Source organism: Prorops nasuta, unplaced genomic scaffold (assembly GCF_024137725.1).
Source record: "Prorops nasuta isolate Cenicafe-Biocafe unplaced genomic scaffold, Cenicafe_Pnas_1.2 PNAS00001, whole genome shotgun sequence".
Lineage (NCBI taxonomy): Eukaryota > Metazoa > Arthropoda > Insecta > Hymenoptera > Bethylidae > Prorops > Prorops nasuta.
Window position 1 is genome coordinate 13,880,806 of NW_027116798.1, and position 576,716 is coordinate 14,457,521.

Consider the following 576,716-nt stretch of genomic DNA (forward strand, 5'->3'; position numbering starts at 1 on the left):
TTGGGGTGAAGAACAAGAACGGGTAAGACGCGAAATAATAGTACATTTAACTAGTGAACCTGTTTTAGCTATTTATAATCCGGAGTTACCGATTGAAATACATACCGATGCAAGTTCGTCGGGATATGGGGCCGTGATGTTTCAAATATATTCGTCCAAGCACAAGCGTGTAGTGGAATACTTTAGTAAGGCAACTCAAGGCGCGGAATCAAAATATCATTCTTACGAATTAGAGACGTTAGCGGTAGTTAAAGCTTTACAACATTTTCGACACTATTTGGTAGGAGTAAAATTTATAGTGGTAACCGACTGTAATGCATTGAAGGCAACTCAAAAAAAAAAAAAGATTTACTTCCGAGAATAGCTCGGTGGTGGATCTATCTGCAGGATTTTAACTTTTCGTTGGAATATCGTAAAGGTACAATGTTATCACACGCCGATTATTTCAGTCGTAACCCTGCATTAGTTAATATATGCGAAATCGCAACCAAGAAACCACAGAATTGGGCACAAATAGCACAAATGGCGGATGATGAGACACAAATTTTAATACAAAGACTAGATGAAGGGAAACTCGATCCCAAACGATATGAGAAAAAAAATGATTTGTTGTATTATAAATATGTCAATAATGAAGGACAAAGTAGACTATTATGTTTTATACCTAAGGGTCATAGACTTAGTCTTCTTAGAATATTTCATGATGAACATGATCATCTGGGAGCAGACAAAACAATTGATCTGCTGTTGAAGCATTTTTGGTTTCCCGGATTAAGGAGGTTTGTCAGTAAATATGTAGCTCATTGTATCATTTGTATGATGCATAAGAAGCATCCAAGGGCTCCTTTACAACCAATTGATTCTTGGCAAAAACCAAGGGTTCCTTTTGATACTATTCATTTAGATGTGTTGGGGCCGCTGCTTGAATCTAATGGGTTTCGATATGTATTAATTGTTGTTGATGCCATGTCAAAATTCTGTTTTCTATTCTCCATGCACAAACAAGAGACAGAAGAACTTAAACGTTTGCTTATTCAGATTGTCTCCTTATTTGGGGCACCTAGACTCATAGTAGCTGATAGGGGTCGAATGCTTCAAAATACAGAATTTTTGAAATGGATTACTGAAATTGGAAGTCAGATGAATTTCATAACACCTGAGATGCACCAGTCTAATGGTCAGGTAGAGAGATATTGTCGCACGCTTCTCAATATGGTCAGGATAGAGGTTAATTGTCAAAATCAAAAGTGGTCAGAGACATTGTGGAAATTACAGTTGATTCTTAATATGACTAAGCAAAAGACAACTCAATGTTCTAAACTAAAGTTGTTAATTGGGATTGAAGTTGCTACCCCTTTGATTCGAAATTTAATACGAGACATAGCTATCAACGAAGCTAGTCAAGATCATAATAATTCACGAGAAATCGCTAGACAACATGCATTGGACTTAATTGATAAAAATCAAAAGAGACAAGATTTTTATGTAAATCAGCAAAGGAAGACGCCTCGTGAATATCAGACTGGATCATTGGTTTTTGTTTTAAAGAAAGCGCAAGTAGTGTGGAAATTGGACTCTGGTATGAGGGGTCCTTATAAAATAATCAAGGTTCTACCTAATGGTAGATACGAATTGAAATTATTGGCTGGTTCGTTGGGAAAAACTACGCAAGCAGCAGCCGAATATTTGGTACCGTGGCAGGGCGGTTGGACGCCAGAAGAATGTGCCGCTTATTTTGAGAGTAAGTTGCATATTAATTTTGTTTGAGGGATAGCTTCACGTAGTGCTTCCTCCCACAAAAGTCGAGCATTGATACAGTAAGCCTCACGTAGCGCCTCTACTGTGGAGAAAAACTTATGGAATAGTTTTCTTAGTGTGATAATGGTTTTCATTACAGTAAGCATCACGTAGAGCCTCTACTGTTAGTATGGTCATGTATCACTTTAATTTTGAAAAATATCGTTGATGTTGAAAAGTGTTATATTGAAGAGATTTAAGTGAGATTTTTTTGAGAGATTGAGAGTTGAACAATTGTGGATTGTTCAACTCCACTATTGGCTTATTTTGTTTCTTAAGGTACCGAAGAGATATTTAATCCCATGGAGACCAGCACTAGTGATGGGAAAAATGGAGTTGATCACATCCAGCGTCAGGAAGGACCGAGCTAAATCAATTGGAGTGCAAACGGGGACGTTTTCTCGTCAGGAGAGGCCGTATAAGGAGAGTTGTCTATGGAGAACAACAATAACAAGTTAGAAGAGAAGAGGGGATGATTGGGAGCAGGACTAAGGCAGTTAAGGTGAAGCGTGGTTCGAGAACAGTAACAGTGAGAAAGAGGATTTAGATATTGAAGTTTAATTTTGTAAGAGAAGTGAATAAAATTATAAATTAAAAAGAGTTAACATCAAGTGTTTTAAATTTGTGAACCTAAGATGATATTTCGGCTAAAAATATATATATATAAGCATATTTAACAGATTAGACGATTTTCTAGAAGACATACAATATATCTGAGAATTAAAATGTTATCTGTTTGATCTGAGGAATAGAGAATTAATATTAGAGTGATAACAACAAAGAATTTTTCTATCTGTTCTATTTTTCTTACTTCACGTTTCCCATAACGACTATATTTCGCTATCATGTTAATCACATTCTGAGCCGTCATAAGGAAATATTAGGATGTAGAATTTACTTATATACATTACTCATATTTGCATTTTGGTTCTGTGCATTTTTGTAATTGTATCTTTGTCTTATTTGTCATCCCTGTTTTAATAAATATTATTTACTGAAAACGTTGACAAATTCTTTTGAAATTCCACTCCTAATGTGAATATTCTTCGGTAAATGTATCAAATACTGAAACGAGTAATAACTATTTTAAATGAAAATGTATAATTTCAAATTTTAATTAGGTAACTTAAACCTATTTTTGATTATACGTATGTATAATAAGCTCCTTGTATTACTTCAGAAGCACCATTTGTTCATATTAAGATACTATTAAATTCTATACAATAAAAAATATATATAAAACAAAATGAATATGAAACGTAAGAATGACGGTGTTCAGGCACTTTAGCACTATGGTAGCGCAATGTTATAATTGGTCAATTCAATTCATTTGACCAACCATGGCACGTATTTTACATAGCACTAACTTATCGCTAAGGTGCTTGAACACCACCAATATTATTCTTTAAATATAATTCCTTCTACAACAAGAGAAGCAGTGATATTCTTTATTTTTAATATTCAATTTCATATATTTCCATTTCACAGATTTTTTAATTCTGTTAAATAAAAGATGGTTTATTGCTTCGACTACATTTGCTAGAACTATTGTTATTATGATAATCGCAAAATCGATATTCAATGTCTCCGATCGATTCTGCTCATGAAAAATTGACGATCGCGTAAATTTATCAATTGTTTTGATGAAAATCAGTACGTACACGACGAAAATCAAAGATCTTGACTTTGACAACGTGAAAGTTAAATTAATAAGCTAGCAAATCGAAGAAAGCTGTTGATTAGTTTGCTTTAATTATAACATGAGCGAAAATTTTAACATTGTTCATAAGAGGTGTCGGGAGCGATCCTTTAATAGACGGGACAATTATAAAATAAAAAAGGATAGTAGTGTCTACTTCCAAGGATTTGTATACCATGTACTTCGTAAATATAGAAATTCCAATGACGATTGTATAACGTAAGTTTTTTAATTCCGTTAAAGGGGGGAAATACAATAATCGTTTGGAAAATGCGTATTCTTTTTATAGAAAAAACTTAATTGTAGATATTTTGCACGTCTGTATGTTATTGTGTAAATAAAAAAAAATCATTTTTTTACGATTGTCAATTTTTCAGCATGATTTTATGGCAAAATCTTGTCTGCGTTGAAAGCTCATTTACACTCTTAACGAATTTTTATTCATCTGAGATGAAAGATAAATGTTAAAATTATACATGTGAAGAGAAAATTCGGTTTATAGAATTCACTTCCCCCTCATCTAATCCTTCGATCGGGATGTTTGATGTTTCATTTTGTTCAAACTTCATTTTCTTGCACAATTAGTATATTGACACAATTATAAGATTCGTCTAATACATAGAGTACTTAAGTTAGAAACGAGAAAATAAAATAATAGATTTTATTTTTTACAAATGTTCATAAATAATTAACAAATAAAATTTATATGTTAAAAATATTTTTTTAATGAACTTTATACTGTATACAAAACGTGATGACATAATCCGGCCCCTAATGGCATTTATGTAAAAAAATTACTATTTTATGCTGTTGCTTAACATGAAAAAATTGTTGGTAGGGATTCTCAGAAATAAAAATAATCACAAAGTTATTCAATTTTACTGTTTAATGCATTTGTTCTTTTACAATACATTACATTTTTTCTAATTTACAACAGATTAGCTAATTTGTGTACTAATGGAGATCGCCGGCCTCAAAGTAGTACATATCAATCTTCTTCAGATAGCACTCCTTCCTTGTCCTCGTCCCCTGTTTTTTTTATTCAGAGCCCTTGGTGCTTTTCTTGATTCCCTTATTCAACTCGTTAATCATTAAATTTTTTCTGTGTGCAATGATTTGTCCTCGTTGAAGACAATTTACCGGCAATATCTCTCTGCTATGAATATCCTATGCTAGCAGATGTGATGATTGTACTTAATTTTTGGACGAATGTGATTATGTTTGCAGATGCTAATGTCCCTCGCCTATTACATGCGAAATTAGGCTGGATCGAATGACGTACCTGATATTCCGTAAATAATGCAATTTAAAATTATTAAGGCATAAGGCAGAATGTAGTAACACAATTTTCCTCAAAATATTTTGTTGCTGCCTCTATCCATAACCACTCAATAAAGTTTTTGACGTTTTGAGTAATTAAAACTTAAACTAATAAATATTTATTAGTCATCCACCTTATCCAATGTTTTATATTAGCAAAACGATAGAGAGCTGTTCCTGTAACGGTTTAGGAGTGCAGCGGTTAAATTTATTTTCCGAATTTATTTACGTATTTACGTACATTATATTCGTCAAGTAAAATGCGCAAGTGTAGATGCACATTACATTATTAAACCGTAAAATAATGTTATTATTCACCTTCAATTTCAGTTAATTCAGATGCAAAGATCGCATGTGTTGTGGCCGCGCTAAAAGGACCAATAATAGTCAGATGGTTGTCACCAAAGAACACAATATGCACCAAGAAGATGAAAATTATTTGAAGCTTGCGAATCTTCGAGAAAATGCTTTTTAGTATTCTCAAAAGAGTTTGGTCAGTCCACGAGAAGTTTATACAGAAATGTGTGCGAAGTATGCATTACTGTATATTATAGTACATGCATGCTCTCTTTCTTTCTCTTCTTCATAAATTTCTCATTTATTTACACCTTGTAACAGATTTAAAAATATTCGACTTTTTCAATATAGGAAGGCATTTATTATTTCATTTCTACTACATTTATCTTTATTTTATCGAAGCATTTTTTTCTTACGCTTTCTATGAAGCTCGTTTATAAGGCCATATTTTTAAAGATTTGAATGTCATATAGAAGTAGGACCTGTAACAAGTAAATGTATGGCCTATAAACAAAAACAATCCTCAATATAACTTTTTTTTAAAATAAATCAGCAATAAAAATATTTTTTTTAATACTGTATAAAGTCATACTGCTATTTTTATTTTAGCTTTTCTGATGACATAAACCTTTTATCATTTGTCGAAATCAAATACAGCTTACGAAAGTGGTGTCAGCTGTCTAGACCTCCCTTGCCTACAAATATTTTACATATTGATATAAGATTAAACTCTAATGAAATTTGGAAAAATTTACTAAACTTCAATAGTAATGGCATAAACTATAAATTGGATGTTGTAAAATTTGTGGATGAACTGAACAATGAAATCGTCACAGTTGTTTTCGGAGTAAAAAAATTCTGCGAAAATGTTTTGCCAAATGCGACATGCTACTTCGTAGACGCAACCTACAAGACGATGCCAAATATAGAAGGAGCATATCAGCTTCTTACCGTTATGGCAAAACGTTTTGATAAAGTACGTTTCATTTATTTGTATTAAAAAAATTACTACTTTCAGTATCTAAACATTTTTGTTTCTTTTGATGCTATTAATTTTTTATTACATAATACTTTTTATGAAGAAGTTAAACATATTATTGTTAATATTATTTTCTAGATTATACCTTTTCCTTGGGCAATTACGTCAAACAAGACAAAAAGTTTATATATTAAAACGTTTGAGCTGATAAAACAACAAATTGCCCCAGTAATGTCATCAGTTATATTTATGAGTGACTACAAAAGTGCCTTATCTTCGGTCATCAGAGATGTATTTCCTCAATGTGCCACGAAAGGCTGCTATTTTCATTTTATTTATATAATTGAGAATATTTTAAATATTTATAATTACATAATTCTCTTAGTGATAGGCTTATTTTCATTAATTTCTCACAAAGATATTATTAAAACGAAATTTAACATATATCAATTTAATATTATGTCACATATTGATTTGTTTAAGTTTTTCAAGGAAAAGGATAATAATACATTCCTTTTATTTACAGAGCATCAAAAAGTACTTGAAGAAAAAAGGCGTTAGACGGCAAATAGCAGCATTGGAAGTAGAAGAAGCGAATATTTTGAAAACAATTATTCAAAAATTCATAAATCTCTGCTTGTTGCCACCAAATTTAATTGAAATTGGATTTCTAGAATTATGTGTATGAGTAGAAGAAAATGAATGCATTTTAGATATTTTATCTCCATTCATTTTATACTTCAGGAGGCAATGGATTATTAAAACCACTCCTGAAGTTTTCTCCGTCTACAAATCCGTACACCGAACAAATAATGCCCAGGAAAGATACCATCTCTATTTATATGAGATGATAGGTATCAAGCCTCCTGTGCACAAATTCTTTTTTAAGTATATGGATAGAATGTTGATTGTACGTGTGCTTCAATCAACGCAATATTATTATTATTCTAAATCTGTTGGATTTTCCATCGACGTCCATTCAAAAACTCAGAAACGCTGAAAAAAAATATTTGGTTCAAATTAATTTATATTCGACTAAGCGCACTGAAATAACTACTTGATATTAAATTTAAATATGTATTAATGTATTAACATTTATTCTATTGAAATATTTGTTATTTAAGTAATATATTCACTTCATAATACAAGCACTTATGTTATTGCCACTATTCGAATTTGAATATATTTGAATACAAGGACTTTTTATCTCAGTAAAGGAAGTTTGCGTTATTCCACTATTGCACTCGGCTCTTTCACGTATTGTACATACATACACCCTCTCCAGCGAAAAAACACGACACTTTATCATATATTTACTAAGTTACTTAGAAGCTGACATTTAACATTTTCTCTTACTTGGCTTGTCGTCAATGTATCTTCTTTAAACATGGTTTTCTAGTTAATAAAATAATTGACTTTAACAATTAAAAGTAGTTTGAACGAAATGTGCAAATAAAATTAATAACGACCTTTCATTGACATATAGTATATGAGAAGTAAAGGTCTCATGGTATTTGATTTTATAACACGTCTAATAATTCTACAAAAGTGCTGATTTTCCATGTCTAACAAAAATGAATACAATATATTTTTATTATAAATATAATTTCTTCCGAACTAATTATCGCTTATTAGACTTTACGTCTAATAATTCATTAGACAAACTATTATAATATTGAATAAAGAACTAGAAAAAAATTACCGAAATCCTACTATAAGCTAATCCTTACAGAAGAAAATTCTAGATAAAAATATATACATCGTTCTTTTCAGATACAATTATACAAGTGATCAAAAACTATCAGATTTATTATAACCAATTACGAAGGGGTATTAATATACAAGATAAGGGTGTCGATAAACTAACCAATTGGTTATTGAAAGCATGGAGTAATTTGGACAGATATCTCATGCTGGAAAATAACAATGTAATTTTAAAGAATAAAATTGCTGAATTTTTAGAGCAATCTATAAATGTCACACCTCAAACTTTTAGTGACATTGGCTCTGAAGAGAGAAACATCCAAAATTCAGGTTTGTTACCTCCTTCAAATCTTGTCGCCCTGGAAACCATAATATTGCCAAATTTTAAATATTAATTAACTTTTATTTTATTCATTTAGATAACGAAACAGAAGATATTGAAATCGAAGAAGAGGAACAGGATGAGCTTTCTTATTAACCTGCAAATATAAGTATTGTAGGAGAATAATAGTTCAGAAATTGAGACCTATAGTCGTTTTTATTAAACTCTTTTTATTCGTTTACGTACTTGTCTTGTGGACGTTTCGTACCGAAACTCGATCACTTTCGCCGTCGCGTATAATTCCAGATTTAATTTCCTACTACCTGGGCATCAGTAAATGGAATTAAATCTTGGTAGATAATCGCCCATGCCATTCATCAATTATATATACACTCTAATTATGATATTGCTAAGTAATTGTTATTATATGATTTAAGTTTTCATTATATACCTTTGGCAAATTTTCAATTTGGAAGCTAAAACAAGTTTGGCTTTGCTGATAGAGGAGAAAATTGTATAGTTTCTGTATAAAATGTATTAATATTTGTTGAATAAACAAGTTATCTCTCTATTAGAATTCACCAATTACTTTAATTTGTATACGAATACTATATCATTAATAAGTTAATTATAATGTGATAAGAAACGTGAATAAGAGGAAAGTAGAGGGAAAATGAGTGGGTTTAATTATGAATTTTATAACGACAAAACGCAATTTATTCGTCCAAAAGAGTACAATCAACTTTTAAAAATATATATTTAGGTAACAGTAAACCGCAAAGAGAGATGACGCGAGCTCTATTATTATTAATGTGTAGTACACTAAGAATTTCGATTTATTAAATACCAAGGTGCATGGCACTTCGCTAACTCAAACGCTAACTTTGGTCAAGAAAATGTAAACTTAAATACATTCATAAAATATCATGGTGGAAAACAAACTCCAAACGAAATACTGAAAACCTCCAATGAAATTAAAAGTATTAAGAATATTGTATTACTTAATTATTTTCCTTACCAATTATATGATTCATAATGATTTACTACATCGATTTTTAATTTCATTATTGCATGATTGCAGGTTGTTTGCCAAAAAGTTCCATCGCTTTACATATTAATCTTAGATTTAAATGTGAATTTATATCTACAGAAACAGTTCTCAAAATGGTTAAGCATTATTGGGATCTGACACGTGGGCGGAGTCAATATATATAGATATATAGAAAATTCAATATGGCGCAGAAGTGCCTAAGTGTCTAAATGTCTATTGAAATTACAGGAGGGTTATAATGATTTCGATGGAGAATATCTGTACAAACTTTTCTCCCAAATTCAAAAGTTTTAAGGTTTTCAATAATAAATTGCAATTTATTGAAAAATATCCATAAGAATCAATGTAAAACCCGGGCTTCCTCTGCTTTCATTTTTTACCGCTTGGAGCGCTTCAACTATGTCAGATCCCAATAGGCACAAGTGACTTTCCAAAACCAATAAGCACAAGACTTGGCTAACTAGATACTTGTGCTGTTAGAATAATATTTCAAGAAATCTGGCTACAAATGTAAATAATACATAGCTGTTAACAAAGACTTCTTTAGATTGGATGTTTATGTCAAATAATAGATATACAGGTTGTCCGAAATCACTTGTACACACCTATTCTTTTACAAATAAAATATTCTATAAAAGAATATTTTATGCACAAGCTGTATGGTTTCGAGGAAAACATAACACGTTTTCATTGGTTTCACCCTGAGAAGAGCGCTAAAGGAAATTTGGAGTCGACCTTGAGTTTTTTAAATACTATATCCCATACATTATTACTTGTTTCGAAGCTCACCTGAAAAGCTTATTAACACCCTATTCTTTATTTATTCATTGCATCAAGTTATTTACAAGATATTCCAATGTGAAGCTGCATATACATAGTTGTGGGTATGACTGAAATAGTGTACATGAACGCTACGTATATAGGCACATGGTCAATCGCACTTGCACGTACCTTCATATCAACGTTGCTCGTAAATAACTAAATGAAATAAAAAAATACAAGACAGTTAGGGAAAGCTGTTGATAGAAGCTACAAGAATTATATCAGAAAATACGGCGTCTCGTTCGAAAAAGTTCAAGGCTACCTTCCTATTTCCTTCAACATGCCTGTCAATGTCAAATCAATGGCATAATCTTGTTTTATCCTCAGAACCGTACAACTATGGCCTAAAATACATTTTTTATAAAATGCATAGCTCTGAAAAGAAAAGTTAGGAGTGTAGGGTAGATTCAGAAGCCCCTTTATACAAATTTTGGTCATCAGCAACAGCCATTTCAGGAAATTTTCACAATGATAGCAAATAGTAATTTGCATTGCTGCATTATGGTAAACTGTCGTTATTTCCAAAATGTATTGAAGGTCTTGTGAAAAATGTTGGTCCATTTAATCATTGCAAGAATTGTAATCCTAAAACATGTTGTTTCATACTTGAAGGTCTTGTAATTATATTTTTCTTTCAGCATGAAAATGATGAAACCTAACACATAATAGGAAGAATTAAAGGAAAGATTAGACAAAATTTATTTATAATCTATGAGGTATCATGTTAAGATAAATTAGTACCTGCTATTTAACAAATATGCCCACCATGCAAAGTCTCACAAGAATTATATTGAAATCACTCTTCTAAAAAGGTTTACAGTCGATCCTCCTAAATTGTAGTGGTCATTCTCTAATCAGATTGCGCATAATAAAAACCAGACAATTGGAGAAATGTTGCATCACCATATCTAACAAAAATAATGAATGATGTAACAGATTTTGTCAATCAGTAAAATTAAATGGTTACTCTTCTTACCAAAGGGATATAATACATTTATGAAAAATTTCTATTTTCCAAACTTTGTCAGGTGGTCCTATCCATTTTTTTTTTAACAAAATAGTTTTCATATTCTGCTTGAACCTTTTGCAGTCTCCAGAGATCATTTGGACGGTATTCCTAAGTTGTCCTTGTTTGATCGAACCTTGAAAAAATAAATAATATCGTATCCATAGAGAGGATATATGTTTGCTAAAGCTTCCTGTAAAAATTATGTGCCATAAGTAGCTACAACTAATTTATATTATTCCTCTGCGTATTTTATCAAAGATTAAACATATACTCACTACAGGAATCACACGAGTAATAGCTTCTCCACCAATTACTATACCTCTTAGAAATATGACTTCTTTTTTTAATTTTTACTCCACGATGGATGTTATAGCAACAAATGGTCTTACACAACGATATGTTATCCTGGGTAATAATTATTGATCCTAATATTATGTAATCAATATGTTCTCCATTTCCTGGTCTATCCAAAGGCTACTCGGTTCAATCTAAGTATTCTTCTTCTGCTTCGGCTGAAGTATTTCCTCTTACGTTGCTAAATTAATTCTTCCAATATATCATAATTTCATCCTCTATAATATTAATTCTCCCTGTCTCATCTGTAAAAAGTTAAAAATATACACAAAGTAATTTATTCATTTTAAATTATTCATTTAATATATACTTATCTGACAATCGACACAATGGAATCTACTATGCATAACCTTTCACAATATTTATTCACGTTTGACAGTTCACATTTCAACGTTGCCAGCTACTCGATTTTAGGCTATGAGACGATTCGGTCGATAATCTGTAATACCGACTTTTGACCAGTCTAAATTTAGCGTTTTTAGGTCAAAGTATCATTAGGTCAATTTATGGTGGTAAAGAAGATTGCCTAATGATAAATTCACTTAATGAGATGAAATCGTAAGTAGAAAATCCTTTTAAATTGAGAAGTTGAACATTGTATGTTTTTAAAAATTTCAGATTGTTCCCGTTTTCTTTCCGCCGAGACTCGATGGTCTGCATTACGTAGAATTATTAAGAGAGGAGTTGGCAGAGTTGCCAAGTGTAGTACTTTCGGTACTACCGTAGTACATACCAAAAAGCGACATATCCTATAGCGTAGTACTATTTTAGGTACTACGGTATAGTCGCTGCTGAATGGCTAAAATTGTCCAATTTCAAACTGATTTTATGGGAAAGTGGAGTGTCGTAGTCGCTTCCGGTTGGATTTTTTTGCTATTTCAGGTATAATTGTCAGTAATAATAATAAAAATACCCTCTGATTGCATTGGAATTGAAAGATTCTTGCAATTGAGTTTTACACTATGAGAATCAAAAATCTGACTTTAAGCACATTTTGAGATGCAAATAACTCAATTTTTCTTGCTTCTCGGCTCCTTTTCGGCCATAATCTGGTGTAAAATGTCCGAATGAACAAATAGATGCCATAAATGATCATCAAATCATGTTGGAACCAAAATTTGACTTTCATAGCTATGTTGCAAAATCAAGCCTAGAAATGGCTAAAATTTTGTCCATTTTCAAACAGATTTTATGGGAAAGTGGAGTGTCGTAGCCGCTTCCGGTTGGATTTTTTTGCTATTACAAGTATAATTGTCAATAATAATAATAAAAATACCCTTTGAAAGCTCTGAAATGGTAAGTTTATTGAAATTGAATTTTACCCTATGAGAATCAAAAATCTCACTTTAAGCACATATTGAGAGGCTAATAACTCAATATTTCTTGCATCTCGGCTCTTCTTTCGGCCATAATCTGGTGTAAAATGTCCGAATGAACAAATAGATGCTATTAATCATCATCAAATCATGTCCGACTCTAATTCTAGTTTCCCAAGCTGTGCTGCATTATAGTGTTCTTGAATGGCTGAAATGTAGGTCTTCAAATCATCATATCTAAATTAACGGTCTCTACGAGGTGGCTCCTTCTGTGAAGTAGAATAGGGGTAAGAGTTTATGAAATAAATAGAGGTGTGAAATACATTTTATTGTTTTTTATTCAATTGTAGTATATAAAATAACCCGCAGGACGGGAATTGCTGCGCTGTCTCGGATATTCTTCCCTGACCCGGCTATGATAGTAGCGCCTACTATTTCCCCTAGTAGAAGCTCGAGCTGTAACAGAAAAAAGGAAAATATTCTTAGATTAGATACCATTGTAATAAATAATCTAATGCTTTATATAACTAATAGGAAAGGAAAGGTTCTGTAAATGGAAAAGATGAAATGCCTAACTACATTTAAGATTCTTCATGCTTACGTATACCGGGTGTAACGAAACGACCGCATTTTCTCGTAACTGGAGGTTCGGGGCGACAAACTGAGTGCACGTGTAAAATTTCGTTCGAATCATTCAAGAGGTTTAAAAGTTATTTACATTTAAAAATCACCCTTTTTCGGACCTTTTCGAACGACTTTGATTGCACAATGGAAAGTGAAGAAAGTGAAAAAACAATTGATGAACACCCCAATTAGAATGTAAAAGTTATCGATCGCACGCGATAATACTTTTGCTATTTATTCCATTAATCTGGCTATCAGATTAATGGAATAAATAGCAAAATCCTTTTCTTTACATTTCCAATTCAATTTAGTACAATTATCATTGACTGAATTTATGGAAAGAGCGAGAAGACGCAATGAAAAGGAAAGTATCAGAAACTAAGATGTCGCGCGAACGCACTGATAATTTAATAGGAAACGCATGAGGGCATTCTCTTTCTACTAACGAAGCTAAAGAGAATGATTCAAAATCAATATATTGATGATAGATAAAACTAAACTTACCCATTTAATGTTCTCCAAGTTCTTTTACATTAAAGTTTTTAAGAAAGCTTTAAACTGGCTCCTCGATGATTTCCAGAAAGCACACTATCACTGATTTTGCATTTAAAAACTCGCGAATTTAAGCAAATTAGGTATTAACCTACGTTTCTTCAAAACACCGGTTAATTTGACACTTTTGAACTGTTTGAAGTATGCTGAAGAGAAAGAGAGAGAGAGAGACAAAGAGAGGAGAAATAATAAATAATTCGTTTCGACTACTCTTAATCAGCATAATTCAAAGAGTTCAAAAGTGTCAAATTAACCAGTGTTTTGAAGAAACGTAGGTTAATACCTAATTTGTTTAAATTCACGAGTGCTTAACCCATTAACCCATTAACGCCCAAAACGGCAAGAATCAAAGGTTTATTTTGCGATCAGATTTAAAGTGCTAAATCTTGTTGCACATATCGCAAAATACCTTTACTTATGTTTTCGAGGTCGCTCTACAAGATGGTATAATTTAAATTATGATTTGGTTGCGTGAAAAAAAGATATAGTGACTTTTTCCTCAAAAAGTGCTAAAAATTTTGCGACAAAAATTTTAAAAGTTAAATTTTCTACTAAAATTTGATGTTCCTCTTCATTAAAAATGGGCACAAGCTGGCACAAACATTCCAAAGTTTCAAAATATCGTCCGTAGGAAATGAAAAATTCTTGATGGTCGAAGCAAAATGGCGGCAAACACGATTTTTTGTTACAAAATTTCACAAGCTTTTTTCTCATCAATTACGAACTTTATTGAAAATTTCCCAACGATAAAAATGTCTTATAATTAATTGAAGAATATTCTAAAATTTTTTTAAATTTTTTATAAACAATTTTTTAAATTTCAGTCTCGTAATATTAGGAAAAATAAAAAATTGTTTATAAAAAATTTGAAAAAAATTTAGAATATTCTTCAGTTAATTATAAGACATTTTTATCCTTGGGAAATTTTCAATAAAGTTAATAGTTTTTTAGAAAAAATGAATTTCATATTAATAAGGTGAACAGACTTCTCTTATAAGAGCTGCACAATACTTAAAGCTTTAAAAAGATTCACTGACGGTATGCAAAAATTTTTGCGCTTACTTTTTTTGATTGAAGTGAAATCTATCATCAACGGTCTACTACAAGTTTTTCTTCATTCTTTATTATATTTTTTTTTTATATCAATTATTTTTCTTACATCACATGTACCGTTTTATATAGTCTTTATCTAAAGTTTTTATATTCTTAAATATTTGATAATTGAAAAATGTCGAAGAGAAAACGACAAGTTCGAATGTCAGAAATTGAATCTGATGATGATAGTTCACATGAAGAATCTAGTCAAATAATTTTGATTCCCGATCCTAATTATTCTGGCGATAATGATTCTGGTTCAGACGATGAAAATTATAATGATTTTCCTTGTACGTCATATAAAAAAGTATACCAGGGTTATTCTGCAAATTTAACTAAATTAGAAGCAGAACATGAGTATAACTGGGTTGACGGTGAAAAAAATTGTAAAGATCAAATTGAAAATGAGACACTGTTATCTGACAGCCAGAAAAAAATGATTGTGCAAAGTACACCAGTTCAATTATTCGAATCCTTTTTTTCTGATGAAATCAAAAATTATATTAGTGCAGCAACAAAGGAAAATAATTTTGAACTTTCTCGATCTGATTTAGATATATTTATAGGAATTTTAATTTTTTCATGCTTTAACAAAAGAAAATCACAACGCGACGTTTGGTCAACTGATCCCTTTTTGTCTGCTAACGTCGTTTCGTCAGTAATGTCTCGTAATCGATTCGAAAGTATAAAAGCTCATATAAAATATTCTAAAGCATCAGACAATAATCCAAATGATAAAGGATGGCGAGTACGTTCTTTGATAAACTTATTCCAAAAAAACATTCTTCAATTTGGATATTTCCAAACTGCAATGTCAATTGATGAAATGATGATAAAATCATATGCCAAAACGAGCTTGAAACAATTTATTAGAGGAAAACCAATAAGATTTGGATTAAAAATGTGGGGACTGTGTACTAGTAATGGTTATCTCTTAGGTTGGGATTTGTACCGTGGTAAGAATCAAATAGAAACGAATGTGCTGATGAAATGTGCATTAGGTAGCAGAGTAGTAATGAATTTACTAAAAGATTTTCTTCATAATATAACTCCTCGAAAGATAAATCTTTACCATGTCTATTTTGATAATTATTTCACAAATTTTGATTTGATTTTACACTTACGAAATATAGGATTACGAGCCACAGGTACTATTAGGAATGATAGAGTTAAAATTAAAAACGAAATATGTAAGAAGGCAGAGAGAGGAACATTTGCTGTTAAAAATGACAAAAATAGTCAAATAAATTACATCACTGTAATGGATTCAAAGCCGGTGTCCATAGCATCTACGGCGGCAGGTGTAAATCCAACTCTTCCAATAAAGCGTTATAGTTCTAAAGAACATGAAAAGAAAGAAATCCAATTTCCACACGCTTTTCATATTTATAACAAATATATGGGAGGAGTTGATACTCATGATGCTCACTGTAACAATTTATTGCCCAGCATCAGAAATAAAAAATGGACATGGGTAGTTTTTACACGTTTGATTCAGGCATCTATTACGAACTCGGTTGTTATATATAATACTGCTAGTACCGGGAATAAAAAGTCTACAAAACAGTTTGCGTTAGATATTGCTAAGCATTATTTAGCAAATCGAGAAAAAGAAATTACACAAACTCATGTATCCAAACGTGTAGAAAAGCAGAGCAAATGCTCATCATGTCCCATAAAAACATACAAATTCTGTAAAGGATGCAACGCATATGTTTGCAAAACATGCTTTCCTAACAAACATTAAGAAAGAGTATTGAAAATAGGAAAAATGTGGGTATAAGATAAGTAACCTACTAAATATCAATGACTTGTGACCCTAAAAAATGCTAAAATATTCCAATTTCAGCTTGTAAACGAGATTAATATTTTTTTCTAAAAAACTATTAACTTTATTGAAAATTTCCCAAGGATAAAAATGTCTTATAATTAATTGAAGAATATTCTAAATTTTTTTCAAATTTTTTATAAACAATTTTTTATTTTTCCTAATATTACGAGACTGAAATTTAAAAAATTGTTTATAAAAAATTTGAAAAAAATTTAGAATATTCTTCAATTAATTATAAGACATTTTTATCCTTGGGAAATTTTCAATAAAGTTCGTAATTGATGAGAAAAAAGCTTGTGAAATTTTGTAACAAAAAATCGTGTTTACCGCCATTTTGCTTCAACCATCAAGAATTTTTCATTTCTTACGGACGATATTTTGAAACTTTGGAATGTTTGTGCCAACTTGTGCCCATTTTTAATGAAGAGGAACATCAAATTTTAGTAGAAAATTTAACTTTTAAAATTTTTGTCGCAAAATTTTTAGCACTTTTTGAGGAAAAAGTCACTATATCTTTTTTTCACGCAACCAAATCATAATTTAAATTATACCATCTTGTAGAGCGACCTCGAAAACATAAGTAAAGATATTTTGCGATATGTGCAACAAGATTTAGCACTTTAAATCTGATCGCAAAGTAAACCTTTGATTCTTGCCGTTTTGGGCGTTAATGGGTTAAATGCAAAAACAGTGATAGTGTGCTTTCTGGAAATCATTGAAGAGCCAGTTTGAAGCTTTTTCGAAAACTTCGATGTAAAAGAACTTGGAGAACATTAAATGGGTAAGTTTAGTTTTCTCTATCATCAATGTATTGATTTTGAATCATTCTCTTTAGCTTCGTTAGTAGAAAGAGAATGCCCTCATGCGTTTCTTATTAAATTATCAGTGCGTTCGCGCGACATCTTAGTTTTTAATACTTTCCTTTTCATTGCGTCTTTTCGCTTTTTCCATAAATTCAGTCAATGATAACTGTACTGAATTGAATTGGAAATGTAATGAAAAGGATTTTGCTATTTTTAAAATTGATCTAATAGCCAAATTAATAGAATAAATAGCAAAAGTATTATCGCGCGCGATCGATAATTTTTACATTCTATTGGGGTGTTCATCAATTATTTTTTCACTTTCTCCACTTTCCATTGTGCAGTCAAAGTCGTTCGAAAAGGACTAAAAAAGGGTGATTTTAAAATGTAAATAACTTTTAAACCCCTTGAATGATTCGAGCAAAATTTTACACGTGCATTTGGATGGTCACCCCGAACCTCCAGTTACGAGAAAAGGCGGTCGTTTCGTTACACCCTGTATAGCCGGGTCTCGCCGCCTGAGTGGCAGGCAAGAACCCTTTCACTGCCACTTGTTGTTGCTGCTGTTGCTGCGGCTGCTGCGGTTGCAGTTGCTGCTGCTGCTGCAGCCGCTCCTGAATTAGGTGGAGGAGAACCCCCTTCTCCTCCACCCGCTCCAGGATGGTACGCAGGAGATCCTTCGTAGTTTCTGTAACAGATAATCATTAACAAAATTTATTATTTGCAACATAGACTTTTCTAAAAAGTTCGTTTTCACTCACCATTCCTATTGGGCATAGGTTCGGCCATGATTCTGTAACAAACAAAAAGAATTGAAATTATTGTATGAAGGAAAAAGTTTTTGTATTCGATAATGAGACAATCACAATTAAGAATGTAGAGTGAGAAAAATGTCAAAAATTTATTTAATACTGTTGAAAGTACTTACATTATCCTTCCTCTGCTGCTGTCAACGATGTCAATTCTTCGGGATTTAAGATACGAGTGAGGTACCAACGAAGTTCGTCTTCACCAAATCACCACAATACTTTTCAAATTAAATGTACAAGGTGTCCTATTGGTTTTCTAACACAATTGTTACATGAGAACCTATTATTGTTGGAGATATTATTTCACATGATTAGTTGCTTTATTCTATTTGCCATCTTTATTATTTACTGTATACCCTGTGTATTATATACAAGTTCTTCTACATTACAGTAACCGTAACTTTTAAATCGAGAAGGAACCGATTTGGAATTCTTCTTAACGCGATATAAATTAAATTTCTAATTTCCGATACTGAAATGAATTAAATATTACTTACATTTTATAATATTTTAATTATTTCATGAAAATCTTTACGAAAAAAATGACTACTGCAGTGGGATTCGAACACACGTCCTACGGTACAGAGGTCTGACGCCTTACCCACTACACCACAAGGCTCCATTGGATAGTTAGAACTTTATCGTCTATATAATCTAAGGGATAATGCGTAAATATTTTATATGCTTTAATAAAATATTATTTGACAGTTAGGCTAAAAGAATTTGTTATTAATTGAATTATTTATTAATTCAATTTATTACTAATAGCTTGTTGGCTATTTATATCGGAAATTTTTAATTTTCTGGGGAAGTCGTGTAGTGGGTGAGTAGATAGCGCATAAGAATGCTGATCCTGTTGTCACAGGTTCGATTCCCAGTGAAACTATCAGTTTTTTTTAATGTCAACTAATTAATTATCCGTCAGGTCATCAACCCTACATTACAAATAGTTTAACCTTACCCCATTTCTGCCTTTATTTGTACACAATTTAATAAATGTATAAAAGTAGATGAAGCCGTTGTATCTTGGACATTTGCCTTAAAGCTATTAATTTGTCAAGTTCGGATTAATTGACAGTTTCGTGATATAAAGTGATTAAAGTGATAGGAAGAGTGGAAAATGTCTTCCAGTGAAAATAGCCCGGTATCTAAAAAGACTAGAATGTCTTCCAATCCGCAAAAGAGAAAAAGCAGCCACAAAAAGAAATTTCAATATCATTAGTATGATTTGAATCCATCTTGGATAAAGTGGGCAAAGCCGATACCTGATGACAGTAGTAAGTTTCACTGTTTAATTTGCGATAAAGTTTTAAATTGCGGTTATTCGGAAATTCAGAAACATGAGTCCTCCATCATTCACGGTTCAATTTTCAAATCGGCATATTCCGCAAGGCTCCAGTAGCTCATCTAATTCCGCAGAATTTTCGACGGAAAAAGAATTTGATTTCCTTGAACGCGTTAAAATAGCGGAAATAAGATTGTCAACGTTTTTTGTAGAACATAATATCCCGTATATAGCAAGTTCCGCAATGTTTAATATGTTTAAACATATACGCAAGGAACCAGAAGTTCTACAAGCCATAACATTAGGACGTGTAAAATTATCAAAAATTATAACTAATGTGGTTTGTCGCGAAGAAACACAAAGTCTCACGGAAACGTTACAAAATACAAAATTCTCGGTATTTGTTGATGAGACTTCGGATTTAACGAATGAAAAATAGTTTTCACTAATGGTTCGGTATATTGAACCTGCGTCATTGCAAATTCAAACACGTCTATTGCAATTAATAAATCTTGACGCAAGAGATTGTTCGGCCGAAAAGTTATTTTCCGCGTTTAATAATGAAATGGTAAAAAAACAAATACCATTAAGCCAATTATTAGCAATAGCCTGTGACAATGCATCTGTTATGATCGGTAGAAATTCGTCTTTTCGAACGAAAATATTAGAAAAGAATGCAAATATAATAACGTTTCCATGCATATGTCATTTATCGTCACTCGTTGCTTCCGCTGCTTGTAAAGAGCTACCTTCATTCCCGGAAGAATTTGTGAAGAAAATTGTTAATTTCGTGAGCGGAAGCCCTAAACGGACGGCAATATTTCGGGAATTTCAAAGGTGTTTTGCAGGAAAAATAACAAATTTGTTGAAGCATGCCGAAACTCGATGGCTTACTCGCTATAAATGTATTGATCGTGTATTAGAATATTGGGATGTTCTAAATAACTTTCTATTATAACAATCCTCAGAAAATAATATGCAAGCCTATGAATTGCACCAATGTATGCAGAACGCTGAAACTAAAGCGTATTTTCATTTTCTGCATTTTATTTTAAATAAGTTCAATACTTTTAATGCCGAGTTTCAAGCACGCGAATCAAAATTGTATTTATTGCAGCCAAAATCGGTTGAAATTTTAATTATTATTTTAAGAAATTTCATGAAACCTGCATTATTGAAGTTTTGCATAGCTCAAGCAAATTTCTGTGATATTAATTTTTCCAAGGATATTAATATTATTCCGTTGGAAGATATAAACGTAGGATATGATTGTGAAGAATATCTGCAAGACCAACAGAGTAAAGAAACGTTAACGCAAATGCAAGGTAGTATGGTTTTACGCAGAAAGGTATTATCACAGAAAGGGATTATCACCGAAAAATGCTATGTTCAGGCGGTAATATGGTAACGATATTTTACCGACAGTTACCGTTGACCCATGGTTAAAATAGATTATTTCAGCGAAAGTAGGAGTAAGTAGATACAGGATGTATCAGTAACATTATATAGCTGGACAATATATCTTTTACAGTTAGAGATACGTTGAAACGTTCTAGCACAATTTTAATGAGTAAATCTGATGCATGTCGTGGGAAGAATTCTTTGTTTTTAACTTTATGGTTTATAAATTTTGAAAGTCATTGATATTTGCTTCAAGGCAATCGACTAGAGCTTTTATTATGTATTCTTTTCCCTATTTTTGATAGTTTTTCAGCAAAATATTTAATAAAGAACCATTCTTATCAAGAGCACATAATATTTTTAAATCTGAAATTGATTATTGTACTCTAGATAGCTCGAGTTACGCCACAAAAATATGCAATAATCTATGTAACCAAGTAATATCTTTATGCAGTCAATTTTCGGTCAAAATGCATGAGAACGGTGAAAAACGTAATGACAGTCTAATGACTCTAATGTCAGAGATTGGGCGTGTTCGGGCCGGTACTCCGCTTTGGAAGCGGTTAGCTATGCTTGACATTTTCCCTCTGGACATAAGCGCTTAGTTTCGAGCGGTGAGGATTAAGAAAAGCGCTTTTTTTTAGTATGGTTTTACGCGCTAATTTCGTTATTTTTACTGCATCTTTTGGGCGCGTTCCGTTATTTACTGTGAGTACTAGTAATCTATAGTTTGTGTGACATTAAATATAGCTTTTCAGTACTCGCAGTCAATAGCGGAACGGGGCCTTTATATCAACTAGACAAATATAACCTGGAAAACACTTGTATCTTTTTCGAAATCAGATTTTGATTTATCATCATATTTGTTACAGAAAGTGTACAAAAATGAGTGAATATTTGGATATATGGTATAAATTAAATGGACAGTTAATTTGTGTTAGGGAGACAGAAGAGGCCCACAAGGTTTTACAAGCTGGTAAGAATGTTAAGTAAAGCAAATATTTTCTAAATGGTGTAATATATATGTATTGCTACACTACAAAAATTTTGGCTGACCCTAAGATATTCGTAAGCTGTAACTAAATCAAGATCTGGAACGTAAGTTGGGCGCCAGGTTCCCGAAAGAACCACTGTACTGTAGTGACTGCAAAATACTGTATTCGTCAAACTAAAATGCCAACTAGCTCAGTGAATATAAGAGTAGGATTGCGGAAGCGGAGAGTGGGTGAGTTCCTGAAACGTGAAATGCAAAAGGATTTGGCAGTTCGGGTCAAATCACTACATACTATATTCGATAATAAAGTGTCTATATTTCCAAAAAGACATTGCTGTATTTGTCAGACTTCATAGCGCATAGATCGTTATTCGTATTCTACAAAACTATAACTCGAAATGGCGTAGAAAACGGTTTTCCGGAGTGCTCGGGATCAATCCAACGAATTTCTTCACTAAACAACTAACTAATCAAATAAAGGCCTACCCAAGGCAGGTGTTTCTCCTGCGACCTTTTAACTAAACGAAACTATACTCTTGCGAAGAGAACCGAACGGAGTAGCTCTTTCTGGGAGAATTCACCTCCGGGGTTCCTTCTGACGAGAAAACGAACTGTATTACCACGAGGTGATCGAACGAGGTAGCTCCTATCGGGGAGAATTCGACCTCGGGATGCACCCCTGGTTAAACGCGACGAACTGTACGAAACGTAACTGAAATTCGAAACTGAACGAATATCCCGGTCACTCTTTATACCCGAATTCGACCCATCAACTATACTGTAAGCGCATAACCAATTTCTCGGAAAATACAATACTTTAATACGACATTATATACACGGTAATCGATAAAAGGACTTAACGTAAGTTATAGATAAAAATTATGTACATTTCATATCCGAAAACCCAAAGACGACTGTGTCCTTGAATTACTAGCGAATCTCAAAGTTTCTCGATATTAGACTATTGTTCCAATTTCTCATTTATGTACCTAATTCTCCAATCCACGCACTTTGGGAGTATGTTTAACTCGTAATTCGTGGTTTTTGACGATTTCACGGCTATTAAGCGCGTTTTCCGAAGTTTACTCGTGATATAAGGATTTCTAGGAGCTGGGACTCCCGCTAACCTTTTCCGTTGGAGCTGGAGAACGACGGCTGAGCAGAATAAAGCAGAGCAGAGCAGATCGGAGCAGAGCAGATCGGAGCAGAGCAGATCAGAGCAGAGCAGATCGGAGCAGAGCAGAGCAGAGCAGGGTAGAGCAGAGCAGAGCAGGACGGAGCAGAGATGAGCAGAACAGCGCAGAGCAGCGTCGAGCAGAGCAGAGCGGAGCTGAGCAGCGTCAAGCAGCGTGGAGCCGAGATGAGCAGAGCAGGTCGAAGCAGAGCAGAGCAGAGCAGCGAGGAGCAGAGCAGAGCAGCTTCCACAGTTATTCACTACGTCTTTTCCGAAATACGAGTTGCCGACAATCACGTCCGATCTTCTTCAGAACTAAGTAACGAGTTGCCGAAAATACGTCTGATCCTTTTCAGAACTAAGATACGAGTGTCGCAAAATAACGTCTGATCCTCTCCAGGACTAAATAACGAGTGTCGCGAAAATCGGGAGACACCAGCAACGAGCTGTTGGTCCCTTATCCCCAACTCTTCGTAACTCTAAATCTAATTGGCGGAGCCGATTAAGCTATTGGTACTACCAATCAGATCCAAGGTCTAACTTCTTCCGAAAATTCAACTTGAATATTCGGGAGCCGCGGAAGGCCGTAGTTCGTTAGACCCATTTAACATACGACTTATGGGCCACGATCGTTACTTTACTTTATGACCTATCAATCACCGAACGTTATACGGTATTTCCGATGATAGGTAGGCCAAGCGTATAGGACATGATATTATGGCCTTGATAATATGACCATAATATGTCTCAATGTTCTATAGATAGATATATATATATATCTTTTTAGTGAACATGTACTATCTTAAAATAGTACATGGTCACAGTATATAAATATATATATGTAAATAATTGTTTATGTTAAGATGCACAGTGGATGGAAGAATATGATTATGATCATCATAATAAGTTACAAGAACCAGAAGAAATGGTTGAGGTTATTGAAGAAGCTGTCGATAGCAGAACAGATATAGCTAATACAACTGATACTAGCAATTTAGACGGAAATTTTGATGATTCAAACATCAGTGGATCTGTATTCTCACTTGAAGAAAATAACAATGGTAAATTACTCATATTTTTACATAAGATAAGCTATCGATTAGTATAGCTGTGTTTAATAGGAAGTATCCGCAGTGTTAATAACCTAGGTTCTATTAAATTAAATTAAATATTGTGATATTTTATATTGATTATTTAATTGTTTAAGTGTATAACCACAAGATTAATTTAATATTTTACTTCACTTTTAGAAAAGATATTATTGCAATGTTATGTGATATGGTTTATTAAAAAGTTTAAACCAATTTTGTAAATGCTGAAATGCTTTCAAAAACTAAAATTTTAACACAAAGAAATAATTATTTCATTTAAAACTATAATAAAATTAATGTTCATGGTTGTTTTTTATAGTCTCCGTAACGATGAAGGAAATAATAAGAGATGAAGAAAAGTATGGCGATGAAGAAAATGGTAAGAATAAAAAGATTTATAATATATATGTAAACTGCAGATATGAATGAGCTTATGTTTGTTAATTATGATGTAAATTTTCAAAGTTATAAGCAATGGAGATAGAGTACTGATAATTATCTACTTGTTAATAACAATTTTGTTTTCAGATAAAAAAATTATGTGGAGTAGGCGTCACATTAAATTTCTCCTTCATAAATACCAGAAAAGAATTCAGAAATTTAGAAATCCTAAAATTAAAAAGAAACATGTATGGAATGAAATTAGAGAAGAATTTAAAAACATCGGATTTCCTGATTTCAAAATCGATATTTTGGATAAGAAAATTAGAAATTTAAAGACTACTTGTAAAAGTATTAAAAACAATAAAAATAAAACTGGTAGAGGCAGAGAAAATTGGGAGTGGTTTAAATTAATGGATGATATTTTCCGCAATGATAAGTCAGTCAATTTTGAGAAAGGAATAGATTCTTCTACTAGTAGTATGCCAGTTGCTTTGGATTTTAGTTTGGCTAGGTTACAACCTTTTAATAATTTAAATTTTTTGAAATTAGATTGGTTGTTTAGTACTGTTAATTTGTTTTCCTATTCTAAAATTTTTTCGATGATAGTAGCGATGCCGATGAGAATTGTACGAGTTCAATTAATATACCTAATGAATCAGTAGAGAGGACTTCATCTTTTGAGCTTAAAACCAAACAAGACAAATCGAAATTGTTACATATACAAAGAAACAAAGCACTAGCTTTAGAGGGAGAAAAAGCTGAAATTTTAAAAGGTTTGCAAAATATATTAAATTCGAACCATGAGAAATTTGACAAATTGGTAGAAGATCATCAACGTCGAACTCTAGCTATTGAAGAAAAAAATCAAATTTTAAAAGAATGTTTGGAGGAAAGAAATCGATTACTAAAAAAATTTATCGAGTTGCAAGGTAAAAGGTGAGTTTGATGGTTGGTAAACTACAATATTACTAAATTTGTCCTATAATTATATAATTGCATATATATTTATATATATATTATTGTTTTAGGTAAAAAGTGAAAATAAGCATGTCACATTTATTTTTACTAAAAACTACTTAAAGGAGTTTCATTTTCAATTTTGACGTTAAAATTTAAAAGTTTTTATTACAAAATTTAATATACTTACAAGAAAATCAGAAAATTTAGTCTCACGATAGGAGAAACAAATATCAATAGTATTGATTGTAAGACTGTGTTAAAAGGATAGTAAAGAATAAAAGAAACATTAATTTAAATAAATGTTAATTATAATTTATTGTGTATGCATTTAAATATCAGTTATAAAGAATTTGTATTCTTCTTTTGTTTACTTTAACTGGTTAATAAATTTTTTATTAAATTTCGTTTTATCTGTGCGGTTACTGGAACTTCCTGTGTATGTTCTTCAATTTCTTCACGTAACATATCATTTGAATTAAAATTAAATCGTTCTGAAATATTAATTTCATCATTCATAATTAAAAAGTTGTGGAGTGTGCAAGCTGCGGCAACAATGACATTCCCCATTTCAACGCTTCTTATGTCAAGATATTTGAGTCTTCTCCACTTTCCCTTCAATAACGCAAAAGCTCTTTCAATTACTGAGCGAATCGATGCATGCCTGGTATTATAATCATTTTCAGCAGGTGATAAATTACCGTGATCCTTGAAGGGAGTCATGAGGCTTTGCAGCAAGGGATAAGCGGAATCACCTAGTATGTGTTGGTCATGAGGCAATAAAGGATTGTCTTTATCCGTTAGTTTTTTATAAATTTCGCTGCTTCTGAAAACAGCAGCATCATGGGCTCTTCCTGGCCGTCCAATGAGAATATCAATAAACTTGCCTTTTTCATCACATATGGCTATCGTCGACAATAATATTAATTATTAAAGATTTATACATTTCTAAAGCAGTGTCTAAATATTATGTGATATGCTATATATGAGTAAAACAATAAGAACTAGCACAATAATGATGGTTATATTACCTTGCAATATGATCGAATGGTAATCCTTACGATTATAGTAATCATTTGCGTTAAGAGGCGGCTGTTTAATTGCAATATGAGACCCGTCGATAGCACCTACAACGCCAGGGAATCCTCTTGATCTTAATTGAAAAATCTAGAACAACGGACATTTATTATATATTTTTTTAATCTATTTGAATCAATCTTATTCCACTTATCAAACAATGAATTTACTTTTGTACTTTCATTTCGTTTTTCAGCATCCGGCCACTGTATAAAATTTGGCATTAAAATTTTTAATGTGAATATAACTTCCTTAAATGCTTCATACGCAGTTGTCTTAGAAACACCAAATCTGTCAGCTACTGATCGGAATGTTTCTAATGTACTTATTATCCAAATTGTTAGTAAAATTTTTTTTTTTAAAGGAAGATTGTTTTTGTTACTATCAGAAATTGAAGGTCGCAAAAGATTCTCCAATACCTAAATAAAAATATAACGTATAAGTTAATTTATTCATGGAGTTGTGGAAAACAATGGAAACTATTGATCATGCAATTTTTGCTTTTCCAATACCCTAGCTGTATAAAGATTAATGTGTGTGTAATATTTAATTATATTAATCCTTAATTTACAAGAAATTATAAATATTTATTAAGAATCATAAAGATGTAAACTTTAAAATTGTTTAATATTTACCATGTATGTTTCTTTCTTCATTCGAAAATGGCATTGAAATTGTTTATCCCCAAATAAAGGAATTACTTCTTTATAATAATGGTCACTTTTAACGAACTTATTATTTCTCGTACAATGTAAAGCATTAATAATTTCTTCACCACTTTCATTTCCATTATTAATAATAACACTGGCAACGTTTATAATTTCTCCTGGTAACACAATTTTTACTTTCCTTTAAAATTTTCTAACCAAATTAATCATAAATAAAAGTTTTTCTAATTCAGTTAAAGTTATACATTATTTTATTAAACTTAATATATTTTTATATATATAATTTGAACAAATATTATTACTGTTTTCATTCATCATAGTTAAAAGGGCGTTAAAATCTTCGTCTTCTTCACTATCTGCGTCTATCATTAGCTCTTCGTCATTAATAAATTCATTAACGACAATGAAATCGTGATGATCCATTTTATGAGAAAAAATAATAATTATATGTTTATATATACATATGTATTAGCCCAGCACAATTGATTCGAAGGAAAAACCTCATTCAATTTCTTTCCTTTGTGATTTAAATTTAGAGCTAAGCGCTTGACAGCTTACTGTCCTGTCCAGCCTATACTAAAAACCGCTTTCCAACCAGCCGCTTTTACCTCAGTCACCGCTTGCTAAGCGGAGATCGGCCCAACCACGCCCATTACTAACGTCTTGACATCATTATAATTTCAAATTTATGTGATATTGGCGTTCTATTTTAATTTCTTCTTACAATTATTTTTTAACTCTTCAAAAGTAATTATAATACAACTTTTCCTTCTATAATTTTCATTTCTTTTTTCATTTTATTCTTAGAATAATCTTATATTTGTTAGTAACCTGTTAAGACTATAGTAAAATGACGAAGTATATTTAGATTTAAGTACGATTCATGTAACCGAGGTAACCGTTGTTTAAACATGACGGTATTCTTTTGTTAAAAACGAAGGAAGATTGAGTCGATTAACGAAGGGAGAGTTGAGTTTTATACCTAAAACCGAAAGGACGTGTAAGAAGGAGAAAGAAATCTAAAAAGCGAATACGAGATGGTAAACGATTAACGTGATTAATACGCAAACGGCGTGATTGAGGAGTAACGAAAGTGAACGGACGGTTGTATAATTAAATAATAATATTGTAAACGATTGAGTGAAGGAGATTGTACGAGAAACGATTTGTGAAGTGAAGTTAATCAATAAATAAGGGTTTTTTATGCCATTGGCTTTTTCCTTCAAAGACTGAGTTAATTTATTTCACAACAATTTTCGGGAATGATCTCGTGTCGAGGGATTTCTCAGTTCATGTCGAGTTGAACTTAACATTGGTGCCTCTTGTGAGGTCTACGGATTGTGTTGGAGCGGTACATCTAAGAAGGTCAACGGATCTCGTAAAAATTGGTACATTCAAGGAAATCGACAAGGCATGTAGGAGCTGCAAATTCGGAAAAGGTCAACGAAACGAGCGGAAATATAGCATCAAAAGCTGGATCATCGAGCGAAGAAAAATAGTCAACTTAAAGCTAAGATATTTCATAATATTTAAAAAAAAAGTGTTGTATATGCGTTAAATGTAATTACAATAGCTGGCTTCGCTCATGGTTATAGTTGAATAACCTAATCGATGTGTTGTTAAGAGCTAACTTTAGATAAATAGAAATCGTAATAGGAGCCAAGATGGATAGATCGAATCGGGTGAAATATATTACACAAAAAAGAGCGACATTAAAAATGCTAATAACTTCACTTCTAAACCTAATAGATAATGATAAATTAGATAACATAAATGTGCAATTAAGATTAAAACGAGTAACCGAGCACTTTAAGACTTATGAAGATTTACATGATGAGTTGGCGATGGGGGAGTCGGATGAAAATCATTTAGACGATATGTTCGAGATTCAAGATCGATATTATAGTTTAGCTACGAGGATCGAGAAAATTATGCCGACTATGGATGTTAACCTTAATTCGAGTACGTCGTCGATACAAACAGAATCATTAAAGCGAATAAAATTACCTGTGGCAGAGTTACCTAAATTTTCCGGGAATATCGAGCAATGGATCTCCTATAAAAATACATTTCTAACAATGATCGATTCGCGGACGGATATAACAGATTTGCAAAAATTTCTTTATTTAAAGGATTCTTTAAGAGGAGATGCGTTAAATAAAATTTCTATTTATAGTGCGAGCGATTCAAACTATAAGCTAGCTTGGAAATTGGTCATTGATTCCTACGAAAAGAAACGAATTTTAATCTCGAAGCATTTAGATGCGATTATCGATATGCCTCGACAACTTCAAGTCAATGGGTTAGAACTTTCCAAATTAGTCGATAATCTACGGCAGCATCAAAACATGCTTGTAACATTGGATGTTCATCCTGATGAACATATGTTGATTCGAATTTTAGAAAGAGCATTGCCACGGAATATTCGTTCTAAATGGGAAGAAACGTTAAACTTGGACGCTTTTCCCACACTGGAACAATTATGTAATTTCATTTCAGAAACCGCATTTAGGTTATGTACCTTAGAGAATTTGCGTAACAGAACAGAATTGCCGTCAAAACGACCAATAGCTATTAATGATCAAACATACGGGAAAACACGAAAAAATAATGCGGAAACACGAGTTTTGGTTACTATGGCAACAGGTAACAGCTGTCCAATATGTCCACACGAGAAACATTCGATATATCAGTGTCCGGTTTATGGTGCATTAACAATTGCACAAAGATTAGATAGAATAAAGAAATTAAAGCTCTGTCGAAATTGTTTGCGTCATCACGACGATAGATGTCGGTCAAAACGGTGTATGATCTGCAATCGATTTCACCATACATCTTTGCATGTAACGCGAGATACTTCTCAAAATCCGACAGTTTCAAAGGAAACTTGCAAAAATGATTCAAGAATACAAGGGGAGAAAGATTGACATAAAAGGATTGCGATCCATTCCGCTCAAAGAATGACACCTATCCAGTTAATGATGACAGTAACCGTGAGATTAAGAGATCGAGGAGATAATTTTGTTAAATGTCGGGCATTGTTGGACACTTGTTCAACAGCAAACTTTATTACAGAGAGAATGGTTCAAGTATTAGTCCTAAGAGTCGAGTCTTGCAGTGTGAAAGTTGGTGCAATCGGAGGTATCAATACTTATGCAGTAGGATTAACGAACATAACGTTTTATTCAATATACAATGAATTTCACAAAACTATATCCTGTTTAACAGTTCCAATTATTACTGGGGTTATTCCTAACGAAGTTTTTTCGCGCGAAAGTATTAAGATTCCGAATAAGTTGAAATTAGCAGATCCACAATTTCACGTTCCAAAGAACATAGATTTACTTATCGGTTCGGGGACCTCAATTTCATTATTCTCTATTGGCCAATTGAACCTATCTCAAAACGGTTACGATTTATTCCTACAAAAAACTTCATTAGGATGGTGCATTGTGGGAAGCGTTCCATTCAAGAGCAGTGAATGGAGAGCATCATGTCAATTAACCAAAATTCATAAACAATTAACTGTAAAAATTGAAAAGAAAAAATGCAAATCACCACGAACAGAAGAAGAAAGCGAAATACATTATAGGTTAAATACCACGCGGAATTCGAGTGGGCGATACATTGTACGGCTACCCTTCAGGGAAAATAAACCCGATCTAGGAAATTCAGACTCAATGGCTTTACGACGCTTTCATCATTTATTACGAAAATTTGAAAATGATCCAATTCTAGCGGTAGAATACAAACGAGTCATGCAAGATTATATTGATGCGGGCCATATGTCTCTGACGAAATTTAAGGAGGATGATGGTTATTATTTACCTCATCACGCTGTAGTTAAGGGAGATAGTTTAACGACAAAGATAAGAGTAGTGTTCGATGCATCAGCTAAAACCGACAAGGGAATATCTTTGAATGATATGCTGCTCACGGGACCAACCATACAAGACAAGTTATTCGAGCATTTATTGCGTATTCGGTTTCATAAATACATTGTCACCGCGGATATCGAGAAAATGTATAGACAAATCTTAATAGATCCCGAAGATAGACGTTATCAACGAATTTTATGGTTAAATCAAAATAGAATCGAAATTTTCGAATTAAATACAGTAACTTTCGGAATTTCAGCTGCACCTTTTCTCGCCATTCGAACTCTGAAACAATTAGCAGATGATGAAGGTAATAATTTTCCTGTAGCAGCAGAAGTTCTGAAGAAGGACTTATATGTAGATGATCTTTTAACAGGAGCGGATTCTATAGATGAAATTGTACAGTTAAGAGATGAATTAATTGCTCTGTTGAAGATGGGAGGTTTCAGGATTAGGAAGTGGTCCTCTAATCATCCAAAAATAATTGAATTTCCTAATGAAAGGATGAACGATATAGAGTTTTTACGGGATGATTCTACTATTAAGAAAACTCTAGGAGTATTATGGGATGCAACAAATGATCAATATTTGTACACCGTTAATGCAATAGATTTATCACAGAGAATTACGAAGAGGACTATTTTATCAGAAATAGCTAAAATATTCGATCCAATGGGTTTAATGGGTCCTATAATTTTTGAAGCCAAGGTTTTAATGCAAGAGTGCCGGAAATCGAAGGTTTCTTGGGATGAATCTGTTAATATGCTTCTATTTAATAAATGGACCATTTTTGCAGAACAGTTAAATGTATTAAATAAAATTTCTGTCAAACGATACTTATTCATAGATAATATTCAGGAATTTGAGCTTCATGGATTTTGCGATGCTAGTAAGTTAGGCTACGGAGCTTGTTTATACGTCAAATCGATGGACAAACAAAATAATTCAAGAGTTTCTTTACTTTGTTCAAAATCTAGAGTTGCACCATTGAAGGAAATTAGTATACCAAGAATGGAATTGAATGGAGCATTATTGCTTGCTCGGTTGTTCAAAGAAGTTCAAAACTTATTTAAAATTCCATCAGGGAGAATAATATTCTGGTGTGATTCGACAATAGTCTTGTATTGGTTAAAAAAGTCTCCAAGCGTTTTGAAGGTTTATGAAGCAAATCGAGTGACAGAAATTCAAGGTTTGAATAAAGTAATTAAATGGAGACACGTAAGGTCAAAAGATAATCCAGCGGATTGTTTGTCGAGAGGACAAACTCCTAAGGAATTTTTAAAAAATAAACTGTGCTTCGAGGGTCCATCCTGGTTACGAAGAAACGAAAGGTTTTGGCCAAAATCTATGAGTATTGAATTTAAAGATCCTCCAGGATTAAAAGAAATCGTGTGTTTAACTGCTCAAGGGATCCAAATTGATCTCTTTTCACAAATTTCGTCATATCGTCGTTTAATTCGAGTATTCGCGTATTGTTATCGTTTTTTAAAATCAAATAATTTCAAGGGAAATATATCAGTGGAAGAACTAAATTTAACCGAAAAACGAATTCTTAGAAATGTTCAGTCTATCAGTTTTTCATCCGAAATAAAACAATTAAATAAAGAAAACAATGCGAAGGGTACAAGGTTAGAAGCGTTTGATCCTTTTTTAAATGAAAATGGTTTATTGTGCGTTGGAGGAAGATTAAAAAATTCCGATATAGCTCCGTCACAAAAACATTCCATTTTATTACCTTCTAAAAGTCATGTAACTGATTTAATTATTACAGACTTTCATGAAAGTCATTATCATGCAGGGATACAAGCCACTTTGTATGCCATTCGATACCGATTTTGGATTTTAGATGGACGAAATCAAGTGCGTAGAATTATACATAGATGCGTGAGATGTATTAGGCATAGAGCGAAGCCAGTAATGTATAAGATGGGCAATCTGCCTAAACCACGAGTTGAAGCATCCACACCATTTTACCATACCGGAGTAGATTATTTCGGTCCATTCTTTGTAAAAGAAAAAAAACATAGAAACCGAAATCGTGTTAAAGTATACGGATGCGTTTTTGTTTGTATGGCCATCAAGGCAGTCCATATTGAAATTGTAAGCGACTTAACGACGGAAGCATTCATCGGGGCTTTAAGGCGATTTATAAGTAGGAGAGCAGTTCCAGGACATATATATAGTGATAATGGTTCAAATTTTATCGGAGCGAATAGAAAACTTCGTGAGATATATGCATTACTGGAAACTGACGAACATAAATTGAAATTAGAAATTTTTTGTAATAATAATAAAATTCTGTTGCATTTCAATCCTCCGCTTCTCCCCACTTTGGAGGTCTCTGGGAAGCAGCAGTCAAATCATTCAAACACCATTTTAAACGCGTTATTGGAATTCAGTTGTTTACGTTTGAAGAATTATGTACATTCGCCACAGAAATAGAAGCTATTCTCAATTCTCGACCATTATACCCGATTTCTTCAGACCCTAATGACCCGATGGTGCTTACGCCAGCTCATTGTTTAGTAGGTAAGTCCCTTAAGGCATTACCTGAGCTTGACGTTAGTTCGGTTCCAGGGGATTGTTTGACATCTTGGCAAATGATAGTCAAGGTAAGACAAGATTTTTGGAAAAAATGGCAAATAGAATATTTAAATGAATTGCAACGCAGGAATAAATGGAAATCATCTGGAAAAGAGTTAACGTCAGGCATGATTGTAGTCTTAATTGATAAGAATCAACCTTGTATGTGCAATGGGAACTGGGACGAATTTTAGAGACACATCCAGGCGAGGATGGAATTGTAAGAGTTGTAACTGTTAAAACAACTAAAGGAATATTTAAGCGAAATGCTAAGGTGATATGCCCATTACTTAAAAACTAAGAACTAAGATTGTAAACAAATTTATTGTTGATCGTTTCCTCTCAACCGGGGGAGAATGTTAAGACTATAGTAAAATGACGAAGTATATTTAGATTTAAGTACGATTCATGTAACCGGGGTAACCGTTGTTTAAACATGACGGTATTCTTTTGTTAAAAACGAAGGAAGATTGAGTCGATTAACGAAGGGAGAGTTGAGTTTTATACCTAAAACCGAAAGGACGTGTAAGAAGGAGAAAGAAATATAAAAAGCGAATACGAGGTGGTAAACGATTAACGTGATTATTACGCAAACGGCGTGATTGAGGAGTAACGAAAGTGAACGGACGGTTGTATAATTAAATAATAATATTGTAAACGATTGAGTGAAGGAGATTGTACGAGAAACGATTTGTGAAGTGAAGTTAATCAATAAATAAGGGTTTTTTATGCCATTGGCTTTTTCCCTCAAAGACTGAGTTAATTTATTTCACAACAATTTTCGGGAATGATCTCGTGTCAAGGGATTTCTCAGTTCATGTCGAGTTGAACTTAACATAACCTTTGATACAAAAAAAACGATATTGCTCCAACTTTTGAAGAAAGCTGATGATCCTAGAGCGTTTAAGCTGTGAGTAGTTTCAAGTATAGAATTTACTTCGGTTATATTTTATATTATGTACCTGTTGGAATCATGCATGTGGAATCTTTAGTTTGAAAATATTTTGAATATAGGACGTGGATTACACGCAAAGTTCTTATTGTTATTATATTTGCCTACACATTTATTGACCAAAATTAATTTTAAAATGACGCCACTCTACTATATTTGGGGAAATTCGTGTATAGACGGTTGTATTAAAAAGAATCGACGATCTCTAATGATAAAAAATAATTACCTAGTAAAATGCAATTTTATTAGCCTGTGCCTTTTCGCAAGTAATAGAATTTGTTCTTCAAACATTTCTGTGTATAACTAATCATACACAGGTATCGCTTTGAGACCATTCAAAACTGAAGAAAAGTTTATGTAGCAACACACACACATATCATGTTCAAAAAAGAAAAAATTACAGTGATATGATTCACATGTTCCAATAAATTAATTTTGAATTATTTCATAAATGATATTATTATAGAGTAAGAACTTTATGGTTATTCCTTTTAATATAAAATAGGACTGTATGAAACAATATACTTCATATCAAATTGTTTATTGTAATAAAAAAACAGCAACTTAATTAATTTTAATACCTCTCATCTTTATAAATTTGAACCATATTTTAATTGTATTATTTTTATTTATTAAAACCATATATAAAGATCGAAAATAAGTTTAAAATTAATCAACATTTTTATTGCAACATCTATACATATGTTAAAGAAATAATTATTATGCGGGATGAGGATCATCTATGTCTTCCGAATCTTCGTTATTAGATTCATTTTCATGAATTTCACGCTCTAATTGAGTTGCTGTAAATAAAAATAATCTTCATAAGCCTTTAAATTTGTATAATAATTGCGCTATTACGGCTAAGTTATTTCAATACATTAACAGTCAACATATTTGAAGCAAAGACATTTCTCTGTTTCCTTATAATTTCAAAATACTTGTCGGTTATAAGTACCTTTCAAGCATAACGTCGTTTCACATAAAATTATCTTAATTACAGTGTTACTAAACATTCCAAATACTTTAATATATTATTGCAATAAATTAAACTGCTTAATTCAGCTTTGTTTTACTTATAATATTTATAAGTGAATTGATAAGAGCTAGGGAAGGAATTACGTAAATGTAAAACATTCATTAAGTACATGCTAGCTGAGGAGCATTGTATATCCGTCTTCTCCTTAAGTAAGTATAATAATAATCTACACTATATAAGCTATAATTATATGCATTATTGAAAGCTTGTAATAGTCCATCTTTTGATCATGACTTCTTTAAAGCATTTCAAGAAATCCATTCATAAAATACCATTAAGTATTTTCCAAATCCTTGAAGAGGAGCAAGGAAACCTGTTACCCAATTGTAGATTCATTCATTCGCAAATCCAACCATAGCTTAAGTATTGTAATAATTACCATATTAATCCATAGTCGGAATTATCAATAGAAAAATCTACCTTTAAGTATCAGTTTCTAACTCATCCTCGAAAATTGTTAAATTACCTAATATTCAGTTTTGAAAAGAAGTTCCTCGTTTTCCTCCATATCGTTTCATTATTATGATATACTATTGTCAATACCTTTTCTCAGTTTATTGAAGTAATTGTATGTACTTATAAAGCTTCAGACAATTTTTATGTTTTACTTATTAGACGTGTAAAGTGTCTCACCCAATATATATACATTTATAGTATATATTACGCATATAAAGGATGCAATTGAGATAAAAAGTGATGCGAAGATTATACTCTACAGGATTCAGAGTACTATAAAAACATTTTTAATGTAATATATTATTAATACCAATTACCATTTTCTTCTTCAAAAACATCATAAATTAATCCTTCTGTGTGATACACTGACTGTTGCAAAAATTCCAATATTGCCCGGTGCACTCGTAAATCTGAATCATTTAACACAAAGAATTTTTCTAGATTCCTCCATGCTTCAGGTAACCACTTATTGAAGGAGGAAGCATAAGTCGTTCTATCATTATAATATATGCCCTGTCTTAATTGTGAATGTGCAATAAGGTATGCCTTTAGAACTTTTACCATTCCATCTGTAATAAAAAACATCATAAAATATAAGGTGAATAATTCCCTATATTAGTTACATTAACAAAATCTTATATTGATTAGTATATTAACTTGAGACAGGCAAATGCACAAGGTATATCCAATGGGTAAAAAGCGTTTGTATACTTAAAATTTAATCTGTGAATGTAGCATAATTTTTCCTAGAATCTATTCTTTGCAATATTTATGTGTTTAAGAAGAAATTAATTAGAAGTGATTCTATATATTTAATAAATGTGGAATAAATATGTAAAGTAGAACTTTCTATACAAAATTTGTTAAGGTATTATGAATATTTTCAACTAACTGAAAAACGTGTGCAGTAGAGGATGGATGCCCAAATGCTCCTTTAAATAGCGGTGGTACCGCTGTTGTGCATTATTTGTCTTGTTCGTGGATTTAAAAAATGATAGCATTTCTACACCCGTTCGATTAATCCATTGCCTTTGGAAATATAATATTAGAGGAGACAGTATTTCGAAGATTTCCTCATCTTCTTCTATTATTATTAATAATTTGTCAAACCCTATTTCAATATAGCTTTTCGGCAAAAGTGACAAATTAATGAGCATTCTTATCTGCTGCTTTGCTAATTTTTGTTTATCGCTTGAACATCTGGTGAGCATATCGTCAATTTTTAACTTTTTAACTTCTTTATTAATATTCTGAAAAATAAAAATTGTGTATAGTTAATTATTTAATCTAATTCTTATTTATGTTTATAATAGTTCATTCGTATGTCTTAAAACATGTATAAATAATTCATAGAATCAATTAAAAAAAAATATTTTTAATAAGAACTATTTTTTACAGCTACATATTGTGAAAAACGAACCTAGCCTTTAATAAGATTTTTGTAAAAATAATTATATATAATTTCTTAGTTAGTTAAATCCTCTATAAGTTAATAAATTATTATTAAAAAGTCATTGTGAAGCATAGTTTACAATTATTAAATAATTACGTGGATTAAATGGAAGTAACATCCTTGAATTTGTGAATCTGGAAAGACCGCACGAACTGATGAATACAGCGCTATTACATAGTCGCTAGTTACTACTACAGGATTCATATTAGGGGCTAAGTTTTCTTCTATCATTTTCAAAGTATGGGTATATAATTCTGTAGTTTTCCCCGACATCAGAGCCCATGCAAAAGGAATTACCTAAAGAAATGCATATTGCAATAAATTTAATAATATCTAATAGTTTTCATTTTACAAGGTGGCCGTTTTGACTGTGACCATCTGTAAATTGTTGTGTTGAATGACTACATATAAGTAATTATTTAGCGAACATTTTATAATTATATTATATGAAGAAATTATTAAGCATTACAGGTTGATTTTTTTAGGTTCTGATGTGTAAAAGGATCGTTTAATGGAAGTCTGACCATTAGAAATAATCAGTTAATGTATTTTTTTTATTAATGCTGCAAAAAAAATTGTACTTTTGTAAGTTTTTGCCGATCCCAAATAGATGTAATTCCTTAATTATTAGCTGTTTTAAAATAGATATTATGGAGACCTTTGTCGTAAATTATTCTTCTTATACAAATTTGAATGTTTGGCCATAGTATAACGACTACCTTGCATAATTATTCATGAAATAACTCACTTTATTATATTTCTCTGTTATCAGCGTCAAAATCTGGTATATACCTTTCACGCTGGGACAAATTTTGTATGTACAGTCGACAAAAAAATCAGTTGCATTTTCGGTTATTTTTTTTGTAAAATTAATGCTCCCGAAAACTATACTAATATGTTTTTGATTGGACGGGTTGGTGTAAGAAAATAATTTAATCTCATAAAGATTATTATTTCCCTCGTCATCTTTATATGTAAAATTCATAATTCGCTTCCACTTTTCAGAAGAAGTTACGCAATTTTCCAATTGTTTTAAATGTTTTGGAATGAGAGGTGTCAATATTCTGCACCAATTTTTTAGTGACTCTTTTATGTCGTTAAATGATATGCATTGCATATCTTCTGGATATCTGATGGAGTAAATTATAGTAATAATAAGTAACAAATAATAATAATAAATTTTAGTAATAGCAAGTCCTAAGCAATGTCTTCTTGTACGTTTGAAAATAATTGTTGATAAAAGACACAAGATATAAAAAATACTAACTTCTCCATGCATTTGTCATATACTTCTCTGCTTGTTGACATAGACTCTAGACAGAGCTTGTACGCATATTCTCTAATTTTTTTTCGTTTTTCATATTCAAAATCCGGTCCATGTAGTGTATGGTCAGCGGTTACTGCTATGTTGCCGACTTCGTCTAAAACGGCTTTGCCACCACACAATCGATCCTTGCAGTGCAAATAGCTTAAAAAATAGTAATTACCATATAAGAAATATATTTTTCTATAACAAAATTAGTGTTAATGACCACAAAATAACATAATTTCTAGTCTTCGTAACGTACAAATAACCAATTTTGTACCGAAGTTGTAGCGCATTAAAAAACTATATATGCAGCGAATTGATTAAAATTAAATACTACATACGTTATCATATTTCCCTGCTTTGTTTTGTAAGTTTTATTTCTATAATAAATAAAACCATTACAATAAATATTATTGGTCATTCTGATTTGAATGGCATTATCGCTATTTAACACCATGCTTCTCCTAATTCTTCTATTAATGGTTGTCCTATGATTAATATTCATTTTCTTCCTTTTTGTTTCAGTAAATAACGAGGTTATAAAATTTAAAATTATGCTAAGTAGGTACCCATATAGCCAAGTGCTGTCATAAGAGCAGAATATTTCCAGAATACTTTGTTATATGATTCAATCAAAAAAGCAGGTATCTGTTTCCGCTTATGTTTAAGTATTGACAGAATTTGTTAGCTATATTTATATGCATTCTTATTTTCCGCATAGTACTAGAATCAATTGGAACAATCTTCAATAAAATTGTTTACGACATTCTGATGTCATGAAAACAAAATCAAATGCTTACTGGATGAAAGTTTAAATAAAGTAGTTCTTGGACGTCATAAGCTGACTTACAATAATTTTGTCAAAAAAGGAATTGCTGGTCAACATTATATTTTATTTAAATTATCGTTTTAAAATAAATTTACACATATTTTGCATAAATTTGAAATTTATTGAATAATTAATGTAATAATAACTTGCAAAATATTAATACATTGTAAAACAATTGTTACTATATAATGCTAATATGTAATATAAACAAATTAAAATTTGGAGAAAAAATATAATTATTTTTGTTAATTATAACTTTTACTTAACTCTGGAGATAACTTTAATAAGTCAGCTACTATTTATAGACAAACATGTATTAAAACGAGACTTTGGCCAACTTAATAATATTTTTAAAAAATTGGTTAAGAACATGAAGATTTAAATCCATACAAGTAATAATCGAGCACACAATAAGAAGGTTTTCAAATTTATAAAACTTAAAAATATTTCGCAATAGTTATAAAAATATTCTATGAATTATTTTCGCTGCATAATTGGTTGGCCTTTTCTATTTTCGCGCGTCGCGATTTAATGTGTATTCCTGAATCATTCTCGCTTTTTCTTTTTTTGTTATAACATCTTTGTTTAGCAGCTTTCAAAGATGCCTGCATTTGACTGTAAAATTCTGATCTCGTAGGTTTTGGAAAAAATTTGTTACTACATACTGCTTCTGTAAAAAACATAGAAAACATAGATAACATAGATAAAGGTAATAATGTTAATAACTGTGATGATATGTACCGTAAACAGCATTAGCAAATTTAGTAGAATATAATGGTAAGGCCTCATCTTTTCCCCACCATGAAAATTGTAATGCTGTGTCATTAGCAAAATCTTCTTTAAAACATTCGTTAATAGCATCACGTAAGTTCAATCCACCAAGAAACGTAAAATATCCTACCTGTAAAGATATATAGAGATTGTTAATTATTATTTTTATATGCTTATTATATATATTTTTTTTATGTTTATTTCTTTAATACTTACGACTTGATCAAAAGCTTCCACTGACTCATCATTTAATGAAACAACTTCATCCTTAGAAGTAAATGGCAAAATATTTGGTTTTACTGCTATTTTCTTCCGTATTGTCAGATTATTTTCAATTTTTAAAACATGTTCTTTCACCGCAATAACAGTTATCGCCAGATTATCTATTTTATTATTTATATCTTGAAAACACTGCCTGAAAATATACATATATTGATTATAATATAATATATTGCAATGAGGAAATATATTGTATATTATATAAAAATATACCTCATTACATTAACAATATATTCATCGACATTGCTAATACTGGACTGGACTTCACTTCCTTCTTCGTGTAACATGAAATTAGGTGAGCATTCATTAATAGAAATATTGGTTGAATAATCGCCTTCTCCAATAAAGGTATGATTGGATTCAAAATTTGAAGGTTGACCTTTATTATGATTAATATAAGATGCTTGTTCATACCGAGGAGAATTATTACTTTCATTCACATTAGCTAATGGTGGTTTTTTAGTAATATTTAACTCAGAATTGTTCAATGTATTAGGGTGATGTAGCTGAAGAGTACTCTGAGATAATTTCGAAAATTCATAAGAAGGTAATGCATCAATATTACTAATATTATTAGGTTCGTAAGTAGAAGCAGAGTGGTATTTTGGATTATTTTTGGTAGCCTGAGATAGATCTGTTATATGATAATTTTCCTGCACACTTTCAAATGAAGGTTCTTTGATTTGAGTATGAGAAATATTCATATTAGGAGCCTGATTTGAACTAGAAGTACAATAATTGGTTATAATTTTGTGAACTTTCATATATTTTCATTGCAGATTTTAGATCTTGTATAGCTTCATTCATCTCAACTTTTTTAATTTGGCTTTTACTCTTCTTAAAATGTTTATCTACATCTGAGCTAGATGTTGCTTTATATCGACGTGGGAGACGAATAATTATTTTCACACGTGGCTTGTTCATTTCTGCTTTAAATTGAAACTATAAATCGCAATATCAGTGAATAATCGTTTTATAAGAAAACTGGTTATGTTAATTTCCTCATGAGAAAACAGAATATAACATGAATTAATAAATTTATAAAATTTTGTAAGTAAATGAAGAACTACTACAGATAAAAATTTATTACATTAAAAAATGATATTATTTAAACGAAGTTTCGATTATACACGCAATGTAGTTATCATCAATAAAATTTGTATTGTCATCATCAGTACTTGAAAAGTTGTCGTATACGTTCCAGTAAGGCAACAGATAACATTTTGCCTTAATTTCATGAAGTGAAAGTATAGTGAGATTTTTTGATAAATGGGAACATTTATAAACGCCTGCCAAACTTGAAGATATGCCTATATTGTACAAAGATGTAACATGAGTGAACAAGTTTACAACGAAAAAGTACGAATTCTGTGATATAAAAATATTTAGAGTTTTACAAATAACATTATTATTTGTAAAAATATATCTATCACGTTCGGAAAGATTTATACACATGGTATCTATTTGGATCATTTTGTATTGCTGCTGACAATTAACAAAATCTGGAGGTAAAGGACCATTGTTGTGTTTTCCTGTTATTTTAATTTTAGGACTGCAGTGCTTTATAACAAATGCATTATTTTTTTCTATTTCCACATATCTATGTGCAAATTGTTGCAGGGAATGTTCGGGTTTTCGGAAAAATTTTTTATATAAAATCATATTATTTTCATAACAAAACGCGGAGAAATTATCTAGAGGACCAAACGAAGAAGCATTATCAACTAGGTGCAAGAGACAATGAGTATTGTACGATAAAAAACTCTGATTGTAAATCTCTTGAGATTGAGACACAAATATTTGTAACGCTTTTTTGCAAAAAAACAATAATTTTGGAGATGTTGATGATCCACAAAGAATTTTAATTGATGCGTGTAATAAAAGAAAATGATCATATAGTTTCGTCGGAAGAATTCCACGTAACACTGCTACACCCGTATATAAAAGGAATTGTCGATATTCAGTTGCTTTATAAAGTTTAAATTCATTAATTGGGCGAGGTTTACGAGCAAATTCCCTTGGGCATTTATTTGCAATATATTCTAATCTTAATGATATTTCAGTAATATTTTGTCTGGATAATCGCATTAATTTATTATGTTTTCCTTCTAGCCAAACACTAATTAATTTTTTTACTACACCTAATAGTACCATGTGCATATAATCAAATGGAACTTGATGGATCAAGTCTATGTGTAGATCAGAAAGAGGACTTTTGTTCTCTTTATGATGATTTTGATCAACTTTTAACAAATACTCCTCATTCGTGCGTTGCTCATGCTCTAAGCCTAAATAAACATATCTTCTTTCAAATATCGTTCCACTAACTTTACACTGAGAACAAGGTCGAAGGGACATATGTCCTTTATGTTGAAGAATAAAGGCGCGTGCAGGTGCGTCAGCTAGAAAACACCGAAAAGTAATAGGAATAGGATTATTTTGAAAACGAATACCATTTTGTTTATTTATATCATTAAAATCTTTAACTAAATATGAAAAAATTCGTAAGGACAATGTGGTTTCTCAGGCCCTATATAAATTCCTACAACTTGTGGAGCGCAGCTTTTAATATTTACGATGCGAATTTGAATAGGCCACATTTGTTTTTTACTAGAATTATCAACTGGAGCTCCATCAGTGTGTACATCTATTAAAAGGAAAGATGGAATGTATACATTGCAAGTACTACGAAGCGATAATAGTAAACTATTCTCCAAACCAAGATGCAAATATTCACCAGGATTCGTTTTAGAAATAATAGTTTTTCCTCTTGGTGTTTTAAACAAAGTCCTAGCATCCTTAGGTAAGAAAGACAAACTCTTATGTAAATGTAAGACTTTTAAAATCGCTGATGCTTGAACATGATTAACATTTGTATTAATCATACATTTAGCTAAGTGCTGTGTAAACTCTTCATTAGAACAAATATTATAATTCACATTTTTCTCAGGACTAGCACAACAAATTTTTTTCGATGAATCTGAAGGTGAAAAATCTTCAATGATTGAAGGGTCTAAATGCAATGCATTTTCTTGACTTGATGAAGAATCCAAAAAGTTATCTTTTTGATTATTGCCAAAATTGTCTAAATCATTTCCATACATTAATGATAAATTATATGCTTCTGAATCATGTTTGTTGTTTACTATAACAACCTTTACAGTTTTCATATTTTCAAGGTATCTAAAACGATTTAAACGTATTTCTCGTTTGATGTTTCTTTTTTGTCTATCCGTCACGTATTTATATAGTTTACGAGCTTTAGAGCTCTTAAAAATTCTCTTTTCCATTTCAAAATAAATATATAATACAACAGAATATAATAATTAAATGCAATGCTCACTTCTACTTTTAATCCAAAATACTGCAATGATCCGCTCTACTTATACTCTGAACCAACATATTATATACAAGACGGTCAGATTTAATGGTATTTATATTATTAAACTGCAGACGATAAAACGTGTATTGCTTGAGCTTGGACTTGCATTAAATACGAGAAATCTGCAATTTATGAATCACTATTAAACGTGGTAATTAACCTGAAACAAAATAAATAAATTTGCAATTTCATTTTTAAAAAGTGATACGTTCTTTTTATAATAGCATTAAAAATGATTATTCACCAGCTCTGTTAGAAATATATAATATTAATTTATTGAATATTAATTATTTGTAATTATTTATTTATTATTATGTTTTCCTTTATTATCCAAGATTATGCATGTGTAACTAGCAACAACGGACTTACTTGTACAAATTATTTAATGTTCTAATAAATTATTTTAGTATAAATATACTTCTCACTAAATAAAAGATATCTTACCAACTTTTAAAGATATTTGATAGCCTTCAATATAACAAAGACTTTACTGTGGCTGCGTCACTTATTATAACCAAGCAAAATTGGTTAAAAACAATTGCAAACAATAAAATAAAAATAATTGGTCCTTCGTTTCATGTAGGTCCTATGTTGACTTTTTTAAAAATTAATATTATCTTCTTACGTATACTATTATAATGAAACGTCTTATTTTTATGAGTAGTTTTATTATGCCTGTAATTGAATGAAACAAGAAACAGTTTTATTGTCATTTTATGTTCACCACTACACATAAATAAATAAGCTATTAATACACACAAAATTGACTTACCAATCTTTAAAGATATATATATATATAACTGATAGCCTTCAAGAAAATAAGACTACTGTGGCTGTGTAACTTTATTATAACTAAGCAAAATTGGCTAGAGACATTTGCAAACACTAAAATTACTCATTCCTTTTTGCAAACTCTTCGTTTCCTGTACGTCCTGTTGATTTTTTTAAAAATCAATTTATTTTTCTTCTTGCGTATACTATTACAATAGAACGTGTTTTTGTTTTATGAGTCGTTGTATTATAATTGATACCTGTAATGGAAAAAATAAATCAACAATTTGAATTTCATTTTATGTCCACCTTTAAAAATAAGTAATTAAGGCTATTAATACAAGTTGACTTGCCAATCTTTATACATGAACTGTGTGTTTCCAATCCAAATTGCCCTAACCTCAATCCTTTTATAAAAATTTAAACAAAAAATATATAATTTTAACTTTATATACTCATCAGATTCGTTATAATATTTGATTCTTTTATACATAATAAATACCTTTTGATAAATGTAAAAACCTTATACAGAATACAGAATTAAATTTTAGTATTGCAAAAATTTGCGACGATACATGTGATCAGTTTTTGTTTCTGGTTATCCGCGCGCATTTTCATTGGGTGAGTTTCCACCGCGGCTTTAAGCCGGGGCCAGTCAAAATCAAGTTAAGAAAGGCTGGAAGACTTCTCATTGGCTGCAAATAGTTTTAACTCTACAATGACCCCAGTTTAAATTTACAGTGAAAATTCACATACATGCGCCGAATACTATTTCGCTTATGAATATGAAACAGAATGCGCTATTTACCGGCTGCTGGGTGACAGACTAAAAATTACAATATAAAATGAGCATCATGCTGCCATAATATTCTCGTCTTACTCTCTCAATTTGCTGACATTTTGACATATCCTACTTTTATAAAAATGACTGCATTATGCTGAGTTTCTTCCACATTAGTATTCTAAGATTTTCAATGCATTCATATTTAAGGCATCTTAATGGAATATACTGCAGTTATATGATATTGTTTTATGATTAAGCCTACCTGGCTATATGGGTAGCTACCACCTTTTGCAGGCAAACGAGACGTTCAATAAAAAGATGGCTATCTTCATACTAACACGATGGTTGTATTCAATAGAAAAGTAGTTATGAAGCTACTACTGAAATAATTAATAATGATTGGTCAAACAGTTAATGTTATTTATAATTGACCAATTATTTTGAATAATAATTCGCTAGCAGCCTCTTATTTGCCACCACTACTGAATACAACCAATGGCCGTGTCTAGAGTGTTTATCGCTAAGGGTATGTTTAGGCATAAGGCGTTTCATAATTGGTGAATTGATTCTATTGGCAAGTCATGATATAGCGCTAAGTGCCTCAGCACATAGCTTCCATAACAACGTTAAGTTACGCTAAAGCTGACAATGGGCGCGTTCGGCCGACACTCAGCAGTCTTACCTCCTAAGTAAAATATCTTTATGATTGGCTCATTTGAATTGATCAACCAATCATACGAGTATTGTACTAAGCGGCTGTGGCCACTGAGTATCGGCCAAACGCGCCCAATAAGTTTAGACGTAGTCTGGCGCACACGAAACTTTTAACGTTAATTTGCCTGAGAAAGAGAAAGAAGTAGATGGTCTGCCTTAAAAAATCTTAAAGTTAGCAATATTTCGTGTGCGCTAGGCTACGTTTAAGCTTAATTTAAACTTTAACGTAATTTAACGTTTTTACGAAAGTTGAGCACAGAGGCACTAAGGATTCTGAACGCGGGCAATGGCAGGCATTAGGACTGTAAGGAAAGTATTTTTGTTTGTTTGTCTTGTTTAATAATTTGATTTTTCAAGCGTTTACATTTAAGTTTGGTGCTTCCCTCGATAGCAGAGAAGTTGATCGAGCTTACAGAAAACTTCGGGAACACTTGTAAAAACGGGGAGTGGGAGAGACTGGTCCCAAAGTTAGTTCAGTCAAAGAGCTTGATCGGAAAAGAGGTCACGGTTTATTTCATAAAACAAAACGTAATATCATCATATCGGGATACTATCCCATTTTATTCAAAGAATAGACCAAAACGTTTTAAACAAAGGCGAGACATTCTCCCTAGACTCTAACGCCGAAATAAGCGAGATGATTCTCCAGTGGCTATAGCTGCAACAAAAGGAATCAAAAAAGATTCATGTATCTGTACATCAACAAATCAATAATAAACTGGGTTTTTTATGCCGAAAGGCTTTTTCCCACGAATGTGTGTAAATTTAATCGTGATCAAGAATAATAAGAATAACATTATCCAATCTCAATCGATTCCTGATCTCCTCACCAATAATAATTATAAAACCTGTAACATAATAAGGACTTTGACACAAACTAACTTAAGCTAAACTTAAGCAGTAAGAAAAAAATGAATCAATCACACGTTAGGTACCGATGACATTCTCATCTATGAGTGGTTCGTTTTCGTCTTCCTGCTTAAGTTTTGTTTAAGTTATTATTTTGTATGTCATGGTTGTTATAGGGCTAAATATGCAAAGGTGATTTTGTATAATACAAAAGTAATTAATTGATGAATTTCAGCATCTTTACAGTATTTATGAGAGGCAATTACAAGTTTTCATCCATGTTTTATAGCATGTAAATTATTTCTTTCTTTCCGCTAAGCTTATTACTTACCTCTGGGTGTGCATACTTTGCTTTTATTGGTTAGTAAATAGGTATTTTTATTCCTCCAAATGTCTTTTATTATAAGTATGCTCACCTAAAATGAATGGACATTTAATATTTAAAAGAAATGTTTAATTATAAAGTTAGGATATATTCGTAAAAAATACAGATTCAAAAATATTCTTAACAAACGAATATATAAAGCTTGAAATCTCTACCTAACTTTCCACTTATTGAAATATAAATAAAAAAATCTATCAAAAATACCGGATGACGAAATGAAGACATGCAAAATTAAAAAATTTGTTCCCAGTTTGTCATGGCGTACGACAGAAATTAATTATTGCAGATGAATGAGATAAGCAGTACGTATGTATGTGAGAGTGTACAGTTTCATCTTCTCTCTCTCAAAATGCTCTTCTTTAATAGTACTCGTTAATTAATTTTTGCATGGCAATTTGCATTTGAAGAAGGAAAATTCTTTTTTTAATAAAGTATATATCTCGGCAAAATATTATGATTATAGTAGAAGTTTAAAAACAAATTTTACAGGGGAAAATCTATACTGTCACATGCATTTTATCTCAATATGATATGCGAGATGCTTCATTTTTGTAAAAAGTCAAAATATACTTGAAGCAATAATTTTTAATTTTGCTTCGCTCTGCATTTGTCATTATTAATCAATCTATTTAGCTGCATTCAAATAAATCCAATCGTTTATTATAGATTTCAAGCAGAATTGTCGTTTATTAAAGAAGTTCTTCTGTCTTTAATTTTTACGAGGTAACAGCAATTTGAAATGTAGAGATTGTTTTCATAATGTTAGTAAAACAGCTTTTTTATGCAAGTTAATTATTTTCTCTTATATAATATAAACAATTAATTTCAATAGAATATTAAGTTCTGGTCTCAACGTGCCCCCCCCCCCTCCTAGTATTAAACAACACTGATACTTTCAACTCAATAATATGTCTGAGACATATCCAATATATTTCTTTATTGTATTCTGAGACCTAAGTGTCAACATTAAACTGAGTATAACAAGACCAAATAAAATAATAAAAATTATAGAAGGAAAAGTTGTATTATAATTACTTTTGAAGAGTTAAAAAATAATTGTAAAAAGAAATTAAAATAGAACGCCAATATCACATAAATTTGAGATTATCATGATGTCAAGACGTTAGTAATCTCTGACATTAGAGTAATAAGACTGTCATTACGTTTTTCACCATTCTCATGCATTTTGACCGAAAATTGACTGCATAAAGATATTACTTGGTTACATAGATTATTGCATATTTTTGTGGCGTAATTCGAGCTATCTAGAGTACAGTAATCAATTTCACATTTAAAAATATTATGTGCTCTTGATAAGAATGGTTCTTTATTAAATATTTTGCTGAAAAACTATCAAAAATAGGGAAAAGAATACATAATAAAAGCTCTAGTCGATTGCCTTGAAGCAAATATCGATGACTTTCAAAATTTATAAACCATAAAGTTAAAACCAAAGAATTCTTCCCACGACATGCATCAGATTTACTCATTAAAATTGTGCTAGAACGTTTCAACGTATCTCTAACTGTAAAAGATATATTGTCCAGCTATATAGTGTTACTGATACATCCTGTATCTACTTACTCCTACTTTCGCTGGAATAATCTATTTTACCCATAGGTCAACGGTAACTGTCGGTAAAATATCGTTACCATATTACCGCCTGAACATAGCATTTTTCGGTGATAATCCCTTTCTGTGATAATACCTTTCTGCAATAATCCCTTTCTGCGATAATACCTTTCTGCGTAAAACCATACTACCAAATGCAAGTTCATGATATTAAAAAGAATTGTTTAAAACTTTTAATAAAAGCTGCTGATGAAATTCGTAACCGTTTCCCAATACATTATGAGTTTTATAAAAATTTTACAGTTCTTGATAACGAGAACTCACTTTTTAACTCAGATAGAGAATCATCGGCTGCAACATTATTAAAAATTGGCAATACATTTGGTATAAAAAATGACATAGAGCTAAAAAAAGAATGGTTTTCTTTATTTAACGATGAGTCAGCAGATCAGAAATATAAATGGTCTAGACTTTCCTTCGATGACATGTGGATAAAAATTTCGCAAACTAAATGTGAAAGAAAGGAAAAATATCCTTTGTTGAAATTACTATCGTGTATAGTACGGTCACTTCCACATTCGAATGCAGAAGCAGAACGGTGCTTTTCAATAATTCCTGATGTCAAAACGAAAAAAAGAAATCGTATAAGTTCTGCTACTTTAAATGCAATTTGCGTCATTAAAAATTATTTGAAATGTACATACCATGATAGCATTACAATGCCAATAAGTAAAAAACACATAAAATTAACTGAGAAAGATAATTTATACGCAAGAAGTTACGTCGAAAATAAAGTAACTCTTACAATTCATGGATACACAAATGACGATGATGATATTGATGGTGATTTTGATGACGAAGTACTTTACGATAATTGAAGGAATGTCTGACGGATTCGACAATTATAAAATCGAGTGAAACTATGTCTGACGGATTCGACAATTATAAAATCAAGTGAAAAAATGTCTGACGGATTCGACAGTTCAAAGAAAATACGTAAAATTGACCGAAAAAATACGTAAACCGCGAAAGGAGGGTTTTTTAGTGGGTAGGCGCTGTCAGAAGAACCATGTAGTTCGAACTTAATAAGTATATTAATTCGACACAAGCATGGAGATGGTGAGTCCCACACTATTTAGTATACGGCTAAAATATATATTCATTCCAACAATTGAACTTACATTACACAACTGTTTTATAACTTTTTGTGTAATGAAAGAACATAATAGGAAGAAATGTATGTTTCCGTAATACAAAGTGTGCCAAGATGCATTTTTCCCTTAAAAAAAAAAAAAAAAAACACTGCAACAATTTTCAATTAAAAATTGTTTTCATGTTTCCAATAGGAAATATTTCATGGAACACGAAGAGAAATTGAACAAGCCTTATTCGCTGAGTATGGATATTCAGAGAGACTTTTGATTCTCATGGGGTAAAATTCAATTTCAATAAACTTACCATTTCAGAGCTTTCAGAGGGTATTTTTATTATTATTATTGACAATTATACCTGTAATAGCAAAAAAATCCAACCGGAAGCGGCTACGACACTCCACTTTCCCATAAAATCAGTTTGAAAATGGACAATTTTATCCATTTCTAGGCTTGATTTTGCTACATAGCTATGAAAGTCAAATTTTGGTTCCAACATGATTTGATGATCATTTATGGCATCTATTTGTTCATTCGGACATTTTACACCAGATTATGGCCTAAAAAAGAGCCAAGAAGCTTGACAAATGGAATTATTTGCCTCTCAATATAGAGATAAAGTTAGATTTTTAAAGGTCATAGTGTAAAACTCAATTTTAATAATCCTTTATTTTAAGTGCATTCTGGAGCAATAATTATTTATTTATCAACAATTATACGTGAATTTGCAAAATTGTCAAGGCGGAAGTACCTCCTACACTAAAATTTTGCATAAAACAAGTTTGAAAGTGGTTAGTTTGAGCTATTTCTTGACATTATATTTTTCATTGTAATATTAAGGCGCAATTTTATTTCCTGCCATTATTTTGGCATATTTTTTAGGAGATTTCTTTCGCTTATAGGTGTACCACACAAGAAAGTAACCGAAAAAACATCCGAGCAGCCCCACATTTTCATTTATTAGGCTCTCATCATAGAAATTATGTCATATTTTTGCATTTCATAAAAAATTGATGAATTTTGGACAATTTTGTGATATTTGCAAATCCAAATCGCCATCGGTACAGTGATGTTGCAAGAGAATGGTCGAGTTTTTACCTCATTTTTAACCATTTTTTCAAATTAATCAATCTCATGTATTTTCGTATAATTTTTTATTTAATTAATTTTAAATGTCACACTTCAGTGATCATTTTGTGCAATATAATAAGGGTTTTTTCTTTCAATTAGTGACACGGATAATATTATTTCTTTGTTAGTTTTATTTCATCTCAAAATAATTTTTTATATACAACAATTTTTTACAATTTTGAGGATAATTTTTAAATTATAGTAACATTTAACAATTTTCTTGTATTATAATTGTCAAAAAATAAATTTCTCTTACGAGCGCATCGAGCCGGCCGACACCCTTGGAAAAGGAGTTTCGCGCGGCTCGTTGGCTAAACTTAGGTGAAATAAAGAGCGAAAGAGAGGTCCGAGAAAAGTATATCCTTCCCTTTCGCACTGATACGCCACCGGAACTAACCGAACATCAGCGACGAAAGCCGAAACATGCACGTACCCTTGTAGCTGTGTACGTGACCAGCGAGCGGCGACAGTAGTGGGGTTGGCTCACCGATGCACCGTTGCACTGTGTGCGTGCTAGCTAATGGCGGCGTGGTGGGGATACGGAATTCCCACAAGTTAACATCTCTGCTTCCCGGGAGAAATTAAACCCTCTCCTTCCCCTCCACACTGCCTCCGAGGACTACCTTGGACCCAGTGTTCCGTACCTCAAATCCAGGGCTCTCGACAGAGTCGGGTAGTGGGAGGGGTAGACTCACCCTAGGGGTTGGGGTGGCTCGGAGCCACTAAAACTCGTGGAGAAGGCGGCTGCGTGGTAAGAGGACTTCCCCTTCCCTAACACCTCTTCTCCACCTTTGCTTCTCTCCGCGGCTAGGGATTTTGTTGGGGAATACCCCAGGTAAATTGTCCAATCCCGGAGAAATTGAGTCCGCGTACCTCCTGGGGAATTTTAGTTCCTACAATTCTCTTGAAAAGAAATTCCCTAGTATTTGACGGGGACAAATTCCCTAGGAATTCGATAGTTTAAGCTTCGTGGCTTTTCTGTACATTTGTAAACCTTTGTATATAATTATTTATTTTTTTGAATAAAGACTTCCTTCCCTTTTTAAATTTTATTTTGAGATTTATTTTTGGAAAAACCTTCCCATCTGACCACAGGACTGGAGCCTACTTGGACGCTGTTTCGCACAACTTCAAATAAGATAGTTTACAACTAGAAGGATTTTAGTTAATAAATATGAATCTGATTCTAAAAATATCAAATTCAAAAAATTATATTAAACCATATAAAAATTCAACTACATTTTTAACTTTTATGTTGATGATTCAATGCAACAATGTAATTACTGATTTGTTATGAGTGAACCGAAAAACCCTGAATTTCAAGTTTCATAATAGTCAGTAAAAAAAATATATTTGACACTTTGGACTCACTTCTTTTCAATTCTGCTTGACACTTAAAAGATTAAACAGGTATCAATAATACTTTATGAAAAAAAAACTTTATTATTTTTCAAAATTTTTTTATTTTCTTTATATTATATATTAAGTCATGCAAGGCATACTTGCATAAATTAATGAATTTTTTCTGCTAGATAGGTTCCGGATTACTCTATCGATCTCCACACCAAACGGCAATTTCTTATGTAGTATTCAGTTTAAGATACAATTACTCTACTGATGACAAATATTAAAAGAAAATAAACATCGTTAATTAATTTTTATATAGTCAACAACAATCATGCAACATTACAAATTAATTTGTCGAATAATTTATGAATAAAATCTTCCTGAAGAGCAACTGTTTTACATGTATTTTACCCTTTAATTAAAAGTTTTTCTTTTTCATTTATTTAAGAAAAATGTAACTGTTTATTAAAATTTAATAAAATAACAACAATAAGATACAACTCATAAAGAAATAATCTTCTAAAAGGGGCTATGCTTCAGCTCATTTCTATCTTAAAAATGCAAGTGATGTATATATATATACATATATATTATATTTTTAACATTATTGAATTAAAAATATATACAAATTCTAATTTTTACTTAGTAATTGGAGTATTCGGTATATGCAGTTTCTTCTCTTTCGTTCTGTTTATTGCTCCGTTCTTGGTATTAGTTTACGTAAGCCAAGCTGCATGGTGAGTAAAGCCTTTTCTGTAGTAAAGAAAGGCAGTTGAAAATCATTATTTGTTTTGAAACGAATATATTTCCCCGAGTTATATACAACAACTTATTGTTGTGTGTGTATATGTGTGAGTAGTGGTAGCTAGGGGGTTCCTGTGACACGGTGGTGAGGGGAGTGCGGGTGTGCGGGGGGGGGGAAGTGTCTTGGGTTCCTGTGACATGGAGGTGAGGGGGGTGCGGGTGTGCGGGGGGGGGGGGGAAGTGTCTTCTTGAGAGCTGGAGTATATTGGGGGATGAGGGGGGTGCGGGTGTGCGGGGGGAAGTGTCTTCTTAAGAGCTAGGGTTTATTGGGTGATGAGGAGGGTGCGGGTGTGCGGAGGAAATGCTTTGGCTATGGGGAGTGAGAGAGAGAGAGAGATCCCTCTCACCCTCTCTTTCTGTCTTAGAGTCTCTCACCCCTCTCCCATCAGCCTAGGGCCCGGATGGTTAATTATCCTACGGGTCCACTAATTCCCTAAGGTTTACCCCCTCTCCCATGTCACTAGGGTCCGGATGGTTAGTTATCCTACGGGTCCACTAGTTCCCTAAGGGTTACCCCTCTCCCATCACCCTAGGGCCTGGATGGTTAGTTATCCTGGCAGTTACCCAGATAACTTTTTTTTGTATTTTAGTTAGTGGAGGAAAAAGTTTCTTTTTTCTCCACTAGGTGGCGATCACGAAAATTACTGGGGCAGCTACACCGCTAGGGGTCCTAAGCATCTTACGGACTGCCATTTTTGTTTTCTTAGTCCTGCCCTCGGAGGGTCTTTTCTCCCTCCACATACTTATCCTAGACCCTCCCACTATTTTCCTACTATGGACCCGCCATTTAACTTGATTTCACATTTAACCATTTTTCTTCCCTCTCAACCTACCTCTACACCGTTGAAGGGTCTTTTTCCCTCCACATACCCATTCTATTCCCTCCTATTATTTTCCTCCTTGGGTCCTTCTTTTAATTTCACATTATACCTTTCTTGAACCTTGGGTACAGATTCCTTTTTTCTTATACAAGCTGTCGATAAATATAAAGTGAAAAAATATGCAGTATCAAGTGATTATTAATTTAGCGTATAGACAGAATTCTCCAGTAATTCATATAATTACAAGAATAATAGATGAAATTATGCAAAATTTATCACAAGCGGTAAATGAAGAAACAATCGAGATGCATGGAATGGAGTATGAAAATAGTAAGTTATTATGAATGAGATTGCATCATACATTTTTCTAAAATCTGATGATTTTTTACAGTAACACGCTGTATACAACTGTTGATGAGAGGTATCAGAATGATTGAGATAGAGGCAGGGATAATTCCGCAGGAAGAGGAGGAGGAGCAGGAGGAGGAGGAGGATGAGGAGGAGACAACGATGGAGGTAGCAAGGGCAGAAGAATAGCTTGATATTTTAAAATATTATATGTTAAAACTCTTTTTAGTTATATATATATATATATATATATATTGAATAAAAGTATTATATGTTAAATCTTTTGAATATTGAATAAAAATTACTGTAAGCATAATATAAATGAATAGATTATTCATTACATCTTCCTGTAAGCATGCTCTACATGTCACATAGTTAACAGACATTATTTTTCCTTTTGCGAAACAATGGGGAGTGAAATTCTAGGGACCACTCAATGTTCCTCCTATGAGCTTTCCCAGGGCTCTCTAAAACTGACCCGATACCTTCTGCCCATATTTTACCCTCTCAACCAGTCTCTAGCTATTTTTTTCGAGACTTTTCTCACAAACAGGTCAGATAAATGAGCCCACGTGCTAAACAGAGTCACAGTTGTGAAGTAAGATTGTCAAGAAGCCATTGATGCGCTCGATACTTTCTGACCATATTTTACCCTCTAAACCAGCCTCTAGCTATTTTTTCGTGACTTTTCCTCCCTCAAGCAGACCAGACAAATCATTCAGCCTCTAGCTATTTTTTTCTCAACACTTTTCTCACAAGCAGAGCAGACAAATGATCCCACGTGCTAAACAGAGTCACAGTGTGACGTAAGATTGTCGAAAAGCCATTGATGCGCTCGTAAATTTTAAGCTGCACTCAGGATATGTCCTTAAGATGCTAGTATTGCCAACCCAAGTAATAATGGACGTATATTTCACGACTCGTTTCTAAATAATGAAAAGTTTATATTTTAAACTGTCATTACTTTATCTGAGGAATGTGACTATCTGCACCATCTAGTACGTGTTATGACACGTTTGAATTAAATATATTTGTTTTAGATGACGGTTATTTGATCTGAAGAACGTGTATCTCACGACTTGCTTTTAAACAATGAAAAGTTTATATTCTAGACTGATGTCACTTTATATAAGGAACGTGTATATAATTAAATGGATTTATTTATTTTAATTAACAACTACTTGATCTAAAGAATACATGTATCAACAGGTTTAAAATAATGAATTCTCTTTGAAATCTACAATCATGAGTGAGTAACCCATCAAAAATGTCGTTCGCCTGCAACAATCCCTCCACTCTCAATTTCCAATAAGCGTGTATATCTTATCCCTTCCTACGATATTATTCAAAGCCACCCAAGTTTCGTTTGCCTGCAACACTTCCCCTACTCTCAATTTCCAAGTGTGTATATCTTATTCCCTCCTAGGATATTATTCAAAGTCACCCACGCTAACAATTAGGAAATTTCATTCAGTCTCGATTAGAAGCGTGAAGCAGTCGAAAGTTCAAGTCTGTAACGCTGCAGTCATAATATTTTATTGTGGTGTAATAGCAGTATTGAAGCTTCAAGCAGTGCAAAGTACCAGTTTCACGTTGCAGATAGAATATTTTTTTATTGTCACGTAATTGTCGTAGACAATCTTTAGAAGGTAAGAATTATTTTTTCTTTTTTACATTATTCTCTATTCTTAATATTATTTTATTATTATAGAAATGGATTTAACTAAGATTAATGAACTCGCAACTGTAGAACCAAAAACTTTTATAAAACTGAATACTTTGGAGATTGGGGGGTCATACCGAATAACTGAATTATCGAAAATTAAAACCAAATATGGGGAGAGAATAATAGCAAAGCTGCTTACGAAGGAATGGTTCTTCTTGCCTGCGAGGATGATGGCATTACTGGAAAAACCAGAACAATTCAAGAATTTTCAAGATGCAGCTTCAAATCAAATATTAACATTCACGTATCATGGTGGAAATTACAATAATATGACATTTGCAATTGTTAGTCAAATTTCAAAAGATTAATTTAGAAAACATTTGTAAGGAATAATTTAAACACAAATAAATGATTATTATATCTTATTTATTATTTTTTTCCTTCATTATAATGATAAGCTTAACTATAGTCTATTAGCGATTAACATACATTTCTAACTATTAGCGATTAACTTACATTTCTAACTATTAACGATTAACTTACATTTCTAACAATACTTGTAAGCGGTTTATATTCAACAATTTTATCATGTATAATTAAACAATACGCAGTAGTATTACTTGCAATATTTTTAGAACAATCGATCTCTATTTTAACGTCAACTGTGCCAGATTTAATAGATTCGTTTTGATGCGAACAATCAATGACAAAGAGAGGGCCATATTCTAAGAAATTGTTGTAATCAAGCATTGGTTTCGACGGTTTTTCTCCAGCATAATAGGATTGGATAAATTTAACATACATATCATATAGTACAGAAAATCGTGATTTTTCAGTATCAGTATCAAGTCGATCATACGGATAAAATTCAGAATTAAGATAGACTTTAATATCACGAACAAAACTATCATCGAAGTCAAGCACCTTCATATGCTGCGTATTCTTCTTATTTGTTCTAAATGCTAGAATAACGTATCGAGGCTTCTCCAATTGTGTTGCAGCTTTTACAGCCCACGTATGCCTCTGTGTTTCTGGTAGAAGCGGGTATTCGTAGAGTTCCCAGGATCGAAAAGCCATGGTGAGGCTTTTGTTTTGGTCGATAATACGTAGAAATTGAAGTTTTGTGTATTCATTCAATGATATATGAGGAATTCTCCATTGCACTTTTTGAACATCAATTTTGGAGTCGGTGATTTTCGTTGAAGAATATATCGAATTCGTATCATTACGCGCTCGAATGAGAACGAGCTCATGACGTGCATTTATTATGAATCTTCTATAGTCTTCACAAAAACCCAACAGCATTTTCAGTGGTACGCAAAAATTAAAATATTTCGTAGGCTTATAATCTGATAGAAACCATCCTGAATGGTGTAGACTCGTACTCTCCTCCCCAGTCAGAGAAATGAGATTCTTCATGGAACTAGTAATACCCACATTCTTACTGCGGTCAATCTCAATACCATTCAATTCATAGCGAATTTCATCGAACAAGAATGCCATGGAATTGCAGTCAAGTCCCACTGTATCTTGAACTGTTGCACCCTGAGCACGAGTGCCCTCGATTAATTTTCCCTCTATGTATAGGTAACTCTCACATGGTAGAAGAATTAAATCTTGCTGTTGTATTGGAATTCGAATTTCGTCACTATTTCCCAATGATGCATTTGCATACGGATTGTAAGCATGTATTTCCATTTTAGTAATGCGATTGTCGTACACAGGTTGTGCGGTTACGTCCAACAGGTCCATTTTTATTTCTGACCTTGAAACCCAGTGATTGAAGAAAGGTTATATTTTTTCTTGTTAGCGGTCTTCTAACGTAATCCCCACCCAATGTATCTGCTCCTGCAGCAACTGTTGGACTGATGATAGGCTCATCTGGTATCGGTGATTTATAAGTATTCTTGTAAATTAGCATTTTCTAATGTGTAATCGAATTGTAATTTCTTCCCCACCGAAATTTACTAGACGGTTTTCCTGATCGAGAATGCGCAAAGTAAGACGGTCAATTACTTTCACAATGACTGGCAAGTAAATGACGTTTTTCGGTGTTTCCGAGATTTTATAGCCTGGTGGCACGCTTGGAAAAAATTCATGTATAACATGTTGAGGTTTGCCGTTTGTATATGCACCAGCAGTAACATTACATTCAATTCGTAAAATATTCACCCTTATAATGTTTACGGGCTGGTCTGATTCGGCTAGAGTGTTCGGCTGAATAATTCGATCTGACGAAAAACCCAATAAAGAGCCTATATTATTAGGTTTTGTAAAATCGATCAGATATTTACACTTTATTCCACTTTTCAACGTATTATTATTAGCACGTAGAATAATGACATCTTCATTATCCGCCTCATGCATCAATGTACGCAAAAGATCATTTATAGCACTCAATTCATAACAACCTGTAGGTATAGTCAGATCTTCAGTATCGTAGTAAAACTTATTGTTCGACTCATCAACATTAGCGATTGAATTGAAGCTCTGAAAGTCTACGAGACCAAGTTCATATTGCTCCTCCCGAAGATTGATCGGTGGGAAAAAATCTGCCTCTAATATGGACTCGCGGTCAGACAGCGTAACCGTTAAAGACATTGTTCACGTAGAAACTTGACACACAACTGACCGCATATGCTTGTATCATACGATTGATATTGATCGTGGTTGTAGTAGATTATAGCAGAAGGACTAAAATAATCTAAAAGTTCAATTGGAGGTTTCAAATTTCCAAAGGAGTCGAAATACTTTACGTAATTATTACGTTTAACGTAGGCAGCCCAATGTGTACCAGAACCTTTATCTTCATCAAGATTCACGATTGCACACTCATTGCATAGTACGGTTTGCGGTAGAGATGTGCGCATAAAAACTCCTCGAAAATGTGGTATATTCTGACATGCATGTAATAATTGAATATTACTAGTAGCTCCAGATTTCGGGAGGTTGCTTATTTTTTTTTTGCGAGGTTTTTTTCCTCCTTTTCAAACCCTCTCCCCTTCGTCCGTAAGGGGTTAGGTATAAACCATGTCCACGCCTGCCTTCTATTACACGATTGTGACGCTGTATCTCTTCCAATTGTCTCTTGGATGCTTTCGCATCGTTTACAGCTTTTGTTATACCTGCTGCGCCCCCAGCTAATGCGCCCACTGCACTCAACAGTGGGAGCAGAGGTAATAAACCCCCCCGTTTTTTTTTTGAGTAAATTGCTTTTTCCTCAATAAACCTCCTCGTTTCTTCGGTACACGAATTTTTCTTTTCTTCATGCTTCTTCCATGCACTTGTAGGCCTAAGCCAAGTTTTCGTTTTACATTCATGGATGCCCAGACTGCTGCTGCAGCTGCTCGTTCACGTAAAGATGAGTCACTAGCAGTGATACGTTTTCGTGCACGCTGTGCAAGAACTTTATCAGCCTGGTGACGTGGTGGCAGATCCTTATATATTGAATATGCGATATCGTGTTCACGACAGGCTTCGTCTAGAGGATTTATACCAGGATCACCACGTGCTAACCGTTCTCGAAGTCGAGTACCTGGTCCGCAATAATTGTAGCCAGGTATGTGTACTTCGAACGGTAATTTATTCAGTATTTTATTGAAAAAAGTTCCACAACCGTAGCTTACCATGTGGAACTTTCTTTCTGTTTCTCACACAGAGTTTGCTGACAAGCCCAGCAATCTTTTATTGAAGGGAGCGGTCCATCAATGTGATCTGTATTAGGTAGATTATGATGTTTAAAACACCAGCGATATTGTTGTACTTCAGGATCTGCACGAATATGTTCAGGCAATTTATTCCAAACCTCTTGAATACTACGCGGAAAGTACTTTAAAAGTAAAATTTTCGGTATGTATTCAAACTGCTCAGCGGTTAATACCTCCAAACTTGACACATCTAACACTAATAACGGCATGATGAGAACTGATCAAACAATTCATTTCATTCCTATAAATAGGTTGTATGACCACAGAGTTTTCAGTCATGGACTTCGTAAAGCAGCCGCTCGGTATTCGTGTTTCTAATATAGATTACCGAACAACCGATAAATGCATGAGACGTCACGGACCTCTACTCCCATCAACCATACGCTGTATAGTTTGTGGCCCTTCAAATTGTGGAAAAACAAATGTATTGCTGAGCCTTATAGAAAGCCCTCAGGGTGTGAGATTTAAAAACCTATACGTTTATTCAAAATCGTTGCAGCAACCAAAATATCGATACTTGGAGCGACTATTATCGGACAATGAAGAAATTAGTTATTTCCAATTTTCTAATAATAGTGAGATTATAAAAGTAGCTGAAGCACTACCAAATTCAATTTTCATATTTGATGATGTTGCAACCGATAAGCAAGACAATATAAGAGACTACTTCTCCATGGGTAGACATTCTAAGATTGATTGCTTTTATCTTTGTCAGACTTATGCAAGGATACCAAAACATCTAATACGTGATAATGCAAATTTTTTAATTATTTTTAAACAAGATGGAACTAACCTAAAACATATATATAACGAACATGTAAATACAGATATGGCGTTTGAAAAATTTTATGAATTGTGTTCAAATTGTTGGAAGCGTGATTATGGATTTTTAGTAATTGATAAAGACAGTGCAATGCAAAATGGACGATATCGAAAGGGTTTCAATAAATATGCTGTGATTAAAGAGTGATGTTAATGGTCAAAAATGTTAGTTTAACCTTGAACGTTGAACAAGTCTATATATTGAATAGAGAATAGCTTTACAAAATGAAGGAGAAAAAGCTTCTAAAGAAGATTGCTGAGGCAAGTGAAGTAATTCGTCAAAAATATCGCGCACTCAAATCAGACAGAGTAATGATGGAAGACAGTTTAAATGAAACTTTTAAACCAATAGTTGAACCATTAAAGAAGCTCACCGAAAATAATCAAGCAATTTTCGTTGCACCGAAACATGAGATGAAAATGGAACCTATAGAGAGATCTCTCTCACACGAGGAATCTTTCATAATTCCGATGAAACGAAGAAAGTCTTATCTCACATCGACTCCACAGCGGAAAGATTTCATACGCAGCTCCAGAATTAACGTTCAAGGTCATTCATCGGATGATGAGCAGGAATATCCACAGTCGCACGAAACACAGTACCTTTCTCTGGAAGATGATGAAGAGGAGGAGGAGGAGGAGGGGGAGGGGGAGGAGGAGGAGGAGAAGGTGAAGAAGAATAATGAATATGGCACGCAAGATTTAGCGAGACAAATAGAATTACCTGTGCATACATCCATCGAGGATGTAAAAGATGCTAATCGAAGTACGATAAAGTCTGGTTCAATTGCATCCAAATATATAGAATTGTTGACGAATAATGCTAAGGATAAAATTGACAGTAATTTTGGAGTTAAGTTAGATAAAGTGACGAATAAAATGTGGCTTGCGAAATGTGCTTTTAATGTTGATGATTACAGTAATTTTATTATTATCGATAAGGAGTATTATCCTGGCACGAAAGGTCTATTTGAATTGATCTTCATGAAAGAACCTGAAGACTATACTAAAGATGATTTAGACACATATAAAAGTATTCTTTCTCAAACTAATGTGCACAGAGCAGATAACATTAGTACAGGAAAGCTTCGTGGGAATAAGGGACATAAATGGAAGAAAATAATTAGTGAATTATTTCCACCGAAGACAAAACTTGTACAAGGCAAGGGATATATGCGTGTTAATAATAATCCCGTGAGCTATGTACATTGGAACGATCCAAACGAACTGGTCGAGCGATTAAAACTATTAATTGCATCATCTGCTGCTGGTCATACGAATCACCATAATGAGATACAGTCAATAATTGAGGAGCTCCATGAAGAAGGTATCATCTTATAAAAGAGATTGCAGTTTCAAGATTTTCTCAGTTCAACGTACTACTTCACTATGACGATAAATAAATTTGGAGCTGGTTTCAATACTGGTAAAGTGAGAAATTATTTTCACAAAATTGATGATGATACGTTAAAGTTTGATAAATATAAGAATGCATTTAATGCCAAGAAGAAAATAATTTCAAACTTGGGATCTGATGTTACTGATGAGACAAGTGCGGTGAATATCAGTGTTCTGATGAGTAATTTGACACCACTGCGTGATAGCTTTACAAAAGAAATGAATGAATATAGTGTGAAGCTGAATGAATATGCATTAAAATGTTAAATTCTTGAGGAAAAAATGACAAATCTGTTGAAAAAACGTATCGACGAAATTGATGAAAGAATCGAAAATTTGAATGATAAAATCGATCATAATAGTTACAAATTGGCAGGATCTAAATAAGAGAAGAGAGCGTTATTCTATATAAAAGAGATTGCAGTTTCAAGATTTTCTCAGTTCCACGTACTACTTCACTATGACAATAAATAAATTTGGAGCTGGTTTCAATACCGGTAAAGTGAGAAATTATTTCCACAAAATTGATAATGATACGTTAAAGTTTGATAAACAAAAGAATGCATTTAATGCCAAGAAGAAAATAATTTCAAACTTAGAATGTGATGTTACGGATGAGACAAGTGCGGTGAATATGGCTGCTCTGTTACGTAATTCGATGACTGTACGTGATAGCTTAATGAGAGAATTGTTTGAATACAGTGAGAAGCTAACTCACTATTACCTAAAATGTAACATTCTTGAGGAAAAATTTACAACTCTAATGAAAAAAATCGATGAAATTGATGAAATTGGTATAAGAATCGATAAATTGGTTGATAAAGTCGATCATAATGATTATAAATTGGATCGAAAAGACAAGGAATTACGAAATGATATGATTGTTGGATTGAAAATTGTTGTAGAATATTTCTCTAATCAGCTGGCAAAAAAAGATTTTGCAAATGAGAAGAATAGAGAAGACGATATAAATTATGCCTTGAAGAAACTTATACTACCGCCAGTGCTTGATGACCTGCTGTAAACATAACACGTAGTGGAATAATTATGAGTAGTGAGGAGAAGAAGCAATTGGTAGAAGAGTTGCATATGTCTGCCAGACGGAACTTTTTACGTAGACGGGTAATAATACGAGGCTTCGATGACCTCTGGCAAGCAGATCTGGTAGACATGAGAAACTATCCAGACGCAGGCTACCACTACATTCTCACAGTTATTGATGCATTGTCGAAATATGGCTGGGCAATAGCCCTGAAAACCAAGTCAGGCAAGGAAGTGACAGCTGCATTGCTGAAAATCCTGAAGAGTGGGAGATGTCCGAAAAATCTACAGACCGACGATGGCAAGGAATTTTATAATAGTGATTTCCAATCGCTTATGAAAAAGCATGGAATAAATCATTACTCAACATACAGTGTATTGAAAGCAACCATAGTCGAGCGTTGGAATCGAACGTTGAAGACAGAAATGTGGAAAGGATTTACGTTGAATGGAAATTACAAGTGGAGAGCTATGCTACAACAACTGGTTGACAAATACAATTCAAGAAAACATCGTACTATAGGAATGCGTCCAGCCGATGTGAAACCTGAACATGCTAATAAGCTCTTAGCAACAGTATTCAGTAATATAAAGATCGTTGGTCGTGCCATGTTCAAAGTCGGTGATTTTGTACGAATCAGTAAATATAAGAATGTATTTGCAAAAGGCTACACACCAAATTGGACAACTGAAATATTTGAAATTATAAAAGTGCAGAAAACAAATCCTGTTACATATTTACTAAGGGATTCTAGTGGTACAGATATATATGGCGGATTCTACGAACATGAACTTTTAAAAACTGCTAATCCTAATGTATATCTAGTTGAGAAGGTATTACGTAAGAAGGGGGACAACGTCTTTGTAAAGTGGTTAGGATTCAATAATACACATAATTCATGGATAAATAAAAACAATATTTTGTAACATACAATTTATTAATAAAGAAGCAATTATTTAATCTTCATTTAAATCTACTTCACTTAATTCTATTTCATTTATCCTATAATGACCCCATGGTAGAGTTGACACAGTACCTTGTACAATATAGCGCTTATCATCATGTGGACTGAGAGAAATTTTTTGCTGTACAATTGAATAAACATTATGCAATTTTGAACGAATTAAATTTTGATTATGGATATGAACAGTAAAATTTTGTAAGCAGTCTCTATAATCTTCAAACGTTATTTTTCTAGCGATAACGCAACTCTTAACGCCCTTAGCTTTTTTAAAAATTTTATCTTGTATTTTAAATGTATACATTTTCGATCTCAGCCCAATAAACTCAGTCATAATTCTCCCGTTATTCTCATCTTTCATCAAACCAGGCACTTTTTTATTTACTAGAGGTAAATTATACTGGTTATTAGGCGAATAATCACTAGTATCGAATCTTGAAAGATTTTCTCTCATGATCGTGTAAATGTCATCGCATTCGATACTGTATATCAAACTATCTGTATCGGTATACAATGCTCTACATTTACTACCAAACGTTGGAAGCATATATTCATAATGGAATTTGTATAAACATGTTTTTGAAATATCTAGAATACTCATACCTACATATATAGGTTTATCAAATTTCGCCGTTAATTTTTTTAATTCTATCGCAACCAAATTTTCGTTGAATATGGCGCTACTGTGAAAATTTGGTTGGGATATCAATGCTTCTGCTCCATATCTTCCTTCCCACTTACTAACTAGCCTCACATCAACTCTATTTCTTACATTTTCCATCGTCTTACCGAACACTGCATTGTTCATTAGTTTGAAAAGATTTTTCTCAAACTCATTTTTAGATGCAGCTCGCAAACTTGTGTTTAAGTCTATATATTTGTTTAGCCAGGCAGATTGCTGGAATCTTAATCCGCGATGGATACGTTTCAGTACCATTCCATGACGAATACATTGTTGTAAAGCCCGATAATGTATAACATAACGCTCCTTATTTTCGACAGTTGCAAGTAGCTTCTTCTGTCGTGCTCCGGGCGGAGCCTCACGTACCGGACAAAATGGCAAGTCAGAGTGATTATCATGAAGTACGCTTGGATACTCCAAGTCTACCTCTAAAATAAAACCCTCAGATGAATCTATAGGTATGATAGAGATATCAAAGTTGTTAGTATCTTCAATCCAGCGAAATCCATGAGTACGTAGAGCTTGACACAATTCCCATCCGTATAGATTATTTACATCATAGTACATTAAATATTTGCTTGGTTTTGTTGTGTCATAATCATTCATATACCGATTGTTTGCTTTTTCATAGCGGTGAGAGCACTGACTCAAACCACCACGTATTCCGCGTTCTACGAAAAGCAACATTTCAACATCAGTGAAAAGTTCCAATTTTATTCTAGTATATTTAAGCATTGCATCCCAAGTGAAGCCTGGGAGTGTAAAATAATGTGCAGGATCCAAATTATAATTTTCCATGCAGCTATCGCGAAAATTTTCAAAAACGTCTGTCAGTAATAATACGTCAGTTTTTAAATAGAGATCGCTGTACTCCCCAAGTGTTTGTATTTGAAAATTGATCCATACCTCCTTAGCATGATTATATGCCTCTTCACTAATATCACTGTCAGTTAATTTGTTATAGAATAACTTGCGAGGCGGTAAAGCATTTTCTTCCAGACGATTCAGATTATCTACGTAATCATAAGGAAAAATACCTTTTCTTGTTAGTAGATTAAATTGTTCCGTATTTAAATTCGAAAATTCTGACTCTAAGTTTTGCAATTGAGATCTCTCCAAGTATGAGCTCAATTTGTCTAAATTTGATGCAAGAAATTTAAATGAATCAATAAATCTGAGCTGAATATTATATTTCCGTATGTATTTTGTAAATGAAATATACTTTTCCTTATGTACAGGTAGCAGGTATACTGAACCCTCATACATGTTAGCGATCGCATTGAAGATGAAATGTGCATCGTAATTAGATAAATTATGAAAAATTACTGGAATAACGTGCGAATCTTTATAGTTTAAATTACAATTGTTGTGAGAGGGTCCTCTATATTTACCTGTTAAATGATCATGATCGCGAACACGTATTTGATTTGGAAGAAATGGCTTTTTACATATATGACAGTCGGGATCATTGTTATGACGAAAATTTTCGCTAATACTTAGCGTTCTCATAGGCACTACAGTCTTTAGTTTTTCGCTCGCTATGCTAGCAATTTTATCGAGTTCTCGCACAAACCATTCTATACACTCGAGTCCACGATATGATTTATAGGTTGAGAGCGATGAATCACGAACGCTTTTAAAATAATATCCTACACTAAAGGGTAAATGTTTTTGATAAATACTACTATTACCGCTCGTTTCATTCACTTTCTCTAATAAACATTCAATGTCTGCATATACGACGAATGGGGTCCTCTCATTGTTCTTGTCATTTTTAAAGGACACCCAACGGTCCTCTTCAGGTAGCAGTATACGGACGTTTATATTGAGCTGACTGCAATCACGTTTATGAGATTGAAGTTTATCCTCATTGAAGAAATAGTGTAAACATCTAAGAGAAAAATCATATTAGTATATAAACATTAAATAAAATTATATTAAAATATAAACAGTATAACATACCGATTACAAATAAGATGAGATTGTTTTTTTCGAGACAGTTGTTTCTTTAGCAAGCGAGAAAGATTCGTGATACATAAAAAATGTGCTGCACCTTGATGTTCGAGAAGAAGAAGATTCGCATGTCTCGATTTCTCACATTTTGTGAGTTGAAGAGGTGCAATAATTTTATTCTCCTGCCCTTCCTGCTCATCCACCATGGTGAAAACATTAATCGACACATCATTATCTTCTTCAAATTTAGGTATCTGCCTTAATGTGGTTGGAAATGTTATACTTCTGACGTTGAAAACAGATTTAAAATGGGGGTATGAAGATTGTCGTTGTGGGTTTTTAGTTGAAATAGTCGGATAGAGTGCAGCCGTTACAGCCCATGCAAAACATGTATTATCATCACTCTGTATGTTTATCACTGCATGTTTGTTCTTAATATATTTTGGAAGGTCGATTCCACAGCCTGCATGTAGTGGATTATAGTGATTAATATTCACAATTAAATTTAATATTTTTTCCAAAGCCCACCCACTATCACGCTCTTGAAATTCACCTAATTTTGTTAAAATTTTATCTATGACGTTTATTTTATACCAATCACTAAAAGTATCAGTCTTGAATAAAATCACATTTTTTGTGGAAATATGTTTGATATCACTAATTTCCTTGCAAATAAATTGTCCGTTGAATACCATATTTATCTTAACAGCGCTTACTTTACTGAATACTTTGTTCATGTAGGATTGCAGCATTTCTGATGCTGCCAATAGAAATTCATGTGGTTCGATATAATTAGTGTTTACTATCATACCACTACACATTCGACTTTTAAATGATGAATCAAGATCTTTCCAAATAAGCTTTTCCGCATTAATGCCCGCTCCAATTGAATTTGTATTTTTCGCCGCATGGAGAAGTAACTTTCGAATACATTTTATTTCTGCAAGATTTTTCTGTATAGCATCTGGAGTTGCATTCCGGTTGGATTCTCTCAAATCTCGAATATAATCACGACACTTGCAAACCCACTCGCGATAATCATGCTGAGTTCTTAAATCGGGATTCTTAAGAGCGTGATTTGAAGAATAACTTTTTTCTCTTGCTGCTCTGATTAATCGGCACTGTATCTGAGCAATTTCCGTAAATATTTTCTGCCTTGCCCCTATACGTGCATTGCGGCTAGCAACTCTCAATTTTTTAATGTAATCGCGACAATTACGTACCCACTCACGATATTCATCCTGGCTATTTAAAACTCTATTTAGAAGCGACATCGTAGTTCTTTCCGTTTAAATGATCAGCGTGAAACTAATGAAAAATCTTAGATGGAGAACCCTTCAAATAATCAGTCTCCGAGACACTTCAGTAACATAAATACTTTACGGATCAGGTTTCGCGTTGAAGTAAAAAGAATGCATTCAAGTTTAAAATATACATATATTCTAGATTTTTGATTCATACATATATTTCATATAATATACATTTCTCAGTGCGCATATACCTTCATGATTCATGCAAATAGGAAGTTGTGAATTATATAAACCATCTTCTAAATTATAATTTCCCCACACATATTCATCTACATTACTAATTTCTAAATCACAAATACTCTTTAACCAATTTAACTTTTCCACCCCTTTTACAAAAACCGTATCCTCATATACATATTTTTTTATAATATCTTTATATTTATAATATGGTGAAAAACCATCCATCCAATTTAAGCCATGATGATTGAAAAAGATTGAACTGAAAAAGAAATTCCTTATTCATTGAAAATAATAATTCGTTGTTTTTTATAAAATATACTTACTCTGTTTTCTTTCTCTCCTCTTCACTTAACCAAGTATGTGGAAAGGGGGGTGAAAATAAAATATGATGCACTTTTAGTTCTTGTAAAACTGCAAATTCTTTAACTATAAATGTCTTATCCATTAAATAGAATCCTTGAAAATCGACGAACGTTGGGATCATCATGTTAGCGTTTTTTATACTAAATTTATTACACTTTGCCTTTATTTTAAATATATTCTTTTTTTGTTTCTCTAAAGTTTTCCCCTTCTCTTCAAACCAAGTATTTCAATTCTCCCACTATCCTTAACTATTCACTCTTTGGACCAATGGTGTTTCTAAGAGTGTCTGGTTAGTCATCTCCCACCACAGATCAAATTTTTCACATCCCTTACTGCATTTAAAAAATCTTGAGAAGCGTGTAGGGTAGTCTTCAGTTCAGTTTAAGCCACAGAATCTTCAGCTCAGTTTTAGTCATAGAATCTTCAGGTACTCTGACATTATGCATCATTTAAGAGATATCACGCACATAATAGATGTGGATGGATTTATCGTTAATAAGAAGATAGTGTACAAAGAAGTGGCTATTAAAAATATATACTCTAACTTAACACATTATGGTGCGTTTAAAGTTTGTGGATCAATGAACACTTTGCTGACCGGAAAACTGCATCTTTTGTGTTTAATAATGTGCACGGAATTGCATATGGAAATACGGGAAATGAAAGATATTCACAAAATGAAATATATGATTTTCTAAAAATCATTGAATGTGACAGTGTGCAACCAGTGGTTGCATATAAAGGTGGACACTTCGAACGTGACTTATTAAATATAATGAATATTAATAATGTCAATTTAGAAAATTTTAATTGTCCAAAATTCGATTGCTTAATTGAATGTATAAAAACAGACATTATTCCTTGTGAGCTGCATAAAATTAAAATTACGCGAAAAACACAAAAGCCTGTCCACTGTGTGAAACAGGAGGTAGATGTTTTCGCAAAGTGGGTGCGGAAACAAATAAAAGGTAAATATTAAAAATTAAGTTCGCAATTTACTTGATATTAATAAATTTTTTTTATGTTTCAAAAGCTGTTATTAGCTGAATGGGCTAAATATTATTGTATATTCGTTTTTATATAAGTTTCAATTGTATTAGTTTTTTATATAAGTTTCATGTTCGTTTTTAATTATATGATAAATGTTATTTAATAGTCTCTTTCTTTTCCCCTACTCCTGTTTCCCTTAATTTAATTCGTAAAAGAAAAAAGAAAAAAGAAAAAAATTAAAAAAGCACTTTATAATTATTACTAACTCATAAAAGAAAAAAAATCTACCTAGTGCTCAATGTTTAAGGAAAAATGTGAAATCAAGTTAAATGGCGGGTCTATAGTAGGAAAATAGTGGGAGGGTCTAAGATAAGTATGTGGGGGGAGAAAAGAGCCTCCGAGGGCAGGTCTAAGAAAAAAAATGGCAGTCCGTAAGATGCTGAGGACCCCCCTAGCGGTGTAGCTGTTCCCCGTAATTTTCGTGATCGCCACCTAGTGGAGAAAATTGGAACTTTTTCCTCCACTAACTAAAATACAAAAAAAAGTTATCTGGGTAACTGCCAGGATAACTAACCATCCGGGCCCTAGGGTGATGGGAGAGGGGTAACCCTTAGGGAACTAGTGGACCCGTAGGATAACTAACCATCCGGACCCTAGTGACATGGGAGAGGGGGTAAGCCTTAGGGAACTAGTGGACCCGTAGGATAATTAACCATCCGGGCCCTAGGCTGATGGGAGAGGGGTGAGAGACTCTAAGAGAGAAAGAGAGGGTGAGAGGGATCTCTCTCTCTCTCACTCCCCATAGCCAAAGCATTTCCTCCGCACACCCGCACCCTCCTCATCACCCAATAAACCCTAGCTCTTAAGAAGACACTTCCCCCCGCACACCCGCACCCCCATTACCCCCATGTCACAGGAACCCAAGACACTTCCCCCCCGCACACCCGCACCCCCATTACCCCCATGTCACAGGAACCCAAGACACTTCCCCCCCGCACACCCGCACTCCCCTCACCACCGTGTCACAGGAACCCCCTAGCTACCACTACTTGTGTGTGATTTAATAATATAATTATTTTAATTAATGTAGGCAAAATTTAAAAGTATTCGGATAACAAAATTAGAATCAAAGTATTTAATTTTTATTTATACTCATAGATTTGTCTGATAATTTAATAATAATTTGTTTTATTTCCGTACACCCTAAATAAATAGCCCATCATTTATTAAGATCTTCACGCCGGAGTGTACCACCGGTGTATCACGGTTAGTTCAAAATACAATATATAAGAAGCTCCCCAGCATGAATATGATAATACTAGCGTACCCTAACCCTAATGTCTTTTAATATGGACATATCGCTGTTCAACGTTTACCTAAATAAATTTTTAGCTGTTTTATTTATGTGTTTTTTGTTGAAAATGGGAATCTCTCTATTCTCCAAACTTTAGTAAAATACTCGAAAATTTTCAAATACATGATGCAAGTTCCAAGCGGTTCGTCGCCTTATAAACTTCGACCATTTACGACACTCATAAACTAGTCTGCCGTCATGTATGTGAACCATCCTAGCACCGTCTTGGTCTACGGATGTAACGGAAAGGTAAAGATAAGAGCAGAGAAGCACTTTGAAATGTGATTTTTGTGTGCGAAAATATCCGAGCAAGGTTTATTTTATCAAATTTTATTCGCTTTGTAGCTTAAACCGATCTAAGTATTTAAAGAATAAAGATATTTTAGGCAGGTATATAAAAGCGTTTATTAACCCGTAAATGGGCGCGCGGGGTGTCCAAAACACCCCAAGAAAAGTATTCTATTGATAGCTTAGCGAAAATTTTGTGCAATCACTTACAAGTGTTAGCGTTTAATTAATATATAAATAACTTAAAGACATGCAACTCCTACCGTATACGAAGGGAACGTCACATAAATGATATTTATTGAAAAATAAATCTGAATTCGTAAATATTTTACGTCAAATTACGAAAAACAAATGGGGTATCCGTGGCACCCCACGCAGCTATCTACATAAAAATAAAGCACGCGCCTATTGGCGGGTTAACGGGATCCCTCAAGCCCTCTGTAGCCAACATTAACGGGATCCCTCACGCGTGCTTTACCGACAGTACAAGTCAATAAACAATTAAGTTAATATAATTCAAATGCGAAGCAAATTGAACAATCGGGCATTTGTAGGATAATGTGCCAGTCCTAACGAGTCAAACGAACTTAAAAAGACTCAAATTAGTTGAAAAATAACGCTGTACCATTGTGCCGCGTTCTTGAAGAGAGGTTACTTTTGGTTATTTCCACTTCAAGAACCCGGGACAGTGGTACAGCGTTATTCTTCATCCGATTTGAGTTTTTTTAAGCTGGATTGACTCGTTAGAATTGGCACCTTGTCATAAAGAAGCCCGTTTTTGCAATTTGGTTCGCATTTGACTTTTATTAAACGAAATGTTTATTGACTTGTACTGTCGGTAAAGCACGCGTGAGGGATCCCGTTAAGGGACGAAAAGCGAGAGAGAATTGTCCAGCGCTATTTTTCGACCGATTTTAATGTTTTTTGGCTTGTTGGAATCGTTAGGACTCGCACCGTGTCATCAATAAAGCCGTATTTTCCAAAAAACGTAAAAAAAATAAAATTGTTTAAAAATTTGCATTAATAATATTTAAACGCAAAACAAATTGAAAAATCGGGCTTCTTTATGACGAGATGCCAGACCTAACGATTCCAACAAGCCCAAAAACATTGAAATCGGTTGAGAAATAGAGCCTTACCATTGTCCCGCGTTTCTGAGGTGGACGAAAAGCAAAAATTTTTAGGAAGGAAGCTAGGCTTCCTCCCCTCTCGCAGCTCACGCTAACGTGTTCCACCACTCTAGCATCGAACCTTACTGCGAAGCTTTCCTCTCATATTTACGCTATTCCCCTATCTGTAGCTATACATATACAGGGTTTTTCCTAACGGCGGCATATAGGAGATTCATGTTATTTGACTGTAGATCTCAAAATGATGAAATCTGTTAGCGGTGATTGGCCAATTTAATGTAGTACCAACTTAAAATTGCCGTTACTAATACACAATCCGCCATTATCGATGTCTCTGCGTGTTTACATGATTTTCGTAAACATAAAGAGAAAGAGAAACAAGAAGTGTCAAAAATGTTGAGGTTAATACTAAAGTATTGAGTAAGAAAATTAAATTAAAATACTAAAAAAATTGAAATAAAAGCTAAGATGAATATTAAGTCTAAGTAATTATAGTGGTTATTAACTAAATATTATGTTTAACGGGATCCCACACGCGTGCTTTACCGACAGTACAAGCCAATAAACAATTCGTTTAATAAAAGTTAAATGCGAAGCAAATTGCAAAAACGGGCTTCTTTATGACAAGGTGCCAATTCTAACGAGTCAATCGAGCTTAAAAAAATTCAAATCGGATGAAGAATAACGCTGTACCACTGTCCCGCGTTCTTGAAGTGGAAATAACCAAAAGTAACCTCTCTTCAAGAACACGGCACAATGCTACAGCGTTATTTTTCAACTAATTTGAGTGTTTTTAAGTTTGTTTGACTCGTTAGGACTGGCACATTGTCCTACAAAGGCAGGATTGTTCAATTTGCTTCGCATTTGAATTTTATTAAACTAATTGTTTATTGACTTGTACTGTCGGTAAAGCACGCGTGAGGGATCCCGTTAAGTGTTGTCATGATCAATTATTGTTTCAGTCTCATGAAATGGATGGACACTGTCAAAGTTTATGATGATTAACATTATTAGAATAAAGAACTTGAAGAAATTGTACATTGAGAGTATACATATTTAAACTAAATATACAAAGCAATGTAGGACCTATACATAGTTGAACCGTTAAAATGATTCTTTTATTGAAACATTTTACATTACGTCTTAAGGAGATAGGAATCGGTGAGTATCTGATTTACTAAAATTTTTATGAAATATGTATATTGCTTTGCAGAACCATAAAGAGGAAGGTTAAAACATACCATTGATACTTCTGAGAACAATAGAATTTTTGTGGTGATTTACTGGACGAACCTAATACTCTAATGTGCAATGAAAATATTTTTATCATGTACGGCATGTAATATTGTATGGTCCCATAAACATTATAGCGGCATTCAGGTATAGATACAGTAATAAAAATATAGTTATTATCATTTAAACAAAGTATCAATCTTTCCCTCTTATTTATAATCCCTTTTAGGTATTTATGAAATTATTATGTATGAGGTAACTCGCTGAATTTGCATAATACTTCAACAAATACTGTTGATTAATCGTGAAAGAAGTAACTGATGAAATATGAAAACTACATGGTTAAAAGAATTAATCTGATCAGCAATCAAAGAGCATCATTTTGGTACAGTCATATCTATCTAAATTAGGAAAGCATTTTTGTGTACACAGTGTCATTTTCAATCATATATACTACAAGCAGCTATGAAAAATCTGAGACACAACTTATTATAATATTTTACTAGATTTACACCACAGTTACCAGGTCCATTTATCTTAAATAGGAATAAATGACTTTTTAATTATACACATACAATAGCTAATACAGGATGTTTTTCTTTATAGGAATACCAATGTGTCAAAAGTAAAACAGAAGCTATTCGTAATTAAGCTCTGATTTAGAAAATCCGGAATAAACAATTATATACTTGTATGCTACTTTCAATGTCTATATTACGACTAATTATGCAGATTTATAGAATAAGGCCTACTTAATGTTAATTCCTCAGAGCTAAGAATATCTTTTCTTAAGTAAGTTAATATTTAACCAACAACTTTGCAATTTTACATATGGGTTTAGGAGATTTTATTCCAAATTAGGTAAATACATTTAATGCATAAATACTATTTTCAAAATAAAACATGCTTTATTTAATTCACATGAATATGAAAACATAATAGATATATTGCACATAAACCCCCAATAATCTTTATTGCAAAATTATAAATATGGTTCAAATATACCTCCAGCAACTGCAGAACAATATTCTAGTCTTTTTACAAAGCACTGTAATACATGCTGCAGCTGCTGGAGTGTTATCCTCTCGCATCCTGCTATTATTTTATTTTTTAAATCTTCTAGGCTCTCTATCTCCAAGGCGTTATAAATCTCGTTTTTTAAGATTCCCCATATCCCAAAGTTCAGTGCTGCGAGATCAGGGGATCTTGGGGGCCATTCTACAGGACCATTTTTTCCTATCCATCTCCCCGGATATTTTGCATGTAAATACTGAACAACCACTCTTGCAGTATGAGCTGGAGCACCGTCTTGCTGGAACACGACATTACTCTGTAATATATAAAGAGAAAAAAGTAATATTAACTTTAAGTTTATTTTATAATATTCATGTGTATACTCAAAGGTTTTATTATTATAAATTTACATTTTCTGTTATACTTAGAACTCTTGGATCCACTTCCTCCTTCAACATGGTTAAATACTTCTCTGAATTCAAATTTCCATTAATAAATATTGGTCCGATTATATTTTCACATAAAATACCAAGCCATACATTGACCTTTTGTTGATATAGAGTATGTGATTCAGTATACTCGTAAGGGTTGCTTTGTGACCATAATCTGGTATTCTGTTTATTTGGTGAGTGGACCAGCACAAAAGTAGATTCATCGGAGAAAAGGATTTTATTTAATAAATTGCTATCTTCTTCAATTTTCTGCATCATGATCCGACAGAAGTCATATCTTTTGGTATAATCTGCCTCTTCTAATTGCTGATAGTTAAAAATTTTGTACGCCTTAAATTATTCCGCTTTTAAAGTTTTATACACGGAATATACTGATGTACCGACTTCCCTGCTAATATTACTTAGTGATTGTTTAGGATTATTTAAGGCAGAATTCTTAATATTAGCTTTCATTGATTCCGATAATGCTCTTGCTGGTCGTTTGTGTTTTTGGTGGCTGGAATCTAAGCAACCAGGTATTATTTGAAAGAGAATTTAGTAATCGGCCGGTACCCACCAGCAGTACGATCTTTCGTGTGATAAAAGGGTTTGAAGAAACCGGTTGCTTAGATTCCAGCCACCAAAAACACAAACGACCAGCAAGAGCATTATCGGAATCAATGAAAGCTAATATTAAGAATTCTGCCTTAAATAATCCTAAACAATCACTAAGTAATATTAGCGGAGAAATCGGTACATCAGTATATTCCGTGTATAAAACTTTAAAAGCGGAAAAATTTAAGGCGTATAAAATTTTTAACTATCAGCAATTAGAAGAGGCAGATTATACCAAATGATATGACTTCTGTCGGATCATGATGCAGAAAATTGAAGAAGATAGCAATTTATTAAATAAAATCCTTTTCTCCGTTGAATCTACTTTTGTGCTGGTCCCCTCACCAAATAAACAGAATACCAGATTATGGTCACAAAGCAACCCTTACGAGTATACTGAATCACATACTCAATATCAACAAAAGGTCAATGTATGGCTTGGTATTTTATGTGAAAATATAATCGGACCAATATTTATTAATGGAAATTTGAATTCAGAGAAGTATTTAACCATGTTGAAGGAGGAAGTGGATCCAAGAGTTCTAAGTATAACAGAAAATGTAAATTTATAATAATAAAACCTTTGAGTATACACATGAATATTATAAAATAAACTTAAAGTTAATATTACTTTTTTCTCTTTATATATTACAGAGTAATGTCGTGTTCCAGCAAGACGGTGCTCCAGCTCATACTGCAAGAGTGGTTGTTCAGTATTTACATGCAAAATATCCGGGGAGATGGATAGGAAAAAATGGTCCTGTAGAATGGCCCCCAAGATCCCCTGATCTCGCAGCACTGAACTTTGGGATATGGGGAATCTTAAAAAACGAGATTTATAACGCCTTGGAGATAGAGAGCCTAGAAGATTTAAAAAATAAAATAATAGCAGGATGCGAGAGGATAACACTCCAGCAGCTGCAGCATGTATTACAGTGCTTTGTAAAAAGACTAGAATATTGTTCTGCAGTTGCTGGAGGTATATTTGAACCATATTTATAATTTTGCAATAAAGATTATTGGGAGTTTATGTGCAATATATCTATTATGTTTTCATATTCATGTGAATTAAATAAAGCATGTTTTATTTTGAAAATAGTATTTATGCATTAAATGTATTTACCTAATTTGGAATAAAATCTCCTAAACCCATATGTAAAATTGCAAAGTTGTTGGTTAAATATTAACTTACTTAAGAAAAGATATTCTTAGCTCTGAGGAATTAACATTAAGTAGGCCTTATTCTATAAATCTGCATAATTAGTCGTAATATAGACATTGAAAGTAGCATACAAGTATATAATTGTTTATTCCGGATTTTCTAAATCAGAGCTTAATTACGAATAGCTTCTGTTTTACTTTTGACACATTGGTATTCCTATAAAGAAAAACATCCTGTATTAGCTATTGTATGTGTATAATTAAAAAGTCATTTATTCCTATTTAAGATAAATGGACCTGGTAACTGTGGTGTAAATCTAGTAAAATATTATAATAAGTTGTGTCTCAGATTTTTCATAGCTGCTTGTAGTATATATGATTGAAAATGACACTGTGTACACAAAAATGCTTTCCTAATTTGGATAGATATGACTGTACCAAAATGATGCTCTTTGATTGCTGATCAGATTAATTCTTTTAACCATGTAGTTTTCATATTTCATCAGTTACTTCTTTCACGATTAATCAACAGTATTTGTTGAAGTATTATGCAAATTCAGCGAGTTACCTCATACATAATAATTTTATAAATACCTAAAAGGGATTATAAATAAGAGGGAAAGATTGATACTTTGTTTAAATGATAATAACTATATTTTTATTACTGTATCTATACCTGAATGCCGCTATAATGTTTATGGGACCATACAATATTACATGCCGTACATGATAAAAATATTTTCATTGCACATTAGAGTATTAGGTTCGTCCAGTAAATCACCACAAAAATTCTATTGTTCTCAGAAGTATCAATGGTATGTTTTAACCTTCCTCTTTATGGTTCTGCAAAGCAATATACATATTTCATAAAAATTTTAGTAAATCAGATACTCACCGATTCCTATCTCCTTAAGACGTAATGTAAAATGTTTCAATAAAAGAATCATTTTAACGGTTCAACTATGTATAGGTCCTACATTGCTTTGTATATTAAGTTTAAATATGTATACTCTCAATGTACAATTTCTTCAAGTTCTTTATTCTAATAATGTTAATCATCATAAACTTTGACAGTGTCCATCCATTTTATGAGACTGAAACAATAATTGATCATGACAACACTTAACACATAATATTTAGTTTGTTGAATAAGTGAATTTGTAATATTTAAACTTGGCGCATTTGAGAGTAGAATAGTGCCGATTAAATGAAATGGCGGCAGTTCCGGTTCCTCTGTTAATAGCGTCGCAAGAAGCAACAGCACGTTGTGTAAAGGAGAAATTGATTTTGTATCTGATGAATCCAAGACTACAAGTAAAAGATAAAACATTTATTGGACTTTCACTTAGTTAATCCTAATGTAAAGGGCAGTGTAATAAAGGTATATAAAAAAGACAATAATTGTAACTAAAAATATCATCTCCTAACCTAAAATCCAACATAGTTAATAACCACTATAATTACTTAGACTTAATATTCATCTTAGCTTTTATTTCAATTTTTTTAGTATTTTAATTTAATTTTCTTACTCAATACTTTAGTATTAACTTCAACATTTTTGTCACTTCTTGTTTCTCTTTCTCTTTATGTTTACGAAAATCATGTAAACACGCAGAGACATCGATAATGGCGGATTGTGTATTGGTAACGGCAATTTTAAGTTGGTACTACATTAAATTGGCCAATCACCGCTAACAGATTTCATCATTTTGAGATCTACAGTCAAATAACATGAATCTCCTAAGTAGAGGAGCTATGCGGTTCCGATGACAGGGAGTGGGGGAAGCTGTTTTGTGGTGTGGAAGGGGGATGGGTGGGGATAAGACTCTCTTAGTATGGTAGTGGTGGGGATGAGGAAGGAAAGGGTCTTATAGTGGGATCGCGTTTGGTTAGGGAGGGTGGGGGTATTTTTCACCCTATGTCACAGTTGGAAGGTCTTATAGTGGGACCGAGTTTGGTTAGGTAGGGGGTATTTTTCACCCTATGTCACAGTTGGTTAGTTATCCTACGGGGACCTAAGTTATCCTACGGGGCCCTAGTTGAGGGAAGGTTTTTTCACCCTTCGAAGTCGATGGTTAGTTACCTTACGTAGCCTAACTATTTCCGACTCTGCTACACAGATAAACTAGGTTGAGTTAATTGCTAGTTCCAGTAGTCACCGCTAGGTGACTGCCTTCCTTAATCTTCTTTCGCGCTAATGGTATTTTAATATTACGTAATTACACACACGGGTGAACTAGTTCAATTTAATTGATAGTACCAGTAAGTGCCGCTAGGTGGCTACCGCAATCCCCCCTTTTCTCGTTAGTTAAATTGTAGATAGCTATTGTGATAAGTTGCTGATATCGTGCAAGGAATTAACTTTCCATCGAGCATGGAATTATAACTTTGCATGGCTTTAACAAAACCTATGAAGCGAATAACGAAATATCCTCTAAATGAAAGGGTATAGTTTTAATAGTCTCCCCTATTGGGGAGAATAACAATTTAACATCAATTTCAGGAATATTAATATTTTGATAGGGCAACTTATTAAGTCCTAGCTGTTACTAAACCTATGTATCTTATAAAAGAGATTGCAGTTTCAAGATTTTCTTAGTTCAACGTGCTACTTCACTATGTCGATAAATAAATTCGGATCTGGTTTCAATACCGGTAAAGTGAGAAATTATTCACACAAAATTGACAATGATACGTTAAAGTTTGATAAAAAAAGGAATGCATTTAATGCCAAGAAGAAAATAATTTCAAACTTAGAATGTGATGTTACTGATGAGACAAGTGCTGTGAATATGGCTGCTCTGTCACGTAATTCGATGACTGTACGTGATAGCTTAATGAGGGAATTGTTTGAATACAGTGAAAAGCTAACTCACTATTACCTAAAAGGTAACCGCCTTGAGGAAAAAGTTACAACTCTGCTGAAAAAAACTGATGAAATTGATGAAATTGATGAAAAAATTAATGATATTAGTGAAAGAATTAATCAATTGAATGATAAAGTCAATTATATTGAAAATAAATTGGAGCGAAAAGTTGAGGCATTACGGAAAGATATGTATGGTAGATTGAAAATTGTTGCAAATTATATCTCTAATGAGCATCAAAAAGAGGAAATCACCACTGCCAATGAGAAGAAAAGAGAAAATGATTGGAATTATGCTCTAAAGAAACTTATATTACCGCCAGTGATTGATGAGCTAGTGTAAACATAATACGTAGTGGAATAGTCATGGGAGTGAGGAGAAGAAAGAATTGGTAGAAGAGTTACATGACAGACGGAATTTATTTATATATATAAAATGAAATGTTTTTACAATTAAACTTATAATTAAACAAATATACATAAAATTTATATAAATGATAAAAACTTATAATTGATCTGATATACAAATATATAAAAAATGAAGGAAATATACATCAATTTATACAAATATATAAAATTAAATGTTTTACAATTAAACTAATAATTAAACTTATATCAATATATATTGTTATGGGTTCACACCGCGACAAACTAATTCAAGTACTTTGGTACAACTAAATTTATTCAGTCCTTGTAGAATTATTTTACAATGTTCGTTTATAAAATAAATTAATAGTTATACAAGTTTTTAGAGGATTTTGATTAAATGGTTATCTAATTGAAGTTAGAATGAATTTAGGGTAACTAGAGAGCTAATGCTCGGATCAAGTCGGATGACTTGTTCTAGTTACTGCTGGGCCTGGACTGATCGGTCAGGAACCGAGCAGTCAAGTCGTTGCCTCAAAAATGCATCGATTCTCATGACCATATATGGTATGGTTTTAGGGAATCGATCGTGCGTCAGTGGTTACTAAGTCAACCGTGCGTCAATAAGACGATTGTTCTAATAGCTGACTAAGATTTTTAACCACGCGCGCTCTGAGGCCCTGGCAACAGAGAAGTACTGTTGCCTAAGAAAGAGGTTCAGGTTGCATACGAATGACGCCACACGGCGCTTGGAAGAATGCAACCGGAGCCTTTTTGAATTTAACTAATTTTAATTAATTAAATATTTTAATACTAGTTATAGGCTAGTTATTGGCTAGGTTCTAGGTTAATAGAGAAAGTAATAGAAGTAGTTATGTGAATATAACACCCCTCCCCCCCTTGGGGGAAGAGTACCACACGGGACTCTTAATTTGTTACAGCACGGACATATGATCGGAGTTTTGAGAGTTAGCATCCTCTTGCATCTCCATAGTTTCTTTTTTTATTACTCTGGTCCTTGGCTTGGGTGTGGGCCTACGTTGATAATGGCGCCATAATGCGTAGAGTCCTATTCCAAGTAGAAGTAAAACCAAGGCTGAGTAAGAAGATACTGTATGGTGAAACAGGTAGTGACCCGTCCCTTGACCCTTTTTTTCTAGATCCTTCTCAAGGTCCTTTAGTTGAACGCTGAGGGTGTTAAGTTCGTTCACTTTGCTTAACACATTGTGAAGTCGAGGTATCTTGTTGGTGTCCGCTGTATTTATGCTGTTTTTGGGATCAATTGTATTTAAAGAAAAGTTATAGTTTGGAATGTAATTCCTTCGCTTGCTTATTCTATAGGTTTGTACGGTTTCCAATACAAAATCAGTAGCTGTTAGCAAACAATTATTGTGTAGGTGAATTGTCCCGGAGCCCATTAAATCTACGCTAAATTTCGGTTTATTTTTACAAATTATCTCTATTATTTCTTTATGCGGAGTCGTAAATATCCATGATGATGGATTGTTCATTGGTATCAGCATTGGCTGAACCAGGTGTATTGCTTTATGTTCGCATGTATCTGTTTCTATCGCTTTTAAATATAAAGCAATTTCACACGGGTTTACGCTTTTTATCTTTATCATCGGTTTTTCTAACGGGCAAAAATATTGGTCGTTAATTATATTACACTTTTCTAATTCTTTTAGGTCATATTCCGTGTATCTTTCTGTTGTACTATCTATTGCTAGGTATTCTCTTTTCAGGTTTATTATTGTAAAGAGTGTTTTTGAAAAGTTTGTTGGAATCGGAATAGGATATAAGTGTATAAGCTCGTACTCTTTTGGTGTAACTAATGGTATACTTAATATTACTATTAGTTTATTGGTTTTAGACCAAATTGTCGGTTTCATTAATTTTGCTATTAAGTGTATGTTTAAATTGTCTAATGTTATTGGGAATTGCGTACCCGATGGAATGTGTTGTACCGCATCTTTTAAATATTGTAAAATTTTTGAATGTGGGATAACCTTTGGATTGATTATTCCATCTGTTGCCTGTATTGCAAAATTTAGGAGATGATCGGTATCTATCATTAACTGTTCCGCGGCAAAATCTACATTGTATAAGGTTTCTTTTTCCGCTTGCTGCGTAAGCACACTATTCACCGTGCGTGATAGAATTTCTTCGTTCGCGTACAAATTTCTTACGCTACTATTAAATATTTCTAAATTTCTATCAATAATTTGTATTTGGCTTTTTAACGCTTTTTTGTTAGTATCTACTTCATTATCTAGATCTTCTAAATGTTTATTTATTTTTTCTTCATCTTCGCTATCCATTGTTCCGAATAACGATTTTCCTAATGAACCAATCGCATTAATTAAACCTCGCTTTGACCTATCTGTGTGTTCTGTTATTTCGGAAAGTTCTTGTAAGTTTCGTTTTGTCGTGTTTAGTTTGTAGTCTATGTCGTTTATCGTGTTCATGCAAGTTTGCTTGTTGTTGTCGTTAGTACAAAATCGTTGTTGCGACATTATTTTTTCTAGTGTCCTGTGTCTCGTATAGTATTCAGTGACGTCCGTTGTAATTACTAGTTTCCATTTTTCTTTATAATAGTTTATAGTTCCAATACGTTCGTAAAAGAGTCCTGGTTGTCCAACTATAGGGTTTATTTTGACTTGTTGTTTCGTCCGTCCAATATGGATGATTGTTAATAACAATAGGAACCTAAAAATGAATTTTTTACTTATTAGTAAGTGAAAGATTTTTCTCCTTTCTTTTTTTTTTTCTATATTTTACGACCCGTGGCTTGAACGTTCAGTCGCCAGGTCAGCTTTTTTTCTATATGTGTTCTTAAGTGGGGATTTTCCTATATAATGTGCGTTTTTCGGACGAAGAGTCATTTTCGTTCCTTGTTTCGAAGTGCACAGTTGCTCTACGTTTTTAAAAGAAAATATGGTTAGTGCAAGAAAGCAACAGTTGGCTAAGTACCGGCCTCATGATCGGGGATTATGCAACGAGCATGGCGTTCCCCTGTTTGGATTTTTTGGTGGTTGTAAGTATTTAAAGAATTACTTTTATTATATATTTGGTTGTAACTTTTCCGTTTTTAATATCGTTGTCTGTTTTGTTTTAGTTTTATGGAAAAATCTCCGAGCCGTCACTGCGCGGAAACAATATCGTCGGCAGGAGCGGTACTTCGCGGAGGCTCACGCGGACTTCGCGGAGCAAGACAACGACTTCCATGAAGTCTTTGACTACTACGGGATCCGGTGGTTGCAGTACACCGGCGTGGTACCCCAACGTGGCTGGGGGTACACTAATCGTCAAGTGGAGTATCCGGAGGAATGGTATCCACATGCCCCCTCGGATGACTATGTCCTGTGGTTCCACGGGCTTATTAATTAAGAGGAAAAAAAAAAAATTTTGTATAACTTTATGTTTTAATTCTTTTCTTTTTATAATAAATTGAAAATTTTTACTCGATTTTGTGATTCTCCCTTATATTTTCCTTTCCCAAACCAATTTTTTTGAATAAATTATTGATTTTACCTAATTTCTTTTTGTATTTTATTTGTATTTTCCTTCCTTTTAGTATGTATTTAATATAAGATAGCTCAGGTTTAATTTTAATTACGATTGGTTGCTAATTTGCAGTAGAGTACATTGGTTATTTAAAAAAAAAATTTAATACTAATTATTAAAACTACGCGATTATTTACTATACTTATTTGACTTCTTTACATGATATAGGGTTTTAATCTGTTTACGTGTACATTCACGAATTTCTTTCCGGTTAGTATTTCATAGTTTAGATCGTTTCGTTTCCTTGTAACCGTATAGGGACCATCGTAGATGGGTTCAAGTTTCTTCGGTCTACCGTGCCGAATCATTTCCCTTTTTAATAATACTTTATCTCCTATATTAAAGTCAATTTCTCGCGTGTTTTTATCGTATTGTAATTTAGATTTTTCTTTTTCTTTTATAAGATGATCTTTCATCATGATACCTGCCGAACGCATTCTTTCGCGTAATTCTTCACGGTAATCTCCGTATGTATATGATGGTTTCGGCGGTGTTTCTAGCGATGTTGGGAGTTCTATTTCTCTCCCAAATAATAATGAAAATGGAGTTTCATTTGTTGCTGTATGAGGGGTTGTATTGTATGCAAACATAGCGTATGGTAACCACTCATCCCAATTGTTTAAATCGTCATTAACGTAGCTTTTTAAGTATGACGTTAGTGTTCGATGCGAACGTTCTAGAGCTCCATTTGATTGTGGGTGGTATGCAGTTGTTTGGATTTTCTCAATTTTTAACAATTTGCATACATTTTTAAATAATTGACTGACAAAGTTAGTACCTTGATCAGTTAATACTTTTTGCGGGATTCCGAATGTAAAAAGTATTTTTTCCACAAAATATTTAGCCACTGTAGAAGCTGACTGGTCTGGTATTGGTAAGGCAATACTATACCTCGTAAATAAGTCTTGAAACGTCAGCGCATATTTATTTCCACGTGGTGTTGGCGGGTAGGGTCCAATGATGTCGAGTGCTACCTTTTCAAAGGGTTCTAACGGTGTATCCGTAATAAGCATTGGAGCCCTTTTTACTCCCCCTGTCTTATTCCTTTGGCATTTGTCGCATTTTGCGATGTATTCCTGTATATCTTTTTTCATGTTGGGCCAGGTATGTCGGAGTTTAATTCTTTTTAATGTTCTGTGTATACCTTCATGACCTCCAAAGGGTGTGTCATGGTATTCGTACAGTATGCGAGCTATTTTTTCGGCGGAATATGTCTCTTCTTTTTCCAATATTTCTGACTCGCTTTCTTCCTCTGATTCGCTTTCTTCTGGCCTTGACGAGTCAGCTGTGTCGGCGTCAACGTTCGGCGTCGCTAGTGATGTAACAGTTTCAGCTGTCGTCTCCTCTTTGCTGATTTTTTGTTTCTCCTGTATCAACTTAGGATCTGCTATTGGAGATTTTATCTTATTATTTGTTAGCGGCTCTGAGGGTATCATTTTCGCTGTAGCTCTTGTAACAACATGTATTCTACTAAGAGCATCTGCATTGGTGTTCTGTTTTCCTGGTTTATATTTTATTTCGTAATCGTATTCTTCAAGTTTTAGTCTCCACCTCATGAGTCTTGATCCTGGATCTTGTATATTGAATAACCATGTCAGAGGTTGATGATCTGTAACTATAGTGAATTTTGTTCCATATAAGTATGGTCTGAAGTTTTGAACTGCCCAAACTATGGCTGCTAGTTCTTTTTCGGTTGTACTATAGTTTATTTCTGCTTTGTTTAATGTTCTGCTGGCGTATGCCACTGGCAGATCTTCTCCCAGAATTCCTTGTGACAATACGGCTCCTACTGCTAATTCAGATGCATCCGTAGTTAAAATGAAAGGTTTTTTAAAATCTGGGTATTGTAATATAGGTGCACTTACGAGTTTCCTTTTCAGTGTATTAAAAGCAGTTTCTTCCGCCGTAGTCCAATGGAAATTTTTTCCCTTTTTTAAGAGTTCTGTTAGCGGTTTGGCTAGGTCAGCAAATTGGTCTATAAAACGTCTGTAGTAGCCTGCTAATCCTAGGAATGATTGAATGTCTTTTACATTTTGGGGTCGTGGATATTTTTCCACAGCTGATGTTTTGCTTGGATCAGGGTAGATTCCTTTATCCGAAATTATGTGTCCCAGATAACATGTTTCTTTTCTCAAAAAACGACATTTTTCTGGTTGTAGTTTTAGTGTATTTTCCCTTAATCTGGTAAACACTTCTTGTAGCCTCTTATTATGTTCTGTTAAAGTTGGTGCATGAATTACTATATCATCCAGATACACGTAACATTTGATTCCATGCAGTCCTGACAACACTGAGTTCATCATACGCTGGAATGTTGCGGGTGCATTTTTCAATCCGAATGGCATACGATTATATTCGTAGTGTCCCATTGGTGTAGAGAATGCTGTTTTCTCCTTGTCCTTCTCTGCCATTTCTATCTGATGGAAGCCTGATGCCAAATCTAATGTTGTGAAATATTTAGAATATCCTAGTTGATCTAGTATTTCCGTTATATTTGGTAAAGGGAATGCATCTCCTACTGTTACTTCATTTAGTTTACGAAAGTCTACGACTATGCGCATCTTCGCATTTCCCTGGGCATCGGGTTTCTTAGGAACTACCAGGAGTGGTGCATTCCATTGACTTTTACTCGTACGTACGATGCCTTCTTTTTCCATCTGATTTATTTGTTTATCTATTTCGTTTTTATGTTTTTCTGGCAGACGGTAAGGTTTCTTGAAGATTGGGGTGGTCCCTTCTTTTAGGGTAAGTGTGTGTTTTACTGCTTTTGTAGTCAAAAGACGATCCCCTTCTATTTGGAATATATCGCTGAAGCTTTTACAAATCATGTATAATTTCCGTTTTTCCTCTTCGTTGAGATGGGCTACATCTATGAGATTTGTCAGTTTGTCAATTCTATCCTCGTTGTAATTGTTTATGTGATAGATTGCTGGAGGTTGAGAGTGCTCAGTGTTTTCTTCGGGTGGGTCGGGAATTTTTTCTAGTTCCACTATTGGGGTATCTATTTCCTGCTCGTCTTCTGTAACATTGATTATGCTGACGCAGCAGGTAGACTCAGACGGCCTGGTTACACAGTTTCCCATGTATACGCCTGGTCTAATCTCTTGAGCTGTCGCTAGCCCCTCACTCGTGCTATGTGTTATCGCCGCCACTAAAGTTTCGGTTCTTGGTTTCAGGGTCACTGTCCGGGGAACTGAGTAGTGCATTTGCCAGCTGTGTCCTAGCATTGTAATTGAATGATCTCGGTTTACCGTGTAAACATTTTTCTCCCAGAAATCTACACCTAAGATTCCGTCTGCGATTAATGGGAATGAACTAGGTATTACCTGGAATGGATGCAAAATTACGTGTTTCCCTATTTTCACATGTAGTTCCACTGTTCCTGCAGTGGTGAATGGGTAGTTTCCTAATCCAGTAACGGTGTTTTCCTTTTGGTTGATCATCGTTTTTCCTTGGAGAACTCCTGCCTTGATGATAGAAATATCAGCTCCCGTGTCAAAAAGTAACATAGCTGTTCGTTTTTTAAATTCTTCAGCTTGAACTTCTATTAAATTTTTATGTGAAGAGTTCTGTAATACGTTTAGTCTCGTTGTGTCGAGTCGTACTCGTTCCTCTATTTGTGACTCTGCGGCACTTGTTTGTTGAGTGGATTCCCTTTGTTTTTTCCTTTTTAAGGTTCGGCACTCTTGGACTGTATGTCCAGGTTTTTTGCAATAATTGCATACATCTGACGCTTTGATTATGGATACTCTCTTTTCTTGAGGTCTTTTTGCAGTAGTTAATCGTGCGTAGCAATTTTTTGCGAGGTGTCCCTTTCTGTCGCACCTTTCGCAATGTAGATTATCGTTTTTCTTATTGTTACCTGTATGGGAACCTTGTTGAATTCCTCTCTTATTGTGATTAGGTTCATGATAAGATGGGTAGGTACTATCTTCTTCGATAGCCATGGATATAGCTTCTTGTAGAGTGAGGCATTTAGAAGCCTTCACTATCGTTGCGATACGCGGATTTAAACCGTGATTAAATTGAATCAATGCTTGTTTTCTCAGCAATCCTTCTATTGCGGCATTACTATCTGCTGAGTTTCCTGGGTCTAGGCTTAACTGTAATAGCTCAGTTAGCAATCCTTCTATTCGGTTAGCATATGCTTTAACTGGCTCGTCCTTTCTTTGACGGCTAGTATATAGGTCGTTTTGTACGACTGCTACTGATCGTTTAGGCCTGAATATGGCTTCTAATTCTACGACTAAATCGTCGATTGTATCTATGGCCCTATGTTTAAGTTCATGGAACGCTCTGCCTTTTAGACTTGAGAATCTAATGAATTGTAATAAGTCGCTCCGATCTCTAGGTGCAATACCGTCGTGAATAAGGTATGCTGTACTTATAAACGGATCTAATCCATCTGGACTTCCTGAGAAAGTGGGTAACATTTTCATAGCTGTTTCGAACGAGAATCGGGGTTTCGGTTCGTCTTCGTTATGAGTTAATTCTTCCCGTTCGTGATTTGAACCATGGTTTAATGGTTTAGAGAAGGTCCTCCGTGAAGGTCTCCTTATTGTGGAACTTCCGCAAGGTCGCGGTTCGTTTTCTGTTGCATAATAAATCGCATCCTGCCGGAAACGTAGTTGTCTAAGTTCTTCTCTTAGCCTAGCATTCTCTTCTTCGAGAGGGTTGACCTCCCGTCGTAAGGTTTCAGATAATCTGTTTATTTCGGTCGTTATTGGCGACTGAGACACCCTTGGGGCAGGTGTAACAGGTAATCTGGTATCCAGAGTTCTCTCTGGATTTTGTTCAGGGACCAAACTTGGGTCATGAAAAACAACACGATCGCGATTTGCCATGATGGAGCTTCCGCGCCTACGAGTAGTTACGTTACGTCTAAAAACACTGCGGTCTACGCTCCCAACTAATGGATTTCGGTTTGTGTTTGATGTGCTAGGAAGTGCAACAGTATCGGTCACTTCTGGGCTTTCTGAATCGAATAATGCACGTTCGGTATTTTCCTGCACTTCGTGCAAGAAGGAAGTTACTTCGTCACTGATAGAAACTTGATTAAATAAACGCCTAGAAGTTGCTGTGAGATTTGGAACCGATTGAGTCCGGTCAAGGTTTTGGTCGTCTTGACTCATGAGAAAATTTTTCCTCTAAATTTTAATTTCGCTCGCGGGGCTCGCGTTTACAATGATTCGCAAAGTAAATGTTTGCTACTGATTTTTTACAAGTTGGAACCGTACTCACCAAAGATCCATTCTTCTTCAGTTGAGTCCTGATGTTGTAGGTCCTCTTGTAGATTCCTTGAGTAAGCTGGTCGGTGATGTTGAATCCTCTAGGATAGGCAGTGATCTTCTGAATGAACGAGGTCGAAGTGTTGAGACTGCGATAATGATCGATGAGTCCCTTGAGGACTGGAGTACTGAGGGGTTGATTTGAAGTGAGAATTCCTCCAGTTATTGCCGTCGTAGTAGTTGATGAGCGTAAGGAAATCTCCTTTCTTTTTCCTGCTGCTTCACCAGTCGATAGATCTTTCAGCCTATCCCACCGCTGCCACCACTTTTGTTATGGGTTCACACCGCGACAAACTAATTCAAGTACTTTGGTACAACTAAATTTATTCAGTCCTTGTAGAATTATTTTACAATGTTCGTTTATAAAATAAATTAATAGTTATACAAGTTTTTAGAGGATTTTGATTAAATGGTTATCTAATTGAAGTTAGAATGAATTTAGGGTAACTAGAGAGCTAATGCTCGGATCAAGTCGGATGACTTGTTCTAGTTACTGCTGGGCCTGGACTGATCGGTCAGGAACCGAGCAGTCAAGTCGTTGCCTCAAAAATGCATCGATTCTCATGACCATATATGGTATGGTTTTAGGGAATCGATCGTGCGTCAGTGGTTACTAAGTCAACCGTGCGTCAATAAGACGATTGTTCTAATAGCTGACTAAGATTTTTAACCACGCGCGCTCTGAGGCCCTGGCAACAGAGAAGTACTGTTGCCTAAGAAAGAGGTTCAGGTTGCATACGAATGACGCCACACGGCGCTTGGAAGAATGCAACCGGAGCCTTTTTGAATTTAACTAATTTTAATTAATTAAATATTTTAATACTAGTTATAGGCTAGTTATTGGCTAGGTTCTAGGTTAATAGAGAAAGTAATAGAAGTAGTTATGTGAATATAACAATATATATATATATATATTTTATTCAATCATCTGAAACAGAGAAATCCAGTTAATATTTTACAAATTGTAAGTTTAACATTTGATACTCACATCTATTTGTTGATGTACCCATCGTGCGAAAACGTTTACCTCTTGATATACACAATGTATAGGCTTTCTCGTATGATTGGTGAACATTTTTACGTGTAGTTTACACGGGGTGTTGCAAGGTTTTATAGTGGCTATCAAATTATCAAATTTAGGACAACCAAACCTTTCCAAATTTGTATTTGGGATATCCAAGTAATTCAGAACATCCCGTTCTACATGTCCCCCTTTATAAGCTACTAGGGGGTATTCACAATCCAATTTTATGCTATTCACAAATTTGTAAATATCTTCTTGATTATAATGTTCATATCCTGTGTTGCAATATTTTATCCCGTGAATATTTTTGAAGACGAAATTTACGCTTTTTTGGTCCTTAGTCGATAAACTTTTATACGGCTCATGAACACGAAATGCACCGTAATTCGTATTTCCCGTAGTTAAGTTTTTGATTGCCACTTCTTTATGCACAAACTTTCTGTTTATCATAAACCCGTCAAAATCGATTATATGTGTAATATGAAACAGTGAAGACATTTTTAAAATGGAATGTTATTTGTCGTACGAATCAAACGTTCAAGCAATACTGATGCCTGTCCTACGATTTCTTCGAGCTTTTAAGCACTGTTAGGGAGGTGTCAACAATTTTTTTAATCTACGGTAGGAAGATGCCTATATTACTCTTAGAAAAACGGAAACGTCATTGGCTCTAAGAGAGAATATTTTCTGCCCTATGCTACATGTAGTGGGCGGTAATTCTAAGATGCTTTAAGGGTTGACAAAACTTTTGTCCTACGGTGGGGAAATGACTGACCTGCCACTCTTGGAAGAACGGAAACGTCATTGGTCCCCAAGAAAATATTTATGACCTATGCTACGTATAGTGGGAGATAGTTTTGACCTATGGTGAGGATAGTAGGAGGGATGAAGAACAATTAGCTTGAAGAGAGGGAGAAATTTTTATGAAACATTCATATTTAAATAGAATTATTTTAGTATAAAAAACGTAGGCATAATGGCACCATCGTTCGTTGATTTTCAAGGATTCCGTTTGACGGATAAGTCATTTATAATCAAAGAATTTGCTGTTATACAAGAACAAAAAGTGTTCCATATTTTATTTTCACCGCCCTATTAATATTCGTGGCTAAGTGAAGAGGAGCGAAAGCGGACAGAGTAAGTATATGAAAAAGAAAAAATATATATTATTTTTGTTTAATATAATGTTTCTTTTTAGCTGGTTCTTTCTAAATTATCACGGTTTAAATTGGGCGGATGGCTACTCACCCTACTATAAATATAAAGATATTATAAGGAAGTATATTTATGATGATGAGGATGAGATTTTTGTGAAAGGAATTGAAAATACAAATTGGTTAAGAGATATTTGTAATTTAGAAATAACTAATGTAGATAATTTTATGTGGGGGGATTTTGATTTAGAAGATAGCTTGCATAATTCACATCTTCCAGCATGTTTGAATCATGAAGGTGTATGTGCCTTAAAAAATGTCTATTATATGAAATATATGTATGAGCAAAAATCTGGAATATATGTATAACTGAAAAACGCTTGCATCTATTTTCTAACATGTCATTACCTGTCCTCAATGTTCTCTTACCCCCTGAAGTGTTTCAGAGATCCTTTATCTAAAGAGAGCTCAGTTTCCCACCCACTTTTCCTCAGTTCCTGATTAGTCCTCTCGAAGAAAAGAACAAAAGATGTCTCTACGAAATAGAGTTTTGAAAACGCAAGAAGAATATCGCGAGTGGGTACGCGAGTGTCGTGAATATATTCATAAACTCAGAATCTCTAATCGCAACGCACCTATAGGCACGCTGCAGAAAAATTTTGCAGAAATTGCACAAATACAGTGTCTTCTACTTAGAGCAGCTAAGGATAAGAGTTATTGTTTGAATCATGCTCTCAAGAATCCTGATTTAGGAAATCAGCATAATTATCATGAGTGGGTACGCAAGTGTCGTGATTATATTCGAAGTTTAAGAGATGCTAATAGATCTGCAGCTCCCGATACAGTACACAAAAATCTGACTGAAATAACAACTATCCAGCGTCTACTTCTGCATGCGGCAAAAAATAAGAAATCAATTGGAGTGAGAAAGCTTATTTGGAAAGATCTCGAGTCTTCATTTAAATCTCGAATATGTAGCGGAATGGTTGTAAATTATAATTATATAGAACCGCGTGATTTTCTAACAGGTGCAAAAGACTTAGTACAGACCTACACAGAAAAAGTGTTTAATAACGTGAACGCAGTTAAGATAAATTGCATCTTTAACGGACAATTTATTTGTAAAGAGATAAGTGATATTAAACATATCTCAACCCGTAATGCAGTTTTATACAAAACTGATAGTTTTAGTGAATGGTACAATACAAATATAATAGAGAAAATTCTAAAAGAATTGAGTGAGTTTCAAGAGCGTGATAGCGGATGGGCGTTGGAAAAAATTCTGAATTTAATTATAAATATAAATTATTATAACCCGCTGCATATAGGTTGTGCCATCGAGCTTCCAGAATCTATTAAGAATAAACAGGCTGTGATAAACATACACAGTGATGATAATACATGTTTTGCATGGGCTGTAACGGCTGCACTCTATCCGGCAAAACCGAATACTCATCCACAACGAAAATCTTCATATCCTCATTTTACAAATGTTTTCGATGTTAGAAGTATAACGTTTCCGACTACATTAAAACAGATTCCGAAATTTGAGGAAGATAATGATGTCTCTATTAATATTTTTACTATGGTGGAAGAGACTGAGACGAATGAGAATACAATCATAGCACCTCTACAATTAACAAAATGCAAGAGGACCAGACACGCTAATCTTCTTCTTCTCGAGCATCAAGGAGCAGCACATTTTATATGCATCAGGAACCTTTCCAGACTGCTAAATGGACAGCTTACTAGAGGAAAACGCTCTCATCTTATTTGTGATCGGTATGTTTTACTATATATATATATATATATATATATATATATATATAATTACTGCTTCTATATTCTAATATTACTTTTTCCCTCCTATAGTTGCTTACACTATTTCCACAATGATGAGAAACTAAAATCGCATGAACGTGATTGTGCGCAACTCAATAAAAACATCAGAATTGTGCTACCTGTCAAGGACCGTTGGGTTTCCTTCAATAACATGAAGAACAGTGAGAGGGTGCCATTTGTCATATACGCTGACATTGAATGCTTGCTTGAAAAAGTTGAGCAAACGGATGACGAAATTGGTATTTATCAAAAACACATACCTTTTAGTATAGGTTATTATTTTAAAAGCGTTCGTGATTCATCGCTCTCAACTTACAAATCATATCGTGGACTCGAGTGTATAGAATGGTTTGTGCGAGAACTCGATAAAATTGCTAGCATAGCGAGCGAAAAACTAAAGACTGTAGTGCCTATGAGAACGCTAAGTATTAGTGAAAATTCAAGGCATTATACTGAGCCCAACTGTCATATATGTAAAAAGCCGTTTCTTCCAGATCAAATACGTGTTCGCGATCATGATCATTTAACTGGTAAATATAGGGGACCTGCTCATAATAATTGTAATTTAAACTTTAACGATTCGCATGTAATACCTGTAATTTTTCATAATTTATTAGGTTATGACGCACATTTTATTTTCGGTACAATCGCTAACTTGTATGAAGGTTCAGTACACTTGTTACCTGTACATAAGGAGAAGTATATTTCATTCACTAAATTCATCCGTAAATATAATATACAACTAAGGTTTATCGATTCTTTCAAATTTATGCCATCTAGTTTAGACAAATTGAGTTCATATTTAACGAGATCACAGTTAAAAAATTTAGAGTCAGAATTCTCATATTTAAACATAGAACAATTTAACCTTCTGACAAGGAAAGGTATTTTTCCTTACGATTACATAGATAGTCTGAACCGTCTGGAAGAAACTGCTTTACCTCTACGCGAGATATTCTATAATAGATTATCCGATAGTGATATTAGTGAGGGTGCGTATAATCACGCTAAGGAGGTATGGACCAAATTTCAAATACGAACACTTGGGGAGTATAGCGATCTCTATTTGAAAACTGATGTACTATTGTTGGCTGACGTTTTCGAAAATTTTCGTGATAGCTGCATGCAAACTTATAATTTGGATCCTGCTAATTATTATACACTCCCAGGCTTCACTTGGGATGCAATGCTCAAACATACAGAAATAAGATTAGAACTTTTTACTGACGTAGAAATGCTGCTTTTCGTAGAACGAGGCATACGTGGTGGTTTAAGCCAATGCTCGCACCGCTATGAAAAGGCTAACAATCGGTACATGCAAAACTACAATCCCGAGGAACCTTCTAAGTATTTAATGTACTACGATGTAAATAATTTGTATGGGTGGGCAATGTCTCAACCGCTACCTACTCACGGATTTCGCTGGTTTGAAAATGTTAATAATTTGGATATCTCTAATATGCCGATAGATTCACCCGAGGGTTATATTTTAGAGGTTGACTTAGAGTATCCAAGCATGCTTCACGATAAACATTCCGACCTTCCATTTTGTCCCGTACGTGATGCACCACCGGGTACACGTCAGAAGAAGCTACTTGCAACTTTAGAAAATAAGAAGCGCTATGTTATACACTATCGTGCTTTACAGCAATGTATGCGTAATGGTGTTGTCTTAAAACACATTCATCGCGTTTTAGGATTTCAGCAGTCCACCTGGTTACGTAAATATATCGATTTGAACACTAGTTTGCGTGCAGCATCTAAAAATGAGTTTGAGAAAAATCTTTTCAAATTAATGAACAATGCGGTGTTCGGTAAGACTATGGAGAATGTTAGAAATAGAGTTGATGTGAGACTCGTGAGTAAGTGGGAGGGAAGATATGGTGCTGAAGCAATGATTGCTAAGCCTAATTTTCACAGTCGCACTATATTCAGTGAGAATTTGGTCACGATTGAATTAACAAAATTAGCAGCTAAATTCGATAAGCCTATATACGTAGGTATGAGCATTCTTGATATTTCGAAAACATGTTTGTATGATTTTCATTATGATTATATGCTTCCTACGTTCGGTAGCAAATGTAAAGCGTTATATACCGATACGGATAGTCTAATATACAGCATTGAGTGTGATGATATTTACACTATTATGAGGGAGAATCTTGCTAGATTCGATACAAGCGATTATTCTCCCAACAATCAGTACAATTTACCTCTAGTAAATAAAAAAGTCCCTGGGCTGATGAAAGATGAGAATAATTGGCAGATAATGACAGAGTTTATTGGACTGAGATCAAAAATGTACACATTTAAAGTACAAAATAAAATTATCAAAAAAGCTAAAGGTATTAAGACTTACGTTGTTGCTAGAAACATAACCTTCGAGGACTATAAGGACTGTTTAACAAATTTTACTGTACAAGTTCGCAATCAAAATTTAATTCGCTCAAAATTGCATAATGTTTATTCGATTACGCAACGGAAAGTAGCTCTCAGCCCATACGATGATAAGCGTTATATCGTGCACGGAACTGTATCGACTCTACCATGGGGTCATTATAGAATAAATTAATTACTTTTAAATTGAATAATTTTATTAATAAATATTGTTTTTACAAAATATTATCTTTATTTATCCATGAATTATGTTTATTATCGAATCCTAACCACTTCACAAAGACCTTATCACCCTTCTTACGTAATACCTTCTCCACTAGATATACATTAGGATTAGCAGTTTTTAAAAGTTCATATTCGTAGAATCCTCCGTATATATCAGTACCACTAGAGTCTCTAAGTAAATATGTAACAGGATTTGTTTTCTGCACTTTTATAATTTCAAATATTTCAGTTGTCCAATTTGGTGTGTATCCCTTTGCGAATACATTCTTGTATTTACTGATTCGTACAAAATCACCTACTTTGAACTTGGCACGACCAACAATCTTTATATTATTGTATACTGTAGTCAGGAGCATATTAGCATGATCTGGCGTCACATCAACTGGTCGCATTCCTATAGTACGATGTTTTCTTGCGTTGTAGTCTTCAACTAGTCGCTGCAGTATGCCTCGCCACTTATAATTTCCATTCAACGTAAATCATTTCCACATTTCAGTCTTCAGCGTGCGATTCCAGCGCTCAACTATCGTAGCTTTCAATACGCTGTATGTTGAGTAATGATTTATTCTACGTTTTTTTATAAGCGATTTGAAATCACTATTATAAAACTCCTTGCCATCATCTGTCTGCAAATTTTTGGGACATCTCCCACTTTTCAGAATCTTCGTAAATGCGTCTCTCACTTCCTTGCCAGTTTTGGTTTTTAGTGCTACTGCCCATCCAAATTTCGACAATGCATCAATAACTGTGAGAGTATAGTGGTAACCTCCGTCAGTATAATTCTTCATATCAACCAGATCTGCTTGCCAGAGGTCATTGAAGCCTCGTATTATAACTCTTCTACGTTGAAAATTCCGTCTTGCAGGTACATGCAGTTCTTCGACCAATTTTTACTTTTCTTCACTATCCATAACTCTTCAGGTATGTGTTGGGTTTACAGGGGTACAACGAGCACTGATGGTAGTAAAACTTTCTTTTTCCTAATAAAACTCTTTGTCGAATTATTTCAAGAAGAATTCTCCTTAGCATGATTCTCCCCATGAAAAATAGCACTTTTTTTTTTTTTAATTCCGCATTATCTTCATTATATGTTTCTTTGATTCAGCATCCTCTTTAGTCTGATTCTCCATGAAAATTGATACATATTTCTTTAAATCTGCATTATCTTCAGCATGTTTCTGCATGAAATTACTCAATTTCACTTGAAAATCATTCAGCCTTAACTCGGTTTCATCCAGTCTTAACGCAATACTTCGTAAAATATCACTGTTTTCTTGCATTTCATTTTTAAGGTTCTCACGTACAGCATTCATATTATCCAGCAGAACACGCATATTCACAGCACATTTCTCATCAGTAGCATCAAATCCTAAATTTGAAATAATATTCCCCTTAGCATTAAATGCATTCATACGTTTATCAAATTTTAATGTTTCATCTTCAGTTTTGCGGAAATATTTTCTCACATTACTGGCAGTGGAAATACCTCCAAATTTATTTATCGACATTGTGAAGTAACACAATCAACTGGGAAATTATGGAAAGTGTAATCTCTTTTATAGGATAATACGTTCTTCATGAAGCTCCTCAATTATTGATTGTATCTCATTATGATGATTCGTATGTCCTGCAGCAGATGATGCAATCAAAAGTCTCAAACGTTCAACTAATTCGTTCGGATCATTCCAATGTACATAGTTCACTGGTTTATCATTAACACACATATAACCGCTACCTTTTACAAGATTCTTTGGAGGAAATAATGGGCTAATTATTTTCTTCCATTTATGACCCTTATTCCCACGAAGCTTTCCCTCGCTACTGTAATCTGCTCTGTGTACATTAGTTTGAGAAAGAATATTCTTATATGTTTTTAAATCATCTTCAGTATAATCATGTGGCTCTTTCATGAAGATCAATTCAAATAGACCAATAGTACCCTGATAATACTCATCATCAATAATAATAAAATCTTTACGATTTACTTTAAAAGAACATTTTCCAAGTCTCATTTTCTTAAGTCTAACATCTCGTTCAATTCCAAAATTATCATCAATTAAATCCTTATTTTTACGCAGAAACATCTCTATATATTTACGTCCAATTGGTGCATATTCTGACAAAGAACTATTTAAATCTAAGAATCTTTGCAATGGTGATGATGGAGTTTCTGCTTGCATTGGTGATGGTATTGCTAAATCATTAACATCCTTTTCCACTTTCACTCCCTCCTCCTCCTCCTCCTCCTCCTCCCCATCCTCTTCCAGAGAAAGGTATAATGTTTCATTAGGTCGTGAATTTCCTTGCTCATCATCATCATCATCAGATGAAGGGGTTGGAATTTTAATTCTAGAGTTGTCTGCGAAATATTTACGTTGTGGAGTCGATGAGAAATAAGTTCTTTTACGTTCCGATGGAATAATCAAAGAATTATCGCTTGCAGTAGTCTTCTGTAGCGGTTCCTGTTTATACTCATATTTCGGGGACACGAAGGTCATCTCATTATGTTCAGTGAGCTTCTTCAATGGCTCAACAATTGGTTTAAAAGTTTCATTTAAATTGGTTTCCATCATTTCTCTTCCTGATTTGAGTGCACGATATTTTTCACGAATTACTTTACTTTTGGCGGCAATCTTCTTTAGCAGCATCTTTTCTTCCATTTTCCTGCTTTCCATGTTCAATCCACGTTCAATCCACGTTCAATCCACGTTCAATCCACGTTCAATCCACGTTCAATCCACGTTCAATCCACGTTCAATCCACGTTCAAATCCACGTTCAATCCACGTTCAATTTAGATTCAGTCCACGTTTTTATTTCCACGTTTATACTAGGTTTATTCCATGCTCATTTGATGTGTGTGTTTTGATGGACACTTAGCTCTAAACTGAACAATCTTAAGCAAACGGTATACTATTTAATCTTAGCATACTCATCGAAACCTTTCCGATATCTACCATTTTGAATTGTACTATCCTTGTCGATCACTAGAAATCCATAATCATGGTGCCAGCACTTTGAACACAATTCATTGAATTTTTCAAATGACATATCCGTGTTTACATGATCGTTATAAATATGTTTTAAATTAGTACCATCTTGCTTAAAGATTATGAGAAGGTTTGCATTATCACGAATCATGTGTTTAGGAATTTTAGCATAAGTCTGGCAGAGGTAGAAGCAGTCAATATTTGAATGTCTACCCATGGAGAAGTAGTCTCTGATATTATTCTGCTTATCGTTAGCAACATCATCAAATATGAAAATAGAATTGGGTAACGCCTCAGTTACCTTTACAACGTCGCTATTGTTTGAAAATTTAAAATATCCAATACCTTTTAGTCCTTTTAATAACCGTTCAAGGTATTGATACTAGTAGATAGGCTAGGATGGTTCTATGACCGCGTGGCGAGGGGGTCGGGGTCCCGCGGGGGTAGGGGAAGTAGGGGAATAACCCCCACTTCTAAGCGGGGGGGGAGGGGAAAGGAGGGATTTCCCCCACTCCTGGGTGGTGGGGGAATCACGTGACACCCGTGGTGGAGGGGTAAATTTAAGAACGTGACACCCGTGGTGGAGGGGTAAATTTAAGAACGTGACACCCGTGGTGGAGGGGTAAATTTAAGAACGTGACACCCCTGGTGGAAGGGGAAATTTAATTTTTTTGTAGATTTTGATAAAAATTTTTTTTTTTCTAACAATCTGCAGCGAGATAGCTGGTCTCTGTGCGTATTGTTTCTTTTTTTTTTTTCTCGTTGCTGCTAATCGTACCATTTTGATTCGTTCTTCCATCTAGAATCCAAATGGCCCACTTTGCCTCGTATGGAAGTAAGGTATACCTCAGGCTCGTAGCTTGTATTCCCCGTGACGAAAGTCTACGATCGCGTTGCAGCGAGATAGCTGGTCTCTGTGCGTATTGTTTTTTCCTTTCCGAGAAGTGGAACGCAGTCAAAGAGAAGGAGAAGGAGAAATAGAATTTTGAGGTTGTGAAATGAACGATATTTTTTTTTTTGTTTTTTTTAATTAAAATTTATAAATATATTTTTAATAACACACATAAAAAAAAGTTATAATTGAATTTAATAATAAAATATTATAAAAATGAAGTGGTAGTGAGAGTAGCAGTAGGAGCGGTATCATCTACGAGAAAAAATATTTATTATACTACTTATCCAAGCACTTGATAAAATTTTTTTTTTTTTTTTTTTTTTTTTTTCATTGATTCTTACCGATTGTTGATGGTTTCCAGTAGCTGGAGAACGTCATTATCCTCATCGAACCGTAATATATTTTCTGGAGAAATTTCTTGCTCCATATCAATACCCTCCCACTCCATTTCACTACTAAAATCTGATAGATGAACCTCATCATCATCATCATCATCATCATCATCGTCATTATCCCCATCAGACTGGATATTTGATGTGGATTGTTGCCGCTGAAGCTTCTTCCTCAACATTCTCACAATCGCGGTCAACGCGTTGTTATTCACGTCTTCTATTTCACCCCAATCTCCTTCCAAATCTACTTCTTCTTCTTCTTCCTCCACTAATTCATCCATATTTAGAATGATTTCAATATTTTGTTCAGTAGATAATCTGTACAATTTAATTACACCCATTTTTTTTTTTTGTAGAAACTATCACGTCAAGCAAACTCGGTAGACTGAGAATGGTAGAGATGTAAGCTCAATACGAAATGTATAATTATTATTATTTTCTCTATCAATACGTATTAGATTTCTCCACTTCACAATAGCTATTAACAGGTTATTATCCTCCTCTTCTACTACCTCGTCCATACTTTGGATGATATCGTTTTATCATTTTTCACGTGAATTCAAGGTTGAGGAGCAGGGGTTTGCTAGTTGAACAATCGTTGTAGTTTTTAAATAAAATTAATATATATTTTTAATAATAATATTATATACACACAATAACAATAATAGTAATGATAATATTGGTCTTAAACTGGAGCAGCATCAGCAGCAGAATCTGCGATTAAAAAATTGAAAATGATTTATTATTATTATTAGTCTTAAATTTTAATTTCATGAAGTACTTAATGTTAGAAGAGTTAAAACTTTTCTTACCGATTGGTGGCTAAAGACGTGGTATAGGTTGATTATTGACATTATCAGAATCACCAGCACCAGCAGCAGCAGCAGCAGCAGCATTAGGCTGAAGCGGTGCAGGTCTTCGAAGTGGTTGATGCTGCTGCTGCAGAAGCCTCCATGTATTTCGTCCTACTACTAACCGCGGTGTTGGCTTTACTGTAGCTACAGGCTTTCCTGTTTGTTGATAATCCAACAATGTCATTTTTTTGTCTGGTAAACTGATTTTTTTTTGGTTCGAATTCATTTTGTCTACTGTCAGAAACACTACTGAAGTCGACATTGCTCTCCAGTACGAATAATCCTTATCTATCTCTACTCTAGATTGAGTTACATCTCTTAATCAAAACGTATTAGATTTCTTTCCGTTTACCCCTGATGAAATAGGAAGGGGAATATTTACAATAATATTTCTATAATAATTTTTAAACTATTCTATAAAAATTTAATAATAAAAGAAAAAGAAATGTGGTGATTCATCTTCCTTCTTAGTCTGCTTTGACGCATTATCTTTTTCCTCCTCCTCCCCCTCCTCTATTTTTTTCTCTTCTTCTTCTTCCTTCTTCATCTCCTTTGGCTCAATATCTTCCCCGGTCTGTTTCTCTTCGTCTTTCTTCACTTTAATTTAAAAATGCAAATAGGTAATAATTATGAGAAGGTAAAAAAATAAAGTAAATACTTACATTCTTCCTCCTCTATTTTCTCCTCCTCCTCCTCCTCCTCCTCCTTCTCCTCTATTTTTTTCTCCTCTTTATCTTCTTCCTTCTTCGTCTCCTTTGACTCAATATCTTTTTCCTCAGTCTCTTCGTCTTTCTTCACTTTATTTTTTTGAAGAAAAAAATTTTACAAACAAATAATAATTATGGAAATGTAAAAATATTATAAAATAAATACTTACAGTTTTTATGCAAATAATGATGCAGTTTCCGTTCATACTCTTCGAAGTAACGATTGAAGAAATCGTTAATTCGATTCACGTATTCCTCTGTCAATTCTCTGGGAGGAGTGGGTGAAAGAGGAACAATATCCTCTTGAATCATGATTAATTTACACTTTTCGCAGCTCATTTTTTCTTACTGTCACCGACGATGTTGTAACATTGAATGAGGCTGCGAGGACTTGTTTTCCCCTCTTTATTTCTCTATGATTTTTAAAGAATCACATTTTTGCTTTTATCCATTTGGCAAAAACTGATACCTCCTCGTACGGACAGTGGATACGTTCATTGTTCAAGTTCTTCTCTCGAACGTGTAAATTGCACGGTGTTTTTTCAAAATCATATAATTCAATTAAATCCTTAAACTTAGGGCAACCATACACTTCTAAATTAATATTATCCACATTCATCCTATTCAATAGATTTTTTTCAATGTTCCCTCCCTTGTAGGCTACTACGGGATTCTCGCACGTTAGGCAACCTCTAATAAAATCTTCCACATCCTCCTGCTCGTATTTCTCGAATCCCGTATCACTGTATTTTATACCATGCACCATATTTAGCAAAAACCACACAGTTTTTTTGTCTTTTTCACTAAAGTTTTTCATACTGTCACGCAAACGAAAAGATGCGTAAGAAAATTGGTTACTTTTTAAATCAATTATAGCTATATCTTTATATTTAAGTTCTTTTTTATAAACTAAGAAACCTTCTATATCCATTATGTGAGTTATTCTATGCATTGTTGCGCTATTCTCGACGAAGATAAAAACTGAAATGAAGCATCTCCGAAGAAATATCTCCGTAGAGAGAGAAAGATTTTTTAAAAATATAAAGTTACATTCGATAAGGAGTCCATTCTTTCTTAATCTCTGGAAGATATTTTTTTTTCCGAAGAAACTAACAATGGGAAAAAAGTAAAGTTACATTCGATAAGGAGTCCATTCTTTCTTAATCTCTGGAAGATATTTTTTTTCCGAAGAAACTAACAATGGGAAAAAATTCTTAGAAAATATCCCCTCCTAAAAAAAAACATTAAATTTTAATATTTTCTTAAATGCAACAAAAAAAAAAAAGATCGTTCAGTATTGCATCGAGCGACTGACGACGACGATAATGACACCGACATTCGTTGATTTTCAAGGTTTTGTATTGACCGACAAGAGTTTTATAGTTAAAGAATTTGCGGTGTTGCGTGATAATGAAGTGTATCACAATGTATTTTCACCACCATTTCAAGAAGCTTGATTGAGCGATCTCGAGAGAGAACAGAATGAGTAAGTATTTTTTTTTTTAAAAATGTAATATTTTGTATATAATTTTTTCTTTTTTAAAGTTGGCTTTATTTTAATCGACATGGATTCAATTGGACCGACGGTCATTCACCTTATTACAAGCATAAAGATGTAATAAGAAAGTATGTAACGTCGTACGAGGGAGAGGATTGGATTTTCGTGAAAGGACGGGAGAAATATGATTGGTTGAGAAAAATTTGCAACTTAGAAAATATATACAATGCGAAGGAGTGTGAGTGGGGTAAATTTAGTCTTGGATGGAGTAAAAATTTCGAACCACCGTTACCCAAGTGTATGAATCATTATGGTATATGTTCACTGCAAAATGTTTACTTTATGAAATCTGTATATGATCAATATATAAAGGAATAAAAGACTTCTGAAAAAAAAAAAAATAATGTATATCAATGTCAGTATGCATCTCGGACGAAACAATGGGATGTGTAGATACCCCTACTTCCATTCTCTATTCGATATATATAAGCGTTACTCTTCGCGAGAGACGCATTCGCAATTATTAATTTATTGTTGTTCACCGTATGACATAGTCATTTCTTTAAGAAACACACAAAATGTCGACGGAATTGCGAAGAAAATTTTTTACAATTAATAGTGCGAATGAGTACGACGTGTGGGTACTGGAATGTCGCGAGCATATTCGACGATTGAGCAGCGCGGATCGAGCTTTACCCGTTGGAACGCGTCAGAAGAATTTCGCCGAAATCGCGTGTATAAAGTGTCTGTTGCTACGAGCGCAGAGAGAATTGAATTATATTAAATCAGGGGCTGGTTGTAGCAATGACGTACAAGGACTTACCTGGGAGGAGCTTGATTCGGCGTTTCGAAGTCGAATATGCAGCGGCATGGTAGTTAATAGTAATTATATAGAGCCTAAGGATTTTTTAGTAGACGCGGAAGTATTAGTGCGTACGCGTATAAATAAGGTATTTGTTAGTGCAAATAGTGTTAAGGTTAATTGTGTATTTAACGGACAATTCATCTCTAAGGACCAGAGTGATGATAAAAACATTAGTACGACTAATGCTACATTGTATAAGACTGATAATTTTAGTGATTGGTATAGGAAAAACATTTTAGACGTTATTATACAAAAATTAAGTGAATTTCAAGAGCGTGATAGTGGATGGACTTTGCACAAAATTCATTATTTACTAGTTAACATTAATCGTTTTAACCCGTTCCACGCGGGTTGTAAAATTAATCTGCCATCCGCTATCACGAGTAGGAAAGCTCTGATAAATTTAGAAACCAGTGATAATGCATGTTTCGCGTGGTCCGTGACGGCGGCACTCTATCCGGCAAAACCTACGGCTAATCCAAAGCGCACGTCCTCTTATCCACATTTTCGGACGGTTTTAGACGTCGGTAGCCTAACCTTTCCGACTACGCTAAAACAGATTCCGAAATTCGAGGTGGATAACGACGTGTCGGTGAACATCTTCACCTTGGAGAATGAAGAGCAAAATAGCGACGCAAAAAGCAGAATTGTGCCTCTTCAGGTGACGAAGAAGAAGAGATCGAGGCATGCTAATCTTCTTCTCGTCAACGATGAACAGGGAGCTGCACATTTTATGTGCATAAGGAATCTCTCGAGACTGGTGCGAAGCCAATTCACCAAGAGAGAAAATGCTCATTATGTATGCGATCGGTATGTATTAATAATAATAATAATAATACTGAAAAAATACAAATATAACTGCATATGTTTTATATTAAATTTTTTAGATGTCTCCACTACTTCCGCACAGTGGAGAGGCTCGAGTCGCACGAGCAGGATTGCGCGCAGCTCAACGATAATCTCCGCTTGATGTTGCCGAGCAAAGCCGAGGATCGCTGGGTTTCCTTCAAGAACATCAAAAATGGGGAACGAGCGCCATTCGTCGTATACGCGGATCTCGAGTGCATATTATTGAAAGTTGAACAATCGAACAGTAGTAGTAGTGATATTTATCAGAGACATGAACCTATTAGTGTAGGCTATTATTTAAAAAGTGCTCGCGATGCGTCACTCTCGAGGTACGACGCTCGTCGGGATGCCGACTGCATCGAATGGTTCGTACGCGAGCTCGAGAACATTGCGCGCATCGCGAGCGAGACGCTAAGTACTATCGTGCCCATGCATAATCTTAGTCTTAGCGAACAATTGCGTCACTATAATGACCCCAATTGTCATATATGCAAAAAGCCGTTTCTTCCGAATCAACTACGAATTCGCGATCACGATCATCTGACCGGCAGATACAGAGGACCGGCTCACAATAATTGTAATTTAAATTTCAAAGATTCGCATGTCATTCCAGTAATTTTTCACAATTTATCCGGCTATGATTCGCATTTTATCTTCGAGACGATCGCTAATTTGTACGAGGGATCGGTACATCTGCTGCCTGTACATAAGGAAAAATACATTTCATTTACCAAATATTTGCGAAAATATAATATACAGTTGAGATTTATCGATTCGTTCAAATTTATGCCTCCAGTTTGGACAAATTGAGCTCGTACTTGGCGGAATCTCAGCTGACAAATTTGAGGTCACAATTTTCGGAATTGAGCGTCGAGCAGTTCGACTTGCTTACGAGGAAAGGTATTTTTCCTTACGACTATATAGATAGCGCGGCTAGATTGGAAGAGACGGCTTTACCACCGCGACAGTCGTTTCGCAACAGACTGACCGACAGCGATATCAGCGAGGAAGCATACAATCATGCCGTAGAGGTATGGACCAAATTCCACATGCGCACACTTGGGGAGTACAGTGACCTGTACCTGAAGACCGATGTCCTATTGTTGACCGATGTTTTCGAAAGTTTTCGCGATAGTTGCATGCTAAATTATGAGTTGGATCCAGCCCATTATTATACGCTACCGGGCTTCACCTGGGACGCGATGTTGAAGCATACGGGAATCAGGCTGGAGCTTTTCACGGACGTGGATATGTTGCTGTTCGTGGAGCGCGGTATACGCGGTGGTTTGAGTCAGTGCTCCCATCGTTACGAGAGGGCCAACAATCGGTATATGCGGGACTACGATCCGGCGGAACCGTCGAAATATCTCATGTATTACGACGTAAACAATCTGTATGGGTGGGCAATGTGTCAGCCGCTGCCCACCCATGGATTCCAATGGATCGAGGACGCTGCCAATCTCGATGTCTCCGCTATACCCACGGATCATCCCGAGGGTTATATTTTGGAGGTCGATTTGGAGTATCCGCGCGAGCTTCACGACAAACACGCGGACCTACCGTTCTGCATGGTGCGCGAGAAGCCGCCGGGCGCGAACCAGCAGAAGCTGCTGGCCACTTTAAACGATAAGACCCGTTACGTAATACATTATCGCGCTCTGCAACAATGTATGCGTAATGGACTCGTACTGAAGCGTATACATCGCGGTTTAAAGTTTCAGCAGTCCACCTGGCTACGCGATTACATCGAGCTGAACACGCGTTTGCGCACCGCGTCCACCAACGAATTTGAGAGGAATCTCTTCAAGTTGATGAACAACGCGGTTTTCGGTAAAACAATGGAGAACGTGAGGAATAGAGTTGACGTGAGGCTCGCAACCAAGTGGGAGGGAAGATACGGGGCGGAAAGCCTGATTTCCAAACCGAATTTTCACAGTCTCGCGATTTTCAACGAGAATTTGGTCGCGATTCAATTGTCGAAATTGTCCGCGAAATTTGATAAACCCATTTACGTGGGAATGAGTATTTTAGATATTTCAAAAATTTGCTTGTATGAATTTCACTATGACTATATGCTTCCTACATTCGGCGGTAAATGTAGAGCGATGTATACCGACACGGACAGTCTGATATACAGTGTCGAGTGCGACGACGTTTACTCGGTCATGAAACGCGATCTCGCGCGATTCGACACCAGCGATTATCCTGACGATAATCGGTATGACTTGCCACGCGTCAACAAAAAGATACCCGGTCTGATGAAGGACGAGAACAATGGTCGTGTCATGACCGAGTTCGTAGGACTGAGGGCAAAAATGTATACTTTCAAGGTGCAGGACTGTGCGAGAATTACCAAAAAAGCCAAAGGTGTCAAAGGTTACGTTATCGATAGAAATATAACATTTGACGACTACAAGGATTGCTTGGATAATTTCACCGTACAGTCTCGCAGTCAAAATTTGATTCGATCGAGGCTGCACCAGGTTTTCTCGATCAGTCAGAGAAAGGTCGCCCTCAGTCCGTACGACGACAAGCGTTTCGTTACACCCGGCACCGCGGCGACTCTACCCTGGGGACATTATAGTCTAAAATAATTTGTTTATTTATTTATTCTATATTTTGATACATCTTAATAAAAGTTATTATAAAACATTGCTCTTATTTATCCAGGAATTGTGCGTCCTGTCGAATCCCAGCCACTTAACGAACACTTTATCGCCCTTTCTACGCAATACTCTCTCCACCAGATACACATCGGGATTGATGGTTTTCGAAAGCTCGTATTCGTAAAATCCACCCAACAGTTCCGTACCCCTGGAATCCTTGAGGAGATACGTAGCGGGATTGGTCCTCTGCACTTTCGCCACCTCGAATATTTCGGTAGTCCAATTAGGCGTGTAGCCTTTGGCGAACATCTGCTTGTATTTACTGATTCGTACGAAATCACCGACTTTGAACTTGGCACGACCTGCGACCTTGATGTGGCTGTATACTGTCTTGAGTAGCTTATCTGCATGCTCGGGTTTCACATCCACGGGACGCATTCCCGTGGTACGATGCTTTCGCGCATTGTACGCGTCCACCAACTCTTGCAGCATAGCGCGCCACTTGTAATTACCGTTCAACGTAAATCGTTTCCACATTTCCGTCTTCAACGTACGATTCCAGCGCTCGACTATCGACGCTTTCATCACGCTGTAGGTCGAGTAGTGATTTATCCCGCGTTTCTTCATCAACGCCCGAAAGTCACTGTTGTAAAACTCCTTGCCGTTGTCGGTCTGTAAATTTTTCGGACATCTGCCGTCCTTCAGTAGGATTCTCGTCATTGCCGTCGTCACTTCTCCGCCGCTCTTGGTCTTCAATGCCACCGACCAAGCGTATTTCGAGAGGGTATCGATTACAGTGAGAATGTACTGGTAACCTGCATCGACGTAATTGCGCATATCAACAAGATCGGCCTGCCAGAGATCGTCGAAGCCGCGCACGATGACTCTTCTGCGTGGAAAATTTATCCTCGCCGGTGCATGGAGCTCCTCCACCAACTGTATCTTTTCTTTGCTCATTTTTTTTTTGTTTTTTTCAAAAAATAGACAGATTCTTAGAAATTCCTAATGAAAAGTGTTGCTAAGTATTGCTCTTTCCAGATCTTTCCTACTCACTTTATCATCCAATTTTTCACAAATTGTTTGAAAAATTTGGTCCATCTTTTTCTCAAATTGTTCATTCAATGCCATTGTCAGATATTGCTTGAATTCAAGCAGTAAATGCTCTAAATTTGGTTCGTGTTTCCTACTCTCACCATCCAGTCCAATTCCAAATTTATTTATCGACATTTCAAAAATCAGTCTCCTGTTCCTCGTTATTATTCCTCTTTTTGATGGCTCGTAATGTCGAGAGTATACAGTCTACGATGTATGTTAAACAAATGCAAATTTCACAGCAGCAGGAGTCAGACATTTTTTTTTTTTTACCTCGTACTACCGAAAGACGTTGATATTACACTGAGGTAAGAGTGTAACGTGCAACTTTCTTTATACGATGAGATCCTCGTCGCGCAACTCCTCGATTATCGACTGTATCTCGTTGTGATGACTCGTATTACCGGCAGCCACCGACGCGATCAAAAGTCTCAAACGTTCGATCAATTCATTCGGATCGTTCCAATGTACGTAGTTGATTGGTCCCTCGGTGACACGCATAAGACCTTTACCCTTTTTTTTCGATGATGCTGATGACGGTTTACTTGCGCCTGACGGTTTACTTGCGCCCGACGGTTTACTTGCGCTAGACGGTTTACTTGCGCCCGATGTTGACGCGTCAGAAGTTGACGATTTTCTTGCGCGTGATGTTGATGGTAACCGATAAGGCGGTAAAATAGGTTTTCCCAATAGCAATGGTTTCATAATTTCTGTATATTTTGCACCTCTATTACCTTTGATTTGTTTTAGACTATCGTTTAACAGTTTATGCGCTTTAGTTTGATTGAGAATACTCTTGTATTGTTCCAAATCGTCGGGTTTTATAATGGCTCGATTGGGTTCTCTCATGAAAATTAGTTCATAAGTACCCATTGTACCGGTGTATAACGTCTTATCGAGAATAATATCTCCCTCATGACTTATTTCAAATTTAAATTTACCAAGCGTCAGTTGATCATCTTCATAACGAGGTCCAAAAGCACGATCAATCAAGTTATCCCTATCAGTCAGAAGTAATTTAATATACTTGCCAGGGATCGGATGTAATTGAATATGTTGAAAGACATGTTGAAACAAGCCTGGTTCCTGTTTTTCATCAACATTTAATTTTTCTAGCAAACTTTTTTTTGAATCGGGCGACGGTTGATCGGTTATAGAAGACTCGTCGTCGTCGTCGTCGGTCATGAAATCCAATGGATTCGTAATAGTTTCACTAATATTACTACTACTAAGATTCTTTGCTCGTTTATGCGGTGTCGATGTGAAATAGGCTCCCCTCTTCAATTTATCATTGTATTTGACAAACGAACTATTATTATTATTTGTGTTATCCTCCGTTTGCGAAACGAGTTTCTTCAATGGTTCGACTATCGGCTTGAATGTCTCATTCAAACTGCTCTCCATTATCGCCTTCTCCGATTTCAAGGCACGATGCTTGTCGCGAATGACCTCGCTCGTCTTGGCGATCCTCTTCAGAAGCGATTTTTCATCCATCGCGATGCTGTATAAAACAGCTTTCCCCCGAATTGAACGGTTTTTAACCGACCTGTTGCGATGCTGTATTCTCCCCGAACCGACACGGGTTTTAACCGACCTGACACGGTGATCCGAACAGCCTGCGCTCCAGTATCAAACTGACACTCAAGGCCGTGATCGTGAAACCTTACCGGCATGATTATCGACATTCACAAGGCCGAAACCTTAGCGGCAAGGTCGAAACCTTACCGGCCTGACAAGGCCGTTCACTCGATCGTGGCGTACTCGTTGAAACCTTTGCGATAACGACCGTTCCTCAGAGAGCTATCCTTGTCTATTACTAAGAAACCGTAATCGCGACTCCAACAGGTCGAACACAATGTGAGAAATTTCTCATACGACATATCACTGTTGACGTGATCGTTGAAAATATGCTTCAGATTAGTTCCATCCTGCTTAAATATTATTAGCAAGTTTGCGTTATCTCGTATCAGATGCTTCGGTATTTTCGCATAAGTCTGACAGAGGTAGAAACAATCGATGTTGGAATGTCTACCCATGCAAAAGTAGTCCCTTATATTGTCCTGCTTGTCGTTGGCCACATCGTCGAATATGAAAATGGAATTCGGCTTTGCATCCGCGACGTTCACAACCTCGCAATTGTTGGAAAATTGAAAGTAACCGATTTCCTCCGTTTCCTGCAGAAGCTGCTCCAGATATCGATACTTCGGTTGCTGGAGCGATTTCGAGTAGACGTACAGGTTCTCGAATCTCACACCGTGCGGACTCTCTATGAGGCTCAGCAGCACGTTTGTCTTACCGCAATTCGACGGACCGCAAACTATGCAGCGTATCGTAGATGGTAATAGCGATCCGTGACGTTTTTTTTTTATTTGCGCGGTAGCATTGTGAGCATCCAAATTTGTCACGCGAATAGTCGGCACGTGCTTCACGAAATGCATCCTCGCTATTAACCTTCGGGAACAGCCGTATCGTTCATTTATATTTCGCGAATTACGGAACTATTCGGTCAGTTGCCATTACGATGGCGTTCATGCTAGTCGTCGTCGATTCTCTGCATAACTTGACGAATCATCAGCTCGAACACATACCGAAGATCGTATTGCTCGAGTACTTTCCAGACAGTATCGCGAGTGTGTGGGAAAGATTACCTCGGCACATTCGCGCGGACTCGGATGTGCAGCAATATCAATATTGTTTGCAACACTACAATCTACCTGATACCACTCACCACGACGGACCACCGAGACGGATAAAAGACTGTTACGTTTGTCAGCAAGAGAAGCAGTTGCTTTAAATGTCTGGATTGTTCTTCAATAAAGTCTTGAAAAAATTGCCATTTGAGCTGCACGTGCCCGGTTACAATTATTGCGGACCCGGCACTCGACTTCGCGAAAGATTGGAGCGCGGCGATCGTGGTATAAATCCGCTAGACGAGGCCTGCCTCGATCACGACTTAGCATATTGGCACAACGAGGATCTACCGGAGCGTCATCAGGCCGATAAAGTGCTAGCGAGGAGAGCGCGTGAACGTATTAACGCAAGAGACGCGACCTTGGGTGAACGCGCGGTCGCCGCAGCCGTATGGGCATCGATGAATGCTAAGCGTAAACTTGGCTTGGGATTACATAATAATATTGTTGCGATGAAGAAAGCAGTAGCGGCTAAAAAAAAGAACAACAACAAGAAAAAAAATTGGTATTACGAGGAAGAGAAGAATTCGAATGCCGAGGAAACGGGTTGGTATAATACCTATACTTCCACTACTAGGTGCAGTCGGAGCATCGGCAGGTGGAGCATCGGGTATAGCGAGTGCTGTAAACCGTGCAAAAGCTGAGAGAGAACGATTGCGGGAAATGCAACGTCACAATCGCGCGGTGGAAGCGTCGCGCGAGAGAGGCCGAGGTCTTTATCTGAAACCGTACAAGCGAGTCGTCGGAGAGGGTATCCGTGGAAAAAAAAACAACAAAAAAACGGTCGAGGAAGAAAATGAATGAGGGAAAATTTCGTCGTGGCGATGCTTTCCCGGATTCAGGTCCTACTAGTAACGTACAATTGACACGCATCTGCCGACGCATACCATACTTCCGTGGAGTCTTTATGCGCACATCTCTGCCGCTAGACGGGCCGCGGTGCAACGAGTGCGCGATCGTGAATCTCGACGATCAATGCGGTCCTGGTACCCACTGGGTAGCCTACGTCAAGCGTAACGACATCGTCCTATACTTTGATTCCTTCGGAAATTTGAAACCGCCGAAAGAATGTGTGCGTTACTTTGGCCCTAACGTTACAATCTACTACAATCATGATCGATATCAATCGTACGATAAAAGCAATTGCGGTCAGTTGTGCGTGAAATTCCTGCGAGAACAGATACTTTGAAACAAAAATGTCTTTCACCGTGACATTATCGGATCGTAAATCAGTATTAAATTCAGATTTCTTCCCCCCCATCAATCTGCAAGACGATCGCTACGAGATCGGTCTCGTGGACATGCAAACATTCAACTCGATAGCCAATGTGGACGAGACGAATAATAAGTTTTACTACGATAACGATAAGGTACTGACGATACCCAGAGGCTGTTACGAGTTGAGTACCATAAATGAATTTTTCCAGTCTGAAATTTCTGCGAGACATGAAATTAAAGACAACATTGACAGCGTCATTCTTCTACGAGCGAATAACAATACACTGAAGAGTGAAATATTCTGTAAATATTCGATTGACTTTGGAAAACCGAATAACATTGGCTCGCTACTGGGCTTCTCGTCGAATCGCGTGATCGAGCCGAACGTCCAGGCTGAATCCGACGATACCGTGGACATTGTGAAAACAAATATTCTACGCATCGAGTGCAACATTGCGGGTGGTGCGTACACCAACGGTAGACCACGACACATTATTCACGAGTTCTTTCCCAGCGTACCACCGGGCTATAAAATCTCGGAGGCACCGAAAACCGTCATTTATCTACCGGTCATCGTCAGAGTAATCGACCGTCTCACGTTACGTATCCTCGATCAGGACGATCGTCTCGTAGACTTTGGACGTGAAGAAATTACCATAAGATTACACATTAAGAAATGTTAATTTACAAAAGTAGTAGCGAGGATTATAAAGCGGTGAAACTGGATGAAACGTTCGCTAGTCGTTCGTCCTACGTGGAGTCGAATACACCGGCTCGGAGTGAAAATCGCGACAAGAGGAGCTTCCTGCTAACGAGAAGAAATATCGAATTTTTACAATCATTGGGATTCACCGTGAAGAGATTGGGCGAAGGTAGTACATAGTGGAACAATGGCAGATCCCTTGAACGTCACCGCACCGCTGACCTACGACAATCGCATCACGAAAATGGAGATGCATGCCTACAATCCGTATGCGAACGCCTCGTTGGCGAACAGCGACGAGATTCGCATTCCCATACAGCAGCAAGATTTGATACTCCTGCCGTGCGAGAGTTATCTCTACGTCGAGGGCCAGCTGGTGGAGGGTACGCGTGACGCGAGCGCCACCAACGATGATACAGTTACGCTCGACTGCAATTCCGCGGCTTTCCTCTTCGACGAGATTCGTTATGAATTGAACGGTATCGAGATCGACCGATGCAGAAACGTCGGTATTACCAGCACTCTGAAGAATCTCGTTTCCCTGAGCACCGAGGAGAGCGCCAGTCTACGTCATTCCGGATGGTTCGTCGCAACGGCCAAAGACCGACTCAAAAAGGAGGCGGCTGTTAAGAATTTCAGCTTTTGCGTGCCCCTGAAAATGCTGCTGGGATTCTGCGAGGATTATCGGCGAGTCGTCGTTAACGCGCGTCACGAGCTCGTTCTCATTCGCGCGCGCGACGATACAAACGCCATTTACTCGGCGGTGAAAATCACCGATTCGTCGATCAAGCTGCTACGAGTGCAATGGAGAATACCCCATGTGACCCTGAACGAAATTACGAAACTCCAATTTCTCGGTATCGTCGAGCAAGACAAGAGTCTGTCACTCGCTTTTCGCGCCTGGGAACTTTACGAGTATCCCCTTCTGCCCAAGTCGCAGCGACACACGTGGTCCGTGAAAGCGTCCACGCAATTGGAGAAGCCGCGATACGTCATTCTGGCGTTCAGAACGAACAAGAAGAGTAATCAGCACGAGGATGTGCTGAGATTTAATCATTGCAAAGTCCTCGATGTCAAACTCTATCTGAATTCCGAATCCTATCCGTACGATCGTCTCGACACTGATTTCACGAAATCCCGCTACTCCGTCCTCTACGACATGTATGTAAAGTTTTTCACCTCCTATTACGCTGGTGAGAAACTCGGGAGACCCATGCTCGACTATACGGACTTTTTGACGTACGGGCCGCTCTTCGTCATCGACTGCTCGCATCAGAACGAGTCCATAAAAACCGGCACGGTCGACGTTAAACTCGAGATCGAGTGTATGGAAATCATTCCGGATAATACTACAGCCTATTGTTTAATCATACACGATAAAATTGTACAATATAATCCTCTTACGAATATTGTTAGAAATGTAAGTTAAAAAAAAAAAAAAAAAAAAATTATTGTTAGAAATATAAGTTTATAAAAAAAAAAATAAAATAAAATACTTTCTTAAAGTTCTTAATGTTTTATTCCTAAATTCTACATTATGGGAGATTAAACGTAGGGAATAAATAAATATTAATAATTATAAGCATCAATTAATTTTTTATTTTTAATACAAAATATCTATCAAACTTTACACTTAAATTCCACGTTGTGGTATTTTCCTCCTTTGTATAGCATTATTAAATTTTTGGCTGTTGCAGCCTTTTGCAGCTGCTGCAACTGCTCCGTATCCTCCGCCAATTTTGCCATTCTCCCTGGCAAGAATACCCAATCGACTGTTGGCAGCTTTACAATAATTTTTATGCCATATTTTGTCTTAATTATTTCAACTTCAGATATTTCGTATTCGTCATTTTCCGTTAAGCTATCTAATTTAACGAATTTTTTTGGAATGACACTTCCCAATTCATTGATCTTATTGAAGTTCATTTTTATCTCTATGAAAAAATTAGTCTCATTAGAGTAAAAAAAAATCAATTAAATAATGCATTTACTAATCGAATGAAAAAGAAAATCCTTACCTTTTTTTATTTATGTAAGAATCAAGTTTATTTTTAATGCGTTCAAACACACACAAACTTATTTTTTCTTAATAGTTCAAGCACGCGTGGTACGACTATGCAGCTCTCGTTTAACAGACTGACTTTTTATATGAACGATATTATCATATATTAAGCGTATGCAATGTTTGGAAGGGGTAATTTTTGTTTTTTTTTTTTTTCTTTCTTACTTGCGATGAATTTCCATTGTGATTGACCTATAGGTTTATCACAGTATAACACAATAGGAAAAAATATCTATCGATATCACTATACGGGGATTATTCAGAGGGTATAGTGTATCCTTCTTAATTAAGAAAGAAATAATGGAAGGGGTAATTTTTTTTTTTCTTACTTGCGATAAATTTCCATTGTGATTGACCTGTAGGTTTATCACAGTATAACACAATAGGGAAAAATATCTATGGATATCTCTATATACGGGGAGGGTATAGTGTATCCTTTAAGAAAGAAAGAATGGACTTCTAATGTAATTTCATATTGAAAACAAACGATAAAGACTCTCTCTCTCTCGACGGGATTTCTTCAGAGGATTCATTCAGTCCTCGAACCTACAGCAGTACACGTTGAAAGAGCAAAATATTAAAAATGGAAAGTGAAAAGTGTTCTGTGACGATAAATCGTGCAGAAGAGGAGGAAACTGCAGCAGAATCTATGCAGGATTATATTAGGAGAATTAACGATTCTCATGAACGCTATTTTCGAGAATATGAAGCGATGCTTCAGCGAAATATGCATTGTAAGTACTTATTTTATTAATTTTTAAAAGAAGAAAACCCACCCATACATAGAATCATGAAATAATCTTACAACACACATATGAAAAAAAAAAAAAAAATTTTAATTTTTTTTCCTTTTATTTTTTAGCAGCTATTGATTTAGAGAAGGAGGAGGAGGAGGAGGAGGAGGAGGAGGTGATTTTTGTAAGTATACTTGATTTGTAAAGTAGTTATTACAATATTAAAAAAAGTTTTCAAATATGTCCTAGGTGAAAAATAGTAGCACGCAGACGGAACCTATTTTCGCAAAAACAGAGGCTACACAAATGGAACCTGAAATGGATTTAACACCACATTATTGGTGTACTAATTGTGAAAAGTATGGTCACCTAAAAATTAATTGTACACTTCCAGAGTGGTGTTCCATTTGTAAACAATACATTCATCATACTATCGAATGTATGAAAAACTTTTAAAAATTGTAAATAAAACCAATAAATATATTTTTACTTAAATTTGTGTTTCTTCAATACCTTTCCATCCATCCACTTTACAAAATAATATTCTGCGTTCCACTTCTCGGAAACTACTCATAATTATTCCACTACGTGTTATGTTTACAGCAGGTCATCAAGCACTGGCGGTAGTATAAGTTTCTTCAGGGCATAATTTATATCGTCTTCTCTATTCTTCTCATTTTCAAAATCTTTTTTTGCGAGCTGATTAGAGAAATATTCTACAACAATTTTCAATCCAGCAATCATATCATTTCGTAATTCCTTGTCTTTCCGATCCAATTTATAATCATTATGATCGACTTTATCAATCAATTTATCGATTCTTATACCAATTTCATCAATTTCATCGATTTTTTTCATTAGAGTTGTAAATTTTTCCTCAAGAATGTCACATTTTAGGTAATAGTGAGTTAGCTTCTCACTGTATTCAAACAATTCTCTCGTTAAGCTATCACGTACAGTCATCGAATTACGTAACAGAGCAGCCATATTCACCGCACTTGTCTCATCCGTAACATCGCATTCTAAGTTTGAAATTATTTTCTTCTTGGCATTAAATGCATTCTTTTGTTTATCAAACTTTAACGTGTCATTGTCAATTTTGTGGAAATAATTGTTCACTTTACCGGTATTGAAACCAGCTCCAAATTTATTTATTGTCATAGTGAAGTAGTACGTTGAACTGAGAAAATCTTGAAACTGCAATCTCTTTTATATAGAATAACGCTTTCTTCTCCTATTTAGATCCTGGCAATTTGTAACTATTATGATCGATTTTATCATTCAATTTTTCGATTCTTTCATCAATTTCGTCGATACGTTCACGGGTGTCACGTGATTCCCCCACCACCCAGGAGTGGGGGAAATCCCCCCTTTCCCCTCCCCCCCAAAAAAAATTTTACCAAAATCTACAAAAAAATTAAATTTCCCCCTCCACCAGGGGTGTCACGTTCTTAAATTTACCCCTCCACCACGGGTGTCACGTTCTTAAATTTACCCCTCCACCACGGGTGTCACGTTCTTAAATTTCCCCCTCCACCACGGGTGTCACGTGATTCCCCCACCACCCAGGAGTGGGGGAAATCCCTCCTTTCCCCTCCCCCCCCCCGCTTAGAAGTGGGGGTTATTCCCCTACTTCCCCTACCCCCGCGGGACCCCGACCCCCTCGCCACGCGGTCATAGAACCATCCTAGCCTATCTACTGATACTTGGGTAGTTGAAGCGACTTTGAGTATACATAAATATTTTCAAATCTCACACCGTTAGGACTTTCTACGAGACTAAGCAGTACGTTTGTTTTACCGCAATTCGAGGGTCCGCAAATTATACTACGAATTGTAGATGGAAGTAGGGATCCATGACGTTTACTCCTTCCTCCACAACCCCCACCGACAATAAAACGATCGGCGTTGGAGACACGAATGTGCAGTGGTTGCTTTACGAAATCCATAACTGTAAAACTCTATGATCATGCAAGCTATTTATAGGCTGGAAGCAGATTATCTCATCAGTTCTCATTATGTCGTTGTTAATGTTAGATGTGCTACGTTTGGAGGATTTAACTATTGAGCAGCTTGAATACATTCCAAAAATTTTACTATTGAAGCGCTTTCCAAACAGTATTCGACTTGTTTGGTGTAAATTACCTGAGCACATTCGTGCAGATCCTGAAGTGCAACAATATCGTGCCTGTACGGAACATTATAATTTACCTAATCAAGATCAGTTTGATGGAATACCGCCTTCAATAAAAAATTGCTGGATGTGCCAACGAACCCGTTCGGAAAGCATGACATGATGAGATATGGTTGTGGATCTTTTTTCAATAAGCTGCTAAATAAACTACCCTTCGAGCTGCATGTACCTGGCTACAATTATTGCGGTCCAGGTACTCGCCTTCATGAACGGTTAGCACGTGGTGATCGAGGAATAAACCCTCTGGATGATGCTTGCCGTGAGCATGATATCGCATATTCAGTATATAAGGACCTGCCCTCGCGTCATCATGCTGATAAAGTACTTGCACGCCGTGCACGACAACGTATCATAGCTAGTGACTCATCCGTAGGTGAACGAGCGACAGCGACTGCTGTCTGGGCATCAATGAATGCAAAACGGAAACTCGGTTTAGGACTGCGAGTGCCTAGAAAAAGTACGAAGAAAAGAAAAATTCGTGTACCGAAAAAACGAGGTGGTTTATTGAGGAAAAAGTCACTTACTAAAACAAAACGGGGGGGTTTATTACCATTGCTTCCGCTGCTGAGTGCGGTGGGCGCATTAGCTGGCGGTGCAGCAGGTATAGCAAAGGCTGTAAACGACACCAAAGCAGCCAAAAAACAATTGGAAGAAATGCATCGACACAATCGCTTAATGGAAGCGAGACGGGGACAAGGTTTATACCTCGCACCATACAGTCGAATAGGAGAGGGAGTGAAAAGGAAAAGGAAAAGAAAATAAATGGACTTCCAAAATCTGGACCTAATAGTAATATGCAATTATCAAACGTCTGTCGTAAAATACCGCATTTTCGGGGAGTTTTTATGCGTACATCTCTACCTCAAAATGCGCAACGCAATGAGTGCGCAATTGTGAATATTGATGACGAACAAGGTCCTGGAACACATTGGGTCGCTTACGTTAAACGTAATAAGCACGTTAAGTATTTCGATTCCTTCGGAAATTTAAAACCACCAATTGAACTTGTGGAATATTTTGGACCTTCTGCTATAATCTACTACAACCACGACCAATATCAATCGTATGATTCAAGCATATGCGGTCAGTTGTGTGTCAAGTTTCTACGTAAACAATGTCTTTAACAGTTACACTCTCTGGCCGTGACTCGGTATTGGGGTCAGATTTTTTCCCCCCGATCGATCTTCGAGATGGACATTATGAACTCGGTCTCGTAGACTTTCAGAGCTTCAATTCAATCTCTAATGTTGATGAGACAAACAATATATTTTACGTTGATGATCAGGAGCTAACTATACCTACAGATTGTTATGAGCTCAATGCTATAAATGACTTTTTACGTGCTCAGATGTTCGAAGGTGATGAAGAAGAAGTAATTTTTCTACGTGCTAATAATAATACATTAAAAAGTGAAATAAAGTGTAAATATCAGATTGATTTTACACAACCTAACAATATAGGCTCTTTGTTGGGTTTTTCATCAGATCGTGTTATTCCACCGAACACACTAGCTGAATCAGACGAGCCCGTAAACATTATAAGAGTAAATATTCTACGAATTGAATGCAACATTACAGCTGGTGCGTACACAAACGGTAGACCTCGACATGTTATACATGAATTTTTTCCGAGTGTTCCGCCAGGTTATAAAATCGCAGAAACACCGAAGAACGTCATTTACTTGCCAGTCATTGCGAAAGTAATTGACCGTCTCACCTTGCGTATTCTCGATCAGGAAGATCGTATAGTAAATTTCGGAGGTGAAGAAATCACAATTCGTTTACATATTAGAAAATGTTGATTTACAAGAATACTTATAAATCACCGATACTCGATGAGCCTATCAGTCCAACTGCTGCAGCAGGACAGAATACATTGAGTGAAGGTAACGCTGGAGGACAAAATACATTGAGCGAAGGTAACGTTGGCGCATCATTAACAAGAAGAAATATCACCTTTCTACAATCACTGGGTTTCAACGTTAGAAATAAAAATGGATCCATTAGATGTAACCGCTCAACCGGTGTTCGACAATCGCATCACTAAAATGGAAATGCATGCATACAATCCTTATGCAAATGCCTCATTGGGAAATAGTGATGAAATTCGAATTCCTATACAACAGCAAGATTTAATTCTTCTACCCTGTGAAAGTTATCTCTACATTGAGGGAAAGATAATCGTTGGAACCCGTGCTCCAGATGCAACAGCCCAAGATGTCGTAGGACTTGACTGTAATTCCATGGCATTCTTGTTTGATGAAATTCGTTATGAATTGAATGGTATTGAGATTGATCGCTGTAAGAATGTGGGTATTACTAGCTCCATGAAGAATCTCATCTCCTTAACTGCTGAGGAAAGTGCAAGTCTACGTCATTCAGGATGGTTTCTAACAGATCACAGGTCTACGAATCATTTCAACTTTTGTGTACCATTGCAAATGCTGTTGGGTTTTTGTGAAGACTACAGAAGAGTTATAATAAATGCACGTCATGAACTCGTTCTTATTCGAGCACGTGATGATATAAATTCACTACATTCTTCGAGAAAAATCATCAACTCCAAAATTGATTTGCAAAAAGTGCAATGGAGGATTCCTCATGTATCACTGAATGATTATACAAAACTTAAATTTCTACGTTTGATTGAGCAAAACAAAAGTTTAACCATGGCTTTTCGTTCCTGGGAACTCTACGAATATCCACTTCTACCTGAAACACAGAGGCATACATGGGCCGTAAAAGCTGCAACACAATTGGAGAAACCTCGATATGTTATACTAGCATTTAGACAAAATAAGAAGAGTACGCAGCATATGGAGGTGCTTAGATTCAATGACAGTTCTGTTCGTGATGTTAAAGTCTATCTGAATTCAGAATTTTATCCATATGACCGAATTGATAGTGATAGCGAAAAAAACCGTTATTCTGTACTATATGATATGTATGTTAAATTTATCCATTCATATTATGCAGGAGAAAAACAGTCGAAACCAATGCTTAATTACAAAAACTTTGTGGAATACGGTCCTCTCTTTGTCATCGATTGTTCGCATCAAAATGAATCTATAAAGTCAGGCACTGTTGATGTTAAAATTGAGATTGATTGTACTAGAAATATTCCAAGTAATACTACTGCGTTTTGTTTAATTATACATGATAAAATCGTTGAATATAACCCGCTTACTAGTATTGTTAGAAATGTAAGTTAATAGACTAGATTTATATGTATCTTACTAATGTAGTGAGGGATAAAGAAAAAATAAATAAATAAGATATAATAAACATTTATTGGTGTCATTCCTTAAAAACATTCCTTACAAACATTTCCAAAATTTATCTTATGATTATCATTGGGTAACTTTAAATTCTAAATTATTGTATCGTCCTCCAACATATAAGATTTTTAATGTATTCGCTGATGCAGCATTTTGAAGTTCTTTGATTAGTTCAGGCGACTCCAGTAATTTCATCATCCTTGAGGGTAGGAAGAACCATTCGTCGGTAGCCAGCTTCGCTATTAATTTCTCTCCATATTTGGTCTTAATTTTCACTAATTCAGTGATTTGATACTCCTTATTCTCCTCAAAAGTATTCAGCTTTACGAAAGTCTTAGGTTCGTAAGTTACACTTGCAAGTGTATTGATCTTGGTTAAATCCATTTTTCTGTGAAAAAACATAGAAATTGAGAAAAGAAAAATATTGAAATAGAATAGCAAGAAAAGAGAATAATAATAAAAGAATAATTCTTACCACCCAAAAGAATTTCTGTGGTACAGCAAGGAAAATATTCGGAATATAGCTTTGCACTGGATCTTTCACCGCCTTGAAGCTTCTAATGAAAACTGACTGACTGAAATTTCCCGATTGCTGACAACAAGGGTTTTAAAAATAGTGGAAGGGATGAGATGCATTCATGGAAGGGGATGAGATGCATTCTTATTGGAAGTTAATATTTGGGTGGTTGGGTATTCTTTCCCACCTACGAAATTTGCGTCAAACAAGTCGTAACACGTTACAAGCGGTTTCTCCTGAATTCTTTTAATTGCATAATCATGTTGTAGACTTTTCTAAAGTGAACTGGGGAAAATTTGCGTCAAACAGGTCATGACACGTTACCAGTGGTTTCTCCAGAATTCTTTTAATTGCATAAACGTGTTGCAGACTTTTCTTAAGTGAAACGGTAAAATTTACGAGCACATTCCTCTCGATAGCTAGGCATATAAAAAATTGAGAGAATATGAAAAAATCGAGGATTTAAAAGATCATAAATCAAGTAACAAGTCATGACATGACGTGATCTCAGGCGTCAGGTACTCGAGCATATCCGTTCTAGAAGATATCAGCACACTCAGCAATCAGTTCTCCAATCGCTAGAATGGTGCCAATACAGCTTCTTAATGTCTAGGTAAAAGTTATGTTTTGCTTTACCCTTCAAAAAAATGAAGTGCACTGACAACTCTTTCCCTTTCTAATACCTAGCCTGCTTGTTAGATGGATCGTATGATATGCTTACCTGAAAAGCTAAAAATGGCTAAAAGATAAGTCAGGGAAGGCTATAAAAATTCTTTAAACTGTTTTTTATTCAATAACTAAAGTTTTACTATCAGTTACTCATCCAGTCTCCATGTCTCATCCTCCTCCTCCTCCTCCTTTTTCATCCACATCCTCCTCTTGAAGGTTAGCTTCTCTATAGCCGTATCCCGTGGTACCGCGAATGTATAATTTTAGTCAAACATCTTTTTATCACTTTAACTAATTCGCTCGTAGAAAGGTAAATGATTTCTTGAATGAAAGTCTAGAGAGGGTCCATAGAAGGAGAGAATAGTGGGAGGATCTAGGATTGGTTCTGAATGGTCAAATAGTACCCTCTAAGGACATACTATAAGTGAGGAGCTGTAAGGCCTAATAAATTGGTGAACCTGACCTGGGTATAGTAACAGCTAGGACTTAATAAGCTGCCCTATCAAAATATTAATATTCCTGAAATTGATGTTAAATTGTTATTCTCCCCAATAGGGGAGACTATTAAAACTATACCCTTTCATTTAGAGGATATTTCGTTATTCGCTTCATAGGTTTTGTTAAAGCCATGCAAAGTTATAATTCCATGCTCGATGGAAAGTTAATTCCTTGCACGATATCAGCAACTTATCACAATAGCTATCTACAATTTAACTAACGAGAAAAGGGGGGATTGCGGTAGCCACCTAGCGGCACTTACTGGTACTATCAATTAAATTGAACTAGTTCACCCGTGTGTGTAATTACGTAATATTAAAATACCATTAGCGCGAAAGAAGATTAAGGAAGGCAGTCACCTAGCGGTGAGTACTGGAACTAGCAATTAACTCAACCTAGTTTATCTGTGTAGCAGAGTCGGAAATAGTTAGGCTACGTAAGGTAACTAACCATCGACTTCGAAGGGTGAAAAAACCTTCCCTCAACTAGGGCCCCGTAGGATAACTTAGGTCCCCGTAGGATAACTAACCAACGGTACCATAGGGTGAAAAATACCACCTCCCTAACCAAACCCGGTCCCACTATAAGACCTTCCAACTGTGACATAGGGTGAAAAATACCCCCTACCTAACCAAACTCGGTCCCACTATAAGACCTTCCAACTGTGTGTTACGTACTGGGTAGTCGTGGCCGCCTATCGGTCGGGTTTCGCGCTGACTAGACACGACAGTCTGGGTCAGTAGAAACGCCGATTGAGCTTTGCGACTCACAGTACAATGAACTAAAGTATTACACTCCGAGCGGTAAGAATGTAATGAATTGGCAGAATTCGGGGTGAATGATAGTGTGTATAAACACACGTTGGAACAGCAGATTTGACACAAATATATATATTTTCAGCTATTACAATTGTACTTACAGTAAACACTAAATATGCTGTATCAGCATTCGCAGGATTATTTATTATTCGTCACAACTATTGGAGAGACTAGACCCTCCTATGGTTGTGAGTTACTCGCACTTAAATTATTATAATCAGTTCGTAGTAGTTGTTGTTATCTTTCAGAACGGTACGTGTTAAGCACGACTGAAAGATACACACTCGCGATGATTTCCACACGACTTGTTTTCGGATTGAATTATACTAGACTTAACTACCAGTACACGGCGACTGGGCAAGAGGTTTTAGTTAGAATACGGTGGAGTACTCTGCTCCCGTGGAACGAACACTAGAGTTACGACCTTGGAACGCGGATGATGCGGCAGCGGCTAAGCTTGCACAGAATAAGACTCGACTTGAGGGTCGCGGAACTCGCATATATGTAGGAGGCTTAATAGGTCATGTGTTGTCAGTAGCGCCATGATCTTTCGACACATGACGACCAAAAAGTCTCCACATCCACGGCCGACGCCCAAGGTTTGACGCATTTCCGGAAAAGAATTCCGGGTGTCAGCAATGTGCAATACTACCGGTATTGCACACGGACGCGTGCGATCTACTTTGGTTCGGCGAGGTGGCTGACCCCTACGTTACACCTCCCCCCTTAGATGAAACATTGTCCTGTGGAGGTCAATGTTTCCAGGATGAGAAGTATGGGTCAGGCTAACTGCCGACAGTTTCTAAAGGAATTCGATACTTATTAACTAAAGGGTAGCGAGTCCCGTGGCATCGCTATTGGTTCCAGGTACGGCATACTCTGCACATGTCGAATAGGTTGTTGAAATGGCATGCTGACGGTGCGTACCGGAAGCATTGGCATGCTTTCGGCTGCTATCGTTGGAGTGCTTTGAACTCTTATAGAGGTGGTTGACGTCGGGCTGGTATGCGCAGGTGTCGGATTTCGTTTAAACCACAGGGCCGCAGCGATTAATATAATGAAGATAAAAAGAGATCCAGATGAAGCATATGAGATGATGGATGCTCTAAGGGTAGTGGAATCTTGTTTCTGTAGGTCCTTTGCTTCTCGGGCTATGTCCTTGAGGGCTACGCTGTTTTTGGATAGATTCCAGTCCTCCAATGGTTTACTCTTAATAGGCTGTATTTTTATTAATTTTTGTAAAGCTGGTATGTGACCTTCGGGTAGAAGTTCAGGGAGAGGCATCGGCTCTAGGGCTTCGAAGTGAGTAACATCGGACACCATCAGGGTTTGCAGTGATCGTAGCTGAGTAGATGTAGTGTCCGCGAAGCATCCTGCTTCTAATTGGATAATTCCATTTCCAAGGATGGTTTCAGTTCCCCGTACGTTTCCTTGGCAGATGAGGGTGATTTGTTCCGGTTTTGGGAGAGAGTATAGCCAGGTTCGGGGTTGAACCAAAGGGGTCCAGAAGGGGCCGGTGAAAGAGGCAACCCTGATGTCGCAACCAGTCCACTGGGTGGTGTCATGGTGCTGGAGGATGGATATCTCACATTCCTGGTTGTACGCGATCTTATGAAGAGGTGCTCCAGGAGCACAGTAATAGGTTTTTAGGTGGTGAAGGCAATGGGATAGGGACGCGGAAGGGATATTGGAGTAAAAGCGTTGGGAGGAAGAGACGGCTAGATAGGGATGGGCAGGTTGGATAAAGGTGGTGATAGTTTGGTTATCAGGACGAGTATGGTGGGTTGGGTAAGGATATGTTTTATACAGGTGATATTCTTCCTTGTTAAGGAGAGGGATCTCAATCACGACCACCAATTGTCCCTTGTAGTGATTAATGTGTAGGTGAGAGAGTTCCTGGATGTCCTCCATCAGGAGTTCCTCTTCGTCGAAAGGTAGGGAAAATCCAGTCCTGTGGGTGGCTTCTTGCAAAGCCTGTTGTAACCGGGTAGGTGTTAGTATCATGGGGTGCAAGATTCCACGACGAGCAAAGAGAACGGTATCCACTAGGAATAAAATGCTGGTCCTATATTTTTCCGCGTACATTTCCATGTGTCGGACGTAATCTTGATGTACTCTCGCGTGTTTCTCTTGCTCGAGGGCGTCATTGGAGAGAGCAATAGCATCAGCCAAGGCCCTGGTTTGGCCTTGAAGCTCTTGAGTGTTATTATTTAGGCGATTGAGAGCATGGTGCAAGGCTGAGAATTCTGACTGTACCACATGCGTCTGTTTTTCTAGTAGATGAGCGGTGTGTGCTCCCTTCTCTTGTAATTTTAAGATTTCGCCGGTGTAATATTGGCCGTCTTCCTCGGTCAAGGTACCAAAAAGGGTTTTGGAAAGTCCTCCGATAAATCCTAGAGGAGCGCTTCTACGGTTCCGGCTACGGTTTGTAGGACGTAAGCCTTGGCGAAGTATCGAGGCAAAATGCTCGGTGTCGACTATTTTGCGTCCGATCTCCTCGAGTTTGCTGTTGTGGATGCAAGAGTTGTTACCCTTGCATACATAGAAGATAGTTTCGTAGAACTTTCCAAGATTAGGGGCTTGACTAGTTAGATTGGCGATGTCGATGGTTGTGGCGACCTTCCATAGTACAGGATAATACTGTAAAGTGGCGATCTTCTCGAAGAAGATGCCAGGATTATGTTTTAGATGAGTGATGTTATACGCATGGGTCCAGGAGATCTGCGTGATGCTGAACATCATTATAAATAATATATTTATAATGGTAATCATGGCGAGTTCAGTCGTGTGGTGCAGTGAAACTCGTGCGTCACGAAGTGGTGTTGCAATTATGAGTGGAGTGGGAAAGTTGGTATAAAAGTGCGGTATTGAGGAGGAGCGATATTGTTCTGGTTAAATTTTTGCGGCCGTACAGAGTAGCAGGGTGATAACGAGGAAGAAGGAAAGGAGACAAAATAAAGGTTCACGAGATGGTGAGAAGAAACAATAACGCCCACCTTGGGTTTATAGGAGCTAGGCGTGCTGAAGGGGCATCAGTATGTACCCGATTTGGTAAGTGGATTGAAAGATATTGTCTTCCAAGCACCCGTGATATTTTATAGCGATTGATAATAATCCGTTTATAATTTTAGTGGTAGTTTTGGACTTGGCGGGGATGCGAGAGATCAGGCGGGAGAGGGAGTCCGACCGGAGGGTCAACGTGTGGATCGGCGAGAGGGAACTGGAAACGTGGTCCTTCCGGGAGGACTTCGACTGGTGGGGCCTGCGCTGGCTCCAAGACAGCCGTTGGGAGCGGATAAACCTTCAGGTGGAGGACCCGGAGAGTGGCTGGGAGCCAGATCTGACGGAACAGGAGGTGTTAGAATGGCACGGCCTGGCGTAGATTAAGTTAGAGGTTAAGAAATAATTGTATGTAATAAAAGAAAAGGGTGTAACAATATATTGAAACGTAAAAGAATATGTGCGTAACTGATGATTTAGCAATCCCCTTCTTTCCAATTCCCATTATCCTTCCAGGGGTTGAGTCTTTAGATCAGGAGGTCGGGGGTATGAAATTGAGTCCGGTGTCTGGATTTTCTTGGAGAGAAAAGGATTGAGATCGGATAGGAAAGAGATGTAGGGAAGGGTACAGGAACTGTGAGATGTAACTATAGATTGGATGAGGTTCCGTTGCTAATTAGGGTAAGCGTTCTTTCCTTGCGTAACCCCACAATTCCTTAGTAGCTCCTTTCGTTGTTGCTTAGCAGGGCCGTCTCCAGGGCTCCTCGTCGTCCCGGATATGAGTGGAGCAGTGAGAGACTAGACTGTAGAGAGCGAATAGCCGTTCGAATACTGGCTTTCAGCTATCTATCGTCGCTAATATATAAGTAAACGATAATTAGGCAGCAAGAGTAGTTCTATAACAGGAAAGTCATGCCTGCGTTAGATTTCGTGGTTAGTAGAGTTGGTGATAGGAAAAGGGGGTATGGAAGCAGGTTTTAGTTTGTCCAGGTGTTTGGTGATGGGAACTCCGGCGTCGGTGAGGATGGTGGCGTTGTGTTGGTCATTGATTGTTTCAATGACATATGGCCCGATATACTGGGAGTCAAGTTTATGTTTTCTAGGTTCTCGTAGGACATAGACCAGATCTCCAGGAGAATAAGAAACAACAGCGGCATTCCGATCGTAGTATTCCTTAGATTTTTCTTTAGCTTGGATTTCACGTTCTCGGGCTGAAGCGTGAAGCCGGGTTAACTGCTGAGCCAGCTCCTGTGCGTATGCGTCGTAGGTTAATAACTCCTCGATCGCATAGGCGGAGACGGGGGATTGAGCCTTGCGCCCATAAACTAATTCATATGGCGTGAACCCTGTAGCTTCGTGCACAGAGGTATTATAGGAGAACATGGAGAAGGGGATGAACAAATCCCAGTCCGAATACTGGTTGATATTATGTTTTAGGTATTCGGTGAGCACTAAGTGACTTCTCTCTAGGGATCCATTGGTCTGGGGTCGGTAACCGGAGGTGGTTAAGTGCTTGATTTTAAAAAGAGAGGTTACGCTTTTGAGTAGTTTTCCTAAAAAGCTGGTGCCTCGATCCGTGAGAATGGCACGCGGAAGTCCGAATTGCGCAACGAAATGTCTCGAAAATGCGTCAGCGATGGTAGCGGCGCGAATGTTAGGTATTGCGACAGCAATGCAAAATTTAGTCAAATTACACTGCATGGTTAGGACGTGTAAATTTCCGGAGGGCGTAACTGGAAAAGGGCCTACGGTGTCCAAGGCTACCTTATCGAAGGGGGCACAGGGGGTGTCAGTTATGAGCATTGGCAGTTTAGGTTTTACGCGAACCAATTTCTGCCGTTGGCAACTATCGCAGGAGCGTATAATGCTCTGGACGTCCTTATGGAGACCGGGCCAATTATAATGTTCCCTAATTCTATGATAGGTCTTGGTCACTCCCTTATGACCTCCAACTAAGCCTCCATGATACTCCACGATGATGTGTCTTCTCATCTGAGCTGGGGGAGTCACTACTTCCCCAGTGCAGATAGTGATTTCGACATCGTCATCGTGGAATGCACGGGATAAGACGGAGCTCAAATATCGCGACGTCAGCCGGGTGGTTCCGAGTTTATACGGACCGATGCTGAACTTTGTAATGTTATTCTTATGGACAAATTCTTTTAACTTTTTCAAAGAATTAAGAATTTCTTCGTCGCTGGCGGGGATTAACTCGCTGGGATGGGTAATAACTAGGATGATCTTGGTGGTTTTGTAGGAAAAGTCATGGATGGACCCAATAGGAAAAGGATGACTTTTTATGGTTTTCAGGTCGAGCTTTCCAGTCTCTATGAGCATTTGGCTAATGGGGTCTTGAAGGGAACAGTCAGATGCGACCAGATGGACAATGTTGTTAGGACGATGGCATAGAACATAATCAGAGGTTTCTATGTTACATCGCATAGGGTTAGGGGAAGAGCTAGATTGGAATTTTTCGGAGATAGGATTGGGTTCGATACGGATGAGACCAGGATCTAGAGATGGATCGTATTGAGAAGGCGGCATGGTTTTGTTTTGGGTGGCATCCACTACAGTGATATCCGATTCGGCGTCGGAGCCAGAAAGTTCTTCTTCGGGTTTTTCGAAATCACTGGGTATCCACGTGGATCGTCCTATGGGTTTTATCTTATCAGGAGATGGAAGAATAAAGTTTAGAGGTTCGGAGGTTGCGGTGGGTGTGATGCAAGAGTCGGAGTCGGTTTCCTCATCGGAATCGGTGTCTTCGTCCGATGATTGTTCGTTGTGGAGGGACGTCAAAAGTTTATGAATTTCTTCTTGGCTAGAGCTCAAGTCGCTAATAATAGAACATTGCTCGGTGGTCAGAGGGGTGCATTCGGCTTCAAAAGAATCTCCGAGTACACTGGGTTCCTCAGGGACGTCTTCCAGAGGATTTTCCGGGTTGGTGTCGTCAGGGAGAGACGTTTCTTCTAGCAGGGTTGGTAACATGCTAGTTGGAGGCCGGGAGTCGATATTGGTTGAAGGGTGACCTTCGGTGGAGGCCTCAAGCTCGGCAGAAGAGTCCAATTCGGCGTAATTAATAGGAGGAGCGGCGGTCTCGCGGCGACGACTTCTCAGACGTGCACCAATTGATTGTGAGTCTACCGGAAGTTGTTTTTGATGGGGAAGGTAACTGGGGTCCTCGCGGAACACAGGCAGAGCAATCGGCACCGGATTTCGCGATAAAGCGTCAGCGTTGCAGTTAGTTGTTCCTTTCTTATAGATGATTTCGTAATCGAACTCCTCTAAACAGAGTTTCCATCTTTGGATGCGGTTGGTGGGGTCGGTTGCCTTGCTGAGCCAGACGAGAGGTTGGTGGTCGGTGATGAGCGTGAATTTTCTTCCGTACACGTAATGACGGAATTGCTTGATAGCATATACAGCAGCCAGTCCTTCTTTTTCAGAAGTAGAATATCGAGTTTCCGGGTCGGTAAGCGTACGAGAGGCGTAGGCTATGGGTCGATCGTGTCCAACCTTTCCTTGGCTGAGGATGGCTCCTATGGCAAATTCCGAAGCGTCGCAGGTGATGATGAACGGGATCTGGAAGTCTGGATAGGCCAGAACTGGAGCTTCGCACAGGCAGGCTCGTAAGTCTTCAAAGCTAGCTTGGGCTTCCTCGTTCCAAGTAAAGGTGATACCTTTCTTGAGCAGTTGAGTCAGGGGTTTGGCTCTTTGAGCAAAATTTGGAATAAAACGTCGGTAATAACCGGCTAATCCTAAGAACTGCTTGATGTTCTTGGGGTTGGTAGGTACTGGAAATTTTCGTACAGCCTCCACCTTAGAGGGAAGGGGCTGGACGCCATTCGGGTTGATAAGGTGACCTAAATAAGTGAGTTGTTGTCTTAGGAAGGCACACTTTTCCGATTGTAGCTTGAGACCGTATTGTCGAGTTCTGCCGAATAAGCGCTTGCATTTTTCGATGTGTTCAGGGAGTGTGGCAGAAAATACAATAATATCGTCAAGATATACAAAAAGTTCTTGTCCTTGGAGTCCTTGTAAGACTCGATCCATAAGGCGCTGGAAGGTAGCAGGGGCATTCTTGAGTCCAAAGGGCATCCGGGTATACTCGTAATGTCCGAAGGGAGTAGAGAATGCTGTTTTATGCCTATCCTTAGGATGGAGGTGAATTTGGTGGAATCCACTGGCCAAGTCGAAAATAGAAAAATACTTAGATCCTCCTAGTTTGTCCAGGATGTCCACTATGATAGGTAGAGGGTAGGAATCTCCTACGGTTTGTTCGTTTAATCGACGGAAATCGGTAACTAGGCGCCACCGTTTCTTTCCTTGAGAGTCGGGCGCCTTTGGTACTATCCATAGAGGAGAATTGTAGGGCGACGAGGAAGGGACTACTATGCCATTCTCTAAAAGTACGTTGACCTGGCTCTGTACTTCGGAATGTAGTGTTTCTTCAATTCGGTACTGTCGGATCTTGAAAGCGGCTCCTCCGGGGGTATCGATTTCATGGTAAAGATCGGCCTTGTTCTCCGTGTCGGGTCGATCTCCCGTCAAATAGAATATGTCAGAATACTCATGAATTAGTGACTTAATCACGGTTTGAGCTTCTGGATCTTCCGGAGGGGTTTTGAGGAACAGTGCTTCTAAGGCTATAGTTCTTTCCTGCGGTTTTAGAGGTTCAATTCCGTGGGTATCGTCTTCGTAGGGCAACTCTCGTCTAGGGTCTTCGCCTAGGTAGGGAAGAGTGATTGGAGCGTCTTCCTCCGGAGGTGATGTTGCCGGCGGGCTTATGGTAACATTAAGGGACTGAGGAGGGTGATGAGAGGCGTTGGCCTTAGTACACCCTTCTCTGATACTTAGGAGCTCGTCACTATTTTTGAATGGTAGAGGCCTCACTGGTTTACTAGAGGTAACCAGGGACCGATGTAACAAGGATATCTGTGCCTCGGTTTGGTTGAGGAAGGGCATCCCCAAAACTCCGGTGTAAGGGAGGTCGAAGTCTTCTATGACTTGGAATCGATGAGGTTCCTCATCGGTAGTAAGGGTTACCGATCCTACTACTTCCAGTTGTCCTCTGAGACCTCGGAGGGCCGGGAAGTCGGGGTATTCGAGGCCAATATCTTCTCGAAGGGCATCATACACTATGATGTTAATGTGGGAGCCTGTATCCACCAAAAATTCTCCGTCCAAGTAGCTCAGTTGGGGAACTTTCTTGAGTACTAAGGTCGCGTGAGGCGAATAGCTCAAAATGGCGGGTACAGGTGGCGGGTTTTTACTCTTTTTCTCGGGTGGTGTTAAAATTTGAACGGACGCGGTTTCTATGATGGGTTCGTCGACGCGTCGTCCGGGCGAACCTGATCGTAGTTTAAATCACCGGTCTCTTCGACAGCCTCTATTACTGCAGTTGTGGGAACATGGGCGTTGGAAGGATAGGCAGGTGAAGCTCTACAGCTGGATGCTCTATGCCCAATCCTTCGACACCGTCCACAGGTGAGCTCTGGATCGTAGGGTTCGGACTGTGGGGGTCTAGGGGGTCGAGATCGATAGTGTTGATCTGAAGGAGGTGGATAACCATTAGGTCCGGGTGCAGGAGGAGGTTGAGGATAGCGGGGGTAAGGAGGGTAGTGGGGAGGATGAGGAGAAGGATATGATGAATAATACGGGGAAGGTTGATATGCATTTGGATTTTGGGAATAAGGAGGGTAATTAGAGTGATCGAAGGCTTCTCTTCGTTCTATACCGAATTCTCGTAAGCGCGCGTAATCGCAGGCCTCTTGTAAATTTCGGGGGTTTCTGGAATACACGGGGGTGTAATATTCTGGAGCTAGTCCATCCATGAATACTTCCAGAAACTCCCGATCATTGGGTTCCTGTATCAAATCGAGCGATTCTGACCCGTATTTGTTTTCATAAGCGGCATCAAGATCAGCTTTTAGGCGTTCAGCTCGGTCTATATAAGAACCTAAGGCTTCGTTCGGGCGCATAGCTAATTTTCCACATAGCGTGACTAAATCTATGAAAGTCCGGGGAGGTTCAATTTTCGTCGTAAGTGAGTGATCAAGTCCTTGATGGTAGGGAACCGTTTACCAGTAACGCTCACACGAGCAGAACCGATTAACTTGGCTAATACCAAGGGAACAAATTCCAGACGTGCGGCGTCAGACAGGGTAGAGTAAATATTTTCTAAATTTTCTATAAAAGGTCCCAGATCGTCTCGGGAGCCATTGTAAGATGGTACTGTTTGGAGTTGGATTAATACCTCTCCGCGGGGAGAGCAAATTCCGTTGGAAACATTTAAATAACCGGACGTATTTCCGCGGTGGCTACCGTTAGCGGGTGGAAGAGGTGGAGGTCCGGGTGGTGATCGTGTAGGGGTGAAAGGCATTTTATATCGGAAGTTAGTAGAAAAATTTGAATAACACTGTGTCAAACAAGCTGTTCACACCCTGAGGAAATTCTGTAGAAACGGAATTTCCTGCGAGATCCCACCGCTGTCACCAGATTTGTTACGTACTGGGTAGTCGTGGCCGCCTATCGGTCGGGTTTCGCGCTGACTAGACACGACAGTCTGGGTCAGTAGAAACGCCGATTGAGCTTTGCGACTCACAGTACAATGAACTAAAGTATTACACTCCGAGCGGTAAGAATGTAATGAATTGGCAGAATTCGGGGTGAATGATAGTGTGTATAAACACACGTTGGAACAGCAGATTTGACACAAATATATATATTTTCAGCTATTACAATTGTACTTACAGTAAACACTAAATATGCTGTATCAGCATTCGCAGGATTATTTATTATTCGTCACAACTATTGGAGAGACTAGACCCTCCTATGGTTGTGAGTTACTCGCACTTAAATTATTATAATCAGTTCGTAGTAGTTATTGTTATCTTTCAGAACGGTACGTGTTAAGCACGACTGAAAGATACACACTCGCGATGATTTCCACACGACTTGTTTTCGGATTGAATTATACTAGACTTAACTACCAGTACACGGCGACTGGGCAAGAGGTTTTAGTTAGAATACGGTGGAGTACTCTGCTCCCGTGGAACGAACACTAGAGTTACGACCTTGGAACGCGGATGATGCGGCAGCGGCTAAGCTTGCACAGAATAAGACTCGACTTGAGGGTCGCGGAACTCGCATATATGTAGGAGGCTTAATAGGTCATGTGTCGTCAGTAGCGCCATGATCTTTCGACACATGACGACCAAAAAGTCTCCACATCCACGGCCGACGCCCAAGGTTTGACGCATTTCCGGAAAAGAATTCCGGGTGTCAGCAATGTGCAATACTACCGGTATTGCACACGGACGCGTGCGATCTACTTTGGTTCGGCGAGGTGGCTGACCCCTACGTTACAGTGACATAGGGTGAAAAATACCCCCACCCTCCCTAACCAAACGCGATCCCACTATAAGACCCTTTCCTTCCTCATCCCCACCACTACCATACTAAGAGAGTCTTATCCCCATCCATCCCCCTTCCACACCACAAAACAGCTTCCCCCACTCCCTGTCATCGGAACCGCATAGCTCCTCTACTCTCCTATATGCCGCCGTTAGGAAAAAACCCTGTATAAATACTGCTAAAATAATGTTGAGAACATTTCATCTTGCCGATATAATGAAGTTGTTAAAAATGCAATTATCATTTTGAAATAAAATTGTAGAAAAGGAGATTTCGTAATGCTTGAAATATAAGACATACGGCGAAATGCGGGACAATGGTACAGTCGTATTTTTCAACAGAATTTGATGAGACTAGTCATAACTAAAGCCATTCTTCGTGTAGATTGTCCTAAAGAGCTCGCATTTTCGATAAAGCTTATAGTTTTTCAGCTATGAACGATTGAAATTGCACGGCGCACAAATACATATTTCCTCTCTCGCTTTGATCAGCTGTTGCGCACGTCTATCTTCAATCACTCATAACTGGAAAACTATAAGCTTTATCGAAAACTCGAGCAGTTTAGGACAATCTACATGAAGAATGGCTTTAGTTATGACTAGTCTCATGATATTCTATTGAGAAATACGCCTGTACCATTGTCCCGCGTTTTACCGAAATTTCAGGTCTTCAAGCGTCACTGACTCGTTCATTCTGCTATTTATTTCGGAACAAATAAAAGTACGATTGCACATTGAAAAATTACATTAAAAGCTCTCGATAATGTACATGCTGCTATGAGTATTTCTTAATCTTATGATGCTTGTCGTAGAAGGTGCAATGCAATAAATTTAGAATGGCAATTTCGCGATTGAAAATAAGACCCACGTACATACATGGTAAACGCTATGTGTGTTTGTTTACAGTACACTCCACGAGTCACTAACACAGTCGCACCCGTATGTATGTAGGCCTACTATGCTGGTGTGCATACGCTGAAGAACAAGGCAACAAACTGCAGAGGGGAGAGGGGAAGCCAACTTTCTTTACTCCGAGTACGCATCTTGTTACAGTGTGCGTTATAATGAACAAAAGAAGCGTTGCAAAATTATAAAAATATTATAAAGCGTCTTCCCTTTTCACGCTCTATTCAATGATGCCACCCAAGTTGTTGGGGCATTTTTACTTTGCTCGAAATAAATAGCAGAATGAACGAGTCAGTGACGCTTGAAGACCTGAAATTCTGGCAAAACGCGGGACAATGGTACAGGCGTATTTCTCAATAGAATTTCATGAGACTAGTCATAACTAAAGCCATTCTTCATGTAGATTGTCCTAAAGAGCTCGAGTTTTCGATAAAGCTTATAGTTTTCCAGTTATGAGTGATTGAAGATGGACGTGCGCAACAGCTGATCTAAGCGAGAGAGGAAATATGTATTTGTGCGCCGTGCAATTTCAATCGTTCATAGCTGAAAAACTGTAAGCTTTATCGAAAATGCGAGCTCTTTAGGATAATCTACATAAAGAATGGCTTTAGTTATGACTAGTATCATCAAATTCTATTTAAAAATACGACTGTACCATTGTCCCGCGTTTCGCCGTATGACTTATATTTCAAGCAACACGAAACCTCCTTTTCTACAATTTTATTTCAAAATGATAATTGCATTTTTAGCAACTTCATTATATCGGCAAGATGAAATGTTCTCAACATTATTTTAGCAGTATTTATATATGTATAGCTACAGATAGGGGAATAGCGTAAATATGAGAGGAAAGCTTCGCAGTAAGGTTCGATGCTAGAGCGGTGGAACACGTTAGCGTGAGCCGCGAGAGGGGAGGAAGCCTAGCTTCTTTCCTAAAAATTTTTGCTTTTCGTCCACCTCAGAAACGCGGGACAATGGTACGGCTCTATTTCTCAACCGATTTCAATGTTTTTGGGCTTGTTGGAATCGTTAGGTCTGGCATCTCGTCATAAAGAAGCCCGATTTTTCAATTTGTTTTGCGTTTAAATATTATTAATGCAAATTTTTAAACAATTTTATTTTTTTTACGTTTTTTGGAAAATACGGCTTTATTTATGACACGGTACGAGTCCTAAGGATTCCAACAAGCCATAAAACATTGAAATCGGTCGAAAAATAGCGCTGGACAATTCTCTCTCGTTTTTCGTTCCGTAATGTTGGCTGCAGAGGGCTTGAGGGATCCCGTTAATAGGTATTCTTATCTTACCTGTAATGTTTTCACAATTGCAATGGTACCTATTTTTTTACTTCTTTATCGAACGTAATTTTAAATGTCATATTATGTTACATACTCTTGGCAAAAAAATCTAATAAATAAAAAATTACCGATTTACGAAATAAATGATTGAGAAAATGTATGTCTTAAAATAAGATCAAAACTATCCTCTATTAAGGTATAGCGTGCTAATATTGATAAACCTTGCATACAGAATGTACCGAAGGTTTCGGACCTTTTAAATAATTCAACAATTAGAAGTTTTCGGGAAATATTAGGCTATTATTTATAGTGTTATTCTAATTATTTTCAAAGGTCTCTTCAGTTTAACCTCGGGTGGAAGTTAAGTGTCACACGAAGGTCACCCATAGATTTCCAAAAAACAAACGCCTCTTTTTTTAATACTATTTATTACAGCTTATCTTAAGAGTAACATCTATACCAACATTATAGAGCATTTCCACCTGAAATCTTAGTTTTCAAAAAACAGCGTTGTTTATGAACCGATTTTCAAATTCGCAGTGGTTTTGTAATCGGCAGAATAGCAGCTTTGGAATAAAGCAAGAAAATATTGAAAAATAAAAAAATATATGAAAATTAATTAATAAATATTAAAGTTAACTGAGAAAAAAATGAAAGATTCACTGTTTTATCCCAAAGGCGTTATTCTGCTGGTTTCAAAACGTCCACGAAATCGAAAATCGCTTCACAAATAACGCTGTCTTTTGAAAATGGTCCAAATAGATGTAATGATAGTAAAATAGAACAGTTTCTTCACTAGAATTTTTACCCATAAGAGGCCACTCTAAATACCCAATATTGAAAATATGTACATTCAAAATCAAATACGGTATTCCCGATTTATTATTAGATAATATATTTGAGAATACTCAAGCTTATGCCACAAGGACAGCTAAGCCTCGTTCACAACACACTTAGCTAAAACAACAACAAAGACGCTCGGACTAATAGTTTGTTTGCAAGAAATGTTTAAATCTAACAGAGCGTTGGTTGGAAAAGGACAAACGTACTGATTTATGCTTCTTATTTTTTCTATCATTAAATCTCAACAATATGCAATGAAATCAAGAAAACATAATAGAGATGATATAAGTAAATGTTATACTATTCAGTTTTTAGTTTATAAGCATACGATTTTTTCAGATTTGAATGCTCACTTGATGACAGGATGAGAGCCATGCATGCCGTGAAACCTCTGTCCTTTTCAAACCAATGCTTTGTAATATTTACACATGTTTTGCAACTGCACCATTGGTCCGAACGAGATCTTCTTTTTTTGGCTGATATTGTGGTAATTAAGGAACGTGTCATATTTTTTTCAGATTTTTGCCATCACAAATAAGCTCGTGTTATCGAAATTAGTGCAACGCTGCTTTTACTCTGCCCCTCTTTCACCCCACATTAGGCGTGTACGGCAAGCTTGAATGTGAGCTACTAGACTATTGCGCGATAAGAGGTAAGGAGAATGTGTTCCGTTTCGCTCTGGGCGAGGCGGAAGAGGCGAGGGGAGTACAAGCTTCCGGAAACGAATTTTCATAGTATGGGCTTATTTTAAAATGGACAAATCTGAAAAAAATAAGACATGTTCCTCATAAGACAGAGTATCGCCTACAACAAAGATAATCTCGATCTAACCAATAGTTTGGCTGCAAAAAATGTTAAAATCCGAAAGAGTGTTGGTTGAAGAAGGACAGACGTAATACGCCATGCATCAATCTCTTTTCATCATCAGTTGAGCATAGAAAATTCGCAAAACTATATTAGAAGTAAATTTTCAAATAACAGCATCTATTTTGATCTTCATCATTATATCTTTTTATTTCGTTGAATATATTTGAAAATTGTAGCTTGAAAAAGATGAAAGCATGAAGCAGTAAGTTTGTTTTTCTTCAACTACCGCTCTTTTGGATTAAATCATTGTTGCAGCTAAACTATTGGTCCGATTAAGAATATCTTTGGTTTAAGGGGGTATCCTGCTTTAGAACGTTCAAAAAATCGATTTTTTTTATTGCTTAAATCTATTCCTTATATGTATAAGAACATATATACGAAGTTATAGAGTCGGATTCGCAGTATTTCCGAAGATACAGCACTAAACGCAGCGGGGCATCGAGCAAGTGCCAGTGCTCGGTCAGACTGAAACGCGCGCGCTCCTCCCCTCGTCATCGTCTTGCATCCTTCAAACATTCTGCTCGATTGATTGACGAAAAAGTGGAGGAACATATTCGTCCAATCTACGAAGAACTTTTGAATGACGATCTCATGACGCAATGCTTAGGTGGACACACGCAAAAATCGAACGAATCCTTCAACCCCACTGTCTAGAGCATAACTCCGAAACATCTCAATTCTGGTCAAAAAATCGTAGAAATTGCTGCGTATATGGCTGCAGGAATGTTCAATGAAGGATATTCAGCAGTTCCGCATACCATGCAATTACTCAATTTGAAAATTGGTCAGCAATGTAAAATGTTTTCGGATAATGTCGACATACAACGGATTGGACGAGAAAGACGACGTTCGTCTCTTTCCAGTAAGGAAGCTCGTACGGCCCGTAGACTTGAACAACTTCAACAAAATGAGTTCCATGAGGAAGCTGAGAAGGTCTATTGTATGTCGCAGGAATAGCTGATTAGCGAATTATTGCCGTAAGTAGTCGAAAAGTAACATTTTTCCAGTTCATAAACTTCAAAGCGCTTTTTCTCGAGTTTTCGTTTTTCCACTTTTTCTAAACTGGCGGGCGTGTTTGCAAAAAAAATAAATAAGCTATCGTAACGATCCGAAGTTTTTTAGCTTCAGTTTTATCTACTCTTCTATATGAACCAAAAAGGTTTTTGGAAATAAATTTCTAAAAGACTTTTTCAGCACATTGAAGAGATTTTTTTTTCTCGTAAAAAGCACTTTTTGCTTCAAATTCGGAAAAAATGTCAAATTTCACAATTTCTTCGGATTTTTCTTGGTTCAAATAGAAAATACATATATGAAAATGAAATATTTTTTTGGCTTTCTGTTTCAGACCAAAATTAAGAGCTCTATCACTCCCGCCAATAGAAGACTCCGATTACGGATTGCCCAACAGATGTGTCTAATAATCGGCTGCATTTTGATATTTTTCTTTAAAAAAAATTTTTTATAATGTTCAATTATATACTAAAATATTCCTGAAAGTTCGCTGGAATTGGTTATTTTTTTCCATCTTAAAAAAATTCCCTAAAAAACGGTTTTTTAGGCCTTCCAAAGCAGGATACCCCCTTAACCAATAATCTATCTAATGAGGTACATGCCTTTATTTTCTTTAGATTTTTTCCTTTAACAATAAGCATGTACTATGAAAATTCGTTTTCCGAAATTTTCATTCCTCTCGTGTCTCCTTCCGTCTCGCCCGGAGCGACCGGAGCATTCCCCTCACCTCTTACCGTACAACAGTCTAAATCCTCGGTTTCATGCTGGTCGTTCGTCGTATTCGCCTGCAGGGTGGGGAAAGGAGGGCGGCAAAAGCACATCTCCCTTGCAGCCATATTATTTGAGTCTCGGAATATAAACATTCAATGCGCCATCTGTGAGCTGCCTAGCGAACTATCTTAACGTACACTCATAATGTGACGTGAGTGGCACCACGCGGAGCTTTCGTCGGTATAGGCCTTCCCATTAAGGGTTTCTACAACTTTTTGAATGTATTATTTCATCCAGTTGTTCAGTTGATATTTTGAATCAAAATTACATACAGGTGAAGGTGTGTGTTGAATTAGTATGTGAATATATTGCACATAGAGATGCGTATTATTACTTACCTACTGATACAAGTTTCAAATCTAACTATCTCGTACGCGTAAGCGGCTGGGTGAAATGATACGTTCAACAATATTTTAAAGGTTTTTGAAACCAGCTGCAATCATATATAAAACGAAATATTTTTTTTTTTTTTTAAATGAAGCTGAACTTAATATGTTGTTCAACATGCCTCTTAATGGCAAATAAATATCACCAAGTGGTAGATTTTTACAGCACTAAAAGTATGCATTGGACAGTTTTCTTTAATATTCTTAGTTCTCTAGATAATACAGAGCTCTCAAAACTTCTTGAACATCCTATATAATTCGTCAGTTTATAAAATTATATTTTAGTGAAACTGGATTGAAAGTATCAAATCCATTATTTTGAATGGTTAATTAATATTGGCAAAATAAAATGTACTGAGTAATAGAGATAAGTTCGTTGTATTTCCGTAATATTATGTTACAACTACTATTATTTAGCCGCAATCTTAATTTTAGAATTTAAAAGAAATACGGTCTTATAGTACAACAGTTTTGTTCACTTATAGTCGTATTCCAATCTAAATACTTTATTACTTTCTATGTGAAACAAAATATTCAAACAAATGTCATCTATTTTTACGGACTTTCGGGTATAAAAAACCGCTGCTTATTTGTTATTAGTATAGATAACTCAAATCTCTCATCTAATTCTTAAATAGCATACTCTAAACTGTATGAAATGACATTGTAATCTAATTTATTTTTAAATTGATATAGAACAATGAACCTTTAAAAAAAAAGTTTCCGATTAGGCGTTAATGAGTCAATGAACATATTTTGGAGAAACTTTTACAGGAGCATCAAACGTGCGAAAGAAAGACATGGGTTTCAATTGAAAATTTGCAATATGTCCTTAATACGCCTTCCCTACTTCATTTAAGGCTACATAAATGCTACTATATAATCGATTTTTGAAATAGTACAAATACGTTTTATAAATTTATTCTAAAACTACCAGTTTTTAGATTTTCAATGGGCTAACTATTTTACAGGTCCTGTATTTTGAAAAATCTCAATTCATGATTTATCATTTATATAAATCAATGATACATTGTGTCTATGGGTAGTGGAGGCGTTATAGGTGGCAGATGATCCCCACATGTTGGAAAGTTTGGCGGAATTGGTGGTAGATCAGCATGTGTTCCAACATGCAATATAAGATTCATTCCTATTAATATGTGAAACAAGAAGTGACAGTGGAATAGCCAGTAACCTGTAATAAATTAAATTGAAATAGAAATAAATATATGATGCAGTAACTTTTATATATTATGTAGATACCGTTTATACACTATATTATTTCTTAATAATTGATCCACTTATTCTTAATGCTATAAAGATTTCTTGTTTATATTATGTAAACCCAGGTATTTTCTTGATATAAGCATGATATATAAGCTCAAATGTCAATCATTATTCTTAAATCTCGGTCTTAAATAAAGTTTAATAGGCAATATAAAAATTTGACATAGGTAGACTAGTTTTATGAAAATATACACTCAGAAAAGGAAATGCGTTTCTTCAATAGTTTGCTCGATCTTCCTTTCTACTTTTTATTAACTGAAAATGTTTATTACTGGGGAGCACATACAAATAAATAGTTCAAGCTCAGTGTAGAGTGGGAAAATATGGTAGGAATATGTATTTTGCTTTGCTATTTTTCTTTGACGCTTGGTATAAAGGTGACAAGGATGGCATTATACCAGAAACTCAATGCTACAGATATCTTGTGAATTCCTAACTGTGTTTCGGATTTGTAGCTAATCTGTAACGTGAAGAAATTCATAATCCCAAAAAAAACAAGCTTCGCTTGTAAAAAAAGGACAGCAAGTACATAAATCGTATTTAGCATCATTAATATATAGTAATATAAAATATTTTAATTAAAAAAAATAGTGAAATCCAAATGTTAGGCAAGTATAAATTTTTACCATGGCGAAAATTGCAGTTTGGAAAAAAGTAAATAGTAATACAATAATTACTTGCCGGGCCCGTAATATTCATGTGTAAGTCGTTATCTTGCTATATAAGCGTTCCCATAGAGCACCTAGTAGCTTTAAGACAACTTTTAGGTGTCTTTTAGTCAATTGGATGACTAAAAGATGTCTATAAGATAACGTTTAGTCAAGTGTGCTGTATGGGTTGCTTCTCGTAAGTTATAAATGTGGCTATTTAATACGACTGCATACAACAGGCCCGGCAAGTAATTTTTGTGTTACTATTTACTTTTCTCCAAATTTCAATTTATGCCATGGTAAAAATTATACTTGCCTAACATTTGGATTTCACTATTTTTTTTAATTAAAATATTTTATATTATTATATATTAATCATGCTAAATACGGCTTATGTACTTGCTGTCCTTTTTTTACAAGCGAAGCTTGTTTTTTGTGGGATCTTATAACGTTTTGTAAGATATAGGAATTAAAACTAAAAAATTGTTTTAACTAATTCAATCTACAAAACATTTTCCAATGTTGTCATCGTTCGATAATGTAACTTTTCAATTCGAGATATTAATTTATTAATCTATTAAATAAAATACAAAATATTACAATGATGAGTTCTTATCATAATTACACTTTTAGACGCATTTAACATAGGATTCAATGACTGTTTGAATTATATTTTCAACATCTTATACGCAAAATCATCTTAAAGCCTTTCGATTTCAAAAATTTGTTTCTAAATTTACCTTTAATTCCACCTTTTTCTTAGTTGTTGCTCTCACTATCACTTTTGCAATATGGCTATTTCCCTGATAAACGGGTGACATTTATATATTCTTTTCATTAATATAAACTGTAAAATATATACTAGTTAATGCAATGGAAGCCTATGTTTTTTATTTATACAGCTTTCAGTTTCCTGAAGTTACACATCGTATGCTCTATTACATGTGAAATATTGAAATCATGAATTCCTTTCATATTTACATATCTACATGATTTTATTATAATTTTCATCAACTATGTTATTTCTAATTCCAAAGTTGTATGCCCAAAATCACCTGCAAGCACTTTACTCTCTAGGATTTTCTTATAACTCATATTTATCCATCATTTTCTTGGCTGTTACCCTCAACACCAACTTTGATTAATGGCACTTTCTCCAGCACACTAGTGCCATTAATATTTTCCTTTTATTAATATAAATTAGGAAATACACCAATTCATACAATGGATGCCTTTCTTTATTAAATATACAGCTTTCAGTTTCCTAATTTTATTCACCGTATGCCTCATCACTTTTAAAATATTGCAATCGTGATCTCTTTTCATATTTATAGATATACATGAGTTTGTTATAATATTCATTAACTATTTGATTTCAAATTCCAAAATTGTATACCCAAAATCACCTGCAAGCACTTCAGTCTCAAGAATTTGCTTAGAAATTGATTCCTTTTTTTACCTTTTTCTTAACTTTTACTATCAATATCAATTATGAATCAGGGTTCTTTTTCAAGCAAACTATATAGTGCCATTTGTATTTTCCTTTCATTAATATAAACTAGGAAATATACCAATTTATACAATGGAAGCCACTCTTTTGTGGATATACTGCTTTCAGTTTCGCAAAATTCTTCACTGTATATTCTATTGCATGGAAAATATTAAAATGATGACTTCTTTTCATGGTTTCATTTCTATATATATATAGATGATGTTATCATTATATTTATTATGTAATGGACTTATATATTTCAAAGAGTTTATGCCCAAAATGACCTGCAAGCTTTTCACAATTAAAAATTGGCTTCCAATTTTTTTAATTTCTCCACCTTTTCATTAGGTTTAACTCTCAACATTAACTTTGCATTATGGCTCTTTCTATGGTAAACTGGAATCATTTCTGACTTCTTGTATTAAATATTACAGCTCAACCCTGCACAATGACACAATAAACACGTTATTGTAAATCAATCTGAAATAAAATTTCACTAAGTACCAAAAAATATGTTACATATTATAATATAAAATTAAATGTTATTCTTATAAAAAATTAAATTTGAATGATTTTTTTGGAGATAATAATAATTTCTTTCTATTCTAATTAGGGAAGCGTAGATAAATATTTGGTTTTAATACATTTTTATATTATACTTGAATATTAAATAACGATTAGAAAATATTCATCTACTTTTCTTCAATCGTAGTAATAAGAAAGTTTTATTGTCTCCTGGAAAATTATTCTTATATGTGATATAACCTATCGGGCATTTTTGAAATCCATATGAGTTTAAAGAAAAGAAAAAGTTGAACATCAATTTTATTAATGATTTCCATACCTGAGATTTTAGCATATGTTTATCAAAAATCTTAACAATTTCTTTTAATTAATATGCTCCTGATAAGCACCGATGCACATAAATGTTGAAAGTATAATTCTCCTTGGCATAGTGTTGAAGATATGTAAATATAGGTGTTTTGGATTACAGCAAAACACGTATTATGTTTCATGCCGATACACGGCATCCCTATATGAGAGAAGCTATTGTGAATTCGCCTTTCCCTAGTTCTTTTCTAGTTCCTTCCTATCGGATAAAGCTTTGATCTCTTTTATGTTGCCAGAATTTTCACCATGAAGCTCGGTTATCTCCGTCTATCTTCATAGAAGTTCTAATCCAGTAAGAGCCTTACCGGGAGCCGTGTATCGGCATGAAACATAATACGTGTTTTGCTGTAATCCAAAACACCTATATTATGCTTCTTAGGCTGATACACGGCATCCCTATATGAGAGATGTGTTTGGTATCTACTGGTGAAATTCTCTCAACGCTATGTGATGAAAATATAATGATTATGCAATTTAATATACTATTTATTTTAGCTACCAAAATCACAAATGAACTATATAGTAATAAGAATATCTGAATGTCAGTTTAATAGATTAAATGAAGTATGTATGCTTAACTTTTATATTGGCTTAAAATTAGAATAAAGTATACCCTGGGGGTGTTGATTTATAATTTTGACTTCTCTACAATAAAATTTTCTAAAAGTTTCTGCACATTTCCAATTTCCTCGATCGAGAATCTCTTGTGTAGACACATCTTCTAGCCAATTTCTAGATGCTACTGCTGGTCTGATGCTGCCAGGTGATGCTTCAATACCTTCGTCTTTTAGTGAAGATTTAATCCAACCTGCGATCATCGTTCTCGACGCTGCTTTAGCTGGACCCGTTACAGAGATGAAAAGTTCATCTAAATTCGTTCCTTTTCTTCTATCTTCTGATTTCTTGAGTAAGACCCTGATCCATGTTATCGGACATATCCAAATGTTGGAATGTTTTGATAACCGCCACCCAGCTTGTCTAAAGTTTGATCTATTAGTTTTTGAACCAAACTCAGTCCATAAAATTATTTCGTCTCCTAAATTTATCAAAAATTCTTTTGAAATCCTTAGTAACGTTAAGTCGTGTACACGTCGTCCCGATGCCAACAAAAGAAGCGATGCTGTTCTTCTTGAGACTTCAAAGAAAGATAAATTATCTGTTTTATTCATCAACCATTCCAACAGAATTCTCGCATCCCAAATAGGGGATTTTATTTCTCTTGGTCTCGAATTTGAAATGGCTTTCAGTATTTGTCTGACTATGAATTCAGAGGATATTCCCTCTGATGGACCGCCTGCACAAAATGTTGAAATTGCCGATTTATAAACCAAGATAGTTTTATAAGCCAAACTTTCTTTTAAGAATAGATTTCCCAAAAATTTTGCTAAATCTTTAGCCCTTGGTGTTCCTAGGTCTATTTCTGCTTCTTTACACCAATCGATCCATTTTCTAATTGGAGTTTTATATGTACTCAAGGTTGAAGATCGCCAGCTTTTCATTAGTAATCCGCATTCCTCCGCAGACCAATCTATGGTTTGTTTACACCACCCCGAACTTTCCAGATTTGTAAGCAAATCTGGTCCACTTGTGGAGGGGGTTGATTTGTCGCGATGTCCACCAGTGTTCTGTTCAACTTTGGGATCGTTACTGGAGGTCCTAGGCTCTGATTGATCAGGTCTGCCATCCAGAAGGTTCTTTCCCATTTCGGTACTACTAACAGGAAGTGTCCTTGGCATATCTTGATGTGAGCTAGTACTCTGGGAACAAGATTGGGAGGAGGGAATAACCAACCTAGGTGAACATTCCATGGTTGACTGAAGGCGTCTATAAAGTAAGCGTATGGATCTTTGCAATCTCTGGAAACATATTTTTTTACAATCACTGTATCTGCTGATGCGAAAAAATCTATCTCGGGTACGCCCCATCGTTTGAAGATACTTTCTGTAGCCCGTGGAAGAAGGTGCCACTCTAACGGAACTTTTCCTCTTGACAAGCTGTCGGCTATGTTGTTGTATTTTCCGGGTGAGTAAAATGCAGTTATTTCTATTTCTAGATCGTCGATTAATATCAGAAGATGGTAGGTTATTCTGTATAATTCGAGGGATTTCGTGCCCCCTTCTTTTTGAATATATGCTATAACCGTGTTGTTGTCTGTTTGAAGAAGGATTCTTGTATTTTTGAGATTGTGAGCTTGATTCTTTATTGCCATATATACTGCAAAAAGTTCTTTCCTGTTGGAATGCCATCTTTTCTGTTCGATTGTCCAAGATCCGGATATGTGAGTTTCGTTCAGTTGTGCTCCCCAACCCGAATCTGCTGCGTCGGTAGTGAGGAAATGAGTTGCTGCAGCTTTGCGGAGAGGGATTGAGGGAACTGTTAATGTTGTCCACCATTTCAAATCTTGAATTGCTCTTGTATTTATTCGGATTCTCTCTCTGGGTCTGCCCTGTTTGAAGAGAGTTAAAAATCTCTGCAGAAAATGACAGTGGAGTCAATCTCGCTGAACGACAAAATTTGCAAAGTTGAGATGCCTCAAAAGGCACTGCGATTCTTTGAGTGTGCAGCTTTTTTTCCTCAACAAGTTTTTGGTTAAATACAGAATCTTTTCTTGTTTTTTTGTAGGTAGTTTGATTATTCCAAACTGGGTGTTCCAAATTAGACCAAGGAACTCTATTTATTGACAAGGCTCTGAGATGCATTTCTCTAGATTCACCTTCCAGCCTAGGGATCGTAGAAGGTTCACTGTTTCGAAGAAGTCGGAAACCAATTTGGTTTTGTCTTGTGAAACCAGTAAAAAGTCGTCTAGATAGACAACTAACCTCACCCCTTTCGATCGAAGGATCTCTGCAACCCAATTGGTTACAGTTGCAAAGGCGTGAGGGGCAGATGAAAGTCCGAATGGGAGGCTTGTCATCTGTAAGAGCTCCTCGTCGTATACAAGACGGAGGAAACATCGGTGTGAGTTCGCTATTGGAATGTGAAAATATGCGTGAGCCAAATCTATTTTCATCATCCAGTCTGATAATTGAAGAAAATCTGGAATTTTCGAATGTGAAATAAGGCGAAAATATTTCGCTTTTACGAACCTGTTGATTCCTCTGAGGTCGAAAATTGGTCTTGATTCCCCATTTTTCTTTGGTACAAGAAACATTCTGAAAATGAAACTTGATCCCACATTCTTTGGATTTTCCAAAATTTTCTGCTTTTTTAACAATGTAATTTGTTCCGTCATTTGATCTGACTTTATTGTTGTATACTTGGAACTCCTCCAGTCTCTTATTAATCTTGGTTTGTTCGTGAACGGAATACGAAGACCTGATATGATTTTTAGGATTACAGAAGGAGCTCCCATTCGTTTCCAACTCTCTTGATATTTGAGAAGCTGGCCCTCCATGAATTCTGCTGAGTTATTTCTCAAGTTTTTTACGAAAAGACTCAGATTTGAGTTTAGGATAATCTTTTCTGGACCCTGAAGATTTGACTGGGTTGTTATTACCTCGAAAAAGATCTGATCCACTTCTAACTTTTTGTCGATTATTTCCCTGTGCATGAAAATTACGGTTTGGAGTTTTACTCGGTAATGAGTTCTTTCTTTGCTGAATCCTATCATTTTTCACATAGTTTGGTGTATTCAACCAGGTCTGAGTTCCACCTAGGGACTGTACTAAAGAAGATAAGTCATTTTTTGAAAATAAATACTCTACGTTTGGAGGGATTGACTTTAAGGCGATTTGAACATTCTTATTTGGAATTGCTGCTAAAATACGATCTCTTCTCCTTTCATTACATTCTGCCCGTTTTCCACAAATCACTTGTAGAATACGTTCAAAATTTTTAAAAATATCTGTATCCGGGCCAAAGTTTAGGAAGAATAATTCAAAAATATTATCAGGAGAGATCTCTTTATTAGAATAGGACCAATCAACTATCCCTTGTAGTTTATTTGTCAAAGATTCTTGTAGAGCCAAAATCGCATTGGTCAAACCTGCTAGTACTCTTTCCGTAGATGTAATCGGATCTGCAGATTTTTCCAAATAACAAAGTTCATCGTTCACTTTATGTTCTATAAATCCCGGGAAAGCTAAAAATTCTTTTAAAGTATTGCTATATCTTATATCCTTCCATTCTGTCAGCCCGAATCTTTGAAGAGTAGACAGTCTTTTCAATCTTTCTTCGCAAGCTGGTCGTGTAGTTTTTCTCTCGTCTACGTCTGTTTTGCAAAGACCTAAATTTAAAGTTCTTGACGACGAAGGTCTGGTTAAAAATTTATTAGGAGATCTTGGTCCCTCTAGATTCTCCTTTTGCCATATACCTTGACTAATTGCATTGGACAAAAATTGTACTTGATTTCTCAATAATTCTAGTTCTAGACTTGTATTGTCACGACAGGATCGTTTTGCTGGAGGAGCATTCTCGGCTAAATCTTCATTATATTCGCTTTCAACATCAATATGGTTGTCTTCAACGCCATGACGATCTTCTTCTGACCGGTTTTGATCATATTCTTCTTGTTGAATGTCCGACTCAAACTGTGGAACATTCTCATCTTGAATGCTCATTATGAATCAAGCAAAACACGATATCAGCTTAAAATGAAAATTTTAAAAGAATAAATGAATAGATGAATACTTTACGTAAGTTTGTTTATCCAGAAAAATTTACACGTCTTTCACAAAGGCGAAATCTCAACGCTTTGAAGATAGACGGAGATAACCGAGCTTCATGGTGAAAATTCTGGCAACATAAAAGAGATCAAAGCTTTATCCGATAGGAAGGAACTAGAAAAGAACTAGGGAAAGGCGAATTCACAATAGCTTCTCTCATATAGGGATGCCGTGTATCGGCCTAAGAAGCATAATATTAATCTTACTTCATCCAGTCAGTTGTAGCATCAGCAATGAAATTGGCAATGGAAATGTTCTGTCTCAATTTAATCTGAAAAATCAATTTCACAAATACCAAACCATATATGACATATTATATTGTAAAATTCATTTCTATATCTAATCGTAGTAAACAGAAACTTTATTAACTCCTGGAAAATTGTTCATATATATGATAAACATATCGGACAGTTGAAATCCATATGAGTTTAAAGAAAAGAAAAAGTTAAACCTTAATTTTGTTAATGATTTCCATACCTGGATGTTTAGCATATGTTTATCAAATATCTTAACAATTTCATTTAATTAATATGCTCCTGATAATCTCCGATGCACATAAATGTTGAAAGTATACTTCTCCTTGGCTCAGTGTTGAAAATATTAATCTTATTTCATCCAGTCAGGTCTGCTATCCTCAGCAATGAAAATAGAAATGTTCTATCTCAATTTATGTGAAATAGAAATTTCACAAAGTACCACAACGTTTATTAACATCCTGTATTGTAAAATATAATGTTATACTTATCTAATAATTGTCGACTCCTTATGTCATTATTTAACGAATTTTGTTTATCATTTCGAAAATTTAACGCATTCACTAACATAGCAATAATTAACCTCACTGTATTATATATAAATTACCTCACATTACAATTGACTGTTAACAGTATTCGCCGGATTAATTATATCGATTACATCGATTTTATTTGATAGTTCAGAACACTGGTTTTGTCGTTAAGTATAACCAGTTGGCAACACTGAGAAAAAATGACGTCATTTTCTTTAGCGGTTAACTTCAGCCCGAGACATATATTCTGGCTGGAAAAGAAGAAGATTATGGAGAAGAATCTCAATTTTCAATATATATCAAGAGACACGGTAGTGTCTTGACGGCAAGTACACAAAAAAGTAGATAATGACATGTATATACGGCCGTCGAGGCACTACTCCCTTATACAGCAAGTTTGGCTGTCCTAATTTTCAAACCGATTTTTCTTTGTGAATAATCCACTATAATGATTTAAGCAAAGCTTTTCTTAAAATGGTTTCGAACGAGCTTTCATTTGAACCCATAAACATTAAAATCGGTTCACGCAATCCAGAGATCTCATACTCTGTTAGCTATATATATGCCGAAGTTGAAATTCTTCTCCCTTCGTTCTGTATGTCTCGGGCTGAAGTTGGCCGCTTCTGTATGTGTCGGACTGAAGCTGACTGCTATATTCACCTGCTACATTCAATACCGGGATAAGCCTAAATTTCGATCGATTTCGATAGAACTGTCAATAAGGTCAAAATCAAAATTACTCTGTTAGGATAAAAATAGTATGATATAATTCAAAGTGTAGATAATTAAACAAACTAAAGGAATATATACATGAAGGAGTCTGATGGAGAATCAGATAAGTAACACAACATTGTAAAATATATTAAAATTTAATATTTTGTGGTACTTTGTGGGATTTTATTTCAGGTTATAAATAAAATATTTTCCTTGTATGTAGCTCTGATTTGAAGTCATACCAGTGCCAAATGCTCTAACAATTCTTGGAAATACCCTGTTATTGAAGAATGTAGATTAACGAAAATTGTAAAAGAAACAGAAAGATGAGGTTGTTACGTTCACTCATAACCAACACTCATGGTAGTGTTTCAACAGCAATTAACATAAACGTTTTTATGAAAAGTAAGTACATTGTGAAAAAAATTAGTTTAATTAACGCAAAGTTATATACAAGGTATCCTTTCATAGTTTGCAATTTGATGCCAGACCAGTGCCAAATACTATAACAATTCTTGGAAAAATGCAAGCAACAAAAGGTACTACCATAGTTAAAGAGGAATCAGTTACAGTTCCAGTGGATATTACTACTTTTTATAATAAAATAGATAAAGAAGATAGTGCTGCCATGTGTTGCTGGAAAACAGAGCTTTGGTTTAATGCAACTACGGAGTACTGGTTTAGCAATGGAAACAGTAGTTTGAAATGTGATTAACTGTTGATGACTCAATGATATGTCAATTTACTAGCGAAAGAAAAAGATAAGCCAATTGTTCATTATCATATGGTAAAGTATGTGTAACTCATTCAACCGCTTAAAATGTAGTAATTAAAAATTAATTGTTTATTTATTTTTTTTTTAATTCAGTTCAAGCATGTATTAAAATATAACAATTACTTTGTTGATTCTCTCTTTCCAGATGTACTTCAAAGGTTATTGAAATACCCTGTTATTCAAGAATGCAGGTTATTGCAGATAAAACAGATAAGGATGATCTTGTTACATTCACTCATAATTAAGACACACGGTAGTGTCTCAACAGCTATAAACATAAACATTTTCATGTAAAGTAAGTACATTGTAAAAAGAATTTGTTTAATTAAAATAAAGTTATATATAGGCATTATTTCATAGTTTGCAGTTTGATGCCAACCAGTGCCAAATGCTATAACAATTCTTGGAAATACCCTGTCATTGGAGAATGCGGATTAACGAAGGTTGTAAATGAAACAGAGAAGGATGAGGTTTAAACATATGCTAAACATCCAGGTATGGAAATCAATAACAAAATTCATGTTTAAATTTTTCTTTTTTTAAACTCATATGGATTTCAAAAATGCCCGATAGGTTATATCACATATAAGAATAATTTTCCAGGAGACAATAAATCTTTCTTATTACTACGATTAAAGAAAAGCAGATAAATATTTTCTAATCGTTATTTAATATTCAATTATAATATAAACAAGTATTAAAACCAAATATTTACCTACGTTTCTCCAATCAGAATAGAAAGAAATTATTATTATTACCAAACAAATTATTCAAATTTAATTTTTTATAAGAATAACATTGATTTTTATAATATAATATGTAATATATTTTTTGGTACTTAGTGAGATGTTATTTCAGATTGATTTACAATAACGTGTTTATTGTGTCATTGTGCAGGGTTGAGCTGTAATATTTAATACAAGAAGTCAGAAATGATTCCAGTTTACCATAGAAAGAACCATAATGCAAAGTTAATGTTGAGAGTTAAACCTAAGGAAAAGGTGGAGAAATTAAAAAATTTGGAAGCCAATTTTTAATAGCGAAAGGTTTGTAGGTTATTTTGCGCATAAACCCTTTGAAATATATAAGTCAATTAAATCATAATTATAATGATAACGTCATCTAGAAATGAAACAATGAAAAGAAGTCATCATTTTAATATTTTCCATGCAATAGAATTTACAGTGAATACCTTTGCGAAACTGAAAACAGTATATCCACAAAAGAGTGGCTTCCATTGTATAAATTGGTGTATTTCCTAGTTTATATTAATGAAAGGAAAATATAAATGGTACTACCCATACAGCACACTTGACTAAACGTTGTCTTATAGACATCTTTTAGTCATCCAATTGACTAAAAGACACCTAAAAGTTGTCTTAAAGCTACTAGGTGCTCTATGGGTAGTGTACTGGAGAAAGTGCCATAATTCAAAGTTGATGTTGACGGTAACAGCTAAGAAAATGATGGATAAATATGAGCTAATTTATGAGGAAACCTTGAGAGTTAAGTGCTTGCAGGTGATTTTAGGCATACAACTTTGGAATTAGAAATCACATAGTTGATAAAAATTATAATAAATTTATGTAGATGTGTAAATATGAAAAGAATTCATAATTTCAATATTTCACATGTAATAGAACATACAGTGTGTAACTTTAAGAAACTGAAAGCAGTATACCTAAAAAACATAGACTTCCATTGCATTAATTGGTATATATTTTACAGTTTATATTAATGAAAAGAATATATAAATGTCACTAGTTTACCAGGGAAAGAGCCATAATGCAAAGATGATAGTGAGAGTAACACCTAAGAAAAAAGTGGATTTAAAGGTAAATTTAGAAACAAATTTTTGAAAGCGAAAGGCTTTAATGTGATATTGGGTATAAGATGTTGAAAATATAACTTAAACAGTCATTGAATCCTATGTTAAATGCCTCTAAAAGTGTAATTATGATAAGAACTCATCATTGTAATATTTTGTATTATATTTAATAGATTAATAAATTAATATCTCGAATTGAAGCTTTACATTATGGAATGATGAGAACATTGGAAAATGTTTTATTAGATTGAATTAGTTAAAACAATTTTTAGTTTTAATTCCCATATTCTTACAAAACGTTATAAGATCCCACAAAAAACAAGCTTTGCTTGTAAAAAAAGGACGGCAAGTACATAAGTCGTATCTATTATGATTAATATATAGTAATATAAAATATTTTAATTAAAAAAAATAGTGAAATCCAAATGTTAGGCAAGTCTAAATTTTTTCCATGGCGAAAATTGAAATTTGGAAAAAAGTAAATAGTAATACAAAAATTACTTGCCGGGCCCGTAATATTCATGTGTAAGTCGCTATCTTTTAATATAAGCATTGCTTCTCGTAAGTTAAAAATGTGGTTATTTAATACGATTGCATACAACGGGCCTGGCAAGTAATTTTTGTATTACTATTTACTTTTTTCCAAATTTCAATTTTCTCCATGGAAAAAATTTATACTTGCCTAACATTTGGATTTCACTATTTTTTTTAATTAAAATATTTTATATTACTATATATTAATCATACTAGGTACGACTTATGTACTTGCCGTCCTTTTTTTACAAGCAAAGCTTGTTTTTTGTGGGATATAGATAACCGAGTATGAGATCTCTGGATTGCGTTAACCGATTTTGATGTTCGTGGGCTCAAATGAAAGTTTGTTCAAAACCATTTTAAGGAAAGCTTTATTTAAATCATCACAATTGGTCATTCATTGCAATAAATTGGTTTAAAAATTGAGACGGCCAAACTTGCTGTATAAATTACACGGTAGTGCTCGGCGGTACAGACATGTCATTATCTTCTTTTATATGTACTTGCCGTCGAGACACTACCGTGTCTCTTGATATCGCACTATATTAATAACAGGCTAATTGTGATGATTCCCATTATTGCGCTTAAGCGCTAAATCTCGATTGATAAGTGTGAAGCTCATGTGACTATTCCATTACCGGTCGAGGTGACTACATATAAAATATCAAAGTGAGCATCCGAAGGAATAAAGAACGTTTTTCTGGATATTAAGAAATCTATGGTGTTCAAATGAGAGCATAGAGCCTTAGAAATATTAACAGGCAGAAACAGGTGTAAGGAATTAAAATGACAAAATTTGAGCAAGTGAGGATAACAGCATCTTCACAGAACATTAGTCTTATTCATTCATATACCTGATTACTTTATAAAGTCGCGAGCGATGCTTTATTCATTGGAGTGTGCCTAGTTGGTGGAGTCGCATCTTTAAGGAATAGGAATGCCGGATCAGCTGACAGAGAAACTCACGATCGTCTATAGAGCTTTTGTAAAAAACACTTTATTGTAGCAGATCAAAATATATAGTAATGCAATTTTATTAATTTTAATGTTAACTTTATTTAGCGTCTCTTAATGTAAGACCGAAATAAAACGAAACGCAATTTAATGCACACATTATGAGAGGAGCCGTTAAAAGGTACACATATAATACTATACAGGGTGTGGCGCGTAAGACACTTTACAGCATATATATAAAATGACGCGTATCTCTTTATCAATAATAAATATTCGATTTTTTCAATTGACCTTTTTGAAAGCAAATAACAAGTGGTTTCGAAAAGGTCTTATACAAAAATTAAATATCTCTTATAATTAAAGAGATATGCGTTATTTTGTGTCCTTGTTCCGGGGCGTTTTACGCGCCTATGGCGCGAGTGGCGACATCCATCTTCTCATATACATTGTAACGTCGTGAAACCACGTTACAGAAATTTAGCGCACGACTCTCCCCCTTAGTGCTTCCCGCGTTCCCCATGTATGCCTGTGAATGTATCAGTGTAATATGATGAACCTTATGTGGGAGCTATAATGTAGTTTTCCGCAGAAGGAATATTTTATTGGCTAATTTTACTGGCAACTCCATTTAGGCAGACGATATGTATAAAGTAGTAGGCAAAAAGGCAATAGCTATGGACAATCTATGGCATAATGAAAAAAATTTTCTTAATTTTATGGATTGTCCTTTCATAAAATGAAAACAAGCTTATTTATTCGTAAAGGGATCCCTCAAGCTCTCCACTAGTTTTGAAATTTCTATAGAGAACGCTGTGGCCTCACTTGAAAATTTATTTTCGAGTCATTTTAATCTTCCAATGATGCAGCAAACTGCTCTATCTGATAAAACAGTGAGATTTCCAAAAATAGAAAAAAAAATACAGTTTCTTATAATAGCTTTTTTAATATAATACTTATATCTTGACTACCTTAGAGCAGTTCATATGTCGCGTCACCGAATAGATAAAACGACTTTAAAATTAATCTACAAATAACACCGTATCGTTACCCAGAGTTTCTGACTAAATGAGTGCTTTGAGGATTCTTTTAAAAATAGGTAGAAAATGAATTTCATCAGCACCAGGATCAAAAATGTAACACATTAGGAGGTAATATTAATAATCGGCGTAGTTACGTTCGTGTGTGTATATGCGTGTACGACGATACCGATTGACAGAGAAGTACAAACTTCTTTTGTTTTTTGAAGGGGAACTATCAACGAAAGCGAAATTAAAGTAATTTTTCCGTTGAATCAAAGCCCTGATTTATCGGTTTTATATTGATTTATCTCAGCAATGATGCTTTTCCGGATCTTATAGTATCGGACTTTTCGACTTAGTTTAGTCCCAAGAATATGTGGTTAAAATTAAAAGCAACATTGCTGATACACCCTGCATAGTTTTTCACGATTTGTCGAAGCATCAGTATCCGAACGTTATAATATTGTCAGTGTTGAATTTATAACGTGGTAGGTAGGATAATTTAATAAACAAGTAAAATTTATATTACTTTCTTCTACATAGGTTTATTATATACTGATTTTATCTTGCGACTACGACTTTTGTGTTCGGGGTCGAACGAACAAGAGTGGGGGACGTACACATATGTATGTTCATGAGCTGTATGTATGGTACAGCTTATTATATATATTGTGTGTGTATGTAAACTATATTTTCCATACTATATATATTAGTATGCCTGTTAAAAAGGCTTTATTTTTGTTTGTTTGTTAACTATATCTAATTTGGTGTTGAATCAGATAAAAATGAGGTTTGCAAAAGTCTAGCCGATTTAGGTAGTAAAAACCCGTGCCACCGAAGGATTGAAGTTAAAAACGGGATTTCGCAGAGAAAAATGATATTTTGTGACTATTTTGCATGTCATTTCTACATTCTTCAAACATTGCACACGATGATGTAGATTTAGTTAGTTTAAGGGTCTCTGAATATTGATCCATAATGAAATTTATCTTTTAACTTGTTAGAACCATTATTTCTCATGTTAATATTTTTTAAAATAACGATTTGCAATAAAAATTCATTATAGCCGTATCTTGAATAATTTCTCCTTTTTACATCGGTATCTTTGCCCCTTTTCGTTCTGACATATCTGAATATGATATGATTATGTAAACATTTTTTCTAATTTTTTGTAACATATACGTTTCATGGGTTAATGCTGTTAAAAAACATTGATTTATGATAACAAACCCATTATTCCTGTGTCTCCTAGACTCTCCATCTTTTTCTCTCTTCCTGTTTCTATTACTTCGAAATGATTAGTTTTTAAGTTAAAAGTACAAGCTCTAAGCTCTACCTTAAGAATATATTGAATGGATTTAAATTTTAAGAAATTAAAATGCATTTAATATATCCTGAAAGTAGAGCTTAGAGCCTGTACTATTAACTCAAAAACTAATCATTTCCAAGTAACAGAAACAGGAAGAGAGATAAAGATAGAGATTCTAAAAAATACAGGAATAAAAGGATTTGTCATCAAAAATCAATGTTTTTTAACAGCATTAACCAATGAAACGCATTTTACAAAAAATTAGAAAAAATGTTTACATAATCTTATCATATTCAGATATGTCAGAACGAAAAGGGGCGGAGATACCGAGGTAAAAAAGGAGTAATTACTCAAGATACGGCAAAAATGAATTTTTATTGCAAATCGTTATTTTAACAAATATTAATACGCTAAATAAAGGTTGTAACAAGTCGAAAGATAAATTTCATTATGGATCCATATTCAGAAACCCTTAAACTAAAGCTACATCATCGTGTGCAATGTTTGAAGAATGAAGAAATGACATGCAAAATAGTCACAAAATATCATTTTTCTGTGCGAAATCCTGTTTTTAACTTCAATTCTTTGGAGGCACGGGTTGTTACTACCTAAATCGGCTAGACTCTTGTAAACCTCATTTTTATCTGATTCTACACCAAGTTAGATATAGTTAACAAATAAACAAAAATAATGCCTTTTTAACGGACACCCTAATATATATAATATGACATGTATACACTTAACAGTCAGAAAGACACGAATTTGTTTCAACTGTCTTCGAGGAGGTCATAGAGTTGGCGAGTGCTCCTCCACGAAAGGCTGTAAGTCTTGTGGTGGTCGGCATCACACCCTTCTTCATTTTAGACCTACTCTTAAAAGAAAGTTGGGTAATATGACTCCCGTAAACGATAGGGTAGAAAAGTTGGATGCTAGTCCTAGTAACAGAGTTACACCGTTACATGTACCATAGGGCTTTAATGTTCCGCGTGTTTTATTAGCAACTTCAAAAGTTCGCGTGGCGTCAAATAATCAATCGGAGAGGGAATTTTGAGCTTTGATCGATCAAGGCTCAGAGGCTTACGTTATTTCAGAAGTCACAGCATAGAGATTACGTGCCGCAAGAAAACGAGTAGATGTCTTGGTACAAGGGGCGGCAGGAGTTAATACAACGAGAATACGCACTTCGATTCAACTTAGAGTACGCGGTAGAAAAGGGGATTCTCTGTCTGTTTATGTTGAGGTCTTTGTATTAAAAAAAGTTACTAATCATCTTTCAGCGGTCGGATTTAGTATTGAAGTTTTTCCACACCTAGTTCATTTAGATTATGCTGATGATTATGATGTAAAAAATCCGCATGTTGACGTGCTTTTAGGGGTGGAAGTGCTTAGTGCAATATTGACACCAGGTGTGAGGAGGGAGATGGGTAAAGAACCAATAGCTCAAGAAACTTTATAGGGTTGGATCGTTTCCGGACGAATAGAAGGATCTTTGCACGTCGACAAAGGACATTTAACATCGCATGCCTTTCAAATAAAGTCCTGTGTTAGATTAGATGAGTGTTTACAGTCATTCTGGAAACTCTCGAAGAAGTACCAATCAAGGCTTTCATATCGATGGAAGATCAAAAATGAGAAGAATTTGTTAAAATTAATACTACACGCAATTCAAAGGGTCGCTACATCGTCAAAATCCCCTTTAAAGATAATATTGTTGAACTTGGTCAATCACGTAACAACGCTTTATCCGCCTATATGAAATTAGAAATCAGATTAATAAATAATCAAGAATTATCACTAAAATATAATCAGTTTTTGCACGAATATTTAACCCTCGGTCACGTCTTTAGTGAACAAAGAGGAGGAATCTCAATTACTTTATTATTTACCTCATCACCCTGTTGCTCGGAAATCAAGTTCTACCATTAAGGTACCCGCAAAAAAATTCAGTCTTAGAAAGATCTTGATGGTGATTTGAACGATATTTGTAAGATCTTTGAAAGATCTTACATTCGTATTTCATGAAGTCTTGGTTTTGCCCATTAACAAGACAAATTGTAAGCTCTTTCTAAGAACTTTCAAAGATCTTAGAAAGAGGTTACAAATACAAAATGGCGTTTTGGATTTTCAAAGATGACTTCAAAGATGATTTCAAAGATAATTTGCAAGATAGTTTCCAAGACGTTTTCAAAGATAGTTTCAAAGACTTTTTGGTAAAATTTGTAATTGCTAACCCGAGTAGACAGCGAATATAGAATATTCGATTAAATTGTCGATACTATAGATGCATTGTAAAAATGCAAAAAATGGATTATAATCAATTTATTTATTTATTTATTTTAATATATTACCTATTATAATTTTAGACTAACAGTTATCACTTAATTTTACAGCATGAAAAGTTTTTTCCGCAATGGGACTCCAACCTGGAACCGATGTCAGTCTCACGTGCAGCGGTCCTACGTTTGGACCACTTGGCTAAACTTCGATTTCTATCGATAACTATTTTCGCGTATGTATAGAAACAATGGAATCTTATTCACGTGTTGAATATTCTAGTCTTTGTTTCTGTGTCTAAATTTTATAGAAAATATAGAAAATTATTTCTGTGTAATAGAAAAAGAAGAAATCATGTTTAAAAATAAAACTCAACTGGATGCATGTGTGCGTGCCAGCTTGGTCGACGTAGTGAGAGGAAGGAATTCCCACGAGTTACCAGCACTGCTGAGGAGACGAAAATGCAAGTATACAATCGGACTTGGGACGTCAAGCGAAGTGAATGCATATCGTATTGGCTCACCGATAAGTCTAATGCACTGATTGCGAAGCAGTCAGGCAGAACATGGCTGCACGCTTGTATGGTGCTTTGCATGTGTGTATGAGCGCACAAACACGAACGTATGCCTGTCCCGTTCGTGTAAGGTGAGGCAATTCCCTACGTATCGCATACACTGAATGTTGTCGATATATACAGGGACTGTGCAGGCATGATAAGTTATGCCGCATGCCGAGTGCCGCCGCTATTTCTATGTCGATGCGCATGTCACCGGGGGCTTGGGCATTTCTGGGATAGCCCACCCCGGCTATCCCTTGTAAAATGATCCTGATAATATTCTCGTCCTTTCATTTCCCACCACACATGTGAGTGGTTTAGGTGAGGAGAGTGTGTTTATTGCCACAAGGCCCGGGCTACCTGTAAGGAACCTTTTTTTCTCTTCAAGATCTAGCACACTGAGCAAACTAGGCTTCTGCACCGTCCTCTATGCATGACCATTCAGCCCAGTGGAATGTGTGTAGATAAGAATTGTAGGGAAAAAGACCTCAAATGATAACGCTGGGTTGTTAGCCACCCACATGACTAACTGGCACTCAGAAAATACCGAATACAAGGATAGCCGAAGGTAGTTGAACTAACTGCTGCGATGAACCCATCATAGTGGGAAAATCCATTACAATATCAATAAATGATTAATCTTGTAAATTTCGTATTTTATTAAATTAATTGCATATTTATGTTAATTTGAATAGCGTTATAAATTATTCAATTGACATTTTAATTAAAAGAATTTGTAACATTACGGATTTCAGCGTGAATCCGTGAGGTAAATAGACCTTTATTTTGTATTTCTCGCCTTTCCGCGGTGAGGCTAAAATGTACTAAGTATAGCCGCGAGAGAGCCTGGTGGCGCCATTGCGAGGGACTGGTGGCGTCGCCACTGATCCTGAAGCGAAATTGAGTCAACGAAAGACTCGCTCTGTTACGCATCGTTGTCCAGGACAGTGAGGTCCTCCGAAGGAATACTCCGAGGCGGAGGAAAAGAAGTGATACTCCGAGGTGGAGGAAAAAGCGATACTCCGAGGCGTGATTGCTGTCAAAGACAGGCCAAGAGGAAGCGAAAACAACGTCCAGAGTAGCCTGGAAGCCTAGGAGGAAATCTGGGTCCAAGATTGTTAGCCCTCCAAGACAGGTAGCATATAGTAGCGTAAGACAGGTACCTGGTCACGATGTTTTCCGCGTGCGAATGCTCTGCCCGGTCATGTGTAACCGATCGGGGGAGCCGAGAAGTTAGAGTGCGCGAACGATCTAAAGTTTTCTTTGTCGCGAGTATTTAAAAGAGGCCCGAAAAGGGTTAGCCTACGCGGAAATAAAGTAAAAGTATAGCTTCCCGTACGCGTGGTAGGCCAGAAAGAAGTAAGCCTCAGTTAGTACTGCCAATATTTGCCAACTCAGACGATCCTGAGTCTAGAGAATCGAGTTGGGAAGAAATGATTGTATTGAACAGTAGGGCAGGTGGATAAAAGAGATTGTTAAGTAGTTGACCGAGTCGTCCGATCCAGGGGCGACCTGCAAGGGTCTGGCGCCCAAATCGCTCTAGGAGCGTATTGTTAAAGAAAACACCCCCTGGTCGGCAGAAAAATTATGTAATTTTCTGTAGCTGGAAAGAAGTAGCGTTTTGTAATTGTTTTAGTAACCGCTTCTGATATTTAGCCTATTGTTTCCCCAGATAGGCGAGCAACAGTTGAGAGGCGAATTTCAGCTCATTGTAGAATAGTTTATTTGAAAATATATATAAAGATTGTATGAACTAAATTCATGTGGTAACGGATTATTTTTCCCTTTTAAAAAGAGAGCGTTACAAATTATTTTTTGGAACAAAGAAAAAACTGGAAGTTTTTCTTTTGATTTCAAGGAATTAAAACAATTTAGTTATAATTACTACACTTTTTCAACATGTATTCAATACCCCCCAAAAAATCTGCTTTGCATATAAAAAAAAACGGCAAGTCTATTAATTTCCTAATAAAAAATCCTAGTAGCAATTTTTAAATCTTTCTAAATTATATTAAAAATTATACGAGTTGGACAATTATTCTATTTAAAAAAAGCAGGTGAGGTTAAAATTTTAGGCAAATTATCATAATTTAGCAAAACATAACGTTACATTTATTATAAGCAAGTGATATGATGTTTTATTAAAATAATTAACACAAGCTTAAAATATCTGAAATTATTATTAAAAAATAAAATTTCAATTTATATATGATAATAAAGGCTTTTAAAATATTTAAGACAATATTTTAGAATAAAAAAATTTTTGTGAATAATCATTCACAAAATAATATAATAGTAAAATCCGATAAATTTGTCGGTTACTTGCATTGAAATATAGTGTCTAAAATAAATAAATTTTTAAATTACCACGCACACACACAAACTCACAGCCAAGATTTATATAGCATTGTTACTCTGATATTAAGTATAATAGGTATATGCCCAGCACACAAGCCCTCTTTCGGTTCAAACTTTTTTATTCAGAAATAAAATTCCAAATATCTTACTATTCTACAATGTGAGTTTAAATATTGTTACATTACTCGTAACTTTATGCATGCAAATAAACACACAGATTTATAAAGCAACAAGTCAAACGTTTAATAACTAGTAAAACAACTTAAACGACGCTTTCACAAAAAGTATAATTCGCACGGATCAAGAGATACATCAACACCTCTGTACGATAAAACGGCTATCACGGCTGAGACTATTTTCACACTCATTCCTACATACTTTTTACCTCAAACATCCCCTGACAACCCTTGCTATATTTCTCTTTCCTGATATACATTCCAACTCGTCTCATACACACCAATCGAATGAGACTAATTACCCACTCATATATCCATACTCGTGCTTCCTACCCTAAATTCCGCAGCAGCTTCGTAACAATATTTGAAAACCTTTATTATCATAAATAATTTGAAGTTTGTGATAATCTTTTTGATAAAAAGTTTGCAATACTTGATTATAAGAAATGTAACACTATTTTTTGTTGAAATTAAGAATACTTGTCTAAATCTGATTTCATTGCTTTTTTAATTAGAATATTTTTTCAACTGATGTACGTTTTAGTATTTTTTGGAGGGATTGAATTGTTTTTAGTAGGATATTTTAGCAGGACATTGATGCATTTACTGTTACTTTTTACATGCAAAATATGTTTTTTGACGTATTATAAATAACGGCAGATAATATAAATAAATTTATGGTATTTCTGTAATAGCAAGTAATTAACCCTTAAAAGAAATATCCAATTGAAATAAAAAAAAAATTATTGTTAACGTCATAGTATTTAACTACAAATTTGTTTGAAAATTCACAAAAATGAAGTTTAAAATGTCCATAATTTTTAAAATAATGGTTTTTGAAGAAAAAAATATACATGAATTTTTTATTTAAGTTGTCTAATTTAATAGAAAAGCCTTTATCAGGAAGGAAAAATCATTTTTCCGATTTGTTTATACAATAGGGTATAATAAATAATCGGCCACTTTTTACGAATTTTGTTTATGCGTATACGGATTCTAAAATTCAAAATACATAAGAATAAACGTCTCTTACCGAAGGACCTCCTCATGCACAAGGGAAAGTATCCATATCCCAGACTATTGGTGAGGAATATATTGCTTCTGAATACCATCTTGTTTTTCCCCCTCCCTATTGCATTTTTACCAATGCTACCCTATCGATAGAAAATGGAACTGCTTTCGATGATTTGTTTTAATGTTATCACGTATAGTTTTATAAAAATTATTAATTTTCAGTTTGGCCGTATTTGAAGGGAATTGAAGTTGTTTTTTTGAGTTTATAAAATCTTAAAAAGAAACTACGTTGAATAATATAAGCAGCTTTTACGATTTTGTTTTTATTATTATAGTCCAAGAACTATATTTTACAGAGTGTTTCTTTTCACTTTAAAGCAAAAATGCGTTATATTATTCAAAACATGCTTCTTTGAGGATTTAAAAGCAGTTTTAAAAATTGAAATTATTTTTAAAATAAGGTTAATTTTTGAAAATATGCATTTCAGGTAAGCCACTCTGAAACGTCGATACTCACGTTGTTCTATTATAATAATGATTAAACGAATAAGTTTAATTTCAGTATAATTGTTGATATCTTTATAGTTATAGATAATAATTGGATATTAACGTTCTTGTTATTGATATATTCATTTATTGAAGACCGAGATTTAAGTAAGCAACCTTATATCGATTTAGAATTTTTCTAAATACTGATGGTTACCAGGCTGACATAAATTAAACACGAACTCTATATTAAAAATAAATATATTAACTAAAATTTTTAATTGAACTATTAACTTACCAGGATTATCTGCTCTGAATCGGAAAATAACATAACCATTATTTGGCACAGCAATAGTATCTTTTGCAGGTGGAAAATTGAATTGTCTATGTAGAAGCCCTCTTTTATCAAGATCTAAAGCATGCTTCAGATTAATTTTCTTCACATTTTTATCCGGGGAGCGACCAATCCCAATGACGTTAAATGCATAACCATGTAAGTGGAAAGGGTGTGAAAGATTCGGTTGTTGAACTAAATTGGATTTAAATAATAAATATTTGTAAGTAAAATAATAAATGAGTGCTAAAACAAACTTCTTATAAACTGTACCGTACATCGAAAATAATTATACTAAGTGTTTCGTTTTTGCACGGCCCTGGCTTAGGTATGTATTCTTTAGTATAAACTAAACGAAAAGGTTCATACACAAATATTTAAAAAGAACATCCTAAGATAATGCAATATAAAGATGATTATAAAGATTATTTAAAGTGACCTGCCCCCATTCCCCGTTTCATCGATGCAGTATTCAGCACAGTTAGTCCGTGCATCATTAGGTTTTCATATAGCATGAAAGTGACGCTTCGTAACTATATCGGTTTATATTAACTGCTTCCATAACTATTCTTGTGTTCTAACAGATGAAAGGCTAAGAAAGTAGACCCAAACGGATCATACAAACCACGCTAACTATAAAACTTCACCCTCATGCCATACAAAAGCCAAAGAAGAATAAATTCACCTTACTGAATGTAGTATAAACAAAAAAAAACACTTGAAACAATTATGGTAAACGTTATATTTTTAATAAAAATAATTTTGACCAAATATCTGAACAAAAAACTTTTCTAGAAAATATTTGCATATTACGTTTTTGTTAAGGGGGGAGCCTCTTGTAACACCATGAGAAATGAGCAAATTTTGGGAATTTTTTTCCGGGGTAAGGGAATATATAATCGAATCACTATTTCTGCTGTTCATTGTATGTATTCTCAAAGGTATTATCATATTTTTTTTTACTTTAGTTGAATTACAAACAAAGTTATTTCACTTTAATGTTGAAGCGTCCACATGAACATCATCAAACGGCGTGACGTGTAGCTTTCCTAAAGAGCAAAAAATTCATGTTTTTCTTTTTTTTTTACATTCCTAATAAAATTCCCCTCTGGGTGAACCTCGTTTCACTGAAAAAACATTATAATTTAAACATACGTATCAGATGTGAAAAAAAAATCTAATTTTGACAATTTTTTTGTTCACTTTTAAATTAGATTACTAAATATTAATTCGTAAAATATTTTTAATTCAAGGTTAATCTATAGCTGCATTTTATAACCTTTAACACAAAGACAAAATTTTTTAAATCGGTTAAGAACTTTTCGAGTTATGCGTCACGCCAATTCGGAAAAAATGGTTTTAGAAAAACGAGTTTGTAATTTCCAGTAAGAAAGAGACTCTCAGCTGAGGAATGATAATAGGATCGATAACTGTTGACTATAACAAATATTTTTACCAAACTTATATGAAATATAGTCTCAGGTAATGTATGAAAACAAGGTTTAACCGTACACAGAAATAATGAAAGCTATTGTTTCTAGCGGAACAGTACGCTCCGCAAACAATATTATTGCATGACGCACAACTACAAACATCTCTATAACTATGTGCTCAGTAAGAATTTTAATGTAATATTTTAAAGGTAATATTTTTAGGATGTGTACTATTCATATATGAAAAAAAATCGATTTTAAAAACTTATTACACGAGGCTTCCCCCTTAAATTTATACTACAGAATACATACCTAAGCCAAGGCAGTGCTAAAATGAAACATTCTGTATATAATTAAGCATATATACCTTCGTCGACAAGAACTACTTCGACAATTGCATTGTGAGGAATGTCCACCTGATGTGTACACATGCAATTTGCTCCACAATCTGCTGGTCTATTATCACCATTACAAAACTGCTCAGGGGGAATGTCATCAATTTGCGAAAGCGGTGGGGCAGGTGGAAAGGTGAATGAAATCTCATCAACGAGAGAGATTACGTGATCACCAGTTGGAGCCACTGTAAAATTTATATAAATTAGTAAGAATATTCATGAATGCATACTGTACTTATACTTATAGTAACCATCAAAACATGGTTTTGCAAACAGTCATTCAGATAAAAGCTCTACTATTTTTAAATTACTGTAATGAAAGGGTGTTTTATTTTAACTTTGCCAGGCGAATATTTCAAGCGCTGTCAAGTTTAAAGAAAAATGTTTCAGATAAAAGTTCTGGGATTTGGCGAGGGATAAAAGATAGTACTCTTGTATTTTCTATAAAGGTGAAATTAAAGGTCATACGAAGGTCAACTTTATGTTTGTTAATGAAATGTAGTTTTTATAATTGTGTATTCTGATAGAACAAAGTTTCTCGTTAAACTTGTCTGATACGATTTACATGATAATCCATAAATTTAAAGAAATTTAGCCAATAAAAAAAAGATTGTTTTCGTGAAGAGAGTCACACGTCAGTTTGTACATATTTCCTCGACTCTCATTACGTATCACACTAACATTACAGAAGATTCGCAAAAAAAAGACATCAGCTGATTGTCAAAAGCGTCTCTTTAATCGGCTAGGTATATGCGCAATTAACGCTGAAGTTAAAGCATCGTTCCTCTTAATATTTTTATGGAATCAGTGCCATTATAGACAATCAGTCATTGTTACCAAATCAGTTACTAATTGCATTTTTTTATGCGGGCGTCATTGTTCATTTTTATTCATATTTCCATTATGAAGCAACACGATAGTGTTACGGGGAAAGTAATTTAATCCTTCGTATACCAGGTGACTAATAATCCTGGTATGTACTAGGTGGGGTGTGACATACCACTAAAATGAAAGATGTTAAGAAACTAGTATATATTAATTATTTGTTAATTTTATTTATCAAATGTGAGGTATACAATCTAAAATATATTTAAATGAAACCCTGATAAAATATAAAATATTTATTATTTTTTAATAGAAAAATAAAAATAAAATACAGCTTCTGTAATTTTTGAAACTTAATCGTTTTCGTAAGTAATTATTTTAAATGGCACCTGAAATATTCTCAGTCTTTATAATTTAGAAAACTACAATATACTAACTTAGAATTAAGTAAGAAGCAAAAATTGAAAAAATTAAATTTAATTAAGATAATCACTGTTGAAGGTACTGCAGTCTTGACAACAAAATTCAGAATGCTCCATACATATCGGTGTGAAACATTATTTGTACGTGTATTCAGAGTTTTTCTACCCTTCTATTTAGGACAGCTGTGCATCTTTGCAAAGTATTAGGTCTTTTCGCAGCAGGTCTAGTCATATTTTCAGGCGAATTTTCAACATATTTAATTATTCTGCTGTGCAGATCTCTTGGAGACTTTTAGCTCTGTCTTCTTGTATTCAAGTGTTCTTTTACTAAAGAAATACCTATGTGACGGAATATTTCCCCGTCACAGATTTTTGTTGCTTGCGGTAAAGCTAGGTGGGCGCGGTCAGTAATTAGGGTTACCGTCGCGCGGGGCCCATTGGCCTAATTCCGTTAGTGAGTCGCCCGCGGCAGCACGTGCCGGGATTTAGGATCGATTACGCAATAATCCGCGAGGAGCGCTGATCGATCCCGGCACGTGCCAGTTGTTGCCGCGAGGACCTACTCTCTTCCTTGGATACATTGACGAGGACTGACCTCCTTCGCTTCGCGACTTTTCGTGTAGGTACCAGCTACCTGTCGCCGGTTTATGGGTTTTATTCCCTTCCCCCCCAGTTAGTGGTTTTCCCTCGGGCTTTTTCGCGAGTGCATGTGCCTGCGTCGGAAGAAGGCGAGGAACTTAGGAATACTGGTGGAGGACGGAGAGGCTGTCTGAATTCGTAGATAGTAAAGCAGGTAACGTGGAAACCCCACACCGGGGAAGTACACGCTTTTCTCTTCGTTGCCGTGGGGTTCTCGGGGCAGCAGCGGGGATAAGTGGCAGGAAGAAACCGTCCTCCGGTCGTGAGAGACCCGGCGATCGGTTTCGTCGTTAATTAGTCTTTTTTATTGTTATTGGGATGCCGGTTCTTAGGCGGGCGGCTATGTTGAAGGCGGCAGCCACCTAAGGAATCGACTCCCAATATTTCGGGATTATTGTCGTGTTTTTCAGTCGATATTTTTCGGGTTTTCAGGTTATCCAGGACCAGTGCCATTTTTCGAGTTTTTCTTGTGTTTTGTCCTATTATTTCCATGTCACAGGTTCACCTAACAAAGAGCCAAAAGCAGAGTGGATTCCGCTGGTTTTTGTTAGATGTTCCTAAAAACATTTTTATTTAGGTAATCGTAATTTAGGTTCCTAAAAGCATCGGATTAAGCCCTGGTAAATAAAAGTTATTAAAGTTATGTACGGATTCGGTAAAGCCAATTCTAGCACGACCTGAGGCGGTCTCAGCCGGTTAAGCCGCGGAATGAAATGGGATTCCTGGCGCCCAAGTAAGAGGTTTTCACCTATGTAGTTATTAATTTGAATAAATTATTGTTAAAGATTAAATTGGCATTCATTTCTTGTTTACATTCCGTGTGCCTTGTGCACCTCACGTTCGAACTCGTGTTCCCCTCGCGAGTAAAAGGCGAAGAAGTCTGCCCTCGGAAGGTTGTCGTCACACCTAATTCATGAAGAAACTTGCGTCCCAGATTTGTATTGTTTCTTTCGATTCCATTATTGAATTTATGTATAATCATACCATTAATTCCTGCGTGATTTAGTAACGCGCAAAATATTGTGAGTGGCTAACGTTTAGAATTTCGTGAAACATCGTAAGTTCTTGATAACTTGTCAACTACATCAACACTACTTTTGGTCTAATTATAAAAAGTTATTACACTTGGTTTCTGTCGACTTTCAATCGAAGGATCTATTTCTTTTTCGTGATGCAAAGAGGATATTAGATCAACCATTTTACGTGGTTCCGGTACGTAGGATAATATATTAAAATCCTTTTGACATCCAAATAGTGATGTATTTGACTCACGATTTTTTTTAAACCTGGTAGAATACAAGTTTTATTAGCATGTAATGTTCCGATTACCATGAGTTTACGGTTTTTCAATAAATTTTCTGTACTTTCGTAACTAGTAAAGAAGTTGTCCATTGTAATATTCCGAGAAGATTGTGATACGCATTGTACCAATCGATTAACTGTATCAAACGGTTCATTACTCACAGCAATAGGACTGTATTCTGGCTGTTTTCCGGAATTTATCTCCATATTTAGAGTTTAGTAGCTAGGTCTTACTATTCACCAAAGCATAAATTTTTATACCATTCCTTACTGGTTTGAATGGTAATATACAGGCAGAAGCCCCATTGTCCCCTAAAAGCAACCAGTTATTCATTTAGAGTAAGATATTCATGTGGCGTATAAGAACATTTACAATTTTTTAAAGAACATTCAAAAATATGTAGAAGTGAAGCAAATCGATCAGTCTTTATTCTCTCGCTTCATGTGACTGTATTATCAAATCTTAAGTTTTTAAATAATAAGCAGATCTGTTTCTTCTCATTGTGTTTCGAAAAATGTCCATCGCTGTGCCATCGGTGGCCCATAAATCAATTGTAATTTGACGATCAGAATGCGCTAATCCTGATATGAAGAGTAAACTATCAAGAGCTTTCAATTCATCCTTAATCGTTTCAGGTTTAGAAAATAGCTGTTAGCTTGCAAGAATATTTTTTCATTCGTGCATTCCATAATCTCATCAATCATATTATCAGAAATAAATAGTTGAAAACATTGAAAAGGTGGCATCTTATCTCCTGCAACCGTTTTCACACCAGGCAAATGAATAGATATATTCTCAGATTAGCAGCGAACATTATCCTGTTATGGATCTTTTTGCCATTTCGTTACCCTATCTTTACCCCTATAGAACTTAGCTGGAAATTGATGTAGCTCCGATAAAGCGGTATAACCTCATCAGTGTCTGACTTACATCTAGTTAACTCAGCAACAGCTTAGCTATTAGTATCACTTTGGATACTAAAATGATCTGTATCATTCTCAGATTTCTGCCCTGCATCCATATCCTCTGAGTCAAAGTCGTCTTGGTCCTCTAAAAGGGATCTTACTCTATCTGATTCCTTCAACCGAAACATATTTTATATAAATAAATATCTGCAAATAGAATAAAAATTGTAACGAAGTTCCCCGTTACGTATACGAGATACCGAATAAAAAGTATAAAAGCTACCGAACAGTCGATATTATTAATCTCTACGTTACCGACTCGTGAGTTAGGCTCACAAATGGATTATAGCTAACGTCAAGGATAAGCCCCATTGACTGACAGAGGCCCTGATGAAAAGACCGGTGCTCCAGGAAGCGATGTCCAGGTTGTTCTGAGAAGTAAGGCAGGGTCATGCCAAACAACCCAGGCAACCTGAGATAAGGAGAAGCGGCCTCGGGGAGTCCTAAAAAGAATGACCGTGTCTATAAGTCCCCACGAGGAGGGGAAATAGAACATCGAGTCTGGCTTGAATGCTGGTTACGAGCTTTAAGCAGGCTGCGCGAATGTCGTGCACAGACTGCCATAACATGCAGTCGGAACGCGACCATGGGACTGTGCTAATGTGTCCGTGCGTGCTGGTGAGCACGTGACGCAGAACTCAGACAGCCATGGGTTCGTTCGCGTACGTGAGGAGTGTGCTATAGGCCAGCCTGCACGTACGTCACGACTGGCAACCGGCCAATGCATAGTGGGTTGTGCAGGGGCGTAGTTAGCCCATTGGAATGTGTCCCGGTGCCCTTCGTAATCCCATAGGCTTGCACTATGGCTGGACGGGCCGTGAACATTGCGTCCGTGGTGGTCCGCTCCTGGCAAACTATGCTTGGCAATGATACCGCATGTTCCCGCACTCCTCACCACCACCTGTGTGTGGGTGGTGAGGGATAAATGTATGCCCCTCAGCAGATTTGTCTGCGAGGCTTGGACTGCTGCAAGGAACCCTCCCCTCTCTCCACGACCTAGCATACTGAGCGGCCCTGGCTACCACTACCATCCAAATGCATGGCCGCAGAGCCGTATAAGATGCATAGAGAAAGGGAGTCGAAAGACTCCAATGATAACGTAAGGTTGTTGGCCACCCATCTGACCAACTGACGCCCTGATTCCGATAAATAAGGACGGGCGAAGGTAATGAGAAAACCCGTAGTGTGAGTGGCCCCTCACATTGACGGGAATAATGTTACAAATGGCGCTCATCTTGGTTTCTGATTATAGATTAATTATTCGGCGAACGAATAATCCACAAGTCCGAGAAGTTACCGGAAGTGTTGGAGTTTTCAGGGAATAGGTGGCCCACTATTTTCTGGAGACTCGGAAACGCTGGAAAAAGCATGAAAAGATCATCTGGTTGTAAAAGGGATCAAATTCTGTTGAGGATTGATAGCCTAATCGAATTGACGTGTTCACGTAGAATTCGAGCAACCCATGCGAAGTTAACGAAAAATAGGATGAGAACCACGGGCGCAAATATAATTTAATATTATATTCGCCCTTGTTAAAATCTAACGCTGCCGAAAAGGCTTCTTGACTAGGCAATTGACAGCTGAGCGCTTGTTTGTAAACAAGTAGACGGGCTGAGCTGAGTCACGCTGCCTGGCGGAGCCGACCGGCTAACTATCAGAGCGTTCAATTATCCAGCTATCGTTATATTGCCTAACATAATTACGAGTTTGAACGGAAATTTGGAAATTTGGCAATGTAGGATAACGCTTCGGTATCGCTCTGCGGTGATCGACAGTACCACGGATCAAGAATTTGATCCTAGTGCTTACATCTAACGGTCCGCAAATGAAACAAAGATCTCGAACGTCTAAATCGAAAGAGGATTGCTATGGAGCAGAACGATAAATGAGAGTACGAGAATCACTTAGATCGTCTGCACATGTCCAAGACTCGGGTGGGGTTAACCTATCCGACGGACGGCTAACGGGGCAAAACAAAACTTTGCCGGGTCACTCCAGCGACAACCCTTTGACCAGACACAACGAACAATGGATATTATTGATACATAGATGGCTGAGTCCACAGGACGCAAAAGGAGTACCGGGTCGGGCGACTCTGATGAGTTCGCAGAACCGATGGCTATCGATGCTTCCCAGGGAAGCCTGGAGAAGAAGATCCCGAATCTAGACGAGAGAATGGAAGAACTGGAAGGGTCTTTCCAGGATTTCATATCTTAAGTCCAGCAGGCTTTTGACAAGCTGCTGAAAAATAAGACAGATACCGAGGAAGCAGCAGCGGCAGCTGCTCCGGCTACCGAAAAGCGCGCTAGAGGCCGACCGCGAAAGACCGCGGCCGCTCTACCGGCATCGGCCAATCAGAGTCAACATTTGTTGACAGTGACAAGGCCGAGTGATGATCCCGAATCTCAACCGACATCGGACGATGCTTCGACTGAAATATTCCAGACAGGACGAGGATCCTGAAGGGAATAACTGGAAAAGGTACCGGCCAAGGAGATGACTGTATGCCCCGTTGGCGTGTTCTCGAATCTCTCCAGAGGTCAAACTTAACCTTTGCGGGCGATGGAACGGAGGCGGTTGAGAGTTTTATTTCTCGAACCGATGCCGTCCTCAACCTTATCACGGTAAGAGATTCCGACGTTGTTGACGTCTTTCTTCACATCCTAATAGGTGTGGCGAGAATGTGGTTTGAGGATAACGAATTCTCAACCTGGTCTGATATTAAGTCCCCCTTAAGTTCTTATTTAAGATCACAAACATGGGAGGAAGAACTGGAGACTGAACTTCTAACAGGAACTCAGGTTGCTAACGAATCTGTGCGAGCCTATTTGCAGGCCATACAGTCGTATACTCGGAAAATAGGCAGAGAAAGATCGGATTAGAGCCGAATCGCTATCGCGCACAAGAATATGCTACCGGTGTATTGAAGAGGCATTACTACACACAAATGCATGACGTATCGAGAAATCGAGCGTTTGGCACTCAATTTCGAAGCCGCTTATAAGCCGTCATTAAAATACCGTCCACCTGTCGCGCCTGAGAAAACCTTAGTTCCTGAGTTGGCGTATACCGGCAGTCATGGAAGATCCCGAGAGTCTAGGCGACACGGTGTACATGCCCTAGAAGTGGATAAAATATCCAGCTCTGATAACGACGAATCAACATCGGAGGATTCGAAAGATAACGAAGAGCATTTGAAACCCTTCAAATCAACAAGGAACCGACAAGGAACCAGTTCCAAGTCGAGACCTTCGTTAGATAAAGCAGCTGGCAACAATAACAACCGGCAGGGCTCAAAACGTAAATAACCGGGCCCGAGCGCTACCTGCTTTAATTGCGGGAAAGCTGGACACGGTTGGAGTGCGTGTAAAGAGCAGAGAACAATGTTCTGTTACCGATGTGGCAGCAAAGGGGTTTCTACAGCGGAGTGCCCTAAATGCTGTTCAAAAAACGCCAAGAGGAGTTCGTAAAATTTCCCGAGAATGTTACGACACTCCAAGAGCGGAAAGATATGATAACGAAAATCTTGGGTGAAAACCAAGATAATATAATCCAGGATAATTATGTTGAAGAATATTCAGTACAGCAATGTGTGAATATTAACCATAATTATCGCTCCCGCGACTTCTCAGACCAATATGTTATGATGGAGATGGAGAATGTAAACAAACACTCAGAAGACACAAGCGCTCGAGTGGTTGCTACCGAAAATTCGAACAATGATCAATCGGTCGATAAGTTACCGGTCGGTGATATTACTGATATAGTAATTACGACGTTTGGCGATAGATCTAGGAAACGAGCATTCTACACCACGATCACCGTACAAGAGGAAAAGCTGCGTGCGCTGATGGACTCGGGAGCCTCACGCACGTTTGCAGGCAAAGTAGCCATTGAATTGTTTAATTCAATTGTTATACAAGCCAATAAAATAGAACCCTTAAGAGTTACCATTGGCAACAATTACACATGTAAAGTAATTGGGTCCGCCAAGATTCCGATATTTCTTGAGGGGAAGACAACTATAGTTGACACACTATGGATGTCTTCTTTGTCGAGTGATTTTATTTTGGCACTTGATTTCCTACAAGATGCTCATGTTGTCGTGGACTTCTCCACGGGAGAATGGGCTTACAAGGAAAAACCTCAAAATAAACATTGGTTCTCGAATGCCGAATCACTAAACTGTGTAGTGCTGAATAACGGCTTAATGGTTCCCGATAATGATAACGCTAAGAAATTAAAAGAGTTTCTAGAAATTAAACTGCCCCCCATTTCTGGAAAACCTGGAATTTCAAAGCTACCGGCAGTCATAATTGACGTGCAAGATCACAAGCCAATGAGACAGCGAGCTCATAGGTGCACGGATAAAATCCGCCAAGTTATGTGGTAGAGGTTGACAATATGCTAACCAATGGCATTATCGAACCGTCACAAAGTGATTGGGCGAGCCCGGTAGTCATGGCGATGAAAGCCAATGGCAAGCTCCGCTTTTGTGTTGATCTCCATCGCGTTAACGCTGTAACTAAAAAGGATGCGTACCCATTACCGAACATGGCTGCGATCCTAGATGAGTTACGACCGGCCAATTATTTAACAACGCTCGACTTGAGTCAAGCGTATTGGCAGGTACCGCTAGCAGAAAAGTCCCGTGGTATCACGGCTTTTATTGTTCCAGGCAGAGGCTTATTTCAATTTAAACGAATGCCTTATGAATTAAATAATGCTCCCGCAATATTCCAGCATGCTCTGGATAAATTATGGTGTCCCGAATTTATTCACATGTATTCGTTTATTTGGATGACATTATCATTGTCACCAAAACAATTGACGAACATTTATTATGGTTGGATAGAATTATCGAAAAGTTAAGGCTAACTGAGCTAACGATAAATAGGGAGAAAAGTTTCTTCTGTTAAACGGAAGTAAAATATCTCGGATCTATCGTAGACAGTCAAGGTCTTCGCGTAAATCCGGCGAAAATAGAAGCCGTAATCACCTTTCCGATACCGAAGAATTTAAAGCAAATTCGTAGATTCTTGGGAATGGCATCTTGGTATAAAAGATTCATTCCAGAATTTGCGACAGTTGCTGAACTGCTAACGAAATTAACAAAGAAAAATCAGTCATGGGAATGGACAGCCAATCAGCATTCAGCATTCGACGCGTTGAAAGGATGTTTGACAAGCGCGCCAACGCTGGCATGCCCAGATTTTTCGATCCCGTTTGCATTACAGACCGATGCTAGCAATGTTGGCTTAGGTGCTGTTTTGACACAAGTTATCGAAGGTCAAGAAGAGTAATCGCCTACGCGAGTAGAGCGCTTACAGATCCCGAAAGAAAGTATACCGTAACCGTGCAGAAATGCTTGGCAGTGGTGTGGTCGATAAGGAAGTTTCGATGTTACCTTGAGGGTTACCACTTCACTGTAATTACCGACCACAGCAGTCTCCGATGGTTGCATAACTTAAAAGATCCATCTGGAAGACTTGCTCGTTCGTCTCTCGCCTTGATGGAATACGATTTTACGATCATACATCGTAAAGGAGCTTTAAATCATGTTCCTGATGCTTTGTCAAGAGCACCGGAAAGTTTAAATGCTTTGCTACCGTCTTACGCCGATACTAAAGATGCGTGGTATTTAAAACGCGTAAAGGATATCGAAAGCACGCCAGAAAAATTTCTTGGTTGGAAATTAGATGGAGAGTTGATGTATCATCATAGACGTTCAGATTTGGCAGATGCTGAGCTCGAAGATCTTGATGCTTGGAAACTGGTGATATCCAGGGAGTACAGGCAGAAAGTGCTCGAAGAATGCCATAAGCTACCGCAAGCCGGCCATCAAGGTATCGATCCTGCATATCGACGTCTTTCGTTAAATTACTTCTGGCCAGGTATGTTCAAAGATGTAACGGCTTACGTCAGTCACTGCGACGAATGTCAGCGTTGCAAGGTAGAACAACAAGCTCTCGTCGGCTTCATAGGACGTCGAATTGCTAAACAACCGTGGACTGTAATATCGGCAGATATTATGGGCTCACTGACACCAAGTAAACAAGGGTTCTCGTATGTGTTGGTAATCCAAGACCTATACACAAAATGCATCGAAGTAGCTCCACTTCGACGCGCTAACGGCAAAAAGATTGCAGAGGCTATCGAAAACTTGGTGATTCATAGATGGGGTACACAAAAAGTTTTAGTTACCGACAATGGTACCGAATTTTTAAATAAAGACATAACTGCTTTATTACAATTAAAGGGTATGAGGCAAACCACGACAGCTCCATATCATCCCCAGGCAAACCCCACCGAAAGGGTGAATAGAAGCCTGAAGATGATGATAAAGGCCTTTCTCGATTCTGATCATCGAGAGTGGGATCAGCATTTGGATGCATTTAATACTGCCCATCATGGTTCACTACAAGCTACACCTGCATTTGCTAATCTGGGTAGAGAACCAGAATCGGCAAGGTCGATGCGACGTGAATTAGAAGACGATACCGAAATCATGCAGCAACCGACAGAAAAGTGGTTAGCACGCATGAAACGCTTGGAAACACTCAGAACAGTTTTCAAGTATGCTCTTGAAGAAGCGCACGAACGACAGGCAAGACCGTATAATCTACGTCGTCGTGAAAAGCACTATGAGGTTGGCGAGTAAGTCTTAGTTCGCAACCGACAGCTCTCGAATGCCGCAAAACACATATCGGCTACACTGAACAAACTATTCGGTGGACCGTTTATGATTGCGAAGAAGTTATCGGAGACAGTTGCAGAATTGTCTGATTTGGCAGGAAACGTCACTGGCAAAATGTCTACGGCAGACATCAAGCCATACAAGCCTGAGCTACCGCAAGAGTAAACCCAGACTGAAGTGCATCACTGCACGCTTGGGCGTGGCAGCGAAAAACGAACTCGTGTTCGGGTGCTTTCGGTATCGGGTCGAAACCTCCGTTACGGAGGGGGGTATATAACGAAGTTCCCCGTTACGTATACGAGATACCGAATAAAAAGTATAAAAGCTACCGAACAGTCGATATTATTAATCCCTACGTTACCAACTCGTGAGTTAGGCTCACAAGTGGATTATAGCTAACGTCAAGGATAAACCCCGTTGACTGACAGAGGCCCTGATGAAAAGACCGGCGCTCCAGGAAGCGATGTCCAGATTGTTCTGGGGAGTAAGGCAGGGCTATGCCAAGCAACCCAGGCAATCTGAGATAAGGAGAAACGGCCTCGGGGAGTCCAAAAAAGAATGGCTGATTCTATAAGACCCCATGAGGATGGGAAATAGAACATCGAGTCTGGCTTGAACACTGGTTACGCGCTTTAAGCAGGCTGCGGGAATATTGTGCGCAGAGTGCCCATAGAAGGCAGTCGGAACGCGACCGTGAAATTGGGCTGATGTGTCCGTGCGCGTTGGTGAGTGCCTGATGCGGCACTCAGACAGCCATGGGTCCGTTGGCGTACGTGAGGCGTGTGCTATAGGCCAGCCTGCACGTACGTCATGACTGGATACCGGCCAATGCATAGTGGGTTGTTCAGGGACGTTGTTAGCCAGTTAAAATGTGTCCTGATTCCCTCCGTAATCCCATAGGCTTGCGCTATGGCTGGACGGACCGAGAACATTGCGTCCGTGGTTGTCCGCCCTTGGCAAGCTCTATGCTTGGCAATGTTACCGCAGGTTCCCGCACTCCTTACCAGCACCTGTGTGGGTGGTGAGGAAGAAATGGATGCTCCTCAGTATGTAGGTTTGCGAGGCTCGGATTTCCGTACAAACCCCCCCCCCCCCCCCCCTCTCTCCACGACCTAGTACACTGAGCGACCCTGACTATCGCCACCGTCCTAATGCATGACCGCAGGGCCGTATAAGATGCATAGAGAATGGAGTCGAAAGACTCAAATGATAACGTAAGGTTGTTGGCCACCCAACTGATCAACTGGCGCCGTATTAACGATAATTAAGGACGGGCGAATGTAATGGAAAGCCCGTAGTGTGAGTGGCCCCTCACACTAACGGGAATAATGTTACAATAAAAAGAAAAAATGAAAGTTGAAAAGGATTCGAACCCGCGACGATTACCGTAGCAAGCAGATACTTAATTACCTAAGCTACACATGCTTCCAAGAGCTTACAGATAAGCAGGCAATATGGCTGAAGGCTCTCTTGAAATAATAATTATTTATATTCTTTTTTTCTTGAATATAGTTTAACCTTTTGCACTCCGCTATCTCCTCTGAAGGAACAAAATATTATTTATATGACTACAGCGGAATATGCAGAGTTAATAGCTAAAATTATTGAAATTGATGTTGGAGATTCGATTAGTTTTAATTGTTTAACTTCTGTACTTCCTGATTTGTCATTTCGAATTATAATTCTAGATATGATTTCAGCTACCAAGTATCACGGTAGTATTACGCGGCAGGTAAGTAAAAGATAGCGTGACACTACCTACTTTTACGCCAAATTTGAACCAAACTATACCTATGGATATTTCAGATTTATATATCTCGTAATTGGTTTATTTAATCAAAAATCTATTAAATCTTTCATAATATAATGTCGATATAAGCTTTCCAACAAAACCACAAACATTCAAATCGGTTCTCACATTGTAGGGATATTAATATTTATATTTTTGAAGTCCCATTTTCCATCAATTTCTTCCGATCGAAAAATTTCTTCCGACCGAGGCATAGTATCTGCATTGGATCTCTCACTCTTTCCCGTTACAGATCCATCTACTGTATCCTCTATCCTTTATTAGCTGTGATCTTATATTAACTGCAAGTGCTAAAACACTATAATGTATGTAACGTAAACTATAGGTTTTCAAATCTAGCAGTACATAAACGAACGCAGCCACATAATCATATCCTCAAACGTTGTAATTGATGATAAAACATGGTGGCTATTCTTATACTCTAATAAAATAAATATGAAATACGTTTAATTAGTTACGGAAACTGTTGGCTAATCTAATAAAATAGAAGTGAGATACGTTAAATTAGAGTTTTGGGACCTGCAGGTAGTGGAAATGTAAATATTAATGACACATTTTCTGTACATAACCTTTCGTATTATTTTTATATTTTTATAAAATGTTTGACAGTCAACATATTGTTCAATAAAGCAACGACAAGCATCAGATGAAAAAAATAGTGGAAGTAATCAATTTGGATCTAGCAGATGAATATTTTGAGTCTGAGCCATATATGGATATTGGAGAATTAATTCAATTCAACGATGCTATGGATGAGGATGAATTGAAATTTGGACCAAACGAAGGCATTGTATTTAGCATAGAGTCAGATAAATAAAATTCAGAGATAAAGGTATTAAAATTTATAAATACGTAATTAAGCTTTAAAAGCTATATATTGTTGTATTAATTACAGATATATGGTGGAGAATTCTGTTTGGTATACGATGATACGTGATGCTTATTTTTGTAGACTAATAAAATGAAAATGAGATATGTTCAACTATATATATATGTATCAATTGGGGTCGTTATGAGAACCAAATCTTCTATTTATTGGTTGATATGAAGACATTTGGTATTTATGAGGAAGGTCCCCACAATTTCAATAGTTTAATGGGTATATATCAGGACGGTCCCCAGAAGCCACGCTTCATATTAAAAGGTGGTTCTGGGGACGGTCCTGAAATCTGACCTTACACAGATAATCACTTTTCATATATACGTTATATTCATATATACACTGTATATACAGTACATATGTTATATATACATCATATATACTATACATACAGTATATAGGTCTAACGGTCTCTACGGGGACTTTTTCAAACATGCCGCTATTATGGTATACATATCTGTAAAAATTCCCAAATACAATATATATACATTTAATTTATCTATATACATAGTAATCTGTTTTATATAAGAGATAATTTATATACTGTATTCTACAGGGACATATTGTATAGACTATTACTACGTGATGACAAGTTAACTATAGAAAGGAATATTCTCTAGAGAAAATCGTTCAACTACTATATATTTTAGGAAAGAGTTCTGTATATATGATCTCAGGACGTTTATAATCAGCTTAAATTCAGAATCATCGTCTACCTGATTTAATGCATAATTGGATACAATATATCAATACAAAAAAAATCAAAACTACCAGAACTATAAAATACTCCGTTCGGGACATATGATTTTTTACAGCATATCGGAAAAATCTACTATTTTAAACTGCCTGTCGTATAGATAATCAACAAGACCGAACTAGCTTGATACAGATAAGCTAACAGCTTTCTTGACTTCTGGAGGTCCGATTTCTACGAGACTGGTATCGTCGGACTCGTCTTGCACGATATTTTCACCCCAATCACAAAAATTTTTTCAAAATATTTTATTGTATAATCGTGTAGAGCATGTCGAGACAAGAAGAATGAGACCTCCCAGAGCTCTCTACGATGCTGAATTCGCCAGATCTTAAATTTTCAAGTATTGTTTAGTTAAATAATCCTAGCTTAACTAATCGATTTCTTTAGTGCTAGGCATTAGTTTCAACGAGACTGGTGTGAGAGGGGTTGCTCTTGATCAATATTTGCACTGTACCATCAAAAAAAGGTTCACTTGTTTTCTTCAATATTCAGGTAGAATTGGCTGAGACGATAAGAGTGAGCATCGCAAAGCTGTTATGACGTTTCGGTCAGGAAATATTAGTTTTTACAGAGTTTCGGAAAAATACCTTACATTTACTTCAAGCCGCATTAGTGATCAAGTAACCTAACACATTGTATCCTGTTACACTAATTGATCAAAGTTTGTTTATAAGAACTGGTCCTTATATCCACCTTTTTACATATGTCTAGTCCTCATTTCTACCTATGTTTAGATGTCAAATTTGGGAGAAAGTAAAGTTTATGTACTGGTAGATACGGGTAATGTTGTACCAACAGAAGGGCTTTTATAAGGACCTGGCATGAAGATAACTTGTAGATGTATTTGGACTAATGCTTCTTGTCCCTATATGTACCTTAAAACGTTAGAATATTAGGTCCTTATAAATCCCCTTTTATCAAGAAAATAGTCCTCGTATCAGCCTAAGTAAACACTTTACGTCCTCACAAATTTTCATACCTATTTTTAGGTAGATATGAGGACAAGTCATATTAATAAATGGATTTATAAGGACATGTCCTCACTAGTACCTTTTGTAATGTCAACTATTTATTTACTGATTTATAGAATTTCGTTGATTCTACAGCAAAACAACTACTTTCGTTCATGGTGGAATTTAATTCTTTTTTTACTGTAAAAAAAAATAATATATAAATAGGTCCCTACAACGACCCCAGTTGATACATATACACTGCCGGTCAATAATTTAAGACCACTTGAGAAATTTGGCTCAAAAACAGTTACCTCTTTAAATGCCTATAACTTTTCAATGTGAAAAGATAGGAGAAAATTCAAACCACCATAAGAAAGGTGATGAAATTCTACATATGGTGGGATTACTTTCATTCGCCAGAAGCTTATAATTTACGAATTTCCATTAAATGAAATAGGTGTTAAATTTTTAATTTTTTGTTTCGCAAATTCAACTGCTTCTACCACTTACGAGAATTTTGGTACGTATCTGAAACTTTGGTGACATAAAGTTTAAAGTTTTAGCTTTAATTTAAGCCATCAAACATAATGAAATTCGCATTATTTGGTTTTTTTCATTAGGATCTTTTGAGTACTGTCAAGAAAAATTTTTGACCGAAAAACAACTGCCCTAGCATTTGAAACAATTTCAGATCGAAGATACTGTCGGCATTGGACGACTTATTCTACTTGTTTCATATTGTACTTTTATTCAAATAAATCAAATCACCATTAATTTGTAAATTAAATGAATAAATTTATGGTATGGAATAAACAATTATGATATATTTATTTTCAGAAATACAATTAATTTAATGTTTTTTCATCGAAAAAGCCGCCTCTCTTCCTTATGACTGCTTTTACAATTCTTGGCATTCTTGCTACAAGTTTTTCTGTCGTTTCTGCAGAAATTTGTTGCCAATTCGCTTTCAATAGCTCCCATACATGCTTTTTCGATGTTGGACATTCTTTCGGATAGCTCTATCAACTTCATCCCAAAGGAGTTCTATGGGGTTCAGATCAGGGCTTTGTGGTGGCCATTTCATAATTTTTAATTTTTTGTTTGCTTCTTCCTTTTCCAAATAATTCATGCATAGTTTCGACGTATGCTTGTGATCATTATGTTGTTGATAAATAAATCCTCAACCAATTAATTTTAATCTACATGGAATTGCATGGTTTACTAATATGTGATGAAAGCTTTCTTTGTTCAATATTCCCGATATTGAAATTAAACTTACAACACCTTTGGCCGAAAATCCACCCCACACCGTAACCGAACCACCACCATGCTTTACAGTCGGTACTAGGCACTGTGGAGCTATTTTTTCGTTTGCTGCACGTCTTATATAAACTCGACGTTTAACTCCAAAAACTTCGAATTTGGATTCATCGGTCCACAACACTCTTCGCCAATCCTGAAGAGACCAATCTTTATGCGCGTTGGCCCATGCTAGACGCTTCTTTTTATTAATGGACCGTAGCAACGGCTTTTTTACTGCAATCCTTCCATAGAGGTTAGCTTCTCTTAACCGTCTGCTTACGGTAGACAATGACACTATATTTGATGCCTGCTTATTAACACTTGCTCTTATTTGAGGGGCAGTTAATCTTCTATTCCTTATACTTAATAGTGTAATATATTTGTCTTCTGATTCAGCTGTTACACGTGGTCTACCAGTTCGATTTCTATTTGTATTTAAGCCGCTTTCATTATAACGGTTAATTGCATCGTGTATTGACGATTTCGAAACTTTTAACTATGCTGTAAAAACCCCCTGTGATTTGCCCTCTAGGAAATGATGTAATGTAGCAAAAACAAAGGAAAATAATTAGATATCTTCGTGGTGTTAATTTGTTGATCATCAAACTCTCAATTTTCATTTAACCAAGAAAGGTTTAACCAAAACTATGGGAAAATCAAAAGATTTATCTATTGAGAATCGGTCAGCCATTCCTACTCTTCACAAAGAAGGTAAATTACAGAGGGCTATTGCAGTCCTGTTAAATATATCTAAAACGGCAGTGTTTAATGCAATTAACCGTTATAATGAAAGCGGCTTAAATAAAAATAGAAATCGAACTGGTAGACCACGTGTAACAGCTGAATCAGAAGACAAATATATTACACTATTAAGTAAAAGGAATAGAAGGCTAACTGCCCCTCAAATAAGAGCAAGTGTTAATAAGCAGGCATCAAATATAGTGTCATTGTCTACCGTAAGCAGACGGTTAAGAGAAGCTAACCTCTATGGAAGGATTGCAGTAAAAAAGCCGTTGCTACGGTCCATTAATAAAAAGAAGCGTCTAGCATGGGCCAACGCGCATAAAGATTGGTCTCTTCAGGATTGGCGAAGAGTGTTGTGGACCGATGAATCCAAATTCGAAGTTTTTGGAGTTAAACGTCGAGTTTATATAAGACGTGCAGCAAACGAAAAAATAGCTCCACAGTGCCTAGTACCGACTGTAAAGCATGGTGGTGGTTCGGTTACGGTGTGGGGTGGATTTTCGGCCAAAGGTGTTGTAAGTTTAATTTCAATATCGGGAATATTGAACAAAGAAAGCTTTCATCACATATTAGTAAACCATGCAATTCCATGTAGATTAAAATTAATTGGTTGAGGATTTATTTATCAACAACATAATGATCACAAGCATACGTCGAAACTATGCATGAATTATTTGGAAAAGGAAGAAGCAAACAAAAAATTAAAAATTATGAAATGGCCACCACAAAGCCCTGATCTGAACCCCATAGAACTCCTTTGGGATGAAGTTGATAGAGCTATCCGAAAGAATGTCCAACATCGAAAAAGCATGTATGGGAGCTATTGAAAGCGAATTGGCAACAAATTTCTGCAGAAACGACAGAAAAACTTGTAGCAAGAATGCCAAGAATTGTAAAAGCAGTCATAAGGAAGAGAGGCGGCTTTTTCGATGAAAAAACATTAAATTAATTGTATTTCTGAAAATAAATATATCATAATTGTTTATTCCATACCATAAATTTATTCATTTAATTTACAAATTAATGGTGATTTTATTTATTTGAATAAAAGTACAATATGAAACAAGTAGAATAAGTCGTCCAATGCCGACAGTATCTTCGATCTGAAATTGTTTCAAATGCTAGGGCAGTTGTTTTTCGGTCAAAAATTTTTCTTGACAGTACTCAAAAGATCCTAATGAAAAAAACCAAATAATGCGAATTTCATTATGTTTGATGGCTTAAATTAAAGCTAAAACTTTAAACTTTATGTCACCAAAGTTTCAGATACGTACCAAAATTCTCGTAAGTGGTAGAAGCAGTTGAATTTGCGAAACAAAAAATTAAAAATTTAACACCTATTTCATTTAATGGAAATTCGTAAATTATAAGCTTCTGGCGAATGAAAGTAATCCCACCATATGTAGAATTTCATCACCTTTCTTATGGTGGTTTGAATTTTCTCCTATCTTTTCACATTGAAAAGTTATGGGCATTTAAAGAGGTAACTGTTTTTGAGCCAAATTTCTCAAGTGGTCTTAAATTATTGACCGGCAGTGTATATGTATCAACTGGGGTCGTTGTAGGGACCTATTTATATATTATTTTTTTTTACAGTAAAAAAAGAATTAAATTCCACCATGAACGAAAGTAGTTGTTTTGCTGTAGAATCAACGAAATTCTATAAATCAGTAAATAAATAGTTGACATTACAAAAGGTACTAGTGAGGACATGTCCTTATAAATCCATTTATTAATATGACTTGTCCTCATATCTACCTAAAAATAGGTATGAAAATTTGTGAGGACGTAAAGTGTTTACTTAGGCTGATACGAGGACTATTTTCTTGATAAAAGGGGATTTATAAGGACCTAATATTCTAACGTTTTAAGGTACATATAGGGACAAGAAGCATTAGTCCAAATACATCTACAAGTTATCTTCATGCCAGGTCCTTATAAAAGCCCTTCTGTTGGTACAACATTACCCGTATCTACCAGTACATAAACTTTACTTTCTCCCAAATTTGACATCTAAACATAGGTAGAAATGAGGACTAGACATATGTAAAAAGGTGGATATAAAGACCAGTTCTTATAAACAAACTTTGATCAATTAGTGTAACAGGATACAATGTGTTAGGTTACTTGATCACTAATGCGGCTTGAAGTAAATGTAAGGTATTTTTCCGAAACTCTGTAAAAACTAATATTTCCTGACCGAAACGTCATAACAGCTTTGCGATGCTCACTCTTATCGTCTCAGCCAATTCTACCTGAATATTGAAGAAAACAAGTGAACCTTTTTTTGATGGTACAGTGCAAATATTGATCAAGAGCAACCCCTCTCACACCAGTCTCGTTGAAACTAATGCCTAGCACTAAAGAAATCGATTAGTTAAGCTAGGATTATTTAACTAAACAATACTTGAAAATTTAAGATCTGGCGAATTCAGCATCGTAGAGAGCTCTGGGAGGTCTCATTCTTCTTGTCTCGACATGCTCTACACGATTATATAATAAAATATTTTGAAAAAATTTTTGTGATTGGGGTGAAAATATCGTGCAAGACGAGTCCGATGATACCAGTCTCGTAGAAATCGGACCTCCAGAAGTCAAGAAAGCTGTTAGCTTATCTGTATCAAGCTAGTTCGGTCTTGTTGATTATCTATACGACAGGCAGTTTAAAATTGTAGATTTTTCCGATATGCTGTAAAAAATCATATGTCCCGAACGGAGTATTTTATAGTTCTGGTAGTTTTGATTTTTTTTGTATTGATATATTGTATCCAATTATGCATTAAATCAGGTAGACGATGATTCTGAATTTAAGCTGATTATAAACGTCCTGAGATCATATATACAGAACTCTTTCCTAAAATATATAGTAGTTGAACGATTTTCTCTAGAGAATATTCCTTTCTATAGTTAACTTGTCATCACGTAGTAATAGTCTATACAATATGTCCCTGTAGAATACAGTATATAAATTATCTCTTATATAAAACAGATTACTATGTATATAGATAAATTAAATGTATATATATTGTATTTGGGAATTTTTACAGATATGTATACCATAATAGCGGCATGTTTGAAAAAGTCCCCGTAGAGACCGTTAGACCTATATACTGTATGTATAGTATATATGATGTATATATAACATATGTACTGTATATACAGTGTATATATGAATATAACGTATATATGAAAAGTGATTATCTGTGTAAGGTCAGATTTCAGGACCGTTACCAGAACCACCTTTCAATATGAAGCGTGGCTTCTGGGGACCGTCCTGATACATACCCATTGAACTATTGAGTTTGTGGGGACCGTCCTCATAAGTACCAAATGTCTTCATATCAACCAATAAATAGCAGATTTGGTCCTCATAACGACCCCAATTGATATATACACTGCAGGCCAAAAGTTTAGGACCACCTGACAAAATTGTCAGAATTACATGCTCTTCTTTATGTGCGAGTGATTTAGCAGCCCTAGGAGTTAAAAGAAATTTAAGAATACCGTTGGAAAGCTTATAAAATTCCGCATCCAACCATAACGATTTGATCTAAAAAAATCCAGTAGATGCCCATATTATAGAATAGAGATATCATACAATTTTTGATGTCTCTTTATATATGGATACTCAATTTCAATGACTTGCACCAGGTATAGTAATAGTCTTACGAAGTTGAAACTTAAGTATGTGAAAGCTTGAAACTTAAGCTTTCATTTAAGACCAAAAACATATATAAATTGTTATTTGGTCCGCAGTTATTTGACAATTAGTCGAGCAGTGTGCGACCAGCATTTTGTCCGGAAAACATCTGCTCGCTAAGCTCTAAGAACAAATGCAGGTCGGTATAAGTTATGGGTGCCAAATGGGTACCACTTTTAATTTTTTTATTTTTATTATTAACAATACTACGTGTTCCAATTCAATCAATAAAAGTATAAATATGTTAATTGTATTTAAACTTTCATTGATTTATTTGAAACCGTAGAATAGTTGTTAATCAAATGAAAGAAAAGTTAAACGTGGTTCACCCTTTTTGCACCCATAATTTATACAGACCTGAATTTACTTCAAGAGCTCAGCGAGCAGATGTTTTACGGGAAAAATGCTGGCCGAACACTGCTTCATTAATGATGTAATAATTGCGGACCTAATAATAATTTATAAACGTTTTTGGACTTGCATGAAAGCTAAAGATTCAAGCTTTCACCTACTTGAATTTCAAATGCCTCAGACAATTATTATGAGCGGTGCAAAGAATTGAAAATTGATATCAATAATTAAAGAGACGTCGAAAATGTTGTCATGTTCCTCTCCTTGAATACAGACACCCATTAGATTTTCTTAGGTCAAATTAATGCAGTAGGATGCGGAATTTAATAAGCTTCACGACGATATCCTTAAATTTGTTCTACCTCTTAGGGTTGCCAAACTACACGCACTTAAAGGAGAGCCTGTCGTTTTCACAATTTTACCAAGTGGTCCTAAACTTTTGGCCTGCAGTGTATATATATATATATATATATCCCATTTTAATTACAACAAAATTTCTCCTAATTAGCATTGCTTACATTATAAATTTGTCTTATTTATAGGATATTTCAGAAAGAAGAAGGGGCATCTATAATAGTGGTATATTGACTAATCAGTCACATATTTGCGAAAAGATAAACAGATAAAATATTTTAACATATGTAAACTGTTGGTGACTAATTATAGAGGATAAAAGGTTTTAGTAATAATTAGATATTTCATCATTTAAAATTGTCATTAATTGTTGTATATGTATATTGAAATAGTAAGTCTGGGTATTATTATATTTGAGATGAGCTTTAAGTAGCAAAGTAATAATTGAAAGGAAAATTATATTGTATAATACGTATCCAATTTTAATTCAAACCATTTTTCTCTTAAGTACTATTGTTTATATCATAAATTTGTCTTATTTACAGGTTGTTTCAGAAAGAAGAAGCAGCATCTATAATAGTGGAAAATTGGCTAAGCTGTCACATGTTTGCGTAAAGATACCCGCGTAAAAAAAACTCATCGTACAAAGAGCTTTTACTCGGCTGGAAAGATCCTCGAAAGAGCTTGGAAAGGTCTTACCAGTGTATTGGAAAGTAGCTTGCTCTATCCCGCCAGCAAGCCAAAATCCGAGCCCTTGGCAAGCGCTTTCCAAGACGATTCCAAATTTGAGAAATTAAAAAGGATAGGTTATAATTAATTTGTTTATTTATTTATTTTCATATTTTCGTTATTATGATTATCGATTAATACAGATATTAATTAATTTTACTGCATGATTTTTTTTCCGCGGTGGGACTCGAACCTGGAACCGATGCCAATCTCACGTACAGCTGTCCGACGTTTGCACCATTCAGCTAAACTTGCATTTCTATATCGATTGCTGTTTTAGCATATATAGAAACAATAGACAAATATGTCATAATCTGATGTCAGCGACAAGATGACTTGTGGACAACTTTTAAGGCCTAATTGTCTGAAATTAGTAACAAGACATTATAGGGACGGCTTTAGGATCTGAATGCTGTGCAGGATATTTTACGAAGCCGAAGCTAGCGTTCGATGCGAGCAATTCGATAAAGTTCAATGTTTCTGCTATATATATTTATATATTTCAGGGCAGAAATAACAATCAAGTAAATACTGCTCTGTAGCTTCGTATTTTATCCTTTATTATACTAGTGATGTATGGTGGAACTATACGATCCGTTCGTCGTGATGGGGTTTTAGAGAGAGTAGTCCCTTTCGTCTTCGTATTCGCAATCCCCCGATTCGCCCCACCCGTCCTCCTGAATTTCACCGATTCTCGCGTCGCGTCTCCGACCACACCCGACCACACACGACGATCGTTTCGTCCTTCCTGCATGAGTTACATATATTGTTAAGTCATAACATTCAACATAGCCTGAAGTAAGCAAGCAATAAAATAAAAAATATGCATCTTCTTCCTTATTTCACAAGGAACAGATCCATATAGGTTAAAAAGTGGAGCCGGTAAGGAAAATAGCTGAAAAAAAATTATAGATTCTTAGAATGCGCAACCTTTTTGCAGATTTCTCTATGTTTTAGCTAAGTTTAACCCCGCTGCTACCCACAGGAAAATCGTCAGTTTATTAAACAACTATGCATCTTCTTTCTTATTTCATAAGAAAGATATCCATATAGGTTAAGCAGTGGAGCCGGCAAGGGTAATAGCCGAAGAAAATTAGCGAATCCGAATTATAATAAACGTAAAATATTTGTGATTACGTCGCACATTGTTAGATTCTAATTTTTTCAGCTATTTCCCTAGCCAGTTACAACACTTCTTAACATATATGGATCTCTTCGTTATGAAAAGAAGAAGAAGATGCATATTTTTTTAATTGGCTAACAAACTTCCTATAGGCAGCAGTGAGATAAAATTTAAACGAATCATAGAAAATTGTATGAATAAATCGCACATTATAACTCTCAATAATTTTTTTCATCTATTTTTTTTGCTGGCTCCACTGTTTAACCTATATGGATATCTTTCTTATGAAATAAGAAAGAAGATGCATACTTGTTATTAAACTGATGAATATCCTGTGGGTACCAGCGGGGTAAAACTTAGCTAGAACATAGAGAAATCTGCAAAATGGTCGCGCATTCTAAGCTTCTCTAATTTTTTCTTAAGCTATTTCCCTTGCCGACTCTACTTTTTAACCTATATGGATCTGTTCCTTGTGAAATAAGGAAGAAGATGCATATGTTTTATTTTATTGCTTGCTTACTTCAGGCTATGTTGAGCTTTATCGAATTGCTCCAATCGAACGCTAGCTTAGGCTTCGTAAAATATCCCGCACAGCATTCTGATCCTAAAGACGTCCCTATAATGTCTTGTTACTAATTTCAGACAATTAGGCCTTAAAAGTTGTCCACAAGTCATCTTGTCGCTGACATCAGATTATGACATATTTGTCTATTGTTTCTATATATGCTAAAACAGCAATCGATATAGAAATGCAAGTTTAGCTGAATGGTGCAAACGTCGGACAGCTGTACGTGAGATTGGCATCGGTTCCAGGTTCGAGTCCCACCGCGGAAAAAAAATCATGCAGTAAAATTAATTAATATCTGTATTAATCGATAATCATAATAACGAAAATATGAAAATAAATAAATAAACAAATTAATTATAACCTATCCTTTTTAATTTCTCAAATTTGGAATCGTCTTGGAAAGCGCTTGCCAAGGGCTCGGATTTTGGCTTGCTGGCGGGATAGAGCAAGCTACTTTCCAATACACTGGTAGGACCTTTCCAAGCTCTTTCGAGGATCTTTCCAGCCGAGTCCAAGCTCTTTGTAAGTTGAAATTTTTTTACGCGGGTATGCAGATAAAACTTTTCAACATACGAAATCATTTGGTGACTAATTTTACTGAAGATAGAAAGTAGTAGTAATAAGTAGATCTTTCATCATTTCAATTTTTCATTAACCGGTGTATATGTATATTTAAATAGTAAGTCTGGGCACTATTATGTATGAGATGAGCTTTAACTAGCAAAGCAACAATTGAAAGAAAATTATATTGTATAATATGTATCCAATATTAATCCAAACAAATTTTCTCTGCATTCGTTCTGTTTATATTATAATTTTGTCTTATTTACAGGTTATTTCAGAAAGAAAAAGGAGCGTCTAGAACAGGGGGAAATAGGCTAAGCATTCACATTTTGCGTAAAGATATGCAGATGAATCATTCTGACATACGAAAACTTGTGGTGACTAATTTTAATGAGGATAGAAAGTTGTAGTAATAAACAGATCTTACATCATTTAAATTTGCAATTACCTGATGTATATGATATGGATTGGAATATAAGAGGAATAATGGAACGTGATAATATTTCTTCATACGCAAATGCAGTTATACAATGCATTGTGAATTGTTGTTCAATTAAAAGTGTACTATTTCATACAGAAGAAGACAATGCTCTAAAATCGTTTATTTTTGCTTATAAATACTATTGATAAAACTTAAGAGAATATTGATATTAGACAATATGCTTGAATCCAATTTGTTGGAAAGCGGCAGTATGATGTTAGTGATTTTATCACTGGTCTGTGTGATAAATTAAGTTGCTTGAATCGCGTTGTTGAAAATTATCTAACAAAAACTGTCAAATGTAGTACTTCATGGGGCCATACAGATATTACCCAATCTTTTAATAATATTTTATTACTTACGCTACTGATGGTATGAAGAATTTATTAATTCCCAAACAATTATACAAAAATAATTCTTGGAGCATGAGAGAAATAATTCAGAGCAACTTCTCTAACTGGAAAAATCTTAAGAATTCTTTGTGCAATAATTACATGAGTCTTTAGAACTTCAGCAAAAAATTGCTAGTGTAGTTACTAACAAAGTTCTGATTGTTAAATTATCATTATTTAATACCAAAACAGAAAATAAAGAAAACTTTAAAGCTTGGATTCTTAAAAACTGGAATATTAAAGGTATACCTCCTGAGAAATTAGAAATTGGTGATAAAGTTTATACAGCAAATTGTGCGATTTTCCATGATGGCAAGGATGCTACAACTGGTCATTATACGTCTATGATACGTAAGGATAAATCATAGAAATATGCGAACGATAATATCGTTCAAAAGAAAACATGGCTTAGAAATTCAAAAGGTGCGTATATCTTATTCTTTGAGGAAATTTAATTCATTCAATATTACGTCATTCGTATCTCTAACGGCTGCTTTTATAAATGTTGAAAGTTGTTATTATGAATTAAAGCAGCTTACTTGTAATAACATGTTCAATAATATTAGCACCACGGCTGCGTTTAAATAACCATTTCACTAAATATTGACCGCAATTATAGCGCCTTCGGCTGCAATTTTCCCAGTAAGTAAATTATTTGAAAATTATATCAATTCCACAATAAGATGCTATCATTTTCAAATAGTTTTTTACTGGGTAGAGCGCCATGTAAATTAAAATCATATAACGAATATTTTTTTCATAAAAATAATGAATCTTTTCTAAAAAAAAATATTCATTACGATGTTATAAATTTTTTGTCTTTGTTTTATTTACTTTTAAATGTTAAAAATATTTTCTTAAATGTTATACTTTTTCTCATTTATTATTGAAAAATAAATTTAATTATTCTTACGAAATCTTATTATTTATATATTTCAATATATATTCCCGTTCAATAAAATTCAATAAATCGAATACAATATATACTATCAATATGAGTTTAATATTTTTTCTTTCATTTTCATTAAAAAATATATTCCTAAGATGACTTCGAAATATTACAAAAAGTCCTGAGATCCCCCCAAAAAACACTTTCGTGTAAAAAAAGGCGTCAAATCATTTTGCCCTTTCTCTCAAAAAATAGTAATTCCAACAAGAATAATTATTACAGAGAATAAATAGCAAACAAAAATACCGGCAACACAAAATGTTAAGATCATTTAGAATAGACAAGTAATTATAATTGGTCCTAACAAAAGTAACAACAAAGAAAGTTTTTATAGAAAATAAATCTCAAACGAAAATACCTGCAACACAAAGGATTAAAATCACTTATAAATTCGACAAGTAATCAAGCGGTAACATAAAGCACTAAGATCGCATAATTTAGGCAACTAAAAAAAGTGATTGAATAATTAATTATTATATAATTTTTCTATACATACTACTTGCCGGGACGGTCCAAAAAGTGTATAGTAGTAGATATTTCAAAATGCAACTGTAACGAAGATTTAAATATACTTTATACTGTTTGGCCCGTCCTGGCAAGTAGTATGTATAGAAAAATTATATAATAATTAATTATTCAATCACTTTCTTTACTTGCCTAAATTATGCGATCTCAGTGCTTTATGTTACCGCTTGATTATTTGTCGAATTTATAAGTGATTTCAATCCTTTGTGTTGCCGGTATTTACGTTGTAACCCTGTACTATTTTAAGATAGTACATGTTCACTAAAACAATATACATGTCTTTCTATAGAACCATGAGACATATTATGGTCACAGTATCAAGGCCATAATACCGTGTCATATACGCTTGGCCTACCTATCATCTGTAATACAGTATAAACTTCGGTGATTGATAGGTCATAAAAGTAGAGTAACGATCGTGGCCCATAAGCCGTGTGTTAATTGGGCCTAACGAACTACGGCTTTCCGCAACTCCCGAACATTCAAGTTGAATTTTCGGAAGAAGTCGGACCTTGGGTCTGATTGGTGGTACCAATAACTTAATCGGCTCCGCCAATTAGATTTATAGTTATGAAGAGTTGGGGGTAAGGGACCAACAGCTCGTTGCTGGTGTCTCCCGATTTTTGCGACACTCGTAATCTAGTTCTGAAGGAGATCCGTCGCGATTTTGGCAACTCGTACTATAGTCCTGAAAGAGTTCAGACGCGGATTTAAGGATTGTATCGGAAAGTGTGGCGACTGCTCTGCTCAACTCTGCTCTGCTCTGCTCTGCTCGACGCCGCTCTGCTCTGCTCAACTCTGCTCTGCTCTGCTTCCGCCGAGGGATCCGGCCGCCTCCGTCAACTTCAGCGGAAAAGGTTAGCGGGAGTCCCCAACTCCTTATACTACGAGTAAAATTCGGAAAACGCGCATACTAGCCGTGAAATCGCCAAAAATCACGAATTACGAGTTAAACCTACTCCCAAAGTGCGTGAATTGGGAATTAGAGACATAAATTGATGATGGGAATAATAATCTAACGTCGAGAAAACTTTGAGATTCGCAATTAATTCAAGGACCAAGTCATTGGTGAACTCTCGGATATGGGATGTATATAATTTTATATGTAACTTATGTTAAATTCTTTTATCGATTACCGTGTATATAATGCCGTACTAAAGTCTTGTAGTTTCCGGAAATTTGGATATGCGCTTACAGTATAGTTGATGGGTCGAATTCGGTTATGATAGAGTGACCGGGATATTCGTTCAATTTCGAATTTCAATTACGTTCAGTATAGTTCGTCGCGTTTAACCAGGGGTGCATCCCGAGGTCGAATTCTCCCCGAAAGGAGCTACCTCGTTCGATCACCTCGTGGGAGTACAGTTCGCTTTTCTCATTGGAAGGAGCCCCGGAGGTGAATTCTCCCCGAAAGGAGCTACTCCGTCCGGTTCCCTTCGAGAAAGTACCGTTTCGTTTTCGGTAAAAGGTCGCAGGAGAGACACCTGCCTTGAGAAGGCCTTTAGTTTATTTGTTGGTAGTTTAGTAGAGAAACTCGTTGGAGTGATCCCGAGCACTCCGGAAAACCGTATTCCAGGCCATCCGTAATTATAGTTTTTGTAGAATATGAAGAACGATCTATGCGCTATGAGATCTGACATATACAGCGATGTCTTTACGGAAATATAGAGAAGCTATTATCGAATATATTGTGTAGTACTTTGACCCGAACTGCCAAATCCTTTCGTATTTCACGTTTCAGGGACTCACCCACTCTCCGCTTCCGCAATCCTACTCTTATACTCACTGAGCTAGTTGGCATTTTAGTTTGACGATTATAGTATTTTGCGATCACTACAGTACAGTGGTTCTTTCGGGAACCTGGCGCCCAACTTACGTTTCCGATTTTGATTGAGTTACAGTCTACGAATAGCCAAGGGTCAGCCAAAATTTTTGTAGTATAGCAACGTTTGAGATTTATTTTCTATAATAACTTTGTTTGTTGTTACTTTGATTGGGACCAATTATAATTACTTGTCTAATCTAAATGATCTTAATATTTTGTGTTGCCGGTATTTTTGATCGCTATTTATTCTCTGTAATAATTTTTCTTGTTGGAATTACTATTTTTGGAGAGAAAGGGCAAAATTACTTGCCGTCTTTCTTTTACACGAAAGTGTTTTTTGGGGGGATTAAACTATAATCAAGAAAAAACAATTATTCTTTCAAGAGAGCCTCCATTCATACTGTCCGCTTATCCGTAAGCTCTTGGAAGCATGTGAAGCGCAGGTGATTAAGTGTCTGCTCGCTACGATGATCGTCACAGGTTCGAATCCTTTTCAAGTTTTATTTTGTTTTTTAATTGTAACGTTATTCCCGTCAGTGTGAGGGACCACTTACACTACGGGTTTTCCATTCATTCGACCGTCCTTAAGGGGAATCTGTATATCGACATTACAGAGCGAAATTTGCGCCAAACGAAACGGCCTCATTTGTTAACCGATTTTAACGTTTATTAACCTTTTTGAAAACGCCAGAAGATTATTTAGTGATCTACGTTGGCAAATTTTAAATAAAATGAAAAACTAAAAAAAGAAGTGAAATTTAAAAAATCGGCCAAAGAAGATCGCTAGATAATCTGCTGGAGTTTCCAAAAGGTGAATAAACGTTAAAATCGGTTAAGAAATGAGGCCGTTTTGTTTGGCGCAAATTTCGCTTTGTAATGTCGATATACAGATTCCCCTTAATTATATTTAACAGGGCGCCAGTTGGTCAGTTGGGTGACCAACAACCCTACGTTATCATTTAAGTCTATCGACTTCATTCACTATGCATATTGTAGGCCCTGTGGCCATGCATTTGGACGGTAGCGGTAGCTAGGGTCGCTCAGTGTGCTAGGTCGTGAAGAGAGGGGAGGGTTTCATACGGAAGTCCGAGCCTCGCAAACCTACATGCTGAGGAGCATATGTATCTCCCTCACCATCCACACAGGTGGTAGCGAGGAGTACGGGAACCTGCGGTAACATTGCCAAGCATAGAGCTTGTCAAGAACGGACCACCACGGACACAAAGTTCCCGGTCCGTCCAGCCATAGCGAAAGCCTATGGGATTACGGAGGGCACCGCGACATATTCCAACGGGTTAACTACGCCCCTACACAACTCACTATGCATTTACCGGTATCCAGTCATGACGTACGTGCGTGCAAGCTTGCCTGTAGCACACGCCTCATGTACGCGAACGGACACATAGCTGTCTGAGTACCGCATCACGGGCTCACCAGCACGCACGGACACATCAGCATAGTCCCATCGTCGCGTTCTGATTGCCTGCTACGGGCAGTATGCGCACAACATTCGCTCAACCTGCTTGAAGCGCGTAACCAGCGTTCAAGCCAGACTCGATTTTCTATTTCACCTCCTCGTGGTGACTTATAGAATCAGCGATTCTTTTTAGGACTACCAGAGGCCGCTTCTCCTTATTTCAGGTTGCCTCTGTTGTTTGGAATGGCCCTGCATTACATCCCAGAACAACCTGGACATCGCTTCCTAGAACGCCGGTCTTTTCATCCGGGTCAATGTCAGTCAACGGGGTCTATCTTTGACGTTAACCATAATCCACTTGTTAGCCTGTCTCACGAGTCGGTAACATAGGGATTAATAATATCCATTTTTCGATAGATTCTATGTTCTTTATTCGGTATCTCTGATTCGTAACGGTGAGCTTCGTTAGAAAATTATTAAGATTTATATATATTGCAAGAATGTTTTTGAATAGTACTTAATAATATTATCATTATTATTAAGGGAATAGAAAATGAAACTTGTATTGCATGAAAAGGGGTGTGGGAATAAAAGTTGTACCTTATTATATTCTATGCTAACCCATTAAGACCGAAGACGGTCGATTTTAGAATATGTTTATGTAGCTGAATTTCAGATATTTGACGAAGTAGTAACTAGGTAAGGGGGATGATTTTTTGTTTGTATGTGTGCAAAATCAGAGTTCGGGCTATAAGTCCTTAAATTTTGATCACCAGATTAAATATGATGTTTTCTTTGCAAGAAAATATCAAAAATTTTGTCCTTTTCAAAGTTTACGCGTTTTTTCAGGCATAAAACGTATAAATATTTGGATATTTGATCAATCAACTGTGCTCAAATTTCTTGACGTTTAACGGTGAATGTTTGCGTAAATACTTTATTTGCCAAAATGGCCGCTAAAAGGCTAAAGAGTCAAAAAGAATGACTTTTGCTTCATTAATTTTTTTCATAAGAACTAAAGGCTCAAATAAAAATTGTTCAAGAGTAAAAATGTCTTAAAATTGATTGGGGAATTCTCTTAAAATTTTTAATATTTTTTGGAGACATTCTTCGAATATTTTAATATTACTTTTTTTAAAAAGTCTAAAATTATCTCCAAAAATACTGAACAAATTCGAGATAATCTTTCAATCAATTATAAGATATTTTTATTCTTAGACAGTTTTTATCAAATTCTATTGTTTTCGAGAAAAAGATTGTTAAAGAATATGTCTAAAGTTTTAAAAGTATATACAATTAAAATTAAATAATTTTTTTCGTGAAAACTGTAGAGTGTAATCTTAACTGTCCAAGAATAAAAATATCTTAGAATTGATTGAAAGATACTCTTGAATTTTTTTCATATTTCTAGAGATAATTTTAGATTTTTTAAAAATTGTAAAATTAAAATATTCAAAAAATGTCTCCAAAAAATCTTTAAAAATTTAAGAGAATTCCCCAATCAATTCTAAGACATTTTTAATCTCGAACAATTTCTATTTGAGCCTTTATTCCTTATGAAAAAAATTAATGAAGAAAAAAATCATTCTTCTTGACTATTTTGCTTTTTATCGGCCATTTTGGCAAATAAATTATTTACGTTAAAATTCACCGTTAAACATAAGGAAATTTGCGCACAGATGATTGATCAAATATCAAAATATTTATGTTTTATGCCTAAAAAAAAAATTAAACTTGGAGTATGAAAGTATTTTTGACATTTTTTTGCAAAAAAACAACCATATTTAATTTGATAATGAAAAGTTATGGATTTTGAGCCGGAACTCTGATTTAGCACACCTAAAAACATAAAGAATCACATTTTATACCCAGTTACTACTTCGATAAATATCTGAAACTCAGCTACAAAAATATAGTCTAAAATCGACCGTTTTCGGTCTTAATTGGTTAAAATACTATTTTTGTTTATTATTTAATGGTACTAGAGCAAATAAGTATGTTCAGCATTTGTTAATTATCATTGAGAAGTTCTTTGGAGTAATCGAATTGGAGTCTATGAAAGAAAATGCGAACCTGCCGGCTGAAAAAGATTTTAAATCGGCTGAACGAAGTTAAATACGGATCAGTTTTGGGTCGAGACAGAGAGATCCGAGAAAACTCTTCACTCTCTTTCGCAACCCCAGACTACCGACGCTCACCGAAGTTGAACAATGCAAGCTGAGACACATACACCTCCATGCAATGGTGTGCGTAACGAGGAAAGTTGGGTAGATTCACAGATGCAAACATCCCTCAACATGTTGGTGAGTCCGCGGACGGATGGTCGGGTGTCCGTCCGTCAACAGATCGGTATCACTGCTTCCGATGGGTAGACAAGTGACCTAATGGTAAAATGGATCCTATGAAGGATTACCTAATAATAATATGAGCTAATAAGAATATCGCCTAAAAGCGCTATATTCACATCGGTCAAAAGCCGGTGTTACGGATTATTGATTAAATCGTCTGAATGTCTAAAAATGAGAGGCTGGTAACGTTGCACTGCATTTGGTTGTGTGGGTGAATATCCATGAGTTCTCTGAACTCAGAAATTTGAATATTTGGTTACTAACCATATTTAATCTGTACCCTGTGTAATCTTCATAAATTTTGTCTAATCATGCTAATAAAGTAGGAATTAAATGGCAGGCACGCAGGTCAGCAGATATCATAACCCTTGGCATTGATGGACGGCAATTCACTTCAGTTGATAAAAAAGATTCAAAACATGAATGAGAATAGGCGATTTGCAGCTGATTTGATATCCTTACTTTATAATTGTAGTAAGCTTAATATTAAGGATAAAAATCAAATTAAGGTAGTAGTCTAGTTGTATGGGTCGAAAAAAATGTTGTTTTCATAATTCGATAGTATATCAACATGAGAATATGTTGTATAAATTTTAAACCGATATTCAAAATATTAACAAAGATATAACATATATTCGAGAACGCCGCATAATTGAACGCTGAAAGTTGCGCGACAGCAGCTAACGGTAATTCCTCACTATTATGACTCATTGCCTTTATATTTCCTTGGAGTTTCGTATACCTTTTGATATACAAAAGGATATAACCGGATATACCGGTGTGTTACACGTATGAAGAGACTAAAGGCTTGTTGTACGCACCCGGGATCGACAATTAGTGTGAGGATGAAAGTTCTGTTAGCCATACTTTAAACGCGTTTTTCTCGTAACCACGTTTTCTCGGTCGGCCCGAGTCATATCAGATTTTCTATTGAACTGATCGGGCAGAAATATTTACAGGTTGTTCCACACATCTATAATTCTGTCAGGAACCAGAATCATTACTTTTCATCCATTACTTTTCAATTTACCATCCAATTTACACTAAAAAAATTGTACCTTTTTTTTTAATTTCACCATTTTGTTATTTTTCAACCAAATTAATATTTTTTACTTCCGGCCAGAATGACAATCTTACTGAACAATGATCCGTTGCATTTTTTTGTTTCTGATTACACAAACTGGAGATACCTCAGGAGCCAAGAGTACATGTTTTTTTTCACCTACTTTGAACCCATATAATTTAAATAATACATCGTAAAAATTAAAAAAAAATATTTTTGCGTAATTTAATATAGTATTAATAACATATAAATTTTTCAGATTTTTCGCATTTCATTTAGGTAGTTAACAAAATTTCCAAAGAATACCCTGCAAAACCGGTCGATTTACTACACTACTACCTTATATCAATGATCAATTCTTGAGGCGTTCTGCTCATAATGGCGAGTTGGAATCTTGTGATTTACTTGAGAATTTACGATCGTATAAGCTGGCTATCGAAAGACTCATATTTTTAGGTTAGTAAATATTATACTTAGCTATAGTACCGAAAATAACGTAAATAGAGTATATTTTGTATTGATTTGTAAAGCTTGTTTAATTCCAGGTAAATATTGTGAATTTCACCGAAAGTATGAGAACGAAGAGTTGAAGAATACAGCGAGTTTTTCGTCAATCCTTCGGTTCCTTTAATTTAAAAACTAAATAGTAAGGTCTATATAACTGGTGTTGTTAAACAAATTGTATATCGAATACGATTACTAAGCTTTACTTTTTGTTTTTATAATATTTCGCTGATTCTTTTGACTGACGTAATACAATTGTTGGAGGTAGAAGACGTTCTTCCTTCGTCCAACGATAGTTTCGAGCTATTACGCTGCCCGGTGTCATATGGAAATCATTCAAAATAATTGCGAGGAGAAGGCAGATATTTTCAGATTAACGATCGCTAGAAATTTGAAGTGAGCATGAAACCGGGAAGGATGTCAAGAATAGTATATAAACAATCATTCTTCAAAATGTTCAAATATATATTAACTTTTTAAAATGACTGTATTCGCAAGCTTTAATTTGTTTATAAACATGGTTATTTGTACAAATGAAACAAGTATATCATATGCCTTTGTTTGTACAGTACCTATTGCGATAAGTCTTTTACAATTCACAGTATAATATAATGTAAACGTAATCTTAAATAAAGAAAAGAAAATGATATTGGAAGGTTAATTCATTATCCTGCACCCTGTTTAGAGCAAAAATATAAGATTTCTTCCATCTTCATTTATAATGCAGAACAGTTATCCAACCCAAATACTGGAAGTCAAACCTTGTAATATTTACTGAACCTAAAACAGCAAGGAAAAAGGTTTAACATAATATGTTTGGAAAATCACTACCAAATTGTCAAATGGATACATCTACATTTTATTTAAATAACACCTAAATAACAATTCTTTTGTTATAATTCTATTTTATTTCTGCATGGAGATTCCAAATTCGAAGCAGATGAATTGACAAACCTTTGCCTCATTTTTATTCATCGACTGGAGGTAGTTCATCAGCTTTGTTAGAAACCTGGACCTACGAAGCATAAGAGAAACCACAAAGCATCATGTTCGAATACATTTTATATATGATTATCAATAATGTTACTCATTGAAAAAAACAGGCTGGCTTATTATAGATTTACAGACCATGCTGCGTATACTATCTGAATTATGAATCCATTTCTTAACGTTGCTTAATTCCCCTGGTTGAAATCAACATGACGATTGCACTTGACTTTTGGCAGGACCTTCAGTAGAACCTTTACACCTGGGATAAAGAGACATTATAATTAGCACTATTTTTACCAATTGATCATATTATAATAAATATGCAAAATTCTGCATTTCATTTAAGAAATTATAATAATATCTTTTATTATGTATTTCTCATGTAAATTAATGAGATAATTTTTTTTAAACATTTACATATTAAATTAATTTTGGCAAAAATATATTACATTTTTCCTCAATACAATGTAACTTTTTAGAAATGTAATAAATTGATTATACCTGTTTTCTTTGATAATCCTCAAAAGTCATTAAAAATTGTAATTAGTATTTTCAAACTAATTAAAATTCTTTAGGAATTTACACCAACCTCGTTAGATTAAAAAACCGCGCTGTCAAAAATTTTTAATGACTTTTGTCGATTATCAATGACAACCGGTATAATCAATTTATTAGATTTCTAAAAAGTTACATTGTATTAAGGAAAAATGTAATATTATTTTGTCAAAATTAATTTAATATGTAAATGTTGAAAAAAAAATAGTCTCATCAATTTACATGAGAAATACATAATAAGAGATATTATTATATTTTCTTAAATGAAATGCAGATTTTGCATATTTTTTATAATATGATCAATTGGTAAAAATAGTGCTAATTATAATGTCTCTTTATCCCAAGTGTAAAGGTTCTACGGAAGGTCCTGCGAAAAGTCAAGTGCAATCGTCATGTTGATTTCAACCAGGGGAATTAAGCAACGTTAAGAAATGGATTTATAATTCAGATAGTATATGCAGCATGGTCTGTAAATCTATAATAAGCCACCTGTTTTCTTCAATGAGTAACATTATTGATAATCATATATAAAATGTATTCGAACATGATCCTTTGTGGTTTCTCTTATGCTTCGTAGGTCCAGGTTTCTAACCAAACTGATGAACTAACTCCAGTCGATGAATAAAAATTAGGCAAAGCTTTGTCAATTCTTCTGCTTCGAATTTGGAATCTCCACGCAGAAATAAAATAGAATTATTAAAAAAATAATTGTTATTCAGGTGTTATTTAAATAAAATGTAGATGTATCCTTTTGACAATTTGGTAGTGATTTTCCAAACATATTATGTTAAACCTTATTTCATTGCTGTTTTAGGTTCAGTAAATATTACAAGGTTTGACTTCCAGTATTTGGGTTGGATAACTGTCCTGCATTATAAATGAAGATGGAAGAAATCTTATATTTTGGCTCAAAATAGGATACAGGATAACGAATTAACCTTCCAATATCATTTTCTTTTCTTTATTTAAAGATTACGTTTACATTATATTATACTTTGAATTGTAAAAGACTTATCGCAATAGGTACTATTCAAACCAAGTCATATGATATACTTGTTTCATTTGTACAAATAACGATGTTTATAAACATATTAAAGCTTGCGAATACAGTCATTTTAAAAAGTTAATATATATTTGAACATTTTGAAGAATGATTGTTTATATACTATTCTTGACATCCTTCCCGGTTTCATGCTCACTCCAAATTTCTAGCGATCGTTAATTTGAAAATATCTGCCTTCTCCTCGAAATTATTTGGAATGATTTCCATATGCCACCGTGTAGCGTAATAGCTCGAAACTATCGTTGGACGAAGGAAGAACGTCTTCTACCTCCAACAATTGTATTACGTCAGTCAAAAGAATCAGCGAAATATTATAAAAACAAAAAGTAAAGCTTAGTAATCGTATTCGATATACAAATTGTTTAACAACACCAGTTATATAGACCTTACTATTTAGTTATTAAATTAAAGGAACCGAAGGATTGACGAAAAACTCGCTGCATTCTTCAACTCTTCGTTCTCATACTTTCGGTGAAATTCACAATATTTAACTGGAATTAAAAAAGTTTTACAAATCAATACAAAATATACTCTATTTACGTTATTTTCGGTACTATAGCTAAGTATAATATTTACCAACCTAAAAGTGTGAGTATTTCGATAGCTAGCATACAGGATCCTAAATTCTCAAGTAAATCACAACATTCAATCTCGCCATTATGAACATAACGCCTCAATAATTGATCAGCGATATAAGTAATATATCCATTATCTTGCGCTTTTAATGCCCAAGTAATAGCACTTTCCATTCGTCCTTGTTTAACGCACTTAATTCTTTGGATCTCGCAAGTTCTAGTAACAAATATTAATTTTTTAAAAAGTATTAATTGTCAGTATTAAAAAGCAAATTAAATTACTTACCAATATTGATTTAAGTTAATTGTTGTTAACTTTAACAATATCTATTATTTTAGATATTAGAGATTCATATCCCATAGGCAGTGATTGCAAAGAAATCTCTAATCATGCTTTCTCTTGCATTTCACAATGCATCAGGTAAGTAGCACCACGCTACCATAATGAGTGATGGCTCATTGATGTAGTGCCATTCTCTATTAGAATGGATTCGTAAAGTTGTTTGCTAAATATAAGGCAGTATTATAGTAAATCGACCGGTTTTGCAGGGTATTTTTCGGGAATTTTTTTGACTGCCTAAATGAAATGCAACAAATCTAAAAATTTTATATGTATTAATACTATATTGAATTAAAAAAAAAATGTTTTTTTTAATTTTTACAATATTTTATTTAAATTATATGGGGTCTAAGTAGGTGATAGAAAAAACATGTTTTGCTGGCCCGTGAGGTATCTCCAATTTGGGTAATCGGAAACAAAAAAATGCAACGGATTATTGTTCAGTAGGATTGTCATTCTGAAAGAATTAGAAAATATTAATTTGGTTGAAAAATAACAAAATGGTGGACTTCGAGAAAAGAGGTACAATTTTTTTAGTGTAAATTGAGTGTTAAATTGAAAAGTAATGATTCTGGTTCCGGACAGAATTATAGATGTGTGGAACAACCTGTAAATATTTCTGCCCGATCAGTTCAATAGAAAATCTGATATGACTCGGGCCGACCGAGAAAACGTGGTTACGAGAAAAATGCGTTTAAAGTGTGGCTAAGAGAACTTTCATCTTCACACTAATTGTCGATCCCGGGTGCGTACAAGCAGCCTTTGGTCTCTTCATATAGGTAACACACCGGTATATCCGGTTATATCCTTTTGTATATCAAAAGGTATACGAAACTCCAAAGAAATATAAAGGCAATGAGTCATAATAATCAGGAATTACCGTTAGCAGCTGTCGCGCAGCTTTCAGCGTTCAATTATGCGGCTTTCTCGAATATATGTTATATCTTTGTTAATATTTTGAATATCGGTTTAAAATTTATACAACATATTCTCATGTTGATATGCTATCGAATTATGAAAACAACATTTTTTTCGACCCATACAACTAGACTACTAACTTAATTTGATTTTTATCCTTAATATTAAGCTTACTACAATTATAAAGTAAGGATATCAAATCAGCTGCAAATCGCCTATTATCATTCATGTTCTGTATCTTTTTTATCAACTGAAGAGAATTGCCTTTCATCAATGCAAGGGTAATGATATCTGCTGACCTGCTTGCCTGACATTTAATTGCTACTTTATTAGCATGATTAGACAAAATTGATGAAGATTTTAACATGGTACAGATTAAGTATGGTTAGCAGGCAAATATTCAAATTTCTGAGTTAAGAGAACTCGTGGATATTCACCCACCCAACCAAATGCAGTGCAACGTTGCCAGCCTCTCAATTTTAGACATTCACAGACGATTTAATCAATAATCCGTAACACCGGCTTTTGACCGATGTGAATATAGCGTTTTTAGGCGATATTCTTATTAGCTCATATTATTACTAGGTAATCCTCCATATGACAGTAAAATGACCTAATGAGAAAAGAATCTAATAACGGTAATTGCAGATTACTAACTTTTCTACTTAAATGTTACCCACCGGTTAGTCTGTAAATCATACAAAGTAGGAGCTGGCAACGTTGGAAGTTATATTCACTGATCGGCATGTATGGTGTCCCTCGATGCATTTAGGAACCGCGTTTTAAAGAGCTTCTCAATACCAATAACTTAAGACGGAGAAGCGCAGGTTGGCGTAAATTTTTTATTAAAGAAACTAAATATTATTATTCAAAGTTGTTTGATATAAAATGTTCATTTAACTCACGCTTTTCCGTCTTGAGAGTTATTGATGGTGGGAGATTTTATAAAACGCGGCTCTCCTAAATGCATCGAGGGGCGTCATACATGCCGATCAGTGCACATATATTATCAGAAACATGCACTATTTATATTTCTAAATTAAAAAATGCAGTTTTACAAATAAATTGTTGAAAAATGCAAATTTTTGTTTTATCTGGATATGTCTCTAAAACTATAACTTTGCATATCGTATTCAAGTGCAGATTTTACAATATAATAATGATCTATATGTAATATCCACATATAAACAGTAGATGCTATCTGATACCAAACCGAGGTCATTTTGTATCTACTGATTATCTTTATGAGAACAATATTATTTGTCATCCAGAAAGCATTTGTTATATTGAAAGGAAATAAAATTTTAACAAAAATATTTGGCTTTACCCGAATTTTGAATAAAAACCAATATTCTGTACACAATTATTTATCTCATTATGAATTACTAACCGTAGCATTTCATAATTGTGCTTAAGATAATTTAGCAGTGCATAATCATGGCAGAGATAAAAAATTACACATATATATCCTCGAGCTTTTGAGTTAATTGTCCTTCCCTCTAGTTATAAGTCCTTTTTTTCCACGTTGGCTACTAACTCGTCTTCTTCCAAAACCAAATCTTGTTCAAACACTAAGTTTTCCTCAAAGATCAAATCTTTTTGCATATAATCTCTCGAGTTATAAACCAACTTATTTAAGAATTCAATTTTTTGTCTTTTTAAAATGTTAATATTTCTGTCCAATGTTATATATTTATTTATACTCTGCCATGCAGGAAATATCCAAGCATATAATTTGGACTTTATAGTTTTCTTTCTTCAGATTCCTTTTCTTAACTGTTCGTCGGAAATTAGATACTTTTTAATAATTTGTATCATTCCACCTCAAAAATGAAATCAAAGAATATCTAAAGAAATAAATTTCTTATGATATATGTGTGCTCACATGTGCATGGTAAAGTAATCTTTATAGTATACATTATAACAAGGCAAATTCTTTTGCCTTGCTACATGAATTATTTTTGATTTTTAAACACCGCGCGCAAACAAGGTTTCTCTCGATCCCGGGTGGCGACGCTGCGCCCGCGCGCATAGCTGCTACGACCGCCTGGGCGAGAGGCAGGTTTGGCGCAGACACACCACTTTTACCCGTCATTGGGGCAGGACGAATTTTGGAAAATCCAAGGAAGGCTTCGATCTGGTTAAGTTACCCACATAAGTGGACTACGAAACTGGATTTGATATACCAAGAAGGAAGGAAGGAGGTTAGACAGGAAATTGGGAACTGTCAGGAGATTCATTGGGACTTCAACTCCATCCTTTAATCCTAACCTATCAATTGACTCTGCTGTGCATGCCAGGCTTATACTTTGCTATATTGTTTATTGCGCGAAGGTAAGCGTTGAGTACCGATAGTAGGACTCAACGTTTAATTATTAATATTCCTTTGCGACTAACTTGGTGGCTCCAGGCTTGGTGGGGTGTAGCAGGTCTACGTAGGGAGTACTATTGAATCCAACTCCAATCACATGAGACAGATACAGAGCTTTTCCCCTTTTCACTCATATAGTCTAGTATTTCCAATAAGGAAAGTGAACTATCATTGAGATGAGTTGGATTATAAATTCCATAGCCTGTAAGATGACAGGATTTAGGCTTTAATGCCATATATATATATATATATATATATATACTTTTATTTTTCTTCCTTACTTATATACTTGTACATAAACTTATTTTCAATCAAATATCTCCTGGCTAGGTGTTGAAATTATATTGTGGTTAACATAAGGTTAATGAATTTGGTGCATACGCACATTAAGAAAGGAGATTTAGAGACTCCGTTGGAAAACCCGAGCCAATTAACTTTCTGGTATTGATTTGAATATTGATGGACTTGGCTACGCCTTACTTGACCTGGTGTTACCTCTTTGCTTGTGCCTTATACTTCCTACAGGAATAGTGCAGCAAGTAATTAGGTTCTTGGAGGGCTAGCGGTGGATAAGCTTGAAAGGGGTCTTTTGTCCATTTGGACTTGTTCATGCCTGGACTGAGAGTCATACGAGTGATCCACCTCCTCAATATTATCTCATTTTCATTCTTTCATTTCTTATGTATATATAAATATTTTCTTGTAAATGATTATCATCTCATTGCTCTTGTCGTATTAAGTTAACGGTAGATTTTGGGGAGAAATCCCATATACAATTGTATAATTATCTTAACTTGTATAGTTGTAAAATTGATGGACAGAGCAGTGATAGAATATAATTCTTATTTTAATTTTTATTAATGTGTACTAGTAATTTTCCAAGAGAATCCACTTTAAATTCACAGCATGCCACGTCCTTGAAAAGTCTCAAGCCGGCAAGCCTCAGACTGGCTCATATATAAAGTTCATGAGCCTGGCGCTCTTTATAAGTAAAGTCTGTGTGCCTTTGCACTGATTCTTGTTAAAATTGTGCCTTCCCCACAGTGGCAGGAAGCCATGTCGCAACATTTTCAGGGTATAATGATACATTTTAAACTTATGTACGATGCTACGTCTGTTCGTTTTTACAGTGTACATGTGCACACACACATATATGAATTATCTGGGCCATCGAATCGGTATCAGCGTCATTAATTTAAATTATTAAATCAACCGCTCACTTCTACGGAATAAAACCGTGCGTTTTATGAATAAATTTTCATAGTATAGTTCAACAAATAGTTATAGATGGAATTAAAAGTGGAATAAGTAGGCAAAATAAACATAGAGAAAAAATTTATAACTGATGGATGAATTCCTAATGATTTTTTAATTGTCAAGTAGTATCTTTTCTGTGCATTATTAGTGAGATGTATACAATTGTAAACGGATATCATATTGTGACCTGTTTTCTCAATCTATTGTTTTATATAATAACTTAATACAGGCAATAATATTTCAAAAATCTCATCATTCTTTTCTATTATTTTAATTATTTCCACAAATACCATTTTTATTATCTCTTATGGCAACAAACATATATTTATCAGCATTTTAATATATCTCTCAGCTAATTTCTTATTTGTCGAATCAAGTTCTTTATGGGGGAAGCCTTGTATAACATCACGAAAAATTAGCAGATTTTGGGATTTTTTCTCAATGGTAAGGGAATATATAATCGAATCACTATTTCTGCTGTTGATTGTATGTATTCTCAAAAGTATTATAATATTTTTTTTTACTTTAGTTGAGTTAAAAACAAAGTTATTTAACTTTAATGTTGATACGTCCTCATTAACAATCTCAAACGGCGTGACGTGTAGCTTCCCTAAAAAGCAAAAAATTCATGTTTTTCTTTTTTTAATACATTCCTAATAAAATTCCCCTCTGGATGAACCTCTTTTCATTGAAAATAATTATAATTTAAACATAAGTATCAGCTGTGAAAAATAAAATTTAATTTTGACAATTTTTTTGTTAATTTTTAAATTAGATTACTAGATATTAATTCGTAAAATCGCCAACACGAATTCTTCCATTGTTTATTTCAAATGCAAAGTTGTCATTTCTTGACGATTTTGTATTTTTCTGGACTTTTTGGAAACTCAAAAACATTATCTACTAAAGTAGGTTGGGGGATTTCGCGATTTATTTGTTGTTTCTCAATAATAATAATATATTTATTTAAACAAAAAATATTTTTTTGTTAATTTTTTCAACGTAATTTAATAGATAAGCTTCTGGAATTTCCAAAAACATGTAATAACTTTACAATCCGTCAACAAATGAAGATGCTGCATGCGAAATAGTTTTTGCCCTGTAATATCGGTATACGGATTCCCGTTAAGGGGGAGCCTCGTGAAATAAGTTTTTAAAGTCGATATTTCTTTTCATATATATGTATAGTACATATCCTAAAGATAGTACCTTTAAAATATTACATTAAAATTCTTACTGAGCACATAGTTATAGAGATTTTTGTAGTTGTGCGTCATGCAATAATATTGTTTGCGGAGCGTACTGTTCCGCTAGAAACAATAGCTTTCATTATTTCTGTGTACGGTTAAACCTTGTTTTCATACATTACCTGATACTATATTTCATATAAGTTTGGTAAAAATATTTGTTGTAGTCAACAGTTATCGATCCTATTATCATCCGTCAGCTGAGAGTCTCTTTCTTACTGGAAATTATAAACTCGTTTTTCTCAAAACCATTTTTTCCGAATTGGCGTGACACATAACTCGAAAAGTTCTTAACCGATTTAAAAAATTTTTTCTTTGTGTTAAAGGTTATAAAATGCAGCTATAGATTAACCTTGAATTAAAAATATTTTACGAATTAATATTTAGTAATCTAATTTAAAAGTGAACAAAAAAATTGTCAAAATTAGATTTTATTTTTCACAGCTGATACTTATGTTTAAACTATAATTTTTTTCAATTAAACGAGGTTCATCCAAAGGGGAATTTTATTAGGAATGTAAAAAAAAAGAAAAACATGAATTTTTTGCTTTTTAGGAAAGCTACACGTCACGCCGTTTGATGATGTTCATGCGGACGCTTCAACATTAAAGTTAAATAACTTTGTTTGTAACTCAACTAAAGTAAAAAAAAAATATTATAATACTTTTGAGAATACATACAATCAACAGCAGAAATAGTGATTCGATTATATATTCCCTTACCATTGAGAAAAAATCCCAAAATCTGCTAATATTTCGTGATGTTATACGAGGCTCCCCATAAAGAACTTGATTCGACAAATAAGAAATTAGCTGAGAGATATATTAAAATGCTGATAAATATATGTTTGTTGCCACAAGAGATAATAAAAATGGTATTTGTGGAAATAATTAAAATAATAAAAAAGAATTATGAGATTTTTGTAATATTATCGCCTGTATTACGTTATTATATAAAACAATGGATTAAAAAAACAGGTCCCAAAAATGATAACAGTCTACAATTGTTTACATCTCACTAATAATGCACAGAAAAGATATCACTTGACAATCAAAAAATCATTAAGAATTCGTCCATCAGTTATAGATTTTTTCTGTATGTTTATTTTGCCTCCTTATTCCACTTTTAATTCCATTTATAACTATTTGTTGGAGATATTTAAACTACCCGCATTCAAGACAGCATAGTTCATCTTAAAAGGGACTAGGGGGCTTTAGTTTGCGGAGTGTGAATCACACACACGTGATCACCCTACCTCCCATTGAGTTAACGGGTAAGAGAGGATCTTTGCGACGCTCACTCTCTCGACGGATTGCGAAGCGTGATAGCACGTGCATTTCATCAACTATATTGTTAAAAACTGTATTGAAAAGATGGACCACCAAGTTCCTGGACACACCTATCGAAGAAGGAAAGGTCTTTCCCATCACGTTCGTGGGGTTTTACCTCAAAACAAGGTTAGTCGTAAAATAAAGATTAATTTTGGAAAACCGAAGCAAAATTATTAAAACCAAACAATTATTCCTCTTGTCCTTTGTTTCGATCTTCTCCCTGGATCACAGAGTAAAAATAACATTTAGACCGAGTATGTAACACTATTTATTGAACTATATTATGAAAATTTATTCATAAAACGCACGGTTTTATTCCGTAGTATTCAGCGGTTGATTTAATAATTTAAATTAATGACGCTGATACCGATTCGATGGCCCAGATAATTCATATATGTGTATGTGCACATGTACACTGTAAAAACGAACAGACGTAGCATCGTACATAAGTTGTAACTCAGTTCCCCGTTACGTATGCGAGATACCGAATAAAAAGTATAAAAGCTACCGAACAGTGGATATTATTAATCCCTACGTTACCGACTCGTCAGATAGGCTCACGAGTGGATTATAGCTAACGTTAAGGATAGACCCCGTTGACAGGGGCAGAGGCCCGGATGAAAAGACCGGCGCTCCAATAAACGATGTCCAGGTTGTCCTGGGAAGTAAGGCAGGGCCATGCCAAACAACCCAGGCAACCTGAGATAAGGAGAAGCGGCCTCGGGGAGTCCTAAAGGAATGACAGTGTCTATAAGTCCCCACGAGGAGGGGAGATAGAACATCGAGTCTAGCTTGAATGCTGGTTACGCGCGTCAAGCAGGCTGCGCGAATGTCGTGCGCAGACTGCCATTACAGTCAGTCGGAACGCGACCTTGAGACTGTGCTGATGTTACCGTGCGTGCTGGTGAGCGCGTGAAGCGGCACTCAGCAGCCATGGGCCGGTTCGCGTACGTGAGACGTGTGCTATAGGCCAGCCTGCACGTACGTCACGACTGGATACCGGCCAATGCATAGTGGGTTGTGCAGGGGCGTAGTTAGCCCGTTGGAATGTGTCCCGGTGCCCTCCGTAATATCATAGACTTGCGCTATGGCTGGACGGGCCGCGAACATTGCCTCCGTGGTGGTCCGCTCCTGGCAAGCTCTATGCTTGGCAAATGATACCGTATGTTCACGCACTCGTCACCACCACCTGGGTGTGGGTGGTGAGGGATGAATGTATGCCCCTCAGCAGGTAGGTCTGCGAGGCTCGAACTTCCGTAAGGAACCCTCCCCTCTCTCCACGACCTAGCACACTGAGCGACGCTGGCCACCGCTACCGTCCATGTGCATGGCCGCAGGGCTGTATAAGATGCATAGAGAATGGGGTCGAAGGACCCAATTGATAACGTAGGGTTGTTGGCCACCCAACTGACCAACTGGCGCCCTGATACCGATAGAAAAGGACGGGCGAAGGCAATGGGAAACCCCGTAGTGTGAGTGGCCCCTCCCACTGACGGGAATAACCTTACAAAGTTTAAAATGTATCATTATACCCTGAAAATGTATAATATAAAGATTACTTTACCATGTACATGTGAGCACACATATACCATAAGAAATTTATTTCTTTAGATATTCTCTGATTTCATTTTTCAGGTGGAATGATACAAATAATTAAAAATTATCTAATTTCCTACGAACAGTTAAGAAAAGGAATCTGAAGAAAGAAAACCATAAAGTCCAAATTATATGCTTGGATATTTCCTGCGTGGCAGAGTATAAGCAAATATATAACATTGGACAGAAATATTAACATTTTAAAAAGACAAAAAATTGAATTCTTAAATAAGTTGGTTTATAACTCGAGAGATTATATGCAAAAAGATTTGATCTTTGAGGAAAACTTAGTGTTTGAACAAGATTTGGTTTTGGAAGAAGACGAGTTAGTAGCCAACGTGGAAAAAGAGGACTTATAACTAGAGGGAAGGACAATTAACTCAAAAGCTCGAGGATATATATGTGTAATTTTTTGTCTCTGCCATGATTATGCACTGCTAAATTATCTTAAGCACAATTATGAAATGCTACGGTTAGTAATTCATAATGAGATAAATAATTGTGTACAGAATATTGGTTTTTATTCAAAATTCGGGTAAAGCCAAATATTTTTGTTAAAATTTTATTTCCTTTCAATATAACAAATGCTTTCTGGATGACAAATAATATTGTTCTCATAATGATAATCAGTAGATACAAAATGACCTCGGTTTGGTATCAGATAGCATCTACTGTTTATATGTGGATACTACATATAGATCATTATTATATTGTTAAATCTGCACTTGAATACGATATGCAAAGTTATAGTTTTAGAGACATATCCAGATAAAACAAAAATTTGCATTTTTCAACAAGTTATTTGTAAAACTGCATTTTTTAATTTAGAAATATAAATAGTGCAAGTTTCTGATAATTTATGTGCACTGATCGGCATGGATGACGCCCCTCGATGCATTTAGGAGCCGCGATTTATAAAATCTCTCACCATCAATAACTCTCAAGACGGAAAAGCGTGAGTTAAACGAACATTTTATATCAAAAAACTTTGAATAATAATATTTAGTTTCTTTAATAAAAAATTTATGCCAACCTGCGCTTCTCCGTCTTAAGTTATTGGTATTGAGAAGCTCTTTAAAACGCGGTTCCTAAATGCATCGAGGGACACTATACATGCCTATCATTGTATATAACTTCCAACGTTGCCAGCTCCTACTTTGTATGATTTACAGACTAACCGGTCGGTAACATTTAAGTAGAATAGTTAGTAATCTGCAATTAGCTTTATTAGATTCCTTTCTCGTTATGGCATTTTAACATTAGGTAATTTGCCTACCCACCTCGCTTCCTTCCATAGCTTGCATGAAAATTAATCAATTAAAGTTTAGAAAAGAATCGAAAATTTGTATTAGTGCTCTGCTACCCTCGCAAAAGTCTAAATGCGAAATGCGTTGCTTTGTTTGCCAGTTTCAATTGTTTCTGACTTATTATAAAAACGATCCCATAACAATGAACCTATAATATAAATATATGTGTGTGTGTGTTTGTGCCTAGTGTTGGCTTTTTACCATCCGCGATAGTGATTTGTTAGAAACAATTGCTGGTTGAGTGTGCAATCACACATACATCTGCATACAAATATTCCACATTGCAAAAGTCTCGCTATTCGGTATTGGTTTCGGCATTGGTCTTGTCTACATAGTCTTGGTCTTAGTGATGGTCTTGCAGACAAATTCTTGTTTCTAGCCTTGCTAATGAAAGCGTAACTTGGTCTTCGTCTCGATCTTGTGAAAATCCGAAACCAAGAATGCAAGACCAAGACCAAAAGTGCTCATAACTACTAGTGGCTCAATGGAAAACATAACAACATCGTGCGTTGAGCTCAAAGTGCCTATAATTTTCTGGTACTTAGGGTTATTTATAGTTTTGTTATAAAAATTACCAAGAAACCGATTATATGTTTGAGGCTGAAAAACTTCTTCAGGTCTGTAGAACAGAAAGCGAAATGGCAAGAATATTTTGACATCTGGTCGTTCTTGAAGAATCCCTTCATCAATATGCCGCGCATTCTTTAATTGACTGACGCAAATGGCATCTTCTCGTGGCCTATTGCAGATAGCGTCAAGAGGATTTAACACCTGTAATGCAAATATACACATGGCATATTAAAATAAATCTGATTATACAAATATTACTAATAATTTTTTAATTAGTTCAGAGATATTAAACTACATTATATAAAATATAATATTTATCTATTGTATCATAGCTACAGGTCGTCTCATAAATCAATATATGCTTAAATATCTTATAAACAGTTGAAGAATTTTCATAAAAAATGTAATTGATAATTTTTTAGTATTTTCAAAAAGCTATATCTTGTTCACGGTTGTATATCTTTTAAAAACACCCTGAAGAATATTCGAATATCATAACAATGTTTTCGAATGGAGACCCCTTTTTTTAAATGCATATGCTTGTAACTTATCTCAAAAGCTTTACAGGACCCCTTTCATTTTCTCATATTCTTCAATGGTTTATGAAATATTTCTATTTGAAATTTGTAACATTGTAGATTCCGAGAGGATTTTTACATGTAAAATTAAGTTTCTCTTTATATTTTGCGTCTTTTCGCGATAAGGCCGAGCGCCTTCGCGTAAGCCTAGTGGCGCCACGAAATTTCTAATTGAAGCTTGATCGATGCAAGCTCATTGCAAGGAAAGTTTCGGTCGGAATTATTTGTGTGAGTTAGGAGTCACAGGACAAAGGATGGGACAGAGAGGCCAGTATAGCCCGGTTAAGGAGGGCGATGGCTGGCCCAGCAAGATAGGAAGGAGGATCCTGAAACAAGAAATCCAGGAAAAGTGTCGGAAAACTGAGAATTATGGGTCCTGGAAAGCAAGCTCCGAAGCATACATTCGTCAGCCTTCCAGGTACCTGGTTAAGTTTTTTCTATCGCGTGCGAAGGCTCTACCGAACAATGCATAATCGGTGAGGGAAGCCGTAGACAGAAAAGAAAACCGCGATCGGCGATACTCTTAGCTTAAAATGTGGCTTTATATGGCTTCCTCGGCATTTGTTAAAAAGAAGAGCTAAGAAAATTCGAATAGTAGCGAGGCTGGGAAGTAATAAGCCTACTCTGGAAAAAGCATAATGTTAGCCTTACGAAAAATAGTAAGTCAGGAAAAGGACAGCCTCTGTGTTTAGACCAATTTTGCCAACTCGGGCGACCCCGAGGATATGCAGGATGTATCAGCAATGATGCTTTTAATTTTAACCACATATTCTTGTGGCTAAACTAAGTAGAAAATTCCTATACTATAAAGTCCGGAAAAGCATCATTGCTGAGATAAATTAATTTGAATCCGATAAATCAGGACTTTGATTCAACGGAAAAATTACTTTACTCCCACTATCGTTGACAGTTCCCCTTCAAAAAACACAAGAAGTTTGTACTTCTCTATCGATCCGTATTGTCGTACACGCATATACACACAGGAACGCAACTACGCCGATTATTAATATTACCTCCTAATATCTTACATTCCTGATTCTGGTACTAATGAAATCTTTTTTCTGCCTATTTTGAAAGGATCCTCAATAGCATCCATTTAGTTGAAAAGTCTGTAGAATAATACGGCGTTATTCGTAGATTATTTTTCAAGTCGTTTTATCTTTTCGGTGACGTAACATATGAACTGGTCTAAAGTAGTCAAAAAATAAATATTATATTATAAAAGCTATTATAAGAAACTGTATTTTTTTCTGTTTTTGGAAATCTCACTGTTTTATCACATTGAGCAGTTTGCTGCATCAGTGGAAGAACAAAATGACTCGAAAATTAGTTTTCAACTAAAGCCATAGTCTTGTTTCGAAATTTCGGCTTAATAAGTGGAGAGACTGAAGGACCCCTTTAAGAATAAATAAACCTTTTTTTCATTTTATGAAAAATGTTTTTGAGCTTGTTGGAATCGTTAGGACTTGCACCTTGTCATTAATAAAGCCGTATGTTCCAAAAAACGTAAAAAAAAATTGTTTAAAAATTCGCATTAATAATATTTAAACGGAAAACAAATTGAAAAATCTGGCTTCTTTATGACGACGTGCCAGACCTAACGATTCCAACAAGCCCAAAAACATTGAAATCGGTTGAGAAATAGAGCCGTACCTTTGACCCACATTTTTGAGGTCGATGAAAACCAAAAATTGACAGGAAGATGATAAGGAAGAGGAAGAAAGCTAGCCTCTCGCCCCTCTCGTGGTTCACGCTAATGTGTTCCCCCAATCCAGCATCGAAACTTACTGCGAAGCTTTCCTCATATTTACGCTATTCCCCTATCTGAAGCTATACACATATTAATACCGCTAAAATAATGTTGAGAACATTTCAACTTGCCGATATAATGAAATTGCTAAAAATGCAATTGTCATTTTGAAATAAAATTGTAGAAAAGGAAATTTCGTAATGCTTGCAATATAAGGCATATGGCGAAACGCTGGACAATAGTACAGTCGTATTTTTCAACAGAATTTGATGAGACTAGTAATAACTAAAGACATTCTTCATGTAGATTGTCGTAAAGAGCTCGCATTTTCGATAAAGCTTATAGTTATCTAGTTATGAACGATTGAAGATGGACATACGCAAGAGCTGATCTACGCGAGAGAAGAAATATGTATTTGTGTGCCGTGCAACTTTAAACGTTCATAGCTGAAAAACTATAAGCTTTATCGAAAATGCGAGCTATTTAGGACAATCTACATGAAGAATGGCTTTAATTATTACTAGTCTCATCAAATTCTGTTGAATAATACTACTGTACTATTGTCCCGCGTTTCACCGTATGCCTTATATTTCAAGCATTACGAAATCTCCTTTTCTAAAATTTTATTTCAAAATGATAATTGCTTTTTTAGCAATTTCATTATATCGGCAAGATGAAATGTTCTCAAAATTATTTTAGCGGTATTAATATGTATATAGCTACAGATAGGGGAATAGCGTAAATATGAGGAAAGCTTCGCAGTATGTTTCGATGCTGGAGTGGGGGAACACGTTAGCGTGAGCCGCGAGAGGGGAGGAAGCCTAGCTTCCCTCCTAAAAATTTTTGATTTTCGTCCACCTCAGAAACGCGGGACAATAGTACGGCTCTATTTCTCAACCGGTTTCAATGTTTTTAGGCTTGTTGGAATCGTTAGGTCTGGCACTTCGTCATAAAGAAGCCCGATTTTCTGATTTGTTTTGCGATTAAATATTATTAATGCGAATTTTTAAACAATTCGATTTTTTTTCATTTTTTGAAAAATAAGGTTTTTTTTGACAAGGTGCGAGTCCTAAAGGTTCCAACAAGCCCAAAATCATTAAAATCGGTCGAAAAATAACGCTGGACTATTCTCCATCGGCTTTCGTTCCGTAATGTTGGCTACAGAGGGCTTGATGGATCCCGTTAAAATTCTCTAATAGTGAACAACTCTTTATAGCATTTAAAAGACGAGGAGTATTAAACCGTGCGTTATGTGCAATATGAATACGTGGCTTTAAAAGGCCAATTAACCATGAGTAGTGGTAGCTAGGCGGTTCCTGTGACATGGGGTGTGGGGAGTGCGGGTGTGCAGGGGGGAAGTGTCTCTGTGACATGTTGGTGAGGGGGGTGCGGGTGTGCGGGGGGGGGGGTGTCTTAAGAGCTGGGGTATATTGGGTGATGAGGGAGAGTGCGGGTGTGCGGAGGAAGTGCCTTGGCTGTGAGGAGTGTGTGAGAGAGAGAGAGATCCCTCTCACCCTCTCTTTCTCTCTTAGTCTCTTACCCCTCTCCCATCACCCTAGGGTCCGGATGGTTAGTTACACTGACAGTTACCCAGATAACTTTTTTATATTTTAGTTACTGGAGGAAAAAGTTTCAATTTTCTCCACTAGGTGGCGATCACGAAAATTACTGTGGCAGCTACACCGCTAGGGGTCCTCACAATCTTACAGACTGACATTTTCTCTTAGACCTGCCCTCGGAGGGGCTTTTCTCCCTCCACATACTTATCTTAGACCCTCCCACTATTTTCCTACTGTGGACCCTCTATTTAACATGATTTCACATTTTTTCATAAACATTGAGCAATAGGATGATTTTTTCTTTTATGAGTTAGTAATAATTATAAAGTACTTTTTTCACTATTTTTCTTTTACAGAATAAATTAAGGGAAATAGGAGTAGGTGAAAAGAAAGACACATTTAAATAAAATTTATCATATAATTAAAAACGTACATGAAACTTATATAAATACTAATATACAATAATATTTAACCCATTCAGCTAATAACAGCTTGTGAAACATAAAAGATTTATTAATATCAAATAAATTGCGAACTTAATTTTGAATATTTACCTTTTATTTGTTTCCGCACCCACTTTGTGAAAATATCCACTTCTTGGGCCACACAGTGGACTGGCTTGTTTTTTCTCGTATACAATAATTTATGCAAACTACATGTTTGCGTATACATTCTATATTCATTTATTAATATATCGAATTTGGGACAGTTGTATGCTTCTAAGTTCATACTGATAATCCCCAGTGAATTTAGAACATCTCGTTCAATGTGGCCTCCTTTGTATGCCACTATCGGCCGTTCACAGTCGTTGTTGATTTGATTGATAAAATCAAATACGTCATGTTGGTTGTATTTTTCACAACCAACATTTCCGTATTCAATTCTGTGTATATTTTTAAACACAAAACTCACTGTCTTTTTATCACTCAAATTTAATTTTTCATAGGGCAGACTGACCCTAAACGCCCCGTAATGCGTATAATTATTAGCCAAATTTTGCATAGCTATATCTTTGTAGATTATTTTTTTGTTGACCATAAAGCCATCAATGTCAATGATATGTGTAATTTCGTTGAAACCTATCATTGTGGCAGAGTAGCTTAAGAGTCACTAGCTTAACTTGAACTGAAGATTTTCTGAACTGAAGACTACCCTACACGCTCCTCAAGATTTTTTAAATGCTGTAAGGGATGTGAAACATTTGATCTGTGGTGGGAGTTGACTAACCAGACACTTAGAAACACCATTGGTCCAAAGAGAGAGAGAATAGTTAAGGATAGTGGGAGAATTAAAATACTTGGTTTGAAGAGAAGGGGAAAACTTTAAAGAAACAAAAAAAGTATATATTTAAAATAAAGGCAAAGTGTAATAAATTTAGTATTAAAAACGCTAACATGATGATCCCAACGTTCGTCGATTTTCAAGGATTCCATTTAATGGATAAGACATTTATAGTTAAAGAATTTGCACTTTTACAAGAACTAAAAGTGCATCATATCTTATTTTCACCCCCCTTTCGACATACTTGGTTAAGTGAAGAGGAGAGAAAGAGAACAGAGTAAGTATATTTTATAAAAAACAATAACGAATTATTATTTTCAATGAATAAGGAATTTCTTTTTCAGTTCAATCTTTTTCAATCATCATGGCTTAAATTGGATGGATGGTTATTCACCATATTATAAATATAAAGATATTATAAAAAAAATATGTATATGAGGATACGGTTTTTGTAAAAGGGGTGGAAAAGTTAAATTGGTTAAGGAGTATTTGTGATTTAGAAATTAGTAATGTAGATGAATATGTGTGGGGAAATTATAATTTAGCAGATGGTTTATATAATTCACAACTTCCTATTTGCATGAATCATGAGGGTATATGTGCACTGAGAAATGTATATTATATGAAATATATGTATGAATCAAAAATCTAGAATATATGTATATTTTAAACTTGAATGCATTCTTTTTACTTCAACGCGCAACCTGATCCGTAAAATATTTATATTACTGAAGTGTCTCGGAGACTGATTATTTGAAGGACTCTCCATCTAAGATTTTTCATTAGTTTCACGTTGATCATTTAAACGGAAAGAACTACGATGTCGCTTCTAAATAGAGTTTTAAATAGCCAGGATGAATATCGTGAGTGGGTACGTGATTGTCGTGATTACATTAAAAAATTGAGAGTTGCTAGCCACAATGCACGTATAGGGTCAAGGCAGAAAATTGTTATGGAAATTGCTCAGATACAGTGCCTATTAATCAGAGCAGCAAGAGAAAAAAATTATTCTTCAAATCACGCTCTTAAGAATCCCGATTTAAGAACTCAGCATGATTATCGCGAGTGGGTTTGCAAGTGTAGTGATTATATTCGAAATTTGAGAGAATCCAACCGGAATGCAACTCCAGATGCTGTACAGAAAAATCTTGCAGAAATAAAATGTATTCGAAAGTTACTTCTCCATGTGGCAAAAAATAAAAATTCAATTGGAGCGGGCATTAATGTGAAAAAGCTTATTTGGAAAGATCTTGATTCATCATTTAAAAGTCGAATGTTTAGTGGTATGATATTAAACACTAATTATATCGAACCACATGAATTTCTATTGGCAGCAATAGATATGCTGCAATCTTACATGAACAAAGTATTCAGTAAAGTAAGCGCTGTTAAGATAAATATGGTATTCAACGGACAATTTATTTGCAAGGAAATTAGTGATATCAAACATGTTTCCACAAAAAATGTGATTTTATTCAAGACTGATACTTTTAGTGATTGGTATAAAACAAACGTCATAGATAAAATTTAAACAAAAATAGGTGAATTTCAAGAGCGTGATAGTGGGTGGGCTTTGGAAAAAATATTAAATTTAATTGTGAATATAAATCATTATAATCCACTACATGCAAGCTGTACAATCGACATTCCAAAATATATTAAGAAGAAACATGCAGTGATAAACGTACAGAGTGATGATAATACATGTTTTGCATGGGCTGTAACGGCTGCACTCTATCCGGCTATGTCAACTAAACACCCACAACTACAATCTTCATACCCCCATTTTAAATCTGTTTTCAACGTTAGAAGTATAACATTTTCAACCACATTAAGGCAGATACCTAAATTTGAAGAAGATAATGATGTGTCGATTAATGTTTTTACCATGGTAGATGAGCAGGAAGGGTAGGAGAATAAAATTATTGCACCTCTTCAACTCACAAAATGTGAGAAATCGAGACATGCGATCTTCCTCTTCTCGAACATCAAGGTGCAGCACATTTTTTATGTATCACGAATCTTTCTCGCTTGCTAAATATACAACTGACTCGAAAAAACGATCTCATCTTATTTGTAATCGGTATGTTATACTGTTTATATTTGAATATAATTTTATTTAATGTTTATATATTAATATGATTTTTTCACTTAGATGTTTACACTATTTCTTCAATGAGGATAAACTTCAATTTCATAAACGTGATTGCAGTCAGCTCAATATAAACGTCCGTATACTGCTACCTGAAGAGGACCGTTGGGTGTCCTTTAAAAATGACAAGAACAGTGAAAGGACCCCATTCGTTGTATATGCAGACATTGAATGTTTATTAGAAAAAGTGAATGAATCGAGCGGTAGTAGTAGTATTTATCAAAAACATTTTCCCTTTAGTGTAGGATATTATTTTAAAAGCGTTCGTGATTCATCGCTCTCAACTTATAAATCATATCGTGGACTCGAGTGTATAGAATGGTTTGTGCGAGAACTCGATAAAATTGCTAGCATAGCAAGCGAAAAACTAAAGACTGCAGTGCCTATGAGAACGCTATGTATTAGTGAAAATTTTCGTCATAACAATGACACCGACTGTCATATATGTAAAAAGCCATTTCTCCCAAATCAAATACGTGTTCGCGATCATGATCATTTAACAGGTAAATACAGAGGACCCGCTCACAACAATTGTAATTTAAACTAATGATTCGCACGTTATTCCAGTAATTTTTCATAATTTATCTAATTACGATGCACAACTCATCTTCAATGCGGTCGCTAGCATGTATGAGGGTTCAGTATACCTGGTACCTGTACATAAGGAAAAGTATATTTCATTTACAAAATACATACGGAAATATAATATTCAGCTCAGATTTATTGATTCATTTAAATTTCTAGCATCAAGTTTAGACAAATTGAGCTCATACTTGGAGAGATCTCAATGGAAAAACTTAGAGTCAGAATTTTCGAAATTAAATACGGAACAATTTAATCTACTAACAAGAAAAGGTATTTTTCCTTATGATTACGTAGATAATCTGAATCGTCTGGAAGAAAATGCATTACCGCCTCGCGAGTTATTCTTTAATAAATTAACTGACAGTGATATTAGTGAAGAGGCATATAATCATGCTAAGGAGGTATGGATCAATTTTCAAATACAAACACTTGGGGAGTACAGCGATCTCTATTTAAAAACTGACGTATTATTACTGACAGACGTTTTTAAAAATTTTCGCGATAGCTGCATGGAAAATTATAACTTGGATCCTGCACATTATTTTACACTCCCAGGCTTCACTTGGGATGCAATGCTTAAATATACTGGAATAAAATTGGAACTTTTCACTGATTTTGAAATGTTGATTTTCGTAGAGCGCGGAGTACGTGGCGGTTTGAGACAGTGCTCTCACCGCTATGAAAAAGCAAACAATCGGTATATGAATGATTATGACTCAACAAAACCAAGCAAATATTTAATGTACTATGATGTAAATAATCTATACGGATGGGCAATGTGTCAAGCTCTACCTACTCATGGATTTCGCTGGATTGAAGATATTAATAACTTTGATATCTCAAGCATACCTATAGATTCATCTGAGGGTTTTATTTTAGAGGTAGACTTGGAGTATCCAAGCGTACTTCATGATAATCACTCTGACTTGCCATTTTGTCCGGTACGTGAGGCTCCGCCCGGAGCACGACAGAAGAAGCTACTTGCAACTGTCGAAAATAAGGAGCGTTATGTTATACATTATCGGGCTTTACAACAATGTATTCGTCATGGATTGGTACTGAAACGTATCCATCGCGGATTAAGATTCCAGCAATCGGCATGGCTAAACAAATATATAGACTTAAACACACGTTTGCGAGCTACATCTAAAAATGAGTTTGAGAAAATTCTTTTCAAACTAATGTACAATGCAGTATTCGGTAAGACGATGGAAAATGTAAGAAATAGAGTTGATGTGAGGCTTGTTAGTAAGTGGGAAGGAAGATATGGAGCAGAAGCATTGATATCCCAACAAAATTTTCACAGTAGCGCCATATTCAACGAAAATTTGGTTGCGATAGAATTAAAAAAATTAACGGCGAAATTTCATAAACCTATATATGTAGGTATGAGTATTCTAGATATTTTAAAAACATGTTTATACGAATTCCATTATGAATATATGCTTCCAACGTTTGGTAGTAAATGTAGAGCATTGTATAGCGATACTGATAGTTTGATATACAGTATCGAATGCGATGACATTTACACGATCATGAGAGAAAATCTTTCAAGATTCGATACTAGTGATTATTCGCCTATTAACCAGTATAATTTACCTCTAGTAAATAAAAAAGTGCCTGGTTTGATGAAAGATGAGAATAACGGGAGAATTATGACTGAGTTTATTGGACTGAGATCGAAAATGTATACATTTAAAATACAAGATAAAATTTTTAAAGAAGCTAAGGGCGTTAAGAGTTGCATTATCGCTAGAAAAATAACGATTGAAGATTATAGAGATTGCTTACAAAATTTTACTGTTCATATCCATAATCAAAATTTAATTCGTTCAAAATTGCATAATGTTTATTCAATTGTACAGCAAAAAATTTCTCTCAGTCCACATGATGATAAGCGCTATATTGTACAAGGTACTGTATCAACTCTACCATGGGGTCATTATAGGATAAATGAAATAGAATTAAGTGAAGTAGATTTAAATGAAGATTAAATAATTGCTTCTTTATTAATAAATTGTATGTTACAAAATATTGTTTTTATTTTTCCATGAATTATGTGTATTATCGAATCCTAACCACTTTACAAAGACTTTGTCGCCCTTCTTACGTAATACCTTCTCAACTAGATATACATTAGGATTAACAGTTTTTATAAGTTCATATTCGTAGAATCCGCCATATATATCCGTACCACTAGAATCCCTTAGTAAATATGTAACAGGATTTGTTTTCTGCACTTTTATAATTTCAAATATTTCAGTTGTCCAATTTGGTGTGTAGCCTTATGCAAATACATTCTTATATTTACTGATTCGTACAAAATCACCGACTTTGAGCTTGGCACGACCAACGATCTTTATATTACTGAATACTGTTGCTAAGAGCTTAATAGCATGTTCAGGTTTCACACTGACTGGACGCATTCCTATAGTACGATGTTTTCTTGAATTGTATTCGTCAACCAGTTATTGTAGCATAGCTCTCCACTTGTAATTTCCATTCAATGCAAATCCTTTCCACATTTCGGTCTTCAACGTTCGATTCCAACGCTCGACTATGGTTGCTTTCAATACACTGTATGTCGAGTAATGATTTATTCCATGCTTTTTCATAAGCGATTGGAAATTACTATTATAAAATTCCTTGCCATCGTCGGTCTGTAGATTTTTCGAACATCTCCCGCTCTTCAGGATTTTCAGCAATGCAGCTGTCACTTCCTTGCCTGACTTTGTTTTCAAGGCTATTGCCCAGCCATTTTTCGACAATGCATCAATAACTGTGAGAATGTAGTGGTAGCCTGCGTCTGCATAGTTTCTCATGTCTACCAGATCTGCTTGCCAAAGGTCATCGAAGCCTCGTATTATTACCCGTCTATGTAAAAAATTCCGTCTGGCAGGCACATACAACTCTTCTACCAATTGCTTCTTCTCCTCACTACTCATAACTATTCCACTACGTGTTATGTTTACAGCAGGTCATCAAGCACTGGCGGTAGTATAAGTTTCTTCAGGGCATAATTTATATCGTCTTCTCTATTCTTCTCATTTGCAAAATCTTTTTTTGCGAGCTGATTAGAGAAATATTCTACAACAATTTTCAATCCAGCAATCATATCTTTTCGTAATTCCTTGTCTTTTCGATCCACTTTATAATTATTATGATCGACTTTATCCATCAATTTATCGATTTTTGTACAAATTTCATCAATTTCATCGATTTTTTTCATTAGAGTTGTAAATTTTTCCTCAAGGTGGTTACATTTTAGGTAATAGTGAGTTAGTTTTTCACTGTATTCAAACAATTCCCTCATTATGCTATCACGTACAGTCATCGAATTACGTAACAGAGCAGCCATATTCACCGCACTTGTCTCATCCGTAACATCACATTCTAAGTTTAAAATTATTTTCTTCTTGGCATTTAATGCATTCTTTTGTTTATCAAACTTTAACGTATCACTGTCAATTTTGTGGAAATAATTTCTCACTTTACCGGTATTGAAACCAGCTCCAAATTTATTTATTGTCATAGTGAAGTAGTACGTTGAACTGAGAAAATCTTGAAACTTCATTCACTTTTATATAGAATAACGCTTTCTTCTCTTATTTAGATCCTGTCAATTTGTAACTATTATGCTCGATTTTATCATTCAATTTTTCGATTCTTTCATCAATTTCATTGATACGTTTTTTCTACAGAGTTGTAATTTTTTCCTCAAGAATTTCAGATTTTAATACATATTCATTCAGCTTCACACTATATTCATTCATTTCTTTTGTAAAGCTATCACGCAGAGGTGTCAAATTACTCATCAGAACACTGATATTCACCGCACTTGTCTCATCAGTAACATCAGATCCCAAGTTTGAAATCATTTTCTTCTTGGCATTAAATTCATTCTTATATTTATCAAACTTTAACGTATCATCATCAATTTTGTGGAAATAATTTCTCACTTTACCAGTATTGAAACCAGTTCCAAACTTATTTATCGTCATAGTGAAGTAGCATGTTGAACTGAGAAAATCTTGAAACTGTAATCTCTTTTATAAGATGATACCTTCTTCATGGTGCTCCTCAATTATTGACTGTATCTCATTATGGTGATTCGTATGACCAGCAGCAGATGATGCAATTAATAGTTTTAATCGCTCGACCAGTTCGTTTGGATCGTTCCAATGTACATAGCTCACGGGATTATTATTAACACGCATATATCCCTTGCCTTGTACAAGTTTAGTCTTCGGTGGAAATAATTCACTAATTATTTTCTTCCATTTATGCCCCTTATTCCCATAAAGCTTTCCTGTACTAATGTTATCTGCTCTGTGCACATTAGTTTGAGAAAGAATACTTTTATATGTGTCTAAATCATCTTTAGTATAGTCTTCAGGTTCTTTCATGAAGATCAATTCAAATAGACCTTTCGTGCCAGGATAATACTCCTTATCGATAATAATAAAATTACTGTAATCATCCACATTAAAAGCACATTTCGCAAGCCACATTTTATTCGTCACTTTATCTAACTTAACTCCAAAATTACTGTGTCAATTTTATCCTTAACATTATTCGTCAACAACTCTATATATTTGGATGCAATTGAACCAGACTTTATCGTAGTTCGATTAGCATCTTTTACAGCCTCGATGAATGTATGCACATGTAATTATATTTGTTTCGCTAAATCTTGCGTGCTATATTCATTATTCTTCTTTACCTTCTCCTCCTCCTCCTCCTCTACATCTTCCAGAGAAAGGTACTGTGTTTCGTGCGACTGTGAATATTCCTGCTCATCATCCGATGAATGACCTTGAACGTTAATTCTATAGCTGCCTATGAAATATTTCCGCTGTGGAGTCGATGTGGGATAAGACTTGTTTCGTTTCATCGGAATTATGAAAGATTCCTCGTGTGAGGCAGATCTCTTTGTAGGTTCCAATTTCATCTCCTGTTTCGGTGCAACGAAAATTGCTTGATTATTTTCGGTGAGCTTCTTTAATGATTCAACTATTGGTTTAAAAGTTTCATTTAAACTGTCTTCCATCATTACTCTGTCTGATTTGAGTGCGCGATATTTTTGACGAATTACTTCACTTGCCTCAGCAATCTTCTTTAGCAGCTTTTTCTCCTTCATTTTGTAAAGCTATTCTCTATTCAATATATAGACTTGTTCAACGTTCAAGGTTAAACTAACATTTTTGACCATTGATATCACTCTTTAATCACAGCATATTTATTGAAACCCTTTCGATATCGTCCATTTTGCATTGCACTGTCTTTATCAATTACTAAAAATCCATAATCACGCTTCCAACAATTTGAACACAATTCACAAAATTTTTCAAACGCCATATCTGTATTTATATGTTCGTTATATATATGTTTTAGGTTAGTTCCATCTTGTTTAAAAATAATTAAAAAATTTGCATTATCACGTATTAGATGTTTTGGTATCCTTGCATAAGTCTGACAAAGATAAAAGCAATCAATCTTAGAATGTCTACCCATGGAGAAGTAGTCTCTTACATTGTCTTGCTTATCGGTTGCAACATCATCAATTATGAAAATGGAATTTGGCAGTGCTTCAGCTACTTTTATAACCTCACTATTATTAGAAAATTGGAAATAACTAATTTCTTCATTGTCCGATAATAGTCGCTCCAAGTATCGATATTTTGGTTGCTGCAACGATTTTAAATAAACGTATAGGTTTTCAAATCTCACACCCTGAGGGCTTTCTATAAGGCTCAGCAATACATTTGTTTTTCCACAATTTGAAGGGCCACAAACTATACAGCGTATGGTTGATGGGAGTAGAGGTCCGTGACGTCTCATACATTTATCGATTGTTCAGTAATCTATATTAAAAACACGAATACCGAGCGGCTACCTTACGAAGTCCATGACTGAAAACTCTATGGTCATACAACCTATTTATAGGAATGAAATGAATTGTTTGATCAATTTTCATCATGCCGTTATTAGTGTTAGATGTGTCAAGCTTGGAAGAATTAACCGCTGAGCAGTTTGAATACATACCAAAAATTTTACTTTTAAAGTACTTTCCGCGTAGTATTCAAAAGGTTTGGAATAAATTGCCTGAACACATTCGCGCAGATCCTGAAGTACAACAATATCGCTGATGTTTTAAACATCATAATCTACCTAATACAGATCACATTGATGGACCGCCCCCTTCAATAAAAGATTGCTGGGCTTGTCAGCAAACTCTGTGCGAGAAACAGAAAGAAAGTTCCACATGGTAAGCTACGGTTGTGGAACTTTTTTCAATATAATAGTGAATAAATTACCGTTCGAAGTACACATACCTGGCTACAATTATTGTGGACCAGGTACTCGACTTCGAGAACGGTTAGCATGTGGTGATCCGGGTATAAATCCTCTAGACGAAGCCTGCCGTGAACAGGATATCGCATATTCAATATATAAGGATCTGCCACCACGTCACCAGGCTGATAAAGTTCTTGCACAGCGTGCACGAAAGCGTATCACTGCTAGTGACTCATCTTTACGTGAACGAGCAGCTGCAGCAGCAGTCTGGGTATCCATGTATGTAAAACGAAAACTTGGCTTAGGCCTACAAGTGCATGGGAGAAGCATGAAGAAAAGAAAAATTCGTGTACCGAAGAAACGAGGAGGTTTATTGAGGAAAAAGCAGTTTACTCACAAAAAAACGGGGGGGGGGGGGGTTTTATTACCTCTGCTCCCACTGGTGAGTGCAGTGGGCGCATTAGCTGGGGGCGCAGCAGGTATAACAAAAGCTGTAAACGATGCGAAAGCATCCAAGAGACAATTGGAAGAGATACAACGTCACAATCGTTTAATAGAAAGCAGGCGTGGACATGGTTTATACCTATCCCCTTACGGGCGAAAGGGAGAGGGTTTGAAAAGGAGGAAAAAACTTCGCAAAAAAAAAATAAGCAACCTTCCGAAATCTGGAGCTACTAGTAATATTCAATTATTACATGCATGTCAGGATATACCACATTTTCGAGGAGTCTTTATGCGCACATCTCTACCACAAACCGTACTATGCAATGAGTGTGCAATCGTGAATCTTGACGAAGAAAAAGGTTCTGGTACACATTGGGTTGCCTACGTTAAACGTAATAATTACGTAAAGTATTTCGACTCCTTCGGAAATTTGAAACCTCCAATTGAACTTGTAGATTATTTTGGTCCTTCTGCGATAATCTACTACAACCATGATCAATATCAATCGTATGATACAAGCATATGCGGTCAGTTGTGTTGCAAATTTCTACGTGAACCATGTCTTTAACGGTTACGCTGTCTAACCGCGAGTCCATATTGGAGACAGATTTTTTCCCACCGATCAATCTTCAGGAGGGGCAATATGAACTTGGTCTCGTAGACTTTCAGAACTTCAATTCAATCGCTAATGTTGATGAGTCGAACAATAAGTTTTACTACGATATCGAAGATCTGACTATACCTACAGGTTGTTATAAGTTGAGTGCTATAAATGATCTTTTGCGTACATTGATGCATGAGGTGGATAATGATGATGTTGTTATTCTACGTGCTAATAATAATACATTGAAAAGTGAAATAAAGTGTAAATATCTGATTGATTTTACAAAACCTAATAATATAGGCTCTTTATTGGGTTTTTCGTCAGATCGAATTATTCAGCCGAATACTCTAGCCGAATCAGACCAGTCCGTAAACATTATAAGGGTCAATATTTTACGAATTGAATGTAATATTACTGCTGGTGCATATACAAACGGCAAACCTCAACATGTTATACATGAATTTTTTCCAATCGTCCCACCTGGCTATAAAATCTCGGAAACACCGAAAAACGTCATTTACTTGCCAGTCATTGTGAAAGTAATTGACCGTCTTACCTTGCGCATTCTCGATCAGGAAAACAGTCTAGTAAATTTCGGTGGGGAAGAGATTACAATTCGTTTACACATTAGAAAATGCTAATTTACAAGAATACTTATAAATCATCGATACCAGATGAGCCTATCATCAGTCCAACAGTTGCTGCAGGACCAGGTACATTGGGTGGGGATTACGTTAGAAGACCGCTAACAAGAAAAAATATAGCCTTTCTTCAATCACTGGGTTTCAAGATCAGAAATAAAGAAGGACCTGTTGGACGTAACAGCACAACCTGTGTACGACAATCGCATTACTAAAATGGAAATACATGCTTACAATCCGTATGCAAATGCATCATTGGGAAATAGTGAGGAAATTCGAATTCCAATACAACAGCAAGATTTAATTCTTCTACCATGTGAGAGTTACCTTTACATAGAAGGAAAATTAATCGAGGGTACTCGTATTTCAACTGCAACAGCTGAAGATACTGTGGGACTTGACTGCAATTCCATGGCATTCTTGTTCGATGAATTTCGCTATGAATTGAATGGTATTGAGATTGACCGCAGTAAGAATGTGGGTATTACTAGTTCCATGAACAATCTCATTTCCCTGACTGGGGAGGAGAGTACCAGTCTACGCCATTCAGGATGGTTTCTATCAGATTATAAGCCTACGAAATATTTTAATTTTTGCGTACCACTGAAAATGCTGTTGGCTTTTTGTGAAGACTATAGAAGAGTCATAATAAATGCACGTCACGAGCTCGTTCTCATTCAAGCGCGTAATGATACGAATTCGATATACTCTTCAACGAAAATCACCGACTCCAAAATTGATGTTCAAAAAGTGCAATGGAGAATTCCTCATATATCATTGGATGAATACATAAAACTTCAATTTCTACGTATTATCGATCAAAACAAAAGCCTCACCATGGCTTTTCGATCCTGGGATCTCTACGAATACCCGCTTCTACCAGAAACACAGAGGCATACGTGGGCTGTAAAAGCTGCAACACAATTGGAGAAGCCTCGATACGTAATTCTAGCATTTAGAAGAAATAAGAAGAATACAAAGCATATGAAGGTGCTTGACTTCGATGAAAGTTTTGTTCGTGATATTAAAGTCTATCTTAATTCTGAATTTTATCCGTATGATCGACTCGATACTGATACTGAAAAATCACGATTTTCTGTACTATATGATATGTATGTTAAATTTATCCAATCCTATTATGCTGGAGAAAAACCATCGAAACCAATACTTAATACAAACATTTCTTAGAATATGTCCCTCTCTTTGTCATTGATTGTTCGCATTAAAACGAATCTGTTAAATCTGGCACGGTTGACGTTAAAATAAAGATTGATTGTACTAAAAGTATTGCAAGTAATACTACTGCGTATTGTTTAATTATACATGATACAATTGTTGAATATAACCCGCTTACAAGTATTGTTAGAAATGTAAGTTAATCGTTAATAGTTAGAAATGTAAGTTAATTGCTAATAGACTATAGTTAAGCTTATCATTATAATGAAGGAAAAAAATAATAAATAAGATATAATAATCATTTATTTGTGTTTAAATCATTCCTTACAAATGTTTTCTAAATTAATCTTTTGAAATTTGACTAACAATTGCAAATGTCATATTATTGTAATGTCCACCATGATACGTGAATGTTAATATTTGATTTGAAGCTGCATCTTGAAAATTCTTGAATTGTTCTGATTTTTCCAGTAATGCCATCATCCTCGCAGGCAAGAAGAACCATTCCTTCGTAACCAGCTTTGCTATTATTCTCTCTCCATATTTGGTTTTAATTTTCGATAATTCAGTTATTCGGTATGACCCCCCAATCTCCAAAGTATTCAGTTTTATAAAAGTTTTTGGTTCTACAGTTGCGAGTTCATTAATCTTAGTTAAATCCATTTCTATAATAAAATAATATTAAGAAAAGAGAATAACGTAAAAAGAAAAAAATAATTCTTACCTTCTAAAGATTTTCTACGACAATTACGTGATAGTAAAAAAATATTCTGTCTGCAACGTGACACTGGTACTTTGCACTGCTTGAAGCATCAATACTGCTATTACACCACAATAATATATTCTGACTGCAGCCTTACATACTTGAACTTTCGACTGCTTCACGCTTCTAATCGAGACTGAATGAAATTTCCTAATTGCTAGCGTGGGTGACTTTGAATAATATCGTAGGAAGGGATAAGATATACACACTTATTGGAAATTGAGAGTAGGGGAAGTGTTGCAGGCGAACGAAATTTGTAATTGGTTACTCTCTCATGATTGTAGATTTCAAAGAGAAGTCATTATTTTAAACGTGTTGTTACATGTAGTCTTTAGATCAAGTAGTTGTTAATTAAAACAAATAAATCCATTTAATTATATACACGTTCCTTATATAAAGTAACATCAGTCTAGAATATAAACTTTTCATTGTTTAAAAGCGAGTCGTGAGATACACGTTCTTCAGATCAAATAACTGTCATCTAAAACAAATATATTTAATTCAAACGTGTCATAACACGTACTAGATGGTACAGATAGTCACGTTACTCAGATAAAGTAATGACAGTTTAAAATATAAACTTTTCATTATTTAGAAACGAGTCGTGATATATACGTTCATTATTACTTGGGTCGGGAATACTAGCATCTTAAGGACATATCCTGAGTGCAGCTTAAAATTTACGAGCGCATCAATGGCTTTTTGACAATCTTACTTCACACGGTGACTCTGTTTAGCACGTGGATTCATTTGTCTGGTCTGCTTGTGAGAAAAGTCTTGAGAAAAAAAAAATAGCTAGAGGCTGGTTGAGAGGGTAAAATATGGTCAGAAAGTATCGAGCGCATCAATGGCTTCTTGACAATCTTACTTCACACTGTGACTCTGTATAGCACGTGGGCTCATTGATCTGGTCGTTTGTGAGAAAAGCCGAAAAAAAATAGCTAGAGGCTGGTTGAGAGGGTAAAATATGGTCAGAAGGTATCGGGCCAGTTTTAGAGAGCCTTGGGAAAGCTCACAGGAGGAACATTGGGTGGTCCCTAGAATTTGTAACGAAGTTCCCCGTTACGTATGCAAGATACCGAATAAAAAGCATAAAAGTTACCGAACAGTGGATATTATTAATCCCTACGTTACCGACTCGTGAGATAGGCTCACGAGTGGATTATAGCTAACGTCAAGGATAGACCCCGTTGACTGGGGCAGAGGCCCGGATGAAAAGACCGGCGCTCCAGTAAACGATGTCCAGGTTGTCCTGAGAAGTAAGGCAGGGCCATGCCAAACAACCCAGGCAACCTGAGATCAGGAGAAGCGGCCTCGGGGAGTCCTAAAAGAATGACAGTGTCCATAAATCCCCACGAGGAGGGGAAATAGAACATCGAGTCTGGCTTGAACGCTGGTTACGCGCGTCAAGCAGGCTGCGCGAATGTCGTGCGCAGACTGCCATAACAGGCAGTCGGAACGCGACCATGGGACTGTGCTGATGTGTCCGTGCGTGCTGGTGAGCGCGTGACGCGGCACTCAGACAGCCATGGGTCCGTTGGCGTACGTGAGGCGTGTGCTATAGGCCAGCCTGCACGTACGTCACGACTGGATACCGGCCAATGCATAGTGGGTTGTGCAGGGGCGTAGTTAGCCCGTTGGAATGTGTCCCGGTGCCCTCCGTAATTCCATAGGCTTGCGCTATTGCTGGACGGGCCGCGAACATTGCCTCCGTGGTGGTCCGCTCCTGGCAGGCTCTATGCTTTGGCAAATGATACCGCATGTTCCCGCACTCCTCATCACCACCTGGGTATGGGTGGTGAGGGATAAATGTATGCCCCTCAGCAGGTAGGTCTGCGAGGCTCGGAGTTCCGTAAGGAACCCTACCCTCTCTCCACAACCTAGCATACTGAGCGACCCTGGCTACCGCTACCGTCCAAATGCATGGCCGCAGGGCCGTATTAGATGCATAAAGAATGGAGTCGAAAGACTCAAATGATAACGTAGGGTTGTTGGCCACCCAACTGACCAACTGGCGCCCTGATACCCATAGAAAAGGACGGGCGAAGGTAATGAGAAAACCCGTAGTGTGAGTGGCCCCTCACACTGACGGGAATAACGTTACAAATTTCACTCCCCATTGTTTCGCAAAAGGAGAAATAATTCCTGTTAACTATGTGACATGTAGAGCATGCTTGCAGGAAGATGTAATGAATAATCTATTCACTTATAATATGCTTACAGTAATGTTTATTCAATATTCAAAAGATTTAACATATGATACTTTTATTCAATATATATATATATATATATATATATAACTAAAAAGAGTTTTAACATATAATATTTTAAAATATGAAGCTATTCCTCAGCCCTTGCTACCTCCATCGTTGTCTGCTCATCCTCCTCCTCTTCCTGCGGAATTATCCCTGCCTCTACCTCAATCATTCTGATACCGCTCATCAACATTTGCATACAGCGTGATACTGTAAAAAATTATCGGATTTTAGAAAAATATATGATACAATCTCATTTATAATAACTTACTATTTTCATACTCTATTCCATCCGTCTCGATTGTTTCTTCATTTACCACTCGTGATAAATTTTTCATAATTTCACCTATTATTCTCGTAATTATAGGAATTACTGTAGAATTCTGTCTATACGCTAAATTAATAACCATTTGATACTGCATATTTTTTCACTTTATATTTTTCGACAGCTTGTGTAAGAAAAAAAGAATCTGTATCCAAGGTTGAAGAAAGGTATAATGTAAAATTAAAAGAAGGACCCATAGGAGGAAAATATTAGGAGGGTCTAGAATGGGTATGTGGAGGGAAAAATCCCTTCAATAGCGTAGAGGTCGGTTGAGAGGGGAGAAAAATGGTTAAAGAGTATTAGGGAAATTTTCAAGAAGAACATTGACTTTAATTTTAAACAAAATTTTAATAGATTCACTTGTTTCATTATTTACAAGTTGTAACATTATATCTCATTCAATTAAATTTTTGTTAACATATAATATATGAATCTATTCCTCTTCCTCCTCCTACTCCTCCGATCACGTATAAGAATCGTCAATCGTATGTCCTCCTTCCTCAATTTCCCTGATACGTCTTAAAAACATTTGTAAGAAGCATAACACTGTTGATAAAAACAAAAAAATTAGACGATTTTCAAAAAAATGTATAATGAGGTTATCTATAATAACTTACCATCTATATCCAACATATCTTGTGGCTCTCAGTCAATTATTTCAAAGAAATTCAAATGAAACAATTCAATCATTTAGTGTAATATACTGTCCGTAGGACGTCCTAAAATAATAGCAATGCTAACTCGCATATTTTTTCAATTTATAATTATTACTAACTTGTAAAAGAAAAAAAATCTACCTAATGTTCACGGTTTAAAAAAATGTGAAATCAAATTAAATGGCGGGTCCACAGTAGGAAAATAGTGGGAGGGTCTAAGATAAGTATGTGGAGGGAGAAAAGACCATCCGATTGCAGGCCTAAATAAAAATGGCAGTCTGTAAGAAGGTGAGGACCCCTAGCGGTGTAGCTGCCCCAGTAATTTTCGTGATCGCCACCTAGTGGAGAAAATTGAAACTTTTTCTCCACTAACTAAAATACAAAAAAGTTCTCTGGGTAACTGTCAGGATAACTAACCATCCGGACCCTAGGGTGATGGGAGAGGGGTAACCCTTAGGAAACTAGTCGACCCGTAGGATAACTAACCATCCGGGCCCAAGAGTCATGGAAGAGGGGGTAAGCCTTAGGGAACTAGTGGACCCGTAGGATAATTAACCATTCGGGTCCTAGGGTGATGGGAGAGGGGTGAGAGACTAAGAGAGAAAGAGAGGGTGAGAGGGATCACTCTCTCTCTCTCTCACACACTCCTCACAGCCAAGGCACTTCCTCCGCACACCCGCACTCCCCCTCATCACTTAATATACCCCAGCTCTTAAGACACTTCCCCCCCCCCGCACCCCCCTCACCAACATGTCACAGAGACACTTCCCCCCCTGCACACCCGCACTCCCCACACCCCATGTCACAGGAACCGCCTAGCTACTACTACTACCATGTTAAAAACGTATGCAGTAGTTCTCGTAGAGGGATTGATAGCACTTTTTGGTTATGTAAAAATAACTCTCCCCCTATATTTTGCAAACTTGTTATATTAGCTGCGCTTGACGTGATAACCTGCATAAGGTTTCCATAAGCAAAACATTCGTCTTTTTAGCATTTTGCAGCGACCTGAAGGATATCTGCTGATTTATTAAACCCTGATGTTTCTAAATCAAAAAATACCAGCTTTACATCGTCTGGTAATAGATTTATATTATTGTTTATCTCACTTGAAAATTCGTCCTTAAAATGAGTATCGGCAAAATTATTGCCTGCTTTAAGTTCACAATTGAATTCATATTGAACTCCTTCCATTTGTTCAATCGTTTTTCTTAAATTTGTTCTTATTTTTGTGAGAATATTTCTGCGACTGTTTGTGTAAAGTATATGAGCACGATTAGTTCGTCGTAAATGATTTTAGTCTTTCGTTGTTGCAAACAATCTTGTATATTTGCCTGGTGAGAGAGTCAGTTTGTCATTTACATAAAGTAAAAAAGATTCTTCTTCATTTTTGTTATTTACTGCGCTGGCTAAACGATAATCAGCTCATTGACATAAGCTGTAGAATTTTTTTCTTTGCGCTTTGTGAGCCTTTATACCTTTTAGGCTTTCATTTGATTGGCTGGAAGCGGTGACTGAAAATTTCGTAGCATTGTTAGCATATTTTTCAAATATTACTATTAGTTTTTCATACAGCTCTAGATCTTTTAACATAATTGTTTGATCCTTGCTATTACTTTCTCTGCGATTGCATAAACTGCCACAATTTTCATGTCTTCCATAAACGTGATCCGGTATCATGCGAAAACAATGCGCTAATGGCACACTTTTACCTTTATTTTGTACCACTGCATATCCGAAGCACTTTTTAATATGAGAAATAACTTCTTTTTTCCTCATTTCTTTGTATATATTTTTTAGCTCATATAATTCATTAACGAAATGTTTCAGAAGATGATTGGTATCAGCTAGTTTAAATATTTGTTTTAAATTTCTTCGACGTTTTGCGACAATGGTTGAGTTATCTTCGTCACCTATTAATACCTGAACATTGTAACGTTCAAGACGTTTACTCTTACTTCTCAGGCGTTCCGACAACTTCAAATATTTTTATTTCTTTTAAATAGATTTGTTACTCTAGAAAAAATGTGTTATTGTTTCAAATCTCTTTCATCATAACGCTCAGACCGATCGTTCGCATCCCTTGAAGTTGCTTCTTGAGCATTTCAATGGATTCATTTATTTTTCCTTGCGCTTATGAGTAAATGTCTTATTTATATTTAAGAATGTTATTTTGTATTTCCAATAAACGCGCCAGCGACTGTCCTTATCTCCGGGCGCGCGGACCCAGCTCCTGTTTCTCCCCCTTCTTTGGAAGGAATTAATTAACTCGATTGGTAATCGATCTTTCTTTTGATATGATTCTTTTTGGAAAGTCAATTTTGCCTTTTGATCATTTAAAAAGTTAGCGATTTCTCTTTTATTCCCTTTAGTCGGGAATAAAAGATTGCAGGCAGCACATTAAATTCAAAGGTCCAAAATGTCCAAAATCTTCCTCATCCTACAATTCCCCATATTTTTCCCCCTCTTTGGATCAAATTATTTAACAAATACTAATTTTGTTTTTCTTTTCTTTCCTTTTCTTTCTCTCTCTCTCCTTATTTGCTTTCTCGGAACCCCACCGTTAGTCACGTTACTTGCGATGAGGTTTCCTCTCAGACGCTAGTCAGCGGATCTCACGCTTACTGCCTTATGCTATTCTATCCCATCTTTAATACATCCTGTGTCCAAGTTTTAACCATCGAATCCGTTCTGTCACCAGCATGGCCCCAAAGGAACTTTTCGTTTGCGAGCGGTTATTATATAAATATGTTAGGACCAATCCAGCCCAAAGGATCTGTGCCTATTGCGACGCCGCCCTTCCGGACAACAAACGAAATATCTTAGCGACAATACGCCAACATCGTCTTAGAACTGCAAAAGATGGTAATGGGTCAATTGTCCTACTTTTTTCTAGTGACAAAATGGCAGCTGTGGTTGCGTTTTCCATAGAGAGCATTGAATCTATAATAATTATGAATTATGGATGAAATTGGATACCGTAGTAGACACGTGCTTCCGGTGGGCACTGCATAGGAAAATATGGGAAATAATCTGAGCTGTCACAATGCAATTACCCTGAAGAAGTGTCATATTTACTTATGTGCATTGCAATGCAGTTTATTATGATTGAAACAATATTTATCTTTCAGATGAGTAATTTCAAATAATAATAAAGTACTAAGTGGTTTTAAATAAAGAGTATTCACTTTGTTAAATTGTCAAATATATTGATTACAGGTAAAGATGTTGAAGTACGTGTGGAATAATATAACTATAATTATATTTTCTTTCATGCATTGGATTTCATTTATCTATTGGGACTTTATTATACAGTGTAAGCAAGAATGGTTAGATATAATATTTCAATCACACAGTGTAGTCCTACAACGCTCCTTATTATTGCACAATCCACACCGAAGGTAGAGAACATTTATTCATGTATACAAACTTGTAAGATTTTATAATATTTAGAGGGCTAAAATATAAAGAAGCAGCTGATAATCTAGTTATAGCTTACAGGTAAATAATATTCAATAGCTTAAGGATACCATTAATTAAGAATATAAGGTAAAAAGTGTAAATCTTCAAGTTTTTGAAGAGAGTCGACAATTTTCTTTTAATAACACGATTAATCAAGAGACACGGTAGTGTCTCGACGGCAAGTAGATAAAAGTAGGTATAGACGTGTCTATACCGCCGTCGAGGCACTACTGTATCTTATACAGCAAGTTTGGCTGTCTTAATTTTTAAATAGATTTTTCTCCGTAAATGAAACACTGTCATGATTTCAGTAAAGCTTTTCTTGAAATGGTTTGGAACAAGCTTTTATTTGAGCCCATAAACATCAAAATTGGTTCACGCAATCCAGAGATCTCATAATCTGTTAGCTATATATATAACGAATTTAATTTCTTTCCGTCATCTTCTTCTTCTCCAGCCAGAATGTATGTCTCGGGCTGAAGTTAATCGATAAAGAAAATGACGTAATTTTTACAAACGCGACGTTTAAATAATCGATAACTAATATGGCGACTACTGTTAGCTGTCAATTGAATGTCAATTGAATTGTAAGGTTTACCGGTATAACCTTAATATTTTTATAAAAATGAATTGGCTATAATGATAGTGTAATAGTGTAATATAATCGAAACTATGGATAATTTAAGGGAGAAACATGAAGTAGCCAGCAAGATTATCAGATAAGTCACATTGTATTCAAAAATATGTATAAAATTTAATGTTAGGTGGTACTTTGTGGGATTTTTTTTATTGCAGGTTATATAAAATATTCCTTATATGCATATTCCTTGTATGCAGCTCTGATTTGAAGTCCTACCAATGCCAAATGCTCTAACAATTCTTGGAAATATCCTGTTATTGAAGAATGTAGATTGAGGAAGATTGTAAATGAAACAGAGAAGGATGAGGTTGTTACGTTAACTCATAATCAAGACACATGGTAGTGTCTCAACAGCAATTAACATAAACGTTTTTCAGTAAAGTAAGTGCATTGTAAAAAAAATTTGTTTTATTAAAACAAAGTTATATATAAGGCACCATTTCACAGTTTGCAGTTTGATGCCAAACAAGTGCCAAATAATGTAACAATTCTTGGAAATACCCTGTTATTGGAGAATGGAGATTAAGGAAGGTTGTAAATGAAACAGAGAAGTATGAGGTTGTTACGTTCACTCATAATCAAGACACATGGTATTGTCTCAACAGTAATTAACATAAACGTTTTTAAGTAAAGTAAGTGCATTGTAAAAAAAGTTTGTTTTATTAAAATAAAGTTATATATAAGGCACCATTTCATAGTTTGCAGTATGATGCCAAACCAGTGCCAAATAATGTATCAAATCTTGGAAATACCCTGTTATTGGAGGATGCAGATTAAGGAAGATTTTAAATAAAACAAATAATGTAACAATTCTTGGAAATACCCTGTTATTGGAGAATGCAGATAAAGGAAGATTGTAAATGAAACAAATATCATATATGCGTACAAATATTTCAGACTAAATTATAGTAATGCTTGTTTGGAAAATATGAAGCATTCCGATGAACCTTCATTTACGTAGAGTACCAGTTGACTAGTGTTTGGATTTAAGCTAATTATACAATAATAGATGTTTACAAAAGACGCAAAGACACCCAAATATTACAGATCTTTAGTCTCAAGGAAGTTAAGTTACCAAGCACTAAAGAAAATGGAGATGGAGCAACATCAAATACTGGTAAGTAACTGAGATGCTTCATGTTTCTTCAAAAATTTTTTTTTTTTGAAGATTGAGATTGTTAAATGATGAATTTGATTTTAGGTTTACTCGTAGTGTCATCATTTATTATTTTACAGTCACTGTGCAAGTGTATTATAGCAAATAGTAATACTTGTGCTTTGACTTAAATACATTTGGTACAATTGAATTAAATATCCAAGGACGAAGGTTCGCATACATACTGGCTATTGGAGTTGAATCAACAATTGTGCTTTTCACTCCTGCATTCTGGTACTTGAAACAGGCAAAGATGAAAGCATTGAAAGATTGGCAAAGTAAGAATAAGCCAATATTCAGAAAAACGTCATCCATTGCACAGCCATAATTTAAGGATGAGACTCATTGGATGAAATTCTATAAAATTGAGTTAATAACTGTTGATTGTTTTCCTCTGTTACCTATACTAGTATTCTGCGCCAAAGGTAGTATACTGGTCATTGGTATGGATGAAAAAATGAACGTTTATTCTCAATTGAAGCAAAGTCTAAAAATTAATGGTTTCCACTCCATTTTGTAGCACCAGAAATCCGACCAGTTTCAAAAGTGCGTAGAAATTTGCGAAATGAACATCTGAGGACTCTGGCACAGGAAATGTTATAAGGACGACTCGCCAATGTATCTCCCATGCCACCTTTGTCAAGAGTTAGCAGCATAAATCTAACAATGATTGGTGTTAAAAAGAAACGTGGTATACAAAACGACAATGTCAGCTTTGATTATATGCTTAATTGTAGCTTATTCAAAGCTTTGCGAATTGCTTGTCCAGCCTTGCCCCAGTATCATTTCAAGCAGTTGATGAAACCAGTAAAGTCTAGCAAGGTCAGATGGTGGTAGAAAGTCAAATGTCGGTAAGCAAATAAAATGCTTCATGTACCTTCAAATATTTATATTCTTTGAGGAATTATAATTCTTAAATGATGAATTTGATTTCAGGCTTACTCATAGTGTTATCATTTAGTATTTTACAGTCACTGTGCAAGTGTATTATAGCAAACAGTAATACTTGTGCTTTGACTTAAATACTTTTGGTACAATTCAATTAAAAATCCAATGAGGATTTTTCGCACACATACTGACTATTGGAGTTGGATCAAAGATTATGCTTTTCGCTCCTGTATTCTGAGACTTGAAACAGGCAAATATAAAAAGTATTGAAAGATTGGCAAAGTAAGAATAAGCCAATTTTCAGAAAAACGTCGTCCCTTGCTCAGCCACAATTTAAGTATGAGATTTATTGGATGAAATGATATAAAATGCAGTTAATAGCTGCTGATTGTTTTTCTCCATTACCTATGCAAGTATTTAAGACGAGAGGCAGTATACTGGTCATTGGTATGGATGAAAAAATGCACGTTTATTCTCAATGGAAAAAAACTCAGTCTAAAAATTAGTTGTTTCGACTGCATTTTGTAGCACCAGAAATCAGACCAGTTTCAAGTGTATAGAAATTTACGAAACGAAAATTTGAGGACTTTGGCACAGGAAATGTTATAAGGACGACTTGCCAATGTATCTCCCATGTCACCTTTGTCAAGAGTTAGCAGCATAAATCTAACAATGATTGGTGCTAAAAAGAAACGGCGTATGCAAAACGACAATGCCAACTTCGATTATATGCTTCATTGTATCTTATTCAAAGCTTTACGAATTGCTTTTCCAGTCTTGCCCCTGTATCACCTGAAGCAGCTGAGGGAGTTACTGAAGTTTGGCAAAGTTAGATGTTGGTAACAAGTCAAATGTTCATAAACAGAAAATGTAAATTAATTAAAATATATACATTTTATTTCATTATTTTTATATGTTGAAAGTATGTTTATTGATTATGAAAAATTTAATCATACTTTTATTATGGTGAAACTGAAAACATTAAAAAACTAGCCTGAGCATTAATTATAAAGTTCATTTATACAAAATACATTACAAATATCAATAAAATCAATGTGTTGACTGCGATATTTTTTCAATATAAATATATATATTTTTATTAGTTAAGCGCTGCTGTTTCAAAAAATGAGAAGGGTGGAAATTTTCTTTAAAATCTGTAGAAATTAAAAGAATAATTTAATTTTTTAAATATTATACTCTTACAAAACGTTATGAAATCCCACAAAAAACAGACTTCGCCTGTAAAAAAAGGCGGCAAGTACCTAAACCATCTAGTATTAATAATATAGTAAAATTATCTAATTAAAAAAAGTAGTGAAATCCAAATATTAGGCAAGTATATTTCTTCACCTTACCAAAGTTAAATTTTCGAAAAAAAAGGAACAAAAAAGTTACTTGCCGGGCCCGTAATATCCATGCACAGTGAGAAATAGAATCGTATGTGGATCGGCTAACTTCACTCTGTATTTTAACATGACATTTGCTATACTACGCTATAGCTGAATCTCACACACGATTCAATTTCCCACTGTGCATGGACATTACGGGCCCGGCAAGTAACTTATTTGTTCCTTTTTTTTCGAAAATTTAACTTTGGTAAGGTGAAAAAATATACTTGCCTAATATTTGGATTTCACTACTTTTTTTAATTAGATAATTTTACTATATTATCTATGCTAGATGGTTTATGTACTTGTCGCCTTTTTTTACAGGCGAAGTCTGTTTTTTGTGGGATCTTTTAATTACAGATGAAAGGTTTGTTGCTGTGAATATGCTGCATGCTATATTTTTTGTGCTAAAAGTGATTGCTACAAAACCTGCGTCAAAGCTGTGGCATGGTCAAGTTAAGTACGAAGAAAAATTGTACAATCCAAGGAAAATGTAATGAAGAAGAAATAGAGTTTATTTCAATATGTTAACATGAAGCATTCTCTGAACCAGTAAATAAGTACTGTACAAATATTTAATTACTTCTAATTTGACAAGTATTATTCTTCTTCTTTTAAAAACTATGGATGTACATGATAAAAATGATTGTATTTTAATTTACAGGCATATATTAGGAATGAAACTTTTAAAAATATTGTCAACCTCTTCTTTTGCAGATTGATATTGCAAATATAGATTCCAAAGCTACTCATTCTGTATTCATACAGTTGATATGTTTTGTTAATATATTAGAAACAGAAGGGAAACTTGAAAGCAGAATAAGAATTTTAAAAATATATTGTATTACACATGACGACATACACTGCCGGTCAAAAGTTTAAGACCACTTGAGAAATTTGGCTGCAAAACAGTTGCTTCTTTAAACGCGCATAGCTTGATAATGAAGAAAGATAAAAGAAAATTCGAAACACCATTGGAAAGGTGATGAAATTCTGCATACGATGGAATTAGATTCATTTCCTACAAGCTGATAATTACAGAATTGCAATTAAATAAAAATGCTGCTAAATTAAAAAATTTTAATTTTTCGTTATGTCAATTCAACCTGCTGCAGCACTTGTAATAATTATGGTAACTATGCGAAACTTTGGTGAGATAAAGCTCAAAGTTTTAGCTTTAATTTGAGCCATCAAACGTAACGATATTCATCGTATTTCCTTATTTTCATAACGTTTTTCTGAGTAATGTCGAGAAAAATTTTAGACCGAAAAACAACTGCCCAAGCATTTAAGACAATTTCAGATCGAATAATCCGTCGGTATATATTAACGACTTATTCTGCTTATTCCATATTGCACTTTTATTCAAATAACACAAAGCACTATTCAATTTTAAATTAAATCAAAAAATGTAGAGTAATAATTAACCAAATCTATTTTATTAATTCGAAGCTTTACAATTATCATATTTCTTTTAATTGAATAAAAGTGCAATATGGAATAAGTAGAATAAGTCGTTAATATACCGACGGATTCTTCGATCTGAAATTGTCTTAAATGCTTGGGCAGTTGTTTTTCGGTCTAATATTTTTCTCGACATTACTCAGAAAAACGTTATGAAAATAAGGAAATACGATGAATATCGTTACGTTTGATGGCTCCAATTAAAGCTAAAACTTTGAGCTTTATCTCACCAAAGTTTCGCATAGTTACCATAATTATTACAAGTGCTGCAGCAGATTGAATTGACATAACGAAAAATTAAAATTTTTTAATTTAGCAGCATTTTTATTTAATTGCAATTCTGTAATTATCAGCTTCTAGGAAATGAATCTAATTCCATCGTATGCAGAATTTCATCACCTTTCCAATGGTGTTTCGAATTTTCTTTTATCTTTCTTCATTATCAAGCTATGCGCGTTTAAAGAAGCAACTGTTTTGCAGCCAAATTTCTCAAGTGGTCTTAAACTTTTGACCGGCAGTGTATATGACAAAAAATGGTTAAACATGAAAACTGAGGAAAAGAAGGCAATGAGATTTGAAAAAAGTAATAAAAAGAACTAACCTAGGACTGAAGAGGCGAAGAAGATAATTAGGGTATAAAATAGTTAAAAATGTGCATAAGAAGAGCAACTAAAAGGATGAGAGAGAGAGGGAGAGAGAGAGCGGAAGAAAGTGTATAGTATTTTGGTATCAATTGACATGGCCAGGTAAGAGAAAAAGATAGATGGGAATAAAAAAAAAGAAGTGAAATTGAAATTTTCAGTAGTAATAGAAAAGGCGAAACTAAACAGGAGAAAGAAGAGTAGAGTAAGAGAAATTGGTTGGTGAGTGAGTGCGACGGCGGTATGAAAAAATGAAGACATTGATTGTTAAAAAGAAAAAGGAAGAAAAGGGAAATAATGGTAATCAGTGACAAATTAGAGGATAGGAATCAGGAATGAGAGAAGAATGGAATTTGTGAGGAAAGGAAGACCAAATTGTATAGAGTATGGAAAGTAGGATTATAAAAGCTTAGAGTATGTTCTGGGAGGAGGGAAGCAAAATTTAGGGAACTATTAAATTAGGATGAAAGAGGGACAGGGCAATGATATAATTGAGGCAGAAGAAAGGAAAAGTGAGATACAGGATTGGAGAATGAACGAGAAAAATTGAATGAAACGTTAAATGTGAAATTGAAATAATTTAAACAATAACATCTGTAATTTGTACAGACGGAAATCAGTAAAATGCATTAAACGGTAAATTGCAAATTTGCTGTTGCTTCTGCCTCATTTTCTATCATTCTGAATCTATTTGTGTAGTTTATACCACAATTAGAGAATATTAAAAGTTGAAAATAACGTTTTATTAAATGAATGCTCTACAGTCAAACTCTTTTCATCTTATAAGTTTCGTAATATCAACCCTTAATGAAATTCTAATTAAAAATTGAATATTCCATCCTTTTTTAATATTGATTTTATTTTTTTCATTAAAGCTCCATTTTTTAAGTTCACCAAAGCTAGAAACTCATCGATCTGTAAACTTTTCGAATGATCATTCATTGATTCCAATAGATGCAATTACTCCCAGCCCTCTTTTAACCAGCTATTAACGTTTTTTGTATACCTTCGTTCGTTCTTGGTAGTTATCTGGATATGATTATTTAATTGTTTCATTTGAATAACCGTTTTGGTTATCAACATTTTTAATTTCACTGCGAATTCTGAAATGTTTTAATTTGACGACCAATTATTGATAGGGTGGGGATGGCTTTACTTTCATATAAATTTGTAAAGCGTTGGCCTATGTTTCATAATCTCATTTAATTACCTATGATAACGTTCTTGAGCATTGTTGGTTCGCCGCTCACAAAGGAAAACGCTGAGAATTTTGGCACCCACTTTGCTCATCCAAAAATCATCAATATATTTTAGCAGCTTCCTAAATTGGATCATTTCTATTAAGTCATTACTGCCGTAAATATTATGCTTTATTATTTCGTATCCCCCCAAAATTTAATATAGGACGCAGGCAGTAGCGGTAAATTGTACAATTTCCTCAGAAGGAAAAGTCCCTTTATTTGTGTACGCGCTGGCTTTTCTTTCAAAATACTAAATAGCTTTAACCTCCTTGCGTATTTTCTGACATTCTGAAAAATAATATTATTTTAAAACCAGCTACATTATGTAACATATACAAATATTAATACTTACATATACATAATGGAAATAACATCCCATCAATTTACAATGTTGAAAAACATTTTTTACTGCATTTTACAATACGAATTCGAAATCAGTTTTTATTTTCAAAATGTTTAAGCTCTTGAGAATAGATTTCTTCAAATATTGAAATACATGAATATATTCCACTTCTGTTTTTCCATTCATCAGTATCCAAACGCACGGTAGAAACTGAAATAATTTTAATTAAATAGTTAGTAAAGCTTATATTAAAAAATTAAATTTATTGCAGAAAACTAATATGAAATTACTTTATTATATATTCTGCCCATAATTGTTATCAATTGAGAGACCCCATTCAATTTGGGCATTGAATAAAAAGTTCCATCAATGCTATAATCTTCGCTATGCTTGAACATTATTATCAAATTAGCATCATAAAATATTACGTGACAAGATGAGTTTGATTGTAATTTATCAATTGAGACTTCGTGCTCTTCGTTGCCAATATTAAATTTTAAGGTTTTTAACCAAATTTCATTATTTTTTATAAGATCTATGTCTTTTAATTGTTTGGGATTATAAGGGCAAGTTTGGTTTCTTTTCCGTTTTAGGGTGCATCTTATACTTTTAAAGCTAATCAGTGCTGCTGCTTCGATATGTCTATACATATGAATACAATGTGAAACACAGTAAGTTCATTTTAAGGATAATGGAATAGACGCGCGTTACAGCTATTATAATATATATACAAACTATACTCACTCTGCTGACTTATAATCATAAGTCTCTTTTAAAGAAAGAGGAACGTTTTTTACACAATCTAATATCTCTTCGCGAAACAATGCGGCTTTTAAATATTTCTCGTCTTTAAGGTGATTATGACTTTTAATTGAATAAAATTTAGACTGCACCAATTTTCCGCTTCCGTGGCAATCGCGCAATTTACATTTTAGGTCACTATAAATAGAAATCTGTTAGATTCTACCTTAAATTTTCCTCAAAAGCACATATACTTACGTTACTTTATTTCCAGCTTTGTTAACTTTCTTCATGTTTTTGTAATAACAAAAACCATCATCGTAGACAATATTTGATGTCTTATAATTACTCATATTTTAACTGGATTAAATGTTATGCTTTTAATAAATGCGACAAACAACACATAAGTGTTACCCAATCGTTTTAAAACAAATGATATCAGGAAACAGAAGAAACGAAATAAAATTATTTCAAATTAAATGTTGTTTGTCGCCTTTATTAAAAGCATAACATTTAATCCAGTTAAAATATGAGTAATTATAAGACATCAAATATTGTCTACGATGATGGTTTTTGTTATTACAAAAACGTGAAGAAAGTTAACAAAGCTGGAAATGAAGTAACGTAAGTATATGTGCTTTTGAGAAAAATTTAAGGTAGAATCTAACAGATTTCTATTTATAGTGACCTAAAATGTAAATTGCGCGATTGCCACGGAAGCGGAAAATTGGTGCAGTCTAAATTTTATTCAATTAAAAGTCATAATCACCTTAAAGACGAGAAATATTTAAAAGCCGCATTGTTTCGCGAAGAGATATTAGATTGTGTAAAAAACGTTCCTCTTTCTTTAAAAGAGACTTATGATTATAAGTCAGCAGAGTGAGTATAGTTTGTATATATATTATAATAGCTGTAACGCGCGTCTATTCCATTATCCTTAAAATGAACTTACTGTGTTTCACATTGTATTCATATGTATAGACATATCGAAGCAGCAGCACTGATTAGCTTTAAAAGTATAAGATGCACCCTAAATCGGAAAAGAAACCAAACTTGCCCTTATAATCCCAAACAATTAAAAGACATAGATCTTATAAAAAATAATGAAATTTGGTTAAAAACCTTAAAATTTAATATTGGCAACGAAGAGCACGAAGTCTCAATTGATAAATTACAATCAAACTCATCTTGTCACGTAATATTTTATGATGCTAATTTGATAATAATGTTCAAGCATAGCGAAGATTATAGCATTGATGGAACTTTTTATTCAATGCCCAAATTGAATGGGGTCTCTCAATTGATAACAATTATGGGCAGAATATATAATAAAGTAATTTCATATTAGTTTTCTGCAATAAATTTAATTTTTTAATATAAGCTTTACTAACTATTTAATTAAAATTATTTCAGTTTCTACCGTGCGTTTGGATACTGATGAATGGAAAAACAGAAGTGGAATATATTCATGTATTTCAATATTTGAAGAAATCTATTCTCAAGAGCTTAAACATTTTGAAAATAAAAACTGATTTCGAATTCGCATTGTAAAATGCAGTAAAAAATGTTTTTCAACATTGTAAATTGATGGGATGTTATTTCCATTATGTATATGTAAGTATTAATATTTGTATATGTTACATAATGTAGCTGGTTTTAAAATAATATTATTTTTCAGAATGTCAGAAAATACGCAAGGAGGTTAAAGCTATTTAGTATTTTGAAAGAAAAGCCAGCGCGTACACAAATAAAGGGACTTTTCCTTCTGAGGAAATTGTACAATTTACCGCTACTGCCTGCGTCCTATATTAAATTTTGGGGGGATACGAAATAATAAAGCATAATATTTACGGCAGTAATGACTTAATAGAAATGATCCAATTTAGGAAGCTGCTAAAATATATTGATGATTTTTGGATGAGCAAAGTGGGTGCCAAAATTCTCAGCGTTTTCCTTTGTGAGCGGCGAACCAACAATGCTCAAGAACGTTATCATAGGTAATTAAATGAGATTATGAAACATAGGCCAACGCTTTACAAATTTATATGAAAGTAAAGCCATCCCCACCCTATCAATAATTGGTCGTCAAATTAAAACATTTCAGAATTCGCAGTGAAATTAAAAATGTTGATAACCAAAACGGTTATTCAAATGAAACAATTAAATAATCATATCCAGATAACTACCAAGAACGAACGAAGGTATACAAAAAACGTTAATAGCTGGTTAAAAGAGGGCTGGGAGTAATTGCATCTATTGGAATCAATGAATGATCATTCGAAAAGTTTACAGATCGATGAGTTTCTAGCTTTGGTGAACTTAAAAAATGGAGCTTTAATGAAAAAAATAAAATCAATATTAAAAAAGGATGGAATATTCAATTTTTAATTAGAATTTCATTAAGGGTTGATATTACGAAACTTATAAGATGAAAAGAGTTTGACTGTAGAGCATTCATTTAATAAAACGTTATTTTCAACTTTTAATATTCTCTAATTGTGGTATAAACTACACAAATAGATTCAGAATGATAGAAAATGAGGCAGAAGCAACAGCAAATTTGCAATTTACCGTTTAATGCATTTTACTGATTTCCGTCTGTACAAATTACAGATGTTATTGTTTAAATTATTTCAATTTCACATTTAACGTTTCATTCAATTTTTCTCGTTCATTCTCCAATCCTGTATCTCACTTTTCCTTTCTTCTGCCTCAATTATATCATTGCCCTTTCCCTCTTTCATCCTAATTTAATAGTTCCCTAAATTTTGCTTCCCTCCTCCCAGAACATACTCCGAGCTTTTATAATCCTACTTTCCATACTCTATACAATTTGGTCTTCCTTTCCTCAAAAATTCCATTCTTCTCTCATTCCTGATTCCCATCCTCTAATTTGTCACTGATTACCATTGTTTCCCTTTCCTTCCTTTTTCTTTTTAACAATCAATGTCTTCATTTTTTCATACCGCTGTCACACTCACTCACCAACCAATTTCTCTTACTCTACTCTTCTTTCTCCTGTTTAGTTTCGTCTTTTCTATTACTACTGAAAATTTCAATTTCACTTATTTTTTTTATTCCCATCTATCTTTTTCTCTTACTTGGCCATGTCAATTGATACCAAAATACTATACACTTTCTTCCGCTCTCTCTCTCTCTCTCTCTCTCTCATCCTTTTACTTGCTCTTCTTATGCACATTTTTAACTATTTAATACCCTACTTATCTTCTTCGCCTCTTCAGTCCTAGGTTAGTTCTTTTTATTACTTGTTTCAAATCTCATTTCCTTCTTTTCCTCAGTTTTCATGTTTAACCATTTTTTGTCATATATCTTGTCATGTGTCATACAATATATTTTTAAAATTCTTATTCTGCTTTCAAGTTTCCCTTCTGTTTCTAATATATTAACAAAGCATATCAACTGTATGAATACAGAATGAGTAGCTTTGGAATCTATATTTGCAATATCAATCTGCAAAAGAAGAGGCTGACAATATTTTTAAAAGTTTCATTCCTAATATATGCCTGTAAATTAAAATACAATCATTTTTATCATGTACATCCTTAGTTTTTAAAAGAAGAAGAATAATACTTGTCAAATTAGAAGTAACTAAATATTTGTACAGTACTTATTTACTGGTTCAGAGAATGCTTCAAGTTAACATATGGAAATAAACTCTATTTCTTCTTCATTACATTTTCCTTGGATTGTACAATTTTTCTTCGTACTTAACTTGACCATGCTACAGCTTTAACGCAGGTTTTGTAGCAATCACTTTTAGCACAAAAAATATAACGTGCAGCATATTCACAGCAACAAACCTTTCATCTGTAATTAAAAGATCATTCGTGTTATTAAAAGAAAATTGTCGTCTCTCTTCAAAAACTTGAAGATTTACACTTTTTACCTTATATTCTTAATTAATGGTATCCTTAAGCTATTGAATATTATTTACCTGTAAGCTATAACTAGATTATCAGCTGCTTCTTTATATTTTAGCCCTCTAAATATTATAAAATCTTACAAGTTTGTATACATGAATAAATGTTCTCTACCTTCGGTGTGGATTGTGCAATAATAAGGAGCGTTGTAGGACTACACTGTGTGATTGAAATATTATATCTAACCATTCTTGCTTACACTGTATAATAAAGTCCCAATAGATAAATGAAATCCAATGCATGAAAGAAAATATAATTATAGTTATATTATTCCACACGTACTTCAACATCTTTACCTGTAATCAATATATTTGACAATTTAACAAAGTGAATACTCTTTATTTAAAACCACTTAGTACTTTATTATTATTTGAAATTACTCATCTGAAAAATAAATATTGTTTCAATCATAATAAACTGCATTGCAATGCACATAAGTAAATATGACACTTCTTCAGGGTAATTGCATTGTGACAGCTCAGATTATTTCCCATATTTTCCTATGCAGTGCCCACCGGAAGCACGTGTCTACTACGGTATCCAATTTCATCCATAATTCATAATTATTATAGATTCAATGCTCTCTATGGAAAACGCAACCACAGCTGCCATTTTGTCACTAGAAAAAAGTAGGACAATTGACCCATTACCCAAAAGATGTTAACCACATCTTTTTTAATATCTGTCACAGATCGCTGTTATTTATCGCTCCACTTAACACGTGCCTTTGTTGCAAACATGCTTTTTATTTACATAAAGAAACCCTTCAGCGTAAGGATAACAACCGAAACTTTGTAAATTCCATTATCTACGAAGATAGATATTGGAATTTCGATTTTCCTAACCCCAATAAACCATAGGGAACATAATTGCAACAAAATAATTAAGTGTTTTTCCTCCGTAACCATTCGGGCATTTTTTCTGCAAGCCTAACTATTTTAATTGTTTCTCTTCTCCGTAACCATTCGGACCACCGTCTATATAAGTCCAACCTTATGAATAAGAAGCATTAGGTTATTGGATATCCGGTCCTACGAGCAACGGGATACCGAATCACAGGTAGCCACGTGCATAATATATTTAATATAAACTTGCCCCTGGAGACGGTCAACCGTTTAATAATTTAATTATTGTGGGATCTTTAACCCTAAAACGGTGATAGATTTCCTCTCGCAAGTGTTTGTTCTTTTTCTTTTCCCTTTTATTACTTTTCTCTTGCGCCTAGATTAGGACACATTTTGCTCATGCGATGGCTAATGCCGTATTAATTATTAAACTTTGTTAATATTCTTAATAATTGCGTTTTAGTCATAAGTAAACGATTGTATGCAAAAAGTGCAAGCTCAGCACCTTTGTCTCGTTCTCTAACGTACCCAAGCTTAGGCGGTAGCATCTTCTGATTGGCTGAAGGCGACGCGACGTCCCCCCCCCCCCCCCCCCCAGCTATTTATTTAAGAGCAGAGCGAATGGACGCCACACTCACTCTCTTTTCAAAATACTTTCACTCTTTTCGCACGTTTTGATCCTAATTAAGTCAATTCGGTAAATTAATTCTGAAAGTTGTAACCTCTAGAGCGAGACCAAGTTCGCGTTCATTTTCTGTTTATATTTTCAAACATACGATAACTTTAGTTTTTTTATACGCGAGTGAATCATTTATTAAAATTCATTTTTATATAATCAATTCAGTGCACATATTTTTAGTTTTCACCGTACACTCACAATCATTCCTGGTTCTCTACGGCGACGACGACCGTAGTCCAAGCAGCGTTTAACAGGAGAGTTTCCCTACTACCTTTTTCATTCATTTGATTGTTATTCATCACCAGGTAATATTTGAATTATATTTATTTCCAAACCCAAATTTCATCTTTTCTTTTCATTTTGTACGCCCAGAGTTCTTTCTTCTTACCTACGACGCCTTATTTATAAAGAAATAACGCTACTTAAAGAGGCAACGACAATATAAACATTGTAGTTTGAGCAACGTGTTTAAAATTAGCAATCGTACAGCTCTGGACGTTACAACATTAAGTCCGGTTTCTTTCAGAATTGTGCTCTTATTTATAAGTTCTGCTCCAACGTTTAGTTCAATTGCTTTAGCACTTCCGGTAAAGTTCTTTCTGTATAGTCATGATCATTTTTTGCTCGACCTACATCATAAGCTTTGCATTTGCGATTTCTAGATGCAAAAAAAGAACTTTACGACTTAAAAACCCTATTATTGTGTGGTAACCGTTGAGGCTATCATAGCTCTTCCCGTTGCCATGCTTGCTCCATTCCATATTATAAAACACAATAATGTTAACAATCTTTCCTAATGCAGCATCAAACTCTTTCGGCGAGTCAAAATTAGTAGGATTATCCATATTCATTGATGACCGAAGATCATTCACATTTTGAAACATTTCTTGAACTATATCGGCGGGCCTGAATTTGAAAGAAGGGCAAAATACTAAAGAGTAGGAATAATTTTATCACATTCATCAAATTTTTAGCTATAACAATAGAATTATTTTATTCGAATATTACAGTCTGCTAAGGTTAATTTTAAATACACAATTATAATAAATACTTATAACTGCTAAATCTAAACCTTGTACATGATTAATAGTTAATGTATTATCCAATTTAATAATATTGAATCAATAAAAAAAATGGAAAATATATATCAATATTATAGAGAGACTCAAAAAATTTTATAAATACATTTATATTATGTAAAAGAATTCTCTTATAAAAAACAATTTAAAATGTATCTGTAATAAACAATTTATTTTTAATTTAATTATGTAATGTATGATTGGAAAAGCTACAAAACAGCTTAATAATAACAGGAAACATGGTGAGCCGTTAAAATATAATAATAAAATTATCTTTAGCATAATGTTTATGTAATAAATACTATTGAATCTTCAGTTATTTTTCTAAATATAAAGTGATTATTCTTCTACTACTAGATAATATTAAAATAAATTGATTATTTAAATGAAATGCAACAAAAAATGCTTACATTTCCTCCAACATTTTATCAACATTCTTAAGTATCACCTTTCTTTCAATTTCTGCAGCTCGATTACAGCTTTCCTTAGCTACTGACTCTATTGCTGGGCCTACTTCTCGTTTATACCTTTTGAATAAACCTTCTGAAATTGTAGGTATGTTCTTGCAGGTTAGTACTTTCCTCAACGCATTTGGTCTAAATCCAGCATGCAAAACACCTAATTTTAAATATATGTTTTAGAGGTTAGGTTAGATCATTCCATTTTTAATATACTTATTTTATCATAAATCATAAAATTTATGCTGATAAGAACTCTCAGACAACTTACCGAATACCGCTTTTGTGTTTATATCCGAATATTTTTTATTGCATCCCGTGTTATGACTCTTACCAGTAGGCACTAAAGAATTCGTACAACATGTTTCGCAGCGCACAGTCAATATGGAGATGAGACCAAGTCGTTTTTCATTTATAATATTTTCAAGTGAAAACACTTATTTGCAGCTCTTGCACCGCAGATTTTTCCCAAGGGTAGACAATTCTACAATACGTCATCCCTCGAATGCAGTAGGAAAATCTTTATTCTCCAAATTGCTGCTTTCATTACGGAATCTTTTCCTACATTTTTTTATTGATTCAGCAATTTTCAATTTCTTCTCAGGAACTTTCTTCTTTATAAATCTCCCCTTGTACCTTGTACGATCACAAAAATCAGACATTTTTCACTAAGTGTACGCATAGGTTACGTACAATTCAAAAGTAAGGGTTGCCGCAAATCGGCGAATATACAGAATAATTGCGAAGTCGCCATGATTGTCGCTGCGATAGCCGTCGCGTCAATGAGCAAAAGTATGCGTCTGTATGTATACGCAAGCTAAATATGTATTCATGCGGTTGACGTATAGTCCCGACCAAAAGTTAATGTCGATTAGGGGGGTGACACTCTCATAGGCGAAGCGGGCCAGCCTTATAGTTCCTAAAAAAATCTCAGAGTTCCTAGGTGGCGCTGGTGTCGCTACTTTGACGACGCCAGTATCCGACCATTTTCTGACCGCCATATTTCTTGCTGCTTAAGGATGCTCTACCCGAAAATGATTTTCATAAGATTGTTTAAATTTTAATTGAAATGGATTAAATATAACAATATTGACACGATAGTCAAATCTGAGATTGATGACACGTTTCTAGCTAGAGAAATTCAATATCAATGTTATCACTTTTACTATGGAACATATAGGAGATTCTGCTAAAAAGACATCATTTTTACTAATATTGGATAAACGGTTCTTTAGATTTTGTTACAAAATAAATGCTTTACGGATTATACTTGTTAACAGCACATAAAAAAAATGAAAAATATGACACGTACCGTTGCAAAGAAAATGTAATTCAAAGTTTTATTGTAACACGATAAACGTGAAAGACAATAAATATGGCAGCGTCGCATATGCGCGCGCAACTGCGGCGCGTATATTTACTAGTAATGAGGGAGAATATATATTTTTAAATTATTATTGTACTTAAATTTGTATGTCTACATTTTAAATTATATGTTTTTATTGTGGATGCGAAAAATAATAGGATTTAAAGTACAATATAAAGATCGAAAAACATGTGTTCATCTTCCCATGTTGCCGTTATTACAAAAAGCTTAAGTTGCATCCACAACTTCACTATACGCGTTAAGCCATTCGCCGGTGTGAATAGTACCTTTGGGGTAGAACATCCTTAAAAGTATTTTACCGTAAATGTGTATAAAAATGCTCTTAAAGTAAAGTTATTTCAACAGCAATTTTAAATACTGAAAAATGTTTGAACGTTATTTTTAAGAGTCAGGAGCTACGAGGGCAATTATATAATATATACATATATTTTAAATATTTTTTTTTATTGATCAAGTCTATTATTTGTCAAATTTATCAAATTCCATTTCAACCCGTTTTGTTATTAAGGATTATTTGAATTACTTGCCATCATTTTCTTAAACGTTTGTGTTTTCTGGTGAGAAGAAATGGCTTATGTAAAGATCAATAACTCCAAAACAGGAGAAAGTATAATAGATTCTTCTCATCTCCTATCTTACATTGACCAAACTGAAAATGTTATTCATATTTAAAATTTACAGCCGATTCTAATCATTCAGTGGCTTTCAGAAGGTGTTATTAACCATGTTTTTATGTAGTACACCTAAAAATATTTCTCATGAAATTTCATAACTTTTCCACGTAAACTGTCAGAATGAAAATTTGATTTGTAAAACTAATCCCTCCAAAAATATAAAAAATTTACTAAATTTGCATCAATAATATACAATTTTAGAGCTTTATTCACTGCAGAGTGGGCCGAATATACACAAATTTTGATATTGAAGGTCTAATAGTGTGAAAAATATTCCTGCAACGAAAACAAATTAACTAAAGAAAAAAGAACATAAAATTCAATATTTTATCCTTGCGCAAACAGCTCAAAGTTTTGCATTTTTTAAATATATACATGAAACTTCATTCGCATCTCACACCACATGGTCCTTCGGCCTTTTTGAGGATTTTTGAACATTTTTATATCTGTTTAGAAGTTTGTATTGTAACACGCGGATTCGTGGAGAGGTGTTTCTTAATGAAAGTACGCACTACAACATTCCTAGTAAAATTGGAATATAATTCGAGCACTTCTTGAGTGCTTATTTTCATCAATTTTACAAATTATATTAAATATTTAGAACTGGCTTCTCTGCCAGGGCCTCTCCCAACAGCCTATGCGGGAAGGTACAATAGGCCATTACCTCGCGAAATACTACAAATGATTCATTTAATTACGACGCTGCTACCCGTGCTCTCGGCGCATTCGGTTAGTTCGAATTTCTTTTAGGGCGCCAGGCCCACGGTGGGCCAACCGAATGGCCTTCTGCTTACGCGGAGCACTTTTCGCCTCTTTCCGGCTTGCCCGTGAGTCTAACCTCTTTTTGTCCAGGGTCGCCCGAGTTCCGGACCCTATGCTAGCCAATTTTTGCTTTATATATCAATTCGCGACCGCAAAACTTAATATTTACGAGTCTCTTCCCAGCAGTGACACACACCGGGTAAGAGACGGCATCGCGAGATTAATTTGGGCCGCTTACCTTGCGATTACCGGACCAACGAAATAAATTTTCCCTTATTTTGCGCGCCTCCGGTGCCTTTTCGTTCGTAGGGCTCCTCGGTTCATTATGCGAAAACTATATATATATATATATTACCAGGATGGGACCTGTCCTACTCGAGGTCTACTTAGGCAATGACAGCCTCGCCGCGAGCTCGCGACGGCGCTACGGTAGGCACGCAAGCTCTGGCGGCTAGACCAATAGCGCGCTAAGCGCGAAAATTCAGAATTCTTAACGTGACAGGTCCCGTGTGGATCTAGCACGTTACAGTATATGTTGGTTCAGAAAATCATGAACAAAGTACGACGAACATCATGTTAAACATTGATAGTTTCGATGTCATTATTAACTGATTTTCCTATCTCGACATAGGATGGTATCATTGCTTTACGTATTCAGCATCACTCTAGATTTGAATGAGATGAATCGTTAATATATCCATTTTGTAATTATAATAGAAAGCAACAAAATATTTGGCTAGCATCACTTTATGTTTTAAAAGACTTAATTAATTATTTAAATTTTTTTAAACAAAATGTGATGCCAACTAAATATTTTATGTTGCTTTCTATTATAATTACAAAATGGATATATTAACAGCTCACTTCATTCGAATCCAGAGTGATGTTTAATATGTAAGTGAAGGGTACCAACCGATGCCGAGATAGACAAAACAGTCAATAATGACATTGAAACTATGAATGTTTAACATGATGTCTCTCGTACTTTGGTGATGGTTTTGTGAACCTACATATACCTACTTCTAAACAGATATAAAAATTTTCAAAGAATCCTCACCAAAGGCTGAAGGACCATGGTTCTAGATACGAATAAGGTTTAATGTATATATGTAAAAAATGGAAAAAATTGACCTTTATAAGCAACGGTCATATATTATCGCATTTTATGTTCCATTTTCATGGTTGATTTGTTTTTTTCAGAGGAAACTTTTTCACAATATTAGACCTTCAATATCAAAATTTGTTTATTTAGCCACCCCCGCACCATTATACAGGCATTTCATAAGTCGATGCCGACCCGAAAACCCTCGATAGAGTGGCCGATTCTGAGTAGAAAATCTTTATAAATTTTTTTTCTACATTCTTTAATTAAAAAGTTATGGGTGGTTGAAATTTCAGAAACCGCGGTTTTTTTATTGGCTCGGTTCAATAGGGCGGTTCAATCAGGGGGAGGAAGGAGGGTCAATCTGGCCAATAAATAACAATTGAATCGGGGAATCGGGTATTTATTAATCGCACGCATGTTTTCGGATTAAAGATAGTTAATAATACGCGTAAGTTTACCGAGAACTGTTCAAATGAAACCCTTGATAAATTCGGTAGTCAGAATAATAACTGACAATCTCAACTGAAATAACATAATAGAAAATAAATATCAGCCAAGAATTCACCATTTTGTTTAGTACGGCCTAGCCGATTCAACTGTTATTTTGTTATTTATTGGCCAGATTGATCCTCCTTCCTCCCCTTAATTGAACCGCCCTATTGAACCGAGCCAATAAGAGAACCGCTGTTTTTGAAAATTCAACCACCGATAACTTTTTAATTAAGGGATGTAGAAAAAAAAGTTTATAAAGATTTTCTACTCAGAATCGGCCACTCTATCGAGGGTTTTCGGGTCGGCATCGACTTATGAAATACCCTTATAGCTTCTTGTCCCTTCAAAATTTATTATCCTTTAGAAGGCCGGTATGACCACATATGTGGCAAGTAACAAACTTGCCGTTTTTATTAGTCACATCGGCTATATATTTGAATAAATGTTAGTTAAACAAATTAAAAAGTTTATATGGAAAAATACCGGCCCTCTACAGCTTAAACAGGGATTAATAGTATATTGAAAGCATACTCAAGAAATGTATCTATTTTCTTATTATACATAACAATATCCATTATTTCTCAGTATTTTTTATAAGCTTAGTTATAAATAATTAATAAACCTGATTGTTGATAATACGTGTACTTAATCAAGTATTATACGGGTGTCCGGTAATAAGGTTCTAAGCCGAAGACCCCAGAAAGAGCGGCCGATTCAAAGGAGAAACCCCTTATGAATTTTTTTCCTAACACCCTTAATTAAAAAGTTATTAAGGGTAGAAATTAACAATATTTAATTCATTGAGCAGGAGTAGCTAAAAACCGGGGAATCGGATTGGGGCAAACAATTCACGCACCAATACTACTTAATAACTATATCATATTAGCATGTGAAGTTAATTGAAGATCTGACGGTAAGACATTGAGTGGTGTGGAGGACGCGGTTGGGAGGGATTGCGGGGAAGGTAGTGAAACTGAGCGCGTGGAAAAACATTTGAATCAAAGCGTTCAGTCTCGAGTGTCGGTCAACAATAGGCTCGACAAAATCGAAATATAAATTACGTTTAATTGATTAAGGAACATTAAAATTCTTACAACTTTGATTAAAAGTATTCAAAAGGTTTATTAACGAACATCAAGGATTCTGGTGATGAAAACGAGCCTAAACATGACGTAGTTACGACAACTTTTAATTAAGTTACCTCGTAGTTAGCTATAATTAAGAAAAATAATAGCGGTTGCATTTACGCAGCGTTTGAACTCAATTTTATCGTAAAAAGAACATACATTTCTATGGTAAAACTTAGTTCAAACGGGATACAAAGAAGACACTTTTTATTGAAAACAACTCAGTAACTGGTTGTATTTACTTTGAACTCCATTTTCTGCAAAGTATCTTTTAAAAAAATTTCTTTTCAGCTATCGTTTCCTCACCACCTTGCAGTAAATAGCTTGGCGCTTTTTTTTTACAGAGGTATCCCCAGGAGGCCAAATTCACTCTCCTAATTTAATTTAGGAGCTGCACAAAATGGTGACCATTTTGCTCCACGCATATTTCGGCCCTTCGGACTATGTTCCACGTTGCACATTGCACCATATCTGGCTAATGGAACGGAAGACCGCAATAATAGCAACGCGGACATGCTCTTCTGTACCATTACGGCAGTCCTCTACTATGGCCTTGACATTGCCCCATGAAAAAAATCCAAAGGATTTAAATCCGGGGACCTCGCAGGCCATGCAATTGGGCAACCACGGCCCAGTCACCTGGCCGGGAACAAAGAATTCAATGTGCTTCGCACATTGACTCGGTAATGTGGAGGTGCACCGTCGAGCTGGAAAATCAGGTTTCTCCGTACGTGAATCGGCCCATCCTCCAACCGACCACTGAGCTGCTCCCTCAGAAAATCTGCATAGATTTCAGCGTTAAGCCTCGATGGTAGGAAACAGGGATCAATCTGTAAATGTAGAAATAATTTCAATTACTATAATAAGCTGAATGAAAAGGATCTTTTTACTTACGATATTATTTCCAACGAGGCCTGCCCACACGTCTATCGTGTATCGATATTGAAACGCACATTCACGAACGGAATGGGGATTTCCCTCTCTCTAAACTATGTAATTTCAAGAGTTGAAAACCCCATTCAGCGTGAATATGGATTCGTCAGTCCAGAGAATCCTGTCAGTGAAATCTGGATCCCTTTGGCATTGCGCAAGAAATCCTATTCAAAAATCATTTTTATTAATCCACTATCTACATTAAATTTTATTTAATTTAAACCTAAAATGATAATTGAAGTTACCTTGGCAGGAGTATAGGGGAGACCGGGGCTAGTTGTAACATTTTACGTTTAATGTAAAAATGATCAAATAAAATGTACCCATGTCTGTAATTACTGAAGTGAATTTGAGTAAGTAATTATTGAACTATAATGTACAAGAAAAAAATTTCATCAAGAATTGTTCGTTAAAAAGATAAAAGATGTTTCTTCAAATATAAGTAGTTGTTACTTTTTGCCCCAACATGGGGCAAAAAGTAACAAGGCTGGGGCAAGTTGTTCCACACGTGAAAAACACTAAAAATCTGGAAAATTGTATATGTTATATCTCCTTTGACTACCTATTATTAAAGTTAACTAGAATATTAATTATTTATTACTTAAATAATAAAATGAAAGATTACAAGAAGCAATATAACGTGAAAAACTAAACTTTAACTTTATTCCATAACAAAATAAAATTCATTCGAATTAATAATTTTATACATTAATCAGAACAACAGTCTTCACATAAAAACTTTATTTTATCAGTTTTTACGCATTTGCCGTGTGCCCAGTTTTGACAACTTAGGCACTGAATCCATTCTTCGCCAGATTTACTGCTGGAGAATGGCGTCCAGCAGATTATGCAATAACATTCATTATCGGCATCAGAATTTTCACTTGATTTAGTTTTCGTCGATGACGGTAACGTTTGCCGTTTAATCTTTTTTTCATTGGATGCAGCCACCTCTTTCTTTATTTTTTTAACATATCCACTTTCTTTTTTTTTTAGTGGTTTCCTCTTATTAGTAGCACTACTAGATGCTCGCTCCTGTTCTGCAAGTGCTAAAGCATCTCTTTCTGGTGAAGCTGTTAGAACAGCACACTTTTTCCTTTTTCTTTTGCATGACCTGATTTTCTAGGAGGTGCCTTTGGGAGCGGTCGTATTATGTATGGGTCAAAAATTTTATTTTGAGAAGCAGCTGTTGATTCAGGTGCATTTGTTGGTGAATTAGGAGGATCAGAATTGCTCGGTTGCTCCATTTCGACCAAATCAGCATTTATTGCTAATGAAGTTGAATCAGGATCTATATTTTGTGGAATCGGAGATTCACAATGATTATCTAAAGACAGACGGCTAGAATTTTGTAGCTCCGATATGTCTCTATTTTCCATTTCAGAGCTTATAGCTGTAGTTGGCATATCACGGTCTGTTACAAACGATGGTGCAAAATCAACATCTTTAAATACATTTGAATTCAACGGTGAAATACCACATTTTTCAAATGCCTTTGAAATATTCATTGGCGTTGATGCCAAAGGCCATGCGTATTTAACAATCTCAGGTAAATCGTAAATCTTCATTGTTTTACCTGGATTTTTTCGCATCCAATTATCTTACGCTGATGCACAATATTTTTTAAAAGGCCCATACACCCCAACATCTAAAGGTTGCAAACGGTGAGAACAATGCGGAGGGAATGAAAGCATAATTATGCCATTGGCTCGAGCTTTATCTATGATATTGATGCCAATATGAGAGTGATGATTGTCTAATAACAAGAGTATTGGCTGATCTGGAGTAGGTTTAACAATTTTAATAAAATGAGTTAAAAATATATCGAACTCTGTAACCGTCATCCACCCAGATCTGTTTCCTGCTCCTATAGATTCCGGTGGGCCAGATTTTACAAAAACATCGGAATACCGTATTCGAGGAAAAATAAACATTGGAGGTATGCTATTCCCAGCAGCATTGACAGCCATCTCTACAGTAACTAATTCACCTCTTTCCGCCGAAGTCATTGCGCCTATTTGTTTAACACCTTTTTTAGCCACAATCTTTCGTGGTTTTTGCACCGTTGTAAGGCCAGTCTCATCGACATTCCAAATTCTTGATGGAGATAAATTATATTTAAGCATAATATGGCTTAATTTAGAGAAAAATTCGCTGACATTATGCTTATTAAATGATGTCGCTCGGCTCATGCTTGTAGCTTCAGGTGTTCGGATTGATAAAGTTTTACTTCTTTTAAGAAATGAATTGAACCAGTCTACACCGGCTTTCTTGTCTCTGCGCCATGAATTTGGTATAATTTTTAGCTTAATATTAATGGCACAATCATATTCCAATTTTCGCACTTCTTCAGGTAGCAGGCCGAAATATATATTTGCACACTGCGTTAAATATTCTGTTATTTTGTTCTCCTGTTCCTCATTAAACACCTGACGTGGCTTTTTATATCCCATTTTAGTATCTCCTTTTTCATATTTACTTAAATATCGTGCCAATGAGACATGGCATAATTCAAACGTCGTTGATGCTTTCCTGATGGAAACCTTCTCGTTCAGAACCATATGTGCCGCTGCTTTATATACTTCTGCAGATTGTGTACCGCGACTAGTCTTTCTTTTATAAGTCCTCATGCTACAAATTGAAAAAAATAGGAGTTCGTCATCAATTTTCAACATACTTATTCAATTTATGTTAAATTATATTTTTGGGGTAAGTTGTAACGCTGTTACAACTAGCCCCTTGAAAGTGTTACTTTTTGCCCCATTGGATATATTAATATTTTTTTAAATTTATAAAAGAACTGCTATATTTTTGTACGAAATCTAGTCGTAATATGGTTATGGGCTAATAACCTAGTTTCAATGAAATGTTAGATTACATAAAAGTGCATTCGGTTAAGAAATATACCAAAACTTAAAACTTAAAATTTTAAACGTACTTGATGCTTTTTAACCTCGAATTAGATTATCGTTTCCTATTACGTTCAGGTAAAACTAATGCTATGAACAGCTCATGCAATGTCTCAATATGTTTCCTAGTGCAAATTGACACATGTAACGCTTCGTTCATATGTTTCAATCATTAGATACGAGTACTGTTACTATGTGCCCCTGTTACTTCTAGCCCCGGTCTCCCCTACCCGGCTTTCAAAATCGCGGGGCAGTAACTGCTGAACGCAGTAGAAGTGCAAGGGCCACAATCAATTTCTATGCAGAATTTTTCCAACTGCAAATTTGGATAAACCAAATTTGTGTGTGGCATCACGCAAACTGTCTTGCTCGCTTAAAAAGTGTTGGATGATTTCATCCTCCATCTCGGTAATAATATTACGCGATCTGACATGATCCCGGGTAATCCGTAGGCTCAGTTTTTCACGCGAACAACGCACAATATTTAAAATCGCGCGTCGTTTTGGGTGGTATTGGCGATTAGGAAAACGGCTCGCATACAATCGTTCCGCGGCATTTGCGTTTTCATTTGCCATACCATACGTAAGCTGTATGTCAGTTAACTCTGCACTGGTTAAGTTATCCATGGTTTTTCCAAAAACTAGAAATGCAGGAGGTCTCTGCAAATCGCAAGACTCGCTACGAATGAAGCGCTGGACGAAAACATTATAAAATAAAAGAAACGCTGTATTTGACGATTACGACAGTTGAACGTTTAATATACTCATGTTTTGTATTTTGTTTTCAGCAAAAAAGGAAATAATTTTCATGTTATATTTTGTTTTCGTCCAGAGCTTCATTAGTAGCGAGTCTTGCAATTTGCAGAGAACTCCTGCATTTCTAGTTTTTGGAAAAACCATGGATCAGTTAGCCAGTGCAAAGTTAACTGACATACTGATTACGTATGGTATGGCAGATGAAAACGCAAGTGCCGCGGAGCGTTTGTATGCGAGCCGTTTTCCTAATCGCCTATACCACCCAAAACGAAGCGCGATTTTGAATATTGTGCGTTGTTCGCGTGAATAACTGAGCTAACGGATTACCCGGGATCATGTCAGATCGCGTAATATTAGTGCCGAGATGGAGGATTAAATCATCCAACACTTTCTAAGTGAGCAAGACAGTTTACGTAGTGCCGCACACAAATTTGATTTATCCAAATTTGCAGTTGGAAAAATTCTGCATCGAAATTGATTGCGGCCCTTCCACTTCTACTGCGTTCAGCAGTTACTGCCCCGCGATTTTGAAAGCCGGGTATACTCCTGCCAAGGTAACTTCAACTATCATTTTAGGTTTAAATTAAATAAAATTTAAAGTAGATAGTGGATTAATAAAAATGATTTGTGAACAGGATTTCTTGCGCAATGCCAAAGGGATCCAGATTTCCCCGATAGGATTCTCTGGACTAACGAATCCACATTCACGCCGAATGGGGTTTCAACTCTCGAAATTACATAGTTTGGAGAGAGGGAAATCCCCATGCCCCTCGTGAATGGGCGATTCAATATCGATACACGATAGACGTGTAGGAAGGCCTCGTTGGAAATAATATAGTAAGTAAAAAGATCCTTTTCATTCAGTTTATTATAGTAATCGAATTTATTTCTAAATTTACAGATTGATCCCTATTTCCTACCACCGAGGCTTAAGGGGATACACGACCGACGATAAATTTAATTCGAGCTAATCTCCGAAAATAAAAAAAATATGAACTTTTTAGGAGAGGTTGAATTAACTCGTTTAACAGTGCTTAAGAGCGCTACAGGCTCAGAATTTCATTAAAACAATTTTATTTTTTATGAAAATTATAAACAATAATATTTTTGAAAACATTAGTAATATTGAAAAAAGGGCGGTGTAGCGCACTCAAGAAGAGTTCTATGAGTAATTTAAAACCAGAAAGAAGTAAATACGTTCAGAAATGTTGAAGATTCGTTTGAAAAACTAATGCAGCTATTTAAATATAAAATTTGCCGGTTTTACTGACCGAGAGAATCGTCCCGCGTTAGAAAAAGATACGTATGTAAGTTCTTCCGCTTTTATAGGACTATAAATATATTTATAGCCCTACTAAAACGGGTGAACTTATATACTTGTATTGGTCTAACGAGTGACGATTCTTCTCTGTCAGTAAAACCGGCAATTTTTATATTGGAATAGTTGTATTATTTTTTCAAAATAATCTTCGACATTTTTTGACGTGTTTACTTCATTCTGATTTTAAATTACTCATAGAACTTTTCTTGAAGATGCTACAGTTCCCTTTTTTCAATATCACTAATATTTTCAAAAATACTATTGTTTATAATTTTTATAAAAAATAAAATTGTTTTAATGAAATTCTGAGCCTGTAGCGCTCTTAAGCACTGTTAAACGAGTAAATTCAACCTCTACTAATAAGTTCATATTTTTATTATTTTCGGAGATAAGTTTGAATTAAATTTCTCGTCGGTCGTGGATCCCCTTAACGGGGAAATCTATGCAGATTTTCTGAGGGAGCAGCTCAGTGATCTGTTAGAGGATGCGCCGCTTCGCGTCCGGAGAAACCTGATGTTCCAGCACGACGGTGCAACTCCACATTACCGAGTTAATGTGCTTCGCACATTGAATTCTTTGTTCCCGGGCAGGTGAATGGGCCTTGGTGGCCCAACTGAATGGCCTGGGAGGTCCCCTGATTTAAATCCTTTGGATTTTTTTTATGGGGCCATGTAAAGGCCATGGTAGGGGACTGCCGTAATGGTACGGAAGAGCAAGTGCGCGCTGCCATTATTGCGGCCTTCTGTTCCATTACGCCTGATATGGTGCAATGTGCAACGCGGAACATAGTCCGAAGGGCCGAACTATGCGTGGAGCAAAATGGTCACCATTTTGTGCAGCTCCTGAATTAAATTAGGAGAGTGAATTAGGCCTCCTGGGGAATCCACTATAACAAAAACGCGCCAAGCTATTTACCGCAAGGTGGTGAGGAAACGATAGCTGAAAAGAAATTTGTAATAAAGATACTTTACAAAAAATGGAGTTCAAAGTAAATACAACCAGTTACTGAGTTGTTTTCAATAAAAATTGTCTTCTTTGTATCCCGTTTGAACTAAATTTTACCGTAGAAACGTATGTACTTTTTACGATAAAATTGAGTTCAAACGCTGCGTAAATGCAACAGCTATTATTTTTCTTAATTATAGCTAACTACGAGGTAATTTAATTAAAAGTTTTCGTAACTACGTTATGATTAGGCTCGTTTTCATCACCAGAATCCTTACTGTTCGTTAATAAACTTTTTGAATACGTTTAATTAAAGTTGTAAGAATTTTAATGTTCCTTAATCAATTAAACGTAATTTATATTTCGATTTTGTCGAGCCTATTATTGACCGACATTTGAGACTGAACGCTTTGATTCAAATGATTTTCCACGCGCTTAGTTTCACTACCTTCCCCGCACTCTCTTCCAAACGCGTCCTCCGCACCACTCAATGTCTTACCGCCAGATCTTCAATTAGCTGCACATGCTAATATGATATAGTCATTAAGCAGTATTGGTTCGTCAATTGTTTACCCCAATCCGATTCCCCGGTTTTAGCTCCTCCTGCTCAACGAATCAAATATTGTTAATTTCTACCTTTAATAACTTTTTAATTAAGGTTGTTAGGAAAAAAATTCATAAGGGTTTTCTCCTTAGAATCGGCCGCTCTATCTGGGGTTTTCGGCTTGGCACCTTATTACCGGACACCCTTATAATATACTAAATCATTTGTAGCAGTGATACTTAAAGTTTTCAAAATGAGGGTTTGCGATTTTAATTATTTTCTCGTTCACACAGAATAACACTAAACATATTTGTAAATGCATGTTAAAAGATCATATTATTGAATCAATGCTTTGATCAAGAGACACGGTGGTGTCTCGACGGCAAGTACATAAAAGTAGGTATAGACGTATGTATACCGCCATCGAGGCACTACTGTATCTTATACAGCAAGTTTGGTCGTCTCAATTTTTAAATCTATTTTTCTCCATGAATGATACACTGTCATGATTTCAGTAAAGCATTTCTTGAAATGGTTTGGAACAAGATTTTATTTGAGCCCATGAACATCAAAGTCGGTTCACGCAATCCAGAGATCTCATACTCTGTTAGCTATATATATATCAAAAATTAAGATACTTCTTCATCATCTTCTCCAGCCAGAATGTATGTCTCGGGCTGAAGTTCACCGCTAAAGAAAATGACGTCATTTTTACTAACTCGATGACTAAATAATCGATATAATCTATAACTAATATGGCGATTCTGTTAACTGTCAATTGAATTGTAAGTTTTACCGGCATAACCTTAACATTTTTATAACAATCAATCGGTTGTGATGATAGTGTAATATAATCAGAACTACTGATAATTTGAGGGAGAAACATGAAGGAGTAAGCAAGATTATCAGATAAGTAATACTGTAATGAAAAATATATTAAGCTTTAATGTTCGGTGGTACTTTGTATGATTTTATTTCAAGTTATAAAAATATATATTCCTTGTATGCAGCTCTGATTTAAAGTCATACCAGTGCCAAATGTTATAACAATTCTTGGATAAATGCAAGCACCAAAAGGTTCTAATGAAGTTACAGAGGAGTCAATTAGAGTTCCAGAAAATATTACTACTTTTTATAACAAGATATATAAAGAAGATAGTGTTACCAAGTAATACTGGAAAACAGAGTTTTGGTTTTATTCAATTATAGTTTTGGTTGAGCAATGGAAGCAGCAATTTCAAATATGGTCAACTGCTGATGACTGGATGTTATATCTGTTTGCTAGTGAAGGAAAAAAGAAACCAATGGCCTATAGTTTTTTAGATACAACATATTCCATGATGACACATACACAAAAACTTTCTTAGGAGGCTGAACAAACAGTGGAATGGTTGCAGCAACAGCATTGGGGTATTATGGTTTTGGTTGAAGTGCATATAATTTTCTGCAAAAATGTTCCATCGAGTACTAACAATTGTCTAACCCTAATGTAATTTATGTCTAACGGCTACATTATTAAGAGAAGATGGTAAATAATTGAATATCTGAAAAGATTAAGGAAAACTAGTATACTCAATGATATTATTGAATTTATTAATTATGTACATTATCATATGGTAAAATTTTGATTTCAGGCTTACTCAAAGTGTTATCATTTAGTATTGTACAATCACTGTGCAAGTGTATTATAGCAAATAGTAATACTTGTGCTTTGACTTAAATACATTTGGTACAATTGAATTAGAAAACCAAGGAAGAAGGTTCGCTCACAAACTGACTATTGGAGTTGACTCAAACATTGGGCTTTTCACTCCTGCATTCTGGTACTTGAAACAGGCAAAGATGAAAGCATTGAAAGATTGGCAAAGTAAGAATAAGTCAATTTCCAGAAAAACGTCGCCCATTGCTCAGCCATAATTTAAGGATGAAATTTATTAGATGAAATTCTGTAAAATTGAGTTAGTAACTGCTGATTGTTTTCCTCCGTTACCTATGCTAGTACTCTAGGCCAAAGGCAGTATACTGGTCATTGGTATGGATGAAAAAATGCACGTTTATTCTCAATTGAAACTCAGTCTAAAAATTAATTGTTTCCACTCCATTTTGCAGCACCAGAAACCCGACCAGTTTCAACAGTGTATAGAAATTAGCGCAACGAACATTTGAGGACTCTGGCACAGGAAATGTTATAAGGACGACTCGCCAATGTATCTCCTATGTCACCTTTGTCAAGAATTAGCAGCATAAATGTGAGAGTAATTGGTGCTAAAAAGAAACGTGGTATGCAAAACGACTATGTCAGCTTTGAATATATGCTTGATCGTAGCTTATTCAAAGCTTTGCGAATTGCTTGTCCAGTCTTGCCCCAGTATCAACTCAAGTAGTTGATGAAACTACTGAAGTCTGGCAAGGTCAGATGGTGGTAAAAGTCAAATGTTGATAAACAGAAAATCTAAATTAATTAAAACATACATTTTACTTAATTATTTTTATATGTTGAAAGTATTTTTATTGATTATGAAAAATTTAATCAAACTTTTATTATAGTGAAACTGAAAATATTAAACAAGTAGCCGGGACATTAATTATGAAGTTCATTTATGCAGAATGCATTACAAATATCAATAAATTCAATGTGTTGACTGTGATATTTTTTCAATATTAATATATATTATTTTATTAGTTAAGCGCTGCTGTTCCAAAAAATGTGAAGTGTGGAAATTTTCTTTAAATTCTGTCGAAAAATTAAAAGAATTATTTAATTTTTTAAATGTTATACTCTTACAAAACGTTATGAAATCCCACAAAAAACAGATTTCGCCTGTAAAAGAATGCGGCAAGTACATAAACCATCTAGTATAAATAATATAGTAAAATTATCCAATTAAAAAAAGTAGTGAAATCCAAATATTAGGCAAGTGTATTTTTTCACATTAGCAAAAGTTAAATTTTTGAAAAAAAAGTTACTTGCCGGGCCCGTAATGTCCATGAACAGTGAGAAATAGAATCTTCTGTGTGGTTTGGCTAACTTAATTCTGTATTTTAACATGAAATTTGCTGTGCTATGCTATAGCTGAATCTCACACACACGATTCATTTCCCACTATTCATAGACATTACGGGCCCGGCAAGTAACTTTGTTGTTCCTTTTTTTTTTCAAAAATTTAACTTTTGCTAAGGTGAAAAAATACACTTGCCTAATATTTGGATTTCACTCCTTTTTTTGATTGGATAATTTTACTATATTATTTATGTTAGATGGTTTATGTACTTGCCGCCTTTTTTTACAGGCGAAGTCTGTTTTCTGTGGGATTACGTATACATAATTATTCATTTTTGGAATGAAAAAAAGCCTGGAAATATCTCTTATATTCCCGAGTAATTAAAACAATAATATTTTATTTTAAGTATTAAAACCTTACAAGACGTTATGAGATTCCACAAAAACAAACATCGCCCATAAAAAAAGCAGCAAGTACATAAATCGTCCGGTGTAAATTATATATTAAAATAAAATATTCCAATTAAAAAAGTTAGGGACATCCAAATATTAGGCTATTATACATTTTCACCTTGGCAAATGTTAAGATTTCGGATTGAAAAATAGTAACATAAAATGTTACTTGCTAGAAACCCGTTTTATGCAAAGGCCTTAAATAAATACATTTTGAAATTATGAGAAGTGACGTTTGTATTGTAAGATAGCGACTTACGGATGAACATTAATGAGTTCGGCAAGGGCAAGTCACATTTTTATGTTACTATTTTTTTAAAATTTTAAATATTGACACGGTGAAAATACATTTTTACCTAATATTTGGATTTCACTAATTTTTTTTAATTGAATATGTTATATTACTATATTATTTACGCTAGACGATTTATGTACTTGCCGCTTTTTTTATAGGCGAAGCTTGTTTAGTAAGTAATTATACAGCCAAAGAATTATAATGTGGCACGAAATTTAATTAATAAAGTATTAGTAATCTATGGAGTGCTCATTATAAATTTATTAATAAATGATTTAATGAAAAGGGTGCATGAAGTTACGAGCAACCCCCCTTTCCCCTCAATTGTTCATACGAATTTGTGAACACTCTATTCCAATAAATATTCGCCATTTAAGCAGACGAAGGCACACAGGGTTAAGATAGGAGGAGCAGTTTCAATGAGCTGCTGGATAGCAGATATTTACTCCATCTCGCTATCCAACACCAAGTATTTAACTTTTACACTCTAATATTAATATTCCGATTATCTTGAATTAGAAAATGAGTCCACTTTGAAATGTTTAACTTACAACACCCTGTGGAATTCCAAAGTCATAAGAAGGCGGTGCTGATGCAGGTTGGTATGGCCCACGCGCATATCTTAATATACCAAGTTGTTGAGAGCGTGGTATACCGCACTCACCTAAAGCGCGAAGTTGAATCCAATACGCTCCCACAGGCTGATCAGCATTTATAACAAAATCATACCGTTCACCTGAATTAAAAATAATAATTAATGCACTTATTTTCATAAATAATTAATCAAGTTAATTTTTTTTTATTACCGGAGAAGGAAATTATAGTATTAACGTTGACTGGTTGAACCACTTCGCCGTCAGTGGCAATTACAGTAAGAGCATGACCCTCAAAAGTAATTTGGGCAGGACAAACTGATCCAAACGAATTAATTAATCGAAATCTGTACCTTCTACCAGAAGTTATTGTGAATACTTCCAATGGTGTGTTGGTCATGAAACCTGTATTGGGATCCTGAAAAAGAACGTTTTAATTGCTATGTAATACCACGTTTGATATTGTTTTAAACCTTTGTGTATCAAAAACGTACGTATACAGTGTTAGCCAGATATTTCGCCTCATAAGGTTGAGGCACATTTGAGGTCGCGTAATGGGGGCTATGGACGTAATAGGCCGGAGAGATCGAAGGTACGACGACTGAGGGGGGAGAGAGCATTGCTGGTCGCGCACGTTGCAACTTTGTTACTCTTATTAGTCGCTCTTTCATAAAGGTATGTTGACAAACATCATTGGCCGCTAGAGAGAGAGAGAGAGAGGCTAACAGAAGCGAGGGAGGGGCATAGTTAAAACAAAATGGCGATTGCACAAACGTAGTAACTCTCTCTCTTCTTCTCACGTATCCCTATATTTCTCTCTTTTCTTCTCACGTATCTCTCTTGAACGAATATGACGTTCCAATTAAACAAAGAGAAGCTTCTGTCTTTCTAGGAACTACTCATCTCAATTTTATATGGGGAAAGCTATCCTTTCTTCACTACCTTCCGATAGATAGCAAGACGCGTTTTTTTGAACACAAATAATGTTTGCAACTCATGAAATATTAATCATTACAACAATAAAGCTTATTTATTGTTGTAATGATTAACATTGAATGAATTGCAAACATTTTCTGAGTGTTTAAGAAAGAAAAGAAAAAAAAAACGCGTCTTGCTATCTACCGCAATGTAGTGAGGAAAGCATAGCTTTCCCCATATAAAATTTAGATGAGTAGTTCCTAGAAAGACAGAAGCTTCTGTTTGCTTAATTGGAACGTCATTTTCGATCAAGAGAGATAAGTGAGTAGAAAGAGAGAAAGAGAGAAAGAGAGTTACTACATTTGTGTAATCGCCATTTTGTTTTAACTATGCCCCTCCCTCGCTTCTGTTGGTCTCTCACTCTCTCTCTCTCTCTCTCTCTCTCTCTCTCTCTCTCTCTCTCTCTCTCTCTCTCTCTCTAACAGTCAATGATTTTTGTCAACATATCTTTATGAAAGAGAGACTAATAGGAGTGACAAAATTGCAAGGTCTGCGACTAGTAATGCTCTCTACCCCCCCCCCCCCCCCCAGTCGTCCTTACATTGATCTCTCGGGTCAATTACGTCCTTAGTCCTCACTACGCGACCTCATTTGTGACTCAAGTGACTCAAACTTCTGAGGTGAATTATCTGCCTAACCCTGTACATATATACAGGGTGTAACGAAACGACTGCCTTTTTTCGTAACTGGAGCTTTGGAGTGAAAACCCGAGTGTACGTGTAAAACTTCGTTCGAGTCGTTCAAGGGGTTTAAAAGTTACTTTTATTTAAAAATTACCCTTTTTCGGTCCTTTTCGAACGACTTTAATTGCACAATGGAAAGTGGAGAAAGTGAAAAAACAATTGATGAACCCCTCGGTAGAATGTAAAAATTATCGATCGCGCGCGATAATAAATTTGCTATTTATTTCTTTAATCTGGCTATTAGATTAATTTCAAAAATAGCAAAATCCTCAGTTCATTACAATTACAATTCAATTCAGTACAAGTATCATTGACTGAATTAATGGAAAGAGCGAGAAGAGGTAATGAAAAGGAAAGTATCAAATGCTAAGATGTCGCGCGAGCGCATGATAATTTAATAGGCAATGTATGAGGACATTCTCTTTCTACTAACGAAGCTAAAGAGAATGATTCAAAATTAATGCATTAATGTTAGAAAAAACTAAACTTACCAATTTAATGTTCTCCAAGTACCTTTAAATCGAAGTTTTAAAACAGCTTCAAACTGGTTCCTCGATCATTTCCAGAAAGCACACTATCACTGATTTTGCATTTAAACACTCGTGAATTTAAGCAAATTAGGTTTTAACCTACGTTTTTTCAAAACACTGGTTAATTTGAAACTTTTGAACTGTTTGAAGTAAGCTGATAAAGAGTGGGTCGAAACTAATGATTAATTATTCTTTCTCTCCTTCTCTGTCTCTCTCCAGCCTACTTTAAACAGTTCAAAAGTGTCAAATTAACCAGTGTTTTGAAGAAACGTAAGTTAGAACCTAATTTGTTTAAATTTACGAGTGTTTAAATGCAAAATCAGTGATAGTGTGCTTTCTGGATTTGATAGCGGAACCAGTTTGAAGATTTTTGAAAAACTTCGATTTAAAGGAATTTGGAGAATATTAAATTGGTAAGTTTAGTTTTCTCTAACATCAATGCATTGATTTTGAATCCATTTTTTTATCTTCGTTAGTAGAAAGAGAATGCCCTCACTGCAGAAAAAATTCAAGTAAAATTACACAATCCAGTAGTGACCGAAAACTGGCCACAACTGAATAGTGTAAACTTACATAGAATTCAACATTACATTTGCATTATGTAATATCTAAATGCAATTGTAAATTTACACAGATGCAAGTAAAATTACATTGCAGTTAAGTAAAATAACACATTGCTGTAATTAATTTCCCATGCGTATTTGTAAAAATACAAATATGTAAGTAAAATCAGATTACAGTTATGTAAAAGCACATATTAAAAACGTACTAATACGAAGCATAGCGTCAATTAAAAAAATATAATGTATAATTACAAGATCAGTATGTAATATTACTTTTCCACATTAAAAATACATATTATACAGGGTTTTTTCCTAACGGCGGCATATAGGAGATTCATGTTATTTGACTGTAGATCTCAAAATGATGAAATCTGTTAGCGGTGATTGGCCAATTTAATGTAGTACCAACTTAAAATTGCCGTTACCAATACACAATCCGCCATTATCGATGTCTCTGCGTGTTCACATGATTTTCGTAAACATAAAGAGAAAGAGAAACAAGAAGTGTCAAAAATGTTGAAGTTAATACTAAAGTATTGAGTAAGAAAATTAAATTAAAATACTAAAAAAATTGAAATAAAAGCTAAGATGAATATTAAGTCTAAGTAATTATAGTGGTTATTAACTAAATATTATGTGTTAAGTGTTGTCATGATCAATTATTGTTTCAGTCTCATAAAATGGATGGACACTGTCAAAGTTTATGATGATTAACATTATTAGAATAAAGAACTTGAAGAAATTGTACATTGAGAGTATACATATTTAAACTAAATATACAAAGCAATGTAGGACCTATACATAGTTGAACCGTTAAAATGATTCTTTTATTGAAACATTTTACATTACGTCTTAAGGAGATAGGAATCGGTGAGTATCTGATTTACTAAAATTTTTATGAAATATGTATATTGCTTTGCAGAACCATAAAGAGGAAGGTTAAAACATACCATTGATACTTCTGAGAACAATAGAATTTTTGTGGTGATTTACTGGACGAACCTAGTACTCTAATGTGCAATGAAAATATTTTTATCATGTACGGCATGTACTATTGTATGGTCCCATAAACATTATAGCGGCATTCAGGTATAGATACAGTAATAAAAATATAGTTATTATCATTTAAACGAAGTATCAATCTTTCCCTCTTATTTATAATCCCTTTTAGGTATTTATGAAATTATTATGTATGAGGTAACTCGCTGAATTTGCATAATACTTCAACAAATACTGTTGATTAATCGTGAAAGAAGTAACTGATGAAATATGAAAACTACATGGTTAAAAGAATTAATCTGATCAGCAAACAAAGAGCATCATTTTGGTACAGTCATATCTATCCAAATTAGGAAAGCATTTTTGTGTACACAGTGTCATTTTCAATCATATATACTACAAGAAGCTGTGAAAAATCTGAGACACAACTTATTATAATATTTTACTAGATTTACACCACAGTTACCAGGTCCATTTATCTTAAATAGGAATAAATGACTTTTTAATTATACACATACAATAGCTAATACAGGATGTTTTTTTTATAGGAATACCAATGTGTCAAAAGTAAAACAGAAGCTATTCGTAATTAAGCTCCGATTTAGAAAATCCGGAATAAACAATTATATACTTGTATGCTACTTTCAATGTCTATATTACGACTAATTATGCAGATTTATAGAATAAGGCCTACTTAATGTTAATTCCTCAGAGCTAAGAATATCTTTTCTTAAGTACGTTAATATTTAACCAACAACTTTGCAATTTTAAATATGGGTTTAGGAGATTTTATTCCAAATTAGGTAAATACATTTAATGCATAAATACTATTTTCAAAATAAAACATGCTTTATTTAATTCACATGAATATGAAAACATAATAGATATATTGCACATAAACTCCCAATAATCTTTATTGCAAAATTATAAATATGGTTCAAATATACCTCCAGCAACTCCAGAACAATATTCTAGTCTTTTTACAAAGCACTGTAATACATGCTGCAGCTGCTGGAGTGTTATCCTCTCGCATCCTGCTATTATTTTATTTTTTAAATCTTCTAGGCTCTCTATCTGCAAGGCGTTATAAATCTCGTTTTTTAAGATTCCCCATATCCCAAAGTTCAGTGGTGCGAGATCAGGGGATCTTGGGGGCCATTCTACAGGACCATTTTTTCCTATCCATCTCCCCGGATATTTTGCATGTAAATACTGAACAACCACTCTTGCAGTATGAGCTGGAGCACCGTCTTGCTGGAACACGACATTACTCTGTAAGATATAAAGAGAAAAAAGTAATATTAACTTTAAGTTTATTTTATAATATTCATGTGTATGCTCAAAGGTTTTATTATTATAAATTTACATTTTCTGTTATACTTAGAACTCTTGGATCCACTTCCTCCTTCAACATGTTTAAATACTTCTCTGAATTCAAATTTCCATTAATAAATATTGGTCCGATTATATTTTCACATAAAATACCAAGCCATACATTGACCTTTTGTTGATATTGAGTATGTGATTCAGTATACTCGTAAGGGTTGCTTTGTGACCATAATCTGGTATTCTGTTTATTTGGTGAGTGGACCAGCACAAAAGTAGATTCATCGGAGAAAAGGATTTTATTTAATAAATTGCTATCTTCTTCAATTTTCTGCATCATGATCCGACAGAAGTCATATCTTTTGGTATAATCTACCTCTTCTAATTGCTGATAGTTAAAAATTTTGTACGCCTTAAATTTTTCCGCTTTTAAAGTTTTATACACGGAATATACTGATGTACCGACTTCTCTGCTAATATTACTTAGTAATTGTTTAGGATTATTTAAGGCAGAATTCTTAATATTAGCTTTCATTGATTCCGATAATGCTCTTGCTGGTCGTTTGTGTTTTTGGTGGCTGGAATCTAAGCAACCAGTTTCTTCAAACCTTTTTATCACACGAAAGATCGTACTGCTGGTGGGTACCGGCCGATTACTAAATTCTCTTTCAAATAATTGTATTATTTGATTTATGGAACTGCCACCGTAGTACCACTTAATTGTATGAATTTTTTCTTGTACATTCATCTTGTATTACCTATCAATTTTAAAACAATCACTAACACGGAATAGCAAAGAAAAATAGCTATTTTTTAGCTTTGACGTAGTATATTCAAAATAATTAAAAACTCAAATATCAATGCCTGTCAGATTGATTGTTTTCCATTTTTATTTTGAAAATAGTATTTATGCATTAAATGTATTTACCTAATTTGAAATAAAATCTCCTAAACCCATATTTAAAATTGCAAAGTTGTTGGTTAAATATTAACGTACTTAAGAAAAGATATTCTTAGCTCTGAGGAATTAACATTAAGTAGGCCTTATTCTATAAATCTGCATAATTAGTCGTAATATAGACATTGAAAGTAGCATACAAGTATATAATTGTTTATTCCGGATTTTCTAAATCAGAGCTTAATTACGAATAACTTCTGTTTTACTTTTGACACATTGGTATTCCTATAAAGAAAAACATCTTGTATTAGCTATTGTATGTGTATAATTAAAAAGTCATTTATTCCTATTTAAGATAAATGGACCTGGTAACTGTGGTGTAAATCTAGTAAAATATTATAATAAGTTGTGTCTCAGATTTTTCACAGCTTCTTGTAGTATATATGATTGAAAATGACACTGTGTACACAAAAATGCTTTCCTAATTTGGATAGATATGACTGTACCAAAATGATGCTCTTTGATTGCTGATCAGATTAATTCTTTTAACCATGTAGTTTTCATATTTCATCAGTTACTTCTTTCACGATTAATCAACAGTATTTGTTGAAGTATTATGCAAATTCAGCGAGTTACCTCATACATAATAATTTCATAAATACCTAAAAGGGATTATAAATAAGAGGGAAAGATTGATACTTCGTTTAAATGATAATAACTATATTTTTATTACTGTATCTATACCTGAATGCCGCTATAATGTTTATGGGACCATACAATAGTACATGCCGTACATGATAAAAATATTTTCATTGCACATTAGAGTACTAGGTTCGTCCAGTAAATCACCACAAAAATTCTATTGTTCTCAGAAGTATCAATGGTATGTTTTAACCTTCCTCTTTATGGTTCTGCAAAGCAATATACATATTTCATAAAAATTTTAGTAAATCAGATACTCACCGATTCCTATCTCCTTAAGACGTAATGTAAAATGTTTCAATAAAAGAATCATTTTAACGGTTCAACTATGTATAGGTCCTACATTGCTTTGTATATTTATTTTAAATATGTATACTCTCAATGTACAATTTCTTCAAGTTCTTTATTCTAATAATGTTAATCATCATAAACTTTGACAGTGTCCATCCATTTCATGAGACTGAAACAATAATTGATCATGACAACACTTAACACATAATATTTAGTTAATAACCACTATAATTACTTAGACTTAATATTCATCTTAGCTTTTATTTCAATTTTTTTAGTATTTTAATTTAATTTTCTTACTCAATACTTTAGTATTAACCTCAACATTTTTGACACTTCTTGTTTCTCTTTCTCTTTATGTTTACGAAAATCATGTGAACACGCAGAGACATCGATAATGACGGATTGTGTATTGGTAACGGCAATTTTAAGTTGGTACTACATTAAATTGGCCAATCACCGCTAACAGATTTCATCATTTTGAGATCTACAGTCAAATAACATGAAACTCCTACATGCCGCCGTTAGGAAAAAACCCTGTATATATATATATATATATATATATATATATATATATATATATACAGTACAGCGTCAGTAAATAAGTTGACATAAAATACATTTATAATAGCCAGCCAAAATTCAAAACTTCATTGTATTAATAAAATTCATCAGCAAATATTTTAGTTACTATTATCAACGAACTTAATTTATGTAAATTTACATTCCAGTATAAAATACAATGACTCTTAGACTATACTTTGATTCATCAAAATAAATTATTAAACTGTCAAAAAATTCCAGTTTTATGCTAATTTGTTAATGTTGTGTAATTTTACATTTTACTTTTAAATTATATTGATAATTGGATAATTTACATCATTTAATCAAAAATAATTCAGTAATTTTGTTTGTAAATTTTAACTTAAAGATTTGAAATATTATACTGCGATATAATTTGTGTAGTTTTTCGAAAGTAACGTATTATTTTCGAATTTACATAGACAATTTTAATTTTACACCGCACAGAAGATATAATTTAGTATTTGTGGTAATAAAATTAAAATTGAACTGTAGAAATACCATATTCTTTTGTAAAATTTTGAATTTAATGTAAATATACATTCAATTTTGAAATTTACAGATAATTTGCAAATTTACACTATACAAACTAGTGAAATTGTTTATTTTATGTATCTTTACAAATTTGTGTGTATTTTTACGCAAATTTGTAAAAATACACAACTTCTTCCCAGTTCACGCTTAATTGTGTAAATTTTACAATTTACTGTTTTGTAATTTTACATGCATTTTTTACAGTGCTCATACATTGCCTATTAAATTATCAGTGAGCTTGTGCGACATATTAGCATTTGATACTGTTCTTTCCATTACCTCTTCTCGCTCTTTCCATCAATTCAGTCAATTATACTTTTACTGAATTGAATTGGAATTGTAATGAACATAGGATTTTGCTATTTTGGAAATTAATCTGATGGCTAGATTAAAGAAATAAATAGCAAATGTAATATCGCGCGCGATCAATAATTTTCACATTCTAGTGCGGTGTTCATTAATTGTTTTTTCACTTTCTCCACTTTCAATTGTGCAATTAATGTCGTACGAAAAAGACCAAAAAAGGGTGATTTTTAAATAATAATAACTTTTAAACCCTTTAAACGATTCGAACGAAATTTTACACGTGCACTCGGGTTGTCACTCCGAACCTCCAGTTACGGGAAAAGGCGTTCGTTTCGTTACACCCTGTATAGATGTATATATATTGTAACCTAAAATCTAACTTAGTTACCAAAAAAATCAAAAATAAATAGAAATAATTAAACAGACGAAATTCCGGGGACATAAGTTTATTCTAACCTTAATAAAACACAAGGAGCGAACCTCTTGCAATGCTTTCTGCACCCTTGTTATACAAAATATAGTCCTCACTATACTAGTTTAAATCAGCAGGTAAAAAAGGAGACAAAGAGGGCCGATAGGGGGAAAAAGAGGGACACGATAAGGAACATATATGGCAGGGAAAAAACGAGCTACAATGACAGTTAAGGGAACGAGTACATTTCTAGTCGGAGAATTGCAGCTTCCCGACCCTCCGAAACGCCACACTATACTTTCGCGTTTCTAAACAGTGAGATCGGGAGAACACCATACGACATTTTTTCCTAGCGCTCAATCTTACGATGACTCGACCAATTCCTCTTATAAAAATGACACGGCAGCAGCGTGATGAATACTCAAGAATTCCCTACTCTTGATAATTTAGCCCAGATTCCCATAATTTCCTTCGTCTTTTTCATAATTCCTTGTTGTCGGTAGTGGCGTCGTGGGGGGCATACGATGCATTACATCGGGATCAAAGGACCAATTATCATTTGGTATTGATTCGTGGTGCATGTATTCCTATCGCTCCCTTTCATCGATAGTTACATTAATAACGATACATAGTTGCTCGCGCACGATGAATAGCTTTACGGTTGACCAGCGCATCATAGCCCCTCAGTAGGCACATTATGACGGGATAATTTGTACTTGGACGTCAGGATAATAGAAAAATGTTTGCGGTCAGTTTGTATGCGTGGAAGTCTTTTTAAAATATTAAAGAAAGTGCGAAAAGCAGGGTTTTCGCTTATATTTCTGAATCTACTTTTGCTGGGAAAAAGTAAAAAATATAAAGTTATAGGTACTACGAATCCTAACAAAACAAGACTACTTACGTCAAAATACGTTAATTACTTTTATTGTAATGAAATAAAACCACCAATTCGGGCTGTTTTTACAGTGATAAAAATTAATAAGTTATTTATTTAATATAACGCTAATGCAGCTTAAGGGGATCCATGGAGGTCGAATATTTTAACTTCCAATTATCTTCTAAAATTTTAGAAATATTAACATTTTTTTAAGGACCAAACTTATTCAATGCGATCCATTCTATTGCGGTAAAAAGCCCGTTGTCCAAAAATAAAATATAACAAGAATTATACAGGGTGGAACGTTAACGCCGCACTTCCTTTAAACGGGTGATTCCTGAGACTTTTCTAAGGAGAACGCCGTTAGCCGTTTTAAAATCTAGCCACTGGTTAAGGAGATATTAAAGATTAAATTTTGTATGCAATTATTGATTTTACATATGATTGCAGTAGTATTGGTATGTACGTGTGGCAAGTGCAAGTATAAGAGAGAAGTTGCTGCTATGACATTTCACTCTCCCCTTTTATTGATTTTTTCGGATTCGTTGAGAAGTTGCTGCCGGTTGGCTGTTTTGCTTTTTTATTGATTAGCTGGAAATTTTTAGATTTAATTCGCGTTCTCGCGCAGAAACTAACGCGTACGCGCAATTTGCCTACGGAGAATCTTGGTTAACTGTTATTGTGCGCGTCCCCATATCATTTAATTTCCGATGCCAAATAATTAATGGGCAAATCGAGATAATGTAAATTAAATTCTATGAGGATTGAACACTTTAAACCAAGACTATGCTCCAGTCAATGAGCGCTCAGTTGTGCATATCTGTCGATCATTGACTGTAAGCGAGAAGAAGAAGCTATAGCCGAATAGTCGCGTCGTTGACGGTTAGCCTATTTAATGAAAATATTGCGTAATCAAATGTTTATTTACCTGATTTTATGGAGCAACTTCAAGGATGAGCAGCATTGTAAATGTGCTCCATATGGCCACCTTCAGCATCGATGCACGCCCTTGCTCGTCGGAGAAGATTTGCTTGGACAGTGGCTACCATCTCAGGTGTGATCTCCGTGATAGCCACATCCAATCGCGCTGCTAGTTCTTCCTGATCCCGCATTAGATGTCTTCCCGTGTAGACCTTGTCTTTCAAGGCCCCCCAAAAGAAGAAATCTAATGGATTCAGATCAGGAGATCTAGCAGGCCAAGGGATGGGACTACCACGGCCGATCAATTTGCCGGGAAACTTGCGGTGCAGCACGCCTTTCGCAGTGGCCGCATTATGTGGAGCTGCTCTGTCGTGCAGGAACCACATTTTCTGCCGAATTTCTGGAGGAACATCTTCCAGAAGGTTTGAAAGCAGGTTTTCTAGAAATTCGGCAGAAATGTCTCCCGTCAATCGAGATGGTAGGATGCACGGTCCAATCTGTAAACAATTCACAACGAACTTCAGTTGCAAGCATTATTAGCATTTAAGAAACGTGAATAAGTGTTAGAAACTTACCAAATATTTCCCGACGATGCCTGCCCAGAGATTTACCGACCATTTGTATTGAGATTTCTGTTCTCTTATTACATATGGGTTACTCTCAGCCCAATGATGGTCGTTTCGCATATTTATAACACCATTTTTGTCAAACATGCTTTCGTCAGAGAATAAGATACAATTTATGAAATCGTTATCCTCTCCATATTTTGCGAGAAGCCAGCGGCAAAACTGCAAGCGGTTCCCATAATCTCTGGGCAATAATTCCTGTACACTTGTGTACTTATAGGGGTGCATCGATTCGCCATGGAGCACTCGCAGCACCGTGGTGTGATTGCTGCCTAAATCTCTGGCTACGGCTCGTGTGCTGGTCCTCGGCCTCTCCCGGAACTCGCGCAGCACCCTCTCCTGAAAGGCAGGAACGCGTGATGTTCTCTGCTTGCCGTTGTCACTATAATTTGGCGCCAAACTGCCCGTGTCCCTCAAGCGCTGCACAACCATCTTGATAACATTTTTATCCGGGTGTCGCCGATTGGGGAACTTTTCCGCGTACACCCTCGCGGCCACGGTAGCCGAAGCATTGTTTTGCCAGTATACCTGAAGCATATCACAGTATTCGTTATTGCTTTAACTCATTTTTTACTGCATTTAGGGTTGAAAAACGGAGAAAACGATGCACACACTTATGTCGACAAACTGGTAATAGTTTTTCAGTTGCTAATAACAACCCTAGCGGTGCGAAAGTAGCCCTTGCTATAAAAAAAGGGGGTGGTTGTTATTAGCAACTGAAAAAACTATTACCAGTTGTCGACATAAGTGTGTGCATCGTTTTCTTCGTTTTTCAACCGTAAACTTAGTGAAAAATGAGTTACAGCAACACTGAATATTGTGATATGCTCCAGGTATACTGGCAGAACAATGCTTCGGCTACCGTGGCCGCGAGGGTGTACGCGGAAAAGTTCCCCAATCGTCGACACCCGAATAAAAATGTTATCAAGACGGTTGTGCAGCGCTTGAGGGACACGGGCAGTTTGGCGCCAAATTATAGTGACAACGGCAAGCAAAGAACATCACGCGTTCCTGCCTTTCAGGAGAGGGTGCTGCGCGAGTTCCGGGAGAGGCCGAGGATCAGCACACGAGCCGTAGCCAGAGATTTAGGCAGCAATCACACCACGGTGCTGCGAGTGCTCCATGGCGAATCGATGTACCCCTATAAGTACACAAGTGTACAGGAATTATTGCCCAGAGATTATGGGAACCGCTTGCAGTTCTGCCGCTGGCTTCTCGCAAAACATGGAGAGGATAACGATTTCATAAATTGTATCTTATTCTCTGACGAAAGCATGTTTGACAAAAATGGTGTTATAAACATGCGAAACGACCATCATTGGGCTGAGAGTAACCCATATGTAATAAGAGAACAGAAATCTCAATACAAATGGTCGGTAAATCTCTGGGCAGGCATCGTCGGGAAATATTTGGTAAGTTTCTAACACTTATTCACGTTTCTTAAATGCTAATAATGCTTGCAACTGAAGTTCGTTGTGAATTGTTTACAGATTGGAACGTGCATCCTATCATCTCGATTGACGCGAGACATTTCTGCCGAATTTCTAGAGAATCTGCTTTCAAACCTTCTGGAAGATGTTCCTCTAGAAATTCGGCAGAAAATGTGGTTCCAGCACGACGGAGCAGCTCCGCATAATGCGGCCACTGCGAAAGGCGTGCTGCACCGCAAGTTTCCCGGCAAATGGATCGGCCGTGGTGGTCCCATCCCTTGGCCTGCTAGATCTCCTGATCTGAATCCATTAGATTTCTTCTTTTGGGGGGCCTTGAAAGACAAGGTCTACACGGGAAGACATCTAATGCGGGATCAGGAAGAACTAGCAGCGCGATTGGATGTGGCTATCACGGAGATCACACCTGAGATGGTAGCCACTGTCCAAGCAAATCTTCTCCGACGAGCAAGGGCGTGCATCGATGCTGAAGGTGGCCATATGGAGCACATTTACAATGCTGCTCATCCTTGAAGTTGCTCCATAAAATCAGGTAAATAAACATTTGATTACGCAATATTTTCATTAAATAGGCTAACCGTCAACGACGCGACTATTCGGCTATAGCTTCTTCTTCTCGCTTACAGTCAATGATCGACAGATATGCACAACTGAGCGCTCATTGACTGGAGCATAGTCTTGGTTTAAAGTGTTCAATCCTCATAGAATTTAATTTACATTATCTCGATTTGCCCATTAATTATTTGGCATCGGAAATTAAATGATATGGGGACGCGCACAATAACAGTTAACCAAGATTCTCCGTAGGCAAATTGCGCGTACGCGTTAGTTTCTGCGCGAGAACGCGAATTAAATCTAAAAATTTCCAGCTAATCAATAAAAAAGCAAAACAGCCAACCGGCAGCAACTTCTCAACGAATCCGAAAAAATCAATAAAAGGGGAGAGTGAAATGTCATAGCAGCAACTTCTCTCTTATACTTGCACTTGCCACACGTACATACCAATACTACTGCAATCATATGTAAAATCAATAATTGCATACAAAATTTAATCTTTAATATCTCCTTAACCAGTGGCTAGATTTTAAAACGGCTAACGGCGTTCTCCTTAGAAAAGTCTCAGGAATCACCCGTTTAAAGGAAGTGCGGCGTTAACGTTCCACCCTGTATATACATATATAAATTTTACTCTGTGACACAAATCAATATATTTATTGAAAAAGTAAGCTTTTACGGCTGTGGGCCAGAGTATAATGAGTAATTTGAGACCAAAAACAAGCTGATATTGCTAAATAGTCGAAGACTTTTGGCCAAAATCAATTCAGCTGAACGGAGAACAGTATCGAATTTGTTTTACCGACTCGAACGTATATCAGTATATCCGACAAGGACAGACGTATTAACTATTTCGCTATGTTAAGAACGTTCGACTTCTCTCTACCAATCATAACCTAAATACATTAAGAAATCCCCCTTATTAATATTCCTGTTGGTAGGAGATTGTATTTCAATAGTGCAATTACGAATTATTTTTAGTTAAAAGGAAGGTTACTGAACATTTTATGACTCTATCTACCTTCCTCATGAATCAACGAAACTCGGCATAAATTTTATAGCACAGTATGACTTTTAAAAACTGAAAAAATTGGATAAAACTGCACGAATGTATGAATCTTACCGTGCTTTCTCGCTACCTCGTATGTGTTGGTTCATTTGTTGTGATTAACACATATAAAGTACGCTGAGATTGGTACACCCGTAATGTCTTGTTCAAATATATCGGCTTCTAGACGTAAAATTATGATAAAATAATTACGCACAGTTTTATTGATTTATGAAAAACGAGGATAGAGTTATATATTCTTCATAAAACCACTCTTTTCAACTGAAAATAAATCGTAATAGCACTGTTGCCCTGTTATCGCATACTAGCAGGGATATCATATAGCAAGCAAGATTTCTTAATGTATTTAGGTTATGATTAGTAGAGAGAAGTCGAACGTTCTTAACATAGCGAAATAGTTAATACGTCTGTCCTTGTCTGATATACTGATATACGGTCAAATCGGTAAAACAGATTCGATACTGTTCTCCGTTCAGCTGAATTGGTTTTGGCCAAAAATCTTACTCAATTTTAGCAATATCAGCTTGTTTTTGGTCTCAAATTACTCATTATACTCTGGCCCATTGCGTAAGGGCTTACTTTTTCAATAAATATAGTGATTTGTATCACAGTAAAATTTAATTCTTGTTAGTTTTTATTTTTCTTATTTTTGGAAAACGGGCCTCTTACCGCGGTAGAATGGATCTCATTGAATAAGTTTAGTCCTTACAAAAATGTTATAATTTTTAAAATTCTAGAAGATAATTGGAAGTTAAAACATTCGACCTCCATGGATCCCCTTAAAATAAGACACGTACTTTATTACAATTATTACGGAATAGGTTAGTATGGGAAAGAAGTTACACAATGCAAAAGGGTCGCCCTGCCGGGTCTCACGCGTATACTTATTATACTAAGTAGTCATTTAACAAGGTAAAAAATCAAGGGATACGATATAATTAGAAAAGCGAGATAATTATGGAAAGGCGTTAAAAATCATGAAGGTACGGGACAAAGGTGAAAAAACGGCAGTGATGGCAGAACGTAGACCGACGGTCTACGTTCTGCCATCACTGAAATACGATATAGCGGTAAAAAAGCTTGGAAAAAGGGATGGTGAGTGGTAAGGAATAATTTCACTCCCGAATCCCGCAAGCACAAACAGTATTTCAATGTGAATTACATTTTATTGTCGAAAGTAGCACCGTAATACGGTATATAATTAGTCAAATTCGCGACTATTCGGTATGATTCGGTAATGTGAATTTCTTCGTTAACGGTTCGGTAGGGAACCCTCCTTATCCTACTTTCCTACTTTTTTGTATCCTCCTCCGGTATCTATTGCTTCATTCCGTCCTAATCCAAAGAATTATCATATCACAACTTAGCCTTTGACGAGATATGATTGATCCACTCAATAGTCCTGATCGATCCTCGTTCCATGTTGTTCCTTGCAGTTAGGCCCAACTAATAAGAGAGTTAGGGTAGGGGGTCAATTGTCCTACTTTTGTGTATTGATCAAATGGCGGCATCGGTAAGTATATTCCTAAGGAGTAGCAGATCTATATTAACCATACGAATGTGGGCAAATTTAAATAATCCTGTCGTCTGGGTACACTCCTTACCAAAAGTTAAATACAAAATACATTTTTGACAGATCGAAGATGTTTAAAAGAGGGCTGGAAGGAAATAATAAAATCAAGAGACACAGTAGTGTCTCGACGGCAAGTACATAAAAGTAGGTATAAACGTATCTATACCGCCGTCGAGGGACTACTGTATCTTATACAGCAAGTTTGGCCGTCTCAATTTTTAAATCGATTTTTCTCCGTGAATGATAGACCTGTCATGATTCAAGTGAAGCTTTTCTTAAAATAGTATTGAACAAGCTATTGAACAAGCTTTCATTTGAGCCCATGAACATCAAAATCGATTCACGCAATCCAGAGATATCATACTCAGTTAGCTTTATATTGTTATGGGTTCACACGGTGACGAACTAATTCAAGTACTTGTGGGTACAACTAAATTTATTCAGTCCTTGTAGAGTTATTTTACAATGTTGAATTATAAAAATAAATTATAGTTATACAGGTTTTTAATAAAATGGTTTCTAAATTGAAGTTAGATAGAATTTAGAGTAACTTAGGAGCTAATGCTCTGGTAAAGTCAGATGACATGTTCTAGTTACTGCTGGGCCTGGACTGATCGGTCAGGAACCAAGCAGTTAAGTCGTTGCCTCAAAATGCATCGATTCTCATGACCATATATGGTATGGTTTTAGGGAATCGATCGTGCGTCAATGGTTACTAAGTCGACCGTGCGTCAATAAGTCGATTGTTCTAATAGCTGACTAAGATTTTGGCCACGCGCGCTCTGACGCCCTGGCAACAAAGAAGTGCTGTTGCCTAAGAAAGAGATTCAGGTTGCATACGAATAACGCCACACGGCGTTTGGTGAGAATGCAACCGGAGCCTTTTTAATTTAACTAACTTCAATTAATTAAATGTTTTAATTCTAGTTATTGGCTAGGTTTTAAGTTAATAGAGAAAAGTGGTATAAGTAGTTGTATGTATATAACACCCCTCCCCCCCTGGGGGAATAGTACCATTGGGGACTCTTAATTGTTTATAGCACGGACATATGGTCGGAGTTTTGAGAATTAACGTCTTCTTGCATCTCCATAGTTTCTTTCTGTATTACTCTGGTCCTTGGCTTGGGTGTGGGCCTACGTTGACAATGGTGCCATAATGCGTAGAGTCCTATTCCAAGTAGAAGTAAAACAAGGCTGAGTAGGAAGATACTGTGTGGTGAAACAGGTAGTGACCCGTCCCTTGACCCTTTTTTTCTAGGTCCTTCTCAAGGTATTTTAGCTGAACGCTGAGGGTGTTAAGTTCGTTCACTTTGCTTAACACATTGTGAAGTCAAAGTATCTTGTTAGTGTCCTCTGTATTTATGCTGTTTTTGGGGATCAATTGTATTAAGAGAAAAGTTATAGTTTGGAATATAATTCCTTCGCTTGCTTATTCTATAGGTTTGTACGGTTTCCAATATAAAATCAGTAGCTGTTAACAAACAATTATTGTGTAGGTGGATCGTCCCAGAGCCCATTAATTCTACGCTGAATTTCGGTTTATTTTTACAAATTATTTCTAAAATTTTTTTATGCGGAGTTGTGAATATCCGTGACGATGGATTATTCATTGGTATCAGCATTGGCTGGACCAAGTGTATTGCCTTGTGTTCACATGTATCTATTTCTATCGCTTTCAGATATAAGGCAATTTCGCATGGGTTTACGCTTTATATTTTTATTATGTGTTCCTAAGTGGGGATTTTCCTATATAATGTGCATTTTTCGGCCGTAAAGTCATTTTTGTCTGTTCTTTCAATCTGTGTAGTTGTTTAACGTTCACCGAAAATGGTTAGTGCCCGCAAACAAGAGTTAGCTAAATACCGGCCGCATGATCGGGGACTATGCGACGAGAATGGTGTTCCCCTTTTTGGATCTTTTGGTGGTTGTAAGTATTTTCAAATAAAATTACTTTTGTTATGTAGTTAATTGTAACTTTTTCTAATTTTATATTGTTATGTTTTTTTTTATTTAGTTTTATGGAAAAACCTACGGGCTATCACGGCCAAAAGGCAGTATCGCCGGCAGGAACGGCATTTCGCAAGGCTGCACGCGAAATTTGACGAGGAGGAAAACGACTTCCACGAGGTGTTTGACTATTTTGGGATCCGGTGGTTACAATGTACCGGAGTGGTACCTCGTCGCGGCTGGGGGTACAACAACCTCCAGGTGGAGAATCCGATGGGATGGGACCAACACGTCCCCTCCGAAGATTACATATTGTGGTACCACGGATTAATAGAATAAGAATGAAATAGTATAAAATTTTTATGTATCTCCCTTTTTTATAATAAATTTATAAATTTTATTTGATTTTATTTTTATGTCTTCCTATCCCAAAAATGAACTTCTTGAATAAATTATTGATTTTACCTTAATTATTTTTGTTTTTATTTGTATTTTCCTACCTATTAATATATAGTTAATTATAAGATAGCTCAGGTTTAGTTTTATCTGCGATTGATCGTTAGTTTGTGGTAGGTTTGTTAGTTATTATTATAAATTCTTACAGTACTAACTATTTAAACTACACGATTACTTATTATAATTATTTTACTTATTTACATAATATAGGATTTTAGCCGGTTTACGTGTACGTTAACGAATTTTTTCCCGGTTAGTATTTCGTAGTTTAAATCGTTTCGTTTTCTTGTTAATGTATAGGGACCATCGTAGATAGGTTCAAGTTTCTTTGGCCTACCATGACGAATCATTTCCCTTTTAAGTAAAACTTTATCTCCTATATTAAAGTTAATTTCTCGCGTGTTTTTGTCGTACTATATTTTAGATTTTTCTTTTTCTTTTATTAAATGATCTTTCATCATAATACCTGCCGAACGCATTCTTTCGCGTAATTCTTCACGGTAATCTCCGTATGTATATGATGGTTTCGGCGGTAAATCTAGCGATGTTGGGAGTTTTATTTCTCTCCCAAATAACAATGAGAATGGAGTTTCGTTTGTAGCAGTATGAGGAGTTGTATTATATGCAAACATAGTGTGTGGTAAGCACTCATCCCAATTATTTAAATCGTCATTGACGTAGCTTTTTAAGTACGAAGTTAATGTTCGATGCGAACGTTCTAAAGCTCCATTAGATTGTGGATGGTATGCGGTTGTTTGAATTTTCTCAATTTTCAACAATTTGCATACGTTTTTAAAGAGTTGACTGACAAAGTTAGTACCTTGATCAGTTAATACTTTTTGCGGGATTCCAAATATAAAAAGTATTTTTTCCACAAAATATTTAGCCACTGTAGAAGCTGACTGGTCTGGTATTGGTAAGGCAATACTATACCTCGTAAATAAGGCTTGAAACGTCAGCGCGTATTTATTTCCACGTGGTGTTGGTGGGTAGGGTCCAATAATATCAAGTGCTACCTTTTCGAAGGGTTCTAACGATGTATCCGTAATAAGCATTGGAGCCATTTTTACTCCCCCTGTTTTATTCCTTTGACATTTGTCGCATTTTGCAATGTATTCTTGTATGTCCTTTTTCATGTTGGGCCAGGTATGTCGGAGTTTAATTCTCTTTAACGTTCTGTGTATACCTTCATGACCTCCAAAGGGTGTGTCGTGGTACTCATAAAGTATGCGAGCTATTTTTTCGGCGGAGTATATTTCTTCATTCTCCATTATTTCTAACTCGCTTTCTTCCTCTGTTTCGCTTTTTTCTGACCTTGACGAATCAGCTGTGTCGGCGTCAACGTTCGGCGTCTTCCGTTCTGGGTCGACGTTCGGTGTCGCTAGCGATGTATCAGGTTCAGCTGTCGTCTGCTTTTCGCTGATTTTTTGTTTCTCTGGTATCAACTTAGGACCTGCTATTGGAGATTTTGTCTTATTATTTGTTAACGAATTTGAGTGTACCCTTTTCACTGTGGCCCTTGTGACAACATGTATTCTACTGAGAGCATCTGCATTGGTATTTTGCTTTCCTGGCTTATAATTTATTTCGTAATCATATTCTTCAAGCTTCAGTCTCCACCTCATGAGTCTTGATCCTGGATCTTGAATATTGAATAGCCATGTCAAGGGTTGATGATCGGTTACTATAGTAAATTTTGTCCCATATAAGTGTGGTCTAAAATTTTGAACTGCCCAAACTATGGCTGCTAGTTCTTTCTCAGTCGTACTATAGTTTATTTCTGCTTTGTTTAATGTTCTACTGGCATATGCCACAGGCAGATCTTCTCCCAGAATTCCTTGTGACAATACGGCTCCTATTGCCAGTTCAGATGCATCCGTTGTTAAAATAAAAGGTTTTGTGAAATCTGGATATTGTAATATCGGTGCACTTACGAGTTTCCTTTTCAGTGTATTAAAATCAGTTTCTTCCGCCGTAGTCCAATGGAATTTTTTTCCTTTTTTTAAGAGTTCTGTTAATGGTTTGGCTAGGTCAGCAAATTGGTCTATGAAACGTCTGTAGTAGCCTGCTAAGCCTAGGAATGATTGAATGTCTTTTACATTCTTGGGTCGTGGATATTTTTCCACTGCTGTTGTTTTGCTCGGATCAGGATAGATACCTTTATCCGATATTATGTGTCCCAGATAGCATGTTTCTTTTCGTAGAAAACGACACTTTTTTGGTTGTAATTTTAGTGTATTTCCCCTTAATCTGGTAAACACTTCTTGTAGCCTTTTATTATGCTCTGTAAAAGTTGGTGCATGAATTACTATGTCGTCCAGATACACGTAGCATTTGATTCCATGTAATCCTGATAACACTGAGTTCATCATACGTTGGAATGTTGCGGGCGCATTTTTTAACCCGAATGGCATACGATTATATTCGTAGTGTCCCATTGGCGTAGAGAATGCTGTCTTCTCTTTGTCCTTCTCTGCCATTTCTATCTGATGGAAGCCTGACGCCAAATCTAAAGTCGTGAAGTATTTAGAATAGCCTAATTGATCTAGAATTTCCGTTATGTTTGGTAGAGGAAATGCATCTCCTACCGTTACTTCGTTTAATTTACGGAAATCTACGACTATGCGCATCTTCACTTTTCCTTGAGCATCAGGTTTCTTAGGAACTACCAGAAGTGGTGCATTCCATTGACTTTTACTCGTACGTACTATACCTTCTTCTTCCATCTGATTTATTTGTTTATCGATTTCGTTTTTAAGTTTTTCTGGCAGGCGATAAGGTTTCTTGAAAATTGGGGTGGTTCCTTCTTTTAAGGTGAGTGTATGTTTTACTGCTTTTGTTGTCAAAAGACGATCCCCTTCTATTTGGAATATATCACTGAAGCTTTTACAAATCATGTGTAATTTCCGTTTTTCCTCTTGATTGAGATGGGCTACATCTATGAGATTTATCAGTTTGTCAATTCTGTCTTCGTTGTAATTGTTTATATGATAAATTGCTGGAGGTTGAGAGTGCTCAATGTTTTCTTCGGGTGTGGGTCGGGAATTTTTTCTAGTTCCACTATTGGGGTATCTATTTCCTGCTCGTCTTCTGTAACATTGATTATGCTGATGCAGCAGGTAGACTCAGACGGCTTGGTGACACAGTTTCCCATGTACACGCCTGGTCTTATTTCTCGGGCTGTCGCTAGCCCGTCACTCTTGCTATGTGTTATCGCCGCTACTAATGTTTCGGTTCTCGGTTTCAGGGTCACTGTCTGGGGAGCTGAGTAGTGCATTTGCCAGCTGTGTCCTAGCATCGTAATTGAATGATCTCGGTTTACCGTGTAAACATTTTTCTCCCAGAAATCTACACCTAAGATTCCGTCTGCGATTAAAGGGAATGAACTAGGTATCACCTGGAATGGATGCAAAATTATATGTTTCCCTACCTTTACGTGTAGTTCCACAGTTCCTGCAGTAGTGAATGGGTAATTTCCTATTCCAGTAACGGTATTTTCCTTTTGGTTGATCATCGTTCTTCCTTGGAGAACTACTGCCTTTATGATAGAAATATCAGCTCTCGTGTCAAAAAGTAACATAGCTGTTTGTTTTTTAAATTCATCAACTTGAACTTCTATTAAATTCCTATGTGAAGAGTTCTGTAATACGTTTAGTCTCGTTGTGTCGAGTCGTACTCGTTCCTCTTCTTGTGACTCTGCGGCATTTATTTGCTGAGTGGATTCCCTTTGTTTTTTCCTTTTTAAGGTTCTGCACTCTTGGACCGTATGTCCAGGTTTTTTGCAATAATTGCATATATCGGATACTTTGTTTATTGATACCCTCTTGTCTTGAGATTTTTTAGCGTTAGACAATCATGCGTAGCAATTTTTTGCGAGGTGTCCCTTTCTGTCGCACCTTTCGCAATGTAGATTATCGTTTTTCTTATTGCTACCTGTATGGGGACCCTGTTAAATCCCTCTCTTATTTTGATTCGATTCTTGATAAGATGGGTAGGTGCTATTCTCTTCTATAGCCATGGAGATAGCTTCCTGTAAGGTGAGGCATTTAGAGGCCTTCACTATAGTTGCAATACGCGAATTTAGACCGTGATTAAATTGTATCAACGCTTGTTTTCTCAGCAATCCTTCTATTGCGGCATTACTGTCTGCTGGGTTTCCTGGGTCCAAGCTTAACTGTAATAGCTCAGTAAGCAATCCATCTATTCGGTTAGCGTATGCTTTTACTGGCTCGTCTTTTCTTTGACGGTTAGTGTATAAGTCGTTTTGTACGACTGCTGCAGATCGTTTAGGCCTGAATATGGCTTCTAACTCTACGACTAAACCGTCGATTGTGTCAATGGCCCTATGTTTAAGTTCATGGAACGCTCTGCCTTTTAGACTCGAAAATCTAATGAACTGTAATAAGTCGCTCCGATCTTTAGGGGCTATACCATCGTGAATAAGGTATGCTGTACTTATAAATGGATCTAATCCATCTGGATTCCCTGAGAAAGTTGGTAACATTTTCAAAGCTGTATCGAACGAGAATCGGGGTTTTGTTTCATCTTCGAATTGAGTTAGTTCTTCACGTTCATGACTTGAGCCGTGGTTTAACGGTTTAGAGAAAGTCCTCCGTAAAGGTTTCTTTATTGTGGAACTTCCGCAAGGTCGCGGTTCGTTTTCTGTCGCATATAAAAGCGCGTCCTGCCGGATACGCAGCTGTCTGAGTTCCTCTCTCAGCCTAGCATTTTCTTCTTCGAGAGGATTGGTCTCTCGTCGTAAGGTTTCACTCAACCTGTTTATTTCAGTCGTTACTGGCGACTGTGGCACCCTTGGGGCAGGTGTTACAGGTATTCTGGTATCCAGGGTTCTATCTGGATTTTATTCATGAACCGCATTTGGGTCATGAAAGACATCACGATCGCGATTTGCCATAATGGAGTACCGCGCCTACGAGTAGTTACGTTGCGTCTAAATACACTGCGGTCTACGCTCCCAACTAATGGATTTCGGCTCGCGTTATTATTTAATGTGCTAGGACGTGCAACAGTATCGGTCACTTCTGGGCTTTCCGTATCGAATAATACGCGTTCGGTATTTTCCTGCACTTCATGCAAGAAGGAAGTTACTTCGTCACTGATAGAAACATGATTAAACAAACGCCTAGAAGTTGCCGTAAGATTGGGAACCGATTGAGTCCGGTCAAGGTTTCCGTCGTCTTGACTCATGAGAAAATTTTCCTCTAAAGTTTTAATCGCTCGCTGGGCTCGCGGTTACAATGATTCGCAAAGTAAATAGTTTTGCTACTGATTTTATACAAGTTGGAACCGTACTCACCAGAGATCCATTCTTCTTCAGCTGATTCTTGATGTCGTAGGTCCTCTTGTAGATTCCTTGAGTAAGCTGTCGGTGATGTTGAATCCTCTAGGATAGGCAGTGATCTCCCGAATGGACGAGGTCGAAATGTTGAGACTCCGATAATGATCGATGAATCCCGTGAGGACTGGAGTACTGAGAGGTTGATTCGAAGTGAAAATTCCTCCAGTTGTTGCCGTCGTAGTAGTTGATGAGCGTAAGGAAATCTCCTTGCTTTTTCCTGCTGCTTCACCAGTCGATAGATCTTTCAGCCTATCCCACCGCTGCCACCACTTTTGTTATGGGTTCACACCGTGACGAACTAATTCAAGTACTTGTGGGTACAACTAAATTTATTCAGTCCTTGTAGAGTTATTTTACAATGTTGAATTATAAAAATAAATTATAGTTATACAGGTTTTTAATAAAATGGTTTCTAAATTGAAGTTAGATAGAATTTAGAGTAACTTATGAGCTAATGCTTTGGTAAAGTCACACAGATGACTTGTTCTAGTTACTACTGGGCCTGGACTGATCGGTCAGGAACCAAGCAGTTAAGTCGTTGCCTCAAAATGCATCGATTCTCATGACCATATATGGTATGGTTTTAGGGAATCGATCGTGCGTCAATAAGTCGATTGTTCTAATAGCTGACTAAGACTTTTGGCCACGCGCGCTCTGACGCCCTGGCAACAAAGAAGTGCTGTTGCCTAAGAAAGAGGTTCAGGTTGCATACGAATGACGCCACACGGCGTTTGGTGAGAATGCAACTGGAGCCTTTTTAATTTAACTAACTTTAATTAATTAAATGTTTTAATTCTAGTTATTGGCTAGGTTTTAAGTTAATAGAGAAAAGTGGTATAAGTAGTTGTATGTATATAACAATATACAGGGTGTAACGAGACGACCGCCTTTTCTCGTAACTGGAGGTTCGGGGTGACCATCCAAATGCACGTGTAAAATTTTGTTCGAATCGTTCAAGGGGTTTAAAAGTTATTTCCATTTAAAACTCACCCTTTTTCGGTCCTTTTCGAACGACTTTAACTGTGCATAATAAAGTGGAGAAAGTGAAAAAACAATTGACGAACACCCCACTAGAATGTAAAAATTATCGATCGCGCGCGATAATACATTTGCTATTTATTTCATTAATTTGGCTATTAGATTAATTTTAAAAATAGCAAAATCCTTTTCATTACAATTCCAAATCAATTCAATACAAGTATCATTGACTGAATTGATGGAAAGAGGGAGAAGATAGAATGAAAAGGAAAGTATCAAAAGCTAAGATGTCACGCGACTGCACTGATAATTTAATAGGAAACACATCAAGGCATTTTCTTTCTACAAACGAAGGTAAAAAGAATTATTTAAAATCAATTCATTGATGATAGAAAAAATTAAACTTACCCATTATTGTTCTCCAAGTTCCTTTACACCGAAGTTTTTGAAAAAGCTTCAAACTGACTCCTCGATGATTTCCAGAATGCACACTTTCATTGATTTTGCATTTAAGAACTCGCGAATTTAAGCAAATTAGGTGTTAACCTACGTTTCTTCAAAACACCGGTTAATTTGACACTTTTTGAACTGTTTGAAGTAGGCTGAAAAGAGAGACACAGAGAGATAGAATAATCAATAATTCGTTTCGACCACTCTTAATCACCCTACTTCAAACAGTTCAAAAGTGTCAAATTCTCCAGTGTTTTGAAGAAACGTAGGTTAATACCTAATTTGTTTAAATTCACAAGTGTTTAAATGCAAAATCAGTGATAGTGTGCTTTCTGGAAATCATCGAGGAGCCAGTTTGAAGCTTTTTCAAAAACTTCGATTTAAAGGATCTTGCAGAACATTTAATGGGTGAGTTTAGTTTTCTCCTTCATCAATGTATTGATTTTGAATCATTCCCTTTAGCTTCGTTAGTAGAAAGAGAATGCCCTCATGCATTGTCTATTATGTTATCATTGCGCTCGCGCGATATCTTAGCTTTTGATACTTTCCTTTACATTGCGTCAACTCGCTCTTTCCATCAAATCAGTCAATGATGCTTGTACTGAATTGAATTGGAATTGTAATATAAAGGATTTTGTTATTTTTAAAATTAATCTAATAGCCAGATTAAAGAATTAAATAGCAAAAGTATTACCGCACGCGATCGATAATTTGTACATTCTAGCTGGGTGCTCATCAATTGTTTTTCACTTTCTCCACTTTCCATTATGCAGTTAAAGTTGTTCGAAAAGGACTGAAAAAGGGTGATTTTTAAATAGAAATAACTTTTAAACCTCTTGAACGATTCGAACGAAATTTTACACGTGCACTCAGTTTGTCACCCCGAACCTCCAGTTACGAGAAAAGGCGGTCGTTTCGTTACACCCTGTATATCGAAAATTAAGATTCTTCTCCTTCGTCATCTTCTCCAGCCAGAATGTATGTCTCGGGCTGAATTTGGCCGTTAAGAGGAAAATGACGTCATTTTTTCTCAGTGTTGCCAACCGTTTAAACTCAACGACAAAACCAGTGTTGTAAACTATCAAATAAAATCGATGCAATCGATATAATTAATCAGGCGACTACTGTTAACTGTCAATTGTAATGTGAGGTTATTTATATTTAATACAGTGAGGTTAATCATTGCTATGTTAGTGAATGTGTTAAATTTTCAAAATGACAACTGAATTCGAATAATAATGACATAAGGTGTCGACAAATATTAGATAAGTATAACATTATATTTTACAATACTAGATGTTAATATACTTTGTGGTACTTTGTGAAATTTCGTTTTCAGATAAATTGAGATAGAACATTTTCATTTTCATTGCTGAGGATGGTAGAGCTGACTGGATGAAATAAGATTAATATTTACATATTTTCAACACTGAGCCAAGAGGAAGTATACTTTCAACATTTATGTGTATCAGTGATTATCAGGAGCATATTAATTAAATTAAATTTTTTAAATAATTGATAAACATATGCTAAACATCCAGATATGGAAATCATTAACAAAATTCATGTTTAACTTTCTCTTTTCTTTAAACTCATATGGATTTCAACTGCCCGATAGGTTATATCACATATAACAATAATTTTCCATAAGACAATAACAGTTTCTGCTTATTATATATACAAACAATTTTCCAGGAGACAATAAAACTTTCTTATTACTACGATTAAAGAAAAGTAGATGAATATTTTCTAATCGTTATTTAATATTCAATTATAATATAAAAAAGTATTATAACCAAATATTTATCTACGCTTCCCTAATCAAAATAGAAACAAATTATTATTATCTCCAAAATAATTATTTAAATGTAATTTTTTATAAATATAACATTAAATTTTATAATATAATATGTAATACATTTTTTGGTACTTAGTTAGATTTTATTTTACATTGAATTACAATAATGTGTTTATTGAGTCATTGTGCAGGCTTGGGCTGTAATATTTAATAGAAGAAGTCAGAAATGATGCCAGTTTACCATAGAAAGAGCCATAATGAAAAGTTAATGTTGAGATTCAACCTAAGCAAAAGGTGGAGAAATTACAAAATTTGGAAGCCAATTTTTAATAGTGAAAAGCTTGCAGGTGATTCTTGGCATAATAAACTCTTTGAAATTTATAAATCAATTAAATAATAAATATAATAATAACATCATCTAGAAATGAGACCATGACAAGAAGTCATCATTTTAATATTTTCCATGCAATAGAATATACAGTGAAAAATTTTGCGACACTGAAAGCAGTATATCAATAAAAGAGAGGCTTCCATTGCATTAATTTGTGTATTTTCTAGTTTATATTAATGAAAAGAAAATACAAATGGCTCTATATAGTTTGCTTGAAAAAGAACCCTGATTCATAGTTGATATTGGGAGTAACAGTTAAGAAAAAGGTAAAGAAAGGGATCAATTTCTAAGCAAATTCTTGAAAGTAAAGGGCTTGTAGGTGATTTCAGACATAAAGTTTTATAAATATAAATCAAACAGTTAATGAATATTATAATAAAATCATATAGATGTGTAAAGATGATAATAATTCATGATTTCAATCATTTACATGTGATGGGGCATACAATGAATAAATTTAGGAAACTGAAAGATGTACATCTAAGAAGAGATGAGGCTTCCATTTCATTAATGGTGTATTTCCAAGGTTATATTAATGAATATAAAATATAAATGGCACTAGTATACTGGAGAAAGTGCCATTATTCAAAGTTGATGTTGAAAGTAAGAGTTAATAAAATGATGGATAAATATAAATTAATTTATAAGATAATCCTTGAGACTAAAGTGCTTGACAGGTGATTTTGGGTATACAATTGTGGAATTAGAAATCACATAGCTGATGAAAATAATAACAAACTCATGTAGATCTGTAAATATGACAAGAATTCATGATTTCAATATTTCACATGTAATAGAGCATACAGTGTGTAACTTCAGGAAACTGAAAGCAGTATATCTAAAAAACATAGGCTTCCATTGCATTAACTGGTATATATTTTACAGTTTATATAATGAAAAGAATATATAAATGTCACTGGTTTACCAGAGAAAGAGCCATAATACAAAGGTGATAGTGAGAGTAAAACCTAAGAAAAAGGTGGATTTAAAAGTAAATTTAGAAACAAATTTTTGAAAGCTAAAGACTTTAAGTGATTTTGGGTATAAGATGTTGAAAATATAATTGAAACAGTCATTGAATCCTAGGTTAAATGCCTCTAAAAGTGTAATTATGATAAGAACTCATCATTGTAATATATTGTATTATATTTAATAGATTAATAAATAGATATCTCGAATTGGAGCTTTACATTATGGAACGATGAGAACATTGGAAAATGTTTGGTTATATTGAATTAGTTAAAACAATTTTTAGTTTTAATTCCTATATTCTTACAAAACGTACTAAGATCCCACAAAAAACAAGCTTCGCTTGTAAAAAAAGGACGGCAAGTACATAAGTCGTTTCTAGCATGATTAAAATATAGTAATATAAAATATTTTAATTAAAAAATATAGTGAAATCCAAATGTTAGGCAAGTATAAATTTTTACCATGGCCAAAATTGAAATTTGGAAAAAAGTAAATAGTAATACAAAAATTACTTGCCGGGCCCGTAATATCCATGTGTAAGTCACTATCTTGCTATATAAGCGTTGCTTCTCGTAAGTTAAAAATGTGGCTATTCAATAAGATTGCATACAACGGGCCCGGCAAGTAATTTTTGTATTACTATTTACTTTTTTCCAAATTTTAATTTTTGCCATGGTAAAAATTTATACTTGCCTAACATTTGGATTTCACTATTTTTTTTAATTAAGATATTTTATATTACTATATTTTAATCATGCTAGATACGACTTATGTACTTGCCGTCCTTTTTTTACAAGCGAATCTTGTTTTTGTGGTATATTTGAACGAAATAATGAACAATAAATTAATTAAAAAAGGAGTGGTTCAAAGTAAAAATCTGTGATCACAAACAGGATACAAGAAAAATTGAATTTTAGATGAGTAATCTATTAATATAATAATATTAATTTTTTAAAGAAGGAAACGATACTTTGTGGAATTTTTAAATATTTGTTGCAAGTAATTAGAATTGCAAGAATAGTGTAGACGAATCCTGTATCAATAAAAATATTTAAATACCCTAACTCCCTGTAAGTACATACAGTGTTGCTCAAAGCTATTAGCATGTGTCAAGACACTCTGTCAAAGATTCGTAGCTATATTTGTATTGTAAAATCCATTTCAGTAAGCACTACAATATTTTCGTAATTAATGATATGATTAAATTGTTAATGATTTACTTATATATTTATATTAATTTGATATAGTATCATTGTAGATACATATTACATCTATGATATTTTATCTGAAGAAAATTCTTTATTGGAAAAGAATATTTACCCACAGCGTTTTCCATCAATTATTCGTATGTATTCCATTGTTAGTTACAATGAAAAACTTCTGAAAATGTATTGTCTACCACAGCGAAAAATGATGTAGACCTATGACAGATTTGTTGAAAGTATACCTTTATTTGAAAAAAGTGGCAAACAAGTTGCATTTTTATTCAAAATTCTTAAAATTTAAGGAAGTCTTGAAATTAGTGACTACTTTGAAGAACTCCTTAAGTGTTTTGTGGGTGATTAAGTTCAATGAAAGAAGAAACTTTTTGCTGAGGAGAATATGGTGAAACGAAGTTCTCCATTACGTATGCGAGATACCGAATAAAGAAAAAAAACTACTGAATAGTGGATATTGCTGATCCTTACGTTATCTACTCGTGAGATAGGTTCACGAGTGGATTATAGCTAACGTCAAGGATAGAACCCGTTGACTGGCAGAGGCCTGGATGAAAACACCACCGATCCAAGAAGGGATGTCCAGGTTGTTCTAGGAAATAAGGCAGGGCCATGCGGAGCAACCTAGGCAACCTGAGATAAGGAGAAGCGGCCTCGGGGAGTCCTAAAAAGAATCGCTGATTCTATAAGTCCCCACGAGGGGGGGAAATAGAACATCGAGTCTGACTTGAACGCTGGTTACGCCCTTTAAGCAGGCTGCGCGAATGTCGTGCGCAGACTGCCATAACATGCAGTCGGAACGCGACCGTGGGACTGTGCTGATGGGTCCGTGCGCGTTGATGAGTGCCTGATGCGGCACTCAGACAGCCATGGGTCCGTTCGCGTACGTGAGGCGTGTGCTATAGGCCAGCCTGCACGTACGTCATGACTGGATACCGACCAATGCATGGTGGGTTGTGCAGGGGCGTAGTTAGCCCGTTAGAATGTGTCCCGATGCCCTGCGTAATCCCATAGGCTTGTGCTATGGCTGGATGGACCGAGAACATAGCCTCCGTGGTGGTCCGCCCTTGGTAGGCTGTATGATTGGCAATGATACCGAATTTTTTCGCACTCTTCACCACCACCTGTGTGTTGTTGGTGAGAGGGGAAAGCATGCTCCTCAGCAGATAGGTTTGCGAGGCTCGGATTTCCATAAGGAAACCTCCTCTCTCTCCACGACCTAGGACACTGATCGACCCTGGCTACCGCTACCGTCCAAATGCATGGCCGCAGGGTCGTATAAGATGCATGAAGAATGGGGTTTGATAACCTGAATGAAAACGTAGGGTTGTTGACCATCCAATTGACTAATTGGCGCCCTGATACCATAATAAGGGCGGGCGAAGGTAATGTGAAAACTCGTTGAGTGAGTGACCCCTCACACTGACTGGAATGACGTTACAATGGTGCAATAAAATTGTACCATATAAATATGAAAGCGAAGGGTCAACAATTACAAGTACATAGGTACCGTACACTAATCAATGAAAGAAATGTAGAATTTTACACTTTGTCACTTATAGACAACAATCTTAAAAGAGGAAGTGAACAGATGTCCTTTTGCAATAAAACATAGGAAAGAAATTTAATTTTCTTCTTTAGGATTGTTGTCTATAAGTGACAAAGTGTTAAATTCTATATTTTTTTCATTAATTAATTTGCGTAACCTATATACTTGTAATTGTTGATCTTTCGCTTTCATATTAGTATGGTACAATTTTCTTTCACCATATTCTTTTCGTCAAAAAGTTTCTTCTGTTAATGACCTGGTTTGTCCACTATACTTTTAAGGATTTATTGAAGGTAGTCACTAATAAAAACCTTCTTTAAATTTTAAGAATTTTGAATAAAAGTGCAACTTGTTTACCACTTTTTTCAAATAAAGATGTACTTTCAATTGATCTGTCATAGGTCTACATCATTTTTCGCTGTGGTAGACTACACATTTTCAGGAATTTTTCATTATTGCTGACAATGGACTACATACGAACAATTGATAATCAATGCTCTATGAAAATATTTTTTTCCAAGAAGGAATTCTTTCAAGATAAGATATCATAAATGCAATATGTATTTGCAATGATATTATATCAAATAAATATAAATATGTATAAAATGAGTGACAATTTAATCATATCATGAATTACGAAAATATTGTAGTGCTTACTGAAATGAATTTCACTATACAACTATAGCTCTGTATCTGTGACAGAGTGTCTTGAGATATGCTAAGTACTTTGAACATCACTGAATGTACTTACTGGGTATTAGGGTGTTTAAATGTTCCTATTGAAATGACATTTTTTCTATATTATTCTTGCAATTCGATTTCCAACGTGCGATCCAGTCAGACATCATTTGTTGCAATAACCTTTGCAATTCTAATTACCTGCAACAAACATTTAAAAATTCCACAAAGTATCGTTTCCTTCTTTAAAAAATTAAAATTATTATATTAATATATTACTCATCTAAAATTCAAATTTTCTTGTATCTCGTTTGTGGTTACAGATTTTTACTTTGAACGACTCCATTTTTAATTAATTTATTGTTCACTATTTCGTTCAAATATATTTGATTATTTCCTTCCAGCCCTCTTTTAAACATCTTCGATCCGTCAAAAATGTATTTTGTATTTAACTTTTGACATAGAGTGTATCCAGGGAACATGGTAATTTAAATTTGGCCATATTCGTATGGTTAATATAGATCTGCTACTCTTTAGGAATATAGGTTCCGACGACGCCATTTTATTACTATATAAAAGTAGGACAATTGACTCCCTACCCATAGTTGGCAATCCTTCTTAACCTATTAATGTCCATGGCCAAACTAAAAGCCGGAGCACTTTGGAAACAATTTAAAATAGGACTAGGATCTGAATTATGCAAGAATATGGAAAGAAGTTGAATTTTGGAATTTGGATAAACAAATTAAGCAAAATTCAACTTTTTGCCATATTCTTGCATAATTAAGGTACTAGTCCTATTTTAAATTATTTCCAAAATGCCCGGGCTTCTGTTTTGGCCATGGGCATTAATGGGTTAATGTAAGTTGAGGTCCCTGCCTGTAAACTAGCGTGAAGTACGAATTCCCGGGCATTTTTTATGTGCTTTTAAGGCTTACATTAAGAGAAATAATTGGGATTAGAGAGCAGGGAAGAATATTACGGAATAATATCACACATATTCGTCAAATCACACACTCTAATTTTACACTTTTACGAAATTTTGGGTGACACTAATTGGGAGGGGCAATAGGGAGCATCGTAACGCGTCACCATTTTACTATAGTCTAGTCATATTAGCAGTTTGGCAGGATGTAAGAGGTAGAGAGCTGCAAATGTTTTATATTTCTCCGGAATATGTGGTCAAGAATGATATTTGAGCTTGCGCACGTTGGGCGACTGCCGCTACAGAAATGAAAAATCAAAACGTGACCGAGAGGGTGAATAATGCAGTGTTTTCGGCCAAACTATACTTTGTAAGTCGTTAATGATATGAGCTAGAAAGAAATTTTACTGAGAATTTTTTGTTCCTAATAAAATTTCCTACAAGCTATATCTACTTCTATATGCCAAATTCTAATGATAGAGGCGTGGGAGTAATTTCCGTAAAAAAAAAACCATAATAATCGTTGTTTTTCACAATAAGATTCTAAAAGCTGGCTGAGCACAAATGACCTTGAAATTTTATAGACGACTTCTCTAAATCATCCTTGATGGGTGCGCAAAAGGATTTTTCGGTCTAGCAAATAGAATCGACGCAGTCCATTAGTTAATAAATATTTTCACTGCGATTTGCCCAATTTTGCAAATTGCATAATTTTTGTTTGGCTACTCTCAGCTTGGTTTTGATTTTTTTCCAAGTTCTCTGCATCCTCAAAAATCAACACCAATTTTTTTTCAATGAAAAAAAGTTACTAATAAAAGCACAGTGATTTTTTCCCCTGACCCATGCAATTTCTAATTGTTTATTAAGCCTATACCTCTCAAAATAATGACTTGATTTTAAATTCAAAAGTATGAGCCGACAGATTATTTTATCCCGCAAAATCTGAAACTAGTCTCGTTGCATTTGAACTTTTGGCTTCAGAAATAATCAAGCTTAAAGTCTCGGTGCGGTTACGGATAAACTATTTAAGGTAGAACAAGTTTCCAAACTGTTTTGCACTCTGTACCTCAGTAGCTTTTTAGGCCCAAATGTCCATTTAAATATCTGCAGTGCTTCTTAAAAAAAATCTAATTTAAAAGTACGCGATCGACCGAAAAATGCGTCAAGTTCCAGAGGGCAACGTGGTGGGGGAAACGGCTGAGGGCGAGGAGAATCAAACCGCGCGCCTTTAAACTCCGACCCAACGAAAAATTCTTCATATCTCGGCTTCTAATCAATAGAAATCGATTATATTTTTTTTGAATCGATATGCCGTAAAGCGACCAGCTTCAGTATGATTGCTACTTACTCCTTACATTAATAGTTTCTTAAGAAATTGTTAGAAACAGTTTTATAATACAAATTTTTCAAGATTTAGCGTAAGATTTTGCAACTATTGATCCTTTTGTACTACAGTAATTATCACTGTTAATTTTACTTATAATTCACTTAGCAGTTAAACCATGAATATCCATTTGCTTTAATGAAAAAGTTACGAAGGCCTCTTAAGAATATGGATAATGGTTTTATTTATACCTGCGATCTTTTCTACCTGGCTTTAGCAAACCATTTTACCTGAATAAAAGGTACCTAGAAATCTAGGTGAACAGCAGCTGTAGGGTGTTTTAAAACATCGTCAATCTATATATGTGAAAAATAGATGATTTTAAAACATTTTTAATTAATTTGTTACTGGTTTGCAACGATTTGTTTTGTTCATTATAATAATTTAAATGCTATATAGTAAATTGTAATTAGGAGCAGCTGTACAAGACCTTGAATTCCCCCACCAATGCCAAATGGACGGTGTCCACAAAATTTAAATGTCTGCTTAATATCAGCACGATAAATTACAACACGGAGAAATTCTTAAAATAAAAATTTTTAATGTAGCAATATGAATTGCATCATGATATTCAGCATAATTATACAAAAAATATTAATATATAATTATAAAAAAATGAAAAACTTCTTAATACTTACTGTACAAACGTAATAAATATATTAAAACTTAAGTGTCATATGGTTTAAAAGAAGCATCAGGTAAATTAATATATAATTTACTATATAGTATTTAATTATTATAATGAACAAAACAAATCGTTGCAAACCAGTAACAAATTAATTAAAAATGTTTTAAAATCATTTATTTTTCACATATATAGCTTGACGATGTTTTAAAACACCCTACAGCTGCTGTTCACCTAGATTTGTATGTACCTTTTATTCAGGTAAAATGGTTTGCTAAAGCCAAGTAGATAAGATCGCAGGTATATCTAAAACCATTATCCATATTCTTAAGAGGCCTTCTTAACTGTTTCATTAAAGCCAATGGATAATCATGGTTTAACTGCTAATTGAAATATAAGTAAAATTAACAGTGATAATTACTGTAGTACAAATGGATCAATAGTTACAATATCTTACGCTAAATCTTGAAAATTTTGTATTATAAAACTGTTTCTAACAATTTCTTAAGAAATTATTAATGTAAGGAGTAAGTAGCAATCATACTGAAGCTGGTCGCATCACGGTCCCAATAAAACTAAAAACGTTGAATCAACGTTATTTTTTAACGCGTTATCTATAGTTGAAACAACGTGCCCTATGTCGCCAAAATCTACGTTTCTATCAACGGTTGATTTAACGTTTTTAAAACTTGCGAAATATCGTTCATTCTCGGTAAGACTGACAACGTGGAAAAAACGTTACTTCGGTAACTGAATTTCAATAGTTGAAAAACGTGCCCTATGTCGTCAATATCTACGTTTCTATCAACGGTTAATTTAACGTTTCTGTCCGGTTGAAAAAATTTTAGAATTAATAAATTCAACCACGTAAATAATTTTACACATCAATTTGCATTAAAAACGAAATATTATGTTACAATTATACAATCATTTTTACTAAAAAATAAGAAAAACAACTAGGAGGAGATGGCTGGACGCGAACCTGCGCGCGTCCTGCAGTTTTCTCCTTCCGCACATAATCTGTAAGAATGAATTATGTTTATAATTATTTCATATCAATCATGGAATGTACATATTAAGATAATCTGTATCTTAGAAGAACTGCAGACGATCCTTTGGGTGTCTTCTTACTCCTGAAATTGGCTACAAATCCTAAAACAGCTGGAAGAATAGATAATATTATGCGCATCTTAACCACTACGCTACATTAACACATATAGTAGATTACTATAATTTGGCCGAATATACAACCGATATTGAAAATCACCTTACATTATTTTTTTTTTTAAATTAAATCCTAAAAATCTGTGTTATTACATAGTTTTATATCATATAGTTTTTTAGCCATTTGAATAAATATTACTAAAAACAATATTTGAATTGTATCCTTGACATAATTTCAGTTCACGAAGAAAACGTTACTATGCTAACGTCATTTAATCGTTGTTTCTATACAGAAAAAAATCAATGTTTAAAATATATTAGCAAGATTCTATCAATTCTGCCATTTTATATTAGTTGTGGAGATAAACGTTGCTTCCTCAACGTTAATTAAACGCTATTTCTCCTGGAAAAACCAACGTTTAAATCACGTTAGAAAGAAGCCATCGTTTCAACGGTTTCGTATTGGTTATTATGAGTAAAAACGTTACTTCTTCAACGTAAGTTTAACGTTATTTCTCCTGGTAGAATCAACGTTAAAAAAGCATTTGAATGATTGCCGGAAATCAACCGTTTGTTATTGGTTAGGGAGGAAAACGTTCTCTCAACGTAAGTTTAACGTTATTTCTCCTGAAATAGTCAACGTTAAAAAAGCGTTTGGATGGTTGCATGAAATCAACCGTTTGATATTGGTTATGGAGAGAAACATTATTCCCTCAATGTCAATTAAACGTTTTTTCTCTTTAAAAAATCAACGTTAAAACACGTGAAAAATATTACCTGAATTCAACCATTTGTTATAGGTTATTGGAAAAACGATTTAAGTTCAATGTAAATTCAACGTTATTTCTCCTTAAAAAATTAACGTCTAAAATACGTTAGAAAAATTACTTTAATTTAATCGTTTAATTAGGGTTATAGAAAAAAACGTTGCACTAATAACGTTTTTAAAACGTTTTTTCTTTCAGAAAATGTTAACGGTTAAAATACGTTACCGAAATTGCCTAAATTCAACCGCATAATGCTGGTTATCGAAATAAACGTTGAGCTAAAAACGTTTTTCGTATGTTTACTAGACGTTAGTGGAATAACCGCTGTTTTGGCAATTTGAAATCAACGTTGAATTTTTCAACGAGAGCGTATTCTCAACCACTGCAACGTATTTTCAACGTCTTTTTAACGATATCTGATTTACTAGGCGTATATCGATTTAAAAAAAATATAATCGATTTCTATTGATTAGAAGCCGAGATATGAAGAATTTTTCGTTAGGTCGGAGTTTAAAGGCGCGCGGTTTGATTCTCCTCGCCCTCAGCCGTTTCCCCCACCACGTTGCCCTCTGGAACTTGACGCATTTTTCGGTCGATCGCGTACTTTTAAATTAGATTTTTTTTAAGAAGCACTGCAGATATTTAAATGGAAATTTGGGCCTAAAAAGCTACTGAGTTACAGAGTGCAAAACAGTTTGGAAAGTTGTTCTACCTTAAATAGTTTATCCGTAATCGCACCAAGACTTTAAGCTTGATTTTTTCTGAAGCCAAAAGTCCAAATGCAACGAGACTAGTTTCAGATTTTGCGGGATAAAAAAATCTGTCGGCTCATACTTTTGAATGTAAAATCAAGTCATTATTTTGAGAGGTATAGGCTTAATAAACAATTGGAAATTGCATGGGTCAGGGGAAAAAATCATTGTGCTTTTATTAGTAACTTTTTTTCATTGAAAAAAAATTGGTGTTGATTTTTGAGGATGCAGAGAACTTGAAAAAAAAACCAAACCAAGCTGAGAGTAGCCAAACAAAAATTATGCAATTTGCAAAATTGGGCTAATCGCTGTGACAATATTAATTAACTAATGGACTGCATCGAATCTATCTGCTAGACCGAAAAATCCTTTTGCACACCTATCAAGGATAACTTAGAGAAGTCGTCTAGAAAATTTCAAGGTCATTTGTGCTCAGCAAGCTTTTGAAATCTTGTTTTGAAAAACGCAGCGAATTTGAAGTTTTTTTTTACGGAAATTACTCCCACGCCTCTGTCATTAGAATTTGGCATATAAAAGTAGATATATCTTTTAGGAAATTTTATTAGGAACAAAAAATTCTTAGTAAAATTTCTTCCTAGTTCCTACCATTAACGACTTACAAAGCAAAGTTTGGTCGAAAACACTGTATTTTGCACCCCCTCGATCACATTTTGATTTTTCATTTTTGAAGCGGCAGTCGCCCAGCGTGCGCAAGCTCAAATATCATTCCTGACCACATTCCGGAGAGACTTAAAAAATTTCTAGACCTCTACCTCTTATATCCTGCCAAAATACTAATATGACTAGACTAGCAGAGGACTCGCGGAAGATAAGTGTGGCATTTTGGAGTAACAAAAGCCGGAGTTCTCCGCCGAGTGATCTTGCCGTTCCTTCTCATTGCCAGTTTGCTCCTTTCTTTCCCTACCCACTTGCTCCTACCGAATTGCCCTACGAACTTACCACTATCGTTTCCTCCCTTCTCTTCCCCCTATCAACTCCCCCAGTTTTTATAAACATCATTTTATATAGTGTAGATTGTAAGATTGTATAATAAGTGTGCTGGAAGCATCGTGGGAGGCCCCAAATTTAAGTTTGATTGTTCAGTTGAATAGATTATTTTGGCCTGAATCTTGCTTAATAGGTTGCAGCATATATTTCTTTCAAGAAACATTTAACTTTTTTTATTTTAGATGATCCATTTGAACGAATTGCTGTTAACGCCATTTAAGCAAGATTAATGATGTGCCATTTTAAACAGACCGTTGCGCAAAAATAAATCATAACAAACAAATAAATAAAAATCAATACAGGTAGCTGTACTAATTATGTGGACAACTTTTCAGGTAAATCAATCAAGCCGATTTCTTTTTGTAAAATATAAAAAAAACGCAGAATATTTAACGGTCTACACTGTTCATACCCCTTAAGTTAAAAATTCTGGGCAAACATAAGGCGTTAATTGTAGATTAATTTTGAAGCCGTTTTATTTTTTCGATGATACACCGTATGAACTGCTCTATCTAATAAGGTAGTTAAAAATTAAGTACTATAATGAAATAGCGATTTGAAGAAAATGCTTGTTTGCTTTTTAAGAATCTTACTGCTCTATTACATAGAGCAGATTGCTACGTTATTGTGAAGGAGTAATATGACTTGAAAATTGGTTTTCACACAATTAATACCATAGTCTTGTCTCGCAATATCGACCAATGTGGAGAGTCGAAAGGATCCCTTTAACGAAATGCATCGAGGAAGAATTTTTGAGCTTACAATTATCTTTTAGAATTCTAGAAATATTAACATTTTTGTAAGGACTAAACTCATTCATTAAGATCCATTCCATAACGGTAAGAAGGCCGTTTTCCAAAGGTATGAAAAATAAAAAATAACAAGAATTAAATTTTACTCCGTGAAACAAATCATTATATTTATTGAGAAAGTAAGATTTTAGGTTATGGGCCAGAGGACAATAAGTAATTTGAGATAAATAATAACCTGATGTTAGTAAAATTAAACCATTGTTATGATTCAAGTAAAGCTTTTCTTAAAATGGATTTGATCAAGCTTTCATTTAAGCCTACGAGCATTAAAATCGTATCATGTTATTCAGAGGTATCATAGTCAGTTAGCTATATATGAGCAATTCCACCAATTCGGAAACTGGTTAAACCGACGCACATCCCAGATTTTTTGATATTCTCAGATCTTGTACTCATTATCGAAAAATAATTCTCTAATTTTTTTCAGAATTTTTTATCCATTATTTACGACGTGGTTATATTGGAAAGATTTTAATTTTAAGTACGTCCTATCTTTTAATTAATTTTCTATACTTTTTCAAATAACTTAATAAATTCTTTTCACACATGATTTCCATGTAAAAAATCTCACTTTTCCAGTGGAATAATTGTTTTTCTAGTAACATCACTTTATATCGAAGAAAATAGCGTTTAAAGTATAAAAATCAATTTTTCAGGAAATGCGTATTTTTTTTTTTTTTTTTAGTATTTTTTTCGTAAAGTTGAGAAAATTTCACATGGAACCTGTAACTTTCAAAATGGGATTCCTATTAAAACTCGTCGAAACGATAATAATAAATAGTTTACCGCAAGTATTATGGACTATCTCGATTCTTAGGGACGTTTTTTCCAAGTATGACACTAGAACCTGTAATATTTATTCGAAATGACTTAATTTTATTACTGTAAGTGCCGGTGTCTTTGCGTAAAAGACTACATTACGTAGGAGTACCAATCTAAATTTTTTGTTCCCCAACCCTAAATATACTCTTGTTTTGAAAGTTTAAAGTTTAATATTTGTAGGTTTGAAATTGATTTAAAAATAAAAAATGATATACAGAGTAGAAAAAACACATTGGGGGAGCTATTACTACAATTAAAAAAATTTAATCTGGTACTCCTACGTAATCCCGATTTTTACGCAAAGACACCGGCACTTACAGTAATAAAATTAAATCATTTCGAATAAATATTACAGGTTCTAGTGTCAAACTTGGAAAAAACGTCCCTAAGAATCGAGATAGTCCATAATATTTGCGGTAAACTATTTTTTATTATCGATTCGACGAGTTTTAGTAGGTATTCCATTTTGAAAGTTACAGGTTCCATGTGAAATTTTCTCAACTTTACGAAAAAAAACGCATTTCCTGAAAAATTGATTTTTATACTTTAAACGCTAATTTCTTCGGTATAAAGTGATTTTACTAGAAAAACAATTATTCCACTGGAAAGGTGAGATTTTTTTACATGGAAATCATGTGTGAAAAAAACTTATTAAGTTATTTGAAAAAGTATAGAAAATGAATTAAAAGATAGGACGTACTTAAAATTAAAAACTTTCCAATATAACCACGTCGTAAATAATGGATAAAAAATTCTGAAAAGAATTAGAGAATCATTTTTCGATAAAGAGTACAAGATCTAAGAATATCAAAAAAATCTGAGATGTGCGTCTCTTTAACCAGTTCTCGAATTGGTGGAATTGCTCATATATATATTTAAAATTAAGATTCTTCTTCATAATCTTCTCCTGTCAGATTGTATGTATCTCTCGGACTAAAGTTGGTCGCTAAGAGGAATATGACGTTATTTTTTGTCAGCACTGCCAACTAAATATACTCAACGACAAAAACATGGTTATGATTAAAGCTTACAATAATAATATTTAAGTCAACCATTGAACATCAGTGCTGCGTATAGATGAAAAATTGAGTGTATACAAAAATGGAAAACTGTTTACGTGTCCTAGAAAAATTGGTATAGACTCTCACTACGTAAACCTTTGCGTGGTTATATACGAGTGCAAAAATATGGCTGGTAGTGAATAGATATTGGATGATAAGTTATATTCCAGGGACCTTCATTTACCTGGAATACAAGTTGACCAGCACTTGGATTTCAGCTTTTTGTACGATAATAGATTTTTACAAAAGACACAAAGACACACCCAAGTATTATAAATCCATAGTCCCCAGTACATTAGGTCACCAAAAATGGAGAAAATGGAGACGGTACAAAGTCAAAAGCAGTAAGCAAATGAGATAATTCATATTCTTTAAAATATTTATTTTGATTAAAGAATTCAGATTAATTATACAGGTATTATGATATTGTCCTATTACTTCTTTTTTTGTGATTTCCACCTATAATGGTAGTTAAAACGTGAAGAAAAATATCTTTCTGTTTTAAATATTATTAACGAATAGCAAACTCGACATAAGAAAATTGAATTATAGGACAATTCTGTTTTGTTTACATAGTGCAGTGTCATTTTCTAGTGAAGTTAAAACAAATTTTGTTTGTCACATGCTGTTGAAAATAGAGCTGCCTGGTATAAGTCTATATTACCTCATCAAAGAATTATAGAAGTATTATTTTTATCAATGCAAATGAGTCATCGTTAATCTAAGGAATTAGATAAGTATATTTATATAAAATTTTTAAAATGGCATATTGTACTATGTGATACTTTGTGGAATATCTTTTTTCAGAATAAATTAATAGAAAGATATTATTTTGTCATTGCTGCAAATCAAGCTATCAGGATATATTGCGTTAGAAATAACAAAAACACTATTGAAATGGATTTTAAATAAGATAAATGTCTATGGATCATCATTTTATCCATATTTCACGCTTTCATATGTGAAGGACATAGGTTATTGGAAAAACCTAAGAAATTGAAAGTAGTATGCCTAAAAAACAAATAGTTAAGGCAAATTAACATTTTGACTAGATGTAAGAGATAGAGGTCTAAAAAAAATTTTAATCGGTCGGGAAAGGTGTCAGGAATAAGATGCTATGATGCTCGCGCGCAGAAAGTTGTGCTTCTTTAGTTATAAACAAAAATGTGAAAAAAATCGCGAAAAAGTTGCTTTTATCTAAAAAACTAACGGTTTTCCGTGAAAATTTTATTGAGAATAATTTATTCGCCATAAAGTTTCTTATAAAGCTCACCTTTTGTGATTTCTTTAATTGCATATATTACTCCTAAAATTTAAAAAAAAAACCATTACAGTAAAACTAAATTTTGGCACCTAATAGTTTTCAATGGTTGTAATTGTTCAATCTTAATGATATTTTACAAAAAGTTACTTTAACCTATTAGCAATAAGTGTGCAGAATCCTACCCTTGTACACTCTGAGAAATCGAATCGTTCCGAAATGTCAAACGAAATTAAATAGGCCTAAGTTAGTTGGTGGACAAGATTTTTCCTCGTTGCCCGGCTAACCTGATATACCACCGAGTCCCAAGCAATAAACAGAGGGCAATAAACGGACCAAAAATGACTAACCCTTATATACCTGTACTCGAACGATCAATCTAAAATTCTAATTTTAATATTATTAATTAAACATTTTTAAAACTGTTATCAATACATTGCTTTTATTTTTAAGATGAGAATGAGCTCACACACGAGGCTAATCGGACGATTATTTCTGTATTAGGTGTATCCTGTAGTTCATAATTTTATTAAATTCTAAGTAAACTTTATTTTATTTTATACAGGGTGTTTCACGTAGGGCGCCCCAGCTCGAAATGAGGACTCAGAGGGCATGGTGGGGGCAGATGCATCTAATTGGCCGCGGAGGGAGAGAGAAGGATTAACGTGGAGAAGGATAGAGCTATCCTTTACTAGACGATACGCCTAGCGTATCGCTGCCCCTCCCTTCCCCGCTCACATCAGTCATCTTTGGTCAACTCTTATCCTCTTTCTCTTACTCTCTCTCCAACCGCGGCCAATAAGATGCATCTGCCCGCACCATGCGTTCTAAGTCCTCTTTTCGAGCTGGGGCGCTTTACGTGAAACACCCTGTATATCTGTAACTTAGTAAATTAAAATATATATAAAACAAAATAGCAGAAAGGATCGATTAACAATTATCAGAGTTAATACGATGTATAAGAAAATAGGTATTTTTCAACCTTTAAGAAAGGGTTAGAAATAAATTATGTACTGTGACGCTACTGTCTACTCTAGAGGATAGCTTAGAAAGGGAGGGAGGAGTGATCCCTTACCGATCGCATTCACGTCGCAATAGGCGACTTCCTACAAGACCCGGGCGTCTTCGATGTAGTATTAATACTACCCGAATAATTATTCATACAGAAGGGGTTCTAACCCTCGTACGCGAATCTAGGGGATGGGGTGCTAATAACAGTAATTCCTCACTTTCGGTTAAATTCTCTTTATTATAAGTTCCGTACTGAGTATGATACAATATTCTCCTTACACGGTTTGGTTACGCTAACGCGAAGTCCTAAATGTGGGCGCGGCCTAAGTTGTGCAAACGCGGCTGAAGCCGCGGTGACGTAATAGCTAGCCTCGCGCTCGAGCCAATAGTCGGCGTTCTCGACGGTCTCCCCACCGAGTCGCGCGGTACTCCGCGCGCCACCGGTGGATTCCTGAGCTAACTACTATGCGACGCTACTACTCTCGCTACGCAGATGAGTCCCTATCCCCGCGCGTGCGCGTTCCTCGCCGGTTATTCGCACTCACTAAATTCCCGCGTACCAAGGTTGCCAAGTGTAGTACTTTCGGTACTACCGTAGTACCCAAAAGCGACATATCCTATAGCGTAGTACTATTTTGGGTACTACGCTATAGTCGCTGCTGATACTACTGGTCGGCGGAAATACGTCAGAGAGTAGAGACTGTAGAGGGGCTGCAATATAGACAATATGTCAAAATACATAATGCATGGTCCGTGAGCCAAGACAAATGTTAGTATTATTGTATCGTAGTACATGCCGCAAGTTATAAAGTAATATAAAGAAATAATGAGTAAGTGACAGTTTTAATCTTACTGACAGCTGATATACTGATGGTATAAGTGAATAAATAAAGTGAAGAAATTTGTAAAATGTACATAAAAATAATTTTTAAAAGTATATAAAGGACTTAACATTTTAGATAAGTATAACAATAAATTTTATAATATAAAATGTAAGATATAAATATTTTGTGGTACTTTGTGGGATTTTATTTCAGATTAAATTATAGTAATGTGTTTACAATGTCACTGTGCTGAGGATGGAGCTATGCGGATTTTCAAAATTAAAATAAAGGAATAGACTAAACATAATGTGGTTATTGTGTCATCGTTGAGATTCAAACTATGTTAATTGAGACGGATAATAAAATGAACGAGTGAAAAAACTGAGTAAATACAATAATAAATAAAGAAGCTGACGAATTAGATATATAATATAAAATGTAAGATATTTTATAGTACTTTCTGGGATTTTATTTCAGATTAAATTATAGTAATGTGTTTACTATGTCACTACTGAGGATGGAGCTATGTGGATTGAACATTAAAATGAAAGGAATAGATTCACCATATTATGGTTACTGTGTCATCGCTGAGGATCAAACTGTGTTAATTGAGATGAATATTAAAATAAACAAGTCACATTGGGTAAATACGATACAAATAAAGAAGCTGACAGATTATATTTATAATTTCAAATGTAAGATTTTATATAGTACTTTTTGGGATTTTGTTTCAGACTAAATTATTGTAAAGTGTTTACTATGTCAATGCTGAGAATGGAGCTATGTGGATTGAGCATTAAAACAAAAAGAATAGATTCACCATAATGTTGTTTCTGTGTCATCGCTGATGAGGATTAAACTGTGTTAATTGAGACAGATATTAAAATAAACGAGTCAGCAATTTTGGGTAAATACAATAATAAATAAGGAAAATGACAGAATAGATATATAATATAAAATGTAGGATGTTTTATAGTACTTTGTGGGATTTTGTTTCAGATTAAATTATAGTAATGTGTGTTTACTGTATCACTGCTGAGGATGAAGCTGTGTGAATCGAACATTAAAAAAAAAGAATAGATTCACCATAATGTGATTACTGTGTCATCGCTGAGGATCAAACTGTGATAATTGAGATGAATATTAAAATAAAGAAGCTGACAGATTAGATATATAATATAACATGTAAGATATTTTACAGTACTTTGTGGGATTTTATTTAAAGTTAATATATGTAAAATAAAATTTTTGTTTTCTTTTTACAATTGTATCTATATTAATTACTATATGTTGCAATCTCTTAAAATTAAGCCTCTGCTTTTATTAGCAAACTAATAGTTCCACACGGCAGTGATGCCAGAATCAAGCTTTTAGCAACAAAAATGAAGATAAGCGCTAGCCAGCAGCGGTAGCGGTACAAACACAGCTATGCCTGTACAGCATAGGTGTGATTTGGACTTCAGGCAACATTGGTTTTAGAAGAAGAGCGACTACCGCTAACCGTGACATTTTTACATGTCATCCGTGTGAAGTGATGCTGCGTTTACCTAAAAACTCAAAGCAAATAAAAATGCTTTTCCTAAATTGATTTTTAATTTTTATAAAATGGTCAAATGTAGCCATTAATTAATTAGATTTGGTAATAAATACAGTAAATGCGTTTTATTATAACAAATGAGTTGAGGTAAAATAAACTCAATGTTTTTATATTATTCTGTTAACAAATGCATTTTTTATTTATTATTGAGTCCAATAAATTAATGGTTATTAAAAAAAAAAATTCCTTGTAATGAAAAAAAAAATGAAAAAATTTTAAACTTCACCAAGATTCGAACCCGAGCCCACCGCATGACAAACGGCAACCTTACCCGCCTGCGCTACAGCGCTCACTTGATGTACCAAGAGCAAAACAGCGTTTTAAAGACTGACTACATTTCTTTCATTAACTCGTCATAAACGATCAAGAATTGACTGTAATAATCAATACATTTATATACACAGCATTATTGCACTAAATTTATTGTTTTTAATTTGAAGCATACATTTTGCATGCAGATACGATAGTTTAAAGGTAACCATTCAGTACTCTAAATACATTAAGCTGTTCATATGCTCCATTGTCATAAATTAATTAAATAATATTATAATATATGTTATACGTGTAATGGTATAATTTATGATAGATGAGCATATGAATAGTTTAATGTATTTAGAGTACTGAATGGTTACCCTTAAATTATCATATCTTCATGCAAAATGTATGCTTCAAATTAAAAAGAATAAATTTAGTACAATAATTCTGTGTAGATAAATGTATTTATTATTACAGCTATGTCTTGATCATTTATGACGAATTAATGAAAGAATTGTAGTTAGTCTTTAAAACGCTGTTTTGCTCTTGGTCTATCAAGTGAGCCTTGTAGCGCAGGCGGTAAGGTTGCCGTTTGTCATGCGCTGGGCTCGGATTCGAGTCTTGGTGAAGTTTAAAATTTTTTCATTTTTTTTTTCATTACAAGGAATTTTTTTTTAATAACCATTAACTTATTGGACTTAATAATAAATAAAAAAATGCATTTGTTAACAGATTAATATAAAAACATTGAGTTTATTTTAACTCAACTCAATTGTTATAATAAAACGCATTTTTTGTATTTATTACCAAATCTAATTAATTAATGGCTACATTTGACCATTTTATAAAAATTAAAAATCAATTTAGGAAAAGCATTTTTATTTTATTTATTCACTTATACCATAAGTACATCAGCTGTCAGATAGATTAAAGCTGTCACTACTCTTTATTTCATTATTACACTTCATTTTCCGTATACTAACATTTGTCTTCGTTCACGCCGTTCACGGTGACAGGCTGTGAATATAATATATATAATTTTTTATATATTACGTTCTGCATTTAAGATGGCGACTGACGTATTTCCGCTGGCAGTATACTTTGTGCAGTCTGCATTCCTTATATCAAAATTCACTTACTATAGAGCGTAGTACTATTCAAGATGGCGGACTTGGCATCCTTGCCGCGTACTCAACCACAACAACGACCCCGATTGTTTTTTTTTCGTTATCTAAGGTCGCGAGTCTTCACGGAAATTGTACTAAGTCCGCGGCCTTGAACCGGCTCAAGGGAACGATCACGTCAACTGTCAAACTCACAACGAACTTATGTATTCGCAAACACTTTTTTAATTCGCGTCTCTACACACTATGATTTTCGTTTATAGGTCCGACGGAATGACCACTCAGCTAGGTTGCCCGCTTACCCATGACAGGTGAGCAAGGCCAGCGGTACCCTTTAAAACCGATCGGTGCTACGAACCCTAAGGTCCTAGTACATACCGGGACGTCACAGGAGTTTTATACAACACGAATATTGACCCTTATTTCAGCTATAAAAGGGCTCTCTCTCTCTCTCTCTCTCTCTCTCTCTCTCTGCCTTCCGCCCTTAGTGTTGTCCCGAAGGGCTCTTATTCTCCGCTGTCCGGTATGGGTTCGCGGCAGGGTGGCAGTCGTCGCACTTCACTACTGCACTTTTCTTCGTATGCGGCGGCTGCTGCCCTGTCACGGATTAGTATCGGCGGCGAGGAATTATATCCGGCACTTCGTGTGTCACCTAAGAAGACCTCCTAACTACGTGTGTCGGGGCAGTTTGTGGGAGCAGCCAGCAGGTAAGGCCCTGCGCCTGTCACGCCGCTGCCCCGCTACACCCATCGCACGACATTAGGAAGCCGACAAGTTATCGATCCTCGATCAATAACTCATCGGTTGATAACTTCCTAGTTTGCACACGACCCGCCTATCTAGCGATGGAGATTAGCAAAGCGCTAGATGGCAGCTATTGTAACGCTGCGGGAACGCAACTTTACAGTACAAAAATATTATTGAATGATGAATAAATATTTGTTGCATTTAAATGTATATGTAATTAAAAAATATGTGTGAATACTTTAAATTTCTATCTACATTATTCAAAAGAACAGTTTTATTAGAAATAAATAATTTGAGAGCTGCTAGATAAATCTAATACAGAAATAATTGTCCAATTAGCCTCGTGTTTGGGCTCAATCTCATCTTAAAAATAAAAGCAATCTATTGATAACAGTTTTAAAAATGTTTAATTAATAATATTAAAATTAGAATTTTTGATTGATCATTCGAGTACAGGTATAAAAGGGTCAGTCATTTTCGGTCGGTTTATTGCCCTCGGTTTATTGCTTGGGACTCAGTGGTATAGCAGGTAAGCCACGCAAGGAGGAAAAATCTTGTGCACCAGCTAACTTAGGCATATTTAATTTCGTTTGACATTTCGGAACGATTCGATTACCCAGAGTGTACATGCAATAGGTTTTGCATAATTGAAAAGTTAAATACAAATTCATTAATATTTTGAATGATTGCACCGACTAATGCAGCAATTCAAAATCATCCCCGATTTTTTTATGCAAGAAAGGGAGCCCAAATAACAATACTCTGCAAGACTTTGTTGATAATTGTTATTTTTGCGGCTACCAGGATTTTTTAAAGAGAGTTTCTATTTTTTTATTGGTTAATTAAGCCAGCCAGCAAGCGAATTATCAATATATTCAAAATTTGAAGACACCTAAAGAAAGCGCTTGAAAAAACGCATGTTTCTAAAAAATATCATCAAATTATATTTTACCGATTTTTTGTAACATTGGCTCAAAGTCTTCATTTGTTTACGGCGGTAATATACCATGTAGAGACATTTTTAAAAGTGCAATCGGTAGGGCATATCATTTATTATTATAATGCCAAATGCTGTTTAAATAAATTATGAGCTTCTTTAAAAATTTTATAATTAAAGCCCTCCCGACCAACCGAAAAGTTTAGCGCGTTCGGCCAAGCCCAGTGGTGGGGATAACAGATAACAGTGGAGCTAAACTCGACTTCGCGACTTCAGAATGAAGGCGCGCAACAAAAATTAAATATCTCGGCTTCTAGGCAAGTTTAATTGATGATTTTTTTTAATTTTGTACGCCGGAAAGAATACAACGCATTGGCGGACTCAATTTTTATCTATCTCCAAACATTCTGGCGATACGAGATGCGTTACACATTGAAAAATTTTGTTCATTGGCTAATATGTAATTAAAGCAAATCTATACAAAATATTATAACAATTTTCCCTTCATCTGATTGCTTAATATCATCAGACACTTATTGGACCTTCTCAAAATTTCCAAGAGTACTATAGAAATCCAACGGCAGAACTTTTAGCTTCACACATAATAGGGACCGGAGCCGACCATTTCAGGTATACGGAAAAATATCAAAAATGTATTTATTGCTTTATGGAAGAAATAGGATATTTCGAAATGTTTGTTAGAGATACATACCATATGCAAATATTTATTATACATTAAGGAGAAACCATGTAAAAGAACTTGTTATATTTAATTAATATGTCACTAATAAATGTATATTAAATATTTGCATATGATATGTAACTGTAACAATCATTTCGAAAATTCCTATTTATTCCATAAAGCAATAAATACACTTTTCATATTTTTCCGTATACCTGAAATGGTCGGCTCCGATCCTTATTATGTGTGAAGCTAAAGTTCTGCCGTTGTATTTTTATAGCACTCTTGGAAATTTTGAGAAGGTCCAATAAGTGTCTGATGATATTAAGCAATCAGTTGAAGGGAAAATTGTTATAATATTTTGTATAGATTTGCTTTAATTACATATTAGCCATGTACAAAATTTTTCAATGTGTAACGCATCTCGTATCGCCAGAATGTTTGGAGATAGATAAAAATTGAGTCCGCCAATGCGTTGTATTCTTTCCGGCGTACAAAATTTTAAAAAATCATCAATTTAACTTGCCTAGAAGCCGAGATATTTAATTTTTGTTGCGCGCCTTCATTTTGAAGTCGCGCAGTCGAGTTTAGCTCCACTGTCATCTGTTATCCCCGCCACTGTGCTTGGCCGACTTCGCTACACTTTTCGGTCGGTCGGGAGGACTTTAATTATAAAATTTTTAAAGAAGCTCATAATTTATTTAAACAGCATTTGGTATTATAATACTGTATGATATGCCATACCGATTGCACTTTTAAAAATATCTCTACATGGTACATTACCGCCGTAAACAAATGAAGACTTTGAGCCAATGTTACAAAAAATCTGTAAAATATAATTTGATGATATTTTTGAGAAACGCGTTTTTTCAATCGCTTTCTTTAGGTGTCTTCAAATTTTGAATATACTGATAATTCGCTTGCTGTCAGGCTTAATTAACCAATAAAAAAATTCAAATTTTCTTTACAAAATCCTGGTAGCTGCAAAAATAACAAATATCAACAAATTCTTGCAGAGTATTGTTATTTGGGCTCCCTTTCTTGCATAAAAAAATCGGGGATGATTTTGAATAGCTGTATTAGTCTGTGCAATCATTCAAAGTATTGACGAATTTGTAATTAACATTTCAATTATGTAAAAACTATTGCATGTACAAGGGTAGTGTTTTGCACACTAATTGCTAATATGTTAAAGTAATTTTTTGTAAAATATCATTAAGATTGAACAATTACAACCATTGAAAACTATTAGGTGCCAAAATTCAGTTTTACTCTAATGGTTTTTTTTAATTTGCAGGAGTAATATTGCAATTAAAGTAATCACAAAAGGTGAACTTTATAGGAAATTTTATGGCAAATAAAGTATTCTTAGAAAATTTGCACGAAAAACCGTTAGTTTTTGAGATAAACGCAACTTTTTCGCGATTTTGTTCACATTATTGTTTATAACTAAAGAAGCACACCTTTCTGCGCGCGAGCATTATAGTATCTTATTCCTGACACCTTTCCCGACAGATTAAAATTTTGTTTAGACCTCTACCTCATACATCCACATTGATGCTCATTATCAGGTAATTCGCCTGACTATATATAAAAGGCTTCTATTGAATTAACTGGTATATTTCATAGTTTATATGAAACAAAAAGAGCCAGAAATATTAACCAGTTTGCCTTAGAAAGATCTGCAACGCAAAGTTAATGTTGAGAATTAAACCTATATAAAAAGTAAAAAATGAAATAATTTGGGAGGTAATTTTTGATTGTTAAATGCTTACAGATGATTTTGGATATAAACTCTTTGAAATATGATTCAAATAAATAATAAATATAAGGATAAAATCATCTAGAAATGTAAGAATGAAAACAAGTCATCATTTTAATACCTTCCAGATTATAGAACATATGGTGAATAAATTAGGGAAACTGAAAACAGTATATCTAAGAACTAGAGGCTTCCATAGCATTAATTGGTGTATTTTACAGTATACATTAATCAAAATAAAATATAAAAGGCACTAAATTGCCACAGAGAGAGCCATAATGAAAAGTTAATATTGAGAGTAATACCTAAAAAAGGGTGGATTTGGGGGTAAATTTAGAAGCAAATTGTTGAAAGCAAAGGGCTTTAAGGTCATTTTGAGTTTAAATATTGGAAATATAATTCAAACAGTCGGTGAATACTATGATAATAGCCTTTAAAAGTGTAATTATGATAAGAAATCATCATTATAATATTTTGTATTTTATATTTGATAGATTAATAAATTAATATCTTGAAGTGAAGCTTTACATTATGGAACGATAAGGACATTGGAAAATGTTTTGTTAGATTAAAATAATTAAAGCAATTGTTTAGTTTTAATTCCTATTTTCTTTCAAAACGTTATAAGATCCCACAAAAAACAGACTTCGCCTGTAAAAAAAGACGGCAAGTACATAAATCGTCCAGCGTAAATAATATAGTGAACTAATATTTACAATTAAAAAAATTAGTGAATTCGGAATGTTAGACAAGTATATTTTAACTTTGGCAAAAGTTATAATTTCGAAAAGAATCTAGTAACACGAACAAGTTACTTACCGGGGATCTGTTGTATGAAATGACATTAAATAGCTACATTTTGGAATTAGGAGAAGCTACGCTTGTATTGTAAGTTAGCGAACTACGTATGAACATTACGGGCCCCCGGCATGTAAGTTGTTTGTGTTATTACTTTCTTTTCGAAATTTTAACTTTTGCCACTGTAAAAATATATACTTGTCTAACATTTCGAATTTACTAATTTTTTTAATTATAAATATTATTTCCCTACCTTATTTACGCTGGACGATTTATGTACTTGCCGTCTTTTATTACAGGCGAAGTCTGCTTTTTGTGGGATACAACAATATAGAAGTGAAAATGTGTTGCTTTATACATATACGGAATACACAGTGAAAAACTGCACAAATTTAAGGATAGGCAGCGCTATTGGCAAGTTGCGCACTGTGCCTTTCATTTACATATGTAGCGAAACATTCTCACTTTATTAACGTTGTATTCCGTGCACGGTGCCTATCGGCTAGTTTTACTGCCAAGTCCACTCGGGCAGGCACTGTGTAAAAAGTACTACGTAAAATCTATGGGTAATCTACAGCATAAAGAAAAATTATTCTTAATTTTTAGATTTGTACTTTCATATAATGGAAGAAGGGTTATTTATACTTAAAAGGATCCCTCAACCTCTCCACTTCGGTCGAAATTGACTGAGAAGACTATGATCTTGCTTGAAAATTTATTTCCGAGTCATTTTGCTTTTCTAATTATGCAGCAAATTGCTCTATCTGATAATACAGTAACATTTCTAAACATCGAAAAAAGAATTTTTTTAATTGCTATTTTAAAATAATACTTATTTTTTTGACCACCTTATTAGATAGAGCTGTTCATACGACGTATCATGGAACAAAATTATTCTACAAATAATGCCGTAGTGCTGCCCAGAATTTACAAATTAATACGCGCTTCCGAATATTCTTTTAAAAATAGGCAGAAAATAAATTTCATGTGCAGCGACTGGATCTTGAATGTAGGACGTCAGGAGGTAATATTTATAATTATTATATTTTTACATGTGTGCGTATGGCAATACGGAACGGTGGAGAAGGATGAGCTTCTTTTTTATCTAAAGGAAAGTGTCATCGAAAGCGGGTGTAAAATAATTTTTCCGTTCAATCAAAGTCCTGGTTTAACGGTCTAAAATTGATTTATTTCAGCAATTATGCTTTTCGGGATGTAATAGTATAGGACTTTTCAACTTAGTTTATCCTTAAAAATATGTGGTTAAAATTGAAAAAACATCGTTACTATTACCCCCTGTATATTACGTAAGATTGGTCCACCAAAACTGCTCATAAATTATTAGGCCATTTTGAATATTTCGACTTTGATAGTCAACGGGTTAAAAACCTTATCAATCCTTTATCGTTACATAAATCTTTTCAAGTTTTGTAAACGTACTCGAAATTGTCCCTTTCCATTTATCAGTACACTTTCCGGAGCTTGTCCAGTATTAACGGCAAGGCGACCAGGAAACCGTTCAGCAGCTGTTTCATGAAACCAATCACTGATCAGTATAACGTGTGTAGTTAAATCATAATCATACAGAGGACTATTCGGATCTTTGCTCGGTGGTTGCCGCACAACAATGCTTCCATACAAGCCATCAATTTTTTGTAATCCGGTATGGGCATGCCAAAAATGAGTACCTTCATTATTTGCTTGCCACTGGTACCTATAAAATTAAGGAAAATTAATGTAATAGAATTATTATAAGAATAAAAATTATCCACAAAACTGGCCAAAGTATTCAGTCATTTACTATCATGTAAAGTCTTTCTATTAAACAAAATTAAGTATCTAATAAGAGAAGAATAAACCGGTAAACGTTAAGAGAATCCTGGACTAAGGAAAAATTTCAATCATGAAAATCCTTTAAAATATTAGGAATAACATGAGCTTTATTGATGGGAGTAAACTTAACCCTTTGACTATGCATTAGCCTAACAAAGTCCGTTTGTTTGGAAAATTAAAAAAGATTAAAATACATAAATTATTATATATTTTTCATGACATTCATTTTGAAGAAGGGACGCTGTATCGAACTAAAGCAGATTTTAACGAGTAATATAAGGTTATAAACATGGAATTATTCTTAAAAATGTGGTCCATTTTCTTGATTAAAAAATTTAGTTCTATAACTATAACTTTAAAATTGTTTTATAACCTTAGTAGTTTGGTTATACAGTGATCACACCACTAATGGCCTGCAAGATTCTTTTGATACGCTTAAGAAACATACCCCAACATGCATTATTCCCCGCCTGAAGCAATCCTTATGCTTAGTGACTAAATGAAGAGGAGGGGGCTTATGACGTATACATATGACAGGCTATCCTATTTTAAATGGCTTAAAGTGAAAGAGAGTCTTATACCGTTGAAGGTGGTTTCATCAAGGCCTTCGTCGCTTATTTTCCTATCTCTTACGTCGCTATTGTTCTTCTCTCTCTACTAACCCATAAACTTCTATCTGCGTCTTTATATAGAATAATTTCACGCTACTGGTTGATTTTGTGGAAAGTCTATACCACTGGATCTATCTATGTGACTTGTGAGAGTACTAAAAAGTGCAGAACTGTCAGTTTGACAGCGCGGGTTCTTAACCAAACAAATGTTAATATAAATTGCTAAAGAATTTTAATTTACTTGAAAATATTAAATAGTTTTAGTGAAATTATAAAATTATGTTTTAAGTCTCTTCGCTTCGAGATTACAGGTAGTACGGCTTTCTGCCGGCAGATGTCACAGCGTTTAGAGTTTTAAAATTTTAAACGAGTTTTCGTGTTTCCCTATACTATTCCCTCATTGGGCCTATTCTCCTTCATAACGTTTTTCTGTGCCAAAGATGAAGCAGCGTTTATGAGTTATCGGGAAAATGGGTAATAAAGGAAAAGAGAAGAAAAAGAGAACGAAGTTCTACGTAAAAAGTTAAGGAAGATTAAAAGGAAATTAGCTTGTTTTGGGAATACATCTGACACAGATACGAGTAATACTGGAATAGCGTCAGAGATTTCAGATGCAAACTCTTTGAATGTGAATATAGTGCAATCAAGTAAGTAAAATAGTATGAGGCAGCTATATTTGACCTTTGTATCAACCGACCTTTGAGTCTTATTTCGAAAATTCGGAACCCTTGAGGTCTTAGATCGTTGAATCTTTTGTCCTTTGTGACCTTTGATCTTAGAATAAAAAAAAAAAAGAAGGATGATAAGAGGTTAGCATAAACATCTTGTTTTCAGATAATGAGAACGGTGAAGAGATTTACAATACGGTTCAAGTGGCTAGTCCAGAAGTTGTAGACTCCCAAATATTAAACCTACCAGTACAAGACAGTAATAATGTTTTGGAAGACGAATTTGACTGCTTGGATGAGGAGCTTCTTAGAGCCATGGGAGAAGACCCAGCTAAAAATAAAGCATTAAAAATTGATCTTCATCCATCTTTAAAAAGAAGATGGAAATTTTGGAAGAATGAAGGCATTAAAAAGGAAGAAAAAGATGATTTCCTAATAAGATACGAAAGATGTGAATGGTTAAAAACGGCAAATCTGAACCAGGAAATTTGGGCGACACTAACAGATTCAGCTCGCAAAAGAGATACCTTTTTCATGGATCACCAGTATATGGTTGGCGCAGCTCTAATGTCTTTAGGGTCTGTAATTACAATGCTTTTGAACGATGATCAAGAGGCAATTGATAGAATAGTTATGTTGGAAAGGTTGTGCGATATCGGGAAAATGATGTCTAGTCTTCATTTTGATTTAACGTCAGCCAGAAAGGCTTTCATAGCCCCAACCCTTAATAAACAAATTAAGATTGTGCTGGACAAAACAAAATCAGACAAATGGTTATATGCTGATAATTTAGGTGAAAAGATAAAGGAATCTAGAGTTATAGAAAAACTCACAAGTAATATTAAAGGGCAACCTTTGCTTAGAAAGCCTGTACATCCAAGCAGTAGATCTAATTTAAACTGGAAGAGCCCGTCTGCAAGATATCCAAATTACAGTCAGACGGGCAGACGACCTCAGCAGTACAACAGATTAAGGGTAAATTTCAGGCCGAGATACCAAAATATACAATAAACGAGCAGAAATAAGAGAACACCTCAACGGCTCAACAAACAAGAATGATTGTTTCGGTAGATGCTGTAGCAGGCAGGTTAAAACAATTTTTCCTAAAATGGATGGAGTTAACCTCAAATTCTGTGATATTATCGTACATCCAGGGCTATAGCTTTAATATAAGACTGTCAAGAGAACAAGATATCTTTTTAGAACCGAGGAGGTCAGTTCAGGAAACTTCTCTTTTAGAAGAAGAAATTGTAAAACTTATAAACAAGGGTGCAATTGAGAAATGTAAGGAAGTAGAAGGACAGTTTCTTTCTTCCTATTTTTTGGTTAGGAAGCCTAATGGCAGTTATAGATTTATATTAAACTTAAAAAAATTAAATAAATTTATCAGAGTAATGCATTTTAAAATGAAAGACGTTAGAACGGCCCAAAAACTTCTAGAGAAAGATTATTTTATGGCTTCGATTGACCTAAAAGACGCATATTTTCTAATACCTATTAGCGATAATTGGAAAAAGTTTCTTAGGTTTAAATTTTAAAACACACTTTATCAATTTACTTGCCTTTCTTTTGGTCTATCTACTAGTCCATATATATTTACGAAAATTATGAAACCAGTTATTAGTTCTCTAAGAAAGAAGGGTTTGATGTCAGTAATATACTTAGACCATATCCTTTGTATTGGTAAAAACAAAATGGATTGTGTTACAAATGTAAACATAACAATAAGTCAATTAGAAAGATTAGGTTTTATTATAAACAAAGAAAAATCGACTCTTATTCCACAGAAAAAATGTAAATACTTAGGGTTTATTTTAGACTCGGAAAAATTGTCAATAGAACTTACTAAAGAAAAAAGGTTATTTACACCGGAGTTAATTAAAAATTTCTGTATTTTACGAAGTTTTCCTATAAGAGAGGTAGCAAAATTAATTGGGATTTTGGTGGCAGCATGTCCAGCAATAAAATATGCATGGCTATATACAAAACAATTGGAAAAAGAAAAAACAGAAGCGTTAATAGTTAATGACATGAATTTTAATAGTCACATGACACTTTCGGACAGAGCAAGAGATGATTTAAAATGGTGGCTTGAAAAGATTCCTTCGGCATACAATGATATAAAAAAGGATCAATTTGTCCAGGAAATTTACACAGACGCATCAAAATCAGGTTGGGGAGCCACCCTAGGTGATTTTCAGGTTTTTGGGACGTGGTCGACAAAAGAGAGAAGTAAGCACATAAATGAACTCGAATTATTAACCGTATATTATGCCATTAAAGCCTTAGAACCTTTTTTGGTAAAAGGTAATTTATTACTAAGGATAGATAATACTACAGCTATCGCTTATGTAAGTAAAATGGGAGGAATACGATTCGATATATTTAATAGATTATCTAGATTAATTTGGCAGTTTGCAGAACAAAAAGAGATATGGTTATACGCCTCATATATATCATCAAAAGATAACATTATAGCAGACGGCTTATCTAGAATAACCAATATAGATATTGAATGGGAACTCTCAGATAAATATTTTTACAAAGTGGCTAATTATTTCGGCAATCCAGACATCGACCTTTTTGCATCAAGTTCAAACAAAAAGTGTAGTGTTTATTGTTCTTGGCATCGGGATCAGGGCGCCTTCGCGATTGATGCTTTCACAATTCCTTGGACAGATTTTTTCTTTTATGCATTCCCGCCTTTCGCACTAATTTTAAGAACTGTTAAGAAAGTAATTACGGACAAAGCAAGGGGATCATAATTGTCCCAGATTGGCCAGGCCAACCGTGGTTCCCAGTTTTAAAACTTTTAATGAAACGTAAAATAGTATTAAAATATAGTAAATCATTGCTTCGATCTCCCTTTAGACAGAACAATCGTCACTTTCTACTCAAGATTTCCCTGGTGGCAGTGTTGTTATCGGGCAAGCATTTGCAAGAAGAGGAATAACCCAAGATACATCAGAAATTTTATTAGCATCACTTTCAAAAGGAACTCTAAGACAATACGAAGTAGCATTGAAGCGATGGTGGATTTATAATAATAGAATTAGGGAATGTCCATTCGAAGCTAAATCTTTAAAATTGTTAAATTTTTTATCTTTAATATTTAAGGAGGGTGTTTCATATAGCACACTGAATACGATTAGGTCGGCGGTTTCGTTTCTAAATAACTCTAATATAGGCAGTGATCAAATTTTTTCTAGATTTATGAAAGGTGTGTTTAGGTTACGACCAGTAAAACCCAGATACGATTATACTTGGGATGTATCAGTTGTATTAAATGAATTAGAAAGATGGTTTCCAATGGAAGGTTTGTCACTGCAGTTATTGACCATTAAAACAGTAACGTTAGTAGCTCTAGTGTCAGCACACAGAGTGCAAACTTTATCGGTAATTAGTTTGCGAGATATTATAATTGAAAATGACAAAGTAGTTATAAGAATATCTGAAAATATTAAAACGACGGGTCAGAGAAAATCACAACCGGTCTTAGTTTTACCTTTCTTTGTTGATAGACCAGGGATTTGTGTAGCTACCACATTATTATACTACATGAGTGTTACAAAGAATTTAAGAGGAAATTCTGAAAAATTATTTGTTACAAGTAATAGACCTCATAAAGCAGCGACTTCACAATCAATAAGTAGATGGATAAAGATAGCTTTGGGCAAAAGTGAGATAGATACCACTGTTTTCAAATCCCATTCGACTAGACATGCCTCTACGTCAAGAGCAGCTTTAAAAGGTGTAAACATAGAGTCTATTAAAAGAACCGCAGGATGGTCTACGAATTCAAAAACATTTGCAAGATTTTATAATAGGGTAGTTCCTCCTGACCCAAGGGAGTTTGCGTTAACAGTTTTTTCTTAATTTTAGTCATATTTAAGTTGGCAAAGACTGAATACAGAGTTATTATGTATCAAATATATTATTTTGCTTTACATTTTTTGTCAATAAACATAAAATCTTATTGAATTTATGTACAATAAAAAAAAAAATTGTTTCGTTCTCTGAACATCTACCTGTAATCTCGAAGCGAAGAGACTTGAAACATAATTGTAGGATTGATCGAGCTTCGCGAAGCGAAGCGAGAATCGATCAGAATTATGTGAAAGTCTCGGAGCGAGATGATTACAGGCCCACCCGGTAAAATATATAGATTGAAAGGATTGATTTGTCAGGTTTTCTTCCAATTCCCAACCCAAAAAACAGAAACATTTTTTACACACTCTAAAAGTTATGAAGGAGAACAGGCCCAATGAGGGAATAGCATAGGGAAACACGAAAACTCGTTTAAAATTTTAAAACTCTAAACGCTGTGACATCTGCCGGCAGAAAGCCGTACTACCTGTAATCATCTCGCTCCGAGACTTTCACATAATTCTGATCGATTCTCGCTTCGCTTCGCGAAGCTCGATCAATCCTACAATATTTAATTACTTTTCTGGATTTTCAAATAAAAAAAGTATATTGAATTGTTTACACTTCTAAAAACTTGCATTGTATTAAGGAAAAATGTAATATAATTCTTGTCAAAATTAATTTACAATAAAGAGTGTGTAACAGCAATGATGTTTTTAATATTAACCACATATTCTTGAGGCAAACTATGTAAAGAAGTCCTATACTATAAGATCCGGAAAAGCGTAATTACTGAGATAAATCAATTTTAAACCGAATACCAGGGGTTTGATTCAACGGAAAAATTACTTTAATTTCACTTTCGTTGACAGTTCCCCTTCAAAAAACAAAAGAAGTTAATACTTCTCTACCGTTTCATATTGTCGTATACGTAAACACAAACACGCACGCAACAGCGCCGATTATTAATATTACCTCCTAATGCCTTACATTCCTGATCCTGGTGCTAATGAAATTTATTTTCAGGCTATTTTTAAAAAGATCCTCGATAGCACCCATTTAGTTGAAAAGTCTGAAGAATAATACGGCATTATTCGTAGATTAATTGTCAAGTCGTTTGATCTTTTCGGTGACGCAACATATAAACTGCTCTAAGGTAGTCAAGAAAAAAGTATTATATTAAAAAAAGTATTATAAGAAATTGTATTTTTTCCCCGTTATTGGAAATCTCATTGTTTTATCAGATAGAGGAATTTGCTGCATCATTGGAAGAGCAAAATGACTAGAAAATCGGTTTTTAAATAAAGCCATAGTTTTGTCTCGAAATTTCGACCTAATAGGTGGGGAGCCCGAAGGATCCCTTTAAGAGTAAATCAGTCTTTTTTCATTTTATCAAAGGAAAAGCTACAAAATTAAGAATAATTGTTTGTTAATGCTGTAGATTATTATTCATAGTCTTTGCACGCTCTTAAGTACGAGAAATTTTCAGACAAGATAGTAAACACTTATGCTCTTCCCTTTTTCACTTTATTATGATTTGCTTTGTGAATTGTAAAATATTTCTTTTTGGTGACTATAACAACTTCTAGTCACTATAAACTAGAATCTGGTATAGTAATTGACTAGTTTTACTGACAAGTCCATTTAGGCAGACACTATGCAAAAAGGCAAAAACTATGGATAAACTACAGCATAAAGAAAAAACTGTTCTTAATTTTGTGCATTGTCTTTCATAACATGCAAAAGGGCTTATTTATTCGTAAAGGGATCCTTCAAGCTTACTACTTAGGTCGAAATTTCCAGAGAAGACTATTGCCTCACTTGAAAATCTATTTTTGAGTCATTTTGCTCTTCTAATGATGCAATCAGGAAACAGCTCTATGATAAAACAGTAAGATTTTCAAAAACGGAAAAAAATATAAAATTTCTTATAAAAGCTTTTTTAATATAATACTTATTTCTTGACTACCTTAGAGCAATTCATATGTCACGTCACCGAATATATATAGATAAAACGACTTGAACATTAATCTACGAATAACGCCGCGTATTATTCTCCAGACTATTCAACTACATGCGTGCTATCGAGAATCCTTTTAAAAATAGGCAGAAAATGAATTGCATCAGCATCCGGATGAGGAATGTAAGACATTAGCAGGTAATGTTTGATGTTTACAACACACTTGTGTATGTGAGAATACGGAAAAACGAAGTATGAATTTCTTATGTTTTTTGAAGGGGAACTGTCAACGAAAGTGAGAGTACAGTAATTTCTCCGTTGTGTGAATCAAATCTCTGATTTATCGGTTTAAAATTTATTTATCTCAGCAATCATGCTCTTACAGATGTAATGGTACACGACTCTCTCTCTTTTGGACTTAGTTCGTGCTCAAGAAAATGAAGTTAAAATTAAAAGCATGATTGCTGTTACACCCTGTATATCTACATTCTATAAACATCGTATATAAAGCGTAAAATTAAAAATTTTGTTAGTAAAATGATTTGAATTATTATTATATCCTAAATTGATCATTGCATAATAAATTTTCTTCTAGTATCTCATTTCTGTCACCAATAGCTCTCTTCCAGAAGTAAAATAATTTTTCATCCCATATTTCTCCATTCCATTGTGACGTTTCCGTCATATAAATTCGGGGATTTGTAGACATTATGCCAGCTGTCCGGAGGAGTCACAGCAACATCACACTTTGGCATAATCATTCTAACCCTATCTTGTCTATATCCGAGATAAACTGTATGATGGAAGGAATCCATAAGCCGTTAGGGAGAGATTCTAACGTCATAACGAGAGAAAAAATGACACCACAGAACATCCGCCGATGATGTTAAAAGCTATCGGAGCTCTGCGGTCATTATCCTCAAAAGTTTAGTCATAGAACTAAAAGCCTGTACAAATTGGAAGAATCATCTAACTGCCTGGCAATTATGAAAATCCTTAGTGGACAGTCACTAGGACAAGGCAGAACATTTGTTACCGCAGTCTGGCTCATCGAATCAACATGGACTCGAGTAATCAAGAAGGGGAGTTGGTAGCGTCATCTAGCGACGCAACAACCGAATTATCCCGATAGTTTCATTATGCGGAGAGTTGAGATCCAGTGCGCCACTCAACTGCGCATGGCGAGCCGTTTAGCTCAGGATATACTATAAACGGATTAACCATAATTAATAATGTCAACTGTTTGTGGACTATTATTTGTTATTAAAAATAGATTTTCATAAAGTTTGTCATTGGTGTAACCAAGCTGACCCTAGAAATATGTCCGTTGTTTGAGGTGGGATGGGGATATAAATGATCGCTAATCAAACATGATCGATGACGACCGATTGACATAATCTAATTATTGGGAGAAGTGAGATGAGAAGGGAGATCGAGAAGGGGGAGACGCGTTGAGCCGAGAACAGGGTAATTTCTCATTCTCTTTCTCTCTATACCGCTGGCGGAATACTATCTAAGTTGAATTAGGTGTCTTTTCGAAGGATCTACTGACGGAGAGTGCCGTAATTGACTATCGAGCCATAATTACTTGCCGATACAGGTATTAAAGTTTCTGATTATCGATTGGGTGTTCGACGCGTGATTCAAGTGAGAGGAAAGATATTAATTTGTGACGGTTGCAGGTAGCGGCCTAAAAATTTGTGTAGTGAAATTTTCTCCCTGGATCGGGCGTTCAATTCGCCGTTGTTAACAATAATGCGATATAGTTATCAAGTACGATATAGTGCTTTTGATTTCGGCCTGGTGTGATCAACCTGATTCCCTTCCAAGAATATTAGTGACTGGTTTATAGAAATTGGAAAAGGTATTTCTTGTTCGAATAAAGGAGAGTATATTGCTGTCGTATTGCCTCAACTTATATTAAGGTATTTTATATGTGTTTGATAAAAATTAAGAGTTGGTTTGCTTGTTATCGAAGAGACATTGATGCTGCCAATCAGCACAGTTTAATTGTAAAATAAGATCTTTTTCGTTGTCGAATAGATACTGGTGTTGGTTTCAAGTAAATTTCGAATGAGATAAAAGATGTTTTGTTGTTTAATCAAGTTTAATTATTCAATTTCGTTATTATTTTGTGTAAATAGTTTTATAAATTCTATTATGTGAATATTGGTTACTGCCATTACGTACACTTTGCTTTGTTCTGTAGATTCCAGAATGGGAATAATTTTAGTTACTTTCTGTAAATGTGTTTTGGTTTTGCTATCGTTTATACAATGTTCTTTATGCTGTGGTGCAAATAAGTATTATTTTAATTTGTTTTGAAAGATATCGAGCCTTCTCTGTGTGAATAACCTCATTGTTACCCGCTGTGAACATAAATGAACAAGTCTGACTTGAGACACTTATCCTGAGATAAGCTGATAATTATTGAATACGATCTTTGAAAAATTGCATATTTTAGTTACATTTTGCTTACAGAATTTTAAATAGCTGAATTTGTATTACTCACGAGTTATCTTATTTATTGATTTAATTATTTGCGTATTATGCATTCATTCTGCTTAGTTTTAAGTACAGCAACATTATGTTTGTCTTATCCACCCCTCTACCGGTACCTATTATAAAATGACTAAGCTACCATTAGAAATTTGTATTTAGTTTTTGTAAATTCAACTTTGAACTATGATTTTGGTATAAATCGAATTTTGCGTTTATGAAATTCAGTTGAATTTGCGAATTTTTTAGAAAATTATAAAGAAAATGGTTGCAGTTACGATTCTGGTAGTGTTATAAGTTCTGATAATCGAGTGACCCCTATGTAGAATGGATCCGTCTTTTTCTTTTACTTTTGGATGTGTCTTAGTATGTTGAGTGTGTCTTGAATGTATGTTAAGAAATTGCAGATTTTTGAGAGATAGTAAGATCTAGTTCTGAGAAAACTGTTAGTAAGATTAAGTATTTTGTGAGAGCCGTTTGTGAGACTTAGATTTGGTACTTTACGATACCTTTGGAGATTTTATATATTTGGTGATTCTGAGATAATCTAACCGTCTTTTCGATACCGGGAGACCCAAGTTTAGTATTTTCGTGTTATCCGTCAAATTTTAATGCGTAAAGGTCAAAACGAATACTTTTAGTGCGTACGCCGACAAGAATGGGTTGATATCAAGATAATTTGGGTAAGATTGCGCGCGCGTTCGTTTGAGGGTTTTTCAGTTTCTCTTTTCCTTTCCGTGATCTCGATTTGAAGAACTTTAACTTAATTGCGGTTATGTTGAAATTAATACAGCTCTCGTATACAGTACTTACTTTGGATTTTGAGTTTTAGCTTCAGATTTTAGTTTTGGGATTTTTAGTCAATTGAAGATTTGGAGTGGTCAAAAGACCTGGCGCCTAACAATTGGTTATATTTTGGTAATTTGTAAGATTTAGCTTCGCGAGATATAGTTTGTGATACATTGGTGTTTTAAATTAAATTAACCCTTTGGAATTAAATTTGCCAAACCAAAGTTATATAAGTAATTCTATTTGCTGTCGTAATGACGTTGTTTTGTGCAATATGGTCTGTTTAATATTTGAGACATATTTTGTTTAATTAAAATTTATGCTTATATTTTTGAATCCTGTTTTGTTAATCTTAATTAACCGTCTTCGGAGATAACATTTGCTTTTCAATTTAGAATTTAGAATGTTGTTATTTAGAGTCATTTTGGGAATTTTCCAAATTTTTCATACATTTATTTAGCATTCCTTGGCCAGAGCTGAAAATATCGCATTTATCGGCCGAACTGGGGAATGCAACGTTACACCATATTCCAGTAGTATTCACTTAAAACGTTTCAAAATTCCTGTAGAAATGTTTTTCTCTATAAAGGATATGTGGGAATTTTCATCTTTTGGCTCATCATTTTGCACATATTGTTTAATGTAAGTTTTGAAAAATCTACAGCATTTGGTGAAAAGGAATGTAACCCACAAGCTTTGAATCCATTTCCAAGTTCTTTTTTTTCGTATCGAGCATACCGATAGTTTTCTCAGAATAACAGCAAAATTCACTTTATCCACAGTAATTCTACCGTTTTCGATTCTCCATGCTATAACAGCCCTACTCCAGTTTAATTGCAATGGTCGAATAAGTGCAACATTTATCGGCTGTAAGAAATGAGTTGCATTTGGATGCAGGGCAATTAATTCAATTTTATGCTTGACACAAAAATTAATCAGTTCGAGGGTCAAGTGAGAACGGTGACCATCGACGAATAGAGCTATAGGAAATTCCAAATTATTATCCAGACACCGTTTGTAAGAAATATTAGGCACATATTCGTAATAACTTTCTTGAATCATACATCCATCTTTATAATGTCCTGGGGACTATCCTGCTGTAGCGGCTGTAGCTATGGCACTGGGTATCCTTTGTAACGAAGTTCTCCGTTACATATCCGAGATACCGAATAAAGAACGTAAAAGCTACCGAATAGTAGATATTATTAATCCCTACGTTACCGACTCGTGAGATAGGCTCACGAGTGGATTATAGTTAACGTCAAGGATAGACCCCGTTGACAGGCAGAGGCCCGTATGAAAAGACCGGAGCTCCAGGAAACGATGTCCAGGCTGTCCTGGGAAGTAAGGCAGAGCCATGCCAAACAACCCAGTCAACCTGAGATAAGGAGAAGCGGCATCGAAGAGTCCTAAAAAGAATGACCGTTTCTATAAGTCCCCATGAGGAGGGGAAATTGAACATAAAGTATGGCTTGAACGCTGGTTACGCGCTTTAAGCAGGCTGCGCGAATGTCGTGCACAGACTGCCATAGCAGGCAGTCAAAACACGACCATGGGACTGGGCTGATGTGTCCGTGCGTGCTGGTGAGCGCGTGACGCGGCACTCAGACAGCCATGGGTTGGTTCGCGTACGTGAGGCGTGTGCTATAGGCCAGCCTGCACGTACGTCATGACTGGATACCGGCCAATGCATAGTGGGTTGTGCAGGGACGTAGTTAGCCCGTCGGAATGTGTCCCGGTGCCCTCTGTAATTCCATAGGCTTGTGCTATGGCTGGACGAGCCGCAAATATTGCTTCCGTGGTGGTCCGCTCCTGGCAAACTCTATGCTTGGCAAATGATACCGCATGTTCCCGCACTCCTCACCACCACCTGTGTGTGGGTAGTGAGAGAAAAATGTATGCCCCTCAGCAGATAGGTCTGCGAGGCTCGGACTTCCGTGAGGAACCCTCCCCTCTCTCCACGACCTAACATACTGAGCGACCCTGACTACCGCTACCATCCAAATGGATGACCGCAGGGCCGTATGAGATGCATATATGATGGAGTCGAAGGACTCAACCGATAACGTAGGGTTGTTGGCCATCCAACTTACCAACTGGCGCCCTGATAATGAATGTAAGGAAGGGCGAAGGTAATGCAAAAAAAAACCCGTAGTATGAGTGGCCCCTCACACTGACTGGAATAACGTTACGTATTAAACATGATATATTTTCATATAATGGAAGTTCTTATAACGGAAATTAATTTTTATATTTGATTGTAGGTCATGGTACCCTCATAAGTCATAATACGGAAAAAGTATTGTCGTATGCAGTTCGATGTTCAAGTTGCCGTAAATGCAGTCTTGGTTACAAGAAAGAAGACCATGATTGCACAAAGAACTACGAAGGTTCGGCGAAAGCCGTGGAGCGTGATATGGCAGTAGAGTTGGTACATAAAAACGTTTTGCTGATACAAGAAAACGTGAGAATAGATATTCTCATAGGAGACGATGATTCGAGTACGATTGCTGCTGTACGTAGATCAGCTGATCATGTTATTGAGAAATGGTCTGACTACAACCATACACATAAGCCTATGACAAGTGCTTTATAAACGTTAAAGATGTCTCCTAAACTTATAGATTACTTTTCATGTCTATTAAGCTAGAACCCACCCTAGCGCAAAATAAAATTTTAAACATATGAAGATTTGGTGCTATTTTGTTGCTATTTATTTGCCAAAATAAAAAATTTTTTGCTCTACTGGCTGGACAGGAAATTAAAGTAATAGCGGGTGGGTCCAGCTTAACATTAAGCTGGACCCCCCCCCCCCCCATACGGTTATGTAATACTCCGCCAAATAAACTAAACAAACAATAGCAATAATTTTGTTGCTTTTTTTTGCTTTAGAAAAATATTAAAAAGTTTAAAAAATTTAAATTATTTTAGAAGATACGGCGTTGCAAGAACGTGTCGAGGGGCGCGCCTTGTGTCAGTTACGTATCCTTTCGATTTTTCTTCGTTAAAAAAATTAAATAGTTAAAACTATTATTGGAATAGTTAATTATGATCACTTAGAAACTAGAAACAAATAAGCAACAAAATTTTTGACGAAAATGCACAATGTAAAAGTAGCTTGAGAATCACTGATCCTTGCTGCGGTACGCTATCGCTTACTGCGTCAATTCTATAGGAGCAAAAAAAATCAGGTCACGAAAAATTCGATAGAGCAATTAATTGTGATCACTTAGCCACCAGAAACAAATGAGCAAAAAAATCTTTGATGAAAATGCGCAATGTAAATGTAGCTTGAGTATCACTGATCCTTGCTGCTGTGCTTTATCGCTTACTGCGGCATTTGTATTGAAGCAAAAAATCAGGTCACGACAAATTCGATAGAACAATTAATTGTGATCACTTAGCCACCAGAAACAAATGAGCAAAGAAATCTTTGATGAAAATGCGCAATGTAAATGTAGCTTGAGTATCACTGATCCTTGCTGTTGTGCGTTATCGCTTACTGCGTCATTTGTATTGTAGCAAAAAAATCAGGTCACGAAAAATTCGATAGAACAATTAATTGTGATCACTTAGCCACCAGAAACAAATGAGCAAAAAAATCTTTGATGAAAATGCGCAATGTAAAAGTAGCTTGAGTATCACAGATCCTTGCTGCTGTGCGTTATCGCTTACTGCGTCATTTGTTTTGAAGCAAAAAAATCAGAAATTTGGAAATGCATTTAAATAGAATATCGAAATCATTTTCCATCGAAAGCAACGGGGATAATAACTATCTATCAAAAATATACCACTTAACTAAGAGGGAGGAGGGGATGATAGCCAGCGAGCGCTACATAAGGTATTTGTACTAGAAAATTTAGCAGAACCATGCTAGAATAAAAATCAACTCTTTTGCAAAATACATTAGGAGTTAATTTCGATCATTTTGGTGTCAAAAAAAGTGACCAAAAAAATATTGAATGAAAACGATGTCGTTAACGCAAATAGCGTCTATCAATTTTACACGTTTTTATCAATAACAATCGGTGAATTTTCATTAATTATTTTAGTGTTACCAAGTTTTTGGCCTCAGAATGATCCTTATTAAATGATCTTATAAATTAGAAATGTCTTGATTTTTTTGTAACATTGAGAATCACGCCATAGGTCCAGCTAACAAAATAATGGGCGTATATGATAATTGGCATCAATAATTAATTGTGCTACTATTCTTTAAATATTTATTTGCTCACTTATCTGTAATCCCAAAATGATCAGATTTAAGAATACTGATGTATTTTTTAAAAAATTGATTGTATTGCTGCAATAGAAGTGGTGTTGTCACAGTTGTCATCTATAACGTGAACTAGAAGAGATAAGAGCTTATACCTACTGTTACTTCGAGTATTTCCTTCAAAGTTTTTTTTTGTTGGTTTGATTAGAGCCTATAAATGATCACAATTAATTATTCTATTTTTCTTTTAAGGACCTGATTTTGTTGCTGACTCGTTACTGGTCTCTAAGTGATCAGAATTATTTATTCTATCGAATTTTTCGTGATCTGATTTTTTTGCTTCAATACAAATGACGCAGTAAGCGGTAACGCACAGCTGCAAGGATCAGTGATTCTCAAGCTACTTTTACATTGTGCATTTTCGTCAAAAATTTTGTTGCTCATTTGTTTCTAGTTTCTTATTGATCATAATTAACTATTCCAATAATAGTTTTAACTATTTAATTTTTTTAACGAAGAAAAATCGAAAGGATACGTAACTGACACAAGGCGCGCGCCTCGACACGTTCTTGCAACACCGTATCTTCTAAAATAATTTAAATTTTTTAAACTTTTTAATATTTTTCTGAAGCAAAAAAAAACCACAAAATTATTGCTATTGTTTGTTTAGTTTATTTGGCGGAGTATTACATAACCGTATGGGGGGGGGGTCCAGCTTAATGTTAAGCTGGACCCACCCGCTATTACATTAATTTCCTGTCCAGCCAGTAGAGCAAAAAATTTTTTATTTTGGCAAATAAATAGCAACAAAATAGCACTAAATGTTCAAATGTTTAAAATTTTGTTTTGCGCTAGGGGGGGGGGGGGGAGTTCTAGCTTAATAGACATATACTTTTCCCATTGTGTTACGCATGCTATCAAGCAAAAAATAAAGGAAATGCTGACAAAATTTCTGAATCTTTACGAGGCATTGTACCTCACGCTTTTGGCGATCACCTGTTTTGCGGAGATTGGTGTACGGGAAAAAGTATAGCTGATCAGACCTATGTACATAAACATTTATCTGATTGTAAGGCTTTACAAAACGCTGAGCTACGAGCAGCTTTAACAAAAATATTCTCAAGGTACGCTGATAATGCAGGAAAAATTGCAAATTGTGGTTCCAAACAAGGCAATGAATCTATGAACAATATGCTAGCCAGTAAGTGTCATAAATCTAGGTATTACAGCACCTCTGATTCTTTCAATTTTCGGGTAGCTGTAGCTATTTGTCAGAAGAATATAGGCTTCAATTTTTTATCAAAAGTTAGAGAAAAATTAAATATAAGGCCAGCCCCGATCTCTTAAAAAATAAAAAGAATACAGGATGTGAAAAGGCAAAACGCTTTTAGTAATAGTAAAACGATCCAAAAGAGAAAAAGACAATTGCAATTGAAAAAACTGCGTAAATAAAAAAAATGCCTAGACTCTCGTATAGTAGGTTTGTCGTATGAAACAGGTGTTTCTATATATGGATGATATATCTGTAGTTTTACCTACAAACTTTTTTGAAATTCAGCATTTTACTATTAAATGTTTAACAAACTTTAAAGCAATTGTTTTCGACTTGGAAACTACAGGTTTATCAAAACTCGATGAAATCTGCCAGGCAAATATACATTACCTGTTCAATGTATAAATATATATATACCTGTAGAAATAATATTGTTTGCTTTTGATTTACAGATTGCAGCTTGTATCACGGAAAATTCGTTTAACGTTTATGTTATACCATCTAAAAGTATATCTAAAAAAATATATGAAATAACAGGTTTACTATTCACCCTTTAACCTGGAAATTAATCTAGCTTGGACAGTGTCGAAATAGATAATTTAAAAAAATTATTTGAACTTTCATAATATGCGATAATATGAATATAAATTCCGCAATATAAACAATGTTCTTATGTACGCGCACAAGCGCACACAACATTCTCGCAATCTGTAACGTGTGTAGCTCGTTATTGCCCGAGATGGCACTTGTACATCGTCACGAGCCACACACCTTATTCCCGGCCAAGGGTTTAATAGCTGGTGATTTCTATTACGAGGGTAAAAAAGTGAAAGCACTATCAATTAGAATTTCGTTTATGCGATTCTTAAATTATTTAAAGAGTTTTAATTATCCTGTTATTCTGGTAGCACACAATGCTTATAGGTATAAATATCTCATTTTGTAACTTCCTTTAATAAAGTATTAATATTGGTCCTATTGACGTTAATTTCACCTAATATAGATTATTTCAATGTCACGTAGACCATGTTACTATACTTCCCTGATTTTACGCTCGTCTTTCAATTATCTTAATGATAGCTCAGAGATGAGAAATCTTTGAAATAATTCTAGGACAAACTGTGCTGAGAGGGTTCACAAAGTTTCTAATTTTGGTATTGTTATCTATATAGCTTCGATATGCCCAGGATTCTTAGTCTTGCACAAAATCTAGGTTAGATGAAAGAATTCAGCTCCATTGTAAAGGCTGTTCAGATTCTTTGCACATATTTAAGAATCTCCTCCCTGATAGAAAAAAAGAGAAAAAAATCTTTCTCTATGCAAGCATTAGCTGCTGAGTTTCTTCCTGATGAAAGGATTACTAGATTGCACAATGCCAGTAATGATAATTATATTTTACATAAGATTATGCGTCAAATTGGTATTACAGATACCGTCATTAAAAATAATGAAAAAGTATTGCTGAAATTGTTACAGCAAATGACAGAAAACATGCTGAGGCTATTAATAAATCTTCCTTGCAAAATTATGCAAGTAAAATTTCTCAACGACTAATCAATAAATTTGTAAAGGCCGGTATTAACAGAAAAATTTTACAATATACATTTAAAAAAAGCGATTACGAAGGAATACGCATTTTATTAGGTGAAAGTATAAACGGCAAACCAAAAATAACTAGCAATAAACAAATAGTACAAAAAATTCATGATATACTCTTAGGTGAATATTAAATTTTGTATTTAAAATATATTTATCTTTGTCAAAGAATATAAGAGGACCATAATAAATAAGAATAAAAATAATTATTATATCAAAGTTTTTTTATTTTATCATAACGATTTGAATTGCGCGCCAAATTTTTGACTTAGAATCAAAGCGATGCAGCGTTGCCACGTTTACAATGCAAACGGGTAAGGTTATAATCAAATCACGTTTTCCATATTTCTATATAAAATATCTTTTAAATTAATTCGGTAAGACTGAGTTTTTATTTAATCATTAAAAAGTGCAAATCTTTAGCTTTCATACTCCAGTTTTTAGTTGATTTCTGCAGAGGCTTTCGGAAGTGAAATATTAATATTATTGCACTTAACAGTTTATAACATGCATACTGCATATACAACGTTTAAAATTAAGCAATTTTCATTATTTTTGTCTAGGAAATTAATTCGGTAACAATAGTTGAAAAAATTCTATAATATTCTTTAAACTTTAAAGAAAAATTTAATATTTTTTTCAGAAGGTTATCCAGAAATCTAATTTGGTGAAGAACTACCGTAATTATAATAAGAGGAACCAATATAATCAGATAAGTATAACATTCTATTTTACAATATAGAATGCAGTAAATTTTGTGGTACTTTGTGGAGTTTCTTTTTCAGATTAAATTAAAATAAAATAACCCTTTTTTCATTGTGAAAGTCAGAAATGACTGGATACACTGAAATTTATATTTTTAACATTACAGAGGATAGAACTGACTTAATAACCTGAGATCTACATATATTCATAACATTGATAATCCCACAAAAAACAAGCTTCGCTTGTAAAAAAAGGCGGCAGGTACATTAATCGTCTAGCATGAATAATATAATAAAATAAAATATTCGATTTAAAAAAATTAGTGAAATCCAAATGATAGGTAAGTATACATATATCTTTACTGTAGCAAAAGTTAAAATTTCTAAAAAATATTAGTAACAGAACAAAGTTATTTGCCGGGCCCATAAAGTTCATACCTAAGTTGCTATTTTACAACATAAGCGTTGTTTCTTGTAAATTCAAAATGTGGCTATTTAATGCCATAGCATACAACGGGCCAGGCAAGTAACTTTGTTGTGTTACTATTATTTTTTCAAAATTTTAACTTTTGCTACAGTAAAAATATATACTTACCTAACATTTGGATTTCACTAATTTTTTTAAATCGAATATTTTATTTTATTATATTATTTATGCTAGACGATTAATGTACTTGCCGCCTTTTTTACAAGCGAAGCTTGTTTTTTGTGGGATACATTAAAAAAAGATAATTTGAGGGGACTAAATTTTTGTAAATTTACTTTTTAATTGTAACAATTATGTGATCACAATGTAGATCTGGTATACTACGGGGTCTGATTTCTCTATCTTATTCCGCTAGGGCCTTTATACCCAAATTGAGGAATGCTACATTATAGACTAAAGGTATGAATTCATACGAAATAACTGAATTCTATGGCCAGCTTAATTTAAATAAAATAGAACATACCTAAATGTATTTCCTTCTTGAATAGGACATTGCGTTACATAAGGCACGCCATCATAGTATTGAGAGCCTTTCTGCCATACTCCATGCCAATGAAGAGTGGCTTCCATACCTTCCATATGATTTTCCACGTCAACTACTACTTTGTCACCTTGGCAAACTTGAATACTTGGTCCAGGAATCATTCTATTAGCAGTTAATATACCACGTTCAACTCCATCAGCAAGTACGCACTGACAGTCGCTCCACACCACATTTGTTGCATTTGGGGTACATACTTGGCAAGCACTGGAAATAAATTTCATATTAATATATATATTATGCGCATACTTATATTGAGTTTCTGAGAAATGATGACCAAGCCTTAATGCTTGAAAAGGCTCATTCTTTGAATAAAACTATTGTACAATTTTTTGCATCGTTAAATTTTTCCAAGTTATACAAAAACATGTTTGAGCGAAGAATAAGCAAAGGAGATTATGTAGTCTGCTAAATATTAAAATGGTAAGGGGACACATCGAAAATAAAAATTTTTCCTTGCAATTATTTAAAAATTTAGAAATATTCACTTTTTTATAAGAAATAAACTTATCAGTCGATGTCCATCCTGTGGCGGTAAAGAAGTAGTTTTTCAAGAAAGGAAAGATTAAAAGTAACAACAATTATATTAGTTTGTAGTTTGCAAAAAGATCATAAAGATTATTAAAATTATGCTTTTATGGCAATGGACCAGAGCGTAATGAGTAAATTGTGTGTGTGTGTGAGAAACCTAAACCATCTAATATTTCTAAAATTATAGAAGATATTTGGCAAAAACCAATTCAGCTAAACAAACAACAGATTTCAAATTGCTTTCCTGATGCAAATGTATGGTAATATGTTAGATAAAGTCAAGTGTATTAGCTCTCGAGTTTTATTCGAAACATTAATTTTGTACTTACTAGCCTAAGCTTAAACACAACACAAATGTCGTTAACTAATATCCATGTCGGTCTGTTCGAGATTGGGAGGAGCAAAATGCTAAGAAGTAGATTCCACATTTCTGCTATATCTCCCTTTCTCTCTTGCGCTGACAGTAGACGGCTAGACCGACAGCGTCTAGCCGCTCTATCTGTCTTTATCTCTCCGCGGCGCGCTTGCGCGTCTTCAGGCCCTAGCGCGTCGCGGCCGCGACAGCGACACTACTTGCGCGCTTGGCCACTAGGTGGCCAGCGCCCGCAGCAGCTCTCTCGCTGGCAAGATTAGTGTCGCGTAATTACTTAGATGGGTCCTTGATAAGGACCCATCGCACCCCAAACTTGCTCGACAGCCTGCGTAGCAGCAGCAACAGCAGCAGTTTTTGTCGCCTTTTCGGCCTTTCTTTTTTGACGCCTCCTCGGCAGCGCCTCCACGGCCATCCAAGAGCGCCTCCATCGGCGAACTCATCGGGTAAAATACTTGGTAAGTATCACCCAACCAACCACCGCCTTCCAAGAAGGGGCTTCCCTTCTGCGGCACTTTCCTCCCTCCTAAGGGAGATTTCTCCGGGGACTTCCCGGGAGAAATTCAACCCTCTCTTTCCCCTACCACACTGCCTCCGAGGACTCTTTCCAACCCTGTGTTCCCTACCATTGAATCCAGGGCTCTCGCAAGAGTCGGGTAATGGGGAGGGGTAGATTCACCCTAGGGGTTGGAGTGGCTCGGAGCCACTAGAGCTCGTGGAGAAGGAAGCTGCGGGGTAAGGGGCCTTCCCCTTCCCCAAATCACTTCACCAACTTCGCTTCCTCCCGTGGCTGGGGATTTTACTGGGGAATACCCCAGGGAAAATTGTCCAGTCCGGGAGTTTCTAAGTCCGCGTTCCTTTCTGGGGAATTCTAGTCTCTGGGGTTGTTGGGAATCTTCGTCTGTCGAAATTCCCTAGAACTTGACGAGAACAAATTCCGTAGGAAGTCGATAATTTTAGTCTAGCGGTTCTTGTGTAAATATATATTGTAAATTTTGTACATTTTTATTTATTTAAATAAAAAACTCATTTTGCCTATTACCTTGGCTTTGAATATTTTATTCTAGAATAAAACCTTCCAATCTGACCACAGGTTCGGAGCCGACTTGGGACGCTGTTTCGCACACGGTCTAACATTACAGCGCGGCAGTGCAATTACGATTTATTTTCAGCTGAAAAGAAAGCATTTTAAAATATCTATGTGTTTACCCTCAATCCTTATGACATACTGAAGTCGTGCATAATTTTTTTATCACAATCTGACCTTTAGGAGCTGAGGAAATTGTATGGAACTTTACGGAAACACGAATCTCAGAATGCTTTGTTGCCAGTTTTTATGTGTTGATTGACACAAACGAATCAACATTCAGAGCTCATGCTTACTAATGTTTTTATCATTGTGGTTTCGTATCACAACAGTGCAATTATTATTGATTTTTAGGTGAAAAGAAAGCTATTTCGATATATGTCTGGCTTTAACCCTATTCTTCATGATTCAACGGCTCTGCATCAATTTATTATCATAAACTGATATCTAGAGGCCAAGCAAATTGGATAAAACTCTACGAATGTATATATTTCAACGTGCTTTATCACGTACTTCTATGCAGTGATGCCAGAATCAAACCCTCAGCAACGAGAAGGAATGTAGCCGTTAGCCAGCAGCAGTATCGAAAATTTGAAGGGAAGGGGTACAAACACAGCTAGGTTTCTGGTCAGCATAGCTGTAATTTGGACTTCGGGCAACTTCGGTTTTAGAAGAAGAGCGACTATCGCTAACCAACACGACTTCACAGTTCAGTCGTAGCACGCACACTCATCCAGCGGTACATACATGTATTGGTCTCCTTCGACAAGCTTCGGTAGGTCTCGGAAGCGAGAAGGAACGATGTTGATTCTCAGATTTCTCTGTCTCACTTAAATGCTACGTTTACCCAAAAACTCGAAGCAAATCAAAATCTTTTTCCTAAATTAGTTTTTAATTTTTATAAAATGTGTATATGTAGCCATTAAATAATAAGATTTGGTAATAAATACAAACAATGCGTACTAATTATAACAAATAATGAGTTGAGGTATAATAAACTCAATGTTTTTATATTAACCTGCTAACACATGCATTTATTTAATCATGATTGAGTCTAAAAAGTTAATGGTTATTAAAAAAAAATTCCCTTGTATTGAAAAAAACCTGACAAAATTTTAAACTTCGCCAAGACTCGAACACGAGCCCGCCGCGTTATAAATGGCAACCTTACCGTCTGTGCTACAGCGCTCACTTAGTGTACCAAATGCAAAACAGCCTTTTAAAGACTGACTACAATTCTTTCATTAAACCGTCATAAACGATCAAGAATTAGCTGTAATAATAAATACATTCATTTACACAGCATTATTGCACTAAATTTATTGTTTTTAATTTGAAGCATACATTTTGCATGAAGATATGACAGTTTAGGGTATCCATACAGTACTCTAAATAAAAAACTATTCATTTGCTCCATTGTCATAAATTAATTAAGTAATATTACAATATATGTTATGCGTGTAATCGAATAATTTATGATAGTTGAGTATATAAATAGTTTTGTATTTAGAGTATTACATTGTTACCCTTAAACTGTCGAATCTTCATGCAAAATATGCTTCAAATTAATTACAATAAATTTAGTGCAATAATGCTGTGTAAAGAAATGTATTTATTATTGCAGCTAATTCTTGATCGTTTATGACAAGTTAATGAAAGAATTGTAGTAATTCTTTAACAGGCTGTTTTGCTTTTGGGAAACTAAATGAGCACTGTTGAAAAGGTGGTAAGGCTGCAGTTTGTCACGCGGCAGGCTCTGGTTTGAGTCTTGGCGAAATTTAAAATTTTTTCAGTTTTTTTCATTACAAGGAATTTATTTTTTAATAGCTATTAATTTATTGGACTCAATAATAAATAAAAAAATGCATTTGTTAGCAGATTAATATAAAAACATTGAGTTTATTATACCTCAACTCATTATTTGTTATAATTAGTACGCATTTTTTGTATTTATTACCAAACTAATTATTTAATGGCTATATATAAACATTTTATCAAAATTAAAAACTAAATTAGTAAAAGGATTTTGATTTGCTTCGAGTTTTTGCGTAAACGCAGCATTTAAGAGAGACATAGAGGTCTGAGAATCAAATCGTTCCTTCTCACTCCCGAGACCTACTGAAGCATATCGAAGGAGACCGATACACGTTTTTACCGGTGGAAGAGTGTGCGTGCTACGACTAAACTGTGAAGTCATGTTCGTTAGCGGTAGTCGCGCTCTTCTTCTAAGGTCCGGTATACACGGCGGTTTTTTGACGCGCGAGTGACGCCGTGACGCCGCGGCGGTAATCTCTTTTTGGATGGACACGTACAACGTAGGAAATTGATCGATGAACCTTTCAGTTAACTTGACTCCGTATATCTTTTACGAAATTCCTATAATATACTATTGCAGATAAGGACGGCGATTCCATTTCCCATAGTTTAAGATGCGACTACTGAACAGTATCTCTGCGTAATTTTATTACGAACAATTACGACAAAGGTGGTTAATAAACTTGTTTGATTTAGACATCTATCAGAAATGGACATACCGGGTAGAAAACGTGTTGCTTTCGCGTATTTCGTTTATAAATACTATTGTCAAAAGAAACAACAGCAAATTTGGATAAGTCCTTTTACGAATAGAAGATTGGCGCACGAAGATTTTCAAAAAAAATTCGCGGGCTTACGAAAAAATAGTAGAAAATTTTATAACTACTTTCGTATGAGTGTTCAGTCTTTCCATGAGTTATCAACAAGGATATATGACAGGATAAAAAAAAAGATACAGTGATGAAAAAAGCTATACCTTCTGTTGAAATGCTAGCAGTAACTTTAAGGTAAGTAAGAATTAATGTCATAATTATTCATACTTATTCAGAAAATAAATATTTATTCATGAATTAATTATTACACGAGTCATATTGTATTTGAAAATGTAGATGAAGTAGGCGATATTGCTGATTGTGTAAAAGGAGAAGGTGTAGTAGCGGGTGTAGGGGTATAAATAGTAAGGATAGGCGACGGATAATATGTGTGAAGCTGATGAGAAGGCTGTTGAAAACGTTGTGGGGGTTGGTTATAATATCTTTTCCTAATAGCAGTAGGTAGGGAAGGGGAAGGTATTACATGAAAAATTGATTGAAAAGAGTTTCTTGAATATTCCTCCGTAAATGTATTTCTTATTGAAGCAGTAGCGCTTTTTGAGCGCATTCGTTTTATGATATTACAAATTTCAAAACGAAATTCAAGTTTCTCGTCTTCTGTAAAAGCACTAATTGCAGGATTTAGACTTGCAAAGAATGACATATCCGCACAGAGTTGTGTCGGCGTATTTACAGGGACTGAAGCTTTCATAAAATCTAATAAAGCTAACTCTACGTCACGTTTACGTTTCCTTTTATTTACTTCATAACGCGGAGCGGGATCGATGATGGAGCCAGGATAATTAAGATCTATTGTTTCATTTTCTTCTGGGTTAATTTCATTATCGTTAATTAGGCTGGACTGTGTACTTATTGCAGCTCCTGCTTGTTGTAAAAAAGAGAATTGTTCTGCGTATATATATTTTTTTCGGGGATCAGCTGCTTGTCCAAATTTAATTTGTTTTACTGTGTTTTTCTTATATGTATCTTTAATATTTTTCCATTTTTTATTGTACTAAATACCTAAAAGAAAACATTAAAATATTAAAATTTTTATTGTTTCAATAGTTAGTACATATTTTAAACGAAAAAAAAATCAACAATATAAAATTGTGGTTTCCTTTATTTTCTAGATATTTGGGTAGCGGATGCGATCAGATCGAGATATTCATTTAACTTATAAAATAGGCCACTCAACAATTGGCGCAATTTTAAGAAGAGTATGCATTGCAATTTGGGAAGTAATCAAAGAAGAATCCTTTCCTGCATTTACTGAAAATCGTTGGAAAGAAATTGCAGATGGCTACTTCGAAAACTATCAAATTTCTAACTGCTTAGGATCTATTGACGGCAAGCATTTGCAAATCAGGAAACCAGGAATAAGTGGCTCATTGTTTCATAATTAAAAAAATTTTTTTTCTGTAGTTTTATTAGCCATTATTAATGCTGACTATAAATTTATTTATATTGACGTTGGCTTTTTTTGGAAAAGATTCGTACAGTACAATTTTCCGAAAGTCCGACTTTTATCAAAAACTGGAGAAATCTGAATTAAATATTCCAAACGATCAACCCCTTCCGAGAACTAAAGATCCACAAATGCCTTTTGTATTTATTGGTGATGAGGCATTTTCTTTATCCGACCGTATTATGAGACCCTATAGTGGCAAAGTTTTATCGGAAAAGAAACGTATATTTTACAGACTATCTCGAGCATGTCGAAATGTCGAAAGTGCTTTTGGCATTTTAACTAACAAGTAGAAAATTTTCCAAAAGGTTATTAATGCCGATATAGTTTTACTAAACAATTAGTTAAAACTTGTTGCGCTCTTCATAATTATATAAGATTACGCGATGGTATGTTTTCTAGATACATTATGCACCGAAACATTTTCTGATTTGGACTACCATCAACCATCATTACGAGGAACAGCTAAGCATAGTAAAATAAGAAATGAATTTGCTGATTATTTTGTCTCTGACTTAGGCAGCGTACCATGGCAAAGAGATTATATTTAAAAAAATATACTTTATACTTCATTAATGCTATATATATAATAGATACATGTAATACTTACAAATTTCATTTTGTTCAGCTTCTCCTTTCTCATCAAACTCTTTGTAAATTATTCGACAGATATTTAGCCAAGCATTTCTTTTTTTCACTTTGTCGTAATAATTTTCGTGTGCTACATTCCATATTTCAGGGTATTTATGTACTTCCCCAATAAATAATTTTGTATCAAACTTGTCCATTCCTACATCGACTGCAATACTCAATACAATACAGCAATACAACGTCATAAAGCTGAGTCGCTGCCCGCTATGTGATCGCTCGCGTCTTATTGACGATGGCGACACCGCAGCGTTGCCGTGGCTACATGTGTATCTACCCAATTTTTAGTACTTTGAAGCCGCAATAGCAGCACTGCAGCGACACCCGCGCGTCAAAAATCCGCCGTGTGTGGCCGTGTGTACCGGGCCTAAAGCCGAAGTTGCCCGAAGACCAAATCACACCTATGCTGATCCGGCATAGCTGTGTTTGCACCCCTTCCCTTCAAATTTTCTATACTGCTGCTAGCTAACGGCTACCTTCATTTTCGTTACTAAGGGCTTGATTCTGGCATCACTGCTTCTATGTATGGGTTGATTCATGCCGATCAACACATGGAAGCTCGTACAAAACAAGCTGAAAGAGGTACATCCGTGCAGTTTTACCTCATGTTCACAGCTTTTATAGGTCATATTATGATTAGAAAATTACACCCAATTTAGTTGATTCATGAGGACTAACAGTAGAGCCATATATTTTTCAAAAAGCTTTCTTTTCAGTTGAAAAGGAATCGCAATTGCACTATGGCACTGAAATCTCACAATCAAAAGGATATTAGTAAGCGGGAAAAGTTGACGTATTTAGACTGGGTATAGTAGGGAGGGAGAAAATAAACTCTCTTAATAAAGGGAGAGAACTAATACGCTCTTGTCCTTGTCTAACATATTACTATGCATGAACACCAGTACAAAAGTTTCAAATATGTTCTTCGTTTAGCCTAATTGGTTTTTGGCAATTATTTTCTATAAATTTAAATATACTAGATTATTTTTGTTTCGAGTTATTCATTGCCCTCTGATCTTAGCCGTGAAAGCTTTTTTTCAATATTCTTCATCATTTTATGTTTACAAATTAAAATATGGTGGTCATTTTTAATTTTATTTATAAACAGAAGCTTTATCACCATAAGGTAGACCTCAACGAATAAGATTAGTCTTTACCAATAAGTTAATATTTATAAAATTCTAAAAGATAAATAGAAATTAACATTTCGGATTTCCATGGATTCCCTTAACGGGAATCCGTATACCGACATTACAGGGCGAAAACTATTTCGCATGCAGCGTCGTCATTTGTTGACGGATTGTAAAGTTATTACAGGTTTTTGGCAATGCCAGAAGCTTATCTACTAAGTGCCCTTAGGACAATTAACAAAAAATGAAAAAATATTTTTGTTTAAATAAATAAATTAACATTATTGAGAAACAACAATTAAATCGCAAAATCCCCCAACGTACATTACTAGATAATGTTCTTGCTTTTCCAAAAAGTCCACAAAAATGCAAATCCATCGAGAAATGACGATGCTGCATTTGAAATAAATAATAGAAGAAATTCGTGTTCGGGAAGTCGCCAATACGAAATTCTTCCATTATTTATGTCAAGTGCAGATCGTCATTTCTTGATGGATTTGCATTTTTGTGGACTTTTTGGAAACGTAAGAACATTATCTAGTAAAGTACGTAGGGGGATTTTGCAATCTATTTGTTGTTTTTTTAATAGTTTTAATGCATTTATTTAAATAAATTTTTTTCTCGTTTTTTGTTAATTTTCCTAACATAATTTAGTAAATAACCTTCTGACATTTCGAAAACATGCAATTACTTTACAATCTGTCAACAAATGACAACGTTGCAAGCGAAATAGTTTTTGTCCTGTAATGTCGATATACGGATTTTCCGTTAATAGCTAAATAATGATTATTGTGCAGTTAAATGCTTAAAAGAAATAATATGGTCTTGATTTTGTTTGAATTGTGTAACATCATGATAGGTTATGACGAAAAAGATATTACAGAAAAAAAATTATAATTAAATGAATTGCGCCACCTTTTAAAATTGAGTTACAGCTTTCAAATTTGGTGAAAAATTCTATTTTAATGCATAAAATATAACAAAAATGTGCACTAAAAAAAATTTGTTTCGACTTTTTTTGTGAATCACCCTAGTGTACATACATTCCTGATGACAAAACGATGGTTCAGGGAACATCCAGAAATATCAGTACTGGATTGGCCATCCTAGTCCCCAGATTTAAATGTTATCGTAAATATATGGGGCATTATTACAAAACGGTAGATACCAGAAATTGAAAGAACAACCGCAACATTAAGAGACCATATGAAAAGAATGTGTGAGGAGCTAAGAGCAACTCCAGAAATTTGTGGAAAAATGTAAGCTCTATTCCTCGAAGGCTCAATCAGGTTATTGATAACAATGGCAATGCTGTTGAGTATTAATGGTTTAATAAAGTATTACCTGTTAACAATATTTATCAAGAGACACGGTAAGTCTCGACGGCAATTAAATATAAAAGTAGATAATGACATGTCAATACCGCCGAGCACTACCGTTAACTTATACAGTAGGTTTGGTCGTCTCAATTTTCAAACCGATTTATTTCCGTGAATGATCCACTGTCATGATTTAAGTAAAGCTTTCCTTAAACTAGTTTGGAACAAGCTTTCATTTAAGACCATGAACATTAAAAACGGTTCATGCAATCCAGAGATCTCATACTGAGTTAGCTATATATATATCGAAAATTGAGATTCTTCTCCTTCATAATCTTCTTCTTCTTCTTCTCCAGCCAGAGTGTATGTCTCGGGCTGAAGTTGGCTGCTTAACGTAGGTTTAGTGACGTCAGTAGACGTAAACATAAATATAGTTGCACACAATCGTAAACAGTGTGTCTGTGTGTATCTCCTAGATATATGTTTTACTTCGTTTATTACGGTAAATCAGTTTAAGCTGCAAGATTGACAGTATTAACCTTAAAACAATTTGAACCTAATTATGCAATAAATAAATGAAAAAACATGATTAGGCTGTTCTTCTTTAAATTTGATGAGGTTATATTCATTAAAAGGATTTTTAATTACATAAAGGAATCAACAGATTAGATAAGTATAACAATGAATTTTATGATATAAAATGTAATATATTTTCTGGTACTTTGTGTGATTTTATTGCAGATTAAATAGTGATGTGTTTATTATCTGACTGCTAAGGGTCGAGCTGTGTGGAGTGAAAGATTAAAATATAATATACACCGTGTCTCTTGATTGCTGAGGATGAAACTACGTGGATTAAGTTGCTGAGGATAGAGTTGACTAGATGAAGTAAGATTAATATTTATATATTTTCAACACTGTGCCAAGGAGAAGTATACTTTCAACATTTATGTGCATCGGTGATTATCAAGAGCATATTAATTGCAAGAAATTGTTAAAGTATTTGAAAACCATATGCTAAACTTCCAGGTATTGAAATCATTAACAAAATACATTTTTAGTTGTTTCTTCTCTTTAAACTGATGTGGGTTTCATCTGTCCGATAGGTTATACCTTTGTCAAGAATTAGCAGCATAAATGTGACAGTAATTGGTGCTAAAAAGAAATGTGGTATGCAAAACGACAATGTAAGCTTTAATTATATCCTTGATTGTAGTTTATTTAAAGCTTTGCGAATTGCTTGTCCAGTCATGCCTCTGTATCACCTCAAGCATCTGATGGAGTTACTGAAGTTTTGCAAAGTCAGATGTTGGTAAAAAGTCAAATGTTGATTAACAAATGGAATGATTCATGTTTCTTTAAAATATAATTTTTTTTGAAGAATTGAGATTTTTAAATGATGAATTTGATTTTAGGTTTACTCAGATGTTATCATTTAATATTTTACAGTCACTGTGCAAGTGTATTATAGCAAATAGTAATACTTGTGCTTTGACTTAAATACATTTGGTACAATTGAAATAAAAATCCAAGGAGGAAGGTTCGCACACACACTGACTATTGGAGTTTAATCAAAAATTTGGCTTTTCACTCCTGCATTCTGATATTTGAAACAGGCAAAGATGAAAGCATTGAAAGATTGGCAAAGTAAGAATAAGCCAATTCCAGAAAAACGTTACCCATTGCTCAGCCATAATTTAAGGATGAAAATCATTAGATGATATTCTGTAAAATTGAGTTAGTAACTGCTGATTGTTTTCCTCCGTTACCTATGCTAGTATTCTAGGCCAAAGGCAGTATACTGGTCATTGGTATGGATGAAAAAATGCACGTTTATTCTTAATTGAAACTCAGTCCAAAAATTAATTGTTTCCACTCCATTTTGCAGCACCAGAAACCCGACCAGTTTCAACAGTGTATAGAAATTAGCGAAACGAACATTTGAGGACTCTGGCACAGGAAATGTTATAAGGACGACTCGCCAATGTATCTCCCCTATGTCACCTTTGTCAAGAATTAGCAGCATAAATGCGATAGTAATAGGTGCTAAAAAGAAACGTGGTATGCAAAACGACATTGTCAGCTTTGAATATATGCTTGATTGTAGCTTATTCAAAGCTTTGCGAATTGCTTGTCCAGCCTTGCCCCAATATCAACTCAAGTAGTTGATGAAACTAGTGAAGTCTAGCAAGGTCAGATGGTGGTAAAAGTCAAATGTTGATAAACAGAAAATGTAAATTAATTAAAACATACATTTTACTTAATTATTTTTATATGTTGAAAGTATGTTTATTGATTATGAAAAATTTAATCAAACTTTTATTATAGTGAAACTGAAAACATTAAACAAGTAGCCGGGGCATTAATTATGAAGTTCATTTATGCAGAATGCATTAAAAATATCAATAAATTCAATGTGTTGACTGTGATATTTTTTCAATGTTAATATATATTATTTTATTAGTTAAACGCTGCTATTTCAAAAAATGAGAAGTGTGGAAATTTTCTTTAAATTCTGTAGAAAAATTAAAAGAATTATTTAATTTTTTAAATATTATACTCTTACAAAACGTTATGAAATCCCACAAAAAACAGACTTCGCCTGTAAAAAAAGGCGGCAAGTACATAAACCATTTAGCATAAATAATATAGTAAAATTATCCAATTAAAAAAAATAGTGAAATCCAAATATTAGGCAAGTGTATTTTTTCACCTTAGCAAAAGTTAAATTTTTGAAAAAAAAAGGAACAACAAAGTTACTCGCCGGCCCCGTAATGTCCATGCACAGTGAGAAATAGAATCGTCTGTGGTTCGGCTAACTTCACTCTGTATTTTAACATGAAATTTGCTGTACTACGCTATAGCTGAATCTCACACACGATTCAATTTCCCACTGTGCATGGACATTACGGGCCCGGTAAGTAACTTTGTTGTTCCTTTTTTTTTCAAAAATTTAACTTTTGCTAAGGTGAAAAAATACACTTGCCTAATATTTGGATTTCACTATTTTTTTTAATTGGATAATTTTACTATATTATTTATGCTAAATGGTTTATGTACTTGCCGCCTTTTTTTACAGGCGAAGTCTGTTTTTTGTGGTGTACTCTACTCTGTATGTTTAGGAGCGCTACGGAGTGAGTTTTTCGAAATTCGTAAAACAAAAATTGTAAACAATATTTTTTTTCTTTCAAATAATTTTGAAAAAGTAAAACTATAGCGCCCTGTAGCAAACATCAACGAGTAAGTTCATGTCAATAAAAAACAAGTATTCTTAAATATTTGGAAGGTATTCTAGATTTACTAATGTAGCTCTTATATCAAAAAAATAATTTTTTGTTTATTTCTAAAAGAAACTAAAGTTTTAGCACCATTAGGGCAATAAACTATTTTTTTGAATAGGGAAATTGTTTGTTCCTTATATTTTATATTTTCTCAATTCAAATTCTGTCTCGATTTTGGATCCTCTTAACAGTAGGTATAAAGCAAAGAAGAATATCTTTCAGCTTTAAACATTATTACTCAACAGAAAACTTGACATAAGAAAATTAGACTAATGTATAGTCCTGTTTTGTTTACTTAGTGCTGTCATTTTCAGGTGAAACTAAAACAAAATGTTTTTTGTCAAATATTGTTGAGAATAAAGCTGCCTGATGTAAGTCTCCATTAACCTCACCAATAATTATTGAGGTACTATTTTTATTAATGCAAATGGGGTAATCGTTAATTTATGGAATTAGATTAGTATATTAAGGGGAATCTGTATATCGACAATATAGAGCGAAAATTGCGCCAAACGAAACGGCCTCATTTCTTAACCGATTTTAACGTTTATGCACATTTTCGAAACTCCAAAAGATTATCTAGCGATCTTCGTCGGCCGATTTTTGAAATTTCACTTTAAAAATTTTTTTTTTTTATTTTTTCATTTGTTTAAAAATCTGCCAACGAAGATCGCTATATAATCTTCTGGTGTTTTCAAAAAGGAGTATAAACGTTAACATCGGTTACGAAATGAGGCCGTTTCGTTTGGCGCAAATTACGCTCGGAAATGTTGATATACAGATTCCCGCGTAAAAAAAATCGATCTTAGAAATATCTTAATTTTGACTTGAACTATAATCGTAAGATCTTAGAAAGATCTTAATTTTGACTGAAATATAATCGTAAGATCTTAGTAAGATCTTACATTCGTCTTTCAGGCAGTTTTGCTTTGGATCACGAACAAGACGAATATGTAAGATATTTCTATGATCTTTCTACTACTTGAAAATGGTATTTTTGATTTGCAAATATAAGACAGCCCGCGTAAAAAAATTTGGACTTGCAAAGTGCTTGGATTCGGCTGGAAAGATCCTCGAAAGATCTTGGAAAGGTCTTTCCAGTGTATTGGAAAGTAGCTTGCTCTGTCCCGCCAGCAAGACAAGTTCCGATCTCTTGGCAAGCGCTTTCCAAGACGATTCGAAATTTGAGAAAGTAAGAAGAATAGGTTATAATTAATTTGTTTATTTATTTATTTTCATATATTTGTTATTATGATTATTGATTAATACAGATATTAATTAATTTTACTGCATGAAATTTTTTTTCCGCGGTGGGACTCGAACCTGGAACCGATGCCAATCTCACGTACAGCTGTCTGACGTTTGCACCATTCAGCTAAACTTGGATTTATATATCGATTGCTATTTTAGCGTATATAGAAACAATAGACAAATATGTCGTATTCTGATGTCAGCGACAAGATTACTTGTGGATGACTTTTAGGGCCTGAAATTAGTAACAAGACATTATAGGGACGTCTTTAGGATCTGAATGCTGTGCGGGATATTTTACGAAGCTAAAGCTAGCGTTCGATGCGAGCAATTCGATAAAGCTCAACATAGCCTGAAGTAAGCAAGCAATGAATATAAAAAAATATGCATCTTCTTCCTTATTTCACAAGGAACAGATCCATATAGGTTAAAAAGTGGACCCGGCAAGGGAAACAGCTGAAGGAAAAAAGTAGATGCTTAGAATGCGCGACCTTTTTGCAGATTTCTCTATGTTTTAGCTAAGTTTAACCCCGCTGCTACCCACAGAAAATTCGTCAGTTAATTAAACAAGTATGCATCTTCTTTCTTATTTCATAAGAAAAATATCCATATAGGTTAAGCAGTGGAGCCAGCAAGGGAAATAGCCGAAGAAAATTAGTGAATTCGGATCATAATAAACGTAAAATATTTGCGAATACGTCGCACATTTTTAGATTCTATAATTTTTTCAGCTATTTCCCTCGCCGGTTACAACACTTCTTAACCTATATGGATCTCTTCGTTATGAAAAGAGGTAGATGATGCATATTTTTTTAATTGGCTAACAAACTTCGTATTGGCAGCAGTGAGATAAAATTTAAGCGAATAATAGAAAACTGTATGAATAAGTCGCACTTTATTACTTTCAATCATTTTTTTCACCTATTTCCTTTGCTGGCTCCACTGTTTAACCTATATGGATATCTTTCTTATGAAATAAGAAAGAAGATGCATACTTGTTTAATTAACTGACGAATTTTCTGTGGGTAGCAGCGGGGTTAAACTTAGCTAAAACATAGAGAAATCTGCAAAAAGGTCGCGCATTCTAAGCATCTACTATTTTCTTTCAGCTGTTTCCCTTGCCGGGTCCACTTTTTAACCTATAAGGATCTGTTTCTTGTGAAATAAGGAAGAAGATGCATATTTTTTTATTTTCATTACTTGCTTACTTCAGGCTATGTTGAGCTTTATCGAATTGCTCGCATCGAACGCTAGCTTTAGCTTCGTAAAATATCCTGCACAGCATTCAGATCCTAAAGACGTCCCTATAATGTCTTGTTACTAATTTCAGGCCTTAAAAGTCGTCCACAAGTAATCTTGTCGCTGACATCAGAATACGACATATTTGTCTATTGTTTCTATATAGGGGGAAGTACCCTAGTATCGGACACTTAAGCTTTTTTTTAAATAAAGTGATCAATAATTTCTACATCTCACTTTAAGTTAATAGAAACTAATCTATATTATATAAGCTAATGTTACTAACATAAAAATAATATTAAAATAAGCTAAAACTGTAAAATTTGGATATTTAAGATACACAGTATTATATAGCAGATCATAAAAGGGTCCCCTAGTTTCGGACAGTCATTACTTTTGTCTTGAAATAGCCTTTCTAGTTATTATAATAGGTGAAATGAGCAACTACTAAAATTGACTAAGTATCTATTTTATTTAACATATTAAGGAACATTAATATTAATTATATATTTATTTATAAAAAAATATTTTGTTGTTTTATTTGCAGTAGTCACAAATGTAACGATCTTCACCAGGTTCGAGATCAGTGCAAGATTCGTGTACCCACTTATTACACATTTGGCATAAAATTCAATCCTCTTCATTGTTTTCTAAACACAATAAACAAGTGGTAGCCTCAGTTTGAGATTTTGCTAATGAAGCAGATAATTTTTTAAAGTTCTTTATTTTTCCAAGATCGTTGGTCTTTTTTCCTTTAAAAGCTGCTACCTTGTATTTAGAGGTTTTTAATGGGATAGTTTTATTTTCAAGCTCTTTTTTGAAAGGAGAAGATGTCAAAATTTCACTTTTTTCAGCCTTTCGTCGCCGATTTGTTATTCTTCTTGCTGAAGCATCTGGGACAGGGGATACTTTGTGAATTTCATCAACAATAGTGCTACTTGTTGACGGTTGTGATTCAACACTCTCTTTATCTTTGGCTGGAACGTCTGTTACAGCTGAAGCAAATAATCTAAGTTATTGAAGACATTTGGGTTATAAGGCATAATTCCCGTGCATTGAAATCCAGATTTGGCTATTTCTAAACGGGCGACAAGTGTAAAAGCTTGTGCTACCATTCCAGCTATTTCATACTCTGTTATTCTTAATCCGGCATTAGCTCTCATCCATGATCCGCATGCCTCAGAATATGCATCTTTAAAAGGTTTCATGAAAACTCTGTCCAAGGATTGTAACTTATGAGTTGTATGGGGTGGCGTGCTTAACATGTGCACATGATTATCTTTTGCATAAGTTATAACAGCAAGACTTTTGTGACTGCAGTGTCCGTCTAAAAGAAGTAGCACTGGGTGTTCTTTGGAAGGTTAAGAATACCTTACAAAGTGTTGAAGCCATTTTAAAAAAAAATCAGCATTCATCCATCCGTTTGGTTGTGCCATAGCTATACTATTTGATGGAGCATTGATCATTAGTCTCTCATTGACCCTCTGCCGAGGAAATATGAAGTAAGGAGGGATAAAATAACCGGCAGCACTCATGCAAAACAAAACTGTCACATTTTTGCCTCGCTCTGCAGATGTTAGTTTGCCAACTTGACGATTAACTTTTAACGTCATTACTTTCATCTGTTTGTGAACAGTGCTAACACCAATTTCATCACAATTAAAGATATTAGATGGACCAAAATTAAATTTATCGTAGAGATTTTTGAGATTCTCAAAAAACCGATTTACTTGTGGCTTATTAAAGCCTACAGCCCTCATAATGCTTGTAGATTCTGGTTTCCTTAGACTTATCTCAGGATGACGTTTGATGAAATCATAGTAGAAGTGTTGATCAGCAGATTTCGTGGTTTTATTAAATCTGTGATCCAATTTCAAGTTTTCGGCAAGGTCAAAAGCGAGCTTTAAAAATTCTTTCCGAGTGAGAGGCATGCATCTATTTGACATGTAAACTACGTGTTCTACTAAAGCTTGCTCAAATTTTTCGTTAAAAGTTGGCTCAAATCTTCCTCGTTTAACCAATAATTTAATTTCTTCACCTCGTTTTAATCATTTTATATAATCATGCAGTGTACTCTTAGGAATATTATAAATTATTGATGATTTTCGTAAAGATAATTCTCTACTTAGAACCTTATCAATAGCCTTTTTCATGTAGAACGCAGTATTTTTTGATTTATCAACTGACTGAGTCTTTTCACGTTGTCTACTCATATTTAATTTGAACAAATATTCGATACGAGTCACTAGAATTAAGAAATCATAAATGTTAATTTGTCCGACATTAAGGGATCTTTCAGGTGTTCGGTTTTAAGGAAATTTGGATTCATACAAAAATTTTGCCTGGTCTTAAAGGATTTTATCAATCTTAAAAATAGGAAAGGAATATAAAAGGTGACATACCTAGTAACAATAAGTAGTATTGGTTGTTTCAATTTTCAAATGTTAGTGGCTTTTACAAATACCTAAATATTGCTTGCAACAAGATATTATGCGATGAAAAATTTGCGAACGCTCTTGCTTGTTAACAGGCTTCGACACGCTTACGCCCAACCTACCGCGTAGCACACGTGACAGCTTTGTTCTAATAGTGATGATAGTCAAAAGGTGGGGGGCTTCAAACGACCAAATCAAATAGTGTCCGATCTTAGGGACTGTCGGAGCTTAGGGTACTTCCCCCTACGCTAAAATAGCAATCGATATATAAATCCAAGTTTAGCTGAATGGTGCAAACGTCAGAAAGCTGTACGTGAGATTGGCATCGGTTCCAGGTTCGAGTCCCACCGCGGAAAAAAAATTTCATGCAGTAAAATTAATTAATATCTGTATTAATCAATAATCATAATAACAAATATATGAAAATAAATAAATAAACAAATTAATTATAACCTATTCTTCTTACTTTCTCAAATTTCGAATTGTCTTGGAAAGCGCTTTCCAAGAGCTCGGAACTTGTCTTGCTGGCGGGACAGAGCAAGCTACTTTCCAATACACTGGAAAGACCTTTCCAAGATCTTTCGAGGATCTTTCCAGCCGAATCCAAGCGCTTTGCAAGTCCAAATTTTTTTACGCGGGCTGTCCTATATTTGCAAATCAAAAATACCATTTTCAAGTAGTAGAAATATCATAGAAATATCTTACATATTCGTCTTGTTCGTGATCCAAAGCAAGACTGCCTGAAAGACGAATGTAAGATATTACGATTATATTTCAGTCAAAATTAAGATCTTTCTAAGATCTTACGATTATAGTTCAAGTCAAAATTAAGATCTTTCTAAGATCGATGTTTTGTACGCGGGTTCCTCTTAATATGAAGTTTTTAAAATGATACATAGTACTCTGTGATACTTTGTGGAATATCTTTTTTCGAATGAAATTAATACAAACATATTATTTTGTCATTGCTGAGAATCAAGTTATCAGGATATATTGGGCTAGAAATAGTAAAAACACTATTGAAATGGAGTTTAAATAAGATAAATGTGTATGGACCATCATTTTATTCAAATTCCACATTTCCATATGGGAAAGGCATACGTTATTTAAAAAATCTAGGAAATTGAAAACAGAATGCCAAAGGAGTAGAGGCTTCTATAGAATTAATTGGAATATATCATAGTTAATATTAAATAGAAGCCAGAAGTATGATATCAGTTTGTCATAGAAAGACTTATAATGCAAAGTTAATGTTGAGAGTTAATCCTAAGGAAAAGATGGAAAAATGAAAAAATTTGGAAGCCAATTTTTGATAGTGAAATGGTAGCAGGCTATTTTGCGCATAAACTCGTTGAAATGTAATTAAAATAAATAATAAATTTAATAATAAAATCATATCTAGAAATGTAATAATAAAAAGAATTCATTTTTTAGTATTCTATATGTGATGGGGCATACCGTGCCTAAATTTGGGAAACTGAAAACAGTATTGGGATTGGCGGTCGTGATGTCACCAACGAAATATGGCCGAAAAGATTAAGTCATTTGTCATTAGTATTAAGGTTTATAACTACATACTATTGCAATTATACAGTACAGACTACCTACTCTTTTTAATACTCATTTCGCCACCAGTTGGCGTATCAAGGAATAGCCAAACCCAATGCATAACAAATAGAGGCTTCTAATGCATTCATTGACATAATTCCTAGTTTATAATTATGAAAAGAAAATAAAAATGATCCTAGTTTACTGGAAAAGTACCTATAATTCAATGTTAATGTTGAGAAGTAGCACCTATGAAAAAGGTAGAAAAAAAGGTGAATTTAGAAGCTAATCCTTGAAAGTGAAAGGCTTCAAGGTGATTTGGGTATTAACGGGATCCCTCACGCCTTCTTTATCGACAGTACAAGTCAATAAACAATTAGTCTAATAAAATTCAAATGCGAAGCAAATTTAACAATCGGGCGTTTGTTGGACAATGTACCAGTCCTAACGAGTCAAATGAACTTAAAAACACTCAAATTAGTTGAAAAATAACGCTGTACCATTGTGTCGCGTTCTTGAAAAGAGGTTACTTTTGGTTATTTCCACTTCAAGAACGCGGGACAGTGGTGCAGCGTTATTCTTCATCCGATTTGAGTTTTTTTAAGCTCGATTGACTCGTTAGAATTGGCACCTTGTCATAAAGAAGCCCGTTTTTGCAATTTGCTTCGCATTTGACTTTTATTAAACGAATTGTTTATTGACTTGTACTGTCGGTGAAGCTCGCGTGAGGGATCCCGTTAACGGGATCCCTCAAGCCCTCTGTAGCCAACATTACGGAACGAAAAACGACGGAGAATTGTCCATCGCTATTTTTCGAACGATTCCATTGTTTTAGGGCTTGTTGGAATCGTTAGGACTCACACCTTGTCATAAATAAAGCGGTATTTTTCAAAAAACGTAACAAACATAAAATTGTTTAAAAATTCGCATTAATAATATTTAAACGCAAAACAAATTGAAAAATCGGGCTTCTTTATGACGAGGTGCCAGACCTAACGATTCCAACAAGCCCAAAAACATTGAAATCGGTTGAGAAATAGAGCCGTACCATTGTCCCGCGTTTTTGAGGTGGACGAAAACCAAAAATTTTTAGAAAGGAAGCTAGCTTTCCGCCCCTCACGCGACTCACGCTAACGTGTTCCCCCACTCCAGCACCGAAACTTACTGCGAAGCTTTCCTTATATTTACACTACTCCCCTATCTGTAGCTATACATATATAAATACCGTTAAAATAACTATGAGAACATTTTATCAAGCCAAAATAATGAAAGAACTAAAAATACAATTATCATTTTAAAATAAAATTGTAGAAAAGGAGATTTCATAATGCTTGAAATATAAAGCATACGGCGAAACGCGGGACAATGGTACAGTCGTATTTTTCAATAGAATTTGATGAGACTAGTCATAACTAAAGCCGTTCTTCATGGAGATTGTCTTAAAGAGCTCGCTTTTTCGATAAAGTTTATAGTTTTCCAGTTATGAACGATTGAAGATGGACGTGCGCAACAGCTGATCTACGCGAGAGAAGAAATATGTATTTGTGCGCCGTGCAACTTCAATCGTTCATAGCTGAAAAACTATAAGATTTATCGAAAATGCGAGCTCTTTAGACAATCTACATGAAGAATGGCTTTAATTATTACTAGTCTCATCAAATTCTGTTGGAAAATACGACTATACCATGTTCCGCGTTTCGCCGTATGTCTTATATTTCAAGCATTAGGAAATCTCCTTTTCTACAATTTTATTTCAAAATGATATTTGCATTTTTAGCAATTTCATTATATCGGCGAAATGAAATGTTCTCAGCATTATTTTAACGGTATTTATATATGCATAGCTACAGATAGGGGAATAGCGTAAATATGAGAGGAAAGTTTCGCATTAAGTTTCGATGCTGGAGTGGGGGAACACGTTAGCGTGAGCCGCGAGAGGGGAGGAAGCCTAGCTTCCTTCCTAAACATTTTTGCTTTTCGTCCACCTCAGCAACGCGGGACAATGGTACGGCTCTATTTCTCAACCGATTTCAATATTTTTGGACTTGTTGGAATCGTTAGGTCTGGCATCTCGGTATAAAGAAGCCCGCTTTTTCAATTTGTTTTGCGTTTAAATATTATATTAATGCGACTTTTTAAACAATTTTGTTTTTACGTTTTTTGGAAAATACGGCTTTATTTATGACAAACTGCGAGTCCTGACGATTCCAACAAGCCCAAAAACATTGAAATCGTTTGAAAAATAGCGCTGGAAAATTCTCCCTCGTTTTTTGTTCCGTAATGTTGGCTACAGAAAGCTTGTGGGATCCCGTTAAGAAGATCCACGATCAAAACAACTGGAATTAAGGAAATATCAAATATAGGGAATGAACAATTTCACTATTCATAAAAATATTTAGTTTATTGCGGTTAATGGTGCTAAAAACTTAGTTTTTTTTTTAAATAAAAAAATAGAATTTTTTTTCATATAAGATCTAAATTAGTCAGTCTAGATTACCTTCCAAATTTATAAGAGTATTTACTTTTTATTGGCATGAAATTACTTGTTGACGTTTGCCATAGAGCGCTATAATCTCAATTTTTCAAAATTATTTAAAAGAAAAAAAATATTGTTTAAAAATTTTTTTTTACGAATTTTCAAAAACTGACTATGTAGCGCCCCTAAACACACAGAATAGAGTAAATTTTCTCCTGAGTAAAAAAATTATATCTGTAATGGTTTAAAAGAATTTCTTGATTGAAATTATTGCTCGGTAATGGATCCCCTTAAATATTTTAAAAATAATTCAAACGGTTAATGAATATTATGATAAAAGCCTCTAAAAGTGCTAATGTGATAAGAACGAATTACTGTTATACTTTTTATTTTATTTATTCGATTATTAAAATAATAGCTTGAATTGAAGCTTTACATTTCGGAATAATGAAGATGTTCGAAAATCTTTTTTTTTTATTGAATTAGTCGGAATAATGATTTAATTATAATAAAATAACTATATTCTTACAAAACGTTATAAGATCCCACAAGCAGCAAGCTTCGCCTGTAAAAAACGACGGTAAGGACACAAACCGTCTAGCGTAAACAATAAAATAAAATAAAATTGCTTAATTAAAAAAAAGTAGTGAAATCCAAATATTAGGCAGGTATATATTTGACCGTAGTAAAATTTTAAATATCGACAAAAATATTGTAGCACAAAAAAGTAACTTGTCGAGCCCGTTATATGGAATGGCATTAAATAGCCACATTTTTAAGGTAGAAGTCTAGTAAATCGACCGGTTTTGCAGGGTATTCTTCGGGAATTTTTTTTACCTACCTAACTGAAATGCAAAAAATCTGAAAATTTTATGTTATTAATACTATATTGAATTATACAAAAATATATTTTTTTTAATTTTTACGATATTTTAATTAAATTACATGGGTTCAAAGTAGGTGAAAAAAAACATGTGCTGCTGGCCCCTGAGGTATCTTCAGTTTGGGTAATCGGAAACAAAAGAGTGCAACGGATTATTGTTCAGGATGATTGCCATTCTGGCCGGAACTAGAAAAAATTAATTTGGTTGAAAAATAACAAAATAGTGGACTTCGAAAAAAAAGGTATAATTTCTTTAGTGTAAATTGGGCGGTAACTTAAAAATAATGGATGAAAAGAATGATTCTAGTTCCGGCCAGAATTACAGATGTGTAGAACAATCTTTAAAAATTTCAGTTCGATCGGTTCAATAGAAAATCTGTTATGCCCCGGATCAACCGAGAAAATGAGGTTTCGAGAAAAATGCGTTTAAAGTTTGGCTAACAGAACTTTCATCCTCACACTAATCGTCGATCCTCGGTGCGTGCAACAAGCTTTAGGTCTCTACATACGTGTCAAACGCGGGTATATCTGGTTATATTCTTTCGTATATCAATAGGTATACGAAACTTCAAGAAAATATAAAGGTAATGAGTCATAAAAGTGAGGAATAACCGTTAGCAACTGTAGCGCAACTAACAGCATTCAAATATGCGGCGCTCTCGAATATATGTTATATCTTTGTTAATATTTTGAATATCAGTTTAAAATTTATACACCATATTCTTATGTTGGTATACTATCGAAATATGAAAAAAAAAAAATTCGACTCAAACAACTGGACTACTACCTTAAATTACAAGAAGGAACGTTTGTATTATAAGATATCGACTTAAGTATGAACTGTTGTGGTTCGTTCGCAGATTCACGAAAAACTCAAGAAATTTTTGTATAATAGAGATTTATTATGGAGTATTACAATTTCTCTCTTAAGTTATACAATATGTTGTCCAAGAGTTATGAGCTAGTTAATAGTGTATTAAAAAGGCAGAGGATTGCCTAGAAAAGTTTAAGAGGTAGGAGGACTGAAGGTCCTAAAAGATTCGACTGGTTCCTCTTAACAGTAGACTCGAACTGATTTCTGGGGCTGCACATTTGGGGCTCTTACCCTCAAAGTGCAACGTCAAACATTACCTTATATGGTAACATTTATGGGTCCCGATGGTCAAATGCGTCATTGTTCTAGAACGTTCGACTGTCGTCGAAGTGCATTGGCCACGTGTCGGGACTTAGCCTTGGCGACAATGTGAATGAACTGCGTCAAGCGGTTCGTGTTACACAGGAATTTGTCGCTTTTAGGAGTATTTCTCCTTTACAATAGAGCTAATGATATTTTAACATATTTATAATGGGTTTTGATTTACTGACTATGTTTTTAAATGATAATGTTAATAATAATATTAATAATGTAATGTTTATGGTAGTAAGAGTTATGTATGCTTATTCTGTATACATAACAGAACAATATGGGCCCGACAGATAACATTTTTGTGTTACTATTTTTCTGCTCAAAATTTTAACTTTTGCCATTGTAAAAATATATACTTGCATCACAATATAGGAATAAAATAATTTTTTTAATTAAAATATTTTACTATATTATTTATGCTAAACGATTTAGTACTTTTTGTCTCTTTTTACACGCGAAGTTCATTTTTTGTGTGATTTATTAAACCAGAGTTAAATTACTCTCTAGTTGAGTGAATTTTCACTTTCATGAATTATGTACTTATGGCCGATAGTTCATTTATTTAATTTATTTAACAATTAAGTGTTGAATATAAAATTATCCTGTGAAATCTTAACCTAAGTGGTCTTCGGAATCTTGGAATCTATGGAAATATGTGGCGAACATGAAACCTACTCGTTATTACTAATAATTGCAATGAAATTTATGATTAATGCACTAAGTAGTACTGTAATATGATTGAAATTTTATAATTTCAAATGCCGTACTATTTATATTATTGGGGCTTTTTCTGCCAAAAAGGCCATGCCCTTGTCTACTTCAATTTTTTAGATAAAATAGTTTTCGGCATCTTAAAATTTTTAGTTGAAATATCTATTTTTTAACGCGTTCGCGACGTTGTGACCCACCGGTGGATCAACCTTGTTATTGCTTATGGATTTGCGTGTCCACCCACCCCCCCCGATGTGGGTCACGAATTTAAATATTCAAGAAAGCGAAACATAATAGAATATAGCATTTATTTGTATTTAATCAGTTAAGCGCGTTGGTCATGTATACGCGTAAACGCTTGATTTTATTCCGTACACTGCGAAGGGTTTTTAAACATAAATTCGTCGACCTCGCGAACGTATTAATGCTGTTAGGCTTTCTTGTAAACTCCAAAAAGGCCGGTCTAGAATCAAGACTGAAATAGAAGGATGTGTAAAATTTTATTTAATATTTTGCAAAAACTTTATCATCATGTTTACGAAATGACTCTAGGGAGGCTTTTCTTTATCTTTTTTGCCTACTGAGAGAGAGAGAGAGAATCTATATCCGTTACGAAAACTGAGCTAATACTTCAAAGTTCTGATGAAAATTACATTGAAACTGTTTCAACGTCATTTTTTATAGTTTTTATTATATTATAGCAGTGATGTGCATTTTATTATTTTTCTATTTTATTCAAGTTATATAAAACTAGAAAAGTTATCTCTTTAAAATTAGTCCTGGTGCAAACCGTTGTGATTATTACTTCCTTTAACACAAGTACTATAGTCATAGAAGGCATTTAACCCATTTACGACCAAGACGGTCGATTGTAGTCTATGTTTTTGTAGCGAAATTTCAGGTGTTTAACGAAGTAGTAGCTGGATCTATGGTATGATTGTTTATGTTTGGTGTGCTTAATCAGAATCCGGGCTCAAAATTCAAAAATGTTGACTATAAATTAAATACGTCGGTTTTTTTGCAAAAAAATGTCGAAAAATTTGTAATTTTCAATGTTTTTGATTCTTTTTACCTATAAAACGCATAAATCTATGAAGTTTTGATCAACCATCAGTGAAGATTTTTCCCGAAGTTTAACGTTGAATTTTTACCTACATGCTTTTTTGTCAAAATAGGCGGTAAAATGCAAAATAAAAAACAAAAAATTGACTTTTTATGTATTAATTTATTTCTTGAACACTGAAGGCCTACATAAAAATTGATGCGGAATAAAAATGTCTTAGAATTGTTTAGAGAATACTCTTAAATTTTTATGGAGTTTTTGGAGACATTATTTGAATATATTAATATCGCGATTTTTGAAAAAATCTTATCTCCAAAAAATTTGAGAGTATATTTAAATCAATTCTAAGATATTTCGCTTCTACGACAATTTTATTCAACCTTTCAGTTTTCAAGAAAAAATTAATATGAAAAAATCCATTTTTTTGCATTTTATGGGCCATTTTGGTAAAAAAAGCATGTAGGTAAAAATGGACCGTTAAACTTCAGGAAAAAATGCACTGATTTTTCATCTAAATTTCATAGATTTATGCATTTTATAGGTAAAAAGAATCAGAAACATTGAAAATAACAAATTTTTCGAAAATTTTTGCAAAAACACCGCCATTTTATATTTATGGTCAACATTTTTGGATTTTGAGTCTGGATTCTCATTAAGCTTACCAGAAAACATGAAGAATTATACCTTAGATCCAGTTACTACTTCGTTAAATACCTGAAATTCAGCTACAAAAACAGGCTACAATCGTCCGTCTTGGTCGTAAATGGGTCAAACACTTTCTATAACTTGTAACGGGTGGGCCAAATTTACTCCAATCGAACCCAAACCAATTTTTAAGTGAAGGGGGAGAATATGAATAAAATAAACTGTTAAAAATAAGACAAGTACTTCATTGCAAAAAATACGGAACGGGAAGATATTGGGCAGAAGTAATACAAAGCAAAAGGGTCGCCCTGCCGGATTTCACGTACACTTATTATACAAAGCAGTCATACGTAGAAGTAACAATCAAGGGACGCGAGAATTTCATCGAAGGGAATAATTATGGGACGGAATTATGAATCATGAAGGTTCGGGACGAGGGGTAGTATTCGGTAGATAAGGAAAAATGCTCGGGAAAGGGATAGTGCGTATTAAGGAATAATTTCACTCCCGAATCCCGCAAGCACAAACACTATTTCCACGTGGATTACTTTTCCTCGTTGATAATAGCAAAATAATTCGGTATATAGCTCAGTTAACTCTCGACTATTCGGGAAGATAATAATATGCGACTTTCCTAGTCAACGGTACGGTAGGGAGTCGTCCTCATCCCATCTTTCTCCTTTTTTGTATCCTGATCAAGCTTCCATTCCTTCGTTCCCTCCTAATCCAATAAATTCTGATCTTCTTACTCGGCCTATGATTGATCCAATCAATATTCCTGATCGATCCTGGTTCGATAATGTTCCTCGGATTTAGGCCCAAGTAATAGCAGTTGGCGATCCTCCTTACCATAAGTTGGCGTCCCTGCTAGTGGATTGGCGCAGAGTACAAATTCGCTGGTATTCTATGTGCTTTCTAAGGCTTACGAGAGGAGGAATAATTGGGAGGAGGAGAGGGGATAATACTTACCAGATTATATCAGAAGCATTCATCAAATCACACACTTAAAATTAACACTTTTACGGAATGTAAGGTGGCACTAAGGGGGAGGGGGACGAATATGCTTCGTAACGTTTCACCACGTTACAAACTATAGTACCTATTTCAACCAGTTAATTGAGTTTGACGAGTATACTCGTCATAAGAAAAAACAAAAAAATTGTGTTAAGACAAATATATTAATCATGGACTGCTTTTTACGACAAAATAAATATATAAATAGTTTTGTTTTTTTGATGACTTAGTTAATTGGTTAAAGGAAGTAATAATCACAACGTCATGCACCAGGACTCATTTTAAAGAGAAAGCTTTGTAGTTATACATAACTTAAATAAAATAGATGAAAAATAAAATGCATCACTACTACAACATAACAAAAGCTATAAACAAAATGAAGTTTAAACAGTTTCAATGTAATTTTCATTAGAACTTTGAAGTACTGGCTCAGTTTTCGTAAAGGATTTAGATTCAGTAGGCAAAAATGGATAATAAAAGCTTCTCTAGAGTCATTTTGTAAACCAGATGAAAAAAAATGTTGCAAAATATTAAACCCACAAAAAACAGACTTCGCCTGTAAAAAAAGGCGGCAAGTACATAAACAATCTAGCATAAATAATATAGTAAAATTATCCAATTAAAAAAAGTAATGAAATTCAAATATTAGGCAAGTGTATTTTTTCACCTTAGCAAAAGTTACATTTAAAAAAAAAAACAAACAAAAAAGGTACTTACCGGGTCCGTAATGTCCATGCACAGTGGGAAATTGAATCGTGTGTGAGATTCAGCTATAGCGTAGTACAGCAAATTTCATGTTGAAATACAGAGTGAAGTTAGCCGAACCACAGACGATTCTATTTCTCACTGTGCATGGACATTACGGGCCCGGCAAGTAACTTTGTTGTTCCTTTTTTTTTTTCAAAAATTTAACTTTTGCTAAGGTGAAAAAATACACTTGCCTAATGTTTGGATTTCATTACTTTTGTTAATTGGATAATTTTACTATATTATTTATGCTAAATGGTTTATGTACTTGCCGCCTTTTTTTACAGGCGAAGTCTGTTTTTTGTGGGATTTCATAACGTTTTGTAAGAGTATAATATTTAAAACATTAAATAATTCTTTTAATTTTTCTACAGAATTTAAAGAAAATTTCCACACTTCTCATTTTTTGAAACAGCAGCGTTTAACTAATAAAATAATATATATTAACATTGAAAAAATATCACAGTCAACACATTGAATTTATTGATATTTTTAATGCATTCTGCATAAATGAACTTCATAATTAATGCCCCGGCTACTTGTTTAATGTTTTCAGTTTCACTATAATAAAAGTTTGATTAAATTTTTCATAATCAATAAACATACTTTCAACATATAAAAATAATTAAGTAAAATGTATGTTTTAATTAATTTACATTTTCTGTTTATCAACATTTGACTTTTACCAACATCTGACTTTGTGAAACTTCAGTAACTCCATCAGCTGCTTGAGATGATACAGGGGCAAAACTGGATAAGCAACTCGTAAAGCTTTGAATAAGCTACAATCAAGCATATAATCAAAGCTGACATTGTCGTTTTGCATACCACGTTTCTTTTTATCCCCAATTATTGTCACATTTATGCTGCTAACTCTAGACAAAGGAGACATAGGAAATACATTGGCGAGTCGTCTTTATAACATTTCCTGTGCCAGAGTCCTCAGATGTTCACTTCGCAAGTTGTTACACACTTTTGAAACTGGTCGGATTTCTGGTGCTGCAAAATGGAGTGGAAACATTAATTTTTGGACTGAGTTTCAATTGAGAATAAACGTGAATTTTTTCATCCATACCAATGACCAGTATACTGCCTTTGGTCTAGAATACTAGCAAAGGTAACAGAGGACAACATTCAGCAGTTATTAGCTCAATTTTACAAAATTTCATCCAATGAATCTCATCCTTAAATTATGGCTGAGCTATGGGCGACGTTTCTCTGAATATTGGCTTATTCTTACGTTGCCAATCTTTCAATGCTTTCATCTTTGCCTATTTCAAATATCAGAATGCAGGAGTGAAAAGCCCAATTTTTGACTAAACTCCAATAGTCAGTGTGTGTGCGAACCTTCCTCCTTGGATTTTTAATTCAATTGTACCAAATGTATTTAAGTCAAAGCGCTAGTATTACTGTTTGCTATAATACACTTGCACAGTGAATGTAAAATACTAAATGATAATATTATGAGTAAACCTAAAATCCAATTTATCATTTAACAATCTCAATCCTCAATGAAAATAAATATCTGAAGTAACATGGAGCATCTCAGTTACTTACCAGTATTTGATGTTGCCCTATCTCCATTTTCTTTAGTGCTTGGTGACCTTACTTCCTTGAGACTAAAGATCTGAAATATTTGGTGTCTTTGCATCTTTTGTAAACATCTATTATCGTATAATTAGCTTAAATCCAAACACTAGTCAACTTGTACTCAACGTAAATGAAGGTTCATCGGAATGCTTCATATTTTCCAAAAAAGCACTATTATAATTTAATCTGAAATATTTGTTCGCATATATGGTATAACCTATCGAACAATTGAAATCCATATCAGTTTAAGATAAAGAGAAAGTTGAACATAAATTTTATTAATGATTTCCACACCTGGAAGTCGAGCATATGATTATTAAATACCTTAATAATTTCTTTTAATTAAAATCCTCCTGATAATGACCGATGCATATTAATGTTGAAAGTATACTTCTCATTGGCACAGATTTGTAAATATTAATATTATTTAATCCAGTCAGCTCTATCCTCATCAATGAAAATTAAAATTTTCTGTCTTAATTTAATCTGAAAAAGAAATATCTCTCACAAAGTATACTATATCCTGTATTTTAAAGTATAATGTTATACTTATCTAATTCGCGATTCCTTCTGTCACTGTTAATTGAATTTATTTGTGATTTTAGAAATTTAACAGATGCAATATCGCAACACGATGAATAACCTCACTGCATTAAATAAAAGTAATCTCACATTACAATTTACAGTTCAATATAGTCGCCGAATTAATTACCGATTATATCGATTTTAATATTTTTAATTGACAGTTCACATTAGTTCACAACCATATATAGTTTGATCGATGAGTATATTATGTTGGAAGCATTGTGAAAATGACGTCATTTTTCTTAGCGACCAACTTCAGCCCAAGACATACATTCTGGCTGGAAAAGAAGAAGATTATGGAGAAAAATCTGAATTTCGATATAAAGAGCTAACCTAATATGAGATCTCTGGATTGCATTAACCGATTTTCATGTTTATGGTCTCAAATGAAAGCACGTTCAAAACCAGTTTAGGAAAAGCTTTAGTTAAATCATGACAATAGATCATTCACGGAGATAAATTGATTTGAAAATTGGGACGGCCAAACTTACTGTATAAGTTACACGGTAGCGTCGGCGGTATAGACATTTAATTATCTACTACTTTTATATGTAATTGCCGTCGAGACACTACCGTGTCTCTTGATAATATTTTAGGCATCCTTCTATCTCAACCTCGATTCTGGATCGACCATTTTAAAAGTTTAACAACGCTATACCGTAGTCAAAAGTATGCATTTTAAGAAAAACTTTAAGATGCCGAAAATTATTTTATCTCAGAAATTAAAGTTGGCAGATGAGGTGGCCCTTTTAACACAGATTGCCCCTTATTATATGAAATAGTATTTCAAAATAATCATAAAGTTGCTTGAATCCAAATAATATTTGAATTAAAAATTATGTTTACTTACGCTCCCAGTACAGTGTAGTATTCAAGCGTAAAATGGTAATAACAAATCCTGGATGGTTCATTTTCACGGCAAGCACGCGCACATTCATCTGGTGAAGATAACGAAGGATTTCTACGAAGCTCGGCAGTAGCACGCTCACTATAATCTAATGGTCTTGTTCTAGGAGGTCTAACAGTCACTCCCCGACTACCTAGATTGTCAATGCCGCCGAAACCACTTCTAAATATACCAGTATTTGGATGCGTTTGGACTAAGCCATGCCCAGAAGAGAAATAATTGGACTCTTGATTGAAAATGTTGCTAGTTTTTATGGCCGGACTCCAATATGAAGAAGATGCTGATTGATCAGAGGTTATATCTGAAAATCACAAAATAAATTTTATATTAATAAAAGAATTAAAATGTCTCTCTTTAATTTACATATGTAAATCAAACATAAAACTATTATCATTGTACTACAAAATTAAATTCAAGATGGATAAAAAAGTATACTTTTTAATTATAACAGATATAATTAATTAAATAAAAATAAACAAGTCCAATGCTATGATATCCTCAAGCTGACCAGCAGAACATGAAGCATGTCTTACTCTTATAAAGGGTTTCATAATGGTTGGTACCAAGAAACACTGTATACCGACATTACAGGGTGGTTTTACGCAGTGAATTCTATCTACAGAAACTTGAACCTTTTCATAAGTCTGTGACTTTACAATAAAACCAACATATTGTGTCCATGTGAGACGTCCACAATTAATGCAAGATAAAAATATGAGGCATTATTTTACGTTTTTATAAGAAGTATGAAATATTATAAAAATCCAAAAATATTAGATCTGAGTTTTCCGGTTGGCTTAGATACTCCATATATTTGTAGATACTAAATTATTAGGTTGTCGGGAAAATCATAACGCATATTCATAATATAATTTGATTTAATATTATCATTACACTTCCAAGAACCTAATATTTCGTAATGTAGAATATATACAGGGTGCAACGAAACGACCTCTTTTTCTCGTAAGTGGAGGTTAGGGGTGACAGCACGAGTGTACTATAGAATTTCGTACGAATCGTTCAAAGGGGTTTAAAAGTTATTTTCATTTAAAAATCACCCTTTTGCGGTTCTTTTCCAACGACTTTAACTGCACAATAGAAAATGGAGAAAGTGAAAAAATAATTGATGATCACCACGTTAGAATGTAAAAATTATCGATCGCGCTCGACTATACATTTGCTATTTATTTCTTTAATCTAGCTATTAGATTAATTTCAAAAATAGCAAAATCCTTTTCATTACAATTCCAATTCAATTCAGTAAAAGTATCATGGACCGAATTGATGGAAAGAGCGAGAAGACACAATGAAAAAACAAGTATTTGAAGCTAAAATGCTACACGAAAGCACTGATAATTTAATAGGCAATGCATGAGGGCATTCCCTTTCTGCTAACGAAGCTAAAGAGAATGATTTAAATACAATTCATTAATGATAGAGAAAATTAAAGTTATCCATTTAATATTCTCCAAGCTCCTTTACATCGAAATTTTCATAAAAGCTTCAAAATGGCTCCTTCATGATTTCGAAAAAGTACACAATCACTGATTTTGCATTTAAACACTCGTGAATTTAAACAATTAGGTATTAGCTTACGTTCCTTCAAAACACAGGCTAATTTAACAATTTTGGACTGTTTGAAGAAGGCTGAAGAGAGAGTGAGACAGAAAGAATAATCAATATTTAGTTTCGAATACTTTTTATCAGCCTTCTTCAAACAATTAAAAAGTGTCAAATTAAACAGTGTTTTGGAGAAACGTAGGTCAATACCTAATTTGTTTAAATTCGCGAGTGTTTAAATGCAAAATCAGTGATTGTGTACTTTTTCGAAATCATGCAGGAGCCAGGTTGAAGCTTTTACGAAGACTTCGATTTAAAGGACCTTGGAGAATATTAAATGGGTAAGTTTAGTTTTCTCCATCATCAATGCATTCATTTGAATCATTCTCTTTAGCTTCGTTAGCAGAAAGAGAATGCCCTCATGCGTTGCCTATTAAGTTATCAGTGCGTTCGCGCAATATTTTAGCTTCTAATACTTTCCTTTTCATTGCGTCTTCTCGCTCTTTCCATCAATTCGGTCAATCATACTTATACTGAATTGAATTGGAATTGTAATGAAAAGGATTTTGCTATTTTTGAAATTATTCTAATAGCCAAATTAAAGATAAAATAGCAAACGTATTATCGCGCGCGATCGATAATTTTTACATTCTAACGGGGTGATCATCAATTACTTTTTCACTTTCTCCACTTTCCATTCTTCAGTTAAAGTCGTTCGAAAGAAAAGTGGCGATTTTCAAAAAAAATAACTTTTAAATCCCTTGAACAATTCGAATGAAATTTTACACGTGCACTTGGATTGTCATCCCGAACCTCCAGTTACGAGAAAAGGCGGTCGTTTCGTTACACCCTGTATAATAACATAAAATATTTCAATTAAATAAATTAGTAAAACCTAATTATTAAGCAAGTATATATTTTTATAACAGCTGTAATGTTGCATCTCCTGATTAAGCGGATAAAAGCTGTATCTAAGACTTTGGTCAAGAAATGCTGTTGTTGACAAAACGCAAGATAAACTTAAAACTCTAAATCTGAAAATAAAGTCATCTTAAAAGGTTATTTCCAATAAATAAAACAGATTTTTAAAATTTGAGGCTAAACTTTACTTAATCAAACTGGTTGTTGAAATTTAAACAGACTAAATTTCACAAAATATCGCAATTAATAAAATACACAGAATTACTGATATAATATTGGTTTGGTAAATTTAAGTTAAGACGGCTAATCTATTTCCAAATAAGAAAATATATCACAAAACTTATATTGCAAAGCTAAATTTTATTCATCATGAAAACTAACTAAATGTTGGGTTGGGCGCCAGATCTTACGACCACTTAAATCTTACTGAAAATTATGCATCATCAAAATCTAAAATAAATACTCACGATCTCAATAAAAGAAGTTAAATTTCTTCAACTTGAGATCGCTGGAAACGATACTTACATTCACAATCAAATGCACAAATACTCAAATTATATTGATATTTAGTATATTTTGACGACATACGCATTAAAAGTATTCATCTTGGCCTCAAGGCACTAAACTTTTAGCGGATAACACGAAATGACTAAACTTGGGCCTCACGGATTCGAAAAGACTGCTAGAAATCTCAAATACACCAAATTCACACAAACAAAAACATCGCAAAATCACTAAATTATCGCAATAACCTTCATTAATAAATCTCATTTAGTTATCTCAAACATCCAAAATTACCATATATTTTAAATCTCAAAAATCTTACGACCGTTAGACATCCCAAAGTTATTAAACATATGATATTTCAGCAAGTCCCCGATCATTAGACATTCTAAAGTTATTAAATATATGACATCTCAACAATTCTCTGATCATTAAACATCCTAAATTTATTCAATATATGATATCTCAATAATTACAGGGCCGTTAGACATCCTAAAGGAATTTAATATATGATATCTCAACAAGTCCAAGATTGTCATACACCTCACCCAAAATTCTCCAAACTAAACTTACTATTACCATATTTGCATTACGCACTCAGCATATCAAAAGACATTCAAACGCAAAAGAAAATCATATGCATTCTATATAAGGATCTCTCGAGTATCAGAAATCACACACACACACACACACACACACACGCAGATAACATACTGAACTCATAATGGCAACAAAATTATACTAAATTCGCAAATTCGAAAGATTCAAATAAATTACATAACGCAAAGTTCGCGCGCGCACGCGCGTGACTTCTATTACAATTATACTTTAAAGCTAAATTTACCAAAACCAAATACAAAACTAAAATGGTAACTCTGTCCCCTTTCTCATAGATACAGGTAGAGGGGTTGGAAAAGACAAACATGAATTTGCTGCACTTAAAACTAAATCACAAAATGTCACAATATACAGTATGACGGTACTGTCTATCCGGGGGGATAGAGTAGAAGGGGAGGGAGGAGTGATCCCTCACCGATCGCGTTCGCGTCCAAATAGTCGACTTCCTATAAGACCCGGGCGCCTTCGATGTGATATTAATTATGCTCGAATATCTATTTATACAGAGGGGGTTTTAACCCTCTTATGCGAATTTAGGAAAGGGAGTGCTAATAAAGATAAGTCTCCGATTCCAATTCAGCTCGGTTTATTATAACTCTCTAATCTGTGACAATAAACTATACTCTTTACACGGTTTAGTTATACTAACGCGAAGTCCTGAATGTGGGCGCGGCCTAAGTCGTGCGAACGCGGCTGAAGCCCCGATGACGTAGTAGCTAGCCTCGCTCTCGAGCCACCAGTCGGCGTTCGCGACGGTACCCGCCGAGTCGCGCGGTACTCGCGCGCCACCGGTGAATTCCTAAGCTAACTACTAGTCGACGCTACGCGGATGAGTCCCAATCCCCGCGCGTGCGCGTTATTCGACGGTTATTCGCACTCACTAAGCTCCCGCGTACTCAACCACAACAACGACCCGGATTATTTTGGTCCGGTACCTAAGGTCGCGAGTCCTCACGGAAACTGTACTAAGTCCGCGGCCTTGAACCGACTCAAGGGAACGATCTCGTCAACTCTCAAACTCACAACGAACTTATGTAATCGCGAACACTCTGTTAATTCGCGCCTCTACACACTATGATTTTCGTTTATAGGTCCGACGGAATGACCACTCCGCTAGGTTGCCTTCTTACCCATGACAGGTGAGTAGGACCAGCAGTTCTCTATAAAACCGATCGGTGCTACGAGCCCTAAAGCCATAGCACACCCCGGGACGTCACAGGACTTTTCTACAACACGAATATTCGCCCTTATTTCAGCTGCAAAAGGGCTGACCCTCTCCTGTCTCTCCTTCTCCGTCTCTCTCTCTCTCTCTCTCTCTCTCTCGTAAGTAGATAAAGTCTCTGTCGTATTGTCCCACTATTGATCTGTCCGTCTCTGCTGCCGTAATGTCCCCATGTGGGTTTTGCTGCAGCTATCATTGTGTCACATTCTCACGCTACCTTTTGAGACATTAATTTAATTTGATACTCTTGTTGCTTCCTGGAAAACTGGGTCTGATTCTGGCCGAGTTATTCTAACCTTAAAACTTGTATGCCGCCTTTTCGCAATGTCAGCTGCCTGCGCATGTCTATTTCACGAAGTGAGTTCTTCTTCACACCGCTCTACATCGCCAGTTACTGACATGTGATCTCGTCCTGTTCTTAATTGGGCCCAAACACAGAAGACAACATATTGACATATTATACCTTAACTGCATGGTCTTTCGGCAACATACTGAGCCGTCATCCTGACGTACCGGTACACTATATGCACACGCTTACCTTAGCCCACGAATTTTAACCGTCTTATAGACTTATTTATTGAATTATCTATTTATTTATTTATTGGTCTAATTATTTATTTATTTATTGCGCTATTTATCTATTGAATTGTTCGTTCTATTACTTATTTGTTCATTTATTTATCTATCTAACTATTTATGTATTTATTTGTTCATTTATTTATCTATCTAACTATTTATGTATTTATTTATTTAACTATTTATTTGGTTATTTATCTTATACTTTTTTATTTTTAACTTAACGTATTTATCGAACAGTTTTTATGTCGGTAATTACTTAGACATTTATTTATTTGTGATTTTAACTCCTAAATTATTTTTTACTTTAATTAAATTGCGTTATTTTTAATTACTGCGTAGTTTTTAACTTTTTATTGGTTCGCTACCATTGGAAGATACCGGCTGTTAACTGCGGTATATGCGGGGGTTTTGTTGGGAAATCGGACCTAACAAAATTCTGTCTTATCTCTGAGCATGGTTTACACACGTCTTGCGTTCGTCGTGAGCTGAAACTCATTGCTAATGATGAAATCCCTAAATACAATTGTAATATCTGCACTAAATTCTCAATCGTCAGCCCTGCTACACAGTCTTCACCTATTAATAGGATCCCTCACGCCTAATTTACCGACAGTTCCAGTCAATAAACAATTAGTTTAATAAAACTTAAATGCGAAGCAAATTGAAAAAACAGGCTTCCTTAAGACAAGGTGCCAGTTCTAACTAGTCAGTTGAGCTTAAAAAACTCAAATCAGATGAAAAATAACGCTTTATCACTGTCCCGCGTTCTTGAAGTGAAAATAACCAAAAGTGACTCCTCTTCAAGAACGCGGAACAATGATACAGTTATTTTTCATCCGATTTCAGTTTTTTTAAGCTCGATTGACTTGCTAGAACTGGCACCTTGTCATAAAAAGCCCGTTTTTTCTATTTGCTTTGCATTTGACTTTTACTAAACTAATTCTTTATTGACTTGAACTATCGGTAAAGTAGGTATGAGGGATCCTTTTAATAAGTCGATCACTGCGTCTACTGCATCGGCAAATAACTCGAACTCTGTTCAATTAGTTGAGCCATCATTGGCTGTGCTCTTTGCAGGTTTAAATAAGCGACTGGATATTATTACCTCCAAATTTTCTAAAATAGACGAACTATCTGGCAAAGTTGATTCTTGCATTTCCAAGCTTGACTCTATGACTACGCGTATTTCGGAGATAGAAAGCGTGGTTGGGGACTTGAAAGTCACCTATGACCAACTAAATAACAGGGTCAGTGCGCTCGTATCAGCCCCGCGTAATGACACTTCCTTGAATGCATCGCCAGTAGATTTCCAGTCTAGAATTAATCATTTAGAGTTTAACAGTAATAGGTCTCAACTACTTTTCTCTGGCATACCGCAATGCAAGGATGTCTCGGATACTGAACTGATTGTGAAGGCTTTCAATATCCTTAAGGTTGACTCTGCGCCAGCGGATATTGTCAATACTCAACGTCTTTTTGCGACTGTTCCGGATAAGCCTGGATCTCTTAACGTCCAGTTTCTTAATGTTACTACTGCGGATAGCGTAATTACTGCGAAGCGTGCGCTAGTACATTTTAAAGCCAATATGATTGATGCTTCATTTGGTGAATCTAATGTTTATATTAACAGATTTCTACCTCCGGCAATGTACAAATTATTGGGTGACACTAGGGCTGCTGCAAGGAAGGCGAATTATGAATTCGTATAGGTAGATGACCATGGGAATATTAAGGTACGCAAATCTAGGTCGTCACCTGTCATTAGAATCAACTCCACAGCTGATCTCTCAATAATAATCTCATGAAGCTCTTCCTCCTCCGCTCCAATTGCTTGCTCGCGTGTAAAAAGCAACGTTTTAAATATTTGCCATGTAAATGCGCAGTCGATATCGGCACATTTTTGTGAATTTAAAAATTACTTTATAAATTAGTCGTATGACATTATTATGGTCTCGGAAACCTGGATAACTCCAATGATATCTGATGATTGTATTGCTTTGCCGTGGTATCATGTCTTACATTGTGATCGAGGTAATAAGAGGGATGGAGGGGTATGCATTTTTTATCCTAACATATATAATGTCCGCTTAATTTGTTCGTCATCCTCTGATACGTATAAACCGTGTGTGGAGTTCTTATACGCTGAACTAATGGCGTTTTCCGCCAAACTATTTCTTGGTGTTATGTACAGGCCACCGCGTATAGACTTTCATCATGACTTAGAGGATTTGCTTATGGATATTTTTCAGGGCTATGCATGCAAGATTGTTATGGGGATTTAAATGCGGATCTTTGTTCGAACTCTCGAGACTGTGTCTACTTGTGTCGTACTGTTGAGCTCTCCTCACTCCATCTTGTACCCTATCTAACGACGCACCACACCTCCACATCGCATACATGGCTTGATGTCTGCATTGTGGATAGTAGTAATAAAGTGCAAAACTCGACTCAAGTGACTATGCCTTTTCTTTCTGGACATGATCTGATTGATATAGAATATAAAATCTCTCTTAACACTACACGTCCTTTATCTATCGTATGTGGCAGACATTGGGATAACCTCACGACGCCTAAGGCGGTAGCTTCTCTTGCGAATTATAACTTTGATGCTCTATTCGTTTCTGGTTCTATTGATAGTGCTGTTCAATTGCTAAATCATTTGTTGACATCACATCTAGAGAAGATCGCACCTAGTTATAGTTTTATACCCACAAAACCCATTATTCCGTGGACGACTAATGATATCATGAAGGAAATAGCAAATAGAAATAGGCTTCGTCTTAAATTGCGTTGCCTGTCCTCTGAATCACTAGCCTATCAATCCCTGCGCTCAGAATATGTTCTTGCTCGAAATAGGGTGAAGTGTATGATCCGATCCACTAGGGAAAAATTCAGTATTGAATGTATAAACCGATGTTCTAACCCTAAATCATTGTGGAATTGTCTTCGCAATTTGCATATTATTCCGAGTAGTTTGCGTACTGCTACGTACAGTTTTAAGCCTGACCAATTGTGTTCTTACTTTTGTTCCTTTTTCAAGCCATCTATGGATGGTGCTGATCAATCGTCTTTTTCTACTGATCTGATACCATTACCGTTATACAATGAGGACAATTTTTATTTCTCTCCGCTTGATTTACCGACTTTCCTCAGGTTTCTTAGATTTACAGACTCGCTTTTGTCTGGCAGTAATTTGCTCTCTTCCAGGCTTTTACAGGTTTGCTCTGCCTCGATTCTGCCTGCCTGCCTTGAGATCTGCAGCCTTTCCTGATCATACTCATACTTCCCCAGCTGCTTGAAATACGCCTATATTACTGCGGTTCCTAAAGTAAAGAGTCCCACTGAGCTCGCTGATTTTAGGCCTATTTCCATTATCCCTGAGCTGTTAAGTGCTTGTGCGCATTGTGCATAGGGATATCTTATGTTATCTTAGGAATTCGAACTATGTAGATGAAACTCAATATGGTTTCTGTCAAGGACGCTCTACACAAGATGCCCTTATTAAACTCACGGATTACGTACAATTGGGTATTGATAAGATGCAAATAACTCTGCTTGTCCTCTTTGATTTTTCTAAGGCCTTTGACACAGTTAACCATGTAGTTTTGCCACGTAAACTGTCAACTCTTGACTTTTCTGGACCTGTATTACGTTGGTTTTGGTCTTATTTATCTGGCTGCAAATGTGCTGTTCGATCACAGGACTCTGTCTCATCGTGCCATACAGTCACATCTGGTGTACCTCAGGGCTCTATCCTGGGCCCTTTGCTTTTCTTACTGTATACGGCGGACGTTACTTGTTTTTGTTAACTATCTCCTTATACGTTATGCAGTTGACATACAGGTGTGTGTTCGGTGCAATCCCTGTGATGTTAATCGGTGCATTGCAAATTTCAATATAAGTATTGTGCTAGGTTTGTAAATTGGGCTAGGTGCAATGACCTTGAGCTTAATTCACGTAAAACCTCTGCATTGATTCTTGGCTCTTCTAGGTTTGTTAATGCTTTAGACTTTAGTAGCATTTCTCCTATCATTGTGGATAATTTTCCTATTCCAATTGCTACCACAGTACGGAGTCTTGGAATTATTATTTCCCCTACCCTAATTTGGAGAGACCCTGTAACGGACATCTGTTCGAGAGTTTACCGCACACTGTATCAACTTCGATCCAATCAGGGGTGCCTATCCATTAATTTGAGGCGAAAGCTAGTTATAGCGCTTATATATCCCTTATTTGATTATTGCTCGCTCGTTCTTACTGATATAATCGGGGTTGAGAATGTTAGGCTGCAGCGAGCCCTAAATGCGTGCGTGCGTTTTGTATATGGTGAAAATAGGTCTGAGCACATTACATCATACTTTAAGGGAGCTGGTCTCCTGAAGGTAAAAGAGAGGCGTACATATTTTATCGGTATTGCTATGTTCAAAGCCTTCTACACGCCACTGCTCTCGGTTTTTGGTCAGCTTGTACAGGAAATGATCTATCCTGTCACCGGGCTTTGTAATACTACGCGTAGTGCTTTGGAGAACTCAAAACTCCAGTCTGTAGAACTGCTGCATACAATTGCTCATTTATCTTATCTAGTGTCCGATTATGGAACTCTCTGCCTCTTCGCATTCGGGGGGCTTACACCCTTACTAATTTTAAGGATGCGCTGTATCGGCACATTCTTAGTGGGTCGTCTACCGATTAGGGGCTACCCCTTATTAATTTATAGTTTTTGTAATACGATGTTATAGTAATCTTACTTGTTATGGGAGCATTTCATGAGGGGACCAGCAGGTTGTCTATTCACTGCCTTCTGGGTGTCTCCTTCTTACATATATTTTATTAATTTTATTTTGTTTATTTTAATCATTGTTATCTGAAGCTTGCTTGATTTTGTACACATGGTTTTATCCTTGTATAATTAAAATAACTATCTATCTATCTCTCTGTCTCTGCCTCTGTCTCGCTCCTGATGCAGGCCCGAAGGGCTGGTATTCTCCGCTGTCCGGTATGGGTTCGTGGCAGGGTGGCATTCGTCGCACTTCACTGCTGCACTTTTCCTCGTACGTGGCGGTTGCTGCTCTGTCGCGAATTGGTATCGTTGGCGGGAAATTATTTGGCACTATGTGTCTCTAAGACCTCCAAACTACGTGTGTCGGGGCAGCTCGCGGAAGCAGGTAAAGCCCTGCGCCTGTTCCGCCTCTGCCCCGCTACACCCATCGCCCGACACTAGGAAGCCGACAAGTTATCGATCCTCGATCAATAACTCATCGCTTGATAACTTCCTAGTTCGCACACGACCCGCCTATCTAGCGCTTGAGATTAGCAAAGCGATAAATGGCAGCTATTGTAACGTTGCGGGAACGCAACGTTACAACAGAAATTATTATCAGAAGCAAAGTAATTATAAAGTTATAACAATATCAAGAATATTCAGTTTCCACAGATCATTAAACAAAAGACCTAATCCAAATAAAGTTGATATTTCAACTCAGAATCTCTAATCAAACTCACAACGGGTAATATAGGGAATTATATAGAAGGGAAGCCCCGATACATGTGCAAACGATACACAAAGTAAAATATTCTTATAATTCACAAATTCAATTATAGCTATTCAAATCACAATATTAAAGAAGTCTGCCATACGACAGCACCAAGAAGTCTACAATAGAATTGACCAAAAATCATTTGTACAAAACTGCAACTAAAATAAACTTTAATCTCGATTATCAAAGAAAAATCTCTTTTATCTAAACTCGGAATTTCTTAATTAAAACACCAAAAACTTTAAAATTAATTTACACAAAATTATAACCCAAGCTAAATCTTATTTCTTAATCAAACAATTACAATTCTTTTGTCTTAAATCGGAATTGACTTAAGGTCAACAGCAGGCAATCCGGCAACTATTAATCTTAATCTTTCCAAATAATTTATAGGCTGTACGAGAGCACAAAAATATTACTTTATCCCAATAATTTGTCGGCTGTACGATAGCACAAAGATCTTATTAAAACGAAAGAACACTTAAATAATAAAATAAAGGAACAATCTCAAATACCTTATCATTTCGGCATAAAACAATTTACATAAGTGCCATTCCACAGCATCAGAACGGGTCAAAATCGGGAATTTCACTCGGACAATTCCTGAATCACCGCGTTCAGACAAATTGAGTCCGGCTCGAGCGAGAAAGGCTAGACAGCAATCAACTCCCATTCGACTCAGAATCAATCTAAAACCAGCAATTCGTCTCATGATCTCAACAGTCACTTTTAGCTTAATATCTGCAGCAAATTTCACTCGATCCGTAATCAAATAATTCGTTTAACAAATGCAATTATGCACGCATTGACTCTATTCGAATCCCACACAAATCACTCGAGTGAGCGCAAGATACAAAGATAATTAGGGAAATAGGTTATCCCGCACCAAGACAAGATCAAAATTTAACCAACAACTTTACAATAACCCTGCATTGTTCGAAACAATGGCGAAATCCATTTCTGACTTCAGTGAGCAACAATACAAAATTCATATCAAGGTCGTTCTCGACAGCAATTCCAATAAATCAAGAAACACGATAGTGTCTCGACGGCAAGTACATATATATATTGTTATGGGTTCACACCGTGAAAAAACTAATTCAAGTACTTTGGTACAGCTAAATTTATTCAGTCCTTGTAGAGTTATTTTACAATATTTGATTATAAAAAATAAATTTAATAGTTATATACGTTTTAGAGGTTTTTAATTAAATGGTTATCTAATTGAAGTTAGATAGAATTTAGAGTAACTTGGGAGCTAATGCTCAGGTAGTCACACACACAGATGACTTGTTTCAGTTACTGCTGGGCCCGGACTGATCGGTCAGGAGCCAAGCAGTCAAGTCGTTGCCTCAAAATGCATCGATTCTCATGACCATATATGGTATGGTTTTTGGAAATCGATCGTGCGTCAATATGTCGATTGTTCCCCAGAGATTTTATTACTTGGGTTAACAGGGCCCGGTTCAATCACTATCACCTTAGATCTTCCTTGGCCAGGGTTAAAATAATTAAAGACGCCGCTTGTGACTGTGGGAACCCAGTACAGGATCTGAACCATATTCTATGGAACTGCTCTCTATTAAAAAAGGCAAGAAGCCATATGGTTGCAAGACTTGCGTAAATTAAATTATTTTTCTCCCTACTGTATTGTGGAATTCCTTGCTATGCCTAAAATTAAACCGCTCTCTTTTCTGTTTGGCTTTTTGAAATCCTCTGAACTCTTATGCTAATATCGCCTTAAGTGTTCTGCTGATCATATTACTAATAAAGTTGTATATACTGTAATGCTAATAACCCTTAATGGGTTCTAATGCAATAAATTAAAAAAAAAAGTCGATTGTTCTAATAGCTGACTAAGACTTTTGGCCACGCGCGTTCTGAGGCCCCGGCAACAAGGAAGTACTGTTGCCTGAGAAAGAGGTTCAGGTTGCATGCGAATGACGCCATACGGCGCTTGGTCAGAATGCAATCGGAGCCTTTTTTAATTTAAGTAACTTTAAATTAATTAAATGTTTTAATCCTAGTTTTACAAAGTTATTAGCTAGGTTTTAGGTTAATAGAGAAAAGTACTATAAGTAGTTGTATGTATATAACAATATATACATATACAAGGTCCTTTCCTAACAGCGGAGCATAGGAGATTCGTGTTAGTTGATTATAGCACTCGGAATGATCGAATCTGAGAGCGCTGATTGGTCAATATTGCGTAGTATCAACAGATAATAAGCCGTTACCAATAGTTGGATACGAAAAATGAGATTCATCCGCCATTTTGGTGTGGAGAAATGTTTTCATGCTAATCCTAGCAGAAAGAGGTGTAAAATGGGGAAATTTCAAATGGTAAGGTTACTAGAGTAAAAATTGAAAATAATGAATGGAAAGTACGAATATTCTTCATTTTCATTCAAAGTATTCAATTTTTACTTTAGTAACAACAACATTTGACATTTTTCCATTTTACACCTCTTTCTGCTACGATCAGCATGTAAACATTCTCCACACCAATATGGCGGATGAATCTCATTTTTTGTATCCAACTATTGGTAACGGCTTATTATCTGTTGGTACTACGTAATATTGACCAATCAGCGCTCTGAGATTCGATCATTCCGAGTGCTATAGTCAACTAACACGAATCTCCTATGCTCCGCTGTTAGGAAAAGACCTGTATATATATATATATATATATATATATATGCTGTCGAGGCGCTACCTTATCTTATACAGCAAGTTTAGCCGCCCTAACCTCAAAATTATTTTCAAACTACATTATCTAGATATGAAATTATACATGTCATGAATTGAGAATTATTTTACTTTAAAACATTTTACAAGAGCTTTAAAATAAGACCATAAACATGAAAATCCGTTAATGCAAGCTTAATTTATCATATTCTCTGATTTCGTTTCTGTCAAAAATTGATCAAAATTACTAGAAATTTCTGTAGCATTTTATAGTCCTAGAATGTCGGTAGCATTTTATTCCCCTAGAAATGTCTGTAGCATCTTATTCCACTAGAAAAGTCTGTGTGTTGTCTAGTTCCCAGAGAAATGTCTGTCTCGCCCTAAAGTTAGTTGCTAATATCAACGACAAAACCGGCAATGCTTAGTCATAGATTATAGGTCGATGTGAACTGTCAAATCAAATCGATATAATCGATATAACTAATCCGGCGAATACTGAGTAATGTAATGTGAACTGTTGTGATTTTGTGTATTTGTGGTATTTAATACAGTGAGATTATTCATTGTGTGGTGATAATGAATATGTTAACTTTTCAAAATGACAAATAAATTCAATAAATAATGACAGCAAGATTCATCCATTATGAGATAAGTAAAACATAATATTTTATAATACAGGAGGTTATATACTTTGTGGAATTTCTTTTTCAGATTCAATTAAAGCAAAACATTTCTATTTTCATTGCTGAGGATAAAGCTGACCAGATTAACTGAGATTAATGTTTACAACATTGCCAATGTGAGAAGTTTACTTTCATCATATTAATGTGAATCAGTCATTATCAGGAATATATTAAATCACAGAAATTCATGAGTTAATTGAAAATCATATGCTATACTTAGAGGCATTTAAATTATTAATAACATTGATGTTTAATTTCAACTTATCTTGAAACTCTTATCAATACCAAATCTTTAAAACACTGTATCTCCCTTTCGGACAGTTTTTCAGGTGGCAATAAAACATTTCTATTACTACGATAGGAGAATATTAGTTTAATATTTGCCAATCATTCTTCGATATTAAATTACAATATAAAAGAATATCAAAAACAAATGTTAATCTACATTTCCCTAATAAGAGTAAAAATAAATTATTATTCGCCTGAAAATTTTTCCAAATTTGGGATATGACCTTTTAGAAAATTAGTGTCAATATTCTGTTAATAAAAAATAGCTAATCACTCGTGACACTATAAAATAAATAGAACGATACGCATTTTTATGTAAAAATAAATGTTTTGCAAAAGTACTGTAGTCTGTTAATAAGTCAAGCGAAAACCTGGTTTAATTGATAACAATTAATAAAAATAATAGTGTCAGCAATCGCATTAGCTGAGGAAATCAAAATGCAGAGGTTATAAGATGTTTAAATATATGAAATTTAGATTGCAGAAATAGGTTTTTATCTGTTCTTAAAGGGAAATTTGATGGTTTAGAAATTGACATTACTTTGCAAAGATCACATTCCACACACACCATCTTAAAACAATTAACCATCAGTTTGGCTAAAAGGCAATAAACATATCTTTTTGACTGTACATGTTGAATGGATTAACTGTAGAAACATCTTTGAGTTGTGCAAATACAAATGTTTGACGAATATAGTATAATAAGTTCAACGGTTATCAAAGAACCTATTGAATATAAAATTTAATATCTTAAAAAACCTGTTGGGTATTAGGCCATAAGTCTCTAGAGAAAAAACATACTGTACTTCTATTGTTTATTATCCAGCGTATGCAGTTTTTAAATCTATTAATCAAGTTAGCGAAATAAAATAGACAATGAAATGCTCTCATTTTTTTACAAAAAAGGGTATAGAACAAATTTCATGTGTATAAGACCAGACTTTCCAAAATTTTGGATATTAACTAAAGTTTCATCAATAAATATGTACATTCAGAGACTTGCAGGCCATTTGCCCTTCAAAATATGTAATGTGCTTATCATTTAGTTTATGTAAAGATTAAGAAATCTCCATAATATAGGAGACAGTTTAAAAGATTCTTCTTGTTCCTTATCGTATAATGCCAAATCTGAAAATGTTATTAATATTGAAAATTTGAAATTAATTCACCATCATCTAATGGCTTTTGGGGATTTCTATTAGTTATGTTCCTGTGTAGTAAACCTTAAACTATCATGAGATGCCATGATTTTTGTAGAAAAACTACCAGAAATCAATTTTCCTTTTTAAATCAAACCTTCCTAAAAGATCACAAATTGACCAAATTTTTATCACTAATATGCAATTTCAGATCCTTGCAGTTCCTTCTCCCTTTAAGATTTATTAGGTAATGATAAGTAGTGTATTGAAATACCATTAATAGATAATATAAGTTTCTCATTAGAAATAATAATATCAATCGTTTTAGTTACACTTGCTGATAAATAATTAGGAACCCTGTCTGTTGATAATACGTTTACCTAATAAAGTATTATCCAGTATATTAAAACATTTATAACAGTAATACTTAAATTTTTCAAAATGAAGCTTTGTGAATTTGATTAATTTTTTATTTATACAAAATAATAGTAAACATATTTCTAAATGCATAATAAGAGACGACGTTATTAAATTAATGTTTTAATGATACAAATAGTTCTCTTTGGAATTATATACGGAGTTTGAAAAGCTCCATTATATTCGAAAGCAAAAGAAATGTCTAGTAAAAGGCCACATTATTAAATGAATGCTTTGATTAGATAAGTGCTGCTATTTGAAATGATCGGAAATTTGGAAACTTCCCTTATATTGCGTAACAATTAAAATAATAATATTTTCTTTCAACTATTATATTCTTACAAAACGTTATGAAATCCCACAAAAAACAGGCTCCGCCTGTAAAAAAAGACGGCAAGTACATAAATCGTCCAGCGTTAATGTTATAGTGAAATAATATTTACAATTAAAAAAATTAGTGAAATCCAAATGTCAGGCAAGTATATATTTTTATTGTGACAAAAGTTAAAGTTTTGAAAAAAATTGTAACACAAAAAAGTTACTTGTCGGGCACGTAATGTTCATTCGTAAGTTGCTACCTTTCAATACAAGCGTTGCTTCTCATAATTTTAAAATGCGGCTATTGTATGCCATTGCGTATAACGGGTCCGGCGAGTAACTTTTTTGTGTCATTATTTTTTTCAAAATTTTAACTTTTACCACTATAAAAATATTTACTTGACTAACATTTGGATTTCACTAATTTTTTTAATTGTCAATATTATTTCACTATATTATTTATGCTGGACGATTTATGTACTTGCCATCTTTTTTTTATAGGCGAAGTCTGTTTTTTGTGGGATACTAATTTACTCTCACTGAAATCGATCTTAGATCACAAAAAATCAATTATCCGAAGACGTTAACGCACGCAAAGAAATGCAATTAAGGTTGGGTAATTCCAAGTCGACACTAACCGCTAATAAAATTGTCAACTTTTCTATGACGTCTGGTCAAGCCAACGATCACGCACCAAAGAGAAGGAGAAGCTTTCCCGCTTCGTGCTTATTACCTTCCACTCTAGAGTTTTCCCCTCCATATCAATGGGACCAATCAGATTAGGTAAATTTGTCGTCATCGATCTCATATAATTGGAGATCGCCGATAGCCCCATCCATCACACTTATTGGGCTTGATTTACCATTAATTACATGACATGGACCCCAAAATATTGATTAACAGAGCATTGTTAATAGCAATGGAATTCCCCTGTATGCATAACAACAATCATTAATACAAATTAGGCTGTAATTATTGATTATTAATTTTGCATAAGTGCAGTTGATCGGCGCATGAAATCCTATTTCTTCGCGGAGTGTGAGTAGCGGAATAACTCATCTTCTTTGTCGCTAGATGGCGCCACATACTCGTGTTCTGATTCCAGCGAGTCTTTGTTGACAAACCAATCGACGCGACAACAGCCAATGCTCTTATGTAGCCTGCCCTCTTGTCAAATCATGGTTCTTATGTTTGATACAGGATTTGGGTGACTTCTCCATCTGTACAGTTCCAAATTACAATTCTGTACTAATGAGAGCAATGACCCCAGAGACCAGTCAGCTGTTAATAGGCTTGACAGGTGATCAGCGATTTAGTCTCCCTCTATCTTCTCAGTGTGATACTCCTGTTGTCGTTCTTAACGGGAATCCGTGTACCGACATTACAGGGCGAAAACTGCTTCGCATGCAGCGACGTCATTTGTTGGCGGATTGTAAAGTTATTATAGGTTTTTGTAAATGCCAGAAGATTATCTACTGAAGTACGCTGGGCAAATTAACAAGAAATGAAAAAAAAAAATTTTTTTTAAATGAATATATTAACATTATTGAGAAACAAGAATTAAATCTCAAAATTCACCAACGCACTTCACTAGATAATGTTCTTACGTTTCGAAAAAGTCGACAAAAATGCAAATCTGTCAAGAAATGACGATGCCGCATGCGAAATAAATAATAGAAGTGTTGGAGATCGGAGTGTAGGTACGAGCGGTCTGGGACTCTCAGGCCGTCTCGCTCCCGCTCACACTCTGTCTCTCTTGATCCTACCTCCAACAGAGGCCGATAGGTGGCCCACGGCGTAGAACTCTCTCTAGCTGTTATTATTTGGGTCTGTTGTACATATCAATACCCAAGAGTTCCGTGATAAGTGCGGCTCAATTTAAACGGTCTAGACTCTAGACTCTGTCTTTTCTTCTCAGCAGCTTAGCCAGTCCTCCCTTCCTGCGACGCCACTAAGTCTCTTAGTACGCATTTCTGCTCCATCGTCGATTTCTTGGGCTCCAAGAAATCGTCTTCCTTTCTCTCTATCTTCGTTGCCTGGGAGTCTCAGGTACGAAGGAATCCTGTCCGGGGACCTGGGGACCACAGGGTTGGGATTTCGTAGTTGTAACTTTGGGTGGATTATCAATTTGCGGCTCAGCCTCCTTTGGAGCACTTTTTGATTCTTTTGTATTTTTTTTCAACTCAAATAAACTGATTTTACCAGATTTCCTGGGCGTTGTTTTTGTCACCCTGGAGCCTTCCTTCCTAGACCTCCTTGCGGATATCACCCAATCAACTTTCAAACAAGAAGAATTTTGTGTTCGAGAAGTCGCTAACATGAAATTCTTCCATTATTTAGTTCGCATGCAGCATCGTCATTTCTTGACGGATTTGCATTTTTGTCGACTTTTTGGAAACGTAAGAACATTATCTAGTAAAGTACGTTGGGGAATTTTGAGATTTAATTCTTGTTTCTCAATAATGTTAATATATTTATTTAAACAAATTTTTTTTTCATTTTTTGTTAATTTGCCCAACGTACTTCAGTAGATAATCTTCTGGCATTTCCAAAAACCTAAAATAAATTTACAATTCGCCAACAAATGACAACGCTGCATGCGAAGTAGTTTTTGCCCTGTAATGTCGGTATACGGATTCCCGTTAATATCATTCCTTTCGAAGGAGATGGGTGGGTTAAGGTTAATGATGAGGGAGCTGGAGGGGTTTTTAGATGAAAGAGGGATGGAGTAATGTGGGAAAAACGAAAATGGTTAGGTTTTGAAAGAGGGTGAGTGGAAAGGAGAAATGTAAATAGAAAGAGGGATGGATAGAGGAGGAAAAAGAAGTGAAGTATCTAGGATATGTGATAAGAAGGAATGGAAGGCAGGATGGGCACGTAGTAGAAAGGGTGATGAAAGCAGGGGGTGTAATGGAGGGAAGTTTGGGGAATAGGGAAGAGTTTATTTAGGAATGATTTTGGAAGAAGGATATGGCTGTATGAGAAGAAGGTGTGGCCAGTGATGGAGTATGGGGCGGAGGTGTGGGGTGGGAGGGAAGTGGTAGAATTGAGCCGATGGCGAAGAAGTACGTGAAGTAGGTGTTGGGGGTAGAATGGGTAACGCCTAGATACCCGGTAAGAGAGGAGGTAAAGAGGGAAAAGATGAGGATAAGAGCTGCGAGAAGGGCTTGGGAATTTGAGGAGAGACTGAGAGAGGGAAAAGGCAGTAGATGGGCCAGGGAAAGTCTGAAGGAGATAGAGGAGAGGGAGAAGGGGGGAGGAAAAATATCAAGATGGGAGGAGGAGAGGAAGAGGTGGGTTAAGGAAAGGGGAAAGAAAAGGGGAGAAAAAGGATGGGAAGAAAGAGAACAGAGAGAGAGAGAGAAAATGAGGTAGGAATTACAGGAAGAGGAGAGAAGGAGAAAAATAGAGGAGAGGAATAAGAATAGAAGGGACAAAGTACAACAGATGGTACAGAACGATAAAGGAGGAGGAAATACCGGGATATTTAAGGGGGAGTAGGAAAGAAGGAGAATGGATTAGATTGGCAAGATATAGGTTAGGGAATGAAATGAGGGAGGGAAAATATTCGGATAAGAAGGAAGGGAGGAAGTGTAGGGTATGTGAGGGAGAAATAGAAGGATGGGAACACGTTTTGAAGAGATGTGCTGGTGGAGGAAATGGTGAGGAAGGGGTCGAGGAAAGGGTGAAAAGGATTTTGGACGGGAATGGGGGAGGACTAGGATGGCTGAAAGAGTTGGATGAGAAGAGGAAAGGAATGAAGTGAACGGAAGCGGAGGTCAGAGGATGAAGAGGGATGGATGAATGGGAAGGATGTACGAATGAATGCTGAATGTTACTCTCTCTCTCTCTCTCTTGTGTTACGAGTAGGATATATTAGAAATAAGGAATAGAATAAGGATAAGAATGTAAGAGGAAAGAGGAGAAGGAAATATTGTAAATAGTTATAAGAAGAATTGTAAGGAAGACATGAAAATAGGCGAACCCCAAAAGAGCACCTGAGAAAAATAAAAAAAAATATCGTTTCTTTCATTTGTCGACATCTACGGACTACCTCCACCTTACAGTGCATCTCGAATACAAAAACAATACAAATATTAGTACAAAATCAGGGATTCCATAATTTGTCCTGGCGTGGTGCTACAATGGGTTTATCGAGATAGTTGGCTCCAATCGTTTTCTCTAAGCCTTATGTGACGATAAACGTCACATGGCTAAAGATTAAGGTAGTAGTCTGGTAAATCGACCGGTTTTGCATGGTATTTTTCGGGAATTTTTTTGACTACCTAAATGAAATGCAAAAAATCTGAAAATCTTATATGTTGTTAATACTATATTGAATTATACAATTTTTTTTTAATTTTTACGATATTTTATTTAAATTATATGGGGTCAAAGTAGGTGAAAAATAAAAAACATGTGCTGCTGGCCCGTGAGGTATCTCCAGTTTGGGTAATCGGAAACAAAAAAATGCAACGGATTATTGTTCAGTAGCATTGCCATTCTGGCAGGTGCTAGAAAAAATTAATTTGGTTGAAAAATAATAAAATGGCGGACTTCGAAAGAAAAAGATACAATTTTTTAGTGTAAATTGGGCTGTAAATTGAAAAGTAATGAATGAAAAACATTGATTCTAGTACCCGCCAGAATTACAGATGTGTAGAACAACCTGTAAAAATTTCAGCCCGATCGGTTCAACAGAAAATCTGTTATGCCTCGGGCCGACCGAGAAAACGTGGTTTCGAGAAAAACGCGTTTAAAGTTTGGCTAACAGAACTTTCATCCTCACACTAATCGTCGATCCCCGGTGCGTGCAACAAGCTTTAGGTCTCTTTATACGTGTCAAACGCGGGTATATCTGGTTATATCCTTTCGTATATCAAAAGGTATACGAAACTTCAAGGAAATATAAAGGTAATGAGTCATAATAGTGAGGAATAACCTTTAGCAGCTGTCGTGCACCTTACAGCGTTCAATTATGCGGCGCTCTCGAATATATGTTTTATCTTTGTTAATATTTTGAATATCGGTTGAAAATTTATACACCATATTCTCATGTTGGTATACTATCGAAGTATGAAAAAAAAAATTTTTTTCGACCCAAACAACCAGGCTACTACCTTAAATATCGAGATAAAAAAATAATAATGCTCAAAGTCACGTACTGGAACCCCGTTGTATGCAATAGCATTAAAAAGTAACATTTTGAAATTACGAGAAGCAATGCTTGTATGGTAAGATAGTCTGACTTACGTATGAACATTAAGGGCCAGGCAAGTATCTTTTTGTGTTAATATTTTTTTTTTAATTTGATCTTTTATTAATATAAAAATATATACACGCTCAACAATTAAATTTCACTAATTCTTTTTAAATGGAATAATTTGTGTTACTATATTATTTACTGTAGAAGATTGATATATGTACTTGCCGGCTTGCTTCACAGGCGAAGCTTGTTTTTTGTGGGATTAATTTTACAGCATGAAAATTTTTTTCTGCAGTGGGACTCGAACCTGGAACCGATGTCAGTCTCACGTGCAGCGATCCTACATTTGGTCCACTCGGCTAAACTTCGATTTCTATCGATAACTATTTTCACATGTATAGAAACAATGGACAAATATGTCGTATATTTTAAGTTAAATAAATGAAGTTATGTACAACAACTTTTAGGTTAGTTGAGTAGATTAAACGTCGGACCGCTGCACATGAGACTGACATTGGTTCCAGGTTCGAGTCCCAATGCGGAAAAAAATTTTCATGCTGTTAAATTAATTGATAACTGCTAGTCTATAATTATAATAGGTAATATGTTAAAATAAATTAGTTAATTATAATACATATTTTGCATTTTTGAAAATGCATCTATGGTATCCACAATTGAATCTAATACTCTATATTCGCTGTCTACTCGGGTTACCAATTGCAAATTTTACCAAAAAGTCTTTGAAACTATCTTTGAAACCGTCTTGGAAACTATCTTGGAAATTATCTTTGAAACCGTCTTGGAAACCATCTTGGAAATTATCTTTGAAATCATATTTGAAGTCATCTTTGAAAATCAAAAACGCCATTTGTGTATTTGTAAGCTCTTTCTAAGATCTTAAAAAGAGCTTACAATTTGTCTTGTTAATCGACACAAGCAAAACTTCATGAAATACGAATGTAAGATTTTTCAAAGTTCTTACAAATATCGTTCAAATCACCATCAAGATCTTTCTAAGACTGAATTTTTTTACGCGGGAATGTTATCGCTGTATGGAAGATTCTCCGTTTTCCAGTAAGTATTGCGAAAGCACTTTCTACGGTGCGTCTAGCTGTTCAAAGGCGACAATTAAATATCTTTTGCTAATAACTTGAATTTTACCATGAATATGGTTTCAATATTTTATTAGATGATTTAAAAGCATCATCTGGTATGAAAAATGTATTTGATTTTAAATTACTTTCAGGAAAACTTATTTGCTTGTCTTCTAAATTTAAATCGCCATTTTTTAATTTTATGCCTATTTCATATTCGTAAAAAATTCGATCATTGCCATTTTTTAAAAATAAATCCATTTTTTGACTATTTGGTTTGTATTAGTCGTTTGTATTACTATTACCTCCATATGCTCCAATATTCACCAATGAAAGTCTATAAAGGTGATCAGATACTGCCATTAATACAATACTGTAGTATTTTTTATAGTTATAGTAAAAACTGCCTGAGTTATGAGGGCATCGTATCCTTACATCTTTACCATCGATTGATTCTACACAATTAGGAATATTCTGCTTTTTCCAAAATCCTTGTGAAATAGTTTTCCATTCCGTGAGCGTTGGTTTGGGCAGATAGATTGGCTGTGAAAATTTTGATATAACTAAACAGATTTCTGTTACTATCTTTCGAACAGTTGATTCACCAACTCTGAACGATAATGCTTTTGTAAATGTTTGATTTTCTGTGACAAGATATTTGCAAATATATTGCATTTATGTAGATTTAAATTGCTTTAACCTTTTGTGTATAGTGTAATTAATAATTACTTTATACCTAAGGTATATTAGAAGTTTCAATTCTGCATCTATTGCACGAACACTTCTTTTTATCAAATATGGTCTAGTCAAATTCAGTAATTTATAAAAATGTTCTTCTTGTCATTCTGGTGTATTTATTAAACATTTCGGGGTCCTGTTTCATCTCTTTAAATAAATTATTGAACTCCCCATATTTATCTCTCTCTCTCTATTTATTGGCCTAACATGCCATCGCTTATTCATTCAATTCTTTTGCCTTCTCTTACAAATAAGCGGAAGGCTTAAATTTACCTACTGTATTACCAATATGGTTAATTCTTCTTTGTTTTTAATATGCATATCTTTACTCCTTATCCTAAATAAGCAATTAAAGTTGCTTAATTACATAAAATTAAGAAAATATGGAGGTTATAATAAAATTTATTAGTCTTTAAATGTTTGCAATAAGAAATTTAACAGTAAATTTATCTCTTGCAAAAAAACAAATATTTTATTCAACACTGTATTTAAAATTTTTATTAATGAGTATTATACATCATGTAACCTCATATCTGACATAAAGCGCTAGACATAGTTTATACATTTGAACTTACGGAATACGGTTTTATTGTGCGCTGATCCTTGTTATGGTTACGGCAAACGTAGGGAGTTGCGAAATGTTCTGTACTTTCAGCCAAAGAATGAGATCCCGGGAATGTATGATCTGTGTTGTTTACGTTTATGGTCTCATTTCAAAGCTTTTTTAAAACGTATTCCAAAGATACTAGAGTCAAACGTTGTCAATTTATGTACGTATTATGAAATGTAATCGAAATTAGGTTTTAGGTTAAGAAGGTCAAACTTGCTGAAAATGTTACGGCAGTGCCTCGACGCCCATACACATACATATTTAGTTGCTGTCGAGGCATTTCCGCGTCTCTTGATAATATCTGACTTTTTACCAAAATTAGACGGTGTATTTGCGACTTATTTGTACCAAAAACTGATAATAAATACAATTGAAATACAGTAATATAAATTCAAAGAGCACCAATAAATGCATTATACTGGGTGTTTCTCTAACGGCGGCATATAGCAGTGTTGTGTTTGTTGATTATAGCACTCGGAATATTGAAATTCGAGAATCTTGATTGATCAATATCGTGTAGTGCTAACTTAATATACACCGTTACCAATAGATGATTGCGAAAAATGAGACCCATTTGCCATTTTGGTAGGTAAAGTGTTTATATTCTATTCGCGTAGCAGAAAAAGGTGTAAAATGCAAAAATGTCAAAGATGTGAGATTACTAAAGTAAAAATTGAAGACAATGAATGAAAAGTAAGAATATTCGTACTTTCTATTTACTATTTTCCATTTTTACTTTAGTAATTTCACATTTCTGACATTTCTCCATTTTATATCTCTTTTTGTTACGAATAGCATGTAAACATTTCTTCATACCATAATAGCGGATTTGTCTCATTTTCGTCAACTGACTGTTGGTAATGGTCCATTTTAGGTTGGTACTACATGACTTTGACCAACCAGCGTTCCCAGATTTCATCATTCTGAATGCTCTAATCAACTAACAAGGATTTCCTATGTACCACCGTTAAAGAGAAACACCCTGTATAAGCACGGGAGAAAAATTTAATTTCTACATCTAGAACAAATGTGTTTTAATAAGGGCATGAATTCAGTTTTGGTGTGATTAAAGTTTAAATAAGGTTTAAATGTTTCACAAATACACCTAATAGCGGTGCAATTTCAGTATAAAATCAATTAACTCGAAACTGCCAGAGAACACATTTGGAAAAATATCAAAAGAAATTGCAAATTTTCTAAATTTAAATACTCCATATTTATTATTTATACAGGGTCTTTTTCTAACGGGGGGACATAGGACTGTGTTATTTGACTATAGCATTGAAGCACTTACTATACATTAACATAATTGATGAAAGCGTAGATAGTTAAGTTTTAATGTTTACTTTAGTTTAATTGCTTCTATTATTTATTATAAATATCATTTTACTTAATTAATCTTGGTGACTATGTTTAATACTTAAATTAAACGAAAAATAGTAATTTTATTATAGTAAAAACGTAAAAACTACTATAGTCAAATAACACGAAATCTCCTATGTCCCGCCATTAGGAAAAGACCCTGTATAATATGCACGCATTTAGAAAATTATCTGCTATACTACTTATGGATGCAGGTAAAGATCTAGTAACTTTAAAGCGTCCTAAATGATGGAAATCTACTACTACAACTGAAGGATATGTAGCCGTCTTTACACAAAATAAATTAAAAACACCTAATAAGGTAGTACAATTAATATGAAAGAATTATGGCAATTGAGACAATAATAATTCAATCTATAATAAAAATGATTTATCCGTAAAACCACATTTATAATTCTAAATTAGAGAGAAAAGTACGTTAAATATTTCAAATAATATATCATGAATTGTAATGAGCCATAGACACAATAGTCAAGGCAGCTGATCAAAGAATAGAATTAAATAATTTTATTGTTAAACATAATTTATCTAATAAAACTAAAAAGTCGCCTTTTATTTTTAATAGTTGTAATTTTACAATCTATAACAATTAAAAAATAATAAAATATTATTTTTAACTTAATATACTGTATAAATTATTAGTTATTCTTTTACCTTCAAAACTTCTGTGTGTGTTGTTTATAATTATTTTAATCGATCTGAATCTACAATGATAGAAAAACCAATTCTGTGGTATGCGTACAACAATTATCGTTCGATATTTGTATGAAACACTAATTCTAATCTAGACTTGTTTCGATATTCAACTTCGTCTCATCTTGGAAAATGTCTCTTTTAAAATTAGCTACTTTTAGCACTCGTTTCGAAATATACTACTTCGATTACTGTTTCATGGATTGTTTAGAAAAATAAGAGCCGAATTCATATGCATCACTCTACCTCCACTTGAACTCGAAACAGGTTAAAATACTACAGTATATACAACTTAATTTGTAGCATTAAAACTTGAGTGGAGCTCAAGTGACGTCTATGAATTCGGCCCTAACTTAAATATTTTATGTACATATAGAGTAAAACAATTTTGTTTATACTAATTTTTACTTATCCTGTTTTTAGGAGGATATTTTATATTTGATTAATTTATCATTTCATATATTACTTCACTAAATATTTTGCTTTGAAATTAAGGATAGATGAGCGGCTATACGTAAGTACACATAACTGTATTGCGCACTACCTCCACCAAACATACAACTATATGAAATATAAACGAAATATTTTTAGTGAAAGAATAGATGAAATAAGAAATTAATATACAGGTATTAACATTAATGATATAGCTACAAGAACCCCATATATTTTTTTACAATATTTGTAAAATTTACCGAACAGCATAGCAATTTATATAGACTTTGAGTATAGATTTCATGTAGTCCCGAAAATGTGGAAAATAGTAAAAAGCTCTTTTACTGATTGCGTCTCGGATTCGGATTTATTATTAATCGTTCTAAGGCAATAAGGAATTCATGTTACACTCTGTAGTGATTTTGAAATCTCTCAAATAAATTAAAGGATTCTGCGATAAATACAGTCACATCATTTTAATAATTAAAGGAGACTCATATTTCCTGTAAAAAATTATTCAAGTTCGAGCTAATGTTCTTATCTTATGACTCCCTCGAAGTCAAACAATTTTTATTGAAAATTTTTTCAATATCCAGTATATTTTACGAGTTATTTTCCTTAAGGTGACTGAAGTAAGGCGCCCTGTCTATATAAGAAAATATTTAAAATATTGAATAAAATTGTCTGTTATTGGAAATATACATTACCTTCTCTAAAATCATTATTCTCCTCATTATCCTGTTCTATATCACTTTTAGTTTCCTGTACATAGTGCATTTATATTTTCAAACATATGCTGCTTCATGCGTCAACTGAAATCGGTCATCTAAACAAAAATAATATACTTGTTTTTAATATTAATTAATCAATCAGTAATAAGCATAAATTAACTAGGGTAATTGTACCCATAATAACATAGCCAAAAGCCCCGTTTTCACTTGCCAATATCTTAAACTTAAGTGAATTAACTTATACTTAGAGAACTGGTGTGCTCCTCCCGCAGTGCGCTGTCGGTCCTCTTGCTATGCTCAAAGGGTGTTCGGTGCACGTACATCAGGGCATATTTTTATTATATGGAAGTGCTCTCTATGAGCATTTTAAATTGTATATAAATTAAGCATTTGCGATAACAAAGCATATTTAAAAATTGATCGTGTTTTACTTTTTAAAGTAATCAAAGAACCCACCAAATAATACATAGGTGAAAAAACAGCTGGCAGGTAATTAAAATAATCCTTAATAACAAAAATGGTTGAAATGGAATTTGTTAAAATCGACAAGTAATAGACTTGGCCAAGATAAAACATATTTAAAATATAGAAAAATACATTAAATGCAATTACATATTCTTTAATAAATAAATACTTCAAATTTCATTTAAAAGAAAAAGAAATCATTATGAAAAGCAATTTGCTGGGCCTGTCTTTTTTTTGTATACTACATATATATTGTAATATCTTTAATAGGCCAATACAATGTTATTGTCCTTGTAAATTAATATTTCGATATTTTATTCAATCTTTCATATAAAGCACGTTCGCGGCAAGTAGTTTCCCGTAATGATTTCTTTTCTTTTAAGGGGGGCAATCTTTTTAGACGCTTAAAAATAATTGATTTTTTTGGAATTTTTTTAAAGGTGATGAAATAATCACATGGTTTTAAAATTTAAGGTGGTTATACCCCAACTGCAGAATTCAAGTACAAACTTTTTGAGCGAGTCTTATATTTGAGTCGCGTAGTTACGAAAACTGGCAACGTCGCGCAAAGTGAGAGAGAGAGAGAGAGAGACACGAAACACGTGAGTGGTATGGATACCCATCGTCTGCGAGGTTTGTGCATTATTCTTTGCTCCTTTTAATAATAGTTTAATAGTGTAATAGTTAAATGGAAAAATGGCATCGCAATTACGTTACAAAGGGCGTTTTATAAAGGATAAAGTTTTATCTCGGAAAGAGAAATGCAGGAAAGGCCTAGCTGAAAAGCGCAAGGAACAACATAACTTCCGAAGCGATGGCACTCTAAGTGTAATTTGTGATGGACGACGTATTGTTGACTTAAATGTTCTTGGCAAAAACTTGAAATGTGAAAAATGTCAACAAATACTTTCAATGGAAAATATGAAAAGTGAAAGTCGAAAAGGGTTACATTCAATTCTCGCAGTTGAATGCCAAAGCTGTTCAATGTTAACCCAAGTTCATACTGGAAGTTATCACTCTGTAAACAAAGATGCAAAACCTTTTCTTAACGATCAAGTACATAATGATGTTACAACAAATGCAGTTTTAGGTAAGAAAATTTTAGTTTAAAAGTAGTTGTTTTACTATTCAATATAATCAACTCCTACATACATTGATTTCAGGAACATATCATGCTGGGGTAGGACGCACAGAGTTGAATAAAATGTTATCATGCTTGGATGTACCCGGCGTATCTCCCAGGGTATTTCGCAAATATGAGCAAGAAGTTGGGCCAGCAATTGAGAAAGCTGCCAAGCACAGTTGCAGATCAGCAGCTGAGACTGAACGCAAACTTGCAATTGAGAAAACTGAAGAATTATGTACTGAATTGCAAATAGTTAAAATTTTAATTATTTAAATTTAGATCAAGTTTAAGGAAAACAGTTAATCATGCAATTCGATTTTTACAATGTATTTATATACTTTTGTTTTGTTTGTATACGTATAGATCAGCAACTTTTGAAAGTAGTAGAAATTCATCGATGACAATTTTTATTTCTGTGGATTGTTGAATTACTGTTTTATACGCCTAAAGTTGAATACTTTTAGATTCATCGATGAATACATGACTTTCAATTTTAATATTAAATAAACTGCTAAATCAATTTGTATAAATTAATCTGACATGATTATTAATATAAAATATTAAATTAACGTTTTAAGCTAACGTTAAGTTAACGTTTTAACTTATGATGTAATATATATATATATCGAAGAACACTTGAATTTTTCTAACCGTCGCCCGAATACTTCCGTCTTTTCCGGTTCCCACCGTGAAACTGTCACTTAATTTACTCCGCATCATACTTCCGCCCTCCCTTCCACGTCTTGTTTATTTACTATCCCACTTTACATTACTAAATCCGATTTGTTTGCATCTCGTTGAACCTAACGCTCACTCGTTCTTCTCAACATATTACTGCTATCTCCACCATAGCCCAACTACCTCCCACTATATTCCCCCAATCAATCACTTCTCAACCAATCATCTCCGACATATATATATATATATAGCTACAGATAGGGGAATAGCGTAAATATAAGGAAAGCTTCGCAGTAAGTTTCGCTGCTAGTGTGGGAACATGTTAGCATGAGCCGCGAGCGGGGCGGGAGTCTAGCTTCCTTCCTAAAAACTTTTGGTTTTCGTCCACCTCAAAAACGCGGGACAATGGTACGGCTCTATTTCTCAACCTATTTCAATGTTTTTGGACTTGTTGGAATCATAAGGTCTGACCCATTGTCATAAAGAAGCCCGATTTTTCGATTAGTTTTGCGTTTAAATATTATTAATGCGAATTATTAAACCATTTTTTTTTCGTTTTTTGGAAAATACGTTTTTTTTATGACAAAGTGCGAGGCCTAACGATTCCAACAAGCCCAAAAACATTGAAATCGGACGTTAAATAACGCTGGACAATTCTCCCTCGTTTTTCGTTCCGTAATGGTGGCTACAGAGGGCTTGAGGGATCCCCGTTAACGGGATCCGTCACACGTGCTTTACGGACAGTACAAGTCAATAAACAATTCGTTTAATAAAAGTCACATGCGAAGCAAATTGATCAATTGTGCATTTGTAGGACAATGTGCCAGTCCTAACGAGTCAAACGAACTTAAAAACACTCAAATTAGTTGAAAAATAAGGCTGTGCCATTGTGCCACGTTCTTCAAGAGAGGTTACTTTTGGTTATTTTCACTTCAAGAACGCGGGACAGTGGTACAACGTTATTCTTCATCCGATTTGAGTTTTTTTAAGCTCGATTGACTCGTTATAATTGGCACCTTGTCATAAAGAAGCCCGTTTTTGCAATTTGCTTCGCATTTGACTTTTATTAAACGAATTGTTTATTGACTTGTACTGTCGGTAAAGCACGCGTGAGGGATCCCGTTAACTGAATATCCTGAATACTGATATTCTGATCGATTGGAAAAGACTTTACATTTGTTTAATGAAAATAGTTTGAAAGAAACTGTATTCCACACCATCTTGCGAATAAATTTGTAAGCACAGTTTTCTTAAAATGCATGGTATTCTTGCCTAGATGGTATATAAGTAATCCATGGTAACCCATATCATTTAGCTTTTGGACAATTATCATACGTATTTTATTTATAACTTCGTATATTAATTGGTTATTTGAAGAGGTGTCAGTAGTACTACACAGTGGGAAATTGAATCGTGTGTGGTTCGGCTACTTTCACTCTGTAATTTAACATGGAAAATGATATACGACACTATAGTTAAAAGCACTGTATGTGTATACGTGATCGAACAAAATCAACTTAAGCGCCCTATGTCCATGCTCTATTTGAGTAAAATTATAGAATTTAATTAATCAAACTGTTCTAGTAAATTATGAGATGTATAAAAACCATATGAATATTTGTCCAATCAAACCCATTTTAGCTTAAGAGATTGTAAATTAAATAAGTTAACTTATACCAATTTTTTGCATTTTGATTTATAACTTTTTAAATAAAATTTTTAGATATTTTTTTGAGTAATATAAAAAATAAAAAACATATTTTTTAGTCAACAGAAGTCGAGATATAATTATTTACCCTTCTTTCATCCCACCGTCGTTCATATTAATGAAAAAAAGTAGTCAAAAGCCAATTTTACTTATATATCCCCCCTAAGCTCATACCCTAAGACTTCAAATTTTGCGAAATTTATTTTCTTAAGTAGACCGTCGTTAAACAAAAAATAAAGAAACGCAAACTTAAGTATTTTTATACATATATATTTGAGAATTTTAATCCTAATTTGACTGGAGTAGCCTACAACTAGAAATCAAAATGAGCGGCAACATACACATTAATAAGAAGGTCTGCGTTGATGGCATTTATTTGCGTGAATTGCCGTGTATGTAATGCCCTTTACTCGTGTTTTGGCTGGTGTCGTCTGCTGTACTGCAGCTACACTACCTTTTCAGGCACAGTATTCGCAGTTGGAAGTGACATAAAAAGTTATAAAAACATTGAAGTTTTCAAATGTTGAATATCTGCGACTAAGCGGTTCTCATTGGCTGCAGTACCCGCTGTAGGAAATGACATCAAAATCATTACGTCATAAAAACTTGACAGTACCGTAAAAGCGCACTGCAATGTATAAACGAACGTTACCTGTTATACTGCCGATACTGGCAGTACAAAAACGAACACAGCCTATATAGATTGTCTTGTTTATTCTCATGTTTTCTAGTTTAGAAAAAGTCCCTGAATCTGCACAAAAAATTACTGATAATCATGGGAAAACTGAACTCGTATCTTGTATACCAAAAACCTAAGTAAAGGAAGTACGAAATACTACTGTAAGTATAACCACAGAGATCAATTGTTGTGATTTTTTGCCATTGAATAAGAAAACAGAAAATATGGAATACTTATTACCTATTGATTTAAGCGAAGCTACATATGAAAGTGAAAAAGTAAGTATAATGTCAGCTATACAAGAAATTCACCGGAAAATGTGCAAAATATTTCTGAGGATCGAAAAAAAGAGTCGAATGATAGTCTGCTAATTAAATAAAGTGAGATTCTTACAGATTCAGGTGCGGCACTTGTTGACTAAATACAAATTTTTATAAGCATAGATTTCTTCTCACATTGACACTTATTTTACAGATCAATTTAAAACAAGTTTCAGCAATGCTTTTATGCTTCCTGAAGAGTATCTACCTAAAAATAAGAAAGTTAAATTACGACCCTCTAAGAAGCCTAGATTATCTGCTTTTGGAACGTTAGAAGATTGGTGGAAATTACAACGAGAAAGAGAAGAAACTGCAAAAGAAAGAATAAACGATAGCTAAAGAAAAATACTGCAAGAACAAAAGAAAAATTGACCGAGGGAAAACGGCTTTTGGAGCAAAAAATGAAATATTTACAAACAAAAATGAAAAGCGAGCAAGTCATTATAAAAAAAGAAAAAAGTAATACTTAATGCAGTTAATCTCTTAAAATTTATATATTACTAATATTTAATTGAAAATGTTATGCTCATTTGTTACTTACATTATAATTTCACTATATTAAAAGTTTATATATTGTTAAATAAAGTATTAACATCGACAAAACTTAAGCATTTTACTCATATTATATTATTTTCATCCAGTTTGTGTATTATTATTTGCCCGTCTGACTACCGGGACATTGATTTTGGAACAGAGGGAACAGGCAAAATAGGCGTTCCAATCGACGTACATCTCCAGCCTGAAATATTTCATAGATAGAACTTATAATTTTAAATAAATTTTCGTTCTTAATGGGTATAAAATCTTTTTTAATTATATACGCATCGATTATAATGAAAAGTTTTTACATTTTTAGTATGTTATAAACTCCAAAAAAGTGTTCCATTACCAGTACCTTTTCCTTATTGATTATATCGATTTTATTTGATAGTTCACGCCCATAGTTCAGTCTGTGAGTCACTGTGAGTATAGATTGTCCGCAGCGATGTGAAAAAGAAACTTTTCATTTTTTTACATAATGAGGAAACAGAGAAATGAGATCTCGAGAAAGGATGATCTATTTCTTACGTTTATGGGCTCATTTGATAGCTTTTGTAAAATATGTTCAAATCAGACTAGAGTGAAATATTGTCAAGTTATATACGTGTTAGGATATGTGATCAAAATTTAGTTTCAGATTAGGACGGCCATTCTTGCTGTAAATGTTACAATAGTGCAGCGACAGCCATATACAGAGTGTAACAATGCTGTACGGTCAAACTTTAAAGGTGATAGTAGGACATCACTGTAAACATTTTTTGTTAACAAACTTTTGGTCTATCTCTTTATCCCTGCTTCCTAGAAGTCACCGAAGTTGACGGCGTTTCATTACCATATGCAGAGTCGCCACGTCATTTGCATGTTCGAAAAAAACCCCACCACTTTTCATTACATCATAATTCAGTTCACTTAAATTTACTTGTACACAAATCATAAATCAACATCGTTGATATCCACATATTGATGACTTACGATTAATCGCACTGATAGTTTTACTACTGCTCTATTGCGCCTACAGCAAATGTTGGAAATGTTTTTCGTTAACAACAATATACTTTTCACATCACTTGATTATTGACATTCGTACTTTATTAAAAAGGTCTAATTTTTCTCGAATCTCATGGAAGACTTCAATGATACACATCTGCTGTAAACACAATACAACAGCAGTGCAACTAACAGGGCAATTGATATCGTAAGTCATCATTACGTGGTGATTAATGATATTGATTTGTAATTTGCATGAAAGTAAATGTAGGTGAATTGAATGTGGTGTAATGAAAGCTGGTGGGTTTTTTTTCAAACATATAAATGGCATTGCGGCTCTGTATATGGTAGTAAAACGCATCATAATCGGTAACTTCTAGAAAGCAGAGATATAGAGATAGACCAAAGGCTTGTTAACAAAATATGTTCACAATGATGTCATGCAGCCACCCTTAAAATTTGGCCGTACATCATTGTTACACCCTGTATATGTATACAGGGTTTACTACTTAAAACACCCCAAAGTATAGATAAGAAAAACGCGCGTATCTTTTTAACTATAATAAATATTCAATTTATACATAGGATCTTTTCGAAGCCTCTTTTTATTTCCTTTCAAAGAGGCCATATGTAAAAATTGAAGTAAGAGATTTGACCCGGTATGGTCCCGGTCGAAGTAAAATGTAAATTCAAAGTCAAAATAGGAATGAGGAAAAGGAAAGGAGTAGACCACGTGTCCAAAGTGAGGTTACGCAGATGGGTTAATTGAAAATTTATACGAAAAAGGTTCTATGCTTCGAATAATATCGAGAGGAAGAAGAGCACGCGCATCTAAATTGGAGTGATGTAGATGGGCTATTGTAAAGTTAAGGAACACGGTCCATAGTCGAATGATACGAGAGTGCTACGAGCAGTGTACGAAAATACAAAAAATAGAAGCAGGGTCCTAGCTTTGAAAAGGTTCGAGAGGAAGAAGATTACGTATTAAAAATAGAGTGACATAGAGAGGTTATTTGAAGAGTTAAGAGGGGCATACCAATTAAACTGCTATGTTTTCATACATTTCTTTAATCATGAAAGAACTAAAGAATATTTAACCAAAGTTATTTTATTCATTTATAAGTAGCATATTTAACATTTAAAAAAGAATTTTTTTTTTTAATTAAATGGCGGACTTATGGAGCCATTACTCGGACCCTTTTGAATATCAGTGTATACGATTACGACCTCACTTTTAATCTTTAACAAAAAAGGAAGAAATGTTTTAAAGTTTTAACTATTGTTTATCATATGAATTGATGAAAACGAAAAAAAAACATTTATTACACAAAAATTAGGAAAAGCTAAAAAATGACCCTATTTTTTCCTATGCTTTATTCATAAACAATGCAGTTTTTTATTAAAATTTAAAAAATCAATCATATTCATCTAATAAACAATAGTATAAGGAAGCTGAATGCAAGTTTTTAGGAAGATCCGTTTAATAATTTTCTGCCAATCGAGTACACCAATTGAAAAAACGAAAGTTGTGAAAAAACCCCGATTAAAGTTGGATATGTTGAATAAGTTACAAAAACTGTAAGAAGTAATAGATTGAAATGACTCACCGGTTAATCAGCTATATCTGCACCATCATATATGGTATTATGTTACCTTATGTAAACACAATGCTTGTAATAGCTTTTCAAAGTTAGACTTAAATCCAAAAAACCGTCATTAGCTGATTTCATCTAAACAAATAACAAAAATTAGGCGAGCAAGCGTGTTGACTCGAGCGCGCTTTGTTTACTCAAATGGCTGTAACTTCAAAACGAATTTGAATATTGCCAAAATACTTTGCAGGCATATTCTTTAGGTATTATTCAATAAAAAAAATGATTTGTTGAATTTTCTAATTGGTATGCCCCCCTTAAGGAACGGGTCCCAGCTCTGAATAGTGTCAATAATGTCAAAAGCTCCACCTAGAGCGGCTCACGAGGTTAAAGACGTTCTTCGGCAAAATTATTTTCTTACAAATTGTTTAAAATTATAAGTATATGTTGAATTAAACGTATTGCATTCACTGATGAGATTTTCAATACCCTTTGTGGTACTAAATTTTTACATATACAGTTCCAAAGTAATGAGTTTTAACATGGAATGCATATGCTGAGCTATCTTAAGGCAGAGTTTTAATGCATAATAAACAGAGTTTTCTTAGAATTCATTTTAAAAGATTCGTATAAGATTCCAATTATTATTATTGACGCATAGCAAAAAAGTCTGATATAGCAAGCGGAATTTGTTTTTGAGAATTAGTCGTTTAAAGACACTGATGTCAGGAATAATTTTCGTTTAGTCACAGGCATCGAGAGGTAAGTATCACTGTAACTTCGCATCGTCGCTATTGCTGCGACATCTATAGATAAAGATAGAAAATGTCAAAAGGTATTATGAGTTTGTGAGCAATGTTATTTAAATACAAATAATACACACAATCAATACAAAATATAAAATACTCAATCAAGGGACACGGTAGTGTCTCGACGGCAAGCACAGATACCGCCAGACATGGCGTCGTATTTTACAATACTCTCTGCATACACATAATATACAAAAGCTGCGCGGAAAATATGCTGAATTAGAACGCTATATGTGGCGCCGTCTGTACACATGTATATAGTCGAGCGCTACCGTATAACTTATACAGTAAGTTTAGCCATCCCAATTTTTAAATCGATATATCTCTGTGAATTATGCATTGTCATGATTTAACCATAGCATATCTGAAGAAGGTTTTCAAAGAGCTTTCGAATAAGACCTTGAACATTTAAAACGGTTCTCACAATCCAGAGATCTCGTACTCTGTTGTCTATATACAGGGCGTTTTTCTAACGGCGGCATATAGGAGATTCGTGTTAGTTGACTATAGCGCTCAGGATGATGGTTTCTGAGAACGCTGATTGGTCAATATCATGTAGTGCCAACATGAAATGGTCCGTTACCAATAGATGATTAAGAAAAATGAGACCCATCCGCCATTTTGGAGGGGAGAAGTGTTTTCATGTTAGTTGTAGCAGAAAGAGGTGTGAAATGGAAAAATGTCAAATAGTGAGGTTACTAAAGTAAAAATAGTAAAAATGGAAAATAATGAATGGAAAGTAAGAATATGCGAACTTTCCATTCATTATTTTCCATTTATACTTTAGTAACCTCACTATTTGACATTTTTCCATTTCACACCTCTTTCTGCTACAACTAACATGAAAACACTTCTCCACTCCAAAATGGCGGATGGGTCTCATTTTTCGTATTCATCTATTGGTAATGGACCATTTCATGTTCGCACTACATGATGTTGACCAATCAGCGCTCTCAGATACCATTATCCTGAGCGCTATAGTCAACTAACACGAATCTCCTATATGCCGCCGTTATAAAAACGCCCTGTATATACCGAAATATTACGATTCTTTTTTTTCTCCTTCAATCCTCGGCGGATGTCTTCGCCCTGAAGCTAGTCGCTTTGACGTCATTTTTCTACTACTGCGCTGTCAACCAATTTTTGACTTTGACAGTTTTGCTCTCTTTAATGATAATGAGGTTGTATTTTGTAATGTCTCCCTCGAATTTTCATCTGACGTATTGTCAACTGTGTGTATCTAATTAACCTGACGCAGTGAGACTAATTTGTGATTAAAAGTGTCAACTTAGCAAATCCACAAAAACTTCCAATTAATTATAATAAGAGGAACCAATAATTAGATAAGTATAACATTCTATTTTACAGTATAGAATGCAATAAGCTTTATGGTACTTTGTGAAGTTTCTTTTTCAGATTAAATGAAAATAAAACAGCCCCTTTTTCATTGCGGAGGATAAAACTGACTGGATAACCTGAGATTTATATTCATAACACTGCTAATGAAAAGTTTACGTTAAATATTAATGTGCATCAATAAGTATCAGGATTATATTAATAGGTAGAAATTGTTATATAAGGTATTTGAAAATCATATATGCTATACTTTGAGGCATTGAAATCAATAACAAAATGCATGTTTTAATTTTTCTTTTTTTTAAATTGATATGGATACCAAATGTCCAAAAGAATATATCCTACATTTGAACAATTTTCCTGGAGACAATAAAACTTTCTTATTACTACGATTAGAGAAAAGTAGATGAATATTTGCCTAACATTTTATTTAATATTCAATGAAAATATAAAAGAATATTTAAACCAAATATTTACCTCTACGCCTCTCTAATTAAAGTAAAAAGAAATTATTATCGTCTCCAAAATATTGTATAAATTTGGTATATGTTCTTTCAGAAAAATAGTATGAATATGTTATTAATAAATAATAATCTAGCATTTCTGATTTTATCAAAAAAATAGTAGAGTTTGTATTTTCATGAAAGAAGTCTTTTGCAAAAGAACTGTAGTCTATTAATAAACACAGTTAACTCTAGGTATAATTTGCAAAAGATGATAAATATATATAATAGTGTCAGCAATATCGCATAAGCAAAGAAAATTAAATAGTACAGCTAGTAAAATATTTAAGATTAAAAAATATAAACTGTAGAAATAGCTGTTCATCTATTACCAAAATTAAATTAAATGGTTGCGAAATTAATACGATATTTGCCAATATCACATACTGTACACCATCTTAAACACATCTAACTATCAAGTTGGATCAAAAGTAATAAAAATGGCTTTTGCATTATGTATGGTGTATAAGGTAACAATAAAAGCATCTTTGAGTATGACTTTAAAAAATTTTAACGAATAATATGTAATATTTAACAGATTTCATAAAATATATTAAATAAAATATATTAAATAAAATATTTAATAGGGGAGACCGGGGCTAGAAGTAACAGGGGCACATAGTAACAGTACTCGTATCTAATGATTGAAACATATGAACGAAGCGTTACATGTGTCAATTTGCACTAGGAAACATATTGAGACATTGCATGAGCTGTTCATAGCATTAGTTTTACCTGAACGTAATAGGAAACGATAATCTAATTCGAGGTTAAAAAGCATCAAGTACGTTTAAAATTTTAAGTTTTAAGTTTTGGTATATTTCTTAACCGAATGCACTTTTATGTAATCTAACATTTCATTGAAACTAGGTTATTAGCCCATAACCATATTACGACTAGATTTCGTACAAAAATATAGCAGTTCTTTTATAAATTTAAAAAAATATTAATATATCCAATGGGGCAAAAAGTAACACTTTCAAGGGGCTAGTTGTAACAGCGTTACAACTTACCCCAAAAATATAATTTAACATAAATTGAATAAGTATGTTGAAAATTGATGACGAACTCCTATTTTTTTCAATTTGTAGCATGAGGACTTATAAAAGAAAGACTAGTCGCGGTACACAATCTGCAGAAGTATATAAAGCAGCGGCACATATGGTTCTGAACGAGAAGGTTTCCATCAGGAAAGCATCAACGACGTTTGAATTATGCCATGTCTCATTGGCACGATATTTAAGTAAATATGAAAAAGGAGATACTAAAGTGGGATATAAAAAGCCACGTCAGGTGTTTAATGAGGAACAGGAGAACAAAATAACAGAATATTTAACGCAGTGTGCAAATATATATTTCGGCCTGCTACCTGATGAAGTGCGAAAATTGGCATATGATTGTGCCATTAATATTAAGCTAAAAACTATACCAAATTCATGGCACAGAAACAAGAAAGCCGGTGTAGACTGGTTCAAATCATTTCTTAAAAGAAGTAAAACTTTATCAATCCGAACACCTGAAGCTACAAGCATGAGCCGAGCGACCTCATTTAATAAGCATAATGTCAGCGAATTTTTCTCTAAATTAAGCCATATTATGCTTAAATATAATTTATCTCCATCAAGAATTTGGAATGTCGATGAGACTGGCCTTACAACGGTGCAAAAACCACGAAAGATTGTGGCTAAAAAAGGTGTTAAACAAATAAGCGCAATGACTTCGGCGGAAAGAGGTGAATTAGTTACTGTAGAGATGGCTGTCAATGCTGCTGGGAATAGCATACCTCCAATGTTTATTTTTCCTCGAATACGGTATTCCGATGTTTTTGTAAAATCTGGCCCACCGGAATCTATAGGAGCAGGAAACAGATCTGGGTGGATGACGGTTACAGAGTTCGATATTTTTAACTCATTTTATTAAAATTGTTAAACCTACTCCAGATCAGCCAATACTCTTGTTATTAGACAATCATCACTCTCATATTGGCATCAATATTATAGATAAAGCTCGAGCCAATGGCATAATTATGCTTTCATTCCCTCCGCATTGTTCTCACCGTTTGCAACCTTTAGATGTTGGGGTGTATGGGCCTTTTAAAAAATATTGTGCATCAGCGTAAGATAATTGGATGCGAAAAAATCCAGGTAAAACAATGAAGATTTACGATTTACCTGAGATTGTTAAATACGCATGGCCTTTGGCATCAACGCCAATGAATATTTCAAAGGCATTTGAAAAATGTGGTATTTCACCGTTGAATTCAAATGTATTTAAAGATGTTGATTTTGCACCATCGTTTGTAACAGACCGTGATATGCCAACTACAGCTATAAGCTCTGAAATGGAAAATAGAGACATATCGGAGCTACAAAATTCTAGCCGTCTGTCTTTAGATAATCATTGTGAATCTCCGATTCCTCAAAATATAGATCCTGATTCAACTTCATTAGCAATAAATGCTGATTTGGTCGAAATGGAGCAACCGAGCAATTCTGATCCTCCTAATTCACCAACAAATGCACCTGAATCAAGAGCTGCTTCTCAAAATAAAATTTTTGACCCATACATAATACGACCGCTCCCAAAGGCACCTCCTAGAAAACTCCGGTCATGCAAAAGAAAAAGGAAAAAGTGTGCTGTTCTAACAGCTTCACCAGAAAGAGATACTTTAGCACTTGCAGAACAGGAGCGAGCATCTAGTAGTGCTACTAATAAGAGGAAACCACTAAAAAAAAAAGAAAGTGGATATGTTAAAAAAATAAAGAAAGAGGTGGCTGCATCCAATGAAAAAAAGATTAAACGGCAAACGTTACCGTCATCGACGAAAACTAAATCAAGTGAAAATTCTGATGCCGATAATGAATGTTATTGCATAATCTGCTGGACGCCATTCTCCAGCAGTAAATCTGGCGAAGAATGGATTCAGTGCCTAAGTTGCCAAAACTGGGCACACGACAAATGCGTAAAAACTGTTGTTCTGATTAATGTATAAAATTATTAATTCGAATGAATTTTTTTTTGTTATGGAATAAAGTTAAAGTTTAGTTTTTCACGTTATATTGCTTCTTGTAATCTTTCATTTTATTATTTAAGTAATAAATAATTAATATTCTAGTTAACTTTAATAATAGGTAGACAAAGGAGATATAACATATACAATTTTCCAGATTTTTAAGTGTTTTTCACGTGTGGAATAACTTGCCCCAGCCTTGTTACTTTTTGCCCCAACATGGGGCAAAAAGTAACAACTACTTATATTTGAAGAAACATCTTTTATCTTTTTAACGAACAATTCTTGATGAAATTTTTTTCTTGTACATTATAGTTCAATAATTACTTACTCAAATTCACTTCAGTAATTACAGACATGGGTACATTTTATTTGATCATTTTTACATTAAACGTAAAATGTTACAACTAGCCCCGGTCTCCCCTACCTAACAAAAATCTACTAGATATTAGGCTATATATTTCTATGGACATAATACGTACTGAATTTCTTTCATTTCTTATCCAGCTTGTGTAATTATTAAATTCTGTATTGAAGTGTACCAAATTTAAAAATACAATAAAATACTCTAATTTCTGTATGAAGTCTGGTAGAATGCAAATTTTATGCGTAAGACCGGACCCTGCAAAAATGTCAAAAAGTAACTAAATTTTCATCAATGTTATGAACATTTAAAGCCTTAAGGGCCATTTTCCCTTTAAAATATATGAAAAAATTACTAAATTTACATCATGATGTGAATTTAGGGCCTTGTATTTTAATTTGTTTTCAAAATGCATTAAATTTGTATTAATAAGCATTTTATAAGAAAAACTTGCAGGTTATTTTGGGCATAAAATTTTGGAAATATAATTCAAATATAGTCAGCGAATATTATGAGGGAACTTTCCAAAAGTGTAATTATGATACAAATTCATCATTGCATTATTTTGTATTTTATTTAATAGATTATTAAATTAATGTCTGAATTAAAATTTTACATTTTGCAACAATGTGGACATTGGAAAATGTTTCGTTAGCTTGTATTAATTAAAACAATTATTTACTTTTATTTTCTACATTCTTACAAAACGTTATATGATCCCACAAAAAACAAGCTTCGCTTGTAAAAAAAGGCGGCAAGTACATTAATCGTCTAGCATGAATAATATAATAAAATGAAATATTCGAATTAAAAAATTAGTGAAATCCAAATGTTACGCAAGTATATATTTTTACTGTAGCAAAAGTTAAAATTTCTCAAAAATAATAGTAATACAACAAAGTAACTTGCCAGGCCCGTTGTATGCAATAGCATTAAAAAGCCACATTTTGAAATTACGAGAAGCAACTCTTGTGTTGTATGATAACCACTTAGGTATGAACTTTATGGGCCCGGCAAGTATCTTTGTTGTGTTACTATTATTTTTTAGAAATTTTAACTTTTGCTACAGTAAAAACATATACTTGCATAACATTTGGATTTCACTCATTTTTTTAATTCGAATATTTTATTTTATCATATTATTCATGCTAGACGATTAATGTACTTGCCGCCTTTTTTTACAAGCGAAGCTTGTTTATGTGGGATAAACAATATAAGAGATACTCATTTATGATCGGTATAGGATAAATGGAAACGGAATAATAATTATTTTAATACATTGTGACGCAACTGTCTATCTTATAGGACAGCGTAGAAAGGGGAGGGAGGAGTGATCCCTCACCGATCGCGTTCGCGTCCCAATAGGCGACTTCCTACCAGACCATGGCGCCTTCGATGTAATTTTAATAATACCCGAATATTTATTTGTACAGAGGGGGTTCTAACCCTCGTACGCGAATGTAGGGGAAGGGGTGCTAATAACTGTAATTCCTCAGTTTCGGTTAGATTCTCTTTATTATAAATTCCGTGCTCAATATCATACAATGTTCTACTCACACGGTTTAGCTATGCTAACGCGCGAAGTCCTAACTGTGGGCGCGGCCTAAGTTGTGCGAACGCGGCTGAAGCCCCGATGACGTAGTAGCTAGCCTTGCGCTAGAGTCACCAGTCGGCGTTCGCGACTGTCTCCGCCTAGTCGCGCGGCGCTCCGCTCGCCACCGGTGGATTCCTGAGGTAACTACTACGCGACGCTACGCGAATGAGTTGTAACGGTATTTCCGTCAGTGTGAGGGGCCACTCACACTACGGGTTTCCCCATTACCTTCGCCCGTCCTTTTCTATCGGTATCAGGGCGCCAGTTGGTCAGTTGGGTGGCCAACAACCCTACGTTATCAGTTGGGTCCTTCGACCCCATTCTTGATGCATCTCATACGGCCCTGCGGCCATGCATATGGACGGTAGCGGTAGACAGGGTCGCTCAGTATTCTAGGTCGTGGAGAGAGGGGAGGGTTCCTTACGGAAGTCCGAGCCTCGCAGACCTGCCTGCTGAGGGGCATACATTTCTTCCTCACCACCCACACACAGGTGGTGGTGAGGAGTGCGGGAACATGCGGTATCAATTGCCAAAGCATAGAGTTTTGCCAGGAGCGGACCACCACGGAGACAATGTTCACGGCCCGTCCAGCCATAGCGCAAGCCTATGGGATTACGGAGGGCACCGGGACACATTCCAACGGGCTAACTACGCCCCTGCACAACCCACTATACATTGGCCGGTATCCAGTCGTGACGTACGTGCAGGCTGGCCTATAGCACACGCCTCACGTACGCGAACCGACCCATGGCTGCCTGAGTGCCGCGTCACGCGCTCACCAGCACGCACGGACACATCAGCACAGTCCCATGGTCGCGTTCCGACTGCCTGCTATGGCAGTCTGCGCACGACATTCGCGCAGCCTGCTTGACGCGCGTAACCAGCGTTCAAGCCAGACTCGACGTTCTATTTCCCCTCCTCGTGGGGACTTATAGACACTGTCATTGTTTTAGGACTCCCCGAGGCCGCTTCTCCTTATCTCAGGTTGCCTGGGTTGTTTGGCATGGCCCTGCCTTACTTCTCAGGACAACCTGGACATCGTTTACTGGAGCGCCGGTCTTTTCATCCGGGCCTCTGCCTGTCAACGGGGTCTATCCTTGACGTTAGCTATAATCCACTCGTGAGCCTATCTCACTAGTCGGTAACGTAGGGATTAATAATATCCACTGTTCGGTAGCTTTTATGTTCTTTATTCGGTATCTCGTATACGTAACGGGGAACTTCGTTACAGAGTCCCTATCCCGGCACGTGCGCGTTCCTCGACGGTTATTCGCACTCACTCCGTTCCCGCGTACTCAAGCACCACAACAACTCGGTTTGTTTAAGTTTGGAGTCTAAGGTCGCGAGGACTCGCGATAATTGTACTAAGTCCGCGGCCTTGAACCGACTCAAGGGAACGATCACGTCACTGCCAAACTCTCAACGAACTTATGTAATCGCGAACACTCTGTTAATTCGCGCTTCTACACACTATGATTTTCGTTATAGGTCCGACGGAATGACCACTCCGCTAGGTTGCCCGCTTACTCGTGACAGGTGAGCAGGGCCAGCGTTTCCCTATAAAACCCTTCGGTGCTACGAGCCCTAAAGCCCTACCACACCTCGGGACGTCACTGGACTTTTTCACAAAACGAACAATCACCCATATATCAGCTGACTAGGGCTGGCTTACATCTCTCTCTCTCTCTCTCTCTCTCTCTCTGCCGCTCTCTCACCCTTTCTCCCTCGTTCTCTCCTCCTCTCTCTCGCTCTCTTCTCTTCTCTTCCCTTCTCTGCTCTCTCCCTCCCTATCTCCGTCTCGCCCTTGAAACAGGCCCGAAGGGCTGGTAGTCTCCACTGTCCGGTATGGGTTCGTGTCAGAGTGGCAGTCGTCGCCCTTCCGTTAGCACTTTTTATGTTGGAAGCAGTGGCTGCTGCTTTGCTGCGGCTTTATACCGGCGGCGGGGATTTCATCCAAAATTAACTGCCACTATGAATCTGTAAACGACGTGTGTCGGGGCAGCTCGCGGAAGCAGGTAAGGCCCTGCGCCTGTCCCGCCGCCGCCCCGCTACACCCATCGCGCGGCACTAGAGAGCCGACAAGTTATCGATTCTAGATCAATACTTATCGGTTGATAACTCCCTAGTTCGCACACGACCTGCCTATCTAGTGCTTGAGATAACAAAGAGCTAGATGGCAGCTATTGTAACGCTGCGGGAACGCAACGTTACAACATATAATTAATATAAAGGTTATATCAGCTATGATGCTTTTAATTTTAACACTAGATTCACGGACGTTGATTATACCTATTTTTACCAAAGTAAGATAATTTGAATAATAAACGAAAATTGAAACTTTATATATAGAAATTAGTTCTACTTTAATTAAAGGAAAGATTTATTATTGAAAAATTTATTAAAAACATTTTTTACATATAAATTTTAATTTTGAAATACCTTTGAATGAGTCAAATTGGCTCAGTCCGTAAATCTAGTATTAACCATATATTCTTGAGGATAAACTAAGTAGAAAAGTCATATACTATAATATCCGTAAAAGCATCATTGCCGAGATAATTTAATTTTAAAGCGATAAATCAGGATTTGGTTCAACGGAAAAATTACTTTACTTTTACTTTCGTTGAGAGTTTCTTTTCGAAGAACAAAAGAAGTTCGTATTTCTCCAACGTTCCGTGTTGCTGTACGAGCATATACTCATGTAACTACGTAGATTATTAATATTACCTCATAATGTCCTATATTCCTAATACTTCTTTCGTTTTTCGAAAGAGAACTGTCAACGAAAGTAAGAGTAAAGTAATTTTTCCGTAGAATTAAAGCCCTGATTTATCTGTTTAAAACTGATTTATCTGAGCAATGTTGCTTTTACGGATTATATAGTATGAGACTTTTCGACTTAGTTTATGCTCAAGAATGTGTGGTTAAAATTAAAAGCATCATAGCTGTTACACCCTATATATAAAATACAATGTATTGACACTATATCGGGGCTTTTAAATTCCTTTGCTGACAGTTGCATTAAACAAAAAATAGGAAAGGAAGAAGAAGGCGGCAACCCAGTACCGTCCAAAATACGTTTACAAAAGGTAAATAATGTTATTATAGGTATTTCTATTGAAGAATATATGTTAAAAGATGAAGTTGATATTTCTAGTTAGGGAGCTGAATGACAAAAAAATTTTAGAGTTTTAGAAAGACTGATATTTGGTAGAGTGTAGTATTTAAGATCTAAAAGAATAGCCTGCCGTCAATGAAACAATTTCGCTGCCGTTAGACGCGGGGGTGTATTAAAAGTTTGAAAAAGACAAATGCTACAACTGTTTTAGAAAATCTAAAAAGTAAATTATTTAGTAGTAAAACAACAACAAAATTAAATGCACCTATTCATCTTTGAAAATCATGTAACGGGTCGCGTCAACAGCACGTCGAACCAGAAAAAAAGTATACTTCGCGAAACTGTTTTAGAAAATCTCAAATTTCGTTTACTAATAAATAATATTATAAAAAATCGAAAAAATATGGTTTAGTCTGAATTTCTATATAACTTACGCCACCAGTCGCTGATATAAAAGCAGGCGCCATGCGCCATTAACATCGGCACGCTTGAACGCTAAATGATGTAATGCGATTCTCATTTTTTTTTCAGCCATAATTTGTTTAAAATGTGGTTAATAAACCATATGCGTTTGCTATATTCTGTGAATTTATATTTTGTAAAGGAACAGTATTTCTATTTGTTCTTTCGAGCGCAGGTTTATACTCGCTAGTTAACACAGGCATACACAAAACCAATTACAGCTTGGAGTCATCAAATTATATATGGGACATTCTCTGTTAAAACGGCCACCCCCTGCCCACTTCCATTTTTAAATTAAAATAGTTTTCAATATCATCAAATTTTCGTTGAAATGTCTATTTTTTAAAGCCGTTAGGCTTTTTTGAAAATTCGAAATGGCCGATCCAGAAGTAAGACTGAAATTGAAGGATGCATAAAATCTAATTCAATATTTTGCAATAACTTTTTCATCTGGTTATCAAAATTACTCTACATAGGCTTCTTTTATATTTTTTTCCAAAATAGCCGGTAAAATGTAAAAAAATCACAAATTTGATTTTTTTATTAATTTTTTCTTGCAAACTGCATGGTTAAATAAAAATTGCTATAGAATAAAAATGTCTTAGAATTTATTGAACAATAATCTTAAAATTTTGAAGAATTTTTGGAGGAATTATTTGAAGATTTTGAATTTGATTTTTTAAAAAATCAAAAATTATTTCCAAAAAATTTGAGAGTTCTCTTCAATTAATTCTAAGACATTTTTATTCAAAAGCAATTTTTATTTAAACTTGTAGTTTTAAAGAAAAAATTAATAAACAAAATCAATATTGTGGATTTTATTACATTTTATCGGCCATTTTGGCAAAAATCGTAAAAATACCGTATGTAGAGTAGTTTCATTAAGTCAGATGCAAAAGTCGTTGCATAATATGAAAAAAAATTATTACACCCCCTTGAATTTCAGCTTTGATTCTGGGTTGGCCATTTAGAAAGTTCAAAAACACCTAACGGCATTACAAAATTTACAATTTAATAAAAATTTTCATATTTTGAAAACTATTTTATCTCAAAACTTGATGTGGGCAGGGGGAATGGCCGATTTGGCAAAAAATGCCCAATATGTAAAATGGATAGCAGTAACTTACATAAAATTGTATACAATCTGATGCATGGTGCTGATATTAATTTTAAACTCACTTATGTCATTACATTGGTATATGAGATTATGCTTCTCGCAATAGTTTCATTGACACAGAAATACTTGTAAAGGTTGCGACTCATATTGTGAACAATGACACTGCTGCTTAATATGTATATTCAGCAAAGTCAACTTTACATTGCCGCTGGATCTATATTTTAGTATCTTCCTGTTAACCGTGTCTATCTGTGCATCAACTGATAAGAGCATTACTGCAGTTCTTACAGTTTCTTACACACCACCAAGAAAAATGTGATTTTCATTTATAGTAACCTAGAAAATAAAATCTACATTTCAACAAAGAATTTTGCTCATACACTTCTACGTTTATTTATTTATGCAATACCAATAAGAAAATAAAACCACTTATCTGATATTATATTTCAAATATTTTAATTTTATCTGATTATAATATGATATTTTTAGACAATTAATAAGTTAATTAACTTTCAATATTTATTTTACATACGAAACTCCTTATTTGCTTTTCACTACTAGACTCCAAGCTCTAAATGTCAACGGAAATTACAGTGCACTATCAAATATTACACACATACACGCCGCATATGTATTAGTATGCATATAAAATTTCTATGAGATCGCATTTTGAATAAAAGGCTTCATGCACTCAGCGCTGCCAATATCATATAGCTAAATTATTGCACACGGGTGGGAAAGTGTCACCGTCTCCTCGTTGGGTACATCCAGCCGACACTCAACTGTCTTAGCCACTAAATCCCTATGATTGGTTGATCAGTTAAAATTGCCCTATCATGAGCGTATTTTGCTTATCGACTGAAACAGCTAAGTATCGGCTAGATGCACCGGTTGAATTAGCTAAATCGATTTTGATTATCATATAGGGTATATTAAGCTATATCCAACACACAATGATACTTTACATTATAATTCGAAATAGTACATTTTACGCCTTGTATACATAATATTTACAGTCTCTATTTAAATTTAAAATTAGGTGGAATAGAGTATACAGTGCCAAATTGATTCGTGTGCTAATAACTGTAAGATTTGGAGTAAGCCATACTATAGTAAAAAAAAAGTGAAATTGGAAGAAACTATGTATAACAAACAATTTAGACAACTGCAAAGAATATTTAGTATAGTCAGATATCTATAGTGTTTTGGCCATAAATCTTGCGTCGTTGCGAGGGGCAGTAGGAATCAGAGGGGCGAGGGGATTTCTAGGGAGTTTGTCCGTAGCTGTCAAATGGCGCGATTAACCCTCAATTTTCTATTGTAAACAAAAATAATATTTTCGGAAAACGGATTGCGGAAAAGAAGGAAGGATTTTAATACATAACAGAAAAGAAAAAGTATATCAGATGAGTATAAATTAACAAAAAAAAATGAAAATTATTGTGAATTTTTAAGGAAACATACTTTGTGGTTATTTTATTTTTGTTACAGGTGAAACCCTGTTATGCTGACTTTCTATTAAGGAAAAAAGTACTTATAAACAAATAAATGCAAAAGCATTAATATATGAAACATTTCTGTGTGGCCCTGTCATTTCGATAATTGTGATTTAATGTTATAATAGTGAATGTGTAAACAATTAGTGTATATATGTATACAACGAACTCTTATTGCAAATGGAATAATCTTGTATTACAATGTTTTGATTGCTATTATTTTAAATTAAAGCTAGTTCAATAAACATATTATTTTTGTGGCTTCCCTTTCTCCAAATTCTATACACACATAGTAATTAACTATTCTCATAGTAGTCATATATTCTTTAAATTACTAACAAAATTACAACTGTTTTATATTTGTAAATCATAGCTGTTTGTTGCAATGGTCTTTATTATTCAATGTGAAACAAATTGCATAGGGTTTAGACAAATATCTTTCTGATCCGCCACATCCTTGCACATCTTGTGTGACATTTATATTTCTCCGTTGCACTATTTTCTTCTAGTCTTTAACATATAACAATAATTCTCCAATCATTTTTGCATATATACAGATCTGATAATACTGCTGACCTACAATTATTTTTCTAATAGTTGAAATGATTGTTAAACCATTATCTTGTTTAATTTGAATAATGAATATTTGAATGATGGTATTTTATCTTTACATATGCTGGCATTATTTCTGCAAGATATTTCTTATAATGTTTGGGAAGATAAAGTTCTTTAATAGGTATGTGTATACAGCTGAGTTCATCTTATTTTCAGCTTCGAATAGTTTTTCAACTACACGCTTGGATATCCACTTTGTAGATAAAATACTTATTTCGTTACTCCTATTATGATGTTGCTAGGATTGATAGAATGATATATTCATCCTTTGAAAATGATATATTATATGTCTAGTAACTAGATAAATTAAGGATTTAGAACAGACAAATTTCACAAACAAATACGACTAAATAATATGTATTATATATTGAGGAAGGATATCCAAATGTGAATTATTTGAAGCTAAAAGCAAGATGAATTCAGCAATATACTTAAATGTATTAAAGAACAACTTCCTCTCAAATGTAAAGAGAAGATATCCTATGGAAGAGGTGCTAAACATTATAAGTAAAATAATTCAAGTGTCAATTCTTCAATTTTAATAGAAGGATGGTTTACCAATCATCTTAACATTTATAAAATTAATTAGTCAATAAAATAGCCATATCTGAGTATTTCAAAATAGCAAAAAAATATTGGCATATTTTGAAAACTAAAAGAAAAACCTAAAAAGGCAAATAAATGTAACATAAGATATTAAAGGATATGGCGTATCAATAAGATATTTGCCTAAACCCTATGCAATTTGTCGCATATTGATTAATAAAGACCATTGCAACAAACAGCTATGATTTACAAATATAAAACAGTTGTAATTTTGTTAGTAATTTAAAGAATATATGACAACTACGAGAATAGGTAATTAGTATGTGTGTATAGAATTTGGAGAAAGGGAAGCAATAAAAATAATATGTTTATTGAACTAGCTTTAATTTAAAATAATAGCAATTAAAACATTGTCATACAAGATAATTCAATTTACAATATAAGAGTTCGTTGTATATACACTAATCGCTTATACATTCACTATTGTAACATTAAGTCACAATTATGGAAATGACTGGGCCACACAGAAATGTTTCATATATTAATGCTTTTGCACTTATTTGTTTATAAGTACTTTTTTCCTTAATAGAAGATCATCATAACAGGATTTCACCTGTAATAAAAATAAAATAACCACAAAGTATATTTGTTTAAAAATTCACATTAATTTTCATTTTTTGATATTAATTTACTCTCATCTTATATATATTTTCTTCTCTGTTATGTATAAAAATCCTTCCTTCTTTACCGCAATCCCCCCCGTTTTTCAAAAATATTATTTTTATTTACAATACAAAATTGAGGGTTAATAGCGCCATTTGACAGCTACGGACAAACTCCCTAGAAATCCCCTCGCCACTCTGATTCCTACTTCCCATCACCACAAGGCAAGATTTATGGCCAAAACAGTATAGATATCTGACTATACTAAATATTCTTTGCAGTTGTCTAAACTGTTTGTTATAGTTTCTTCCAATTTCACATATTTTTACTATAGTATGGTTTACTACAAATCTTACAGTTATTAGCACACGAATCAATTTGGCACAGTGTACTACATAAGCAACTAGTTTGACTTGCCACCACTTGACTAATTCTACATTGAGACACTGATTTCTAACGAAAGAAGGAGAATTTTTCAATTTGACAGAAACCAAATCGGAGAATATGATATACCAAGTTTGCGTGAATGGTTTCTAATGTTTATGGTCTTATTTAAAAGCTGTTTTTAAAATTTTTTAAATAAAATGTGATGAATCATGACATTTTATAAATCATACAGATAAAACTACACGAGAAATTTTCTGAAGATAGGGCGGCCAAATTTTCCGTATCAGAGAAGATAGTGTATGCCTTGACGATATACATATATGTAAAACATATTTTGTCCAACATAAAAACAAATGTTTCAAAGGGCTTTACTTTAATAGCGGTTAACACTTTTCCACATCACGTTGGTCACCTAGTCTAGCAACGAGTCCCAAGCAAAAAACCAATAACAATATAAACTGAGAAAACTCAAAGAACCCTAATATACCTGATACTCTAATGACTAACCCAAAATTTTAATTTTGATATTTTTATTTTAACATATATTTAAAATTATTACGTATGCATTGCTTGTATTTTTAAAATGAAAATGAGTCCAAATGTGACTTTAATCGGACCATTATATCTACATTATTTATACCTTGCAGTTGCTACTTTATTTCATTCTAATAAAAATTCCATTGTATTATATGTCTTCGATGTGTATTAAATTAAAAAATTCTCCCCAATATAGGAAAAAATGCAAATATTATTAAGCAATAAACAAATATAAACGTTACTTAATTGTGTGAATGACAGATCAATGTAAATATTTTAAAATACTGTCTTCAATAAAATATTTCAATTAACTTATAAAATTAAAAATTTCGATTTCTTTAGTATGGCCCAGCTATGGCTTAATAGATGCACATTTGGATTATTTCTATAGACATATTATAATAAAATAAATTTATTTTGTATCAGAGTTTAATAAAATGAAAAATGTAAGATATTATTAATACAATAATAATAGGCGGAATAACTTCACATTAAAAATAAAAGCAAAGATTTCATAATAATTTTAAATATGTTATAGATTAAAAATATGAAAATTCTAAATTTGGATTATTCATTAGAGTATTATGATTACTAGGGTTTTTCGATATTTCTCGGTTTACTGCTATCGATTTATTGCTCGCGGCTCAGTGTTAATCTGGGCAACCGGTGGGATGTGAAAAAGTGTTGACCGCTATGAAAGTAGGGCCCTTTAAATTATTTGTTTACATGTCTGACGGAATATATTTCCCCGAGTGTAATTGCCGTCGAGACACTACCGTCTGTCTCAGTTAATTAACATGTTGTTTTCGAAGGCTTTCAGGTATATACAGAAGAATTATTCAATAATTTGCTGGGTTCTATTAAAAAAATAAAAGATAACGAGGTTTATTTATTCAAAATATAATTAAAAATATTTTTTATTTTGCATTTTAACTAGAAGTTGATGGTAATGTCTTTTCTTTTTCATACTTTTACTTCGTTATTATCAGAAATGGCTAAAAACCAGTAGGAATTTTTACGTTGAACGCCATGTATAATATATAGCTCTTTGTCTATTTTCTGTGATTTTTTGGACATTTAAGGGGGGGGGGGGGTGATTACTGAAGCTTTCTATTACCAATATTACGGAATGAAGAACGAGGGACAATTTTCCAACGTCATTTCTCGTCCAATTTCAATATTTTCGGGCTTGTTGGAATCGTTAGGACTCGCACCTTGTCATAAAAAACCGTATTTTCCATGAAACGGAAAAAAAATTGTTTAAAAATTTGCATTAATAATATTTAAACGCAAAATAAATTGAAAAATTGGGCTTCTTTATGACAAGGTGCGAGTCCTAACGATTCCAACAAGCCCGAAAACATTAAAATCGGACGAGAAATAACGTTGGACAATTGTCCTTCGTTTTTCATTCCGTAATATTGGGAATAGAGGGTTTAAGGGATCCCCCGTTAAAAAAGTTTTTTTCTACTTCAGATTTTTTAAATTATGTAATCATTATGACTCTAATATAGACAAATAAATGATCATTCAATAGGGAAAAATCTTAACAATTTCTATTAATTAATATGCTCCTGATAAGCACCGATGCACATAAATGTTGAAAGTATACTTCTCCTTGGCACAGTGATGAAGATATGTAAATATTAATCTTACTTCATCTGGTCAGCTGTAGCATCAGCAATGAAATTGACAATGGAAATGTTCTGTCTCAATTTAATCTGAAAAATCAATTTCACAAATACCAAACAATATATGACATATTATATTGTAAAATTCATTTCTATATCTAATCGTAGTAAACAGAATCTTTGTTAACTCCTGGAAAATTGTTCATATATATGATATAACCTATCGGACAGTTGAAATCCATATGAGTTTAAAGAAAAGAAAAAGTTAAACATGAATTTTATTAATGATTTCCATACCTGGATGTTTAGCATATGTTTATCAAATATCTTAAAAATTTCATTTAATTAATATGCTCCTGATAATCTCCGATGCACATAAATGTTGAAAGTATACTTCTCCTTGGCTCAGTGTTGAAAATATTAATCTCATTTCATCCAGTCAGGTCTACTATCCTCACCAATGAAAATAGAAATGTTCTATCTCAATTTATGTGAAATAGAAATTTCACAAAGTACCACAAAGTATATTAACATCCTGTATTGTAAAATATAATGTTATACTTATCTAATAATTGTCGACTCCTTATGTCATATATTATTCGAATTTATTTATCATTTCGAAAATTTAACACATTCACTAACATAGCAATGGTTAACCTCACTGTATTAAATATAAATAACCTCACATTACAATTGGCAGTTAACAGTATTCGCCGGATTAATTATATCGATTAAATCGATTTTATTTGATAGTTCAGAACACTGGTTTTGTCGTGGAGTATAACCGGTTGGCATCAATGAGAAAAAATGACGTCATCTTCTTTAGCGGTTAACTTCAGCCCGAGACATACATTCTGGCAGGAAAAGAAGAAGATTATGGAGAAGAATCTCAATTTTCAATATATATATATATATATATATATATATATATATATATATATAGCTAACCGAGTATGAGATCTCTGGATTACGTGAACCGATTTTGATGTTCGTGGGCTCAAATGAAAGCTTGTTCAAAACCATTTTAAGGAAAGCTATATTTAAATCATCACAATTGATCATTCATTGAAATAAATTGGTTTAAAAATTGAGACGGCCAAACTTGCTGTATAAGTTACACGGTAGTGCTCGGCGGTACAGACATGTCATTATCTACTTTTATATGTACTTGCCGTCGAGACACTATCGTGTCTCTTGATAAATGTCCGGGGCCATTCGGCGTTAGTGGCTATCCTCTTTCCCCCTGTATATTTACAATTCCTCAAATATACGCATATATTCGTAAAAACTTTAAACGCTCTTTTCTCGAAGCTACATATTTTTATGGCATGAACGTTTTCTGCAAAATAATGGATTGATCCGTACAAAATATGAGACACATATTCGTCCCATGATATAGCAGGAACAAGAATTATTTAAAAAGTTTGATTTTCACTAGAGGTTTTTTACTGCAGTATTATCCACAAAAAATTTGAATTTTTTCTTTCATTTTTATAATCATATATCATTTTGTAATTATTAAATAAACATTAACGATTTTAATTTGGTATACAGCTGCGCTCTTGCTGGACCTAAACCTCTATCTGGATTTAGTCTTTTAGATCACTCTTCAAACATACATTAACCGCACAAACATTGGTTTTATTGTGGGTTGGGCAATACGTATGCTGCCATTTTAAAAAGTTAATTGTATGAAGTGAATAAAACAAATGTTTTCATATTTCAAGAATGTTTAGGCCAAATTTTCAAAGGATGGCAGCAACACCTATTGTAGAGGCTGTTTGAATAATGCTAAAAGATAGCTCATTTTTCGGGCATGAAAGTTCATTGTAGGGGAAAGTTGAAAAAAAAGATAATGCCCAGCTTTGAATTAATTTTGTAAACTCCCAAATGCTTCTAACGAAGTAAAAGTTTTTAGGGACATATCTATAAAATATGACTCTTTAACCCTTTCCTATCTAATGTCCTTTAAGAAGCACGCGGGATAAAAAAATTTACAAAACATTTAAAACGCATATTATCCTATCCAAACGAAAGTGGATGAAGTACTATTATTGTTAGCTAAAAGGGAAACAATTTTTGTAAACTTCTAAAAAAATATATATTCATATTTAGATATTACGTATGAGATAAAACCAGCAAATTTTGTTAACACTGCCAGAAAACAGTCAGGTAGGAAAGGGTTAAACAAAAATTAATATTTCAATTTTTATTATTAAACATCCTATTAAAAATGTATATTTGCAAAACAGCTTTTTCGTCATTTTACCTAGCTTTGCGAATAAGATGACAAACTATAGCAACGACACAATTGTTGAATAAAATTATTAAATGTTAGGAATTTAAAAGAATAGCACATAAAAATAATAATAATATAATTACAAAATTTAAGGACAATTTTCACATCCCCTACCACGATATTTGGCTTAATATTTACTGTCTCTTTGATTACATTTAAAACAAGAAGTCATATTTTGCTTGATATCTGCTTTTGTTTACTAGTCTTTTTTTGTATACGGTGCTGGTTGACTTTTTAGGCACCCACTCTGTTAAATACTCATCCATAAACAATAGACCAAATCAGTTATAAAAGAAGTGGTATTAGAATTACTAATTTATCGGTTTATATACCTCAGCCTTTAGGAATGATAATATTTTCGCAAAAAATTATAATTTCAAAAAACTATGAGACATTTAAACTAAAAAATATATCGTTCTAAATAACTTTTTTTAATAGTGATAAGTCGCATTATTTATGGATGTTTATTTAAAAGAAAAAGAGTATTCGAACACTTTTTACCAATAGTGTATGTCTTTACCATACCGATAATCATCGCTAATTAACAGAAAAGAGAGATTTTAGTGTAATATGTAAAAATGTAAGAGAACGGTTAACGGATATCACAGCCGCCATTTTAACCGATACTGAATTTGTCATTTTCTTTCCAAAGTTAATTTCATTTAAAGTTTATTATTTTAATCGAGAGAGAGAGAGAGAGAGAGAGAGAGATCAATGCATCTAATTATATTTATTATCTACCATTGGCCGTAGTTTGAATAACTTTTAAAGGATTACAAATAATAAAAATTAAAGACATCTATTAGGGTACTCTAACTATGGTTCAATAAAGCACAAATCTTGCATCTAATATGTCAGATTATACGTTCTTGATAACAGAGGCCACTACAATGTTGATAAGTAAATTTTCATATATGTGGTATGTAGTAGGACTAAGATCCTGTTGGCTGTTAGAGAAATTTTTATACCATAATACATTACGCACAAAAATTAGCGGGAACACTTAATTCTGTCAAAAATTTAAAGATTTTCATAAAGCTGATGCTTTTCAAAGACTTGCTCTAAAGATTTCTACTTGGAAACAAATAAAAGTCTGCAAGTTGTAGTATTAGAATCTATACTGAAGATGGAAATTATTTTAATCGATTCTATCGAAAATTTAAAAAAAAAAGAAGATATGTTTCTCAGTTTTTCTTTTAGCCAAGTTTACAGTTGTATTACAACTACAACAATTTTTGTAGAATAATTGCACCAAAGTGCCATAAAGTTTGGACTTTTCCCTGCAATTTAGAATTGGGAACAATTCTGTACGACTTTTGTAGCAAAGTTATAACATATTTGCCAAAACAAAGCATTTTGGTAACTATTTCTTTAAAACAATGTTGCAATTGAACAAAATTACTTATTTGCAGTATCAAAAAGCGAGTGTAAAGGGAAAGACGTCACCCAACAAATATGAAAATTTCAAGCCCTGTCAGGTTATCGTTATAAAATTGCAGTAGATTAAATCTAACCTTCTTTTTTAACGAATTAACACGTTCTCTACGTTTGGCGAATGTGAGCAACAATCATTCGGCAATTTTTTTTATCATTTTTTCACCAAATCTTTCTAAAAAGAATATTTTCTTCTTCCATCTAATAAAAATGGCATCATACGATTTCTTTAATGCAGTTATCATTATTTAAATTCAGATGTGTACTTTGCCGTCAGTGTTAGTGTTACCTAATGTGCTCCATGAGGAGGATATTGATCGGTTTTGCACATTATGTAAGTGTGTGAGTGTGTGTGGGTGAGCGTATTTATGCGTGTATTTATCATGAGATGAGGCGGAAACACTACACATTAGTCATATGCCTACACACGCACGTATGCGCACACACATATGTACACACACACACATGATATGTAAGACCGATTAGTATCCTCCTCATGGTGCACATTAGGTAACACTAACACTGACGGCAAAATACACATTTGAATTTAAATAATGATAACTGTATTAAAAAAAACGTATGATGCCATTTTATTTAAATGGAAGAAGAAAATATTCTTTTTACAAAGATTTGGTAAAAAAAATGGCCGAATGATTTTTGCTCACATTCGCCAAACGCAGAGAACGTATTAATTCGTTAAAAAAGAGGGCTTCATTTAATCTACTGCAATTTTATAACGACAAATTGACGGCGCTTGAAATGTTCGTACTTGTTAGGTGACGTCTTTCCCTTTACACCCGCTTTTTGATTTTGCAAATAATTAATTTTGTTCAATTGCAGCATTGTTTTAAACAAAGAGTTAACAAAATGCTTTATTCTGGCAAATATGTTATAGTTTCGCTACAAAAAATCGTACAGAATTGATCTTAACTTTAAATTGCAGAGTAAATTCTAAACTTTATCGTACTTTGTTGCAATTATTAGACAAAAATCGTTGTAGTTGTAATACAACTGTAAACTTTGCTAAAAGAAAAACTGAGAGACATATCTTCGTATTTTTTAAGTTTTCGATAGAATTGATTAAAACAATTTGAATTTTCAGTATAGATTTTGAAAATAGAACTTTCAGACTTCAATTTGCTTCCAAGTAGAAGCCTTTAGAACAATTCTTTGAAAAGAAACAGCTCTTTGAAAATCGTTAAGTATTTGATGGAATTAAGTGGTCCTGCTAATTTTTGTGCGTTGTATATGAAAGAAATAATTAATTAAATTGGTCATCATAGATACACACCGCGTTATCTTATCCGACTTTCTCCTAGTTGTAGAATCACTTAAGCAGGATTGAAATATTTTATAGATCGCATCAGCTTGTAAGATAATAGAGGGCATTCTACGTAACTTAAACAAACTATTTCTTCTAAACTGTCAGACATTATTCAGGAAATAATTAAGCAACAATTTAATTTACTTAAGGGAGGATGCATGCTTTCAGACAATAAATGTTTTTTCAAGGGTATATATTTTAAGATATGAAGGACATATAAGTTATTTAAAGGTGTTCCCTATTTTACAATCCGTGTTTCTGTAACTGATGTCTATAGTTCAGTGAAGCTAGTCTGGGTCTAAACGATCCTCCTACTTTGACGTGCAAGCCTATACAGTTATACGAGTTAGGAGGTCAAAGTAGGGGGTCCTTTGGACCCAGACTGGCTTCACTGCTATAGTTTTATGTAATATTATGTATATACTAATAGTACTTTTAATTTAAGCATTTACGAGATATTTTAATTTTAATTTATACGCGGGTGAACGGATACATATAAGAAATCGTCATAGCTGCGCACATTATTTCAGCTGAGCCCACAGTAATATGCATTTTAACATATAAATATCCCGTAAATGCCTAAAGAAAAAATTATATTAGTACAAGATTTTGTAAGACTCTAAAGGTCAGGTACAAGAGTAAGCAATTAAAAAACTAAGGGGCCCCCTTTAAAAAAATATCAGTGATCTTGATATCTTGAAACACGTAATTTTGAATCAAATTTTATCCTTCCAAAATTTACATGTTCATGAGCAATTCAGTTTTTTTCTGCGACATTTTCTTGGATGTAAATTATTTATTAAATATAGTCTAGATATAATAGGAACATCCCTTTAGTATTCTAAAATGTATTTATCTTTATTTAGCCGAAAGGTTTTTACAATCCATAGAAAAACATTGTAATATTTTGTGTACTTGAAGAAATATAAGATATTCTTATAAAGATGATTTAAAGCAAAGAATACAAGTTCACTAATTGTAAATTAACATAGTAGGAAAATATGTAACTGTTAGCATGAAATTAGTGAATACTTCTTCGCCTTTATAAGAGTTCTAAAGCTGATGGTTAATTTAGGTATAACTTTGTCGCCAAATAGAATTCAATGTTATATTATGCTTTCTGATTATAACGTGAATTCCTTACTAGTTAGCAATTTTAATACTTTTCTCAGGCTTTGTTAGCATACTTAAGTTGTATAGGTATAGTATGTAGGTGAATATAAAGTAATAATTGTTATTAAAAGTATCATGTTAACGCTTACTTAACTGTGCGCAAAATTTGAGAATTTATTTAATTATAAGCCATAGTTATAAGTATTGCGTAATATTTTTAATGAAGCAGGGAAGAAAAATAGCAAAAATTTAACAGAATTTAGAGGATTGTCAAGGTAGATTCCGAATCCTATGCTATTGGCATAGTTTGCCAAAGTTACGCAGAGAATCTTGCATGCTTGACGACTCATATCTCTACAATTTGTTCATCTTTTTTATTCGCGTTTTTGTCTCCCTTTCCTATAACTTCAATGTACAAGTGTAGATAGAAATTTTTCACATACAGTGTGTTTCTTTGAAGAAGTATCGGACCACTTGAATATCTAGGTAATTATTGACTGAAAGAAACTTATAGAATATTTTCGTCTTTTGCTTAAAAAACCTAATTAATAATAATATGAGTTTGTCACTGAGTAAAACAATAAAGGTCATATAAAAGGCCACGCTTCTTTTTTAAATACGAACTCTTATTTTGTTTTATTACATCTTCTTACAGTTGTTATTAAGACCATTCCAATAAAACTCTTGTGATTTGATCATTTTTTACACTTATTTATAAGAGCAATTACTTTATAATTTCATAAGTGTGTGAGCTCGACCAAAGTTGTGTGTGTCAGCTACGCACACAAATAAACGCAATACTTTAGTTGCTTACTGTTATCAATTTAAGCATCACATAAACGGCTAAATGAAACAATAAATTCAGAGGTATTTTGGAAAGTTCTGGAAACAAGCTGCAAGAATATGTAATACAAATTAGAAGTTCTTACGTAGATCTCTTCTTATGATTTTCATTATTCTACTCAAGGTTGTGTTCATACCATCACTAGATACGTTATTCTAAGCAAAAGAAGAAAGATCTATAAATATTTCTTCTGTAGTCATCTATTTTCAGAATATTTGGGTGTCCTGGAAATTTTAGGAAGTACAGTATTTAGCAACTACATAAAACAAAGTGATGGTTGTCTCATTTCCATTTCCGAGTGCAAAAGTGGTGTAACTTCTTCGACTTTGAAATCGTATAATTTTTCACAACATTCATTTGCTAAAACAAATACAAACAATTAACGATGCGTTTAATTTTAGTAAGTAAAGTTACACTGTATGTGATTTCTGTATACTCATTCATTACTGGTTGAGTAGATGTAAAGAAAAACCTAAAAATTTAACAACCACCAGCAACTAACTCGTTAAGCCGTTAAAAATCACGGAAACACTTAATTCAGTACTTTTTCAAAGCTCCCTAGAAGATGTAAAATTAGGTCTAAAAACTTTTTAACGCATGACCATTATAAATTTTTAATCGCTCGTTCCAATCGGGATATCAAAAATTAAAGAAAGTTATTTTTGAATACCCAAGACTGAGATTAACGTATGAAAAATACCAAAAATGAAAACAATTTTTTGTTGCAACTTTTATTTTTATTCACTTATTTTGTTTATGCAATTACTTTAAAAACTCTAACAAACGTGTTATCGGTATCTTAGATCTAAGAATAACTTATTCAGTAAAGTAAATATGTGTTTTCGATGATCCAAAATGGCATCGCAAGAATGAACATTTTTGCTCAAAAAGTTTCGGACACTCTAACTAAAAGACTAATAGTTTTAGCAAAAAGCTACAATACTGACAAGTTTTTAAAATTCATCAAGCAATAAGCTTGAATTTTTTCAATTTTGGTTAAAACATTTTTCAAATTTTTTTAAACTAATTTTCTTTCAATTTTCTCAAAATGTCACAAAATCCTGACAAAATTCTATTGTTTTCTCTGATGGATTATAAGCATTTTTGATTCAAAATTATTCTTCCTAAAAGTTAAAATAAAAAAAGTGTAAAATCGAAAGTTTTACATTTCAGATTTTTTTACTCGAGAATATTAACTTCTAGGAAGAATTCTCTGAATATAAAATTCTTAGAATCTATCAAAGAAAACAATAGAATTTTTTCAGGATTTTTGCGTCATTTTTTGAAAATTTAAAGAAAATTAGCATTAGCAAGATTTTATAAATGTTTTAACCAAAATTGACCAAATTCCTGCGTATATTGCTTGATGAATTTTAAAAGCTTGTCAGTATTGTAACTTTTTTGCTAAAGCTCTTAATTTTTTAGTTAGAGTGCCCAAAAGTTTTTGAGTAAATTGTTTATTTCTGCGATGCCATCTTGGAACATCGAAAACACATATTTACTTCACTCAGTAGGTTCTTCTTATATTCAAAATACCGATAAAACTTTTTCTAGAGTTTTTAAGGTGATTGCATAAAGGAAAGTGAATAAAAAAAGAATTAAGTTGAATCAAGAAAATATTTTCGTTTTTGGTATTTTCCTTACGTTAACCTCAGTTTTGAATATTAAAAAATTAATTTTTCTAATTTAGGATATCTTCATTGGAAAGAACAATTAAAAATCTAAACTTTTATTTAATGAACAAATTTTTAGCCCAAAATCTACAGCATCTAGAGATCTTTAAAAAAAATGTTGAAAAAAGTGTCTCCATGGGCGTTAATGGATTAAAACAGGGCTCAAAATTATTTACAAATGTCAGCTTTTTACTATAGTCACTAACAGGGATTTCTTATTAATGCCAATAGTAAACACTTGAAATGTGCAATAATTTCCGAGCCCATGGATAAGAAGATGCATCGATTGGCGGGAAATAGTATTTCCAAAATATGTTCTTCTATATTAAGAATATGAATTTTATATAAGGACATAACTAGCTCCTTTTAATTTGCTTAAATTAAGTAAGCCTTTGTACTACCTTAAAAAAAAGAAGAAAAAGTTGAATATTAACAATTAAACTGTAATTCTTGTAAACAATTAAAAAAACGAGAAGCTTTGTTACGCTTTATTGGAATTCACTGAATAATTTGAGACTAGAAAATAGCAAATATTCCTATTATTTTGTGAAAAATCCTTTTGAAATACTATTAAAGTGCAACGAAAACAAATTTCTGCGATTTGTCTTCGTTTCGATGTGTATAGTTATCCTAAAGGACCTCTCTCTCTTCTTTAAATTATTCATGAAAGATGAAAATAAAATTATTAATATTAGACATTTTCTTATATATTTTCTTTAAATTGGAAGAAAAGACTTTACTTAATTTAAGATGGCTTCAGCTTTGGGTATCGTACCAAGTGGGGGCTCTAATGGTGCTTACTAAATTTCACCATTTAAATTTTATAAATTCTATCTATACGTTGATTTTTACTTTAATAACGATAAATGCCAAATATTTTCTTAAGTAGAAGTAATGCAAAGGAAATTTTTCTACTTTGCAAATGCTTGTTGACGGACACTTAACCGAAATTAGAGAATTTTAACTCTTATTACAAGTTTGTTTAGTCGGCAAAGTACAATTTTCTTAATGATATATTAGTCTACAAAAATCAAACAATAATGTCCTTGTGTTTTTTTTAATTGTTTATATTTTAGAGCTGAGAAAAGGTGGGTAGAACTAATATGACCAACGATAGTAGCATAAGGCTAAGGTAAAAATGATATTTTTTTCTTAATAAATTGATCGGTTACCTTATTTTTTTCGCTGGTTCTGGAAAGTTAAATGTATGAAGAAGACTGTAGAATTATTTTAAGAGTTTCTTAAATTTTTCAAAAAGTCACTTGAGCCCCTTAAACGCAAAAGTAGCTATTTTAGTCCATAAAAAATTCATATTGAAAAACTTATAGGTAGATTTTTTTGGAAATATAGATTTACTATTCAATTCATTCCTTTAAAGGTTAGAGGCTGGACTGAAACGCTCACAGACATCTTCACCTTGGGATAATCATTTCTAATTACAAATTGTAAGCGAACAGCAGCTTGCAGATTTAAGCTATAGATATATCTTGTATAAAACGAGTTGCTTTTTTCTATAGCCTATATAATTTAGGATTCCATGGTAAAGAAAACATTAATTTTCGATCTTTTATGCTGGAAATTAAAGAGGTAAATGTTTGGCAACAATAATTAATAACCTTTCCGAGTTATAGCAATTTCTTTTCAATGGACTTCATTTTCTAAAGATTGCTGGATTGTAAGACAAATATGAGTAGGTATAAGTGAAAACCAGTTTTTAAATTTGATGACGCATATAGAATAGTCGGAATGCCGGTGGTCATCCGCATGGCGCGCAAAACCGTTAAGGACCGGCAATTTATTAGACTGGTTTTCTATCCGGACTGTACTTGGTCATTAATGGAGAAATAATAACTGACTTCCCAGGAAAGTTAAAACAATATCAATGTTTATTCTGATTACTATTTATACATAATCAAAAAATTATCTTAATAAATTAAACAGTGATTCATATAAAACAATCCATGTGTGTACCTCGAAATATAATAATTAAGTAAAAAATCTTTTAAAAAACAATATTTTTATTGCTCAGAATGGGACAGAGAGTTATTAATGTTTTGACAATGAAAAGTCATTTTTTAACTAACGAAAGATCAACTTGAGTTTTTTTTAAATGAAACCAATTCTATATTTTTATTGAACATCCTTATAGCTTATATTAAGAGCTTATCAAAACATCATATAAATTTTCATTCCATTCACAATCATTCATTAAATATTTTGATTTTACTAAAACTATACGCATGAACACTATGCCTATACACGCATAGTAATTCACCTACACATATACTTTCAAATCGAAATGCTTCATGGTAAAATAAATGAAATGATAAGTAGATTAGTATTATGATAGGTTCTTGCAATAATTAATTTAAAAAAATATGCAATAACATTTATAATAGGCTGCTTGCTTTCAAAAGCTCAAGATAATCTTCATGTGTCTATCTAAACATCATTTTAAGGTCGAACTAATATATAGTGCCTACCTATGTCGCCATCTAAGTCAAAGGTCTTTTGCTTAAAAATTTTGTTTATTAGATTATTAGGTTTCTCTTTTTGTCTCTCTCGAGATACTCGGGTGGATTACTAAAATGAGTTATTCTACTATACATGACATAACAGGGTGATAAGTTAATAAAATTGCAGTGCTTTCATTGAACTACCAGCTGGTGTGAAGATTTATTTATGCAACAAATAAAAGAATTTAACTTCCGAGTAAACAGTATGATCAATAATTAACATAGTGCAGAATAATTTTAATAAATTAATAACAAAAATGTCTACTATTAAACACCCTCAGTACCCCTGTAATCACAGCTTCAAATAATAAGAAATGCAATTTTATAAATTAACCATAAAAGACAAAAAAATATTATTAACAGTGCAGACAAAATCAAGTTATAAATTTATATAAAGAAGTAATTTAAGAGTTAAAAATGATGTTCTGTTATCTACGCTAAACCAAAAGTCCCAAATGCTGTGACGATTAAAATATCACAGGAGTATATATGGGCTTCACACACACACACATTTACCCTGAAAAAGCATTACCAACAAAGAGATTATCTGCAAAGTACATAAAATCAACAAATTATGATAACGCTGTTTATATGTTAAATAGTATTAAAGAAAAGATACCTTCTTTTTATTCAGCATCCTCAAAACTTTAAACATCAAAATTTCGATTGTAAGCGGACAGATATAAATTATTCATAGTAGAAAGAATGTTTCGGATGCTGTATAAAACATATTATTTCACATTCAATAAAAGGTTGAATTGCAGAATGAAAAAATGATTACCAAAAGTCTCATACGGTATATTTTGTGGTAATCTAACTTGTATGGAGGGTTTGTAAATGAAGTACGAAGAGATTTTAGAATGCAGGAAAAGTAAATTCCTGTAAAAATGAATTTTGATGGGATCTATGTTGACATGACATATATAAATTACGTTTTAAATAAATTCTGGATAGAAATTTTAATTAGATTTGTATTTTAACATAAATTTCTATCGGCAATAATGTCACCAGTTGTTTTTGCTATTAAAAAGTAAATATATTAAACTATATTTTGTATTCAACTTAAAAATCTCTGAAATAATATGTTTTATTTTTTTTTTCATTATTAACATGATTTATAGCATTTTAGACTAATAAACATCGCGCGCGCTCGCGTTTCAAATGAAAAAAATAAATAAATTTCGTGTCATAACATTACTAAGCAACATAGACTGAGACCTTAGTCTTGATTAAGAGCTGGCTTTTATTATTGACTTAAAAGAGTTCTGCCTTACTGCGTGAGTCGTTAATATTTAAGTATACTGTTGACTTCAGTTGACTCGCTGTAGGCGAGATACGTAATATGACAACACCGTATGTGGACAGTGCATATTTACAACACACATATAAGAAAAAGTATTCTAGAGTTTTCGCCTCAATAATTTTAAAATTTCTCATTTTATTTTCATTTCATCACTTATATATAAATAAATATTATTTATTTATAAAATAATAAATATTAATCTTAACAAAAGATTTACTTGCTGCAAGACATTTTCAAACACATACGTATAAGATATAACCATTAGCTGCCATACTTCTTCAGAATAACATAGCTGCTACACTGGGGCACATCCGGCTCCTTCGTATGGAAATGGTATTACTAAGCTACTATTGACTTCAATACTTCAAAAAATGATGTGATTATCATAAGGTGTTCTTTTACCAGACTGTGTCGGCATATACGGGGTGATTCACGTAAAACACCTCAGAGTATAAATACGCGTCACTTTTTTATCCATGCTTTGGGGCGTCTTACGTGAAACACCCTGTATACATAAAAAATTAGTATAGTATTTAAAAGAATTGTTGAAGTGGAAAACAGTAAAAATTAAACATTTTAACATAAAGAATTATGACTCTTTCATTTTTTAATAGTAAGAACCAAAAGTAGAATGGTATACTCGTGAAATGCATATGATTAACAAAAAGAATTCGTTAAGTAGTCAATGCTGAAAAAGAAAATGTTTTTAATATTAAAATGATACATTTTTAGCAATAAATAATTTGGTATTTTACTGCATATTCATTATAAGTTTTGAACCTAAAATATTCCTATTTCTTCGGTTAAAATTGTTTAAATTAAACTTGATGACGATTGAGATCAAATTTAAACCCCGGTAGCAACTAAGGGTTCAAATACAGCGTTGCCAAATCGGAAAATTGATAATCACAAGTTAGAAGAATTTAATATATTTTTTGCAAAGTTATTTTTCTAAGTTTGTGTGTACAATCACCGGTATATATGGCGTCCCCCGAAATATTTAGGAAACGAGTTTTAGAGCCCTACACCATCAGTAACTAAAATCGAAAAGTGCGAATTAGCATTAAGATAAAAATAACTTTATATTTTATTGTTCAAACATTTTTTAATTTAAAATTTATGCTAACTCGTGCATTCCGTTTTTAGTTACTGATAATGAGGAGTCCTAAACTGTGGTTTCTAAATGCATCGAGGGATGCCATATATGCCAGTCATTGTACAAGTATGCAAAAGTCGATTTTTTCAAAACTAGATATGTTAATAAACCATTTCCACTTAATTAAGGTACTAGTGAGGATTGGCAGGTCGAAAAAACATTAAATTTCAAGAATTTTTTTCTCAGTTATTTTATTGAATAATTACATTTTTTAATTTTGTGGTACATATATTAGTTGTGAAAAAAAATTTAAACGATATTTTTCATTAGTGCTTTTTTTATGAATAGTGCAAGTAAATGGGTAAACAAAATTTTACACGATGGTAAACAGATAATCTTAGCTTCAGTAGGTCTAAAAAAGAAAAATTTATTGGCGTCTTGAAGTAGAAATATAATCCTAGAGCACTCCACCATAATTAGCCAAAAATCTTAAAATTTGAAAAATATTTTTTCAGTTGATTACATCAACAAGAAATTATTAGAAATATTTTTTTATCCACATGTGGTGATTTGCTCTGCAGCTTGTGTAAACAAGTAAATTGATCAAAGTTTTTTGGAAATTAAACTGATAAATTCGAAAAATACCCGTTTGCCAGTTGAAAATCTGTTATTTCCAAAAAAATGAGTTCAAAGTTTATTTAATAATATCCTTCGGAATAATTAATTGGAAATGATTTATTATTGATTACCAATCACACTTAGAATTATTTTTCAAAATGTTAATTTAAAAAAAATATAATCCTGACTAGTACTTAAAACAAATTCACTACTAACACTTCAACGTTTAAAATGTTATAATATGTAAAATACCATCACCATACGTCAATCACCTATAAAAACCCATATGTCAAGTGCCTATAAATAATATTGTCAATATCTTTTCTCTCAAGTACCCTAAGCATCTGCAAATTTATCTTCATTTCATCGCTTTGTCTACGATTACGCATATTCTTATAATAAAGTGTTTATTCATTTTTTTATCGGTAGGACTCCCTTAGGAAGTTAACTATAATTTTATTGAGGCCTCTGTATACTTTTAAGACCACCATTCATTCTTATTCCCTTTAAAATTTTAAAATTGATAGTTTTAATAGTCTATTTATTTATTTATGTTATGTTTAATAGATTATAAAATTAATATTTTGAATTAATGTTTTATTGTCTAGAACGAGAGAAGGGAATTGCACATTTTCTATTAGTTTGAAATAATTAAAAGAATAATTTATATATATATAAGTGTTTCCATTACTTTACGACCAAATCATACGCACTCTTGTCACTGATTTTGATGTCATATTTTTTTATTAATGTACTTCTTAAAATATAATATAGACTAGCATCTGGGATATGTGCGACCGCGCCCCGGTTCGCGAGTTATGATTTTTTAAATTTCAAAATTTGGGTGATTTTTACCTTTCATTGATTAACGATTGTATAAGTTCTATCATGACAATTTGAGTCTTTGGTATAGCATGTACTTCCCTGTTTATTCAGCTTTGATTTAAAAATAGGTAGAAATTGATATTTTTAACATTCCTGGAATGTTAACTGGAAATATGGGTCGATGTTTTCCTAAACATTCGTCGTTTTCAAACTGCTGTCAATTGTGTTAGATTTGAATAAATTCAATAAATCTAAGTGGTCGTATATTCATCGTTCTTTCATGTATTTTAATAATTTTACAGTAGCATAGTTTTAAATTGAAAATTATCAAATTTATATCTGTACTTGAATTTACTCATTTGGCGAAAAATAGTCATTTTCACACCCCTATCAAATTTTTCTTCATAATTTTTTGAGTACGAATCATAACCAGAATATTCATTCTATATCATCGACAATGAGCCCAAAATAACATTTCGGTTATTTTCCTGCTGTTAGAATTATGAGTTCTTAAAAATTGTCGTATTTTTCAGTCTCACATATAGGGTCCCGCGTAAAACAAATTGACCTCGTAAAGCACTCGCAATAGTATAGGACAAGAATCGCGAAGCGCTCGCAAGCATATTGGATTTAGACTCGCTTTTTATGCATTTCCGGTACACTAGCGATATTACTAAAATAGCGTTTTACACGTCTTCCTGAACATTTTTGTTAAAATTATCGTTGATAATGTTTTTTAGAAAAAATATTACCTACATTATAATAAAATCCTAATGGCTTGGCTGAAGGGGCATATATAACACTCAGGAAATTATTTTCGTGGGATTAATTTATTTTCCTGGTGCGAAAGGGACTCGAACCTGCAACCGATGTCAATCTGACACACAGTTGTCTGACGTTTTGTTCACATGGCTAATCTGTAATTTGCCTCATTGATTACTATTGAAGTATATACAGACACAGTTGAAAAATATCTTATAATTTAAGGTAGTTGCCTCGCTGTATTCAAACTGTAATAGTCAGGCATATTTTAAATTTGAAATATACAAAATCCTGCTTTATAATTTAATTAATAATGATATATTAGATAATAAGTGGAACACAATGTAGAACAAAAGTTTATACTTTTATATTTACATCTAATACCATTTATTAACTATCATCTTTTAATTCTTTTTTTAACTTGATTTCTTTTATTAAAAAATGTTTACGTTTCGCTCGATTTTAATTTATGAAGTGTAATATTAATCATAAAATCAAACTCTGCAAATTCACCGAGTCATACTTATTAAAATAATGATGAACGTGCATGGAAATTTCTATTTAATTTGCAAAATATCGCGAGGGGCTGACAAAACTGTTTGCGATTCTTAAAATTGTTACGCGATGGGTCCAGGGCCGAAACGGATTAAAGGAGCCGATGTATGTATGTTCACAATGAAATACAAATTTTGAACAGCGATAACTCTCTTAATTCCTATAGTACAGTAATAAAGAAATATTAAAATATTCAGCAAGAAAAAAGCTTTATTTTTGGCCTCTACCATTTACTACGTAACACCTTCAATTTTTAAAAAAATCCGTTAAAAACGAAATTTTTTGTTGAAAAATTTAAAAATATTTTATTAAGTTTAGACATAAAGCTTTCGAAAAATATGCTTTCTAAGGTATTTCGATAGTGAAATGAAAGTGGTTAAAAGATTTTAGAAAATATTTTAATATAATACTAAACATGCAAAAAGCCTTCACTAAAAATGTCGTAGTAATTGTCTATATATTTTTCTACAATTTCATGTTCAAACTTACATTTAAATACATAAACTCTTATGGTAGTCTAGCAAAATATTGTTATGAGAGTTCAATATTGCTGTTAAAAATGGTAAGAAATTTATAAATTACAAGTTATAATTGAAAAATTAAATATTACTAGACATTTTGAGCCCAAAAAAATGTTCATCTTTTATGTAATTATTGAGACAATTGAACGAATAGGTGGTATTATCATATAAAACGTAAAACTTGGTGGTTCCGTGAGGATGGTGTGCGGTAAGAGAGGAGCCGGTGCGCGCGTTGAGAGAGGACAGCTCTTTCCTCGTCCCGCCAGAGTAGACTTGCCATCCCGTCCTCCTTTTCCCGCACATCATTCTCTTTCAAGCGAATTCAAATGAAATTCAATAGGGGTATTTATAATTTTAATAAATATATAATAATTTCATTGCTCCTATAAAACTATTTTCAATAATAACAGTCTTTATTTCAATATGTCTAACGTGTCCAGGGTAATAAATGGGAATCTTACGCCAGAGAGATATAGTGAACTAATTTTAACCACACTGAAACAACTGGATTATTACTAGCATATTAATAAAGAAATCTGTAAAATGATTGCGTTAAATTACTAATCTTGTGAGAAAGCCATTGGCTTTAACACAGATTATTTTTCTCAAAAAGCAAGTAATCAGTTTTACCTTTATCATTGCTTCGTTATTTTGAAAACTAATAGCATGACACATATCTCATTTGACATGCAATTTAAAGCACTTTAAAGGGTATCATATGCAAGTTCTTCGATAAATATTCAATTTTCTCTTTATCTAACATTGAATGTTTCACTTCAGTTTTGTAATTCAAACATCAAATTACCTTAAATCAGCCACAACTCGGGGTGTATTACATCTACAGGAACAAAAAAAGCGATCTTCTTGCTTTATAAGCTGTATTTTTCTTCTTAACCATTATTTTCGAAAATTCCAAGATTATTGAGTAATTCGTAAAAACTTCTTAAAATTTATGCAGTTTTTATCTGAGAGATCAGTCTTTTCTATTACGAGTAACTTAAAAAGTATTCATTTACGGAGAAAATTCATAGGGGACGTTGTTTTTAGAATTTAGTCCTCTAGCCATACATGTAGTCAGTTTCATATTATGATATCCACCCACGATAAAGGATGGCTTCCATCTCTAGAGCAAAAGCACACATGTACTTGTATATAACGTTTGCTATTTGACCTATTTTCTCGCTGCTGCCGAAAGTTCCAGTTGATTAGTCGTTTCCCTGAAAATTCGGAGCTAAAACGTTTCGCGCATTGGGCTATAGGTGCAATCAATTTTCTACATAAGGTCTTTTATCAAGCTTTCTTTTGATTTAGATTCTAAAGGATGCGTGCGATAATTTTGTGTCATTTAAAGTTACCTAGATAAGCAAATAGTAACCTACTACTATCATTCTATTAGAAGGAAACGCAAGTATCTTTAATAATAAGGGAGCTTAAGTCAAATTGTAACAGACGTGGTTTGCAAGTATTACACAATGATAATAGAAGCATGAAGAAATCTTTCCTTTATTATATAATTGACGAGAAAAAAGGTTCGCTTAAGAACTATACTATCTAATTAATTATAGTACAATAAAGTGAAGATTATTCAATCGGGGTCAAGAAGTTGATGAAAGTATTATTAATATAGACGAATGTAAATTTTTTTTCGCTCACACTATTTATGCGTGTCCGCATTTGGCAAATTACGCATTGCATCCGTTCTTCTTCATTAAATGTGCTGTAATTAACTTTGAAAACTAAGACTCTTACAATTTATCGTAATATACAATTTTGAATATTTTGGTTATGCATGAGCAGAATATAAGGCAATTGGGTAAAAATCAAAGCAGTATTTTAAATCTTAAAACAGTCAGAATAAGTAGATATTCATTTTTTATGTTGGTATTAACTGATTTACCTTAAATTGACATTTACAATAGTACATTGTGATACAAGGGCCGAAAGTTGACGATTGCAAACAAGTGTGAAGTTGGCAGCACGAGCGAAGCGAGGTTTGTCATTTACACGTGTGCAATCGTCAAATTATTTCATCTCGTTTTATACACTATATTTTTCATCAAAAGTATATGGCAAGTGTTTCTTTTATCGTATTTAACTACCCGAGCGAAAACGGCTATTTTCACGTCAGTATCACCCGCGCATGCGCATTAGTGTTTTATTTCACTTTCGGCCCAAGTGAAAAAGACTTTTTTTCCTCCCAAGGGACGGAAATGAAGCAAAACTCTAATGCAGATGCGCGGCTGCGACTGGCGTGAAAACAGCCGTTTTCGGCCCGGTAAACTACGCTAAAAAGAGCCACTTACCATGCACGTGTGATGAAATTTATGTAACATAATTAATAATAATTTAATTGAAAGAATGAACGAATATAAGGCTAGGAAAGGAATAGGAAGTAGGATGGGGGAGGGGGCAAAGGGCGCAGCCCCCGGCGGTACGGGTGCCGAGCCTCCGTATGAAAACACACGAAGCTTTAAGGGGATCCATTGCGCGTCGAGAAAGTACTTCCAAATTATCTTCTACAATTTTAGAAATTTGAATATTTTCATAGGAACCAAATTGGCTCATATTGATCTGCTTAATTAACGTAAAGGCTTATTTTTTGGATTAAAAAAAAAATTTTTTAAATCGGATATTAATAATAATATTTTATTTTCCATCAATAATTTCGAAAAAGGGAGCCTTTACGACGCTGCGACAAACTTCAACGAGTAATTTGAGACTAACAAGAACCAAATATTCCAATAAATGTATGAGATTTTTTGGAAATACTGTTGTAGCGCAACAAGGAAAAATGTACAAATTTGCCATTTTTGCGCTACAATAGTATTTACAAAAAATCTCATACATTTATTGGAATATTTGGTTCTTCTTAGTCTCAAATTACTCGTTGAAGTTTGTCGCAGCGTTGTAAAGGCTCCCTTTTTCGAAATTATTGATGGAAAATAAAATATTATTATTAATATTTTATTTAAAAAAATTTTTTTTTTTAATCCAAAAAATAAGCCTTTACGTTAATTAAGCAGATCAATACGAGCCAATTTGGTCCCTATGAAAATATTCAAATTTCTAAAATTGTAGAAGATAATTTGGAAGTATTTTTTCGACGTGCAATGCATCCCCTTAAGGGGAATCTGTATATTGACATTACAGAGCGAAATTTGCCCCAAAACGAAACGGCCTCATTTCTTAACCTATTTTAACGTTTATTCACCTTTTTGTAAACCTCAGAAGATTATCTAACGATCTTGGTTGGCCGATTTTTTAAATTTTACTTTTTTTTAGGTTTTAATTTTTTTTTAAATCTGCCAACGAAAATCGCTAGATAATCTTCTGGCGTTTTCAAAAAGGTGTATAAACGTTAAAAGCAGTTAAGAAATAATGCCATTTCGTTTGGCGCAAATTTCGCTCTGTAATGTCGATATAGAGATTCCCCTTAAGGTAGTAAATTTTGAAATTTTTATTTATAATTATGTTTACGCTCTTCTATTTTTTTATTAGTTTCATTTTTTTCAAAATATATATATACTATTTTGTTTTCAGCCCTAGGGTTGAAAGTAACTTTTCGCTCCATTTTAAACTCCCTATAGCGTTGAAAATGAAACAAAACGCTACTGCGCATGTGCGAGTAACAGTAGCATGAAAACAGTCATTTTCGACCCCGAAAACTAAGCTGAAAACAGCCACTTTTTATACACGTGTAATAAAAAATATATATATATTTTTTATTTAATGACTAAAACAAGGTACGTCAGTGTATCTTTTATCTTTTCGTTTCGATTAAGCATTGATTTTGTTTATGTAATGAGGCTAGTCATACTAGAAATATTTAATGAAAAATTTGATCAAATATTTTAAAAACCATTGCGCAATGAACATGTTACAACTTAAAAATGGCCCCTGGCTCCTGTACGTTTTTTAATGTACATATTTTCTTAACCGATTAAGCGCCAATTCGATATCCGCGCGGAGTGTGTTCTTGTAGCCATAATATTTCAAATCGATAATTCTGCTCTAACATATTAATCTAGGCTCTTCTCATTCACAAATAACTTATTTTTACTTAAAAATTTCAAAACATTTGTAAGATAGCTATGTTAACCGCTCTTATATTTCAGAGATTATCCTAACATTACTGACACTTTATGGAAATTAGTGCGATAGTTTTCAATTCTGAGGTATTACCGTTATCAGCCAAAGTTTATGTAAAGACATGTCTCAGCTTATTTCTGGCAGAAATATATATATATAAGCTACTGCTGAATGGTCAATAAAGCCGAAATAGCCTTGGAGTCAAGGCATGGATCGGTCAAATGATCGCTATGGTGATCAATATGTTAAATTGATGAAAAATATAATTAATTTATTGTGTTTCTGTAGAATTAAACAAACTTTTAAACTACATACAAAACCTGACACGAAGTAATATTTTTCGAATAAAAAGACAGTAGGTATTAACTCTCAATGCGTCTCTTTCTTAAAAATACTCTATATTCATAAATAAAGTATTTCACACACACACACACACACACTCCTAGTGTTACACATTAACATTTTAACAAAAAGCAGCATTAGAATGAGTGCGGAAAAAGCATCTTTACCGAAAAATGAAATAGTTTACCATGTAAATGATATATTGGGTTATTCATTGTAAAGCAGATACGATTATTCAAGCATTCTAAATAATAGTGGAAAATATTTTTAAAACGCTACATGAAAAGTACGTCTTCTCACGCAGAATTACCGTGCGAGAAAAGCTATCATTTTTTACACTTCTATGCTTCTTATACTTGTTTAAAAAAATAACCTATTACGACTGATAGATGTACTCTTAGCCCTGCGTACGGTAAGTCTAGCTTTTTGCATATTATTTCGAAAAATTATAAATGCAACATGGACGGAATGTTTCCATAACTCGTATAATTATAGCACTTATTGAAAAAACCTACACGCTTTTTTAATAGTTACAAAATCTATTATATCGCTGGTATAAGTGAAATAACTTTTTGGAAAATAAAACAATACTATCACCTATATTACTTTTCATATTGAACCATATAATTTTATTTCATATTTCTGTTCCTCATTTTAAGAAGAGAAATTGATGTAATCCATAACAAATTGATTTGGTTTACTCTTAAAGAAAAATGTGTATTATAACAAAATTATATTGTCAAAAAATTTACACTAAAAATACGTGTACCCATTTTAAATTACATTCTATAAACATAGCTGGCGCGTGTTTAATTACAGTGCTGCTCAAATCTTTTACCGTGGTTTTTGGAAACGTCAATTTGGCGCATCTTGCACGATAACTTAGAAACTACTTAACCTGTTGCACTAAAACTTTAAGGGAATTTTCCATATCATAATGACCTTTGCACAATGTTGTCTTGCATAGTTTGTTTTAGCTATAAAAAAGTCATTAACAATAATCTTTGAAATAAATATGGTTTTACTCTTAAAAACATTGTTATCTTTTGCAAACTTGACAAATGGAAACTCTTTTTAGTTTTGTATAAAGTGTAATTTCACAAATGTGAATGATATTCCTTTGGTGTATCTGCTGCAAATTATTCTACGGATCTTCACACTATACGACAAATTTGTTTAGTATCCACTTTTAAATTTCATTATTCTGAAAATAATAAATATTACAAGAAAATAGTCTTCTATGGTTATTAGAAGCAATAATAATAATTATGGCAAAAATAATATTAATTTATCCAAAAATGTCTGAAAGAATAATTACTGAAAATTAGGCATTTTACGGATACTTTCCCTCTCGACACCATTTTCACCAAAGATGTCAAGAAACACTTTTAAAAATTTTAACATGAAATTATTTTTTCATCACACTCCGCGTAAAGTACGTATTTTAGCCATCTCTGGCGAGCACTAAAATGACTAATGAACATACACCATAGTAATTTCCAAGCAGGATAAATTGGCTGAATATAGTTCATTTAATCCATCTAATCGACTTAACACGAAAAACAAAAGAGTTCTGCAAACTTGAAGCTACTATAGTGCAGGTCAATCAATCAGTCAAAATGCCTTCAGAAGATTAATCGGATGATGCAAATTTTGACAGTGAATTACTAGTTCGTAACTTTGAAGGAGAAGTCAGGTTGCTCATAAATAATTTATTTCCACAATAAAATTAAAAACTCTTTATTTCCAATCCTATAGAAACTTCATCGTATGCAAAGAAAAAAATGCAGGATCATCTGATGAAAATGTTTTTCTTGTATATTTTGAAGAATTATCTAACAAAATGAAACAACCTATGTTGTGGAGCATATGGTCCAGGTTCCGAGCTACGTTGCACGTGAAAGATAATGTAACATTGACAAATACCGAAATCTTAAGACTTATCTAACAAACAAGAACAAAGGATATAAGCCAAAATATGCAAAACTTTAAGATTAACAAATTTTTGGATCTGGGCGATGATACCAACTACTTGGCTATGAAACTTTCTATTAATTTTATTTTATTTTTGTGTGCATTTGTCAAAATATGCATTTATGTATTTATTATAATAATGTGTCCTAATAGGCTATTATTATTGTTGAATTCTCCGGATGTTTCAGATGCCAAGAAATTCTTAATTTTAAGAATACTGACGTTTAAAATTATAGCGATCATTTCATCATAAATGTTAAAGAAACAAAGACTTACATGTCTCGAAATTTTATGATTTCAAAAGAATATTATCATATTCTTAAGAAATATATATTACTGAGACCTACGAAAATGCAAGATGCTAATACATTGTTTGTCGCTTATCAGAAAGAAAAATGTAAAACACAATTCATTGGTAAAAATAAGATAAGTGAGTTACCTAGTATTATTGTCACTTTCCTTCAACTATCGGAGCCCGAAAAGCATACAGGACAATGCTACTAGCACAGTTCAGCAACAGCCCTATCGACTGCAAGTGGAAACTTGGTTTGTTAAAGAAAATCATGGAGGTTAGAAGTCTAATTTAGTAGCTAAAGGTTACATAGACTTTTCTACAACAAACTGGAAACAGTTATTTAATATGATAACTGATTCAAATAATAAGTCTAAACATTCTTTTAATCATTCTCCTATCAAAAATATTGCTTCCAGTGCAAATGTGCCTAAAAGTAAGATTATTATAACGGATACAAATATAGTTCCAATTGAATCAACTAATAACAAGATAGATAAACTATTAGATCTACACCATCTACTTCATATGAAAAATATAACATAGATAATTATATGAACGATGAAAATGACAATATTAAAATAATCTATCATAATGGCAATGACCTTCATGAACCTCTACAAAACACAATGGAACCAAAAATAGATGAAAACGGTAAAGCAAACGATCACGTTCCCTATTACCTATCACGAATAGAAGCTGTCAGGAAACATATACCAAAAGCGTTATTCCAAAATTGAAGAATAAATATTATTAATATTAATTACAATTGTTGATGCAAGAAAAATAGCTTAAGCCAACATAAATAACTCTAATGTTACATTGTTCCTTTACAGCTATATAAATAAAATATAGTTTATATACACTTTTCGTTAAACATTTAAACTCTTTTATATCATATTATTATATTATAAACAAGTAGATGTTCTTAAAATAAATACAATTTCTAATTCAAATTCTTTTGAACATTGTCAATTAAATATTTGAACTTTCAGCCTAATGTAGAAAAAAGTAGTATATGCACCTCAAGAGTGTATAGTTGGTAAAGAATGCACTGTGATGCCGCCCTCGCTTCGCTCGGATGCCAACTTCACATAGTGTGCGGGTACATTGCCTGTATACACTGTAGTCTCTCAATGCGTAATGTACTATTTAATTTTACTAATTGTTGCTCAATTAGTGCTTTGGTTTTTCATATCAAGTGTGCTTGTTTACTGTATTCAGCGGTATCATTTTCCTTCAGTTTATCCTCGATCTAAATAAGACACATTTCGGTCGAAATATAGTTATACATAAAATCGTGGTAGAGATAGCCTCATTAGCTTTCTAAAACACTTTATACTTATATACTTGAATCTTGATATTGACAAGATGTTACGGCTTAAATTTATAAATAGTTGAGCGCAATCGTGAGCGCAAAACTTGCTCACAGTACTTTAGCAAAACTTACACCTCTATAGTCGATTCTAATACAAATATATTGTAAGCTTCAGCACTAAACAGTATACATATAAAGCACTTTGCAAAGTTCTCGTGTGTGTGTGTATGTCCTAAGGGCGACAATAATTTTAAATAAAAGATGGAAGTCTTCATTAAAAAAGAAAGAACACATGGAAAGTATATTTTTTTATTTTTCTATTTTGTTTAAGAGACGAAATTGGTAACTTTTATCAAAACGATTTTTTTATGAATTGTCAAGAACAATCGAAAAATCGTGTTGGCCTTTATACAGAGCATAATGTATTTCATTTTAAAATGTTTCGAATGCATGGTGTTACAAAATAGATTTTAAGAGAATTTTCAAGATAACTATACAGGGTGTAACAGCAATGATGTTTCTAATTTTAACCACATATTCTTGGAACTAAACTAAGTAGAAAAGTCCTATACTATAAGGTCCGGAAAAGCATCATTGCTGAGATAAAAAAATTTTAAACCAATGAATCAGAGCTTTGATTCGACGGAAAAATTACTTTACTCTCACTTTCGTTGACAGTTCCCCCCTTCAAAAAACAAAAGAAGTTTGTACTTCTCTGTCGATCCGTATTGTCGTACACGCATACACACACACACACACACACTCACCCAACTACGCCGATTAATAATATTACCTCCTAATGTCTTACATTCCTGACCCTGGTGTTAATGAACTCTATTTTCTGCCCATTTTTAAAAGGATCCTCGATAGCATCCATTTAATTGAAAAGTCTGGATAATAATACAGCGTTATTCGTAGATTAATTTTCAAGTCGTTTTATCTTTTCGGTAGCGCGACATATGAACTGCTCTAAGGCATTCAAGAAATAAATATTATATTAAAAAAGCTATTATAAGAAATTGTATTTTTTTCCTGTATTTGGAAATCTCACTGTTTTATCAAATTAAAGCGTTTGCTGCATCATTGAAAGAGCAAAATGACTCGAAAATTGGTTTTGAAGAAAAGCCGTAGTCTTATCTCGAAATTTCGGCCTATGTGGAGAGCTAAAAGGATCCAATTATGAATAAATAGGTTTATTTTATTTTATGAAAGGACAAGCCACAAAATTAAGAATAATATTTTGTTAATGCTATAGATTTTTATTCATAGTCTTTGCACGCTCTTTGGTAAGAAAAGATTTCAGATAAGTTAGTAAATACTTATGCTTTTCTCTTTTAAAGTTTATTACAATTTGCTTAGTGAATTGTAAAATATTTCATTTGGTGACCATATCAACTTTTAGTCACTATAAACTTGAATCTGCTCTAGCAATTGGCTAGTTTTACTGGCAAGTCCATTTAGGCAGACACTGTAAAATGGCAAAAATTATATTAAATCTATAGCATAAAAACAAAATTATTCATAATTTTGTTTATTGTCCTTTTATAAAATGAAAATAGTCTTATCTATTCGTAAAGGGATCCTTCAATCTTTCCACTTAGATCGAAATTTCCAGAGAAGGCTATGGCCTTACTTGAGACTCTATTTACGAGTCATTTTGCTCTTCCAATGATGCAGCAAACTGCTCTATCTGATAAAACAGTGACATTTCCAAAAACAGAAAAAAATACAGTTTCTTTATTGTAATAGGTTTTTTAATATAATACTTATTTCTTGAATACCTTAGAGCAGTTCATATCGCGCGTTACCGAAAAGATAAAACGACTTGGAAGTTAATCTACGAATAACGCCGTCTTATTCTCCAGGTTATTCAACTAAATGCGTGCTATTGAGGATCGTTTTAAAAATAGACAGAAAATAGATTTCATTATCACCAGGATCAGGAATATAAGACATTAGGATGTAATATTAATAATCGGCGTAGTTGCGTTCGCGTGTACGACAATACGGATCGACAGAGAAGTACAAACTTCTTTTGATTTTTGAAAGGGAACTGTCAACGAAAGTGAGAGTAAAGTAATTTTTCCGTTGAATCAAAGCCCTGGTTTTCGGTTTAAAAATGATTAATCTTAGCAATGATGCTTTTCCGGACCTTATAGTATAGGACTTTTCTACGCGTAGTTTAGTCACAAGGATATGTGGTTAAAATTAAAAACATCATTGCTGTTACATCCTGTACATATATATATATATATGCTAACAAAATTGTAATTTTAAAACAAACAAGAAAAAACAATAAAGGTGACTATCTAATGAGATTTTTGTAATGCAACTCAAATTCATAAAACAGTAGAATAAATTTTCAATCTTTTTTTTAAATTACTTAATTTATATCGTGTGGCGCGCCCAGAAGTCAGAATCGACCTAAATATTTTGGATAGGTAAAATCTCATAAAAATTAAAAGACTACATTTTGAGTATATTGAAAGAACTACCTCGTGACAATATTTTTATGATCCTGAATTTCACCTTGAAGGCCATATGAAGGTTATAGCGACTTTTTTAATTAAAGACCTCTATTTTTTTATAACACATTTTTGTATAGGTTATCTCAAGAAATATTGAAAAATCTTTTTCTTTCTTTGCGCGCGTTTTTCATATATACTGATTTAAAATTATGCGTAGGGGAGTAACTGTATGTATATACATATAGCGTTCACATAGGCCACTTCAGTCAACTCGTAACTACAAGAAATTTGAAATCGAAAATTTTTTTAAAATACTAGATGAATTAAAGAATGTAATAACGTTTTTGGAATGCGTTTGAAAAAAGCTGTAAGAGTGTACAATTACAAATATTGGTGGGTGTCTATTTTAAAATATCGTTACGAGCTTCATGTCACCTAAAGTTTGTTTTTCAAGGTAATACAAATATGACGAAAGGTAGGATTTTCAATGTATTCATAAATATCTTTTTCATTTTTTACAAAATATAAAGGTATTCAACAGTCTCGAGTAAGCCCAAACTTATAGGACATCTTATATAACTGTAGAGAGAGGCAAAGTAATGGTTAAAATACAATTCGTATAATATTTTTATCAAATCTATTAATAAAATTATTGAGAATTAACGATTCTGTTTTTTAGCTTCTTACAAGCCAACAGATTGTCCCAATATTAAATGACCAATAGGTGATAAAGTACGTTATATTATATACCTAACATATTTTGAGTTTTAAACTACATCTATCATCTTAATTTTTTGATTGTCACAAATTAATTGTATATTGCATATAATACCACATAGGAATTTCATTATTCTAATGTTAGAATTTCTAAAAGTAAATTTAGTTAGGAAAAATCTCATTTTAATAACTTAAAGCTCTAAATATTTTAATAATTTATAATTATTCATGATGTGTGTATATAAAAGAAAATATAAAATATATGATATATTATAGTATACGGAAGTGCCGTTCGTATACGATGACGCATATGAATGTATAACACGTTCATTTAAACACCGTCCGTTCAGCGCTCATTCAGTAAAACATTATAGTACAACTACAATATTGTAAGAAGGTATTTTCTTATAACACGTACAAACTAATTTTCAGTAGAATATTCACAATCGTTAATTATATATTGCATTATAATTATGATAGTACATTTATCATGATAATGGTGTTATTTAGGTCAATAAAATAAATACACTTTATAGAAGTAGCAGTACCAGCAAACTTTTTAGTGAGAAATCGGTTAATCACGGTAGGATAAGCGGTGAAAGGAATGTACAACTTTCCGTACGCCAATGCGGTCGGATGTTCATTTTCTGGCATATAATACTTCTAAAGCGTTACTTTCAATTAAATATTAAAGCTACAAAGGAACAGAAAAGTTATATTTCGTATTTAAAAATAGTTATAAATAATTTAATTACTTTTTCATATATTAGATATAATTCTTTCGATTGTTATATACAATTAGCAATTGTTACAGCAAAATATAATTACACCTTAATTATAACTTCTGCAGTATAACAGAATATAAGTTTATTAGAAATATTTTTGGAAAATTACAAGATTAAAACCTGAGTTTCCAGCTTTTAAAATATTAAATCCATATATATATATATATATATATATGAATTTATAAGACTTATTTTTAAACAAAGTTATTTACATTCTGATCTCTCTTGATGTAAACCGCTCTGACACTATATTAATTGAAATAAGAAATTTAATAATTCATAAATACTACTCGATGGAAGGAAAATATGTTCGATGTTTTTAATAGCAATTCTTCAAGAGACATTCACCCATGGTTAATATATTTCCTATTGTACAGTTTACAATATATATAAATTAAAATTCATATATACCCGCAATGTTAATTTTGTATAATATAACTATATTACAATAGTTATTTTTCTACTACTTATCTTTTACCTACAAGTTAGATAGTATTAGACAAACAATAGACGAAGCATAATATTCGTGAAAATATTATATCAATTTATAAAATTTAATAATTGTTAACATAAAACTTACCTTAAAGCAATATCTGCGATTTAATTTAAAATTTGTATAATTGGTTGAATATAGTCTGTGTGTATTTCAATATATTTCACGAATAATCAAAAATCGTCGAGTATTTCTATTCATTTCAATTTGTGTCTTAAACTAGGTAGCGCGATGTAAGTGGAAAATCTACCAAGCATAGAAACCGTTAGAAATGACTGGACGTACGCTACGATTCGAATAATGATCATTTCATTCCCATTGATTTTAGTTAAGGATTTTTATTATACTGTAGGAACAATTATTTTACATATAGTATATTTGAAATGATTACCCTTCAAACGTCATAATTAACGATGCTTTTTCAATATAAATAAAAAATATTATCCATTTCTATCACAATATTTTATGGATCGTTAACCTTTAGACCGTTGGCCTGATACATATTTAGATCTCGTATAACTTTCAAGAATTGCTGCAAAACGAGCACTGCATACATATATACAGAAATATCGAAAAAAATGGAAATTTGTTTTTAGTGGTAATTTTTGTCAGCGCGGACTGAAGGTTAATAAATATTTGAAACCACCGGCTAGCCCTCGCTTACCCGATTAATTCACGTAGAGCCAACGGTTTTCAAAATAAAATTCTTCCTTATACGCAGTTATTAAGGATCAAAACATGTTTCCTTTAAAATATCACATTGATTTTATATTTGCTAAAAAACGATGTTTGACAAATAAGATGTAATATCTTTAATTTTAACACAACTTTTTAAGAAAACACTAGATTAGAATACCAAATATGAAAATCTTGTTCCTAAAATCGAATCGCTCTTATGACTTTATCGATATAGCTTGTGTAAAATGTGACCATTTATTTGCATTATCCTAAATAGGATATTTCACTATTTATTTATTTTAGATTATTTCTTAGTTATTCGCTTTAGAATCTGCCGTGTGGCTACAATCAGTTTTTTCCCTATGTTTTGTAATTCTTGAAAAATTTTCTAAGTAGATAGTTTTTGGTCTGTAAATTTTATTTAGAGCGGCTACAAATTGTGCAAAAAACGGAACGTATTTTGACATTAGTTATGAGTTAATCGGTGACATTGTATAATTGAAATTTTACAAACGAATGCATTTCCAAATATACGTATGCACGGAGAGAAACGTGAGAATACACGTGCTCTCTCATAACATCGCACAAATAAGTTACTAGAACAAAAGTTATTCGTTGGCAAAGAAACTGTTTAAATTAAAAATGTAAGCGAGTAATGAGAATTAAAAAAGAAACGTTAGGTGTATGTTAAGATAATAAAGGAAAGAGAAAATTAATGGGAGGACGCATTTAATGGAGCAACAACAATTCTATAGAAATATATAAGAGGTGGATTTTAAAAACAGTTATATTTCTCACACACACACACAAGTACGAAAAGATAATTACTTTTGAGTTGTGAACAGTAGGCCTTTCAGATATTTAAAAATATGGAAAAAAATGGAGTTTATCGTAGAAGCAAAATTGTAAAAATCAATTAGGTAAAATTCGGCAACTGATAAATCACTGTAAAAACTAAATAGAAACTACTATCATAATTGAGTTAAACGCGTTAGCCAAAATGTATAAAATGTACAGACATAATGGTAAATATATGATTATTCACTTTTGCTTTTAATAATACTTCGGAATTGTTAGATATGTGCCGGAAAATAAGTGCAAATAGTTAAAATCCGGTGTAAACTTGTGATGGAAAATATATTATAAATAAAGTCTAACCTTTCTTTCTTTTACTGGATGATGTTCGTATCGTATCCGAGCAATCTATGCTCGTTGTTAAAATAGCTAGTGTAATAATGAAGCACATATGAGAAGACCACATTGTTAAAAAAGAAACACTAATCTGGAGATTTGATGATTATTCAATAAAATCACCGAAATACGGCTTAACGAAAGTTACTTTGTTTCCAGACGTTTTCTGATATCTATCACTCGGTATGGTGTGCTTCTTTACGTTTTACTTTCTTTCACACTGTATAGAGTTGCTGTTATTTTTAAAGTGAAGAAAATATACCATCACCACGAATAAGACTTTAGATTTCTCACTTTATCTCGATTTCCACAAGGTATCTGATAGAAACGTATCACTCTTAGAGAGACTGCAGTTGCGCGGTCCTATTTAAAACCTACGCTCCACCTCTCACGCTCTTTACCATTGGCTCCAGCCCCAATTTCTTACCAATGGTATACTTTTGCGTGCGTTCACCTCCTTTTCAGATGCGACTCAATATACAGAACAGGCTCAGTCCTTTGAAATGAATGGAGACGTGGAGGTGGCATACACGGTAGTGATAGTAAGTGGTAAGCGGTGAGTGGTAAATAGTAGATTGTAGACTGTAGATCTGCTTGAAAAGTAATGGTTAAAGGCCAAATATTAGCGTATAAGATAAAATTTAATAATAAGAGTAAAACCAAACTACTTATTTCATTATATCCTAACTTGAAAATAAAATATACATTCACTATCAATATATAACTTAATAAATGCTACAATATTGAAATAATTGATATTGCATTTAATCATTCTTTTCGAAAGTATGATCGATTAATTTCAATAAATTCTTGTTAATTTGGAAGTTTGATACTGCTCTGCCACATACCACATATTACACGCTATATGCCATATGGCATCATTAATAATAAACTAATAACGTTTTTTCAACAATTCATAGCACTCCTGCTTATCTTGAAAATTATATGAGTTTGGAGGAACTTTAGTTCAGTACGCATACACAATTTTAGCTCTCCAAAAACTCAGTCCTGTGGTGATCAATTCATTTAACCTTGGAAGGCATGATGAAATATTCCAGCTGGTAACCTTTATTCTTTTAAGCAGAATACCCTATTATTTATCATATATTATAATGACTAAATTCAAGAGTTTCTCTAAATATTATTTTCATTTTTTCAATTAATCCATTCGTTTACCCGATATTTCTATTTGAAAGGATACCTAGGTGAACGACTGTGTATGTGTGTGTGTGTGTGTGCGTAACGGTTACGCGCACTGCTTCAGCTAAACCCACAACTACATACAATTTCTAATCGATATATCTTATAAACGAATGAACTAAATGAAAAAATTATAAGAGAGTATTGAGAGGTACTTGTCATAAATTACAAGAATGCACCATACAAAATAAGGCACTTTATTTAAAAAATATCTCAAGGTAGCCTTCATACTTTGCACAGCACAGTTGTCAAGGTTACGTGAATATCATCACTCGATTAAGTTTCTAAAATTCTAAAATTATGTATTAATTAAATTTTCTATTAAGCACTTACGTTTGAAGATTACCAAGGGTACTTCTAACTTTTTGAATAAGCTATATAATACATAGGTCGTGGCAAATTTCAAATATTCCAAATTTGTAACGCATATATCTTCATTTATTTATGTAGGTTTGCAAAATATCTAGTTTTTATACATGATCTCCCGGCATTCGATAGAAATGAATTGAAAAAACATTCTGTGCAAAAATTTGAAACCCTTTATAGTCATCGAAATAAATATTTCTTTTACTTTTATGGAAATATCATAACTCGATGATTTTCCGAAGGAAATTCTTAAAATATTTTTAATATTGTAAATTTTTAACTCATATAATGACAAGTATAAGCCAAGACGTTACATAAATTCTTATAAAACCTGAACGAAATTTGGAAAATACTTAAAACAATTTAGATTTTCTTGTGAGTATAATTTTAGAGATAAATAAATCATGTATAATTATCCTTTTTTCTTAACCTTAATATTTTTGTATGCTACGTAGAAATCTGTTTCAATACAAATTCGTTACGTCGAAAACACAAGATTAATTATGCAACTCGCACGGTAGGTATAAATGATATTAAAAATAATCTAAATTATTTTTTATAGATATCGTAATGCCCGAGTCGAAATTTTAGGTCTACTTTGGACCTAAAAAATCTTAAATAATCCTTAATTCATACTTTTTCATTCTAAAATACTACTTTTCTCCTTCAAAAACCTACTTTACTTCTATATAAAACTAAAATTACCTCCACTTCTCGAAGAGTTCTGCAAATGTAATATTCAGTACTACAAGAGTTGAAATTTGAAACCTACTTTTATCCTAGAATATCTGAAAAGCCTAATTTAATTCTTTTTAATTCTACACTCCTACTTCACTTCTTCAAAATCTTATTTTTCTTCTATCATAAGTCTAAAATATCCTCCTATTTTTGTAATGAAAGAAATATATAGATTTTTGTAGACTTTTAGTAGGACTTTTATCGTAGTATATTTTAGGTTTAAATAAGTTTCTATTCCATAGTATATAGCTTATATAAATTTATTATGTAGCAGCTACCGAAAGGTTGATATTCTAAGATCACATTAAATTTTTATGCAATATATTTTATTTTTTAACAATTTTTACTCCAATTCATATTGATTTACGGGAATTCCAAAATATATAATATTATCAATGTTTAATAATATACAAATTGTTGTAATTGACTGAATAGGAATTATAATATAGCTGGTTTCTATATGACATTTATGCAAAAATTTGCTACTATCATAGCTAAACCTATTTCCAGAAACAGCAAATACATCATAAGTAGTAACTTTTTGTGTTACAGCATAGTGGTTTCCCCTACAATTACATAAATTCTAGGTGCAACGACATTTGGTTATTTTAATAAAATTAGAAATTAATCCTAATTTTAGTTCACAATTAAGATTATATTGAATTGCGTAAGATGCAGTTTTTAAATTTTTTGAATACCTGAATGATACGAATAATTTATTTTCTTTTAATAACCTAAAGTATTGGTATACTCTAAAATTATTTATGTTCAAAGTATCCTGTATTAAAGCAGCTAGATCACTTGGTACTGGCGTTTAAGAATTTGTATGTTCCAACACTAAAACAATTTTTGGTGAATTGTTCAATAATCTTTACCTGTCTTTTTTTATGAAAACAAAAATTGCGAACTTCACCGTCTGGTAATTCATCTATTAATCGTACAATCTTTATAGAACGGACATGCGATTTTGCAATTTGAGAATTAATATGATTAGTGCCGTGTATAAGTTTTAAGAGTTGACCATTTATATTTTCATACTCATACGCAGTTGTTGTCCACAATGGCCCAAACCTACGTACAAAGTCTGGTAAATGAAGAGCTTGGTGTATATTAATGCTGCAAAATTGTATTCCGTATAAGGTCTCAAAATCTTTGACAAATTTGTGCAAAAAATCTTCAGCTACATCAATTAATTCCAGAGTAATACTATTAAAACTAAGAATTGCAATAGCCATAATTAAAAGTTGATAATTATAAAAATACTCATGACGCAAAATACCATTAAGTATAGGTAGGGAGTAATAAAAAGCCCACAGTTTCAATTCTGATGCTTTCCAATGAACAAGATCTTCAATTGATCGAGCCATACGATGTACGAATTTTTGTGGTTTTATCGCTATTATATAACCTTCTGTTAATACTATCTTTAACTTTGATATAATGAAAATGGCTCAGTGCGAAATTCAACATCAAAAAGCAAAACCAATATTTTTTTTATTATTCCTCCATCATTGGTGTGCATTCTGTCAATAGCCATTCCTTGAATATAATCTGGCATGTAAATAGATAGAGCAGAAGGGCCCTTTACGCCCATTACTGGAATGCTGTTATTACTTTGATTCGACCAATTAACACAATCATCTAATGTTCTCATCCTGATGTTTTGAACATAGGGATAAACATGAACGAAGCCTCTAAATGTTTTAATATGTTCGCCTTTAATGCAACATGTGGGACATCCATATGCTCCATTAAATTGGATAATATTTAAAAATTCGCTTTTAGCAGGAGTGTCTGCTACACCGGCCAAAAGAATGCCTTTAAGGTCAATTGTTGCATTTGTATTTATAACAATCTGAATACCCTCGGCAATTTCAGATAATTCCTTTTTAAATTTCATCAAAAATAAATTAGGATTAGGCTTCTTATTGCCAAACCACAATCCCAATAATAATGTGTTTTCTTTTAATTTTCTAATCTTAAATGGCAATTAATTTATGGTTAAATAAAATGGCCTCATACTTATTTTCGATGACTTAAATACTGGTATTCCATCCGTATACCAACTAAAAGAAATATTGTTGGGATTACTCAAGAAGCCATTATTTATCCATTTCTGATAAACTGATCCGTCAAAAATGTCATTTATTGTATAACTTTCTGTTTGTCTTCGGAAACGGTATTGTAACAAATCAAAAAAATTCTTTCTTTTAAACATATCTTTTAACTGTTTGATTAAAGGCATCGTAATAAAATAAGATCTGTTTTTTCTTGGACACGAAGGGCATACATCAGTTTTTGTTGACATCTGACGATTGCAAAAATTGCAATAGTAATGTTTAATTATGTCTTCTTTAACAAATGAAAAAAATTTTGTGAATTTAAAATAACTATTTTTATGCAATCCATTACGTGGGCAGTGTAAGTTTAACATTTGGATTATATCTTCAACACATGATGATGTTAAATTATGCTTCATTAAAAGTGTTAAAATTAGTAACATACTCTGATTAACTGTTAAAGGTGCACCAAAATATAAAGGCTCATTAGCATTAATATTTTCATTATTTCCATCGTCTGTAACATTATCATTTAAAGTCTCTTCTTCATTACTAGTATTACTTACTTCATCAATACTTTCATCATTGTCATTTAGTTCATTTTCGGATACTTCCCTGCAATATATTCATTTCCATTTAATTTATTAGAAATAACACCCAATAAACGAATAATAACGTATTTGAAAAAATCAGTTTAAGTTAGAATTTCTTTTCAATTAAAGTACATACATTTCATCTATAGATGATGAAGCTTGTTACTGAATATTCATGTCTACGTAATTTTTATCTTGTCGCCTAAAATAATATATATTTATATATGCTCATTTTTATTATGTAAGTATCTAGCATGTACTTACAAGTGTAAATTGACGTTCGAAACATCTTCAATAACATTAAGCGACTCTTGTTGTCCCGGTTCTGTTGAAAGATTTTTGAGCTTATAGTAAAAAGCTGTTCGCTTAAGCGCTCCTAAAGGTTTTTTAGACATTTTGCTTCTTGAAAGCTAAATCTATTTTTGAAAAATTGTGCAACGATTATAAAAGAACGACAATATAAAGATTAACGTCAAACACTCTTGTCAAAGTGTCATACAGAGGTATACATTTCTCAATATTTGAATATAGCCATAATAGCAATCAAGTATTCACACCAGGAATTGAGCAGATCAAGCGCGCAGAATATTCATTTGTTTAGCTGCAATACCTGAAAAATACGTGCACGTGTTGCCGGTATGGCATAAATTATATAAATATTAATTTATTATTAATATTAATGGTGAATATGGCTAAAAGATGTAAAAAATTTGCATTAATATGGTGGGTTGATAGTGAATATAAAGACGTTGTGGAACTGAGTGTTTTCCCGAAGAATCGACGAAATGTCGACGCTGTTTCATCTATCACTTGGAAAAATTATAAAACAGGCGAAAACATTAAAGCTGCAGCAAGAATAATTGCGATTGGCAGTAAGTATTATTAACCATGTTATATAATGTATAATATTACTATTATATAATGTATGTATAATTATTAACATTCCTAACCAATTATTGTTAAACATTGTCTCTCTTATATAATTTGGAGATCATAGTTACTCAATATATGTAATATTTATTGTATACATTTTTTGCTTTTTTTTAGATAATAGAGAAGAACTAGAATGTATAGTAATTAACAAAAATGGTCAGATACAAGAAGGATCTGTTAAAGCATTTTCATCTAAAATAATTGAAGAAAAAAAAAATTCTTCTGATATGACAAAATTACAAAAAAGTGTTAAAATGTCAAACATCAGGCAAATTAATAACGAGATTAAAACACTGCGCCCCATTTTTGCTAATGAATTTAATTGCATAGAAGATAAGTCTAATGGTAGCTCCTATACAGAATTAAGCGCAAACAAATCATTTTGTTCACAGTATACAGCTCCTACGTCATATTACACCAACGACTATAGAAATAATAGTGATAATCAAAATAATATCTATGAAACCTATCCACAAAAGAATATGAACCAGTATCAATCTTTAATAGATAGAAGTTTAAATGCTGAATGTAATTACAATCAAAATGACGTAAGCCAAAATTTATTAAATTCAAAAAGAGTTCATGACCAGATAAATACAAGTAATGGTCAATTAAGTACATATGTGCCTCATTTTAATAGAAAAGAATTTAATAATGATTACATTTATCCTTATAGTAATAGTGATAATGTTCAAAGCACTAGTCAGACTTTATACAGTGTTCCAAGCACTCGTAATACATTACAAATTAATGATCGAAACACTGGTCTGACCTTACGTAGTAATGATGGAGACACTGATCTGGCTTTACGTAGTAATGTTCCAAGCAATCTTCAAGCTTTACGTAGTAAAGATGGAGACACTGATCTGGCTTTACGTAGTAATGTTCCAAGCAATATTCAAGCTGTACATAGTAATGATCAAGACACTGGTCTGATTTTACATAGTAAAGATGGAGACACTGATCTGGCTTTACGTAGTAATGTTCCAAGCAATCTTCAAGCTGTACGTAGTAATGATCAAGACACTGGTCTGATTTTACGTAGTAAAGATGGAGACACTGATCTGGCTTTACGTAGTAATGTTCCAAGCAATCTTCAAGCTGTACGTAGTAAAGATCAAAACACTGATCTGAATTTACATAGTTATGCTCCAAACACACATCACACTTTACATAGTAATGATCAAAGCATAATTGAAAGTAATATAAACTTATTTCAACTACTGTTTCTATTAATGATCTCTATTCTATAGTTAATAATAATACTTATATTCCAGGATATGAAAGAAATGTTTCAGAGGATAGCCAAAGTTCAATAGATTCATATATTTCTGAGAAAGAAAATGTAGATGAGGTTGTAAGATCTATGACAAAATCATTGCCACAACAAGGTAGATCTTTAACAATTATTTCACAAGACATAATTAGAATCTGATTAAATACAAATTTTTCTTTTACATTCATAGTCACAAAAAGAGATATCGCTTTTCAAGAACTTCTCCTTTCTGCCATGAAGTATTCATATAAACTATCTAGAAATAAAGATTGCAAATCATTAAGTAATATTGAGGTATGAAAATAAAATTAAAAAGTAGTCTGGTGTTGAGTCACATGAAAGGTCAAATAAAGATGTACCAGATATTACAAATATATTCAAATGCCACAATGTGTCTTCACTAATTTTATAATTTTTATAGGTCTCACAGCATTATTTACAGCCAGCAAACAATATGGTAGTTATCTATCATATTCGTATTGCACTTTATTTTAAATATTCTTTCTTTAGATTTTATATTTATTTCTAGGAAGAAATATTCCCTCAATGTGGGTTTTATTTACCTAAAAATAAAATTGCATACATCAACATAGTATCAGAAAAGAATAATAAATACAATTGGAAAACAATCGTGAGGGAGGTACTACTAGAAGTTTACGGGATATCGTTGTCAAATTACACTGCACTTGGAAAATGCAACGGCTAACGTCCAGCAATTAATGAAAAATTATTTAAAGGATTATATGGTAATACCTATTATTATTATTAGTATAATTTGAAACAATTAATCTGTATTGTAATATTTGGATTTATAGATTGGGTAAATCGTGCTTCTAATGAGTTTGTGAGCAGATGTACTTTCGTAGAACATATTAATAAATGTATTTCTAATAAAAGAAAATATAATCGTAAAAAGAGTACATCAACAGTGGGAGAAGAAAATATTAGAAAAAAGAAAAAATTGAATTTGGAAGCGTGAAATACATGCACAGCATTTTTGTGTATTAAAAAGCTGTTAAGAAAATAAACAAGGTTATAAATTAAATTCGATTCTTGATATACTTGTAATTGAGATGTAATAAAAATGCCTAGTGTATTAATAATATAAAGCCTTCAGTAAAACTGAATTAGCCTAAAAAAGAATTATCGGAGGTTTTTCTGAGTATAGAAATAATCCTCCAATAAGCCTAAAACTAAAGTAATTGTTCATTTTGTGCCAATTTTTAGGTTTATTCCAGAATTATTTCCACATACAAAATAATCTCCGATTATCCTACTATATCCTACTAAAACACGATTTTTTAGGTTTATTGTAGGCTTCAGATTTCGACTTGGGTGGGCAATAAAAGTCTGTAATTGGATGTTTACACATTAATGATATTCACCAAATTACGTACTATCTTATGTATCTCATACATATGATTATAAAACTTGCGTGTGTGTGTGTGTGTATGATAAATATCAAAAATATAAAAGTAATTCATTAAAATTTGTTAATTACCTATTATCACCTCTGCAAAAAATTATTCAATACTATTTTAAAAATTGTTCATATTTAACTAGTTACAGAGGAATGATAAATTCTATCGGCCTAACAGATATATAACTAGACAGATTTTGATGTAACTTGAAAAATAGTAGTAAATTGAGAAAAAGTGATGAATGCTTAACGTTATTATAATATTCACAAAAATGTTATAATTATTCTCATAATGTTAACATTTATACTAAGTTTCGTAACAGTTTACGCAGACATTTTATTTAAATAAATTATTGTGTAACGGGACAAATATTACTAATTAATATTAATAAATTGTATAAAAATCTTCTTTCCTCTCTCCGAATTGGCCTTTTTACCGACCGTTTTTCGAGAGAAATCAATTTAATAAACACCCTGTATGTCTTACTGTTCTGGAAGTGCCTTATCTTGTAAATTAGCTGATATAGGTTTCGCTTCCGAAAAATGGACGACCCAGCTGTAATAGTGAATAACGTTTCTCTCTTTTTAATCTAGAAAATAAAATCGATGCATGTCAGCAAACAAATATTTACTAAATAATTTTTGGGGATAGTACCCATGAGACACTATTTCAAAATGTAGTTTTTTGAATTATGTGATAGTTTATATAAACATTGGAAAAAATTATTTCAAATTTTAAGGTTGAATCTGAAGTAGTTATTGAATACAGCTGTTTAAAAAACAGTTTTTTACAGATAATAAATACGCTGAAATCGAGGGATGGGAAAGTTATCTCTCCCTGTTGTCATTCGGGTTCTGTCTCTCGGTATCGAAAAAAAATTAAGCTATTCTGGTCCGAATGGTACAAAAATATGTGTACAGAGTGTGTATCAGCAATGATGCTTTTAATTTTAACCACATATTTTTTGGGCATAAACTAAATCGAAAAGAGAGAGAGAGAGAGAGAGAGAGAGTTATGTACCATTAAATCTGTAAAAGTATCATTGCTGAGATAAAAATCAATTTGAAACCAATAAATTAGGGCTTCGATTCAACGGAAAAATTCCTTTACTCTCACTTGCGTTGACATTTCCCTCTCGAAAAACAAGCAATTCGTACTTCATCGTTCCGTATTACCACGCGTATTCATGTGAAACTATACCTATTATAAATATTACCTACCGACATATACAACATTCCTGATTCTGGTGCTGTATAAAATCTATTTTCTGCATATTTTAAAAAGATCGTCAAAACCGCCTATTAAGTTGAAAACTTTGGACAGCAATACAGCGTTATTTTTAGATTAAGTTTGAAGCCGTTTTATTTTTTCGGTGACGCGACATATAAAATGCTCTATCTAATAAGGTAGTAAAAAAATAAGTATTATATTAATAAACGATTATAAGAAATTTTATTTTTTTGGTTTTTTAAAATCTTATACCGTATTATCAGATAGTTTAGTGTGCTGCATCATTGAAAGAGCAAAATTAATCGAAAATAGTTTTTTAAGCAAGGCTATAGTCTTCTCTTAGAAATTTCCACTTATAGGTAGAGAGCTTAAGGGATTCTCCCCCCTTTAAGAATAAATAAGCCTTTTTTCATTTTATGAAAGGACAAGCCATAAAATTAAGAATATTTTTTTGTTAATGCCGTACGTAGATTATTATTCATAGTTTTAGATACACTTTTAGGAATGAGAAGATTCCAGAGAAGTTAGTAAATATTTATATTTTCCTCTTTCTTTTAAAAATTTCCTTGGTGAATTGGAAAATCTATTATTTAAGGTCATGCCGTCTTCTAATTACTTGTTAACTAGAATCTAACTTAGCAATTGGCTAGTTATTTTACTGGCAAGTCCATTATGGTAGGCACTATGCAGAAACTGTGCATAATCTACGATATAAAGAAAAAATTATATATATATTGTTACGCGGCAAAAATCCTGGTGATAAAACTTGCCGCGTAGAGCAAAATACTAGATACTCTATAAACGGTATTTGGGGACTATACGATGCTACTCAAATTAATACGCGATAAACTACATGACTATATTCGAATACTCTAAAATCTATAACGCTATAAACGATAAGTTTGGCGCCAGGTCCACGTAGACCAGTTTTCTCTATAACTGAATTCTCTACGAAAAATCTACTAATCGACAACAAAATTCCTCAAAGTGCTGGGCTAGCTCTGTCCCTAGCTGGATAATGGAGAGGGGCAAGGCTAGGAGAGGTATTCGCTAATATCGATAAGGGAATCTCTAACACGCGATACAAAATCCGATAAAAGAAAAGGCAAGATTTATATAAGAAAAACCCTTAGATTTATTCACAAAACTCCTGGGATTTACAACTATTGAGAATACCTCAGGTTCAATTAACAAGGCCTAGAAAGTCGAAAATAATTACATATTAGGCCCACTACGATATAGGTAATTTTCCTAATAATTCTCTAACGATAAAACTCTACAAATACATCAAAGAGAACGCCAAAATACTACAACTTAATTCGGAAACGCAATAAAACCTAATATGACGATAATTCAAAAAGATACAATTAACTCTAAATGAATGATCATGAAAGTTCCCATGATCATGGCTCAATATCGATATCGTTGATTCTTTAAATCAAATATTAACTAAAACAAAACTCTACTGATCTCAAACGCCTCGGAAGCGGAGACTTTATTCTTCAAAAACGGTAAGTGAACTGGAGAGAGAGTTGATGTCCGGCGACACTCAATCTTGGCTCATCAACTCACGAAAACACGGGCTATTTCATCCCGGAAGACTCTACAAAAGATACAAAAATTATATCGAGCCTACAAGAGGCAGGCCTCGATGCGCGACACCGCCAAACGATACTTAACTGCAAGAAAATGTCATTAATTTTCCCCAGTTAACTCCCAAAATTCTACATATTAACTTAACTCAACATATCACCGTATAATATTCGGCAGTGATCATAAGAAAGCAATATCTCGAGGATTTATGTAACGGAATAAAATAAAATACTATGTACAAGGAAATTAGTGAAGCTCTGGCATGGTCCACCTGAATGAGGCACTCACCAATCCGCAAACTCTCGTCTATTCGGCAGTCTAAGTCTTCCTCTCGGATACAGGAAATCAGCGGGAAATAGCAGTCAAAAAATGTCCAGCAGGCCTCAAAAGAACGGTAGTAGGTTCGGTCCAGGATGCTCCAGAGCTCACGTCAGACTCCCATCAGCACTAGATTTCGACTGTTAATGCTCCAAGAGCTAGAGTTCGCGTTTTACTCTCGTAAGGACTAAAATACGATTGTCTCTCGTAAGGACTAAGGTACGAGTGTTTCTTCTAAAGGCTAGAATCCGAATGTTGCTCGTAAGGGTTAGACTAAGAATGCTACTGCTCCAAAGGCTAGACTACCAGTGTCTCTAGCAAGACAGTGCTTTCGGTAATTTTCGATCATCCCCACCTCCTGATTAATTGGTTCGGATATCGATCGTACTTCCGAATAATCACGAGGATCCACGATATTATGTGATCCTGGTCGATAGCTCGTTTTCTCTTCTTTCCGTCGCCAGGAGTAAGCCTTGCCCTGAACGATTCTAAATATTTTCGTCAGCTCCAGCGGTAGTGTGAGGTTGAGGCTGTCGCCGTTCGCGAACCAGCGATGGATAAAAGGCGTTGGAGAGTATGAGCAAGTGACGATAGCCCATTCTGATGTAATTCTTCTTCGAATTTGGAGGACTCCACGATAGCTCTATTATTACTCGGATATAGCTCCTCTTGCACCCTGACCTCGGTATATCTTCTCAAGTCCAGGTGTTGTCCTTTTACGGGCCGAAATCGTTCGTTGATCGATAGTAAAAAGACGAAAATGCGATATTCCCTCCGATGATTTTTTCGATGACGTAGTCTTCCCCTGGGTTGGTGATGGAGGGGAATGAGGAGAGGCAAGGCCCCCACTCAGATCGACACGTCGTACAGAGAGTTTAATTTACAGAGCGACCACTTTACAAAAATCAAGCTACAAAAAGCGTAGTGTAATATAAAATAAAATAACATATGCCGTTATCGACATGGAACGGAAGTGGATGAATAAATGAGATTTCTAACCTTTATTTGTGGTGGTATTCCAAGGTGATTCTGGAGCTTCCTTTGACCTTGAGCTGTAAAATCTTACTCTAACATGCTCATAAAATTGCAAGTGACAGAGGGCCAAAATATCACAATCATCGAATATTAATGTGATTTACGGTATTAACTCGGGAGGTTATATCTGAGAGTGTGCGGGAGTTCTTTATCATTATGTTTTATGATGACACCAATACGCATAGAATTGGCCACGTCACAATATATATATATATATATATATATATACTTCATTTTTTGCCTTATCCTTTCGAAGAATGGTAGAAGGCTTATTTATTCTGAAACGAACCCCTCTAGCTCTCCACATAGGTCGAAATTTCCAGATATCCTTACTTGAAAATTTATTTTCGAATCATTATGCTCTTTCAATGATGCAGCAACCTGCTCTATTCCATAAAACAGTAAGATTTTAAAATACTGAAAAAAATATAATATTTTATAATCGCTTTTTTAATATAATACTTATTATTTGACTGTGCCTTATTAGATAGTGCAGTTCATATGAGGCGTCACTGAAAAGATAAAACGTCTCCAAAGTTAAAGTACAAATAACGCCATATAATTGCCCAGAATCTTCAGCTTAATAGGCAGAAAATAAATGTCATATAGCGCCTGGATCAGAAATGTAAGGCATCAGGAGTTAATATTTATAATTGGTATAGTTTTTCATGTGTGTGGGTCTGGCAATATGGAACGATGGAGAAGTACGAGCTTCTTTTGTTTATCGAAAAGGAAGAGACATCGAAAGTGACAGTAATAGTACATTATGCACCAAGGGAGTAAAGTGAGGAAAGTACGTACTGTGTGAAGTTGTCGCCCGAGCGAAGCGAGGGCGACATCACAGTGCATACCTTGCCCACTATACTCCTGAGGTGCATATACTACTTTTCCTCATATTAGGCGTAAAATGCGTATATGTTCATTAGACATAATTTTTATGAATTTGTTACACTTATATTTCAAAATAACAATAGATTTATTTATTTTGATTTAAACAATTACCATTACATGTATAATTATAATAATTAATATTAACTGTATTTATTGTACAGTTTTGAAATAATTCTTTTAATACATTTTTATTAGCACCCTCTTTGCATGATTCATAATAAGGAACTTGCTCCATTGCATTACCTTCTTCATTAGAAGTTGGTTTAATTTTTTTACGTAGAGATTCATGAACGTCAGCGCTATGATTCAAATTCAGATTGACATTTGGATATTTAGAATAATCTGGACCTTTTGACGTAGATGGTATAGCTAAAGGTGTACCTATCTTGTTACTTGATGCATTTGGAGCTAGATTTGCATCATTATTTTTGAACGCACTTACACCAGGATTGATATTTGTAATAGGAGGATGATTAGAAAAATGATTTTTTGTTTTACTGCTTGAATTATCAGATATTATATCAAATATCTGTTTTCTATTTGCCGTAGAAAAATCTATGTAGCCCTGAGCTACTACGTCGGACTTCCAACATCCATGATTTTTTACCAAAACCAAATTTCCACTGGCATTTGACAAAGCAGTAGCTGAGCTTCGCCTGTAGCAATGTCCTGTATATTTTTCAGGCTCAGGTAGTTGTAGGAAATTGGCAATAATACTTGGTATTTCGCTGATCTTATTTTTACCAATAAATTGTTTTATGCATTTTCCTTTTTGGTAGGCAACAAATAATCTGTCAGAATCTTGCATTTCCTTAGGCCTCAACAATACATACTTCTTAAAAATATGATAATATTTGTTTGAAATTATAAAATTTCGTGAAACATAAGTCTTAGTTTCATTAATATTTATAATGAAATGATCATTATAATCTTCTATGTCAGTCTTTTTTAAATTAAGTATTTCTTGACATCTTAGACATCCAAAGAAACCAGCAATCAGTATAGCCTAAAAATATTCGTATTTTCGTAAATAAAAATTGCATATTTTCATAAATTAAATATAAATAAAATATGATGAATACCAACTTTCATAGCTAAGTAGATATTATTGTCACTTTGGTCCAGAAATTTATTAACATGAGCTAATGTTAAAGTTTTGTACTTTTTTGATTTGTATCCTTTGCTTTTATTTGTTAGAAAAGTCTTCAGATTTTTGTACTTATCAATGTTAATATTATGTTTCACATTTAGTGTAGCTCGTAACTTCGACCATATGCTCCATAGCGTAGGTGGCTTTAATTTGGCAGATAACTCTTCAAAATATACAAGAAAAACATTTTCTTCGAAAGATCCAGAATTTTTTTCTTTCCACGCAATAAAATCGTCATACGTTTTGAGATAAAGTTGCTTTGATTTTTGCGGCAATAAATTATCTACCAGAAGTTTGGCTTCTTCTTCAAAATTACGAATAAGTAACTCAGTGTTAAAGTTTTCATCATCTAATGAATATTATGATGTCATTTTAACCAAATTTCCATTTAAACATGCAAGCAAACATGCAGAATAGCATTTGTTTTTAACAAATCAATCAATTGAACTATCTGTAGCCAATTTCATATGTTTGAAAGTTATCAGGGTATACATGGGACACTTTAGTGCCCGCTAGGAGGGACTAAAATACGCATTTTACTCGTAGTATGAGGAAAAGTCATTTTCCTTTGAATCGAAGGCCTGATTTATCGGTATAAAATTGATTTTTATCTCATTAATGATACGTTTACAGATGTAGTGGTACATTACACTTTTCGACCTAGTTTATCCTTAAGAATATATGGTTAAAATTAAAAGTATCATTGCTGTTATACACCCTATATATAAATATAAGTACGTCTCTCTAAGATTTTTATTATTCTCTTATTTTAAATCCCACTTGCCTAACTTTTTACTTTTATTTTTAAAATAATTTTCCCGTAACGTACAGCTTGTGGAGTTATTTTAAAGTTTACGTAAAAACCATTTGATGTTTCCATAATATTAACTCAGAGAAATTTCTTTAAGGAAGTTTTAGTATAACAATCAATTTTCCACGCGATATTACTGTTGCCAATTGTTGGACAGTTTAATTACACATTTATTTAGATTATTTCATTAGTGTCATTTTATTAATTTGTTCATATTCAGGAAGAGACAGCACAGATAGGCTATGTAGTGATTTTACATGATTTTCGATGCTTAAATTACTATAAAGAACAATCTAACCAAACTTAAAATAAAAACAGCTGAAAATATTTTTATTTTAAGTTAGTTTTGATTTTTCTTACAGCAGTAATTTAAGCATCGCGAAAACAATGTAAAATCACTTCATTCTCTATACTGTGCTGTTTCTTGCTGAAAATGAACAAAGTAATTAGTTTACACTAATGAGATATTCTGAACAAATGTGTTAAACTATTTTCCAACTTGCAACGGAATATTCGGTGTGGAAAATTGTTCGGTTTACGAAAACCTATTTGAACAAAAATTCTTTATGCTAATCTTATGGAAAAATCAAATAGTCGTTGTGTGACCTCTGAAGGAATCGTGCAAGCTCTATGTTGCGGAAAAATCCTCTTAAAGAAAAAAGTAAAAGGTTAGGCAAGTGGAATGTTTAATTAAAACACAAATAGAAAATTTGAGACGATGCTATATATAAAGGGTGGGCCATTTTAATCGACGCACCACAATTACTTGTATATCAATGATCTTATGAAAAAATGAAGAAAAAATGGTCCAAACAAAAGTTGCTAAACATCGAAAGGGACATAATATGGTATTTTCGATTTAACCCTGAAATGTTAGCTGAACGCTACATAAAGGCCATCTTGTGATTTTTAAATGAAACACCCCGTTTATCATCACGGATTCTGAAAACTGATCTCAAGAGCTTTCCAAAACACTATATAAATGTATCATTTCATTCAGTTGTTCACTAAATATTTAGACTTTAAATTGCATTTAGGTAAGCTTATATCAACTCACCGAAATATCTCTGTTAAACGAAAATAAATAATTTAATAGGTAAAAAATGTTTAACCTATATACCGCCGGCATTTTTTCATAAAAATAATAGTTTTACTTTCTCAAAGATTTGTCAATATAAATAACATATGTAGTTAATACATTATCGAGATTACTTCAAAGCTACTATGGTGGCTTTACCGCCAGCTTAAAGGTTATAATACAGAAGTTACTTGATATCACTAAAAATTAATTAAAAGAAAAAATTAAACAAACATATTTAAAACCACCTAATGAGACATTTTAAACATAAAATATGTTTAATAAAATTTGTCTGCATTGTTTAGCCACTAAAAATATACAATTTTACGAGATTGAAGGAAAAAACTTCTCAGCTTTTCTGGACGATATTTCCCACATTTGACCACGAATTGACCCTCTAAAGATCACTCTGATAAATCGAAAATACGTTCCCGCTCTTCACGGATCCGATTTCCAAATTGGGAAATGCCATTTAAAAAATAACTTTCACCTTCAAATTATCTTGAAAACTAATCCCACGACATATTAATTAATAGTGTGCGATGACTCTCATTGTCCTGGACAGCTCTTGTCCACGTAATTTTTTTGTATTTATCTTATCAACATATATATTCGGGTGAATCAATAGGTTCCCCTAAATGCAATTTGAAATCTAATTATTTAGTGAACGACTGAATGAAATTATACATTACTATAGTGTTTTGGAAAGCTTTTAACGGGATCCCTCACGCGTGCTTTACCGACAGTCCAAATCAATAAACAATTCCTTTAATAAAAGTAAAATGCGAAGCAAATTGCAAAAACGGGTTTCTTTATTACCAGGTGCCAATTCTAACGAGTCAATCGAGCTAAAAAAAAACTCAAATCGGATGAAGAATAACGCTGTACCACTGTCCCGCGTTCTTCAAGTGGAAATAACCAAAAGTAACTTATCTTCAAGAACGCGGCACAATGGTACAGCCTTATTTTTCAACTAATTTGAGTGTTTTTAAGTTCGTTTGACTCGTTAGAACTGGCACATTGTCCTACAAAGGCACGATTGTCTAATTAGCCTCGCATTTGAATTTTATTAAACTAATTGTTTATTGACTTGTACTGTCGGTAAAGCACGCGTGAGGGATCCTGTTAAGCCACTCTATCAACGGTGGTGAAAAGTTTCTCGGTTGAGGACTTCTAAAATTGTTATTAAGAATTGCTGAAACGTTAGACGTAGTACACAAACTCTTAATGGGATTAATTTAACATTTTCAAAGAACATTTAAACTTAACTTCAATTAGGGAATGACGTACAAGAGTGCGCACTTAATGAATACTTGTATGTATTTTCGAATATATAAGAACAGGTTTAAATCGAATACATATTTCCAAATAAATATATTTATTCATTTATATTTTAAATATACGGCCAATACAAATAAATTCAGTAAACAGAGAAAACAAATTTGCTAACCTACTGCACTTGCGCACTTTTATAATACGATGTACACAAGAGAAAGTACAAGTTCTTTTAAGTGCGCGCAATTTTAAATTTATCTAGAATGTGAGCAAATATCGCACGAAAATTGTCCACCTTCATAAGACGTACAATTTTACAGGAATATTCTGAACCCAAAATTGTCGGACAATTACCAAAACTGATCGCTAAAAGCCTTATGCCGCAACTGCTCGAACTTACAATCACACAGGTCATTTTCAAGTTGTATAGACGTACGTGAAGAATGTAAATAAATAAAGCAGACTTCTATTCAACTTATTATATAGATGTATACGTAGATTTATATACAAGGCAACTATACGATAATTTCGATTTGGCACTGAAATATAATGACATGCGTATTCTTAAAGACCGCGTACTCTTAGGTGCCTTTACCCTATACAAAATAATTCAGAATCATTCCCATTAATTCTTAGATAGACCGTATGACCGTTATACACAATTTTTAAAGCAACAACAAACGCCGATACTTTAAAATAATAGAGCGATCTAACCTATCAACGTAGTATACGTAGACCAAATTTATATGATCGCCAATTATGTCACTAAATCAATTAACACTAAACGTACCGAGGATTTTTTATACACGCGTGTTTATATTTAAAAAGGGTCAATTGACCGGTAAATGGTAGATTTAGTGTTAAAAATATAATTTCACTATCACTTTGATTTAATTGCTGCTAAAAGGGGCAGGGCTTCTTTATACAGGATGTAACAAAATGACCAGTTTTTCATTAAACTGGAAGTTCGGGGTACCGCCTAAATGCAAATTTCAAATTTCGTTTAAAACAGTCAAAAGGTTGAAAAGTTATTCCCATTTTAATATCTCCTTCTTCTGACCTTTTCCGAACGATCTTGACAGCAAAGTGAAGATTAGAGAAAGTGAAGAAACAAATGACGATGAGCGACTCGCGATGAAAGCACAATTAACGATTGCATAATTGTACATTTGCTATTTATTTCTATAACTTGGATATTATATTAAAATCAGGTTTAAATATAAATCCTTTCCATGATAATCTTAAAATAAATTAGAAGAAAAATGAAACTACTACCATTAATTGAATTGATGAAAAAATTTAATTGACATAATGAAAAAGAAAGTATCAGAAGTTATAACGTAAATAGCAAACTAAAAAGTAAATAGCTAATGCACAAAAGCATGTTGTTGTTACCGAAGCTGAAGAATGTGGGTGTTTTAAGATCAATTTATTCATGATACAGAGAGAAAATGCAACTTAACTATTTAATGGTTACGTGTTTCCTTCAAGCCGAAGATTTGAAAACTACTTCACACTTATACCATGACGGATCTTCCTAAAACAACCACTTTTATTATTTTTAAACATTCGCAAAAGAAAAAAATCACTATTAGTCTAGATTTTATACGACAATTTATTTTTTGATGTAATTGAAATAGGACGAAGAAAGTGAGAGAGAGAGAGAGAGAGAGAGAGAGAGAGAGAGAGAGAGAGAGAGAGAGAGAGAGAGAGAGTAATGAATAATTAGTGTCGAACATCGATTATCAGTCTCCTTCAATTATTTAAAAATAAATCAGTGTTAATACACAACTTAGGTCAATATAGTAACTTCATTAATATACGAATGTTTAAAGACGACAAAAGTCATTGTGTTGGAGAAATCCATGATGGAATCCGTCTAGTGTCTTTCAACTCTCCAACTTGAATGAAACGTGTAAACATTAAATCGTTAAGTTTCATTTTCTGTATCATCAATGCATTGATTTTAAATCATCTTCAAAGTAAATAATAAAGTGCTTGCTTTCGTACATTAGATATTTACTTTTTAGTTTGCTCTTTAAATTATAGCTGTTGATACTTTACTTTTCATTGTGTTAATTGAATTCTTTTACCATATCAGATAATAATAGTAGTTTTATTTTTCTGTTGATTTGGTTCGGGGATTATAATGGAATGGTAATATTTCTACCTGAGACTTTAAATTAATAACCAATTTAAAGAAATATATAGTAAAAGTACAATCATGTGATCGTTAATTGTTTCTTCTTCGCGGGTCGTTCATTATCATTTGTTTCTACACTTTCTTCAATCTGCAGCTCCCTGTCAAAATTGCTCGAAAAGGGACAAAAGCGATGATTTTAAAATACTAAAAACTTTTCAACGCCTCAATCGATTTAATGAATGAAGTTTGAAATCTGCACTCAGATTGTCAGGCAGAAATTCCAGTTTCAAGAAAAGGCGGTACGTTTTGTTATACCATGTATATTATGGCGATCTTTATTTTGTCAAATTTTGAATTTTCATAGCAGCATCCGTTTATTTTATTCCAAGCACGCAAAAAGTAAGACTTTCCAAGGCGTATCTCAATCGCACCATTTTAACACCTGCCACTAGCCTTTTTATTTTCGCAATTTAATCACATTGGTTTTTAAAAGAATTCGGGATTTATGTTTTTGGTCGGAGTAAGAATTACCTTTATAAATTTTAAAGCATAAAAAGTGTTCAATATAAGGCATAGTATTTGCAGAATATTTGGGTAAATTTTCGGACACATCTATATAAGGTGATACATGACGACTGCCAGAAACCCTAAAATTTGCAATAAATTTAAATACGCATATTTCATAAACGCAGGCACCAAATCATACATTATTATAGTGATTTGGAAAGCTCTTGAAATCATTTACAAGAATAAGTAATAAAAAGTAGGGATTCATGATTAAAAGAAACGAAAATGACCTTCACATTATCTTGCTAGGTCAGACCAATGGTTAATTATTACAAACCATTTTAAACCAATAAACTTTACTCTCTATCATTTTCTCATAAAATGCCTCTTTCAGCGATTATTTCAAAATTTGATTTAACAGGTGAGGAATAATAAAATCACACATGTTAAATTAGATCTTGAAATATGTGCTGAAAATTATATTTTATGCAAAACTGGTAGGGGTAAAGTTTATTGGCTTAAAAAGGGGAAGACAAATTTACCATCGGTCTGGTCTCATATGAAGATCATTTGAATGTCACTTTTGATTCTTCAATAATAAACCCCCACTTTTTATTAGATATTCTCGAAGCTGGTTTCAAGAGTTTTCAAAATTAATATAATAATTTATCATTTAATTACTGCCTTTATGAGATATCTGAATTTAATATTATGGCAATATATTTAGGTTTGAATTCAATTCAGTATCACCTCTTATGAACGTACCCGAAACTTTATCCAAATATTCTCTAAATATAATATAACTTTTATTGGAAAATTTATCATGGTTGAAAATTAAAAAAGGTGATAAATACTCGGAGCAAAATCATAAATCCTGAAGTCTGTAAAAATTCAATGTTAATTAAATGGAGAAATAGAACGACTGAGGGCGCGTTTTAAAAGTGCACAATTGAAATGCAGTTTGACATATCCTATTTTATTAGAGTTTGGAAGAAAGTAAACGTGTCCTGCCATCAAAATTCAAATATTGGCAAACTAAAGAACATCACAATTTACAGGGTGTAACAGCAATGATGCTTTTAATATTAACGACATTTTATTGAGGATAAACTAAGTCGATAAGTCATGTACCATTACTTCCGTAAAAGCCTTATTGCTGAAATAATTCAATCCCACAAAAAACATGCTTCGCTTGTAATGAAAGCCGTTAAGTACATAAATCGTCCAACGTAATTAATATAGTAAAATAAAATATTTAAATTAAAAAAAATTAGTGAAATCCAAATATTAGGCAAATATATATTTTTACCATAGCAAAAGTTGAAATTTCGAAAGAAAGATATTAACACAAAAAAGTTACTTTCCGGGCCAATAATATTTATACCTAAGTCGCTATCTTTCAATACAAGCATTGCTTCTCATAATTTGATAATGTGGCTATTTAATACGATTACATACAACGGGACTCCGGCAAGCAACTTTTGTGTTACTATTTTTTTTTCGAAATTTTAACTTTTGCCATGGTAAAAATATATACTTACCAAACATTTGGATTCCACTAATTTTTTTAATTGAAATATTTTTTTTACCATATAAATTACACTAGACGATTGATGTATTTACTGTCCTTTTTGACAAGCGAAATCTATTTTTTGTGGGATTTCATAACATTTTTTAAGAGTATATTAATTAAAATATAAAATTATTCTTTTAATTTCAACAGAATTTAAAGAAAATTGTCAAACTTCTCATTCTTGAAGAGATTTTGTTAACTACAGCTATCAATATCACCATTGAGTATTGGCTAGCCCTGTGCCAAAACCAAGCTCATTTTTTGTTTCCTTTGGATATACTGTATTAGGAAATTCCACAGATAATATCATTGAAGCCTTCGATTCTTAGATATTCTGCTTTAAATTTCCTACTTTTATTCACTGTATGACTGTAATATGAATAATATTGAATTAATGGTATTTTGATAATTATATAGTTCTAAAGCCTTTCGTTATAATATTTATCAATTATTAGCCTTATATTCAAAAGAATTTCAGTCCAATCTCAGTTTCCAGCCCTTCATTTCCCAAGAACTGACTTGAAACTTATTCCGTTTTTTAGTTTGAACATAAGTAAAATTCTCAAAATCAGTGTTACATTTTGTCTCATGCTGTATTAAACTAGGGTTGTTTCTGTCTTCTTTTGGATATTATGTATTAGGAATGACCACAGAGAATATCAGTGAAATCTCTGCTTCTTAGATATTCTGCTTTCAGTTTCCTACTTTTATCCACTGTATACCTGCAACATACAAATTTTTAATTGGTGTGGTCTTTTGATAATTATAAATTTCTAGATGTTTTTAACATAATATTCATAAACTATTAGCCTTATATTCCAATGAATTAGAGCCCAAACTCACTAGTAGGTCTTCATTTTCCAGGATTTGTCTTCAAACTTATCACTCTTCTCCCATTTTTTTAACTACTGCTCTCAACATTTCCATTAGAATTTGGTCCATCCTGTGCCTAGCCAGGGTCATTTCTAATATACTTTAATCTTTATATGAGCAAATGCAGCAAAGCATATCATGAAAACCTCCGCTTTTAAGATATTTTGCTTCCAATTTTCTACTTTTATCCGTTATACATCTGTCATTTGCAAAATATTGAGTTACCTAAGTATTTTGATAATCGTATCCTTCTATAAACTTTCATCAAAATATTCGTCAATTATTGACCTTATATTCCGAATAGTATTACTCGAAACACAATTGCAAGACTTTCAATTTCCAGAATTTGGCTTGAAACTTAATACTTTTTTTACATTTTTACTAACTGCTACTCTCAACAACATTGTATTCTAGCTTATCCTATGCCAAACTAGGATCATTTATACCTTACTATGATCATTATTGAAAAATGCAGCAAAAAATGTCACGAAAGTCTCTTACTTCTTTGATATTCTGCTTTCAATTTCCTACTTTTATCTATAGTATCCCGCGTAAAAAAAAATCGATCTTAGAAAGATCTTAATTTTGACTGAAATATAATCGTAAAATCTTACATTCGTCTTTCAGGCAGTCTTGCTTTGGGTCACGAACAAGACGAATATGTAAGATATTTCTATGTTCTTTCCAATACTTGAAAATGGTATTTTTGATTTGTAAATATAGGACAGGGCGCGTAAAAAAATTTGGACTTGCAAAGCGCTTGGATTCGGCTGGAAAGATCCTCGAAAGATCTTGGAAAGGTCTTTCCAGTGTATTGGAAAGTAGCTAGCTCTGTCCCGCCAGCAAGACAAGTTCCGCGAGCTCTTGGCAAGCGCTTTCCAAGACGATTCGAAATTTGAGAAAGTAAGAAGAATAGGTTATAATTAATTTGTTTATTTAATTATTTTCATATATTTGTTATTATCATTATTCATTAATACAGATATTAATTAATTTGACTGCATGAAATTTTTTTTCCGCGGTGGGACTCGAACCTGGAACCGTTGCCAATCTCACGTACAGCTGTCCGACGTTTGCACCATTCAGCTAAACTTGGATTTCTATATCGATTGCTATTTTAGCATATATAGGAACAATAGACAAATATGTCGTATTCTGATGTCAGCGACAAGATTACTTGTGGACGACTTTTAAGGCCTGAAATTAGTAACAAGACATTATAGGGACGTCTTTAGGATCTGAATGCTGTGCGGGATATTTTACGAAGCTAAAGCTAGCGTTCGATGCGAGCAATTCGATAAAGCTCAACATAGCCTGAAGTAAGCAAGCAATGAAAATAAAAAAATATGCATCTTCTTTCTTATTTCACAAGGAACAGATCCATATAGGTTAAAAAGTGGACTCGGCAAGGGAAACAGCTGAAAAAAAATTGTAGATGCTTAGAATGCGCGACCTTTTTGCAGATTTCTCTATGTTTTAGCTAAGTTTAACCCCGCTGCTACCCACAGAAAATTCGTCAGTTAATTAAACAAGTATGCATCTTCTTTCTTATTTCATAAGAAAGTTATCCATATAGGTTAAACAGTGGAGCCAGCAAAGGAAATAGGTGAAAAAAATGATTGAAAGTAATAAAGTGCGACTTATTCATACAGTTTTCTATTATTCGCTTAAATTTTATTTCACTGCTGCCAATAGGAAGTTTGTTAGCCAATTAAAAAAATATGCATCATCTTCCTCTTTTCATAAAGAAGAGATTCATATAGGTTAAGAAGTGTTGTAACGGGCGAGGGAAATAGCTGAAAAAATTATAGAATCTAAAAATGTGCGACGTATTCGCAAATATTTTACGTTTATTATGATCCGAATTCACTAATTTTCTTCGGCTATTTCCCTTGCCGGCTCCACGCTTAACCTATATGGATATCTTTCTTATGAAATAAGAAAGAAGATGTATACTTGTTTAATTAACTGACGATTTTCCTGTGGGTAGCAGCGGGGTTAAACTTAGCTAAAACAGAGAAATCAGCAAAAAGGTCGTGCATTTCTAAGCATCTACAATTTTTTTTCAGCTGTTTCCCTTGCCGGGTCCACTTTTTAACCTATATGGATCTGTTCCTTGTGAAATAAGGAAGAAGATGCATATTTTTTTATTTTCATTGCTTGCTTACTTCAGGCTATGTTGAGCTTTATCGAATTGCTCGCATCGAACGCTAGCTTTAGCTTCGTAAAATATCCCGCACAGCATTCAGATCCTAAAGACGTCCCTATAATGTCTTGTTACTAATTTCAGGCCTTAAAAGTCATCCACAAGTAATCTTGTCGCTGACATCAGAATACGACATATTTGTCTATTGTTTCTATATACGCTAAAATAGCAATCGATATATAAATCCAAGTTTAGCTGAATGGTGCAAACGTCAGACAGCTGTACGTGAGATTGGCATCGGTTCCAGGTTCGAGTCCCACCGCGGAAAAAAAATTTCATGCTGTAAAATTAATTAATATCTGTATTAATCGATAATCATAATAACAAATATATGAAAATAAATAAATGAACAACTTAATTATAACCTATTCTTCTTACTTTCTCAAATTTCGAATCGTCTTGGAAAGCGCTTGCCAAAAGCTCGGAACTTGTCTTGCTGGCCGGACAGAGCAAGCTACTTTCCAATATACTGAAAAGACCTTTCCAAGATCTTTCGAGGATCTTTCCAGCCGAATCCAAGCGCTTTGCAAGTCCAAATTTTTTTACGCGACCTGTCCTATATTTGCAAATCAAAAATACCATTTTCAAGTATTGGAAAGATCATAGAAATATCTTACATATTCGTCTTGTTCGTGACCCAAAGCAAGACTGCCTGAAAGACGAATGTAAGATCTTACTAAGATCTTACGATTATATTTCAGTCAAAATTAAGATCTTTCTAAGATCGATTTTTTTTACGCGGGATACCTATAATAATTTATTTGTTTACTTATATCTGATCTTAAGCTACCTTTAATTCTACTGGAAAAAGAAGAAACTGCAAAAGAATTAAAATCAGAGTGGTATACATTTTAATTACCGTTACCAAAGATTGAATAAATAAAAATGAAATTCATTCTAGCAATTACGCTAAGAATTTTGGCAAATCTTTTGGTAATTTTAGGGGTACATTATAAGCTTTTCATATTAATAACCATTACAAACCAGAAAGCTTGATTCTCAGCAATGATAAAATATAAAAACATATCTTGTTTTAATCTGAAAAACAACTCCACAAAGAGTATACTACATCCTATGTTACAAAACTCATCATGTTATTTATTTAATTTGTCTACTTTTTCATTCAATATTATATTTATCCAATCAGTTGATTCATTTACTTTAATATGCCTCTCAATCAACACAACTCGAACCTCAACAATGACACAATAAACGCATTATTATAATTAAATCTGAAATAAAGCCTTATGAAGTGCCACAAAATATATATTATATTTATCTAATTTGTTGAGTCATTTATGCAGGGTGGAACGTTAATGCCACACTTCCTTGAAAGGGGTGATTTCTGAGACCTTTCTAAGCAAAACGCCGTTGGCCATTTTTAAATCTAGCCACTGGTTAAGGAGAGGTAAAAGATTAAATTTTGCATGCAATTATGTATTACCCAAATGAATGCAGTATAATAGGTATGTACGTGTGACAAGTGCAAGTATCACGGAGAAGTTGCTGCTATGACGTTTCACTCTCTCCTTTTATTAATTTTTTCGGAATCGGTGAAAAGTTACTGCTGGTTTGCTATTTTGCCTTTTTATTGATTAATGGAAAATTTTGAAATTTAATTTGCGTTCTGGCGCAAAAACTAACGTGTACTTGCAATTTACCTACGGAGAATATCCGTTAAATATTATTGTGCGTCACCATACAATTTAAATTCCGATGCCAAATAATTAATGAGCAAATCGGGATAATGCAAATTAAATTCTATGAGGATTGCACACTTTAAACCAAGATTGTGTTCTAGTAAATGAGCATTTATGCTCATGGGCGCTCTGACGTGCCCAAGCTAGCGCTCACTGACTGGAACACAGTCTTGGTTTAAAGTGTGCAATTCTCATAGAATTTAATTTGCATTATCCCGATTTGCTCATTAATTATTTGGTATCGGAAATTAAATTCTATAGGGACGCACAATTATATTTAACCGAGATTCTCCGTGGGTAAATTGCACGTGCGCGTTAATTTTTGCGCGAGAACGGAAATTAAATTTCAAAATTTTCCATTAATCAATAAAAAGGCAAAATAGCAAACCGGAAGTGACTTCTCACCGATTCCGAAAAAATCAATAAAAGGAGAGAGTGAGACGTCATAGCAGCAACTTCTCTCTGATACTTGCACTTGTCACACGTACATACCAATACTACTGCAATCATATGTAAAATATATAATTGCATACAAAATTTAATCTTTTATATCTCCTTAACCAGTGGCTAGATTTAAAAACGGTCAACGGCCGTTTACTTAGAAAGGTCTCAGGAATCACCCCTTTCAAGGAAGTGCGGCGTTAACTTTCCACCGTATAATTTTATAATCTTTATATGTACATGTTAAAAATCACGTCATTTTATTTATTTATTGCAAAATCGGATAAAAATCATTTTTAGATTAATGTTTCCAAATTTGCTGCATAAGATATATTAACCTTATATTTACCGTAATAGGCAAAATAAATCATATGTCGCTGAGATGCATATACACACAGACACACCGCCTACGTTTTGTGTGAAACTATATACATATTTACGCTTACGTCACTAAGTTACGTTAACGGGAATCCGTATACCGACATTACAGAGCGAAAATTATTCTGCATGCAGCGTCGTCATTTGTTGACGGATTGTAAAGCTATTAAAGGTTTTTGGAAATGCCAGAAGCTTATCTACTAAGTTACGTTAGGAAAATTAACAAAAAATAAAAAAAAATTGTTGTTTAAATATATATATTAACATTATTGGGAAACAACAATTAAATCGCAAAATTCCCCAACATACTTTACTAGATAATGTTCATACGTTTCTCCAAAAAGTCCACAAAAATGCAAATCTGTCACGAAATGACGATGCTGCATGCGAAATAAATAATAGAAGAATTTCGTGTTGGCGACTTCCCGAACACGAAATTCTTCCATTATTTATTTCGCATGCAGCATCGTCATTTCGTGACAGATTTGCATTTTTGTGGACTTTTTGGAGAAACGTATGAACATTATCTAGTAAAGTATGTTGGGGAATTTTGCGATTTAATTGTTGTTTCTCAATAATGTTAATATATATATTTAAACAACAATTTTTTTTCATTTTTTGTTAATTTTCCTAACGTAACTTAGTAGATAAGCTCCTGGCATTTTCAAAAACCTATAATAACTTTACAATCCGTCAACAAATAACGACGTTGCATGCGAAATAGCTTTCGCTCTGTAATGTCGGTATACGGATTCCTCTTAAGGAGAATCTGTATATCGACATTATAGAGCGAAATATTGCGCCAAACGAAACGGCCTCATTTCTTAACCGATTTTAACGTTTATGAACCTTTTTGGAAACGCCAAATGATTATCTAGCGATCTTTGTTGGCCGATTTTGTAAATTTCACTTTTTTAAAAATTTTTTTTTAGTTTTTCATTTTTCGAAAAATCGGCCAACGAAAATCGCTAGATAATCTTTTGGCGTTTTCAAAAAGGTGCATAAACGTGAAAATCGGTAAAGAAATGAGGCCGTTTCATTTGGCGCAAGATTGCGCTCTGTAATGTCGATATACAGATTCCTCTTAAGTGCCCAACTTCAGGCCGAGACAAACACTCTGGGTGGGGGGAAGAAGATTATGAAGGAGAACAATTTTATTTGTTGCATATATTTAGTTAACAGAGTATGAAATCTCTTGATTGCATGAACCGTGCGCGTGCGCACGCGTTCTTGATGCTCATGGTCTTAAATAAAAGTTTGTTCAAAACACTATTTTAAGCAAAGCTTTAATTAAATCATGACAATGGATCATTCGTAGAGATAAATCGGTTTAAAAATTGGGACAGCCAAATTCGATGCATTCGTGATCTCAAGGGAATTCAAATGGCAGCACAGCGATGTAACATATATGGCGGAAGCAAAAGGGATAATAACAATTAAATTTCAAAAGACCTTTAATAGAAGAACAAGCAACAATATATGTCAAGTATATTATTTCTTTCGTGAATAATTATCATATATCGTGAAAAATGTGCTATAAACACAAGCGCAAATACAAAAATTTCCCATATGTCATCATACAATCTCTCCCAATTCTAATAGTTTTTAATTCGTGCGTCAGGCGGCAGCATCGATGATTGAAATCGCGAATAAGAGAGTAGTGCCTTAACGGCAGTATATAGGCATGACTTTATCTATTTTTATATGTACTTACCATCGAGACACTACTGAGTCTCTTGATTTTAAAGCGATAAATCAGGGCTTTGATTCAATGGAAAAATTATTTTACCCTTACTTTCGTTGACACTTCCCTTTCGATATACAAAAAACGCTCGTCCTTCAACGTTCCATATTTGTCACACGTACACATAAAATTATACCAATTATAATTATTGCCTTCTGACATTCTATATTCCTGATTCCAGTGCCAATAAAATTGATTTCCTCCTTATTTTTAAAAGGATTCTCGAAAGCACTTATTAAATTGAGAATTCTGGATAACAATACGGCGTTATTTGTAGATTAATTTTGAAAAGTGTTTATATTTTTGGTGATGGCCCATATAAACTGCTATATCTAATAAGGAAGTCAAAAAATTAATGTATTATATTAAAAAAGCGATTATGAGAAATTTTATTTTTGTCGGTTTTTTGAAAATCTTACCATTTTATCAGATATAGCAGTTCGCTGCATCAATGAAAGAACAAAATGATTCGAAAATAGGTTTTCGAGTAAAGCCATAGTCTTATCTAAATATTTTGATCTAAGTGGATAGCTTGAGGGACCCCTTTAAGAATAAATAAGCCTTCTTCCACACATTCTATGAAAGAACGAGTCAAATAATTAATAATAATTTTGTTATTATGCCATAGGTTATTCATATATTTCGCACACTCTTAAGTACGATAACATTCCAGATTGGTATACGTAAACAGTTACGCGCTCATCTTAATTTAATTACTATTTCATTGTTCAATTGATAAATACTTCATTTTGGTGACCATATCATCTTCTATGTACTATAAAGTGGAATCAGGTCTAGGAATTGGCTAGTTTTACTGCTAATTTTATTTAGGCAGGCACTATGCAAACCGTACTAGGTAAGAACTGCACAATCTACAGCACAAAGAAAAAATTATTCTTAATTTTGTGGATTGTCCTTTCATAAAATTAAAAAAGGCGTATTTATTGTTAAGCGGATACTTTAAGCTCTCAACTTAAGTCAAAATTTCTCGAGAAGTTTATACCATTACTTGTGAAAACCTATCTTCGAATCATTTTGCTCTTCCAATGATGCAACAAACTGCTCTATTTGATAAAACAGTAAGATTTTCAAAAACCAAAAAATAAATTTTCTTCTAATCGCTTTTTTAATATAATACTTCTATTTTTATTACCGTATTAGATAGAGCATTTCGTATGACACATCACCGAAAAGAGATCAAACCACTTCAAAACTAATCTACAAATAATGCAGTAATGTTGACCAGAATTTTCAACTTAAGAGAGCAATAGGGGTGGATACCGGTATTACAGAGCGGCTTCACCTGAAATCTTAGTTTTTAAAATACAACGGTAATTCAAAACAGATTTCAGTTTGTGCAACGGCTTTTAAGTCCTCGGAGAAGCATCTTTTAAACCAAAAAAAGTATTTCTCAATTGTTTTGCATAAAACGCTCCAGAGCATGAGTACAAAATGACGTTTATCTCTTTAACTATAAGAGATATTCAATTTTTAAAAACAATCTTTTCGAAACCTATTCTAACTGGCTTCCAAAAAGCCAATATGAAGAAATTGAATATCTATTATCGTTAGAGAGATACGCGTCATTGTATACCCATGCTCTGGGGAGTCTTACGCAAAACACACTGTATATTCGAAACAAAACAAAATTGTTCTATTTCAAAAATAAAGGCGAAATTGCGAAAACGGGTTTCTTCATTCAAAAGAGTTTCCTTCAACGATTGTAAAAAATCTAAAAACACTTCGACTCATTCTCAAAGTTTGGCCTTATTTCAGAATGAATCGAAGTGTTTTTAAACTTTTTACAATCGTTGAAAGAAACTCTTTTTGAGTGAAGAAAACCGTTTTTGCAATTTCGTCTTTATTTTTAAAATATAACAATTTTTTTGTCTCGAATATATACAGGGTGTGGCACGCGTAAGACGCTCCAGAGAATGGAGGCAAAATGGCGCATATCTCTTTAACTATAAGAGAGATTCAATTTCCACATACGGTCATTTCGGAACATCTTAGCTCTCACAAAGGTTATATGAAAAAATTGAATATCTCTTACAGTTAAAGAGATACGTGTCATTTTGTATCCATGCTGTGGGGCATCTTACGCGCCACACGTATTTTTTTTCTATTTTAATTGAGAAGTACTTTTTTTTATCTCAAAAGATGCTTCTCCGAGGACTTAAAAGCCGTTGCACAAACTGAAATCTGTTTTGAATTATCGTTGTATTTTGAAAACTAAGAGTTTAGGCAGAGCCATTCTGTAACATCAGTATACGCCTTCCCATCAATAGGCACTTTTGAGGATCCTTTAAAAATAAAGGCAGAAAATAAATTCTTTCAGCAACTGGATCAGGCATATAGGACATTAGGAGGGAATATTGGTAATCGGTGTAATTGCAAATGTGTGCGCGTATGGCAATACGAAACAGTGAAGAGGTTCTAGCTTCTTTTATTAATTGAAAGGAAAGTGTCAACAAAAATGAGTATAAACTAATTTTTTGTTGAATCGAAGGCCAGATTTATCGGCTTAAAATTAAATTATCTCGGCAATGATGCTTTTACGGATATTAAAGTAGAAGACTTTTCTACTTAGTTTATGCTCAAGAATATGTGGTTAAAAAATATGACACTGAAGTTGGCAGCGACTTTGTCAGCAGCAACTTCTACATCGTGTAACATGGACGTGAGGGTGAACTAACCTAAAAACCCGTCCTGCTGCGCAAACTATCCTTTAAAATAGGAGGAAATTTTTTCAAATTTTGAAATATACGTGGTATTATAGAGAATTAAATTTCGAATCTAGTGGTATAACTTTCATTAGGGATCGCGATTCCTTTAATTATTTTTCATCAACTAAACTATACGGAAAGAACCGGCAAATATACGTTTTCGGGGCTTCAACTAAAAAATTATGCTGCTAGGAAATTTTTTTAATTTTTTTAACATACATATTATTGAAAAGAATTAAATGACGAATTAAGTGGTACTACTTTCGTTAGGGATCTCGACTCCCTTCACCTTTTTTTAGGAACTTAATTGTAAGAGAAGTTACAGAGTAAAATCGCGTTTTCGGAGCTTCAAATGAAAAGTTTTGCTGCTAGGAAATTTTTTTAATTTTTTTAACATACATATTATTGAAAGGAATTAAATGTCGAATTAAGCGGTACTACTTTCGTTAGGGATCTCGACTTCCTTAATCTTTTTTTAGGAACTTAAGTGCAAGAGAAGTACCAGAGTAAAATCGCGTTTTCGGAGCTTCAAATGGAAAGTTTTGCTGCTCCCTAATATGTTTTTACGGCATGCTCTGATTATTAATTTTATCAATAATTTACTAATTACTTTACGTGTGAATTAATTGTGTTACTAAAATGTATATTTTTTCAGAAAATATTTTTATTGTACAATATACTCTTTTATATATAAATTAACATACATTTTTCTCATTTCAGCTAAAAACATGACTAGATAAATATTATAAATGTAGGTGAAGATAAAACAAATTTTAATTGAATGTGGTGTCTTACTTTAATAGAGAGTAAAAGGTAAATTTAAAATTATTGAGTTTTAGTACATGTGATGAATATGAAAGCCATGTGTGACTATCCATTTATAGGAAGAAGCCATGTACATTTTTTCATAATTATCTCTTTTACACTTAATATATACGTGTCTTCTTTAGTTTTGGATCAGCCTATCTTTTATTGTTGCACAATATAATAATGTATTTATCCAATTTTGTGGAGGTTTCTTTGTTCCTCGCAAATTATATTTTTTTTCCTTTTCATCTCCGTGAAGACTGGCTATTTGCTCGAATATTTTAACTCTTTTTTGTCGAACTACTGGCTTATCGACGTGCTCTATTATTAATTTTGCTATACTTTTGCGAAAATTATCCATATCGTCATCATTAAAAATTATATAATTTCCCGAACATATACTGTAAATATACCAGCATAAATGAACACCGCAATTTGAGCTGATCGATCCATTTTTTCTACATTGCATAGGTATATCCTTCGGTATATGATATAACCATTCACTCCAATTTAATACATCAAATTTTTGGTTTTTATATAATTCATCCATCAATGAGCACATATTATTTATTAAATTCTTCGGTGGTGACGAGTGCAATGAATCAAGAAAAATGATTAGTTTATCTTTAAAATTGATTATTAATAGAGTCCAATGCTTTTTATTATCGTCAAAAACCGGTGCTATCCATAATAATGCATCAGTTATGCTTTGACTTCCTAGTAATTTTTCATACCCTTGGGATATAGTACCCAATATAATTTTGGATACTAAAAAAGTGTCAAAAATTATAACTCGGTTATTATTCCCCAACATATCCTGGCAAATTACACCGAAACTATTAATGACAGCATCATCTACATAAGAATTTGCTTGGAGAGATCTGAAACTGTCCTCATTCACAATAATATTCCCTATATTTTTATATAAAGCTGGAAATCCTTGTGGATATGAACTATCAGCTGATAGAAAATTTACAGCTGTTACTGTGTCGGGTAATAAATTGTCAGGTTTCATTAAATCTGATTGCAATGGCAATGGATCATCAATTAGTTCACTATTTGTTTCATCTTCTGTGTTCATATAATTTTCCACACTTTTTGTTGGTAAAATCAACGGATCGTCTGTTAATTTATTGCTTGAATCTTCCTTTATATGAATGTTCTTAGTAGATTTGAAATATTTGTTTTTATACTGTCTTTTACGGCACCATTTTTCTTCGACCAAAGACAAATCGTTGTTAATCGATTTTCTTGATCTTACTCTGTATAATCTATACCTCCTTTCAGATAATCTCCCTTTCAAAATTTTTCCCATTTTTTGAATAAAACGAGGCAATAAAATTTTTTCCTTTTTCAACAACAAATCAATTTTGACATTTTTAAAATAATTTTCAATTGCAGCATTTGACTCTCTTCTGACATGAAAGGACTTCAAAATTAATGCGGACCATAAAGGATAAGAAGGAAGTAAATAATTTAGTACGTATTGAAATAAATTGTAATTGTAAAATTAATTATCTTTTAATTTATCGACACCATTATTTTGAAATTTTGACTCATAAAATTGAAATTTCTGTTTAAAAAACAGAGCAAAAGGAGAAGAATTACCTGGTGACTTCTTTTGCAATTCTGCATCTTCAGATGTTGAATCTTCAGTGCCTGAAACTTCCATATGTAATGGATGTTGATCATTGAAACAATCTGAGCGTATTTCACTACAATCATCGTTAGTGATTTTTTCAAAATAGTCAATACTCTGCTCTATATAATTTTCATGCTTCTTTAGCCCGAAGATTTTTATAAAATGTTCAAAACATTCGTTGGCCTGCTCAATGTCCGTGCAGTGGATAAATTTTACTATTGCTTGTGCAGCTAGATTCCTATGAGAAGTAATCGAACAAACTGTTGAGATCTTTCTTATAAAATTTTGAAGGAAATGGGAAGAGCAAATGTGAATTTTCGTCAATTGCGAAAAAGACGATGATTCCTTTCCATTAATATAAAGAAAGCAGCGCTGAAGATATTCCCATATATGTATTTTATTAAAAGCTTCAGTTATTGCTTGAATTAAAGCAAGACTGAAGTCGGTTTCTATCTTCATGACGGCTGGTGAGCGTTTCGACAATTTTTTAATGTGATATTCGAAATTTGATAAAAATGATGCTATTGTTGGTACGTCATGATTGCTGCTTACAAATTCTGCTACAGGCAAAGGGCTTAAACCAATTTGCTTATCAGGAACTATTAGAGCATAATAATATATTCTTTTTTCAGAATTACCAGGTTCACGAATGATCGATCCTGTAGCATCAACATGCAGTGTTGATTCTTCTTTCGGTAAAGACAATAAATATTCCAATTGTCTCTCCGTAAAAAGAATAGTATATGTTGGGTATACAGCGTAATGCTGAATGTAACCTGAAAAAATCTTTCCTGGAAAAGTGGTTTTGAATTCTTCTATTAATTTTGACATGAATAAAATTGGATTTGAATCAAGATCTTCAAGCTTATTATTTTCTGAAGAGATTTTTTGCATGACGGCTAGAGTTGGCCCTGATGTCAAGTCTCCTTCTTTACAATAACGTTCATTTAGTTCTGCTATTGATTTAAACCGCTCTAAGCTAGGAGTGCTATTGATCATTTTCTTTGCTAATATCTTCCTTTCTTCCCCTTTTATAGGCCTTCTACAAACATCTTCTACGTTATGATTTATTTTGTTCTTACATTGTGTAACATGCATCATGGTATGATCAGCGAATGGTTCTTTGATAGGCGTTGTTACTTTGATAAAAATAAGAAGAACAATCCTTAAATTTACATGTAGCTTTGGCATAAAAAACACTTTCGTTTTTCCACTGACTTTGCTACATCTACTACAATTGATAGTAAGAACACATGAGAATTTTTCCTTAAAAATTGTATAAAGTTCATCCGTCCAGCCTGGTTTAAGACCTTTTGAATCGTTCCAGTATTTTTTAAAAAAAGAACTTGGAATAAGAAGGAAATTATATGCTTTTTGGTCAATTGAAGTATTGGTAGATTTGCTTTCTTCAATCTCTGAGTTATGAACATCCATACTTGAAAATGAAATTTTCGACATCAATGAAACACTAGCTTCATCAATATGACATTCAGAATTCATATTTTTGGTTGAATTGACGTCTTGGAGTTCTTCGTTTGAAATGATGGAAATTGTAGTTTGGTCCAAATTATGGTTTATTGTTGGTGTAAAAGAAACACTAGTTTCAGTAATATTAGGCTCATCATTTAAATTGCTATTTGAATCACAGGACTGCATTTCCATATTTGTAGTCAAATAACTGTCTTCATTCGATGAATTTCCTACATTATTCAATGTATCTAATTTTTTATTTTTATACAGCAATTGTTTTATTACAAAAGCATGTCTGGAGAATGCTAAATAGCAATTTGGAGTATATTTTTTTACAGTTTTTTCACTATATGCACTAAGTATCTTTCTACAAATGCATTGAAATATATTATTTTCTTTTTTATAAGATGCTTTAAACAAGAAATTCATAATTTCCAAAATATCTGTCTCATTATTAAACAGAGAGGGAATAACCTCTGCTATTTTATCTGGAGTAAAATGCACTTTGATGAATCAGAAATTTTTTTTCTGCAGATATTCTGTATTCCAATTAAAGATTATGGAAAATATATAGGACCTATAATATAAAATATTAACGATAATTTAAAAATATAATGACAATACTGTTAGAAAGTAATTTTCAATTATTTGGTATATTTAGTGAATTTTTACTTCGATATAACATACAATTTCTGATAGTTATGAAAGTTTAAAATATTAATATTAAAAAACTTTTAAGGATTATGTATTATACAGGGTATTACTTTGTCTAGTGATATATGCAATATTTAGTTTAATTAAATCCACTGAAGGTATTTATTGTCAGATTTTTATACAGAAGTTGAAAACACTATGCTATGAAAACAATCAAATATTATAATCACAAAAATGGTTGTTAAACTTTTGCAACAGTATAACGACGATACAGCACCAGACGAAATGGTTCGCTTGTTATAAATAACTTAAACAAATGACGGAAAAATAAAACCCAGTGCAAGCAAACACTTAGTGGCCACTCCCAATATTTCCTTCATTTGTTTTAACAAGGTAACGTTTCGTCGTTGAGTTCGAATGATTTATTTTAAAATAAAATTGTTGTAAATATGGTGAATGAATAAAGTATAGTTATAAGTTTTGTAATAATACTCTTTTAAACATTTATGACAATTAGAAATGGTTTGTTATAGCGATGTAAAAATTCACTAAATATGACAAATTATGAAAAATTACTTTCTGATGGTATTGTATATATATTTTTAAATTATCGTTCATATTTTTTATTACAGGTTCTATATATTTTCCATAATCTTTAATAGGAATACAGAATATCTTCAGAAAATAAATTTCTGATTGATCAAAATGCATTTTCCTCCAGATAAAATAGCATAGGTTATTCCCTCTCTGTTTAATAAAGAGACAGATATTTCGTAAATTATGAATTTCTTGTTTAAAGCATCTTATAAAAAAGAAAATAATATATTTCAATGCATTTGTAGAAAAATACTTAGTGCATATAGCGAAACAACTGTAAAAAAACATACTCGAAATTACTATTTAGCATTCTCCAGACATGCTTTTGTAATAAAACAATTGTTGCATAATAATAAAAAATTAGATGCATTGAATAATGTAAGAAATTCATCGAATGAAGACAGTCATTTGACTACAAATATGGAAATGCAGTCCTGCAAATCAAACAGCAATTTAAATGATGAGCCTAATATTACTGAAATTAGTGTTTCTTTTACACCAAAGATAAAGCATAATTTGGACCAAAGTATAATCTCCATCATTACAAACGAAGAAATCCAAGACGTTAATTCAATCAAAAGTATGAATTCTGAATGTCATATTGAAGAAACTAGTGTTTCATTGATTTCGAAAATTTCATTGTCAAGTATAGATGCTCATAACCCAGAGATTGAAGAAAGCAAATCTACCAATACTTCAATTGACGAAGAAGCATATAATTTCCTTCTTATTACAAATTCTTTTTTTAAAATATACTGGAGCGATTCAAAAGTGCTTAGACCAGGCTGGACGGATGAACTTTATACAATTTTTAAGGAAAAATACTCATGTGTTATTAATTTCAATTGTAGTAGGTGTAGCAAAGTCAGTGGAAAAACGAAAGTATTTTTTTATTCCAAAGCTACATGTAAATTTAAGGATTGATCTTCTTATTTTTTCAAAGTAACAACGCCTATCAAAGAACCATTCGCTGATCATACCATGATGCATGTTGCACAAAGTAAGAACAAAATAAATCATGACGTAGAAGATGTTTGTAGAATGCCTATAAAAGGGGAAGAAAGGAAGAAATTAGCAAAGAAGATGATCAATAGCACTCCTAGCTTAGAGCGGTTTAAATCAATAGCAGAACTTAATGAACGTTATTGTAAAGAAGGAGACTTGACATCAAGGCCAACTCTAGCCGTCATGCAAAAATTCTCTTCAGAAAATAATAAGCTTCAGGATCTTGATTCAAGTAAAATTTTATTCATGTTAAAATTAATAGAAGAATTCAAAACCATTTTTCCAGGAAAGATTTTTTCAGGTTACATTCAGCATTACGCTGTATATCCAACATTTACTATTCTTTTAACGGAGAGACAATTGGAATATTCATAATCTTTACCGAAAGAAGAATCAACACTGCATTTTGATTCTACAGGATCGATCATTCGTGAATCATGTAATTCTGAAAAAAGAATTTTTTATTATGCTCTAATAGTTCCAAATAAGGAAAACGGTTTAAGCCCTTTGCTTGTAGCAGAGTTTATAAACAGCAATCAGGCCGTACTAACAATAGTTTCATTTTTATCAAATTTAAAACACCGCATAAAAAAATTGTCGAAACATCCACCAATCGTAATGAAATTAGAAACCGACTTTAATTTTGCTTTAATTCAAGCAATAACTGAAGCCTTTAATAGAATATACATATGGGAATACTTTCAACGCTGCTTTCTTTATATTAATGGAAAGGAATCATTATCTTTTTCACAATTGTCTAAAATTCATATTTGCTCTTCCCATTTCCTTCAAAATTTTATAAGAAAGATCTCAACAGTTTGTTCGATTACTTCTCATAGGAATCTAGCTGCACAAGCAATAGTAAAATTTATCCACTGCACGGACATTGAGCAGGCCAACGAATGTTTTGAACATTTTATAAAAATCTTCGGGCTAAAGAAGCATGAAAATTATATAGAGCAGAGTATTGACTATTTTGAAAAAATCAATAACGATGAATGTAGTCAAATACAATCAGATTGTTTCAATGATCAACATCCATTACATATGGAAGTTTCAGGCACTGAAGATTCAACATCTGAAGATGCAGAATTGCAAAAGAAGTCACCAGGTAATTCTTCTCCTATTGCTCTGTTTTTTAAACAGAAATTTCAATTTTATGAGTCAAAATTTCAAAATAATGGTGTCGATAAATTAAAAGATAATCAATTTTACAATTACAATTTAATTCAATACGTACTAAATTATTTACTTCCTTTTTATCCTCTATGGTCCGCATTAATTTTGAAGTCCTTTCATGTCAGAAGAGAGTCAAATGCTGCAATTGAAAATTATTTTAAAAATGTCAAAATTGATTTGTTGTTGAAAAAGGAAAAAATTTTATTGCCTCGTTTTATTCAAAAAATGGGAAAAATTTTGAAAGAGAGATTATCTGAAAGGAGGTATAGATTATACAGAGTAAGATCAAGAAAATCGATTAACAACGATTTGTCTTTGGTCGAAGAAAAATGGTGCCGTAAAAGACAGTATAAAAACAAATATTTCAAATCTACTAAGAACATTCATATAAAGGAAGATTCAAGCAATAAATTAACAGACGATCCGTTGATTTTACCAACAAAAAGTGTGGAAAATTATATGAACACAGAAGATGAAACAAATAGTGAACTAATTGATGATCCATTGCCATTGCAAACAGATTTAATGAAACCTGACAATTTATTACCCGACACAGTAATAGCTGTAAATTTTCTATCAGCTGATAGTTCATATCCACAAGGATTTCCAGCTTTATATAAAAATATAGGGAATATTATTGTGAATGAGGACAGTTTCAGATCTCTCCAAGCAAATTCTTATGTAGATGATGCTGTCATTAATAGTTTCGTAGTAATTTGCCAGGATATGTTGGGGAATAATAACCGAGTTATAATTTTTGACACTTTTTTAGTATCCAAAATTATATTGGGTACTATATCCCAAGGGTATGAAAAATTACTAGGAAGTCAAAGCATAACTGATGCATTATTATGGATAGCACCGGTTTTTGACGATAATAAAAAGCATTGGACTCTATTAATAATCAATTTTAAAGATAAACTAATTATTTTTCTTGATTCATTGCACTCGTCACCACCGAAGAATTTAATAAATAATATGTGCTCATTGATGGATGAATTATATAAAAACCAAAAATTAGATGTATTAAATTGGAGTGAATGGTTATATCATATACCGAAGGATATACCTATGCAATGTAGAAAAAATGGATCGATCAGCTCAAATTGCGGTGTTCATTTATGCTGGTATATTTACAGTATATGTTCGGGAAATTATATAATTTTTAATGATGACGATATGGATAATTTTCGCAAAAGTATAGCAAAATTAATAATAGAGCACGTCGATAAGCCAGTAGTTCGACAAAAAAGAGTTAAAATATTCGAGCAAATAGCCAGTCTTCACGGAGATGAAAAGGAAAAAAAATATAATTTGCGAGGAACAAAGAAACCTCCACAAAATTGGATAAATACATTATTATATTGTGCAACAATAAAAGATAGGCTGATCCAAAACTAAAGAAGACACGTATATATTAAGTGTAAAAGAGATAATTATGAAAAAATGTACATGGCTTCTTCCTATAAATAGATAGTCACACATGGTTTTCATATTCATCACATGTACTAAAACTCAATAATTTTAAATTTACCTTTTACTCTCTATTAAAGTAAGACACCACATTCAATTAAAATTTGTTTTATCTTCACCTACATTTATAATATTTATCTAGTCATGTTTTTAGCTGAAATGAGAAAAATGTATGTTAATTTATATATAAAAGAGTATATTGTACAATAAAAATATTTTCTGAAAAAATATACATTTTAGTAACACAATTAATTCACACGTAAAGTAATTAGTAAATTATTGATAAAATTAATAATCAGAGCATGCCGTAAAAACATATTAGGGAGCAGCAAAACTTTCCATTTGAAGCTCCGAAAACGCGATTTTACTCTGGTACTTCTCTTGCACTTAAGTTCCTAAAAAAAGATTAAGGAAGTCGAGATCCCTAACGAAAGTAGTACCGCTTAATTCGACATTTAATTCCTTTCAATAATATGTATGTTAAAAAAATTAAAAAAATTTCCTAGCAGCAAAACTTTTCATTTGAAGCGCCGAAAACGCGATTTTACTCTGTAACTTCTCTTACAATTAAGTTCCTAAAAAAAGGTGAAGGGAGTCGAGATCACTAACGAAAGTAGTATCGCTAAATTCGTCATTTAATTCTTTTCAATAATATGTATGTTAAAAAAATTAAAAAAATTTCCTAGCAGCAAAACTTTTTATTTCAAGCTCCGAAAACGCGATTTTACTCTGGTACTTCTCTTGCACTTAAGTTCCTAAATAAAGATTAAGGAAGTCGAGATCCCTAACGAAAGTAGTACCGCTTAATTCGACATTTAATTCTTTTCAATAATATGTATGTTAAAAAAATTAAAAAAATTTCCTAGCAGCAAAACTTTTCATTTGAAGCTCCGAAAACGCGATTTTACTCTGTAACTTCTCTTACAATTAAGTTCCTAAAAAAAGGTGAAGGGAGTCGAGATCCCTAACGAAAGTAGTATCGCTAAATTCGTCATTTAATTCTTTTCAATAATATGTATGTTAAAAAAATTAAAAAAATTTCCTAGCAACATAATTTTTCAGTTGAAGCCCCGAAAACGTATATTTGCCGGTTCTTTTCGTATAGTTTAGTTGATGAAAAATAATTAAAGGAATCGCGATCCCTAATGAAAGTTATACCACTAGATTCGAAATTTAATTCTCTATAATACCACGTATATTTCAAAATTTGAAAAAATATCCTCCTATTTTAAAGGATTGTTTGCGCAGCAGGACGGGTTTTTAGGTTAGTTCACCCTCACGTCCATGTTACACGATGTAGAAGTTGCTGCTGACAAAGTCGCTGCCAACTTCAGTGTCATTTAAAAAATAAAATCATCATTGCTGTACACTCTGCATATAAAGGCCGGACGCAGATGGCTGATATCAACTAAATATATATCGGAAACTAATCGTTTTAAGAAAATAATAATCACTATGTATTTTTATTAGTTTTAAAAATATGTAAAATAACTATATTCATTTAACCTTGGGAGGCGTATTGAAGGACGTGTGAAGTTCACCTTGATTTTTTTTTAATAGAACCCCATTTTCTCATATAGCATTTTCTTATAGGTTTTATCTCAACGGCTTTGTCAATTTTTCTAATTGTCATTTCTCTCATTTATTTATTGGACATTTCAATTTTAATTTGCATATACATGTGTATTTGGTTTAAATATATTGTGCGTGTGTGTGCGTGTGGCTGCTACATACATATACTCACGCATATTCGTTTGCCCACTAAAATTTTCAAATCGAAATATCTTGTGAGCGACTGGATGAAATGATAAAAAATATAATGTTTTGAAAAGCTCTTGAGTGTAGTCTACACAAATATATAGAATAAAATGCATGGTATTCGAGTTAATCTTTATACCGCCGGGCGCCATTTAAGTAGCGCAAGACATTCGTCATGACTTTCACTATGAATATATTGCTATTGATCAAAATGGTCATATATCGTAATTAAAAGTTCTGTCGAAAAAAACTCCGGCTATCTGAAGCTTAAAAAATGACGTTGCCTTCAAAAATTCATTATTATGACTCCTAAGATGAATGCAATATCGGTATCTAAAGAATTACTAAAATTATGAAAAATTCATTTATATATTTTTTTTTGTATAATGTTTTGCTTCTGAGATATTTTGGTGATAGGGGTGATCTAGGACACTCTCTATACTTAAATAATAAAATGAAGAAGTAGAAGTATGGTCAATAAGCAATCACTCTACACCTGCTTTACACGTTTGTGCTATTGGAAGGGGGGGATTGTATTTATTTACAGAAATTCATGTAATTACTACTCATGTTTCGACTGAATTTAATTCCTTTTGGATTAGTGCAAAATATTGTGCTTACTCTTATTTTATTTTAATAATATTGTAAAACACAGAAAAATACAATTCCGATATTTTATGTTTTAAGTAGCGTCGATGTGTTTTTTTTTATATATATTCCAATATAAATAATAAACTTCTATTTTCCAAATTAGTTTAACTTAGAAACAGTTTCAAGTATTTAATTACGTATAAATAATACAAAATTAGAGATACATAAAGGTTTTCAAATTTTAATATGGCATACGGAGAACAAGACAGTATATTATTACTTAATCTACTTAGAAAGCAAGGTATAGTATAGTATATTATTAAAATCTTTAGCATATTCGAACAAATATTATATAAATATTTAATTATTTAAGTAATTGTTATTAGGTAAGAAGAGAAAAAATTCATGGGAGATATATTTTCATACACACACTAGTCTTCTACAGTTTTCTTAGTGCTATTGTATACTTTAATGTTAGTGCATAAGCTGTTTTAAAGGAAAGGATTGCAGAAGCGAAAGGCAGATTATTGCAACGTTTAACTGTAAAGTCATTCTTATCTAGCTGGTAGGCGATACGTTGCACACACACACACATTTAGTCTAGCTCGGTTAACAGTACATGCTATGCGAAGTACTAACTTTCAGTGCCTTTCATTTTCAGCCAGTGAGACGTATTTTGATAATAATCGTTCTGGCACGCCTAGCAGTACGCATTTAATGTACCTTGACAATGAGCTGCATAATTATTTTCTTCTCTTCTAATTCGCATTTCTTTAATAGTTTATTAACATTCCTGAAAATTATACGAGAATCAAACCTTAAGCTAAATCATTTAGTATAAATAATACAAAATTTTAAATCCATTGTAAACAAATATGATTAATGTAAAAGTTTTTATTAGAGTATAATAATAACTTGTGTGTTCATTTATAGTTGTTAGACATTTAAAATATGAAAAAATTATTTACTAATATGTATTAAAGTTAATACCATATGGTACGAACCGTACGCTAACTCGCCCATATATAATATTACTTACATTGAATCTTTATTTAGTTCACAAATTTTGTTCTTGATTTCCTTCAGCTTTAAAGTACTTTCAAGTATATTTTTATACTTCTTCTGATACACTTTAAAAGCAATGAATTTTTTGAATTTTTGAAGTTAATTAATTTTGGCTAATAAACGACTCATTATAACTTCGAATCTATTAAGCACGTTTTAAAAAGTAAACAATAAATATTTTCTTTATGAAACAGTTTATTTGGTAAAAAAATTCTCAGTCACAAGTGGGCAATGCAAACAGAAATAAGTGCAAAATACGCGCACACATATTGAAATTGATTCAAAAAAATAAAAATAAAACTCCTAGAAAAGTGTGAAGAACATGTGCAATTCAACAGAAGCTGTACGAAATGCAATTTTATAGTATAGTTTTTGAACTTGTATACAAAATATTTAAAAAATGGTCCTTAATAAAACAATTAATTTCTTTAAAAAAATATAGTATATATAGAATAACGATATTTATCATTTGAGTAGTGAGTACTCTCAAGGAAATAGTACTTGGTGTACTCCACTACTTTTAAATAACTTGTGCACAAATGTATAATTTTGACCAATCTATAGCGGACCATGAGACCCAAACAATGGTTTAAATTCAATATAAGTGCACTAAAAGTACTTCAATTAAGATGAAATTAGCTGTTTGGGATTTTAAATGTTTTTACATATTTACATAATCAGAATTTATAAATTTAAACTGACGAATTGAATATGGCGAACACGCGCGCGCTAAAACCAAATTTGTTTTATATGTAATAAAATTAAATTAGGTAATCAAGGGTTTTTAAGATTTCTGATTGTAAACAGTAGTCAAAATCTGTAAATACAAAAAAGTGTACTCAATATTACAAATGAAGTCGATCAACACACATTGACTTTTTAAAATATATAAATATTTAATTATGGATTTTAAATTTGGTGAATCTGTTAAATTAAATGTAAATAAATTATATAATAATTTAATATAGTAATAATAAAATGAAGTTATTACTATAAATAATATAATATTGTTCTTAATTTTTGTATTAGTTTCTGATAGATTTAAGGCAGCTGCCTTGCTATTACATATTTTCTAAGAAGAATTTCAAATTTTGTACACAGTTTAGTAAAGTATCAATACATGTTATCTTAAAATTGGATATCGTATCAACACTTACCTTCTAAATAATGTTAGTAGAATATTTCAATATTTGCACAGGAATTATACCGCGGGCTCCATTTAAATGAGTGTACGGTAAAATAAATTCCTATCAAAGTCTCTTACGAATAAATATTTTAGAAGAAACTTATTTAATTTCGAGAAGGGAATAAGATAGTGACGCTAATTTGACCTTGAAATATGATTTGTGTGTGATGGCTACATGAAAGACATAAATTTGGTTCAAATCTAATACTCTATGTATTGATCCATATAAAAAACATGCTTTGCAAATAAAAAAGTCGGCAAGAGCAGTGATATCCTACTAAAAAATCCTACCAAAAATATACAAATTTCTTCAAAAAATTCCTAACCCACGCCAATTGAAACTATAATATTCTAGTTAAAGAACAAGGTGAAATCAAAGTGATAGGCAAGTACTCTTAATTTTAGCAAGAAATAGTGTTACATTCATTATAAGCAAATGATGCAGATTTCTTATCAAAAAGATTATCACAAGCTTCAAATAACTTAAAGGATTAATAAAATATAAATTTTCTAAATGTTTATGATAATAAAGGCTTTAAAATATATATTTCAACTCGTATTTTAGAAAAGAAAAATATTTAGAATATCGTTTTCAAAAACAACATTCTGAAACAAAAGAGGATTTTCTCAGTTCGTACATTTTTAAATAGTTCATAAAGTAACTAAATGCTTAATTTTCGATAATCAACACTTTTTCGGCACAATTGTAGTGATATAAAGTATAATAGGCATGTGTCCGGTAAGTCCTCTTTTGTTTTAGAAATTTATTATTGGAAACAATATTCCAAATATTATTTTGTTGAACAACATGAGTTTAAATATTTTAAAAACCTTTGTTTTCACATTTATAATTAAAAGTTTTAGTTTTGAATAATCCTTTCAGTTATTACAAGCTTAAAATAATTTTCTTGATAAAAAATCTGCTTCACTCATTGCTTATAATTAATATAATACTATGATTTTCTAGGATTAAGAATAGGGGAAACCGGGACAATTGTAATAAATAGTGAGTCTCGTTTTTTTCCGAGGACCCTACTAGTGTTAAAAATCTCAAAAAATTGATAACACTTACTACATGTCTAGAATGCAAATATATTTTTATTGAATTGATATTTTAATTAATCCATAAACAAACAATTAATATAATACCACGTGCACAATTTGTTACATTCTACCCCACGCAGGTGTCAACTGTAACACACCGATTTTCAATTGTAAAATGTGCATAATTCTGATAGTGTATGGATAAAAAAGTAGTTGAAGATATTTCGATCCCACAAAAAACAGACTTCGCACTGTAAAAAAAGGCGGCAAGTACATAAACCATTTAGCATAAATAATATAGTAAAATTATCCAATTAAAAAAAGTAGTGAAATCCAAATATTAGGCAAGTGTATTTTTTCACCTTAGCAAAAGTTAAATTTTTGAAAAAAAAGGAACAACAAAGTTACTTACCGTGCCCGTAATGTCCATGCACAGTGGGAAATTGAATCGTGTGTGAGATTCAGCTATAGCGTAGTACAGCAAATTTCATGAACCCATTAACGTCCAAAATGTCAAAATTTCTTGCACGTTTTCAAAGTGATTTTTTCCTATGTAATTGGCGTTGAAAAAATTCTTCAACCACATATTCTGATGTAAAATTGCATGCTCTTTCAGAATCCGTTGCCAGAATCATGATAAAACTCACAGGAAAAGAGATATGCTCGATTGAAACATAAAAAACACCTAAATTTTCGAAAAAAAAAATTTTTAGGATTTTTTTTCGAAGTGTTACGGTGAAGATATCACCTTGCGACCGTGATCAAAGGTGATCATGGGAGTTGAAGTTTAACAGGGAATTTTTTTGTTGACCTTGAACCATCGCTTCTTTACAAAATGGCGGAAAAAACAAATTTTTTTTTTTCAATCTTCATCAACTTTTTTCTCGAAATCTATGGTCTTTAGAAAAAAATTCATAAAAACAAAAATGCCTTAGAATCGCTCGAGGAACATTCTCAAATTTTTGCAGAATTTTTTGAGACAATTTTTGATTTTCCGGGAAACTTGTGAAATGGAATTTTCAAAAATGTCTCCAAAAATTCTGAAAAAATTTTAGGATGTTTCTCGAGTGCTTCTAAGACATTTTTGTTCTTATGAATTATTTTCTAAAGTCCATAGATTTCGAGAAAAAAATCGATAAAGTTGAAAAAATAAAAATTCGTTTCGGCCGCTATGTTCTAAAAACCTATTGGTAAAAAAACGTTCTGTCTACGAAAACTCGGAAAAAAATTTTACAATATTGCTCGAATGATTCTAACTTATTTTCATTCTTTTTTCAAAGACTTATAGATTCCGACAAAAATTTCATCCTTTATTTCCATTTCATTTCGGCAGATAAGCGTAATTTTTGGTATCATGTATTCATGAATATTCGTCTTTTTTTGTTCTCTTCTTTCGTATTTTTGTACATACGGATGAGTGATAAATAAACGAAATCATTAATTTCATACATTATGTCGCGGAAACGTGTAAGATCTTCTGAATATGAATCAGATTCTTCAGATAGTGATTCAGAACGCAACGTATTGATTCCGGATCCTGACTATTCAGGTTCCGATGATTCTGGTTCCGATTTTGATTCAGATTGCGAACATGAAATACCCAATATCACTTACAATAAAGCTCGTGCAAATTATTCTGAAAAACAAGATAAACTTGAAAAAGGTCATGAATTCACTTGGATTGAGGGTGAAAAGTTACACCCTGATTCTTGTGAAGATAAAGTATTATTGTCCGAATCGCAAAAAAAGAAAATACGTAGGAGCGAACCTTTTCAATTGTTTGAAACCTTTTTTTCTATTGAAATGAAAAAATATATTATTGATGCGTGTAAAGACAATGGTTATGATCTGAAATTGAAAGATCTTGATACTTTTATTGGAATAGTTATTTTTTCTACATTCAATCCCAGAAAATCACAGAGAGATTACTGGTCATCTGATCCGTATTTATCTAATGAAGTAGTTTCTTCTGCAATGTCTCGCCAACAATTTGAAATCACAAAATCTAAATTGAAGTTTTCAAAAAACAAAGACAAAGATTCAAATGATCGAGGATGGCGCGTTCGTTCTCTACTGAAACTTTTTCAAAATAACATCATGAAATTCGGAATATGGAGAACTGCTCTATCCGTTGATGAGATGATGGCCAAATCCTATGCAAAAACTGTTTTGAAACAATTTATTCGAGGAAAACCGATAAGATTTGGTTTGAAATTTTGGGGCTTGTGTACTTCGGACGGCTATCTACTGAATTTGGATCTTTATTGCGGCAAGAATTCTCAAATTGGAGATAAGTTATCTAAATGTGCTTTAGGTTCACGAGTAGTATTATATTTATTACAACCATTTTTTCAAATAATAAGTTATAACAAAATTTCTCAATTTCATCTGTACTTTGACAACTTCTTCACGAACATGCATTTGGTATTACATTTGAAGAAATTGCGTTTGAAATGCACTGGTACTATCAGAGATAATCGAGTCAAAGAAAAAAATGTGCTTGATAAGAAAGCTCCAAAAGGGACATATGTGGTGAAGCACGACGTAAACAGTGGCATAAATTTCATTACTATCATGGATTCGAAGCCCGTCTCAATAGCTTCAACTGCAGCAGGTGTCAATCCTCTATCTATTTCAAAAAGATACAGCGCAGAGGCTAAATCTAAAATTGAAATACCTTTTCCGCAAGCTTTTCACCTACATAACAAATTCATGGGAGGTGTTGACCTGCATGACGGACATTGCAATGACATACTCCCAAGTATACGAGCAAAAAAATGGACATGGGTAGTTTTTATGAGACTTATACAGGCGTCTATTACTAATTCTCTTGTAATTTTCAATGCTGCTAACGATGGAAAGAAAAAAGTTGGAATAAAAGAGTTCACTATTTCGATTGCCAAATACTACTTACAAAAAAGTAGTCGCAAAAGTAAAGCACATGGACGATCTAAGAGTGACAAATTGAGCATTTGTTCGAATGGAAACTGTCCAATAAGAACAAGAATTTTCTGCAAAACATGTAATTTAAATATTTGCAATAAATGTTGGCTAAAAAAGCACACCTAAAAGTATGAATAAGTGAGAGGCAAGGGGACTCACGGAAAACAAGCACCCCGAGACGTGAGAGGCAAGGGGACTCACGGGAAAAAAGCACCCCAAAGGAGACAGAATTTTACCACGTCCACGCCGTAGTCTCTGGGTAACGCTAAGAGTAAAAAAATCTTCCTAAAATTTGCACAGAAATCGTTTTTTACCAATAGGTTTTTAGAACATAGCGGCCGAAACGAATTTTTATTTTTTCAACTTTATCAATTTTTTTCTCGAAATCTATGGACTTTAGAAAATAATTCATAAGAACAAAAATGTCTTAGAAGCACTCGAGAAACATCCTAAAATTTTTTCAGAATTTTTGGAGACATTTTTGAAAATTCCATTTCACAAGTTTCCCGGAAAATCAAAAATTGTCTCAAAAAATTCTGCAAAAATTTGAGAATGTTCCTCGAGCGATTCTAAGGCATTTTTGTTTTTATGAATTTTTTTCTAAAGACCATAGATTTCGAGAAAAAAGTTGATGAAGATTGAAAAAAAAAAATTTGTTTTTTCCGCCATTTTGTAAAGAAGCGATGGTTCAAGGTCAACAAAAAAATTCCCTGTTAAACTTCAACTCCCATGATCACCTTTGATCACGGTCGCAAGGTGATATCTTCACCGTAACACTTCGAAAAAAAATCCTAAAATTTTTTTTTTTCGAAAATTTAGGTGTTTTTTATGTTTCAATCGAGCATATCTCTTTTCCTGTGAGTTTTATCATGATTCTGGCAACGGATTCTGAAAGAGCATGCAATTTTACATCAGAATATGTGGTTTAAGAATTTTTTCAACGCCAATTACATAGGAAAAAATCAATTTGAAAACGTGCAAGAAATTTTGACATTTTGGACGTTAATGGGTTAAAATACAGAGTGAAGTTAGCCGAACCACAGACGATTCTATTTCTCACTGTGCATGGACATTACGTACGGGCCCGGCAAGTAACTTTGTTGTTCCTTTTTTTTTCAAAAATTTAACTTTTGCTAAGGTGAAAAAATACACTTGCCTAATATTTGGATTTCACTACTTTTTTTAATTGGATAATTTTACTATATTATTTATGCTAAATAGTTTATGTACTTGCCGCCTTTTTTTACAGGCTAAGTCTGTTTTTTGTGGGATCAAATGTAACTTTATATTTTAAAGAAACAATAAAAATTCTTCCTCTCTAAGGGGATTGCTTCGGAGCTTCATTTCAGTTTTTTTTCTACGTCGAGAATAGCGCGAGCGCAACAATGCATAGAATAACTCACATAATGGATATAGAAGGTTTCTTAGTTTATAAGAAAGAACTTAAATATAAAGATATAGCTATAATTGATTCAAAAAGTAACCAAATTTCTTACGCATATTTTCGTTTGCGTGACACTATTAACAACCTTAGTGAGAAAGACAAAAAAACTGTATGGTATTTGCTCAATATGGTGTATGGTATAAAATACAGTGATACGGGATTCGAGAAATACGAGCAGGAGGATGTTGAAGATTTTATTAGGGACTGCTTAACCTGCAAGAATCTCGTAGTAGCCTACAAGGGAGGGAATATTGAAAAAAATATATTGAATAGGATGAATGTGGAAAATATCAATTTAGAAGTGTATGGTTGTCCTAAGTTTAAGGATTTAATTAAATTATATGATTTTGAAAAAACACCGTGTAATTTATACGTTCGAGAGACGAACTTGGACAATGAACGTATCCACTGTCCGTACGAGGAGGTGTCAGTTTTTGCCAAGTGGATAAAAGCAAATATGTGGTCCTTTCAAACTCATAGGGGGAAAAAACTATTTAAAGAAATAAAGAGGAGAACACAAGTCCTCAAATCTTCATTCAATCTTATACCGTCGTCGGTACTGCACACAGGACAAAAATGAGCTGCGAAAATGTAAATTAATCATGATTCAAGAGGATATTGTTCCTCTTTCACCCACTCTTCCAAGAGAATTGACAGAGGAATACGTCAATCGAATTAACGATTTTTTCAATCGTTACTTCGAAGAGTATGAACGGAAACTGCATCATTATTTGCATAAAAACTGTAAGTATTTATTTTTTATCACTCGTGCATGGAAAGTGCCTGATTTCAGTCTAGTTTTTGGGATCGAAAATGAATCTTTTCATGCCAGTATAGTCGCGCATGCGCAATAGAGGCTAACTTCACTTTCGGCCCGATACTTTTTTCTCTAGGGTGGAAAGTGGCTACTTTCCTCCCAAGGGACGAAAGTATAGTACTTCCCACACGGGCTGAATATAGTTACTATTGACCATATGAGAAATTTAATAAAAAGGTTCTGTTTAATTTTCATGAGGAAACTAATAAACTCTGAATAAGGTTATCCGGGATATACAGAATCTTACATTTATCTGCAACTTCAATTTTATCAATTTTTTCATAAACTGAAACTTTAAATTATTGCTCAAATTCTCCCTCTTTCTCTTAATAGCGTTAGGTTTATTAATAAGAAAACAAACAATACAAATTTTAAAGCACAACTAGTGGCATAATTATTTTTATTCCTTTGTAATAACATTTAACTTGAGAACAAAAGATATTAATTATAATGAATAATAAACATTATACAAGTATTCAATAACACAATCATTTAAAAGACACAGAACAATTAGTTGAATTATTGACGACGATAGAGACTGAGCCTGTTTCTAACATTTTTTTTGGTATATTAAATAATTTAGTTTTTAAACCATCAGAAACGTCATCTGCATCGTTTTTTACTGATGTGCGAGAACTGTTACAGGCCGTCTGTATATTTATTGTATTTGATCCTGACTGCTCACTATCTTTGTTTGATGTATTCGATTCGACAGCAGAGGTTATTGTACTTGTAATTAAACGTCCTATGTTGCGTTTATTGTTCACTGACTCTTCGATATATCCTTCAGCAACCTTATCAGAACGCCAACCTCCATGACGTTTGATAGTAGTAATATTTGCACCACTATCTGCTAATAAAGTGGCTGACGACCTCCGAAAACTATGTCCTGTATATGTTTAAGGATTCTTCAATTGAAGAAATCTGAAATAATTAAACAGGAATTAAACAATTATAGTATTAAACATTGATAAACAATCAAAGTACTTACATGGCTATTTGTTGCGGCATATTAGCTATTTTATTTTTGCCTATCGGCTGAATTGTACATTTGCCATTAATATACTGTAGAAAAAATCTTGTAGTTTGTACATTTTTTGGTCTAAGTGCTATATACTTCTTCACTTTATCATACAACTTTCCTTCTATAGCAAATTTCCTCGGTTTTCTCATTTTTTGTAATAGGAATGTTAATCAGCAACAAATTATTATTGTCCTCTACATCTTGTATTGAAATATTTACTAATTCACAACCCCGATGTTCCACAAACTCCAAAAATGAGAATAACCTATAAGAAAAATAATTGATGCAGTATATTTATTTAAAAACAGCTAATTATCTTAAAATATTGTATCATTACCTTCGTTGCTAAATATTGCAGATCTGGAGCATTTTCCAGAAATTTTTCTAAATGAGCCGCAGAAAATACACTGGATTTTTTACTTATAAATCCTTTGGATTTTTGTTTCAAAAAATAAATTAATTTGTTGTATGTGCCTATATTTAAATTATCATTTAATAATAGGGTACTTTTCAACATGGAGAAATGTGACCAAAGTGTAGAAGATTTCTTCATTTTTGCCAGCTGAGAAAAATACACCAATAAAACATCTTCTGTGGTTTGTTGTACATTTTGCGTTTCTTTCCAACGAACATATTCCAAATAAGCTCCATTATAACGATTGCTTGACTTTTGCGGCAGTAAATTTGAGCTCAAATCGTTTGCAATCTCCTTAATATTTAACTTTTTAGTAGAATCCATTTTTGCACTGATCACATCTGATTTTTCGGGTATCTTACGGAAAATGTAATGACTGTTTAATCGATAAAACAGCAGCACGGACAAGATGTTTATCGTATTTCTTTTGTTTTATTAGTACCATAATCGAATTTTTTACCCATAATAGGTTCTTTTTGCATATGCAAATTTTTTGTTTTTATTTTTGGGGGCTCCGCCCCCAGCCCCCCGGCGGGGGCGCAGCCCCCGAACCCCCCCCCTTCCCCTCCCCGCGTCCTCCTTAAGGACGCTACCTTCAATCCCTGCATGTACCCTTTTACGTACTCTTTCATTTGTTGTTTCATTAACTCTTTAGTTACAATTAATTACTGCTAAATAATTTATTCATACATTGGACATCTGTAATGCACTCGTGATAAAAAATATCGTTTGTTACTCGGGACTACTTGACAATTGTACTCGTGTGATGGCAGCCCTCGCTTCGCTCGTGCTGCCAACTTCACACTCGTTCACAATCGTCAACTTTCGTCCCTTGTAACAAAATATACTATTTTACATTTTTTCATAATTATTGTTTGTTTTTTTTTTTTTTTTTAATAAAGTGAAGAAAGACGAAGAGAAACAGACTGAGGAAAAAGATATTGAGTCAAAGAAGACGAAGAAGGAAGAAGAAGATAAAGAGGATCAAAAAATAGAGGAGAAGGAAGAGGAGGAAAAAGATATTGAGTCAAAGCAGATGAAGAAGGAAGAGGAAGAAGAGGAGAAAAAAATAGAGGAGGAGGAAGATATTGAGTCAAAGCAAACGAAGAAGGAAGAGGAGAAAAAAGTAGTGGAGAAGGAGGAGGAAGAGGAGGAAAAAGATATTGCGTCAAAGCAGACTAAGAGAGAAGAAGAAGAACCAACACATTTCTTTTTCTTTTACTATTAAATTATGTTATCAAACAAATGGAAAAAATATCATTGTAAATTAACCTTTACTATTTCTTTTATCAAATAAATTGAAAAATATTATTGTAAATATACCTTTTACTAATTCATCTGGAGTTAACGGAAAGAAACCTAATACGTATTGAGAAATGGATATAAACTTCTCTCCGCATTGATAATGAGATGTAAACTTCATCTGAAGTGGAGAGAGAGAGAGAAAGCTAATATGTATTGATAAAGAGATGTAAACTTCATCTCAAGTGTAAAAAGAGAGAGAGAGAAGATTGGAATACGTAGAGGAGAGCATTCTTCACTTCAGTCTTCAGTGAGACATCATGAGCTCCACACGGCCAATAAGTTTACCAGAGAAGAAACTGACATTAAAAGACTTAGAAAAAAAATATTCCAAACCAGTGGCAATAGTGAGGCCATTTCGGCATAATGAAGAGCAGCAGCAGCAGCAGCAGCAGCAGCAGCCACTGCGACTACCAAATTCGCTGCCCGTAGCCCTGCAGATGCTGCCTGCAGCGGAGCAACCTGCAGTCTCGCGTAGGCAGCAATTGATATTACGTTTATGTAATATGCAGCTTATGTAAGCTTGTGGGTTGTGTGACAGACAGTCACCACCAAATCGGTAAGAGTTAATAAAAGTCAAAGATTAATAAAAAAGAAAAAATAAATATAAATAATAAATATACATAATTTTTCTTTTTAATTATAGATGCTGTTGCTGTTTTTATGGGGAAGACATCTGGAATGACATGAAATATGCAGAGTACTCCATTGAAGTATACTGTCCTAACTCCTAACGTTTGGGACTTGTCTTGCGCAGAAAAGGCGATAAAGTGTTTATTAAGTGGCTGGGACTCGACACGACGTACAATTCCTAGTGCCTATATTTTTTTTTTTTTTTTTTATTTTTCCTTGGCGCCCTTTCGGGGTTCGCCCTATTCTTACATCATCTTACAATATTTCCTTACATCTACTTATCCTATCTTATTCTATTCTCATCCATCCTTCGCCGCTTATAGAGAGAGAGACACACCATTCATTCATCCATTCCTTTCGTTTCCACACATCCTTCCGCTGACTCCCGCTTCCGGCTTATCCACACACTTCTCTTTTCATCCAACTCCCTCATCCATTCTATTCCTTTCCCCCCTCCGTCCAAAATCCCTTTCACCCTCTCCTCCACTCCTTCCTCCACCTCTCCTCCCCCTCCTACGCACCTTTCCAAAACATGTTCCCAGCTCTCCCTCTCCCATCCACACACCCTACATCTCCTCTCTTCCTCTTCCCTCCAATACTGTCCCTCCTTCATTTCGTTCCCCAATCTGTACCTGGCTATCCTTTTCCATTCCCCTTCCTTCCTACCCCCTTTTAAGTACCCCGGAATTTCCTCCTCCATCACTACCTTATACCACTTATTATATCTTGACAATTCTATCCTACTCCTTCTCTCCTCACCCTCTCTCTCATTCCTTTTTTTCTCCACTTCCTCCCATATTCTTTCTCTCTCTTCCTTGTCCTCCCATCCCTCCCTACACCTTTTCTCCCCGTATCCTTCTATAAAACTTCTCCTCTCCTCCTCCCATCTCGACCCCCTTTCCCTTCTCCTTTCCCTTCCTTCTATTTCTTTCAAACATTCCCTTGCCCACTTGTTTCCTTTCCCTTCCCTCAACCTTTCCTCGAAATCCCATGCCCTCTTTCCCGCCCTTCCTCTCACTTTTCCCATCTTTACCTCCTCCCTTACTACGTATCCCGGTGTGACCCATTCCACCCCCAGCACCCACTTTATAAATCTTTCCCCCATCGCCTCCATCCTTCCTCTCTCTGCCCACCCCCATATCTCCGCTCCGTACCCCATCACCGGCCACACCATCCTCTCAAACATCCATAACCTCTTTTCCACGTTGTTCCTGCATATTCTCTTTCCTAATCCCCATACCTCCTTCATCACTGCCCCTGCTTTTTTCACCCTATCTCCCACTTGCCCGTCCTGTCTTCCGTTCCTTCTCAGTTTATATCCCAGGTATATTACTTCTTTCACCTCTTCTATCCACCCTTCTTTCCATCTACATCTTATTTCTCCAGCTACTCTCTTCCCAAACCTCACTATCTTCGTTTTCTGCACGTTTAGCTCCAATCCTCTCCCGTCTAAAAACTCCTCCACCACCCTCATCATCATCTTCATTCCCCCCATGTCCTTTGCTACCACCACTATGTCGTCCGCATACGCCAACGAGTATATCCTCCCTGCTCCCAACTGTATCCCTCCTTTCCCCCTCTCCTCTAGTCTTTCTTCTAACTCTGCTATATATACTATGAACAGCTTCGCGCTCATCGGGCATCCCTGCTTTAGTCCCCTTCCCGTCCAAAATTTTTCTCCCAACTCCTTTCCTCTCCTTACCCTACATGCTGTTTCTCCGTATGCCTCTTTTATCGCCTCTCTCAGATCTTCGCTTACCCCCTTTCTTTCCAGTACCTCCCACAATATCTCCCTGTCCACCCTATCGAACGCCGCCTTGATGTCTATGAAGCACCCAACCATCCCTCCCCTCCCCCCTTCCAGTTCCCTATTCACCAGGTAGTTCATCGTGTATATGTTCTCCATCACCCCCCTCCCTCTCCTGAAACCTGTCTGCCCTTCTCCAACCATTTTCTTTTCTTCTATCTCCTTTTCCAATCTTTCTCCTAGTACCCCTACATACACCTTCGCCAATGTGTCCATTAACGTCACCCCTCTGTAATCCCCTACCTCCTTCCCCTCCCCCTTCTTTCTTATCGGCACTATTATTCCCATTTCCCACCCCTTCGGCCATCCCCCTCCCCTCCATACCTCATCACATACTCTCCACGCTTCTTTTCTCACCCCTTTCCCTCCCCATTTCCATACTTCATTTCCTAACTCGTTTTCCCCTGCCGCCTTCCCTCCCTTTAGCCTCTCTATCTGTTTCTCTACCTCTTTCTCTTCTATTCCTCCCTCTCTCCCCTTCTTCCTCTCACTTCTCTCCTCCCTTTCCCCTCTTCTCCCCCCTAGCAGTTCCCTAAAAAATTCATCCCATACCCTCATTTCTATCTCCTCCACTCTGTTAATTCCTCTCCTTCTACTCCTCCTTATAATCTCCCACACATCTGCCTCTGTTCTCGCCATGTCCATCTCTTTATAACATTCCTCCCTCCACTTCTCTTTCTTTTCTCCACACTTCTCTCTGTACTTTCTCTTCTCTTTTATATATTCCTCCTTCCCTCCTGATCCTCTTAACCACCCCCTCAACTTCTTCCTCAGCTCCCCCTTCCCCTCTCTGCATTCCTCATCCCACCATCCCCTCTTCCTTCCCTCCCCTTCTGTCCTTTCCTTCTTCACTTCCTCCACCACTTTCTTTACTCTCTCTTGCAGCCTTTCCCATCTTTCCTTTACATCTTCCACCTCCTCCCATCCTACCTCCTCCACTCTCTTTTTATATCTCTCCAACTGCTCCTTGTCCCATCCTCTCCTCACTCCCCCCCACTTCTCCCTCTTCCCACCCTTCCTCCTCTCCTTGCTCAACTTTACCACTATTGGCAAATGGTCCGACTCTACCCTCACCTCCACCTCCATCTCTCTTATCTCCTCCCTTGTCTCCCTGTCTCCTACCACAAAATCAATTACCGACCTTCCCATATGCCCTACGTACGTGTATTCTCCTTCCTTGTCCCCATTCACTGCCCCATTAAAAACCTCTAGCCCCATCTCTCCCATCAGTTCCATCATTCTCCTCCCCTCTGCATTCACTACCTTATCCTTCGACCTTCTCCCCGTTTCCGTTCTTCCTTCCTCCCCTTCCTCCTCCCTCGTCTCTCCAATTCTTGCATTCCAGTCCCCCCCTATCATACACTTCTTCCCCTGCTCCCTTTCCACCACCCTCCTCAGCCCATCCTCTATGTTCCTCATCCCCTTCCCAACGTACACCCCTATTATCCTCCACTCCTCTTTCCCTATCTTCACCTCTATCTCCATGATCCCCTCCTCCTCCCTCTCCTCTCCTTTCCTCTTTCCCTTGATTCCTTCCTTCACTCCCATCACTATCCCTCCTTTTGCCCTCCCCTTTTTTTCCTACCTTCTCGCCCACTGCACCCACCATTCAAATCCTTTTGGTAACTTCTTCCTCAGCGCATTCCATCCTTTTTCTTCTAACCATGTTTCCACCAAACACACCACATCCCACCTCCCTATCCTCTGCCAAAAGTCCTCATCTTTATTTGTCACCCCTGCTACATTCCAAAACGCGATTTCTATTCCTCCTCCCTTCTCCTTTCCGTCCTTTCCTCTTCCTCTTTCTCTTCTACTCCACTCTTTCCTATCCCCCTCTTCCCCCTTTCCCTTCCTTTCCTTTTTCCTCCCATCCTCCTTCTTCTCCATCTCTCTCCTTTCATCCCCTCTTTTCTCTATACTTTCCCATCCCTTCTCCCTTCTCTTATCCCAAAATTTCCTCTTACTCCTTCCTCCTCCCATCCCTTTCCTTCCTTGTTCCATAATCCACCTTTCCACTCGTTCCATCTCCACTCCTCATCATTCACCCATAATTTCATATACCCCACCCTTACCCTTTCTCCTTTCCTTCTCCTCCCCTCGGCTATCTCTTTCATCCTTCCCATTATCCTCCTTTCCTCCCACGTCAAATCGTCCTCTATTCTTTCCTTCCTCCCTCTCAATCTACTTTTCCCCTCCATCACCCTCCTTTTTATTTCCCTGCTCTCCAACCTCACCTCTACCCCTTTTCTCCCTTCTCCCTTCATTCCTCTCAACACCCTCACCTCCTTCACTCCTTCCTTCACCCCTATCACCTCCAATATCTTTCTTACTTCCTCCCATACTCTCTCTTCGCCCCCCTCTTCGTTTTCCATCCCCCACACTACTATGTTATTCCTTTTCCTCTCTCTCTCCTCTCTTTCTTTCTCCCTTTCCAATCTCTTTATCCTCTCCTCCATCACGCTCTCCCCCTTTCCTTTGCCCTCCTTCCCTTCCCCTCTCTCCTGCTTCTCCCTCTCCTTCTCTTTTCTCTCCAGCGCCTCCATTCTCCCCTTCAACCCCTCTATCTCCCCCATCCACTCTCTCCTATCCTTCTCCATTTCATCTCTCACTTCCTCTATTTTCCTTAATATCTCCTTCTTTCCTTCCTCTATCCCGTCTATCTTCCTACTCATGCTTTCTATCGCCTTCATTACCTTCTCTATTCCCCCTCCTTCTCCCTTCTCCGGCGATCTTGCCACCCTGGCACTCTTCTTAAAGGCCCATCTGTCCCCCTTTCCTCTCTCCTCCTCTTCCTCCCTGTCCTTTCTCTTCCCACTTAAATACTCCTCCATACTTCCCATACTCTCCGTCCTCCTCCTCTCTCCTTCCCCTCTGTTCTTTATCAGTCTCCCTATGTTAATTCTCCCCCCCTCTCTCTCCTTCCCCTCCTCCTCTCTTCTTTCCTCTCTCCTCCCTTCATCCTTCCCCGATTTATCTCCCTTTCCTTCCATTTCCCTGCTTTCCTACTCCTTTCTACTTTACCGACCTCCCACTCCTTCCTTTTCTTCCCAACAGGTGTCCCTACTCTCTCCTTTCCTCCTTATCCTTCCTGTCTCACACCGTCACTTTCGCGCCTTCCTTCCTAACCTCTAAAATCTCGCCTCCCTTTCCTTCTCCCGTTTTCACTCTGTTTTCCCTTCCCTCCCTTTCCCTTGTATCCCTTCTGCTCGCCCTTCTTCTCCTCTTCTTTCCCTTCTACTCCCTATTCTCCGCTTTTCGCACTAACCTTTCTTTTTCTCTTTCTCAACCTCTCACTCACTCACTCCATTTACTCATCCACACACCGGATCCTAGTGCCTATATATATATATATATATATTTATATTTCATATGTATTTCAATAAAGAGGGTTTTTTATGCCGAAAGGGTTTTTCCCTTAAATTTAAGTTTTTTTTCCAATTACATTTTACCTCTCCACCAATCCACTTTACCCCGTTCTAGAAATATTGCAAAGAATCAGCCACAGAGGAACAAAAGAAAAAAACAAAAAGAAAAAAAATTTACAAAGCATGACATAAACCCTGCAGATTTCTATACGCTTCATGCGTATCTCTAGTGCTGCGCTTTAGTGGCTGAAATATGCAATTATGGGGTACAACCAACTAATTATAAATTGTTAATTTAGATTTTTATTTTTAAAATGCAAAGAATTGTGTGCTCCAAAAGGACGTGTTGCGTTATTAATTGCCATAATAGTGAAGCGAAAAATCCTGAATTACAATTTTACCGATTTCCAGGAAGGGCTTATGAAATTGAACGTAAAAAAATGGATTCAAGCTGTCAAGCGTAGGTAAATAAATTAAATATGACCCAAAATATGAGAACTTTAAAAAATTTGTTAAGCAATTAATAAAGTTCATATAATATTGAATATATTATTTGCTCAAATTTTAATGGTTTTATAATAAAGAACGGAGAAGGGACAAATTTGAATGCCAAGTGTCAATTCGCGCGTTTGTAGCGAACATTTTGTTGGTGGAAAAAAATCAGATAACATAAATGATTTGGCTTATATTCCTACAATATTTCCAGCCATATATAATAAAAAAGTTCCTAATGAGCAAAGAGCTGCACGTCTTAAAGCGCGAAATGAACGAAAGCAATCATTGGGTCCATCTAGCTTTCAGGATAATTCCTTTAATTTCGATAATGAAGGTAAATATTTAGTAAAACGTTTTATAATGCATTATTTAAAAACAATGCTCAATTTAAAAACAATTTGTTATCATTTAAGAATGTACCTATATCGAATACGAGGCAGGGAACTTTACGAGAACTGAAAGTATCTCAATTCAAACTGATCCGGTTTTTGATATGGAAGATATTTGTAAAATTAATTATCTTTATTGTGGTCGGGAACAAAACGAAGTATCAGTTCAAACTGAGATTTATGTGTCTGTACCTCAAAGAAGGAAGATAATTATTCCCGATAAATATTTAAAACAGACAAAACATGCTCGCTGCGGTCCTGACGAACCAAGTAATCCAGGTTTTATCGGATTCGAAAATATTAACGCAGATTCGACAATGCGTCAACTTGCAGGAGTTACAATAAGTTTTTTTCTAGTCTTATTAAGCCTAATTGAGATAGGAAAATATGGTCAGCCTAATTTTTATAGATCACTGGGAAAGAAAAATCGACTTTTATTGTTTCTGATGAAACTAAATCTTGGCATTTCATTTTGTGCCTTGGGTTGTTTATTCCAGGTACATGCTACTACAGCGTCTCGAATATTTTTTCAAGTTCTGGAAACATTATCCATTAAAACTAAAACTTGGATTTTTTGGCCCTCGAAATCAGCAGTAAAACAAAATCTTCCCACATCATTTCACAATTATCCAAATTGTCGCTGTATAATAGATTGTACAGAAATACCCATTGATACTCCCCCTACAATTGAAGAACGAGTGTTAACATACTCAAATTACAAAGGTGGATTCACTAATAAATTTTTAATTGTAATAACCCCTGACGGATTCATCTGCAAAGTATCCAAAGCTGACGGCGGAAGAGCCACTGATGCTTTTATCACAAATGATTGCAATTTTTTAACCTTATTGGAAGCCGGAGATGAGGTATTGGCTGATAAGGGGTTTCCACAAATCCGATCGGAATTAATGAAACGAAATGCGATATTAACTATCCCACCTTTTGCATTTAACCCTCAATTTACAGAGGAAGAAGTACAATCGGGTTACAACATAGCTTCAGTACGAATACACGTAGAAAGAGCTATTCAACGGGTAAAAGTCCAGGGAATACTTCGTTACATATCAATGGATTTAATAAATTATATAGATCAAATAATGCATATGTGTTGTGTAATAGCTAATAGTTTACCACCATTAATTAAAAATGATTGACATTAAATAATGAATACTGAAATTTAATTTATTTCTACAATTGAGAAAGAGAGAGAGAGAGAGACGATTTTTATTTGTAAAAGTAGCCAATAATATACAGTTCAACTATATTATTAATTTTAACAAATTTTTTACATTAAATTTTCGTTATGAAAGAACATATGTAGTACAAAAAATATCGCGAGTCTAGCAACTATGTTTATATATTAGTAACCAGTTCTGGAATAAAATATTTAAAATAAAACCATTCCACTTTTGGAATAAGGTTTCTTAAAAATTCATCGTTCCTACTTATTTCAATATTAATGGAATCACATTCGCTATAAACAAAAAAATTACATTTTTTTAAACTAGTAACATACATACTAAATTGCACCTGCGTGTAATATTGGTGAGATTTCTTTAACTCCGTGCCTCCAACTTCGTTAAATATTAAATAATTTACAAAAGATTCCTTATTTTCTTGATCAGTAATCAAAGAATTTTTACAAGCATAAGGGCATTTTATTTCTAATAATGACCCTTCTGTATCAATTATGACACCGTCAGGAGAGGCACCTAAATGCGGTTGATCCATTTTAACTACCAAACCTACAGTATGTACACTCCGGGAAATATATTCTGTCCAACTTATAACCAAATGTTTTAAAAGGCCGTACTTCAATAGCGGTCAACACTTTTCTACATCACGCTGGTTACCTGGTCTAGTGCCGAGTCCCGAGCAATAAACCGAGAACAATCGAAGAACCCTATAATATACCTGATACTCTAATCACTAATCCAAAATTACAATTTTTATATTTTTAATCAAACAGATTTGAAATTATTATGAATACATTGCTTGTATTTTTAACATGAAAATGAATCCAAAAATGACGTTATTCGGACTATTATTTCTATATTAGTTATATCTTACATCTCCCATTTTATTAAAACCTGTTAAAAATCAAGTTTATTTTATTCCAATATGTCTATAAATAATCCAAATAAGCATCAATTAACCCGTAGCAGAATCATACTAAAAAAATTGAAATTTTTAATTTTATGAGATGATTAACCTTTTTCTTTTTAAAGATAGTATTTTAAAATATTTACATATATTTGTCAATTATATCTTAAACTAAAATTTATATTTGTTAATTTTTTAATAATATGTTTATGTCCTTTCCAATATTTTGGAGATTTATTTTAACTTAACGCATAACGAAGATATATAGTAATATTGAATTTTTATTAGAATTTATAGATAATAAAGTAGCAGCTTCAAGGTATAACTAAAAGAAATAATTGTTCGTTTAATGTCGTATTTGGACTCATTTTCATGTTAAAAAGACAAGCAATGTATTCGTAATAATTTCAAATATGTTTGATTAAAAATACAAAAATAGTAATTTTAGATTAGTGATTAGAGTATCAGGTATATTAGGGTTCTTCGATTGTTCCCAGTTTATTGCTCGGGACCCTCAGGACTCGGTGCTAGACCAGGTAACCAGCGGGATGTGGAAAAGTGTTGACCGCTATTGAAGTACGACCTTTTAAAACATTTGGTTATAAGTTGGACAGAATATATTTCCCGGAGTGTACATTTAAGCCTGTCTCTTGAATAAAGCGTTCACGCGCTTTTGGTTCCATTAGAATTCCGTATTCCATTTCTTTCGTCAACCTTCCTTGAAAATTTTTATTTTTGAATTGCTTTGCAAGACTTTCAAAATTGTTTTGTCTTGTTTTAATGCGATGAGCTCGAGACGAAGCTGTTATCCTTTTAAATCGCTCAGAGTGCCACTGATAGCAAGAAGATTGTCCCTCCGATAAAATTATAATTTTCGACCATTCTTCTTTCGTAATTATTATTGTTTTATAAAATTGTTTTAAATGTTCTGGGCATTGCATTCTTTTCATCTTTATCTTAGAATCACCAGCGTTACTTATAATTTCGTAGCAATAAAAAGCGACTTTGTATTGCAGTTTATAAAGAGCATTAGAAGCGTCGAGTATTTTTTCTCGTGATTTTTGTTCTTCGGCTATTTGTACTGCTCGTAATTCTTTCACACTTTCTTCGGTTTTCAGATACTTGGTAAAAGCGCAATCAATGGCATAATAATTTTCTGGTACGTTTTCAACTTGTTGAAAACAAACATTTTGAAATGATATTTGACTTTTTGGAGGAAACAGGGTATCAATCGAACAGCCTTTTTTATATTTTTCACGCTGAGACTCGCTTGGCTTATTCCATGTAAGAAGTAAATCGGTCTCCGAAGTAGTGCATTCATCATTTACAAAGATGCAGACAGCTGCAGAATGCTTGCAACCTTGTTTTGAGTTTCCAGCTAAACATGTGCAAAATGTCTCCAAGACGCAACGATCTTCACTCAGCTGTTTTAAGGGTTTTAGCTTTAATTTTCTTTTCCATTATCATTGTAAATTAAACTTACTTGAACCTGCACTTTGTAGTCGGGTTGATTTATTTTTACTTGGGATAAAACGCTACCATGGATCGTATGATTCTCATCATTGACTTTTTCTATGACATTTGAGACATGACGACTTTCGACCAATTTTTTTCCTATTAAAAAATTTAAACAAACTACAGAATTTGTATCATTTTGAAGTTTAATACTCCATAGAATTTTTCATTTAATTTACAATAAAATTTTCTTTTTATATTATTAAAACAATGAACATTTATGTTAACGCATTCCCAAACCAGCTTACCTTTGGATAAAGACTTTCTTCGAAAGTAATCAAGATAAACCGACTGGAAACCACAAGAAATTATTATGCAAGCCATATCAATTAAATAATTAAAAAATTTGAATACTAAAAATTCTTATGCGTATAATTCTACTGTTTAATTGTATATTTTGGAGAAAACATGCTACAGAGGTTTTCAAATTGGCTATTACCCCACTTTCGCAAATTTTGTCCGCTATGCGACGTTTTCGTCACATTTCGATATATGCAACAGGCCTATTGGACCCGTTATTTATAAGGTCACGTAGGCTCCGCTCTTATTACAGAGCAGATGGTAAGTATCTCCGATGATGGATATAGCGACAGAGGTAGAAAATAAATATTACGATCGTCAAAGATACTAACTAACGTAAATAAGGGGGGGGGGGGGGGGGGAGCGATCACTGCATCGCTCTCTACGAGTGTTTTTTCTCCTTCTCCTTCTCTTTCTCTCTTTCTCTAAGGCGTCTACTGCTTAACGTAAGAGGGGGGAGGTCACATGTGTACCCCCCACCAAAGGAGTTTAACGTCAGGGGGGATACACGCGGGCATACAAAACAATGCGCACAACGGAAGTTCCGACGAGGAGTGGGGGCAATTCCCCTACTTCCTCTACCCCCGCGGAACCCCGACCCCCTCGCCACCCGGTCCCAGAATCCTCCTAGCCACACTACTAACATTGTTTGATATTGAGTACGGAACTTGTAATAAAGAGAAGTGAACCGAAATTGAAGAGTTACAGTTATTAGCACCCCATCCCTTAAATTCGCGTACGAGGGTTAGAACCCCCTCTATATAAATAAATATTTGGGTATTATAAAAAATTACATCGAAGGCGCCCGGATCTTGTAGGAAGTCGCCTATTGGGACGTGAACGCAAGCGGTGAGGGATCACTCCTCCATCCCCTTCTACGCTATCCTTCGGGATAGACAGTAGCGTTACAGTATGCAAAATCAGCGTTAGAGAACACATTAGGATTCGTAAGATAAATTCCGGTTTTTTTAAAACCACTTATTGCATTTTGCATGGTAGCTACTTTACAATATGCATTTCCAAATAGCTTAGCTATTTGAAATTACGTTATCGTTCGGCCAGGATAATTTCGGACCCAATTTTTTGCCTCTTGAACGTATTAAGTATTTAGTGGACCCATAAAACTTACATGAAGTGGCTGTAAGCGATGAGTACAATTAGGTGAGAAACTTATATTAATATAACTTTATTATCTCTAGCTGTCTCAATAAGTGCTATGTTTTTAGTGTGTGTAGAATGTCCATCTAACGGTAACAGCACTGGATCATCTTCGCTTGGTTTCACATTTTTAACAAAATGATGAAACCATTGATAAAACAGATCTCTTTGGATCCAACTAGTCGGATGACAAGTTGCAATCGTTCCTAGAGGCGCGCCATTAAATAAATTTTCATTCATTTTAACTCGAGGAAATATCAATATTGGTGGTACATATTCTCCTGTTGCAGACACAAATTTCAGCAGTAGTAAGCTGCCCCTTTTCAGCTGAACATATTAATCCCACTTGTTTTCGACCTTTCAGTGCAATTATTTTAGATATTTTTTTAGGAACGGTTGTAAATCCTCTGCCCTTTGACGTATTTCCCCCGGCCACTAGTGTCAGCAGAGCAACCATAGCGTAGTACTATTTTAGGTACTATGCTATGATATGTTGATTTTTGGTACTACCGTAGTACCAAAAGTACTACAATTGGGAACTCTGGTTGTAATACCCGTTTCATCAACATTAAAAATTGTCGTTGGCGGAAAATTATATAAATTAATTTGATCTGTGAGAAGCCAAAAAAACTCATTCACACTAACTTTATTAAATCCCATTGCACGTGCTATGGATGTTGGTTATGCAGATCGTAGTGATTAATTTGGGTGTCGCTCCATATCATTGTACGACCAATCTTCGCCAGACATTTTTTTTTCTCTGTTAAAATTACGATGTAAATTATTTATTTCTCCTAATTCATACGCAAGGTTTCTTACGTCTGTATATGATAAAGCAAATAAACGAGCTTCCATCCGAACAATGTGTTCTTCTAATCCCACAAAAAACAAGCTTGGCTTGTAAAAAAAGGACGGCAAGTACATAAGTCGTATCTAACATGATTAATATGTAATAATATAAAATCTTTTAATTAAAAAAATAGTGAAATCCAAATGCTAGGCAAGTATAAATTTTTACCATGGCGAAAATTGAAAATTGGAAAAAAGTAAATAGCAATACAAAAATTACTTGCCGGGCCCGTTCTATGCATTCGTATTAAATAGCCACATTTATAACTTACGAGAAGCAACGCTTATATAGCAAGATAACGACTTACACATGGATATTACGGGCCCGGCAAGTAATTTTTGTATTACTATTTTCTTTATTCCAAATTTCTATTTTCGCCATGGTAAAAATTTAGACTTGCCTAACACATGGATTTCACTATTTTTTGTAATTAAAATATTTTATATTACTATATATTAATCATGCTATATACGACTTATGTACTTGCCGTCCTTTTTTTACAAGCGAAGCTTGTTTTTTGTGGTTCATTGTTATACTTATCTAATCTGTTGATTCCTTTATGTAATTAAAAATCCTTCTAATGAGTATAACCTCATCAAATTTAAATAAGAACAGCCTAATCATATTTTTTCATTTATTTATTTTATAATTAGGTTCAAATTGTTTTAAGGTTAATACTGTCAATCTTGCAGCTTAACCTGATTTACCGTAATAAACGAAGTAAAACATATATCTAGGAGATACACACAGATACACTGTTTACGATTGTGTGCAACTATATTTACGTTTACGTCTGCTGACGTCACTAAACCTACGTTAAGCAGCCAACTTCAGCCTGAGACATACACTCTGGCTGGAGAAGAAGAAGATTATGAAGGAGAAAAATCTCAATTTTCGATATATATATAGCCAAACCAGTATGAGATCTCTGGATTGCATGAACCGTTTTTAATGTTCTTGGTCTTAAATGAAAGCTTGTTCCAAACTAGTTTAAGGAAAGCTTTACTTAAACCATGACAGTGGATCATTCACGGAAATAAATCGGTTTGAAAATTAAGGCGGTCAAACCTACTGTATAAGTTAACAGTAGTGCTCGGCGGTATGGACATGTCATTATCTACTTTTATATGTACTTGCCGTCGAGACACTACCGTGTCTCTTGATAAACAGTGTAAGTAATCTAAAGTTTAACATGCATTAAAAAACGAAATTTGCTTGTAAATAATAAAAATAACCACTACTGTCTGTTTTATAAAAATAAATTCTTTTTATGAAAAATAGTTTTATTTCATATAACATTTGAATATTTACTTGATCAGAACGATGCTTCTTGCAATATGTAATGACTTATTGATGGCGCGATAGAAACATTCCAAATAGCACAAGAATATTCAGCAGAATTCGCTCAAGCATACTAGAATATACTATAGAATATTCTGTCATAATCAAAATTATACAGGTTTATATATTCTATGAATATTTTACATAGAAAATTTACTACAAAAAACTAATAAACACGCACAGAATTTTATTTCTTCAATTACTCTTTTCTTAATAGCTACTCTCTAATCTTAATTCATTAATTATATATTTGAACAACCAATTTCCGCATTAAATATTTCTATCCTTGGTGGGACTCGAACCGGTGACGGTCATTATTCTTCGCTTAGTAGAATGTATGTCCTGGGTCTGAAGTTGACCACTAAAGAAAATGAAAATTTTTCTCAACTCTCTGAACCAGCTATACTCACAGGGTGTATTCCGAATCAAGCTGCTCGGCTAATGATTTGTTTTTGAAGGTTGGTAATGTTTAGCCAAGCCGAAAGGTGTTCCGAACCTAATTGGACAAAATACACTTAAGCTAATATAACCTTACAAAGGAATATGGTAATAATATAAAATAATAAAATATTTTACTTTAAAAAATATTTTTTTCAGATATATTATAAAAATGAACAGAGGAGCTAAAGTTTTACTGCTTGACACTATTTTATCAAGCTCTGATAATAGTGACAGCGACATTGAAGAAATTGATTTTATTTTCAATAATGTAAATTATCCTAAAGAAAGTAGGCCAAGAGTAATTAATTTCATGGAGAGAATGTAATTTATGCTTACCAGGATGAAGAGTTTAAGAGACCTTTCCGGTAATTTATAGATATATGTAAGATATTTTGCTATTAATAATTTAAAAATTTCTATAATTACAGAATGCACCGGTCTAGTTTTTATTTCTTATTGGATATTTTAAAGCCACATTTAAAAAATATAAATAATGATGTACCAGTTATTTTACCAGAGAAACAACTCTACATAAATTTAAATGTACTATAGGAACTCCTGATTTATACAGATGAGTATTTACACTAAATAATTAATGTGTTACTAATTTATGTATAAATCTACTTATTTATTGTTATTTACGTCCATAGGAACAAAATTTAACATTGGTAATTCAACAGCTTGACAAGCTATGAAAAGAGTGGTCAGAGCCTTTTGTCAGCTATGAAACTTTTTTATTCATTGGCCAACAATAGAAGAAGCAGAGGCTACTTCTAATGCTATAGCAGTAAAATATGGATTTCCAGGAGTAATTGGAATTGTGGATGGAACGCATGTGAGAATCGTAACTCCAGCAGAAAATTCAAATGCTTATCTTAACAGAAAGGCTTTCACTCTATGCAGCAACAAGTATGACATACTTGAAAGTAACATATTGTAATTATGCTATATTTGTTAAAATATTTTCTCTGAAGGTAATTTGTAATGAAAAAATAGAGTTTATTCATTGTTATGCTGGTGTGCCTGGCTCAGTCCATGACATGAGAAGTTTCAAATATTCTGGAGTCCAACCAAAATGTATGGATAATTATTTTGGTAATAAATACCTGATAGGGTACTCAGCTTATACAACCCAAAAATGTGTAATGGTCCCATACAAGGATAATAGCTATTTCTCTCCTCAAAAAACACATTTTAATCATGTGTTATCTTGAAGTAGAATAATTGTAGAACGAGCAATAGGTATTTTAAAAGGACAATGGAGGTTTCTTCTGGATGAACTACCAATGAGGAGGACAGATCTAATACTGTTTTACATTATTGCTTGCACTGTGCTTCACAATCTATGTCTATTAAAAGGCAATAAAGAAATAAGCTATCCAATTCTGGTTATGAATGATGTTGAAAATAGAGGACCATTAGAAATTACAAGGGAGTAACTGGAAGAAGGTGTTAGTAAGCGTAATTAAATTAAAACTATTTTGTATTATTTGAGAAATACATAAGTTGTTTTGGAACAACTTTATAATATTTGAAAATAGAATATTAAAGTCTAAACATAATAGTAAAACTGTATTCTGTCTCCTAGTCCACTTAAAATGACCTATAATTTATCTTTAATATCTTTTAATATACTTAATTTCTCTTGCTTGTCATTTTTATTTATTTCAAGTTTTTTCTTTTTAAGCTCTACCATTTCACTTAATAAATCATTCATTGAGCTTCGCTTACAACCTGAAAATTTATCAACAACTTTAGTTTTATTTGAAATTCTTCGGAGAAAGTATTGAGCGCTTAGTAAAATAATATAATCATTAATTATCTTTGTTGAATCTATTACACAAAAAACAGACTTCGCCTGTAAAAAAAAAGACGGCAAGTACATAAATCGTCCAGCGTAAATAATATAGTGAAATCAAGAGACACGGTAGTGTCTCGACGGCAAGTACATAAAAGTAAAAAAAGTCATGCTTATACCGCCGTCGAGGCACTACTCTCTTATACAGCTAGTTGGGGCGTCCCAATTTTCAAATCGATTTTTTCCGCGAATAATCCATTGCCATTATTTAAGTAAAGCTTTTTTTAAAATGGTTTTGAAAAAGCTTTCATTTGCGCCTAAGAACATCAAAATTGGTTCACGCAATCCAGAGATCTCATACTCTGTTAGCTATATATATATATCGAAAATAAAATTTTCCTTCATAATCTTCTTCTTCTTCTCCAGCCAGAGTGTATGTCTCGGGCTGAAGTTGGTCGCTAAGAAAAATGACGTCACTTTCACAACGCTTCCAACATAATATACTCAACAACCAAACTATATGTATGTGGTTGTGAACTGTCAATTAAAATCGATATAATCGATAATTAATTCAGTGAATATATTGAACTGTGTAAATTGTAATGTGAGGTTATTTTTATTTAATGCAGTGAGGTTATTCATCGTGTTGCGATATTGCATCTGTTAAATTTCTACAATCACAAATAATTCAATTAACAGTGACTGAAGAATTCGCGAATTAGATAGGTATAACAATATATTTTACAATACAGGATGTAGTATACTTTGTGGTACTTTGTGGTATTTCTTTTTCAGATTAAATTAAAACAGAACATTTTCATATCCATTGATGAGGATAGAGCTGACTGGATTAAATAAGATTAATATTTACAACTCTGTGCCTATGAGAAGTATACTTTCAACATTAATGTGCATTGGTCATTATCAGGAGGATATTAATTGAAAGAAATTGTTAAGGTATTTAATAATCATATGCTCGACTTCCAGGTGTGGAAATCATTAATAAAATTTATTTTTAACTTTTTCTTTTTTTAAATTGATATGAATATCAATTGTTCGATAGGTTATATCATATATGCGAACAAATATTTCAGACTAAATTATAGTAATGCTTGTTTGGAAAATAAGAAGCTTTCTGATGAACCTTCATTTACGTTGAGTACAAGTTGACTAGTGTTTGGATTTAAGCTAATTATACGATAATAGATGTTTACAAAAGACGCAAAGACACCCAAATATTACAGATCTTTAGTCTCAAGGAATTTAGGTCACTTAGCAATAAAGAAAATTGAGATGGGGCAACATCAAATACTGGTAAGTAACTGAGATGTTTCATGTTCCTTCAAATATTTATTTTCTTTGTGTTAAGTTAATTATAGTTAATTTGTACATTTGAATATGGCGCCGAAACGAACTGACTAGCGTGGTGATGTACTGACCAATCAAGGGGTACTAATAGATGGCGTGTTAGAGAGGTCTACGTTGGTTGGCGCTATTACTGTGTGGACAGAGTATTAGGAGAAAGAAATGTACAACAAGAGTATCGTTTGTAATCAGTAAAAAGATGCAAAGATTAGGAGATTGTATGGTTGATTGAGGTAAAGGAATAAAGATAATTTTGAAAATCACAATTAGTTGCACTTGCAGTGCATTCCGTGTCTCGTAAAATTCATCACTTTGAAGAATTGAAATTTTTACACGATGAATTTGATTTCAGGCTTACTCATAATGTTATCATTTAGTATTTTACAGTCACTGTGCAAGTGTATTATAGCAAATAGTAATGCTTGTGCTTTGACTTAAATACATTTGGTACAATTGAATTAAAAATCCGAGGAAGAAGGTTCGCTCACATATTGACTATCGGAGTTGAATCAAAACTTAGGCTTTTCACTCCTGCATTCTGGAACTTGACACAGGCAAAGATGAAAGCATTGAAAGATTGGCAAAGTAAGAATAAGCCAATATTCAGAAAAACGTCATCCATTGCTCAGCCATAATTTAAGGATGAGATTCATTGGATGAAATTCTGTAAAATTGAGTTAATAACTGTTGATAGTTTTCCTCTGTTATCTATATGCTAGTATTCTATATAGGCCAAAAACAGTATACTGGTCATTGGTATGGATGAAAAAATGCACGTTTATTCTCAATTGAAACTCAGTCCAAAAATTAATCGTTTCTACTCCACTTTGCAGCACCAGAAATCCGACCAGTTTCAACAGTGTATAGAAATTAGCGAAACGAACATCTAAGGACTCTGGCACAGGAAATGTTATAAGGATAGAACATACAGTGAATAAATTTGGGAAAATGAAAGCAGTATATCTAAAATAGAGGCTTCCATTGCATTAATTTGTGTATTTTCTAGTTTATATTGATGAAAGGAAATACAAATGGCACTATTTTGCTTGAAAAAGAGCCCTCATTCATAGCTGATATTGGGAGTAACAGTTAAGAAAAAGGGATGAATTTCTAAGCAAATCCTTAAAAGTGAAGGGCTTGTAGATGATTTTGGGTATACAATTTTGGAATTAAAAATCACATACTTGATGAAAATTATAACAAAATCATGTAGATCTGTAAATATGAAAAGAATTCATGATTGCAATATTTAACATGTGATGGGGCATACGGTGAATAAATTTAGGAAGCTGAAAACTATATATCTAAAGAAGAGAGGCATCCATTTCAGGAGTTGGTGTATTTCCTAGTTTATATTAATGAAAGGAAAATATAAATGGCATTAATGTGCTGGAGAATGTGCCATAATGCAAAGTTGATATTGAGAGTGACAGCTAAGAAAAAGGTGGAAAAATGACTCAATTCATAAGAAAATCCTTGAGAGGGAAAAACTTGCAGGTGATTTTGGGCATACAACTTTGCAATTAGAAATCACATAGTTGATGAAAATTATAATAAAATCATGTAGATGTGTAAATATAAAAGGAATTCAGGATTTCAATATTTCACATGTAATAGAGCATACGATGTGTAACTTCAGGAAACTGAAAGCAGTATACCTAAAAATCATAGGCTTCCATTTCATTAACTGGTATATATTTTACAGTTTATATTAATGAAAAGAATATATAAATGTCACTAGTTTACCAGGGAAAGAGCCATAATGCAAAGATGATAGTGAGAGTAACACCTAAGAAAAAAGTGGATTTAAAGGTAAATTTAGAAACAAATTTTTGAAAGCGAAAGGCTTTAATGTGATATTGGGTATATGATGTTGAAAATATAACTCAAACAGTCATTGAATCCTATGTTAAATGCCTCTAAAAGTGTAATTATGATAAGAACTCATCATTGTAATAATTTGTATTATATTTAATAGATTAATAAATTAATATCTCGAATTGAAGCGTTACATTATGGAACGATCACAACATTGGAAAATGTTTTGTAAGATTGAATTAGTTAAAACAATTTTTTAGTTTTAATTCCTATATTTTTACAAAACGTTATAAGATCCCACAAAAAACAAGCTTCACTTGTAAAAAAAAGGGCGGCAAGTACATAAGTCGTATCTAGCATGATTAATATATAATAATATAAAATATTTTAATTAAAAAAAATAGTGAAATCAATATGCTAGGCATGTATAAATTTTTACCATGGCGAAAATTGAAATTTGGAAAAAAGTAAATAGCAATACAAAAATTACTTGCCTGGCCCGTAATATCCATGTGTAAGTCGTTATCTTGCTATATAAGCGTTGCTTCTCGTAAGTTATATATGTGGCTATTTAATACGAATGCATAGAACGGGCCCGGCAAGTAATTTTTGTATTGCTATTTACTTTTTTCCAATTTTCAATTTTCGCCATGGTAAAAATTTATACTTGCCTAGCATTTGGATTTCACTATTTTTTTAATTAAAATATTTTATATTATTACATATTAATCATGCTAGATACGACTTATATACTTGCCGCCATTTTTTTACAAGTGAAGCTTGTTTTTTGTGGGTAATGTTTACAATTAAAAAATTAGTGAAATCCAAATGTTAGGCAAGTGTATATTTTTATTGCGGCAAAAGTTAAAATTTTGAAAAAAATAATAACACAAAAAAGTTACTCGCCGGACCCGTTATACGCAAAGGCATAAAATAGCCACATTATAAATTATGAGAAGCAACGCTTGTATTGTATGATAGCGACTTACGTATGAACATTACGGACCCGGCAAGTAAATTTTTTGTGTTACTATTTTTTTCAAAATTTTAACTTTTGCCACAATAAAAATATATACTTGCCTAATATTTGGATTTCACTAATTTTTTTAATTGTAAACATTATTTCACTATATTATTTACGCTCGACGATTTATGTACTTGCCGTCTTTTTTTTACTGGCGAAGTCTGTTTTTTGTGGGATTTCATAACGTTTTGTAAGAATATAATAGTTGAAAGAAAATATTATTTTAATTACTACGCAATATAAGGGAGGTTTCAAAATTTCCGATCATTTCAAATAGCAGCACTTATCTAATCAAAGCATTAGTTTAATAAAGTGGCCTTTTACTAATCATTTCTTTTGCTTTCGAATATAAAGGAGCTTTCCAAATTCCGTATATAATTCCAAAGAGAACCATTTGTATAATCAAAACATTAATTTAATAACATCGTCTCTTAGTATGCATTTAGATATATGTTTACTATTATTTTGTGTAAATAAAAAATTAATCAAATTCACAAAGCTTCATTTTGAAAATTTTAAGTATTACTGTTATAAATGTTTTAATATACTGTATAATACTTGATTAGGTAAACATATTATCAACAGACAGGGTTCTTAATTATTTATGAGCTGGTGTAACAAAAAGGATTGATATTATTATTTCGAATGAGAAACATATATTATCTATTAATGGTCTTTCAATACACTACTTATCATTACCTAATAAATCTTAAAGGGAAAAGGAACTGCAAGGACCTGAAATTGCATATTAGTAATAAAAATTTGGTGAATTTGTGATCTTTTAGGAAGGTTTGGTTTTAAGGTAGTAGTCTAGTAAATCGACCGATTTTGTAAGGTATTCTCCGGGAATTTTTTTGACTGCCTAAATGAAGTGCAAAAACTCTGAAAATTTTATATGTTATTAATACTATATTGAATTATACAAAAATATATATATTTTTTTTAATTTTTACGATATTTTATTTAAATTATATGGATTCAAAGTAGGTGAAAAAAAATAATAAGTGCTGCTGGCCCGTGAGGTATCTCCAGTTTGGGTAATCGAAAATAAAAAAATGCAATGGATTATTGTTCAGTACGATTGTCATTCTGGCAGGTACTAGAAAAAATTAATTTGGTTGAAAAATAATAGAATGGCGAACTTCGAAAGAAAAAGATACAATTTTTTAGTGTAAATTGGGCTGTAAATTGAAAAGTAATGAATGAAAAACATTCATTCTAGTACCCGCCAGAATTACAGATGTGTAGAACAACCTGTAAAAATTTCAGCCCGATCGGTTCAACAGAAAATCTGTTATACCTCGGACCGACCGAGAAAACGTGGTTTCGAGAAAAACGCGTTTAAAGTTTAGCTAACAGAACTTTCATCCTCACACTAATCGTCGATCCCCGGTGCGTGCAACAAGCTTTAGGTCTCTTCATACGTGTCAAACGCGGGTATATCTGGTTATATTCTTTAGTATATCAAAAGGTATACGAAACTTCAAGGAAATATAAAGGTAATGAGTCATAATAGTGAGGAATAACCGTTAGCAGCTCTCGTGCACCTTACAGCGTTCAATTATGCGGCGCTCTCGAATATATGTTATATCTTTGTTAATATTTTGAATATCGGTTTAAAATTTATACACCATATTCTCATGTTGGCATACTATCGAAATATGAAAAAAAAAAATTTCGACCCAAACAACTAGACTACTACCTTAAAAAGAAAAATTGAATTCTGGGAGTTTTTCTAGAAAAGTTATGGCATTTCATCATATAGTTTGAGGTTTACTATACAGGAACATAACTAATAGAAATCTCCAAAAGCCATTAGATGATGGTGAATTAGTTTCAAATTTTCAATATTAATAACATTTTCAGATTTGACATTATACGATAAAGAACAAGAGGAATCTTTTAAATTGTCTCCTATATTATGGAGATTTCTTAATCTTTACATAGACTAAATGATAAGCACTTTACACATTTTGAAGGGCAAATGGCGTGCAAAGCTCTGAATGTACATATTATTGATGAAACTTTAATTAAAATCCTAAATTTTGGAAAGTCTGGTCTTATACACATGAAATTTGTTCTATACCCTTTTCGTGAAAAAATTAGAGCATTTCATTGTCTATTTTATTTTGCTACACTTGTTTAATAGATTTAAAAACTGCATAAGCTGGATAATAAACAATAGAAATACAGTTTGTTTTTTCTTTAGAGACTTATGGCCTAATATCCAGCAGGTTTTTTAAGATATTAAATATTGTATTCAATATGTTCTTTGACAACCGTTGAACTTATTATACATTATCCGTCAAGCATTTGTATTTGCAACTCAAAGATGTTTCTACAGTTAACCCGTTCAACATGTACAGTCACAAAGATATGTTTATTGCCTTTTAGCCAAACTGATGGTTAAATGTTTTAAGATGGTGTGTGTGGAATGTCATCTTTGCAAAATCATGTCAATTTTTCTAAACCTTCAAATTTCACTTTAATAACAGATAAAAACCTATTTTTGCAATCTAAATTTCATATATTTAAACATCTTATTACCTCTGCATTTTGATTTCCTCAGCTAATGCGATTGCTGGCACTTATTTTTATTAATTGTTATCAATTAAACCAGGTGCTCGCTTGACTTATTAACAGACTGCAGTTCATTTGCAAAACATTTATTTTCACATAAAAATACATATGATTCTATTTATTTTATAAGATCACAAATGATTAGCTATTATTTATTAACAGAATATTGACACTAATTTTCTAAAAGGTCATATCCCAAATTTGGAAAATTTTTCAGGAGAATAATAATATTTTTTTACTCTGATTAGGGACATGTAGATTAACAATTGTTTTGATATTCTTTTATATTATAATTTAATATCGAAGAACGATTGGCAAATATTAATCTAATATTCTCCTATCGTAGTAATAGAAATGTTTTATTGCTATCTGAAAAACTGTCCAAAAGGGAGATACAGTGTTTTGAAGATTTGGTATTGATAAGAGTTTCTAGATAAGCTGAAATTAAGCATCCATGTTATTAACAATTTGAATGCCTCTAAGTATAGCATATGATTTTCAATTAACTCATGAATTTCTGTGATTTAATATATTCTCGATAATGACTGATTCACATTAATATGATGAAAGTAAACTTCTCACATTGGCAATGTTGTAAACATTAATCTCAGTTAATCTGGTCAGTTTTGTCCTCAGCAATTAAAATAGAAATGTTTTACTTTAATTGAATCTGTAAAATAAATTCCACAAACTATATAACCCCCTGTATTATAAAATATTATGCTTTACTTATCTAATAATGGATGATTCTTGCTGTCATTATTTAATGAATTTATTTGTGATTTTGAAAAGTTAACATATTCATTATCACCACACAATGAATAACCTCACTGCATTAAATACCATAAATACACAAAAGCATAAAACTTTACATTACATTACTCATATTCGCCGGATTAGTTATATCGATTTAATTTCACAGTTCACATTGAGCTATACTCAATGGCTATTGTAACGTCCCCCTTCCCCTGGAAACAGACTATAGCAATGACACTATGCTGAATAGTGGACAAGATAGAGAGGGGAATAAGTGGTGCGCGTTAGCCAACGCGCAACCCCCCCCCCCCCCCTCCGAGGATCAGAAAGGCCAACCGTAGATTAACGGGAATCCGTATACCGACATTACAGGGCGAAAACTATTTCGCATGCAGCGTCGTCATTTGTTGAAGGATTGTAAAGTTATTCCAGGTTTTTGGAAATGCCAGAAGCTTATCTGCTAAGTTACGTTAAGACAATTAACAATAAATGAAAAAAAATTTTTGTTTAAATAAATAAATTAACATTATTGAGAAACAACAATTAAATCGCAAAATCCCCCAACGTACTTTACTAGATAATGTTCATACGTTTCCAAAAAGTCCACATAAATGCAAATCCCTCAAGAAATGACGATGCTGCATGCGAAATAAATAATGGAAGAATATCGTGTTAGCGACTTCCCGAACACGAAATTCTTCCATTATTTATTTCGCATGCAGCATCGTCATTTCTTGACAGATTTGCATTTTTGTGGACTTTTTGGAAACGTATGAACATTATCTAGTAAAGTACGTTGGGGGATTTTGCGATTTGATTGTTGTTTCTCAATAATGTTAATATATTTATTTAAACAAAAATTTTTTTTCATTTTTTGTTAATTTTCCTAACGTAACTTAGTAGATAAGCTTCTGGCATTTCCAAAAACCTTTAATAACTTTACAATCCGTCAACAAATAACGAAGCTGCATGCGAAATAGTTTTTGCTCTGTAATGTCGGTATACGGATTCCCGTTAAGAAAATGTAGTAATTATGTTTTCGAGGGGGATAAGTTCTTTTGGTCAACTACACTGTTCTCTTATAAAAATCGATTTGTTCAATTCTGTTCGACACTTGTAATCTGTATTTTAGTTAATCATTAAGTTTAGCTTTATCTTTGTCATAATTGCTCTTTCTTACTACAATTATACTATTTTGCCTAAGAAAATCAGTGCCGTTTTTCATTCACTACTCCACACTTATCGGCTGGCCAGATAAAACCTCCTACAAACGTAAGTATCAGTCCTGAATCTTATTTCATCAACTATCGAATCGTTGCCGGTCCCGGGTAAACTAGTTCGAAAGTATAGTGCACGAAACGGTAATTTTTTGAAATCACACTAGTACCAGAGATGAAACGGGAGATTGCTCATGCGAGGTCCCGAGGCAATCCCTACCGGTAGGCGGCGCTGGTTTAGGCAAACGCGTCTCAGGTCCATCTAACCCCTAACGCCATCTATCGGAAAAGACTACGAAGCACGAGCGTTAAGCTTAGAATAGGGTAAAACAGATATGCATTGTTGCCAGAAAGCGGACTAAAGAGAGAGCGGAGATATTTTCTCGGACCTCTCTGTCTTTCTCGTTGTTAGCGTCTAGCAGAAGAGTCGAGGCAAAATCTTTCCGTTTCGCTTTGCCGAAAATCTACCAATATTCGATGTCATTTACATTTGCAGCCCAATGCCTTTATACATGATTTTTTCAGCATATTTATTTATGAGCATTGACTTATTTAAATCAATAATAAATTAAGGAAATGCGTATTTGATATATAATAATTATTTTAACTATAATTTCATCGTTATATTTCGCTTATTTCCGTAAAATCTGCATTTCTTTAGTTTATTATTGATTATTGTAAGTCAATGGCCATTAAAAAAAATTTAATCTTAAAAAAAAAGAAACGTACCGATCAGGAATCGAACCCGGACCCATGAATCGCCACGCGATTACCTTACCGCCTAGACCACGGTGCTTCTTCAGTGCACCGTAAACAGATAGTCTTCTTAAGGGCTTGAAATCTTCTTTTAAACCATATAAATAAACGAGCAACCGACAGCTTTATTCATTATTATTCTGTCATAATGGTACACAAATTAAGGAATAATTATATTTTGAATAGTTTTCAAAAGCTTTTCCAATAACCAATAACGGAAACTGCGAGCGTTGATTATTTATCTTTGTTCTTGGCTATTGGAAAAGCTTTTGAAAACTATTCAAAATATAATTATTCCTTAATTTGTGTACCATTATGACAGAATAATAATGAATAAAGCTGTCGGTTGCTCGTTTATTTATATGGTTTAAAAGAAGATTTCAAGGCCTTAAGAAGACTATCTGTTTACGGTGCACTGAAGAAGCACCGTGGTCTAGGCGGTAAGGTAATTGCGTGGCGATTCATGGGTCCGGGTTCGATTCCTGATCGGTACGTTTCTTTTTTTTTAAAAATTAATTTTTTTTTAATGGCCATTGACTTACAATAATCAATAATAAACTAAAGAAATGCAGATTTTACGGAAATAAGCGAAATATAACGATGAAATTATAGTTAAAATAATTATTATATATCAAATACGCATTTCCTTAATTTATTATTGATTTAAATAAGTCAATGCTCATAAATAAATATGCTGAAAAAATCATGTATAAAGGCATTGGGCTGCAAATGTAAGTGACATCGAATATTGGTAGATTTTCGGCAAAGCGAAACGGAAAATTTTGCCTCGACTCGTCTGCTAGACGCTAACAGCGAGAAAGACAGAGAGGTCCGAGAAAATATCTCCGCTCTCTCTTTAGTCCGCTTTCTGGCAACAATGCATATCTGTTTTACCCTCAGCTTAACGCTCGTGCTTCGTGGTCTCTTCCGATAGATGGTGTTAGGGGTTAGATGGCGTTAGGGGTTAGATGGACCTGAGACGCGTTTGCCAACACCAGCGCCACCTACCGGTAGGGATTGCCTCGGGACCAGCCCCTTGCAACTGCCTTTATTATATGTATGATGTCTAGTTGATAGATCATGTCACCGCGATTAGTTCAAGTTTGATGGCGCTGGTTGTATTGCGCACGAAAACCGATTGACTCCTCGTTGTTGCCATTAAACCCATTAAAAATATGTTTGAAACTGATCAAAGCCATCTAAGCTGTACATATTTTGAGCAATTCTCTCTCGGAGCTGCTTAAATTTTTTAAATATAATTATATCAACACACAAGGATATAATTATATTTATAATAGTTATAAGTGTTAAAGTAATTGTGAATAATGGTGATCTGTGCAGTTATAGAGTGTAAATCTGGATATAAATCTAATCCTGAAAAGTCTCATTTGTTTAGAGTTCCTAGAAATAAAGAAATACAAGCTAAATGGATAAAAGCCATTGAGCCATCAGGCATTATTTTACGAGCTGAACAATATGTATGTCAAAAACATTTTAATGCGAATGAGATTGTTTGGCAACGTACACTTCTAAATTCAAATGGAGAAGTGCTTGGTATTGTAAGTTCCATAAACAGAATAATAATTGTTTTATATTGTTCATGCTATTTTGTTTGATAAACACATGATTTATTTTAGTCGCCTTATAATGTACCACGTTTAGTAAAAGGCTCTGTACCATCATTATTTCCATGGTCAGAATTAATTATACCGATTACAGATTTTGATAATATTAATAAAAATCCAATAGAAGATACAAACATTTTAATTTGTGAAAACTCTGTGGCTACTAACAATCTTAAGTCACTACAAAAAGAATTAAATGTTACTGCATTAGATCAGATAGACATGATAGAAACTTCTCAGATATTACCATTTGAAAAGCCACAAGAGCTTCAGTGCCTACAACCAAAAGTAGAATTTCAAGATTTAATTTTATCAGAATTTTCAATGCCAGCTAATTGGATGAAACAAGTAGTGATTTACGGTGATGGGAATATATTAAACATATTTAAGAATATGTTGAAACAAGTTAATAATAAACATCATATTTTCATAGTTAAAGGAATTATTATCAAAAGTGATATGACATTTGAAATAAATATAGTTGGTAAACAGTTGAAGTTGAATGAATTAGAAATTGAACTAAGTGATTTTTGTCCAATAGGTTCAATACATAGTATTCAAAGTTTGCAAAGTCTATTACTGAAACTTGATGCTTTAAATGTTTGCATTGGTCTAAAGATTAAACTTGATTTATTTGATCAACAAATAAATAATAGAATTTTTAAAGACTCAAGTGAAACGTGGCGTAATGTCAATTGTAAATTGCTGTTATCATCATCAATAATGTGTGAATTCTGCCGAAGAGAAACAAAAAACATTAATAGAAAAACTGCCAGACTTCGAATAATAGAAAATTCTGATAATAAGATCAAACGTATAAGGTTAAAGCTACCACAATTTGAAAATAAAATGTTATTAAAACTTAAGAAAAAGCATTCTTTATCAGAGAAGGCTAAGAAACTGGCTAAGAGCAATGTTACAAAATTACGATCAGAATTAGGAAAATGTAAGAAGAAAATGGTATTCAGTCAATCTAAATTGAATGATTGTTTAAACTCAAACAAAGTAAAACACAATCAAAAGTGTGTATTAAAAGAGATCATGGCTACCGCTAAATGCAATAATAAAAAAGGTAGAAGATATTCTGATGAGTGGCTACTTTTGTGTATGCTCCTAAACATGCGTTCATCTAGCACATATAGATTTTTGCATGAAAACGCAATTTTGCCACTTCCTTGCATCAGAACTATTAGGAGGTATTATTAATTATGTTTAATTTACTAATAAATTGGTGGATTGAATAAGTTAAAGCCTAATTTTCTATTAAAGTCTATTTTTAATTTGGCACGAATCTTTACAATCATATAACACAATTTATTTATTAATATTTATTCTAAATAGTTTTTTGAATACCCAGGATATCTACTATACCATTTATATCATCCATTATAATTTCAAAGCTATCAATGGTTTTTTATGTGAACTTAAATTTGTAAATAGCGATGAGTTTTTAACACTATTTGGAATTTTTTAGATTCGTTTCTTGCTTTTTTATGCATATAGAGTCATTAATAATTAAGCTATACGAATATTAAATAAGCTTTAAGTAGCATTACATTAATTTTTAGTTGTTTTTATTGTAAATTATATTGTAGATACCTTTCCAAAATTAATATGAATTGCGGCTTTGATCCAAAATTTTTCGAAACATTTAAACTAGCTCTTGCAAGAAAAGAAAATATACAAAAGCATGGTATAATACTTTTGGATGAAATAGCAACTAGAGAAAGTGTTGGTGTGAATACGTAAACGTTGTCATACACAGGACTGGTTAATTTTGGTTCGGAAAATGAAGCTGCAAATCCTTCCACCTTAACGGAAAAAGCTAATCATGGCCTTGTAATCATGTTTCATTCCTTATTTGATGATTATGCGCAACCAGTCGCTGTGTTTGCTTCTCGGGGACCAGTTGGTGGTAAACTTCTTGCCCAGCTAATAATAAAATCAATTATATTGCTAGAGAAGGCTGATGCTAAGGTTCATGGGGTTGTAACTGACGGTGCCAGTACAAATCGAAAATTTTGGAGCGAAATGGGTATTAGTGGTCGCAAAAATGATTTTCGCAATTATTTTGAACATCCGACGAAAAAAGACCAACGTGTATTCGTATTTTCTGACACGCCACACTTAATGAAAACTATCCGTAATCGACTCTATAATAAAAAGATCTTACAGGTGTGTAACTTGTCAGTCGATAATCTTTTTTGTATTATGAATTTTATAATATGCAATTTTCTATTTCATTTGTATAGATGGATTCTAGTAAATCATTCATTAAATGGGACCATATAGAAACTTTATACAAGAAGGATATAGAACTAGCTGGACCTAGTCAAATTCGCATTTGTCCCAAATTAACGCTGAATCATATTCAACTAAATAACTCATCAAAAATGCGAGTGAGATTAGCTGTACAGGTAATATATCTATTATACTTCATAAATACTTTGGGTCAGATAACTTTTTTTTTGTATTATACATACACTTATATATATACATTATTCATATATTTACTGCTAAAAAAGGTTCTCAGTAACTCAGTCGCATGCGGATTAAAATTCATTAAAAAATATGTACCAGAATTGGAAGATAGCGAAGAAACCGCCGCCTTCTGTGATTGGATGAACAAGATGTTTGATGCGTTAAATAGAAAAGACCTTATTAATGGGATGAAGCCTAACAATACTGATTTTAAGGTAAATATACACCGGGTGACTAATTTCATTAATATTAATTAGTATTTCAAAAAACTTTGTTTTACTTTTGAATTTATATAGACTTTTACCATGCATCTTATATTTTATCCCTTACTTAGTATGTGTTAAATATTACTTAACTCTAATTAATCTTGTTAAATAGAAAGAAATCATCATGATATCTTGTACTAATGAAAAGTTTAAAATGAAGCAATTTTTCTCCACGATTAACTCCTGATTACAATAATTTCACTAATTGCAATATCTATTAAAGTAGATTTTATAATACTCATTTCAAGTTATAATTTTAGATTCTGAAAGAATCCATATGTAAATTAGATTTGTGGGAAGAAAATGTACAAATTGGAAAATTATCAAAGGACCTTTTTTTGACACCACAGACTGCTGAAGGATTACGAATGACCCTACATTCTATAATTGATTTTGTAACATGCCTTACAAATCACTACAGCTTTCCTTGTGTTTTAACTGGCAGAATAAATCAGGATCCACTAGAGGTTTGAACCTTTTTTAAAAAAAATACTGAAAGTTACATACAATAAGGAAACATGCTCTAGCATACTCTCGTATAATATTTATTTTAAGATTAATAACCACCACCATATTTCTTCATATACTATGATAGAAATTAAAACTTTTAATATTTTTAATTATATATTTTGCAGGGTATCCCTAAAATTCTTTATAATCATATTTTTATACAACTCTATTCATTAGAATTATTTTGGCACCGTTCGTCAAGCAGGAGGTTGTAATGACCACCCATCCAGCATAACATTTCTCCAAATCCATAAAATCCTGTCAACATTTAGTGTCCTGAAGCCTCCAAAAACTGGAAATTGTATTGTTTCTGAAGATAAACCCAAGCAATCTCCCATGACACTTGCCCAGTTAAAATCTATTTATACTGAAAGCAAAGATAAAAACAAAGAAATTCAGATAATTAAAGAAAAGCTAACAATGATTGCTCAACATGATGATTGGGATTCATGGGACTTTGATGCTATCATTGATCATGACTATTGTAGGGCAGAAACTCCAAAAGTAATGGACTGTGCAATATATTATTTTACAGCTCATTTATCAAAGCGAATTATGAAAACCGTCAAATGTCAAAATTGCAAGGAGTCCTTATTAAGTGATAATACATTTCCAACTCCTCCTGAATCATCCCTAGCGTATACTTTATACCGAGATTTCCATGGTTCAAGAACTTATCCAAACGCTCACTTATATAAATTTATCATTTACTTAGAACAGCAATTCAAAAAATATTGTAATTCAACTCATGTTTTTGAAAATATTATGGATAATGTATTTAAATATGAAAAGCTTTCATTTCCATGTACTGAACATATTGGTGAAATGCTTTTTCATATAATTCAATATTATATTAGAGTACGAATGCAACAACATTGCTCTAGAATAAATATAGAAAAAGAAAAAACGAATCAATTAAAGAAAAAAATGTCAAAATTATGTAAAAATTAAAAGTTGGTGTATTCAAATTTAATGTTTCCATTGTTATATGAATATAATTTTAATTTAAATAAATTTGTATAGTATTGAACACAAATATAAGTTTTATTTACATTAATTTTATTCAATCTATCATAAGCAATATAAACAATTAAATGTATCATTCAATGAAGAAAATTAATTAAATAATTTCAAATTAATATACTACATTAATTTCATTCAATCTATCATAAGCAATATAAACAATTAAATGTATCATTCAATGAAGAAAATTAATTAAATAATTTCAAATTAATATACATACAATGAAAGAGTTTAGACGTTTAAGAATTGTGTAATTAGAAATCGCCTATCTCGCAGGCCTCGCAGGGCATTTAAATACACAAATTCATACGTATGGTTTACGTATGACGTCACGACGCTCAATACTACTAGCGCGCTCTACTGGCTGAGCATTTAAGATACCATGTTTTAACATCAAGTTACAACAGGCTGCTCGGGACCCAAGGTTGCCAAGTCCGCCATCTTGAATAGTACTACGCTCTATAGTAAGTGAATTTTGATATAAGGAATGCAGACTGCACAAAGTATACTGCCAGCGGAAATACATCAGTAGCCATCTTAAATGCAGAACGTAATATATCAAAAATTATATATAGTATATTCACAGCTTGTCACCGTGAACGGCGTGAACGAAGACAAATGTTAGTATACGGAAAAATAAAGTGTAATAAAGAAATAAGGAGTAGTGACCGCTTTGATCTATCTGACAGCTGAAGTACTTATGGTATAAGTGAATGAATAAAATAAAAATGGTTTTCCTAAATTGATTTTTAAATTTTATAAAATGGTCAAATGTAGCCATTAATTAATTAGATTTGGTAATAAATACAAAAAATGCGTTTTATTATAACAAATGAGTTGAGGTAAAATAAACTCAATGTTTTTATATTAATCTGTTAACAAATGCACTTTTTTTATTTATTATTGAGTCCAATAAGTTAATGGTTATTAAAAAAAAAGTTCCTTGCAATGAAAAAAAAAAATGAAAAAATTTTAATCTTCACCAAGAGTCGAACACGAGCCCACCGCGTGACAAACGGCAACCTTACCGCCTGCGCTACAGCGCTCACTTGATGTACTAAGAGCAAAACAGCCTTTTAAAGACTGACTACAATTCTTTCACTAACTCGTCATAAATGATCAAGAATTAGCTGTAATAAGAAATACATTTATCTACATAGCATTATTGTACTAAATTTATTGTTTTTAATTTGAAGCATACATTTTGCATGAAGATATGATAATTTAAGGGTAACCATTCAGTACTCTATATACAAAACTATTCATATGCTCAACTATCATAAATTAATTAAGTAATATTATAATATTTGTTATATGTAGTCGAATAACTATGATAAACGAGCATATGAATAGTTTTGTATTTAGAGTATTGCATGAACACCCTTAAAGTATCGTATCTTCATGTAAAATGTATGCTTCAAATTAAAAACATAATAAATTTAGTGCAATAATGCTGTGGAGATAAATGTATTTATTATTGCAGCTAATTCTTGATCGTTTATGACGAGTTAGTGAAAGAATTGTAGTCAGTCTTTAAAAGGCTGTTTTGCTCTTAGTACATCAAGTGAGCGCTGTAGCGCAGGCGGTAAGGTTGCCGTTTGTCATGCGGTGGGCTCGTGTTCGAGTCTTGGTGAAGTTTAAAATTTTTTCATTTTTTTTTTCATTACAAGGAATTTTTTTTTAATAACCATTAATTTATTGGACTCAATAATAAATAAAAAAATGCATTTGTTAATAGATTAATATAAAAACATTGAGTTTATTTTACCTCAACTCATTTGTTATAATAAAACGCATTTTCTGTATTTATTACCAAATCTAATTAATTAATGGCTACATTTGACCATTTTATCAATATTAAAAATCAATTTAGGAAAAGCATTTTTATTTGCTTTGAGTTTTTAGGTAAACGCAGCACCACTTCACTCGGATGACACGTAAAAATGTCACGTTTAGCGGTAGTCGCTCTTCTTCTGACGCCAATGTTGCCTGAAGTCCAAATCACACCTATGCTCTCCAGGCATAGTTGTGTTTGTACCGCTTCCCTTTAAATTTTCTATACTGCTGCTGGCTAGCGCTTATCTTCATTTTTGTTGCTAAAAGCTTGATTCTGGCATTACTGCCGTGTGGAACTATTAGTTTGCTAATAAAAGCAGAGGCTTAATTTTAAGAGATTGCAACATATAGTAATTAATATAGATACAATTGTAAAAAGAAAACAAAAATTTTATTTTACATATATTAACTTTAAATGAAATCTCACAAAGTACTGTAAAATATCAAACATGTTATATTATATATCTAATCTGTCAGCTTCTTTATTTTAATATTCATCTCAATTATCACAGTTTGATCCTCAGCGATGACACAGTAACCACATTATGGTGAATCTATTCTTTTTTTTTAATGTTCGATCCACATAGCTTCATCCTCAGCAGTGATACAGTAAACACACGTACATTACTATAATTTAATCTGAAACAAAATCCCACAAAGTACTATAAAACATCTTACATTTTATATTATATATCTATTCTGTCATTTTCTTTATTTATTATTGCATTTACCTAAATTGCTGACTCATTTATTTTAATATCTGTCTCAATTAACACAGTTTGATCCTCATCAGCGATGACACAGAAAAAACATTATGGTGAATCTATTCTTTTTGTTTTAATGTTCAATCCACATAGCTCCATTCTCAGCATTGACATAGTAAACACTTTACAATAATTTAATCTGAAACAAAATCACAAAAAGTACTATATAAAATCTTACATTTGAAATTACAAATGTAATCTGTCAGCTTCTTTATTTGTATCGTATTTACCCAATGTGTTGACTTGTTTATTTTAATATTCATCTCAATTAACACAGTTTGATCCTCAGCGATGACACAGTAACCATAATATGGTGAATCTATTCCTTTCATTTTAATGTTCAATCCACATAGCTCCATCCTCAGTAGTGACATAGTAAACACATTACTATAATTTAATCTGAAATAAAATCCCAGAAAGTACTATAAAATATCTTACATTTTATATTATATATCTAATTTGTCAGCTTCTTTATTTATTATTGTATTTACCCAGTTTTTTCACTCATTTATTTTATTATCCGTCTCAATTAACATAGTTTGAATCTCAACGATGACACAATAACCACATTATGTTTAGTCTATTCCTTTATTTTAATTTTGAAAATCCGCATAGCTCCATCCTCAGCACAGTGACATAGTAAACACATTACTATAATTTAATCTGAAATAAAATCCCACAAAGTACCACAAAATATTTATATCTTACATTTTATATTATAAAATTTATTGTTATACTTATCTAAAATGTTCAGTCCTTTATATACTTTTAAAAATTATTTTTATGTACATTTTACAAATTTCGTCACTTTATTTATTCACTTATACCATCAGTATATCAGCTGTCAGTAAGATTAAAACTGTCACTTTATTTCTTTATATTACTTTATAACTTGCGGTATGTATATTGTATTTACGATACAATAATACTAACATTTGTCTTGGCTCACGGACCATGCATTATGTATTTTGAAATTAGTAATTAGAAATATCTATATTGCGGTCCCTCTACAGTCTCTACCCTCAGACGTATTTCCGCCGACCAGTAGTATCAGCAGCGACTATAGCGTAGTACCCAAAATAGTACTACGCTATAGGATATGTCGCTTTTGGGTACTACGGTAGTATCGAAAGTACTACACTTGGCAACCTTGTCGGGACCTCGCATGAGCAATCTCCCGTTTCATCTCTGCTAGTACCCATCTAAATCGGCCCCGCGGAAGCAGGACGTTACAATATGCATGGCCGGTTTTGTCGTTGATATAGGACGTTTATTTTCAGGGACTAGATCCAGATCTCGGATCAGACACCGCAGTTGTCGCAACTTACGAAAAAAAAAATATTAGATCCCCCTAGACTAATCCGGATATAGTGAGGAGGCTTTCGTGAGAGCGAATCCGGATCCAGATTTAAGTAGAGTAATTAGGGCCTATTCAGGTGTGGAAATTTTAGCTCTCATTAGTGTCACTATTCTAACTAACAAAAGGTACATTTTAAATTTCCAATATGTTTTACTAAGATAAAGAAAGAAGTACAATAATCATTAATAATTTTCACTTTTTATATAATATATTAATTTTCTTACATAATTTCTCTTAATAACATATTAGTTACAGATTAAATAATGGATTATATGACTTTATGGAATTTTTTAATTGAAAATGATGAGGAGGAAGATAATAATACATTATCTTCCTCCTCATCATTTTTAAATAAAATATTCCATAAAGTCATATAATCCATTATTTCATCTGTAACTAATATGTTATTAAAAGAAATTATGTAAGAATATTAATATATTATATAAAAAGTGAAAATTATTAATGATTATTATACTTCTTTCTTTGTCTTTAGTAAAACATATTGGAAATTTAAAATGTACCTTATGTTGGTTAGAATAATGACACTAATGACAGCTAAAATTTCCACACCTGAATAGGCCCTAATTACTCTACTTAAATCTGGATCCGGATTAGTATAGGGGGATCTAATATTTTTTTTTCGTAAGTTGCGACACTGCGGTAAGTCTGACCCGAGATCTGGATCTAATCCCTGAAAATATACGTCCATAGCAACTAACTTTAGGGCGAGACAGACATTTCTCGGAAAACTAGACAACACAGACGTTTCTAGTGGAATAAGATGCTACAGACATTTCGAGGGGAATAAAATGCTACAGACATTTCTAGTAATTTCGATCATTTTTTTACAGAAACGAAATCAGAGAATATGATAAATCAAGCTTGCATTAACGGATTTTGATGTTTATGGTCTTATTTTAAAGCTCTTGTAAAATGTTTTAAAGTAAAATAATTCTCAATTCATGACATGTATAAATTCATATAGATAAAGTAGTTTGAAAATAATTTTGAGGTTAGGGCGGCTAAACCTGCTGTATAAGATAAGGTAGTGCCTCGACAGCATATATATATATATATATATATATGAGCAATTCCACCAATTCGGGAAATGATTAAACCGACGCACATCCCAGATTTTTTTGATATTCTCAGATCTTGTACTCTTTATCGAAAAATGATTCTCTAATTTTTTTCAGAATTTTTTATCCGTTATTTACGACGTGGTTAAATTGGAAAGTTTTTAATTTTAAGTACGTCCTATCTTTTAATTAAATTTCTATACTTTTTCAAATAACTTAATAAATTTTTTTCACACATGATATCCATTTAAAAAAATTTCAACTTTTCCAGTGGAATAATTGTTTTTCTAGTAACATCACTTTATACCGAAGAAATTAACGGTTAAAGTATAAAAATCAATTTTTCAGGAAATGCGTATTTTTTTTTTTAATATTTTTTCGTAAAGTTGAGAAAATTTCACATGGAACCTGTAACTTTCAAAACGGGATTCCTATTAAAACTCGTCTAATCGATAATAATAAAGTAAAAAAAAAGAAATAATAAATAGTTTACCCCAAGTATTATGGACTATCTCGATTCTTAGGGACGTTTTTTCCAAGTATGACACTAGAGCCTGTAATATTTATTCGAAATGACTTAATTTTATTACTATAAGTGCCGGTGTCTTTGCGTAAAAGACTACATTACGTAGGAGTACCAACATAAATTTTTTGTTCCCCAACCCTAAATATACTCTTGTTTTGAAAGTTTAAAGTTTAATATTTGTAGGTTTGAAGTTGATTTAAAAATAAAAAATGATATACAGAGTAGATAAAACACATTGGGGGAGCTATTACTACAATTAAAAAAATTTAATCTGGTACTCCTACCTAATCCCGATTTTTACGCAAAGACTCCGGCACTTACAGTAATAAAATTAAGTCATTTCGAATAAATATTACAGGCTCTAGTGTCATACTTGGAAAAAACGTCCCTAAGAATCGAGATAGTCCATAACACTTGCGGTAAACTATTTATTATTTCTTTTTATTTATTTTATTTTTATCCATTCGACGAGTTTTAATAGGAGTCCCATTTTGACAGTTACAGGTTCCATGTAAAATTGTTTCTCATCTTTACAAAAAAAATACGCATTTCCTGAAAAATTGATTTTTATATTTTAAACGCTGATTTCTTCGGAATAAAGTGATGTTACTAGAAAAACAATTATTCCACTGGAAAGCTAATATTTTTTTACATGGAAATCATGTGTGAAAAAAATTTATTAAGTTATTTGAAAAAGTATAGAAAATTAATTAAAAGATAGGACGTACTTAAAATTAAAAACTTTCCAATATAACCACGTCGTAAATAATGGATAAAAAATTCTGAAAAAATTAGAGAATCATTTTTCGATGAAGAGTACAAGATCTGAGAATATAAAAAAAATCTGGGATGTGCGTCGGTTTAACCAGTTCCCGAATTGGTAGAATTGCTCAAACATATATTATAACCATGGGCTTATTAAAGGAGCAAACCAAAACCGATTATTCGAGAAATAAATAAAAGCAATGTTAAAATCTAGGACACTTAGTTTATTCACAAATATATACCGAACGGGTAGATAAGTGAAAAAGGGTGGGGGGGAGCTATACAAAGTAAAGGGTAGCCCTGCCAGGACTCACGCACACTTGTTATACAATTCGGTCATCTTTCGTACTCGCATTCAAACAATCAAAAGGGACGGAAATAGAGGTAAAGGGGAGTAGGTTGGAGAGAAAGTGGAATACGCGGGGAAGGACGGAACGGGATACGGGAAGATAGGCAAATCAGGAAAATAAAAAGGAGAGGTAATACCGGCTACTCTTTTGCGGGTCCTCGAACGGCAGCATCCTTAATCTTCGACGACAAATCAATTAGACGATTCAGTCGGTTGATCTCGGAAAGCCCCTTACAATATGGCACCACCGCGGAAAAGTTCAGCACGGCAGCGGAATCGACAGGCCAGTCGACAATAGGACGGCATAACAAGGAGTGAGCCTTGTTCCTTCTTCTTGGCCCAATTACCCAGTTCCGGGTCTTCCTCATTTACATAATAGCCAATCAATCGTCCTGATGGATAGATGACAGGTGGCTTGATCCCATTAATCCAATCAATAGTCAGGATCGATCCTTATTCCAGTCCATTCCGGAGTTCGGCACGAAACTGGGTTGGCAGCACTGCTTGGAGATGAGGTGGTAGCGCTGACTCTGTGGCGCGGACTTCGAACGCCGATGAGTGCTTGGACCGCTAGAGTAGGAGAAATAATGTAGGGACGGAACGGTGACTAAGGCAGGGGAGGAAGGGGGAGGGGGGATTACTGACACGGAATGGGGATGGAACGGGGTAGATATGTACAATGACCGGCAGAAATGGCGTCCCTTGATGCGTTTAGGAACCGCATTTTAGGATCCTTCACTGTATACTCTATTCTGCTAGGCGGAGATAGGGGAATGGAACGCGATAACTATAGTAGTTAGTTTATCTCGCTCTAAATGCGTGAGTGCGAGAGAGAGAGCTTTATACGGCATAGCAGGGCAAGCCAGGCGTCCCGAGGCTTATTTCTATCTGTGCCATTGCCTATGGCTATCTCTCTCGCTCGGTAAGAATCATTCGTCCGTCCTTGTTTAGGTCAGTTCTACGCCAATGGATACTCTCTAAAGAAGATTTTCTCAGGCGACACCATTGAAGACTGCGAATACAGCGGGGATTTTAAAATACTGTGCACCTGTCACTGTCAAACGTCAGTATGAAAGATTATTGTCGCTTACAGCGTTTGGTGCAATTAACATTATAAGTCTGGATTATTATGTGATATTCTGTAATGCACAAAAACAAATGCCGAAGAAGCGAGCTCCTGCTCATATGGATTAGATTACAAAAAAAGCATAAATATAACATTGTATATTTTAAGGTTTGCAAAAATATGTTTGGAAGCAGTAGCAATGCTTCCAAATAATTAACAAAAAGAAAAGATAGTAATGCTTTTAAAACGAAAAAAAAAAAATATCTCCCACGAGATTCGAACCACCGACAAAAACGCTCTAACTAATCTTCGAGGCAAGCGACCTAGCCACTGAGCCACGAACTCTTCATGACCATTGATCAAGATTTCTTCAATGTAAATGATATTTTAAACTGAAGGATATTGAGATATATTATTATCAATGTGTAACGATTATAAAAATATTTCTCTAATAATAATTAGTTAAGTGTGCGCGTTTAGGATATTATTCTATACATGTTAAAATTTAAAAGAAATAACTCTTCTTAGTCTGATTAATAAACGAGTGAATTTTATTAATTAAAATTATGTTATATTTACAAGAAAAGTTACATAAGTGGAAACCAGTATATTCTTATATTTAAATGAGTTTCTTCTATAATGCAAATAACTTATTGGTTTAAAAAATTAAAAGTAAATTAACATATGTATATATATATGTGCATTACAGAATATCACATAATAATCCAGACTTATAATGTTAATTGCACCAAACGCTGTAAGCGACAATAATCTTTCATACTGACGTTTGACAATGACAGGTGCACAGTATTTTAAAATCCCCGCTGTAATTGCAGTCTTCAATGGTGTCGCCTGAGAAAATCTTCTTTAGAGCGTATCCATTGGCGTAGAACTGACCTAAACAAGGACGGACGAATGATTCTTACCGAGCGAGAGAGATAGCCATAGGCAATGGCACAGATAGAAATAAGCCTCGGGACGCCTGGCTTGCCCTGCTATGCCGTATAAAGCTCTCTCTCTCTCGCACTCACGCATTTAGAGCGAGATAAACTAACTACTATAGTTATCGCGTTCCATTCCCCTATCTCCGCCTAGCAGAATAGAGTATACAGTGAAGGATCCTAAAATGCGGTTCCTAAACGCATCAAGGGACGCCATTTCTGCCGGTCATTGTACACTGTGCCAAATTGATTCGTGTGTTAATACCTGTAAGATTTGGAGTAAACCATACTATGGTAAAAATATGTGAAATTGGAATAAACTATAACAAATAGTTTAGACAACTGCAAAGAATATTTAGTATAGTCAGATATCTATAGGGTTTTTGCCATAAATCTTGTGTCGAGGCGAGGGGATTTCTAAGGGGTTTGTCCATAGCTGTCAAATGGCGCGATTAACCCTCAATTCTGTATTGTAAACAAAAATAATATTTTTGGAAAACGATTGCGGAAAAGAAGGAAGGATTTTAATACATAACAGTGAAGAAAAAATATATTAGATGAGTATAAATTAATAAAAAAAATGAAAATTAATGTGAATTTTTAAGGAAATATACTTTGTGGTTATTGTATTTTTGTTACAGGTGAAATCCTGTTATGATGACTTTCTATTAAGGAAAAAGTACTTATAAACAAATAAGTGCAAAAGCATTAATATATAAAGCATTTCTGTGTGGCCCAGTAGTCATTTCTATAATTGTGACTTAATGTTATAATAGTGAATGTGTAAGCGATTAGTGTATATACAACGAACTCTTATTGCAAATTGAATAATCTTGTAGGACAATGTTTTAATTGCTATTATTTCAAATTAAAGCTAGTTCAATAAACATATTATTTTTATTGCTTCCCTTTCTCCAAATTCTATACACACACAGTAATTACCTATTCTCGTAGTAGTCATATATTCTTTAAATTACTAACAAAATTACAACTATTTTATATTTGTAAATTATAGCTGTTTGTTGGATTGGTCTTTATTATTCAATGTGAGACAAATTGCATAGGGTTTAGGCAAATATCTTATTGATCCGCCACATTCTTTCATATCTTATGTTACATTTATTTGCCTCCGTTGCACTATTATCTTCTAGTCTTTAACATATAACAATAATTCTCCAATCATTTTTGCATATACAGGGTGTTTCACGTAAAGCGCCCCAGCTCGAAAAGAGGACTTAGAGCGCATGGTGGGGGCAGATGCATCTTATTGGCCGCGGTTGGAGAGAGAGTAAGAGAAAGAGGATAATAGTTGACCAAAGATGACTGATGTGAGCGGGGAAGGGAGGGGCAGCGATACGCTAGGCGTATTGTCTAGTAAAGGATAGCTCTATCCTTCTCCACGTTAATCCTTCTCTCTCCCTCCGCGGCCAATTACATGCATCTACCCCCACCATGCCCTCTGAGTCCTCATTTCGAGCTGGGGCGCCTTACGTGAAACACCCTGTATACAGACTTGATAATACTGCTGACCTACAATTATTTTTGTAATAGTTGAAATGATTGTTACACCATTATCTTGTTTAATTTGAATAATGAATATTTGAATGATGGTATTTTATCTTTACATATGCTGGCATTATTTCTGCAAGATATTTCTTATAATGTTTGGGAAGATAAAGTTCTTTAATAGGTATGTGTATACAGCTGAGTTCATCTTATTTTCAGCTTCGAATAGTTTTCCAACTACACGTTTGGATATTCACTCTGCAGATAAAATACTTATTTCGTTACTCCTATTATGATATTGTTAGAATTGATAGAAAGATATATTAATCCTTTGAAAATGATATATTATATGTTTAGTAACTGGATATACTAAAGATTTAGAACAGGTAAATTTCACAAACAAATAGGACTAACTAAATATGTATTACATATTGAGGAAGAATATCCAAATGTGAATTATTTGAAGCTAAAAGCAAGATAAATTCAACAATACACTTAAATGTATTGGAGAACAATATCCTCTCAAATGTAAGGAGAAGATATCCTATGCAAGAGGTGCCAAACATTATAAGTAAAATAATTCAAGTGTCCATTCTTCAATTTTAATAGAACATTGGTTTACCAAACATCTTAACATTTATAAAATTAATTAGTCAATAGAATAGCCATATCCAAGTGTATTTAAAAATAGCACAAAAATATTGGTATATATGAAAACTAGAAAAAGACACTAACGAGGAAAATAGATCTTATACAAAATGTGGAAAGATATGGCGGATCAATAAGATATTTGCCTAAACCCTATGCAATTTGTCTCACATTGAATAATAAAGACCATTCCAACAAACAGCTATGATTTACAAATATAAAACAGTTGTAATTTTGTTAGTAATTTAAAGAATATTTGACTACTACGAGAATAGGTAATTACTATGTGTGTGCGAAACAGCGTCCCAAGTCGGCTCCGAACCTGTGGTCAGATTGGAAGGTTTTATTCTAGAATAAAATATTCAAAGCCAAGGTAATAGGCAAAATGAGTTTTTTATTTAAATAAATAAAAATGTACAAAATTTACAATATATATTTACACAAGAACCGCTAGACTAAAATTATCGACTTCCTAGGGAATTTGTTCTCGTCAAATTCGAGGGAATTTCGGTAGACGAAGATTCCCAAGAACCCCAGAGATTAGAATTCCCCAGAAAGGAACGCGGACTTAGAAACTCCCGGACTGGACAAGTTTCACTGTGGTATTCCCCAGTAAAATCCCCAGCCACGGGAGGAAGCGAAGTTGGAGAAGTGGTTTGGGGAAGGGGAAGTCCCCTTACCCCGCAGCCTCCTTCTCCACGAGCTTTAGTGGCTCCGAGCCACTCCAACCCCTAGGGTGAATCTGCCCCTCCCCATTACCTGACTCTTGCGAGAGCCCTGGATTCAAGGGTAGGGAACACTGGGTCCGAAAGAGTCCTCAGAGGCAGTGTGGTAGGGGAAGGAGAGGGTTGAATTTCTCCCGGGAAGTCCCCGGAGAAATCTCCCTTAGGAGGGAGGAAAGTGCCGCAGAAGGGAAGCCCCTTCTTGGAAGGCGGTGGGTGGTTGGGTGATACTTACCAAGTATTTTACCCGATGAGTTCGCCGGTGGAGGCGCTCTTGGATGGCCGTGGAGGCGCTGCCGAGGAGGCGTCAAAAAAGAAAGGCCGAGAAGTCGACAAAAACTGCTGCTGTTGCTGCTGCTACGCAGGCTGTCGAGTAAGTTTGGGGTGCGATGGGTCCTTATCAAGGACCCATCTAAGTAATTACACGACACTAATCTTGCCAGCGAGAGAGCTGTTGCGGGCGCTGGCTACCTAGTGGCCAAGCGCGCAAGTAGTGTCGCTGTCGCGGCCGCGACGCGCTAGGGCCTGAAGACGCGCAAGCGCGCCGCGGAGAGATAAAGACAGATAGAGCGGCTAGACGCTGTCGGTCTATCCGTCTACTGTCAGCGCAAGAGAAAAAGGGAGATATAGCAGAAATGTGGAATCTACTTCTCAGCATTTTGCTCCTCCCAATCTCGAACAATGTGTGTATAGAATCTGGAGAAAGGGAAGCAATAGAAATAATGTTTATTGAACTAGCTTCAATTTAAAATAATAGCAATTAAAACATTGTCATACAAGATTATTCAATTTAGAATAAGAGTTCGTTGTATATACACTAATCGGTTACACATTCATTATTATAACAAAGTCACAATTATCGAAATGACAGGGCCACACAGAAATGCTTCATATATTAATGCTTTTGCACTTATTTGTTTATAAGTACTTTTTCATTAATAGAAAGTTATCATAACAGGATTTCACCTGTAACAAAAATAAAATAACCCCGAAGTATATTTCCTTAAAAATTAACATTAATTTTCATTTTTTGTTATTAATTTATACTCATCTGATATATTTTTTCTTCTCTGTTATGTATTAAAACCCTTCCTTCTTTTCCGCAATCATTTTCCAAAAATATTAATTTTGTTTACAATACAGCAGGGCTCGGAACGGTTTGCAACTTTCGGCTGATTTCCAAGCTCTATCCCCTCCACCAAGTCACGTGGGCTCGCAGTCGCTGGTCGTAGCTGCGCGCGCAAGCCTAAGCCAGGTGCGGCGCACGTAATTATTATGGTTCAGATAAAACACGTGGTACCAAATTAATGTTAATCAGCAATAGTAATATTGTTTATGCTGAAAAAATTCCATATTAATAAAAATGTTACATTAGTATAAATTATGTACCATTTATAGGCTTAACGTCATTTTAAATATAGTATTACAAAATAATATAAGTCCAAAGTGTTACACTAATGTAATTATTTGATTTTAATAAACATTAAATTTATTCGATCTATAAAAGAATAGTGCTATGGCCCTGTGTATTGAATTTGTAACTATTAAAAGTACGCAAATTGCTGTATTATTTTCCATATTGTAGTTCTGCTGCTAAAAATAAATATGCGTACAAATACAATAATATTTACCATTTTTTTCCATGAAAGATATACCTGTACTTATATACCTATCTACTTTAATGATGTAGACAGTTTCAATAATCAAATGACAGATTCTTAATAGATTTCCACATCACCCAGGAGGTACTTTGAATGATGCATCTTTTTTAAGTAGTATCCGCAGTAGGTTTAATCCACTGTAATTAACAACAGGACAAATTAAAAATTAATTTGGTTTATATGTTGTGATTGTAGGAACTATGAAAGAAGTATCTATCTCGCTGTGTTAGTCAAATGTTTTCATAAGAGTAGCCAAAGTGGAATCATTCATGGAAAATCGTAAATCATTTTTAATTTGTTTCAGTGTCGAAAGTAAACATATTCACTCAAATAGGTAGATTTAAACAGAAAAAATTTTGCCCCTAAAATTTCTAAAAAGACATAGAATTGCTTCTTAAAGTTGCAAGTATTTGGAGCAGATTCATGAAGTAAATATTTACAGACGGCAATGTGAGGAATAGTATTAAATACTAAATCATGCTTTAACATACATTAAAATTTGCACCGAAGGAATTAATACGTCTGATCAACTGAGAAATAGACTGTTTTGACGTTTGCAATTAATAATTTACATTATGAAGGTGATTCGTTAAGCTATTGTTATTAAAGCTAATTCACAAGGAGAATGCATATTTTTTGTTGTATAAGAAATTTTGAAACTTTCGCTGGTTTTTAATGATAAATAAGACGCGATTTTATGAGCATGTGTACAACTGTACGCACACTATTTTAAGCAAATTCACACCTACATGTAATTTTAATTTGATATATCTAGTGAACTGCTAGAAGGAATGTTACTTTCATATAGTGTTTTGAAAAGCTCTTGAGATAAGCTAAAAGAATATGCAATAAAAAATAGTAGGTTATTTAAAAAATTCAAGGTGACCTTCATATGTTTTTCAAACACAATTTGAAAATCAATCTAATGATAACATTTTATGTCCCCTTTTGAACCATAAAACTTTTGTAAGAAACATTTTTTGAAAAATTATTGGATTTCGAAATAACCAACTAGAAACTTTTCTAACGAACACCCTGTGTTGTTATTATACTCAGGAGGTTGACTAGATGATTTAAATATTTTAGTATCATTTTCAGCCTCCCAATGAACTTTTTCAGTATAACAACAATATTATTGACATTGCCAAATATCAGCAGTTGTTCAATAGATGATTATTGCCGTTTAAAGTGTCACAATAAACGGTAATTAGAACGGATTAGTCGATTAGGTCTCCGGTTGTGCGATTTTGTAATTTAGAGGTCGAAATAAATCCTCTCTTCTTTCTTTTGTTCATCAAAATTTATTTCTTTTGATAGCAAGTGATGTCGACTTCTTCCTTGATTTTGCTGGTTTTGTGTTGTGAATTCTCTAATTTATTGACAGTTAGAGTGATAAAATGAGTGGAAATCAAAAATATAATCAGCGTTTCAACAGTTGCTGAGAAGACAAATTCTTCGTTTATATATCCAACAAAACGGTATGTCTGATTTGCCATTATGAGCTATCCATAGTTTCTAAATTTACTATAGAAAAACATTATTTTTCAAAGCACATGTCGAAATACAATCATTCAATTTATAAAGATGATGAAAGACGAAATTCAATAGAAGGATTGAAACTAGTTCTTAAACAATATTCTGATGAACCTCCAAATTTGGATATTGCTGCCCAAACATCCTCATTTGCTCGTAAAGCTTCCTACGATATTTCTTTGCTTATTGCTCAACGTGGTAAGCCTTTTGTTGATGGCGAATTTATTAAATCGTGTCTTCTTAAAGCAGTAAATGCATTTGGAGGATCTTTGACGGTTGATGATGTTCTTCAAATTCCATTGAGCGATAAAACGGTTGCTTCCAGAGTGCAAGTAATAGCCGGTTCTATTGAAGAAAAATTTAAATCTCTGCTACAGTCGTGTGTATATTTTTCATTGTACCTCGACGAAAGTACTGACAACCGTCATGTCAGTCAATTAAGTATATTAGTGCGCATTGTACAAGATGACTTTTCTTATACTGAATAGTTATTAGATTTCTTCCCGTTACATGGTACAACGACAGGCGCAGATATTTTTAGCGTGGTGGAAAACACTTTTGAAAAATTTAATATTAATTTTTCCAAGTGTTCATGTATCGTTACGGATGGTGCACCGTCTATGGTAGGAACTACAAAAGGATTTGCTGGGCAGCTATTTTAAAGAAATATAAAAGTTCCTTTAATCCATTGCATTATTCATCAAGAAGCATTATGTGGCAAAGCAATAAAGATTACTGCTGCAATGAAAATGGTCACAAAAATTATAAATTTCATTAATGGAGGAAATAGATCATTAACTCATCGTCAATTTAAATTATTTTTAGCTGAGCATGATTCACTCTATAAGGATATACCTTTATATTCTGATGTTCGTTGGCTTAGTGCAGGGCAATGTTTAGAAAGGTTTTTCGCTTTAAAGAATGAAATAATGATGTTCTTGCAAATTATAGCAATGATATCAGCAATGTATAATGAGTTCAAATCATTTTTAGAAGATATAGATTCCCTTTGTGAGCTAGCATTAATAACAGATTTAACAAATCATCTTAACACCTTGAATTATAAATTGCATACATCCAAATAATCTATTTCTCAATTAGTCAGTCATATCGATTCCTTCATAGCAAAATGAAATATGCTTATGCATGATTTAATATATAATAGCTTTTATCACTTTCCCACATGTAAATATTTACTGGAAGAATCTGCTCCAAATACTTGCGACTTTAAGAAACACTTCTATATCTTTCAATCGATTAATGAAGAATTCACTACTCGTTTTACAGATTTGCAAGCTCTTAGAAAGGATTTAATTTTATATGAAAATGTCTTCTTTGTACCTATTGAAGAGCAAAATGTAATCTTACGGGAAGAACTTTGCGACTTACAAAATGATATTTCTTTGCATTATTTAAAAAATAAATTTCAGAACTCATTAGACATTTTTAAAACCTTGCCAAAAGACAAATATCCTTTTCTAAGAAGTTTTGGGCTCAGGATATTTTCTATGTTTGGATTCACCTATTTGTGTGAATGTTCGTTTTCTAAAATGAAACAAATCAAGAATGATTTACGGTCTTCCATGAATGATTCCACTTTGACTGCTCTTATGAGGACATATTTAACTAACATCGAAATAGATACTTCTTCGTTAGTTCCTCCAGTCACAACATATAAACCAAATTAAGTTTTAACTTCTCTTGTTGTCAATTATAGTGGACTAGACCTATTGGGGATACCACTTACAAAAAAAAATGCATCATTAATAGTACCTCCTGGGTGATGTGGAAATCTATTAAGAATCTGTCATTTGATCCTTGAAACAGTCTACAACATTAAAGCATATTGTTCGAGATTGGGAGGAGCAGAAAATGTTGCGAAGTAGATTCCGCATTTCTCTGTTATATCTCCCATCTCTATTGCGCTCACAATAGACGGCTAGACCGACAGCGTCTAGCCGCTCTATCTGTCTCTCTCTCCGCGGCGCGCTTGCGCGTCTTCTGGCCCTGGCGCGTCGCGGCCGCGAAGCGACACTACTTGCGCGCTTGGCCACTAGGTGGCCAGCGCCCGCGGCAGCTCTCTCGCTGGCAAGATTAGTGTCGCGTAATTATATAGATGGGTCCTTGATAAGGACCCATCGCACCTCAGCCTTGCTCGACAGCTAAACCAGCTCAACAGCAGCAGTTTTTTGCGCCTTCTTGGCAACTCGCCTCAACGGCATTTTTGGACGCCTTCACGGCATCATCAAACGAGCGCCTCCACCGGCGAACTCCAAGGGTCGACTACTTTGGTAAGTATCACCCAAGCACCCACTGCCAACCAAGAGGGGACTACCCCTCTGCGGCATTTCCTCCCTCCTAAGGGAAATTTCTCCGGGGACTGCCCGGGAGAAGTCCACCCTCTCCTTCCCCTCCACACTGCCTCCGAGGACTACCTCGGACCCAGTGTTCCGACCCTCAAATCCAGGGCTCTCGACGAGTCGGGTAGTGGGAGGGGTAGATTCACCCTAGGGGTTGGGGTGGCTCGGAGCCACCATAGCTCTGGGAGAAGGGGGCTGAGGGGTAAGGGGACTTCCCCTTCCCTAAATCCACCTCTCCGACTTCGCTTCCTCCCGTGGCTGGGGATTTTACTAGGGAATACCCTAGGAAAAATTGTCCAGTCAGGGAGTTTCTAAGTCCGCGTTCCCTCCTGGGGAATTTTGAGTCTTGGGGTTCTAGGGAATCTTCTGCGAAAAGAAATTCCCTAGAATTTAACGGCAGCAAATTCCCTAGGCCTTCGCCATTGTAAATATCGCGGTTTTTCTTGTACATAAAAATACTTTGTAAACGTTTGTATATTTTTTTTATTTATTTGAATAAAAAACACTTTTACCTATTACCTCTGCCTTGAATATTTTACTCTAGAATAAGACCTTCCTTTCTGACCACAGGTTCGGAGCCAACTTGGGGCACTGTTTTGCACACATATATATAAGTATATAATTACAGGTATAACTTTCGTGCGAAAGGAATGGTAAATAGTATTGTATTCGTACGTATACTTATATTTAGCAGCAGAACTATACAATAGGGAAAATAATACTGCAATTTGCGTACTTTTCATAGTTATAAATTCAACACGCAGGGTCATAGCACTATTCTTTTATAGATCGAATAAATTTAATGTTTATTAAAATCAACTAAGTACATTAGTGTAACACACTTTCGACTTATTATTTGGTAATACTATATTTAGAATAACGTTGAGCCAATAAATGGTAAATCTTTTATACTATTGCTGATAAACAGTAATTTGGTCCCATGTGTTTTATTTGTTCCAGAATTGCGTGTGCCGCCCCTGGCTATGTTTTACGCGCCCAGCTACGACCAGCGACTGCGAGCCCACGTGACTTGGTGGAGGGGATAGAGCTTGGAAATCAGCCGAAAGTTGCAAACCGTTCCGCGCCCTGCAATACAGAATTGAGGGTTAATCGCGCCATTTGACAGCTATGGACAAACTCCCTAGAAATCTCCTCGCCTCGGCGCAAGATTTATGGCAAAAACACTATAGATGTCTGACTATACTAAATATTCTTTGCAGTTGTCTAAACTGTTTGTTATAGTTTATTCCAATTTCACATATTTTTACTATAGTATGGTTTACTCCAAACCTTACAGGTATTAGCACACGAATCAATTGGCACAGTGTATAATGGATAGGGAATGGGAGAAGGGAAAAGCTATGTACAAGGGATACAGGACGAACAGGAGAATGGAGAGATAGATCAGTTTCATATTAACAGGCACGCATCCATACTAATTCCTAAACATTCACTCCTCTCCCGCGTGCGGTAGTTACAATACTCTTAGTTAGAGGACTACATGACCGACACACGTAGACCAGGAGATGGTGACATAAAAAGTGTTGTCATTTTTTACACTTTGGAACCCATTTTAAAAGTTAATTTTTAGTATAAAAATGAGAATCATTCCAGTATGGCAGGCCGCCGAAGGGTCGCATCGTCCTGGCAATATATTCAAGTTGTAAAAAATGCAATAATATCGAACGATTTCTTACACATTTGTTCTGGTCTTACAACTTCAATAAAGAGACGAATATTCCTAGAAAAGAGTTGTCATACTGATTCCATTGGGCGGGTTGCCTGCCATACTCATTTAAATGTGTTGATTTTATAGCAGTTTGAAATCGATTTTTTATAGGCTAAATATTTATATATTTATTATTTTTAATTAATTATTGAGAAATATAGGTTCGCCATACCGTTTACAGAGGGCTAATTACCTGCCATACTTTAATAAATATTTATATATATATGTATTTTTAACGATTTTTTACAGTATGTCAATTTTTTTCTAAAATATTAAAATAATAAGTTGGTTATTAATGTAATTACCATACCATTTACAGAGGACTAAGTACATGTTATACTAAAATAAATATATTTTCTTTTTCATTTTTTAAAAATCATTTTTTACAGTATGTCAATTATTTTCTAGAAAATTGCAATACAAAGTAACTGATTAATGCAATTGCCATACTCATATCAAAGGATAACAACGTGTCTCACTAACGAAAAAGATTATTTTGTTTTAATAATATGCGCATATGAAATCGACAATGTAATTTTCGTTTGACTAATTTTAGCATTCTCGTTAGCATTGTTAGTATTGATCTCAAATCTAGTACTACTAGTGATTAGTAGGAAGTTTACACTCATGAACTGTATAAGAAAATAATGATATGATATATGTTGTACATACTAACGGCAAGTGGTTGGAAGTAAACCTCTGGTTTTTATAAACTGCTAATAAGTTGCAAGAATATTAGTAAAAACTAAGTATTTATTAGAAAAAGATTACAATAATATAAATAAAAGTCACAGTAAGAAACCATTTTACTAAAAACTTCAAAAGCCTCTTAAGTATCGTCATCAAACGATTCTTCATTTAATTGACTACCATCAGTATCAGTACAATCATCCTCATCCCAATCGGTATCATGTTCTATATTATTATTTTCATTAAAAATTTCATCACCATCTGAAACATATCATGGTCTCCTATAAATTATGGAATTTATTTTTGCTAAAAACTGTAGTGCTATATATTTAAACCCGCACCGAGTTTAAAATGATTACACAAAAGAAATATCTGATTATAAATTCATGATCTCAGGAAACGGTAATTAACATACTTTTGTGATATCAATACATCGCACCGATTAAGTCTCAACTACACAATACATGGAAAATACTACTTTTTTAAAATATTTAATTGGTTAACGAATGGACAAATTGGAACATAATGAAAGTTGAATGTCATATAGGTCCCGGTATAAACATTCGTTAAGAAAAAACCTATAATTTATTTGGCATGTGTAACAGGAATAGTTAATTATTATTTAACTGTAAACTTACTACAGAATTTGTTATATCTATATTTCTATTTAAGAATGATCATTTGGTCCTTAAATAGTAATTTAGTGTTAATTAATAATTAATCATGTTTACCTTGCTGTTGGTCACCACTTTCACTAACAATGTTTTCCATTAAAATTTCTTCAATCATCACAGGTGTAGCATTGCCATTAAACCAATTAAATTTATAGTTTTCATTTTCAAGTAGCCATCCAGAGCTATCAGGCTTTAATATTGTTGGATTTTTTACATTAGCATTACACCAAATGCTACTAATGTACAATGCTCTTAGCAACTGTTGATGCATTTCAACTTGAGAGGATGGAAAAAGCGATCCATCACAGTTTCTTATGCTCTGTAGTAAATTCAGCGTATTGTTCTTCGAACTATACGATTTCATAAAGTAAGCATATCGAGCCTCATTAACTGAGTTAATATTTTTATATCCATATACCCTACATATGAAATAATAATTATAAACCATTATTTAACCTTGAAAGTGTACGATTATTTTATCAAAAAGTAATACAAGTAGAATACCTGCAAATAAATTCTTCCAAAATGGAGAAAACTACCATCGCGATCATTTAACACATTAATAAAAGCATCTTGATATGATTTGTTAAGAAAGAGAATGTGGAAGGGTTTACTTTTACCTTTACGATAAAAGGATGGAGTGTAATCACAGCCAGTTAAAGCGTGAAAAGCTGGTAAAGCACGACACATCTTATTACCTAATTTTTCACTAACTTTAGTTAAGTTAATAAATCTTTGATTATTTCTTGTACAAATTTAATATAGTTAATTTTATTCTCATTTTATATTTTTAAATTTCAAGTTATTCTAATATGGATTGTATTATATTATTTTTTTACTGTATCACCTGCACCAAAATCTATCCATACGTTTATTTTTGTTAACAAATGGCAAATATTTGCTAACAGTATGATAACAACGTTGGTATTAGAACATCTGATAACAATATTACAGTCAAAATTAATATTACAAACATGAAATACTATTTTTGTGTTGGCTCCCTGATGATTTTCACAAGACAAATCTTATTGCAAATTTTTAATAACCATTCCATCTTTCACAATATATCGATAACACATCTGAAAATTTAAATACACGACTTTTTGCCCTATAATGGTAGCTGCATTATCACTTGTCCAATGTTCAGTTATAAAATTTACCAGTGACGTTTTAAATTTTTCATTTTTCAATTCATTACAAAAATTATTGTCAGGTCTAACTTGTTCTACTCCATTGATCATAAAGTCAGAGGTAAAATCTTTATTAAAGGCATGCTCTGTTTTTTTAATCGAACACCTTTTGTACACATCAAAAATGATATCAACTCGAGATGCCGAATTCAAGCAAACTATTTTTAAAAACTTTAAGGAGATATTGCCAAATGTTGCTGGAATCTGCTTCATACTATAGAACACTTCAAAACCATCATAAACTTTTACGTTCATGATATTAGGCTCATCGTGAGTAGATACTAATCGTTCCAGTATGTCAGTTAATACAGCTTTATTTGTGGTGTGAATGGTTCCATCAATATGACACATAGATAACGGTACAGGTGTTAGTGGATAAGTTAAAGCCTAAAAATCGTTAATTAATGAATGTACAAAAATAAAGGTGATTATGACATTTACTAAGCAATATCACTTTAAGGAACAGTTTTATATAACATTGATTAAATTACCTTCATCATATCAATATTATTTTCAATAGAAATCGCTAGAAGGCGGCCAAATAGATCTTTTTGTGCTGTTATTTCTTTTATGTAGTCTCCTATTTTAAATTTCTTTTTCTTTACTGTACTACTGAAATTTTTAATTTGCACCCTTTTAATAACTATTGAATTAAATGCGTTTACATCGCCAACACATTTCTCTATAAAATCTTTACGCATTGTGCTTCCAAGTTTCTCAACGGATGTTAAAAAATCTGCTACATCCGAAGGTGCTGCTTGAACAGTTGTTATGTTATAAAGCAGATCTTTACTTAGACTTGGATCAAACGGACTCAGTCGGATCTTTAAACCAGCAATGAATTTTTTTCTTAGACTTGTACTTTTTTTAATTTGGAATTCATTCAACTCATTTGTTATCCCAGATTGAGCAGTTAATCCGACGAGATCAAATAAAAAGGAACATACTGCACATCGGATGTCGTAATCAATAGTCCATCTAAAAAATATTCAACACAACAGTGTAAGTCATACAATATTATTTTAATGCAGTTGTTATAATCACAAAGTATAATCATAGTTTATCATCATGTTAATTATTTATTGCAGAAAAAATGTCTTGAATTTTGAAAAACATTGGAAAATAATTCATATTTACATATTAATAATTCATACATGAAAATATTACTTCTGCTTAATGAAGCAATAATAATTTTTATTGAAAACTATTTAAAATAATGTTTACCTTGCGCGTGCTTTTATAGAATTAGTTATGTAAACTATTCCTGTACAAGATCTACCAGCATTTGCATTTATAGTTTGCTCAACTACCAAATCAGTTGGCTGTCGAGAAAAATTTTTGCCCGTTCTTTTAACACCGAGAAAACCATAATTAAAATATTGTTCGAGACCAGGATGAGTTATTTCTACTTGCATAAGGTTGTTATGATAATGAATAAGCCAACGCGCATAGTTCATATGGTTAAATGTAAAAAATAAATTATTTATTTTAGGTAAAATGTATTTCAATAGCTGAAAGTCACCCGTTCGAATGCTTCTTTCTAATATAAGGTAATAATCAACAAGATTAGTGTACGTCATATAATATTGCATAGTTTTCCCGTGCAGTCCTAATAATGTATATATTTTAAAATTATGGTATTTCTCTATTAATTGACGTAGTTTTTCATTATCTATTATTTCATCGATCAATCCATGAATCTGCACATGTTTTAGGTACGTTATCACGTCTTTAACAATAATGATACTTTCACAGTCAATAAAAAATTGGAAATGTTCCGTTTTTAATGCTAAAGATACTAATACATGAAGTCTTTTTGCTCGATTGAAGTTTTTAGCAGATAAAAATCCTCCTACAGATCCTGCTGCTAGCAAGCCAGTTTCCACCATAATGTTTGTTAAACCAGAATTTTCAATAAATGAACCAACAGCTTTCAAATACGACATCTCTATATGAAATGGACCCAAGTGAATGAATAAACGTTTAAAAGTTTCTGGTTCAAGCGATTGCACCTGATAAGCTATCTTAGCTATTGCAAGATCATAGGTTACTTGTGCATATTTTTCCTGACATTCATCTGGAATTTTGATTGCTCGTTTCATTGTTTCAACAACAACAGAATAATTAGTTGGTGATGCATTTATTGGTGTTAAATAAGAAACAATTTGTTTTGGAGAATTATCCTGGATTAATGTAGCATTAAATCCCAACCACATTGGAGTTTTTATATTTAAGAAATGGGATATGAGCCAGGAGTTATCAAAAATTTGAATTTCTTTTAAGTTTGAGGGGATAATGCTGTCATTAATCAATGAAGGCTGCAAATCACCAACAAATTTAATTTTTTTATGATACGGTTCTATATCACGAATTAAGTAATCCAACGTTCTTCTTCTTTTCTTTGAATTATCTATTTCGTTTGGGAATTCTGATATACAGATGTTCTGCTGGCACTCATCTTGAAATATAATCCCTACAGTATCATGAAGTGTTTGTTTTCCATCAAGAGTCTCGACATATCTGTCAAAATTATCAAATGCAACATCTGTATGCAATGTATTCTGCAAAACAATGTTGCGAGGACTAAGCTCTTTTCTATTCAAACTTGTATAAGCAGCTTCTTTCTCTAATTCTTCGATAACATTATAACTAATACAATGGCCAAGTTTATTTAGTAAACTTACAATTTTTTTACTATTTGTTAAAGTTTTAACAGTTATTCCAAGCGTCAGTTGTTTGGAAGGTATTATTTTTCCATTGGTTACAGCGTAAATAATGTCAGATGATATTGAATTTACACGTAAATTTGTATTTGAACTATTTTTTCGTCGATAATTATATCCTCCTAAAAGAGTTTGTAAAAATGTTCGCAAAACAAGAGGAATCTCACATTCCCCAGTAGTAAGATTTTGTATTGTGATTTTATTTGGTAATTTTTTTGCATGAATGCTTAAAATTTGAGACCTCAATTAAGAGCTGCTCTTTGAAATAAATCATAATTGTATATTTCTTCCAGATTATTGATAGCTTTTATATCATATCGTACTAAAGTTTTTTTATTATCACACATGATAATTCTTATTTTTTGTTTAAATGATTTTTGAGCTAACAACTTTTTTTCAATGTGATTAGCAACGAAAATATCTTTATTTACAGTGCAAATTTCTTTATATTCTTCTACTAATAGTTCTCTAAACAATTGCATTAGAAAAGACAGGAAATAACATTTCTTTTCCTGAATAACATTTTCGTTAATAAAAATACACAGTTTCTTAAAAGCAATTGAATGAATGTTTCTCATGTTATGCCATTCAGTGTGTTTTGGGTTGCACAGTTTCTTAGCTTTCGCTCTATAAATAATCTTACAAATTCGGTGATAGTGAATTAATTGAGAATTAATTATGCATTTGTTAACACGTGATAAGAAAATTATGTCGTTAATTTTTGTTGCTAACTCTTTATCAACATTCATTGACTTGTATTCTTTTATAATGCTAAGAACAATTCGTCTGCCTTTGAATTTCTTGTAGTTTCTCTGACAATATACACAAATATTATTTTCATATTTTGCTGTATTTGAAACAATATTTTCTTGACCATTACAATCATCATCCCCTTCGTCTTCAAATCTGTAAAGAGATAGTGCTATATTAAAAATTCAACAAAGTTAAAATTTTATTTCCAAAATTCAATAAAAAATATTAGTTTCATAACGGAACCAATAATTTGTAGTACAGAAAGACTTCATTAAAATAATTTAAATATCAAATTTCCATTTCAAATTTACATGAATTAAAAAGCTTATATTATACCTACAGATTCGGATATCTGTCAAGGTAAGTTATTAGAAAATTTCTTAATATTTGAAATTTTTTGATTAAAAAATTTAAGATAAACTTTATATAATCTTAAAATGGATTCAGAATCAATTTAAATTTATAACGCCACGTTGCCCTTTAAACTAAACTTTTGTCAAGAATTTTTCTTCCTACAGTGGCTCTGCTTATTTAGTTATTTGACTTTATTGTCAATTAAATAAAAACACTGTACATTATGTTAACCCTTAAATGGACGATTTTTTTTTACGTTTTAAAAAAATATATTTGTGTAATAGACATGTATTACTGTCTAGGAAAAATGAGTAAAAAAATCTAGACATGAATTTACTATTTTTTTTTTGCAATAATGTGAGTGTTGTTTATAAACTACATTGCGCATTCAATGACATTTTGCAAGTATGGGTAAAATAAGAGTGGATATTGTTTTTGAAATGTGTTTATTTATTCTAAATTATGATATTTATAAAAACAATTGCTTTTTTTCGTATCACATAAAGATACACGACATTTTTGGCACATTTTGAACGTAAATCCTGAACATTTCGGGAATTTGCACCTCTGCTGCTTATCCAGCCAAACTGCCCAATGACATGTCTGATCCAATCTGACGTCTTTCAAAGGAATTGCTTGAGCTGGTCCTCGGAACTTCTTCATTACAAGTTCTCTTTGTATTGTGCTCCCACTAGGTCGACCACGTTTAGCGCCATTTGCAGGTAGACCCAATTTGCAGAGCGTTTCGGCAAGTTCTAGTCTAAATGTACCCAAATTGAGAAGTTGATCATTTCCTTTTATATTATTTACCTTCTTGAACATAACCCATGAATTTATAACTACGAGGTCCAGGAAATGATAAAATAAGCCCATGGTCCACTTGCGGCTCTTTATTGTGATGTGATAACGACCTATAAATGAATCTAATAAGTCCACGCCCCCCATGTGAGCATTGTACTCCTTGATGACTTTGGGGCATGGAATAGCAACTCTCTCTTTCTTCGATTTATCAAAGCGCGTGACTGTGGTTGCTGGTTCTGCTCCTACGTAAGTGGAAAGAAGGTTAACGGGCTTGTTATCTTTCCACACAACAGCACTTACGTCAATATCATCCACAGTCGCCACGTTTTCCTCATAGAATCCTCTGGGTACGTTCTTTTTCATTATAGTGTTTTTGTCAGGCAATTTGCAGTTTCTCAATCGGTTTACTCTTACTGTTCCCAGTGAGAAAATTCCTTCCTTAGCTAAATAGGTGACGAGAGGCACAGAAGTATAGAAGTTGTCGAAGTATATAATGTGATTCACATTGCGTGGTACCATTCTAGTTAACCTGACGACTGTATTTCCAGACTCTCCCAAATCTGGCTCACCAGGTAAGATGTTATTTTTGGAGCCGCCTCCACTGTAAACCTCAAATCTATGAGCATATCCTTGTAGACTGCAGATGAGATATAATTTGAACCCCCACTTGTGGGGTTTATTGGGCATGTATTGTTTTATGTAATGGCTCATTTTGGTTGCACACATCTGCTCGTCTATGGAAAGCCTTTGGTCTAAGGGAACCTTTCCAAACTGGCAGTTGAGCATTTCCTCAAGAGGTCTTATTTTGAATAGCCTGTCATAGTCTGGATGATCTTTGGGTAAGCATAGCGTATTGTCGGCAAAATGGAGAGTGGATCTTATTTTTTCAAATTTTTTTAACGGCATCGTATTTTTTATGTGATCATAACCAAATTTATCACTCCAGTAAGCCCTGGTGTTTGGAAATTTTATGACTGAGGTGTAAATCAGAATGCCTAGGAATTTATTTAGGATATTTTCATTTATAATTTCAGGATTGGATATTTGTTTCTGGGCCGCGTATAAGTTACTTTGTTCTACAATTTGCTTTTTTAGATCTGATGTAAAATAAAATGAAAAAAAATCATACGGCGTGTTACAAGACATCAATGCTTCCGTTATCTGAGTTTCTCCCCTAAAAATAAGGCTGTCTTCAGCAGTAACAAGATTCCGTTTTCGCCAAACCAGAGGTCGCTTAGAAATCCCTTGTGATCTACTCTGGGGTACTGCTTCTCCGGCTTCCAAAATAGGAGGGTCTGGCATATTTTGATCGTTGTCAATTACGAGAGGAGGATCAGCATCCACTTTATCAGACTGGGCATTCTCACCTTCATCACTATTTTCAAGGTCCCGAAGAACATCTCGAGCTGTTTGATAATAGTGACCTTCATCCTCTACTTCGGAGTCCGAGCCGTTTAAGCCATCTTCTGAATTTTCAAGAGTTTCTAAATACTTTGTAATTTCGCTTTCTAGTAATCGCGGCATGCTGAAAAGCAAAATAAAAACCCTTCACCAAACATGCATTTATTTAGCAGGCAATGCGCATTGTAGTTTTCCTACAACATACCAGATTTCGCGTAATTCGACAGTAGCATCAAGTAATTTTCAATGTTTTACAACATGAACATGTAATTGAAGATATAATCAAGCAAATAAAAATATGTTATATACTTACATTATATTTTATCAAAGTCCGAACACAGCTTCAAAACTTAGTTTCGCGCCACTAGAAAAGTTTTCTTCAAAGTGACATTTGACATTCATTTATTTTTAATGCATAAAAATATTGGATAGTGCCAACATTAAAAAAAGTACAAAATTCGTTCAGAAATAAGAACTAGTTGTCAAAATTAACAAAAAAATAAAATAAAGATAATTTTATCTGTGATGTTTAGTATGTTGTTTAAAAACAACATTGTCCATTTAAGGGTTAAATATTATTATTTATTCCTGAGCTATTTTACTTACTCCATAGAAGATTCTGGAACTTCTTCAAATGCAGAACATGATGGATCATTAGGATCACTAACGTTCACATTATTTTCCTTCAGAAAATTGCTGCTGGTATTCGGCAGAACTTGCATTTGCATAAAGATTTCACGGTATTTCTTATTAATAGCATTAAAACTTCTACAGCAAGAAACGTGGTATCCAGTATATTTGTTAATTGCACTTGGTAAATACTTGTCGCCATTTTTAAGATGAAGCGTTTTACGGATAGCCAATGACTCTAAACACTTTTCCAATGTTGTTTTACTAAACAACAAGATATTTTCGTCATACTTATCGGCACAAATAAAACAAATTTTTTGCACATTTACATTATCACTATCATCAGTCATTCTTCGAGAAGAAGAAGAATTTTATTTAAGCTTTATAATCTGAATTAGCTCTGTTCTGCAGGACGTTACAACGGTCGGCGAGATTTGAGCAGTAATGGCTGATACGGATTACCAACAGCCCAGCTCACAAAACAGGCAAGCCACATGTCCAACCCAGCGCATCAAAATTTGAAAACGGAAAATCATATTGGCACCACTGATAAGTAACGTCATTTTGTGTAGGGGCCGCTGTAACAATTTATGAGAAACTTTAACCAACCTCCGTAAAACTAATAGAGAATAGTTAAAGTTACTCTAAATATAAAAACCTTATACACAATATCATTAGAAATATTTTAAAAACGACCAATAGGAAATTGCGCGCTTTCAAATATATTCCGGTTATGTTACACATGAGGTTTTCCTAATTAGTGAGATGCGCGATCGGTTTACCCACTGTATCCTCTTACCTGCTTCTTCCTCGAGTGAATCGTCTACACACAGTAACATATAATATATGATAAAATAAGAAAATATATACTGAGGTGTTTACTAGTCGTGAAACATAGGATCGTGTTATTCGACTATAGCACTTATATACATACTATTTCTTATTATATTTAATAAAACCTTAGAGTATTAATTTTTAACAATTATTTTTGTTTAATCGCTTTCATTAGTCATTATCAACATTGTTTTACTTTAATAAATTACACCGATTGCGTTGCGTATTTAAATTAAATGGCATATGATAATTTTGGTATAGTCAATAGTGTTATAGTCAAATAATACGTAATCTCCTACTTTTTCGCTGTTAGACAACAACCCTGTATATATATATAAAAGATTTATTGTAAATTAATTATATCTATTAGAATCATTTCTCTGTATGAAAACACTGCTTTAACATACTCATCTACTAATTTATTTCTATATATTTTTAAATCCCTATTTTATGAAAAAATTATGCCATACTGTAAAAAATCGTTTGAAAAAAATTAAAAAAAAACATATAAATAATTGTAAGACATGTACTTAGACCTCTGTAAACAGTATGGCAAAAACATTATCTAGCCAGATTTAATTTATTTTTCTAAAAAAATAATTAGTGTAGTGTAAAAAATTGTTTAAAATACA

General features: G+C 34.1%; 10 protein-coding genes, 1 long non-coding RNA gene and 1 pseudogene across 11 annotated transcripts; 8 read left to right on the top strand and 4 right to left on the bottom strand.

The window, feature by feature from the left end:
- Positions 1–15,074: 15,074 nt before the first annotated feature.
- Positions 15,075–16,688, top strand: LOC136772827 (piggyBac transposable element-derived protein 3-like). The gene has a single exon (XM_066725991.1). The coding sequence runs from the start codon at positions 15,075–15,077 to the stop codon at positions 16,686–16,688; it is 1,614 nt and encodes a 537-aa protein (XP_066582088.1).
- Positions 16,689–26,045: 9,357 nt separating this feature from the next.
- Positions 26,046–27,838, bottom strand: LOC136772836 (putative nuclease HARBI1). Its single transcript, XM_066726003.1, has 5 exons — positions 27,718–27,838; positions 27,383–27,573; positions 26,918–27,166; positions 26,702–26,837; positions 26,046–26,575 (listed from the first exon to the last, which is right to left on the bottom strand). Exons 1-5 carry the CDS (start codon positions 27,836–27,838, stop codon positions 26,046–26,048), a joined length of 1,227 nt encoding a protein of 408 aa, XP_066582100.1.
- Positions 27,839–29,133: 1,295 nt separating this feature from the next.
- LOC136772844 (uncharacterized) lies at positions 29,134–30,342 on the top strand. Its single transcript, XM_066726017.1, has one exon. It carries the CDS (start codon positions 29,134–29,136, stop codon positions 30,340–30,342), a length of 1,209 nt encoding a protein of 402 aa, XP_066582114.1.
- Positions 30,343–30,375: 33 nt separating this feature from the next.
- Positions 30,376–33,735, top strand: LOC136772849 (uncharacterized). Its single transcript, XM_066726030.1, has one exon. It carries the CDS (start codon positions 30,376–30,378, stop codon positions 33,733–33,735), a length of 3,360 nt encoding a protein of 1,119 aa, XP_066582127.1.
- Positions 33,736–76,425: 42,690 nt separating this feature from the next.
- LOC136772857 (uncharacterized) lies at positions 76,426–77,164 on the top strand. Its single transcript, XM_066726042.1, has 2 exons — positions 76,426–76,722; positions 76,817–77,164. Exons 1-2 carry the CDS (start codon positions 76,426–76,428, stop codon positions 77,162–77,164), a joined length of 645 nt encoding a protein of 214 aa, XP_066582139.1.
- A 61,247-nt stretch (positions 77,165–138,411) lies between these two features.
- LOC136772863 (uncharacterized) lies at positions 138,412–139,465 on the top strand (annotated as a pseudogene).
- Positions 139,466–141,687: 2,222 nt separating this feature from the next.
- On the bottom strand, positions 141,688–376,398 carry stw (straw). Its single transcript, XM_066726085.1, has 10 exons — positions 376,368–376,398; positions 375,948–376,305; positions 345,186–345,470; positions 325,660–325,933; positions 272,447–272,651; positions 272,192–272,376; positions 214,911–215,106; positions 166,568–166,780; positions 164,732–164,962; positions 141,688–141,860 (listed from the first exon to the last, which is right to left on the bottom strand). Exons 1-10 carry the CDS (start codon positions 376,396–376,398, stop codon positions 141,688–141,690), a joined length of 2,151 nt encoding a protein of 716 aa, XP_066582182.1.
- Positions 316,547–317,363, top strand: LOC136774389 (uncharacterized). Its single transcript, XR_010822799.1, has 4 exons — positions 316,547–316,702; positions 316,795–316,960; positions 317,052–317,224; positions 317,317–317,363. It is a non-coding gene; the product is annotated as an uncharacterized lncRNA (long non-coding RNA).
- A 90,145-nt stretch (positions 376,399–466,543) lies between the features above and the next one.
- On the top strand, positions 466,544–468,770 carry LOC136772875 (putative uncharacterized protein DDB_G0282499). Its single transcript, XM_066726098.1, has 6 exons — positions 466,544–466,727; positions 466,903–467,988; positions 468,066–468,179; positions 468,255–468,358; positions 468,486–468,521; positions 468,594–468,770. The coding sequence occupies exons 1-6, from the start codon at positions 466,544–466,546 to the stop codon at positions 468,768–468,770; spliced, it is 1,701 nt and encodes a 566-aa protein (XP_066582195.1).
- Positions 468,771–494,103: 25,333 nt separating this feature from the next.
- On the bottom strand, positions 494,104–495,279 carry LOC136772879 (uncharacterized). The gene has a single exon (XM_066726111.1). It carries the CDS (start codon positions 495,277–495,279, stop codon positions 494,104–494,106), a length of 1,176 nt encoding a protein of 391 aa, XP_066582208.1.
- A 24,647-nt stretch (positions 495,280–519,926) lies between these two features.
- Positions 519,927–520,853, bottom strand: LOC136772892 (golgin subfamily A member 6-like protein 22). Its single transcript, XM_066726135.1, has one exon. The coding sequence runs from the start codon at positions 520,851–520,853 to the stop codon at positions 519,927–519,929; it is 927 nt and encodes a 308-aa protein (XP_066582232.1).
- A 1,131-nt stretch (positions 520,854–521,984) lies between these two features.
- Positions 521,985–523,416, top strand: LOC136772897 (uncharacterized). The gene is made up of 2 exons (XM_066726147.1): positions 521,985–522,207; positions 522,287–523,416. Exons 1-2 carry the CDS (start codon positions 521,985–521,987, stop codon positions 523,414–523,416), a joined length of 1,353 nt encoding a protein of 450 aa, XP_066582244.1.
- The last annotated feature ends 53,300 nt before the right edge of the window (positions 523,417–576,716 follow it).

Excerpts from the sequence above, each read along its gene's own strand:
- LOC136772827 (XM_066725991.1), top strand. The coding sequence starts at position 15,075 with ATGTCGAAGAGAAAACGACAAGTTCGAATGTCAGAAATTGAATCTGAT.
- LOC136772836 (XM_066726003.1), bottom strand. The coding sequence starts at position 27,838 with ATGGATCATCACGATTTCATTGTCGTTAATGAATTTATTAATGACGAA. Across the intron at positions 27,574-27,717 it reads AACTATGATGAATGAAAACA|GAGAAATTATAAACGTTGCC; the intron begins GTAATAATATTT and ends TTGTGTTACCAG. Across the intron at positions 26,576-26,701 it reads CCATTCGATCATATTGCAAG|CCATATGTGATGAAAAAGGC; the intron begins GTAATATAACCA and ends TGTCGACGATAG.
- LOC136772844 (XM_066726017.1), top strand. The coding sequence starts at position 29,134 with ATGCTAATAACTTCACTTCTAAACCTAATAGATAATGATAAATTAGAT.
- LOC136772849 (XM_066726030.1), top strand. The coding sequence starts at position 30,376 with ATGACACCTATCCAGTTAATGATGACAGTAACCGTGAGATTAAGAGAT.
- LOC136772857 (XM_066726042.1), top strand. The coding sequence starts at position 76,426 with ATGCAGAAAATTGAAGAAGATAGCAATTTATTAAATAAAATCCTTTTC. Across the intron at positions 76,723-76,816 it reads TTCTAAGTATAACAGAAAAT|AGTAATGTCGTGTTCCAGCA; the intron begins GTAAATTTATAA and ends TATATATTACAG.
- stw (XM_066726085.1), bottom strand. The coding sequence starts at position 376,398 with ATGATAATAGTTTTATGTTTGATTTACATAT. Across the intron at positions 325,934-345,185 it reads CAAGAAGGAAATACATTTAG|GTACCAGTGGCAAGCAAATA; the intron begins GTATGTTCTATT and ends TTAATTTTATAG. Across the intron at positions 166,781-214,910 it reads AACATATAATCGGTTTCTTG|TGGCTCCAACTGGTGATCAC; the intron begins GTAATTTTTATA and ends TAAATTTTACAG.
- LOC136772875 (XM_066726098.1), top strand. The coding sequence starts at position 466,544 with ATGGCTAAAAGATGTAAAAAATTTGCATTAATATGGTGGGTTGATAGT. Across the intron at positions 467,989-468,065 it reads TGATCAAAGCATAATTGAAA|GATATGAAAGAAATGTTTCA; the intron begins GTAATATAAACT and ends CTTATATTCCAG. Across the intron at positions 468,180-468,254 it reads AAAATCATTGCCACAACAAG|TCACAAAAAGAGATATCGCT; the intron begins GTAGATCTTTAA and ends TTACATTCATAG.
- LOC136772879 (XM_066726111.1), bottom strand. The coding sequence starts at position 495,279 with ATGGGAAAAATTTTGAAAGGGAGATTATCTGAAAGGAGGTATAGATTA.
- LOC136772892 (XM_066726135.1), bottom strand. The coding sequence starts at position 520,853 with ATGGGAAGTATGGAGGAGTATTTAAGTGGGAAGAGAAAGGACAGGGAG.
- LOC136772897 (XM_066726147.1), top strand. The coding sequence starts at position 521,985 with ATGCCAAGTGTCAATTCGCGCGTTTGTAGCGAACATTTTGTTGGTGGA. Across the intron at positions 522,208-522,286 it reads CTTTAATTTCGATAATGAAG|AATGTACCTATATCGAATAC; the intron begins GTAAATATTTAG and ends TTATCATTTAAG.